Source organism: Nomascus leucogenys, chromosome 21 (assembly GCF_006542625.1).
Source record: "Nomascus leucogenys isolate Asia chromosome 21, Asia_NLE_v1, whole genome shotgun sequence".
NCBI classification, from domain to species: Eukaryota; Metazoa; Chordata; class Mammalia; order Primates; family Hylobatidae; genus Nomascus; species Nomascus leucogenys.
The window spans coordinates 60,310,943-60,887,658 of record NC_044401.1 but is presented as its reverse complement, the minus strand read 5'-3'; the positions used below and the strand labels follow the sequence as shown (position 1 = coordinate 60,887,658).

Below are 576,716 nucleotides of genomic sequence, written 5' to 3'. Positions count from 1 at the left end.
TCTAGCCATTTCCTGAAACCATTCTCAGCTTCTACCCAGGGTGTATCAGTCAGGACTCATTTGTTTGCAAGAAACATAAACAACACAAAGTGGCTCCAACAAAAAAGGTAAGGAATTGCCTCAAATCAGAAAAGTCCAAGTGGTAACTATAGGCATGTCTGGACCCAGTAACTCTAAAAGTATTGTCAGATACTTCTTCCCACCAGCTTCCCCCTTCACACCCCTGCTTCCCGTTTCTTGGTAGGCTACACACTCAGTAGGCCTCATCTATGTGGCAGAACTTGGAAATGCCAGGCAAACACTACAGTTGAATAATTCTAGTAGAAAGAGAATGCCTCTTCCCTGATTGTTTCAGCAGAAGTCTGGCTTAGGTCATATCAGCTGACTCCCAGTTTGTAACCCACTTTACATTAGCTTTCAGATACAATTATATTTCAGATACAATTATTATTTAACTATGGGGAAAACAGTCTGAGAAATGCATCATTAGACAATTTCATCATTATGCAAAAGTCATAGAGTACACAGTACTTACACAAACCTAGATGGTATAGCATACTACACACTTATGCAATATGATAATGCCCTATCACTCCTAGGCTACAAACCTGCACAGAATGTTACTACACTGAATACTGTAGATACTTGTAACACAGTGGTGTTTGTGTATCTAAACATAGAAAACATACAGTAAAAATACTGTATTCTAATCTTACAGGACTACCATTGTATAAGCATATATGTGGTCTGACCAAAAAGTCATTATGCAGCACATGACTACTCAAAGTTTAACCACGTGGCATGTAAATATTTGAATAGAATGTTAGGACAATGACCTCACATTATTTCTGAAAATAATAAATAGCTTTTCAGTATGTAAATACCTGAAAAGATAGGTAATTACATAATCAGATGTTAAATTAGACTAAGGTTTTCAAAAGATTATTCTTGAGTATAGTCATTTTTTAAGTCATTATCATCTGAAATGATATTTTATTGACCTTTTATGGAGGAGAAAATGGAAACATGAAGACAAAATGACTCAAAGCAATTATTGGTATCAGGATCAGTGATTATATCCATCAAGGGGAAAAAATTTGTTTAAACAGGAAATTTTCCCAGAAGTCTCTGTTAGCTTTTGGAAGGTATCTGCAGTTCATTTGGAATTAGCTACTGTCTATAAGTCCCTTAAGGATTATAGATTGTGCAGCAAGTTTAATTTCAGAATTTTAAAAAATATATCATGAGATTCTTCAAAATCTTTTTAAATTTGTAAGTAAAAATAACTAAATAAAACTGTTTTTCACCTGCTTTCCTGATTAGAAAACTGCAGTAAGTCAGACTGGATTTTAAAAGAAGTTATCCGTGTCAAAAGAAAAACTTAGCGTTTAGTGATTTATATAGTACCTTAAAAATATGTGCACCTTTAATGACAAATCAACTTAAAAGTTTAACATGAAAAGTTTAACAAAGAGATCTTCATTTTACAAGTACTTTTTAAAATGTCTCAGTAACCATTTACATTTCAACATTGAACCTTTAAAAAGCTGAAAGTAGATTCTATATAAAACAGCAGTCATTGAGTTTGACTGATAGAGCATCATTTTCTAACCTATCCTTTATCCATTTAGGATATTCCTGCTAAGCTAAAGCTGTAAGAAACAACACAAACAAAAGCTATTTCCTCTCTCCACCCCCAAATGACTTTTTAAGCAGAATGTTGGCCCTCCCCCACAGGTCCTCCCACTGGTTGTCCTCCTCATCTTTCACAAGAGGATGTCAGTCCTCCCCAGCTCAGAGTTTTTTTTAGTATAGGGTTTTGCACTTAACTACATAGCTCCACCCGAGGCCTCCACAAGGAGTATAACTATCTGCTGTTCAATACCTTTCTAAAGCCTGGCCTGGAGACAAAATATTAATGGAGGATTGACTGGAAGACGTGGTGCAAACATTCCTCCAGGTGCTTTAAAATCTATCCCCAATGAAAGGCCGTGCAACTGGTTCCTTGCAGAACTGCTCTTACCTGACTGTGCTGTTGTGGGATCCCAGCAGCCTTTACTGGGGACCAGAATAAAAAACAGCCCATGAAACTGCTTCCTGGAAAAGAGTGGTTTAGAAGAACACATTGGTGGAATTCCTTCCTGGTATCAATACTGAAAAAAGTCAATGCCGCTTCTGAACAATGAGATTATTCCTTACAGGCAGGGCAAGCTACGTATCTAATCATATATCCTTCTCTGAATTGGCAGCTCTCAGGCAGAGCCAAATGTCCAGTCTACTTCTACCACATACTGTGTGTCTAAGCTCACTGGACCTGTTTGTTCTATTTCCCTTTCACCTTACTCTCCTTACTTGTTCATTTATCTTACCTGTTTGTAAGTCTCATTAAATCCTTTTTGGAATAACGCAGATATAAAATGGATTGGGTTCTATGTAAGCAAGAATTACTGTATACGTAAAAAAATCTGCTGGTTTCATGAGAGATACTTTAATCTGAAATCACAGTTTGAAAATATGCTTCACAATGCTAATGATGATCTAACCAGAGATCGGGCTTCACAGAGAGTTTAGATTGAGGATTGTCTTCTTTTTATATAACATTTTATAAATGTAATGTTTTGAAAATACAGGTACATTTAAATGACAGTTTTTTTATATTCCTTTCTCATTTAATTAGAATAGAGTTTCTTTACAAGTGTACATCTATAATAAATTTAAATATCTAGTAATGTCTATTTAAGAAATAGCATTTTTGGAATTCAGTGTGCAATTGACTAGTCATCTATGACTTTCTTATCCCCAACCAGTATCTGAGGTAACTCACAATTAAAATACATATATGCATGTATATTATCAGGTAAAGGTAAAAGAGATCAAAAGCTAAGGATAAAATGCTTAACTGTACTCAGACACTAAATTCAGCACTGAGTTTTCTGACATCCAAAGCTAAAAGGGAAACAAAAGAAGTTACAAAGCTTTCCATTTCTGATAAGAGAAAAAAATAGTATTTTTCTTATTGTCCTTATGCATACATAATAATACATATATATGTCCTTATATGTACCTATATATAACATACTATTATATACATTAAGTATTATAATGCCCAACTCATCCTTATGCATACCTAAAATAATACCACAAATTCTAAAAATTAATCTTAGCTGGACATAGTGGTTCCCACTTGTAGCTGTAGCAACTAAGGAAGCTGAGGCAGGAGAATCACTTGAGCCCAGGTTACAGTAAACTGTGATCACACCACTGCACTCCAGCCTGTGCAACAGAGCAAGACCCTGTCTCTTAAAAAAAAAAAAAAAAAAAAAAATTCTTGTTTTATTGGAGAGAGATCTTTTTGGACAATATCTTAGTACGCTGTGTTTTGTCAGTTTTGTCCTGTTTTTATATATGTTAGAATTAGAATGGGTCCCAGTCAAAAGCTACTGGGAATATATAGGAAATATATGACATGCCATGCTGACTTACAGTGTGTATATTTTTTACAGTACACTCCCGATCATGTAGTTGGACCTGGAGCAGACATTGATCCCACTCAAATAACCTTTCCCGGATGCATTTGTGTCAAAACTCCCTGCCTCCCTGGCACTTGCTCCTGTCTCCGCCATGGAGAGAACTATGATGATAACTCATGCTTTAGAGATATAGGATCTGGAGAAAAGTATGCAGAGCCTGTTTTTGAATGCAATGTCCTGTGCCGATGCAGTGACCACTGCAGAAACAGAGTGGTCCAGAAAGGTCTACAGTTCCACTTCCAAGTGTTCAAGACGCATAAAAAAGGCTGGGGACTTCGTACCTTGGAATTTATACCGAAAGGAAGGTTTGTCTGTGAATATGCTGGCGAGGTTTTAGGATTCTCTGAAGTTCAGAGAAGAATTCACTTACAAACAAAATCCGACTCCAATTACATTATAGCCATCAGAGAACATGTTTATAATGGGCAGGTAATGGAAACATTTGTTGACCCTACTTATATAGGAAATATTGGAAGATTCCTTAATCATTCTTGTGAGCCAAACCTTTTGATGATTCCTGTCCGAATTGACTCAATGGTACCTAAGTTGGCACTTTTTGCAGCCAAAGACATTGTGCCAGAAGAAGAACTCTCTTATGATTATTCAGGAAGATATCTTAATCTAACAGGCAGTGAAGACAAAGAAAGGCTAGATAATGGGAAACTAAGAAAACCTTGTTACTGTGGTGCCAAATCATGTACTGCTTTCCTGCCTTTTGACAGTTCTCTATACTGCCCCTTAGAAAAGTCGAACATCAGTTGTGGAAATGAGAAGGAACCCAGCATGTGTGGCTCAGCCCCTTCTGTGTTCCCCTCCTGCAAGCGATTGACCCTTGAGGTGAGTCTGTTCAGTGATAAGCAGCTTGCCCCTCCCCTTAGTGGAAGACAGTGGTTGGCTAGCTTTACCTCTGCCTAGTTACATAAGTTTAACTCAGGAATGTGGCAGAGACTACAAGTTGTCCATCAGTATCCTTTCTCCCTTTCTGTAATAGAATTCTCCATTTAACAGGAGTACATGACTACCCAGAATACTCACTTTCCTAGTTAGATTTGTCTTAGTAACTGTTCTAGTTAATAGGATATAAGCAAAAATGACAAGTGCTTAAATGGAGATACCCTGCCCTTCACCTCCTCTTTCTTCCTGATGGCTGGAATGTATACATGATGACTGGAACTGGAGCAGTCATCCTAGACCCCAGAATGACCCTGGGACAGGAAGCCATTGCATAGAAAAATCAACAAGATTAAAAGGAGTCTAGGTGTCTGGTACTATAGAACATCCTACCAGTCGTGATCTGACACCTTTGTACTTTCAGGTGAGAAATAGTCTCTCCCTTGCTTCAGCCACTGTTATTGTAAGTTTTCTAGCACTAACATTGAACCTAATAATGATCCAAGAAACCCTTGTGGCTGCATACCTAAACCCTGCTTTCCAACCAATTTTAACAGTAATAAAGCTGACATTTTGATTTCTGTCTGACTCCTGCATCCTACTTGTTTCTAAGCATGGATCAAGGAAAAAGGCATTATTAACTATCACCTGCTAAAACCCTAGTAAGTACCACCAGTAGTGAAAAATATAACCATGAAAATGACTTACATGTTGTAACCAAAAGTCAGAAAAAGAGACATATTGTAAATTTTTCATTATATACTTGGCTGTACTCCAAATCTTGTGAAGTTATGCTTCAAAACTTCAAACAGCCTCACTTCATGTATAAATAACAGAAAAATAACCCTGTCCACACCACAGAAGGAGACGGGAGTTTTATGATCCCATTTAAACTTCTAGAGCAGTAAACATCTCCAACTACCTTCCTTAAAGCAGGGATGTTGCAAAAATACAGTTACTGTGGAGGTTTATCAGACATTTTGAAAGCTAAAATAATTACTAGAGCCCCTATGATATTATTAAGTAATTTAATTTCTTCTCTAGTACATGAAAACCCTACCACTAGGAGGCCCTGCACTTTCAACATTATAGGAATCCATGTTATATATAACACTATTCCTCCAAGTACATTGTACACTTTAAATGAGTGAAATATACAGCATGTGAATTGTATCTCAATAAAGCTGGGTTGTCTTTAAGTATCTTAGGGTTTATAATGTTCATATAACATTATATGGAATGGTTCCCTGTGAACAAATGGTACTAGAGTACACATAAAATGCCCCAAATTACAAATACATAGTATCAAAAATTTTCCTCCAAATTAATCATTTCTCCATGCCAACTTTCCTCTGTTACTTCAATGCCTCTGAAGCAGTCCTGCTTTTTATAAGGCAGCTTGTATCCCTCACTCCAAAATATGCTTTTTCTTGCTCACAAGCTCACCTAATAACTGAGATGCTTCAGGAGCAATATGGAAGTGGTCAGAAGGAAAATGATTGGCCCACCATTTGATTCTGCAGATACCCTTTTCTATGTCCTTTTGCCTTTCTCTATTGAACAGCAGAGGTATTCCCAGAGGACAATCTTCCATTCAGAGACAAGGACACAAACAGCCCCATCCAACTCAGTGACTCTGCCAGAGACAACTGACTGAATATGGACCCCTGGAAATTTTTTGTCCTCAGGCACTAGTTTATTATATAGCACTTAGTCCTAGAAACCAGATTCCTAAGGTAAGAGTCAAAGAGTCTTTATTCCAAGTCTTCTAAGCAGCAAGTTAACTGCATTTGTTTGCTTCATTGCCATATTTTTGAGAATGTTGACACCTATTTTGAGAGAAAACATTTAAAAATATACTTCCACTTGACTATTATCCCATGATAAAATAACATTTTTATAATTATAAATTATAAGATTCAAATTTTAAAAGATGGGGCTGGGTGCAGTGGCTCTCACCTGTAATCCCAGCACTTTGGGAGGCCGAGGCAGGCAGAAGACTTGAGGTCAGGAATTTGAGACCAGCCGGGCCAACATGATGAAACCCCATCTCTACTAAAAATACAAAAATTAGTTAGATGTGGTGGCACATGTCTGTAGTCCTAGCTACTCAGGACGCTGAGGCATGAGAATCGCTTGAGCCCGGGAGGCAGAGGTTGCAGTGAGCCAAGATTGTACCACTGCACTCTAGCTTGGGTGACAGAGCAAGACTCTGTCTCAAAAAAAAAAAAAAAAGTAGTTACAGTTTTTGCATTGTTGGAATTTGGTATTTGATATTGGAATACATTCTTAAATAAATGTGGTCATGTTATACATCATTTTAATGAGCATTTCTTGCTTTGTGTTTTTTTGCTAATGACCTCTTACTTGCTGTTTATGTTTATTTTAGACTATGAAAATGATGTTAGACAAAAAGCAAATTCGAGCAATTTTCTTATTCGAGTTCAAAATGGGTCGTAAAGCAGCAGAGACAACTCGCAACATCAACAATGCATTTGGCCCAGGAACTGCTAACGAACGTACAGTGCAGTGGTGGTTCAAGAAGTTTTGCAAAGGAGATGAGAGCCTTGAAGATGAGGAGCGTAGTGGCCGGCCATCAGAAGTTGACAATGACCAGTTGAGAGCAATCATCGAAGCTGATCCCCTTACAACTACACGAGAAGTTGCTGAAGAACTCAATGTCAACCATTCTACGGTTGTTCGGCATTTGAAGCAAATTGGAAAGGTGAAAAAGCTTGATAAGTGGGTGCCTCATGAACTGACTGAAAATCAAAAAAATCGTCGTTTTGAAGTGTCATCTTCTCTTATTCTACGCAACCACAATGAACCATTTCTCGATCGGATTGTGACGTGTGATGAAAAGTGGATTTTATATGACAACCGGCGACGATCAGCTCAGTGGTTGGATAAAGAAGAAGCTCCAAAGCACTTCCCAAAGCCAATCTTGCACCCGAAAAAGGTCATGATCACTATTTGGTGGTCTGCTGCTGGTCTGATCCACTACAGCTTTCTGAATCCTGGTGAAACCATTACATCTGAGAAGTATGCTCAGGAAATTGATGAGATGCACCAAAAACTGCAACGCCTGCAGCTGGCATTGGTCAGCAGAAAGGGCCCAATTCTTCTCCACGACAATGCCCGACCGCATGTTGCACAACCCACCCTTCAAAAGTTGAATGAATTGGGCTATGAAGTTTTGCCTCATCCACCATATTCACCTGACCTCTTGCCAACCAACTACCACGTCTTCAAGCATCTCAACAACTTTTTGCAGGGAAAACGCTTCCACAACCAGCAGGATGCAGAAAATGCTTTCCAAGAGTTCATTGAATCGCGAAGCACGGATTTTTATGCTACAGGAATAAACCAACTTATTTGTCGTTGGCAAAAATGTGTTGATTGTAATGGTTCCTATTTTGATTAATAAAAATGTGTCGAGCCTAGTTATAATGATTTAAAATTCACGGACCAAAACCGCAGTTAGTTTTGCATCAACCCAATATCTTCATAGATAGAAACAGAAATTAAAATTGCATTTGAAGTAGATTCCACGGACTTATATTAAGAATGTAGAAAGGTGGCCTGGCATGGTGGCTTACAACTGTAATCCGAGCACTTTGGGAGGCTCAGGCGGGCAGATCACTTGAGTCCAATAGTTCAGGACCAGCCTGGGCAACATAGTGAGACCCTGACTCTAATAAAATAATTTTTTTAAAAAAGAGTAGAAATATGTACCTTGAAAAACATTTTGGCCCAAGAATAATAACAATCACACTTGAAGAACAAAGCTTTTCTTTAAAAAAAATTTTCTTTAATTTTCAAATTACTATTCACAAAATAGCAGTGGCTGTTAGATTTTGTTCTTGGCCAAATGGAAAATTTTGCCCTAATTAAAATGTAGTCACTCTCCAGTGTGCTACCATTGAACAAATCACTGAACCTTTCCAAGTCAAAGTTTCCTTAGTTGGGAAGATTGAGTTAACACATGCAAAGGGGTTAGAACAATGCCTGAGTATATAGAAAGTATTCAATAAATGTAAATTATTAGTCTTGAGAACTGTCTGTAGCATGTGACCCAAAGTTCTCCCTTCTATTCAGGTGTAATTAGGATATAATGTCCTTCAGTGGCAGACTTAAAGGGGGAAAAAGTCACAAAGAGGTGACCAGAAGGGTTAGAGCTGAGCAAGAGAGGTTCCTGCCCTGAGCCCTGCATTTTAGAGTGCCTAGGGTTACATACGTATGCACACACACGAATTAAAGAAGACATGGATACCATAACCAGACACATGAGTTAAAGAAGACATGGATACAGTAACCAGACAAAGACATTACTAGGAAAGAAAACTAATACCAATATCGCTTTTGAATATAGAGGCAAAAAAAAAGTACTAGCAAATGAAATCCAGCAAGATGTAAAAAGAATTACACACTGTGATCAAGTGGGATTTATCCCAGGAAAGCAAGCTTGGTTTAACATACGAAAATCAGTAAATCCAGTATATTAATGGGATAATTCACAAAAAATAAATACATAATCGTTTCCATAGACACAAAGCATTTGACAAACTCCAGTAGCCTTTCATGATAAAAGCAGTGAACAGACTAGAAGTAAACAGGAACTTCTTCAACCTGAGAAAGGATATCTATGAAGACCCACAGCTAACATCATACATAATGATGAAAGACTGCAAGCTCTTATCCTAAGATATGGAACAAGAAAATTATCTCCAAGCTCACCACTTCTATTCATCATTGTACTGGAGGTTCTAGGCAGGACAATTAGGCAGGTAAGAACTTAAAACTCAGGGCTGGGTTCAGTGGCTCATGCCTGTAATCCCAGCACTTTGGGAGCCAAAGCCGATAGATCACCTGAGGTCAGGAGTTCAAGACAAGCCTGGCCAATATGGCAAAACCCTGTCTATACTAAAACTACAAAAATAAGCTGGGCATAGTGGCACACACCTGTAATCCCAGCTACTCCTGAGGCTGGGGCAGGAGAATCATTTGAACCTGGGAGGCGGAGGTTACAGTGAGCTGAGATCACACCACTGCACTCCAGTCCAGGTGACAGAGTGAGACTGCCTCTCAAAAAACAAAAAAGCCTTAAAAATAATAAGACAAATGATCTAATTTAAACATGGGCAAAAGATCTGAATAGACATCAAAAATAAACATGAATGTGAAAATGTGCTCGCCATCATTTGTCATCAGGGAATTGCAATTTAAAACTATAAGTTATCCCTTAGCACCCGCTAGGATGGTAGAAAGCGAAAACACTAAAAATGCCAAAAGATGGCAAGGATGTGGAGCAACAGGAACTCTTCGTTGTTCATTGAAATGTGACATGGTACAGCCTCTTTAGAAGACAGTTTGGTGGGCTCTTAAAGAGCTAGGCATAGCCTTAGCATTGATCCAGCAATCATGCTTCTGTTAGCAAAATGACAGGGGTTCAGTCCTGCTGCTCACCACACAGAATGTCAATCACTGAGACAATGAATGTTGCCAGGAAAGAAGTATTTAATTGGGTGCTGCAGCCAAGGAGAATGGGAGATAAAGTCTCAAATCCCTGACCAACTACAACTGGGGAGGCTTATATAGTGAGGGAAGGAATTAAGGGGGGTAAAGAAGCAATTATGATGAATGAGGGGATCTGGCATCTTGTTTCCATGTGGTGATCTGGTGAGTTTAAGTTCCTTGCCTGAGGATCTGTTTCCTGAGGAAGGCACTCAGATGAGACAAATGTAAATTTCAAGTTTTAAGACCTGAAGGGTCAATTTCCATGTGTGTTCCAAAACTTTTAAATATCATTTCTATGGGACAGTTGGAACAGTTTCACTCCTAGGTATTTACTGATTTGAAAACTTGTCCTCATAAAAACAGCACACACGTGTTCATAACAGGGTTATAATTTGTTAAAACTTGAAGCAACACACATTTCTTCAATAAGTGAATGGATAAACAAACTGGTACATCCATATGATGGAATACTATTCAACAATAAAGAAATGAGCTATCGAGCCACAAAAAGTCCTGTATGAACCTTAAATGCATACTGTTAAGTGAGAGAAGTCATTCTGAACAGGCTGCATACTATATGAGTCCAACTATATGACACTCTGGAAAAGACAAAACAATAGGGAATAAAAATGTCAGTGGTTGCCAGAGTTTGAGGGGAGGGAGGAATGAATAGGTGAAGCACAGGAGATTTTTAGGGCAATGAAACAATTCTGTATGATACTGTGATGGTGTATACATGACATTGTGTATTTGTGAAAACATATAGAACTTTACTGCACAAAGGGTCAAAATTTTATGTAAACAATTTTAATCATTTAAGAAGGCAGGGAATCACAGGAATGCAGACTGTGACAAGAGAACATAACTATTAGTACAAATGTAGGAAACAAACTCAAAAGAGTAGGGGTGAAAGGTGCTAATCTAAATAACTTTGGAAATTACTGGAGTTTGTAAGACTAAAAGCAAAAGGAACTGCATGTAAGCAGTTCCTAGTTGATACAAGTTGTTTCCCATGGGGGTTGTAGAGAAGTTTAAACATTCCCTCTGGAGGTTTGATAATTAAGTCTGCTGAAATGAACTGACAATAAACAGATTAAGAAAAGAAAGACCATTTTAATTACGTACATGCAAATGGAAGCCTCAGAAAAATATGAGACTCAAAGGAGGAGACAGATGGTTGGAGGTTTCATAGCATAAAATGAATAGGGGCTTGAAGGGGAGGTGATGACAAGTTATGGGAGGAAAAGGGGAGGAACTGCATGCTGAACAAAGATTGTCTTATGTAAATAAAGTCTCTCAGGTCATAAAAGTTGTTTAGGAGTTCTTTATTGCTGCTGAAGAATAGGCAATAGCCTGTTTTGGTGTGGTGACAAATTTTAATCTCCTATGGTGATAATCTTTCCTGGTTGTTTGATGAAATTCCTAGGGAGGAGGCTCAAAACAAATGTATTCCTTTTGGAAGAACTTCCCTCAGTCAGAGAAGGGAACTTCAGGAGAGCCCCTCCCTGCACTTATGGGAGTAGGGTGAGAAACAAGAGAAAGCCAGACAGGCCTCCATTATTGGGCAGCTTCTAAGTCCTTTCAATTTCCTTTAATTCTAAGTGCTCAGCATGTTAAAGGACCATACGTTGGGGTATCATTTTCCGAGCCTTAACAGGATACGATTCTGATATTAACAACTCTGATATTGCCTTACATGTATACTGGAATTAAACAAATTGATGGCAGATCGTGGGAGCCAGGTTTCTCACTGTTGGATTGGGAATTTACATTTAAGCAAAGGAAGGATGATCCATGTGGTAATGGATTAATTGGAGACATCAGCATGAACTCACATTTAGCTTAATATAGATACAGAAGGTTACATATAGAAATATTTCTAGATTACAGTTAGTATATTACAGTTAGTATGCACACATACATTTCCTTTCTCTGTCAGCTCAGACAGCCTAGAAGCAATGATGCTCCAGTAGCAAGGAGCATATTTAGCACTCAGATCTTGATTTTTATACCATTCTCGAACAACAAAAAAACAGGGCTCTTTGGAGAAATGGCTAATTCTGCTACTAGAGAAGGAAATCAACAAGCTGAGACTGGAGCATCTTGTAGTGCCAGAAAGTAAGGAAATGCTTAAAAAAAAAAAGAAAAAGGAAAAGAAAGAAAGAAACCTACATTGATGGGGGTGTCAAAGGAGTATAGAAACAAATTGAAAGAGGTCCCATTGACCAAATCTGGAATAATTTGAGCAAGAAAATAAAGTAGTACTGGATTATAATACAAAATATAAAAATCTGTGAGTCCATACTGATATAAATAAATGATTGAATCAATAAATAAATGGGGTAAAAACAAATCTAACTTGCATAAGTATTCTAAATAACTTATGTAGCTATTTCTGCCCACAAAAAGGGGGACCATAAATTCCTACTCCTTTAGTGTAAGCTATACATAGTGACTTCCTCCCAATGAGTGTAGAATGGAAAGTTGAGGGTGGAGGAAAGGGAGGGGAGCAGAGTAACTTTACTCTGGGGAAACTTGACAAATTATCTCAGCTAGGTGATCAAGGTCAATATGAACAGTGATAAATCATGTTGGTAGTATATGCCATTGACAGGATGTGATAAAGATGGTACATTAACTCTGAGGTCTTGCTCCCCAAACCCATAACCCAAGACTAATCATGAGGAAAAGAATCAGATAAATTTAAATACACGGTCATCTACAAAATACTTGAACATTATTCCTCAAGATTGTCAAGGTCATGGAAAACAAGAAAAGTCTAAGAAATTGTCACAACCAAGAGGAGTCAAAGAAGACATGATAAGTAAGTCTAATGTGGTGTCCTGGATGAGATTCTAGAACCAAAACAGACAGGTAAAACTAAAAATCTGAATCAACTATGGTCTTTAGTTAATGATGTATCAATATTGGTTCTTAATTGTAACAAATGTATCATAATGTAATGATATGTATAATATCATATGTATGTATCAATACATAATATATAATGATATGTATAATAATGTAATATAAATGTACCATAACTAATGTTAGTAATAGGGGAAACTGGCTGTGGGATATATAGGAACTTTCTGTATTATCTTCCCAATTTTTATGAAAATCTAAAACTATTCCATGAAAGTCTACTGTAAATGAAAATGTGCCGATGCCAGAAATGGTGGTGCATGCCTGCATGCCTTCAGTCCAAGCTACTTAGGAGTCTGAGGCAGGAGGATCCCTTGAGCCCAGGAGCTCCAGGCTGCAGTAAGCTATGATACTACCATTGCACTTCAGCCCAGGTGAAAGAGGGAGACCTGCCTACCTGCCTATAAAAAAAAAAGAAAGAAAGAAAGAAAAAAGACAGACAATTATAAGCGTTGAAAAGGATGTGGAGAAAGTGGAAGCCTCATATATTGGTTGGTTGGTTGGTTGCAAAATTGTGCAACTACTCTGTAAAGCAGTTTGGCAGTTTCTCAAAGCCCACATACAATTACCACGTCCCAGTAACTCCACCCCTGTCATGGATCCAATAGAATTGAAAATATGTCCACAAAAAGTGTATGCACATCCAGCCTGGATGACACAGCAAGATGCTGTCTTAAAAATAAGTATGCACAAATGTTCATATAGCATTATTCATAACAACAAAAAGTGGACACAACCCAAATATTCATTAGCCGATGAATGAATAAACAAAATGTAGTATCCATACAGTGAAATATTATTTAGCCATAAAAGTATGCACAAATATTCATATAACATTATTCATAATAGCAAAAATAGGCACAACCCAAATATCCATTAGCTGATGGATGAATAAACAACATGTAGTATCCATGCAATGGAATATTGTTTGGTCATAATATTATTTGGCCATTCCATAAAAAGGAATGAAATACCAAAAAATGCCCTGATATGGATGACCCTTGAAAACATTATGTTAAGTGACAGAAGCCAGACACAACAGGTCACATTTGTGGTATTCTGTTTACATGAACTATCTGGAATAGGCAACTCCATAGAGATACAAAGTAGATTAGTGGTTGCCAGGGCCGGGAGCAGGAAGGAGTATAGGGATTGACTGCTAATTACTAACAAGTACATGGTTTCTTTTGGGGGTAATGCAACATTCTAGAATTAGTTGCGATGGTTGCACAACTTGTGACTACACTAAAAAGCACTTTAATTAGGTGGATTTTATGGTATGTGAATTGTATCTCCATAAAGATACTATAAGAAAAAGAAGAAAAGGAAGGAAGAGGAGAAAGAGAAGGAGGAGCAGCAGAAGAATGAGGAGGAGGACAACAACCACCTGGTACCTCTGGTTTGGAAACTGGTAACTTGTGACTCTGAATATTTATTTCTGGGAAGAACGCTTTAGGCCCCAGGAAAATGCTACTCCGCTTACTTTCTCTCCTCAAAAACAAAACATAACTGTGCCTAATGCTCTGGGTTGGGCCATTACCACCATCAGAGGGTGACACAGCTTTGGGGTGCAGGGAGAATGTGGACAGAAGTGCTTAGTTAGATAAGAGATACATTAATTAACTTGACAGCTCTTCCTCTCAGCATAAATGTAACAGATTCATGAATAGCAATGTATAGTTTTTAATTCCTATTACTATTACTTACAATTCCAATTCCTATTACTTTTAAATCTGTGTAAGTCTAGAAATTTGATACTGGTTCTTTATATTACTGTATAGATTTAACAGATGATGAAAATGACAGCATAAGTGATAGCTTATGTGATGAAATTAAGATTTTTTGTTTTCCGCAATAATAATTTACCAAATGTGGCCCCATTAGAATGTTTGAACATGATACATAAATTTCATGGTTTGTTTTCAACTCTGTCTCAGCAGAGTGACGCTTTCTCAAATTGAAATTAATTTTTAAAAAATACTGTCAAAGACCTACACTGACTGAAGAAAGATGGCCTCATTTGGTATCATTGTTAATAGAACACCAACTATGTGAAAATCTTTTTATAATACAGACCAAAAAGTGACTGAGGCAGGTCTCAATCGATGAGAGGTTTATTTTGCCAGGGTTGAGGATGTGCCAAGGAAAACCGTAAATCACAAGAGTATCCGTGACCTATGAGTTTTCCAAAGAGGATTTTGTGATCTTGAATATTTAAAGAGGAAAACGTAAGCAGGAGAGGGGACAAAAAGAGGTGGGAGTGAGCATGAGCAGTGAGGTAGATGGTTAGATTCTTGTGAGGCTCTGATTAGCTTCACTAAATCTACATTTTACATGTGAAAAGTGGGAGGGGGGAAAAAGTCAATTATGCATTGTCTCATGCTCAGTATATCTACATTTTTACATCACATGAAGTAAACATGTGAAAAGAGGGAGTAGAGGAAATAAGGCTATGACATGGGATTGTGAAATTACAGTTATCTGTTTGGGCTCAAAAGAAATACAGTATTGGTGATTACCAAGTTAATTTCCCAAGCTCAACTTTGCCTTTGGCATAGTGAGTTTGGGGGCCCTGTAATTCCATTTTTCTTTTACATTCCCCCCGTATTATCCCATTTTCATGCTGCTGATAAAGACATACCCAAGACTGGGTAATTTATAAAGAAAAAGGTTTAATGGACTCACAATTCCACTTGGCTGGGAAGGCCTCACAATCATGTTGAAAGGTGAAAGGCACACCTTACACAGCAGCAGACAAGAAAGAGTTTGTGCAGGAAAACTCTCCCTTACAAAACCATCAGATCTCATGAAACTTATTCACTATCACAAGAACAGCATGCAAAAGACCCACCCCCATGATTCAATTACCTCCCACCAGGTCCCTCCCATGACAAATGGGAATTGTGGGTGCTAAAATTCAAAATGAGATTTGGGTAAGGACACAGCCAAACCATATCACCCCTGTTCTTCAAAATATTTCAAAGAAAGTGCTGTAGAAGAAAATAAATCATCGCTAGAATGATTTATTCCTAGAAGGTTAGTATCCACATGCTAGGAAGGCTCATTTCTAAGATGTCATGAAGTCTCATACCCCACAGAGAAAGATAGCGGGAGAAAGGAAGAAAGAAAATAAAGACCAAAAATAGAAAGAGAAAAGGGACCAAGGACAAATTGTAGCAGCAAAGGGAAAGCAATCCTGGAAAACCAATTCAGGCTGTACTACTGAGAAGTCCATACATCAGTGGCAGGCACGAAGGTGGCCTATATGTATGTGTGTGTGTGTGTATATGCATATGTCTGTGTGTGTGTATATATATATGTATATATGTAAGTATATATGTGTGTGTATATATATATGTACACACACACACGTATATGCATAGGTTGCTGTTATTTCTCCTGAACTCCTAAGTTCAGTTTGGAGGGCTTTAAGGTAAGCACAGTTTTAGTTTCTAGTGATTCCAAGTCAGAAAATTGGGATAAAAAAATTGATTAATGTTAGTTTGGAAACATATAGTTAAGAAAGAATTCAGAATCAAGTCCAAATAAATTGTAGACAAATAATAAAAACTGAAATAAAATGAATAAAGCTAGAATCGAACAGGCATACTATAGTGACCTCAGCTCACTACAACCTCCGCATCCTGGGTTCAAGCAATTTTCCTGCCTCAGCCCCCAAAGTAGCGGAGATTACAGGCATGCACCACCATGCCTGTCTAATTTCTGTATTTTTAGTTGAAACAGGGTTTCACCATGTTGGCCAGGCTGGTCTTGAACTCCTCACCTCAGGTGATCCTCCCACTTTGGCCTCCCAAAGTGCCGGGATTACAGGCGTGAGCCACAGTGCCCAGCTATCTTTTGAAACATAACTTTTTTCTCTCAATTCTTTATTTTTACCAAAGACAAATCACAGAAAGACCAATTTATTTGCAAAAAGTTTTAGTCTCATTATACTTGGCCTGATTACTTGCATAAAGTACAGCAAGAATAATTATTGGCCAATAGGCTTTTTTTAAATTGGCTTTGCTGGAACTTTTTCATAAGGAATCTCAGATTAGACTTTTAAAGCCTTCTCAAGCACAGCCAAGAATTTGTCTGTGCCTGCAGATACCTGTCTCAATTCCTCTCTTCTTGAGGTCCCAAAATAACATGAGATTCCTGGGCCTGTCAGAAAATGATATTCTCTACTTACCACAGGTCAATAACCCCATAAAGGAATTTCATAAACAATGTAAAAGGCCAGTTTCTCCAAGGGTTTTGTTTGTTTGTTTGTTTGTTTGTTTGTTTGTTTGTTTTGAGATAGATCCTCACTCTGTTGCCCAGGCTGGAGTGAAGTGACATGATCTCAGCTCACTGCAACTGCTACCTCCTGGATTCAAGCAATACTCATGCCTCAGCTTCCTGAGTAGCTGGGACTACAGAGGCATGCCACCATAACCAGATAATTTTTTTCGTATTTTTAGTAGAGATGTGGTTTTGCCATGTTGCCCAGGCTGGTCTCAAACTCCTGAGCTCAGGTGATCTGCCTGCCTCAGTGCTAGGATTACAGACACAAGCCACCATGCCCAGTCTCCAAGGGGCTTTTATTGGCTCTCTAACATCATCTCAATTTCTGAAAGCATTCTGGTCATATCTGAAAATATGCCATGCCAGTCAAAGCTTTGGTAAAATAACCAGTGTCTCCAATTATAGCCTATTCCAAAAGAAAACAGATTCTTGCTGAACTTATGCAAATAACTATATTGTTATAAATTAAGAATACTTACAAATAGTTTCTAAATTCTGGAGAAATCAGGTAGAGAAAAGGAAATATGGTTCAAATTTGGCTCACAATGGTATACTTTACAAAATTGTTAAAAGCTAAAAATAGATCGATTTTTTCTTGACCCAAAAAAACACAAAAATATCAGCAATATTTCAAACAAAAAAGTCACAGAAACATTATTTCAGTCCTCCATTAGTTCAGTCCCATGCAATTAACTCATTCCATTTGATTGGGGTTAGCGAGCCTCATGAACACATTAGCTCTCCAGTGAGAATCCTGGAAATTTTCTCTCTAAAATTCTCTCTAAAATGTCTAAAATTATCTGAAATTTGCCTTTAATAGCACCCAGAAGAGTCTTTTCCATAAATTTCCCAAAAAAAGCAAGCTGTTGTTGTTTTTTTTCTGTAGCTGACTATAAACAGCTTTTTGGGAAGAATCAAAGTAAAACAATAATTGTCTGTGGATGACAAAAGTCACAGGACAGTCATGGTTAAATACACAATTGTCAAGGAAATTTGGTTATCTTTTTGGTATGTAACAATTTAACATAATATAATTATAGCTGATAACATTAAGACAGCAGAATTATAGGAATCTCATACAATTTTGGAACACATATTAATAACATATAAAATATAACCCAAACAAAGTTAAACACCATTTCATATTTGACATCTCTTGTATAATTTTTAACATAGCAAATAAGCTCCATATGTCTCCTTTGGACTTAAGAGGACCTAATATCTAAAAAAGTTAATGAGATAAAAAAGAATTTAGAACTTGAAATTTTGATTTTGGAAAATGTGTTAAATATCAAAGATTTAAAACACTTGATATCACAAAATAGGTACACAGGTCACTGTAAAATAAGTCATTAGTTTAGCCAAATGATAATTCAAGGATTTTAAAAGCAAAAACGACTGCACTCAGCAGCTCACACTTGTAATCTCAACACTTTGGGAAGCCAAAGTCAGAGGATCACTCGAGTCTAGGAGTTCAAGACCAGCTTGTGCTACATAGTGAGGCCCTCTCTGTACAAAAAAATTAAAAATTAGCTGGGTGTGGTGGCAGGTGCCTGTAGTCCCAGGTAATTAGGAGGCTGAGGTGGGAGGATTGCATGAGTCTGTAGGTTCAGGCTGTGATCAGCCATGATTGTGACACTGTACATTCCAGCCTCAGTGACCAACAAGACCCTGTCTCAAAATAAATACATATAAATTTAAAAAATAAATGAATAAAAATATTTAATGAATACATTAAGCAAATCTTTTACTGTTTTATGGAGAGGAGACTCAGTTTCCCAAACAATACAATCAAAATAAGATAGCGTATTAGTCAGTTCTCATGCTGCTAATAAAGAGATACCTGAGACTAAATAATTTATAAAGAAAAAGAGGTTTAATGGACTCACAGTTCCACATGGCTGGGGAGGCCTCACAATCATGGCTGAAGGCAAAGGAGGACCATGCATATCCTACATGGTGCAAGAAAACTCTGTTATTCCAATTCAAGGGCCCAGACTCTAACATCAATGTGCTTTTGATATTAATATTTACTGTATAGAAAAAGTAAATAATCATTTTAAATTTTAGACAATTTCACTGCACATAGAATTCCTTTCACAATGTCAGTCTTCTATAAACCTTCTACAATTTGCTTAAACCTTCAGTTTTGTCGTGTCATCTTACTTTAGGACAAAAATTTACCTTCTTTTCCAACTTTTTATATTTGTTTAGTTTTATCTGTCCTTTTTTTATTCCTTTAATTTAAAAAAAAACCTTTAAACTAGGCAAAATTACTTTCCTTTTAACAAAAACCACATTTTCATGCCTTCTGATAACTTTTCTTAAACCAAAAACACGTCCTACTTTCCTTATACACTTTCAATGGAGAATTTTTTCTCTTGTATTTAGTAATGTTAATTATATACATTTATTACAGTGTTAACTTTTAGTAACTCTTATTTTTAGTGAAAAACCTAGGAGGTAAGCCGTTTTAATTATGTACCAGATGCAAAGTCCAGAACAAAGGACAATGCCTGGAGCTAGGCCTCGTCATATCCTAAAAACTTAAATCTAAAGATATAAGGCTGGGCACAGTGGCTCATGCCTGTAATCCCAGCAGTTTGGGAGGCTGAAGCAGGTGGATCACTTGAGGTCAGGAGTTCAAGTCCAGCCAATGCCAACATGGCGAAACCCTGTCTCTACTAAAAATACAAAATATTAGCTTGGTGTGGTGGCACACACTTGTAATCCCAGCTACTCAGGAGTCTGAGGCAGGCAGGAGAATTGCTTGAACCCAAGAGGCAGAGGTTGCAGTGAGCCAAGATCGCGCCACTGCACTCTAGCCTAGGTAACAGAGCAAGACTCCATCTCCAAAAAATTAAATAAATAAATAAATAAATCGAAAGACATAAGTTTATAGACAAGTTAGTTATCAAAACAAATCATAGAAGCAAGTTTTATGCCTTAAAACATCTGGTAGAGATAGTATCTAATCAATGAACTCAGACAAAATGTCTAAATTAAATTCTGAAGACATTTTTTATTTTACCAATAATTTTTAAATTGTCTTAATTTACTAAAGATTAATAAAGTCATGTGAACTACAAGGCATTTGAATTAAAGTTTCTATTTTTGTGATAACACATTTGATTTAAGCACTTGCTTTTTTCTTTAAGCCAATTAATTAGAGCCCTTTTAAATATTTTGGTAGAGAAACATCACATACACACAACACGTATAAACACATAGACACATAGACAGTAGCAGATCTTAAATATTTATAAGATTCTTCATTTGCCAGTTTTCAAAATCTCACCTTCACTTTAGACTATCAGTCTCTTGATTACCTGTTTCCTGCCCTAAACAATAGTCAGCTAGGCAACCCTAAATTTGCATTTCTAAAGGGACAGCTCTTATGTGAAACAAGGTAGAAAATTTATATCTCAAAGCACAGAGCTAAGGCATTAGGCCTAAATATTGTGCCATCATTTGCTCATACCAAAGGGGTTTTAAAGGGTCTAAGTAAAAGTTCAATTAAGAGACCAGGAAAACCACCTTAAGCAAAGGTATGACTTGTAACATGAAAACAATGGTAAATATTTCTAATGTACACCGAGAGACACCCTTACAAAATGGGAATTTTCTTAAAGATGTTTCTTTAACAAAGGAGTTTAAACATAGCCAGCTAAATGCCTGAAAGTTGTATTTTGGATTTTTGGCTTAGCTTGTTTTCTTAATTAGATTACTGGCTTCATGGTGATACAGACAGAAGACAAGGAAATACTGGGTAGAAGAGAGCAGTTCCCTGGCAAAGGTCCCACCCTCAAGCCTGGATACCTGTGGCCCTAAGTGAGAACAGGCATTCCTGTTTTTGTACTCAAAAAGTTGCCTTTTGGCCCACCACGCCCCCTATCCTGTACCCATATAAACCCCAAACCCCTGGCTCCAGGAGGCAACAAGCAGACAAATGGCAGAACAGCACGGCAGAGAAGAAAAGAAGAAAAGAAACATTGGGAGGAGTTTGGCTGGGGAGAATCGGCCACTGGATGGCCAAACTCCAGGGCAAGATTATCTTCACACTCCATCTGATATCCAGCTCCCCATCCATCCTGCTGAGAGCCACCTCCACCCCTAATAAAACCCCACATTCACCATCCTTCAAGTTTGTGTGTGACCTGATTCTTCCGGGACACTAGACAAGAGCTCGGGATACAGGAAGCTGTCACACTTGCCCTCTCCCCTTGCAGAAAGGCAGAGGGTCCACTGAGCTGGTTAACACTTAAGCCATCCACGGATGTGCTAAAAGAGAACACTGTAACATATGCCCACTTCAGCTCCTGCGCCTGTCCGTCTGCATGTTCCCCCTCCCATAAGGGGGGTTTGAGCAGCGGTGGTGACCAAACATACGTGCCACATCCATGTCACACGTCCTCAGGGGGCTGTCAGGGAACTAACTCTCCCGCCTCATCAGGTGGAGCCATTTAGTGAATACAGAAAGGAAAGCATGCAATTTTTAGGGCCTAATATTTAAATATGTGAGAAGCAGGCATAGCTGGAAAGCAAAACACAGGTCCCCCAAAATTTCAAGGATCCCATTTTTTATACCAAATCCTGGGTCCCCAAAAAGAAGCAAAAGCCATGGGACAAGACAGTACAATGCTTCCATAGTGCACTTCACTGCAAGGACATTCCTTCAAGTCTGATGGACAACTCAACCCCAATCAGCCCATTTTGTGATCGGCCCATATCCCATGGGATGAGGACTCAGAGCAATGAAGATGGCAAAGAAGAAAGAGGAATAGTGTGGAGTAAATATAAACAGGAGAACAATTTTTTTTAAAGAAAGCCAACAAAGATACTAAGCTCATAATTTTTTTTTTTGACTTTTAGCCAGCCAGGCATAATGGCTCACACCTGTAATCCCAGCACTTTTGGAAGCCGGGGTGGAAGGACTGCTTGAGACCAGAAGTTTAGAACCAACCTGAACAATAAGGTGAGACCCCATCTCTACAAAAATATTTAAAAATTAGCCAGATGTGGTGGTGCACACCTGTAGCAACAGCTACTGAGGAGCTGAGGTGGGCAGATCGCTTGAGCCCAGAAGAGCATGGCTACAGTGAGTCCTGGTTGTGCCACTGCACTCTAACCTGGGCAACAAAGCAAGACCCATCTTTAAAAAAAAAAGTTTTAGTCAACTAAATAAAAAAAAATTCCAAAAAACAGGAAACAAAAGGTGTTGAAAGCATAAAGGCTAGATATCAGCTTCTAATTAAATTGACTTCTAACCATAGAGCTCTCTTAAAAAGTCCTTTCAGATCTTTCATTACCAGATTTTAGCTGGGACAAATGGTTGATTTTTTTGCTTTTGAACTTCTTTAGCAAAGGTATCTTCCCAAGTGTTTCAACCAAGGTTATAGCAACCACAGACACATGAGATGTCTCCAAAGAGGTGGCAAGCAGTTTTTTACAAGATCCAGAATCACCCCAAAGACAGCTCAGAGAAGAAAAATTTCACTATCTATAAAGCAGGTATAGACCACATTTCTTTCAGGACATGTTCTCCAGGATCCTAGCTTCTCAGCTGACTGTCCACAAGCAAAGGCTCAAAAGCCTTGTGTGACCCCAAACAGACAGAAGAAAACAGGAAATCAAAAGCTTCCCAAGGAAAGGGAAAGGATCAATAATAAATTGGTACCCCAAAAGACATTCACACAAGTATCAAACCAAGAGGGGTGGGTTCCCTGACCAGGAATCAAACCCATGCAGTGGAGGTAAAACTGCAGAATTTTAACTATTAGGCCACAAGGTGGAGTAGCCTTTGTTGTTCCCAGATTAAGAAGCGAACTCAAGCCCTGATGGGAATTTTAACTACCAGAACTATTTTAGGTCAGACTTTTTTGCACCTGTTTTAGTCGAGAATTTTTTTAGGTTAGCCTTTGTCCTTTAAAAAGTTGATCTTTTTCACTAATTGCTTAGTATAAGAGATCTCTAAAATCTTTAACAGCACAGACAGAGACTCTGGGAAGGCAGTCTTATGTAAATAAAACCTCTCAGGTAGTCAAATTTTCATTTTTCTTAACCGGCCAGGGATTTTAGAGGTAGAATTTGTCTTTCTGCAGCTGCAGAGATTTCAGTTGACATAAGAGGGGACCAGAAGTTGGTCAAATCTAACAAAAGATGGACTGAAACAAACAAAAACAGAAAAAAGTGATCTCTGCCTGCAGCCTAGCCATCCTCCCACCCATTCCTCACAATGCATTTTCCACCTTTAAACTCTTCAATGACTTCTCATCACTCTCAGGATGAAAGATAATGCCCAAATTTAACAAGATCAGACCACCCCTACCTACCCCTTCACCTCACCTCTTAAAATTTACATATAGCCTAGATCTCTGATCATAAGGAGAAGTGATAGCCAGCTGACAATTAACTTTGACCGACAGCTACCAAATACCAAAATGAATCCCCAAATCAGCCTGTTACCTGGAGATGGGGTCTAAGCTAAAGGCTACTCTCCACCATCACGGAAGTGGGAAACTCATCTTCCTTGTTGCAAGTAAATAAAACTCCCATAAAGGAGTTCTGCAGCAGAATTAACCTCATCTCAACTGAAAATTTGGGGGAGGTCAGGGACCTCTGAAGGGAGAAGCTCCCAGACCTCAGCAAATCATCCCAATAGTCATAGAAATAAAAATAGCCCCAGTTGGCCGGGCACAGTGGCTCATGCCTGTAATCCCAGGACTTTGGGAGGCCAAGGCAGACAGATCACGAGGTCAGGAGTTCAAGATCAGCCTGGCAAAGAGACCAGCCTAGCCAATATGGTGAAACCCCGTCTCTACTAAAAATACAAAAATTAGCCCAGTGCAGTGGCGGGCACCTGTAATCCCAGCTACTCAGGAGGCTGAGGCAGAATTGCTTGAATCCAGGAGGCAGAGGTTGCAGTGAACCGAAGATCATGCCATTGCACTCAAGCCTGGGCAATTGAGTGAGACTCCAACTCAAAAAAAAAAACAAAACAAAACAAAAAACAAACCCAGGCAGTATCAGGCATTGATAGGAGAGTTGCTGCTGGCCAAGGGCCAACTCTACCAAGAGAATCCCTCTGTGGCTACCAAAATGGAAGCCAAAAAGTGACTGAGGCAGGTCTCAAACAATTCAAGGTTTATTTGGCTAAGGTTGAAGATGTGCTCAGGAAGAAACACAAATCCCAGGAGCATCTTTGACCTATGATTTTTCCAAGGGAGATTTTGTGAACTTTAGTATTTAAAGGGGAAAGAACAAGCAAAAAGGGGAAAAAAGGAGATGGGAGGAAGGGTAGGCAGTGAGGCAGATGGTGACAGTCTTCTGAGGCTCTGATTAGCTTCACTGAATTTACATTTTACATGTGAAAAGAGGGAGTGTGGAAGAGTCAATTGTGTATTGTCTCATGCTCAGTAAATCTACATTTTACATAAGATTAAAGTAAGCATGTGAAAAGAGGGAGTAGAGCAAATGAGGCTATGACATGGGTTGTGAAATTACAGTTATCTATTTGGATACAAAAGGAAAACAGTATTGGTGGCTGGATTCCCAAGCTTAACTTTCCCTTTGGCATAGTGAGTTTGAGGTCCTGATATTCTACTTTTGTTTTACAATAACAACACAATTTATGATTTTGCTGAAAGGAAGCCAAGAAGAACAAATTTTATGGAAAAATATATGATAATTTATTAACCAGATAGGTCGTTATTTTATTACCCATCCAAGTATCAGCTGCTCAGCTGAATGCTCAGGCACGATCAAAGATAATTCAGTTACATTTGATATTTTGCCAACTTTTAGTCACATAAAAACCATAGCTTTATACATGTTTTTCATTCTTGTGGTTATGAAGACACTTTCATCAATCTGGGAAAATACAAATTATTTAATGTACTGAATAACTATCTCTACCATGGACCACTTTGCTAACTTTTCTTAGTCCTCTGGTCGAGATATATTCAATGCTCCCTAATTTATAAGGACAGCCAATTGCAAACTGCTGATCCCACTAATTCCAACTCTACATGCTCTTACCCTTGCCTTCTTTGCAAAACACTCTGGATTTTCTTTGTCCTGGTTTCTTTTTTGGATATTGCTGGGATTTCCCATACTCCATCTCTTATGATTCTTGTTTACATAGCAGCTAGGCAGCTAAAACAACAAGAGAGCCAGCAATATATTCTATTTCTCTGTCTCTTTTCCCTCCTTCCTTCCCTCCCTCCCTCCCTCCCTTCCTTCCTCCCCTCCCTCCTTTTGTTTCTTCCTGTTTGCTGTCAACCAGCTATCCATCACCTCCATCACCCTGCTGTCCCCTTGTCATTCATCTTCCTGCAGCCAGCTGCCCAGCCTCATCCTCACTGCTACACCCCTGGGAAAATACAAATTACTTGATTACTGAATGACCATCTCTACCATGTATCACTTTGCCAACTTTTGTTAGTCATCTTGTCCAGACATATTTAATGCTCCCGAATTTATAAGAGCAGCCAGTTACAAAATGCTAATCCCACTAATTCCAACCCCACATGCCCACAACCTCTGCTCACCATGGTACCTACTTGAGCAGCCCACACTCCGCCCTACCTCCATCCCTTGACCACTTCCCTCCTCTTTCCTAACTTGCCACTACATCAGAGCATTTGTGCATAGTAGGTGGATACAGAAAAGTGCTTTCAAATGAATCTAAAACTGGTTTCTCCTATCCTGCATTGAACATAATTGAATCTCTTCAATTAGAATTTTCATCTGCCCTCAAAGAGTTTTACAAAGTGGGTTTGTTTTTGTTGCTTATTTTGGAAGTGTTTTCTTCCCAATCCGTATCTCCTACCCAACTCTTGAAAATAACCTTGTTTCCCTTTCCTCTCCAGTAATCACCTCACTTCCCTCCCAGTAAACCCCCAATCACAGACATCCTCAACTTTTTCAAGGATAAAGAAATCAAGGGCAGCTCAAAGATTAATCCTTGATCTTCAGCAGACACCAGGCCTCCCCTCTATCCCAACTTGCTTTTAGAAATTGCTTCCAAATTTTTGACTACTTCAAAAATTAATTTGGCTACTAAATTATTGACTATTTTGAGTAGTAAGAGTATTTTAGAGCTTGGCGCAGTGGCGCATCCCTGTAATCCTCACCACTCAGGAAGGTGAAGCAGGAGGAGGATGGCTTGAGCCCAGGAGTCCAAGTCTGCAGTGAGCTATGATCACACTACGCACTCCGGCCTGGCGGACAAAGTGAGACCCTTTATCTCTTTTTTTTTTTTTAAAAAAAAAGATACTTTAAAATAAAGTAATATTTACTATCGCCATCCATTCAAAAAGAAAAGGCATCTTGACACAGGGAAGGTCTCTTAAAATCTCTCAGCAGTTCTTAAAATAAAGTCAGTGTTTATGAACAACATGACACCTCATCAGCACTTTGGAAGTAGTTCTGGTTGGACCACCTTGACACCAAAACCATTCATTCATTCATTCACAAAAGTTTGTCAAGAATCTAGTACATGCTAAGTGATGGGAAGTTGAGTCCCTGAGCTCATAATTCATTCAACAAATGTTTTCAAGCACCTACTGTTACATTCTGGAGAAATCAGGACCCAAAGCAATTTTCATTCTCAAAGAATTCATGGTCTCATAAGGGAAAAACCACAACAAAATTTGAATGAGAGAGTCTATGTACTAGGTATGCCTAGTACATATGTATACCTAGTACATAGACTCTCATTTGTATACCTAGTACATAGAGTCTCTCATAGGTTTACCTAGTACAAATGTTTACCTAGTATATAGAGTCTTTCATCAGGTCTTTGAGCCCCTATAACTTAGTGTGTGTGTGCAAATTCGGCATTCGTGTCACTGAGTTATGCCTAGCTACTCTATGAGACTGCAAGATCCTGGCGGACTGGGACCAGGTCTGTCTGCTCACCAGTGCCTCTCCAGCACTGAATGGGTATTGCTGAGTGAGCCAACTAATGTCAGTGTGATTGAGCCTGATGTTAACTTTACAATCAAGTTCAAATTATTTATTTGGGAACCTTAATACCTTCCACAAACTACTTACTCAGCAATATCCCACTACTCCCTCCTCATTCTGTGACCTAGCCCATTTCTGTGGCTCTCCTGTTCCTAATGGGCCTTAGGATATGTTTCACTCATGCTGCTTTCCTCTCTTGGGACACCTCCCATGTCCAATCCTTCCACCCCTCCCTTCATCACTTATTGACTTCTTCCCCATCCTCTTTAAAGTCTCAACTTGTCCCATTTTCCTTGTGAAGTACGCCCCACAGCTCAGGGGGTACCCAAGGAAGCAGTCTCTGAGAGGAAAATTAGAGTGTGGGAAGATCAAGAGGTGCTGCTAGGATTCCCACCTGTGGAACGGAAGGAAAGGAAGCAGGCTGGGCAAAGGAGAAGTTGGGCTGCAATGGAATCTCAACGAAGACCTCAGCCAACCCACAGGGGCCTCTGACACCAAGGCAGCCTTTTAGGGTGGCTCCATGTTGTAGCTGCAGACAGGGTCTTTAGATTTCTGCATCAACCAGTCAGTGGATGTAGACTGCCCCCTGGAAAGAGGTCTTGGGTAGGAAGGCCGATAGCACTCTCAGCAATTAGATAAATAAATCTTTCAGTCCTTCTAGGACATCTGGGCAATGCACACAACAACTGCTGTACAAATATTCTCACATTTTTTCACCCATCCAAATCACCCAGAGGCTTTTTAAAACACAGACTGGGGCAGGCATGGTGGCTCACGCCTGTAATCCTAACACTTTGGGAGGCCGAGGCAGGCAGACTGCTTGAGCCCAGGAGTTCAAGAACAGCCTAGGCAACATGGCAAAACCCCACCTCTACAAAAAAACGCAAAAATTAGCTGGGTGTGGTTACACATACCTGTGGTCCCAGCCACTCGGGAGGGTGAGACCAGGAGGATCACTTGAAGCCAGAAGGTTGAGGTTGTAGTGAGCTATGATCGCACCACTGCACTCCAGCCTGGGCAACAGAGTGAGACCTTGTCTCAAAACACACACACACAGGCACCAATGTGCACACACACACACACACACACGCACTGCTTGGCCCCAACTCCAGAGTTGTTAATATAGTAGATCTGGAGTGGAGCCTGAGTATCTGCATTTGAAACAAGTTTCCAGATGATGCTGATGCTGCTGAATCCGGGACCACACTTTGAGAGCCACTACACCACACACTGTACCCACACAGAGCCTCAACCCACATAACTTCGGACCATTCACATTGTACTTACCACTTGCTGCTTGGTGCCATGTTATTTGTGTTGTCTTTTCCCAAGCTGCATCCTTTTGTGAACGCAGAGCTCTATAGACTGTTTAATAGTTTATGGTCTTCATGAAAGTAAGTGGAAAGCAACTGCTGGAATCTGAGCTGCATGGGATAGGGTCACATGTATATTTCAAAAAGATCACTTTCGCTACTGACCTGCGATGGGGTCGCAAAGGGATGTTGCCAGAGAGGACTCAGGTGGAGTTAGGAGTTTGATTCTAGTAGTCCAGGGGAGAGTTAATAAATAGGAGGAGCTTGCACTAATGAAGATGGAGAAAAACAGAGATTCAAGGGATATTTAGGAGGCAACAGTGACAGGACCTGGAGATGGACTAGTTGTCGGGGAAGAGAGATCATGTGAGGGCAAGAATGACTCTGCAGTTTCTGCTCATGCAGCTGAACGTATGTTGAAGCGCCATTTCCTGAACACTGGAAGAGAAACAGCTTGTAGAACCTGAGGGCCTCATCTACAGGACTTTTACAACTTTTTTGTTTTTTTATTTCTGAAAGCATCAAGTTGCAAATGCTTTAAAAAGATTAACTTGCTAATTGCTTCATTTTTTTCTTTTTTCTTCTTCTACACAACATTGACTTTTCTACACAATATCCTTTGTATTAGGAGATATATGTGCTGTAGCTTTTGCCATCAGGGAGTGCATCTTTGAAGATTTGATTGTCTAAAACTAATTTAAAGTCTCCTAAGAGAACATTTTGTCCTGAACTGTCTGTATCCCCCAAAAAGTAACAAAGAACATCACATGAGCTGGCATTATTGCCAGAAAGTACATCCCCATCTTGCCAGATTTGTTCTCCTCAGTCACAAGCTCTGGCCATTACGATGACAACATTAAAAAAAAAGAAAAGAAAAATAGGAGAGTTGACATAAAGAAGAATATGATCAAACAGTATAGACATCATGATACGATTCAAGAATACCTCCTACCATGCCGGAGTGGCTCTTAGAATAATAATGACCCTGGTAAACTAAGGGCATTTTGGTTTTTTTAAAAGGAATTTTCAGGCTTTAACTTGTATGATTTAGGACTCTTTCTTTAGCTCTGCCATGAATGAATACATAGCTTTTCTTTATTTTTTTTTAATCTGCCAAATGGACAAAGGGTTTTTTGTTTCCAGAATACAATAGTGTTATATCAAATAGACATCTTTTTTAAAAAAATTCCAGAATTTTAAGAGACTTACAAGGCTACATGCAAGAGAGATTTTTTGACACTTGCCATCTGAAATGGTTTAAGGTATGACAAGAATTTATAAGTCATTTGCTATTGGACAAAGATCAAATGGATTCACTCCCCATTTAAAAAAATTTGTATTTCTTATTTACATTTAAAAACCCCTATTTCTTTACCAAGACACCTATACGTGGCTTGTGGCTTTTGTGGCTATTAGACTTTTTCCTTGCTCACCTAGACACTGTCACAAAATATCAAATGCCATTTATGTGTGTGTGTGTTTTTTTTAACTAAGAAGTCATTCATTTGAAAATACTCCAATTCCAGTTGCAGCTTATTTGTTTATAAATAGTGCCACTCTAAGGACATACAAGGCAATAAGCAATAATTTATACTTTAGCACAAATCCAATTTGATTATAAGGATCTTACAGAGATTATGGGACATTAGAGTTCTAAAGCTCCAAGTTTATATTGAAAAACCCACAGGTTCCAACAAAGAAAGCACATGCCAAATGTAATCTAGCAGGCTAACTTTAGGTCTTCAATTCCAACAAATGTCAAAACTCAGGTCATTTAGCCAACATTTATTAAGCACTCACTACATACCAGCTATTTTGAGGTGCTTCAACATCATGGTAAAGCTTTCTCTTGTCATTGTTTTTGTTTTTAAAAGTTGGCCAGGCGCAGTGGCTCACACCTGTAATCTCAGCACTTTGGGAGGCCAATGCAGCTGGATCACTTGAGGCCAGGAGTTCGAGACCAGGCTGACCGACATGGTGAAACCCCATCTCTACTAAAAATACAAAAATTAGCTAGATGTGGTGGCACATGCCTGTAGTCCCAGCTACTTAGGAGGCTGAGGCATAAGAATAGCTTGAACCCAGGAGACAGAGGTTTCAGTGAGCTGATATCATGCCACTGCACTCCAGCCTGGGCAACAGAGTGAGACTCTGTCTCAAAAAATATATAATAACAATAATAATTATAAAACAAAAGTCACTCCTGGCCGGGCGCAGTGGCTCACGCTTGTAATCCCAGCACTTTGGGAGGCCGAGGTGGGCGGATCACGAGGTCAGGAGATCGAGACCACGGTGAAACTCCGTCTCTACTAAAAATACAAAAAATTAGCCAGGCGTGGTGGCGGGCGCCTGTAGTCCCAGCTACTCGGAGAGGCTGAGGCAGGAGAATGGCGTGAACCCGGGAGGCGGAGCTTGCAGTGAGCCGAGATTGCGCCACTGCACTCCTGCCTGGGCGACAGAGCGAGACCCCGTCTCAAAAACAAAAGAAACAAAACAAAACAAAACAAAAAACCAAAAGTCACTCCTTAGTTTTATATGGCTGGTTTCACATTTGGGCTACCTTTACCCCTGGACTTCAGTTACAGAATTCCACAGTGGAAGGTCCTCAAAGAATTTGCAATGAGGGGTCTATAACAGGTTTATGTCAAGGGATCATTTTTTCAGTCTTGTTTTCTCACCAACTGGTTTACTATTACTCGAGAAAGAGAGCCTAACACAGAAGCAGCACCCTACCAATATCTGCAGTCACAGAACCATCAAGGTAGACTCACTAGTGACTCTCAGGAGCAGCTGTCCTAAAGTCTCCAGGCAGAATTTTCCTGGCAACCCTCTTTCCTCTTTCTCCTACAGGAGAGCTCAATATAATTCAAGTCCTCATTTTACAGATAATGTAACTAAAGCTCCCAAGGGATAAAAAAGCCCCACGGCTCAGGGGATGTGAATGGGGACTTTAAAAGTATATAGTCTCCAGTCTCAGTTTAGTCCTATTAACCCAGTCTTTTAGAGGGAAGGCTCAGATAGGTGCATTTTGAACAATTTTCCCTGCTTCTAACACAAGCCAGGCCTAGGCCAGGGACCAGCTCTGAGGACTATAACATGAAGATGGGAGATGGGAGAGAGGAGGCTGATGAGACTGGATAATACATAAGGTCCTTGGCCTACAGAACAAGATTTTTTAACTTTCACGAGTAAGTGAGATCAGAAGCATTCCCAACCAAGCCATATGTAGGAGAGGTCAAAATTATTAACTCAGTGAGGAGCTCCAGATCACCAAACCACAGGAAGAAAAAGAGCATGGCAATTACAGACAGTTAAGAGGTCACTATAGATTGTGGGCAGAGAGGGGAGTGCAAACAATTTACTCCTGAGGACTGATTTCATTAACAGTGAGTCACTTTTGCAGACTGGAGTCATTTGCAACTACAGTTGGACCAATTAGCATACCCCAGGGTTGTATTTCAGCCACAGAAAGCAGAGAATGCTCTAGAACTGAGGCCAGATGAAGACCTCAGTTTGATTTCATTCATCTCCCCTGACAACTATGCCTGCACCCTACAGAAGAGTTTTTCCTATGCTGAGCTACCTTGGCTGTTCTCAAATTAGTTTTAGAATAAAGAAGCATTGAAATGCTGCAAATTCACTGTGCATGGTTGTAAATTGGTAAACTAGTACGACCTTTTTGGAGGGCTGTCAATATCCAACACAATTTGAAATAAGCATATGTTTTGATGCAGCAGCTAGACTCCCAGGAATTTATCTCACAGAAATATCTGCACAAATTGGCAAAGATATAAATAGGTACAAATAGGTTTATTGGAAAAAATTTAACAATGAAAACTGGGAATAACTCACATATTCATCAGTAGGGAAATGCTTAAATAAATTAATTCAGCTATTTTAAAAAGACCTAGACCTTTACAGAACTTTCACAAGATATGCAAAATAAATTAAATGAGTAGCCTTTATAGTATGACTCAATTTTGTTTTATAAAAACCATATATAAGTTGTGATTGACAGGCCAAGATGACCAACTAGAAGCAGCGGGATTCTGAGGCTCCCATCGAAAAAAACCATAATAAGCATGAGAATCCTTCACCGGCAACCAAGGTATCCAGGTTCTCTCATCAAAATTGACTAGAAGGCTGTTGTGACCAACGGAGAGAAGGAAGAACAGTGTGGTATGGCGGCCACCCTGAGAGCCACATGGGGAAGGGGAACCCCCACTGGCATCAGGTCGGTGCCCCTCAAAGGCAGAGCTCCCAGAAGGAGTAGGCACCCATCTTTGCTGCTCTCCAGCCTCCTTGAGACATCTCCAGGCACAGGAGCAAATCAGATAAATAAGGCCTGAAGTGAAGCCCCACCAAACTGCAGCATCCCTACAGAAGAGGGACCTGACTACTGAAAGAAAAACAAGCAGAAACTGACAATAATAGCATCAACAACAACAACAAGGCCCCCACAAAAGCCCCATCCAAGGGTCAGCAGCCTCAAAGACCAAAACTAAACAAACTCACGAAGATGAGAATCAATGAAAAATGCTGAAAATCCAAAAGGCCAGAGTGCCTGCCTCTTCTCCTCCAAATGGTTGCAATGTCTCTCCATCAAGGGCGCAGAACTGAATGGAGGATCAGATGGATGAATTGACAGAAGTAAGCTTCTAAAGATGGGTAATAAAAAATTACGATGAGCTAAAGGAACATGTTCTAACCCAATGCAAAGAAGCTAAGAACCTTGATAAGAGGTTAGAGGAATTGATAACTAGAATAACCAGTTTAGAGAGGAACATAAACAACCTGATGGAGCTGAAAAACACAGCACGAGTACTTCGTGAAGCGTACACAAGTACCAACAGCCAAACAGAGCAAGCAGAAGAAACAATATAAGAATTTGAAGACCAGCTTACTGAAATAAGACACACAGACAAGAATAGAGAAAAAAAGAGTGAAAAGGAATGAGCAAAGCCTCCAAGAAATATGGGACCTCTTAAAAAGACCAAACCTATGACTGATTGGAGTACCAGAAGGAGACAGGGAGAATGGAAACAAGCTGGAAAACACACTTCAGAGTATTATCCAGGAGAACATCCCCAACCTAGCAAGACAGGCCAACATGCAAATTCAAGAAATACAGAGAACACCATTAAGATACTCCACGAGAAGATCAACCCCAAGACACATAATCATCAGATTCTCCAAGGTCAAAATGAAGGAAAAACTGTTAAGGCAGCCAGAGAGAAAGGCCAGGTCACCTACAAAGGGAAGCCCATCAGACTAACCGTGGCCCTCTCAGCAGAAACTCTACAAGCCAGAAGACAGTGGGGGCCAATATTCAACATTCTTAAAGAAAAGAATTTTCAACCCAGAATCTCATATCTAGCCAAACTAAGCTTCATAAGCAAAGGAGAAATAAAATCCTTTCCAGACAAGCAAATGCTGAGAGATTTCATTACCAACAGGCCTGCCCTGCAAGAGCTCCTGAAAGAAGCGCTAAATATGGAAAAGAAAAACTGGTACCAGCCACTGCAAAAACACACCAAACTATAAAGACCAATGACACTACAAAGAAACTGCATCAACTAGTGCACAAAATAACCACATAGTATCATGATGACAGGATCAAATTCACACATAATAATACTAACTTTAAATATAAATGGGCTAAATACCCCAGTTAAAAGACACAGGCTGGCAAATTGGATAAGGAGTCAAGACCCATCAGCATGCTGTATTCAGGAGACCCATCTTATGTGCAAAGACACACATAGGTTCAAAATAAAGGAATGGAGGAAAATTTACCAAGCAAATGGAAAGCAAAAAAAAGCAGGGGTTGCAATCCTAGTCTCTGACAAAACAGACTTTAAACCAACAAAGATCAAAAAAGACAAAGAAGGGAATGGTAAAGGGATCAATGCAACAAGAAGAGCTAACTATCCTGAATGTATACGCACCCAACACAGAGGAGCACCCAGATTCATAAAACAAATTTTTAGAGATCTACAAAGAGACTTAGACTCCCACACAATAAGTGGGAGACTTCAACACTCCACTATCCGTATTAGACAGATCAACAAGACAGAAAATTAACAAGGATATTCAGGACTTGAACGCAGCTCTGGATCAAGTGGACCTAGTAGACGTCTACAGAACTCTCTACCCCAAATTAACAGAATATACATTCTTCTCAGTGCCACATGGCACTTATTCTAAAATAGACCACATAATTGGAAGTAAAACCCTCCTCAGTAAATGCAAAAGAACTGAAATCATAACAAGCAGTCTCTCAGACCACAGTGCAATCAAACTAGAACTCAGGATTAAGAAACTCGCTCAAAATCACACAATTTCATGGAAATTGAACAACCTGTTCCTCAATGAGTCCTGGGTAAATAATGTAATTAAGGCAGATACCAAGAAGTTCTTTGAAACCAATGAGAACAAAGAGACAATGTACCAGAATCTCTGGGACACAGCTAAAACAGAGTTAAGAGGGAAATTTATAGCACTAAATGCCCACATCAGAAAGCTAGAAAGATCTCAAATCGACACCTTAACATCACAATTAAAAGAGCTAGAGAGGCAAGAGCAAGCTAATCCCAAAACCAGCAGAAGACAAGAAATAACTGAGATCAGAGAAGAACTGAAGGAGATAGAGACACAAAAAAATCCTCAAAAAAAATCACCGAATCCATGAGCTGGTTTTTTAAAAAAATTAATAAAAAGATAGACCGCTAGCTAGGCTAATAAAGAAGAAGAGAGAGAAGAATCAAATAGACGCAATAAAAAATGATAAAGGGGATATCAACACTGACCCCTCAGTATTACAACCTACCGTAACAGAATACTATAAACACCTCTACGCAAATAAACTAGAAAATCTAGAAGAAATGGATAAATTCCTGGACGCATACACCGAACCAAGACTAACCCAGAAAGAAGCTGAATCCCTGAATAGACCAATAACAAGCTCTGAAATTGAGGCAGTAATTAATAGCCTACCAACTAAAAAAAGCCCAGGACCAGACAGATTCACAGCTGGATTTTACCAGAAATACAAAGAGGAGCTGGTACCATTCCTTCTGAAACTATTCCAAACAATTGAAAAGAAGGAACTCTTCCCTAACTCATTTCATGAAGCCAGTATCATCCTTATACCAAAACCAAGAAGAGACACAACAAAAAAAGAAACCTTCAGGCTAACATCCCTCATGAACATCAACGTGAAAATCCTCAATAAAATAGTGGCAAACCGAATCCAGCAGCACATCAAACAACTTGCCCACCATGATCAAGTGGGCTTAATCACTGGGACGCAAGTGAGGTTCAACATACAAAAATCAATAAACATAATCCATTACATAAACAGAACCAACGACAAAAACCACGATTTTCTCAATAGACGCAGAAAAGGCCTTTGATAAAATTCAACATCCCTTCATGTTAAAAACTCTCAATAAACTAGGTATTGATGGAACATATTTCAAAATAATAAGAGCTATTTATGTCAAACCCACAGCCAATATCATATTGAATGGGCAAAAGCTGGAAGCATTCCCTTTGAAAACCAGTACAAGACAAGGATGCCCTCTCTCACCACTCTTATTCAACATTCTATTGGAAGTTCTGGCCAGGGCAATCAGGCAAGAGAAAGAAATAAAGGGTATTCAATAGGAAGAGAGGAAGTCAAGTTGTATCTGTTTGCAGGTGACATGATTTTACATTTAGAAAACTGCATCATCTCAGCCCCAAAACTTCTTGAACTGATAAGCAACTTCAGCAAAGTCTCAGGATACAAAAAACAATGTGCAAAAATCACAAGCATTCCTTTACACCAACAATAGGCTAACAGAGAGCCAAATCATGAATGAACTCCCATTCACAATTGCTACAAAGAGATTAAAATACCTAGGAATACAGCTAACAAGAGATGTGAAGTCCCTCTCCAACTACAAACCACTGCTCAAGGAAATAAGAGAGGACACAAACAAATGGAAAAACATTCTATCCTCACGGATGGGAAGAATCAATATCATGAAAATGGCCATACTGCCCAAAGTAATTTATAGATTCAATGCTATTCCCATCAAACTAATGTAAACATTCTTCACAGAATTAGAAAAAACTATTTTAAATTTCATATGGAACCAAAAAAGAGCCTGGATAGCCAAGACAATTCTGAGTGAAAAGAACAAAGCTGGAGGCATCACACTACCTGACTTCAAACTATACTATGAGGCTACAGTAACCAAAACAGCATGGTACTGGTACCAAAACAGACATATAGACCGATGGAGCAGAACAGAGACCTCGGAAGTAATACCACACATCTACAACCATCTGATCTTTCACAAACCTAACAAAAACAAGCAATGGGGAAAGGATCTCCTATTCAGTAAGTGGTGCTAGGAAAAGTGACTAGCTATATGCAGAAAACTGAAAGTGGACCCCTTCCTTATACCTTATACAAAAATTAACTCAAGATGGATTAAAGACTTAAATGTAAAACCCAAAACCATAAAAACCTCAGAAGAGGCCAGGCGCAGTGGCTCACGCCTGTAATCCCAACACTTTAGGAGGCTGAGTCTGGTGGACCGCCTGAGATCAGGAGTTCAAGGCCAGCCTGACCAACATGGAGAAATGCTGTCTCTACTTAAAAAAAAAAAAAAAAAAAAATTAGCCAGGTGTGGTGGCACATGCCTGTAATACCAGCTACTCGGGAGGCTAAGGCTGGAGAATTACTTGAACCCAGGAGGCAGAGGTTATGGTGAGCCAAGATCACGCCATTGCACTCCAGCCTGGGCAACAAGAGCGAAGCTCCGTCTCAAACAAACAAACAAACAAAACCCTAGAAGAAAACCTAGGCAATACCATTAAGGACATAGGCATGGGGAAAGACTTCATGACAAAAATGCGAAAAGTAATTGCAACAAAAGCCAAAATTGACAAATGGAATCTAATTAAACTAAAGAGCTTCTGCACAGCAAATGAAACTGTCATCAGAGTGAACAAGCAATCTGCAGAATGGGAGAAAAATTTTGCGATCTACCCACCTGACAAAGGTCTAATATCTAGAATTTACAAGGAACTTAAACATATTTACAAGAAAAAAACAAACAACCTTATCAAAAAGTGGGTGAAGGATATGAACAAACACTTCTCAAAGAAGACATTTATGCAGCCAACGGACATATGAAAAAAAGCTCAACATCACTGATCATCAGAGAAATGCAATAAGATACCATTTCACGCCAGTCAGAATGGCGATTATTAAAAAATCAAGAAACAATAGAGGCTAGTGAGGCTGTGGAGAAGTAGGAACGCATTTACATTGTTGGTGGGAATGTAAATTAGTTCAAACATTATGGAAGACAGTATGGTGATTCCCCAAGGATCTAGAACCAGAAATACCATTTGACTCAGCAATCCCATTCCTGGATATATACCCAAAGGAATATAAATCATTCTACTATAAAGACACACACACATGTATGTTCCTTGCAGCACTATTTACGATAGCAAAGACATGGAACCAACCCAAATGCCCATCAATGGTAGACTGGATAAAGAAAATGTGGTACATATACACCATGGAATACTATGCATTCATAAAAAGGAATGAGATCATGTCCTTTGCAGGGACATGGATGATTCTGGAAGCCATTATCCTCAGCAAACTAACATAGGAACAGAAAACCAAACACCACATGTTCTCACTCATAAGTGAGAACTGAACATTGAGAACGCATCGACACAGAGAGGGGAACAACACATACCAGGGCCAGTTGCAGGGTAGGAGGTGAAGGGAAGGAACTTAGAGGAAGGGTCAATAGGTGCAGCAAACCAACATGGCACATGTATTCCTATGTAACAAACCTGCACGTTCTGTACATGTATCTGGTTTTTTTTTTTAGAAGAAATAAAAAAATAAGTTGTATATATTACGTATTATTTCTTTCTTTTTTTTTTTTTTTTTTTTTTTCTGAGATGGAATCTCACTCTGTCACCCAGGCTGGAGTGCAATGGCATGATCTTGGCTCACTGCAACCTCTGCCTTCCGGGTTTGAGCAATTGTCCTGCCTCAGCCTCCCGAGTAGCTGGGATTGCAGGCACACACCACCACGCCAGGCTAATTTTCGTATTTTTTTTAGTATAAAAAATCACCATTTTTTAGTATATAAAATCACCATGTTGTTCAGGGTGTTCTTAAACTCCTGACCTCGTGATCTGCCCATCTCAGCCTCCCAAAGTACTGGGATTACAGGCTTGAGCCACCACTTTCTGTGTGTGTATATGTTGTGTGTGTGTGTGTGTGTGTGTGTGTGTGTGTGTGTGTGTAATTGTATTCAATATATATCCATATATACATGTAGTATAGATGTTTGTAAATACATTTTTAAAAGTCCGGAAAGATAGACCGTTGATAGCAGTCACCTATTGTCATGGATATGGGAGAAGACCAGAAACTCACAGAATGAGGAGCTTCTATATGAATTCTACTTATGCTTTGAGTTTCTAATTTTACCTATGTATATTAAAGCTCTGATAACTAAAGAATAATAAATTTTCAAAGAAACTTGATAGTTAAAAATGAGATAATTCTTAATAAAGGCAGTAGAAGTTCAGAAAATGATTACAGTAAAAAGATGACAAATCATTTCAGAGCTCTCTTCACCTCTGTGGGTCACATTCTCTATCTCCTTCTCTTCCTCCTCTTTAAAAAGCTAGCAATTGGAACAAACACTTTAGAACAATTGTTTTACCTATGGAATAAAATTTTGCACCCCCTCCCTTTTTACTCATACCTTCTAGCCTTCCCAAATCCACACTACCCCTAAATAAAAGGTTTGCCAACTCTGGAGATCATTTGTACAACAAAAAAAGAAGAAAAAAAAAATCAAACCAATACAACAAACCCAAACTGGCCACTAGAGGGAGAACATCACACATAAAACCACTTTGAGCTACCACTCCACAGAAAACCATACCCACAGACGGAGGCACAAGGGTTGGCTCCACAAGAGAATGTTCAAAGCTAAAAGCCCACAGGCAATCATCAATGTGATTCAGTCTTTGGCTTGCCTAATATGTCCTGAAGCAAAGGGTTTTATTAATAAATATAAAATTACAAATGTGAATATGTTTCCCATATTAGTGAGATCCCCCCACCCTCCCTGCTCTGAATTAAATTTTTACAAATGTTCTGGAACAGAAGCAAATGTTGAGTTGGAAGCTGCCCTGAAACTGAGTCTGAACGAAACAATACCCAGTTTTGAGCCCAGCCGGAGAGTTAGGAGAAGCAAGAAACCGTAGCCTCGTTTTACAAAGACCAGGGGATTTAATCTTATCAAGGAAGTCCTCTCATATACTTTTCCAGATTGCTATTTAATGAGGATGATGCAGCACACTTTTCCTTTCATTCTTCACACACTGATCTCAGTCGTCTTTATCAGCCACATTCTTTTTATGTATTTGTGCCTGGAACGGATGAGCTGATAATGCACCTTTTGATCATTTTTTCCAGTGGATGAATGTGTTCCATGCACCCAAGCCTTCTTCCACGCTGCCCCTAAAAAAAGTCCATTTCTTTAGGGTAACATAATCATTTTAAAAAAGAAGTGACACATGGGTGGGGAGGGAGGTGTGATGAAAACACGTCTTTCAAAAATGTGTAGTCTTAGCCTTGGCCATTTCATTACCATATCGAGAATAATTTCTGCAATGTGACTAAACATCAACCCTTGACGTTTGGAGTGGATTTAAAGCAGGTCAAAGTTTACACTCAGATCCCTCTATACTGACTGCTTTAACCCTCCTGCCTTGATTGTACCTTTTCTAGAAGTACTTGCACATAATTTTCAAAATCTGAAGAAGAAATAGATTTAGTAACTTGTCCAAAGTCACAAATCTAGTAAGTGGTAGGAGAAGAATTTAAACCCAGACAGTCTGGCTCCAGAGCCAATGTTCTTAACCACTAATCCATTCCACCTCCTCACTCTTTGCCTTTTTACTCCTGAAAGCTAACCCTTGCCCCAGTAATCTCCTGTCTTCAGTCCACCGCTCCCCACCCCAAACTCACAATAAAACAACGGACTCAATGATACAGTAGAGAGAACGGAAGTCACAAAAATGGTGTGAGTCCTGGTTCTGCCTCACTCAACCGTGTCACCTGGGGCATCTTGAGTCCTAGTTTTCTAAGTGCACATTGGGAATAGTAACCAAAAATAACCAGCCCCCCCCCCAAAAAAAAAAAACTACTCTACAAATTAAATTAGGTCATGTACACAAAGCCTCCAGCACAGTGCCTGGCACCTAAGAGGTGCCTGTTGGCTGGAAAGCAAACCAGCCAAGACAAGAGAAGACATAGAACAACCACAATTTACCACACAATGAACACAGTCTACCAGGAGAAAGTGAGCTGTTTCAGAAAGTAACACTTTCACCTTCCTCACTGTCTTTATAATATAGCCGCCATCTGGGGAAAGATGGCTGGGGACATGGCAGGGTCCCACCACAATGTCACCTTGAGTGGAGGCTGCAATAGTCAGTGAATCTTCCATGACTTGCACTGAATACTTGCAAAGCCCTTTTTGGGAGTCATTTTATACAAATTTGATTCCAACTACAAGATTGTTGAAGGCAGTCCATGCATAGAATTATGTTCCAAAGGATACAGGTCTATTACTGCTGCCTGTAAAAAAAAAAAAAAAAAAAAAAAAAAAGTGACAACCCATGGCAGGGCCATCCATCTGTGAAGGGGCCAGGGAAGTAAATTCACCTCTGCATTTAATGGGTCTCCCAAAACAAACAGGAAGGAAGTGCTGCTTAACAGTTAATTTAACTTGCTCTTGTGGTCATTTAAACCCACTTCTTTTTGACCGTCCTCAGAAGAGATGGAGAAAGGCTGTCATTTTCTCTCAAGACAGATTCAGTCACTGTCAGACCTTGCTCTTCTGCTAGATGAACAGCTCTCACATTTTTTGGTTTCAGGATCCCTTTACACTCCTAGAAATCATTGAGGACCCCACAGAATTTCTGTAATGTGCATTATATCTACAGACATTGAACATATTAAGAGATTGAGCCAAGTATGGTGGCTCACACCTGTAATCCCAGAACTTCAAGAGCTCGAGGCAGGAGGATGGCTTGAGGCCAGGAGCTTAAGACCAGCTTGGGCAACATAGTGAGACCCCCATCTTTACATTTTAAGAAAAAATTAAGATTAGGACTTTTTTTTTTTTTTGAGACGGAGTCTTGCTCTGTCGCCCAGGCTGGAGTGCAGTGGCTCAATCTCAGCTCACTGCAAGCTCTGCCTCCTGGGTTCACGCCACTCTCCTGCCTCAGCCTCCGGAGTAGCTGGGACTACAGGCGCCTGCCACCACGCCCAGCTAATTTTTTGTATTTTTATTAGAGACGGGGTTTCACCGTGTTAGCCAGGACGGTCTCGGTCTCCTGATCTCGTGATCCACCCACCTCAGCCTCCCAAAGTGCTGGGATTACAGGTGTGAGACACCGCACTCGGCCTAATTTTTTAACATAAAAATATACAAGCTCATATTCTGGGGGCCCTCAGGCTACATATCATATAGTCTCTAGAAAAATCTACTGTATACTCTTAGATAATTTAAAAAACAAACAATATCTTAATATCATTATGAAAATCAGTTTGACTCATAGACCCCTGAAAGGGGGCTGGAGATCTCTGCGGTCTCCAGACCACACTTGGAGAACTGCTGAGCTAGATAAAACCTCCTACAACAGGTTGTAGTGAGTTCTGTCTGCCACATCCTGAACTCTTCTCCTTGGACATCATATTGATTTTCATTTGTTTATTTTCATTTTTATGATTTTTAGAGACAGGGTATGGCTCTGGCACCCGGGCTGGAGTGCAGCGGTGTGATCATAGCAAACTCCTTAGGTCAAGCAATCCTGCCACCTCAGCCTTACTCCTGAGTTGCTACCACTATAGGACTATGCTACCACGCCCAGCTAATTTTTCTATTTTTTGTAGAGATGGCGGTCTCACTATGTTGCCTAGGCTGATCATGAACTCCTGGCCTCAACTGATCCTCCTGCCTTGGCCTCCCAAAGTGCTAGGATTACTGGCGTAAGCCACCCTGCCCAGCCCCCATCTTGATTTTTAAATCTGGTAATTTATGAAGTTAGAATTAAGGTCCTGGACCAGTAATCTCAAAGAAGGATTAAATAAGAAGAATGTAAACAATTAGGCAGAACCACCCAAACAACTATTCTCTAAAGCTGAAATGCAAATCAGCACTGAAGACACCACAGAAAACCTTGAACAGGCTGATCAACATAGTATGGGCCAACAGACTATCCTCCCTTTTCTTTTTTTCTTCTTTTTAATTATTGTTAATGCCCACAAATTGAGAGATGACAGCGTGCTGGCTGGCAGTCCTCACAGACCTCGCTCGCTCTCGGCGCCTCCTCTGCCTGGGCTCCCACCTGGGCTCCCACTTGAGGAGCCCTTCAGCCCGCGCTGCACTGTGGGACACCCTTTCTGGGCTGGCCAAGGCCGGAGCCGTCTCCCTCAGCTTGCAAGGATGTGTGCAGGGAGAGGCGCGGGCAGGAACCGGGGCTGCGCCCGGCGCTTGCAGGCCAGCGCGAGTTCCGGGTGGGCGGGGGCTCGGCAGGCCCCGCACTCGGAGTGGCCAGTGGCCCCTACGGCCCGGGAAGTTAGGGGCTTAGCACCTGGGCCAGCAGCTGCTGTGCTCAATTTCTCCCTGGGCCTTAGCTGCCTTCCCGCGGGGCAGGGCTCGGGACTTGCAGCCCGCCATGCCTGAGCCTTCCCCGCCCACTCCGTGGGCTCCTGCGCGGCCCGACCCTCCCCGACAAGCGCCGCCCCCTGCTCCACGGCGCCCAGTTCCATCGACCACCCAAGGGCTGAGGAGTGTGGGCACACGGTGCGGGACTGGCAGGCAGCTCCACCTGCGGCGTGGTGCGGGATCCACTGGGTGAAGCCAGCTGGGCTCCTGAGTCTGGTGGGGACTTGGAGCCTATGTCTAGCTAAGGGATTGTAAATACACCAGTCGGCACTCTGTATCTAGCTCAAGGTTTGTAAACACACCAATCAGCACCCTGTGTCTAGCTCAAGGTTTGTGAATGCACCAATGGACACTCTGTATCTAGCTACTCTGGTGGGGACTCGGAGAACCTTTGTGTGGACACTCTGTATCTAGCTAATCTAGTGGGGACCTGGAGAACCTTTGTGTCTAGCTCAGGGATTGTAAACGCACCAATCAACACCCTGTCAAAACAGACCACTCGGCTCTCTGTAATATGGACCAATCAGCAGGATGTGGGTGGGGCCAGATAAGAGAATAAAAGCAGGCTGCCCAAGCCAGCAGTGGCAACCCCATGGGGGGGGTCCCTTTCCACACTGTGGAAGCTTTGTTCTTTTGCTCTTTGCAATAAATCTTGCTGCTGCTCACTCTTTGGGTCCACACTGCCTTTATGAGCTGTAACACTCACCACGAAGGTCTGCAGCTTCACTCCTGAAGCCAGCGAGACCGAAAACCCACCGGGAGGAACGAACAACTCCAGACGCGCTGCCTTAAGAGCTGTAACACTCACTGCGAATGTCCACAGCTTCACTGCTGAGCCAGCGAGACCACGAACCCCACCAGAAGGAAGAAACTCTGAACACATCTGAACATCAGAAGGAACAAACTCCAGACACGCCGCCTTTAAGAACTGTAACACTCACCGTGAGGGTCCGCGGCTTCATTCTTGAAGTCAGTGAGACCAAGAACCCACCAATTCTGGACACAAAATGACTCTTCCATTGGTATTAAACCTGCTAGAGGTTCTTTGTCAGGTGGATTCAAGAGGAAAAGTCCCAGAATTTCACAATATATGTAGCAATAACCAGGTCTCACTTTCCCCTTCCGTGAGAACTTTGTGGGACAGACAGACCATGCAGGATCAGGTATTTGCAAATTCAAGTACTAACAGAAGTTTGGGGATGAATCATGCCAGCTTTTCTCTTTTTTAATGTTTGATATGGGGGTCAAGGCTAAGCTTTTCTATGCAGTCTCATCATTCTTTCTTACTCTTAGTCCATTTTGTCCTCTGCTCTGTGGCTGTAACTCCGTGGCTGCCCAGGACCATCTGGTACTACCTTCCTGCACCTTTGCTTCTAATAATCATATTTATAACAGGAACAAGTACCTAGGAAACACTTATCCCAGTATCTGGGAAGCACTTATCCAAGTAGTTTGTGCTAAGCACTTTATTTTTGCATTGTCTCATATCTCCCCACAACCCCATGAGGCAGATATTATTATTCCCATTTTACCTTAGAGGACATTGTTTGCCTCAAGGTGGCACAGTTACGTATGTGGTGGTGCAGGGATATGATCCCAATCGTATCCCAAGGCTCTCTACCCACGATGCTAAACTGGCTTTTAAAGACAGTGATGCCGGACACAGTGGCTCACGCCTATAATCCCAGCATTTTGGGATGCTGAGGCAAGTGGATTGCTTGAGCCCTGGAGTTCAAGACCAGCCTGAGCAACATGGAAAAACCCCATCTCTACAAAAAAAATAAAAATAAAAAAATACAAAAAACTAGCTGGGCATGGTGGCATGTGCCTGTAGTCCCAGATACTCAGAAGGCTGAGGTGGGAGGATCACCTGAGCCTAGGAGGTAGAGGCTGTAGTGAGCCATGATTATACCACTGCCCTAGAGCCTGGATGACAGAGGGAGAGTCTGTCTCAAAAAAATAAAAAGACAGTGATTAATGAGATTAAAACGACATCCTTCCCATGTCTTTAAAGGTAAATAAATAAAATCTTATTTGGCAAAGATGTAGAGCAGAGAAAAATTATGGACTTTGAAAAAGCAACCAATGGCTCTTCCCCACAGGCACCAAAGTAAATGTAGGTGAACCTTTTATCAGTGCCACCTGACAAGGAAAGCCTTATCTCTGCTCCCCTGATAGTCTGTTAGTGGTTTCACTTTTCCCCTAAGCGTTGATTCACAGCTTCTAGCATTACCCTGTTGAGGTCCAAGCTGACATGCTAGAAAAGAGTTGCTCTGATCAGTCTTCTATTCCCCTCGGCAAAGAAAACAAGGGGTTTGTCAAATATGGCCCAGACCCAAGGGCGGGAGAGCAATCCTATCCGACCTTCAATTACTCTGAACTGGAATCGCCTTCTTCCCTGACAACTGTGACTAATTCCAAAGGCCCAACCAGCCTTCTCATAATGATGACTTTTGGGTCAATTACTTTGGGGGCAGATTAGAATCTGATCTGAAGCTGAAAAATTCCGCCCCCTTGGAACTAATCCCTTGAACTTTCCAGTCCTAAATAGGGCAAGTTTCAGGAAAGAGCATTTCTCATTTTACAGCCTACCTGAATACTGTCTGTAATGATTTTGCTTAATCAAAAAATTAATTAAACTCTTGCTCTAATGGTCTAAACACAAGAGTCAGAGGAAGGAAGTTCTGGCCACCTGCCAAAGCTCCATCCGACGCTCTCGGAGTTAATAATTTCCATGGTGTTTTAAGCATTTGAAACAACAAACGCTAGCTTTCACTAATAGCGCAACTGATTCTGGAAAACCTATAAAAATGAGGCCTGCTTTAGGGTGGTTTGTATCCAGAGAATTAAGTTTTAACGAATAAAATTAAATCAACAGTCAATAAATTAAAATTTTGCTATTCACTGATATTAATCTGCAATCTTAGCCATAAGTGCTCAAGTTAATGAAAATGGGCTGCCAATAGCTCTGCTGAGATTACCCATGGCTGTTAAATGGTTTTTGGTGGGGACGGGATGGGGATAGAGGAGAGGAGTCTCATAAGGCATTTCTAGGCAAGATGAGGTCCCTGAGCAAGCCACGGCCCTTTCTTACATTTATACATTTCTTACTAGTACATTACTTACTTGATCAGTTATTCTTCAGAAATAAATACACACAATTTTTTTTTTGTTCTGTGAAACGAATCAACTCTTCATAATCTAGGCTGCAAATGCAAACTGGCACCCCGCAGATGAAACGGGGCTGCAGAAACAATTTATTAGGTCTTCAGTGTTTCCTTTTTTAAAATCTTAGTTGGTTGCCAACATTAAAAACTCAGAAGACTCCACACAAAAATGCAAACATCAAGCCAGTCCTGGAAACTGGATAACTGAGCAACTCCAGGCTGACATTTCTGCAGGGCAGCCATGGACGAGAACAGAGCAGTGGCAGCACGCTTAGAACAGGCCTCACTCACGCCCAGCCTGCTTCACCTGTTGACACGTCTTGCCTGGCTCTGCACTTCCTTTGTGCCTCCATAGCCAGCCTGCAGGTTAACTCCCTTGTGAGAAATACTGCTAATGGAATGTTAATATTTGTTGGAAGGAGGCAGACAGATATGCCAAATATTTAAAAAAGAAAAAATAAGCCCACACTAATCCTTTGCATAAAATTCCTGAAGTTTCAGAACAGAAAGCACTATGTTTACGGTGTTTTTTTCAAGATATTCCTGAAGTCAACTATGGATTTTACCACATGGAAAAATTCTGTTTGCATCTTGAATACTGAGGATAAAAATGTGATCTATTTTGAAAAGGTGATTAGCAAGAGAATTAGAATACTGGATTCTCATGGATGAAATTTCAGTCATTATTTTTTGTCAGTAGAATTCTCAGTAAAGACAGTCCCTGAAAAATAGAATTTACAATGCACTACTTTGAAGCCACCACCCCCACCACACCCCTGCCCCAACCAACTTTTATTTATTTATTTATTTTGAGATGGCGTTTTCGCTCTTGTCACCCAGGCTGGAGTGCAATGGCGGGATCTCAGCTCACTGCAACCTCCGCCTCCTGAGTTCAATTGATTCTGCTGCCTCAGCCTCCAAGTAGCTGGGATTACAGGCACCCAGCAACAAGCCCAGCTAATTTTTGTATTTTTAGTAGAGACAGGATTCCACCATGATGGCCAGGTTAGTCATGAACTCCTGACTTCAGCTGATCCACTCGCCTCGGCCTCCCAAAGTGCTGGGATTATAGGCATGAGCCACCGTGCCTGGCCCCAACCAACTCTTACTAAAATAAATGGTAGCTTCCATTTCTTTTTTTCCTCAAGGGTCATATCGACAATTGAGATCCTCTGTTCAAAAAAAGGTAGAAGGTGGGGGTGAAAAGAAAATGTCCATATTGACACAGATCTGCACTCCATTTTAAGCTGTACGTTGAACCATGTAGTTTGAAGCATCTATGCAGCCCATTTTCCATGAAGAAAAGGTCTCTCTTGATTACCACCCCTATTTTCCCCCAGCCCCTGCCTTCTTCTAATCATGTTTACAGCTTAAAAAAAAGAAAAGAGACACACCTTGCTTCTCACTCAACTGTCATGTACAGTCCAAAAATAAAGACCGTCCAGGATTCAGGACTAAAGCAGACTTGAGAACAAACCTCAAATTCCTTCCATGCTTCAATGGGGCAAGAAATGAGAATTAGAAACCAACTCTAGATATACGAGTTCCTAAAACAAACAAACAAAAAAACAGTTTTTTAATACTGGAACTGGCACATCGAACAAATGGTCTGCTCTGCTCCAAGTGTTAAAGCAGAACTAGCTCACAAGTGATTAATAAACAGAGAATGGAGGACATTAAAACGTGGAAGTCATGTTGGATCACATGTGGTTTAAAACGTGTTTTGAAACAAGCAGGCACAAACTTTCTTGTAATTTAAGAGAAAACCTTAGCAATATATGAAGACCTTCAGGAAAAAAAAAATTTAATCCTATGAAAGTGCCTTCTTTTTTTTTTTTTTTTTTTGAGACGGAGTCTTGCTCTGTCGCCCAGGCTGGAGTGCAGTGGCGCGATCTAGGCTCACTGCAAGCTCCGCCTCCCGGGTTCACGCCATTCTCCTGCCTCAGCCTCTCTCCGAGTAGCTGGGACTACAGGCGCCCGCCACCACGCCCGGCTAATCTTTTGTATTTTTAGTAGAGACGGGGTTTCAACGTGGTCTCGATCACCTGACCTCGTGATCCGCCCGCCTCGGCCTCCCAAAGTGCTGGGATTACAAGCGTGAGCCACCGCACCCGGCCAGAAAGTGCCTTCTTTTAGTGCATCTAGGGATTTATTTAGTGGCTTCAAGAACTGCTATACTTTCCACTCACTGTGTTAAACTCTCTGAAAAACTGAGAGTGCAGATAAAGATGCTGCAAAGACACTGCCCACCTTAAAGTCAACTGATGAAGAAATCTACATCCCAGATCAGATTTTTTACTTTTGATGGAAGTGGTCTCCATTAGAAGGATATGTCCCAAAGGTCTTACATCTTGGAGAACGAAGAATGTGCCTTAAGGCTTAAGGCTGCAAAGGATCAACTGGCTGTAATGCTGCCTGCAAATGCCCGTGGAGATTGAATTAAGCTACTGGTTTTGTTAGGATAGTTATTATTTTGTTAGTGCTGTGGTACAATGTACAAAGTTCCTTAAGTTTTGAGTAATCTGCCTCTACCCCAATTTTCCCCTTATGCCTCTATTTTTTGTGTACAATGTCACAGAAAGTGAGGCTTTTCAGGACTACATCTATGGCATTCAAGCCGAACTTTTAGTAGTCCCATTTTGCTGGTCTGCTCATATGTCACTATCCAACATTATAAAGTGTAGTGACTATAGCTATCCACAGTTGAGGGTACTCTTTAGTTGGTAGCCCAGACATGTAGTTCTTAAATAAATGGCTTGTTAGGATGTCATTTTATTTTATATTTTTAGAGACAGGGTCTTGCTCTGTTGCTCAGGCTGGAGTACAGTGGCACAATCATAGTTCACTGCAGCCTTGAGCTCCTGGGCACAAGCCAACCTCCCACCTCAGCCTCTCAAGTAGCTGGGACTACAGGTACACACCGCCAACTAATTTTGATTTTTCATTTTTTGTAAAGATGGGGTCTCGCTTTGTTGCTGTTATTACTCCATGTTCACACTGTTATGAGGGAATACCCGAGACTGGGTAATTTATAAAGAAAAGAGGTTTAATTGACTCACAGTTCCACATGGCTGGGGCAACTTCAGTCATGGTGGAAGGCACCTCTTCACAGGGTGGCAGGAGAGACAGTGAGTGCTGAGCAATGGGGGAAAAGCCCCTTATAAAACCATCAGAACTTGTGAGAACTCACTCACTATCACAAGAACAGCATGGGGGTTACTGCCCCCATGATTCAATCACTCCCACCAGGTCCCTCGCACAACACCTGGGTATTATGGGAACTACAATTCAAGATGAGATTTGGGTGGGGACGCAGTCAAACCATCTCAGTTGCCCAGGCTGGTCTCAAGTTCCTGGCCTCAAACGATCCTCTTGCCTCGACTTCCCAAAGTGCCAGGATTATAGGTATCAGCCACCGTCCCCAACTTAGGAATTCATTTTAAATGCCTTCCAGTATTATGCTGCTGCTAAAAATGCAATTCTAAAAAGTATACCCAAAACACCAAAAATATTTATGCAATATAACATTAATTAACAAGGGAAGAATTCAAAATATACACAGTATAAATATAACAATGTAAAAAATATATGCAGGTGGGAGGTAACAAGTAAAAACAAACTGTACTGGAGTAGGGTGACTTTAAAAATAAAATCTCTTATTTCCTACATTAGTTACTTGCTACAAATGTTTGTTTTTTTTGGTTTTTTGTGTTTTTTTTTGCCTGGGATTAATCATCAGTAGGTGGAAGTTTGTAGAAAAACATTTAATAGCCACAAAATGAACCACAAATGTGGCTAAACATGCCAGCTACATGACTGTTTTTGGTTTTGTTTGTTTTTGTTTTTTTTTTCTGAGACAAAGTCTTGTTCTGTTATACAGGCTGGAATGCAATGGCGTGATCTCGGCTCACTGCAACCTCCACCTCCCAGGTTCAAGCGATTCTCCTGGCTCAGCCCCGAGTAGCTGGAACTACAGGCAAGTGTCACCACTCCTGGCCAAATTTTTTTTTGTATTTTTAGTAGAAATAGGGTTCTGGCATGTTGGCCAGGCTAATCTCAAACTCCTGACCTTGAGTGATCTACCCATCTTGGCCTCCCAAAGTGCTGGGGTTACAGGTGTGAGCCACTGAGCCTGGCCTACATGACTGCTTTTCAAGTGAAATGTTTTAACATGTTAAGAGGCTAAGCACAAAAGTAGCAATCAAGTGTTGGTTAAACACTTTTGAATATTATTTGATTTAAACATTTCTTTCAAATGGCATGCAAGAAATGGCTTAGGGGTTCTCAGGACTGAGGAATCAGGATGGGAACTTGATAACAGGGACCTTAGGTTGAAAGACATTGTTCTAAAATAAGGTGCTTTCCTGGCATGGGAAGCAAATGCTGGGTTTTACAAGACCACAAGTGAGGCAGTGCCTTTGACTTGGCATTATCTACTGTGGCAACAAGCAGCAAGGTCATGATATGGTTCCTGGTGGAATAGCCTTGCTTTTTGGAACAAAAATTCCCACAAATTACCCACATATCAAAGTTATCCACTAGCTAATGAACATGAAAGTTTTCTAGCAAATAAAACACGCATATCACAAAGCACTTTCTTTAAAAGAAAACACAAAGAAGCGAAAGAGAAAAGAAGCTGATGAGAGTGAAGCCTGATTTAGCAGATAAGTTTATTCGACATAGTGCATGATTCAAAGCATCTGATACTCCATAGCCAACAAGGTTTCCTATTTCCTATTACAAAATACCGGATACCCTGAATATAGCTAATTCAAGGTCCTCATTCCTTTTTCCCTATATCTAGAATTAAACAGGTTTCCCCATTTAGCACACATTTCACATTCACTGAAGGCTTTGGGGAGAGGGGGAAACAGAGCTTATGACTGCCCCTCTGAACCAAAGGCACTTAATGTTAAAAGATAAAGCACAGTAGAGTCACCCCACAGACATTCCTGTGTGTTCAGTGGCTGAACTTCAGCATACCATCACTGGTCCACGTGGGATTCATCGTAACAATGTAAAAGACACTGATTTCCTTGGAAAAACAAAGTGCGGTATGAATATAAAGGAGCCACCACCCCCCTTTTCTGAAAATAATACATAAGAGAACTCTTACTTTACATGATTAGTATCACTCAAGGTTCACACATGGAAAAAAATAGCTAAAAAATAATCTATCATAAATTCTCACTATGAAGTCACAATAGAATCTGATATCCTTTTTAGAATTGGCGAGTTGGAGAGAAACCCAGAGGTCATGCTGTCCGTCCCTTCATTTGAGAGGCGAGGGCACTTGAGGCCCAGGAAGGTCAAGTGTCGGACCTGGGGTCTAACCCCTGTAGCAGAGCCTGCGTAGGACGCGGGCCTCCTGAAGCCTAGATCAGGGTTCCCTCCACTCCCCTTCCTCTTTAAAGACTCTCAAAAGTAAAATACGGCGATGATCTCCAAAGATGCACCACACAATAAAGCACATGCACTGACCCAGGTCAGCAATTTGGTCTCACAAGGCGGTTCCTTTGGCCATTGGGTAGGTATGTAACCCACCTCAGGGTGGGAATTCTTTGTGTGGCATCATTCAGAGTTCTGAGGGAAGCCCATTGTAGGTCAGACACGACTCCTTCTTGGACTGGGGAAGACTCTTCTTGGTTGTCAGTCCATGGTGGGCAGGCAGTCGGCTGCACAGCGGAATCCCAGATTCGAAGCAGAGCTATCGGGTGTGTTCTGGCTCCGAGCAGCACAGCGATACCTGTAACAATAGGACTGCGCAGAGAGAAAAAGCAAGGTAAGGGCTACTGGGACTCTCAGCTGAGGGCTCTAACCCATCAGATGCATGTTGCACCAGCTGTAGACAGTGCTTCCCTACAACCCTGCCTGTATGGATACTTAACATGTATGCTTTAAAGAGGGCAGCACATTCAAGAATTAACCACATATTTTCCAACATCCTTTACCTTATAAGTGTAACACAAATATAGTACAAAGATGTTTAGCATTAGATATAACAGCAAAAAAGAAAAATGTAACAACCAATGATTGCCTAAGTTGAGGCACATCCATATAATAGAAAAGTAAGCAGCCATTGAAAGTCATGTTTTTACATAGTATTTAATGACACAGGAAGTTTTCATGATAAAATGTTAAATGAGGCCAGGTGCACTGGCTCACACCTGTAATCCCAACATTTTGGGAGGCTGAAATGGGAGGACTGCTTGAGGCCAGGAGCTCGAGGCCAGCCTGGGCAACACAGCAAGACCCCATCTCTACAAAAAATTAGCTGAGCATGGTGGTGTGCACCTGTAGTCCCAGCTCCTCTAGAGGTTGAAGTGGGAAGATCTCTTGAGCCCAGGCGTTTGAGGCTGCCGTGCACCATCACCGAGCCACTGTACTAAAGCCTGGGTGACAGAGCAAGATCTTGTGTCCAAAAAAAAAAAAAAACAGTGAAAATGAAAAAGTCAGTATATGTGGTATGACTACAGTGTAGATAACTACATATGCCAAGAAGAAAAGACTGGAAGATTCCGAATGCACCACAATGTGCACAGTAGTTATCCCTCAAGCAACCTGAGTTTCATATTTCCTACATGAAACCTATGCAGTATTCCTATACAATAAGAATTAATATATATTAATTTTTGAAATTAAACCAAGTAATAAGTGATAGATGGCCACTGAAAAAATATTAAGAACAACACTAAGATATCATTTAATATTGAAATAATATTTATATCATTTACTATCTAAATCATGTTTATGATATCATTTAATACCAGTAGATCAGCAAAAAACTAAACAACAAGCCTAGGAACATCAAATGTAGGAAAGGCTGTGGGACAACATTGCTTTTTAAAAATACGTTGCTTTGGGAGTTTAAATCATAGTACCTAATAAAGCTATACAATGTTGTGTGCAGTTTGTTTTACATCTGTGTTATTAAATAAGAGCCAGGCATAAGTACACACATGCACACCAACACAGACCTTCAGCGCCTAGTACATACCAGACATGGGGCTAGGCATCTTCATCTGTTACGTCATTTAATTGTAACAGTCCAGAGAAACTCAATGACTTACCCAAGATCGCACAGTTATTAAAGAAAGTAGAATTTCAGCTCAGGTCTAACTGTGGTGCGCTTGCTTTCCTAGCAAGATTCTACACTCCATAGGGAAGAGCATCACGACTCATGTCTTCTTTCCCACTGCCCAATACACAAGCCCTGCATGCACTTGTACACTTGCACAAACGTAAGAGAGCCTAACGCACATATCCCTGGCTACCTAGCAGGTATTCAGTGATTAACCACAGATTACTTCAAAAACCTCCACGTGCCAAAAATAGCCACGCATGAAACTCTTGTGCCCTAGGATTGTTCTCCGATCCAAAATAACGGAGAATAAAAATAAACTAGTCATCCTGTGTGCCATGAGCATAAACTCTGAGTTGGCCCAGTACAGCTCAAGTCCCTGCAAGTTGGTTAAAGAAGTTTCACAAAGAAACATGTGGAATAACTTTAGAATCTGTGCAGAAGCGATAATTTGGAGTCGTGGGGAAGATAAGTCAGCATGCAAAAGGTTGTTTTTTTTTTTAAATTACTCTCTTTTCTCTCAGAAAAGTAAAATGCTTCTTATCTTTATGAAAAGTATCTCTAAAGTTGACACAGAAGTTCTCTGGAGCACTTCTACTGTAAAAATAAAGACACAGTGCTTTGTCTTCTATAGATAGTGAAATGATAGCAACCAATTTTCTCATTTTCCTTGTGGTCAGTGAAGAATATAACATTAGCAATTCTCAGGTAGACAGAGGGAAGATGAATTTAAAGTGTGCTTGAAATAATTGATAAATTGATGGCATCTCCTACTATGTGTGATCCGCATGCAATAGAAGCTCTCAAATGACTAGAGGTGACCATGCAGGAAGACATAGCAAAAGCCTCATTCCATGCAGGGCCTACTCATCGGGCTGCTGTGAAACAACAGTGCTTTGGTATTTCTAGAATCAAGTTCCTGTGGATAATCCAGGGCCCCATGCAACCAAGCATGTGTAGCAAATTCCACACTGCAGCAAAGATCAGGTTCAGGGGGAGCTACACAGATGACATGACATTCTTGTCCCATAAACGTACACGCTTTTTTAGAAGGCAAAAATTGATGTGGATGAGATTTCCATGATCATGGCAGTGGTCCTCGGACCTCAGCATACGTAAGAATGGCCAATACAGCTTGCTTAAATCCATGTTCCTAGGCCATACATCAGAAACTCTGATTCAGGAAGTCTAGTATGGGGATCAAGAACCTACTTCTAACAAGCTTCTAGGTGCCGCTGATGCCACAGGCCCATGGGCCACACTTCTGAGTAACACTGGTTTATAGGATTTAGAGGGGAAGTTGAGAGGATAGCAAGGCCACAGCCTGATCATATCAGAGCATGGTTTAATTATTCACTGAATATACGAGAGCTTACAATATGCCAGATGCTATTTTAGGTATGACGGATACAATCAGAACAAGACAAACAAGATACCTGTTATCAGGGAGCTGACATTCAAAAGGGAATTGTCAGACAATAAATAAACCGATACATTCAAGATGGTTTCCAGGAGTAGTCACCTCTGCAGGAAGGAAAATAGGGAAAGGGGACTGAGAGTGACTGGGTGGCTACTTTAGATAGGGTGGTGGTCTGGAAAGGCCTCTCTGAGAAGATCACATGTGGGCTGAGTTGCCCAAAGATCTGCAGCATGAGAATTCCAGGCAAGAGTAATGACCGGCACAAAGGTGGTTAATGATGTCTTTGGGGTAACTGGCTTCCTCACTAAAACAACAAAGGTATTAGCCAGCTTCTAAGCAGGTCTTAGAAACCTTGTGTTCAACTGCAGGAAGATGGTAATAGCCCTGCCAGCATCTGAATGTGGATATACATTTGCTACATAAATGGGAAAGTTAAGAAATCTCTCCGGTGATAGGGGATAGGACTTAGGTTTTTGTTGAACGGCATATTTCTACCTGTCACTTATCTCTTAAATTATATCAGAAACTATTTTAAGATAAGATGATATTCATATGCCACAAAACCTAGCATGTAACAAATCAAATGAACTGTTGGGATCTGCCCAAAGCACTGGGTTAAGGATTCTACAGCTGTGACACAGGATAGTAGAAAAGACATACACAAGAGATTATTCCCAGGGTCATACCTGAAGACCCTGGTATATAAAGAATAATTGCATTCTGGAAAGACAAAAATTAAGTACACAAAAAGTTTGCTGGAATACTATCAATTGTTTTCTTTAGGAAGCATGATGATTTTATTTTCATTTTGATCTTTACTATATATTTTCTAATTTTTATGGTATGAAAATGTTTTCTTTGAATGAAAAGTTTAAAATCAGTGCCTCTCCCTTCCCCACCACAAAAAGTTAGTTCTTTATTAGATCACAGCAATCCCTGAGACTGTCCATTAACCAAAATGATAATAAAGAATTAAACCCTAAAAAGCAAGACTCACTACAAAAGTTAGTGTTGAGGGGTCAGAGCCAGCACTTGAGAAAACAGTCAATTCACACATCATTCCATTTCAAATGCACTCATTCACTCAGCAAACATTTATTAGTAAGTCATTTATTTTAAATTCCAACTAATAAAGCACATAATTAAAGAGGTAAACAGCCTCATTATAAATGTCCTCATTGCTCTTTCTTTTTTTCCAACTTTATTTTTAGTACCAAAAGTGGTTCTTAAGGATGTCAGGTCTTTAGGTGGCTGAAAAATGGGTCATTCTATTAATTAAGAACAGGGAAAGTGGGAAGGACTTGTTTTAGTCCTATTTCATTAAGATGGCTAATTACTGTGTGAAATTGATCTCCATGTCTGTGCTAAGAATGAGATCCTGGACTTGGGCACATTCCATTTAAGATAATGACTTATCAGCCTTGGGGCTTCAAAGTCAAGGGGAACAGCAATATGGTTTTTATGAGAGGGAGACTTTTAGGGACAAAGGGCATTTTAAAGATAATTGTAACTCATGTTAAACAAAATCATTATAGAGAACGCCACAACAGAACAGAGGTCTCAATTTCCCATCCATTGCTCTTGCCACCAACACTAGACCAACTCCTTTCGCACTGCATCTTGGTAGGACGGTGAGGATTTCCTTAATGTTGTAGGCTGAGCTAAAGACCCAGAGGGATTAATCTAACAACATCAACAACAGTGAGTATTTCTTGAGTACTTATTATGTGAACTGTTCTAAGAACTTCTATGTATTAATTCACTTAATCCTCTCAACAATCCTATCAGATAGGCATTATTAGTATCTGCACTGCATACATGAGGAAAAATTGAGGCACACAGATGTTAATAGTGTGCCTAAGGTCACATGGTTTATAAATGGTGGATCCAAGGTTCCAGCCTATTCAATCTGATTCCAAAGTCTGCACCCTTAACCAGATGACATGTTGCCTCATAGTTTTTCTTTCTGTGCCCCCATCTCCTTATTGAAGCTATACTTTGGATAGATTTTCAAAAAATTATGAATGATCATCAGAATTTACTTTAGCCAGGCAGGCTGGGCATGGTGGCTCATGTCTATAATCTCAGCACTTTGGGAGGCCAAGGTGGGAGGATCACTTAAGGTCAGGAGTTTGAGACTAGCCTGGCCAATTTGGCGAAACCCCATCTCTACACAAAAATGAGCCAGGCGTGGTGGCACACGCCTGTAATCCCGGCTACTCAGGAAGCTGAGGCAGGAGAAATGCTTGAACCTGGGAAGCGGACGTTGCAGTGAGCCTAGATCATGTCACTGCACTCCAGCCTGGTTGACAGAGTAAGATTCTGTCTCAAAAAAAAAGAATTTACTTTAGCCAGGCAAACTGGTGTTGGCCCATGATCAAAAATAAGTTATCATCTAAGCAAGAAAATTTTTTAAAAAATGAATTATAACATTATTCTTTCTTTTTATGATTTTTTTCCTTTTATTGATTTTCACCTATGCCATGAACATTGCTTTTGACTGTCTAGTTGGGAGTTTATTAGTTGGTTCCTTCTTCAAAAAAGAAGACGGGAAATAATCTAATTATAATAAAGATGATGCTGATAGGAGCAACTAACTTTTACTGAGCCTTCACCATAAGCTAAGCACTGTACCAAGAACTTATATATGTGGGTTCATTTACTCCTCATCAGAACATTATAATGGGTACAATTATAGTATGTTATAAATGTAAACACTGAGGCTTAGAAAGATTAAGTAATTTGCCGAAGGTCACATACCTGGCAAGAAACAGATATAGAACTCCAATCCAGACGTAATTCCGTAATCCACATCTCAATAATTTAGTAAAAGCTGTCACTCTTCATCTACTGGAAAGCCTAAGCACTCTGAAAATAATTCACAGCCAACAACCTGTGCTATTTTCCTAACCTTACAGATATAACCAGACTGATATTAAAGACCAACCTAATAAACAATTCACTTGACCAAGATCCTGGAAGTACCATTTTTCTATGGAAAATCCTGTGGATCCCACTCAGTTTTGTCACTCTGCTATTCTCCTCTTCTAAAATGTTATCCCCATCACATGGAAACTGACTAAATTAAAACAAATCCTTCAAGTAAGCTAAGAAAAGATAAAAATGCATAATATAGACTTTAAATCAACCACTAAAATTATAAAACAAAGAGTTACAGCTAATAAGCATAAGGAGAGAAAATGGGGTGATAAAAACTATGTAATCGAAAAGAAGACAGAGAACAAGAACAGGTGAGACAAAGAGAAAAAAAATCAAGATGGCACGTTTCAACCCAATCATATCAAAAACCGCATTAAAAATAAATGGTCTAAATACCCAATGAAAGGCAGAGATTATGCCAATAAATACAATAACTCAAATGAAATGGACAAATTCCTTAAAAGATACAAACTACTAGAATGTACTGAAGAAGAAGCAGATAAACTGTATAGTCCTACATCTATTTAAAAAATTAGGCCTATAGTAAAATTAAAAAAAAAATGGGCATATGGGCTCACACCTGTAGTCCCAGCCACTCAGGAGGCTGAGGCAGGACAATTGCTTGAGTTCAGAAATTCGACCCTGTCTCTAAATTAATTAATTGTTAAAACTCTCAGCCCAAATGCATTCATCAAGGAATCCTATCAAACATTTCAATAATAACACTAATTCTACATAAACTCTTACAAAAAATTTAAAATAAGTTAATATTTAACAACTCAATCTATGAAGTCAGCATACCCTGAAACCAAAATTAGACAGACATTACAAGAAAACACAGAATAAACTAGATTCAAAAATACTCATAATTTTTGCAAATCAAATCGAAAATGTATAAAAAAGATAATACATCATGACTAAGTGGAATGATACATATCCCAGGAATGCAAGGATAGCTTAATATTTGAAAATCAATGTAATTCACCATATGAACAGATAGGAAAAGCAAAATCATATTATCATCTCAATAGATGCAGAAAAAGCTCCCAGCAAAATCTACATCCATTGCTGATAAAAAACTCACAAAAAATTAGCAATGGAAAAAAACTTTCTCAAGCTGTAACAGGCATGTGTCTATGAAAAAGCTATTGCTAATACATATCCAATTTTGAAAAACTGAATGTTTATTCCCTAAGATCAAGAATGAGGTATGAATGTCGACTCTTACCATTCCTATTCAACACTATACTGAAGGTTCTAGCCAATGACATACCGCAAGAAAGTTATAAAAGGCATCTAGATTAAAAAGGAAGAACTGTTGATATTCACAGATCATATGATCAGCTATGTAGAAAATATACAATTTACAAAAACATTACTAGAACTAATAAATGAGTTTTGCATGGTTGCAAGACTCAAGATGAACATACAAAAATCAGTACCATGTAAGTGTGCTTAATAAAGCATGTAGGAGGTCAAAAGATATTTTTAAAGAATCTGCTAGGAAGCTTATAACAATGTAGATTACAAATAAGCTAAAAATTATGAAACATGAAAGTAGATACATTCATATGCATGGAATTAGGACAGTTAATGTTCTTTACTTGCTTAAAAATGTTTTTTACAAGCTTCTGTTACCCCATTTATTCTTGATGAAAAATCTTCTGGTCCTCAATTACTTAGAAAGTAAATGGATTCTAAATTTAGAAAAGTGCCATATGCCAGAGACATAACTGGTGGCAATTAGGATTTTGAGATACTACTGTACAAAGAGAGATTCACCTGTTTTCCATGGAAGTCTGGTTCCCTGGCAAGAAGATCCAGGTACATTTGTAGCAATAACTTCAAATAGAGAAGCAATCTGGGATTAAAGACTCTGATGTATACGTGAACATGTAAATATATTGGGAAGACCTGGGACAATGCTTTTAATTTAAAATTAAAACTAGAATTTTAGGCCAGGCACAGTGGCTGATGCCTGTAATCTCAACACTATGGGAAGCAAAGACAGGAAGAATTTCCTGAGCCCAAATGTTCAAGACCAGCCTAGGCAACACAGCAAGACCCCATCTCTAAAAAAAATTTAAAAATTAGCCAAGTTACTTAGGAGGCTGAGATGGGAGGATTGCTTGAGCCCAGGAGGTCAGGGCTGTAGTGAGTTGTGACTGTGCCACTGCACCTCAGCCTGGGTGAAGAGTGAGACTCTGTCTCAAAAAAAAAAAAAAAAAAAAAAAAAAAATTCATGAAAATAAATTGGCCTACATCTTGTTACCAATGTAGGTCTAAAGCATCAATTGAGCTCTGCTCTATGAACTTCTACCTGAATCACTGGATTAAAAATTCTAAGAAATACAGAAGATACACATACATACAAACTCACACATATATATAATCTAGAGAGATTTGCTTTAGGCTAGTGATTCCCGAACTTGGCTGTATGTTTTCATCACCTGGAGAGCTTTAAAAAATGCAATGCCCAGCTCACACTGAAGAAAAATCAAATCAGAATGGGGGTGAGTGAGGAGACAGACATCAGTATTTTATATAGATCCCAGATGATTACAATGTGGAATAAAGTTTGAGAACCACTGTTTAAGACAAAATTTGATAATGCCATCCTTATCAAATTAGTAACTTAATTTGGAGCCATTATAGGTGGTTTTAAGTCTCTAACCACCTGGACTGAATAAATTACTAGGGGAAGCTTTGCAGCAACAACAATCTGCAAAATGCCATCTCTGCACAGGGATAGAAAGCTGGAGTTCAGGAGACGTGAAAAATATATGACTCAAAGAAAAAAGGGAAGGGATGGTATTCTATTTCCAAATTCCTTATAAAGCTTATTTAGGAAACACCAAGTCACTCTAACTCATGAAGAAAGCCAGCTCAGACACTAAAATCATAGCCCAAAGAGAAGAAACACTCTCTGGGAATGATGCTTATTTCACAAGGCACACTTTGTACCTAGAACACGGGATGCTTCCATTTCAGTATATCACAATCTGCCCTCCACACATAACTCTCACATGAATCTCAACAGAAAATCCAGAAATGTACAGGATTCTCAAATAAATTAAGGGTGTGCTTTCAGACTTACATGCTGGAAAAGTTATATACACCAACCCCCATGCAGTTCATGGGACAACAAAGGTCTCTCAAAGGGACAAGATTCAATAGATGAAATTTGGTTGACAATAGGTCATTCACAACCTCTGTTACTTGTGTTACCTTTCTCCATGCTTGTAACCAAATTTGAGATGACTGTCCTCCTTTTTTTCTGGTTTCAGTGGGGTTAGGTATGCATTTACAGAAGTGTATGAGACATTTGGGGCCATCATTTACAATGAATCCATAAAACTGCTATCAGAACAAGAACAGCAAAACAGTTTAGTGACATGACTTACCCTATGGCACATGTAGGATCCACCTTTCTTCACCCGGTCTTTCCCAGAAGGGGGACCTTTCTACAGATGAAGAAAAAAGGCTATGTTAGACCATAAGGCAAAGCTGCCCCTTACACAGTGGGAGAGAATCCACTTTGATCCAACCAGCTCTCTCATGGTTGCCTAAACTCTCCACAATGCATTTCCACCCCTAGGCTTTGTATCTGTATTCGTGGGCCCTCCCAAATGCCCACCTCCCCAAATCCTACCCATCTTCTAAGGCCCACCTCAAGTTTCCACTCTTTGGTGAAGTCTTCGTGACTACAGGAAGCAATCCTGTCTCTAAGTCCCTACAGCATTTCTTGCCTAGATGACTAATAAGCTGCTTGGCTGCACCTCTTGCCGTGTCATGATGCAAATTTATCCTGTATTATAACTGGTTTACACATGTACACTGACAAGCCTCTTTGAATTACATGGTATTTTTTGAAAAATTTTTCTTGAGACAGGGTCTCCTTCCGTCACCCAGGCTGGAGTGCAGTGGTGTGATCATAGCTCACTACAGCCTTGACCACTTGGGCTCAAGCAATCCTCCCTCCTCAGCCTCCCAAGTAGCTAGAACCACAGACATGAACCACCATGCCCAGCTAATTTTTAAAAATTATTATTTGTAGAGACAGGGTCTCGATATATTGCCCAGGCTGGTCTTGAACTACTGAGCTCAAGTGACCCTCCTACTTCAGCCTCCCAAAGTGCTGGGATTACAGGGATGCAACACCATGCCAGGCCAGAATTATATGTTTTTATAATCCCACTGTGTAACACTTAATAAATACTTTGCTGATTGAATGAAAGAGTTTGCTTGTTAGCCTTAAAAAAAATTTAGGTGTGCTTTATTGAGATATAATTAATATACAGTAAAATTCATCCTTTTTAAGTGCACAGTTCCAGTGAGTTTTGACAAACATATATAGTCATGTAACCACTACCACAATCAAGATACAGAACATGGTTTATCTTGAAGAAAAAAAAAAAAAAAACACATATACGAACTATGAACCAGGCATAGTTTGAGCACTTTACAAATATTAACTCAGGTATTCTCCATCCAACCTTGGAGGTAGGTTAAGTTACTGGCAAAATAAGTGGCACAGCCAGGCAGCCTTGCTCCAGAGTCCATGTTCTGAGGCACTCCACTGGGCTCCCACTTAGAGACAATAAGTGTAGGAAATTAGGCAGTGCTTAAAAGGAGGCAAGAAAGAGCAGTGTCTACCACTGTAATGAGAATTAAGATCTACACAGAGCCAGTACAATGGCAAGACTTTTTTCTAGGAAGGATTTCAGATAAAAGTTCAAAGGAAATGAAAATCCTAAAGCATCAGTTGCCAAGATAAAAGCCTCAACATCAGGTAAGCAATACACAGCATCTGAGAGGTACCAATAAATAGGCTCTAATAAGTCAGAACCGTATCAGGGGAGTCTGTGGGGAGAGGGATTTATCTCCTTTTTCTTGGTTCAAAAAGACAATCACACACCTGTCAACTATTTACTCCAAAAAACACAAGAAGCTGGGACAACCCCGCTCCTATCTTAGTTTTTCCTTTTCCTGTGACCCAAAAGTGCCCTTACTTAAGTGGCAAAAGTTAAAAGAATCACGTTTTCTCCAAGCATGGCTAATGTACTTTCTTGCAAATGTAAACCATGTGGGCAGAAGTACACATTATCTTCTAAGCATTTCCAGGTACAGATGCTCCTTAGCATGGGATTAGGTCCTGTCCTGATAAATACATCATAAGTTGAAAATATTATTAAGTCAAAAATGCATTTAATACTCCTAACCTACCCAATATCGCAGCTTAGCCTAGCCTACCTTAAACATGTTCAGAACACTTATGTTAGTCTGTAGTTGGGCAAATCATCTAACAACACAAAGCCTATTTTATGATAAAGTGTTGAATATATCATGTAAATTACTGAATACTGAACTGAAAGTGGAAAACAGAATGGTTGTATGGATACTTAAATCACAGTTTCTACCGAAGGCATATCACTTTTGCACAATTGTAAACTCAAAAAAAAAATCTTAAGTCAAACCATTTTAAGTAGGGAACTGTCTGTGCTTAGAAACGATCACACACAAAGCCATTGGCTATTCCTCCTGCAACTGCAGGGCTACAATATTTCCAAGGCCTTAAATGCTTAATGTTACATTAATAAAGTTTTGTTAATTATAAACAGGCACACTGCAAACGTGAAAAGCTACATGTCAAAATAATGGCTGGCAGCAGTTTTCTTCCCAGGAATATCTAGAATCTGACAAACATTCTGAGTCAGTTTATTACTCTATAAAAGTAAGACAATTACCAAGAATTCACTGTAGCAGCAACGAAAGCATTTATAATTGTGGAACTCTCCCATATAACGGCCACACTCTCCTACACTGTTTCTTGCTTAACAATTCTTGCATTACACTGCTTTAGGTGGTTCTCTGCATGCTCTGTTACAATGTATCAAATTGTGATTCAAGTCTCTCACAGTATCTGCTAGCCTGCAATTTAGACTCCTCAAGTAGATCTAGGAACAAGAAGGGGCTGATTTGCCAATGGGATGGCATGGGAACAAAATAATTCCCTTTCATCATCAACTTCAATGAACTAAGTCTGCAATCAATAACTATGACACTTATCACAGTGATGCGAGTACTAATGACAGTCATCCCAGGCTGACACAACTGTATCCCCTAACACAGTTCTCAATTTAGGTGACTGCTCAGCTGCTTCTTATAAATAAAACTATTTTTGCTAGCAAACAACATGATAATTACCTAAAACTGTTTGAAATGCTTGCCACTTTGCCAAAAAACAGGAAAATTACTAAGAGGGTGTAGTGGGTTGAAGAGTGTTCCCAAAATTAATGTTCATTCACAGCCCTAGTATCTGACCTGATTCAGAAATAGGAACTTTACAGACTTGTAATTTTTGTAATTAATATAAGATCATATTGCATTAGGGCGGGCCCTAAATCCAATGGCTGGTGTCCTTATAAGATGAGGAGAGGATGCACAGAGGAACACAGAGAAGTCTATGTGGTGATGGAGGCAGGGACTGGAGTGAGGCGGCTACAAGCCAAGGAATGAGAAGGATTCCTGGAAGCCACCACGAAGGATCTTCCCTTAAGAGAATCCAGATGGGGTATGGCACAGCCAGCACCTTGATTTCAGACTGCTAGCCTCCAGAACTGTGAGAGGATAAATTTCTGTTGTTTCAAGATACTACGTGTGGGAGTCCGAGGCGGGCGGATCATGAGGTCAAGAGATGGAGCCCACCCTGGCCAATATGGTGAAACCCCATCTCTACTAAAAATACAAAAATTAGCTGGTCATGGTGGCACACACCTACAGTCCCAGCTACTTGGGAGGCTGAGGCAGGAGAATCACTTGAATCCGCAAGGCGGAGGTTGCAGTGAGCCGAGACCACGCCACTGCACTCCAGCCTGGCAACAGAGTGAGACTCCATCTCAAAAAAAAAAAAAAACAAAAAAAAAAGACACTAAGTGTGTGGTAATTTGTTATGCAACCCTAGCAGACTAATCCGGAGAGTTGGGGAAGAGGGGTATCTCCATTCCCATTTGTGAAAGATAACATTAATAAATCAAAATTAACACTGTCTCTCATGATCAAGTTTATTACTGCAGGCTAAAACAACTTAAGTGGCTATTGGTGGTGGCGTTTAAACACCTCATCTGTTTGCCTGTATACTGCAGCAGGAAGAGCGGCTGCAGGGCCCTACCACCTCCACCTCCTGTGCTTAAGAGTCTCAGGCATGCATAAGAATCCACTTGGAATTAACCTAGATATCCATCTGCAGTGGACTGCATAAAGAAAACGTGGTACATATACACCATGGAATACTACACAGCCATAAAAAAGAATGAATCATGTCCTTTGCAGCAACATGAATGGAGCTGGAGGCCCTTATTATCCTATGTGAATTAACGCAGGAACAGAAAACCAAATACTACATGTTCTCACTTATAAATGGGAGCTAAACATTGCATATACCTGGAGACATAGAAGAGAACAATAGACACTGGGACCTATTTGAGCAAGGTGGAGGGTGAGAGGAGGATGCGGACTGAAAAACTACATACTGAGTATTATGCTGATTACCTGGGTGACAAAATTATCTACACCAAACCCCCACAGCCCACAATTTACCCATGTAACAAACCTGCACATCCATCCTTTGCACTTAAAATGAAAGTTGGAAAGAAAAAAAAAGTCTCAGTGGAAAAACATATGGAACATAGGGACTCTGCCAATAACCAGGCGGGAACCATCGTAAATGCTGTCTCCAAAGGTACTATTGCCCGTAACTGCTCTAGTCTCATAGACACCAAAATATTTACATGTCTCCAATGCTTGCGTGGTTGCAAGAACAGCAAAACACACAGGTTTCTACATAACAGTCCCAATAATCTCAAAAGGCCAAGGTATAGCTGAAGTTCTCAGGAAAAGTGATGAAGAAGCAACACTCAGCATTAGTGCAGAGAAATTGACCCCTGTTTAAAACACCTGGGAAGGCATGTAAGTCTTTAACGATGAGTTGAATTCACTGGAGATGCCACAGAACCACGTATCAGTGGGACTGGCTTGTTTGGAGGAGGAATGAGTCTGTAAGGAAAAGGGGTGGCCAGCCTGCTCATGGCTACCAGGACATCTTTCACAGCACAACGACTGCACTCTATGTAGTCAAGAGGCATTTCCCTTTCCTTCGTCATTCCCAATACATTGACAAGGAAAGCAACAGAAGGGATGGAGAGTGTGACAAATTTCCATCACTCAGCAAACAGTCAAAAGGCACCACTAGTGACCTGGATGAGACTAGAGACTATTATTCTAAGTGAAGTAACTCAGGAATGGAAAACCAAACATCATATGTTCTCACTCATAAGTGGGAGCTAAGCTATGAGGATGCAAAGGCGTAAGAATGACACAATGGACTTTGGGGACTCAGGGGGAAAGGGTGGGAAGGGGATGAGGGATAAAAGGCTACAAATCGGTTGCAGTGTATACTGCTTGGGTGGGGGTGCACCAAAATCTCACAAATCACCACTAAAGAACTTATCCATGTAACCAAATACTACCTGTTCCCCAATAACCAATGGAAATTTAAAAAAATTAAAACAAATAATAAACATGTTATTTGACACAATCCATAGTAATGAAATGCTAAGCACCCATTAAAAAGAATGAGGCACTTCTGTATGTTTACACTTTACTATCATTTTTTACGAAGAAAATAACAGCATCAAGCATTTATTCTGACTTCCTCACACAAACTATGCCTCAGGAAAATAGAAGAGTTATGAGTGAATGTTCTTTATAGAGGAATTCCAGATAATTAATGCAGAAAGAGTAATCGAATATCACTATTTCAAAAATCTTGGCCAGGTGCAATGGCTCATGCCTGTAATCCCAGCACTTTGGGAGGCCAATGTGGGAAGATTGCTTGAGCCCAGGAGTTCAAGACCAGCCTGGGCAACATGGTGAAACCTCATCTCTACAAAAAATACAAAAGTTAGCTGGGCATGGTGGGGCACGCCTGTAGTCCCAGCTACTCAAGAGGCCGAGGCAGGAGAACCACTTGAGCCTGGGAGGCAGAGGTTGCAGTGAGCAGTGACTGCGCCACAGCACTACAGCCTATACAACAGGAATGAGAAACTCCGTCTCAGGAAAACAAACAAAAAAACAAACAAACAAACAAACAAAAAACTCTCCTAAAGAACTGAATCTAGGCAATGAGTATCAACGGCTGCTAAAATCAGTGAGTGAAAGGCTAATGAAGAACCTTGTAATGGATGGTTCAGACTGACAATGCCTACTTAAATACTGATCAATCTTATTAACAAGAATAATCTTATCAGTGTCACAATAAGAGCCATGCATAATATGCCTCCTGATATGATATAAAGAATGTACACAGCCCCATGAAGTATTTTTAATTACTCTTATACATACACACACACATACATGCACACACGCCACACACACACACACACACATCCTACCTAAAGCCTAAATATAATCAAGACTTTAAATCTAAACAAAGATTGTAGGAAATACAAGGGGTAGAAGAATATACTAAAATGATTCCACAAAGATGGAATGAACAAAACCCAGGCCACGGGAAATTCTTTTAAAAATAGATCATTTGTGGTGATTCCTCAATGATCTAGAACCAGAAATACCATTTGACCCAGCAATCCCATTATTGGGTTATACCCAAAGGATTATAAATCATTCCGCTATAAAGACACAGGCACATGTATGTTTATTGTATCACTGCTCATGATAGCAAAGACTTGGAACCAACCCAAATGCCCATCAATGACAGACTCAATAAAGAAAATGTGGCACATATACACCATGGAATACTATACAGCCATAAAAAAGGATGAGCTCATGTCCTTTGCAGGGACATGGATGAAGCTGGAAACGATCATTCTCAACAAACTAACAATAGAACAGAAAACCAAACACTGCATGTTCTCACTCACAGGAGGGAGTTGAACAATTAGAACACATGGACACAGGGAGGGGAACATCACACATTGGGGCCTGTCAGGGGGTGGGGGACTAGGGGAGGGATAGCATTAGGAGAAATACCCAATGTAGGTGATGGGTTGATGGGTGCAGTAAACCACCATGGCACGTGTATACCTAAGTAACAAACCTGCACATTCTGCACATGTATCCCAGAACTTAAAAAGTATAATAAAAAGAAAAAAAAAGAGAGATCAGGGCCGGGCGCAGTGGCTCATGCCTATAATCCCAGCACTTTGGGAGGCCAAGGCAGACGGATCACTGGAGGTCAGGAGCTCAAGACCATCCTGGCCAACATGGTGAAACCTTGTCTCTATTAAAAATACAAAAATTAGCCAGTCGTGGTGGTACACACCTATAATTCCAGCTACTAGGGAGGCTGAGGCAGGAGAATTGCTTGAACCCGGGAGGCGAAGGCTGCAGTGAGCCGAGATTGTGCCACTGCACTCCAGCCTGGGCGACAGAGCAAGACTCCAACTCAAAAATAAATAAATAAATAAAAATAAAAAGAGATCGGACATGTTTTCAACAAATAAATAGCAAGGGGGGAAAAAGAGAGAAGTTATAAATTGACAGACTTAAAATATTCTCTGGTCGTGGTGGTGGCATGGGGCAATTCTATATGCCTTGTGGTAGTTTTTGTCCTGGATTATCTTTTGAAGGATGTTTGCGTAACCAACAGTCTCAGAAGATGACAGAAGGCAGGTTTGTTTCCTGGCCAGAACAATAATGTCAAAGGTTGGATATGTTTATTATAAACCTCTTTATAAGACTGGAAGTCTCCTAAGCTCAGGATTCTCCGGCTGTGACAGAGACCTACTGTGTCATCCTTATGGGACTTGGGGGACAAGGGGAAGCGATGTGAACATGAAGTGCATGTTGCCTGCTGTGCTGTGACTAGAAAAATCTGTAAGTCTGACACAGAAACTTCATGTTTTCTGCCAGCGTTGATGACACTGTAGTGGCCTAACTCATGAGCTTGCAAACAGAGTAAAATTTCAGACTCTTCATAGTCTTGACGAAGACATATCAACAAACAAAACGCATAGTATTACTGTCATATATATTACAGTTATATATGTGAAAAACTTAACAACACAGTGTGACTATTATTGCTTTAAACAATCGTAAGTTTTTTAAAGGAATTAAGTGAAAAAATAAATGCAGTCTTTTCTACTTACCTATTTACCATATTTCCTGCTCGTCAGTTCTGCCTGTGTATCTATCTGAGGTATCACCTAGTGCCAGTCCCTTTCAGTCTAGAAAAACTGCTTAGTATTTCTTAGTATGGCAGATCTGCTAGCAGATTCACTGTCTTTGTTAATCTACAATGACTTTATTTCTCCTTCATTTTAAAATATTAAACCTGTATTATGGGTAACTGTTGATTCACATGAAGATGTAAAAGGTAACAGAGGAACTGGTGAATTCTATATCCAGTTTTCCCCAATGGCACCATCTTCCAAAACTCTGTACTATATCTCAACCAGGATGCTGACATTGACACAGTCAAGACACAGAACATTTCCATCACAAGGATCCCTTATGTTGCCCTTTTATAGTTAAGACCACTTCCTTCCCAACCCTCAACCCCTTCTTAACCCCTGGAAAACACTAATCCCTTCCCACTCCTATAATTTTGTCATTTCAAGAATGTTATATTAATATAAATGGAATCATACAGTATGTAAACTTTTGGAACTGGCTTTTTTTCCACTCAGCATAATTCTCCGGAGATTTATCCAGGTTGCTCTGCGTACCAACAGTTTATCCCTTATTACTATTGAGTAGTATTCCACGGTGTGGGTGTATCAGTTTGTCTAAATATTCACCCACTGAAGGACATTTGGGCTGTTTCTAGTTTTTTTTGGCTATTACGAATAAAGATGCTATGTACAGGTTTTTGTATGAACATAAGTTTGCATCCCTTTGGAATCAATGCCAAAGGAGGGCATATAGTGGTCGAATGTTTACTTTATTTTCTTTTTTTTTTTTTTTTGAGACAGAGTCTCTCACTCTGTCATCCAGGCTGGAGTGCAGTGGCGTAATCTTGGCCCATTCCAAACTCCACCTCCCGGGTTCAAGCGATTCTCCTGCCTCAGCCTCCCGAGTAGCTGGGATTACAGGCACGCGCCACCAGGCCCAGCTAATTTCTGTATTTTTAGTAGAGACGGGGTTTCACCATGTTAGCCAGGCTGGTCTCGAACTCCTGACCTCATGAGATTAGCCTGCCTTTGCCTCCCAAAGTGCTAGGATTACAGGAGTGAGCCGCTGTGCCCAGCCGAATGTTTAGATTTTAAAGAAAACGTCAAACTGTTTTCCAGAATGGCTGTACTCTGTCACATAACCACCAGCAATGGATAAATGATCCAGTTTCTCTGTATCCTAGCCAGTCACTACTTTTTAATTTTAGCCATTCTGATAGGTGTGTAGTTGTATCTCATTATGGTTTTAATTTGTATTTCTCCAGTGCTAATGATGTTGAGCATCTTTTCATGTGCTTATGTGCCATCTGTATATCTTCTTCTGTGAAGTGTCTCTTCATGTCTTCTGCACATGTTCTAATTGGATTGTTTGGTTTTTTATTGTTGAGTGTTGAGTTTTTTATATATTGTAAATATATATGGCTTTTGTCAGATATATGGGTTGTGAATATTTTCTCCCACTCTGTAGCTTGCCTTTATATCCTCTTAACAGGCTCTTTCACAGAAAAGAAGTTCTAATTCTCATAAAGTCCAGTTTATTTTTCCATATGTGGGTGATCACACTTTTTGGTGTCAAGTCTATACACTCTTTGCCTAGGCCTAGATCTCAGATTTTCTCCTGTGTTTTTTTCTAAAGGTTTTAGAGTTTTGCAGTTTAAATTTTAACTTTGTGATTCATTTGGAGTTAATTTTCATGTAAGGTGTGAGACTAAGGTAGAGGTTCATTTTCTACCCACGGATGTCCAATTGTTCCAGCACCATATGTTGAAAAGACTTTCTTTCCTTCATTAAATTGCCTTGGCAACTGTCAAAAATCAGTTGGGCATCATATATGTGTGGGTCTATTTCTGGATTCTCTATTTTGTTCCACTGATCTATAAGCATATCCCTCCACCAATATCAAACAGTCTTGATTACTGTAGCTATGTAGTAAGTCTTCAAATTGGGTAGATTGGCTCCTCTCACATTATTATTTTTCAAAATTGTTTTAGCAATTCTAGTTCCTTTGCCTTTCCATATATATTTCCGAATAATCAAGTCAATATCTACAAAAAATCTTGCTGGGATTTTGATAGGAATTACATTAAACAATTGGGGGAAGAACTGACATCTTTACTAGGCTGAATTTTCCAATTCATGAGCATTGTCTCTTCATTTACTCAGATATTTCTTTCATTAGTGTTGCATAGCTTTTAGCACACATGTACTATACACATTTTATTAGATTTACACATAAACATTTCATTTGGTTTTAGTAACTGTAAATGTATTGTATTTTAAATTTCAATGTCCATGTATTTGTTGTTAGTCTACAGAAATAAACTTATGTTTATCTTGCATCTTATAAACTTTGTAAACTGATATATTAGTTTTAAGAAGATTTTGGTAGATTCCTTGGGACTTTCTAGGTAAACAAACAATCATATATCTGCAAATAGGGACTGTTTTATTTCTTCCTTGCTGATCTGTATATCTTTTATTTCCATTTCTTACCTTATTCTACTGGCTAGAAATCCCAGCACTATGTTGAATAAGAGTTCTGGAAACAGACATAGTTACCTTTTTCCCGATATTAGTGGGAAAGCACTTGGTCTTTTACCATTAAGTATAATGGTAGGTATACAGTTTTTTGTAGATGCTCTTTATTAAGTTTGAGAAAATCTTTGTATTCCTATTTTCCTGAGAATTTTTGTTATAAATGAGTGTTGAAGTTTGTTAAATGCTTTCTCTGCACTGATATAATCATGTGTTTTTTTTTTCTCTTCTTTAGCTTCTTATTATGGTAGATTACACTGACTGATTTTTAAATATTTAACCAGACTGTACTCCTGGAATAAACCTCAATTATCATGTTTTTAAAAATACACTGATAAATTCTATTTGCTAACATTTTGTTAAGGATTTTTGTGTCTGTATTTATGAGGGATGTTCACCTGTAGTAACCTTTTATTTTTTTACTGCTTTTGGTTTGGGGATCAAGGCAATACTAGCTTCATAAAATGATTAGAAAGTGTTCCCTTCTTTTCATTTTCTAAAACAAATTGTGTAGAATTGGTGTTGATTCTTCTTTAAATGTCTAGTAAAATTCTTCAATGAATCCATTTGGGCCTGGAGATTTGTTTTTTGAGAAGTTTTAAAATTTCTAATTCTATTTCCTTAATAGTTACAGGAATATTCAAATTATCTACTTCATATTGGGTGAACTGTGGTATTTGGAGTTTTTTGAGGAAGTGTTGTTCCTCATCTAAGTTGTCACATTTATGTGTACACAGGTGTTCACAGTATTCCCTCATTATCCTTTTGATGTCTAAAGAGTTTGCACTAATATCTTGTTTCATTTCTCTTATTAGGAATTTGGGTGTTCTCTTTTTGCTTTGTCAGACTTGCTAGAGGTTTGTCAATTTTATAAATCTTTTCAAAGACCCAGCTCTTCATTTAACTGATTTTTCTCTGTTTTTCTGTTTTCTATTTCATTCATTTCTGTTTTTATTATTTCCTTACTTTTGCTTGCTTTGGGTTTAGTTTTCTCCTTTTTTTTCTGGGTTGGGCTGAAACATATTGATTTTAGACTTTTTATCTTTTCTAATGTACACATGCAGTTCTGTAAATTTCCCTCTTAGCACTGTTTCCACTGTATCCCACAAATTTTGATATGTTTCATTTTCAGCCAGTTCAGTGCATTGTTTGATTCACCTTGGGACTTCCCCTGTGACCTAAGGATTATTTAGAAGCGTGTTTCATAGTTTCCATGTGTTTGGAGATTTTCCTATTATATTTCTGTTACTGATTTCTAGTTTGATTCTATTGTGGTTGGAGAACACATTCTGTATGTCTTCAATTTTTAAAAATTTGTTGAGGTTCATCTGATGGCACAGGATATGGTCTAACTTGGTATATGTTCCATGCATACCTGAAAAGAGGTATTCTGCAGTTATAGGGTAGATAGTGCTAGAAATCTCTATCAGATCCTTTGGTTGATGGTATTGTTGAGTTCTTCTGTACCCTTGCTGTCTAATTGTACTATCAATTATTGAGAAAGGAGTGTTAAGGTCCCCAACTAAAATTGTGGATTAGTCTACTTCTCCTTTCAATTTTATTACTTTTTGTTTCACATGTTTCAGCTCCACTCACTGGGGCATACACTGTATTACTATGTCCTCTTGAAGGATTAACCATTTTATCATCATATATGTTCTTCCTCAACTCTGGTAATTTTCTTTGCTTTGAAGTCTGCTTTACATGATATGAATATAGCCACTCTGACTTTCTTTTGATTCATGTTTACATAATATATATTTTCCCATCATTTTGTTGTCAACTTGCTTTATATCATAATATTTGAAGTTTCTTGTACACAGCATATAATTGGGTTGGTTTTTTAACCTACTACGCCAATCTGTCTTTTTAACTGATATATTTAGGCAATGTACTTTAATATAATTATTGATACGTCAAAGACTTAAGTCTGTCATTTTATTTTTTGTTTTCTGTCCTCTATTTTTTTTGTCTCTGTTTTCCTTTTTCTGACTTCCTGTGGGTTACCCAAACTTTTAAAAAAGAATTCCATTTTTATTTACATATTGTGCTTTTGAGCATACCTCTTTGTGTAGCTTTTTTAGTGGCTGCCAAAAGGTGTATGCATATTCATAAACATATCACTCTACTTGTGTGTGTATGTATAGTCATAAATGTATCAGTCTACTCATGTCATTTTAACAGTTCCAGCGAAGTATCAAAACCATAACTCTCTTTAAATCCCTTTAGCTTCCCTTGTTTATAATATAATCATATTAAATATTTCCTTTAAATACATTTAGAACCATATCAGACGATGTTATAATGTGTTTCAACTGTCAAATAAAATTTAGAAAACTCCAGAGAGGAAGGAAAGCCTATTGTATATACTCATATTTGGGCTTACCATGTTCTTCCTTCTAGTCCAATATTCAAAAGTTCCTTCTTTAATCATTTTCTTTCTGTTTAAGAAAATTCCTTTAGCCATCCTTTTAGGATAGGCTGGCTAGCAACAAATTCTCTTAGTCTGCCTTTATCTGAGAATGTCTTGATTTCTCCTTATTCCAAAAAGATACTTCACTGGATAAGGATTCTGGGTTAACAGTACTTTTCTTTTAGCACTTAAAAAACATCATGCCATTTCCTCTGGCCTTCATGGTCACCAATGGGAAATCCATTGTCATTCAAATTGCTTTTTTTTTCCCCCTATAGGTAAGGTGTCATTTTTCCTGGCTGCTTTTAAAAGTTTTGTCTTTAGTGTTCAGAAATTTAATTATAACAGTGTCTTCTTGCAGATTTCTTCAGAATTACCCTCACTGGGGTTTGCTTAGCTCCTTGAATCTGTGGGTTTTAGTCTCTTGCCAAACTGGAGGTGTTTTCAGCCATTATTTTGTAAAGTACTCTTTTCGTGCTGTCTTCTTTCTTTTCTCCTCTGGGATTCTCAATACATAAATGTAAGATCTTTTGTTATAATCACGTAGATCCTTGTGGCTCTCAACATTTCTTTATTTACTATTTTCTTTCCATTGTTCAGATTGGGTAATTTCTTTTGTTCTAGTTTACAGTTCACTGATTTTTCCCCCTCTGTGCCCTCCATTCTGCTGTTGAGCCCATACACTGAGCTTTTTAGTTTGATTTTTCAATTTTCAGTTCTAAAATTTGCATTTGGTTCTTCTTATGTTTTCTGTTTCTTTGCTGAAGCTTTGAATTTTTTCATTTGTTTCAAGTGTGATCATAGTTCCTCACTGATTACTTTTTTCTCCCATGGTTTCTTTAAAATCTTTGGTGGGTAAGTCTAACATCTCTGTCATCTCAGTGTGGACATCTGCTATTTATTTAAATTCACTTTGATATCTTCCTGGTTCTTGGAATGGCAAGTGACTTTTCAACTTAAACCTGGACATGTTCTTATTATGTTAAAAGACTCTGGATCTTATTAAACACCCTGTTTTAGCTGTCTTTCTCTGACACCACCCTGGCAGGGGAAGAGAGAAGGTGTGATCCTGTTACTGCCAGGCAGAAGCAGAAGTTCAGGTTCCTTGCTCAGCCTCCATTAACAATTCAGAAGGGACCCCTCATTACTACTAGATGTGGGTAACAGTTTTGGCTCCCCACTTGGTTGTATACATCAAGGTAGGGGTAACCACTTTACTACCAGACAATAAGAAAGACCTGGCTAGGCCTTCTCTGGCACCTAAATACAGCTTCACGAGGGTACAAGCCTAGACTCCCCACTCAGCCTTTGCTGGACAGTTTCTTCTTTGGTGTTTGGATAGAGTAGAGTGGTTACTGTCTAAAAGCTTTCTGTGTTGTTAGACTGCCCATTTCCTACTTGCTCCTTTGGCTAGGGAGAGCAGGCTTTTGTTGAGACTTCCTTTGTCTGTACCTGTTAGCATTTCTGAGTTGCTTGCTTCTTTAGCTCCAAGTCAGGGATATATGCAGCAAAAAGGAAATAAAAGAGACAGGGTCTCACTCTGTCACCCAGGCTGGAGTACAGTGGCACAATCTTGGCTCACTGCAGCCTCAACTTCCTGGGCCCAGGGGATCTTTCCACCTAAGCCTCCTGAGTATCTGGGACTACAGGCGCATACCATGACACCTGGCTAATTTTTGTATTTTTTGTAGAGACCAGGTTTTGTCATGTTGCCTAGGCTGGTCTTGAACTCCTGGGCTCACCATAATGTCATTTCTAGGACTCTGAGGTCTTCAGCCACTCTGCTTTAACTTTCCATGGTCTGCTTATAATTCTTTCATGTGCAGTGTCCAGAGTTTTAGTTGTATTTAGTAAGAGGAATAGAAAAATGTACATCTACTCCATCTTTCCAGAACCATGAGTCAAACCTCCTTCACATTCATTTTTGAAGGATTGTTCTCCTGGATATAGAATTCTTAGTTGACAGGTTTGTTTGTTTTTTCCTTTCTACTCTTTGATTATGTCACACCATCATCCTCTGGTCTCCACTGTTTCTGATCAGAATCAGCTATTAATCACATTATTGTTGCCCTGTATGTGATGAACTGTTTTCCTCTTGTTATATTCAAGATTTTGTCTTTCAACAGTGTGAATATGATTTGTCTAGGTGTGGTTTTTTTTTTTTTTTGTGGTTTATCCTAATTGAGGTTCACTGAGCTTGGATTTATAGATAATCTTCATCAAATTTGGGAAGTTTTCAGATTTTTCTTTCAAATTTTTGTCTTTTTTGCTCCTCTCCATTTGAGATTCCCTTTAAACATGTGTTAAAATTATGTTGGAACACATGATGTTGTTGCACAGGGCTCTCTTGATTTTCCTCTGAATTTTTTTCTGCTTTTTAAATTTTTATGTATTTATTTTGAGACAGGGTCTCACTCTGTCACCCAGGCTGGAGTGCATTGCCATGATCTGGCTCACTGCAGCCTTGACTTCGTGGGCCCAGGAGATCTTTCCACCTAAGCCTCCTGAGTAGCTGGGATTACAGGTGCATACCATGACACCTGAGTAATTTTTGTAGATACAGGGTTTCGCCATGTTTCCCAGGCTGGTCTCGAACTCCTGGGTTCCAGTGATCTACCTGCCACAGCCTCCAAAAGTATTGGGATTACAGGCATGGGTCACCATGCCCAGCCCTCTCTGCTCGTTGGTTTGGATAATTCCTTTTTTGTTTTTTTGTTTGTTTGTTTGTTTGTTTGTTTTGAGATAGAGTCTTGCTCTGTCACACAGGCTGGAGTGCAGTGGTGCGATCTTGGTTCACCACAGCCTCAACCTCCCTAGGTTCAGGTAATCCTGCCACCTCAGCGTCCCAAGTAGTTAGGACTACAAATGTGCACCACCATACCTGGCTAATTTTTTATTTCTTGTAGAGACGTGGTTTCTCCATGTTGCCCAGGTTGGTCTCAAACTCCTGGGCTCAAGCGATCCACTCACCTCAGCCTCCCAAAGTGCTAGGATTATAGGTGTGAGCCACTGCACCTGTCCTGGATACTTTCTTTTGATCTACCTTCAGGATCACTGAATCTTTCTTCTACCATTTCTAATCTGCTCTTGTGTTCAACTAGGGAATTTTTCATTTCAGTTAGTAGTATACTTTTCAATTCTAGAAATTCTACTTGGTTCTTTTTTATAATTTCTATTTGATTCTCTATTTGTTGACTCACAGTTGGCATATTTTATAGCAACTATTCAAATATACTTTAGTTCTTTAAATATAATCATAATAGCTATTTTTAAGTCTTTGTTAAATCTAGCACCTGGGCCTCCTCGGGAGTTGGTCTTAACTTAAATACTCATCTTCTTTAGTATGGGTCACACTTTCTTGTTGGTCTGCATGTTTATTACATTTTAGCTGAAAACTAGACATTTAAGATTATATATATAATATGCATAATTTAAGATTACATATATAATCTTAAATAATCTTAAATGTTTATATGTTCAGATATATGTGTGTGTGTGTATATATATATATATCTACCTATATATATAAAGAGAGAAAGAGAGAGAGAGCACATGCATATCTAACAGCAACTCTTGATTACCCTATTTTTCTGAAGGTTTTTGTTTTGTTTTGTTTTGGTAACTTATCTGAATATAAACTGTAGAATCTCATTCCCCATGGTCTGTACCCACTGATGTCTCTGTTCAGAATTTTTTTTCAATTCCATTGAGGTCATATTTGTGTTGCGTACTTGAACAGCTGACCAATAATTGAGACAGACGCTATCTCAGACACCTTGAACCCACTGGGCTTTCACCCTTCATGAACCAAGGTGTATGGATTGAGGAATGGCATTCAAAGTGGCAGTCATCTCAAGTCTCTCTGGCTTTTACTTTTTGCTGTGCTCTCTTGGGTCTTCCCTGCTTATGTTTAGTTTCCCAGAAAGCCTAGAAAAGCTTATTTCACACCTTTAATGTCTCTCTCACTTGCACGATCTCCCTGTTAAATTTCTGGCTGGTCTACCACCCATCACAACTGCTACCGTGGGCTAGTCATGCTGCAGGATTTCCCAAAATATTATAACGTGAGTCTGCTTTTTTTAGCTGACAAAGCCACAGGCTTTCAGTGCCCCCATCCTCCACCCTGAATCAAGTCGACCTTTGGCTGTAAGGCTTTGGTTTTCGCCACCAGTCCTGAACTGACAGTTACATTTTTATTTTAGTTTTAGAGACAGGGTCTCCCTCTGTCACCCAGGCCACAATGCAGTGGTGCAATCATAGCTCACCATAGCCTCGACCTCCTGGGGTCAAGTGATCCTCCCACTTCAGCCTCCTGAATAGCTGGGATTACAGGCATTTGCCACTACACTCGCCTAATATTTTATTTTTTTGTAGAGACAACATCTCACTATATTGACCAGGCTGGTCTTGAAATCCTGGCCTCAAGAGATCATCCCACCTCAGCCTCCCAAAGCACTAGTATTACAGAAGTGAGCCACCATGATTGGCCTATTTATTTATTTATTTATTTATTTATCAATGATAGAGTGTGGCAGGAAGAGGATATGGAATCAGTTCCAAGCAAGAATGCCACATATTCTCACCCATTCTTGGCCAAAGCTATAGAAGTTTCTCAAGAATCAACACTTGTCAATTTTTCACCTCCCTTTGGTGGATTTTCAGTTTCCAATGGTTGGGTGTATGTTTTTTTCTTTACAATTTTGTTCAGTTTTGTACTTGTTTTCTGTATTAGTGAATCACTTGACCTCTTACATTGCAATTACCAAAATAAGAACTCAACCAAATGTAATTAGGATCCCAAAAAGAATGGAACTTATTAGGATCCTGATTCTCAACAAGCCAATTACAGAAAAATGTTCATAATTAAGGACATGTGAATGCTGATTGGGTATTTGATAATATTAAGGAATTATTTTTAGGTTTTTTTTGAGATTTGATAATACCATTATAGTTTTGTTTTTATTATTTTTTTAAAAGAGTGTTTAGCTTTTACAGTCACATACTGAAGTGCTTTTTTTGTGTGTTTTGAGACGGGGTCTTACTCTGTTACCCAGGGTAGAGTGCAGTGGCGTTATCATGACTCACTGCAGCCTCAATTTCCTGGGCTCAAGCAATCCTATCACCTCAGCCTCCTGAGTAGTTGGGACCACAGACACATGCACCATTTTAAATTTTTGGGTAAAGACGGTGTTTCACTATGTTGCTCAGGCTGGTCTCAAAGTCCTGGGCTCAAGTGATCCTCCCATCTCGGTCTCCCAAAGTGTTGGGATTATAGGCATGAGCCACAGCACCCAGCCACATACTGAAGTTTTCTAGGGAAAAAGTATATAGTATTTGGGGTTGGTTTTAAAATAATTCAAAGGTGTTAGATTAAACTAGATTGGATAACTGTTAATGTCCCAGCTTTGTAATGTGTCACCTTGGCTAGACTGAACCTCATTTCCCAGAATTCTCTTCCCTTTATGTTTCTGGTTAGGGTATGCTACAAAAGACATTTACTGAGCAATCTGGAAGACAGAAGAGTAGCAAAAGCCATAGTGTTTTTATTCTCAGAAGACTGATACAAGGGATCCAGGCAAGCCTGCAGCTATGTCTCACTGACCCTATATCCTCCTTTAGTTTCTCCAGGTCCTGGGCAGGTCTGTATTTAGCTCTGTGATGAAGAGCACTAGCTTCTCCTGTATGAAATCCATATCATCAAAGTATTTTTATCATCAGAGACACAGCCTCTGCACATCTTCCTCCTAAAAGAAGTCTCTTTCAATCACCTCAACCATCTTTTGAGAAAGGAACTCTTTGTTTTCAAATATTCTAGAATTTAAAAGGACTGATGACTCTGTTAATTACCACACCATCCATTTGTTGACAGTATACTAATCCTTATCATCATATTTCATCTTCATAATCACCCTGTAAAGCAGGAAGTATCATTCTTTTCATTTTAAGGATGAGAAATACCAAAGCTCAGAGAGATGAAATAAATGGCATCCCCAAGATCACACAGCTAGCAAGCGATAGAACCAGGAGTCAAAGTCCATCACACCACGGCACCTGCAGGCTTATCCCACCCCCGTGCCTAACCAGATAGAGCATCTTCTAGGTTCAGCAGCATCTCTACCCAAAGTACATATTTGTGAAAAATAAAGTCGAAATACCAATAATTTGTATTTTTTTTACCTAATGTTCAACGTGAAAAAAATATTTTAAGAGTGAGCAGAAGAAACCATTACTTCAAATAAGCTTTTTGAATTATGTTTAATTTTATTTATCTCTGGGGACAAGGACCAATGAAGAAGGGACTGCGATTAGCATTAGCCTCTCCTGCATGAGAGGAAAAGGTGATGCCCAAAGAAAGGTCAAAGAAAGAAAACTAGAGATCAAATTGGAAAGAATAGCGCAGGAAAACACACGAACCAAATTAACAACCTCCACCGTATTTTGTCTGTAAAACCATCATGCCATTGCGGTGATTACCGTTTTAGTGAAATGAATGAAAACAGTTATTTCTTCCACGCTACTTATTTCACCCACGCCAGATTAGAAAGGAAGAGAATTTTTGAAATTGTATTACACTTGCTCATACCACGGTGGCTCCTGATTTTCCAATAATATAAGTTACTTTCAGACCCCAAAGTCTATGGTAACAGTTCTTGCTCCTGGAGTAATACATGAAATCAGGTATTTAAAATACCAGTCTACTTGTAAAATAAATAGCATATAAATAAACAATAGCAGCTAATATTTACCGAGCATGTTACAATTAGGTATTGTTTTCTATATTTTTAGTCTTCCAAACAAATTTTTGATATAGATTCTCTTATTGGTATGGCAGACATATAATTGATGATCCAAATAAGAATACTTTAGAGTTGAAAGGTGGCACTATTAACACTTGTGCCAGGCACAGATATAAACCAGGAATGTTTGGACACCCACTCATTGGCCTTATTTTACAGCTAAAGAACTAAGGAACAGAGAAGTTGAATGGTGCGCCCAGAGTCACGCAGCTAGTAAGCAGAGGAGCTGGGCTGAAGGCCAGGATGTCTGGCTTCAGCATCATACTCGGCCATTCTGCCATGTGCCTCTTCTGAGCTAACTCATAGACTATAACATTTTTTGAATAAATCATTCAACTATTCTAGTTTCAGACACACAAACCTCTCTACGGTTCACGAGTTCCACAAGGCCATAAAAGCACACAATAAAAAGTCTTACAAGAGATTGCAAATAGAAAGTGTCTGGAAAATAACCCGCAGAGACTCCACAGAATGAGCCCAGGCAGGAGGCATCACCAGGGAACCCACCACACAGGCCAGGTAGTTGGGAGAACCAGTATCTAGTCTGGGCTCTATCCTTTCCCTTCTGACCTGAGTTCCCTCACTTGTGCTCCTCTAGAGACCTTATAGGGTCCTTCCCCACCAACCATTTCATGTGAGCTGGTGGACACATGTCCAAATCCTTTCATCTTGGAGCTTCTCCATCCCAAATTGTTTCACTTCCTCCAAGGAACTTTCCATGGTTTCTTGCTGAGGTGTGAGATAACCAACTACAGTCTTCTTTGAGATGCCTCATTCAAGGGCCTCAAGTTTTACAGCCTCTCACCTCACTGAGAGACAGGAAGGAGAGAGAGTAGAAAAAAGAGTGAGGCCCCAGGAGAATGGTTAATTCTCTGACCTATATAAGAGTAGATACATATGCTCTGTTTAAGAAGCATGAATTATTATAGCTGTGAAACACAAGGCTATAAAGCATGTATGTGCTGAAAACCAGTCAACCTAAACACAGAAGAAGCAACTATTAAGAGAAAACACATAACACATTAGATTTCTGCAACAAAGAAGAAACTTTCTCATCATCTACTGGTAGTGGTAGACTGCCAGATGGAATGCAGTAGACTGCTAGATGGAATTAGCCTCCTAATAATGCAGGCGGTTCTTTAACTTCAGAAAGTGTAACACACTAATACGCAACACAAAGGAACATGCCTGCTCTATCCAATTTCAGATGGATTAGATCTAAAGTATAGAGAAATCAGTTTGTTTTATCCTAAGCAATGCATGTTATACAGCGGCATCATCCTAAATGCAAAGGCGACTTCTATGTCAACTAAAACCAAACCACCACCAACACAGGGTACAGACTACATTCAATGAAAGATTTGCTCCAGAATCAATCACTTATATTGCTTAGAATAACTGTATAAAACTGTCAGTTCTGAGTGCAAGGCCACATATTGTTCTAAGTATTACTTGAAGTGAGCAAAGTAGACACGGTTTAGTCTCACTATGGATCTATCACATTCTTTTATTCTCACAATCTTCTGTGTTCTTTAGTGACAATTCATTAGCAAGTGATGAGAGAATAAAGCAATTAGCTTATACCAAATGGCATTTTCACTTAAACATTATTTTCAGAGAACCACTTGAAGACTTCCACGATTTTATTTGGACGTTTTGAAAGTGGATAAGTGCTAAGTGCCCAATTCTGTATGTTCTGTTGTTTGATTAGATGCCATGTTTACTTCCTTTACCGAGTATAAAGTGGAGACTGTCCATGGAAAGAAGTGTTATTTAGAATTGCATGCTACCAGATGGCCTATCTCCTTTCCACATCCCTAAAAAGGTCCAAAAAAATGTCTTCGATGGATTAGATTTCAGAGTAAGGTATAATTTCATAGCTTGCTAGCTTATTTCATTTGAATTTTCATTACACATAAAACATAATACTAATAATTAACATATATCAAGTGTTTACCACATGACAGCCTCTACCCTAGACATTTTCTCTGTAGCATCTCCTTGAAACCTCCAATAACCCATAAAGGGTATTACTATTTTCTCACTTACAGATGAGGAAGCTGGGTGAAAGGTTAACTAACTTGCTCCAGGTTATTCAGCTAGTAGGTGGCTGAGCTATGACTTAAATCCAGGTCCCACTCCAAAACTGCATGCTTTTAACCATCATGCTATACTTCCTCCTTAATTTTATACTTTCATAGCAATAAATGTATATGTATGTAAACCCACCGAGGTGGGTTTGCTTGCTCTTTTAACATCTGCAAGCTCCTTAAGAAAAGAGGATTGTGTCTGTTAAGATTCCCAGAACCCAGCATACAAATCTGGCATTCAGTAGCTTGCCAGTAAATTTTGCTGAATGGATAGAAGTATACCCTTACATAAAACTTCTATGTGTGGATATGCATATTCCTATATTAAAAAGGCATCCACACATCCGCATGAAAAAAATCACAGCATAATTTGGTAACAAAAAAAGATAATTTAACTATTCTATTTTCTCTTCTTAATAACCTGGTTTTATTTCCAGATCCTTAGGGAAAGAACAAATGAGTCATACTATGACATGGGGAAGTCACTAAAAGTAAGCTATAGGAATGGGAAATGGCACTATATTACTTTACAACTCATTAACAAGTCAGACGTCAGATACAAAAACTAGCTTGCCAAATCAATAATTTTTAAAAATAATTTAATGGAAATAAGAGGTTAGGAAGGTAAGAAGGACAAGAAACTGATTTAAAATCTCAAGAGATCAAAAACCATAGGAAAAATTCACTGCCTCCCACTTGCTTTTGGAAGAAGCCACTGTATGACATAGCAATTCCCATCTCTTAAATTATCTTTATATTTATAACAAGTCTTGAGATGCCTGATTTAACATATGTGGCTTGTGACAAAATACTACTACAAGGAAATAAGTAGCTTTTCATGTTTTGTATTTGAAATAACATCTGGAATCCAGTAAACATTAACAAGTCTGGGGATCAGAAGATCTGGGATTTAATCCTGACTGCAAATCAAGTTCAAACTCTGGGCCAAAGTCAAAACCTCTAGAGCTCCACACCATAAAAAATGAGTCCAAGACCACATCTTCTTTTTTGCATAATCAGGAATATTCTGAGGATATGAGAAAGAGAGGGGGCGGAGGGATGGGGAAAATGCATGCGTGAACACTTCGAGCTCTTCAGGAGAGAAGAGTCCCATATAAATGCAAAGCTTTAAGACACTGACTTCACTCCTCACTCCTCACTCCTCGTTTTGTTCACTCCAGAAGCATAGCAGTCTGGAGTAAAGTCAGCACTATTACACAGGGATGCAGGGTCTGAGGCATGTATCTTCTTTTAACCCGAAACACATTTCACGCTAAAAATCTATAAAGCTGCAGTGGGGAAGGGCTTGGGGGCCATCTTTAAGTTGACGGAGACCACTCTTCCTCCCCAAACCATTTGTGATGACTCAGGAGTACTGTGGGAAAACGGTTTATGAATATGGACTACTGTATGTGAGAAAATGCAAAGAAGAGAATTATTGTGTGAGTTGGAATATATATGTATATTAATCTTTGCTTACAGCCAAGAGCGATGAGACAGAGCCCTATCTGAAAATATTAAGCAGCAATCACAGGCTGAGACAGTGTGGGAACATTTAGGGTTAACTGTAATTCACTGCCAAGAAAAAACAATCTGTCCAGGGAGATCCCAGGTCATGAAGAAGATGGAAAGGAAGGCCCACGGAAGTGGAAGACAGGATGCTAACTCTGGCAAAGGGTCTGGCCCTCAAAACAGTGAGTAAATTTCCTTTCTTTTCTTTTCTTTTCTTTTTTTGAGACAGAGTCTCGCTCTGTCATCTAGGCTGGAGTGTAGGAGCGCGACCTCGGCTCACTATAACCTCGGCCTCCTGGGTTCAAGTGATTCTTGTGCCTCAGCCTCCCAAGTAGCTGGGACTACAGGCCCATGCCACTACACCCAGCTAATTTTTGTATGTTTTAGTAGGGACGGAGTTTCACCATGTTAGCCAGGCTATGTGATCTGCCCACCTTGCCCTCCCAAGATGGTGGGATTACAGGCGTGAGCCACTGCACCCAGCTGAGAGCCTAAATTTCTGTTCTCAATTCATACCTCAAACCACACCAAGACAAGAGATAAAAATTCTCAAGCAACCGACCCAAGCTGAGGGCCTAATTCTACCTGAATTCCCAGAGTGCCCCTCCTCTGCCCAGAAAAGCTGCTCAGACATGGCCTGTCAGCTGTGGATGCAACTAAGGGAACCAAGAAACACAGGCCTTCAAGCACTCACCCTGAAATTTCCCCATGGCCTTTCCAGGTGAAGAAAAGTACAGGAAAGGAATAAACAATCTTTTGATGGAAAGAAATCCAAAAAACCTGGGCTCTGGTTCGGGCTTCCTAAGCATCAGTGGAGCAAAAGTGCCTATCACCATGGAAATGATAAGAAACCACCATTAGGAATTCTGAGATTCAAATTCTCTGGAGGCAAGGACTGTGTGATGTTTATGTTTGCCACTAGCACAGAGCAGGTGCTCAAAAATGCTATTAAACAAATGAAAGAAAAAGAACATAATCTGGTCTACTAAACAACAAGAGGCAATGCTGAAGAGGAAAGGATTTTCCAAAGGGAGATGTTCCGACCGAGAGGCGTTTAGAACCCATAATCCGCTCTCATTTACCAAGTGCTTGCTGTGTGGTGGGCACAGTGAGTTAACCTCTCTTTTTAATCCTCAGAACAGCTCAATATTGTTGAATCTTACTATTACTCCATTTTATAGACAAGGAACCAGAAGCAAAGGATTCCACCCCCTGGCCCCAAGATAGCAGAGCTGGGATGTGGACCTAGGTGGAAATCTTTTATTTTATTTTATTTTATTTTTTATCATACTTTAAGTTCTAGGGTACATGTGCACAACGTGCAGGTTTGTTACATATGTATACGTGTGCCATGTTGGTGTGCTGCACCCATTAACTTGTCATTTACATTAGGTATTTCTCCTAATGCATTCCCTCCCCCCCGCCACTCCACGACAGGCCCTGGTGTGTGATGTTCCCCATCCGGTGTCCAAGTATTCTCATTGCTCAATTCCCACCTATGAGTGAGAACATGCGGTGTTTGGTTTTCTGTCCTTGCGATAGTTTGCTCAGAATGATGGTTTCCAGCTTCATCCATGTCCCTACAAAGGACATGAACTCATCCTTTTTTATGGCTGCACAGTATTCCATGGTATATATGTGCCACATTTTCTTAATCCAGTTTATCATTGATGGACATGTGGGTTGGTTCCAAGTCTTTGCTCTTGTGAATAGTGCCACAATAAACATACGTGTGCATGTGTCTTTATAGTAGCATGATCTATAGTCCTTTGGGTATATACCCAGTAATGGCATCGCTGGGTCAAACGGTATTTCTAGTTCTAGATCCTTGAGGAATCGCCACACTGTTTTCCACAATGGTTGAACTAGTTTACACTCGGTGGAAATCATTTTAAAACCACCCTCTTAACCATGTTACTGTCAGCTGCAGCCTCCATCACTGCCTACTTTCCAAGCCAGCAGCAGACCCAAGGGCAGTTCCCCAGATTTACTGTACCCTTAGAAATCGCTTGCTACATCCTCAGCACAACTTACAGATGAAGCACTAAGCCTACAAGGGTGACATGACTCACCTAGGGCCCCACAACTTTTTAAAGCTAAATCTCAGATGGAAACCCAGGCGACTGACCTCACTTTCATCACTTAACCATGGCTCTGTTATTCAGTGCAGCAGAAAGAACTTTACTGAGAATGACGAATAACCACATTAGCAAACCCTCTGCTCTTTTCTTTTAATGTTTCTGTTATAAGCCCAACCCATCCTGCTGAACTGCTGCCATCCCAATCTTATAGCACATGGCTCTCCCTTCCCAGGAGTGTGATACACTGTGAAAAGGTAACCAATAAAAGCCCCTTTCTTGAGCACACTGAAGTAAGGAAAACAATTTATAAGTCACTCTCCAAAGCCCCTAGCTGGTAAGCTAAAGGAAATTCTTCAAATAGCTCTATTGCTCGATAAGAAGTAGGTAAATATGCTGCAGAAAAACAAGAAGAAAGAAGTGCACATACACACATGCTCCCCTCACTGCATTTACTTTGGGTATGGAAAAGTCATCATGCTTCAGGACTAAGGGCAAGTGGAGGGCAGCTATGGCTCAGGGCACTGATTAGGCATTTACTTAAGAAACTAAAAGAAGTGGGGAAAAAAAGAAGAAAATCCTTTCACCACTTACCCTGAATTCCTCAAAAGTCTGGACCCTGTCTTCTTCATCTTTGGATCCCACGGACCTGTCATAGTTACCTTGCCAACTGCTGCCATCCTTTCTAAAGGTACCTCCTCCAAGAAGCCTTCACAGCTCCAACTGGTGGAGAACAGAGAGGTCACCAAGGCTCCACCTCAATCATATCCATAACAAATCTTACCATAGTGCATCTTGATTCATCTGATTGGCACTCAATCTTTCCTCAACAAACTAGGAGCTTCTTAACAGCAAGGCTGGTGTTCCACATCTCTGTCTCCCAAGAGAAGATATAGTCCAATACTACAGTAGATACTCAGGAAATGTAGGCTGACTCCAGTGCTACAGGGCTTTGCCTTGGGCCCTGTCCCATTCATACTATATCAATGACTTTAAAACAACCAAATCTGTTGGTTATAATAAATTGGAAGGGAAAGCTACCACCATCGAAGACAGCACTGATAGCCAGAGCGATTTCTACAAGCTGCCTCTCAAGGTTGAAACCCATAAACAAAATAAAATCTCATGGAGAGTTGAGATAGGCATTGCATGAAGTTTCAAAATGCACATACAAAACAAAAGATTCAAAATTTTTAAAATCATTTTTTAAAAAATAACTGCATGTAAAAAATAGCTACATAAAAAAAAATCGCTGTGTAATAACATTTGGGGAGACCCAGCCTGAGATCAACATGGGAGAAAAATGCATGTTTTATTTAGCTACAAGCTTAACAGGAACCATCAGTGAGATATTGTTCTTTGTTACTACTGCAGCTACTACTCATAGTAACAGTAGCAGTGCCCATAGTAGTGGTAGTATAGCACTGACAGCAATTAGGATGGAAGCTACCATGTATCACATGCTATTTGCCAAACATTGTGCTAAGTACCATACTACACTCTCTCACTTCCTTACAACTCTATGAAGTAGAAATCTTCATCCCCATTTAAGAAGGAAGTAAACTGAGTCTCAGAGCAGTTAAGTGACTTGAACAGGGTCACACATCTGGGAAGCCACAGTTACAGTGACAAGATTCAAACCCAGCTTGATTGGCATCCACTAACCAAAAACTCTTAACTGCTGATGTAATCTGAGACCTGATGAGACAGAATGAATTTAAAAAGGATAGCCCCACTATTATTTGCATCTATCAGAAAACATCTAGAATACTGTGTATAATTCTGGGTGTCCATTTATAAAAAGGAACATTTTCCCCCAATTCATGTTATTCAGAGGAATGTAACTGGGTTGCCCTGAATTGCAAACCCAGTTATCCCAGGTACAGCAGAAGAATGGGAATGCTTATCTAGAAACAGAAAGATGGATGGGGCAGGGGAGACATGACAACTGTCCTTAGGTATCTGAAGAGCTTGTATGTACAAGACAGAAGGAAGATACATGCTTATTCTCAGCAATGGCCACAGAGGGCCACTGAGTTGACACTTCAAGGAGGATTTGAGTTGGACAGAGGAATCTTCAGTGAGAACATCTGACAATGCAGTAAGTTGCCCCAAGTGTTGGAGAGTTCTTGTTCACCAAGAAGCTTTTAGCAAGAGGCTGCAGGACCACAGTTGTCAGTGGTATCAAAGAAGGAATTCCTACAGGGGGAGAGGTTAGAGGTGGTTTCCACTTCCCACCTTTCAGATCCACTGACCCTCCAAACTAAGGAGGCCATGGTACATTTTGGTGTTCCGCTCTCTTTGCTCAGGAAGAATCAGTAGTTGTAACATGAGGCTCTGAGGGTAATTTTTGTCCTGAAGTGGAAACAAACGGTATCTCTAACATCGTCCAAATAGTAACTGGAATTAGAATTCACTCTTTTCAAGCAAGAAGCATATGTTTGGATAACATGTTTGGAAATGTGTCTGCAGGATCTAAATATCTGAACCGTATATTTGAGTTTATTTCTACTTCTCAATGGTTCTATTTTATTGGATGAAGAACCTTGCAACTGACCCACAGTGAAAAATTACAATAAGTAAACATTAGTACTTCCTCCAGAAGACATTCATCTTCCACTAGGCAGAAGGAGATAAAATTATTTTCCCAAACATAGTCCCAAAAGGCTGATATTTTGATCACCTTGCTTTCCCCTTGGCATTTACTATGTATAACTTGTAGCTGTATTAAATTTATTATCAGGTGAACTTCATTATCACTTTCGTGCTTTTCTTCATTTTGAACATTAGGTTAGTTCTCCATCAAACTGATTTATTCATGTCCTCAGAATGTCCTGATTAAAAACATGTGAGTGGGCCAGGCACAGTGGCTCATATCTGTAATCCTAGTACTTTGGATTAGGCTGAGGCGGGTCAATCACCTGACGTCAGGAGTTCGAGACCAGCCTGACCATTATGGTGAAACCCCATCTCGACTGAAAATACAAAATTAGCCAGGCGTGGTGACGCATGGCACGTGCCTGTAATCCCAGCTACTTGGGAGGCTGAGGCAGGAGAATCGCTTGAACCCAGGAGGTGGAGGTTGCCGTGAGCTGAGATAGTGCCATTGCACTCCAGTCTGGGCAACAAGAAGGAAACTCCGTCTCAAAAAATCAAAACAAAACAAAAAACCCATGAATGAAGGTCTTATAGCAGGGAAAAATTCTCAATCAACTTACTCCCCCAGCCCCCAGCACATACTAGGTACTCAATGAATGCTTGCTTGAAATGATGAGGCTGTTGATGGGACCATCAATGGGTATGAAAGTCTTAACTAAGGAGAAAGATGATATGATATTTACCGGTTTTTGCCAGACTGAGAAAATGGCAGTCTCATCGCCTGGGCAGAGGAGGATCAGGAGGCAAGCTAAGTAACAGTCTCATGTTTCTGCTGCACACTGAGACACAGTGGTGGGAGGCCAGAGGATCATAGGGAAGAGGAACAATCAAGTGTGGAGTTTAGAGGATCTAAAAAACTACTGTGAGTCCAAGCCCTAAGTCCTATCATGCAGTGGCAAAGAAGTACCTGAGCGGGGTCAACAAGTGTGGCATCTGCAAGCCTGAGTATACATGCTAATCTCTGGCCAGAGAACTGGTATGTGCCCCAAATGTACTTAATGTGCTATGTGTGGATAGGCAAGAGCTCAGAGGGGTGGCCTCTGCACACCACAGAAGACAGACAAGGAGGGCTTATCCCAGGTCAATTCTATTTTTGTGTGTATTTTGTTTGTTTTATTTTTTGAGACCAGGTCTGGCTCTGTCGCCAAGGCTGAAGTGCAGTGGTGTGATCTCGGCTCACTGCAACCTCCGCCTCCCAGGCTCAAGCCATTCTCTCACCTCAATCTGCCGAGTAGCTAGGACTACAGGCATGTGCCACCATGCCCAGCTAACTTTTTGTGTTTTTTGTAAAGATGAGATTTTGCCATGTTGCCCAGGCTGGTCTCAAACTCCTGGGCTCAAGTGATCCTTCCACCTCAGCCTCCCAGAGTGCTGGGATTACAGGCATGAGCTACTGTACCCAGCATATCCCAGGTCAATTCCATACATCAAACAACCCTGAGAAACAGAGGACACTTTCCAAAATGTCTAGAGCTATACAATCTATTAGACAATCAAATTCCACACTAACAGAAACAAAACAAACTGAATCTCTGGCTAAAATGTGGTAAGTAGCAGAGATTCATTCAGAGGAGGAATACATTTTGGAAACTTTGATCTGACTGGGCTTTGATGATCCAGGAAGCATGAGCAAAGTTTTCATTGAGAGAATGAGTACGTGATAAGCCAACAAAAGGTAAGGGTAAGAGGAATATCAGCAATCATTATTTATAAATATTGTTTTCTTTCCCTCTGCTTCTTTTTTTCTTTTTTTCCCTGCCCCGCCCCCCTATGCTTCTAAAGGCCAACGTTTCTCATTAACTCGGCTGATGGAAGTAAGCAATATTATAATTAGATAGCCAAAACATAATATAAACAAAAACAGTAGAATAACAACATTCCTCTGTAAGTGATATAAAGTTTGCACATACAATAACAAATTAAATGTCACACAACTTCATCCAGTATAATTATTTCCAATTTGTAGACAAGGAAACTGAAGATATATTCTAAATTTAGCAGTAGTCCTTTTAATATTAAGTGGCAGAGCTGTAATCCAATTTACTTTGGTTAATTCCAAAATTAGAGTTCTTTCCCTGACAGCCAAGCGTGGTGGCTCACACCTGTAATCCCAGCACTTTGGGAGGTGGAGGCAGGTGGATCACCAGAGGTCAGGAGTTCAAGACCAGCCTGGCCAACATGGTGAAGCCCCGTCTCTACTAAAAATACAAAAAAATGAGCTTGGTGTGGTAGCACGGGCACCTGTAATCCCAGGTATTCGGGAGGCTGAGGCTGAAGAATTGCTTGTACCTGGGAGGCGGAGGTTGCAGTGAGCCAAGATTGTGCCACTGCACTCCATCCTGGGTGACAGAGCGAGCCTCCATCTCAAATAAAACAAAACAAAACAAAAACAAAATGAGAGTTCTTTCTCTGAGAAAAAGAAGCCACCTAAATGCAATTGTGACCCTCACAGAGTGGGAAAGATATCACAGATCACCCCATCCTGTCACAACATCAACTGAACAAGTCAGCATGCTACCTTGGTACTGAAAGTGAGTATGCAGATGTGGGAAATTGGAACATTATATAACCTCTTTCTTTAACTGAAAGCGCTACATAGCACCACAGATTAATATCTGTCTCAGACTTAGGCAACTGAAAAGCAAATAACCACAAACTACATTTTCAAAAACCACATTATTATTGGGTTAAAATACATCACAGCACTGGCCATATATTAGATTGTATCTGTGAGGACGGGAATGAGGCCATCTAAATGTGGCACCTCCACAGGACACACACATGGGACACACACACACACACACACGCACACATGTTAACACCAAGCTGACCCTTTTTTCACATGGCCAAATGCCTCATCTTCTCTCAGATGTGTACAAAGCACACATGGCTGTTTCCACAACCTGCTTTTGCCATAAATGACTGCCCAATAAAATAAAAACTAATGATTAACTTTTGCTCCCTCGAAATCACTGAAAAAGAAAAATATATTTCCTGAATAGCCTTTGCATACAGGGCACTGACTATTCCCAAGCTCTCTGAAGAAACTTTAAAATTATTTGCCATTATGAGTTAGTCACAGAACTAACATAAATACATAACACAGAAGAGGTCAGTTCCTGAATTGAGATATTTACTAACCACGTGGATATTTTGGTTCTAAACGTTCCCCGAAAATGTCTCTTCTAACCAGCCTCTGCTTATGAAACACATGCAGTCCGGACAGTCACCAAACTCCCCCAATTCCATATATCTGGAATTGGTATTATTGTGGGGTCAATAATTATATACAGTTTCTTTGCTAAGCACTAGAGATACACAGTCCATTAGGGAAAAAAAAGCAAATAAATTAAGATCTCAAAGAGAAATAGGACTTAACCAGACCCGATGAGAACTATCACAGCTGTGAATTGCAGGGCTCAAATCCTAGAGAGGTGAAACTGTTTTCCTTAGAGATCTATTGCCTCAAATGGCAGATGTAAGGCTGAGAAGCTGAGCAGAACTTTCAATAGACTCAGGGCCTAAGGATATAAAAAATTGGAGTTCAAGGCCCTCCAAGGTGGAGGATCTATGGTAAAACCCCTAGACTTTTGGTTGGCACCCTGAAGAACTATACCCAGGGGGAACTGGAAATAGACTGGCCATTACAGGGACTGAAGTTCTGCTTCAAGTCATCTCAATTCCTGACTAGATTAAAGCTAATCTGAAATAGAAGTTTCTAGAAGCAAAGGTAAATCCTTTCCAGAGACACATCACACTATCTAGATCTCAACCTCCACAATTTTTCTCATAAAATGTCTGATAGTCAGTCAAAACTAACCAGGCATGTGAGAAAACAAGGTGTGACTGAAAGCCAAGAACAACAGAAACAGATCAACATCGTGGCCAGATATTAGAGTTATCAGACAAACTTTAAAAAACGATGACTGAAAAACACAGTGAAACAGCCCTGCACACTGACCAGAGCACCTTAAATAAAACATACTGACGATATCAAGCATTGATGAGAAGAACAGTTTTTGTTCTTTTTCTTTGGCTAAAAGAGAAAGTAAACACAGTAAACTGTTAACATTATGTAGTAGGTACACAGTTATCTATTACACTATTTTCTGTACTATTCTGAATTTTTGTAACATTTCATAATTAACTGTTTAAAAAAGAAAAAAAAAGATGTGGCTAGAGAGATCAGCAAGGGTTAAATTATGTTAGCCTTCAGAAGTCATGTGCAAGAATTTATACTTAATCAGCCAGGTGCAGTGTCCCACATCTGTACTCCCAGCACTTTAGGAGGCCAAGGCGGGAGGATTGCTTGAGGCCAGGAGTTCGAGACCAGCCTGTGTAACAGAGCAAGACCCCATCTCTACAAAAATTAAAAATAAAAGTAATAAGACCTGGCATGGTGGCTCACACCTGTAATCCCAGAACTTTGGGGGGCCAAGGCGGGCAGATCACCTGAGGTCAGGAGTTCGAGACCAGTCTGGCCAACATGGCGAAACCCCGTTTCTACTAAAAATACAAAAATTAGCTGGCGGGCACCTGTAATCCCAGCTACTTGGGAGGCTGAGGCATGAGAATCGCTTGAACACGGGAGGCAGAGGCTGCAGTGAGCTGAGATCACGCCACTGCACTCCAGCCTGAGGGGTAGAGCGAGACTCTCTCAAAAAATAAAAATTAAAAAAAAAGATAAAAGTAATTAAGTTTTTAAAAAATATTTTACACTTTATTCTTCAGATAGTAAGAAGGCATTAAAGGATTTTAAAGAGGGGAGTGACCTCATGTGACTTGCTCTCTATATAGATCAGTCTAGTCGCAATATGGCAAAGAGAGGGAAGGCAGGGAGCCCTCTGGGAGGCTGCTGCAGCAACCCAGATGAGGGATGATCGTGGCTTTTCTGCTGGCAATGAAGAAAAGCTGTAAAGACCTGAATTATGGAGTATGAATTGTCTAAGGATTTGGGGTTTAGTTCTCAAAACTGTTAAATTATATCCCAGTCAAATGAGGAAGCAAAGGAGGCCACTGGGACAAAGAGAAACCTAAAATGAGAACAATTTCATTAGAGCAAGGGCAACATCCAGGATAAAGCCTGCGATTGGTGAAAAGAAAAATGTGAATTTTTCTGTAAATCCTTAGAAGAAACACAAGTAGTTCTAAAACTGAAAGCTAACAAGCGCTCAGCTCCACACCAGATGGTCAGATAGATACATTCACAACTTGCCAGCATTCTAAGGCCTTGTGCACCCCCTTCCAAGCATGCAGATGCTTTTATCTGAGAGGAAAAAAACTCTATTTCTGATTCTGACAGCAAATGCCAAGTCACATCTTGCCAGTAGAGAATGACATCTCCCAACCACAAACCCACCTAGAATTTTACAACCTTATTCTCATTTTGACCACTGCTTCCACCAGCCCTGCTGGAAAGTAAAAGAAACTGAGGAGGGATGACAGTTTCTAAAGAACTCAGCTTTTTTATCTGCACCCCCCCAAAAAGTAGATCTGTTTCTCTAGATTATTCATGAGCAGCCCATGTGTTATTCTGTGAAGAAAAATTAAGCATATCAAACAACTTTATTCCCGTATTCTGAAAAATGAGCCTCAGGCAGAGTCTGACTATTTCTTCAAATGCTCTGTAATCCTATATTGAGAAGATATTGAAGAATTAATTTTCTTTATCATTACCCTTTGAGCCTTTTCAAAAGGTTCACGTTTAAAATTAAGCACATCAAGTACCCAGTCTAGCTAGTTTGGTTATAAATATACATTCTTGGAACTGACTTAAGAATGACTACTTTGCTAGAGATGGGATTTTGCGTGATAGTTTCCCCCCAATCTGTTCACGCCATAAAAAATATTCAGAGATGTTCTTTTTAAAGGAAGCACTTTCCACACACATGCCCATGTAGTGTCTCAATTTGTATACATTCTGCTGGGATAGTTTGGTTTTAGAGGCAGGGTAGTATACTATTTGCATTCAACATTTTTCACATGCCAGAATAAGTAAAACTTAGACAAACATGGTTGTCTTCTGTTCCTAAGTTATAAGGTGCATTGGTCTGACATACTAAGAGGTTCAGGAATTAATCACTAAATGATACAACTTCCTGCTTCAACATTTAACCAGAAAACACCCTTTCTCTTTCTCTCCAAACAATGCTGCTGAATCAAAATTTCAACCCATCAGAACTCAGGCAACCAGAGGCATGATAAATACCACCTAGGAGATCTTGATAGTTAATAATAAAACAGTAATAAACTTTATAGTTATTTATATATCTGCTTTGATCAAATTTATGAGACTGAACATAATTGCTAAAGTTTTGGGCAGATTTCCTCAAATAGTTATCACCATCACAATCCAGGAAAAGACAACATGCTCACAGACATTTTTACAAAATGCTCTGAGGTTGAAATAAGAAACATGTGCTTAATGTCCCTTTAGGGAAATCCCAAGATTAATTTCCAGAGTATGTAAATACCCCTCGGAAACACATGATAGTCTGGCTGCAGACTGCCCAGAGGACGGATGCTACCATTCCAAGACACATGCTCTGCGAATAATACTCACTGGGTTAAGCGTTTCTTCAACAGAGTGATGAACGGTCCACCAGTCTGAAGTCCATTCCCACGCGTTCCCCACTATGTTGTATAAGCCATAACCATTGGGAGGGAAGGCATCAACCTAAAAACAAAGAAAGGAAAAATGCTGTCAAACTATTCACCTGGTTTAAAAAACGTCTTCAGTGCAGAAATGCAACAAGAGCTTTAATTTCAGAGTATGAATATTGATTTTTATTCCAATAGTCAAAGTACAATTTGGCCAACGTAAAGACAAAGAAAGGGGCATTTTTTTTTGGCTTTGAGCTCTTAGGGGAATTCAGAAACCTAAAGAGGGTTCATATTAAATGGTATGAAAGTCAGAGAAATTATTCCTAATAGAGTTACTAATATTATCATAAATCAAAAATTTGTGTCAAACATCGGGTGAGTAGGGAGAGGATAGATGATACTTAGACTTTCAAAATCATTCACAGGAAAATCCCATTGGACCCAATATGAGTCTTGTCATCACAGCTCAGCTTTCCTGGCCACACAATGTCTTTCAGCACTGACAGACCCCAAGTCAGTCACCTCTGTCCTTTCCATAAGTTTCCGCCAACTCATTATCTTATCTTAAGCCTCCAAACTTAAGGAGATTTCTTTTTATAAAGAAAATGTGAATTCATTATCAAGTATATTGGTAATAGAGGGTTTTCAGTCTCTGAAACCTGAGTCTGAGGCAAACTGTATGCGTTCTTCAGCAGAAAATTATACATTTCAAAGGCAGGTCAGACAGTCTGCCACATAATACTGTCACAAACACAGGACCAAAGTGTAGAGTTTTTATAAGAGGGGGAAGAGCAGGAGAAAAAAAAAAAAAACTTTAACTGAGCAATAATAAATGCAGAATAGTTTTGTTGGCTTAATGGCTTAACATTTTTCCCAACATTTTAAAATGGAAATTCTCAAACATAAAGGAAAATTTCATTTTTAAAATGAAAAACATATATATGTATATCAAGTAATCCTTGGGGGGTTAAAAATCTTTTTGTAAATCCATGCTTTTTCCATACTAAATGAAGTAGAATGGAAGGAATGAATAAACTAAAATTCATTCCATGTGGCTTCAGATGGTTTCACATCTACACATGAATATGGAAGCATCTGATGCTTGGGCAATTCAGAGCACTCCAATCAAAGTCACGAAGCTAGTGTGAAAAGAACTTAATCTGGATGAGTTGGAAAGCTGAAAATTCTCACCACACTGCTTCCAAAATCAGCAATCATTATGGAAACGGCAGTACTTATTCATTGGTTCATTCAGTAATTCCATGCACAGTGACTAAAGACAGTGAGGGCTTCAATGACAAATAATGAATGACCTCAACTAGTTTAATGAGGGAGAAAAAGAGAATATACCCAAAACTCAAAATCAATTCTGAAAGGCAAAATGGGATGAGCAGGGTAAGAGAGGGAAATAAAATGTCAGAGAAATTCACAAGAGGGAGAAATTTCTGGCTGAAGGCATTCTCCTTTACAAAAGTAGAGTTGTCTGGACAGATTTCAAATAGGGCTCAGAGTTCAAAAGAGAAAGAAGAGGCCACAGGCATAAACAACTTTTTCAACAATTTGGAGATGATCAAAAAGAGCATGGTAGAGTAATAGCTGGAAGGAGCAGAAAGGAAAAGAAGAAATTCAGTTATTTTAGGAATAAAAGGAAAGGAGCCAGGGGAGCAAGTGCGGTCAAAAGACGAAACAGGCCAGGTGCAGTGGCTCATGCCTGTAATCCTAGCACTTTGGGAGGCCAAGGTGAGCGGATCACCTGGGGTCAAGAGTTCAAGACTAGCCTCGCCAACATGGTGAAACCCTGTCTCTACTAAAAATACCAAAAAAATTAGCCAGGCAGGTGCATTGTGCACGCCTGTAATCCCAGCTACTCAGAAGGCTGAGGCAGGAGAATTGCTGAACCCAGGAGGCAGAGGTTGCAGTGAGCCAAGATGGCACCACTGCACTCCAGGCTGGGTGACACAGCGAGATTACGTCTCAAACAAACAAACAAAAACAGATGAAACAAACACTGGAGGAAGGAATCATTTTCCAGACTTATAAAGCACAGGTGGAGGTGCTCTCAAATCAGTCTGCCTAAGGTCCTATGTGTGCATCAATACTATTTTTTTTTTAGACAGGGTCTTGCTCTGTTGCCCAGACTGGAGTACAGTGATGCAATCACAGCTCACTGCAACCTCAACCTCCCAGGCTCAAGCGATCCTCCCAGCTCAGCCTCCCGAGTAGCTGGGACCACAGGTGTGTACCACCACACCCAACTAATATTTGGAATTTTTTGTAGAGATGGGGTTTCCCCATGTTGTCCAGGCTGGTCTTGAACTCTTAGGCTCAAACAAACCTCTTGTCTCAGCCTCCTGAAGTGCCGGGATTATAAGCATGAGGCACCAGACCCAGTGACACCAACAGTTAACAGCTAACATTAGGCAAGCAACTTAACCTATATGGGTGCTATTTTGTCTGTAAAATGGGAAAAATCATAGTACCTACTCAAAGGTTTGGGTATTTTTTTCTTTACCCACCTTAAATAATTTGATGTTTAAGTGAGGTAGAACGTGGAGGTCACCACCCCTAAAATTACCATAGGTGAGTATGCCACTAAGGAAAATAAAAATTTTAACTGCCTGCTATTAAACCAATCCACTAACTAAAGCTTCCTCTCAGGAACCTCAAAAGCAAACAAATGTATATGAGAATACTCCTGGCACATTTTCAGATGAATGAGCTGATATGCGTTGAAGCCAAAATTAATCATTGTGTAACAAGCAGCATAGCAAAATGTAAACTCTTTAGTCTCACTGTGGTCAAAATAGTTTGCTCAGTATAAAATCAGGTCTAGCCGGGTGTGGTGGTTCATGCCAGTAATCCCAGCACTTTGGGAGGCTGAGGAAGAAGGATAGCTTGAGGCCAGGAGTTCAAGACCAATCTGGGAAACACAATGAGACCTCACCTCCACAAAAACAATTTTTTTTTTTTTTGAGACAGATTCTCACTCTGTCACCCAGGCTGGAGTGCAGTGGCCTGATCTCGGCTCACTGCAATCTCTGCCTCCTGGGTTCAGGCGATTCTCCTGCCTCAGCCTCCTGAGTAGCTGGGATTACAGGTGCACGCTGCCACACCCGGCTAATTGTTTTGTATTTTAGTAGAGACGGGGTTTCACTGTGTTTCCCAGTCTGGTCTCGAAATCCTGAGCTCAGGCAATCCACCTGCCTCGGCCTCCCAAAGTGCTGGGATTACAGGCATGAGCCACCACAACTGGCCCAAAAAAATTTTTTTACATTAGCTGGGCATGATGGTGTGCACCTGTAGTCCCAGCTATTTGGGAGGCTGGGGTGGAAAAATCGCTTGAGCCCAGGAGGCTGAGGTTGCAGTAAACTGTGATCATGCTACTGCACCCCAGCCTGGGCAACAGAGCACGACCCTGTCTCAAATAAATAAAATCAGACCTGAAATAACAAATACATGAAATATCAGGTCAGGGAGCTATTTCCCTGTAGTCCATCTCATCATCAAAGTTAAATTCCTACTCCAATTGACCAGAGCATGTGGACACAAAAGAGCAGCTTAGGGGTACTTGAGATACTACACGTAAATGATTTCCATAAGATAGAGATCTCATTAAGACATTCTAAACACAGATGGCAGCTGTCTCTCTCTGGCTGGCTTGCTTGCTTTCTCCTCTAGTCCTGTTTGTCAAATTGGTTCCTTTAGGACTCCCAGTAAATGTTCTAATTTGTTTTAGTAACTTCCATGGCAACTTCTTCAGGTCAATTTCCTACACATATGCTGAACTTTCAGTCAAATATTCCAATTCTAAACATCTGTAGAGTGTCCTTATTTCATATTGAACATTGTGTTTTTTGAAAAGGTACACTGATTTTAGAAGAGTAAATGGCTCTATATTCCTTGGTAGCTCATGTCATTAGAAAAGAAACTCTGTAGCTGCAAGTGCTGTCAAATATGCATAACTGTCCAAGAAAACCTTGTCATGGCCTTTTGCTAAAATGAACAGGCACTTATATCATTCGTTTGGTTCATCAAAAATGCTTATCACAGGCCAGACGCAGTGGCTCATGCCTGTAATCCCAGCATTTGGGGAGGTCAAGGCGGGAGGATCACCTACCAGCCTGGCCAACATGGCGAAATCCTGTCTCTACTAAAAACACAAAAGTTAGTCAGACGTTGTGGTGCACAGCTATAATCCCGGCTACTAGGGAGGCTGAGGCAGGAGAATCGCTTGAATCCAGGAGGCAGAGGTTGGAGTAAGCCAAGATCACGCCACTGCACTCCAGCCTCGGCAACAGAGTAAGACTCCATCTCAAAAAAAAAAAGAAAGAAAGAAAAATAAAAGAAATGATTATCACGGTCTTGTCCAAACGAGGGCCACAAAGGCCATCACCTGTGTCTTTGGAATGGCGCCCATTCCAAATGAGTATATGATTATGCCAACAAAAGAACGGTGAGAAAGGAATTCTTGTACACCCATAGAGGAAAACATGCCCCAATCGTTCTGGAAAATAATTCAACCATATATCTGAAACTCTTACCAAGAAAGTTTTCTAACCTTTGACTCAATTATTTCACAACTGGGAATCTATCTTTAAAAAATCATCAAAGGGCCAGGTGCAGTGGCTCATGCCTATAATCCCAACACTTTGCGAGGCTGAGGCGGGAGGATCACCTGAAGTCAGGAGTTCAAGACCAGCCTGGCCAACATGGTAAAACCCGGTCCCTACTAAAAATACAAAAATCAGCCAGGCGTGGTGGTGTGCACCTGTAGTCCCAGCTACTTGGGAGGTTGAAATGGGAGAACTGCTTGAACCCAGGACACAGAGGTTGCAGTGAGCCAAGATTACACCACTGCACTGTAGCCTGGGTGACACAGTGAGACTCCATCTCAAAAATAAATAAATAAATAGATAAATAAATAAGTAAATAAAATGGCTCAAGGTTGAAGTGAGTGCTCTTTTGCCCTTCTTCTGCCTTCTGCCAGGAGACGACACAGCATTAGTCCCTTCTGGTGGATGCAGCCAACATCAATCATGCTGGTGCCTTGGTCTTAGACTTCCCAGCCTCCAGAATTGTGAGAAATAAATTTCTGTTGTTTACAAATTATCCAGTCTGTGGTATTTTCTTACAGTAGCACAAAGGGACTAAGACTAAGACATGGCTTTATGAGTATATGATTATGCCAGCAAAAGAATGGTGAGAAAAGAACTCTTATACACCCATAGAGGAAAACATGCCCCAGGCGTTCTGGAAAACAGTTTGGCCATATATCTGAAACTCCTACCCAGAAAGTTTTCTAGCCTTTGACTGAATTATTTCACTGCTGGGAATCTATCTTTCAAAAATCATCAAAAATGTAGGTTAATATTTATGTACAAGATGTTCACTGTAGAAAAAAAAAAACAGAAATAACCTGTTTCTGGTAAATACATTGGGGTTTATTTATATGATAGGTTATCCAGCTGCTGAAAGACAATGTATTTGTGGCATACTGCTAATGACAGATGAAACGTTTCTGATATAGGCAGGAAAAAATAGTAGGATTTTAAATACTGTATCCAGTCTGACCTAAATGCAATATGTAAAAAAATATGATACATATACACCAGAAACACATACGCTGGCAAATACAGCAGTTAAGAGCATGGGCTTTGGAAACAAACCGACCTGGTTCAAATTCCAGCTGTGCCGCTTTCCAGCTGTGTAACCTTGAGCAATTTAGTTAACCTCTCTGTGCCTCAGAATGCTCACCTGGAAAATGGGGATAATAGTACCTACCTTACAGAGTTGAATGGACAGTAAATGAGACAATTCATGCAAATGCCTTAGCACAATGCCCGGCACATTGCAAGCACTCAATAACTACAAGCCATTATTAGCATCATCAACACAGAGTACAAATGGGGAAGAAATGCACCAATATGCTAACAGGGATTATTTCTGGGTGGTAGAATTCCAGGTCAGTTTAGCTTTCTCCTTTATAGTCTTCTTGTTTTTCGAAATATTCTACAATAAGTATTATGGAATCAGAAAGGAAAATCCATTATACAAAAAGAACATCTGATTAATTATTAGTATTTGCTACGTGCAACAGTGAATGCATACACAAAGGGAACACCATGTGAGTCAGAAAGTGAGCAATGCCTTTCACCCCATGTCTACTGGGAGCCTCAATTCTCAGCAGCTGCCACCCTCCTGCAGAGGTCTCATTACTCACGGGTGCAGTTCCTTGGAAGCCGTCCTCGCCAGTGTTGGTCACCGGAAACTCTCCCTGCCAAATGTTGGCATAATGCTGGCCTTTGGGCTGCAGTTTGTTGCCCCAGGGGAAAAGTCTGTCAGAAGAGACACAGGCATCAGCCTGTCAAACAGGCACAGGTTTTGGATTAAAGTCAAGAGAAGGGATGCAATGAACAAGAGAACATTGCTCGCTTGTTCTGAGTGAGGCTTCTAATATATATATATAAATAAATAAAGCTTTTAATCAGGATTTATTTTCAATTTCCTTATAACTTCTCATGTCATGTCCATAACAGCCTCAGTCTTGCCCAGGTACTCAGGAGGCCTGAAATAAATCACAAAACTAAAAGAAGGACTTATAGAAAGCTGGGAGAGTAGACCTCATTTTGGACTTATATGGTAGCGTGATCAGGCACCACCACACCACACTTTTTTATAAAGCCTGGGCTATTTTAAGGAGCCTTTCCTAGAAGATGTGAACCCAATATGAGTTTTCTGTCTCATGGCTCTAGAAGCAGAGAAATACCGCTGCTTCAGGAGATGCCTAAAATAAGAAAATGCTAAAAGCAGGGCAGTCTGCCAAGAAGCTCTAAGCAGTGATATGTAACTCAAGGGGGATGAATTGCTAGGACTTGCTTTGGGGCTGGAGAGAGCCCACTTGGCCAGATACTTGGTTTAGGGGTGATAAAAGATTTGTGACCCATTCTCCAGTGTCTTCTAAGTAATTTTGTGGAGAAATAAGAAAAAGAATTATTGTCGTTATTAACTTTCTAACCAAAGTAAGTTCCATGGAGTTTTTTGTTGTTGTTTGTTTGTTCAAATGATCAACATATTGTCAGGCAAAATGAGATCCTCTAAATACCTATTATGCAGGCCTCCTCGACAGCTGTATTCCCACTCAGCTTCTGTGGGCAGCCGCTTCCCTGCCCAAGTGCAGTAGGCAAACGCATCATTCCAGGAGACATGGAGAACTGGATGATCTGGCCTGGGGAAGAGCAAAAGTAGAATGAAAAGTGACACCAGCCAGAACAGGAAGCAGGAACTGGCTTCAGCAAAGCGCCCATAATCCCCCTCAATTCAATCTGTGACACTGAGGTTATCCTGGTCCTGAGGTCAAACCCCAGCCATGCTACATCTGTCATGCTCCACCAAGGGTTTCTGACCACCCAGGCTCACAAATGGGTTACAGTTCCACTGGGAACTAGACTCAAAACATTTCTTCACTTTGTAGGCTTGGATTCCCACAGAATTTCATTGGTATGGCAGATACGGAGATACTCCAGCTGCTAGGAGGGCCAGCAGCAGAAGCTTTTAGCTCCTTTGGGGTTCAGCAGAGCTGACAGCCATCTCAGAGCCACCGGTGACTAACCAACTACAGCAGCAGCATACAGACCCAGCCATTTCAGCCTACAGTGGCTCAACCTATGGGCCATATACACCCTAGAGGCCCCTGTGTTGAGTGGAGCTTGGTTGGACTTGCACTGTGGCTTTGACTTCTCCCTCTGCCCAGTCCTGCTCTGGCCCCCTCCTTTCTACAGGTGTGGGGCCCTAACATTCTGCATCCTAAACTGTCTCAGCCTCTGTTTCCAGAGAACCCAACCTGTGACCCTTGGCTTTCAATTCTGTGTCTTTCTACTTTTCCTCTACAAGAGGCCAGTCTTTTTTTCCTGAGGGTATAAAGGGTGTGGAAGTTTGGGGAAAAAAAACTGAGAAAAAGGGGATAGACTCATTCACCCAGCACTAGACGGCTTTGGTTGAATTCCCTGCTCACTTTTTTTAAAGTGGGCTACAAATTCCTAGTCCATTCCTTATACACCTTTGAATTCCCCACAGTAATTACACCAGGCCTTTCATTTATTCTTTCAACAAACATCTACTGAGTACCTATCATGTGCCAGTCACTGTTTCCAGCACAGACAAGAGACATACTCTTCTCAGAAGACCCATCAGTGTTGACCGCATGGATAACATACATTCCCCTTTTGGGTTTTCCTTCCTCCCTTAGCTTTTTCCTCTGTTACTAAATTCAGGAAAGCAGATATTAACTGGGAGCTAAGAAGCCAAGTCCACCTGAGAAACCCAGGAATCCTATGACTTTCCACCTCAAAGCCTAATTTCAGCACAGAGGCTTCCAACTCAGGCTTTGAAAGATGTTTGACATTTGTCAAGGGGCTATATCCCTAAAGCTGAACTTCCTATACTCCCAGCTCCCCGACAATAAGGGCAATGGCAATAACCAGGAATGTTGTTAAAAATAGAGACTTAAAAATTGCATCTGAAAAATTAGGTTAGGAGAGCAGGTTTCTTGGGCTGCTGAGATGCTGAGTCCTAACCCAAACCTTGCTCCACCTCCAGGGTTTAAAGTGTTACTCTATTTTTGCTTGAGATAATTATTTCCTTGCCACCCTGGAGACTTGCTGACCGACTTGGTTCTCTGTGGTTTTCCAGTTAGATGGTGGCTTCAAAGAAGATCATGTGAATCCTATACCCAAGGCCTGGGCTTCTACAGTGGCAACCCGGCAGGACACAATTACTTATCCATAACACAGACATCTTCTTCCTCATAATGACTTGCTAATAATAGAAACAGAATGTAAAGATTAAACATGTCATGAGGTTTGGAATAGGCCTCTCAAAAGGAGAAGGGGAACTGGGAAGAGGCAACTCTTTGACAAGCCAAATGAGGAGGGAAAGAGGCCACTAATTAAGAGCTGAGCAAGGTGCAGTGTTTGGGTCTTTACATACATTATTTCCCGCCATCTTATTTTCCTACCAATCAATTAGTTTGTCATTCTTACCATTTTATAGATGAAGATGCCCACTGAGTTCTTTTGCAAGAGCAAAGGGTATCTATTTTGCAATGGAACATGTCAACTGGGGAAGGAGGGACCAGCCTCACCTGTGCCGAATAGTAGAGTCAGGCCCTTCTGGGTGTCTCCAGTTAGCACCTTTCACAGGTAACCACCAGGGAGCAGCTGCAACCTCAAAGCAACCCAGAACAGGCTGATGTTAGCTACTAACATCAACTCTAGAAAAACATCAACTCAGTACATGCAGCAAAAATCTCAATGTCTTCAACTTCCATTTGGGTTACCAAACAAATATATTTGCCAGAATACCAAAATAAAGACTTATATGTAAATAAATCTTTAACAAAAAGTATTACTTCATATCATAAAGCATCACAGTAAACAAATACATATGTATTTAAATGGTGTATATCTATAAGAGTTTTTTTTTTTTTTTTTTGAGATGGAGTCTCACTCTGTTGCCCAGGCTGGAGTGCAGGGGTTGCAATCTTGGCTCACTGCAACCTCTGCCTCCCAGGTTCAACCGATCCTCCTGCCTCAGCCTCCCAACTAGCTGGGACTACAGGCACATGCCAGCACGCCCAGTGAACTTTTTATATTTTTACTAGAGACAGGGTTTCACCATGTTAGCCAGGATGGTCTTGATCTCCTGACCTTGTGATCCGCCCGCCTCAGCCTCCCACAGTGCTGGGATTACAGGAGTGAGCCACCGTGCCTGGCCTCTGTAAGAATTTTTTAAAAATGCATGCCTAGCCAATCCTCTATAATCTCTAACAAGTGAGACAGGTAGTGCTGCTCCTATTTAAAAGATGGGGAAACAGAGTTAACCTTACAATTAAATGTGAGGCTGAAGGTCAACCATGGTGGTCAGAGATCAAGCTGAAGCACAGAGGAAAAAATGGGGTGTGTTTTCAAAAGACCCTGATTCAACTTCCAACCCAACATTAGCCGGGTGACCCTGGGCAAGTTCACTACTTGTCTGGACCCTCCTAGTCCTTGTCTGTGAAATGGGAGCACACCCACCTGCCTCACCTAACTCAGAATACAGAGGACAAATGAGGTAAGATTGGAAAATGCTCAGCAAACTGTAATTAGAACTTTAACTCCTACTTTATGGTTCTGTTAACCAAAATAACAACAGTCAGTGGTCCTCATTTAGTGAATGGTTTAGTTAGGAACACAGGCTTTGGAGCCAGTCAAAATGAGATTTGAATCATGGCTCTGCTGTTCACGGTGTGACCCTAGGCAACTTATTTAACCTATTTCCCCAAGCCTGTTTTCTCATGTGGAGATAGAGATAGTAACAGCACCTATATCTTAGGTTATTACAAGGAGGAAATATAATAACGCTACAGGACTTATGACTATGCCCTTAGCAACTGAGGTTAATGACTTAGCAGGCACTCAGTAAAGGGAACCAGTCTCACTATGGCCCCATGACACTCAGTCACAAGGAGAGCCACAAAAACTAATCATTGTTGCTAATACTAGCTAAAGAACAGATGTTGCAAATGATTCTTTTTGAGACAGGGTCTCACCCTGTCTGGAGAACAGTGGCAAGGTCATGGCTCACTGCAGCCTTGACCTCCCCAGCTCAGGTGATCCTCCCGCCTCAGCATCCCAAGTACCTGGGACCACAGGTGTGCGCCACAATGCCCAGCTAAATATTTTGTATTTTTTGTAGAGATGGGGTTTTGCCATGTTGCCCAGGCTGGTCTTGAACTACTGGGCTCCGGTGATCCCTGCCCAACTTGGCCTCCCAAAGTGCTCGGATTACAGGTGTGAGCCACTGCACCTGGCCTGCAAATGATTCTTCTAATACAAATACAAATACAAAAGAAAGTGACTCAAGGTTATCCCCACAAAAATGTTACTCTTTGATTGTTTTCATCCTTTTGAGCTTGTCTGAGTAGAAGTTAAGGGAGAATATGTCCCTGCTAACAATTACAGCAATCACTGAAAACACCAAGCCCCATTCTTGTTCATTCTCTTTTCACATCAACACAATCGGAACATTCATGATATCTCAATCACAATTTGATGGGAAAAACTAATTTTTAAATATTTCAACAAAAGAAGGCATTAGGTCCTTAAATGACACTACAGCAAGGTGTTTTATTTTACAGAGAACAGGGGAGTGAAAAGGCATGGCTTCTTTCTATTTCATTTGTGGTGCTGTAGAAGCTCATCTGGGGGCTGTTCTCACTGACTGTGCTGTGCAGGTTTAGGTGCCCATGACAGGTAATTCATTCAGTGTCAAGGGAGGAGGTACAGTGAAAGCTCAGGTCAGCCCACACTTGTGTTTCAGGAGGATCCTCAGATCATTCTCCCAACTCTACCCTGTCCCCAACACTAAGCGCCACCACCAGAAGGTTCTAGTTCTTAAATTAAAAAATAAAAATAAAAAAGCTTAAAAGAATGACAAAATATAGCAATATGTTAACCTCCATGAAATCTGAGTGGTAGATACTAGAATGACTTTTCTTCTCATACCCTTTTGTGTCTTAAAATATTTCATCATTAGTGATTTAAAAAACAAAACATGATTTGTTTATCCATTCTACTACTAATGGGCATTTGGGTAGTTTCCAGTTTGGGGCTATTATGAATAGTACTGCTTCTATGAATATTCTTAAAAGAGTTTGTGGCTTTTGGCAAATATATGTACGCATTTCTGCCGACAGTACATGGTGGAGTGGAACAGCTGGGTCCTAGAATACACATGTGCGCAGCTTTAGTAGAGACAAACGCAAGCCTTAAACAGGAGAAAGCCCCTGCCATTTCCTGCCCCCTTTTCTTCTTTTTTTTTAATTGTTCATTTATTTATTTTTTAACTTTTTATTTCTATAGGTTTCTGGGGAACAGGTGGTATTTGGTTACACAAGTAAGTGCTTTAGTGGTGATTTGTGAGATTTTGGTGCACCCATCTCCTAAGCAGTATACACTGAACCCAATTTGTGGTCTTTTTGGGGACCTGGGTCCCCAAAGTCCATTGTGTCATTCTTATGTCTTTGCATCCTCATAGCTTAGCTCCCACTTATGAGTGAGAACATACATTGTTCGGTTTTCCATTCCTAAGTTACTTCACTTAGAATAATGGAAAGAGCATGGAGATTCCCTAAGGAACTAAAAGTAGAAGCAGCATTTGATCCAGCAATCCCACTACTGCGTATCTACCCAGAGGAAGTCATTACATGAAAAAGATACTTGCACACACATGTTTATAGCAGTATAATTCACAACTGCAAAAATGTGGAACCAACCCAAATGCCCACCAATCAACAAATGTATAAAGAAACTTTGATACACACACACACACACACACACACACACACACACACACACACAATGGAATACTACTCAGCCATAAAAAGGAATGAATTAATGGCATTCACAGAAACCTGGATGGGATTGGAGCCTACCCCTTTTTCAAAGGGGAGCTTTCCTTCAAGTCAGTTTATGTACAGAAGTCCCCAGGGCTTCCTCTAGCGGCCTCTCAGTCCATACTCTTCTACTCTCCTTTTCCTCTCAATTCAATCTGGTTACAAATATTTATTGAGCACCCACTACATGGCTAGCACTGAACCTGATCCTTGGAGGGGATCTACAAGTCCCAGGAATCCTCAGAGTATGATCGAAGACAATTGGTATATGGAATAGTTTTAAAAGTATTTATTTTACATATAATAATTGATATAGTTTATATATTTATCCCCACTCAAATCTCATGTTGAAATATTAATATAACCCCCAATATCGGAGGTGGTGCCTGCTGGGAGGTCTTTGGATCACTGGGGCAGAACTCTTATGAATTGCTTGGGCCATCCCCTTAGTGATGAGTGAGCTCTCACTGTGTCACAGGAGATCTGGTCAAAAGTGAGTGGTGCCTCCCTCCACCTCACTATCTTGCTCCTGCTTTCACCATGTGAAGCGCCTACTCCCACTTCGTCGTCTGCCACCATCGAAAGCCTCCTGAGCCTCCCCAAAAGCTGACACCAGAGCTACGCTTCCTGTATAGCCTGCAAAACAATGAGCCAAATGGACCTCTTTCTTTGTAAACTACCCAGCCTCAGGTATTTCTTTATAGCAATTGCAAGAACAGCTTAATACAATTAATTCCTCAGTTGCAATAATTGGGAAAGTGTGCAACTAGTCACCTCATTTTCCTGATAAATGTCTCTAAAATTCAAATTGGTGGGTCCAGATATCACCTTACACATTAGTACTATAGTTTATCTCCTTCCACCCGCTACCCCACCCTCTGCTATACACACACCTACTCACTCATACTTTCTCTCATTCTAGACACCTGCTTTTCTTTTTTCCCAGCAACTATTCTTTCTGAAATCTTTTATGCTACCCTAGCAACCCAAAACACACTACTAGCTTAATGTCATGGACCTATGTGATGATCACCGATCTCAATAAGGTGCACAGTAAGATGGAAAAAACACGTGAACACACCGTGGCCAGAGCATGGGAAAGAGGACACGACAATATCCTTGACCAAAGGCCACAACATAGTTTTTTGGTCCAAAATAGTAAGACCTGAAGCAAGTATGCAAAGATATATGAATGGTAAATCTAGACATAATATTGTTTCTAACTTAAAATTACAAAATAACCCAAATGTCCTTGGTGTCCATGAAAAAAGGAATACTATATGGCTAGTTATCAAAATACACTCTGACATGAAAATATGAAAATAATATACTGTCATAAAGGTAACCTATAGAATACACATTTGATTCCGTTTCTGCAAAATGTATGCATAACAATGTTTGTTAGTATCATCAGGAAAAAAATGTCTGGAAGAATATACATAAACTTAACATAAGCGAAGGATCAGGAGAGTACTATCAGACATTTTTAGAATGAGTGTGCGTCACTATCACAGGTTTTCTCAACCTCAGCACTGCTGCTATTTTAGGCCAAATACCTTGTTATGGGGGACTATCTTATGTATTGCAGGACGTTTAGCAGTGTCTCTGACCTCTACCCACTAGATGCCAGTTGCATCCTCCCTCTCCCATGCCAACTGTGGCAGACAAAAATGTCTCCAGACATTGCTAAATGTCCTCTGGGGAGAGCAAATTATCTACTGCATTATGATAATTAGGAAAAAAAGATTACTCTTCTTAAATATTAATATATGGTTCATAGTAGCATAGTGGTAAGAGTATCTGACCCTGGAGCCAACCTGACTAAGCTTGAACAACAGTATCACCTTTTATAAGCTACAAGATCTTCAGCTGCTTATTTAACCCCTTCAGGCCTCAGTTTACTCAACTGCAAAGTGGAGATAAAATAATACTATCTACTTCCTGGGGTTGTTATAAGGATTAAATTTAAAAATACATGTAAAATGCTTAGAAAAGTACCTGGTACAGAGTATTAGCTGTCATTATTACTACTATTCATTTATGTTATTACATGTTACAATATTCTCTTAGAGCTTTCAAAGAACATATATTCTAATTAGTGAAAATCTACCCCCATATCTGTTCAGCTTGAGCCCCCTCCACCCACCAGTTCACCCTTTACAGAGTACTGATCAGCTGAGAAAAGTGACCAAGGGCTAAGAGGTGAAGGAAGTGTTGGAACATGTGTCACTTCCAAGACTTCTCAAGAAGACGTACCATCTTCCATCACAGTCATGATGTGAGAACCATCTACACATAAACTAACCCACTCTCTAAAGCAAGCAGCACGATAAGGGTAGGGCAAGGGGAGTGTATTAGTCCATTCTCATGCTGCTAATAAAGACCTACCTGAAACTGGGTAATTTATAAAGGAAAGAGGTTTAATTGTCTCACATTCCACGTGACTGTGGAGGCCTCACAATCATGGCATGGTGGAAGGTAAAGGGGGAGCAAAGGCACGCCTTACATGGCAGCAGGCAAGAGGGCAAGAGAGCATGTGCAGGGGAACTCCCTTTCATAAAACCGTCACCATGTGATCTCAGAGATCACATCAGATCTCATGAGACTTCACTCTCACAAGAACAGTGTGGGAAAAACCCAGCCCCATGATTCAATCACCTCCCACCTGGTCCCTCCCATGACACATAAAGATTATGGGAGGTACAATTCATTCAAGATGAGATTTAGTTGGGGACACAGCCAAACCATATCAGGGAGGGTGTGAGGGGTAAACAGAATACAGGAGGGATCCACATTCCTCAACCTCCAAACTCCAGAAAGCTTGGGACCCTGTAAGGGAACCAAACTACACACTTGTCTGTCTGTAAGACAGATCATAAGTCACCATTGTGATGGTCAGATGCAGAGTCAGAAACCATTTTCCCATTTCACACATGAAGAAGGAAAGACAAGTAATCAAAGTCACCCCACAACTGAGGACTGACGAAATCAGAGTTAAGGCCTTATTCATCCTGCGCAAGTTTCCCTTGGAATGTCAAATATTTTCTGGCCAAATTTAGGGCAAATCTCATCCAAACTCACTAGATGCTTTCCTTTTCCAAGTGTCACTGTTTCTAAACATTTCAAATAACTTGTTCTTGAACTCCTGACTCTGTCTTGAAAATAAGTGCTATTCTACTAGGTTTAGGAACTTAACAAAATAAACAACTTTTAAGAGTCATATATTAGGCATTTTATCAAGGCTATACTGCAGATTGTGACATCTATAATTCCTTTTAACAGGAATAGTGTTCAGGTGTGTTGTTTACAGAGCAGAAACAGCAACACGAGTGGACTGGCATCTATGATAAACCTCAACCTAAAAAGAGACAATTTTTTTTGGATGTGGTTGTCCACCTACACATTCTCTGCTCAACTGAGACAATTTCCAGAGTTACAGCACTCCCTTATATCCAGAGGAAAAAGGACTTTAACATGACCTATTTCTAGTCAACCATCTCCATAGCAACTGTCTAGGGTTTAAGTTGAAACAGCTGTATGAGCCAGCCAGTGACCGATTACAATGTAAATAGGACCCATGTGAGTTTTGAGGTCCCCTTGAGAAATGGACTTCAGAGAGCAAAGACATGTTTCCCACCTCTCCCTGGGGACATAATCAGACTTGTAGTAGCAGCTTAAAGAAAAGGAAACAAGACAGCAAAGGTGCCTTTATTCTTGCCAGAGGTGGCAAATTGTGCTTCTTATACACACACAGCCCAGAATAAAATCAGCACAGGAAAAAGAAAGCTCTGTATAATTATGCATACTCAAGTGTAAAGATGTCAAGTGCACAACTTTACAACTGCTCTCTTAAAAATTAAATGCATTTAGACAAGCAAATTTAAAAGATGGACTTTTCTTGAAACGTAGTATAAACATGACAGCTACCCCTATAAAAACAACCCGGGAGAATTTTTCAACTGGCATCAGTGAACAATGAGGAATTACAGATCTGCTCAAATTTATGAAGTATAAATAAAACCAGAGGAGAATTTAGCAACTGAAGGAATTAAATGGAGTAAAGAGCACACGTAAAAATACTTCCTCAGTACCCAGTACAAGTGTGGAAAGCTAAGAATGAGGCTTGAATAAAGCCTAAAAACAAATTCATCATGAAAGTAGGTAGTCAAGTCTGACAGCTTACTTCAAATTAAATACCAAATCAGGTACCCTGACGACTTAATAGACTGCATGGGAGAGAAAAATGCCTGCTTTTTCAAACAGGGTAAAAATATTTATGAAACTTCAGGCAGACTTGAACTTTTTCAATACTTTTTGGTTCAGTTCTTAGTGAAATTCCTCATGCTATAATACATTGCATTCCTGAGGCATACAATCGGTAATCAGTATACTCAAAACATTTCATGTCCTTAAGAGAGGAGTGGAAATTCTAGGCAGAATTTCTAGGCACTATTAAGAATGTGCAAAAAATGGCCCAAGGAACCTATGGACTCAAAGAAGCCTTAAAAGTGATCTAGGTTACTCATTTTCAGTTAAGATCTGCATAATTATCAGGGCAGGGGGAACTGATTTGGGGCTTGTAAAAAAATTAACAAAAATGAGATAAATATTTTTTATTATTTAAAAACAATTTTTACTCATTTTCATCAAATAAGTAACTGTAAATTGGTACAACCTACCTTGAAAGCAATATGACAATATTCAGAATCATTTATTTTATACCATTTGAACGAATACATCATAGTCATTAAAAATTATATGCTGAAAAAAAAAACTTGAATAAATGTCTGCCCTTTACTGAAAGTGAAAAAAGCCAGTTACAAAAATGTTTGTACAAGTTCAATTAAAAATACATCAATATATAGAGACACCCACCCACATACCCACACATCCCAAGAAAATATTAGCAGAACATATACTTAAATGTTTGTGATGATTATTTCTGGGTGGTGAGATTAGGGGTATATCTAATGTTCTTCTTGTGCCTTTTCTTTTCTGGAGAGAGGGTCTTGCTCTGTCACCCAGGTTGGAGTGCAGCAGCACTATCATAGCTCACTGTAACCTTGAACTCCTGAGCTCAAGCAATCCTCCCACCTCAGCCTCACAAGTAGCTAAGACTACAGGCACACGCCACCACACTTGGCTAATTTTTTCAATTTTTGTAGAGATGGAGTCTCGCTACGTTGCCTAGGCTGGTCTTGAACTCCTGGCCTCAAGCAATCCTCCCAACTCAGCCTCCCAAGGTGCTGGGATTACAGGCATGAGCCACCTCTCTAGGCCCTGTTCCATTTTTAATGTCTGAAATGTCTACAGTGAACATATTTTTTATTCATATTTTCATTTTAGTTTAATTTTTTCTTTTAATGGAGCTAAGACTTAATTTTACATTGAAAAAACAAAAGTAAGCAATATCAAATTAATGTTCATTAAAATTACTTATATTCATCACTCTATTACAAATTTTATTTTTATATTCATCTTCCAGTTTCATCAGTAAGCATACACATTTTTGGTTTTTCCAAATTTTATATTGAATGTTTTCATTTATTTTATTGAATATTTTTCTATGTTTTATCTGAACTTCGTAACGATCACTTTCAGTGGCTGCCAATATTTTTGTCTTGTCAATACACTATAATTTCCAGTCTCCTAACATTGAACCATTCAGGTTATGTTCAAGTTTGTCTGTTATTGTTTTTTTGCTATTATAGATAACACTACAGTGAACATATTCAAACACCTTCATGTACATTTTTTGCTTCTGCTAAATTTCCACAAGTAGCATCACTGTAACCTAAGAGCGTGTCTTTATAGCCCTTGCTAAAAATCATTTACAAAAATCCTCAATATTATTAGATGGTATGGTTAGTTTCCCTCTGGAAAGACATCTTCGTGTACACCCAAGATGAAGTATTTATTTCAACTCTGTAAGAAGGCTCCACGTAGGTTCCTTACATTGCTAGTAGCTTACTTATAGATCTTTACAGATCTTTTCCAGTGTCTAAAACAGGGAAATTACAGAAAGTTGGAATGCCATCTGATTGCTTCTATGTTATTTTCTCACGCCTTACAAGCTCTTAGCTTCTGAGGAGAGGTCAAAGAGAAGACAGAACATAGAAAAGGCATTTTAAGAACAGGAAATTCTCCCACACACGTTGTCTTGGAGGTAAACAACAATATAAATAATCTCACCTATTATTTGTAAAAGACAGGAAAAAGAGCATCCTCAAGGGACAGGGGCTCTTGTTGCAAAGGCAGCACGGCTCACAGCCTGAGATGATCTACTTCCTACTTCTATTAACAGTAAGAGACATATACATGCAGATGACCACATAACATCATGGCTCTGTTGCTGGCCCTTCAAACGAGAGTCTGGTACTGTACCAGCCAATCTCAGCCTACGGCCGCAAGAGCACAGAACAAATTCTGAACATTCTACAGAGCTAATTTCCTCAGGCTGCCAGCCTGGCACATCTCATTTCACCGGGCAGCAGAACACTGCACCAGTGGCAAGATAGTGACTGCTGATTCTCCTGCTGGTGGAGGCGAACTATGCAGGAAACATTTGCATACTTTTAAAGGATTTTAAAAGTGGCAAAGACTTTAAAGGTGGGAAGGATCTGAGAAGATATCTACTGAAATTCCCTCATTTTATAAATGGGAAAATAGGCCCTGAAAAGTGGTAGACAGTGGCAGAGCCAGGAAAATAATCCGCGGCTGCAGGTTTACAATTCAGAACTTTTTCCACTATTCAAGCATTTCCCAACAGCTGTTTCCTGACAGTTTTCCATAAGATGGTAGTAGGTACGGAGAATAAAAGGTTTCCACCATCAAAGGAGTCACACTAGTTAGGAAAGCACTGGGTTACTCAAAGTTAAACTAATTTTTAATTGCAGGACTTCTGAGAATCTTATAAAGTGTATGGTAAGTCACGAGTAATGGGACAGATAGTAGGCACTTGAGCCAAGTGGCTAATTTTGGGTGCCAATTTTGGCTCTCCTATTACATCACTAGCCATGTAATGTTGGTTGGACAACTTTCCTCTCTGAGCCTCAGTTTCCTCAATCAGTAAAATTAGTATACTATGAAAATTTATCATATAGGCTCGCTATGAAGATATACCATAATAAGCACTCAACATGTAGTTAGGTATATGTGGGTACTGGGACATGACTACAAATCTATAGAATAGGTTCATGATGCTATCTATTCATTCCATAAATACTTGGTGAGCATCTTCTCTATGCCACTCCTGTGCTAGTCCCCAGGGATACAGAACCAAAGTACATAATTGAGAAGGGAAGACAGATAAACAAGCAGATGATTTCAAGCCTGTTCTAAGTACTGTGGCCAAGAGAAGCTCAATGAGCTATGGGAGCCAAAGGTGGGGCACCCAATCAAAGTCAGGGGGTGATGCCCTGCAGGTGCTTCCTGCAGGAGGTGAGAAGGAGGAGCAAGTAAGGCAGGGCAGGAGTGGGAAGGGCATTCCATACAGGAGGCCACCTGTATTGCAGGTGTACTTGAACTAATCCAGAAAACTTGGGCATCAATATTTTTTGTTAAATAAAATGTACCAAAGATCTTCAGAACCTTAGATCTGGAAGGATGCCAAAAAGTTACTTGATTTTAACTTGTACCTAAAAGTATCCCCTCTATAGTGTCTCTAGGATGAACAGAAATAAGGTAGGATAAATACTGTTCCCTATTTGACAAGAGTAGTCCAGATTTATACCTGTTGATAGTGGCAGGAGGCAGAGAAATGCCTAGGCACATAGAGGTGGGTCCGTGGTGAAACCCCACCTCCAAGTGGAAGACAGTTTAAAGCCTGAAAGCCAAGCTTTAAGTCAAAGCCACAGACCTGATTGAGAACCTGCCTTCCTATTTGGCACACTTTCCTCTGATTGACTCCCATCCTTTACTAATTTTACATATACCTACCCCTTCCTAATTGGTTTTCTACACGGCCATGCCCACCTGTGAGTGGTGTCTTTGCTTTAGCCTTTCTTTGCATACACACAAACCAATCAGCATGCATTCCCCTATTCTGAGCCCATAAAAGCCCTGCACTCAGCCACACTGAGAGAGAAACCACCCAACTGTGGGGGTGGGGGACCACCCCCATGTCCCCTCTCCACTGAGAGCTGTTGTGTCACTCAATAAAATTTTTCTCCACCCTCCTCACTCTTTGATTGTCAACATATCCTCATTCTTCTTGGATGTGGGACAAGAGCTTGGGACCCACTGAATATGCGAGCAGAAAAGGCTGTAACATCATGGCCCTCTGCCCTTCACTGGCACAGAGCAGCCGCCCCACATGACAGAAATGGTGGTGAGGCCAAGCTAGCCCTGAAGTCACAGACCAAGGTGGGGCAAGGGCATTGCCAGCCAGGTATCTCTGGCTGACAAAAGTGATTGAGAAAAGTCCTAAGTCACTATTATCCAAACATAATTAAGAGCATCCCATTTCGCTCTCAAAAGTGTCTTGATTTGGACAATAAATTATGAAGTCACTCTATCAATAGATGGTCTCACAGTCTCAGCTTGAACAATTTGGGTGACAGATATCACTTCCTGGTAGGCAGTCCCTGTCATGTTCAGATCATTCTAACAGAGTTCCTAATCTATAGCTAAACTGAAATCTGTCTCCTGGAGACCTTCCCTCTGCTGTCCCCTTCCTAGGTTCCCAGGGATCAGATGGAATAGATCAAATTCTTTTTCCATCATCTTTCAGACATTTGCAGAATAATCATAACTCATTCACCTCTTAGTCTTTAGGTTCAGTAATTTATTCAACCTTTCCCAGGAACTCCAATCTCAAATTAAGGGCATCACCATCTCCCCAAAACCCAGAAGTCACACTAGATTCCTGTCTTTTCTTTTCTCTCTATGCTTTCAGAGGTACTTCCAAATATCAGATCACTTGTTAGCTTCTCTCCTCCTACCACCTGGTTCCTCAGACCCATCATCTCTCACCAGGACTATCACAAAACCCCAAACAGAACCAGAGCAGTCTCTTTAAAATGTTAATTAGATCCAATGGCTTTTAACTGTGTTTAAGACGAAAACCAAACACCTTTGAGGCCTACAAAGCTCTATGTAATCCAACCCTGCCTACTTCTCCAACCTAACCCTGACCTCACATCACAGTCCCCCTTGTTCCTCACTCCCTCCTTACTGGTCATGCTAGCCTTGCTCATTGTTTAGGTTTCAGCTCAGATGTCATCACCTCAGAGAGACAGACCATCACTAATCCTATAAATAAATGACCCAAGAGCGCAACTGCATTATACTCTAATCATTTTCTATCCATTGTTCTGTTTTATTTGAATCGCAGTCCGTCGTCACAGTCAGTTATAAATTTACCTGTTTAGAGTCTGTTCCTTATTAGAATTATAACCTCCATGAGAATAAGGATTTATATCTAGTTATCTGTTGTATCTACGGCACTTAAAACACAACCTAGCCCCTAGTACATACTGGATAAACATTGTTTTTAATGAAAAAAGCCATCTGTTCCTTAGGTTTGCATGATTTCCAAACCTCACCCCACCCCTGGGTGACCCTCTTCTGCATAAACATCAATTTTAAATACAGTATTTCAGTGGGATATCCTTTTGTGCAACTTTGTGGGCCACTGTTGCCTCATCTATAAGAAGATTTTTTGCCAGATAATCCTGAAAGTTTCATCCATTCTAAATTCTTATTTTTGCATAAGTTTCTCTTAAAGCTAGACATCCCTGGGCATGACTCTCTACTCAACAGTTTACCTTTGTTTTCCCACAGAGGCCGATGATACAGAGGCCAATACTCGAAGGGCAGGGAATATCAGAATCATTGTTCCTTCTTAATCTAAGTTAGGCCTCAAAAGAACCAAGACATGAAAAGAAATTTAAGGTCACATTAAACAGGTATTTCAAATCTGAACTCTGGGACCCCAGCATGCCTCACACACACTCATTCTGATCAGGTGTCTTGGAGCAGGTTAGAAAAAAATATTGTGTGCCCTGTTATCCTATTATATTAGATTCTCACCTTCCAGGTTTATCATGTTTTGCTTCCTGAGCTTATGCCACACGCTGGCTCCTAAGTCAAGTGAACAACTACTCTTTTCAAAAAGAGACACAAAAGACAGTGTTACCTTCTTATTTCATCCAGTCAGCCAGCCCTGGCCTGCCCTTCCCGAATAACTCAGTTACTGTGAACCCACCTTCACCCTGTTCACTGGGCCAGTGTTCTCTCGCCAAGGAAAAGCTGACTTTACAACACGAAATGGGTCATACCAGGTCTGAGCCCTGCTGCTTTCAAAAACTAAATGCTCCGATAGATAATATTCAAATGGCATTCTTTCATGTTTTGACAATTATGTATTAAGTGCTTATTAAGTGACAGTTACTGTGCTGGGGATAAAGTGGTGACTAATAGAGATGCAATCCCACCACCTTCACAGAACACACCTACTAAACCAAGCCTGTCCAATCCATGGCCCATGGGCTACAAGCAGCCCAGGATGGCTTTTAATGCAGCCCAACACTTATTCATAACCTTTCTTAAAACATTACGAGATTTTATTGCAATTTTTTTAGCTCATCAGCTATCGTTAGTGTTACTGTATTTTATGTGTGGCCCAAGATAATTCTTCTTCCAATGTGGCCCAGAGAAGCCAAAAGATTGAACACCCCTGTAGTAAAGGGAAGAACATTCAAGAAACACGTATAGAAATAATTATCATAAGTGAGATGAATGATATGAAAGGAAGGCACAAGAAGCCATAGGAACAAGTAACACATGCAGATCGTCTAAATCTGGGATGTGGATGACAGAACAGTGTTCCAAATGGACTTCCCAGAGTAAGCATGGCTGAGATCTGATGCTGCAAAGCTAAAGGTGCACAGTTAAAGCACATGGACACAGTAGGCCCTCTGTCAGATGCTCTGCCCCAAGTGTTCCCAAGATGAGTTCTTCCTCATCAGCAAAGTTCCCCTCAAATGCCTCTTCCTCACCCAAGCCTTCCCAGATAAACAAATTTTGCTTTCCATACACTTCCCCAACTCCTCATTGGTACTCTTGACTATAGAACCTTGCTTGCTGGTTCCCATCCTAATACTATTCTCAATGTGTTATTTCATATGACCTGGACACTCCAGGATAATGTGGGTTTCACATACTCTTGTTCCTTTTGAATAATTATTGTATAATTTTTAAACAAAACATATTTTCATTTTATTTTTCTAATACATTTAATGTTAAAATTTATAAATCGGGGGAAAAATCCAGCCTACTTTTGGCTCAGTGTCTGTTACTGCATCCCCTAGCCTCTGAGCTGCTAAAAGGCAAGGAGGGCATCTTTCATCCTTTTATTCTCAGGAACAGAACAGCATAGTACCTGGAAGACAGTGGGACATACTAGAGTTGTATGCTAAACACACAGACCACATCTTAAGCCAGAAAGCAAATTGTCACAGAAGGAATTAGACTCACTTCCATCACTAGAAATCAAAGAACACACCCCACTGATGGATAACAGACCTCAAGAAGGCATGAATACAAATGACAGGTCAAGAGATATGTCACTGTATATATCCAGAATAAGTGAAAGCAGGGGCTCGAAGGAAGGACATTCTGATACATACTACAACATGGATGAACCTTGAAGACGTGATGCTGAGTGAAGTAAGTCAGGCACAAAAGGACAAGGATTCCACTTACATGAGGTACTTAGAATAGGAGAATTCATAGAGGCTCAAAGTACAATGGAGGTCACCAGAGGCTGAAGAGTTATCGTTTAATGAGCATACAGCTTCTGTTTATAATGATGAAAAAGTTCTGGAAATGCATAATGTTGATGGTTGTATAACACTGTTAATGTACTTAGTGCCACTGAATTTTATGCTTAAAAATGGTTAAAATGGTAAATTTTATGTTATGTATAGTGTACCATACACACACATACAAAGTATGTTATTAGTATATTCCTCCAGCCAAGGCTTCTAAGATAATCTAAGAGGATTTATTTCATAGTAAATTTCTCAATTTGGTATTCCACAATAGCAAATCTTTTCAAAACATCATTGTAGCTTGGCAGAATGCTATATGAGGCATTACGAAATCTTACAAATGAGCAACAGTAAAGGAAATTTAACTTAATTTTCAATTATATCAAACAAAGAGATAGTCCACTGGAAAAAACTAGAACAATGTCATTTACTAAAAGGCTTTCTATGTGCTAGGTACTGTACCAGGTGGTTCTGTATATATTATTTAATTTGGTCTTTGTAACAGCTCTATGGGGTAGCATTATTATAAGAAATTGATTAAAACAAGTAAAATACTAGTAAATAAAAAACTACAATGTTGTGCTGGCATGAAAAAAAATGAATGAACAGAGTTGCAGAATGATCATGAGCTTTAGGTGAGACAAAACTTACAGTCTGTTCCTAACCAGGTTGATTTTGCTGGGAAAAAAAAATTCCCTAAAGAATTATAACAAGTCCCAGAGATCCAATACTGGAGGGAAAAGAAAACGAACAGATGCCAACCCCAAGATGACCCAGAAGTTGGAATAATCAGACAAAGACTTTATTTTTTAAATTTTTTTGAGACACACTTTCACTCTGTCACCCAGGTTGGAGTGCAGCGGCGTGATCTCAGCTCACTGCAATCTCCGCCACCCGGGTTCAAGTGATTCTCATGCCTCAGCCTCCCAAGTAGCTGGGATTACAGGCTGCACCACCACACCCGGCTGATTTTTGTACTTTTAGTAGAGATGGGGTTTCGCCACGTTAGCCAGGCTGGTCTCAAACTCCTGACCTCAGGTGATCCGCCCACCTCGGCCACTCAAAGTGCTGGGACTACAGGCGTGAGCCACCGTGCCCAGCCAAAGACTTTCAACAAGCTATTACAATCATCGGCTATGAAGCAAAAGTGAATGGTCTCGAATGGAAAGATGAGAGCTCTCAGAGAAAATAGGGAACCTGAAGACATATCCACAGAAGGTACACGATCTGAAGAACACAGAGAAAAGACTACTTTTAAATAATGAACAAGCCTAATGAACCTCTGGGATACTATCAAAAGGTCTAACATTTATACACTAGAGTCCCAAAAAGAAAGGAGAGATTTGTGTTTTAAAAAAAAGTGAAATAACATCTGAAAAAATCCCAAATATGATTAAAAACATAAATGGACACACACAAGAATCTCAACAAACCCCAATTAGGATAATCCCTAAGAAAACAATGTCCAAATGCATCATCATCAAACTATTGAAGTTAAAAAATTTTTTAAACTTGAAGGAAGACATAAAATGATGACACAATACATGTAAGAGAAGTGTTTGAAATGACTGTCATCAGCAATCATGTAGACCAGAAAAGATTGTGAAACAACATTTGTAAAGTGATGAAAGAAAGGACCTGCCAGCTCAGAAAATTCCCTTCAGGAATGAAGGTGAAATAAAAACATCAGATGAAGAAAAACTAAGAGAATTCATTACCATAAGACTTACTCTAAAAAAAGTACTAGAGGAAGTTTTATTTTAGGCTGAAGAGAAATGATACCAGAAGGAAACATGGAACTTTAGGAATGAAGGAGAGCAACAGAAATGGTTTGGATAAATATAACAGACTATTTTTCTTCTTTAAAATATGTACGAGGCGAGGTGCAGTAGTGCGCATTGGTAATCCCAGCAGTTTGGGAGGCCAAGGTGGGAGGATCACTTGAGGCCAGGAGTTTGAGACCAGCCTGGGCAACATGGCGAAACCCCATCTCTATTTTTAAAAAGTAAATAAATTAATTAAATATGTATGAGTATTGCACGAAAAAAAGCAGAACATAGTCTAGGTTTTTTCCAATGTATATACACGTAATATATGACAACTCTAACACAGGGGATGGGGTAGTGGAATCTATATGGTATAGGACACATTTACTTAAAGTGTTAAAATGTTAACACCATAGTGTGAGTTGTTATGTATGTATATTATATTGTAATCCTTAGAGCTACCACTAAAAATAATACTAAAGATATAGCCAAATAGACAACAGAACTACAATGGAATACTAAATATATAGACATAGATATAAACAAAAATATTCAAAAGTGAGGTTAAGAGACGTTGGAAGATGGAGTGAGGAGGTCTAACCAACATCTAATTGGAGTTTCAGAGGAAAATAAGTGAGAATAGAGAAAGGGCAATATTCAAAAAGATAATGGTTAAGAGTAGACCAGAGTTGCTAATTAAAAAAAAACACTTCACAATATATGGGTTAAAGAAGAAATTATAATGGACATTAGAAAATACTTAGCAATAAGCAATTGCAAAACTATTAACTGTAGCTCCACAAACACTTGTAGAACTCATGAATGAGACTAACATGCTACAGATCATGGAAGCCCAGTGAAACTCAAGCAGGATAAATACAAGAAATCAACACCTAGAATAACAAAGACAGGAGATAACCTTAAAATCAGCCAGGGCTGCATCACCTAAAAAACAAAAACGAAAACAAAAAAAAGCAACTGACTAATGACTGACCTCTTAAAGGCAATAATAAATACCAGAAGACAGTGAAATAATGCCTTTAGTGTGCCAAAAGAAAATAACTGCCAACTTAAAATTTTTACTTAGTGAAAATATCTTTCAAAAATGAGGTATTTAAAGATATTTCAAATAACAAGAAAGTTTACTACCAAAGGATATCCTTTAGGCAGAAGAGAAATTGATCTCAGACAGAATCCCTGAGATGCAGAAAGGAATGGAGAGTACAGATATTAGTAATTACAGGAGTAAAGAAATACTGATTATATAAAAAAGTATTAACAATGCCTAATTAGTGGAGGAAGAAAACAAATTAGAATGAAAGAGTGGACACCAGTAATACATAAGTTGGATATGGATGACTAGAGTAAGCTCATGGGATAATACAACAGAAAAGTTAATGGAATAATAAACTTTAGACTTTAGACTCAGGTATTAAAATTGATTAACTAAATGAGGAGATATAAAGTATGACTTCTAAGAAGACAAGCAAAGTTGGAATGAGAAGAAAAATAAAACGCAGGCCAGAAATTGAGGAAAAAGAAGAGACAAAAACAGAATAAGCAGAAGGCAAAGAATAAGATGTTAGAATAAACCCAAAAATGTCAAGAGCCACAATAAATATAAATGAACTAAAGTCTTAATTGAAAGACAAAGAATAAATTACTTTCAAATGCAGCTATATATTATTTACAATGATATACCTAAAAACATAAAGATACAAATTAAAAGTGAAAAGAAGGCTGGGCACGGTGGCTCACACATGTAATCTCAGCACTTTGGGAGGCTGAGGTAGGGGGATCGCTTGAGGTCAGGAGTTCAAGACCACCCTGGCCATCATGGTGAAACCCCATTCTACTAAAAATACAAAAATTAGCTGGGTGTGGTGGTGCACACCTGTAATTCTAGCTACTTGGGAGGCTGAGGCAGCAGAATCTCTTAAACCCTGGAGGCAGAGATTACAGTGAGCTGAGATCGTGCCACTGCCCTCCAGCCTGGGCAACAGGGCAAGACTCTGTCTCAAAACACAAAAATAAAAAAAAAATAAAAGTGAAAAAAAGAAAAAGTATATATTAGACAAATACTAACCAAAAGAAAGCTTGTACACCTATATAGTAGATGCCAGACAAAATAGACTTTAAGATAAAAATCATTATCAAAGTAAAAGAGAACTCTATATAATAAAATGTTCAATTCAATGGTAAGATATGCTTTTCTTACTATTTTAATTATAAAAACATTTTTCCCAATGAAAATATTTCAATATTTAGTTTCAATAGCTATAAGAGCAAAAAAAAAGACATCACATAGAAGTACATAGATTAAAAAGAAAGATGCACTTCATTAATGACAAAGATTCTCTCCTTGACTAAACTCTAATGAGGCTCCTCTGAACTCTCCTTTCAACTAGGCCCTGAGTTTTGGGCTTCCAAGCTCATCTCTGCATTGTCCAGCTGCACCAAGAATCCTGCTAAGTCAGTTTGCCAAATGTGTGATCACCCTTGATGTCTGATCAAACTCCTCATCCTCCCCAGTCCCCCAGGTGATGTCTAATCACACTGACCTGCCTTCAGCAAGAATCCTGTTAGGCCAGTTGAGCCAGAACCCCTACTTACCTCTGATGTTTCCTCTTAGTAATTTTTCATCTGAGGAAGACATACTTCCAAACTTACATACACTTAGTAACACAGCTTTAATATATACAAAGCAAAACTTGACAGAATCACTAAGAGAAATTATCAAATCTATCATCTTAAATGGAGATTTTAACAACTCTCTCAGCCATTACTAAGATCAAGCAGAAGGAAAAAATTAGTAAGGATATAGAAAATTTGCACAGCAAAATTAACAACTTCCTATAATGGATACGTATAGAATATTGCACCCAATTAATATAAAAAATTATTTTCAAATACACATGATTCATTTATGAAAGTTGACCCCTGGTAGGTGCTAAAGACAGCCCCAACACATTTCAGGGACCAATATCATAAGGGCCACATTTTCTGATTACAGCCTCATTGAGTTAGATCTCAGCACCAAATGATAGCAAAATAGCTGCATGCTAAAAAGTAAAAATCTTATAAACTATGTGTTAAAGAAGAAATGATAATGGACATTAGAAAACATTTAGAAATAAACAATTGCAAAACTACTATAACACTTGTGGAACTAAAGTGGTCACTTAGAAATATGCAGACTAAAATGTTTACATTAGCAAAGAAGACTCAACAATTTTAAACTATGTATTAAACTTAAGAAGTCAAAAAAAGAATAGCAAAGAAGTTAAGTGAGGCCAGGTGTGGTGACTCATGCCTGTAATGCCAGCACTTTAGGAGGCTGAGGCAGGCAGACCGCTTGAACTCAGGAGTTTGGGAACAGCCTGGGCAACATGGCAAAACTCCATCTCTACAAAAAAATACAAAAATTAGCCGGGTGTGGTAGCGCACTCCTATAGTCCCAGCTACTCGAGAGGCAGAGGTGGGAGGATGGCTTGAGCCCAGGAGGTCAAGGATGCTGTGAGTAGAGATTACACCACTGAACTCCAGCCTGGGTGACAGAGCCAAACCCTGTCTCAAAAAAAAAAAAAAAAAAGTTAAGTGGCTTTTCCCAAAATCATTTGATAAATGGCAGAGCTCAGATTCAAAACCAAATCTCTCTCATTCAAAGGCTATCTTTTCCTTATGACATTTCCAAATAAACAAGTGGGTTTGGGCAAGAAAAGTCCTAGTGGTCTTATAAGAGAAAAAAAAAAATCTTTCTTAAATTTCCTTTTATTTTTTAATTTTTTTTTTTAATATTAGAGATGAGCTCTCGCTATGTCTCAAACTGGTCTCAAACTCCTGGCCTCAAGCAATCCTCCCACCTCAACCTCCCAAAGTGCTGGCAGAAGCCACTGCACCCAGCCAAGAAAAAAAACTCTTAAAGCAGAATTGAAGTTTTCAAGATGGTGTTGCTTAAACTACTAGAAAACTAAAAGTTGAAACATTCAAAATGATGCTGAGCAGTCTGGGCATGGTGGCTCATGCTTGTAATCCCAGCACTTTGGGGGGCCAAGGCGGGTGGATCACCTGAGATCAGAAATTCGAGACCAGCCTAGCCAACATCGTGAAACCCTGTCTCTACTAAAACTACAAAAAAATTAGCTGGGCGTGGTGGCGGGAGCCTATAATCCCAGCTACTTGGGAGGCTGAGGCAAGAGAATCACTTGAACCCAGGAGGCAGAGGTTGCAGTGAGCTGAGATTATCACACCACTGCACTCCAGCCTGGGCAACAAGAGCGAGACTCCGTCTGAAAAAAAAAAAAAAAAAAAAAAAAAAAAAAGATGCTGAGCTATTTATCTGACTTACATGTGTTTTGAGTTATTTTAATTTACTTTTCCTATGTACTGAAACTTGCCTTTCTGAATACTTTCTGGCTTGGTTTACACTGAAGTTAACTTAGTAAAGCTTTTCTAAAAATTATTTTGGAGAGCGTGACCTTAGAATTCTGTTGGACCTCAAGGCATTTCTCATTACAACCCACACACATTCAGGTAACTGGATCGCATCCTTATTAACAGTTCTCTTTCTAGTTTAGAGTTTTCGTGCAGTTGTGATTAAATAACAGCGGGTCAGACTGCATTATTCTTTGCCTTCTGTCCCAGTCCAGTGTCATCCAAATAACAAAGCACCTAGCTCCACTTGGGCAGGATATGACTGCCTAGAAATTACTTTTTATGCAGGGGGAAAAAAGATGCTTGGTAATTCTCATCCTTCACTGAAATTGACTTTCAGTTGAAAAGAACTTAAAATAGCCTACTCCTCTCATTTGTCAAGGATACCTAGTCAGGAATTTGTTTCCTTAAACTGTTAATCTAGAAAGTGCCAAGCTACAAATGAAGAGATAATCCTTCTTCCTCACCACCAACAGCAACTGTTTTCTACCCAGCCTATGGCTATCCCTTGTGTCAAAGTTTTATGAGTCATATTAATAACACAATTATAAAATCAAAAGTCTTTATCTTAAATAGTGGAAGTATATCTTAAATACCATCCTTTTTTCAAGAAAGGAGGATTATCTATAGGAAGGGTCCTCAACCCCTGGACCACAAACCAGTACTGGTCTGTGGCTTATTGGGAACCGGGCCAAACAGCAGGAGGTGAGTGGCAGGAGAGCAAGCAAAGCTTCATCTGTATTTACAGCCCGCTCCTCATTGTTTGCATTACCACCTGAGCTCTGCCTCCTGTCAGATCAGCAGTGGCATTAGATCCTCATAGGAGTGCGAATCCTATTGTGAAGAGCTCATGCGAGGGATCTAGGTTGCTGGCTCCTTGTAAGAATCTAATGCCTGATGATCTCTCACTGTCTCCCATCACCCCCAGATGGGACTGCACAGTTGCAAGAAAACAAGCTCTGGGCTCCCACTGATTCTACATTATGGTGAGTTGTATCATTATTTCATTATATATTACAATGTAATAATAATATAAATAAAGTGGGCAATAAATATAATTTGCTTCAAACATCCCAAAACCATCCCCTCCCCTGCCCCACGTACGAGGAAAAACTGTCTTCCACAAAACCAGTCCCTTGTGCCAAAAAGGTTGGGGACTGCTGACCTATAGTATAATATCCCCCAAAAAAACCAACACTGCCACAATAGCAAAACTAGCCTTAATCCCTTCTGGGACTTAATATGTATACCTTTTAAGATTCTTGTCTCAAATTAAATGTCCAAATAATAATCATGAGTAATTCATGATTAATTCATGACTATTATTTGGATAATAATACTGTTTTAAACCATTAAATTCACCAGTTGATATTTTTACACACAAACTCTGAAAGCTGGCTCAATGTTTTACCTCAAAACTTTACATAAAAAGAAAACTAGCTGAGATGGCAATAGCATCAGCAAAGCTTTTGAATCTCGCCTCTCTATGTATAAAACCAGACAGAACAACTAGAGAGCAATACCCAAAACCCAGGAACAATGTGCACAGCAAATCCATGTGACAAAGTATCCTCACAAAACCTAGAACGCAAACAGGTGAAGAAAAACCCATACAACCTGCATGGTGTCTGCGGCTGGGCAGTGGTTGGGCAGGAGAAAGAAAAGAAAGCAACAGGGAATCAGACCTGTGAAAAGGAAAATCCCAAAAGAGCCAACAGGCATTACTGGAAAGCATGGAGGGACAGTTTGACAATAGTAGCTCACATTGGAAGGAATTCTGCCCACTCCAATAAGCTAGGTTTAAGGGGCCCATGGTAAGAAAGTGCGAAGGTGCCCAAGCAGTTGCGCAACATGAACTCTTGAAACTGACCTGCCAGAGTTTCCTTCTGATTTATTTTGTTCTCTCATGCATCATGTTAGAATAGAGCCTCACACCAAGGAGAAATCTCAAGAGACAATAACAAACTCCTGAAATAGAGGGACAAGAGGGAAAAAGGAAAGAGACGTAGTGGAGGAGGGTAAGACATCCAGGAAATCTCAGGAGACAGGAGGCCGTCGTTTAAACACTACGTTGAGAACAACTAAGAGGGAGCTCAGTGAAGTTACAAAGCTACCCTGAACCATGTCTCTTTCTAAAAGTTCAGAAAAACTGAATTCAAATAGAAATGAGCAACAGAAAAGACTCAAGCTCAAATGGAATCCAAATTTCTATAAGAAGTAAGAGAAGAAGAAGCAGAACAAACATCCTTATGAGTAACAAATGCAGTCAGGAAGACATGCTCAAAAAAAAAAAAAAAAAATCACAACATGGTGTTTTAAAATGAGGTAGGCCAGGCGTGGTGGCTCATGCCTGTAATCCTAGCACTTTGGGAGGCCAAGGCAGACGGATCACCTGAACTCAGGAGTTCAAGACCAGTCCGAGCAACATGACAAAACCCTGTCTCTATTAAAAAATACAAAACATTAGCCAGACGTGGTGGCGGGCCCCTGTAATCCCAGCTACTCAGGAGGCTGGGGCAGGAGAATTGCTTGAGCCCAGGAGGTGGAGGATGCAACGAGCCAAGATTGCATACTACACTGTAGCCTTGGTGACAGAGCCAGACTCTGTCTCAAAAAATTAAAAAAAAAAAAAAAATGAGGTAAATGGCATTAAGAAAATGATGCATGAGAGAACAAAATAAATCAGAATCCACAAACTCAGATGAGGTAGAGAAGTCAAGTAGCAACTAGAAATAAAAAGTCATTTCAGAAATAAAGAGATAATTAAAAGACACAGAAGACAAAAAAGAAGAAAAAATTAAAATAAAAAGAAGAGGCCAGGCATGGTGGCTGATGCATGTAATACCAGCACTTTGGGAGGCTGAGGTGAGAGGATTGCTTGAGCCCAGGAGTTTGAGACCAGCCTGGGCAAAATAGTGAGACGTCACCTCTACTGAAAATCAAAACAATTAGCCAGCTGTGGTGGCATGTGCCTGTTGTCCCCGCTACTTGGGTGGCTAAGGTGGGAGCATCACTTCAGCCCAGGAAGTCAAGGCTGTAGTGAGCCAAGATCGTGCCACTGCACTCCAGCCAGTGTGACACAGCAAGACCCTGTCTCAAAAAAAAAAAAGATAAAAATGATTAAAAAGAAAGTGATAAACACTGAAAATGGGTAAAAAGAATTATGTAAAGAGAGATATGAGAAGTTCCTAAAGAATAAAATAAAAGGACACAAAAAATAGTAAAAAGTATAACAGAAAAATTTCCTGAAGTTTAAAAAAAAATTGTGAAACTAGATATTGAAAGCTTCTACCCCATACCCGAGCATACCTGAGAATACTGACCCACAATGGCCAACACCAACACACAGTCTAGTGAAATCACTGGATACTAAAGAATGAGAAAAAGGAAAATCATTGAGTATTCCGGCAAAAACAACTAATTTTCAAGGGAAAAAAATTAGATTACCATCAGGCTTTTCTTTTTTTTTTTTTTTTTTTTTTTTTTGAGATGGAGTCTTGCTCTATCGCCCAGGCTGGAGTGCAGTGGCGCAGTCTCGGCTCACTGCAAGCTCCACCTCCCAGGTTCACGCCATTCTCCTGCCTCAGCCTCTCCGAGTAGCTGAGACTACAGGCGCCCGCCACCACACCCGGCTAATTTTTTGTATTTTTAGTAGAGACGGGGTTTCACTGTGGTCTCGATCTCCTGACCTCGTGATCCGCCCGCCTCGGCCTCCCAAAGTGCTGGGATTACAAGCGTGAGCCACCGCGCCCGGCCGTACCATCAGGCTTTTCAATAGCAATGCTTTATTCCAACAGAAAAAAAAAAAAAAAGTATGTGAGCTACTCAAGAAAAATAAATGTGAACCAAAGATTTCATATCCAGAAAAATCGACTTTAAAGTATAAAGAGCACTAACAAACTGTTATCAACATGCAAAAACTCAGGGCATATTGTTCCCATGGTCACTTCCTGAAGAATCTAGTTGAGAATGAGCTTGATCAATTCAAATGACTAGAGAGACTTGATCACAGAGAGTATTAAACATGTATAGTCACTTGTAGAACTGAGATTAGTTGAGAGCTAAAATGCAAAGAGTACTCTCTATAATGGACATGTTTCAATAATACAGAAATAGTACAGTATTTTAAAACTAGGGGAGAAATAGGAAAAGCATATATAAATGTTTGGGATTTTTAAAAACCTATTCTCAGTAATTACACTGGGGATGGTAGCATTAGTATTATTGAGACCATTATGTATGTAACCTGGGATAAAATAAATGAGCGATTATGGACTAGTCTATCATCCCCTGTGTCCTTGAAAACCAGGATTCCTGCTGTGGAAGAAACGAGATAGATGTAACATAGAACAGGTTAAACTAAAAATCACAAAATGGAAGTATCAGTGTAAACTCATTTTGGCATTTTATCTCAGTCTGTCCAGTGCAGAGGCCTAGAAACAATGACCAACCTAATAGCAATGAGCATACTCAGGGCCTAGACAGGGTCCTCAAAATACTATTTTCTACTAAAAGATACTAGAGCTTTTTAAAGAAATGGCTTTAAGGGTGAGGGGTAGGACAGGGAGCAGATCTTGGCATTACAAAAAGCAAAGCTACGAAGCCATGAAGCCATGAAGGACTACTAGGACTGAAGCACTGCTAGGACTCAGGACAGTTGCTTAAAACTTGGGATGGGAATCGGTAATGACCACAAATGGGCATGTGGTTTCTTTTAGGGCTGATAGATATGTTCTAAAATTAGATTGTGATGATATAGATAAATTTTTGATAAAACCCCAAAATACGTGAGTTGTATCAATGGTCAGCTTTCTAGTTGTGAAACTGTACTATATAAAAAATATGGAATTATACACTTAGTATGGTGAAACTTATAGTATGTAAATTACATCTCAATAAAGCTGTTGGAAAAAAAGATATGCCCAAACCTTCAAAACGGGTCATGGTTTCAGTGTAAAATAAAATATGGCTTGTTTTTGTTTTGTTTTGTTTCTTCCCCAGGGACAGGGTCTCACTCTGTCACCCAGCCTGGAGTACAATGGTGCTATCACAGCTCACTGAAACCTCGAACTCCTGGGCTCAAGTGATCTTCCCACCTCAGTCTCCTAAGTAGCTAGGACTATGGACACATGCTACCATACCTGGCTAATTTTTTGTGTTTTTTTGTAGAGATGGGGTCTGTCTCTCTCTTGCCCAGGCTGGTCTTGAACTCCTGGCCTCAAGTGAACATCCTGCTTTGGCTTCCCAAAGTGCTGGGATTACGGGCATGAGCCACCATGCCTGGCCATAAAATATATTTAAATCCATGAGTTCATGAAGACTTTTTTAAATCCAGTGATTACACAAATCTACATTTGTGGCAAAATTGTACAGAACTAAATATATACACAGACACACAAATGAATAATATAAAACTGGTGAAATCAGACAAAAACAAGTGGGTCACATGAATGCTCAATTTTCCAGCTGTGAAACCGTACTATAGTTATATAAGATGGCACCATTGGAGGAAACTGGGTGAAAGGTACACCAGATCTCTCTGTATTATTTCTTATACTGCATGAGAACATATAATTATCTTAAGATGAAATATTTAATCAAAAAATACTCTAATTGGTCACCTTTGAAGAACAGTAGGGAACCAATTCATTATCTTAAAAGCTAGTAAAGAATCAAGCATTTAACTTATCTTTCCTGTATGACCTGCAACAATGGTTAAGAAATAGTAGATGGATGGAACTATCTCTTTATGAAAGGATCTCCATTAATAAATGAAAAAGATTAGATTATCACTATCTAATATGGTTTGGCTGAGTCCCCATCCAAATCTCATCTTGAATTATAGCTCCCATAATCCCCACCTGTCGTGGGAGGCACTCGGTGGGAGGTAACTGAATCATGGGACCAGGTTTTCCTGTGCTGTTCTCATGACAGTGAATAAGTCTTACGAGATCTGATGATTTTACCAAGGGTAGTTCCCCTGCACACACTCTCTTGCCTGCCACCACGTAAAACGTGCCTTTGTTCCTCCTTCACTTTCAGCCATGATTATGAGGCCTCTCCAGTCATGTGGAACTGTGAGTCCATTAAATCTCTTCTTCTTTATAAATTACCCAATCTTGGGTATGTCTTTACTAGCAGCATGAGAAGAGACTAATACACCATCTTATGGCCTCCAGTGGATTAATGGATTAGGCACTAAGCATCAACAGCCGCTAATATCATAAAAAGAAGCACCAGACATCAGGTGCCTCATGGGGAAAGAACCCACCAATTATCTGATGTCTTACTGTAGGGTTCGAACCTGAGTCTGATCACACCTGGGGATCCAGCTATCAATTTGCAGGAAATACAGAGGACAGAGAGAACAGATGAACTGCACCATGACAGGGCATTCAGCAAAATCCAGACTGTAGGAAAGTCTCCAGGCTAAATGTCCTAGATTCTTCAATAGATAAATCACTGTAGGAAAAACTAGGGGGTAAGGGGAAGCAACACAATGAAAGGGAAACCTGTAGAAGAGTCTTAAAAGACACAAATTTCCTTTAAATAGGCAAGATTAAACTTGGGATGTACACCTGGGTAATAATATTATAAAGAAATGCAAAGAAGTGTCTACTTTAGGGACAGAGAGGGGGTGATGATTAGGATGTGGCACCTGGATGGGGCTGCTAGGGTAAGACAGAAAAATTCTAATTCTGGACCTGGGTAATGCTTACAGGTGCATTCGCCTTAGGATAACTCAGTAAGCTGTACATTTGTGTTGTGTTATTTTCTGTATTTGTCTTATTTTACCAAAAAAAAAAAGATTTTTTTAAAAAAGGAGAATTTATCTCACTTTTATAACCTGTCATAAATAGAATGCAACACTTAAAATAATTACATGAAAATAAACAATACTGTTAACTAGGTACAGTAGCCTGAGGACACTTCCAAGGCCTCTTCTATGTTAAAATGGAGAATAACAAGTGTAGTCAAGTGTTAAGGATATGCTAGCACTCAAACTTGAAAGACTTGAAAGATTTAAGTCTTTCTTTTTAACTGAATCAAGTCTTGAAAGACACCTAAAAGGAAAGTGCTTTCTCACTCTGTGATTCAGTGAGATTGGAGGCTTGCCAATCTACTACCCAAAATCATCTCCCCTACTGCTCAAATTTACCTTGTAGGTCAGCTCACATCTTACTCTTCTGGAGACACTGGGTTACAGAAAAAAAAAGGTCTGGTGCAGTGAATGAAGGTAAGTCAGGCCTTATGCGAAGGATTAAAAAAACAAAAACTTAGCTCTGATCATCGACAGATTTATGTTACTCGTTCAGCCCTTTCTAAATAAGCTTACAAGGTTTGCTTTTCCATCATGAGCATTTAAGCGAGTGACCAACACTACAAACCAGTGAGAGCTGCTTGTCCTCATCCTAGTTACAAGCACACACACTTTACTACGTACTCAACAGGCACCTTCAGAGCTTAGCAATGACCCACCTCTGTCTTCATACCTAATGTGTTTGGAGGTTCTCAAGTGACAAGAGGCCCTGTATCTGAAAATGCAAATTACAAAAATAAGCCCAAACGCCCTCCCTCACCTGAACTCAGTATCTTAAAATGAGGCACATGTCCCAAGTTGCTGGCTCATCAACACCAGCCTAAATTGACCTCAAAGCCTTTTAAAAAAAAAAAAGTAGGGGGGGAATATCAGATTACATATTAGACTTATAAGCTTGTAAGGAGCAAAGAAAGCTGTGAAATTCGAATGGAGCTCAATCACATTTTTCAAACATTTATCTAAAACACATATTAAAAAGTGGCTCAATTCACCTATATATGATCTGAAAGCAAGTCTTGTTTTACCTCACTGTTTCCCCCACGTTTTTCTACATTAGTTTTAAGAGAAAGAAAACATAAGCCAGGACAGTTTAATTTTTCTTGCACTGCTGCTCACAAGAGAGGACAGAGTGAGGCCCACCCAAAAAGATGAAGTGCAGACAGGAACTAAAAGGCAACTTGCATTAAAAAGGAAGATGAGGGCTGGATTCCTTTGTCTTCAATGCCTCTAGCTTCATCAGCCTCCCTTAAGTGGGCAGACCCCCGTTTCCTTCCCTTTCTCACCATCTCTATCTCTTCTGCATTATCTACCCTCTGTTTTGTGAACCCTCAACTTCTCAGCTTACCCTCACTCCTTCCCTTGTTCTTATATTTTCAAGAGACATGTAAGCAAGCAAATACTCAAACATACACAAACCTGCTAAAATGTCTGGAACAAGAATTCCAAGTTCCACTCATCACAAAGCTGCTTGTGGAAGTCTACTCCACCGTTTGCTTCCAGGATATCTGAGAAAAACACACCTCATCTGCATTCCCTGGATCCTCCATATGGGAGGGTACACCCCTGCATGTAAAGAACCAGTTCACCTCCTCCATTTTTTATGAACATTCAGAACAAAGGGCCCCTTTCTTGAATGCTACTCTGATCCCATGAATTCAAAAATGTTTAAGGAAGCTCTATCTCCACACCAGCACCTAAGGAGATGGAGACTTTTAGAACAGAATTTTAAAGGTTCTCACTGAGCCCTCCATTCTAGAAATGGCTATAAGTAAATGAAACTCAGAAGTGTCTGGAGCCTACTGAGCTCTACCTAGCAACACTGTGTGTTCCTTGGCACACAAGACAGAAGCTCAAGGCAGACCCAGCACTTCCTCAGATACCATCTTGTCCCATTTTCCTTAAGATAAGGTGTCCTGGTCCATGGGCCTATTATTTGGGGTCAATCCTCAGCAGGAGAATGGTTAGGTGTTACAGGGAGAGGAAGGTGACATGTGTGGTTTGGATTTTTCACCCAAACCCTTTTCAATGAGCCTTAGAGAAATACAGGAGCCTGTTGAAACATTACTTACTGCCTGTTGAATATTGGTCTTCACTTGCTCACTCAACATGCCTTCAAAGACAAAGGAGTCGCCAAACTTCTCAGCCTATAAGGAAGGTAGGAAATAAAAATCCAGAAATGGTTGTAGTAATGGGTTCCATGTGTGCCATTTTCTTTCCAGAAATGGTTGTAGTAATGGGTTCCATGTGTGCCATTTTCTCTCCACACTATTAAAGTGATTCCTCTTGTCCAACTGAACTTGAGTCTTTCTTATGACTTCCCAGAGGACTCAGAAATGACCTAAAAGTCTCTGGCTCCCTCTTAAAACAAGTTTGTGTCACTTACAGAGACAATTTTCATTTAAGACTCACTTAGCTGATAAGAATGCAGACTGAACAAGATTAGCTTTTGAGAACGTGACTGTTCCTGAAGGAAATACATTTCCCCAAGTATCACAAATGACTCTGGGAAACAGTATTCTGTACATGTGAGATTACATAATCAAGCTTTGTCCTTTGTCCTGAATCTAGCTAAACGAATTAAATGGCACTGTTTGCTCACATTCTGACATATTCTAGTTCCACTAAGGAGTCAAACGTGCTTACAAATCTCAACTGGCCAATTCAAGCACCAAATGGAAATCTGTATTTTAATGATTTTATTTAACATTAGTGTCTCAATTCTTCATCCACCTGATTATTTTTGTTGCATGTAACCCTATTCTGAAAATTAGGTCATTTGTCCCTTGGTAACCATGACTCTCCTCCTACATTTCTGAGTGTTCTTATTCATCTCCTAAAATACGTGGGCTCTTGTTTCAGCCACTGAAACACTGTTGCTCCCCAGAGCTCTGCCCTTGGCTCTCTGCACTTCTACTACACCAGTGGTTCTCAGGCTTTGTGCAGTTGAGATTATGTAATCAGCTGGTTAAAACTACATACTGCTGCTCCCCAACACCAGAGATTCTCATTCTGGGGGTCTAGGGTAAGGTCAAGGAGTCTGTATGTGTAAATAGCACACAGCTAGTTGTTCTAATACAAGTAGTTCAAGAGATGCACTTTGAGATACACTGATCGATTCTTGTTGATGGACAACTTTCAATCTCATCAAATTAACTATAGCCAGTACTCCAAACGACTCTCAAATCTCTACCTCTAGTGCTGTCCTGTTCTTACTAGATGAAATTAACTGAGTACTGGATCCTTATATTGCAGATCTTACAAGCATCTCCAACTCCTTTTCCGCAGTGGAGGCTACCATCTTTTCTTCACCCCTAATCTTCTTCCTGCATTCCCTTGTGACACTGCCATGATTAACTACCTAAGCTATTTATTTATTCAACAAACATGTATCAAACACCTACCATGTGCCCAGTTTGGGGCTAAATTAGGGGATATAAGGTCAATATCAGATAGCCATGGCCCCTATCCTTATTGTGCTTAAGTGTGGGAGCACAGAAAAAAATCAAGCCAAACAACGAATGGAAGAAAATAATTATAACTTTACTACACCTTGTAAGGTAGAGTGTCATGAAAAACTTTGAGAAAGTGACATTTAAGCTGAGATGACTCAAGAGTGAGAAGGAGCCAACCATGCACAAGGGGGATAAGCAAGAGGACTGCGAATTCCAAGCAGAGAGAAAATACGGGCCAAGCTCTTGAGGTGGGAAAGAATGTTGAGTTTTCAAGGAATAGAAACAAAACCAGCAGTGCTAGAACATAGTATACAAGAGGAGCATGATATAAAGTGAAGCTGGAGAGATGAGAAAAGAGTGCCATTAAAAAAAATAGAGCATTTTGTCCAAGGCAGTTCTTGGTCCTTTTTGAGCTCCTTGGCAGTGTGGTGAAGCTTAAGAACCCCCTTCTCAGAATAAAATGTTTAAATGCATAAAATAAAATCACTAAAAAAAAATAAAATAAAATAAATAGTATTATGAAGAAAAGTCATTATATCAAAATATTAATAAACAAATTAGTGCTATAGTATTAAATATGCTCTTCATTAATATATTAAATAAGATCTAATGGCAGGTCTCATAATTATCATATTTCAAAGTGGGGATGAATGCAAACAATATTTCAAGATTCTTGCAACAACAAAAATATGATTAAAAATGTCAGGATTTCTACTGGTAACAAAGTTAGAGGTACTGCTACTACTGCTGTGGTTTGTTGTTTGCATCATAATTGAAGGAAATACTACATTTTGGCTTGAGGGTAGTAAATAACCAGATATATTAGGTTACTGCAAAAGTAATCGCGGTCTTTGCCATTAGAAGTAATGACAAAAACCGTAATTACTTTTGTACCAACTTATAACTTTTCCCTATCCATGTTTTTAGATGCCCTAAATTCTGCTTATTCTATATAATCTTCATGGAGAACCCTGGTTCTTTAGAAGTCTTCTAACTCCAGTAAACTATTGAGGAATCTGAGCTGAGAGTATCTCTGTGAAACCAAAAGGAAAAGGACTTCTGCTTATTACAAATGTGTACAAAAACGGTTTTTTTTTTTTTTTTTTTGAGACAGAGTCTTGCTCTGTCACCCAGGCTGGAGTGCAGTGGCCCGATCTCGGCTCACTGCAACCTCCGCCTCCCGGGTTCACGCCATTCTCCTGCCTCAGCCTCCCAAGTAGCTGAGACTACGGGTGCCCGCCACCATGCTCGGCTAATTTGTTGTACTTTTAGTAGAGACAGGGTTTCACCATGTTAGCCAGGATGGTCTCAATCGCCTGACCTCGTGATCCGCCTGCCTCGGCCTCCTGACGTGCTGGGATTACAGGTGTGAGCCACCGCGCCTGGCCCAAAAAAGGTTTCTAACCACTTTGTATATTTGAGAAAATTCCAAAGAAATGTGACAATGCAAAACCAAATTTGAAAGTTGTTTTACCTTAAACATTCACTCTCGAATTATTCATTTAGTAATAATTTACAAAAAGACATTTGGGGTCTTAAAAAAAAAAAAGAATAGGGACCCCACAAACTGAAGACAAAAGTAAAGGTTTTTGTGAGAGAAAACTGGAAAGCATATAAAATAAGTATATTTCAGAAACTGACATAAACATTCATAGACTAGAAAGCTTTCCTCTTCCTATTCCCATTTAGGACAACATCCACTTTCAGAACCTTGCTTTGTGATTCAGTGACCACCAGATGATGTCTGGAATTGCCACAGCACAGCATGTGTGAGTTGTCAAGGTGTTGGAATAAAGTCACGAAAATGAAAAGCTGCACTTCTGCATTTATCACTTAAAAAATATGAAATGCTTCTGGAAAAAAACAAACTGCGATTTACTGAGAAGAAAAGTGGTCTTACTTTACATACCATCTGTTATCTCAAAAAGCTTTAGTGGACAGTGGTATTCTCTGACACATTAAGCATTAACACAATATAGCATAATAGTTATAGCACATGTTCTGAAGTCAAACTGGCCAGGCTGGAATCCCAGCTCTACCACCAACTAGCTGTGTGATGTGGGGCAAATAACTTTTCCAATCCTCAGTATGCTACCTGAAAAATAACCTGCCTCATGGGGTTGCTGTGAGAAATTAAGATGAAATATATACAGTAAAATGCTTCACACAGTTCTACCACAGAATGCGGTAAAAGTGGTCAGTCAATCTTAGCTGCTATTAAAGCATTCTTAAAAGTTCTGGAAAAGAACAAGTTCTCCCTCCTTTCCCCAATCCCATTACCTCTGTCAAATAGCCAGTTGAGTTCACAAACTTCTCAAATTCAGCATTACTGACTTCATAGGCATCCATGTAAAAGGCATCAATAGCAACTCTCCTCGCAGGTGCTTCCCCATCCTGCTTTATCTGAGGATCATCTGTGCCCATTGTAAACACTCCAGCAGGGATGGGGACCATCTACAATGAAAGGTGAAACACAGGAAGTCATGAATCACAGGCAAGGTGTACCTGCGTAGGGGTAAAGTTCCTAGCACCCAGGAAGCACACAATAGTTAGTAAATCTTCACCACAGTAATAACTGTAAAATTAGGAAAAAATCTCTCTATACCCCAAAGAAGGTGAATCACGCGTCTCAAAAAGAAGTGAAAATTCTTTAAGAAGATAATCTCCTTAATCAAACCACTACTTGATACAAATCTGTACCTGCATTGGAAACAGGTCTGGAATAACAGTCACCAAGCTGCTAATGGCTAGAATGCAGAGGTAGGGAGAATATTCCATTTTCTTTTTTTTTTTTTGAGACAGGTTCTCACTCTTTTGCCCAGGCTCGGGTGCAGTGGCATGATCAGGGCTCACTACAGCATTGACTTTCCAGACTCAAGAGATCCCCCCACCTCGGTCTCTCAAACAGCTGGAGTACAGACATGTGCCACCATGCCCAACTAATTTTTTTTTTTTTTTTGAGACAGAGTCTTGCTCTGTCGCCCAGGCTGGAGTACAGTGGCATGATCACGGCTCACTGCAACCGCCACCTCCCGGGTCCAAGTGATTCTCCTGCTTCAGCCTCCTGAGTAGCTGGGATTACAGGCACCCACCACCATGCCCGGCTAATTTTTGTATTTTTAGCAAAGACAGGGTTTCACCAAGTTGGCCAGGCTGGTCTTGAACTCCTGACCTCAGGTGATCCACCCGCCTCAGCCTCCCAAAGTGCTAGGATTACAGGCGTGATCCACTGCGCCCGGCCAGGCTAATTTTTTTTTTTAAGTGATAAGGTCTCACTATGTTGTCAAGGTTGGTCTCCAACTCCTGCGCTCAAGTGATCCTCCCACCTCAGCCTTCCAAACTGCTGGGATTATGAGCCATCATGCCCAGCCGCACTTTTTTCTTTATACATTTTTTATTCGCATATGCTTTTGTTTCTTTTGAATTATTTTTAAAAGCACATGTAAAAATGCAACCTATAATATCTTTAAATAACCACTGCATGAATTTTGGCCTCCAACAATCATGAAAAAGGCTTACCTCACTAAAATAGAAAGTTTTAAAGTTTACTAAGGGGCTATGTTTGTATAATTCCTTATAAAAACCCTAACTGCAATTACTTTGTTCCTATCTACCTTCCCACATGAACTCTAAACTCCAAGAAGACAGCAACTGGGGCAGCTTTATTCACAGCTCTATTCCCAACACTGAGCACAGGATCTGAGGATCACACTGAAAATTTTCAGTTAAAAAATGCAGGTCCATGCTCAACATCATGAGTCATTAGGGAAATGCAAATCAAAACTATAATGAGGTTCCACTTCATGATCACTAGCATGGCTATAACAAAAAAGACACAATAACAAGTGCTGATGAGGATGTGAAGAAATTGAAACCCTCATATATTGCTGGTAGGAATGTAAAATAGTTCAGCTGCTTTGGAAAACAGTCTGGCAGTTTCTCAAAAAGCTAAACAAAGAGTTATAAGACCCCGCAGTTCTCCTAGGTATATACCCAAGAGAAATAAAAACATATGTCCATGTAAAAACTTGTACAAAAACATTCATAGCAGCATTATTCATAATAGCCAAAAAGCGAAACAATCCAAATGTATATCAGCTGATGAATAAGTAAACAAAATTTGGTATATCTATAAAATGGAATAATATTCAGACATAAATACTGGTTCATGCTACAACATGCGTGAACCTTGAAAATACTATACTAAGTGAAAGAATCCAATCACAAAGGGCCACATATTGTATGAATCTATTCATATGAAATGTCCAGAATAGGCAAATCCAAAGAGATACAAAGTAGATTAGTGGTTGCCAGAGGCTCGGGGGAGGCAGGAATGGGGAATGATTGCTAATGGGCATAGAGTTTCTTCTTGAGATGATGAAGTATTCTGGAATTAGGCAGTCATAGTTGTAACACCTCATAACTATACTAAAAACCACTGAATTGTACATGTTAAAAGAGTGTATTGCATGCTATATGAATTATATCTCAACTTTTTTCAAAAACCACAGGCCTTCAACCATACCATCTGTCAGAAATACACTCTTCACAGACACAATGTCTTATTTTCAAATCATTTGAGTGAGTCAATTAATCGACTCCTCAGCAGCTTAGGAATTGTCAAGTCCCTCATCTATAAACAAGGGTTCAATATCACAGAATAAAATGGATTATAAGAAACTACTTATAAACAATTATATATCTACAAATTTGATAATCTTGAAAAAAATGGATAAATTCCTAGAAACATACAGCCTACCAAGACTGAATCAAGAAGAAGTAGGAAATCTGAACAGACTGATAACAAATAAGGAAATTGAACAAATAATTGTAAAAATTGGCCAGGCGCAGTGGCTCATGCCTGTAATCCTAGCACTTTGGGAGGCCGAGGCAGGTGGATCACCTGAGGTCAAGAGTTTCAGGCCAGCCTGGCCAACATGGTGAAACCCCGTCTCTACTAAAAATACAAAAAATTAGCCGGGTGTGGTGGCACACGCCTGTAATCCCAGCTACTTGGGAGGCTGAGGCAGGAGAATCACTGGAACCCAGGAGGCGGAGGTTGCAGTGAGCTGAGATCGCGCCACTGTACTCCAACCTGGGCGACACAGCAAGACTCTGTTTCAAATAATAATAATAATAATAATAATAATCTCCCATCAAGAAAAGCCCAGAACCAGATGGCTTCATGGCAGAATTCTAATTTAAAGAAGAACTAATACCAATCCTTCTCAAATTATTCCAAAAAATTGAAGAAGAGGAAACACTTCCACACTCATTTTATGATACCAGCATTACACTCACACCAAAGCCAGACAAGAATACTACTAGAAGAAAAAGAAATACAGGCCAATATCCCTAATGAACATAGATGCAAACATTATAACAAAAGTGAATTCAATAGCACATTAAAGGGATCATATACCAAAATTAAGCGGGGTGTATCCCTAGGATCAAAGGATGGTTCAACATATGCAAACCTACAAATGTGATATACCATGTTAGCAGAATGAAAGACAAAACCAAATGTTCACCTCAATATATGCAAAGGCATTGATAAAATTCAACATCTTTTCACGAGAAAAACTCTTCACAAGTTAGGCACTGAAGGAATGTACCTTAACATAAGTCATATATGAAAAGCCCATAGCTAACATTACACTCAATGGGGAAAAATTGAAAGCTTTTCCTCTTAGATTCAGAACAAGCCAAGGATGCATACTCTTGCCACTTCTATTCCATATAATACCGGACGTCCTAGACAGAGCAATTAGGCAGGAGAAAGAAATAAACAGCATCCAAGCTGGAAACAAAGACGTTATGTTGTCCCTGATTGTAGATGCCATATTTTGTTTTGTTTTTGTGACGGAGTGTTACTCTGTTGCCCAGGCTGGAGTGCAGTGGCACAATCTCGGCTCACTGCAAACTCTGCCTCCCGGGCTCATGCCATTCTCCCGCCTCAGCCTCCTAAGTAGCTGGGAGTATGGGCACCCGCCACCACACCAGGCTAATATATATATATATATTTTTATATTTTTAGTAGAGACGGGGTTTCACCGTGTTAGCCAGGATGGTCTCAATCTCCTGACCTCAGGTGATCCACCTGCCTCAGCCTCCCAAAGTGCTGGGATTACAGGCATGAGCTACCACACTCAGCCAGCATTTCTTTATACTAATGACAAACTATCTGAAAAAGATATTAAGAAATTAATCCCAGGCCGGGATTCAATGTAATTTCTATAAAATGTAATTCCTATCAAAATTCCAATGTCATTTTTCAAGGAAATAGAAAAAAAATCCTAAAATTTGTACAGAACCACAAAAGACCCCAAAGAGCCAAAGCAATTTTGAGCAAAAAGAACAAAGGTGGAGTACCACACTACCTGACTTCAAAATGTACTACAAACCTAATCAAATGGCATGGTACTGGCATAAAAGCTAACACAAAAACCAATGGAACAGGATAGAGAGCCCAGAAATAAACTCATGCATTTACCATCATCTGATTTTCAACAAAGGCACCAAGAACACACAATGGAGAAAGGACAATCTTTCAATAAACGGTATTAGGAAAACTGAATATCCACATGTAGAAGAATGAAATTACACCCTTATCTCACAGCGTATACGAAAATCAACTCAAACTGTATTAAAGACTTAAATGTATGGTCTGAAACTGTAAAACTACTAGAAGAAAACATTGGGAAAAGAAGCTCCATGACACAGGCCTGGCAAAGATTTCTTGGACTTGACCCCAAAAGTATAGGCAACAAAAGCAAAAATAAACAAATCAGATTGTATCAAACCAAAAGGCTTCTGTATGGCAAAGGAAACAGAGTGAAGAGATATCCCAGAATGAGTGAAAATCTTTGCAAACCATGCATCTTATATGGGGTTAATATTCAAAATATATAAGGAATTCAACTCAATAGCAAGAAAACAAAGAACCCAATATAAAAATGGGCAAAGGACCGAATAGACATTGCTCAAAAGACATACAAATGGCCAACAGATATAAGAAAAAATGCTCTTCACAACCAATCACCAGGAAAATGCAAATTAAAACCACAATGGGCGGCCAACAGATATAAGAAAAAATGCTCTTCACAAGCAATCACCAGGAAAATGCAAATTGAAACCACAATGGGCTATCTCCTCACACCTGTTAGAATAGCTATCATCAAAAAGATGAAAGATAACAAGAGCTGGAGAAGGTGTAGAGAAAAAGGAACTCTACCGCAGTTGGTGAGAATGTAAATTAATACAGTGATTATGGAAAACAATATGGAGGTTCCTCAGAAATCTGCAAACAGAATTACCATATGATCCAGCTATCCCACTTCTGGGTATATGGCCAAAGGAAATAAAACCAGTATGCTGAAAAAATATCTACACTCCCAAATTCATGGCAGCATTATTCACAATAGCTAAGATCCAGAAGCAACCTAGATGTCCCTTACCATATAAATGGATAAAGAAAATGTTTATATATAATATATATATATATATATATGTCAGAATACTTTTTAGCCTTAAAAAGAAAACTCGGCCAGGTGCGGAAGCTCATGCCTGTAATCCCAGCACTTTGGGAGGCCGAGGCAAGGGGATCATGAGGTCAGGAGATCAAGACCATCCTAGCTAACATGGTGAAACCCCGTCTCCACTAAAAATACAAAAAATTAGCCGGGCGTGTTGGCGGGCGCCTGTAGTCCCAGCTACTCGGGAGGCTGAGGCAGGAGAATGGCGTGAACCCGGGAGGTGGAGCTTGCAGTGAGCCGAGATGGCGCCACTGCACTCCAGCCTGGGCGACAGAGCTAGACTCCATCTCAAAAGAAAAAAAAAGAAGAAAACTCTGTCATTTATGACAGCATGGATGAACCTAGCAGACAGTATGCTATGTGAAATGAGCCAAGCACAAAATGACAAATGCCTTGATGATCTCACTCATATGTGAAATCTAAAAAAGTTGAACTAATTGAAGTAGAATGGTGGTTATCAGAGGCTGGGGGAAAGGGGAAGATGGGAAAAGGAAAGATGTTGATCAGACAGTACAAAATTTCAGTTAGATAGAAGAAATAAGCTTTAGTGAGGTATTGCACAGAGTGTTGACTATAAGAAGTAATGCATTATATATTTCGCAATTATTAAAAAATAGATTTTACATGTTTCCACCACACACAAAAAATATAAGTATGTCAGCTGATGGATTTGTTAATTAGCTTGATTTACTCATTCCACAATGTAAACATATATCAAAACATCACGTTATACCCTACAAATTATTATAAAATTATTTGTCAATTAAAAATAAAATTTTAAAAAACAAGAGCTCAAATTATAAAGCAGAAAAAAAGAAGTCAAGGAGAGATGACTAGTTGGAAAAAAAAGAGAGTCGCTTAGCAATAAGGGCAGAAACATTAGAAAAATAACATCAGAAGAAACAGAAATTAGGAATCCACAATCATTGATTCTACTTTCTATTTCTACTGACTTTCCTTGCTGGTGGCTGCTTTGATTCTATGCATATACTTCCCAATAAAAATGGTGCTGTTTTCATTTATGAATGTAATAAATGTGTTTTTATTTGTCTAATATATTATTACTATCCCAAGAAATCAACCTTGAATACTCGCGTCCCCTACTCCCAACATTACACAGGCCACCTAGTCTCACTCGATCTCCTAAATATGTATCTCTCTAATCTCTCCCTCTTTTCTATCCCCAGATAACCGCAGAACCCTTGTAATTGGTGTCCCTGTCTCCAGTCTCCTTTCACATCCCCACCTGCTTCCAAGTCATCTATCTTCCATTCAATAATTCATTCAACAAATATTTAAGCCCCTACTAATCCTTCTGAAAATGTTAGTCTACTATACCCAACGCAATTTTCCAACTGAAAAGGGCTGGAAACAATCTAAACGTCCATCAATAGTAGGCTCATTTTAAGTAAATTGTGGGCCTTCAATAAAATGGAAAATTAAGCAGCCATAGGAAAGAAAAAAGAAGAGGGGGCTATAAAAGGATGCTTTTGATATATTGATATGGAAAGATCTCACCATGATGAGCTACAAGAACAAAGCAAGGTACACAAACGGTAAGTATGGTATACTGTCATTAGCGTGAAAGTAGGTTGAGGGATACAGGTTCACATATTTTTGTATTTACTTATATTTGCAGAACATAGGTCTGAGGAAATATATAAGAAATGCATGCAGTGGTTGTCTGAGGGGAAGGCTACTGGGTAAATGAAAAATTGTTCACTATATACTCTTCTATATGTTTTTAAATTTTTAAACCATGTAAATATACTACCTGCTTAAAAAAATAAAGTGTCAATCTAACCATATTACTTTCCTACTTAAAATTGTCAGGAATTCCTATCGCCTTTCAGAATAACATATATAAACATCAGAGCTCATCTCTCACACTCTCTCTTGCCCTGTGTTTCACCTGCATTTCCATAAACCACTTTGTCTCTTTGTAAATATTGTCATGGTTCAAGGATCACCTCCTCCAGGAGGATCCTGCCTGCATATCCCTCTAGTTCATGTGCCCTCATGCACAGAGTGTGAGTGTGTGTGTGTGTGTGTGTGTGTATTTTTTTTTTTAAGAGATGGAGTCCCACTCTGTCACCCCACGCTGGAGTGAGAGGCGTGATCACAGCTCACAGCACCCTTGATCTCCTGGGCTCAAGCAATTCTCCCACCTCAGCCTCTATGCAGCTGGCACTACAGGTGAACACCAACACACCCAGCTAATTTTTTTTTAGTACATATGAGGTCTTGTTATGTTGCCCAGGCTGGTCTCCAACTTCTGAATTCAAGTGACACTCCTGCCTCAGCCTCCCAAAGTGCTGGGCTTACAGGAATGAGCCACTGCACCCCACCCAAAGTATCTTAATTCTGTGTTTTCATCTTCCCTAGAACCTAGGCTCTTTGAGGACCAGAAGTGAATCTTTTATTTCTATATCCCCAGTGCCTAGCATGGTGCATGGTCCACAGCAGACACAAAAAATCTTTACAAATTGAATGAGGTCATGACTGTAATGAGGAATTTATCATTTGAATTATGCATAATTATAAAAATGCTATTTAATTTATAACAGTTCCAGCCATGCAATCATGACCCACTGTGGACTACCGGCCGAGTTTTTTTTTTTTTTTTTTTCCTTCTTTCATTAACCATCAGAGATAGCCAGTGCTGAATAAGCCAAGTTTCCATTCTGGAGACTATAGATGAAAATATCCTGGATCACTCTGAGTGGAACATAATTTCTCATTTATACTAATGAAATAAAGTTTTCTGTCCTACAAATGTCAAATGTCATTCGAGTGAAAACCAGAGAATCAAGTGTCTCACTCTGTAGGATCCAAAGCCACATAGAAAGGACCATTTTAGTCAACTCTTCACTGAAGGTTCAAATTCAAACAATCCATATCTCCTCCAATCTGAAGGTGAGATAAACCCTTCCCAGCCACACCACAGCTTCTGCCACTGCCACTCAAGCCAGAAGTATAAGTCAAGTCAAGAATGACTCTATTATTCATTGGAATAACAGAACCATATGTGGGCTACACACTTAGGCCATGTGCAGTGGGCATTGCTATTTTGGTCCATCCAGCACCCAATCCCTCTACTTCTTGTAAAATACTGAAGTTCCTTTCCAAAACCATTTCTTAAGCTTTCTAAGTGGCCCAGGGGTACTGGATGACTCTATCCTACTTCCCACCCCTCACCAAGCCTGGCCAACCATAGCATTCTTTTGACCACAGAGATGTAATTAGGGATAGGCCCAAGACCCAATCAAAGTTCATCTTTGAACTTTTGCTGGAGATACCAGGAAAGAACTTTTTCTCTTCTAGTTATCTTATCAGTAGAAGAAGGGACATTACCTGACAATGGAACCGATTACGCAGAAGAGCCAAGAGATAGCCAAAGAGAAAGGCCTTGGAGATGCTGCCTGAGGCCCTGTATCCAGGTGTGTCTGGGGCCATATTTACTCTTGAACTTCCCAACTAGGGGAGCTATAAATGTCCCTTCCAGCTTTTTCCTGCTTAAGCCAGTCTTGTCTTTTTTTCACTTGCTACCGTAAGATTTTTGTCTTGTACACTAAAATAGAATCAGCTCATACATAATTTTTTGTGTAACTTCTTCTCCTTTTCCTTCTTTCCTCTCCTCAACCCTAACATTAAAAGCTAAAGGCTCTTGTTCTGAGTCACCACTAATAAAAAATAAAATAAAATAAAATAAAATAAAATAAGCTAAAGGCTCATGAAAAAGCTGGGTGAATAAGAGAAGCATGCTCTCTGGATCTGTCCACAAACTCCTGCCTTATCTATCTCTATACAGGGCTTATTTATCTATACCATTCTGTCACCTTCCTGCCTCTACAGACAGACACTAATCATAGATGAAATGACATTCAAAGTTTCTTGCAGTTCTGAGCTATATGATCCCTTTAAGCCTCAGTTGCCTCATCTGTAAAGTGGGAGACAACCTCTCTCACAGGATTCTTAGGAGGATGAATACAGTTAAAGAACACTTTACAAATGTTTCTTGAAAAAGTATGTGACCTTCTCTATTCCCAAGGCAGTTTCTCAATATTGTATCCACCAAAAAAGGAAACACAGGTCATTCAAGAAATTATTACAGAACGCCTAAAATGTATAAGGCACGTGGGGGATATAGAGATTAAAACATCTAAAAATGTTTCCAATGTAGAATATCAGACAACTACAAAACTAGCCCTGCATTAGCGGTGGCTCACGCCTGTAATCCCAGCACTTTGGGAGGCAGGGGCAGGTGGATCACGAAGTCAAAAGATCGAGACCATCCTGGCCAACATGGTAAAACCCCATCTCTACTAAAAATACAAAAATTGGCCAGGTGTGGTGGCGGGTGCCTGTAGTCCCAGCTACTTGGGAGGCTGAGGCAGGAGAATTACTTGAACCCAGGAGGCAGAGGTTGCAATGAGCCGAGATTGCGCCACTGCACTCCAGCCTAGGCGACAGAGCGAGACTCCGTCTCAAAAACAAAAACAAACAAAAAAAAACACTAGCACTATATTAAAGAAAATATACAAGTTGTCATCAAACAACAACAAAATAAGCTATGGGAACTGAGAGGATAGGAAAACTACTTCTTTGTAGGAGGTGGAAAGGTTTCATGGAAGAGACGGCATTCAATTGTGCCTCGTTGCCCAGGGAAGCATTACCAGTCAGAAACCTCCTCAGACAGGAAATCAAGACTGACTTTATCATAGTACAGACATGCCACCTACAATCTTAGCATCCCATGATCCTAAATGCCTTTCAAATAACTCTTCTAAAAGATAAAAGCAGACTAAAACATTTTGCTTCCTTGTTACAAAATCATAAGCCATGCAGAAAACTGTTACAATAATTTTCTCAATGAGAATAGTATTTTTATAACCAGAGGGAATACACATCAAATTTTTAAATGTGTATATTGTTTCCCAGACAATTCTAATTGCCATCGCTTTCCAGTGAAACTGAAAATTTCTTGAGGGCAAAGCCCAGTGTTATTTCTCTGTGTCCCTCACCTTGCCACACACACTCATTGTATGAATATACAAAAACAAAAAAAAGACTCATCTAAAAAGTGTTACATTAAAAAGTGTGAACATGTCACTCCCAGATCTTAAATCACTTATGTTTCCCAGCACACACCATGCATTTCCACAATGTGCCATGTGTTGATACTATTCTCCTTCTTGGAATGTCCTTGAATCTGGAATTCCATTCCCAGCTCCTAAAAATATTTCCTCCAAGGCCTAGCTCAAATGTGACCTTTTTTTTTGAGGCACTACTTGACTTGTCCATGAAGAATGAATTCTTTCTTCCTCTCCAGGTACTCTGGACATATTCCTCCTATAGTATTCTCACTATAGAAAAATGATGCTTACGTGTGTGTCTGTGTGTGTGTGTCTGTGTGTGTGTGTGTGTGTGTGTGTGTGTGTGAAAGAGAGAGAGAGAAACACCTACCAGAGTGTAAATGCCACGCGGGTAGCGTATGGGTCTTTTTCTGTATGCCCAGCACATAGGATGAATCTTATATAACAAGTGTTATATAGTAATGTGCCAAATAAACATTTGTTTAATTAAACCGAATAAACAGAAAACAAAGAGGGAAAAAAAGGCAGAACCACCACTATGATCATTTACTTCTCCTGAAATATTGGAGTTCCTGAATTCAGAATAAATGGCAAAGTGTCAGAATTAGACCAAAGTCATCTGCACATGAACTAAAACATTTGAAACCAAGGAAAATAGATTAAGAACAGCCTCCTATGACGTCATTGTCTTGATAACAAGACTACTTCAGGTTCAGTCATTAAGTTGAGCCCTTGAAGGCTTGAAGGTATATTCTCATCAACCACTAATTTGTTAATAAATTGAGATGCCCCTAAGCATTGTAGAAAGCAGACTATAAGAACTGGCCAAAGATGGCCCATATAGCATCCAGTCAAGACACAAAACCACTCTATAGGGATGAAAAATGGACATCTTGTAAACGTAATCTAAAAGATTCTAACATCCACATCCCATTCTGGAACCCACAGGAAAATAGAATGTTTAAAAATGAAAAATGTTCAGTGCTTGCCAGAGGAATCTAGATAAAATTTTGAGACAGACCAATGTATATATGCAAATGAGATGGCTGCCCTATTAAAAAATAGATAAACAGATGTAAGGATTTCTCCTTAGAAAGAGGGAGAGATTGGCCTGGCGCGGTGGCTCACGTCTGTAATCCCAGCACGCTGGGAGGCCAAGGCAAGCGGATCACAAGGTCAGGAGATTGAGACCATCCGGGCCAACATGGTGAAACCCCATCTCTATTAAAAATACAAAAATTAGCTGGGTATGGTGGCGTGTGCCTGTAATCCCAGCTACTTGGGAGGCTGAGGCAGGAAGGAGAATTGTTTGAACCCAGGAGGTGGAGACTGCAGTGAGTGGAGATCGCGCCACTGCACTCCAGCCTGGTGACAGAGCGAGACTCCGTCAAAAAAAAAAAAAGAAAGAAAAGAAAAATGAAAAAAGAGGGAGAGATTATCAATTACCAGGCAAGTTAGGAATTAATATCAAGTATGGCCAATACACACTAAAGCAGTAATCAGGAGTCTTCAACACACAGAAGATAAACAATACTGCAGGGCATGCTCTAAGGGGTAACAGGAAAAAAATTAAAGGCCAAATTTACACAGGATGGAAAAACAATAAGCCCAGGTATCAACCTCCTACACTCTACACCCGAGAGACTAAATCATGGTCCTGACCCCACCACCCTCACTGTCCAGTTGGGGAGAGACATCAGCAGAAAAACATCTTTAATAATCATTATGTCAGAGTAAACACATACTACTGAGGCAGGATACGGAAATACTGAAGGGGAGAGAAAGAGAGGAGGTCAGGTAAAACCTGCTGTGGATGTTACCTCTCACCTAAGTCCTAAATATTGGTCAGGATTAACCCAAAGGAAAGAAAAATGGAATGGGAAAAGGGTAGTGTCTGCTAAGTAAACAAGAAGGAGCACTAGTTTAAGAGTCAGGAGATCTGACTTCTAGTCCCATAAGTTGTTTTGATAACACATCAATATGCAAAATACCGGGCAGACAGAATGAAGTAACAGTTCTTTCTTTCTTTTCTTTTTTCTTTTTTTCGAGACGGAGTCTTGCTCTTTCACCCAGGCTGGAGTGCAGTGGCACGATCTCGGCTCACTGCAACCTCCGCCTCCCGGGTTCCAGCAGTTATCCTGCCTCAGCCTCCCAAGTAGCTGGGATTACAGGCGCCGGCCACCGCGCCCGGCTAATTTTTGTATTTTTAGTAGAGACGAGGTTTCACCATGTTGGCCAGGCTGGTCTCGAACTCCTGACCTCGTGATCCGCTCGCTTCGGTCTCCCAAAGTGCTGGGATTACAGGCATGTGAGCCACAGTGCCCGGCCAGTAAGTTATCTATATATCCTGGCACCTAACACATACAGGCGCTAAGCAAAACAGATAAATAATAGTAATAAAACAACTACAGTTTGCTTAGTCCTTCCTATGTGCTAAAGTGCTAAGAATAGCAGGATAAACAATACGAGCCCTTGTCCTCGAGCAGAGTGTACTCGAGGAGACTACAGATAAGTGTACAACCCTGTTGAAGACACTGAGACCCAGGATCCTAATTTATTCTGTTAACAAGAGAGGAAATGGTGATTTAAACCCTAATTTGATTGCCTTAAAATTATGAGATCCTCATCAAGAGACTAGGTTGGAGGGAGGAAGAAATAGGGGATAAAGAAGTAATAATAACCCTCAAACCAAACTCCCTAATGGTCAATTAAAGGGAGTCTTCCGGTGAGGCACGGAGAAGGAACTCCTCATACGGGATCAGCAGGTGCTCGATTTGGGGTGTGGTTATAACCTTTACTTCCCTTCCTACTAGTCCCTTGCTTTGCCTACTCCAACCCAGTCCGGGAACCGAGCAGCTCCCACCCGCCTCGGAGGAATCGATGGAGCACCTTTGAGTGCGCGAGTTGCCGTTTTCCGGGTACCGGGCCCGGAGCGTTAGCCTCCCGCGAGTATCGGTGAGCGGCTGCCGAACTGCCATGGGCGCCAGGCCGCTGGGGCGTGCCGCAGCCGCAAGAACCCGCAAGGGACCCCGCGCCCGCACCGGTCCTGGCCTCCTCGCTCCCTACCGCTCCACACAGCAGCGAGAGCAGCAGAAGCAAGAGGACGAGACCCGGCTCAGGACAGCGTCTACAAACCAGCCCTACTGCGGGCGCAGCCATGTTGTACCGCGGGCCATGTGACCCGGTTGGTCACGTGGCTGAGCCCTCCTTAAAGGGGCAGAATTTTGAGCTGACTTACGAAGTGGCCAGGAGAGTTGCTCTTCACCTTTCTTCAGGTATTTCTTTGGCGCTCCTGCTTGCCTGTGCTGACGTCAAAACGCAGCAAAACACAAAGCTCTACAAAACTCAAGGCCTTTATGATTTCTTGGTTAAAAAATGACAATCAAATTTGTTGGGCATTTGCTAAGTGCCAGAGAGCTATGCTAAGCACTTCGCTTTTAAAAATCTCATTTAATCCTCTCAAAGACCCAGTAATATTGGGTTCACAGAACAGTGAAGTGACTTGCCCAAGATCATGACAAATAAATATCAAAAGCAAAATTTAAATGCAGGGAATCAAACTTTAAACCCAGAGTTTTAACCATTATCTTGTACTGCAGACAATTAAATAAGTTCCTCCTAACAAGAAATAGAGAGGAAGATGAACATGTGGAATGATACTTCGCCAAGGGATACAGTTAAGGAAATCCAGACTGTGGGATTTGTAAAACAATGCTTCTCGAAGTGGCGTTCCTGAGCGCAGTATGGGCATCACCTGGGAACGTGTTATACATGCAGTACGGAGGCGGGGCGTGGTGGCTCACGCCTGCAATCCCAGCACTTGGGGAGGCCAAGGCAGGCAGATCATGAGGTCAGGAGATCAGACCATCCTTGCTAACACAGTGAAACCCGTCTCTACCAAAAATACAAAAAAGTAGCCAGGCATGGTGGGGCGCACTTGTAGTCCCCAGCTACTCGGGAGGCCAAGGCAGGAGAATCACTTGAACCTGGTAGGCAGAGGTTTCAGTGAGCCACTGCACTCCAGCCTGGGCGACAGAGCAAGATTCTGTCTCAAAAAAAAAAAACAAAAAAAAACAGAAATACAATACGGAATCAGAATCCCTGGGGACTGGACACAGCAATCCGGGGTTTCACAAGCTCTCCAGATGATTCTCATGCACACTTAAGTTTAAGAACCACTGTTCTACAGTTTCGTAAGCAAACAAAATGCAAAACCAAAACAAAAAGAAGATGAAGGAAAAACTTACAGATTAAAAAATAACATAGCAGGCTGGGCGTGGTGGCTCACGCCTGCAATCCCAGCACTTGGGGAGGCCGAGGCGGTGGATCACGAGGTTAGGAGATCAAGACCATCCTGGCTAACAAGATGAAACCCCGTCTCTACTAAAAAATACAAAAAATTAGCCCGGCATGGTGGCAGACGCCTGTAGTCCCAGCTACTCGGGAGGCTGAGGCAGGAGAGTGGCGTGAACCCGGGAGGGGGGGCTTGCGGTGAGCAGAGATGGCGCCACTGCACTCCAGCCTGGGCGACAGAGCAAGACTGCATCTCAAAAAAAAAAAAAAGAAAAGCAGCCAACTGCAATATATGAACCTTATCTAAATACTAATTCAAACCTACTGAGTTCAAAATTTTTGAGATAATCAGGGAAATTTGACCACTAAGTCAAATTATGATATTTGATAAAATTAAGGAATTGCTGTAAATTTTGTTTTCAGGCTTTTAGGAGTAATAATGGTATTTATGGCTATGTTTTTTAAGATATATATATACCCCTCATTGAGGTGTGTATGTGTGTATATATATATATGGATAAAAATATAGGCAGTCAAAGATTTGTTTCCCAAAAAATGGGTAATCAGGGTCTGGCTAAAGATGAAGCATGATTGGCCATGAGTTGATAACTGTCATAGCTGGTTGATGGGCATCTGGGAGTTTTTTGCACTCTTCTAATGTAGTATATGTTTGAATTTTTTTAGCATAAAGAAAAGACCAGCCAGGCACCGTGTCTCATGCCTGTAATCCCAGCACTTTAGGAGGCCGAGGCAGGAGAATCGCTAGAGGCTAGGAGCTTGAGACCAGCCTGGGCAACATAGCAAGACCTTGTCTCTACAAAAAATTAAGAAAATTAGCTGGCCATGGTGACACACACCTGTGGTCCTGGCTACTTCAGAGGCTGAGGCAAGAGGATTACTTGAGCCTGGTAGGCAGAGGCTGCAGTGAGCCGTGATTGTGCCACTGCACTCCAGCCTGGGTGACAAAGTGAGACCCTGTCTCAAAAAAGAAAAGGACTTTTCTCCTTATTGACTATTTTACAGTTTGCCAAGGCCTTTCACATGTTTTCTCATTTGAGATTACAACCACTTGGCAAGAAATGTATTATTACTATACTCATTTCAAAATTGATGAAGCTAAAAGGTCAATGCATTAACCAAGGTTGTACGTATTTACTTGCATAATATATAGTCAAGGTCTAGGTCAGCAGTAATCTTTGTTCACCTCCTTCAAATGTCAGTCTCAGCACATGCTGTGTCAGCTGCGTTTCAGAGACCTGAACTTCTTTGATTCATGGTCCAGCTACACCATTAGGCTATAACCTCCACGAAGGTAAGTCTCCTGCCTATTCGTTTGCCACTGTATCAGCAAAATCAGGCCAAGCCTGGCACATGATCACTCAGTGTGAACATTTATTAAATTATGGATAAGTGAATGAACGAATGAAGTAATGATTAGTTCTTTCTCTTAAGGGGAAGTAAATTGTGGAGAAAATAATATAGGTCTTAGACTCAGAAAGAGCTGTGGTTAAAGCTGGCCATTTTACATGAGGTATGACCTAGGCAAATTATTTCACCTTTCTGAGCCTCTATTTCTTCGTGTGTGAAATGGGAATAATAATTCCTTTTTCTTAGAGATTTTATGGGGATTAAATAAGACAAAGTATGTAAAAGGCATAGTCTGGTACCTGACATTTAACATATCTCAAAATAACTTTACTATTACTAATCATTATCAAAGATGGAACTTTGTTGGTTCTCCAGGACGATCATTCTTTTGTCTCAGTCTAACTTTTTAGTCACTAATCAATGAGTATGAGATTGATGAGAGATTTCTCATCAATATTTTCTACTCTAATATTTTCCTCTTCTCAGTGAGGAGGCTTGTTCTAAAAATTAAGAGTTAAAAAGTCCAACTCAGCCATCAGCTCTGTACAAATTAGTGTAATTATATAAAATATCTCTCACCTTCCATCTCTCATTTGAGCTCCTTCTGCATTTTGTAGCCTTTCTTGCTCCTTCTATCTCATGAAGCTGGATGAAAGACCCTAGTCCTGAAAGCACCTTGTCTGCTCACTGAACATCAAAGAGGTCAGCATGGCTACAGTGGAGTGAGCAAGGGGAAGAGAAAAAAGGAAAGGAGATCAGAAAGGTAACATTCGGCCAGGTTATGGAGGATCTGGTAAGCTTTTACTGAGAAAGTTGGTGCCATTGCAGTTTTGAGAAGACACCTGACACTCTTCCTGCTGAGCAGCATCAATTTTCCTTCCAAGTTAGAGACTTCTTTTGCTTCCTGGTTCCTGAAAACAGGGAATGCAAAGTGCCCTGATGGTAGCCATGGGTTGTAGCTCAATGGGACCCTTGTTGTGTCCACAGAAAGAGAGCATCCCTTTGGGGATCAGGACCTCCAACTCTGCAGAGCTCAGAGTTGCAGGGATGGGAGAACAAAATCCCAGTGGGTCAGTAGGAGTAATAGAAAGTGGGGCTACTTCTACTTCCACCCCTTGGTGGAACCTATATATTCTTCCTACGTGGGGACACGTCTGACATCTCTAACTGAGTGCATATACTGCATCCTTATAGATGGCCCCATCTTTGCAGGAAATTGCATCCAAGCTGGCGTTTCAGCTGTGCTTTCAGTAAGCCATTTTCACTCTTTATGAGGCCAGCTGCTTTGGGTTCGTATTGTAAGGGATAAAACCACTGGATTCTGCGAGCACCTGTAATCCCAGCTACTCGGGAGGCTGAGGCAGGAGAATGGCGTGAACCTGGGAGGTGGAGCTTGCAGTGAGCCGAGATCGCGCTGCTGCACTCCACCCTGGGTGACTGAGCGAGACTCTATCTCAAAAAAAAAAACAAACATTGGATTTGGATTCTGTGATCATGGCCTACCCCTGCATCTCCTTCACTGTGAAGTGGGTCCCCAGTCAGATGCCATGTGGTGTAGGAATATATGGCTATGCATAAGGCATTCCGAAAGCCCTCAGACACGGATGCTGCCTGAGGCTCTTGGAGTAGGAAAGGCACAGGTCAAAATGTTATCTACTTCGCACGTGAAGGACACTTGGCTCCACTTTTTGGGTTTGATGAATAATGTTGATATGAACATCCATGTACAAGTTTTTGTTTGCACATGTTTTCATTTGTCTTCATATATACTAGAAGTGGGATTGCTGGGTCATATGGAAATTCTAACCTTTTGGGTTTGGGTTTAAAAAAAAAACAAAAAAACAGGATCTTGCCCTGCTACCCAGGCTGGAGTGCAGTGGCATGATCATGCTCACTGCAGCCTCAACCTCCTGGGCTTGAGAAATCCTCCTACCTCAGCCTCCAGGATCACAGGCTGCTACCACGCCCAGGTCATTTTATTATTTTTTTGTGAAGATGAAGTCTCACTATGTTGCTGAGGCTGGTCCCGAACTCCTGGCCTCAAGTGATCCTCCTGACTTGGCCTCCCAAAGTGCTGGGATTATAGGTGTGAGTCACCACTCCTGGTCTTGTTTAACCTTCTGAGGAATTCCAGACTTTTCCAAAGTGGCTGCACCGTTTTACATTCCCACTAACAATGTATGAGGCGTCCCATTTCTCCATGACATAGTTAATTCTTCCACCTCCTTCAGAGTAAAATCTCTTTCTCCTTTATCAGGCCCAGCCTACCCTCAGTCAGGTTATACTGAAACTTGACCCTGGTTATAATCTGGCAGCCACAAGAGGATGTGGAGGCACTTTCTCAGGGGTGGGAGGCTGTTGTTTTTAAGCAGAAAAAAAAAAAAAAAGCTCTGGTATATGCAGTATTTTCCTCATGTGGAAACTACTGGTTCTCAGTAGGGAGGCTACCTCTGCAAGCTCCCTCTGGGGTCCCAAAGGAGTCTGCAGAGCCACATTTCACAGGGCCATCCACCTAGATGTCCCTGTCCCACTTTTCAGGTTCCAGGCCCCATGTTTTTCCAACCAGATTCCTGAATTTAGCATAGGAGACCTACTTTGGCTGAGCATCCAAACATCTGTGGTGGAGCTCTGGGTTCTGCCGCTCAGCTGGGTCCGCTCTTGCACAGCAGGAGAAGACTTCTTTGCAAACTACCAAAGAGGCCCTCTGGCTCTCACTCTTGGTTCTTAGCTGTTTATTAACTACTCTCAGTTTCTCATTATCCCTTGTAGAGAGGGTCGGTGCAGCTTGGTAATAAACAGCCAATTCCATTATCCTTGCATTCATTGTTCCTCTACACTTTTCAAACTCCTGAGTCAGCATGCTGGCACAGACATTCCTTTTCACCTGGACATTTTCCCAGGTCACTGCCAGTAACATTTTTAGCAGCTGGGCCTTGTGCCCGAAAATAATCATACCCCACTCGAGATGGGATCCTTATCACCAGGCAGGCAGTGGGTGACCCAGTCCCCAAACTCCATTTTATCACCTGCTTTCTCAGACCACTCATACTACCAATTGTGTCAGTGTGGTTCCTCTTAAAAAGAGATGCCAAGATGTCATTAAAAATGCAAGAGAAAGCCAGGCACGGTGGTGCACCTATAGTTGCATTTGAACCCAGGAGTTCAAAGCCAACCTGGGTAACAACAAGATCTCATCTCTAAACAGAAAAGGAAAAGAAAAAAACATTAAAAAGGAAAAAAAAATGAAAAAAGAGAAAAAAAGGAGGAAAAGAGAAAAAAAGGAAAAGAAAAAGAAAATAAAGAAAGAAAAAGAAATGCAAGAAATCCTATGGGGTGGGGGGGAGGGTCGCACCTGTGAAACCCCAAGGAGAGAGGTAATAGGAAGGAATCAGAAGGGAAAGCCTCCAAACTGAATACAAGTCTGATACCTGTGGAAGGAGGGAGGCAGAAAGGAACATGGAGGAGGAAAAGCCTCTGAGTCTGGTACTGCACTGAGAAAATCTAGTCCAAGTCAACCAGAAGTCCAGAGCAAAGGCTGCTTATTACAGGAGTTATGCATTGAGCCAAAATGGTGAACCCTATTCTTCCCACCAGGTTCAATCATTTGTTGGAGCTGCCCAGAAAGAGCGTGGCCTCAGTTGGAACACTGGCCAATCTCACAAGAACTCTGCTGTGGGCTCTCCATTGACTGTACACCTTGAGGCAGGTTCTGTCTTGAAGAGCAATCTCAGCACATACTACCAGGCTGCCACACTGTGGCCAAGAAGGTCTTCCATGATCTAGCCCCTGCCTTCCTTTCTGATCTCTTCTTCCATCAAATTGTCCTTTGCTCACCATGCTCTGCTTATGGTATCCTTCTTACTGCTCCTGGAACACATCAAGCACAGCCCTACCTCAGGGTCTTTGCACTTGCTGTTCCTTCTACCTGCAATATCCTACTTTTTTCAAAGCTGGCTCTTTCTTGTCATGCAGGTCTCAGCACAAATCTTATCTCCTCAGAGGAACCTTCCCTGATTCTCAAATGCAAAATAACCCTTTCCCATTCTGCTCTTTTGCCTCACCTCTTTTATTGTCTTTATAGCACTTGTCACTACCTGAAATGATTTCTTTTGTTCCTCTGTCTCCCCATGGGGGCAGCTATAGCATCTTCAAGGTTCAATGCTGTAACCTCAATGGCCAGAACAACACTTGGTATGTATAAGTGCTAAGTAAATATTTACTGAATGAATGAATATATCATCCAATGAATAAAAACCTTCATGGTCTTGGTCCAAGTAGAAACTTGCTGCCTGACAGTGTTATAATCACATAGACATTTGAAATGTGGCTTTCCATTTTTACAGCCAGGAGGGCCTGCAAGATGGATATAATAGTACCCAAGGATTGTATGAAGATTCTCATTAATTCATTTGACAAGTGTTTATTGAGTGTCAACTAGTAGCCAAGCACTATTCCAGGCACTGAGAATACATCAGTGAAAAAAAAACAGAAAAGAATTCTTGCCCTTGTGAAAATGACATTAAATAACTTAAAACATGTGACATACAACATTGCTTGGTGCATAAGAATAGATCAAGAGTTTTTAGTTATGATTATTTCTATTATCAACCCATTTAATATCTAAACTGAGCATTTCAAAGTAGTTTTTTTTTAAAAAAAAAAAAAAGGACATCTTCCTCTATACTTAGTAAAAGAGAGAAGTCCAAATAATTAGATGTAGAAAAAATTTTCCATATGGTTCTTTAGACTGTCTTCAGAGCCCTTTATTGGTGAAATCATCTGATTGGAAAAGCTATTAATTTAGGCTTTTTAGTTTTACTAGTTTGCGCTGTAGTTTGTGCTGTGGAGAAAGTTATGTACAAAGAATGTTTCATTTTGGTTTGTTCATTTCCTCTTTTCTTTTTCTTTTTTTCTTTTTTTTTTTTTTTTTTTGAGACGGAGTCTCGCTCTGTCGCCCAGGGTGGGGTGCAGTGGCGTGATCTCTGCTCACTGCAAGCTCCTCCTCCCAGATTCACGCCATTCTCCTGCCTCCGCCTCCCGAGTAGCTGGGACTACAGGTGCCCGCCACCGCGCCCAGCTAATTTTTTGTATTTTTAGTAGAGATTTCATCGTGTTAGCCAGGATGGTCTGAATCTCCTGACCTCGTGATCCACCCGCCTCGGCCTCCCAAAGCTCTGGGATTACAGGCGTGAGCCACCGCGCTCGGCCCTCTTTTCTTTTTCAAAGGCTTCTGGTCTTACTTTCCCCACTCCTTGAAAGCACCGGGGTGGGGTTGGAGGGCATGGGGAAAGACTTCCTTAAAGAAAATGCAAAGAAAAGATACATTTTAAGAATACACAGGACAGAAGCTGCAGACAACAGAATGATTAGTTTCAGAAGGCACTAGCACATTGTGAAAAACAGAACCAGGAGTTGGCTTAGAGGCTGCAGCAGCTCTGGGACCTCAGCAGCATACTTTCTTAAGCTTCACTCTGCTGCTCTCCTGGTTCACTCCCCAGCTCTCCAAGTTCTGCTTTTCCCTGCACACTTATTTCTTCTCTTCCAGTTGGCTTGCCTTCTTCACCTTCTCCTTGTTGTCTTTTCGTCATTGTTGTTTTTGGCTTCACAGCTTCTGCTTAGTCACAGTTCCTGTTCCCAGCATGCTCATGACCCTTCATGGCCTCAATGCTACTGCACAGCCTCATTCAGCATCACTGTTTCACCATTCACCTGCCACAAAGGGGAAGCCTGGTTTGCCCAGCTCCTCTTTCTCTCACCACAAGACACCATAGACCAATAGGAAGCCTATGGTTTAGCTGCCTTTGAGTCAGGTAGCTATTTCTGGTCCAATCAGTTGCACTTGGGTCAGGCAAACCTGTAGCTTGCATCAGACTCACTTAGGGGCCTTCTTAAAGCAATGATTGCTGGGGATGCCACCATATTCAGTACGTCTTGGGTGGGACCCAAGAATTCACATTTCTGACAAGCTCCAAGATGATGCTAATCCATACATTTTGCAAACTACTGCGTTCACAAAATAAGCCACTAGTTCTACCCCTTACTACCTGTGCTGGGTGGGGCACTTTTCTCTTAGCAATGCTAGCGGCATTACAGGCATTGTGACGGACAACTCCAGTACAGCCTGTAATTATTCTCCTCCAAACTTACTGTTTGTCTTCCTGATGTTCCTGGACAGTGGTGTTTGGAGGGAAGGGTGAGAAGTAGCCAGAACGGCACCAAAAGAAATTTAGAACAAGTGAAAGATGCTTTATGTGCCTTTGGAAAGAGAGAGGAAGAAAGAATACAAGAAATCACAGTCATGAGTCTCTTTCAGAGCCTAAATATCACAATGTTTGAAGTCAGATAAAATGAGGAAGAAAAATGGTTCCCAACTTTTTCACAAATGAGAGCTCAATTGTAGAGAGGAGATATATGTGTTTGTGTGTATATATATATATATATATATATATATATATATATACACACACATACATATTTCAGATGTTCATTCAATAGCAGTTTTACTTTTAGTGTTCATTTTTTTTAGAAAATGGAATGTCAAGATGCCGCTGTGAGGCAGTGCATTAGCAAAGGAAACTGCATATTAAATCACATCAGCAGCACCTGTATATATTTGAAGGTACAAATATACATCACCTTTTCAGACTTCAGCTAGTGCTTAACATATGAGTGAACTCTCAATCCTTGTAATTACTCTGTGGTTTCCCAGGGATCTGTGACTAAAGCTTAGGGGATCAGTGAGGAAGTAACTTCTTTCCAGGAAGACTTACTTCTGCTTGGAGCAGTCTTGACTAGTATAATACAAAGAGTCCTGGAGTTAGAGTCAAAGATTGGACTTTGGGTCCTGGAATTTATTTAGGGGACTTTAGGTTTAGTCACAAAGCTTCTGTAAGCCTGAGTTTCCTCTTCTTGCCTACTTCATAACAGCGCTCCATTGAAATCAAGTAGGCAGGTATAAGAAGGAAAATAAACACTAGATGAGATTATTATGGTATTACTTTGCTTATAAGACAAATTTCCGTCCTAGTTTATGGTTCTGAAATCTAGACGTATTTTTTGAGCTATGGATGCCTATAATGTGGTAGTACTTCCTCTTCCTTAAAAAAAAAAGTTTTTAAAGCAGAGGTTTATATTTTAGCAAATGGTCTTGGAACAAAGGAAAAATGGCTTTATATATTCCTCTAATTGATAAATAATATATGAATTCATTATCTCTTTTTTTACTATCTCACCTGTAAATATGCCACCTTATGTGGTAAAAAGGACTTTGCAGACATGATTCAGTTAAGATCCTTGAGATGGGGAGATAACCTGGATTATCCTGAAGGTCTCAATGTCATCACAAGGGTCCTTATAAGCAGCAGAATCCCTCCTGGCTGTGGTCAGCAAGATGCACCAATGTGGTCAGAAAGCATGGAACAATGGTCAGAAACATGCAACATTGTTGGTTTTGCACATGGAGGAAGGAAGCCAAGGGCCAAGGAATGTGGGTGGCTGTCACAAGCTGGGCAAGGCAAAGAAACATTTTCCTCTAGAGCCCCCAGAAAGGAACACAACCCTGATAACACTTTGATGCTGGCTTAATGAGCCTCAGATTGGACTTCTGACCTATGAAACTGTAAGATAATAAAATTGTATTGTTTAAGCAACTAAGTTTGTGATCATTTGTAATGGCAGCAAGGGGAAACTAATCCAAATATTTCAGCTCCACCATCATCTCTAGGTGCAGGCTGGAAGTCAGAGGCAAAAGGGTCAACAGATGTGTGCCCTCCATCCTCTTGGCATCCTTTGGCGAGTCAGACAATGTGCTTTGGCTATGACACAGCTGGACCACAGTGGGACTGTGACCAGTGGAGGGACTCTGCCCCTCAACCTCTCACCACGCTCCCTTTTTGCCAGGAATGTGGGAGAGTGGTCTTGCATGGGGTAGAGGTGGTGATAAGCATTTGGGGCTCAGGCACAGATAGTCTGAGTTCAGATGTCAGCGTTAATGGGAATTTTGAGAAATGCTAACTGCCCTGACTTGGAGATGCCGGGGGAGTCTCTGAAACACCATGGGGGTCTCAGCCCTCCCACTGAGAGATAGGAAACCTCAGGTCCCAGCAAGTTCCTGGCCAAAACCACAAAGTTTCTGGAGTCATTTCCCAGACAATCTTTGTAGTTCTCCGGTTACATGTGTGATGTCTTTGTGCATGTAAAGCATAGTAAGGTGCAATTAATTCTCTAACTTCAGCATCCATCAATCACCTGGAGAGCTGGTTGGAACATAGATTGCTGGTCCCCACCCTGGGAATTTCTAATTTGGTAGATTTGAGGTGCAGGTTGAGAATTTGCTTTTTTTTTTTTTTTTTTTTTAAAGACAGAGTCTCACTTTGTCACAGAGGCTAAAGTACAGCGGCACAGTCATAGCTCACTGTGCAGCCTTATGCACAACTAATTTGTAAAATTTTTTTACAGAGATGGAGAGTCTCACTCCGTTGCCTGGGCTGGTCTTGAACTCCTGGCCTCCAGCAGTCCTCCTGCCTTGACCTCCCAAAGAGCTGGGATTACAGGTTATGAGCCACTGCCCAGTCCAAGAATTTGCATTTCTTTCAGTTTCCCAGGTAGTGCTGATGCTGCTGGTCTGAGGACCACCATTTGAGCACCATGGGAATAGTGGATAAGAGTTTAGGATTCAGGCCATCCTTGCTGCTTCCAGGTTGAATGATCTTGGGTGGCTTAACTTTTGGAATTCTTAATTTTCTTCATCTATCAAATAGAGTAAATAAAACCTGCCTCCTAGGATTGTGATGAGGATTAAATACGATGATCTATGTGAAGGACTTAGCACATGGTAAGGCCTTAATAGTTTCTATTATAATATGTTACCATTATTATAATTAATGACAAGTTCTTAAGTAGCATACAAGGCACCCAGAGGCACACCCATGGATAAGCCAATGCGGATGATAAATGTCAACTCACAAACTGCTCACCTCACAACAGTGAGAGTTTTCTCCAACTCTCCTGCCCATGGAATGTCATTTAACTTTGTAACTCAAAGGACTCCCAGAGGAAAGAGTCTGAATATAATGCTTTACCCACAAAACAGAATGAAGAGGAAGCAGAAAATTTTCAAATATTTTGTGAAAATTTGTCGAACAATAGAAAGAGGAAACTCATTTGGGTGTGATGAAATGGCTACAGAAATGAATAGATGTAAACTGGGCCAGGAGCAAACTAATTTGGAAATAATTTCAGAGAAGAAAAAGGAACTATGCCATGCTCTTTCCTCTGGGAAATCTGACAAGAACGTTAAGAACTTGGGTTTTTTCTCCTCCTTGTTCTGGGATAATTGGTATTATCATTATGTGAAAAAAGAAAAAGCCACCTGAAGGACCCCATTTTCCTTCCACTATGAGGAGTTCATTCTCTGGATCATAGCAGCAGCAGAACAGGATAGGTCACTGGGAAACTAGGACAGTCTTGTGATTTCCTCCATGGAAAAGTGTCTCTTTGCTGGTGACAACTGGGCATATCAATGGACAATAACCCAGTGGAATAAAACTCTACTGTAATAAACAGTGAATTTATTATAACATAACTTTATATAATACAGTAAGTAGCATTAGGACTTTGATCATGTCTTTTGTTTAAAAAAATTTTTTTTAAATAAAGAACTAGGCTGGGCGCAGTGGCTCCCGCCTATAATCTCAGCACTTTGGGAGACCGAGGCAGTTGGATCACCTGAGGTCAGGAGTTCAAGACCAGCATGGCCAACATGGTAAAAGCCCGTCTCTACTAAAAATACAAAATTTACAAAATAGAAAAATTAGCCAGGTGTGGTGGCACACATCTGTAGTCCCAGCTACTCTGGAGGTTGAGGCATGAGAATCCTTGAACCCGGGAGGTGGAGGTTGCAGTGAGCCAAGATTGCGCCACTGCACTCCAGCCTGGGTGTGTCTCAAAAAATGAATGAATGAATGAATAAATAAATAAATAAATAACTGGTAAAGAGAACAGTAGAAAAGTTTGCTAAATTTATTTAGTAGTTTAAATCCCAGTAATCTGAGAGTCAACAGACTGAACTCAAGCCTGGGGTCAGGAAGCTCAGCCTCTCATCCCAGCATAGTCTGTCTTTGGTTGTGTGATCTGGAAGGATCCTTAGGTGTCAGTTCCTTATCGGTACAAGAAGGGATTGAGTAGATCACTAACATTTCTACAATTTTCATTATCAAGTATCCTTTTATAAAAATCACTTTTCAACCAAAAGACTTCACATTGTGAATAACTTTGTATAACCAGCTATTTAATTAAGTATCTTTGCTTGCAAGGAGCAAAGACACATTAATAAAAATAGAATGTAGTATTAATTAATAATAATTCTCATTTATTGGTACTTACTATGTGCTGAGCACTTAGATTTCATGTGGTTCTTTCAACAATCCTGTGAAGGAAGTTCTATCATGATGCCAGTTGGACAGATTAGGGGAGCGAGGCTCAGAGAGTTTAAATGACTTGCCCAAGTCAGAAGGCTAGTAGGTGGTGTGGTAAACTGAGGTACGAATGTGGGTCTTGAACCTCTGCAATCTGGTGGTGGCACCTCACACAATGGTGGTGGCATATTGCAATGCTCCAAATGGCTCGGGGTTGGATCTGTAAATTACCACGGATTCAGACAATTTTCGGGAATGTCCACCCAGACATCACTCACAGAATTTCTCCTTCTCCGTGGCGTCTGTGTTCTCCTCTCACTACCTACCCATCTTTCTCTGTTGCTTCATGGTTACTTCTGCTCTCTCATCACGACAATTTGCCTGTTGCTCACCCAACCCCTATGACCGAAAATTCAGGCCTCACAGTCATTTGCCCTAGTCTCTGTTTCACCACTTAAATCCAAAGAGCAGGAATTTCATTGACCCAGGGCACATTTTATATAAGGCAATGCCGCAGGTTGTTAAGCATGGGGCCTGAGATGCACCCTAAATGGTACAAAATAAAGCAGGGTGGTCTGTGAATGGACCAATGTCCTTTAACAATTAATTAATAATAGCCTGGAGTCCAGGAGTTCTAGACCAGCCTGACCAATATAGTGAGACCTCATCTATACAAAAAAAATTTTTTTTTAATTAGCTGAGCATGGTGGCATGCGCCTGTAGTCCCAGCTACTCAGAAGGCTGAGGTAAGAGGATCGCTTGAGCCCAGGAGGCAGAGGCTGCAGTGAGCCAAGATTGTGCCAGTGTACTCCAGCCTGGGCAATACAGCCAGACTCTGTCAATAATAATAATAATAATAGCTACTACTTATTTTTGCTTTTTAAGTTAGAGGCTTTTTACCAGGATTTTCTCTTTATAGCAACAATCCAGTGAGGTAGAAACTATATTGATCCCTTTTCACATAAGCAATTTACCTAAACTAGTAAATGGCAAATCCCAGGATTCAGATCCGACTTTTTTGTTTTTTGGTAACAGCTTCATTGATAAATAATTGGGCTGAGTGTGGTGGCTTATGCCTGTGATTACAGCACTTTGGGAGGGTGTGGCAGGAGAATGGCTTGATTCCAGAAGTTCCAGATAAGCATGAGCTACAAGTAAAAAATCAGCCAGGTGTGGTGGTGAACACCTGTAGTCCCAGCTACTGAGTTGGGGGCTGAGGCTGGATGATCACATGAGCCGGGGAGGTCAAGGCTACAGTGAATTGTGATCATGCCACTGTACTCCAGCCTGGAAGACTGAATGAGACCCGGTCTGACAAAAGAAAAATTAATATGCTATGCAATTCACCCATATAAAGTATAAAATTCAATGCTTTTTTTGAATAATTACAGAGTTTACAATCATCATCACAATCCATTTTACAACAATTTCATCACCTCAATAAGAAATCTCATCCCCTTTGGTAATTTTCCTCATTTCCTCCCAGTACCCCCTCCACCAACCAGCCCTAGGCAACCACTAATCTGCTTTGTGTCTCTATAGATTTGTCTATTCTGGACATTTCATATAAATGGAATCATAGAATAAATGACCTTTTGTGACTGGCTTCTTTCACTTAGCGTAATATATTTTCTTTTTTTTTTTTTTTTTTTTTTGAGATGAAGTCTCACTCTTGTCCACCAGGCTGGAGTGCAATGGCGCAATCTCGGCTCACTGCAACCTCCGCCTCCCGGGTTCAAGAGATTCTCCTGCCTCAGCCTCCTGAGTAGCTGGGATTATAGGCGCCTGCCACCGCACCCAGCTAATTTTTGTATTTTTAGTAGAGACAGGGTTTCACCATGTTGGCCAGGCTGGTCTTGAACTCCTGACCTCAGGTGATCCACTGGCCTCAGCCTCCCAAAGTGCTGGGATTACGGGATAACAGGAGTGAGCCACCGCGCCCGGCCCCCATTTAGCATAATATTTTCAAAGTTCATCCATGTTATATGGCATATATCCGTAGTTCAGTTTTTATAGTTAGATAATATATCATTGTATGGATACTCCATGTTTTGTTTATTTATCAGTTGATGGACATTTTTGTCCACTTTTTACCTATTATGAATAATGCTGCTATGAACATTTGTGTACAAGCTTTTGTGTGGATGTATGTTTTCATTTCTTTTGGGTAGACAGATATCTAGGAGTGGAAAAATCTAGGCACTTTGAGTCTACTGTACTTATGGGCATGGTAAGCTTCTTGAAGTCTGGCCTGTCTAGGATACAGATAACTTACTAGTTAGTACTGGCTATATCTTTTTTTTTTTTTTTTTTTTTTTTGAGACAGGGTCTCGCTCTGTCACCCAGACTAGAGTGCAGTTGTGCAATCATGGCTCACTGCTGCCTTGACCTTCCAGGCTCAAGCCATCCTCCCACCTCAGCCTCCCCAGTAGCTGGGACTATAGGCATGTGCCACTGTGTCTGGCTAAGTTTTGTATTTTTTGTAGAGATGGTAATTCACCATGTTGTCCAGGCTGATCTTAAACTCCTACTCTCAAGCAGTCTGCCTCAGACTCCCAAAGTGCTGGGATTACAGGCATAAGCCACTGTGCCCAACTGGCTATATCTTAATTAAAATTTCTAAGTGAATGAATTATTTTTAATATATATAATTGAATATTAAATAACCAGGGTCACCTAGTTTGTTTATAATATTTTAAGGATCTTCATTATCACTTTAGAGATCCAGAAATATATTGACTACACATGTCCATACAATAAATACATATATAAAGTATCCACTATATGCCAGGCATTGTGATAGGAACCCAAGAACCAACAGAATAAAAAGGCATAGTGTTGGAAATTATCCTCAAATCCACATGTGCATTCTAAATTCTACCCAAATCTCTTTATTATTGTGTGCTTTATGTATGCCAATATTTGCTAAATATACTTCTCTAGAAGAGTATATCATCCTATGAGCAAAAAGTCTTCTACACTTCCTGAATAGGCTTCTTCCTTATGGAGTAATGATAGAGGTCCGTGATTTCTTTCACCCAAAATAGACCTGTAAGACAAACTCAAGTGTTTCCTTATTTCACCAAGAATTTTTCTGTTTCTATTGCTTTTTTTTTTTTTTTTTTTTGAGACAAGGTCGTGCTCTGTCTCCCAGGCTGGAGTGCAGTGGTGCGATCTCGGCTCACTGCAACCTCTGCCTCCCTGGTTCAAGCAATTCTCCTGCCTCAGCCTCCTGAGTAGCTGGGGTTACAGCCACCCACCACCACGACTGGCTAATTTTTTGTATTTTCAGTAGAGACAAGGTTTCACCATGTTGGCCAGTCTGGTCTTGAACACCTGGCCTCAAGTGATCCACTCGCCTCAGCCTCCCAAACTGCTGGGATTACAGGCTTGAGCCACCTCACCCAGCCTCTATTGCATTTTAAATGAGATAGTGACACAAAATATGACTCATAATTTAATACCACAATTAATCAATTTACTGAGTCATTAAGAGTTATTCCGTGAAACACATGAAAACTGTTTTTCCTTTTACTTTACCTTGTGGTATGGATTAATATGTTACCAAGTGCCACTCTTTTGCTTCAAAACATCATTCTAAAATAGGTTAACATTATAAGAAGTCTTTTTTTCCCTTTTCTTTTTAACATTGGTGCCTCTTCCCTTGTGATATGCTCTGAAAATAATTTAAGTGGAAGAGAAATAAAGGCCAATTTAATCTGAGAACCTAGTTTCTAATACTGATCTGGGGTCAAGATGTACACATTCTTCCTTTATAAAATAAAAGTAAAGACAACAAACATAATACAAAGATTTCCTATTTTTTTAGGTTGGTGCAAAAGTAATTGTGTTTTTGCCATTGAAAGTAATGGTGAAATCTGCCATTATTTTTGTACCAATCTAATAATAGCAACTTCTCACCCTACTTCTCTAACCAAGTGAAAATTTCCAAAACCAGATGGACTTAAACTTTTTTTTTTTTGGTTTTTTTGAGATGGACTCTCACTCTGTCACCCAGGCTAGAGTATAATGGCCCTATCTCAGCTCACTACAACCTATACTTCCCAGGCTCAAGTGATTCTCCTGCCTCAGCCTCCCGAATGGCTGGGATTACAGGTGCCTGACACCATGCCCAGGTAATTTTTGTATTTTCAGTAGAGATGGGGTTTCACCATGTTGGCCAGGCTAGTCTCAAACTCCTGACCTCAAGTGGTCGACCCACCTCGGCTTCCCAAAGTGCTGGGATTACCGGCATGAGCCACTGTACCAGGCTCATTTTTCTTTTTCTGAAGGCCAAATGAGTGTTCAATAATACACAAGTTAAAAATGATTAACAAATCCCGCCCCCCCTTGTTTTTTTAGAACAAAATCTTGTTCTTCTGACCAGGCTAGTGCAGTGGCATAATCATGGCTCACTGCAGCCTCAACCTGCTGAGTAGACGGTTCTACAGGTTTGTGCCACCACACTTAGCTAATGTTTTTATTTTTTATTTTGTAGAGAGAGAGTCTCACTATGTTGCCTAGGTTGGTCTTGAATTCCTGGGCTCAAGCTCATCTTGGTCTCCCAAAGTGCTGGGACAGAATCCTTTTTTGGAAAGACCAAATCTATTTACACATTACCACATGGAAATTTTTTCATTAAGCTTTATAACAATGTTTCCTCATTCAGGTTCAAAAGAGTATATTCAGAAACTTAGAAAGAAAAGCCTTGATTTGCCTATGAGTGAGATTCTTTTGGAAACAACAATCTTTTTCTTTTGAATATCTTTATTTATTTATTTATTTATTTATTTATTTATTGAGATGAAATATTGCTCTGTCACCCAGGCTGGAATGCAATGGTGTGATCTTGGCTTACTGCAACCTCTGCCTCCTGGGTCAAAGCAATTCTCCTGTCTCAGCCTCCCGAGTAGCTGTGATTATAGGTGCCTGCCACCATGCCCTGCTAATTTTTTTGTATTTTTGGTAGAGATGGGGTTTTGCCATGTTGGCCAGGCTGGTCTTGCACTCTTGACTTCAGGTGATCTGCCCACCTCGGCCTCCCAAAGTGCTGGGATTACAGGCATGAGCCACAGCCTTTTTCTGTTTCTTAAGGTATTTCAGGTATTGAGTAAGACTTAGACTACTTTTAAAATCGATGCACTTTCTGTTTCCTCCTCTTCCTCCTCCCCCTCTTCCTTCTAAGAGGTAACACAGTTAAAAAAATTGAAATAAAAGGGCTTGTTTGGAGGACAGTTGAGCAGAGAAACTACTCAGAAGAAGGTATTTCCCTCATTCACTCGCTATATTATATTCAACATAAATGTTTCAATGACAAAGAATCATCTTGATAATATGGCCTATAATGGAGAAATATTCCAGTGTGAATGGACAGGTGCCTGGATGGTGGTGAAGAAACCAAGGAAGATCAAAGGACCACAGCACCCAGCTGTTTCCTAGGTCACATCTATTAGGTCTGCAAACTATTACTTGAAAGAAGAAACAAGGTGGGAAATGGCATGAGAGATCAGCTGATGACAATAACCTCTGATAAAAAAGCAGCCAGTCTTCTTATTTGTCATCCTTTAAGCACCATGTATGAAATTCCTCTGTAAGAAAGGTAGTGATCAAGAAAAAGGCAGATAGCAAAAGTACTTTGCATTCTATTCAGTCTTTTTAGTGCCTAGTGTAGCACTTGGTAGGGTAGGTAGGTACCTATTAAACATCAGTTTAATAATGACAGACATGCAACCAACCAAATGTTCGTAATAGCTCCCTCTACCCTATTCCTCACCACTCCAATCCCACTTCCCTGGGCTGACCCTACCTAAATGATCTGTTTCATAAAGGATTGACTCAAATTCTCTGTCGGAGTTGAACTCATGATACAGGTTACCTATATCCTAAAACTAAAGTTAGAGGGGAAAATACTACTTAAAATCTTGAAATAAAATTAAGTGGGAGCAAAAGAAAGCAGTTAATTTGCATGAGTCTACACTGATAGAGCATGGGAAGTGAAAAAAGCTGTAAGTTCTACTTCACTGGTAACTGAATTACACAGAATTCACTGCTCAGTTTAGTAACTAAGTCTACTGATTATCAAAAAGCTTTCCCAAGAGAAGGGAAAGATGAAGGCTGCAATACTCAAGTTTTCCACTTCCTTTTTGGAGATAGAGTCTCGCTCTTATCACCCAGGCTGGAGTGCAGTGGTATAATCTCGGCTCACTGCAACCTTCGCCGCCCGGGTTCCAGGATTCTCCTGCCTCAGCCTCCTAAGTAGCTGGGACCACAGGCATGTGCCACCTCACCTGGCTAATTTTTGTATTTTTAGTAGAGATGGGGTTTTGCCATGTTGCCCAGGCTGCTCTCAAACTCCTGACTTCAAATGATCCTCCTGCCTTGGCCTCCCACAGTGCTGGCATTACAGGCATGAGCCCCCATGGCTGGCCTTCCATTTCCCTTTTCCTATGCATAATTCTTTTTGCTTTTCTGGTTGATTTGTAAAGACCCTAAGAAGGACATATTGCAACAAATACAATTACTCCTAACTTGGAGACTGACACAAAAGTTGCTTAGTTTTAATAAGTAGCTTGTTCTGCATTTTACCCAAAAAGCTAAGTGTAGATTTTTCAATCATTTGTTGAAACATGATTATCACCTTCAAAGGTAAAAAATAATTACTTCTCCAGCATAACTGTAAAACTATCACAAAAATGGGCACAGACATCTCTATGAATGTGGCGAGATTTTATATAATTTTTTGAATAAGATAGGGAAGTGTAAACATATATAATTTTTAAATTAAATTGGCATGCATTTTATTTTTTTTTTGAGACAGTCTTGCTCTGTCACCCAGGCTGGAGTGCAGTGGTACGATCTCGGCTCACTGCAACCTCTGCCTCCCGGGTTCAAGGGATTCTTGTGCCTCAGCCTCCTGAGCAGCTGGGACTACAGGTGCATGCCACCACACATTTTTGGAGAGTGAGTTTCAGATACCATGAGATTTCACTTCAAAATACTTTAGTATACATCTCTTGAGGACAAGGAGATTTCCATACATAACCACAATGCCATCATCACACCTAAGAAAATTATTTACAATTTTTATAATATTCAAATTGTTTACAGTTGCTCAAAAATGTCTACTATAGATTCATTTTAAAATTTCTTTTAATCCAAAATTCAAAGGTCACATGTTGCATTTAGTTGTAAAGTTTCAGTCTTTTTAAATTTGTAATTTGTAATTGACACATAATTGTCCATATTCATGGGGTAAAATGTGATGTTTCAATGCATGTATACATAGTATAATGATCCAATCAGGGTAATCACCAAATGCATCACTTTCAGCATTTGCATCTAGATAATCCTCCTGCCATATTTTTTAAATGACACTGATTTGTTTGAAGAATCCAGGCCAATGGTCTTGTGGAATGTCCTGCATTCTGAGTTTGTTTGCTTCCTCACGAATATTTTTGGCAAGAACATTTCATATGTGATGTTGTGTACTTCTTATAGAATCATATACGTATGTAAATAGTGTCTAGTTGTCCCATTATTGCTGGTAATAAATTTGATCACATGGTTACGTGGGTGAATCATGTGGGTGATTGCCATTATCTCTTTACTGTAAAGATCCATTTTTCACTTCATAATTTGTGTGTGATGTATGGAGTGATTTTTAGGACCACATGACTATCTTATTCCTCATCAACATTTTCCCCAGAGTGTTTGGCATCTATTCATAATCTGCCTAAATAATATATTTACTTATTTATATTTTGAGACAAGGTCTCGCTCTGTTGCCCAGGCTGGAGTGCAGTGGCATGATCACAACTCACTGCAGCCTCTTATCTCTCTGGGCTCAGGTGATCCTTCCACATCTGCCTCCCAAGTAGCTGGGACTACAAGCGCATGCCACCACGACCAGCTAATTTTTGTATTTTTTGTAGAGACGGAGTTTTGCCATGTTGCCCAGGCTGGTCTCGAATTCCTGGGCTCAAGTGATCTGCCCCCCTTGGCCTCTCAAAGTGCTAGGATTATAAGCTTGAGGCACTGTGCCTGGCCTATCTAAATAAATTATTATACTGGAAGCTGCAAATTTTCTAATGTTATTATTTCTTCTACATGTATTAGCTGAATTATTCCGTAAGGAAGAGCTTTATGTTTTTCCTTTGATTCACAGATTTCATTTCAAACACTAGGATAAGACAAAAAAGCCTTTTCCAAGATTTCTTCAAGTCCCCAGATCAAGCTTGTCTACCAGAGCAATTTAGGATGACAGTCTTGCAGATGGGAGGCAGGAGATGGGGTAGTTAATAATAGACCCCTGGCTCTGCATGTTTTACAGGAAAATAATGAATAAGAAAATAATAGTTCTCTTTACTTGCTTACATGATTCTAGACAATACTGGCAGCAATAATCAGAGATGGTATAGCAGCTACTTCCATATTGCATAGAGTACTAGGAATTCTTAATTTTTGCATTATTTTGTAGTTATCATGCTGCCTTCCAGATTTTAAATTATTGACATTTTGTTTATGTTCCCTCCACTCACAAGGTGACTGACCAGCAGTTTCTTCCGCACTTCAGAGATAGGACAACAAAAATAGGCCCTCTTGCTGTATCATCTCTCATTCTCACAGGATATCCAGAGCCTGGATTCAGAAAACATCTTGCTTTCTATAGCTCCATACCAAGTTGTCCTCTCTCCTGCCCTTGTTTGAACAGCAACTCTACTTTTTCCATGTCAAGTAGGGTTGATTAAGTGTCTGTAGGTCATTTCTTCTGGTCATCTTTGTAAGTTCCAGTTAGCCAGTAAGTGCTGAATGCTTACTCTGTATCCAGAGCAGAACTAGATGCTACAAAGGGTCCTATATTTATAGGACTTAGTCCCTATCTTCAAAGAGGTTATCTGAATGGTGAGACAAAAATCACCGAAAAATAGAGCTAAAAGATAATCTAGTCTTGTGGGAGTATCTATGAATGATTTTTAGAGGATTGGTATAAGAAACTTAAAGAACTGGGGCAGAAATTTGCAGTATCTGTTTTGTGCTGGGGCAAGTGTCCATGGATTTTGTGAGTTTCAACGAGGGCTGTGACTCTACCCCTCCACCATAACACATTAACAATGACCAAGAGAGACTAGTTGGACTAGCTATACAGTAGCTATTTGTCCTTGCTGATGTTTTCCATGGTCAGTGGCAGTCCATCACATTAGATAATATAGTGTCAGTGCCAAAATACAGATTGAATTCTATGATTGGCTGTTGGACATTCTTTCTTGCCATTTAAGCGTGACTTAGAGTTATTAAAGCACTCAAGGCTCATTGTGACATTCATAGGTGATTTTTTTTTTTAATTTTTACGGGTACATAGTAGGTGTATATATTTTGGGGTACATATTTTGATACAGGCATGCAATGTGAAATAAGCACATCATGGAGAATGGTGTATCCATCCCCCTCAAACATTTATTCTTTCTTTGAGTCACAATCCAATTACACTCCACAGGCAATTGAAATCTTACGCCCAAGAGAAAATTGGGAATAGTGCTGCCCCCACAATCTGAAGTTTGGTTTGGAACTGAGTACTGTATCAGGACGCATCAACATTATCTCCATTCTAGTCGATAATGTTCTTTTACTTTAGTATAGCTAGGGTGAGTTTGCAAAGCCCTTTCATGTCCTATGACCCATTGACCCAGTGAGATTGACAAGGCAAGGATTGTTAGTATCACTTTATCAAAACAAAACAGGATATAAATGGTACCACCGGGTGTCAAAACCATTTTCTCGGATCCCTCCTTTCTCCAGCTTATCTTGCTCTCTTAACCAGGGCAGCATTTCAGGTGGGCTTCTAGGCAGATGAATTCAGTTAGAGTTTTCAGCTGTGTACTGCTGACGAAACCTGCTTCTATTTGTAGATCTTCCCTGGGGGTAGGCTTAAGTGCTAGTTTTGGACTTCCTTCAGACTTCTGCTCAGTCTATGATACTGTACAGACCTTGCAAAGCCCTCCTAGTTCCCTGCATGAACATTTCAAGGGCAAAGTCATAAATGGCCATTTTAATGGGCTGCTCATCATCTTGAATTGTGATCCTGGGAATCAGATTCTTGGTTTGCTAGATCAGTGCTGCATAATATGATATGATATGAGCTATATATGTAATTTTTAATTTCCTAGTAGCTATATTAAAAAAGGAAAAAGCAGGTAAAATCAATTCTAATAATCTATTTTATTTAACACAAATATCCAAAATATTACTTCAACATGTAATCACTGTACAAATTGAGATATTTTGCTTTTTTTTGTACTAAGTGTTTGAAATTCAATGTGTTTAACATCTATTTCACATCTCAGAACTAGCCACATCTTACGTGCCTAAATGGCTAGTAGTCACTGAACTGGAAAACACAGGGATAGAAAATTCTTCTAGAAAAAAATACAGTGAAGAGAAAGCAGCTCCTTTCCCTCTGCTGATAATGGGAATGAGTTAGGCAGTGACCCTTTTATTCTGACATTAATCATCATAATTTATCAATCATACATCATCATAGAGAACCTCTTCACATCATAGCAAAGTTAACAAAATTAGTTTCTAGTGACCTAGCAGCTTCTAGACCTTACAAAATGTTGAATAGGATGATCCATGCACACAGGCGGAGAAAATAGGCTATGATAGAGATGGGCTACAAGGTGCTGCATGCTCCAAAAATATGGTCATGTATCCTGCCATATGCCTGACACACCTTCCATTAAAACATTTTTTTAACAAAGTTTTTTTTTTTGTTTTACACATCTACTAAAATGTGCAGAAAGAAGACTAAGTCCTTCTGGGTCAGGGGAGGTAGAGAACACAGGCATGAATAAGACATAGGTGCTGCCTTCAGTGAAATTTGTGGTCTCCGAGGGAAGACAGTGGATAAGGCAGGTAGGAGATAAATGTCCATTATATGATGAAAATGAAAATTGTCCAACTGGATCTTCAGAAAACTGCTGTTAATATTCCATTGTTTCTGAGTTAGAAGCACATGAAATAATTACCCTTCACTATTTACCGGTTACATAGGCATACACTGATTTGTTGAATTTGCTTAAAAAGTACAGCCGAAGATCCTTTGAAAATGGAAGAGATTTTCATGGGGGAAGAGATGAGAGGGGGCGAATGAGAAACATCTTTAAATGGCAGATGCGGGAGTTTCTTGATGATGGGGAGAAGCAGCTTAAGGTATTAGGCACTAGACTCCAGCGTCCAGTGACCAGGGGATAATGCTGACAGGGAAGGGAGGGCAGGAGTGAATATCGTGAACACAAACGTTGTCTATTTCAAGAGTTTTGCCCCTTCCTGGACTGATATTAAATGCTTATCTGAGCAGGTAAATACAGTGCACATGTTTACATTGGGGAGGTAGCAGAGACTAGTAGTTTAGGTCCAGGGTTCAAGACTCAGCTATTTGTGTGACTTTGGAAAAAGTAATTTAATCGCTTTGTGCCCCACCCCCCTCAGTTTTCTCATAAGTAAAAAATGGCTTAATAGGATTTAATTAGATGCTATACATAAAGAGTTTAGACCAATGCCTGACACATGGCATTCACCCAATAAGTGTCAATAATTATGATTCGTTTTGGCATTATTATGTCAGGAATAACTATTAGCTGTGATGCTCCTCTAATTTGTTCCTAAAGTTTCATGAGACTCGACTTTATATTAAGGAATCCTGCTAAAAAGTAGACATATTCTAATAAGAATCTCCTTAAGATGGCAAAACTGGGGCAAAGAGATAAAAATGACTTGCCCAAGGGCTCAGAGGCTGCTCCTAAATGGGGAGAGAGGTTATTTAAGGCAATGGCGATGGATTTCCCCAAAGACAAGGGTTTCATACACGTAGAGTCTGGAACCGGAATCCAGGCTGTACCACTTAACTCGAGGGGTCATTTGGGAAGTTACCTGATTTCTCTGAGCCCTGGATTGTGCACCTGCCAAATAGGTATAATAAATATACCTACAGTTGGTAAAACTCAATAGCATGACGCATGAAAACTGCCTGTGGTCTGGGCTCAATAAAATCAGCCTCCCCATTGATTATTATCATTATTATTACTACTGTTATAACAGATCTTTAGGCGGCGTCAGGAAGTGCCTGTCTGGGATGCTATAATGCGTTTGGCTCACCACTATGCCCCAGCGCCTGGCACCCAGTAAACACTCAGGAAACGTTTGAGGAATGAATATACGTCATTTGAGGCAAGAGAGGGCAGTCGGCTCACTGCCTCCGGGCTTAGCTCTTCCCCTCCTTGCAAAAGCCGGAGCCCTAAGCAGCGTGTAGCCCGGGAGCCCAGGCACTACTTGGCAGCGGGTGAAACCCACCTTGCCCCAGTCGGAGCTGTTGGAGAGCGCCCCGCCTGGACGCGCATCCCTGTGTGAGCGGCTCTCTCCCAAGCCCTTATTTTTCTGGTTTGCGGTTTATTTACTTAAGCATTTACAGCTCCCAGGAGCAGAGGGGCTGCTAGAGGTAGGGTCAGAACTGAGGTCGCGGTTTGTATTTATTTTCTGCCTCCCAATCTCAGAGCCGGCAAGTCACAACACGGCTCCTTTATTTGTGCACCGGAGAGGTCTGCGTTTCTTTACCTCCTGACGGGCGATAAAGGACACGCAACTCGGGCTCAGAAAAGTGCTCTCACCCGACTTGCCTGTGTCTCCGCTTGCGTGGACCGTCGCTCCCAGGCTTGGTTTTTCGTGCAAACCCGAGCAGGGCGGAGCAGATTAAATAAAGACACCTCGCGCCTTTAATCCTTGACCGCAAACACTGGCGTTTTTGTGCCCCGGATTTCTGAAATTCTTGGCTCGGGGACCCGAGGCAGGGGGAGGGTGGGCTTGTAAAAACTTCCCAAAGCAGAAATCCGAGCTCCTAGCCCCTCCCTCGCCCCAGTGACACCTGGATTCCAGGGAAGGGGGGCAGCCAGAGGAGAGGCGTCCCCAAGGGTTGCGGGCGCTTCCCAGGGGTGACTTTGGACGGCGGGCTCCAAGCCCTGCCGATCCCAGCTAAGGAACAGACTCAGCAGCCTGAAAGCCTCGCAGGACGCCCCTCCTCTGTCCCCGCACGCGTCTATTTAGGGCCCAGCCCGGGCGCCCAGGGGATTCTGGGACTTGTAGTCCCTCCCCGCCGCCTCAGGCGCCGCCCCGACCGGGTACTTGGACTACATTGCCCAGGGAGCTTCCCGGCCTATATAAGCCGCCCGGAGCCGCTTCAAAGTGCAGTAACCATGTGGATGTGCTGCTGAAGCGTTTCCTCAAGCTCGCTGGGGTGGGAGGAGAGGAGGAGGAGGAGGTGGTGGTGGAGGAGGAGGCAGGGGGTGGAGAGAGAGAAAGCGCACGCCGAGAGGAGGTGTGGGTGTTCCGCTTCCATCCTAACGGAACGAGCTCCCTCTTCGCGAACATGGGATTACCCAGCGGCTGCTAACCCCTCTCCTCGCCCTGCTCCCCCAAACCGGCGTGGCTCCCCGGGCACCAAGGTAGCGGCTGGGGCCGGGCAGAGGGCGCGGGGAGTTGGCACTGGCTCCCCGGGCGCAGAAGTTTTCGCCCCGCTCTCGGGGAGATCTTGATGGATGTGCATGCACTTGGCATGCATTTGGGGGTTCCTTTACTGCGGGCAGTTTTTTTGGGGGGAGCTCATTTGAGGCTTAAACAAATATCCTCGACTCTACTGCGTGGCTTTGGGGGGCTCCCCATTCTGGACTGATGTGGCATTCCCCCAAGTTGGAAACTGTTGCTGCAGCTGCAGGAAATAGTTTTTTTTTTTTTTTTTTTTTTTTTTTTTTGAAGAGAGGTTGTGGGGGTGTCATATGTGAGATGCGAGTTTGCTCAAGGAAATAATCTTTCTAAAAATGTATCCCTCTCTTGCGCTCCATGGTTGGGAGAATAGTGCATGTGTAGGGGGCCCCCGTGGGGAGGGTTTTTAAAAACGGAAGAAAACCGGGGAAGCGGTGAGGGATGAAGTGTGAACGAAGCTCATGTCCAATGAGGATGCGGGCTTCGGATACTTGGCCTCCTCGCCGGGAAACAAGTGCTTTGGGATCTGCCAGACACTTCCCTTAGTTCCAGCCTCCCGCACGTTCGAAGTTTGTGCGTGCCTAGTCTCAATTGTTAGTTACATCCTGGAAATAAGTAAGCGTAGTTACCTGGAATCTTCGCCCAAGCGATCCCACCAACCTGCCTGCCAAGTTGGGAGGGTGGGGTGGGGGTGGGGGGCTCTCCCCAGGGAAGGAGGCTAAAGAAGGTGGAAACTTGTAATTTGGAGCATTTCTGTTAGAGACTTATCTTCCGCGGTCTGGTACTCAGTCTTCTTTCTTTCTAAATATTTAGGAGCTGACTACAGAGGAGCAGGATTTGCACCCCTCGCTGGGCTTGTTTTGGCAACAGAGTGCCTGACCCGGGTCAGGTGAGTGTGGAAGCCCGAATGCTGTAGTCAATAATGAGTTTTTGTCCTAAGCCTATTTTAAGTTATATCTAAACCGCCAAGGAGGTGGGGAGTAAGAAAGAAAAAGAAACTCCGTGGCTCAGTCTTCAAAATTTGCCTCTGCCTTTGGTGAGGGCTTTTGGGAGCAGAGGTCCAGTGGACAGTCCGTTTCTTGGACGTAGCTGAGAATTGAAGGAGCCTGAAGGTTTATGAGAGAGGAGGGGAAAAGGCCATTAAATGGAGCAATAAAACGGCGGCCCATTGCCGGTCTGAAAAGCATGCAGATGATTTAAATTCTGAAGGATACAGTGCATTTCATATGCCAAGATGTGTAAGCAATATTAACTGCCTCTCTCCTTCAAGAAATAGTCACTCTTTTCTAATTTTGAGCGTGTGCTTAATCAGAGTAGGTTGGATTGCAAGAAATGAAAGTGGTTGCTGCAAGTTTAAAGAATTAGAACTTTAAAAAGGGAAGTGAGTTATTGAAGCTTAAGATAGTAGCATCCAGCCCTTGACTCAAGCCACCTGAATGTCAAGGAATCTGGCAGGTCCCTGTTGTTTTGGGGCCCGTGGTGGAATATGAGCTGAGAGCAGCATTTATCTGTAAACACAACAGTTCCTATTTTTTCCCCAAAATGGTCAGACTGCATTTGAAGAGTGGGAGGTTTCAACGGGTGCACGTACATCACTATTGCTGCAGATTTGGCCATCAAAAGTTTTTTCTCCTGAAATGTTCAGAAACATGGTAAATAACAGGGTAACAGAGGTGGGTAGGGGTGGGTGGCTGGGTCTTAATAACTTTTTTAACATTCTAAATATTTAGCTGTTCCCTGGGCTACAATCTTTTGGCTTTTCTAATGAGAAAATAAAAGTCAGACGCTTCATTATAGTGGTATAGTGCTTTTGTTTCCTGTTGATAAGATCCTCAGGAGTACTGGCGGAGTGAGAAGCATTTGGATGTGAGAGCTCTAGTTTCTTCTTGGAGTTCTTTTGACTCGCATGGCTGTGTGGGTGCTCATAGAGCCAAGATTAGGCCGAGTTCCCCTCTTCAGAATTAGCTGTACAACAAGGATAAACTCGTCCACAGACTCTTTTCTAACTGGTTGCTAAAAATAATAAGATGGGCACATTAAGTACTTGTAAGCCAGGTCCAGAGGCATGTATCTCAGAAACCCTGTGTGTCAGATGCAGGTGAAGAAACTGAGGTGCAGAGAGTGAAATCACTTGCCCAGTAGCTAGTACAAAGTAGGAGCAAGGTATAACCTCAGGCGGTGAGGGTGTACTGCATCCCACAAATGGACCTAAGTTGATTTGGGGATGGTGGTGGTAAGAGGGAAACTAGGAAAAATGGTAAACTTACTGCCATTGATGAAATAACTTGCATACCTCCCACCAATGATGAAATAATACATAACATTGATGTAAGAAGGAAAGGCTGTAGCCACAAACATAGGGATAAAAGAGTACAGATTTTTGAGGAGGTATTGGATGTTGTAATGAGTTCATTTTGGAAAGCCTGAATGGGGAGAGTAAAAAGAAACAAAACAAAACCACAAGGAACGTTATGTAAGTTAAGCATTAGGCTCACCTCCTAGCTGAAACACATCTTGATTATTTACATCAAAGCATCTGAGTAGGTTTAAAGGATCAGGCATTTCCCCACCTGAGTAATTCGAAAGTTTAAACTGCAGTTAGACTGCAAGGTGAAATGTTGATACCTTTTCATATACCTTCCAGTTTGCTTTGCAGCCAGTTGTGCAGATGTTTTTGTTCTCCATTTTTTCTTTCAAGTTCGTGTGTGTGTATATGCATATGCACACTGAAAGTGCAATCTGCTCTTTGAATAATTCCAATCAGAACAGAAAATGCTTTCAAGATATCGTTCTTATCAGGCAGGGAAAGTTCTTCATGTTCTAAATGAATTACTCTGGCTCTTGCCTTGAGACTCGTGAAAGTCATTTGGGGTTGACAATGGTATCTATTTAAACAAAGTGATTGTCTTTTGGAGGGAATTGGCGTCTTTAGGAATGAGAAGTGGAATGGTTGCTTAGAAAAAAAGAGATAGATGAACTCCACAGAAAGACCAACAGTCTTTTTCTTCAAAATATTTTTAAGTGAGGAAGATCGGGGTGTTAGTATTGCCAGGAGGGAGGAGAGTGGGAAGAGAGAAAGATAAAAAGAAACCTTTAATCCAATGGTGTGCAACCAACTGACTTCCAGAGGGGGGGAAATATCACACGGCTTTTCAACTCATTTATAAAGATATCATGGAAACTCTGTCTGATTTCTTCACAAGCAGCTCTTAGGAAACAAAGAAAAATAAAACAAACACCAAATATGAACAACAGAAAAAACAGCCAAAATAAAAGTAGGCCTGGAGTTAGGTTTCTAGGTCAAGCTGTCTTTGGCTACATCTAATTAAGGAGTCTCCACAAGGCCAGTGTCTATCTTGTTTACTATTGGTTTGATTTTTAAAAATAAAACACATTGCATTTGCAGGCTGTCTGTTAACCAGAAGTCCATGCAGTTTTTTCTTTCCATTTCTGCTGTTTTAAGTTTGTGCATAGCTCAATTGATGAATGCAATTAAGGCTTGAAGTCAGTGATGTGAATGATATAACCTTTATGATTCCTTACAATTGTCTTGGTGTCTGTGGTTCTGAGATGATTGCTAATGAGGATAAGCCAGATACACCACTGAAACCGTCACCCATTCAACTTTGAGATTTCTAAATTGGATGTAGTTTAAGGCACATGGTGTGGTAAATCTATTTAACAGACTCTAAGACCTGTTCAAGTTGTTGTGTGCGATTCAAATGTTTTACTCTTTATTCAACAAATTTCTTGAGCACCTGCTATGTACTAAGATGTATTCCAGGTGCTCAGGATATAGCAATGAACAAACCATCCCGTTCCCAAGAGGCTTACATCTCAGTTGGTGGGAGGCAGCCAATATAAATAAGCAAGTAACTATTATAGTAATAGAGGTAGTAAAAGCTATGGAGAAAAAGAAAACTGGTTAAGCGGGGAACAGAAAATAACAAGTGGAGAAATTAGATCCCTTGTGCATTGCTGGTGGGAATGTAAAATGGTGAAGCTGCTGTGGAAAACAGCATGGCAGTTACTAAAAAAAATTAAACATAAAATTACTATATGTCCCAGCAATTCCACTTGAAGGTATATACTTTAAAAAATTGAAAGTAGGGATGTGAGCAGATATCTGTACACCTGTGTCAATAGAAGCATTATCACAGTAGCCAAAAGGTAGAAACAACGCAAGTCTATCGATGAATGAATGGATAAAAAAAAAAATGTGAAATATACATACAATGGAATATTATTCAGCCTTAAAAAGGGAATTCTGACACATGCTACAATGTGGATGAACCTTGAAAACAAGCTAAGTGAAACAAGCCAGAAATAAAAGGACACATATTTTATGATTTTTCTTATAGAGGCATCTAGAGTAGTCAGATCTCTGCAGACAGAAAGTAGAATGGTGATTGCTAGGGGAGAGAGAAGACAGGAAGGGGGAGTTAGTGTTTACTGAGGATAGAGTTTCAGTTTGCAAAGATGAAAAAGTTCTGGAAATGGATGGTGGTGATGTCGCACAACAGTGTGAATGTACTTAGTGCCACTGAGTTATAACATTTCAAAGTGGTATATTTTATGTTATGTATATTTTACAGTAATTTAAAAAAACAACAAAACATGATGAGGGGTATTAAGGGAGTACTCAGGTGGGGATTAGATCTTTACTACACAGCATCTCAGCACAGATCTGAAGGAGGCAAAGAGTTGACCCTATAGCTATCAGGGAAAAAGTGTGTTCCAAATGTCAGAGCAGCAAGTACAAAGGCCCTGAGATAGGAGTGTTTGTGACATGTTGGAGGAAGGAGAAGAAGGCCAGGGGAGAGTGCTAGGAGTTCAGGAGGGAGAGAGAGTCAAGGTCCAGACCTGTAGGGGCCAGATTTTGCAGGTCAACAGTGGTTTATCTGAGGACTTGTAAACTCTCACGGAATTCTCAGTGTGGTTTTCAACATCACAAAACTACATTGTCCTTTCTGAAGAGACTCTGGTAAGGTTGGCAGGATCACATACCAGATGGGAACTCGATACGTGGTGAAACCCAGATTTCTGGACTGTCTGGTTAATGACAGGACTTACCTGGGATTGTAATTCACTTCAGTAGGAAAGGAAAGTTTGTCAAATAGGTGAACGTACAGTTGACTTGGAGAGCAAATTGTAAGAACCTAATGATAATCCTGGAGTTTCAACACAAACCTTCTATGTCCTACCGCCACCCTGCGGTGTATCCAGTGTCATTTTAAGAGATATTTACAAGGAGGACTAATATTCTGCTCTCCAGCATCCTTGGGGAATTAGAAGCTTCACATCAGTGATTCTCCTTAATAAGTGAAGTGGACCCCTGCACATGTGCAAACTTAAAGCAAACCTCAAATTTTTTTTGTTACTTATTACATAAGATATACATATTCATGTAGCACACACCTTGGACTCAGCTACTCGGGAGACTGAGGCAGGAGAATTACTTGAGCCCAGGGGTTTGAGGCTGTAATGTACTATGATTGCATCTGTGATAGCTGCTGTACTCCAGAAAGACCCCCTCTCTATTAAAAAAAAATTTTTAAGGAGAAAAAGATAGCATATTCATTGCAGTGCAACATTAGGAAATAAAGATGAGCAATGAAACAAAACAAACAATTCAACTATTCAAGATTAGGGTTTCAGGCTTTTCCTCTAAGTATGCATATGTAAAATTTATGTATATATTTAAATTTCATAAAAAGGGACTTATACAGTACCTCTCATTTGGTCAATTACCTTTTGTACATCTTGAACATCTTTTTAATAAACAGACATCTGTGTCTCATTTTTCTAAATGTGTCTACCCCTTTCATGGCCTTTCATTTTTACTGAGTCTATATTTATACGTCCTTGATATATATATATATATATACATATATAAATATTTGTAAAAAATACATAATACAATAATTTTACACATACACATATTTAACAGTTTGAATTAGGATCCAAAGAAGGTAAATACATTACAAATGATCGATATCCACTAATCTCTATATTTCCTCTACAGATCTTTTTTCCATGCATTTTTTTTGTTGTTATTGAAGAAACTGGGTGATACACGTCTCCACAGTTTAGACTTTGCTGACTGCATCAGTGCAATGTGGTTTAACATGTTTCTGTATCCCCTTGGTGTACCATAATTTGGTAGTTAGATGTAGAGGCTTGGTCAAAGTTAGGTTCTTTCCTTTTTTAAATTGAGAAGGGGTCTCACTATGTTGCCTCGGCTGGCCTTGGACTCCTGGTCTCAAGCAGTCTTCCTGCGCCAGCCTTCCCAGTAGCTGGGACTCCAGTAAGTCTACTCTGTAAACTTTGCTTAGGGGGGTGTGAGATGTTGGATGTCTGCTCTTGTTATATTAGCACCCCTTGATGCTCACTACCTGAATCCATTAGCTCTCTAGTCAGTGAGAAATAGCCTGGTAAAGTTCCTGAGATTTTGACACAGCCCTTGTTGTCTTTGCTAGCTTTTTTTATTTCTATATAACAAGATGTTCCAGGCTCATCTTCTCTATTTCTTGTCCCAGACCGAGAATCAGCCTTTTCTCCAAGGAGCCTTTGCTTTTTTAAGAGGGAAATTTTGTTTGTTTTGTTTTTTTGAGACAGGGACTTACTCTGCTGCCCAAGCTGCAGTGCAGTGGCACGATTGAAGCTCACTGCAACTTCTGCCTCTTGAGCTCAAGCTATCCTCCCACCTCAGCCTCCTGAGTAGTTGGGACTACGGGCATTCACCACCACACCTGGCTAATCTTTTTGTTTTTTGTAGAGACGAGATCTCACCATGTTGTCCAGGATGCTCTCAAACACCTAGGCTCAAGCCGTGTTCCCACCTTGACCTCCCAGAGTGCTGGGATTACAGGCATGAGACATCATGCCTGGCCAAAATGGTATTTAGAGATCTCCACTTAGGGCCAAGCAAGTACTCTTGTCATCCTCATCTTACGGACGAGAAAACAAATTAAAATGAAGAAAACTTAAAACCTGAATTTCCTAAGCGAAAGCATTTCCAAAATGCAATTGACCTATCCTTGCCTTTTTGCAAAGAATTCTGAACATAATCTAAACTTTTTTAAAAAATTGGTTTTGGGTTTAGCCTTAGTTTCTTGAGGCTGAGACATTGTTGTTCTCCCCAGATGAGCAGGAATGTTACTCTTGTTCTATATCCGTGTTTTTCAAACTCTGTGGCAACCCACTAAGAGGTTGTTAAATCAATTTAGTGGGCTTCGATGAACTTTTTATTTTTAGTTTTTGAGACAGGGTCTTGCTCTGTTGCCAAGGCTGGAGTACAGTGACATGATCTTGGGTCACTGCAGCCTCAACCTCCCAGGCATAAGCAATCCTCTCACCTCAGCCTCCTGAGTAGTTGGGACCACCAGTGTGCCCCACAACTCCTGGCTAATTAAATTTTTTTTTTTTTTTTTCGTGGAGATTGGGTTTCCCTATATTGCCCAGGTTGGCCTTGAACTTCTGGGCTCAAACGATCCTCTCACCTTGGCCTCCCAAAGTGCTGGGACTGGAGGTGTGATCACGTCCCCAGGCCCGGCCAAACCTTTTTTAATGACATACACTAGAATGGAAAACATGGAAGTGTATTGCGTGGATACTTAAAAAGAACTGTGTACGTTGCAACAAAATTCTTTGTCTCACATACACAATGAACATTGGGTTGTCAGTTCAATATTTTTCTGACTCTGAGCTGCAGTCAAAAGTTTGAGAAACACTGTACTACATCTTTGCCACTCCAAGTGTGGTGCCCAGACCAGCGTTACTGAGATTAACTAGGAACTTGCTAGCAATTGCAGACTCTCAGACCCTACTCCACATTCAATGAATGAGAACCTACATTTTTGCAAGATCCTCAAGTGATTCATACACACATGAAAATATGAGAAGATCTGCATTGGAGGATGCCTGTCCTTGTGCTTTTTCAGTCCTTGTCATTTAGTGGTTCCTTTGCTTTTTCATGGCTAGCTCTCACCTGTTGAAGCTGAAGCTGACCTTTGTACTTTTCCCCTGCAGCCTTATTTTCAGTGAAGTGGAAAGGTAGGCTAATCACCAACCTGAGGTGAGAGTAAGTAGTTTTCACATGACTCCCTCTCCGACAAACATGGGAACTTTCATGCTTACATTTGGGGAATGCTTTTATTGGCTGTTCAGATGAAGGCAGAAAGAGACCAGAAGGTACATGTACCCCTACTTAGAGTTGTGAAGTCACTGCTGCTCACCTGCTGTCGTGGGACACTGGGGAATTTATGTTTTATCATACTTTCTGACCTGTCCCATCAGCAGAACTTCTGGACTGCTTGATATAATTCGGCTTATCAGAAGAAGATGAACATAAGAAAAATATCACTAGCCTCCAAGTTTCTTGCTGTTCATTTGCATTTCAGAAGGAGTTTTATCTGGGAAATGATTTTCTTTTGCAAGAACAGCTTAAAAGCATCCCAGGCACATATTTCTGAACAGAAAAAGCTGATACGACACCCAGACGATGGACGTTCATTTGTTTGCCTTGTCGTATGTGTGTATGTTCTGCCTCATGTGTCCCTCCCCACCCCCTCTCTGTCCACCTCGCCAAATCCTTCTATTCCTTAGGGCCCAGCCCAAATGCTTCCTCCTCTGGGAAGCTTTTTCTGATACTTGAAAATCTGTCATTTGAAACTCAAGGGCCCTGAAACCTATTTTCCTTATGGGCCTTTTGTTGTTTTTAACTCATAAGAATACCTGGCACACAGGAAGTGCTTACACAATAAGTAATTTGTATATATGTTTTTTCTCCCTTTGAAGGCTGCTTGGAAAAACTAATTTTTTGTACCCCTCTCTTTTTTTTTTGAGAAGGAGTCTTGCTCTGTCACCAGGCTGGAGTGCAGTGGCATGATCTCAGCTCACTGCAACCTCCGCCTGCTAGGTTCAAGCGATTCTCCTGCCTCAGCCTCCTGAGTAGCTGGGTCTATAGGCATGTGCCACCATGCCTGGCTAATTTTTATATTTTTAGTAGAGATGGGATTTCACCATGTTGGCTAGGATGGTCTCGATCTCTTGACCCCGTGACCTGCCCACCTTGGCCTCCCAAAGTGCTGGAATTACAGGCGTGATCCACTGCGCCCGGCCCCTGTACCCCTCTCCTGATTAAATATTTCTTGAACTGGCATCTTTCTTTGAAAAGCCTTACAGCCAGGCATCGTTGCTCACACCTGTAATCCTAGCACTTTGGGATGCCAAGGTGGGTGGATCACCTGAGGTCAGGAGTTTGAGACCAGCCTGGCCAGCATGGTGAAACCCCATCTCTACTAAAAATACAAAAAAAATTAGCTGGGCGTGATGGTGGGCACCTGTAGTCCAGCTACTTGGGAGGCTGAGGCAGGAGAATTGCTTGAACTCAGGAGGTGGAGGTTGTAGTGAGCTGAGATCACACCACTGCACTCCAGCGTGGGGGGCAGAGTGAGACTCCATCTCAATAAAAAAAAAAAAAGAAAAGCCCTTTACTGCAGAGGGTGACGTGAGGACCATGTAGAGATCTATTAAGCATTTCCTTCTGATAGCTTTTGAGGTGCTGTTCACTACAAATCTCTACTGGACATTTGTCTTGGGAAACTGTTGAGTGTTCATAAAAGGGAGTGGAAAAATCAGGTAGTGAAACCAAGCTGCTCTCAGGTCGTAATGGTACTGCCCTAGTGAGCCACAGGATGGGGACTCCACAGTACGGAGTGCGGACTGCTTCTTGTGTAAGGGGCAAAACATGGAACATCTGTGCATCTGTTTCCTCTTCTGTAGAATAGGTGTAAAAATAAAAATACCTGCTTCGGGTCATTGCTGCCGAGTTGTCTAAAAACAAATGTTTGCAGAAGTCCTTACAGATAAAAAACAAAGCAAAACCTATCTATGTCCTAGAGCAGTGGTCTCAATGGGGACAGGGAGGGTGATTTTGTCCTCCAGGGGACATTTGGTATTGTCTGGAGACATTTTTGCTTGTTCTGTCTGGCAGGCAGGGGTGGGGTGCTACTGGCATTTTGTGAACAGAGGCCAGGGATGCTGCTCAACATCCTACAGTGCACAGGATAGCCCCCCAACCCCCCAGCCCCAACACACACACACACAACGGAGAACTCTCTGCCCTAGAATGTCAGTAGTGAACAGGTTGAGAAACCCTGTCCTTGAGTGAATTTTTCTGGCTTGGTGAGACTTTCGCCTCTCTCTGAGGATATTGACCTAACTTGATTTGCTGGTTTTTTGAGGTTTGGGCTGTGTGGGCAGAGGGGTGTCTCTTCAGGCTGGGACTGGCTTCAATTTTTTAACAAAATAAGAACCCTCCCCCTCTCACCCCCTCCTAAAAGCCAAAAAACAAAAAAACACTGGCCTTGGTATCTGGAGCCCTGTGGTCTAGCTTTGGCCACTCATCAGCTGTGTGACCTCCAAGAAATCACTGGGCCTCAGATTTGTTTTTTCTACCCGTAAATTAAAGAGTTTTAGCTAATTGCTCTCCACTCACCAAATCTGCAGCTCTCTGCCTTGGAAATGTTGAGCCTTTGGTTGGCTTCTCTTACTTTGGCCTTGAAGAATAGAAGCTATGAGACCAAATGTCAGTGCGGGCATCTTTTTTTGAGAAATAACTCTGTAGATACTGTACCTGGTTGGGGAAAAGGTTATTTAGCAGACATGTCTGAAAAAGCGAGTAGATTTATTTTTGTGTGTGTATGTGTGCGTGGCGGGGGGAATGGAGAATGAGCAACGTTGTATTATACTAGAGAATCACTCCTCCGAACTTCAGATTTACAGCTGCAGTTTCTGGGAGGCCATGAAGGGCCTTGCTTAAAGTTGAAACTTCTGAGTTGGTGACTTCCTTTGGGACTGCCTGAAAACGAAAGCATAATACGATTTTCTATGCTCCCAGAGAAGTGCTTTTTGCAAGAGAATAAATTATCTGATGATGGGGACATGCTGCATTTCTGAGGACAATCTGATTAGCAGCTAATGGGACAAGAAGGCAAGGAGGGGGAGCTGTGTGAAAACGTGTGGGGAGGAGGGTGGCATTGTGTCCAATTCAAAAATGTGCTGTTCATCCTCATTTCACAATAAAGATGATATCACCAAGCATCTTTGCTCAAAGGAAGTCCAAAATTAACCCTGAGAGTGCCCAGGAACAGGAGCAGAGACTGTTGTAAAGGAAGCCTTTTTCTCCCTCTTGAACAAGTCATCCGTAAATGTGTTAGGTTTTCTCTACCTCACATTTACAGCCATATTACCATATATGTACCTGGGTGAGGGCATCGCAGGGAGACTTGTGCTCACTCTGTAGGGAGTTTCCTTGGCCTCTTGCCAGGAGATTGATCAAATGCCAGCAGCTCTTCCTTTTCCTGGGCATACTCCTTTTTTTTTTTCCTGTGAAAGACCTCATGGTTTGCCAGGCTCAGCCCATCGTTAACCTGCCCTGCTGGGTGCTGCTTGACCTAAAAAGTGAAACGGTGCCTTTTTGTCTTCGTCCTTATCCTCGGTTCTGAGGGGCCAACTGCCTTATGGCCTCTTGGCTTGCCAGGTGCTTTGAGCAAAAGCCCTATGTGTAAGCCCCTCTCTTTGCTGCCTAACTTTAAAGGAAGCTTTTTTTTTTCCTTGTTTTTGAGAAGGAGTCTCGTCTGTCACCCAGGCTGGAGTGCAGTGGCGTGATCTCAGTCCACTGCAACCTCCACCTCCCAGGTCCAAGCGATTCTGCTGCCTTGGCCTCCCAAGTAGCTGGGACTACAGGCACAAGCCACCACGCCCGGCTAATTTTTGTATTCTTAGTAAAGACAGGGTTTTGCCATGTTGGCCAGGATGGTCTCGAACTCCTGACCTCAAGTGATCCACCCACCTTGGCCTCCCAAAGTGTTGGGATGACAGGTGTGAGTCACTGCGTCTGGCCTAAAGGAAGCTTTTCAATTTTTATTCTTTTTAAAGCAAGCAGCAAGAAAACTAGCACCAAAGGACGTTGGCAAGGGCCTTTTGTTTTTTAGGAGGTGGAGGTGGTGTGGATATGCCAAGAGAGAATGGGGAAGGCTGATGGACTTGTTGGCTACATTTTTTAGCAGAAGAATGACTGTCCAAAGGCAGATGCTTTGGGGCCCGGTGGCAAAGCTTGACGACTGGAGGATAGACGCAAAGGGTGCTGTGTGAGTGAGATGCTGGCATTCACTCCTCACCTGGCTGTGCTTTCGTTCTGTTTTTATTAGGAATAGTGGGGAAAACATTCTGTTGGAGTTGGCATTGACATGTTGAGGTCAGTGCATCTCATGTGTCCGTTTTGCATATTCACTTGTCATTTGGACTTTGCTGTTTGGTAGAGCTGATCCTCTGCTGATTATAAGCCTAAGAAGTTTAGAAAGAGTAGTTTATGAGACCAGAAAATAGAACAGATTAGAAAGTAGAATTATAACAGCGAATAGGAATGCTTCCTCCATCCCCCTTTCTATGTGCTAAGTAAGCATATTTTCTTTTTCACAATTAATTGTCACCATAACTAAGAGATAAGTCCTCGTTATCCCCATTCTGCAGATGAGGAAATCGAGGGCCAGATAAAGAAAGTAACTTGATTGACTTCCCATTACATTTAGAATAGAAGGCCAACTTTTTACACTGGCTTGTGAAGTCCTACTGGTTCTATCTTCTCTACCCTGTCTTTAACCTGTACTTTCTTCCTTTCCCCATTAATGCTGCAGACATTGGGCCGGCTTTCTGTTTCTGGAATTTCCTAAGCTCTTTTCTGCTTTACGGCCTTTGTACTAGCTGTTTGCTCTACCTAAAATGCTCTTCCGCCTGATTTTTTTTTTGCATGACTGCCTCTATCTTGACTTTCAGGTCTTCGCTTAAACGTCTCTTCTTGTTTTTTTCTGACCAGCCAAAATTGCATTGTCACTTAATCATATCACCCAGTTTTAATTTTTTGCATATACTCATTACTATCTGACTTGTCTTGCTTGTTTTATCTGTTTCCTGTCTGTCTACCCTCACTAGATTATAGGTATCACGGAAGCAGGCACCTTGTACGTCTTGCTTTGATCTGTATCCCCAGTACCTAGTGTAGGGGTGGCATACAGTAGGTATCAATAAATATGTTCGATAAGAAGGAAGATTTAAGTTTCAAATGGAACAGTTCACTTTCTAGAGCCCTGGCTGTTCAGTTGTATATTTTGCATTTTCGTCCTGTTATATAAAGTTTCCAAACTTATACAGTGAGAGTCCTAAGCACACAGTCATTGCCAGGACAACTCTTAAAGAAAAGTTTATGGCAGCAGTTTTCAAACTTCTGGCTCTCAGGAGCTCTTTACATGCCTAAAAGCAATTCAGGACCCTAAAGAACTTCTGTTGATGTGAGTTATGTCTGTCTGTGTTTACGATGTTAGAAATTAACACTGAGAATATGAACACTGAAAAAATATTTTTAAAAACCAATTACACATTAACCTATTGACATCTTTTTAATGAACAATAAGAATATTTTCCCAAACAAAAATTTTGAGAAGAGTAGCAATTTTTTTTTTTTTTTTGCGAATCACTTTGAGGTCTGGCTTCACAGAACATAGCTGGATTCACAGATCATATATCTGTTTCTGTCTTCAGTCTGTTGTTACATCATGTGCCTTGCAGACTCTGGAAAGCTTCACTGTACATGTGTGAGAGACTGAGTGAAAATGAAAATAATGCCTCGCTGTTATTGTGAAAATAGTTTTGACCTTGAAGTTTCCCTGACCCTTGGGCCACCATTGAGGGCCGCCAGCTCCTAGAATACATAGGTAATTTGAAATGTGGGATTGTGGCATGGAACATTAGAGACAGGGAGAAATTGAAGGCTTAAGTGACAGGGTGCAATTGACCATCTCTAAGTCTGAGTATTATATCAGATCTTTCTGTTCAGAAATAAATGCACGGGGATACTTTTCAGTTGTTTTTGTAAAACAAAATTGCTTCCTAAAGCTCCTCCTGAAATGCAAAGAAACGCTGAGAATGTGGAAGCTAGTGGTACTTGTCTTACGTTCATCTTTTTCTTATGAGCAAGATTATACCAAGTAGTCCAGAAGTTCTGCAGTGGGATGGGTCATTAAAAAATTATAAAGCATAGGTTCCTCTCTGTGTCTGGGAATAGCAGCTTCAAGTGTAACTTCCTTTATAACTGTTAGTCTCCAACCCTTGGTTCTTTTTGTAGCTTTTGGCCTCAGATGAAGTTGTGTCCTACAATAGAAATTAGATTGATGCTTATTGCTCTTAGGTTCTGTCATAACTGGTGTTTAAGGAACCAGGGTAGAAGCTTTTAATAATAGATGAGCTATATTCTGTGCTAGCCAGCTTCACTGTTTAAGGAGGTTAAATGATTACAAATTCAGGCCTCTGGGGAGTGTTTTGCATGTGTCTTGGGTCAGTGATATATAAGATTTTCACTGTTAAGGTAATTTTGTGGTAAAAAACAGAGGAGCTTGGTCATCAGGAAATTAATAGTGCACTGTGGGGACGAGGCGAGGGGGTGCAGGCATGGCGGGGATCCAAAGTACCTGACTCTCATGCTCAGAAGGGTTTCATTTAAGGTCAGACTGTCAGTGGGACTCCCCTGACCCCCCATTACTGAAAGTCAGACCGTTCAACCCCAGTGGCCAGGCGGCTTCATCTTAATTAAACGTAGGAGGCTTGCCTTTGTGTCTTGGTAAAAACTGGCAGGTCTGTGGTTTTGGGGTCCCTTAACTAGTATAAAGTCAATTTCTCATTTCCTCCCAAGCCTGTCCACCCTTGAGGATTAAGTGATCCCTTAGGAAACTTCTTGGTTAATGAAGTGTCTCAGTTTCAGGAGTTGTTAACGTTTAAATTTGGAATTCGGTGTAGGCGAAAATCGAGGTTTTTTTTTTTTTTTTTTTTTTTTTTAAATGAATGCAATTAGTTAAGTGTGTGCAGGAGAAATAATAGATGGAAAAATTTCAATAAGTGAGTTTTCTGCCACAGTCAAATGAGTGAGTTTTCTATCACACTAAAAGCTTTTAGAAAAAAAAAATTTCCAAACCTATCTTGAGCTGCTGCTTAAAATTAAATGAACATATTTCTTTTTTAGTGAGGCTGTGCTTTGGCCTGTTTTAACACCAGAGTGGAAGAGGTTCTAAATATTGAATTACTATCCCTTTGAAGAGGTTTCCACCACCCCCACTGCCAGCAGGGGACCTAGATTGATGTTAGAAGGCGGGGGAGTTGAGTTGAGGTCTGGCCAGCTTGGGTATTGTGAGTTTGGGTACTGAAAAACAACAGTACTTTGGAGATGCTGTCCAAGTATCAGCCACCTCGTGGGCTTACAGAGGATTTAAACATTTCTGGGATCCTTGTTTCTCCAGATGTATTTCCTAGAGTATTGACCAGGTAAGCAACATTCATCAAGTAGAGGAATCACAGGACAGAGGTGAGTGAAGACTTTGAAGGAACAAAAATGAATGTTTTCATTTCAGACTCATTTGGACATACAGAAAATGAGCATAAAGGGCCAAGTATTGTGTTGACCACTTTATGTGCATTATTTGGTTTACTCCTCACAATGACCCTGAGAAATATGAAAGGTTGCCCCCTTTTTTACAGATAAGAGAGCTGAAGTTCAGAGAAGTTATGGAAGTTGCTTAAGGACACACAGCTGGTAATTTATGAGGCTAGAATTCAGACTCACATGTTCTGAGTCTGTTTCCAAGTGTACACTCTTGTCAGTACTCCAAGCCATTTTAGACATGTGGAGGGGATGATCAATGGGGATAAAAGTTAGAGTATCTTTCCAGGGATAAAAGTTAGATATTTTGTTTCTTGCTTCCAAATTTCTCATAGAAATCTATTGAAAAGGGCCAAGTAGGTTTCTGTTCTTCTTGATCCAACACTGTAAATTTGGCTTTAATTTGTTTTGGAGAACAGTCACCTAAAAAACAAACCAGGTGTGGTGGCTCATGCCTGTAATTCCAGCACTTTGAGAGGCTGAAGCAGGAGGATTACTTCAGGCCAGAGTTCAAGACCAACCTGGGCACCATAGTGAGACCTTCTGTCTACAAAAATAAGAATGAAAAAACTTAGCCAGACATGGTGGTATGCACCGGTAGTTCTAGCTACTCAGGAGGCTGAGGTGGGAGGATCACTTTAGCCTGGCAGTGAGCTATGATTGCACCACTACATTCCAGCCTGGGTGACAGAGTGAGACCATGACTCTAAAAAACAAAACCAGTATAAACTCTTCTAGGCAGCAGATACAATGGCACTAAAGTGACATTGAACCCATATTTGACTGCTTGCTGTATCCCAGGTACTACCAGGTACTAGGATGCAAAAGGAAAGAAGACAACTGAGGTTCTTGCCCTCATGAGTTTGCAGTCTAGTGGAGAAGATGAACAAACAAGTGAATTAGCAATGTTAAGACAATGGTAGTGGACCCAGGTTGCTATATAGAAGAGTATGTTGGAAACATATAACCCAGATTTGGGAGGTCAGAGAGGGCTTCCCAGAGGTGGAGACATCAAACTGGGGCTGTGAAGGTGAGTGGGAGTTAGCCACAAGTGGTGGTGGGAGAGGGAGGGAGATGTCTCAGGCTGCAGAGACAGCATGTGCAAAGGCCCAGGGAACAGAGCATGGTGGGGGCCCTGGAAAAAAAATCATTATGGCTGGAGTATGGAGAGCAGGGGTCAAGGTAGGCAGGGCTAGATCATGAAGAGCTCCAAAGAGATGTTGGAAGGTTTTAAGCAGGGAGATGATATGGTCTGATTTATGTTTCTAAAATATCATGCTGGATATTGTAGGCAGGATAGATTGAGGAGGAAAGACAGATTCAGAGAAATGAGTAGGAAGGCCTTAGGGAGTCCAGTTGAGAAATGATACTGGCTGAGACTCAGGTTAGCAGGGGCAAGGAAGCTAGAAGAGTCAAGAGATATAGTAAAGCTTAAAGTCAGCAAAAATTGATGCTGGATTAGACTTTTTCATTCATTTATTTGACAGGTGTTTACTGGATACCTACTATGTGCTAGGTGTTGGTGTTTGGAATACAGTTGTATATAAAACACATCACACACAGATCTCCAGAATACAGCATATGCCTTGTAGGGTGTCAGACAGGAATTGCACAAATAAATGTGAACTTGTAACTGAGATGAAGACTGGGAAGGAGAGATCCATGGTGCAGAGTTTATAAGAGTGGAATTTAACTTCGTCCGAGGGGATGGGGAAGATTTTCTGGTGGAAATGGTAGTTGAATTTCGAGCTGGAGGGTGACTTGGCTATAATTAGAGCAAGGGGTGGGGTAGGGATGAGAGTGTTGCGGGCTTGAGAAAACAGCACAGGCGAAGGTCCTGTGGCAGGGAACATGAGAGAGGGAGGACTGGAGGAGCCACCAGGCTTTGCTGGTGGTCGCTGAGAAATGGCTATGAAGGAGGAACAGGTTGGGCAGGCAGGTAAATTCTTTTTGGTACATTGAGATGCTGTGAGCCGCTAGGAGCAAAACTCTAGTAGCTGTGGGACATGAGAGACAGATTTGGGAATCCTCTTCACGTAACAGTGACTGGAGCCAGCGTAGTGGATGAGAAGACCAGGAAAGATATAGAGAAGGCAGAGAGCAATACAGATTCTGAAGAGCAGCTCTGGCTTCTCTTCCCCAAGGAGATCTCTCTGCATTTGTTTTTTTCTTTATTTGCACCTTTCTTGGGAATAGAATCAAATCCTCCCTGCCCTTTTTTTTTTACGCACAGCTCAGGGAGCAATTTCAATAGAGGGCAAAGGGAAGCTCAGCCAGAGGGTGGTGTGAGGCTCAACAAAGCTGCCACAGCTTCCCTCTGTAAGAGTATCTCCCAGAGGCAGTGATCTACCTTTCTTTGCCTTGGCCAAAGCCACCTTGGAAGAATCCTGTTTTAACAGGTGCTTCCACCCATCAGAATGGTGGTAGGTGGCGGTGGCGGTGGCAGTCTAATAGTAATAGCATATATTGATGGCATGCCTACTTCATGCCAGATGCTTTGCTGAGTGTTTATAAACACTGTCTTGCTGAACCTTATGCCAGCTTGCTGAGGTAGGTGCTCTTATTCTCCCCATTTTACAGCTGGGAAAAGCGAGGCTTAGGGAAGTTCTGGAACTTGCCTGAAGTTCTTCAGTGAGTAAGTGGCAGAGCTGGGGTTTGAACTTGTGCACTTTGACTCTGGAGCCTCAGCTCCTGCCTGTCACGGGCTGAGAGGTGCTCTTGAGGTCATTCTGTGTCAGGAATTGCGGGGAGGATGGTGATGCTTTGTGAAAAGAAGCAAAGCCTTAAGGAGAAATAATCTAGATAGCATTCACATATGCAGAGGTCTTAGATGCGTCAGAGGACAGATGAATAGCGAAAGTTCTCGGAGGCAGCTGTCCTTTGTGGGGCTAAGGGAGGGGACAGGAGTAATTGTTTTATTTTTTCACAGGCAGGGTCTTGCTCTGTTGCCCAGGCTGGAATGCAGTGGTATGATCACAGCTCACTGCAGCCTGCAGCTCCTGGGCTCAAGTGATCCTCCCACAGTAGCTGGGGTTACAGATGTGTACCACCATGCTCTGCTAATGTATTTTTATTTTTATTTTTTGTAGAAATGGGGTCTGGCTGGTCTCAAACTCCTTGCTTGAAGCCATCCTCCCACCTTGGCCGTTTAAAATGTGATGACAGGCATGAGCCACTGTGCCTGGTTTAGGAGTAATTGTTTGAACAAGGCTGTTTGAACATAGAATAGGCTCTATTGCCCAGTGAGACCATCCATAGGCAGCATGATGGGGAGATTTCATTATTGGGCAGGGGGTGGAATTACATGCTTTACAGGGTTCCTTCCAACTTTTATTCCGTGATTCTGTGTTTTTTGAAAGGTTAGAATGCTCTGTGGCTGGCAGTTGAGTGTAATTCGCTACTGTTCACCTTTTTTCATCAGGGGAATTAGGAAGGATAAATTATCTTCCCTGAAGTAAAATCTGTCATCATGGGTCATATAGGAGTTCATTTGTTATGATACACATCTGACTTTTTAAACAGGGGATCCTTTACTGAATTTAAATTTTGATGCCCTGGAATCTTTCAGAATTCCACTTATCTCTCATGGAAGAAAAATAAAAATAACTAGCATAGATCAATTCAAGTATGTCAGCCACTGTACCAGGTGCTTTTCAAGCATTATTTCATCCATTGCTCACCACAGCCTCTTGAAGTTAAATTATCCCCATTTAACAGAGGAGGAAATGAAAGCAGAGAGGTGGTGGTGGGCTCCTAATAATAAGCTAGATGATGATAATAATAATAATAATAATAATAATAAGAGCTTAGGGGCAGAGAGCCAGGGTGGAGTGTGGGAGCTGAGTCCCTAAGCCTGCCCTCATGTGTGTCAGGCATGGCTTGTCAGCAGAGCCCCGGGTGTCCGTAAGTGTTTGAAGTTCTGCAGCTCCGTGGCAGGTTGGCGCCAGCTCTGTTTTCTCTGAGGTGGTCCTTGTCATGGTGTGAGTGACATAGGAGCCCTGAGTGCAGCTGCTAGAAGTTCACAGGCACAAATGGTCCACGATCAGATAAAGAGGCGGGCTCTCCCACCCAGCCCTGAACAACAGGAAGTCTTCCAGAAGATTGCTCCTAGGCCCATCACTTCTGGGGCGGACTTTCCACCTCCACCCCTCCAGACCACAGAGGCCTGTTCTGTTGACTTTCCCGGCCTTTGTTTTTCCTTCCAGGACATCACTGATAATTGCACTAAAATCTATCCTCCTCCCCCAATCTCCTTCCTCCACTTCACTAAGGGGAGGCCAGAGGAGATCTCCAGAGGTTTCTAGCCAGACCTGCAAGCTTTCTGCCCAGTCCTTTGTGAGGGGAATTATCACATGAGACCCCTGGGGAAGGATCTGTCCTCCCCCACTTTTTGGTTGTTTTTAATTGGGACCCCTGGCGGATTGCCCAGAGGATCATTAGCTGTGGTGGGTGGACTGGCCTGTGATTTCAGGGGGAGATGTAAAATGTAGCTAAAGGTTACTTACTCACTTATCTCGGCCACTTAATAAGTATCTTGGTTAGAAGATGCTTAATTTTTTTTTCTGACTTATGAAAGTATTACAGAGTCATGGTAGAAAAATTAGAAAACAGAATTGTGCATAAGAAGAAACTCAGTTCTCCGTAATCATCCGGAGCATAAGAACATTTAACATTTTAACCTGTGTTCCCAGGATCACTGTTGATAAACATCTCCACTGAAGAGTCAGGTAGACATAGGTTGGGTGCGGTGGCTCGTGGCTGTCATCCCAGCACTTTGGGAGGCTGAGGCAGGCAGATCATTTGAGGCCAGGAGGTCAAGACCAGCCTGGCCAACATGGCAAAACCCCATCTCTACAAAAAATACAAACATTTAGCCAGGCATGGCGGTGGGTGCCTGTAATCCCAGCTACTCAGGAGGCTGAGGCAGGAGAATCGCTTGAACCCGGGAAGTGGAGGTTGCAGTGAGCTGAGATGGCGCCACTGCACTCCAGCCTGGGTGACAGAGCGAGACTCCGTCTCAAAAAAAAAAAAAAAAAAAGTCAGATAGACCTGGGTTGTAACAACCCTGGTCCTCCTGCTTGCTAATTTTATGTGACGTGGGGATCTTACCTCTCTGTATTACACCTCAGTGTCTTCAACAACAAAATGGCAATAATGGTAGTTCCTACCTCCTGCTGTGGTCATGAGGATTCACTAAGAGAACATTTGTAAAGCACTCAGCACAATGGTGGGCATGAGAAATCCTTGATAAATGCCAGCTATTATTATCAGAAAAGAAAATAATGCAGAACTGTGCTGTAGGAATGCAATGTCCAGACATCTATTGCAATGATCAGCTGCAAGCAACATGGGGTACATCATGCTTTGTCACTCGAGGACACTGAATTGTCTGCTTCTTCCCATTAAGGGCCTGGAATCGTTCAGTAAGGTATCCAGGTGGTGGTGATGGTTCACAAAACAGCAGGCATTTTCTGGCCTAGTCTCTACTGGGGCTGAATGCTTATCTGAAGGGTGGTCCTGAAAGGAGAGCCTTAGTCACACTGGACAAGGCCCTAGTCCTCTTGCAGAGCACATACCTGCTCTTCTGCATTTGGAAATTCCCTGGTGTCCTTTCAGGATGCCAGGGTGTACAGACATAAATTTGGTCTGGTTCAAAATTCAAACAAATTGTCTTCTAATAATTGGTCTTAGAAGTATGCTGACTTCCTGACCCTTTAAGATAAAGCTTTATAATATAAGCGCAGAAGGGAAATATTAATCCCCCTTGATGTTTTCCATTTGTGCCACCTTTCTGGATGCTGTTTAAAACACTGGTTTGCCTTTAGGTGTAACATATGTAGTTACGAAGAATTAAACAATGACTGACATGATTCCAGAGAGTGGTACTTGGCAAACTGTCCTTCTGCACATTATTTGTGTATCTTCCCTCAAGGTCTAGAGATGCTGGCTCTTTTGTTTGAGAGTTTATTCTGTGTTCTCAGTTGCTGTCTCCCTCTATAAATAAGTTCATGTTTAATGAAATGCTCTTTATCTCTCCTGCAATGTCTGGGTTGTTGGAGGGGAGGGAAGGGGATGACAAATTAGCTTTTCCCTGCAGCTTCTCACAAGCAGTGAACTGAGGTTCTTTAACATAAGTTTGCTTTCAGTAGCTGACATTCCTGCTAAGGTAGGAGGTTGCTTCCCGAAGTGTCATGCTGATCATTGCTGCATAATTCTTCCTGAAAGAAAACTTGGCACCCAGAAAGCAATTGAAGGAGACACAATACTGTTCCACACCATTACAACTCTTGTGACTGTGTGGGGTAAATGGCTTCTGGAAGGGGAAGTTGAGTAAATTGATGGGGAAAGGGGTGTAAAGGGTTTGGAGGAGGGGTTTTGGGACAACCTGGGTTGCCCTGGGCATCTCCACAGCAGATGCCTGAGGAAGCACTGGGCTATTAGCTGCAGTCCACACCAGCACACAGTCTTCCCCCATGAGTTTGTTTTTTAAATGTCAATTTAGCTTTTTACAATCGGTTCCCACTCGTCAATATTTATGGCCCTGATGAAAGCTGTTTCTAGGAGTCACATCAATATTTTTGTTAATATTTGTGTGTGTGTGTGTGTGTGTGTGTGTGTGTGTGTGTGTTTAATGGTTTCTGGGCTATGTAGAGATTTCCTGAGACTTAAGAACTTTTTCTAAGACTGCTTCTAACTAGCTGTGTGTCCCTGGACAGGGAACCTTGTTATTCTTACCCAAATACTGAAGGATATGGGCCAGGTGCTGTCTAAAGGGTTTTCATCCTCTGGAAGTGTTTCCTGGTGAAGGATGAGAAGGACAGACATTTAAGTAGCATTTGGGTGAAATGCATACAGTTGTGGAATTCTTAAAAGGCCTAAAAGCCTGCTGGAAATTTGTGGTATTTATTACTAGGTTTTCTTTTATTAATGTCATTTTGTTGCTTTGGTACCTTAGCCCAGGCACTGTGGCCTTGCCAGAAGCAAGTTTTTATACCAGGTGTTTCCTTCTGACTTAACATTCCCTGAGGCAAATTGAATATGTTAATGTTTCGTAAGTCAGACTTTCCAAGTGACTCCCTAATCACTGCAACGTTCTTGGCTGCGTTCCCTGCAGGCTTTCTATTCACTGCCGTTTTTATTATCAAGGGTCCTCAACTTGTAGAATCTGATTCAGGCACGGTTTTGTTAGAAACAAATGTTACTGTGGTTGGAATATCCTGAAATTAAATAATATACGGGAAAAAATGTTGTTGCATATGTCCTTACTTGGCTCATTGAATTGCCTGCCTGTCAAACTCTTATTTAAATTTGACTTTTAAGTAAGGCACTTTGGAAAATTGAGCTAAGCCAACTCTTAGTGACTTTTTTCCCCCTCTGAACATTTCTTTTCTTCTAACAATGCTGCATATTTTACTTTGTCTAGGATTTTCAAGAAAGACATGTCTGACAAAATGTCTAGCTTCCTACATATTGGAGACATTTGTTCTCTGTACGCGGAGGGATCGACAAATGGATTTATTAGCACCTTGGGGTAAGAGCATGCAATTTCTTGTGTGGCAGGATTTGTTTAAGACATCATAACATCAGCTTAAAACTGTGATTTTTCTAACCTAAGAACGTTACCATTTTACTTGGCTTTCTAAGCGCGGTTGAAATCACAAACACCAAATCTCATATTAGCCAAGTTTAATCTCTTATACAAAAACACAATTTTCTGTATATTTCTGAAAGAGCAAAACCTCATTATTTAGGACACTATTCTGAGTTTATTAAAATTTGCTCTTCGTTTCTATATAAAAGGGAGAGTGCCTTTATTCCACTATGGAATACAATTTAAATGGAATAAAGTGTAAAGATGAATATTTACAGAGCCCAAAGAAGTGCTTTTTAGTTTTGTAAGGGCTCTTCTTTTCAAATAAGTGACTCCTTTATAATATAAGCAAAGACCAAACCTCCTGGGCTGCCTATCTCTTTTCTTTGAAGCAGACATTTCCTACTTTACATTGCTGTATGCATTTGAAAATTATAAATTGCATAAAGTTCTATAAATCAGATTTTTGCTCTTTTGTGCTTTTTTCCCAATCTTTATACAACTTTTAAGGGTATAAATATATTTCATAATGTACTCATTTGATTATCGTCTCCCGTCTCCTCCTACGCCTATTGTCTAGAAGAGGAAATGAGAGGTGAAATAGTCCCAAAGGCAGACAGAAGCAGAATGGAGAATCAAGATGGTTAACTTCAAAATAGTTACGAATGGTCTATATTGTCTTTGCGTAGAAAGGAGTAGTGAGGCCCCAGGGTGGCATTGTTGAATTTGGCAAGAGCTGGTCTCAGATAAACTGGGGGAAGGAAGACCAGCAGCTTCTCCAAGAACCTCATTTTTACAGCAGCCAAGGACCTTCCTTTTAATTATAGCTATTATTTAAAGCATGCTTGTTTTCTGGTATTTGTGCAGAATGAGTATTCCTAGGCTCTCATGCAGGTTACTCCACACTCAGGGAGCACATTATTATAGATACAGAATTATAGCTCAATTAGACTTGTGCTCCCACTGTGGAGAGATTTTGTTTCAAATGTCATCCAGTGAAAAAGAAGTCATCCATGACTGCCTGATCACCAGATCCAGTGACTTTCTACATTTGACCTATCTCCATTATGGACCTACCCTTAACAATTTATCTCCGTTATGGACCTACCCTTAACAGCTGCCCTGCCTCTGACTGTCCCTCCTTTCTTCATGGTTGGCACCTTCCTCTTTTCATCGTCTATGGTTGCCTCTTTTACCCTCTTCTTCTTTTCAGCAATGACAGCAACAGTAATAAATGAAAAGCACTAAATGAGCCTGGTGGGTATGTGCTGTGTGCTAGGCACTATGCTAAATACTGTGCCTACATCTTCCTTAATCCTCACACAACTGTCTATGGTGAACACTATCATCCTTACCATTTGTGGAGGCAAAACTTTTGAGCTTCAGAGAGGCAAAGTCACTTGCCCAAGATTTCACAGCTCAGAAAATTCCAGACTCCAAGGTTAGGGCTGCCAACAGTTGCTCTCTGCAGGCCAGCTTCTCTCTTTCTGGCTTCCTTGTCTTCCCACAGCTCTCTCTCCTCCTTGACTGTGCACAGCCCCTATCTGGATGCCGGGTTAAACCTCAACCCACTCTATTCCCATGTTTGCCCTGGGTGTCTTGATTTCCCAGTCACCCAGGTGCCTCCTGAGCCCCTGAGATCTTAGTACCTTCTTTGTTTTCCAGGGCAACTCTTCTTGAAAATCATATGAAGTGCTTTTTAAGTGTTTTCCTCAAACATTGTAAACAAATTAATGATGAGTCCCTCCTGCCCTTTTAAAGTGAGGAGCGCTTCTTTTTGAACTTTGGGTTGCTAATACTTTCTTGAGATGAATACTTTATTTTCTCAGTTGCTTGCACATATTTGAGGATAGCAGTGTAAAAATAGGGTTGGAGAGAAAGTTTGACAACTCTTCCTGTTTTTAATATTTATGGAGGACTTGTGGACTACAATGAGTGACTGCCAGTCGCTGTGGGACTCACTGTGTAGCACTCCAGCCCCATCCCATTTGTATAGATGGTGGTTACCTCCAAATGGCTTCATCTACTGATTGAACTTTAGAACTCCAATAGGATCTTGGAGGGCAAGTGTGTGTGTGTGTGCACACTACTCAGTGGCATGCTTCTGAATTGCCTTTTTAGCTTGTTAAAAATAAAGGTTCAGCTTGGTGCAGTAGCTAATGCCTGTAATCCCAGCTACTTGAGAGGCTGAGATGGGAGGATCCTTTGAGGCCAGGAGTTCAAGACCAGCTTTTAAGACCAGCCTGGACAACACAGCAAGAACCCTGTCTCTTTAAAAAAACAAGATGGGGGGGATTCTTGGGCCTCATCCTACAGCACAGCTTTAGTAAGCTGGGTTGACAGAGTCCTGGTGTCAGTATATTTGGAAACAATGAGTCTGATGAACATCCCCCTCGTTAAGAATCCCTGAGACCAACTTTCCTTTTACAGATGAAAAAACTGAGACTGGTAGGGGTAAAATGCCGTAGTCGTGATCATGCTGGTAGTAGGTGGCAGAGTGCCATCTACAATTCATTGGTCATCTGAGCCTGACTGGGGCTCCTCTTACCACTTCCTCCCCATTTGAGAACTTGATGATTTATTTATTTATTTTTTTCTTGAGACAGAGTCTCGCTCTGTCGCCAGGCTGGAGTGCAGTGGCATGATCTTGGCTCACTGCACCCTCCACCTCCTGGGTTCCAGCAATTCTCCTGCCTCAGCCTCCCATGTAGCTGGGACTACAGGCACCCCCCACTATGCCCAACTAATTTTTGAATTTCTAGTAGAGACAGGGTTTTGCCATTTTGGCCAGAATGGTCTCGATCTCTTGACCTTGTGATCCGCCCATCTCGGCCTCCCAAAGTGCTGGGATGACAGGTGTGAGCCACCACGCCCGGCCGTGAGAACTTGATGATTTATTAACCTAGCCTTACCTTGGATTCTGAGCCCACCCTGTCAAGCATTATGTTAGCTCTGGGGGCATTACTGTACTTACACTCACAGGAGCTCAGGGTGGGGGTTTTATATATGTATATTCTGCTCTTAATTTTTACATGAGAACTCAGGCCATTGGCTACACTGTCCCTCTTGTTTATACAGTGAGGTCTTGTGTCGTGAAGCTGAAGGATGCACACTGCTGGTGGGGTACCATTGACACTTTGATTTACCCACCAAATAGATACTGAGCTGCCAGTCTTGGGCATCTTCTGGCCTTCATGGAGCCGGTAGCCTGGTGCACCTTTGGAGTCTCAGTCAGTGAGGTTGGGAGGATGGAGAAGGAGAGGCAGAGAGTGTCTGGCGCAGGAAAGGCTTGGGGGGGCTTTGTGGAGAAGGTGGGGCTCTTAATCTGAGTCCTGAAAGACAGGCAGGACTTTAGGAGGCAAAAGGGAATCTTGGAGAATAGAACAGTAAGGGTAAAGGCTGAATATTTAATGGTACCTTGCATTTGGGATAAGAGGAGGCAGCACAGATGAATGGAGGAACCCTGGAAAACCATGGTGTGTTAGCTGGGAACAAGTGCAAGTTCTGTGGTCAGTTGGAAGATTAGCCAGTTCTATCAGTACCAGTTTTAGGAGCTTGGACAAGTTGTGTAACTTCTCAGAGTCTCAGTTCCCTCATCTGTTCAAAAATATATTTTTAAGTGGTTCTTCTAAAAGAATTGTGCAAGTTAGACTTAGCAGTCAGAACTTTAAATACTGAGTCTTTATGTAATGTGAGCTTATTTATTTGTAATTTTTTTGCACTTTCCCCACTAGTTGCTTTTGATGGTCCAGAGTCCTTTCATATTTTCATGAGTTTGCACTCATGGTTCTTTCCACCTGGAAACGCTCCCCTCTAGCCTCCAACATCTATTTCGACTCTTCCAGTAGTTCCATTAGAACTTCCTCTGTCTGCAGCTTCTCAGATGACTTCAGGCAGAGTTCGCTTCTGGCTGTGTTTTTTTTCTTCCTTCTCTTATAGCCCTTAGATTATATTTTCTTTATCAGTTTGTTCTTAAGGCTCCTGCACTAGCCTCGAGCTCCCAAAGAGCAAGGGCCTGGCTCATATTCACCCGGCACAAAGTCAGCTCCTCAGCGACTCTTAGTTGAATGCAACGGCTCCTTGTTGTGTCTCGCGACTTCAGCCACCTTGCATGCTATACTCAAATCTACCATGGACATGGTTATGGGAAAGGAGCCACAGAAAACAGTAACCTTAATGTGTCCTTCACCGAACAGAACCCTGGGCTTTCGGATTAGGTTTAGATCCATGCATAGGAAGCCTCTAGTGTAAAGAGTTCCTGGCAGGAGAATATGGCAGTCTAAATGTTGCACAGGAAAAGCCCTGGGATATCTGATTTCTGCACAGTGCTAAGAGTTTCATTTTCATACACTTGACAGAGCATTTATCTGTCTTCTTTACAGCCTGGTTGATGATCGTTGTGTTGTACAGCCAGAAACCGGGGACCTTAACAATCCACCTAAGAAATTCAGAGGTAAGGTGGTGGCTTTCCTGGAGTAGTCACCTTGACTCACTTGAAAATTCATGAAGTGTGTTGTTGGGGTGTGTGTGTGTGTGTGTTTATAAGCAAAATAGGCTTATTTACTTATGTATTTTTTTCAGAGTATGATTTCAGTTCTAAGCTTTACAACTTGAAAAATGCATACATAAATTTAATATCAAGATTGGGATGGCTTTTTACTGGGTCCTTAATTTGTCTATTGAATATGTGTTGACAAGTGCTAATTCAGTTTAAAGTCTTATATTTGTACAGGTATTTCTTCAAACAAATAGGATTTATGGATCCAGTCACAGGGAACATTCATTATTTCAGCAGATCTCACTGTCCCTTTGGGGATGCTGATATTCTTAGATACATTCTTTAAGAGGTAGCTAATGATACCTCACTCAACGTCTCACTGGAATGAAATGTTCTTAATTATTGCACTTGTTTTTTGAGTTAAAAGACGTAGGCAGGCTGGGCACGGTGTCTCACGCTTGTAATCTCAGCACTTTGGGAGGCCGAGGTGGGCAGATTGCTTGAGCCTGGGAATTCTAGACGAGCCTGGGAATTCTAGACCAGCCTGGGCAACATGGTGAAACACTGTCTCTACTAAAAATACATAAATTAGCTGGGTGTGGTAGCATGCACCTGTAGTCCCAGCTACTCAGGAGGCTGACATTGGGGGGATCACCTGAGCCTGGGAGTTCCAGGCTGTGGTGAACCGAGATCGCACCACTGTACTCCAGCCTGGGTGACAAAGTGAGACCCTGTCTCAAAAACAAAAACAAAAACAAGACACAGGCAGGACAGCTTTTCTACCCAAATTAGTTTTTCTTTAGGCCTCCTGAATTGGTATCTTTCTCCAAAGGTAGCTTAGTTTATTGTAGGAGGTCTTTGAAATACACTTGGTATCTTAGATGATAAACATTTGTTTTTCTTTTTTGTTGTTGTGGTTAGTGGTCCTCAGCTCTAGCCACATGTTAGAATTATCTGAGGGAGTTTTTAAATAGATGCTTGGGGCTCCATTGTAGATCTTAGGACTTAGGGATCCACTGTAAAGCCCTAAGCATCTATTTATTAATTAAATTATTTATCAATTAAGGTAACCTCTGGAATTGGGGATGATTCTTTACAGCCAGGGTGGAAAACCACTGGGTTAGGTATTTGACTGATGGCTTCAGTCCCAAAGGGCTCAAATCTTGCCATTTGCAGATTATATAATTCGAGTTCTAAGTTCTTATTGTTTAGTGGTTTAGAAACTTTGACTTTTTTGGATAAAAGCTAAATAAATTAGAATAAAATAGAACGCAGACGTTCAGATGTAGAAAAGCCATTTGGAAGACATTTGGTGTTGAGTTGCATCCAGTTGGCGTGAGACTATCAGGAGAATGTTTTCACCTGAGGATGGGTGGGGGTGGGGGGAGGCTGTTAAAAAAAAGAAAAACAGTTGTTGATATAAGTTATAAGAGGAACCCAAGGCGGCTATTGTCTCCACCGCCTTTTTCTTCTCAATCCTTCTTTCATGTTTCCTTCCAAGACAAGACAAAATCTTGAGTGCTGCAGAAATGAAACGTTTCGTCCAATGATCATAATTCAGTCACTCATAGAATTTCTTCCCCACTGTGAATATTAAAAGGGACGAGATCAATTGACTGTGCCAGGCCCTGTGCTAAGCACTCTGCCTGCATTAGCTCAGGGAGCCATCCCTCCTCCCTAGGAAGAGACTGAGAGACTGATACACTCAGAACTTAAGAACCTTGTCTGAGGTCACACGGCTGGTGACTGATGGAGTGGGAGCCGTGGTTCTCAACTTTGGCTGCACAGGGAAATCACCTGGAGAACTCTCAGAAACACTGATAGCTGAATCCAGCTCAGGGATTTTGAGTTAACTGGGCATTGGGCTTTTTGAAAGCTTCTCAGGTGTTTCTCTTGTGCCGCCAAGGTTAAGAACCATGGCTAATGAAATCTAGGCTAATAAAACCTGAACTTTGTTATTCAGGGAAGAGCTGGTCTAGGTTTCGCTTTTGCAGCTGGGACCAAGGGGAGGGATATGCATCAGGAAGGCATTGCTTGGGTCCAGTGTGAGCTCTTATCTTGTTCTATATATAGGCCTTGGGAGCTGGGAGATGAACCTGGGAGAGAGTCTAATGTACTGTACAAAGTTAACTAGTGGCTATTTGTTTTTTACAAATATATGAAATATATGCACATAATTTAAAATTTTATTTTTTAAATCAACATATATTTATGTTGTATAACATGATGTTTTAGAACATGTATATATAGTGGAATGGCTAAATTGAGTTAATTCACATATATATTACCTCACATGCTTTTTTTTTTTTTGGTGAGAACATTTAAAAACTACTCATAGTGAGTTTCAAGTATACGGTATATTGTTATTTGCTGTAGTCACTATGTTGTACAATAGATCTCTGGAACTTATTCCTCCTAACTAAAATTTGTATCCCTTGGCCAACATCTCAATCCTCCACCCCAGCCCCTGGTAACCACCATTCTACTCTCTGTTTCTAGGAGTTCAATCTTTTTAGATTCCACTTAAAGGCAAGATCATATGGTATTTGTCTTTCTGTGCCTGGCTTATTTCACTTAGCGTAATGTCCTCCAGGTTCATCCATGTTGTCACAAATGAACCAGGGACTGTTTGAATACAGGGTTAGAATGTTAAAAGTAAATAGGACTATAGCAGGGGAAGTCAGAGGAGTCATGTTTTTCTGGCATGACTGTAAAGGTGCCTGGTGCTTGGATGTATATATGGTGGCTGATTTGAAGTGACTGTTTTGAGATAACAGTAATAGTCTGACAGAAGCTATTTGGAAGGAAGCAAACTCCTTTTACAGCCTGGCCTGGTTCTACAGGTGGTCACATGACAGTGACTTGATTTGTTGACTGCTTTTCTCCCTAAATTAAAAATAAAGGTTTCTGGGTTGTGAGCTGCTTTGTCCTTGTGGGAAAATCTGGTTCAAAGCAAGCTCTGCTGCAGGCTTTGGGAATGTAGGTCAGGACTTCCTTAATTCCATGTGCTAAACCAGAGGTCCCCTGCACCCAGGTGAGGGGCCTAGGCAGCTCTGCCTTTGCAGGCTGCCTCAGTGCTGGAAAGATCTGCTCCTCCGCCGTGGAACTTGGGCAGTGAGTTTTAAAAATTTTTCCAAAGCATTCCTTCAACTGCGGTGCAGCATACTTTGACATTTTTTTTTTTTTCTAAAATGAGAAAGATCTCTGTTTTGGAAGCAATTGCTGCGTTTCCAAATATAAGTGTATTTTGGAGCTGAAGTCATTTTGATGTTTAGAAATTGTGCATAGGGCAGTTGGGCAATTTGGAGGCATTTCTAGTCCATTTCCTCGTGGACCCGTTGCACCCTAGATTTTAACAAACACATATGGAAAAGCGAGATGCTGGCAAGCAGCCGAATGGGATGATGGAGTCTTTATCTGAGCAATCAGCAGAGCTGCATGTAGTCATTTGGGTTTGCTCTTGCTTCCATTGTTTCCTTGCCAAGTTATTTCCTGTATTGAGAACCATCATAACCTGTTCTTAAGTAAATGGAAATCCAAGGACTGTTTATGCAATATTCCCCATGGCTTCTGACTTTGCATCTTTAATTTTGTGAGCTCCTGAGATCTGCAGCCCTAATGGTTAATAAAAGAGGCTCTTGGATCAGGCTTCCTGGTTCATATCCAAGTTCCATTAATTCTTTGCTGTGTGACCCTGAACAGATTACTTCACCTTTGTGAACCTTGGTTTTCTCACCTGTAAAATGGGAGAGGATAATAGGCTCTATCTCATAAGGTCATTGGGAAGATTAATTGTGTGTTAAGAATTTAGTACTGGGGGAGCCTGACCCTTAGTTAAGAGTTTAAGCCTTATTCTTTTCTTTGTATTCCCAGTACTTAGTACAGAGTCTGGTACTTGTAAATCTCATATTTAATTTTATGAGAATGATTATATATATATTTTTTTATTTTATTTTATTATTATTATACTTTAAGTTTTAGGGTACATGTGCACAATGTGGAGGTTTGTTACATATGTATCCATGTGCCATGTTTGTGTGCTGCACCCATTAACTCGTCATTTAGCATTAGGTATATCTCCTAATGCTATCCCTCCCCCCTCCCCCCACCCCACAACAGTCCCCGGAGTGTGATGTTCCCCTTCCTGTGTCCATGTGTTCTCACTGTTCAATTCCCACCTATGAGTGAGAACATGTGGTGTTTGGTTTTTTGTACTTGTGATAGTTTACTGAGAATGATGATTTCCAGTTTCATCCATGTCCCTACAAAGGACATGAACTCATCATTTTTATGGCTGCATAGTATTCCATGGTGTATATGTGCCACATTTTCTTAATCCAGTCTATCGTTGTTGGACATTTGGGTTGGTTCCAAGTCTTTGCTATTGTGAATAGTGCCGCAATAAACATACGTGTGCATGTGTCTTTATAGCAGCATGATTTATAGTCCTTTGGGTATATACCCAGTAATGGGATGGCTGGGTCAAATGGTATTTCTAGTTCTAGATCCCTGAGGAATCGCCACACTGACTTCCACAATGGTTGAACTAGTTTACAGTCCCACCAACAGTGTAAAAGTGTTCCTATTTCTCCACATCCTCTCCAGCACCTGTTGTTTCCTGACTTTTTAATGATGGCCATTCTAACTGGTGTGAGATGGTATCTCATTGTGGTTTTGATTTGCATTTCTCTGATGGCCAGTGATGATGAGCATTTTTTCATGTGTTTTTTGGCTGCATAAATGTCTTCTTTTGAGAAGTGTCTGTTCATGTCCTTCGCCCGCTTTTTGATGGGGTTGTTCATTTTTTTCTTGTAAATTTGTTTGAGTTCATTGTAGATTCTGGATATTAGCCCTTTGTCAGATGAGTAGGTTGCAAAAATTTTCTCCCATTCTGTAGGTTGCCTGTTCACTCTGATGGTAGTTTCTTTTGCTGTGCAGAAGCTCTTTAGTTTAATTAGATCCCATTTGTCAATTTTGGCTTTTGTTGCCATTGCTTTTGGTGTTTTAGACATGAAGTCCTTGCCCATGCCTATGTCCTGAATGGTATTGCCTAGGTTTCCTTCTAGGGTTTTTGTTCTTTTAGGTCTAACATGTAAGTCTTTAATCCATCTTGAATTAATTTTTGTATAAGGTGTAAGGAAGGGATCCTGTTTCAGCTTTCTACATATAGCTAGCCAGTTTTCCCAGCACCATTTATTAAATAGGGAATCCTTTCCCCATTGCTTGTTTTTGTCAGGTTTGTCAAAGATCAGATAGTTGTAGATATGTGGCATTATTTTCTGAGGGCTCGCTTCTGTTCCATTGATCTATGTCTCTGTTGTGGTACCAGTACCATGCTGTTTTGGTTACTGTAGCCTTGTAGTATAGTTTGAAGTCAGGTAGCGTGATGCCTCCAGCTTTGTTCTTTTGGCTTAGGATTGACTTGGCAATGCGGGCTCTTTTTTGGTTCCATATGAACTTTAAAGTAGTTTTTTCCAATTCTGTGAAGAAAGTCATTGGTAGCTTGATGGGGATGGCATTGAATCTATAAATTACCTTGGGCAGTATGGCCATTTTCAGGATATTGATTCTTCCAACCCATGAGCATGGAATGTTCTTCCATTTGTTTGTATCCTCTTTTATTTCATTGAGCAGTGGTTTGTAGTTCTCCTTGAAGAGGTCCTTCACATCCCTTGTAAGTTGGATTCCTAGGTATTTTATTCTCTTTGAAGCAATTGTGAATGAGAGTTCACTCATGATTTGGCTCTCTGTTTGTCTGTTATTGGTGTATAAGAATGCTTGTGATTTTTGCACATTGATTTTGTATCCTGAGACTTTGCTGAAGTTGCTTATCAGCTTAAGGAGATTTTGGACTGAGACAATGGGGTTTTCTAGATATGCAATCATGTCATCTGCAAACAGGAACAATTTGACTTCCTCTTTTCCTAATTGAATACCCTTTATTTCCTTCTCCTGCCTTATTACCCTGGCCAGAACTTCCAACACTATGTTGAATAGGAGTGGTGAGAGAGGGCATCTGTGTCTTGTGCCAGTTTTCAAAGGGAATGCTTCCAGTTTTTGCCCATTCAGTATGATATTGGCTGTGGGTTTGTCATAGATAGCTCTTATTATTTTGAGATATGTCCCATCAATACCTAATTTATTGAGAGTTTTTAGCATGAAGGGTTGTTGAATTTTGTCAAAGGCCTTTTCTGCATCTATTGAGATAATCATGTGGTTTTTGTCTTTGGTTCTGTTTATATGCTGGATTACATTTATTGATTTGCATGCGTTGAACCAGCCTTGCATCCCAGGGATGAAGCCCACTTGATCATGGTGGATAAGCTTTTTGATGGGCTGCTGGATTTGGTTTGCCAGTATTTTATTGAGGATTTTTGCATCCATGTTCATCAAGGATATTGGTCTAAAATTCTCTTTTTTTATTGTGTCTCTGCCCGGCTTTGGTATCAGGATGATGCTGGCCTCATAAAATGAGTTAGGGAGGATTCCCTCTTTTTCTATCAATTGGAATAGTTTCAGAAGGAATGGTACCAGTTCCTCCTTGTACCTCTGGTAGAATTCAGCTGTGAATCCATCAGGTCCTGGACTCTTTTTGGTTGGTAAGCTATTGATTATTGCCACAATTTCAGAGCCTGTTATTGGTCTATTCAGAGATTCAACTTCTTCCTGGTTTAGTCTTGGGAGGGTGTATGTGTCGAATTTATCCATTTCTTCTAGATTTTCTAGTTTATTTGTGTAGAGGTGTTTGTAGTATTCTCTGATGATAGTTTGTATTTCTATGGGATTGGTGGTGATATCCCCTTTATCATTTTTTATTGCATCTATTTGATTCTTCTCTCTTTTCTTCTTTATTAGTCTTGCTAGCAGTCTATTGATTTTATTGATCTTTTGAAAAAACCGGCTCCTGGATTCATTAATTTTTTGAAGGGTTTTTTGTGTCTCTATTTCCTTCAGTTTTGCTCTGATTTTAGTTCTTTCTAGCCTTCTGCTAGCTTTTGAATGTGTTTGCTCTTGCTTTTCTAGTTCTTTGAATTGTGATGTTAGGGTGTCAATTTTGGATCTTTCCTGCTTTCTCTTGTGGGCATTTAGTGCTATAAATTTCCCTCTACACACTGCTTTGAATGTGTCCCAGAGATTCTGCTATGTTGTGTCTTCGTTCTCGTTGTTTTCAAAGAACATCTTTATTTCTGCCTTCATTTCGTTAAGTACCCAGTAGTCATTCAGGAGCAGGTTGTTCAGTTTCCATGTAGTTGAGCGGTTTTGAGTGATGTTTCTTAATCCTGAGTTCTAGTTTGATTGCACTGTGCTCCGGGAGACAGTTTGTTATAATTTCTGTTCTTTTACATTTGCTGAGGAGAGCTTTACCTCCAACTATGTGGTCAATTTTGGAATAGGTGTGGTGTGGTGCTGAAAAAAATGTATATTCTGTTGATTTGGGGTGGAGAGTTCTGTAGATGTCTATTAGGTCCGTTTGGTGCAGAGCTGAGTTCAATTCCTGGATATCCTTGTTAACTTTCTGTCTCGTTGATCTGTCTAATGTTGACAGTGGGGTGTTGAAGTCTCCCCTTATTATTATGTGGGAGTCTAAGTCTCTTTGTAGGTCACTCAGGACTTGCTTTATGAATCTGGGTGCTCCTGTATTAGGTGCATATATATTTAGGATAGTTAGCTCTTCTTGTTGAATTGATCCCTTTACCATTATGTAATGGCCTTCTTTGTCTCTTTTGATCTTTGTTGGTTTAAAGTCTATTTTATCAGAGACTAGGATTGCAACCCCTGCCTTTTTTTGTTTTCCATTTGCTTGGTAGATCTTCCTCTATCCTTTTATTTTGAGCCTATGTGTGTCTCTGCACGTGAGATGGGTTTCCTGAATACAGCATACTGATGGGTCTTGACTCTTTATCCAATTTGCCAGTCTGTCTTTTAATTGGAGCATTTAGTCCATTTACATTTAAAGTTAATATTGTTATGTGAGAATTTGATCCTGTCATTATGATGTTAGCTGGTTATTTTGCTCGTTAGTTGATACAGTTTCTTCCTAGCCTCGATGATCTTTACAATTTGGCATGTTTTTGCAGTGGCTAGTACCAGTTGTTCCTTTCCATGTTTAGTGCTTCCTTCAGGAGCTCTTTTAGGGCAGGCCTGGTGGTGACAAAATCTCTCATCATTTGCTTGTCTGTAAAGTATTTTATTTCTCCTTCACTTATGAAGCTTAGTTTGGCTGGATATGAAATTCTGAGTTGAAAATTCTTTTCTTTAAGAATGTTGAATATTGGCCCCCACTCTTTTCTGGCTTGTAGAGTTTTTTTTTTTTTTTTTTTTTTTTTTTGTCTTCAAATTCTTTATGGGTGGGGATGTGCACATATGAACCCCTGGACTTGGATTTGAGCCCCAGTTCCCCTGTATGCAAGCTGAGTAACCTTGATAGATTACTTAATATTTCTCAGCTTGTTTCCTCACTTGTGAAATAGGGTCAAACAATTCCATCCTTATAAAGATAATATGCATAAAAAGCCTAATAGAGTTCTTAGTACACAGTAGTTGTTCAGTGCGTGGTTGCTGTTAATTTTCACAGTAGATGTAGAAGAGTTCAACATCGAACACACTTGCTTTTTTTTCTCTGATGGTTGAAAGTACATTTCCAAAGTGAATTGCTTTTTTGTGTGTGTGTGATTTCCTTGAATATATCTCTTGCCTCTAACTTCCTCTGTAGGAAGAAAAGGTTGGCTGCACATCTGTTTCACATAAGCCACATCTTTTTCATCTGAATGAATTTTGGACAATATCATTGTCCTCGTAAGGGATGAGGAGAGTTGAGACTTAGAATAATGCAGCAACTTTAGTTCTTTTATTAATGTGGTACCATTTTAAAGCCCCAACGTCCATGGAAGGTAAGGCAGAACCTCTTCTTCTCCCTAATTTGTGTTGTCTTTGCCCATAATCTTGAAAGAATAGAGAAGGCAAACAGCAGATTGAAACAGGGAATAGAAACTTTGTGGTTAGTGAATTCCTTTCTCTGTATTATCTTTTCCTCTTCCCACTTTTACCAGTCCCTCGCCCAGCTCCCCGGTGCTAAATATAAAGGCATCTTCTACAAAGAAAAGGTGGAAACTAACAACCAGTCTTCATTTTGCTCCCAGAATCTCTGCTCTTTTTAAATATAAATCACCTCCAGGGTTGTGGGAGTAGAAACAAGGGAACTGGGCTTTTGGGCAATTAGATAGGCTTTAGTGTTGATCATGCCATTATTGCATAAGATTCGGGCAACAGTCAGGCTCTTGCTTTCAAAACCTAATCTTCTCTGTTCACATCAAGAGGCCAGTCATGGCTCCAAATTCTTGATATTGGACAGATGTTACCATATCAGTAATATCAAAATGTGCCGCTTTTAACCTTATAGGGAGCCCCATAGTTTCAGAGTAAAAGCTGTTTGAAGGGAAACTTACAGTTCAAAATGAGGAGAAGTTGGGGCAGGAAAAAATGAGGTGAAAGGAATCATTATTCTATCACTAAGTGGTTTATATGAATTGGGGAGGGGATCAGACAGACTGAATATGTGGATGTTCCAGATAAGTATCTTACATTTCTCTTTCCCAGTGAAGTTGGTTTCAAGCATCATAGTCCAAACTAAGCAAACGTATTGTGAAAAATGAGTGTTTACTTCCAGCATTGAGGCTCTACTGTGTACCAGCTGCTGGCCTTGGTGATGGCAGGGCAAGATGAGTTACAGTCCTTCTTGCTTTCAGGAGTCTTAGAGTTTCATGGAGAAACAGACCCACATTATAAATTATAATAGCCAATGTTAATACAGCATTTATTTTGTGCAAAGCACTTCCTTTGAATTATCTCTTTTAATTTGAGGAACCCACCTATGAGGTGTAGGTCTTGATGTTCCCATGATGCAGCTGAGGAAATGGAAGCTGTAAGAAGTTGGGTAACTTGCCCATAGTCAGTTAAATGTCACTTCTTAGAATGATTATCATTCATTTCACAAACACTTATTGCGTAGTTCCCATGTGCCAGTCATTTGTACTCCATGAGGAAAGAGACATTCTCAAAGAAGTCTACATCAATATGTAATGAAAATCTTTAAGGAACTTCTTTAGAGTAATTTGTTGTCTTCACTGCAACTGTTTATATATAAGTAGAAGCAAAGCAGGTGAAATTTCTTCCTACCTAGTATAAAACCTGGCCTACTGGGGAAAAGTAGGTGAGGATGCTTTTCATGTCCTAATCTTTCGCTGTGCAGCACCCCGAGACCAGAGCACATCTATTTGGTACCTTACGCCATTTGAGATGACAAGAGTTATGAGCTGGTCCAGTGCCATGTGACTTGTGAGTGTCGTAGCCAGAGCCCTCTTCCAAAGGCTGGGTCCAGTGCTTTTCTTCCTTTGTAGTTTTATAGAGACAAGGTCTCACTCTGTTGCCCAGGCTGGAGTGCAATTGTGTGGTCATGGCTCACTGCAGCCTCGACCTCCTGGGTTTAAACAATCCTCCTTCCTCAGCCTCCCAAGTAGCTGGGACTACAGACATACCCCATCATGCCTGGCTTCTTTTTAAATTTTTGTAGAGATGGGGGTCTTGCTATGGTGCTCAGGCTGGTCTTGAACTCATGGCCCCAAGCCATCCACCACCTTGGCCTCTCAAATTGCTGGGATTACTGGTGTGAGCCACTGCACCCTGCCACACTTAATGCACTTTTAGCCATTGCCCTGACCAGCTGTGGGATGCGCAGTATGTTACTTACAGTAGGATGAGTCCTGTTTGTCATGCAAATGAGGGTCTGGCCTGGGGCAGTATAATCCAGTTTCTGGGCATTTCCAGAGTAAAATGTTGGTGGAAGACCCCTGGTTCCTCAACATATGCCCGGCTGGAAATAATGACAGTCTGAGTATTGTGCAGTCACCATGATACTGGCATAGAGAAGAGTATGTTGCTTGGCTATAATGAGCCACTCTTGGACCTAAAGCATGGCCATGAAGTTGAGGATCAGACTCGTGGCCTTTTTATTTTTATTGGAGCCTTCTTTCCCCAGTCCCAGAGTGCTGGCACCATGTTAGCCCCTTTTAGTAGCAGGGTGGTGGATTTAGTAGGATTATTTTATTGAGAGAGAGAAAGGTTTCACATCTCATGCAAGCTCTTTGTAATTGACTTTGAAACCTCCCAGCAGCTTAGGAAGGGTCCTCAAATAAGAATGGCATTTTTCATGCGTGAGTGATAAGAAACACTTGAGTGTCAATAGCCTACTTCTCTGATCTTGGTCTTGCCTGCAATTTAGGTTAAATATAGGGGAAAGAGCAACCTCTGGATGCCAAAGCTAGCATCCAGCCGAGAATCTGCCGTGAGCTCCTCCAATACCTTGGAGAAGCATTTCGTCTCTCTCAGCCTCGGTTTTCCCATCTGTTAAATAGGGTTTTTCCAAGATTTCATCCAGCTTGAAACTTTGCTATTAGTGGTGCAAACAGGCAGGTTAACGTTAGAAGCCTTGTGCTGTGCAGAAGTAGGGTCTTATTTCTTTGGGATTACAGGTCTCTTTGTCAAGATAGATGAGTGCCGGTAATAGCCAGGCCTTAACCTTACCCTTAGGCCAGATGGGGACACAGGCAGGGTCTTGGGTCACAGAGGTCATCTAGGGTGGCTACAACAAACTCACCGGCTTAGCTTTCTTTCAAACGACCCTCCTTTGCTGCACATTGTCTTAAATGTTGCTAAGCAACAGTATTTTTTCATTTTTTTCTTTTGGCAAGGCATCGAAGGAATGAATCCATATCTTACTTAGTTTTAAATACCCTCATGCAAAGGGGAGGGCCTAACTTAAATTTTGTTTGTTCTTTTGATTCTAATCCATGACAGGCCTTTCACAGTAGGGGTATAGGACTTACTTTCTGCCTGTCTTTTTAAATAAGGCAGAAAAATCAGTCTATTTAAGGTGCTTGTCAAGTATATGCCTTGAGGCATATTGAAGGTTTCAACAGTGTGTTCAGCTGCCTTGTGGGAGAGTCTCCTGCAACTTGTTCTGTATTTATAAAATCAATTCAGATTTAATAAAAAGATTAATAGTTTTTTATAATCTTCGTTTCAGATTTACTAGTTTATCTCAATCTTGGACCAACAGACTCCATTTAAAGGGAACAAAACTGTAATTTAAGTCAATTCCCTGGGCAACATAGAATGCTCACAGTGTGTTACACAATCACGGGATGGTGCCTGCTGCCTCATTATGCTGGAGTCCCACACACTGCAGCGTATCCCTCACTGGATTGCTGCCTACTTGCTTCAAGCTATGAGATGCATGTCTGAAGGCTCTGGGTACCCTGAAAATGAGCATAAGGGAATTTGTGTTTACTTTGATGCCCTGGATCCATTCTTTTTTGCATACCTGAGTCACCTTGGAAAGTAGACCTCAGACCCCTCTTTTATAGTCATTTACCCTTATGATTTAGTTGCTAATGGAGAACCATTTTCAGCGCTATGTGCATAAAATGCTTCTAGTGCAATAAATAAGTTTACCTTGTCCTCTGATTGAATCACAGTGTTGCTTTTGTGACTTCCTCCATTGAGGGTGAAATTGATTTGGAAATCTCAGCAAGCATAATGGGGTCATATTGTCATATTGTTATATGGTTCTCCTGAAAGCAGTATACTGTGGTTAAGGACTTTTTCTTTTGGCAAAGGGTTTTATAATCTTGTCTTCAGAGCATTGATGAAGATATGTGGTGAATCACTTGAGCTCATGATAACTCTTTTCCTTTCTTGTTTGACAAGTGAGAAAATTAGAGGGATTTAGAAAGTCTCCTGGGGTCAAAGAGCAATCGTATGCCAAAACTGGGGTTGGGACACAACCCCAGTTTCTACTCACACTGTCTTTTAGGCTTCTGTGTTTGAGCTATGAATTAAATTTTTTTTTTTGGTTCCATCACCCTGTGTAATTAATGATAACCTATTTTTTATAAATGCAAATAATAGTGAATACCTTGTGTAGTGCTAAGAGACATTAGTGAATATAATCTAATTAATATACTTTACATACACTCATTTATTTAATCGTCATAACCCCATAAGTAAGGCCAGTACCTTTCTACAGATGAGGAAACTGACATATAAGATGTTTAGTGTCTGGTCCAAGATCACGTAGCTAGAAGTGGCAGAGCTGGGATTTGAACCCAGTCAATCTAACACCAGAAATCCTCCGCTTAACAGCTACTCTAAAACTGCGTTTAGAAGTGGACTGGCCTTGAAATATTCTTTGACAAAAATTGCCCGATTTCTTAACTTCCTCCTCTACAACCCCCAAATATGTCATTGTGAGCTGCATCGACACAGAAGAAAAAGTCTATAGACAAGAGGGGCATGCTAACCGCCTACTTAACAATCTTGAGTATAGTATTTATCACAGTCTGATAAATACACAGCTACTGTTTTCTCCTCGCCAGATTTTGGAGCACTCAAAGGGACCAAATCTTGCCCTGCACTCCTGGCCCAGCACCTGGCATAATGTTGGTCCTTCTTTAAATACCGCTTGAAAAGGAATTGGTGTTTTTTTCTGATATGATTTTGACTGCTCCCAGTTCTAGCAGTGTTTTCGCTGACATTTTAAATTGAATGGCCGCTGATCTTTTTACACTGATGCCTTAACGCTGCCCTGTAATCTTGCTCCAAACTACCTGAGCCTGTTACTCTTGAAAAGCTTTCCTGTAGGCTGGGCATGGTGGCTCGTGCCTGCAATCCCAGCACTTTGAGAGGCCAAGGCGGGAGGATGGCTTAAGCCTAGGAGTTTGAGACCTGCCTGGGTAACAAACTGAGATCCTGTCTCTACAAAAAATGAAACTAGTCAAGCATGGTGGTGGTCACGTGTGGTCCCTGCTACACAGGAGGCTAAGGCAGGAGGGTTGCTTGAGTCCAGTAGGTTGAGGCCGCAGTGAGCCATGTTTGCACCACTGCACTCCAGCTTGGGCAACAGAGCAAGACTGTCTCAAGCAACAACAACAACAACAACAACAACCCCTAAAACTTTCTTGTAGTTGACTTGTCTTCTCCCTGGAAAGTGGATCTTATTGGTCTCATTCTCTGAGAGTGTCTTCTCCTTGACTCCTAATGTTTGATCTTTTTTCTCTCTTTCATGCCTATAGTTTTGAGATTCCTTGGCTGCATTCAGTACATGAGCATGAAAAACAAGTAATTGTTAAGTACCTTCCTCCTTTGTGCTTGGCTTTCTGATAGGGTCATGCATGCTTTTGTTCTTGACCGTTGGAGCACACTATGACATGGGTACTGTTATTGTCCCCACAGAGGGTTAGCAATCAAGGTGGATCTGGGATTTGAACCTATGTCTGGAGGACCACACAGTGTCTGCCATTTAAGTGAATTCATAGAGTTGGGCTGCTCAGAAAACATCTCCTCTGGGGCACCTTTACTGAACCTTCGTGTGCAGGCAAGCAGCTGCTCCTTTTGCACAGACTCTGAAGCCAGACCCTGTGGGTTTGACTCTCAGCCCTGCTTTTTACTGGTCATGTCATTTCAGATGTATTATTTAACCTGGCAATGCCTCCATTTTCTCATCTGGAAAATGGGGAAATTATTATATATGCCTCATAGGGTTTTTATGAGGATTAAATGAGTTAATCTGTGTAAAGCACTTAATGGACTACCTGGCCCATATTAAATACCATAACACTGCTAATTTTTAGTTTTGACTTTTAACTTGCTGGTTTTGACTTAGCCCTTCCCCCCTGTTGCATTAATTGTGAGGACAGAAACCATGCCTGTCTCCCTAAGGCTTTGCACAGGTTCTGGACTATATTAGGAACTAAAATGTTTGTAGAATGAATGAAAAGAGACCTCTAAGGCATTGCTCCTGAGGCCTGACTGCGTATAGGAACCACCTGGAATCTTGTTAAAATGTAGATTCTAACTAGGTAGTCTGGAGTGAGACCTGAGATTCTACATTTCTGTTTTATTTATTTTATTTTGATTTTTTGAGATAGGGTCTTGCTCTGTAGCTCAGGCTGGAGAGCAGTGGCGCAATCAAGGCCCACCGCAGCCTTGACTTCCCAGGCTTAAGTGATCTTCCCCCCTCAGCCTCCTAATTCTGAGCAGCTGGGATTACAGGCCTGTGTCAACACACCCAGCTAATTTTTGTATTTTTTTTAGAGACAGGGTTTCGCCATGTTGCCCAGGCTGGTCTCAAACTCCTGGGCTCAACTGATCCTCCCACTTTGTCCTCCAAAAGTATCGGGATTACAGGCATAAGCCATGGCACCCTGCCGAGATTCTACATTTCTAACAAGTTGTCATGCTCCTGCAAGGCTCTCAGGAGCCACTCACTGTTATCTTCTCTTATTTTAGGGCTGTCGTATAGAAGACAGATGTTCTGAGCCCAGAGCAATAGAGAATGAGGGCTAGTGGATCAAAGTGTCCAGAGGTAGAATTTGAGGCTTAAAGAAATTAATTCTGACTACTAGTGCTGAGCAGTTACTCAAAGAAGAGGCCTGCTTCAAATTACTGAGTTTCCCCCGATTCAAAGAGGGCTGACCATCTGTCAGGGATTTTGCAGAGGGAATTTCTGCTCTGGGACAGAGGTTAGATGGATGATTCCATTTGACTGTGTGTGTTTTCCCACCGAAGGACCCAGCTGTTCTTTCTGTCTTTGCTTCCTGTGGAAGCCCTATGGTTGGGAGCGTTGGGTCAATAAACAGCTGGGGAGAGCACAGATGCACTGTAGACAAGAAGCTCTCTGGAAACTGAATGGGTTCAATCCAACTGGTAGAGAACATTAGTGGAAAGATGACATTATTGAATATTTGAAAAAATGAACAAATAGAAAAAGACAATAGCTTTCTAAGTCAAGGTCTTGCTGAATCTGGTAATGAGTGGGTAAGATATCCTGGGGAGACACTAGAGCATGGTGGTTAGGAGCACAGGCTCTGGAGTCAGACATGGGTTCAAGTCCCTGCCCTGCTCTTACTAGTTATGTGACCACAGGCAAGTCATTTAACCTGTCTATGCCTTGGTTTCCCTACCTGGCTGCCATGGTGAATAACACTGTGGAGCTGATAGGCTTGTGTGAGGATGATTTGGTGCATGTGTAACACAGTAAATACCTGCAATACAGCCTCAGCACTCAGTGAAGAGTGGCTCTTGTGACTGAATTTGCAATTAGCAGCTTTCAGGACATCTCTTAGGAAGCTCAAACACAGCCTTTGCCGTCTTGTAAAACATCGATATGTCTGTTTTGAAAACTCAGCCAGTGGAGTATACAAAGGAATCCATAGCCAGGCAGACTTTAGCCTTCCTGAATTTTTTAGATTTTATTGAGTGGGCCCGGTAACCAACTATGACAGAGTTTGGGGCTATTAGAAAAGAAGCCATCAGGGCTTTTCTGTCCTCACACGAGCCTTGATCAGAGCCTCAGTTACTGACGGGTCATTTGCTCGAGATGGTAATCCTGCCTTCTGTGTAGAATTACAAGCCTAGCCAGAGAGGAAGTTGTGTTTATCTTACCCCAAACAGCAGGCATTCCAGTGACTCTTGACAGACAGGAGGAAGATATTGCCAATCTGCTCTTTCCCAAAAGCTGCCCTTCCCTGCCCCCCACGTGCTCCTTGCATGTTTAGAGAGGTTTCTGCCAGCCAGCCTGCCAAGTGGCATTCTCTCCCGGGCTTTGAGGGCAGTTGCATTTGCAGAAGGGATGTCCAGAGGCTACTTCTTTTTCTCTTTTAATAGATTTTGGGGGTACAGCTGCAGTTTTGTTAGTTGGATGTATTGTGTAGTGGTGAACTTTGGTCTTTTAGTGTACCCATGGCCCTGATAGTGAACATTGTACCCAATGGGTAATTTTTTAACCCGTACCACCCCCACACCTTTTGGAATCTCCAGTGTTTATTATTCCCCTCTATATGTCCATGTGTACCCATTGTTTAGCTCCCCCAGCGGCGGCTACTTCTGTATTATTGGCCAAGGTGGAGGCATCTCTCCCCAAGGTGAGAGGTCAGCCTGGCTCTTATAGGAGGCAAAAATTGTGCTTATTGTCATTGGCACTGATTTGGGAGAGATAAGTGGAGAGGGGCTATAGGTGTGAAGAAAAGAATACATCTTTTCAAAGAACCCATCTGTTCTCCTTTCCAAAACAATAGCGAAGGTCAGTGTAGAAAAACTCCAACTTGAACAGTTGCAATAATTGAGAAAATAAGTTGGGCAATTATTCCTCTAACTGAGATTTAAAAGTTCCTTTCTTCGTCTGGTATTTTTCCGGGTACATTTGAGTTCCAATTTGGGTGCTTCTGAAATGTCTGGATGTTTTGTGCTGCTAAAATTATATGTGTCTAAAAATGTTATCAGTGATGACACTTATATATAAGCTCGCTTGGACTTATGCTAGCAAATTTCTGTGACTAAGGTCCTCTCCTCCCCCTATAACCATTCCCAGAAATGTGGCATTTGAGGTAAAGGTAGGAAATAGAGTAACTCAACTTAGGTTTAGCAATCAAGTGGAGGACGATCACTTCAGAACTTTGCTTTGGTCTTGTCGACAAAAGAATATGGGGTTTTGTTGCCATAGTTTCAGTGAAAAATTTGACCTTAGCTACAATAACATACAGTTAGAAAGAACCAGCTAATCGGTTTTCTAAAATTAGTGTTCTCTAGTACATAAACCAGTAGGAACAGAGTATTTAATTAAATATTATACAAGGATATAAAAGCCCAAGGGAATGCAGTCCCTTGATCTGGGCGGGGGGAGGGAGGAAACCCACAGTGCTCCTTTACTGGTCTCTTGCAAGCTACAAGAACTTACTTCTTTTAAAAATGTTAGTATTGATTTTATTTTCAGATCTGTCAGGAATGAATTTATACAGCTTGCTGAGAGAGCAAAATAAAACATTCAGCATTATTTCCAGTTGTCCCCTACAGGGTACAAACTAACAAGGCAAGATGTGAAAATGATGTTGGGCTAGGATTCTGATAAGGACACTTGTTGGTGATCTTCTGGATGGCTTGATGTGAAGGAAAATTATTTTTTTTTTTAAGTTTTTTTTTTTTTGAGACGGTTTTTTTTTTTTTTTTTTTTTGAGACAGAGTCTTGCTCTGTTGCCCAGGCTGGAGTGCAGTGGCACAATCTCGGCTCACTCCAAGCTCCGCCTCCTGGGTTCACACCATTCTCCTGCCTCAGCCTCCCGAGTAGCTGGGACTACAGATGCCCGCCACCATGTCCGGCTAATTGTTTTTTGTATTTTTAGTAGAGATGGGGTTTCACTGTGTTAACCAGGATGGTCTCGATCTCCTGACCTCGTGATCCGCCCGCCTTGGCCTCCCAAAGTGCTGAAATTACAGGCGTGAGCCACTGCGCCCGGCCAGGAAAGTTATTTTCTCTCCAAAATCTGGGCATTTTAAAGTAACTAATTTCTAGACTCTTGTTCCTTTGAATGCCTAATGTGTGATTAAGTGGGGCCAACATCTCCTTGTTCTGAGTACAGCTATATCTGCCTACCCTAACTCCACAGGCCGTAAGCAATAATCTGTATGAAGATTATGTAAAATTTGACATCTCTTTTCATCTGCTTATCAAGAACTCCAGCAGTAGCTCATGTTTCTGATAGTGGCTGGAAATGTCATCAATATTGTGTGAACTTAGAAAGCTGTGGTACCGTTTCTGGAATGAAGTGGCTTCCAGATTTTGGTTTCTGGTCCTTCATTGACACTCTTCTCTGATTTTATTATCACCTGCCCTGGATGCTGCAGAGGTGCAACTGAGTTCAGTTGTTTGCCAGGTTTATCACTGACTGGAAACATTGCTCTAGGTTTTCTTGAACTTCTATTGTTGTATCTCCTTGTCAATTACATATTGATACATTTTCTTAATTTCAGTTTTATGATATCAGCTTTTTAATTGGACTTTAAGATAACTATTTAATAGAATTGGAAGGGTGAGTTATATTTAAGGGAATATAAATGTTTTTGTTTGACTTTTTACCATTTTGCATGTTTCTGTAGTGGCATCTCAACTGTTGTAATGGAAAATATGTCCTTGGCAAGGCTCTTAGAAACACAGCCTCAAAGGTCATTGGATTGTGCAAGCTTCTTGACTATTTACAAGGTTACCTACCTGAATGAATAGAAATGCTCCCTGCCCTTAAGGAATTTGCAATTTTATGAGGAGAGATGAGTGAGAACTACTTTGTGGATCATTCTTGGAGAATGTTGAATTCCAGACAAGCTTTTAGTCCCCTGGTGTTCATTGTTTTTGTCTATGCCATCAGATCACTGTGCCCAAATAATTTGAATTCATGTTAATAATAGCTTACGAAAAATGCAGTAAGAGAGCTTGCTGGAAAAGTGACAGCATGCATTTTAAATTACTTCTAGTTGACCTGGCTTTCATTACCCAAATATCCACAGGCCCTTCCATGAATATGGATAATTGAGTTGATATTTAGCAAATACCATTGAAGAGGTTAGATGTGTCGGGTTGGTTGCTGGAATGGTGAACTAGTCAGGATTTTTGATTTTGGATGATAGCTTAAACTAACCTAAACAAAAGGGGGATTTTTTTTAGGGTCAAACAATCCCAGATGAACAGCTGAATTGCATGAAGGATAGGAGTGCAGCAGGGGCTCGGGAAAACACAGATTCAGGCATTTGAGTGCTGTCAGCAGCCTACGTCCATATCTTGTGTCTTCTTTTTGTGTGTCTTTTACTTTGGTTTCTTGTCCTATCCTCTTCTGGTTTTGGTATCAAGGTTATACCACACTGAAAATGAGTTGTGGAGTGTTTCCTTTTTTTATTCTCTACGGGAGTTTGTGTAATATTGGAATTATCTGTTCCTTGACAGTTTGGTAGAACACGTGAGTAAAGTCATCCCAGCCATCTGTTTTCTTTATGTCAAAATTAACTACTGATACACATTCCTTATGTCTTTAAAGGGCTATTTCTTCCTGGGTAAATATTGTAAGCTCTGTTCTTCTAGAAATTTACCCATGTCATCTGAGTTTTCAAATCTATAGTCTCCTTTTTTTATTTTGTTCCTGGATCGACTGGTTTTGTCCTTGTGGTAGGCTGAAGAATGGCCTGTGAATGTCTTCATCCTCGTATGTGTTACCTGTGAATATGTTGCCTCATATAGTATAGGGATTTCACAGATGTGATTAATTAAGGCTCTTGAGATGGGGAGAGTCGCCTGGATTTCCAGGTGTGCCTGATCACAAGGGTCCTTGTAGGATAGAAGCTGGAGGATTTGAGTTAATAGGAGATGGGAGGATAGAAACAATAGGTTGGAGTGATGTAGCCGTGAGCCAAGGAATGCAGGAAGCTGGAAAAGTCAAGAAAATGGATTCTCTCTTGAAGTCTCCAGAGGAATGCAGCCCTGCCGATACCTTGATTTTAGACTTCTTACCTCCATGACTTTGAGAGAGTAGATTTGTGTTGCTTTAAGCCACTACATTTTTTATTATTTGTTATAGCATCGGTAAGAATATAGTAATAATTGTCCAAATATTTTTTATTTGTGCATTCTTTTTTTTCTTGAATAAGCACTGACCCATGTTTTTTCTGTCTTATTACTCTTCAAAGAAACAAATTTTGGCTTTATTAATTCTTTCTACGATAGGTTGGTTTTGAAGTTCATTAATGTTTGTTTTTGTTTTCTTCTTTCTCTTTCTTTAGATTTATTTTGTTCTTCCTTTATTCTTTTAAATTAGATAATCAATTTACAAATATGACTTCTGAAATTGTAATGTTAAGCATCTTAAGCTGTAAATTCCCTTAAAATATTGCCTTAAACTTAAACAAATTTACAAGAAAAAAACCAAGCAACCCTATTAAAAAGCAGGCAAAGGACATGAACAGACACTTCCCAAAGGAAGACATTTACGTGGCCAAGAAACATATGAAAAAAAGCTTGACATCACTGATCATTAGAAAAATGCAAATCAAAACCACAATGAGATACCATCTCATGCCAGTCAGAATGGTAATTATTAAAAAGTCAGGAACAACAGATGCTGGTGAGGTTGTAGAGAAATAGGAATGTTTTTACATTGTTGGTGGGAATGTAAATTAGTTCAATCATCATGGAAGACAGTGTGGCGATTCCTCAAAGACCTAGAATCAGAAATACCATTCGACCCAGCAATCCCATTCCTGGGTTTAAACCCAAGGGAATATAAATCATTCTGTTCTAAAGATACATGCACACGTATGTTCATTGCAGCACTATTCACAATAGCAAAGACATGGAGTCAACCCAGATGCCCATCAGTGATAGTCTGGGTAAAGAAAATTTGGTACATATACACCATGGAATACTATGCAGCTATAAAAAGGAACAAGATCATGTGCTTTGCAGGGACATGGATGGAGCAAACTAATGCAAAACAGAAAAGCAAACATTGCATTTTCTCACTTATAAGTGGGAGCTGAACAATGAGAACGCATGGACACAGGGAGGGGAACAACACACACTGGGGCCTTTTAGGGGGCACGTGGGGGGAGGAAGAGCATCAGAATAAATAGCTAATGCATGAGGGGCTTAATACCTAGGTGATAGGTTGATAGCAGCAGCAAACCGCCATGACACATATTTACCTATGTAACAAACCTGCAATCCTGCACGTGTATCCCAGAGCTTAAAATTTTTAAAAATTTATATGTATGCATATAAAATAATTATAAACATCAACTTCAAAAAACTGCCTTAGTTTCATCCTACACATTTTGACATGCAGTATTTTTCTTATTGAGTTCTAATTATTTTCTTATGTCTGTTATTTTTTATACCTATGAGTTATTTAGAAGTATTTTTATAGTTCTGATTTTAAGGGATGTTTCTAGTTCTCTTTTTTGAAAAAATGTTTTACAATTTACTTGTGTGTTGGTCAGATAATATCTTTGTTTTATCAGTCCTTTACAACTTGAGAGGCTTACTTTGTGGCCTAGCATGTTATCAAATTTTATGCATGTTCTACTGTGCTTGAAAGAATATATATATATATTTCCAATCTTAGGTGCAATGTGCTGTATATGAGTTTGTTAGTTTTTTTGTCTCCTTGATCTATCCAGTGTTGAAAGACATTTGTTAAAATTTTCTATTAATTTTTTGGGCTTATGGAACCGTTCCTGATTATGGTGGTGGTTGCATGAATTTATGTATATGTTAAAACTCATAGAACTGTATACGGTGCTATGGCTTGAATGTCCCCTCCCAAAACTGAGGTTGGAACTTGGTCCCCAGTGTGGCCGTGTTGAGAGGTGGGGTCTTTAAGAGGTGATTCATTCATGGACTAATGGATTTAATGGGTTAATGGATTAATGAGTTATCATGGAAAGAGAACTGATGGCTTTATAAGAAGAGGAAGAAGGACCCAAGTTAGTACATTAGCATGCTCAGCCCCATCACCATGGGATACCCTGTGCTGCCTAGGGACTCTTCAGAGAGTCCTCACCAGCAAGAAGGCTGTCACCAGATGTGGCCTCTGATGTGGATCTTCTCACCTTCTATAACTTAAGAGATAAATTTCTTTTCCTTACAAATTACCCAGTTTCAGGTATTCCGTTATAAGCAATGGAAAGCAGACTAAGATGCAAAAAAAAAAAAAGGTAGGAAAAATTACTTACAGTGAATTTTACTGTAAGTAAATTAGTTAAAAGGGTTAAAAAAATTCTCACTATGACAGTAGGTATGCAATTTTGCCTTGTAGTTTTTAAGTTTTTTAAAAAAGTTTTTTCTTCTACTTTACCCTCCGTTTTTTCTTTTTGTATAATGAGGTTATATTAGTAAATGCTTAGACTTATACAATTATTATAACTTTCTGGGGAACTAAGTGTTTATCATTATGTAGGAAACATTTTTCTCTCTAATAGTGTTTTACATCTTGTAGTCTGTTTTGTCTGATATTAATATACCCACACCAGAATTGTTTTAGTTAGTATTTGTTTAAATATACATTTTATTTACTTTTAAATTCTCTGTCATTATATTTTAGAGATGTCTCTCATAAACTGTGCATAACTAGAGAACTACTTTCTCTGACCATCTTGGTCTATTATCTAGTCATTGGAATGTTTAGTCCATTTACATTTGTTGTAATGTATTTATATTTATGATTTCAATTTGTGGGTTTTTTTAAATCTTTTTTCCCCCTTCTTTAAGTTTCATTGAAGGCTTTTGTGTCTGTGTTTGAGACAGGGTCTCACTCTGTCACACAGGGTGGAGTACAGTGGCGTGATCTCGGCTTGCTGTAATTTCTGCCTCCTGGGTTCAAGTGAGTAGCTGGGATTAGAGACATGCCACCATGCCCAGCTAATTTTTGTATTTTTAGTAGAGACAGGGTTTCAAAATATTGCCCAGTCTGGTCTTGAACTCCTGGGCTCAAGCTATCCACCTGCCTTAGGCTCCCAAAGTACTGGGATTACAGATGTGAGACCTGTACGCCTGGCTGTGTTTCATTGAAGGTTTTTTTCATTGTTGTTCTCCATTCTCTTATTTCCACTCTACTGATTTGGAGGTTATCCTTTATATGTGTTTTTTTTAATAGAAGTTACCTCAGATATTTTAATGTGCATATTCAATTAACCCTAAAGTTGATAACTATCATTATTCTCTCCTACAATACCAGGACATTATAGAATATTTAAACTCCTGTCATCCTCTCTCAGTCTATGCTCTTGTTCATGATGTCAGTGCTTTGTTTTATATTAAAACTTGCATATTAGATATGATTTTGTTTCATACTGTCATTAAAAAAATTAACTTACATGTTAATATTTACTATACCTATCTTGGATAGTTTTTTTTCTGCCTGAAGCACATTCTTAGAATTTGGAGAATCTGTTAGTGGTAAATTCTATTTTGTTTGAAAATATTCACTTTTAATTCTCTGAAAATTTTACTTTTATTTTTAGGTGACAGTTTTGCTTGGTTTAGAATTGTAGATTGATGGGTACTCTGTAAGCATCATTATTTTTTTGCCTTTCATTGTTGTTAAAAGCAACTGGCAGAGCCTTGCTCAGTATTTTTTTTTTCCTCTGGTTACTTTAGAGGAATCTCTGCCTTTGATTTTCTGTAGTTTTACTAGTATGAATATAGGTGTCAGTTTCTTTTTATTTATCTTGCATGATATTTGTTGAGTTCCTAGATTTGAGGTTGTTTTTTGTTAGCAATTATGGAGAATTCTGAAATGTTATCTATTCAAATACCACTTTTTTTCTTTCTTTTTTTTTTTTTTGAGAGGGAGTCTCACTCTGTTGCCAGGCTGAAGTGCTGTGGCGTGGTCTCGGCTCACTGCAACCTCCGCCTTCCAGGTTCTAGCCGTTCTCCTGCCTCAGCCTCCCGAGTAGCTGGGACTACCGGCACACGCCACCATGCCCAGCTAATTTTTGTGTTTTTAGTAGAGATGGGATTTCACCATGTTGGCCAGGATAGTCTCAATCTCTTGACCTGATGATACAACCGCCTTGGCCTCCCAAAGTGCTGGTATTACAGGCATGAGCCACTGCGCCCTGCCACTTTAGGCTATTTTTCAATCTCGTCATCTTTTTCATCTTTGCTCCATAGGCTGGACTCTAGGTAATTTCTTCTCATTTTTGTTTACTATTTCTGTTCTATTATAATCTGCTCTGTATTCTTTGAGAGTTTAACTTGAATTATATTTTTCCATTTCTAAATGTTCTATTTGGGACTTCTGAAACGTTTGGTCATTCTCATTCCTCCATATTTTCAAGCTTCTATTTTACTTCCTGTTACCAAAAAAGCATACTTTAAATATATTCTATCTCTAAAAATTACAGTAGGTGCTATCTCTACAGATCTTATTCTATTTTCTACATTGGCTGTTTCTAAAAATGGTGCCTTATTTCCCTGTGTGTTTTGTGATTTTGACTATCAACTTGTGTTTTTTTGGCATTTCATCTGTGGGAATTGTTTGAGGCCTGGGTTAAAGTTATGTTTCTCCCCAGAAAATTGTTTCCTTTTGCCAGTTGCCAGAGATGCTGCCAACTCAAGACTATTTAAATCAAATTCTTTGCCTGAAAATTTTAAAATTTTGTTATAGGTATTTTCTGCTTAAATTTTGGGGATTTCCTATACGTGTCAATTAGGGTGACAAACGAGTATGAGGGTAACTTATTTATCTTGACTTTGGCTCTAGGTATAAGAGAGAAAACTCTCCCAGTAGTTCACAAACAAGTTACCTTACCTTCCTATTTTTAGGGTTGGTTGGTTTGTTGTTCGCCATTGCATTGAAGCTGTAGCTTCTTGTGTGTGTATGGGGGGGTCTGAGCTTTATGCAATGGTCTCTTAGAAAACTTTTGAGTAGGTGTAGAGCTTTATCCCCTCTACCTGGCACTAGTATCATAATGGAAGGTTTAAGGTTATTAGGTTCTTCAGATATTCTCAGAGTTCTCGCTTTAGAAATGACATACCTTCCACGGGTCTCGTTTCCACTTCATTGCTAGCTTCTCTGGATTCCCTTCTATATAACTGCTTCAGTACATTTCAAAATGTTTTCTAATATTTCATCCAGCTTTTTCTGTGTATTAATTGAGAAGTTTGTTCTGGGTATTTTGGCCATCATACTGTAAGAAATGCATACTTGCTCCCTGTTCCTTTTTTTGTCTCACTGTCATTTTCTGTGTGATTGAAAACATGGCTACCCATAGCTCTTAAAATGTATAATTTTTACAGTTATAATCATTGGAGAAAGACTGATCTATGTTTGAATATTTAAACAAGTGGCTGGGTGTGGTGGCTCACACCTATAGTTTCAGCTACTTGGGAGGCTTAGGTGGGAGGATTGCTTGACCCCAGGGCTGCAGTGAGCTGTGATTGTGTCACTGCACTGCAGCCTGGGCAACAGAGCAAGAGCCTGTCCCCCCCCCCCAAAAAAAAAAAAAAAAAAAACAATTCTAGGTAAGGAACTTTGTGGTTGAGTTTGGGCCAGATTTCCTCCTCTGGGTCAATCTGCTTAGGCTGGGAACTTGGATTACCTGTGTTACCATGGAAGCTCCCAAGAAAACCATTTAGGCTAGACTTAGTTCCAAAAACAAAACAAAACAAAACAAAAACAAAACAAAACAAAACAAAAACAAAACAGGTAATAAATATACAGTCCAGGTATCCACTGTGATGGTAATCAAGGGATAAAGAATGATATTTGTTCAAGTGATCCTCTTGCTTCAGCCTCCTGAGTAGCTGGGGCTATAGGCACGTGCCACCATGCCTGGCTAATTTTTGTATTTTTAGTAGAGATGGGGTTTCACCCTGTTGGCCAGGCTGGTCTTGAACTCCTGATCTCAAGTGATCTGCCCACCTCGGCCTCCCAAAGTGCTGGGATTACAGGTGTGAGCCACCATGCCTGGCCATATTTAAGTCTGTTAGGAATGATTTTGACTGCAAGTAAGAGAGAAAATCCACCTAATAGTGGCTTAAAACATAAGGGTATTTGTTCTTTCCTTAGAAATCCAGAGATAGGCAATATCTTGTATAGTGAAAGTCTCAAAATTCTGTCTTTTTGCTCCACATCCTTAGTGTATGGACTTCCCCCCCGCCCCCACCATGTTCTTGTCACCTCATGGTTACAAAATAGCTGCAGTGGTTCCAGGCATCCTGTTTGCTTTCATGGTAAGGAATAAGGGGTGGGGACAACACAGTGAGCTCTCCTTTCATTCCTGTTCCTTTTTTTAAAACAACAAAAACTTATCTTCATGCTCCTAGCAGTTTACTTTTATTTCATTAGTCAAAATTGGGTTTAATGCTTATTTCTAGCTGCAGAGAGTTTGAGGGGAAGTGAGGTTTTTGTCTTTTCAGTCTTTATGTTAGGAAGCAGCCAGGGCACCATGTGTTGGAAATTGTTTGGGAGACAACAAACTTTCTATACTGTGGTTTATTGGTTGCACATTGAGGGATCCAAGTGATTCTCCTTCCATCTAGTTTCTAGTGTCTTGATGATTAAGGAATACCAGCTTTTGTCGACAGTACGGGTAATGTAACTATCCACAGGAGCAATTAGCTCTTATTCTAGCGATCTCAAATGGATGCAAGCAACCATATGTATTCACCTGATGCCAGTATTCACCATTAATAGTACCGGTGTTAGTGACAGCAGAGGCTTTAAAGAGTAATAGGCACTTCATTTGTTTTATTGGCTTGCATCTGAGAAGTACCTAAGCTAATAGTTTCTGCTTTTTGTTAGTGATGCCTTAGCTTGGCTAGCTAAGTGGGGCTAGGTAAAGAAAAAAGCATTTTATACACATGACTAAGTTTGGGAGGGATCCTCTCGATCGTTTTGGACTGACTTTGCTAACTTCGTAAAGGGAAATGTATAGTCTGAGATTTTCTCTTTATCTGTCATCCCTTTTAAGTGATGGCGTTGGCAGAGGGTCATTCTCTTAGCTTGCCCATAGCTTTGCTTTCATTACAACAACAACTTTTTATTTTTTTAGACAGGGTCTTACTCTGTTGCCCAGATTGGAGTATGTGTGGTGGTGCAATCACAGCCTACAGCCTTGACCTCTCAGGCTTAAGCAGTCCTTCCACTTCAGCCCCCAAGTAGCTGGGACTATAGGTGTGTGCCACCATGCCTGGCTAATTTTGTTTATTTTTTGTATAGATGGAGTCTCCCTATGTTGCCCAAGCTGGTCTCGAACTCCTGGGCTCTAGCAATCCTTCCAGCTCAGCCTCCCAAAGTGCTGGGATTATAGGTGTGAGCCACTGTGCTCAGCCTGGAACTTCTCATGAATCAAAAGCTCCCTGGTAGAATCAAGAACAATTTGGTTAATAATTTTCACCCTCGAATAGATGAGAGAAAAGCCCAAAATGAATTAGTTGATCTGCTTAAACTTTAATATTTCTTTTCCTTTTCATCCTAAAGGAGGAAGTAGTTTTTCCCAGAAAGCAGTGTGGAAACCTTCCTGTTCTTATTTCTATACTTGTATATGGAGGCTGCTTATGGTATGTTAAAGAATTTGGACTGGGTACGGTGGCTCATGCCTGTAATTCCAGCACTTTGGGAGGCCAAGATGTGAGGATCACTTGAGCCCAGGAGTTTGAGAACAGTCTGGGCAACATGGTGAGACTCCATCTCTACAGAAAATAGAATAATCTGTTGGGCTTGGTGGCACATGCCTGTGGTCCCAGCTACTGAGGAGGCTGAGGTGTAAGGATCGCTGGACCCTAGGAGACTGAAGCTAAAGTGAGCCGTGATTGTGCCACTGCACTCCAGCCTGGGCAACAGAACAGGACCTGGTCTCAAAAAAAAAAAAACAAAAAAGGCTTCGGAAGCATCTTTTTTGTGTTCAAATCATGGCTAGTATGCAAACTTTTTTTTTTTTTTAAAGACAGAGTCTTGCTCTGTTACCCAGGCTAGAGTGCAGTGGTGTGATCCAGGCTTACTGTAGCCTCAGCCTCCTGGTCTCAAGTGATTCTCCCGCCTCAGCCTCCTGAGTAGCCAGGACTATAGGCTAGCACCCCCATGCTTGGCTAATTTTTAATTTTTTTGTAGAGACAGGATCTCACTATGTTACCAAGGGTGGTCTTGAACTCCTGAGCTCAAGCGATCCTCCTGCCTCAGCCTCCCAAAGTGCTGGGTTTACAGGCATGACATTGTGTGATCTTGAGCTAAATATTTAATTTTTCTATGTCTTAATTTGCTCTTGAGTAAAATGGTCACAACAAGAACAACTTTAGAGGTTCGAGGGATTAAAGGAGATATGCAACGCTCTTGAAACAACGTCAGGTACATTTTAAGCGTGCAGTCAGTGCACATGATTATCATGATAATGATGTAAATTTTTCCCCCTCTTCTTGTGTTCTTCCTTGAGTTGGAAGAAGAAATTCTTTTCTTTGAGAGGATAGAGGTGGGGAGCAGAAAGTATCTTCTCCAGGCACCATGGGAGGACCTTAGGATTGCTGGTGCGTTAGAGGGTGTTTACACTCAAACCTGTCATTTGCCTCTGTGTCATTTTTTCCACATCTCAACTTCGTGAAGTTGGTGGATTATACCCATTTTCCAGCCAAAAGAGGATGACCTCTTAGGTTATGAAACTTGCCCAAACTAAAAATTCTAGCCAGAGGTAGAGCCAAGACTTGGAGCTAAGAGTTCCTGAATCTTTCCTCCTCTCCAGGATTTCTTGCCTCAGACAGGGCTCCTGCACCGTTCACTCTAGCTGGTGTTCCTCTGACCAGTCAGTAGCAAATGCGTGCTCTGCCTTCAGCCACAGAAGTCTGCAAGCAGTAGTGTCCTTTGTGTTGTTTCCTCTTAAAACGTCATCTACTTAAACAGGTTGTGAATCTGTCTTAAGGGTAGACAAATAATTTAATGGCAGAGGTGTAGGGTGATGATTCAAATTCAGTGACATAAACCAAGCACTGGGCCAACTCTGACCTTTTTTTTTTAATCCTTTTGAATGATCTTGTGCTGCATTCTGATTAAATCTTGACATACCACCCCGAAGGAAGTGCTGTGTGAAGAAGTGTGGGCTCATAAGATAGGACCAGGGAAAGAGAGGGGCCACTGAAGGCTAACTTTGAGTGTTTGGAAAACAACACTGGTTTAGGAGCTGGAGGACTTGAATCCCAGTCTTTGGTTTGTCCCTGACTAGCAGTGTGACCTCCAGCAACGCTCTTGACCTGTGTGGGCCTTTGCTTCTTCATCTGTGGCATGAACATGTTGGACCAGAAAGTGAAACACAGCAGAACTTTTATTGAGTATCTACTCCATTCAAGGCCTGTGCTAGGCATGATTTACAATACAGTTGTAGTTACAGTCTCTTTGCTCTCTTAGATCCCCTCATGTCCCTGATAAACTTTAGTTTCTCTTTTAGGAAAGATTAGGCCTGACATTTTATTTTTATTCTTGCATCTTAGTTTTAAGAAGCACATAGCTTTATCACTTACATTTACTCATATGAATAAATAACATATGCATTTATTAATGCCACTTAGCAAAGGAATTAAAACTTTTTTCTAAACTTACCATTAATGGAAAGCTGTAATATAAGCAATGAAAAGACCATTCTTCATGTGTGTCCTGTGTTACTGCTCCTGGGCCTCCTACTCCCATTTCCCTCTAGATGACATGGATTTGTCTCTCTTAATTGTATCCCAGGCCTCTATGGCTTCAAAGGACTTTAGCATGTAGGGCGGTAGGGTGGCATGGTGACGATATCAAAGACTTTGTAATGTAACTTGGGTTCAAATACTAGCTTTACCATTTATTACACGTTAATGCCTTTGGAACTCAGTTACTTAAACTGTAAAATAATATCCACATCAAGAAAGATGATCTGTTAGGAGTCTTGTAGGCACATAAAAAGGTTAATTCCCAACCCCCTTCATATGCAGTTACACTGGGAGTTTAAGTATTTACCCAGTCCAAGGAGTTCAACCTCAAATACACCAAAAACACCCTTACCCTTCCCTCCTCAGGACTTAGTGGGTGATAGGTGGAATATCAAACAGGACACCAGCCTGTTTCTTTGTGGGGAGGCCTTCGAGTATCATTCAGATGATTTTATTTCACTCTGTTAAATTCAAGTTACTTCTGTATCCACTTACGAAGCATAGCCACAGGATTGGCTCAGTCTAAGTACCCGCCTGTGAGTAAGCCATTCTACTTCTTATTTCTCATGTCGAATTTAATAATCAGACCCTCTCTTATTTGTCAGCACTTTGTCAGAGCTATGCAGGGTGAGGGAATCTTTCCCCAGCTCAGCCCAGGTTTGTTTTTAGTACTGGATAAAGTTAATAAGACTTTATCTGACTGTAAGTGGAAAGACATGGCCAAGATTAAATTGCAATTGAGTTAAAACCGGTGGAATTGGATTTGGTTAATTGATTGTGTACTGTGTCCCAGTCAGCATTCATCTTCAGTTTTTCACCTTTGTGCTGCAGTCAAACACCAAGTTTAGGTTGGTTATACATTTGGATTTCCTTTTCCACAATATTTTCTAGCAACATCATCCAAGAACTCGTAAAGTGAAAAGGGGTGTGCATGTGTGTGAAACTAGGACGTTCTTGTCTTTTTAGTAAATGCTCATTCCTTTATTTCATATTGCTCTAATGGCATGTAACTTTAATTTGGTCTATTTAGCAACTGTTTAATTTCTCTCATGCAGAAAACAAATTTCAGCACCTTTCCCCGAAGCCCGTATGCCTCCTTATGAAATGTACAGGTAGTGATGAATGAACTCTTTGTCCTGTTTATTGGAGTTGTGCCAGTGACCCTTTTCATTGGTTACTTCAGTTCGTTCAAGGTGACATGAAAGGCATTTTATTTGGGGGGATGTCTCAGTCAAGTCAGGAGTTTCATTTGGGGACTAAATTTGAGGGCTAGTAACTAAATCGAAAAGCCACTAGCCTTCCAATTTTAATCTGAAATAACTAATGACCTTTTAATCTAAAGTAACTTCTGAGAACTGCACATTCTCTGTAAGTCAGAGAAACAAGTTTCCAGTAAGTGTTTGCATTAGACACTTGTTCCAATTCTCACCTAGTCTGGGAACTCCATTAAGAAGATCTGGGTTATTCTCCCTTCTCAGTAAAAACTGACTTCTTGAAATGGAAGGCCGATGTGTGTTCCCATGTTACCAAGGAGTCACTTTTTGGGAGAGGAGGACTTGTTTTTCTTCTTGGTCACAGAGTGCAAACAACACCAGGCCACTCTTGGTTGTCAAGTTAGCAGAAAAGAACTTAAGCCCTCTCAATTAGTTAATTTTTAGGAATTATTAGTTAACATGAAAATTGTAGTGTGTAAATGTTTACAAAGAAACTTATAAATATTAATTTGCCCTATAATACATAGTTTAAATAAATATGATGCTTTTCTTTTTAAAAATAGACAAATGCACTGGCAGGGGTATTTAGTAATTATCGTTTGCATTTTGTCACAGAATATTTAAAATTGACATTGCACATAATTTAGAGACTTACCAGGGCTGTTTAAGCAGAGGGGCCTGAAGTTATTTTTCTGTGGCAAAAAATAAAAAGTAGGAAAGAACTTCTAAGCTTCAAAAATCCTGATGGTTTCATTGTAAATGAAGCATTAAAGTGCTTTGTTCATTTCTCACAAACATCAGCCCTTGAATTTGGAGGGCCCCTCCCTCCCTCTCTCTCTTCCTTCTTCCCTTCCTCCCTTCCTTCATTCCTGCCTCCCTTCCTCCTTTCCCCTTTTCTTTCTTTTCTTTTTTTTTTGAAACTTGGAACATTTTGGTGTCTCTGACCAGATGAATTTTTCCCAAGTGCCTTAGGTGCTGTCTTCCATCTGAAAAGTGGGGGCTGCCGTCCTTTTCTGGGGAATGGAACCAAAGTCTTGGATTCTTCATCTTGGGTTTTCATCAGTAGCCTCTGGCCCTTTTTTCCTCCTAGACCTGTGACTTGGAGTGCTGAGAAGTAAGAAATTGTCAGAATTAACTGTCTCTTTCTCTTGGACCATTTCTCTGCTCATTCTCCCATGGAGGTGATTCTGACTCAGGAAATGCGTCCACATAGTCTGAGCCTTTCGAGGGCGGAAAAGGGAGGAAAGAAAAGGACGTGGATATGTCTACTAACTGAAAAGCCAAGGGTGGTTGGTTCTTCCCTGCCCCAAAAAACAAAACAAGATTTTCTTCTTGAGACAACCCTTCCATGCCTCTGTTTTCTTTAGAGGACTGGTTTGGCCAGTGAAATCAATGTCTGCAGGATTTCCTGTGCTTTCAATCTCTTTCTCTATAGTTTTAACATTCACCTGTCATTGTTAGCAAGTTGTCTGCTAATAGCTTGGCACACGCCAGAAAACTATCCTTGGTGGGGTTAATTTCTGGCTATTAAAAGTTCTCTGAGACCCCAGATCTGTCTGAGCAGGGCCATATTGGGGATTTCCAGCACATGTGCTATTTAGACTCAAGGGCCACAGCAAGCTTCCCCATCCTCACAGCAGAAACACTGTAGGCACAGGTGACAGCAAATGGGCATTGACCAGTCTGCTGCCAGAGCGCTTGGTGACCGTCCAACCCACAGACGCGCCGCCATCTACTTAACACGGTTGTGACAGTGATTTTACTGGGTGCTTCATGAAAATCATGTAGTGCCTGGTCCATAATAAATGATTGCAGACTATTGTTATCCTCATGCCTGGAACATAATAAATATCCCTAAACTGTTACATGAAAAATATAAATTCCCTGAGAGCATAATTAGGCCAGTTATCTTCAAGTTAGATTTCATTCATGATACAAATGGCAGGTTTTTCCAGCATGGGCTGAAAGAAGTGGAAAAAAAAAGAAGAAACACTGAGAGGTGGGAGGATTCCTTGAAACTAGGGGTTTGAAACCAGCCTGGGCAACATAGTGAGATCCTGTCTCTACAAAAAATTAAGAAGTTAGCGAGGCATAGTGGTACACACATGTAGTCCCAGCTACTAGGGCGGTGGAGGCAGGAGGCTCATTCAAGCCCAAGCCCAGGAAGTAGAGGCTGCAGTGAGCTATGATCATGCTACTGTACTCCAGCTTGGATGACAGAGGCAGACCCTGTCTCTAAAAAAAAAAAAAAAAAAAAGAAAAAAGAAACACTAACTTGTTGAAGATTGAGATGACTCCACTAGGAACAAAAATGGTTGGCGAAGAGTAAGAGGACTGAGAATAGAATAGTGCTGCCTGGCTTTGTGTTTACATCTTACATAGAGCTATCTTCCCCTCTGCACAGAGCAGATGTAGCTGAAGTGCTCATGTGTACATATGTGAGGGGACAGCAACTTGGAAGAGAAGATACCAGCTGCGGCATCTCATAGTGGAGGTTTGGAGGCCAAGGCAGGGCTTCAGGGAAGTGCCTTTTCTACAACATGTGTTTTGTTGCTCTTATTCTTGTCTTGGTCGGCTTGTAACAACAACAAGAAAGACCATCTGGAGTCTAGGAGTCAAAAATAGTGGGAATGGAGAGACGGTGTTAGAATCATACCAGTATCACTGTATTTATGGGATGAGTTATTCTACTGGCCCTCACTTTTGGTGCTGAGATTGAGATGTGAAATCATGAAGCGATTCAGAAATGTGTCCTTATGAAAACACTGTCTTCTGATAGCTTCAGCATACAGGGTTTTTTATGAGAACAGATCTTTCTAATCTCTCAGTGTTGCCAAGAAGTGTCCATGCTTCTTATCTAGAGATATTATTCCATGTTTTAATTATAAAGGGTTGAGTAGCTGTTTCAGGGCTGACGTTGGTTCTTGCTCATGAATCAAGGTCACAACAGAGCTCACCCCTGGCCTTGGCCAGGGACTTAACGTTCATTGAACAAACATTTGCCAAACCCTCGCTATATTTACAGCGTGTGTTAATTGTAGTGGGCTAGATACAGATAATACTCCATGTATATAGTACTTTTAACAGTTTCTAAGGGCTTATTCTCTTATTCACATGAAGAATCTGAAATCAGAGAAGTCAGCTTAAGTTATATAGCCAGTAAGTCAACAAGCAATAGTTGCAACCAGTAGTATCTTATTCTTTTGACTACATCTCTGCTGTCTGAGGCAAGGTCCCTCCTCTCAAATGAATTTACTTTTAATAGAAAAGATAATTTGATTGACTCTAACGAACATTTATTAAATATGCTCTGGAGGTTCCATGTTGAAACAGGCTTGCCTTTAATCTAGGTCTCAAGATAGCAGAAGTAATCCCATTTGTATTTTTATCTGTTTTGTTTAGGATGCTTATCACAATTCTAATGCAGAAATTATTTGGATAATTCTGATCTTGGAAAAAACAAACTCAAAGTACTTTTTCTAGTCTCTCACCCAACAGCAATCAACACAAATTTCTGTGACAAATGGAGTGGGAGAAAGTTCTCCCTATCACCAAGCAAGCAATCAATTCTGCAGTGGACAACAGCTGGGTATCTTCTAATTTACTGTTTAACTGGAGATAGTATTAGATCCCACAGGTTGGAGGCTCAGCCCCCAAGAGTGCCCCACCTCCCATCTGACACACCAGTCTGGGCCTCTGGAATGTCTGACTGACTGGCTTTAAGTTTGGATTCCTATGACCACCTCTTTGGGTTGGATTAATTTGCTAGAGTGGCTCACACAACTCAGGGAAACATGTTTACCCATTTATTATAAAGGATATTACAAAGGATACAGATAACCAGAGGAGGAGATACATAGGGTGAGGTCTGGAAGGGTCTTGAGTGTAGGAGCTTCTGTTCCTGTGGAGTTGGGGCCCGCTATCCTCCCCAGTGGGTGGATGAGTTCTTGTTCACCATCCTGTCTGCCTCCACATGTTCAGTTATCTGAAGCTGGTCTTTTTGGGTTTTTATGGAAGCTTCATTATGTAAGCATGATTGAGTAAATCATTGGCCACTGGTGATCAACTTAACCTTCAGCCTCTCTTTCCTCTTTCTGGGCTGAAAGCTGGACCCTCTAATCCTGCCTTGTTTTTTCTGGTGACCGGCTCCATCTAGAAGCTACCTGGGGGCTGCCAGCTACCAGTCAACTCATTAGCATGCAAAAGACATCACTTTGGCATTTCTGAGGATTTTAGGAGTTGTATGACAGGAAACAGGGTGAAAGACCAAATATATATTTCACAGTGTGACAGCAATGATTTATTTTATGCCTAACTCCGCTGTCAGAATGTGGGTAGGGACTTTCTCATTGACCCCAGCATCCCCAACACAAAATGAAACATCTGTCACAAAACAGATGTGTCTTTCATCACAAAAGCATGTTGAATGAGTGCACCATAAAGAATAGATGAGGTGCTATTTTAAAGTGCCATGGGACCATAGATGAAGTTTATTGTAGTGGGAGGTGCTTTCATGAGTAGAAAAACTTACGGAGAAGGCATATTAAGCCGGGCAACAAAGGATGGGTGGGAATTAAAGATGAATGGAGTGAGGGTTGGAATAGAGGGGTGGGACATTTTTCTACAGTGAATTACAGGACCAAAGACACAGGTGGGTAGACTCCAGCTATGATTTTTTTGACAGGTAGACAGGGTGTGTGAGGTTGAGGCTTAAGTGGTTTACTGGTACCAGATTTTGAAGTCTTTGATCGACTAGGACATTTGAAGTTTGTTCTTGCTATTATTATTATTATTATTATTTTGTTTTGAGGGAGGGTCTTGCTCTGTCACTCAGGCTGGAGTGCAGTGGTACGATTTCAGCTCAATGTAACCTCTACCTCCTGGGCTTAAGCAGTCCTCCCACTTCAGCCTCCTGAGTAGCTGGTACTACAGGCGCGTGCCACCACGCCTGGCTAATTTTTTTTTTTTTTTGAGACAGAGTCTCCTTCTTGTCGCCCAGGCTGGAGTGCAATGGCATGATGTCAGCTCACTGCAACCTCCGCCTCCCAGGTTCAAGTGATTCTCCTCCCTCAGTCTCCTGGGTAGCTGAGATGACAGGTGCCCGCCACCACACCTGGCTACTTTTTCTATTTTTAGTGGAGACGGGGTTTCACCATGTTGGCCAGGATGGTCTCGAACTCCTGACCTCAGGTGATCCACCTGCCTTGGCCTCCCAAAGTGCTGGAATTACGGGCGTGAGCCACCATGCCCAGCCTGGCTAACATTTTTTAATTTTTTATAGAGACGGGATTTTGCCATGTTGCCCAGGCTGGTCTTGAAAACTCCTGGGCTCAAGCAGTCCGCCCTCCTTGGCGTCCCAAAGTGCTCGGATTACAGGTGTGAGCCACCGCGCCCAGCCTTACTACTATTATTAATTTTAAAAAGAACCTTTATTAGTATCTTACTATGCTAAATGTATTATGTTCATTACTTCATTTAGCAGTGAGGGCAATCCCACCTTATTGATGAGGAAACAGGTTCAGAGAGTTTAAGTATCTTACCCAAGATAACAGTCACTGAGTGGCACAGTTAGTGATGAATTCTGTTCTCTTTGGTAGGAATAGAGGCCCACTGATACCTGTGAGCTTAGCAGTGTATCTTTCTTTATTTTGTCAGAAATGAGTACAGTGTTTGGCACATCATAGGTGCTCCAGGTTTTAGAGAATACATTTTTGCCGAGTTGCAGAGGAATCAGTACTTTCCTTTAGGAAGATTAGTCTGGTAATTACATGTATTGGCCTAGTTAGTAAATGTTTTTTGTGGGCATGAATCAATTGAATTCTTGTTTTTGATGCTGGCTATGTGCCAGGCACTGGTGTAGGTGCTGGGGACCTACAGTGGTGAGCTCACTGGTGTGTTGGGCTGGAGAGAAAGGGGTCGTAGCGTGGCAGGAAGGCTGGATGGGAAGGAGTGAGAGTGTGGCTACAGGTTACATCAACCCCCTGAGAGAGAGCAGATGGGCAGAGACTGAGGACTGAGGTTTCAGTTAACCCGGTGGTAACCTAGAATCATGATGGGGGCCAGTGACTCGAAGTATCTGTCTCACTGGTCAGTGGGTGGAGGATGACAACCTGACCTTGATTTTAAAACAGCAGTTTCTTGTCTTCCTGCTTGTGGGTGGATTAATTGGGTTACATATGTTTATGAATGACAGTGTAAATACATTTCTGATGACAATCCAGGGAAAGAAGCAAAAATGGCAATAAAGGAACTGTTGCTCATATATCAATGGATAAGGCAATTATCTTCTCTAGGAGCACACAGCATTCATGTGTGGGGGCTGGGGGTGAAGAAAGATTTCGTTACTGAGAGCATGATCTGGGGATGGAACTGTACCCACAGAATGTGTTTCCATCTGTCATAGGCTGTGCTTTTGAAACAACACACCATGTTCCATAGGGCTTCTAATAAAGGATGAAGTGTTGGAGAATTCCGTGTTTTTATTTATAGAAAGCACCGGAATCCCATAATCGAAGTCAGGGTATTTGGGGGATTGGAATCAATTAGAGGCATTACTGAATCCAGTCATCCCTGCCTCTCCTGCTTTAAGGTGAGGAAACTACCTTAGGTGTTTCCTGAGTTAGGTGACTTAGCCAAGATTGTACAGGTAGTTATTATAGAGACAGGACTAGAAACTTGGTCTTCAGAGGCAAGCGATTGCTTTTGGCAGTTTGGTGTGTATCTTTCCAGGATGTTTCCTATTCATTTGAAGGCATATAGGTGTATATTAAAACATACATTTTTTTGAATTTTCTTAAACCTGTAATTATTCTTCTGCAATTTGGTTTTTTCACCTGACTCCTTTCTTAACCCATTTTTTGTTAATGTCAATAGCAAAATAATTAATAAACCATGGTATATCCAGGCAATGGAATATTATTCAGTGCTAAAAATAAATGGGTTATCAAGTCATGAAAAGACATGGAGGAAACCTACTAATCTATGATCTAGTTTTTTTCAGCATTTGAGGATTATTCCATAGTATGGATGTGCCAGAGTGTAATCAGCCATTCTCTGAATGACAAACCTTCAAGCTATTTATTTTTTACCATCATGAGCAATACTGCAATTTACTTAACAAAAAATTTATACAGCTCTTACTTTTGTGCCCCGTGCTATTCTGAATGCTGTACAAATATTAACCAATTTAATCCTTGTAACTGCATAAGGAGGCTTGTCTGTCTTATAGATGAAGAAACTGAGGCAGGAAGAAATTAAACCATCTGCTTAACATCACATGGCTCGAAGTCAGGATTTGCACGCAAGCAGTTCAGCTCTAGGGTCTGTGCTCCTAGACACTGCGTCGTGCTGTGTTTTAGCAGTGAGATCCTTCACCTAGCTCTTCATTCACATGTGCAAATATTAACTATGTGATGGGTAGCATAGAAATAGAATTATCAAAGAAATATTTTTTCTAATTTAGTTAAAAAAACTTTATTGTTATTATTATTAGGTTTGCAACAACATTGATAGGAAGGTACAGAGATTTCTCATATGTCCCTTCCCCTACTCCACAGCCTCTCTCACTAGTAACATCCCCCATCAGGGTGCTCAGACTCTCTCTCTAGTAACACTCCCTATCAGGATGGTACATTTGTTACAATTGATGAACCTACCTAGACCCATCAGTATCACCCAGAGACCATCATTTACTTTAGGGTTCATTCTCGAAGTCGTACATTCTACAGAGTTGGACAAATGTATAATGGGATGTATCTATAGATTACTGAAGTATCGTACAGAATAGTTTCACTGCCCTAAGAATCTCTGTGCTCCTCCTATTTATTCTTCCCTCCCCTCAACACCTGGCAACTACTGATTTTTTTTTTTTTGTCTCCCTAGTTTTGCTTTTTCCAGAATGTGATAACGTTAGAATCTTCCACTAGGTGGCCTTTTCACATTGGCTTCTTTCACTCAGTAATGTGCATTTAAATTTCCTCCATGTCTTTTCATGGCTTTATAGCCCATTTCTTTTTAGCACTGAGTAATATTCCATTGCCTGGATATACCATGATTTATGTATTCATTCACTTACTGAAAGATATGTTGGTTGCTTCCAAGTTTTGGCAATTATGAATAAGGCTGCTATAAACATCCCTGTGCAGGTTTTTGTGTGGACGTATTTTTTCAGCTTCTTTGAGTAAATACCAAGGATAGTCAGAGAAACTCTTTTGAGGAGAAATGGTCAAGCATTCAGGCACAAGATGGCTTTTGAGTGCTGATAATATTATCAGTGACTAGCCTTTACTTAACATTGTGCTGAATGTTTCGTATGTAGTCTGTCATTTAGTCCTTGCAACACCTAGTCAGATAGCAACTTTTTACAGAAAGGACAATATAGTAAGATTTTTACAGCCCAATATCACCAATTTAGTGATTGACAATTGATGACTTGAGCCCAGAATCTCAACTCTTAATCACCGTGTGTATTAGTCTGTTCTCACGCTGCTAATAAAGACATACCAGAGACTGGGTAATTTATAAAGGTAAGAGGTTTAATTGAATCACAGTTCCACATGACTGGGGAGGCCTCACAATCATGGCTGAAGGTGAAGAAGGAAGCAAGACACATCTTACATGGTGGCAGGCAAGAGAAAGCATGTGCAGGGGAACTCTCCTTTATAAAACCATCAGACCTTGTGAGACTTATTAACTATCACGAGAACAGCATGGGAAAGACCCGCCCCCATGAATCAATTACCTCCTGCCAGGTCCCTCCCATGACAAGTGGGAATTTTGGGAGCTACAATTCAAGATGAGATTTAGGTGGGGACACAGCCAAACCATATCACTGTGTCATTCGCCACCTCCCACTTTTTTTTGTTTTTGCTATGTTGCCCAGGCTGGCCATGATAATTCCCTTTTGACTGTGTTCACTTGGGCCTGCTTTTGATGAAATATTTTGGCTAAAGCTTTTGACAGACTTCTGAGTAGTGATCTGTGGCTTTCAAGCTTCAAGGATTATATATTTCTTTAGCACTTGGCATTGTTTGTAAACTAATTGTTTGAGGTTTCTTTTTCCTTCACATTATTTTGCAGATTTTATACTTTTTTCCTCTATCAAAGTTATAGTGTAGGGATATGACTCAGAAGCCAGATGGGGGTAGGGGCGTTCCCAATTATTCTAAATGTAAATGTAATTAGAGTTTCATGTGGATGCATACCTCCTTTCTAAAAAAATATGGTTATTTTAGCACTCACTATAAATTCACTGGTATTCATAAATTTATGGTGAAACCCTCTAGTTATAAAATGAGTTTTATTACATCCACATAAGCTGCTTTTTAAAACCTCCTCCTTCACTTTCTTTCCTCTTTCCTACAAGAACATCATTTGTCCCCTCAGAATAAGTTTATAAAAGTGTTTGGACCATTCTCAAACTGGCCAACTTCTCAGTTTGGTTAAAAAAGTTGGAACATATGCTTAAGAATAGATGTTCTGAGTTAGAATTTCTTCCATCATTTGACAGGTTTAACATAACTAAGATGTAGGGGGAGAATCTTAATTGGACATACAGCTACCCAATAGAATGCCTGATATGATGAAGAGTTTGAAGAAAGTTAAGGACATACTAATGGCAAATACTGCAAGGAAAAATAAAAGCAATTAGAAACTCCAGGAAAAACTAAAACTGAGCTAAATTGAAATGTATTCATATTACATTATTTGAGAGGCATAGAAAAATATTTACATGGTTATAATATAAACACAATCAATTTATGGACAAATTACAAAGCTCGTGGTTATAAAACAGTAATGCTAATCAACCTCAATGATACAAAAGTAAAAATATAGACAATAGATTGTAAGGAATGGAAAGACGTGGAAAAATGAAGAGGGCTCTAATTATATCAAAGTTGGGCAGTTAAGAGTTATTGCAGGTGATGCAACAGGAATTAAAGGGACTACTTTTTTAAAAAATGAAAACATACATAGGCAAGGAAATAGCAATTTAATCTTTTTAAAAGGAAAATAATGACTAGGAAATAAAAGAACTATGAATATGTCTTCTCTGGAGAGGCATTTGGGAAAAGGAGCTCCTGGTGCAGGTACAAATCCAGAAAAATAGAGTGATACAATGATCCCCCAAGAACCCACTAGCCTTAACGGTATTCCATATTTTACCATTTTTGTTTCACCTGTGTTTTTTCTTTTTTTTTTTTTTTTGCTGGTATCTTAAAAAATTCAAATATCATGCCATTTGACTCCAGGTACTTCCAAATGCATCTCAAGAAAAAGGACATCTACTTGGATAACCACAATACCATTATCATACCTAACAAAACTAACAATTCCTTATTACCATATTGAATTTCATTTGATTGAAAAAATACTTTTTAATTTTATTAGTAGTAGTATTATTTAGAGAGGGGGTCTTGCTCTGTTGCCTAGGCTGGTCTCAAACTCCTGGGTGCAAATGATCCTCCTGCCTTAGCCTCTTGAGTAGTTAACTACAGCATGTGCGACTGTGCCCACCTGAAAAAGTTTTTTTTTTTTTTTAAATAGTTAATACGTTCAAATCAGGTTCCAGACAAAGCCCCTTCTTGTTTATGGGTGTTATGTCTCTCTAGTCTCTTCTGAGTCTTTTAATCTTGAATAGTCCCCTTTCCCTTTTTATCATGCCATTGACTTACTGAATAATATTTGATGTTAAAAATGTGTGCATGCATTAATTTGATTAAAAATTTTCAAGAAGTTTTAAGTTGCTTTTAAAATTTTAAGGGTTAAAAAGTATAGACAACTTTATATATTTTAAAAGTCTTATATTCTCTGTAAGTGTATTTTTATAAAAACTTGTTTTTAATGACTAAATTTAAACATCTCAGATGCAGGAACCTTTACATATCAGTTATTTTGAGCACAATTCTTTGCACGCCGAGATGAGTTAAAAGAATTATTCTCTAGTATTTTTTAGTCTAATCAGAGAGGGCAGTTTGTGGACATGCCTGCCAAAGCATTTTGCCACATGGAAGTAATTATTTTTAAAGCTAATAGTTAATGGATTCCTTACTAGGAGCCAGCCGTTTTATTAAGTGTTTTAAATTATTTTTATCCATACCACACACTGTGGGAGAATGCATATAATCCACACAAGGAAACTGAAGCCCAGGGAGATTAGGTAACTTTGTGTAGGGTCACTTAGCTAGTAAATGACAGCCTGTACAGGAACAAGGTCTTTCTAATACCCTTAATCACTAAACTATATAGGGCCTCCCAATTTGACATGCTAGTCTTCCCTCCTAAGAGGCAGCGTTATGTACTGGTTCAGAGCATGAGTTCTAGAGCCACACTGCTTGGTTATGACTCTGGCTGTCCTACTAAATAGCTCTGTGACTTTGGGTGACTTGCTTAACCTCTCTATGTCCCAGTTTCCTCATCTGTAAAATGGAGAAAATAGTCCTGGCTCGTAAGATTAAATGGTTTCTTATTTGAAAAGACCTGGAACAGTACTTGGTACGTCCATAAATTAAACAATGCTTAAGTAACTGCAGCACAGAAATACTGCATTTGGCATGTACATGGATTGGTGAATGCACAGAGGGACAAACAAATAAAAAGTAGGAAGCAAATTGTAGGCTACTTTTTCTTATATTTCACCAATAAAAGGTAAAGGCACTTCCCCCAGTTAATGTAATAAGGTTCTCTCTCAGGTCTCAGAATATTGTGTAGATTTTTTAAACAAAATTGTAATAAAATTTTATTGATGGTATACACATACATTATTTATTATTTTGTAGAGTTTTTAATGCTCAATGTTGATATCAACTTCCTGACTACTATTTTTAAAGAAAGAAGGAAAAACCAAATTGAATAGTATTTGTTTTTTCCTTCTTTCCTTAAATCATGTGTTTATGGAATAATCCAGAAGCATAAGAGGCGACTTTCGTGTTAAGCATAAGAGGTGACTTCCATGTTAAGCTTTCTTTGGAAGAAGAGAGAACTGGATTTGGATTTTTTCTTTCAAGGAGAAAGAAAAAAATGTTAGTCACATTACAGCCTTGAAAGAATCTTCTTGAACAGTTCTGGAGGAACAGATTAACTTTGGTGCATGTAGATACAGTAATTCAGCCTCTGCCACTTAATCTATCCCCAAGGTCTCATGGAGGGAAGAAATAGAGGCGACAGCGGCTTATTATAACATAACTGAGTGGTTAGTGAATGCTCTAGAACTCCTATCTTGGTTCGATTGGCTTTTTGTTGGTGTTCTTTTAACCTTTTGAATTTTGCTAAAGCATAGGTGCTTTGAATCCAGGATCGTAGACAACTTGGAGGCCAATGAACTGATTTCAAGATGGCCTTTTGCTGCTTTGAGGATGCATGCTGATGACTTAGGTCCTGTGTTCATTGATTCTGCTGGAGATGTCCATAGAATGAGGAGGAGAATCTTAGGTTTAATGTCTCCTGATTTATTTTTAGCAGCTGACCTGGTGAGCTGCGATTTGCTAATTGTCTGTATGTAGTATGTGTTTGTAAGTGCTGAGTCGTTTTAAATAAATAGTCTCATATGAAATGAGATATCTGCTTGGCCTAGTAGCTGATTTTCTGTAATTGATAATGACGAGAGTGAAATTCCATCTTAACAAATGCAGCAGCTGCCCTAATAAGGATGACGTGGAATTTCCCGTTGTCTACCTGTACTGTCCTAAAAATATACGACCAATTCCAGTGACTGATAATGATAATGTGACCAAGTGGTTAATAATGGCTCAAGAAATCCCAGCTTGATTTGACCAGCTTTCCAGCTTTTTTTTTTTTGGTGGGTGGGGGGTGGGGGGTTAAACCTGTTGACTTTTGCAAATACGTAATTTTATAGAATATGTGTCCTAAGAACGAAACTCACTACATTTCTAGGTTCAAACTTACTTTTTTGGGTCCAATGCTCAATATAGGATAAAAAAAGAAGAGGAAAGGAGAAAATAAGAAAGAATGTATATTAGTTAACTTAACTGATTTTGGGATCTGGGTGGATTTTGGATGGTGTTAAATTGGCCTGGGGACTTCTTTATTATTTTTTTTAATCGTAGCATTGGTTTGTAATATTCATGGTTTAGCCTGAATGACTTAAAGGATTTATTTTTTAATTTAACGTGGGTTGAAAGAACATGAGCAATAGACCTGCCAATAACTATTTTAAAATACAAACAGATAACTGTTTGTTTTGCTCAAAGGTCACATTGAGGATTCAGAGCTCATGACTCAGGATGGCTATTTTTCTTAGAGGAGTCATTTAGACAAGTTGAATTGAATAGCTCCTAGGCCATTGACGTTTATTCAATTTTGTCTTTAACATTTGTTTACTTCTTGAACCTGTAAAACAGGGGTGTCCAATCTTTTGGCTTCCCTAGGCCATGTCAGAAGAAGAAGAATTGTCTTAGGCCACACAGAAAATACACTAACAACAGCTTATGAGCTTAAATAAATAAATAAATGAAAAAAAAATCTCATAATGTTTTAAGAAAGTTTACAGATTTGCGTTGGGCTGCATTCAAAGCTGTCCTGGGCCGTGGGTTGGACAAGCCTGCTGTAAAAGATTGGAATTTAGATACAGCTCATCAAAATATCTTGCTATTCTAAAAATAATTCTCAATTTCTATTTTTTATAAGAAAAATTATTAGACAGTAATGTTAAGTTGCAGCAAGTAGGTTTGCATTTTGGATTGTAATAGTCCCAATTTTATTAAAAGTTTGGCTTATGATAACCATAGGTTTCTTAATTTTAATTTTATTTATTTTGTTTGCACATACTATTTTACTGGTAGCGTGTGCAAAAAGATAGTGAGTGAAGCAGTTGGACTAATTGTTTACACTAAGATTACTTAGGAAGGACTATCTGGCATGTTTATATTACATTGAACAAATTATTTATAGTAGGGATCATTTAAATATGCATTACCAATATCTTAGGTTTTAGATTTGCCAACCCTGTGTGTTGAGATTTTCCAGGATCTTATAATTGCACCGGCTAGTGGTTCTCCCTTGAATAAACTGCAAGACTTTGCACTTAACTAAAAATGACTCACCTTGGAAGGTGGTACGCATTCATTAAAAAAAAAAAAAATCAAGTGCATGCAGTGCACTGTGCACCATGCTAAGCACTGGAGATAGTGTTGAGTGAGACAAATGTAGTCTCTGCCCCCATAGAACTTACATTCTAGTGGAGTGAGACAGACACCAAGAAGCAAACAATACGTAATGAACAAGATTACATCAGAGTGATAAACACTGGAAAGAATACAAAATAAGAAGGATGTGATGCAGCATGACTGGGGGTGGGATGGGTGGGTCAGCACTAGATAGGGCAGTTAGGGAAATCTTCTGGAGGAGGTAACATGGAGGTTGACACAAGTTTAGGAAGAGCTGGCCACGTGTATCTTTGGGGACACAGTATGCTAGCATCAAGAACACCAAGGGTAAAAGCTATGATGTAGGTACGTGCAATGTTGGAGAAACAGTAAGAAAGCTGAACAGCAGGGAGCCAATTGGTGTGTCTTGGCCCATGCACACCTCAGGGAGTAGTCAAGACCATGTAAAAATTAATTTGTTGGCTGAATGTCACACCTGTAATCCCAGCACTTAGAAAGGCCAAGGCAGGAGGATTGCTTGAGCCCAGGAGTTCAAGACCAGTCTGGGCAACATAGGGACACCCTACGTCTACAAAGAATAAAAAAAATTAGCTGGGCATGGTGATGCACACCTGTGGTCCCAGCTACTCGGGAGGCTGAGGTAGGAGGATTTCTTGAGCCTGGGAGATCGAGGCTGCAGTGAGCTGGGATCACACCACTGCATTCCAGCCTGGGTGACAGAACAAGACCCTGTCTCAAAAAAAAAAAAAAAAAAAGCAATTTGTCCTCTCTGTATGCATATTGAGAATTATTACATAAGTTGGGTTTCTATTAGCCACATGAAGTTTGGGTGATAAAAATTTGATTTCCTACCAAATTGCAGAGTACATGTTTCTGGTACCCTGAGTTGTGTTGATGTTCAGTGCTCCCTTTACTCTCTCTTTGGCATCAAGATTAAACGGTGCTAGATTTTTTCATGTGGTATTTTTGAGTACCTGTGACCCCACAGACCAGTGTGCTTGTGTGCAGGATTTGGTGGGTTCATGTTTGTTTATTAAACAAAACTAATCGTATATAGAGGTTTTATTCGTTTGCTAGAGTTGCTGCAACAAAGTACCACAAGCTGAATGGCTTGAATGACAGAAATTTATTGTCTCACCTAAATTAAAGTGTCAGCTGGGTTGGTTTCTTTTCTTTTTTTTTTTTTTTTGAGACGGAATCTCACCGTGTCGCCCAGACTGTAGTGGTGTGATCTCGGCTCACTGCAACCTCCACCTCCGGGGTTCAAGCGATTCTCCTGCCTCAGCCTCCTGAGTAGCTGGGATTACAGGTGTGCGCCACCACGCCTGGCTAATTTTTGAATTTTTGTAGAGACGGGGTTTCACCATGTTGGTCAGGCTGGTCTCGAGCTCCTGACCTCAGCTGATCCACCCGCCTCGGCCTCCCAAAGTGCTGAGATTACAGGCGTGAACCACCACACCCGGCCTGGATTGGTTCCTTCTGAAGGCATAGGAAGAAATCCGTTATGCCTCTTGCCTAGCTCCTGGTGGTTGGCGGGCAGTCTTTGGCATTCCTTGGCTTCTGCTGTATTTCTTCTGCCTTCGTGTTTGAGTGTGTTCTTTGTGTGGGTGTGGCCTTCTCCAAATTTACCCTTTTCATAAGAATCTAAGTCATGTTGGAATAGGTCCTACCCCACTCCAGTATGACCTCAACGAATGACATCTGTAATGAACTAATTACCAAATGAGTCACGTTCTGCATGTTTTTGTCCTCCTGAAATTCCTATGTTGAAACCTGATAACCAAGGTAGTGTTAGGAGCTGGGGACTTTGAGAGGTGATTGGGATTAGTGCCCCCTTGTTCCTCCCACCATGGGAGGACACAGCAAGAAGGTGCCATCTGTGAACCAGGAAGTGGGCCCTCACCTGACTCCTAATCTGCTGGCATCTTGATTTTGGAATTCCAGGCCTTCAGAACTCTGAGAAAGCATTTCTGTTGTTTATGGGCCACTTAGTTTATGATATTTTGTTATAGCTGCCTGAACTGTCTAAGACACTTTCTGAGCTACTGAGGGTTAGGACTTCAACACGGGAGTTTAAAAAAGGGGTTTTCCAGCGCTAGACAAATTCTAAAACAGCTGTAACACTCAGCATAGGAATTTTACAGCGGGGACACAGTTCACCTCATAAAAGAGGTGCATATAATTTGGCTAAATTCATTGTCTCTCACAATTGAAAATATGGACAATACCTGCAAACATTTTGAAGCTGTTTAACCCATTTTTTGCTCAGACACCTGGAAGCCACGGCCCCTTTTTTTGTTTAATAACAGCTGGTGTGTACTGAGCATTGGTAGGCTCCTCTGTGATAAGATCTTGAATGTGTCACCTTATTGATTTCTCATAAGCACCCCCTGGAGTTTGTTCTGTAAGCAGCCTCACTTGAGGGAACTGAGGCTTAGTTCCAGAAAGAACCTTCAGCTTATTATCACCACAGCCCTAGTTTCAGCATTATTTTTCTTACTGCTAGAGTTGATAGAATAGTCACAACCACTAGCACTGGAGCCTGCCCTAGCCACTAATAGCACCTCCACGTAAAAGGTTTCTCATTGTGAGGTTAGTTTCTTATCTTCCTAATTCTACCACCTGGTCCATTCAGTGCCTCCCTTGTTCTTTATCCCTGAAAGAGCTTATGTAATATGCAGCAGTACTGAGAATATTAATTAGTTAATATTTGTGAAGCACTTTGAGGATGAAAAGCTCATGAACACTTAAATTAAATTTTGCCTCCTGGTGCCAAGAAATAAACAGTCTTTCTCCTTCCTGGCTGGGGTCAGCATCTCCCCTTGGCCGGCAGGAGAGTGTGTTCCCACAGAGAGCAGGCTGTATTGATTGTCTCCCCAAGACGAAGGTCGGAATGGCTACCAATTCTCTTTTGAACTAGATTGTATTCTGCAAACAATTGAATAGCTGACTCCATGCTAAGTGGAAATGTGATTGATATTGAAACAGAATTAAAATTTCAACTTCTAGGGAATTAAATTGAGCGCAACTTCAGAAGTTTGGAGATGAATGTCCAAGTGGTTTGAAAAGCGATTTTCATGTTCCACTAAGTATATTAACATCAAACGCGATATTGATGTTTGAGAACATTAGGCTGCAGTTGTTTCCTTGTCCTTTTCGTTTATTGCCATTTTGACCTAAGGTTTGTGCCAGGAAGTTCAGCTTCACTCCTAATGAATCTGAGTGGCGTAATGCTTGCCCCGTCTTGCCCATTGCTTTTCCTGGTAGCCAAATCCCTGTACAATGAGCTGTAACATATCCTCAAATGAACTGCATAAAAGTATGTTGGAGATGGAGAGGAGATCTATAAATTCAGAGAAGAAATAAATCAAAAAGTCAATGACTTGTAAGAATTCGTAAGCCAAATTCAGAGCCAATTTGGAAACTGAACCTCAGATTTTTCCAAGGCTGTATTCGTTCCTTCCCCTGTTGGATAGATCTTCTAAGAGCCACCCTCAACTCGTGAGTCTGATGATTGCTTTTCAGATGGACAGTTACCTTAATGAACTCTGACTTTATGTATAGAGTAGTAGTTTGCTGCACAGGAGTTGTTTTCCCAGAATGTATTGACCTTTATTCCAGTCTCTACTATTAGCAAACCTCTATCTGTTGAATCAGCTCCTAGAACCTCAGCTCTGAATAAATAAAGAGCTTACAGGTAAGGAATAGGTGGGTCAGTTCAGCCAAGTAAGGCCAGATAGAATTAGAGTTCAGAGCCAGGTCAGAGTTGAGAGTGCGGAGAAATAGCCAGGACTATTTGGCCCAGGATGCCTGAATGGGCACACACACACACACACACACACACACACACACACACACAGTAAAACACCCTGCAAAAATAGAGGTGTTTCCCAGGTTCCTAACCTCCTGAATGCAATGCAGATTCTTTCGTCCACCTTCCCTTCATTGTTCCCGTACAACTCTGGCCTGTAATCAGCCCAACCTGGGCCTGGGCCTTGGCCACTCCCAGATATTCTGTTGGCACCAAGAGTAGTCAGGACCAGTTTTCCCTCTCTTAATTTCCTCCTCAGGAGAGTTGAGTGTTTATCATATTCTCTTCTTTTCCTCTTCTTTCTCTGTTCAGCTTAGGCAATCTTCTGTTCCGCAGTCTTTCTCCTAGGTGTGTATCTTGAGAGGTAATGCAATGTAGGTTAAGACTGCCTGAGTTGAATCCTGGCAGTGCCACTTACGACTTGTATGACCTCAGGAAAGACATTTAATCTCTTTACCTCAGTTTCCCCATCTGTAAAATGGGGATAATAATACCTATTTCAGTGGAATGTTGAGAGTTAAACAAGTTGATATGTGGAAAGCTCGTAGGGTGTGGTCTGTAGTGTGTTCAATTAGCATTAATTGAAAAGAAGTGTTGTCTTCCCTTCAATTCTTACCTGGGTAACACTGGACAATTTCATACTTTGTCGTCACTGTTTTTCTTTAGCTCTTACTCTTTCTTATCCATTCCTGTAGCACTAGTGATCAGGAGAAAAGAAGTGATTGCTAATAGAGTAATACCTTGTTGAATTTGTGTAATGTTACAGGTTGGAGGGGGGAAGATAAAGCCTAAGAAGACCAATTCCTTTTTTCTTGCAACTTAAATTGTTGTAGGAAAGGAGACATGTTGATAATGGTTTGCAGTATAACATAGAACATGCCAGACTCCAAGTCCAAACTGAGATTAGAGATATGCAAATGAAGATGATAGTCAACCATGTGCAGTGGGCTTGGGGGCTGGGGTGGGTCATGGAGGGCTTTACAGAGGAGGTGACACTTGAGCTAGTTTTGTTTGTTTTTTGAGACAGGGTCTTACTCTGCCATCCAGGCTGGAGTGCATGGTGCCATCTTGGCTCACTGCAACCTCCTCCTGGGCTCAAGTGATCCTCCCACCTCAGCCTCACGAGTAGCTGGGACTACAGGCACGCGTCACCACACCCAGCTAATTTTTTTGTACTTTTAGTAGAGGTGGAGTTTCACCATGTTGTCCAGGCTAGTCTTGAATTCCTGAGCTCAAGTGATCCACCTGCCCTGGCCTCCCACAGTGTGGGGGTTACAGGTGTGAGCCACTGTGCCCCGCCTTGAGCTAGTTCTTAAAGGTGTGAGAGGTTCAATGATAGATACTATCAACACTCCCAGTAAGTCAAATAATTAAGGTGAGAGTGCTGCTCAATAGATTTATCAGGTATTTATCAGGTATGTGGTCACTGGAAATCTATGCCAAAGTTGGTGCAGTGGGGTGGGGATGGGGGAGCCTGAAGGCGCAGACCTGAGAAGAGAAGGAGATTAAGAGTCTGTGATTTCTACATAGTTGGGCCCTGGAGGCCAGGATCATTACATAGAGTTTGTGTTAAAACTTTCTGGTAGCTAGTGATGTTGTTTTGGAGAACCTCAGAAGACAAAATTAAAAACTTTGATGGGAACTGAGACAAAGTAAAAACTAGGCATACTCTATTGCTGAGATCCTTACTGTCTTTTAGGACTACATGCTTTCATCTTTTTCTGTTTTAACTTCTCTTTTATTCTTCTCCCCTTTGCTCACTCCACAGAGCTTTGCTGAACACCTATTATGTGCCAGGTGCAGGGGATCCCAAGTTGGGTTAAGGCATTATTTCTTCCCTGGAGCTAACCTCATCCAAAAGGGGAAGATAGTTGTGTGAAGAACTAATTGACAGTGTGAAGTGTGGCTGGTAATATAGGGAGCTGTGTGGGAGGAGGAGGTGTGTCTGGGCTATGAAGGCAGGGATGGCTTCAAGATCTTGAAGGTCTTGCCACACGGATAGATAGTGACCAGGTAGACAGAGGCACTCCAGCAAAGGTAACGCAGCCTGCAAAATCAAGGAGATTTGGAAGGCCATAGTTTGACTAAGGAATGAGCCATGTTGTGAGGCTGGAATAGAGGGAGCCAGGTGTCAGGTGGATATGGTTCCAGATGAGGCTGAAAATGTTGATGAGGGCTCTATGAGTGTATTAGGCTTTTCTTGCATTGCTATAAAGAAATACCTCTGAGACTGTGCAATTTATAAAGAAAAGAGGTTTAATTGGCTCACAGTTCTGCAGTCTGTATAAGCATGGTGCTGGCTTGTGCTCAGCTTTTGGGGAGGCCTCAGGGAAATTTTAGCCATGGTGGAAGGTATGTCACATGGCAAAAGCAGGAGCAAGAGAAGAATGGGGAGGGGGTCACATGCTCTTCAACGACCAGATCTCTAGAGAACTCACTCCATTCATCACCTCCCAGCAGGCCCCACCCCTCACATTGAGGATCACATTTCAGCATGAGATTTGGGTGAAAACAAATATCCAAACTCTCTGAATGGGGCAGGTTCTTTTATGCTCTCTTCAAGGCACATGGACTTTTATCTTGTAGAATCCAGGGGGATCCCATGAAAGTTTTTAAGCTGGAAGGTGACATCATTAAATTTGCCTTATTTTTATTTTAAAGAAATTTAATTTTGGTGACAGTGTAGAAAATGTGTTTCCTTATATTTGGTCATATAAAATATAAAATTTGATTTTTAAAACATTTTAAAACAGTTTCTAGTATTCTAACAGTATAACAGTATGTTTATAGATTTATAAACAAAGGACATTTTGTGTTTTTATAAGTCAAGTCATTTTTGTGACTACGTTTTCAATGGAAAAATGAATATTGAGCGTCAACAAATGAAACGTTGTGTGACAAGCTTGTGCATTGCCGATCCTCTGTGTTGGCCTCATCCATAAACTAAAGGCTCTTAAACTCAAATCTCTGATGCCTTTTAGAAATGCCTTTTACTTTCTTTTTGTGTAGTCAGAGGGATCATGGAACCTATGATCTAAAAACTGGGAGGCAATGATGCCATGTGTTTGCAAGCATAGGTAACACAGCTGTTTTAGAGATGTCTTTAAAAGGGTACATGAGTGTTTTGGTATTTGAGAACAGATCTTCCAGCTTGTCATGGGAGTTGCATAGTTTTAGAAATCATTCCTTAACCTTAAACTTTGTTCACATTGAACTCTAGAATAGCAGTGGTTTTTGAAGACTAGTCGTTGAATGCGTTTATGCATATTTAATTTTTTTGAATGGCTATTAAAGACCTAAGACAATTATATTCAGGTTCAAGGAAAGAACTTCTTGTGGGAATTTAACATTTTTAAATTGTTGGTTGGTGGAGGGCTGGTATTTACTGATATTCTTGAGTTAATGAGTCCCAAGTATAATAGCCACAATTGTGCTGCCCTTCACTTTGGAGAATTGCATATTTTTACACTTATACTTTGAGGCTTACTATTTCAGTATAGAAAACAAATGTAGTTGCTGAAAGAAAATGACTAGATTTCAAACTTTATCTGAGGCAAATGTGAGGTCATTAGTTAGACTTCTTTCAAACTTCTTAAGTTCCTAAGCCTCGTGATATTATCAAATTAAAAGGACAGACTATTGAAATGTTAATCTCAGTTCATCATGCATGTTTGCACTTCTCATAAAATAGCCATTTCTGTGTTAAAAATTTCTTATAATCTGTGAATAGCGTTTAAGCAATGCGAATGTGAGTATATTTCAAATCATCCTCTAAGTAACGCTTTTGGAAGCCAGTGTACGGTCTGACCTAACAAGTACAAGTAGACCATGTAACCACTCATTGAAGATGAATGATGTTTTTATGCTACAAGAATTAAAGACTGTTTCTTAAAAGAAAAAAAGAGACTACTTTTTTAGTTTTTAACCACCTGTACAGCAAATCATGAATAGGAGAATCTGAATGCCTGATAGCCTTCTGTATTATTTTGCTTATTTATATATTTATTTTACAATAAAACCTTAAAATGATATTTAATTCTACAGTAGCTGTGGATAGATCAACCACATTCTGTATAATCTAGATTTTTTTTTAAAGCTCCCTTTTCTTGCCCTATCAATACTTTCTGTCCATATTTGGCCGTTTTGGGGAGCCAAGTTGCTCCCACGTATCAGTGGTGATAACTGGATAAGAAAAAAGTTGATCAAATCCAAGTGTGTTTTTATATATGATGCATCAGTTATCTTTGCCACATAGCAGTTCTAAAACCTCAGGCAGACACAACAAGAAGTGTTTTTTGCATGTGTGTCTGTGGTCACAGAGGTTCTGCTGATCTTGGATGAGCTTGCCCATGTGCTTGAGGGTTGGCTTGCTGTTGGACAGAGTGAGGTGACTGAATGACTTGGCTCTGCTCCATCTGGCTCTCATTCGCCAGCAGTTGTGACAATGACAGTGGCTCTAGAGAGCAAGCCCAGTGCACAAGTCCATGAAGCCTTTGTTTGTGTCATATCTGCTGACCAAAGCATGTCTCTTTGGGCTGAGTCCAAAATCAAGGGGCAGAGCCGGCCAGCCCACCTATGGTAAATTGGCATTACAAAGTTTCATGTCAGAGGGCATGGATACAAGGAGGAGTGAAGAGCTGGGGCTAAATGATGCAGTTCACCACATAAGATTTAGAATTTTTATGATAACAAGTAATTTCACTTCTTTTTCTTTTTTTCTCTTTTCTCTTCTCTTCTCTGTTTTTCTTTTCTTTCTTTGGAAAGGGTCTTGCTCTGTCACCCAGGCTGGAGTGCAGTGGCATGATCACAGCTAACTGTAGCCTTGACCTCTGGGGCTCAAGCGATCCTCCCACCTCAGTCTCCCAAGTAGCTGGGACTACAGGCACATGTTACCACGCCTGGTTAAGTTTTTAAAATTTTATGTAGAGTTGCTACATTGCCCAGGCTGGTCTCGAACTCCTGGGCTCAAGCAATCCTCCTGCGTGGGCCTCCTAAAGTGCTGGGATTATAGGTGTGAGCCACCACACCCGGCCTGATTTCACTTCTTACCTACCACATGTGTTGTCTCCCTTCTTTAGGCCTTCATCAGGGAATATTTGGGGGTAAAGAACAGAAACCCACTCAAGTTGCTTGAAGATTACCATAAACAGAACAGGGAAGCTCACAGGCCTATAAAAATAGGAAACCTGGAATGGGCAGGTCTCACCAGAATTGGGACTGCTAGATGTTAGGGAGACTTTGAGACCCTTCTTTCATCTCTGCTCCTCTCTGTTTCTCCCGCTCTGCCCCCCTCCCCACTCTTATGACCCTTTGTGGCTACATCAATTTTAATTTTATGTAGTTTTGTGGCTCAAGCACCTACTATGAATTTAGGGATATGAATTAGACCTCACTGTCTGAGTCTAATTCATATCCCTAAATCCTAGCTCATGGATTAGTTATTCCTAAGTCTACTTGTGAGTCTTCTAGGGCTGAGTGCTCAGTCTTCATCTCTTTCTTTACTTTGCTTATTGAGCTGGTCCAGTCCTATGACTTTAAATGCTGTCTTGATGCTGATGACTCATAAGTTTCTGTCTTCAGCCTAGACTTCTCCCTTGAACTCCAGACTCACATACACTACATCCTACTCCACATATCCATTTGGATATATCTCATCGGCGTCTCAAACTTATACCCAACATAGACCACTTGATTTCCTCCTCATAAATGGCCTCTCCCAGTCTTTTCTCAGTAAATGGCAATTTCATTTTTCCAGTTATTTAAACCTTGGAATCAAATCCTTGGTTAAATATTAATGCTTTAAAATTATATGCATATATTATAGTTCTAATATAGTACATATATTATAAAAGAAAGCAAATTTGAAAGCTTCATGTGACACTGATTAAGTAAAATAGATCTTTAATGTCTTGCTAATTAGGATGCTTCGTATTTTTATTTACTAATATCACAAGCATAATAGATAATGTGAGTTTCGTTTTTTAAAAATTGTGGTAAAAACACCTAATACAAAATTTACCATCTTAACCATTTTTAAGTGTAAAGTTCAGGAGTGTTAGGCATATTCACATTGTTGTGAGACAGATATCCAGAACTTTTGCATCTTGCAAATCTGAAATTCTGTTCACACTAAACAGTAAGTCCCCTTTTCCTGCTCTTCCCAGCCCCTAGTAACTACCATTCTATTCTACATTCTGGTGTCTATGAATTTGACTACTTTAGATACCGCATATAACTGGAGTCATATTTTATTTGTGTTTTTGTGACTGGCTTATTTCACATAGCAGAATGTCTTAATAGTTCATCAGTGTTGTAGCATGCAACGTGATTTCCTTCCTTTTTAAGGTGAAATAATACTCCACTGTATGTGTACACCATGTTTGGTTTATCCATTCATTTATCAGTGGGCATCTGGGTTGCCTCTACCTTTTGAAGATTGGGATTAGTGCCGCTATGACTGTGGGTGTGCAAATCTCTTTGAGACCCTGCTTTTAATTTCTTTGGCTATATACCAGAACTGGAATTACTAGATTATATAGTAGCTCTACTTTTAATTTTTTGAGGAAACTCCATACTGTTTTCCATTACAGTTGTTTCGTTTTATAATCTCACCAACAGTGTACAAGGGTTCTAATTTCTCCACATCTATCTAAACCTCGGAGTCTTTTTTTTGGCTTCTCTATTTCATGCCCTAATCTAGTCCATCAGTAAATCCTCTTGACTTATAATATTTGAAATATATCCTACATCTGACTGCTTCTCATCTATCACTGTCACCTTTTTCTGAGTCACCATTGGCTCTTGTCTGGACCATGATACTAGTCTTCTAAGTGGTCTTCCTGGTCTCAATCCTTGCCCCCTTACAGTCTGATCTCCATAGAACAACCAGAGTAGTAATTTAAGAATATAAGCTACATATTGTCATTCCTCTGGCTTAAAACTTTCTAATGACTCCCATCACACACTGAGGATAAAATTCAAAGTTGTTTCCTTGGTTTATAATGTCTTAAAAATTCTCATTCCTTTGCTTGCTTGGCTTCAGACATACTGGTTTTTGTACTTGCCGTAAACACACTAAGATTGTCCCTGCCTCAGGGCCTTTGCACTCGATGTTTCCTCAACCTGGGTGGCTGTATTCACAGACATTTGCCCTTCACAGAGGCCTTTCCAAACAGCCTCTCTAAAAAGGTAGTCACTGTCAACTCTTTCTATTCTCTTACCCTACTTCCTTTTTCTCTGCACACTTGCCACTTTCTGACATCATATTGTATTTATTTGTGACTTTCTTATGGCTGTTTCCCCCAAGAGAATGTAAACACCATGAATACAGGGATTCTATCTCAGCATCTGAAAGAATGTCTGATACTTAAAAGATGCTCAATAAATATTTGTGGAATGAGTGTGTAAAATAATATTTTGTAGCCTTGTATCTAAGCAGCTTTGGCCATGGCAACAGAGGTACCCCATGTACACATGGCGCCTCAGGTGGGGGTGGTTGCCCAGGAGAATGCTGTAATCTGTCTACCATTTCTAGCCAATTTCCCCAGCTAGAAATAATTTATGGGCTATTATTGTTCATGAGGGCTAAGTGGGAAAGTATAGATGCCTCATCTTCTTTTTTTTTTTTTTTTTCAGCCTCTTATTGAAAAAAACAATTCAGGGATTGATGGGAATTATTTGCCTCTGCCTTTTGGCCCCAGATCATCCTTCCTGAGTCTTGGCTGCTCCTTATTACCTGCAGTCACATTTCCTGTTGTAATGTAAGGGCAATGCTTCATTTGCACAATGAATGCCGGAAATGGATTTTAAAGCATTATAAAGCAAAGCCAGAAATTCCTCCTGCAGGGGAGATGGTCGGTTGACAAATCTCTGAATTATATAATAGAATCTCGTCTTACTCTCCTTGTAAAATTTACCAAAATATCAAAAAACAATAGGCTTTTCTTCCCAGTTTGTTTGGGATCATACTGGCATCCTCCTGTACTTTGGGGCTCCGGGATTAGAATCATGTGTAACAGCTTTGTTTTCCCCCGGCTGGGTTTATGATGAAGTTGTTCTGATGGAAACAGTCAGTTAATTCTAAAGGATCTGCACATGCTTGCTGAGCAGAGTACTTCTACCTTAAATGGTCTTCCATGCTGTGGGAGAGAGCTTCTGATGCGTCAGTCACAGTGATATAGGATTGGAACATCAATTTTGCCTGTTCACACTGCCTCATGGCCTAGAGAAGTCTATTTCAGTCTTACTAGTCTGTTAGAAGCAACAATAATTAAAATGGATCTGCAGGCTTCTGGGGTCTTTGGATAGGTAGCCAGAGTTCTATCAATTGCAAGAGATTCAAAGATGATTGCAAATGCAGTCTGAGGGACCCTCCCTGAGGCACTCCTAGAGTGCAAGTGATGTTTGGCTTTTTGTACTGAATAGTGCTTACACATGCACATACCTTTATGAAAATTCAGGTTCTCTACTTATGATTTCTGTACTTTTCTTGCAAATATGTTATATTTTAGTGAAAAAGACTTTCTTAGGAAAACAAACCCACCATAGTTTCTACCTGCAAGAAGATCTCCTGGTGGAGGTATTCAAATAGAATATCACACAGTCAACTTAGTGCCAAGATTAAACAAAGCGTATTATGAGAGCACAAATAAAAGAGATCACACTCGTCTTTGGGGGAGGATAGAGGAAAACCAGAGAGAAGGTTTCAATGGGATTTTTCTATCATCTTTTCCTGGCTTCCTCCATATAGAATAAGGATTTATATGAGGAAGCCAGAGTAAATGGGTTCAATCCTGATTCTGTGGTAGCATGCTTGGAAGTTAAAATATGCTTGGAAGATAAAGTATTGCCTTAAAAAGCAGAAAATTTATTAAATATCATCACCCTCAGGGACTTTGTTGATGGTTGTCTCTCCAGACCTGTCTCACTGTTGGCATGGATAACTAGATTGATGAATGACTAAGAGCTGAAACACAAGACTGTGTATTTCTCATCAATGTGTTTTGTTATTGTGAAATATTTAATATTATTAAGGGCTGGCAGTGACCCTGTGTTGGAGGAGGGTAGGGTGTGTTTGTGTAAGAGCAGTGAGAAAGTAATGGCTAAAAAAAGTTGATGTCTTTAAAAAAAAAAAAAAAAAATGTTGCCAGCAGCTGGATGCAGTGTCTCATGCCTGTAATCCCAGCACTTTGGGAGGCTGAGGCAGAAGGATAGCTTGAGGCCAGGAGTTCAAGACCAGCCTGGGCAATATAGTGAGACCTCATCTCTACAAAAAATAAAAAATTATCTAGGCATGGTGATGCATGCCTGTAGTCCCAGCTACTTGGGTAGTTGAGGAAGGAAGATCGCTTGGGCCTGGGAGGTCGAGGCTGCAGTGAGCCATGGTCATGCCACCACACTCCAGCCTGGGTGGCAGACTGAGATGCTGTCTCAAAGAAAAAAAAAAGAAATGTGGCTGGTGATAAGAGATTTATAGTCTAATGAAGCACAAAGTCATTTTATTGTTTCTTTATAATGAATGAACAAAATCATAATAGGCAATAATTAATATAGCAAGCATTGCAAGGTGGTATAAAATGAATTTCTCTACTGTTAAGTACGTTGAGCTCATAGAAGGAACTGATGGATAGGGAATGGAACTGATGGGCGATTGGAGTTGTTAGAGTAGATAGTACTGAAATCGGCCTTTGGACAAATAGGTTGGAACCAGACCTGAACGTGCATAAGAATATCTTGGTAACAAGTTAAAAATGTAGATTCCTGGGTCCAACCCCCAGATTCTGTGGGTCTGAGGTGAGGCCTGGGGTTATGGATCTTCACAAAGAGGTTTACGTGTAGGTGGTTCAGACAATACCATGAGAAGTGATGACTAGAAGTCTTGGTAGGGAGAGAGGGCAGGATTGGTGGAAGGCAAATGCTTGGAAGTAAAAAATGATAGCATTCAGTGAAGAGGCAGACTCATTCCTGAGACAGAAAAAGAAAATTTATCTAGAAACAATAAATATGCCAGGCAGCTCCTAGCGTTGGAGGGACTGATGGCAAAACGGGTCATGGCAATGGAGCCCATTATCCATGGAATGCTACAGTCTATAGCTAATGTTTTTATTTGCAGGTGCCTTCAGAATGAAGTCAATATTTAAATGAAAATATCATTCTTGAATAATTTGCACCTTGACATGTGGAGGCTGGAACATATCTTAAAGGTTATTTTCCTATTCAACCCTGTCATTTAAGAGAAAGGAATGGGAGGTAATAACTCATGAGGGATCAGCTGAGATTTGGCTGAAATTCAGAGATTTCCCGAAGGGTCATTAACACTTGTTTGTTTATTCATCAAAACTTATTAAGCACTTCCTCTAACCACCCAGTCCTGGGCTAGACCCCGGGATCCTGCTGAAAAGAAGAAAAAAATCAATACAGCCTTGCCTTTGAGAGTTGACAATCTAATGAAGGCGTCAGTTGTAGAACAAGTATGGGAATTTCTCCTACAATGAATTGTGTTCCCCACGCTGCCAGTTATATGTGGTAGAGTTGCGTTCCACAGACCCCCCTAGTGAATACATTTTTATTGAAACGAGGGCCCTGGGCACATGATGACACATGATGGCACGTGATGAGCCACATGGCTCTCTGTGCACCTGCAGTGTTTTAGTGGCAGCTTGTTAGTTGGCCCTGAGTTCTTTCATCGAATGCAATCTGCTGTGATTTATTTGGATCGTGTACAGCAGTGCTTTTTAAACTTTAATTTGCAAGGCCATCACCCAGGGCTCTTGTTAAAAATGCAGATTCTGTGGGTCTAGAATAAAAACTGAGGTGCCCTGTATTTTCACCAAACTTCCAGGGATGCTGATGTTGCTAGCTGGTGAACCATACTGACTAGCGCTAGATGTCTGGAGAGAACAGACATCTTTTGGGTCACTGAAGATCTCCTAAATTGAGATCAGGTTGGTTTTTGTTAGTGTTGATCAACTGATTTGTATTTTTTCAGCTTATAGTCACAAGGCCTACTATCTATAGTAGCTTATAATAACAAGGTGCATTATAACTACAATAATACCTTTGCTGTTGAAATTTGTCCAGAAAAACAACTTTATGATGGAAAGTCTTGTCCTCTGTAACCTCTAATTCTTTTTTACGTCACTGAAAAAAAGGATAACATTTTGGATAAAACAAAATTTCTTGACTTTGCCAACTGTCACAAAATAGCAGAACAGACTGTAATTACAAGTGTGACAAACGTGATAAAGGAAATGAGGCTAGGGGTGTCTAGATTGGGGTCCTCTAACTGTAGTTATTTAGACAGAGGCCATATTGATTTCTTGTTCTGCTCTCCCCCACCTCAATCTTACATTACTGCATAAGTTAGCATAGGCTGGCACAGAAAATCTTGAAGGATAGTTGCATTTTTACCTGAAGCTCATCCAGCAAACAATGCCAGTGAAACTGTACATTCTATACTCATCTTGAAATATTAGCCCTTCCAGCTCATAGTTTGTTTATAGCAAGCAAAAAGAGAAAAAGGATTACTTTCAGATTGCTATAATTCTTGACACCATTGGGCTTTTTAAAGGTTGTAAGTGAATAAATTGAGCTCTTGTGTAGGCATGTTTCTTTTTAAAAATGGTTTGATATGAGGTTAAAAACTAAATTATGTAAGATTCTATAGAAAACAGTTTTTTTCTGCCACTTTTTTTATTTTTTGGTTTCTAGAGTGATCTTTTTCCTGTCTTTTCTTTTGAGTGACAGTATCAGAGAATGCACAAATCATAGGAGGGAGCAGTTCTGTTTGACCTGATGGATTAATTGTATATAGGCCTCTGCATTCAAATGAGTTGTGTGTCTGACAACAAAGTTGCTATTCCAAGTTGCTTTGCCAGTGAGAATTTTTATTGTGTGTGTGTGTGTATATATATATATATTGTGTGTGTGGTGGGGTGGGTGTGCCAGTGAGAACTGTGGAACTCATAATATCCCACAGCCAGAAGGGGCTTTGGTGCTTAGCCTGACCAACTGGTCCTGTGTTCTGTGATGGGCTTCTTCAGTGTTTGAGTTATCATTGTTCATAGAGCCACGTGCTAAGTGCTCCTCCAACCAACGTTTGTGTATGAGAATCTAAACGTGGTTGGCATGCTCATGATTGCCATACTGAGTTTCTAAGGAACAATGAAGGAGTGGTAGATGACTGCACCTCTGAAAGTTGTTCTTATTGTTGATTTTTAATTTATTTTAGGTTTCATCTTGTGTGAACACACAGCCCTTACACTGGTCCATGTAGACATATAGCAAAGAAAGTAAACAGTGAGCTTCACTTTGTCATTGAGAGAGGGGGACCCACGGGGTCAAGGCATCTTTTGTTTTTTTATCTTGTCATTCTGAGGTTCCAAAATACTGAGTAGAACAAAAATTCCATTGACCCATGTGATATTGCTGATTTTGCTCCCAGGCAAGGTTGTTGTGACCTGAACGTTCTGATACAAAGAAGCACCATTTGGGTACTGACTTAAGGTAGTAGGCTCAGGGTCACCCTACCTGGGTTTGAGTTCCAGCCCCATAGCTCATCAGCTGTGTGATATTGAGAAGATTACTTAACCTCTTCCAGCTGCAATTTCTTCTTCTAAAAGATGTGTTATTCTGGTGATGAAATGAAATAATATTGTAAAGTACATACACAGTACCTAGAACATTGTTACTACTACATTGTAGCAATGATTGAGCATTTGCTGACCCCTGTAAATACTAGTTATGTAATTGTGATCATAATTTCTTACTAATATCAATAAATATTCCTAAATACTTGCTACTTATTAAATGGCTGAATATGTATATATGTATAACATATACAGCTTAAATGTTGAAAACTATAGATTAGAGGAAGTATAATATAGATTCTGTAACCTGATCAAGAGCTATCTTCATGGAAATTAATTTTCTACCTCAGGTTAAATGACTCTGAAATTGGTTTCTGGCTTTGCTTAGAGAAAGGAAATATTGGTCAATCAATCACCAGTTGAGTATATCCATCTTTGGTGGTTTCCCTTTAGATAGAAAGCCTAACTGATCTTGCTTCCTTTGGGTAGGAAAGTTCATTTTAGACAGTGTATTGAGCCAGGGTTTTTGTTTGTTTTAATGATACAGAATTGAAAATTGGCATCATCAGATGTCATGATGGGTTCTTTCTGGTGCTATTTGAATCAGGGTTAGACAGAGACTTTGCGGGACTGTTCTCCTTCATTGCATTTTCTTTCTAGTCCCATCCCCCAAAGATTCCAGGCATATTATATCTGTATTGCACAATTAGATCGAACTGTATTTTGAATGTTAAATTCAGCCTTAAAAAACCCTTTATTATTATTTTTTAAAGCATATATGGTTCACGTGCCTTTGATGGAGGATATTAACATTAAGTATTCAGGAGTGAGAAGGAAGGTTAAGTTTTAGGTTCAATAAGGAATTGTCTGGCTTTTGGTTCAGACAAGTGGTTTTTAACTCATCCAGCCATTCCTTATGACCCACATCACCCTCTCAAAGTGAGGGCAGGACAGGAGAACCCCACAGATCCCCCACATTTTATTTTGTAAGAACTGCCAAGCCAATTGTTCAAATTAGCCTAGTCATCTAATCTCCTAATGTCCCTGGCAGGAGAACAAGTGTTATGGGGGAGGTGACAGATGAACCGCAGAGAGCTTGCTGCACCTGTATTCTGCAGCTCACTGGTAAAGCGTGTCAAGGATGTGGCCTTTGTCTTGCTGTCCCATGTGTTGCTCATAGTATTCCACTACTGTCCTTACTCCCAACCTCTTGCAGGGCCGGAGTTTCTGTTGCTGAGCCCATTACAACAGATTCTCAGTGGGCAAGCTGCAGGGGCTGTACTGAGCATGCCTAGTCCTCCTCCCAAACCTGCCAGTCACTGAATGGGGCCGCCTCTTGGGGAAGAGGGATACAGTGGGGGCATAGGGTGAGTGGCGCCCTTGAGCAGATTCCTTCAGTAAGAGTAACATCAGGCAGGAGGAGTGAATGTTTCCATCTAGGAGCAGCCATTGTTTCTTCTGTAAATACAAATCACGTTAGGTGCCAGAGCAGTTAATTGACCTCTCTACCTCTGAACTCCATAACTCATAAGATTTAATTGTCTTGACCTGGGATATAAACCTATCCTGACTCCTCCACATACCAAACTCAAACGTTTCAGAAACTTAAAATACCACTTGTTTCAAATACTGATAAAAAAAAATTCCAAGTAATTCCCCCAAGGATCACTTAGAAGGGACCCAAATCCACCCTGTCAGCCCAGACACCTTGGAGAGTGTTTTTGCCGAGGCAGCATCAGCAGAGTAGAGGAGGACTGGGCAAGGTCAGCACCTTGTGTGCTACAGAGAGGACCATGTGAGTCTTGTCCTCTTCAGAAGGTGGCCTGCATGATGAAACACATCTACGGTGATGCTGTGGTGCTGTGCTAGTCTCTGCCCTGAGCTTCGTTCCCTGGTGTAGGGTTAAAAACTCCCAGGAGAGGCTTCTTTGTGCTTCCCAGACCAGTATGGTGTATGGTGGTTGCTTTTACATCAGTTTTAGGTGGGTTGCCATATTCTCCATGAGCCTCTTTTAGGAATATTTGGGATGGTAGTGGTAATCTATATTGGGAGCCATGTCAACTCAGTATTAAATGAGTCTGGGACAACAAGCAACACCCACCCCATTACAAGTTTTATGTGAAGCAAACATCTATTTTTGCTTTGTGCAGACTCCACTGTATAAAGTGCTAAAAATAACCAAATGCTCAGAAACCATTTGTGATGCAAAAATGACTGTAGGGGGAACCGTGTTGTTTTCTGCCCTGGTTATAACTAAATAGTAGACGGCAGGAATTGTCCCCAATAACTAGTTTTGCAAGGTCATTCTGAGGCTTTTCTGGTGTTGGAGGGACCTACAGTTGTCCCTGTGGACTCAAAATGTCATCTTGCCCACACAAACTGTTAAAATAATTTAGACAGGCTTTTTTCTTTTTTATTACTTAAAAGAAATAGTCTGTTTGGGTCTTGAAGATTTTGTGAGTTTTTTTTTTTTTAGGATTTTTTCTTTTTTTAAAAAAGGAAAATGGAAATAAACAGATCACAGGTTAGGGTAAGCAGAAGACAGGGTTGTTACGCCTTTTAAAATTTTAGCACATTTCCTAATGCTGCTGTCATTTCTTAAGTCATGCTATGCGTGAGACTTGAATACTCACTGCTCCCGTACTGGCCTCAGTGTTGTTACCAAGAAGTGCATTTCCCAGTCTTATCAAACTGGCATCAGAAATCAAGCTCTGAGCTCAGAGGTTAGATACCTCTTATTTTTATCAAGTAGGCAATTTTCCTCTCCCCTTAGCATATGAGCTTTGGGTTCTAGACTCGTTGGAACATGCCAAAGAAACCGCTGGTTAATTTAATGCCTAGAGGCCATGTTCCTGCTATGTCTATAGGAAAATGTCCTCCCCGACCCCCGCCACCCCAGTCTGAGTATGTTGAGGAGCCAGTTGACAAAATTGTTAGCGTGCTGTGAAGGGACGGATGGTCACCCCCTCTTCTCCCCACGCATCCGTGTGTATGCATTCAGCTTGTTCTCCGGTGTGGGTGTGAAGATGGGCATAGTCTTGTGTGCTTCTCTATTCTGCTGAGATTTGTGTTATCATCTCCACACTTCAAGGACAAAAAAAGATCCAAGATGATGAGTGGTTGACCATGTTGCATGAAAAGGAAATGGATAGAGAGGACTCATTCTGGAACAGACTAGCAATTGACTGGACAACGTATTTTTTCTAAGCCTCTTAACCCTTTGTATACATCTCTTTATGGCTGTGAAAGTGTCTTACCATCTGTTAGATTTTTTCTGGGAGATGATTAGCTTTCAGAAACCTAAATGACTCAAGGGAAGTGAAAGCAATACTAGACTTTCTAGAAAAATTTATGGAATGTGTTCTCCTTCTTCCAGCTCTGTGCGTGTTTCAGGGAAGCTGCTGCCTCTGCCTTAATATGTCTGTGCTCTTTGGGCTGGTGGCACGTTGTCTGAGACCTGAAGAAGACAGTGGTGAAATCTAAATCAGAACCCTAGGCAGATTTTCCTTCTTTCTTTCTTTTCACCCACCAGCCTTTACTTTAGCAATCTTCCTCTCCAATATTTATTTAAAATTTTCTCAGCATGTAGAAACTCTTGGCATATAGGGGAAGAAGAAGATTTCTAAAAAATCAAGCCATTTCTCCTATAAGGGAGATTTGTTACAACAGGAAATTGGATTTGGACCTTCTTTGGAAGCAAAAAAATACAGCTAAATAAACGTTTAAATGGAAGTAGTCTCGTAAATATTTTCACTTTCAGAAATGGAAATTCATTGTGTCACTTTATGATAATATCCATGTTATATCTGAACTTCATGCTCTAAAACTCTACAAATGTAGACTTGGAAAAAAAAAGTTAGCGTTTTTTCACTAACTTTTTTTTTCTCACTAATCTTAGCAAGGACACCCGTTCCAGTTTGTGTTATGTGTTTCACAAGGGAATGTTTAGCAGCTTAGTGGGTTTGAAACTTCCTGAAGGTTCTTGCAGGGGCTGGGATGAGTGCATTACAGGCCTCTCCTTGGCAAAATGTTTTTCCGTTTGTAGTTTCTCAGCATTTTCTCTTCCCCTGTGCAATCCAGGCTAGTGGAACTGAGATACTCACATTTCTATCATCCAGCTGGCTAGTTTTAGGAAAGATACAGCTTGAGCCTGTTCCTCCTTGGCTTTTAGCTTTCACTTGCCTTATTTGGTAAAGCTGCGGGGTTCGTTATTCCTGGAAAGGGCTGTTTCACCAGTTTCAAGGACTATTTCCCACTTCCATCTAGTTCTGCGCTGGGAACTTGAGCTTGCTTGCAGCTCTGGGGTATCTGATTTGAACTGGGGCAGTTGCAGGATGGGGGTACCTTGAAGAATTCTCACCACCCACAGCTGGTTGTGATGTACCCCTCACTAATGAGATGTTTACACATCAGATACATAGTTCAGTGTAAACTTCCCTTTGAAACTAGGGACTCACAAAAGATGCTGGCTTTTTTGCTTCGTCCAAGGGCCTGGAATGGGCATGGCTTTCTCGCTTTTCCCAGGATCTTGGTATTTAGATTGCCTTTTCCCCAATTATCTTTTTCATTTCTGCATTCTTTCTATCTCTTTGGGGGCTTTTTCCTATCCCTTATAAGAAACAGATAATTTTGCTCACGTTAAAGTTGCACATCCTAAGTTTTAATGGAGCTCACAGTTTATTATTATCTTAAGTACCTCTTCTGATGTTGTTTATAGGGAAACTTATTCTTCTCACGTTCATTATGTATGAAGTCATGTTCTCAGCACCCACCTCACCCGCTTCTTGTCCCCCAAACCAACTGGAATCCAGAATCCTGACAACTTATCCTTCTCTGGTTCCTAGGTGCATTGTTGTAAAAATAATTAGCCTAAGTTTTAAAGAGATGAGAAGATGTGGCTTATTCCTTGGAGCTTATATTCGTTTTGTGTCTTAGCCTAAAAAAGGAAGTTTATAGGCCCCCCAATCCTCAGAAAGATAGTTATTTTCTTTCTGATGAAAGGTGGGAAGGGGGAAGCGGGGAGGAGAGGAGAGGAAGTGAGGTTGATGTAAGTGAATCCTTCGCTCTTTGCCCAGAGAGTTAGTGTTTTTTTTGTGTGTGTGTTTTTTTTTGTGAAAGGAAGTTGAATTTATTAAGAGTTTGGAGGGAGGGGGCCGAAGGAAACGTTTTTCCCTCCCAGAATGCGGAGGCTGCCACTCAGTGGGAGAATTAGTGAAGCTCCGGAACTCACTTTCATTTTCAAGAACCTGTTGGTGGAGGCTTTTTTTGTCTTTGGCTTTGCTTCTCCCTTCCAGCCCTGCCTGTCACAGAAAGACCCCCGTTCATCTCCCTTGCCCTGCAGTTCATTTCTGGAGTGTGCGTGTGAAGTTAAGGGACTATCCCGTGTGAAGTTAAGGGACTATCCCCATCATAGGAGATGAAGCAAATGAAGAGGCAAAATGAAGCAAATGAAGAGGCAAATAAAAGACATCTAGAAATTGACTGGGTGGAGGGAGAAAAGGAGAAAAACAGAAGGGTAGCTTTTGAATGTGAAACACCAGAATGAAAACTGACTTGCCCACTGTCAGAGTGTAGTACTGGTCTACCCACGTCAGTGAGAGCTGGTGAGACCCACCCTCCGAGGGTCCTAACTGTGTGCTGCTGTTCCCTGCCCGGGCAGTTGTGTTGTCATCTTGATACTCAGTTCAGTCCTATACTCTTTTGGGTATTTCTGTTTCCTTTTAGAAAATAACTAGCAAATTTGTGAAAATTCAAAGCAATATGCTAGGTATGTTATGAACCAATTTGCCTAATGCTGGGTCAAGCATAGAAACCCAAGCAATTACCTCTCTATATAGAATATACAGGAATGTTTTGATTTAACTGCCTTAAGTCATTCTGCACTAGAGAGTTCTGTTTCTCAGCTGGATTTAGTTACCTGTCCTTATCAGTCCTGGTACACATAACTCTTTGTCATGCTAATAATGATTACTACTACTACTAACATGCACTTCTATTTTTTATCTTATTTATTTATTTATTTTGAGACAGAGTCTCACTCTGTCGCCCAGGCTGGAGTGCGGTGGTACGATCCCAGCTTACTGCAACCTCCACCTCCCAGGTTCAAGCAGTTCTCCTGCCTCAGCCTCCCAAGTAGCTAGGGTTACAGGTGTGTACCACCACGCCCAGCTAATTTTTGTATTTTTAGTAGAGACGGCATTTCAGCATGTTGGCCAGGCTGGTCTCGAACTCCTGACCTCAAGTGATCTACCTTCCTCAGCCTCCCAAAGTGCTGGGATTACAGGCATGAGCTACTGCGCCCAGCCTAACATGCACTTTTTTTTTTTTTTTTAACTGTGTAATTCTTTTTTCTTTTATTTTATACTTTAAGTTCTGGGTTACATGTGCAGAACGTGCAGTTTTGTTACATAGGTCTACACGTGGCATGGTGGTTTGCTGCACCCATCAACCCGTCACCTACATTGGATATTTTTCCTAATGTTATCCCTCCCCTAGCCCTCCAGCCCCCCACAGGCCCCAGGGTGTGATGATCCCCTCCTTGTGTCCATATGTTCTCATTGTTCAATTCCCACTTATGAGTGAGAACACATAGTGTTTGATTTTCTGTCCTTGTGATAGTTTGCTGAGAATGATAGTTTCCAGCTTCATCCATATCCCTATGAAGGACATGAACTCATCTTTTTATGGCTGCATAGTATTCCATGGTGTATATTCGCCACATTTTCTTAATCCAGTCTATCATTGATGGACATTTGAGTTGGTTCCAAGTCTTTGCTATTGTGAATAGTGCCGCAATAAACATACATGGTAACATGCACTTTTAATAATTATATTGCACCTGTTCTGTTCTGAAAGCTTTACCCATTTCTACCATACAGCAACACCATGAGGCTGGTGCTAGTCATATCCTTGGTTTACTGTTGAGGAAAACTGAGGCTTAGAGGGTTAACATGCCCAAAGCAACACGGTTAGCTAGAAGTGTTAACCCTGGTAGTCCGACTCTAGAAATGGCCTAACTGCTTTGCTATGCTGCCTCTTACTGCTATTTAAGTCACTATCTGGTGGCAAGTAGCCTTGAGTGCTTTTTTTTTTTTTTTTTTTTTTTTTTGAGATAAGGTCTTGCTCTGTCACCCAGGCTGGAGTGTAGTGGCAGGATCATGGCTCCCTGCAGCTTTGACCTCCCTGGCTCAAGCCATCCTCCCACCTCAGCTTCCTGAGTAGCTGGGACTGCAGGCACTGTCCCCATGCCCAGCTAATTTTTAAATTTTCTGGAGAGATGAGGTCTCCAGGCTGGATTGTTGTTGTTGTTTTTTTTAATACAACTAGTCTCTGGAGCTCATGGTACAAGGACTACGTAGATTAAATGCCTATTGGTTTGTTTGGTGATTGCTGTTTCTTACATGAGGCCAAATCCTTGCTCTGCTTTGTTGCTGTGCTCTCTTTTAAACTTCCCTTCACTTGTTACCTTATTGTGGTTTTCTCTGACCCTTGTTCACATACCTCTTAGGTAGGTCTCAGACCTGCGGGTCCTCTAAGGCATTGATTCCCAAGCTTGATTGTACTGGGAATCACCCGGGAGATTCAAACAATTATATTTCCTGGCTCCATCCTTGCAGTTGATATAAGACTCCGGAATAAATATTTTCTTACATTTCCCTGGAGATGTCGATGACCGGCTTGCTTTGCATTAAGGCATAGTTTCTCAAACTTTGCAGGTGTACTGTGTGGTCTTATTAAAATGCAGATTCCGAAACAGCCTGCTATCTGATCTGCAGTGAGGCCCAAGGGCCTGCATTTCTAACAAGCACCCAGTGCTGCTGATGCTGCTGGTTCACACTTCTCATGGTTTTTTTTTTTTTTTTTTTTTTTTTTGAGTCAGAATCTCAGTCTGTTGCCCAGGCTGGAGTGCAGTGGGGCAATCTTGGCTTACTGCAACCTCCACCTCCTGGGTTCAAGCAATTCTCCTGCCTCAGCCTCCCGAGTAGCTGGGACTACAGGTGCGTGCCACCATGCCCCGCTGATTTTTGTGTTTTTAGTAGAGACAGGGTTTCACCATGTTGGCCAGGATGGTCTCAAACTCCTGACCGCAGGTGATCTGTCTGCCTTGGCCTCCCAAAGTACTGGGATTACAGGCATGAGCCACCCTGCCCGGCCCATACTTCTCATTTTGAGTAGCTGGGGCCTGGACTGTGCATCTTGACTGTACTCTCTTACCCTTTCAGTCTATTTAGTGGATTGTATCTCACACTGGCTGGAATTTGTGGCTTCCAGCAACCTACTGGAGGTAATTGCCCACAGGATAAAGTGAGAAAAAGGAGCAAAATGGGAAGATACTGAAAGAGAAACTGTCTCAATTTGGGAAGGACTTGTTAAAAAGACAAGCATTGTTAATTAGTAGCTTAGTATCTAATCTTTGTCACTGAAGGCTGCAAATCATGCTTCCTGGAGTCTTCTTAAAGACAGCTTCTGCAGAGGTTTTAACACCTCTCATCTGACTTTTGTTAAATAGCCTGCTGGAATCCAAAATAGAAGCTGTGTAGGGAGATTCTCCCTAAGCATATTTTAGCTGCCAAGCCTGCTCTGTTAAGGCGGTATTGATTTTTCCCCCTTCTTGGTATGAAATTAGTCATATAAAATCACAAAGCCCTCAAAGACATTTGGTTCAATCTGACACTTGATGCTTAGCTGTCCCCTTGAGCACCCCCACTGAGGGATCCCTAGACCTTGCTGCATATAAGAATCATTAAGAGGTTTAAAAAGTGATTTTCTATTATTTAAGAAGTAGATGCCTACAGTCTTCTCATAGGTCTTGCTGCGAAGACGTGTTCCTTGTTCTCTTCCTGACCCTAGAGCTAGCTATTACCAGAATGCTCTGTAACTTTGCAGACTTTTTTCTCTGAGTGTACTTACATATGTGTATACCTGTTTCTTTTTTTTTTTTTTAAGCCTGTTAGTGGGGGTGTATTTTAATATTACAGTGGGTTTTTAAACCGGTATTCAAAGCAGCTGTGAAGTCATTTTCTCACTTGGCTTTGCAGACACAGTTCTCTGCTGGTTCTCCAGAACGTCCTCTGCTATTCCTTCTGGATCTCCCTGACTCCCTCTTCTGCTTTCTCATCTCTAAATGCTGGGCTGGTCCTGGGCTTCGGCCTTGGCTCTCATCTCTATCTGTGTTCATTCTCTAGATGATCTCATCCACTCCTTGAGGTTAAATGTGCTGATGACTAACAGATTTGTTTCTCCAGTGCCCATCTGTCTCCCAAGAGCTAAATGTGCATCTCCGACTTTCTAAGTGACACTTCCACTTGAACGGACTTCAGAGGCATACTAGACATAATCTGTCTCCAACTGGCAGTGTCTCCCTGCCTCAAACCTGTTCCATGCCTGGTCTTCCCCATCTGGATGTATAGTGACTGTTTTGGCTTGTAGTGTCTTGATTTCTCTCCCTCCCTCACATGTCACATCTTAGCCATCTGAGTCCAGTTTTCTAGGCCTTCAGTTATATTCCCAATTTGCCTACTTCTCACCACCTAGTCTACAGCCCTCATTCTGCTCTAAACCGTCATCGTGTCACCCAGGCCATTGTTTCCCAGACTTCTTTGACTGCACTTCATAGCAAGAAATTTATTTCAGCTGGGCGTGGTGGCGTGCACCTGTGCTCCCAGCTACTTGGGAGGCTGAGGCAGGAGGGTTGCTTGAGCTCAGGAGTTTGAGATCAGCCTGGGCAACATAGTGAAATGCTGTCTCATTGTGTCTCAAAAAAAAAAATACACACATATATGTGTATATAAAACTGCAATCCAGGAGACATATTCATATATATAAGCAAAAGGTTCACAAAGCAGTACTTACCTTTACTGTTTGCAGTATACTCTGATATTGCAGTCTCTTATTCTGTGAAAAAACAAATGGTGGTTGAGACCCATTTAATTCATTTCATGACCCAGTTTCAGTCATGATCTGCAGCTTGAAAAACACTAGTTTGGATCCTTGCTATTTAAGGTGATCTGTGGAGCCAGCAGCATTGGAGTTAACTGGGAGCTTTTTAGAAATGCAAATCTCAGCCCCTCTCCTGGCCCCCTGAATCATAACATGCATTGGAGGAGATGCCCAGGTAGTTTGCGGGTAATTGCAGCGTGAGCGTCACTAGTCTGGAATGACTGCTGTGGGCTTGTAGTCGTGGATCTCCTTGTTTCCAGCCCTGATAGCTCACAGTCTTTCTACCATGGGTGGAGCTGGAGTGGTCCTTATAAAGCCATTTGGGTCATCCTGTGCCTGCTTTAACCAGCCTCCCACATCATGCGGAAGAGAATCAAGCCAGGTTCTCAACCCTAGATGACTGCTCATTAAGATTACCCAGAAGAATTAAAAAACAAATGAAAACGAAGAAAACAAAACCTCATGCCTGGGATACATCACAGGCAAATTGGATCAGAATCTCTGGGTATGTGGCCAGGATTGAGAACAGCTGTATGAGAAGACCAGGCCCCTGCCTGCCTCTGGAAATGGGCCTATCTAGGGCTCTCCTGGCTCTTTCAGCTCTAACCATACTGGCTGCTTTCCTGTTCCCTGCACACAGCAAACTCATTTCTGCCCCAGAGCCTTTGTGCTTAATGTTCCTCCTGCCTAGAATTCTCTCTTGCAGGACTCATGCCCTCACTTGTTTCACGCCTCTGCACAGATGCCACCACCCCTGAGAGACCTCTGCGACCTTCCTGTCTTACCAACTTATCCCTCTAGCTGCTTCCTCCCTTTGTGTCTCTTTGTCTTGGTTTTTTTTTGTCTTCATAGCAGGTACTACTCTCAACACTGTATGTCGTGTTACTTCCTTACTTATTTACTCTTTATCTTTCTCTGTAGAATTTAAGTTGCATGAGGACAGAGACCTTATCTGTCTTGTTGAACACTGTATTCCTGATACGTCGAACAGTGTCTGGCCATAAGCAGATGATGAATAGTATTTATGATAAATGAGAGTAGTCAGTGGTTGACTGCATTATGGTGTTTCTGGCTTTTTATAGCTGAGTTGGCCCTGGGTGGGCAGAAGCAAGAATGCTTCATCCCTGGTAAACAGTCGGGTCTTCTCCATGTATTTTGTTCTTCTTAATTATTATTTGTTTTTTATTATAATTACTATTTTATTAATTATAATAATAATTACTAATGATTATTATTACAGACTGGGACTCACTGTGTTGCCCAGGCTGACCTTGAACTCCTGAGCTCAAGCGATCCTCTTGAGTAGCTGGGACTACAGGCATGCGCCAGCATGCCCAGCTCAACTTTGGTTTTTGTGTCTTTTTTTTAAATTTTAGGTTTGAGGGTACATGTGAAGCATGTGAAGATTTGTTACATAGACAAACACGTGTCACGGGGATTTGTTATACATATTATTACATTACCCAAGTATTAAGCTCAGTACCCAATAGTTACCTTTGCTACCCCTCTCTCTCCTTCCACCCTCCCCCTCCACAAGTAGACCCTGATGTCTGTTGTTTCCTTGTGTTCATAAGTTCTTATCATTTAGCTCCCACTTATAAGTGAGAACATGCAGTATTTGGTTGTCTGTTCCTGCATTAGTTTGCTAAGGATGATAGCCTCCAGCTCCATTCGTGTTCCCGCAAAAGACATGATCTCATTCTTTTTTATGGCTGCATAGTATTCCATGGTGTATATTTACTACATTTTCTTTATCCAATCTGTCATTGATGGGCATTTAGGTTAATTCCATGTCTTTGCTATTGTGGATAGTGCTTCAGTGAACATAATTGTGCATGTGTATTTATGGTAGAATACTTGATATTCCTCTGGGTATATACTCAGTCATGGGATTGCTGGGTGGAATGGTAGTTCTGCTTTTAGCTCTTTGAGGAATCGCCCTACTGATTTCCACAATGGTTGAACTAATTTACACTCCCACCAACAGTGTGTAAGGGTTCCCTTTTCTCCACAACGTTGCCAGCATCTTTTGTTTTTTGACTTTTTAATAATAGCTGTTCTGACTGGTGTGAGATGGTATCTCATTGAGGTTTTGATTTGCATTTCTCTAATGATCAGTGATATTGAGCTTTTCTTCATATGCTTGTTGCCCGGTTCAACTTTGATTCAGGAAAGCATTTCCTTGTTTCTTCCTAAGGGAAGAATGTAAAGAGGAAAAATAAAAAATGGCAGGCTAGCCTGACTATTTTCCTGAAGCAACATGACTGTCTTCAAATTATCAGATCTTTGCCTTGAATTGGCTTTGCTTTTTTGATAGGGTGTGGAAGACTTTTCATTTACCCTGATCAAAAACATTTTTAAAGAGAAGCTTATGATCACTTGTAGTAGCTAAGATTGATATGAGCATGTTAAATATCAGAGGTTATTCTGGCTTGGATTTGGAGATGATGTATTGAACATAATGGCTCACTTCAACTTGGTTGATTTTTTTTTTAAGTCTTCATTTGGAGCACTGTCAGTTTAACAGTCAGATCTGACATAACTATATTACATAATCAGACTTTTCAAGGATACAAATTGAAAGGGCTTTTCAGTTAGGTCTTAGAACTTCTTTTATTTTGTATGCTTTTAGATCAGTCTTCCTGCTTTTGATCTTTTGCCCTTGATCCATGTTTCTTCAGTAGGTTAATTCTAAGCTGGGGTTCCGAGGCATTCTTCAATTTAAAAGAGAACACACAATAATGTCTTTGTAATAACAAAATTGGGTGAGGGCAGGGAACTACATCAGTCCTGTTTGAGAAGCATCACTGATGCCTACCTGCCATACCTGGGAATGCTAGTAAGTTGCTTAAGCAGTAGTGATTCAGGTGTGAGATTCAGTCCCGCCTACAAACTGACTGTCTTGTTTTATGTTTTGTGTTTAATAGCATTTGGTCTCTGTTACGCACCTTGTCTTTTAGTTCTAACACATTGATGGTATTCATTGTACGTAAACATTTGCATCAAATTTTGCTCATTAAGTATAAAATATACGGTCTTTCATCTCTTGTGAGACCATTTTTTCTCTTTAGGCAGAGCGATTCCTCGTTTTCCGTTTGTGGCCTTTGTATTAATCATAGTCCTCTATGGTACAGACACCTGAAAGCTCAGCTCATACAGGAATTAGTTGGCTCCCATAAGTGGCTGGAGCTCGGTGGTTGAAGTGATGCTGTCATGTCTCCAGGGGCTGAACTCTCTGCCACCCTCTCCATGTTTCATCTTTGCTTCCCTCTAGGTGGACTCCATTGTCAGGCAGATCCTCCCTCTTGATGTCCACACCATTGTCTGCAACTCTGGATTTGCAAGCTCTTTTCAGCTGTGTTAGTGGAAGGTGAATGTCTTTGCCCTGTTTCTCAGCTGGTTAAATCCCACCAACTCTGAGGCAATGAGGTCTTAGCACTTAGATGCCTCTTTGACCAGGGCTAGGTCACAGGCCCACCTTTGGAGCAAGGAGATTGAGTGAATTCCATCCAAATACAGGGACTCTGAGTGGTGGGAGACTGGTTCCCTTAGGAAATACGAGAAGTGTTATTGGAACAGTGGGGGATTGGTCTTAGCTGGGCACACCAAGACCAACCGGCTTCTCTGGTGTACTAATTGAAAGTGACCCATCGTCCGATAACTGAGGACCAGCTGTGTGCTAGAGGAGAACTTGCTCGAAGTCAGGAGATTTCAGCTTTTCTTTTTGTGTGTGTGACTTAGAAATATAAATACATTTTCACTGACTCATTGAACAACACGATGCGATGTGGGGTTGAAGGAGACTTTAGGTCTTTTGATCATTGCTATGGCACTTGGAGCTGTCTAACAAAACCTGTTGTTGGTACTTTACCTATTGGTTTCATGTGTGATATTTATTCTGAAGTTTTGTGAACTTAGACATGCCATTTCCCTTTGCTTAGTAACTGTTTGTAAAAAGGAGGCCTAGACAAAGTCACATTTAGCTCTAAAACTTTATGCTGTCATTTAGGCTACTCCTTCCATTTTCAAGAGGAAATATGGGACCCCAAGAAGGCGAGAGATCAGAATTGGTTGTATTTTATAGTTTCTCTAAGAGCAGAATCTGGGTTGCATTTTGTAGTTCGTCTAAGGGCTAAAATTACGACGTGAACACAGCAAGAAAGCTGGTGACAGATTTTTTTGAAGCCTCAAATTTGATTCAGAAACATAAATTGTGTTTCTGAATTATATGCGAAGTTCAGATGCTAATGCCTTGGGAGAATACAAAAATAAGAGGGGCCATGCTGTTCTTTGGGCATATAGAATGCTATAAAAGATAAAAGGCAATCGTGTTTGTTATAGTTCACTTATAAGACGTGATCAGATAAATACTAAACAGACTTGTATAATATACCAGGAGAGACCAGTGCAAAATAAACATGAGACAAGTTACCAAAGACACACAGGATATGGTGGGAGAAGAAGCTGGAAATGTGAATTGAGTCCTCTTGATTGCTGGTTTAAGGAGCTCAGGCCTTTATTCTTGGCAATGAGAGCCTTTGATGATTTCTGGTTGGGAAAGGAGATGATCAACAGTGTTTCTGAAAGCCATTCCTACTGGAGAGCTGAGGTAATTGGAGCCAGGGAGGCTACCAGGAGAATCTGTGTGGGAGATGTGATATGGGAAATGCGGGGCTTGAACCTGTGGCAGAGGCAGCAAGAATGGTGGAGGTGGCCGTAGGTAGAAGGTGGACTCTTTCGGGCTTGTTCATTGGCTTGGGGAGATACAAGTGAGAGAGAGAAGTTGAAGGTAATTTAAGCATTCTTTCCTGATTTACAGGAGACTGGAGAGGCCATTCATCAAGACAGATGGTTAGGAGGCATAGATTTGGGATGAGGACAGGGATGGAGAATGATTTGGTTCATGTTGCCACAGCCATGAGGCGGATATCAGCTGCCTAGATCCTGGAAGGAACCCCCTGAGGTGTGAGCAAATGTGGAAATATATAGCAGGCACTTAAGTTCTGGTCTGCAGTTCAGAAGAGAGGTCAGAGCTGGAGATGCTAACATGGACGTCTTCTGCCAAGAAGTTGCATTACTAAGATTTAGGTCTGGCTGCCTATAACAGAAATACAAATCACAGGGACTTAAAGAAGATGGATGTTTTAATGGATGCGGTCTGCTCTGCCTGGATGCCCTGTGGTTCCTTTGTGTTCCTCTCTTGTTTTGTGGGCTCCTGTCTCCTATAGCTCAGGCCTCTCACTCATCACGAGAGGACTGCTCTCGGGCTGTAGAGCCACTTTGCCCTAAGACTCAACCCAAAGTGCTGGGGAGTCTCCATCCTTTCCCACCTTCACCAGGGACTCACTGGTACAGAAGAACAAAAGCTTCAGTAACCCAGTTTTAGGTCAGGATAACAGGAGGCACGATTTGTATTCCAGAGTCCCTCACGAGATCAGGCTGAAGTAATCCTCCTTAGAACTCTGCCTAAAATTCCATCCGGATGAGCTTTTCCCCCTTCCCTGTCTTGCTTCCTTTACCTCCTTACAGGTTTATCCTGGGAGCGCTTCCTTAATAAATCACTTGTATGTGAATCACTTGTTCCAGGGTCCCCTGAACCCAACCCAAGATAAAGATTAGTTTTTATCTTAGGTAAATCAAATCCAGGTCTGGTGTGGCAGCTGCGTGATCGATGAGAGCCAAGTCCCTTGTCTCTACTCTCCCATTCTTAGTGTGTGCCTATTCTTAGGTTGTCTCTTTATCATAAGATGGCTACGCTAGCTTCAGCCATCATGTTTGCATTCCAGGAAGCAGAAGAGAGTAAAGGGCAAAAGGATGCACCTACCCATTGAGGGAGCCTCCTTTAAAACCCTTGGCCAACCCACCCTCCACCTCCCACCCCCACCATGGCCGTCTCGCTCATGGATATCTGCAAGTGAGACTGGGAAATGTGTGGCAGGAGTGTTTTTAATCTGGGCCCGTTGTCATCTCCTATAATGAAGTGGCCGATTGGTAAGGAAGAAAGGTGGAATGAGTACTGAGTATGCAGCAGTCTCTGCCACAAAAGTTAAAACTGAAATTGAGAGTGTAGATGGTATCACCCTGGATGAAGAGGGAGAAGTACAGCAAAGTGGTTAAGGATATAGGTTCTAAATTTAGACCTGGTTTTCAAACCCTTCCTTTGTGCTCATGTTTGCCTGGTGTGTGACTTGGGCCAATTACTAAGCCTCACTTTTCCCGTCTTAAAAATAAGGTTGGTGAAAATAACTCAAAAGGTTGGCATGGGAATTTGCTGACTCAAATATCATAATGAAAAGTGTATTAATCTATTTTTGCATTGCCATAAAGAGATACCTGAGACTGGGTAGTTTATAAGAAAAGAGGTTTAATTGGCTCATGGTTCTGCAGACATACAGGAAGCATGATGCTGGCATCTGCTCGGCTTCTGGGGAGGCCTCAGGAAACTTTCAGTCATGGTGGAAGGCAAAGGGAGTGCAGGCTCATCTTACATGGCCAGAGCAGGAACAAGAGAGAGAGTGGGGAGGTGCCACACACTTTTAAACAACCAGATCTTGTGAGAACTCACTATCACAATAACAGCACTAAGGTGGTGGTGCTAAGCCATTCATGAAGGATCCACCCCTGTGATCCAATCGTGTTCCACCAGGTCTCACCTCCAACATGGGGAATTACAATTCCACATGAGATTTGGGTGGAGATGCAGATCCAAACTATGTCAAAACTCTTAGACTTAGCATAAGACCTGGATATATTATAGTTAATTTTGGCCATTTTATATACGAGGAGCTGGGGTGTCGGCTTAGAGATGTTTTTAAGAGCAGAGAGTGAACAGGCCTACAAGGACAGCAAGGCCAAGAGTAGGGTCTGGGGGTTGCAGGGAGGTGGATGCTTTGAGGGGAGGTGATGAAGAAGGTCGCATGGCACCAAGACTGGAGAGGATGAGGTCTGAGAAGTCAGTTGACTTTAGCATTTAGGTCACTGATGACCTTTGAGAGCATTATGGTAGCATGGCAGTGGCAGAATGTTCTTAAGAAATCAGAAAGGTCAGGTATGGGTCTCATTTCATAGATGAAGAACTATGGTAACTGTATGTTTTTCTTTGAAACTGGCCTAAGTGCACCCTGCCCTGCCACTCCCACCACCACCCAGCTGATGAAGGTGATACCAGAAATGAAATCAGATCCCCTGATTTATTGTGGGGGGTGGGGGGTGTTTGCTGTGAATACCAGCAGCAGTTACAGAATCGTGATATGTCCAAATTACAGACAAATGCTGTTCTCAAAACTTCTTTGCATTTTGGAAAGCTCTGCATTTCACCGAGCTTAAGTTGCTATCTATATATCTATATTTCAGGTAAGTTTCTACAGCAAAATTTCCTGATGAGCCAAGAATTAAGCAAAAGTTCCTTAGAGTTTATGTAAATGGTCTGACTTTATGGTAAAAAGCCAAGGCTTTTTACCATAAGATAAACTCTTTCCATGAGTTTTTCTTTCCTGCTTTTAAAGTATTAGTTTTTAAAAATGTTTATGTCTACTCTGTATTTATCATCTTTGGTTCCAAATCTCAGACTTATTAGCTGAGCGAAGTAATAGTCTGTTCACTAAATAAAATGGTGTTTGTTGCTTTACTAATCCCTTATTTATAGGTAGCATGGTTGGAACGTGGGGTTTATTTGTGTTTCAAAAGGCTTAGCAACTGGTGGTCACAGACGGGATTTTAGTTATCTGAACCAGGTTGTTATTGTAATAAAGGTATAAAGTGTCACCTTTTTGGTTTGAGGTCGTATGGGTTATATGACTGCCTCTGCTAGAATCCTTTTAATTCTGGTAGATGGAACTGTCTTTCCTCCCTGAAATCTTAGCCTCTTGTGATCAGAGCTGCTCGTTAGCTGCTGGTCTTCCCACAGTCACCTTTCGTTTGTATACCCTGGCAGTGTTTAAACCCAGCAACTCCTCCATGCTCATTATACGGGGCAAGCCAGATGTCACTCTCTGGGGGAATAGGAATGTGGTTGTAATTCACATGGAAACAAGTTGACTTTATATTGTTTCTCTGGGTCAGTAAAAGTACGTCAGCTTTTAGAGGCTGATTTTTTAGAGTGTTGTTATGTTACCAGGGGTTTGCGGCTTACTGTAGATTCAGCAAGAGTGAGTTACGATTGTAGAGCATTGAGTGAGTACATTTGCTCAGAGAGGACTGGGTGAGAAAAGGAAGTATGTGGCCTGTCTGAAGGGGTCTTCTTATTCGCTTCCAGCTTCTTGCTGCCATGCAGAAATATGATCCCAGTGGTGCCAAATCTGGTTCATTTGTTTTGTTTGTTTCTTAAGGAAAAGATGTGGAGGTGGATTTAAATGTGAAATTGCCCTCTTTTAAAAATAGTGGCAATTAATACCAGTCTGTTTAAAACATTGTGTAGGCCAGATAGAATGTTGTCTGTGAGCTGGATTTGGCTTGAAGTCAACCAGCTGGCAAATTTTGCTTAAGGTAATGTTTTTTTAAATGAAGCTACTATTAGTCCAGTAAATATATCCAGATGTGCAGAACAGCAAGCAAGGTTTTATGGGGATTTGGGTATATGTAGATGATGAAGACGTCATTTGAGCCCCCACGGAGCCTGTAGTGTGGTAAGGAAATGAGACAGTAATCCGAGGCCATATAGAAGTGTCCTAAGAGAGGGAAGACAAAAGGGTGTTGGAATTTCCCAAGGTGGAGAGATGACTTCTGGCTGGCATCACCGAGGAAAAGGGGCATTTGGGCTCCGCTGTGAAAGAGATGAAGCAAGGGGGGCACATTCTAGGCACCAGGGAGTGTGCATCAAATTGTAGAAATGAGAGAGAAAGCAAGCTGTGTTTTGGAAGTGGTCAGTGACCTGGTTTGGCTAGAGGTAAAGTCCAGGTTAACTTTGGTCTGGAAACTCCAACCTGGTGTGATATGTGATGCTATTTAGCCATTGTTCATTGCAGGCAACCTCCTAGCTTGGCAGACCATTCCTGGCTGTCTGGCCAGAGTTTAAAGTCTACAAAGTCACAGTGGTCTTCTCACTAGTGTTCGTGCCTGAACTTGGTTTTGCAAACATCTGTGGAGACCAATCCCATGCACTAGGAGGCAGATAGTATTGGAAGACTCAGATTCAGAGAGCTAGGTTGATAAACCATCCTTCAGCTTTCCTGCAGTGTGATTCTGTGATTGAGTTCCTGCTGAGTCTTCTGTTTCCTGCGTCTTACTGGTTGGCACATGGCATGGGCTGTTAGCACCTATGCAGGGTCTATGGGGCCTTGCATGGCTAGAGCTTTAGTGCTTCCTCTCGGTTAAAATTTGTACCATCCTTCCCCTCTCCCCTAGTTGAAAGGAAGCAAACCCTCCTCTGTGACCTGTCATTGGCTTCTGTGCATGTCATATGGCAGTAATCTCTTTAACCAGGATGTGTGGTACTTGATGTAGCAAGGAGATCCTCTTCTCACTTGGAGGAAACCCTTGTTTGAACAGAGAATTAAAAAATAAAGGCAGGCTGGGCACAGTGGCTCACGCCTGTAATCCCAGCACTTTGGGAGAACGAAGTGGGTGAATCACTTGAGCCCAGAAGTTTGAGACCAGCCTGGGCAATGCAGTCAGACTCCACCTCTACAAAAAATACAAAAATTAGCTGGGTGTGGTGATGCATGCCTGTGATCCCAGCTACTTGGTGGGGCTGAGACAGGAGGATTGCTTGAGCTAGGGAGGTTGAGGTTGCAGTGAGCCATGATCACACCACTGCACTCCAGCCTGGGAGATGGAGCTAGACCCTGTCTTAAAACAAAATGCAGAAAAGTTTTAGGAAATATGGTTACCACTTCTACCTTTAAGATGTTCATAAAGCAGCTGAGTTATATTAAAGGCTCTGTGAAGTCTTGCAATAAAGAAATTGTCCCAACTTTGTCCCAGTGTAGTTTTCCAAAATTATACCTAAAAATTTGGGCTCTAAATCAGAGTGTTTCAATTCAGGTGCAATTTTATGTCACTACCTGAACTTCCCTGAATCTCACTTTACTCTGAGAACATTGTCAAACCCACTGAGTGTCCTGGTACCTCTCACAGTGACCATATCCACTATTTTTCCTGTTTTGTACAGTGTGGCTTCCAGAACTAAAGGTCATATTCTAGGTGTGGTCTATAGTGCACAGGATCATTACTAATGAGGTTTTTTTTCCCGTCTTTTCTGGCCATCACCTAATTTTGGGAAAAATCTGTTGAAATGTTCTCATTTGGAGACTAATATTGAGAATACTTACTGAGGGTTTCCTATGGGTAAAATATTTCATTTTTACTACAATCCTCAGTTGGGGATCCTTTATTGTTAGTCCTGGTTTGCTGATTTGGATATGGGATCTCGGAGAGGTTGAGTATGTTGCCTGCGGTCACAGAGCTAGTAACCACAGAGCCTGCGTTCGTAGCCTTCACTCTCTGTAGCTGCAAATCAGCAGCTCATAGGCTGACTCCTGCTCCACTTGTTTTTTGTTTAACTTGCACAGTGTTTTAAAATCTGATTTAATTGGTTTACCCTTACAGTTTGGGAGATTTTACATAAAAAACAAATTTCTGGCTTTTGGGGAAAAATGCAGAAAATCCAGCCACAGTGGATTAGCATTGCTAGATGACAACAAGTAGCGGAAACTGAGTAAAGCTTTCTTCTTTTGAGGGGAGAAGGACTCCACGGTCTTGCCAACATCCTTCTACTTCCTTTGGTCCTCACCTTACAGTTCTTAAGTGATGGCTGTAGGCAGTTGGGTTTGTGATGCTGTACTTGATTGATGAAAACTGGGAACAAGAAAAGCAGCGAACTCTAAATGTGAAAATGGTTGAATGAAGGACCTTGGTTGCAGCAAGCCTTCTCCTACTCCGACAGTGACTGCTGTTTTTGCAGCTGGGTCCTGCAGGGTGTTGGACTTGACTTTCCTGACACCAGCAGGAGGCACATGTATGATATACTCTTCACTGGATCAGTCTTGGATTGGACAGTGTCAGGTTGGAGTGTCAATATGTAGGGTGTTGGAGATACTTGTCAGTTTTGACGTATGTGTGAAAACGTGAAACTCACCATGGGATAATGAAGATCTTAGTCTCTCCCAGAAGTCTCCTCCTGCCCCTTGGTGGTCCCTACTCCCTCCTTCCCACGCTGGTACCTGTTCCCAGGAAACCTGATCTGCTTTATCACTGTTATTTGCATTTCCTAGAATTTTATGTATAAATGGAATCATACAGCAAGTCTTCTCTTTTGCCCGAGCTCTTTCACATAGCATGTTACAATTCATTTGTGTTGTATGCAGCAATAGTTTAGTCTTTTTGTCTTTTTAAAAAATTTTACCTCTGTGGCATTGTTTCATTGCATACCACAGTTTCCACTCAAGGCAGATTTTTGGACATACTGGCCCCCAGTTTCTGGTACCCACAGCCATTCATTCTACACATCCCTCAAGTTCCCTTGTGAGTTAGAACTGGTGTTGAGGACTTCTGTGGTCGTGTATTGATTCTGTGATTCTAAGGAGATTCTGAGCCCCAGGTTTTGTTGTGGGTGGCCTGGATGGGCTCTTTGAGGGCCCACAGGCTGGAGCTCAGAAAGGGCACCATTTATATGCACCTTCCTGTTTTGTGTGTGTGTGTGTGTGTGTTTGTGTGTGTGTCTGTGTCTGTTTTGAGAATTTAAATAGCTTTAATTTTTAGCTTCTAAATTGAGAACATTTTTCTGGCATTTGTCAAATACATGTGAATGTTTATGTGTCTTCTATGTAAAATGATAGTCTGTGGACTGTGTAGGAGCTGTAATGTGGAGATTATGGTGTGAAGGGTGGCATTTTGGGAATGTGAAGTTGATGGTAGACATATTCCTTGGGAGGTCAGGATTGTGTCACATGAGCTAATTTCCTGTCCCTTTAAGATTGATTCACTCCCCACTCCCAACAAGGGTGGCTCCTGCAGAATGTCAGTAGCCATCAGACAATGCAGGAATGGAGAAATAAAAATATGAGCACTACTTAATTTGTTGATTGTGTGGGGACAGCTCATGAAAGGATACCATGATTTTTGTGTTCTTCAGAGAAATTCATTCATTGTTAAGTTGCATTTATTCCTGGAGTAAATACATTCTTAGTTTCTAGAATATTTTCTGAGTAAGTAAATGAGGAATTGTGTTCTTCTTTTATTCGTGGCAGTGGGCTGTGGAGAGGGTTTGGTAGACATGAATCACCTGTTAGATATAAAGGGGAAGGAAACCCATAATTTATGGTCAATTGATTTTTCAACATAGATATCAGAACAATTAAATGGGGAAAAATATTCTTTTCAACAAGTGGCACCGGGGCAACTGGATTTCCACGTGCAAAAAAATAAAGTTGAGCCAGGCACATTGGCTCCTGCCTGTAATCCCAGTACTTTGGGAGGCCAAGGTGGGAGAATCACTTGAGCCCAGGAGTTCAAACCCAGCCTGGGCAACATGGTGAAACCCTATGTCTGCAAAAAATACAAAAATTAGCCAGGCATGGTTGCATATACCTGTAGTCCCAGCTACTCGGGAGGCTGAGGTGGGAGGATCAGCTGAGCCCAGGAGGTCGAGGCTGCACTGCACTGTAGCCTGGGCAATGGAGTGAGACCCTGTCTCAAAAAAAAAAAAAATGTTGAACACCTACCTCATACCATATGCGAAAGTTAACTCAAAATGAATCAAAGCTCTAAATATAAGAGCTAAAACTCTATACCTCCTAGAAGAAAACATAGGTGTAAATCTTCATGGTCCTGAATTAGGTGACAGGTTCTTAATATGACACCAACAGAATAAGCAATAAAAGAAAATTAGATAAATTGCACTTTGTCAAAATTAAAACCTTTCATGCTTCAAAGGATACTATCTAGTGAAGAGACAACTCATAGAAAAGTAGACAACATTTCAAATTTTTTTATGATACGGGACTAGTATATAGGGTATATAAAGATTTCTCACAGCTCAATAGTAAAAGACAAATAGCCCAATTTAAAAATAGGAAAAAGATTTGAATAGACATTTCTCCAAAGAAAACATATAAATGGCTAATAAGCACATGCAGAAATGTTCAGTAGCATTAGTCATTAGGGAAATCAAAATCAAAATCACAGTGAGAAATCCCTAGGATGGCTAGAGTAAAAAAGATGTGCAATAATAAGCAATGGTGAGAATATGGAGAAATGGCAACTCTTACACATTGCTGGCAGGATTGAAAATGACACAACCACTTTGTAAAAGTTAGGCAATTCCTCAAAAGGTTAAACATAGAGTTACTATATGATTCAGCAGTTTCACTTCTTAGGGATATACTCAAATGAATTAAAAACATTACGTCTACATAAAAACTTGTACATCGGCCAGGTGCACCTATTTACGCCTACAGTTTCAGCAGTTTGGGAGGCCAAGGTGGGTGGATTGCTTGGGCCCAGGAGTTTGAGACTAGCCTGGGCAACATGGCAAAACCCTGTCTCTGCTAAAAAAAAAAAAAAAAAAAAAAAAAAAAAAAAATTATCCAGGCATGGTGGTGTGCACCTGTAGTTCCAGCTATTCAGGAGACTGAGGTGGGATAATCAGCTGGGTCTAGGAGGTCAAGGCTGCAGTGAGCTGACATTGCACCATTGCACTCCAGCCTGGGTAATGGGAGTGACACCCTGTCAGAAAACAAAAAAACAAAAAAAAGTGTACATAAACATTTATAGCAACATTATTCATTATAGCTAAAAAGTAGAAACAACTCAAATGTCTATCAGCTAATGAATGGATTTTAAAAAGGGTTGTAGACACACAATGGAATATTATTCAGTCATAAAAAGGAATGAAGTGCCAGTACCTGCTACAATATACATGAACCTTACAAACCTCGTGCTAAGTGAAAGAAGCCTGTCACAAAAAGGCTACCTATTTTGTGATTCTATTTATGTAAAATGCCTAGAATTCATAGAGACAGACACTAGATAACTAGACTCTTGAGAGAAGGGGAGAATGGGGAGTGACTATTAATGGGTATAGGATGTTTTTGTGGGGGATAATGCAAATGTTCTGGAATTAGATAGTGGTGGGGGTACCAATCTGTGAATTTTCTAAAAACTGCTGAGTTGTACTCTGAATTTTGTTGGATGCCAACAATATCTCAATAAAAATGACTACATGTAAAAAATGTTCAAGCCTACTGGTAACAAAATATATGCAAATGAAACAACAGACATCAAATAAAATAATAAAACATCAACTTTTGACTACAAAACAAGTGAAAAAAGAGATAAAGGGGAAGGAAATAAGGCAAGACTTGCTTTTTGGATGACAGGCTTTTTTATTTTATTTTTTTACAGTCAATTATAATTTTTAAAATTTTTCTTTATCTATAAAATTTCAACTTTTATTTTAGATTCATGAGGCACATGTGCAGGTTTGTTACATGAGTATATTGCATGTTGCTGAGGTTTGGGGTATGAATGATCACCCAGGTTGTGAGTATAGCACCCAATAGGTAGTTTTTCAACCTTCACTCCCTGGTCCATATGTACCACATTTTCTTTTCTTTTGTTTTTGAGATGGAGTCTCCTTCTGTCACCCAGGCTGGAGTGAAGTGGTACAATCTTGGCTCACTGCAACCTCCACCTCCTGGGTTCAAGCAATTCTCCTGCCTCAACCTCCTGAGTAGCTGGGACTACAGGTGTGTGCCACCACGCCCAGCTAATTTTTGTGTTTTTGGTAGAGACAGGGTTTCACCCTGTTGGCTAGGATGGTCTTGATCTCCTGACCTCGTGATCCACCCGCCTTGGCCTCCAAAAGTGCTGGGATTACAGGTGTGATGTACCACATTTTCTTTAACCAGTCCACTGTTGATGGAACCTGGGTCAATTCCATGTTTTTGCTATTGTGAATAGCACTGTGATGAACATACAAGTGCATGTGTCTTTTTGGTAGAACGATTTGTTTTCCTTTGGATAATACGCAGCAATGGCATTTCTGGGTTGAGTGATAGTTCTGTTTTAAGTTCTTTGAGAATTGTCCAAACTGCTGAACTAATTTACATTTCCACCAATAGTGTATAAGTGTTTCCTTTTCTCTGCAACCTAACATCTGTTTTTTTTTTTAATTTTTAATAGCTATTCTGACTGATGTGAGATGGAGATGGTATCTCACTGTAGTTTTGATTTGCATTTCTTCAGTGATTCGTGATGCTGAGCATTTTTTCCTATGTTTGTTGACCGTCTGTAAGTCTTCCTTTGAGAAGGTCTGTACATTGGGTGAGTTTTCAGATGTGTCTGAGGATATGTTTTAGGTGAGAGGCACATACATTTAACAGAGGTTATGGCAGACTTATGTGCTGGCAAGGCTCTTTGGAACACAGTGATGAGTAAGACGCTGGACCTGTGCTTGTGGGCTTTTGTGGAGTTGTGGAGGTGGAAGAGAGGTCAGGTAGGCAGGATGGAAGTCAGGAGTCTCTGCTGAGGCACCAAGACATAAAGCATGTTCCATTCCCGAGGATGGGTCAAGGTCAACACATTTATAAAGGTGTTAGCTGAAAAAGTTACAACTGTATTACTTGGAGAACTGTCTGTGTGTCTCCTCTGCTTAGGGAGGGATGGGGTGTCCAATTCTGACCTGGGATCAGCGAGGAGATGAGCTATCTAGCTGCAATGACAAGCAATGTAAAGGAGCATTTCAGCTAAATGTAAAGCAATGTAAAGGAGCATTTGGCATCAGTTTGCCTGAGAAAGGAATTCATGACTCTTTCATGGCCAGGCATGGGCCATGTGTGAATGAATTGGTGTGGGGTCATCTTAGCTGGGAAGGGGCCCTGCACAGAAGAGAACCTAGGGGTGGAGCTTAGGATCTGCAGTAGTTGGGGAGGACCTGTGACTACCAGAATAGAGATCTTTCCCCCTGAAGAGGGAATGCAGAGAGAGGCCTCTAGCAATGGCAGGCTTATCTCCAAAATGCCTATGGAAATGCTAGCAAGAACAGATGGACATTGTGAGTCCTCAGATATGATGCCTGGGGTACGACACAACCCCTGCATGGAATGTTCCAGCTGGAATCTAACCATGAGAAGACATCAGACAAGCCCCAAATGAGGAGCATGCTATTTTTTTTTTTTTTTTTTTTTGAGATGGAGTCTTGCTCTGTCGCCCAGGCTGAAGTGCGGTGGCACAATCTTGGCTCACTGCAACCTCCGCCTCCGGGGCTCAAGCAATTCTCCTGTCTCAGCCTCCCTGGTAGCTGGGATTAGAGGCACACGCCACCACACCTGGCTAATTTTTTATATTTTTAGTAAAGATGGGGTTTCACTATGTAGGCTGTCTAGAACTCCACCTCAGCCTCCCAAAGTTCTGGGATTACAGGCCTGAGCCACCCTGCCCGGCCCTCTAGTTTTTTAAATGGGGGACCACATATTATTTTAAAATGTCCTGGTCATGAAAGACAGAGAACAGCTATAAAAAACATGGCAACTGAATGCAGTACCTGATCCTAAGCCAGATCCTGGTGGGAGGGTAGAAAGTGCCAGAAAGGACATTGTCTGGTCAAATGACAAAATGGAAATGTGCACCATAGATAAGATAAAAGCATAGGATCAGTATTAGATTTGCTGAAGTTGATAGTAGTACTGGGGTCATATCAGAGAATTGCCCTATTCTTAGCAAATGGACACTGAAATACGGGCATGATATATGTGACTAACTCTAAAATGGTTGAGGAAGTTATTTTGTATGTACATATTATACATGCAGAAAGAATATGAATGATCAAGCAATTGTGTAAAAGGTTAGCAATAGGTGACTCAGTATAGAGGGGTCCATGTACCATTACTCTTGCAACTTCTGTAAATCTGCAGTTGTCTCCAAACAAATATGTAAGAAAAAATGACCATGAGTGTGCCCAGCTTTCAGCGTCTATCACTGTGGCCTAGAGTGTGAAGCTGGCATGATTCTACTGGCCTTTCCTGGTCTTCTGGTTGCTGTTCTCTCTCCACATCCTCTGCCTCCTCCAAGATGAGATCAGAAAGTGAAGTAGGCGACAGGGAGTGGGGCCGACATCAGAGAGGGAAGAGAGAAGGGATCGTGGGGAGGAAAAAAATCTTAGCTTTGGCTGTCAGGTGGGTCTAAATTATTTTAATTGGATCATTACCATTTGCAACCGTTTCCAGAGCCTTGATCAACTTTTTCTTTTCCAAAATCCAGGAGCAGGGGAAAGAGCCTTCCCCACTGAATAAATTTTAAAACAACAGTGGAAGACAAATATGTTTTCTGATTATGTCATACAGGTTCTTAATGGTCATCATACCCATTGCACAGACAAATTCTAGGGCAGTACTAGAATGAAAGTAGTGTTTGGGATTCTGGAGGAGGCAGTGATGAACCCTGTGTGGTAGGGTGGAGTCAGATGGAGGACACAAAAGTCTTCCTTTGGGAGTGGAACTTTGAGGGTGAGCTCACAGCAGGATAGATGAAGGATGTCCCAGGTAGAAAATGGCACTGATGCTGCTGGTAATATGGGAATACAGTTTGTAAACCAAAAGGTATCTGAGGTGGGTCTCAATCAATGTGAAAGTTTATTTTACCAAGGTTAAGGTGATGCCTGGAAGGAAAAAAAGAAACAACACAGAATCACAGAAACAGTCTGTGGTCCTTGCCTTTCTCCAGAGATGATTTTGAGGACTTTGGTATATAAAGGGGAAGAGTGGGCTGGAGGGGAGACAGGGAGGGTATGGTGAAACACACGTTGCAAGGGAAAAGAAGCGGGTAGGGGAATGTTAATTATGTATTTGTCTCATGCTCAGCCTCATGTACTTTACTTAAGATAAAGTGAACATAGAGTAGCTACCTGTGGAGATATTTAACCTTTTATCTGTAGCTATCTGCTTAGGAACAGGAGGAAAGGCTCTTGCATGACTCAGCTTTCAGGTTAATTTTTTTCCTTTTTGGCATAATAAATTGGGGTCCCGAGTTTTTATTTTCTTTCACAAGTTTCTGGCAGAGGGAAGGAAAAACTTGGGAAAGGCAGAGAAGAGTGATGCATGGTTTACATTTGTGAGACCTGTCGTGAATTTGGAATTTCTGGAGTGACGTATTCATGGGGGAGATGTTTTAAAGAAATGAAACTGGAGAAGTGGAGGGGCCACATGAAAGGTTTGACATTCCTGGCTAATATTCTTTCTACCACGCCAAATAACAATAATATTGAAGGCCTCTGGATATTTTCATGGGTGAACTGTTACAGATGTGTCCCGTCAGCACTTGGGAATCACCCCGATTGCTGGCAGTGACTTGAGTCCTAGAACCTTGTTGCTCAGTGTGGTCTCAGACCAGCAGCTTGTTAGAAATGCAGTCTCAGACCCCACCCAGACTTGCTGCATCAGAGTCTGCATTTTAACAGGATCTCCAGATGATTTGACTGGACACTAAAGTTTGAGAAGCACTGTTTTTAGAATTCAGTTATCCTGCAGGTCACTGTTTCTCAGAGTGTGGTTGTGGGGCCACTTGCCTTAGAATCACCTGGAGTACTTGCTTAAAATGAGGATTCCTAGGCCACACTTCCACCCAGGCCTGTGTGTTTTAATAAAGTCCCCTTATAAACCACCCAATGGGTTCTTCTTGCCCACTGCCCAAATGGGGCCCATTGATCAAGGCAGGGGAATTGCAAGAGAGAGAGTTTTATACACATAGTGCTGGCTAAATGGAAGACTGGAGGTTAATTATTGCTCAAATCAGCCTCCCAGAGAATTTGTGGGCAAGGGTTTTTTCAAAGGTTGGTTGGGGAAAGGTGGGGGTGGCAGGCAATGGGTGCTTGCTGCTGATTCGTGGGGGTGCAGTCATACGGGTGTGGGTAATGGTCCTCTGGTGCACTGAGTTGCTTCTGGGTTGGGCCACTCAGGAGCAGTTGGCAGGTCCAGGTGGAGGCCATCAGTAGTCAGATTTGCAATAAAACCTGAAAAGAGATCTCAAAAGGCCAATCTTAGGATCTACCACAGTGATGTTACCTGCAGTAGTAATGGGTAAGTTGCATATCTTGTGACTTCCAGAATAATGGCTGGCAATTGATTATGTCTACACCTTAGCAGAATTCAGGCTCGTCTATCTGCCTAGCCTCGTAGCCTCTCATTAGCTTTACAAAGGATTGAGTTTTGGGGAAGGGCTGTTATCATTTAAACTATAAACTAAATGTCTCCCAAAGTTAGCTTTACCTAAGCCCAGAAACAGTTAAGGGCAGTTTGAAGGTTAACGGGAAGATGAGGGTTAGCCAGATCAGATCTTCCCCACTGCTACAATTTTCTCAATGTTATAAATTTTGCAAAAGCAGTTTTACCCTGGCAATTATGATTTACTCCCAAGTTTGGGCACATACGGAATCCTCTGGAGCATTGTATCATTTTAAAACCAGCAGGAATCCCTGCTGCCATAGAGAATCCTCTGGAGCATTGTATCATTTTAAAACCTGCTCCATGTGACTGTCAGGAGCAGCCAGGGTTGAGAATCACAGCCCTACAGGATTTGAGGCAGAGGAATCAAGTGTAGAATTCCAGCCATCAAGTAGGATTCCAAGAAGTACAGCAAAGAAGCTTCTTTTGAGGCATGATTCAGAAGGGTCTAGAATGCTTTTTGCTACACTCTGTTGTATTCATCAGTCCATCTTCCCACTTTTGCTAACTTCAGGGCATTAGTTCTCAAGAAGGATGGGGAGGAAGGTTTCCCCCTATGGATCTCATTTGGGGCCGATTTTAGCCCCCAGAAGACATTTGGTAATCTGGAGACAGTTTTGATTGTTAGAACTAGGGAGTGGGGTGCTACTGATAGCCAATGTGTAGAAGCCAGGGATGCTGTTCAGCATCTTACAAGGTACAGGACACCTCCACAATGAGGAATTACAGATGACACCCAAAACATCAGTGGTGGCTGGGCACGGTGGCTCATGCCTGTAATCCCAGCACTTTGGGAGGCCAAGGCAGGTGGATCACTTGAGGTCAGGAGTTTGAGACCAGCCTGGCCAACGTGGTGAAACCTCATCTCTACTAAAGATACAAAAATTAGCCAGGTGTGGTGGCACATGCCGGTAATCCCAGCTACTTGGGAGGCTGAGGCAGGAGAATTGCTTGAACCCTGGAGGCAGAGGTTGCAGTGAGCCGAGATCATGCACTGCACTCCAGCCTGGGTGACAGAGTGAGACTTCGTCTTTAAAAACACAAAACAAAACAAAACAACAACAACATATATATATATATATATATATATATATATACACACACACACACACACACACACACACACACACACGTGTGTCAATGGTGGTGTTGAGAAATCCTCTTCTAATCTAATCACCATTTCAGAGGGGTGGGGTCATTCTTGAGGTGCCATCCTTGAGAATCTCTACTATGATAAGCCTCTATTTGGGGTGGGAAGGTGTCATATCTTTCAGATGGGTGTTCTGGGGAAAAGAAAAAGCTTGACAGTCATTGTTCTTGGCAGATATTTGGACTGAAAAAACCTGTTTGGTGGTAGGCTGTGTTTGCTAGGATAAAAATAAAAGGTAAGCAAAGGAAACATAGGTCATGAAATAAGAAAGCAACTTTTCTCTTTATTTAGGGTATATACACGATGTTTTTGAGTAAGTCCTGATTCGTCTAATTAGTTCTTTCTTGTTGGGCTTAGGGTGGGTGAAAGGGTCTCTTTGGAAGGAATGTGTTCATTAGGGGTACGTTGAATATGTACAGATGTCAAAACTATGTGAGGGCATGGCCCACCTCACACGTGGTCAGGGCTGGATGGGAAATGCTGGGATGGAGGGGGAAGGACTCTGGTGCTCAGGGCTGGGTCACAACGTATTCAATGGAGAACATGGAGGAATGGAATGGGACAGATGCGGTGGTAGCTTGGCCACCTCACATGTGGTCGGGGCTGGTTGGAAATGCTAGGATGGAGGGGGAAGGACCTTGGTGCTCAGGGCTGGGTCACCACGTATTCAATGGACAACATAGAGAAATAGAACAGGACAAAGCTTCCTTTGGTCTTTCTTGTCTCTCTATGGAGAAACGGGGCCAAACCAGCAGTGACAGCTCTGCTCAGCCTGCCATGTTGCCTTGAACTTTGAGAGCAGGACACATGAGGAAAAGGCACTGTTGCAGACTGAGGGATGCCCGGCCCAGATGAGCAAGGGAAGGGGGCCAGGTCAGCTGTACTTGATGTTTCCATTCTACATGGTGGGCTGTATCAAGAAGTCTGGCCCACTGCACAGAAAATTCATTTTGGGGCCACTGTGCTGGCTGGTATGCAACAGATTTCTGTGGCATCTCATTCTTTGCCTGTCATCCATCCCTCTTCCTGTCCCACCCATCGGCTTGTCCAGTGGATCCTGCAAAGCTCAAATGAGGAAACTTCTTCTTCCTGCCTCTCCCATTTCTACCTGGGCTGGGTTAGTGCTCCTCTGTGCACCAGACACCCTGGAGTTTCCTGTTGGTTCCTCCCTCTCCCTGATGACACTTGGGGACCAGGTTTTATTGACTTTATATCTGCAGCACACAAGCACTTAACAACTGTTTGAATGAGAGAGAAATAAAATTGCTTCAAGAGAGACAGTCTGCTCTTCCTTTGTGTAGTGGGAGTTTCTGATAGGAAAAGGGTTTTTCCTGGAGGATCTCAATGACCAAGCCAATAGCTTATGTAATTCCTTTCATGCCAGCTGCTCCAGGTTTTCTGAATGCCCTTTTGTAGATGTGGCATATCCTCAGAGATTCTTAAGTACTGTCATTTTTTTTTTTAAATAGCCAGGGGAATGCACAGGGAAATTTCATTTGCCTTTAATGAGGTACTGAGAGGTACTGAGGATGTAGAGTTTTCCTCAGCAAAGGTTTTAACCCAAAGTCCATGGTTATTGTTTGTTATTCACAGATCTAACTTAGGGTAGGGCATTCTCATTTTTTTTGTGCACCGCTTATTCCACAGGTCCATCCAGCTATGGCCTCCTTTCCAGAACTGACTTTCAGGTGGAGTGGCAAATTTTCTTTTTCCTTCCCTTTCCTTTTCCTTTCCTCTCTCTCCCCTTCCCCCTCCTTCTCCTTCCTTCCTTCCTTCCTTCCTTCCTTCCTTCCTTCCTTCCTTCCTTCCTTCCATCCATCCATCCATCCTTCCTTCCTTCCCTCCTTCCCTTTCTGTCTGTCTTTCTTGACTTAAAGAAAAATAACTGCCAGCCATGGTGGCTCACGCCTGTTATCTCAGCACTTTGGGAGGCTGAGGAGAGTGGATTGCTCAAGCACAGGAGTTTGAGACCAGCCTGGGCAACACAGCAAAACCTCATCTCTACCAAAAAAAAAAAAAAAAAAAAAAACTATGTGCAAAAATTAGCCCAGCTGACTGCGGTGGCTCACGCCTGTCATCCCAGCAGTTTGGGAGGCCAAGGCGGGTGGATCACTTGAGGTCAGGAGTTTGAGACCAGCTTGGCCAACATGGTGAAACCCCGTCTTTACTAAAATTACAGAATTTAGCTGGGCATGGTGGCATACACCTGTAATCCCAGCTACTTGGGAGGCTGAGGCAGGAGAATGGCTTGAACCCAGGAGGCGGAGGTTGCAGTGAGCCGAGATCACACCACTGTACGCCAGCCTGAGTGACAGAGCGAGACTCTGTCTCAAAAATAAATAAATAAATTAGCCAGGTGTGGTGGCATGTGCGTGTAGTCCCAGATACTCGGGAGGCTAAGGTGAGAGGGTCACCTGTTCACAGGCTGAGGCTGCAGTGAGCTGAGATCATGCCACTGCACTCCAGCTTGGGTGACAATGAGACCCTCTCTCAAAAAATAAATAAAAATAACCTTGCTTTGAATTCAATGAATACTTGCTTGGTTTTTATGAAAATTTTACACTTGAAAATAAATTTCCTAGATGATTTTTAAAACTTCCTATTGTAAAAATAATTTAAGCCTATTTATAAATCAAGAGAATAAAAGTACAATGACTCTCCATGCACAGTGGCTTTCCATGGCTGAAGGTTCCACATCCACAGATTCAACCAACCTCAGGTCAAAAATATTCAGAAACCACCTCCCCCAAATAGTAATACAACAATTAAAAATAATACAAATAAAATTATAGCATAACAAGTGTATCAGGCACTTTTTTTTTTTTTTTTTTTTTTTTTGAGACGGAGTCTCGCTCTGTCGCCCAGGCTGGAGTGCAGTCCATGTCGGCTCACTGCATGCTCTGTCTCTTGTGTTCAAGCAATTCTCCTGCCTCAGCCTCCCGAGTAGCTGGGATTACAGGCACCCACAACCACGCCTGGCTAATTTTTATATTTTTAGTGGAGACAGGGTTTCACCATGTTGGCCAGGCTGGTCTCGAACTCCTGACCTCAGGTGATCCACCTGCCTCGGCCTCCCAAAGTGCTGGGATTATAGGTGGGAGCTACCGCACCCGGCCACTATATCAGGCGCTTTTGAGCATCTGTGGATTATGGAATCCAAGGGGCGTCCTGGGCCCAATCCCCCATGGATACCAAAGGACAATGGCAGTACCTCAACACCCACCTTTAACAATGACCAACTCATGGCTAATCTTGTTTTTTTCTATATCCCCCCACTTCTGTCCCCCTGATCATTTTGAAGTACATGTCAGACATCGTATCATTTCATTAGAGATTACATTTCAAAACTGCTGCTTATTGGCTGGGCATGGTGGCTCATGCCAGTAATCCCAGCACTTTTGGAGGCCGAGGCAGGCAGATCACCTGAGGTCAGGAGTTTGAGACCAGCCTGGCTAACATGGCGAACCCCCGTCTCTACTAAAAATACAAAAATTAGCCAGGTGTGGTGGTGGGGGCCTGTAATCCCAGCTACTGGGGAGGCTGAGACAGGAGAATTGCTTGAACCCAGGAGGCGGAGGTTACAGTGAGCCAAGATCCTGCTCCTGCACTCCAGCCTTGGTGACAGAGTGAGACTGCATCTCAAAACAAACAAACAAACAAACAAAAGTAACAAAACTGCTGCTTATTAATGTTTTAAAGCTGTCTGGATATGTGAATCCCACATATCAGAGACAGATCTCAGTCAAATTAGAAAGTTTATTTTGCCAAGGTTAAGGATGTGCCTGTGACACAGCCTCTGGAAGTCCTGAGACATGGGCCCAAGGTGATTGGGGGTACAGTTTGCTTTTATACATTTTAGAGAGACATGAGACATCAATCAATATGTGTAAGATGTACATTGGTTGTGTCCAGTAAGTTGGGACAACTCAAAGTGGGGGCTTCCAGGTTAGGGGTAGATAAGAGACGAAAGGTTGCATTCTTTTGAGTCTTTTGTCAGTCTTCCACTAAATATACAATTTAGTCTGGCTCAGTGAATCTGTATTTTTACAGAAACAATAGGGGAGAGGAAGCAATCAGATATACATTTGTCTCAGGTGACCCTCAGAGGGATGACTTTGAATAGAATGGGAGGCTGGATTGCCCTAAGCAGTTCCCAGCTTGACTTTTCCCTTTAGCTTAGTAATTTGGGGGTCCCAAGATTTATTTTTCTTTCACAGAAGAGGGAATTGGGGGCGAACTTCCCTCTGTTGCTGCTCCTCTAGGCACTTGTCCTTGGGCCAGGGAATGCTCATTGCCTGAGTTTCCTGTGGGTGACGCAAATACCAAGGCCATAAGGGGAGTCGGTGATGTCATCTCTCTCTCTTCTGCCTTTCTTCCTCTTCCTTATAGACCAGCAACCTCCAACCTCCAAACCCTGACAAAACAAAGCATGTTTTTCCAGCGGTGCAAATTGGACATTGTTATCTTTTTACATGAAGGGAAAATTTGTTTTCCATTATCAGCAGGATCATCCTTCTTTTCATGAGAACATGAAAAGCATTTTATTTTTTTATTGAGGTATTTCATATATTCATGTATATACAGATATATAGGCATATATGCACATGCCTTAAATGTATAGCTGGATGGAATTTTGCAAATGTGCATTTCCACATGGCCCACACTCAGATTGAGATAGATAACATTTCCAGTCCCCCTGAAGGTGCTTCTTTCTAGAAAATACCACCTCCACCTCTACCCCTGACAGAGATAACCACTGTTTTAATGCTGTGACTCTAGTTGCGCCTGTTTTTGAACTTCATATAAGTGGATTCATTCAGTATAAATGGACTCTTTGATTTGGCATCTTTCACTCCAAATAATGACTGCGATACAAAAAAATTAGCCAGGCGTGGCAGTGCATATCTCTAGTCCCAGCTACCTGGGAGGCTGAGGTGGGAGGATCTCTTGAGCCTGGGAGATGGAGGCTGAAGTGAGCCTTGATCATGCCACTGTGCTCCAGCCTGGGTGACAGAGCAAGACCTTATCTTAAAAAACGAAAGCAAGTAACGATTGTGAAATTCATCCATGTTGTAACAGTAGCTTGTTTTTCATTGCAGTGTGGTCTTCCAGCATTGCAGTGTAACATGGCTGTGCCACCTGTTTATCCCTTCTATCATATCATAGCAGCTAGTATTTATTGAATGTTTACTCTGTGCCAGGATCTGTTTGAAGGACTTTAAGCAAAGCAGTTTAATTTTTAAAGTTAATTTCTGAGTTAGCCATGTGGTTATTACCTCTTTATAGACAGGAAACTAAAACTTATAGAGATTAGATAATTTTCCCCCAAATCATACAGCTCACATGTGATAGAGCTGGAGTTTCAGCTCAAGTCAGTCAGATTCTAGATTGATGAACACTTTAGTACCTTCCAGATCTAGATTTTCTGTTAGATGCATGACATGCCACTTGAGCTTTTACAACGGGCATGCAGTTTCTGGGTGATGATCTCTTTTCTAGAGGAAGACATGCAGACACAGAGAGCTTTCATCACATAGACAAGGCTGCTCACCCAGGGAGTGGAGGAAACAGAGTTGTTGGAAACCTGGAAACCTGGGTTTCTGGATTCCTTTTCTCTTATTTTTTTCAGCGTTTTCTTGGGTGATGGTGAAAGCCTTTGTGTATTTTCATTCCTAGCAGAGCACAATGCCTTATCACTCTATGGTTCAGCTAGGACTCTTGTTTGCAAACAACAGAAACTGACTAACATAAGCCCAAAAGGAAACTGTTCAAGAATATTGTATAGCTCACAGAATCAATAAGGAGGCCGGGAATGGGGCCCAGGCACTATAGGAGGCATGGCTGTGGAGCCAGGTCCATGTGTGGGAACTTTTGGAAGGGTGCTGCCTCTGTCACAGTGACCCCTATCCCGTACTGACACTTCTCCACATTGCCCCTGGACCTCTGACCCAGTTACCACAGTCTTTAATAAGCCCTGAGTCTTCTGCAGCCTTCTCTCCAGGTGCAGAGATCAGGGCAGAGCATCTAAACAACCAAGCGTGGGCAGGTACCTGTGTTCGGGCTACTGGTTGGAAGGAACCTGTGGCCCCTTTTGTCTTTTTGTCTTCCACAATGGGGAGAGGACTTGCCTTTCCAACTGATTTCTTTCTTTTTTTTTTTTTTTCGAGATGGAGTTTTGCTCTTGTTCCCCAGGCTGGAGTGCAATGGCACGATCTCGTCTCACTGCAACCCCTGCCTCCCGGGTTCAAGTGATTCTCTTGCCTCAGCCTCCCGAGTAACTGGGATTATAGACATGTGCCACCACGCGTGGCTAATTTTGTATTTTTAGTAGAGACAGGGTTTCACCATGTTGATCAGGCTGGTCTCGAACTCCTGACCTCAGGTGATCCACTCGCCTTGGCCTCCCCAAACTGCTGGGATTACAGGCGTGAGCCGCTGAGGTTGACCCCAACTGACTTCTTATCACCTTTCCCTGTGTTTAAGCTGATCCACATACAATAATCATTGTAAGTAGCTAAATAAAAGTTTAATTGCTTGAACTAGATCAGGTCAAAAAGGAAGTTTCTCCTCATGTTTCCAGTTGATTAATGTGTTGGTGAATGGTGGACCTACAAGCAGGAGAGGTGGTTAAAGGCAGAGGGCAGCAGCCTGGGGTGTTGTCAGCTCGAGTTTTCTATTTAGAGAAAGCATCTGGTTGTCTGAAGTGGGGAAAAAATTAGCTCATCTTTTGTCTTCTAATAACACGGTCTATGTTTTTTGCAGATGGGTAATGGGAGGGTTTTTGGCATTTCCAATTGGAAAATGTCACTTAACTTCAAAAGGCTACCGTCATGGCTTGAGAAATGAGATTAGCATGCAGCAGACACAACAGTGTTTTACTGGTTTCCTCTTGTACTGAACTGCAGTTAATTGCTTGTTCATGGAAGGCTCGTTGGAGATTTTCCTTGTGTTAACTGCAATTTTAGATTATTCTTCTACCTTGACTATCCATTCATTTATTAATTGATCCTTTGTTTACTGAATATATCAGGAATAGAATGATAAATAAAGCAAATAAGCCCTGCCATCATGAGGCTTACAGTCTAATAAGTTTGAATTGGGTTAGTTCTTAAAATATGGATTATTTTATATTCCCCTCTCATTACTACTTTTAAATCTTAACCCCCTTGGTGGGGAATTAATACTCCCTCTTCCATGTGTTAATCATTTTGTCTTTTCCTTCTGAAATTTTTATTCTGTTTCCTCTTATCCTTTTCAAAAAAAGGAAAAGATATGAATGATGAACACTTCCCTTTTTCATATTCACTGCTTGTGTATATCACCTATTGATTTCATCCTATCTAAAATTGCATTTATATATGGTGGCTGAATGAAGAATTTTTAAAACAATGGTAGCTTGTGGATTGTCTTTTTGGTCAACGAGATGGTTTTGAAGAGTTCAGATTCTGAAAGAGAAGGGACTATGTTTAATTGCTGCAACTCCAGCCAGAGTGTTGCCTGGGGTGTGGGGTAATAAGAAAGAATGAAATAGATTATTTATTGACCTCAAGGACAGGCTGTAGCAGAGATGGGTTAGGTGCACAGGAAACTCCTGTCTTCTTCCTGGGCACAGCTAAACTTCATTTCTTAGCTTGTCTGCATCATGGTGGGGTCTTGTGATTTCATTATCACTGAAGACATGTGAGTGCAAGTGTTGCGTTGCCTCCAGGCCAAAGCAGTGAAGATTCGGTGTGCCTTCTCATCACTCTCTTCCCTACAATGTCCTTCTGCTTGTGGATGTAGTGAGATCGGAGAACCTATGTGAGAATTTCTTTGGAATGTGTGCCCTATAGCAGAATGGCTGGATTACATGTTATAGGTTATACATATGTACTTACTTTGACTTATACCAGTTGCCACTCACAGTAGTGGCCCCAGTGTGTGCATTCATCAGTAGTGCAGGAAGATTTCTCTATCCCCATTGATACTTGGCATTTTCCAGTGTCTTCGTCTATTTGTGCTGGTATAACAGGATACCACAGACTGGGTAATTTATAATGAGCAGAAATTTGTTGGCTCACAGTTCCGGAGGCTGGGAAGTCCAATGTCAAGGTGCCAGCAGGTTTTGGTGTGTGGTGAGGGCCTGGTCTCTGCTCTCAGCATGGTATTTCAAACACTGCATCCTGTGGAGGGGAGGTGGCTGTTCTTCATAGGGCAGAAGGACGAAAGAGCCAAGAGAGAGACCTGCCCAACCCCAAAAGCTCTTGTGTTGAGGCATTAAGCCCACTCATGATAGTGAAGCCCTCTAATCACCTCTTCAAGGCCCCACGTCCCAATACCATTACATTGACAATTAAATGTCAGCATGAGTTTTGGAGGAGACAAACATTCAAATCATAAAATCCAGATTTTGTTGCTTTTTGTCAGTCTGTAGTTGTGAAAAACTGAACACCAATTGAGTACCAAAAGGTAGTTTAAAAAATTGAAATATTGGCTGGGCTTGGTGGTGCGTGCCTGTAATCCCAGCACTTTGGGAGGCCAAGGCGGATAAATCGCTTGAGCACAGGCATTTAAGACCAGCCTAGGCAACATGGCAAAACCCTATTACTATTAAAAAATTTAAAAAAAAAATCAAAATAAAAGGCTTACAGGCTTACACCTGTAGTCCCAACTACCTGGGAGGCTGAGGTGAGAGGATCACCTGAGCCCTGGAGGTTGAGGCTGCAGTGAGCAATGATGGTGCCACTGAACTCCAGCCTGGGCAACAAAGTGAGGCCGTGCGTGTCTCAAAAAAAAAAAAAAAAAGTTTTGTTTGATATACGTACATCCTTTAAAAAGTCAAATGTAGGGTGTTGAGGAGGTGGGGGGTAATTAACTGCTTAATAGGTACAGAGTTTCCTTTTGGGGATGATGAAATGTTTTGGAGCTAGGTAAAGATGATGATTTTACAACATTGTGACTGTACTAAATGCCACTGAATTGGTCACTTTAAAATGGTTAATTTTATATTATGTGAATTTCACCACAAAAAAGTCAAATACTGATAAACATAACAGTCTGACACCACACGCCTTCTCACTTTCCAGAGGCAACAATTTCAAATATTTTAACATTTTCTTCTGATATTTACCACTGTGTTTCTAGATGATGTGTGTCTCTTGATGTCTGTAGATTAATGTATTTTAAATAACAGTTGTCAACTTACTGTTATTGTTAGCTTTGTGACACTTCTCTGTTCCTCCTCCATCCTCCCACTAGAGTTATGTCCCAGTTTTCTGGCTAAACTAATATTCAGTCTTAATATTTTTATGACTATGTAAATATTGTTTGCTAGTGAGCCAAAGACATACTGGAATTTTCATATGCAACCTTCCCCTGGAGTTAGTGATTGTCTTATTTTTCTTTATTTGCATAGCTCTTTTGTAGCATTTACTGAGTCTTCCCTCTCTCCAATTCCTCAGCATGTTTTCCATGTGCTAGAACCATTGGATGATCTGACCCTCCTGTTCCTCACCACCGTCCTTTGTCCCTGGAGCACTTTGCCTCTACTCCAGGTTGTGGCAGTGACATGCCCTACGTGGTGTCACTGTGGGACTTTCTTTCTCACATCTGTCTGTGGGATGGATGACTAGCATTAAGCATATTAAGCATACTGTCTCGACTATAGAACAAGGGTTGGCATTTGGGCTGGGCCAGGGCAACCTCTTTGATAAACAACCACACAACTATTTAAAAACTTTTCTCTCCATTTTTTGGTGGAGTAAACCTCCAGCAGCTTCCTGATTTTAGACTTGACTTTATTGTACTTTCATACCTTGTTGTTATTTCAATACAGTTCAGAATTCTAGATTGAGACTTCTTTTCAGTCAGTATTTTGAAGATACTGCTGTATTATATTTGAGCTTCCAGGGTTCCTGTGAGATGTCTGATGTTATTCTTATTCCTCTTCTTTTGTTTGAGCCTTTTTTTTTCTTGCTGGAAGCCTTAAGGATCTTCTCCTTGTCCCATTAGTCTGAAATTTTGCAATGACATGTATGGGTCTATGTTTTCTCATGCTGGGGAATTACTGGGTTCTTTCAACCTGGGGAGTCATCTCCAGTTCTAGGGTATTATCTTGTATTTTTCTTTGATTGTTTCCATACCTTCAGTTTCTTTTTCTGAATTTCCTCTTGTTTTGGACCTATGGATTGTTCTGTAAGTTACTTTCCTTTCTTATTCTTTCCTTTGCCCCCTTTCCTTCCTTTCCTTTCCTCTTTCCTTACCTACCGCTCTCCTTACTCCTCCCTCTCTCCTTCCCTCCCCTTCTGCCCCTTCTCCAATTTCCATCCCCTTCCCCCGCCCTTTCCCCCTTCCCCCTTTCTCTCCCCTTCCCCCTCCCCTGCTCTCCTCTGCCCTCCCCTGCTCTCCTGTGCCCTCCCCTGCTCTCCTCTCCCCTCCCCTCTCTTCCTCTGCCCTCCCCTCCCCTCCTCTCCCCTCTCCCCTCTCCTTCTCTCTTCTCTCTTTTTCCTCTTCCCCTTCCATTTCTCTTTGTTTTTTGTTTCTACTTTCTGTAGGACATTAAAACATTTTTTATCATTGCATTTTAAATTTCTCAGAGTTTTTATTTGGTTGCATTTTAAAGCTATGTTCTTTTTCACTTTTGGTTATTATCTCCAGTCTGTGAGGATGTTATAGTTGACTTTTTTCCTAACTATTTGAAAAGGTAAAAACCATTCTGAATTTGTGAGTCATACAAAAGTGGTCTGCAGTGGACCCAATTTGGGCCTTGAGCTATAGTTAGAAGACGATGTTCCAGACACCTGCTGGAGAGAAGCCTGGCTGGGATGGAGCCTGTGCATCTCGCCATCCCAGGTGTGGATTTTTACTTAGTCACTTTACTTCTATTTCTATTCCTCAGTTTTACATGCCTTCGTTGTACATGGTACATGCAGCCGCAGAGCCTCAATGGTCCATTTTCTCCCAAGATTTAGTCTCCTGCAGGGTTTGAGAAGGAACAGATGTCTGGACTATGTGGGGTGGGTGGACACAGGGGTCTGACTGCTCTTCCTGTGTGTTTTCGTCCAATCCTCCATTACTGGTCCTCATCCCACTCCTGTCACCCTTGATGCCTGGAGCCCCCAGTTCCTAAACCTTTCCAGGGTTCTGCAGTGCTAATTGCTTCTTTTTTCATAGTACCCTGTGCAGAAACAGAGGCCTCACTTTACTTCATCTGTCAAGCTCCATCCCTCCATCCTCTTTCCATCTTCATTTATTGCGACTTGGGAAGATTGATTTGGGTTTTATAGAAGATGGAGTTGGGTTTTTTGCTTCTAATTTTCTTTGTGGGTTTTTTTTTTTTTTTTTTTTTTGGTGGTAGTGAATAGTAAAGAGAGTAGAAAAGGCCTTATTCTGCTCTATGAAACTCTGAATCAAGTTCAAGCTTTTGTCAGCCTGAATTAAATTATTTTTTGGATTCGAATAGGGGACTGGGATCTCCCTCACTCCAGATGTATAGCTACAGTGGATTTGTGATACTGACTTCCTCAACTTTCCTCCTCTCCAACTCCCCATCCTTCCTCTTTTTCTGCCACCCCCCACCCTCTGACACCTTTAAATAACTGGCTGTTCTATATTTTCAACTTACTAGTTGATGGACAGCCTACTCACTACTCAGCATTTCAGCTTGGATGTTTCATAGGCATCTCAAACTAAGCAGTGCCAAAACTAAAATTCTCGGTGTCCATTCCTCTCCCCACAACCTGACTCCTCATTCTTCCCTTTTTTGGTAGGTACCATCACTGTGTTAGTGTAATGTTGTCACACTGCTACAGAGAAATACAAGATATACAAGAGGTTTAATTGGCTTACAGTTTCACAAGCTTTACAGGATGCATGATGCTGGCAATCTGCTTGGCTTCTGGGCAGACCTCAGGAAACTTACAATCATGGCAGAAGGTGAAGGGGGAGCAGGCACATCACTCATGGCAAAAGCAAGAGCAAGAGATTGAGGTGGGAGGTGCCAAACACTTTTAAACAACGAGAACTTCCGAACACTCACTCAGTATCATGAGCACAGCACCAAAGAGGTGGTGCTAAACCATTCATGAGAAATCCACCCCCATGATCCAGTCACTTCCCACCAGGCCCACCTCTAAACTGGGTATTACAATTCAACATGAGATTTGGTGGGGACACAGATCCAAACCATATCAATCACCAATGTGAAAGCTCCCTTAGAAGCATCAGCCAGGCACACCAGGTTCTTCCTTTGCTAAAGCCTTTGTGTGGTTTCCTACTGTGTTTAGGATGAGTCGATGCCTTCCCATGGCCTGCACTGCCCTGCACAGTGCAGCTTCTGCTTCCCTCTCAAGCCTTATCTTCCGCAGCTCTAGCCTTTGCCTACTACTACCAGTCCTGCTTTTCTACCCAGTCTGTCAGTTTTCTTCCAGCTCAGGGCATTTGCACTTGCTGTTCCCTCTGCCTGAGAGGCTTTGCCCGAGTTTTATGAAGGCTGGCTCCTCCCTTCTCATCCTGCAACTCCAAGTTCAGATGCCACAGTCCTAGAGTTGCCTTTCCTGATGACCCTGTAGAAAGTGTTGCCTCCGCACCTCAGCCCTAGTGCATCCATAGATAAAGTTTGCCTCCATAGTACTTCTAACTTGCTATAATTCAACATGGATATTTGACCAGTTTGTCCCTGTCACTGGTATTGTATTAACAGACTTGTTGGATCCCTGCTGTATTTTCAGCATCTAGTCTTGTACCAGCACATAGTAGACTTTTTTTTTTTTTTGAGAAGGAATCTTGTTCCGTTGCCCAGGCTGGAGTGCAGTGGCACGATCTCGGCTCACTGCAGCCTCTGCCTCCTGGGTTCAAATGATTCTCCTGCCTCAGCCTCCTGAGTAGCTGGGACTACAGGCGCATGCCACCATGCCCAGCTGATTTTTGTATTTTTAGTAGAGATGAGGTTTCACCATGTTGGTCAGGATGGTCTCAATCTCTTGACCTCGTGATCTGCCCGCCTTGGCCTCCCAAAGTGCTGGGATTAGAGGCATAAGCCACTGTGCCCAGCCTTTGACTTTCTTTATTTATTTATTTTGAGATGGAGTCTTGCTCTGTCTCCAGGCTGGAGTGCAATGATGTGATGTCAGGTCACTGCAACCTCCGCCTCCCGGGTTCAAGTGATTCTCCTGCCTCAGCTTCCTGAGTAGCTGGGACTACAGATGCCCGCCACCACGCCCAGCTAATTTTTGTATTTTTAGTAGAGACGGGGTTTCATCTTGTTGGCCTCCATCTCTTGACCTCGTGATCCGCCTGCCTTGGCCTCCCAAAGTCCTGGGCTTACAGGTGTGAGCTACCGCACCCGGCCTAACATTTTAATAAGTAATAATTGAATCCAAGAGTGAACACTGTGAAGCTTAGAGCTGAAAGTGACTTCAGTGGACGTATCTGCAGTTGTTTCTGGAGCACTAGGGATTGTAGCACGTTTAAATCATTAATTCAACACCATTGTTGTGCTCCTACTCAATCTTTAGACCTTGGGCTACCAAAGCATACAAAACAGACAGAAGTCTCTGCCTTCAGAGACCTTACAGTCTAGAGTTGAAAGTTCTAGCAGTGGGGAGGAGGGCGTGGACACAGTGGGGTTTCTGCTGGTCTGGCAACCTTTATTCTTTTACTTGGTCACTGACATGGGTACCTCTGAAGGTCAGCTGACTTTTTTGCTTTCTCACTTTGCTTCTGCCCCGATCCAGAGTGCTGGAAGCACACCTGTGGCTCCCCTTGCTCCTGTCTTCTCTTAAATGTGCACCACCAGTCCTGATTTGATAGTCAAACTCATCTATAAAGCAGTTGAGCATTCTCCCTCCAGCCAGGCTCCAGCATGCCCTTGATACAATGGAAGCTCACCTGTGGCCTGTTCTGTCTGGCTTCTAGCCCACCCAGCCCCTTAACGCCTACTCCAACCCCTTTATTCAGCTGCATTCTCCTTCGCTAACTCAATGTGGCATATGCTCAAACTTCAGAATATTCTACCATAATTTTTTGAAAGCTAGCTTAGTTTATTCCTCAAAGGCCTAAAATAACACTTGTCACATAAGACATTCTTTGTGGCATTTCTTTGGGGTGAGTTCAAACCACAGTGTATGTGTGTGTGCATGCATGCATACGCACAATATGTACACACATGTGCTCTCCTTCCCCCAAATAAATATTAAATATATTCCTCTGGTTTTCCTGTATTTGTACATTTCTATACTTAGCAGAGTATTAGGACCCAGTTGAAGTTTAATTTTGCTCTGCTGTGCCATCCAAATAGCAAAGGGCAATATGGAACCTACAAATTGCAAAATTTTGGAAGGTTATTCTAACATTACATTTGAATTGCTTAATTTAATTTTCACTTTGAATCAGTTGCTAAGCAACTGGGAAGGCAGGGCAAAATCAGCAAGGCTAATTTGGTTCTGTTACTAGTATGTTAGCATCTCTTATATTTACACAGACAGTTGGTTGTAAATACACTTAATGCAATGCAATGCTCTGTTTTGCCCAAGGAAAATAGTTGATGTGGAAGTTAGAGCAAGGCTTTGGTTGGACTGAGGTTATTTAAATACACCCTCTCACCTTAGGGGAATGTAAAGTTATGTGAAGTTTTGAGCTTGTGATGCAGCCCCTTTGTTAGGTGAGGTGCTTGACTTGGTGGTACCATGAACAGTTGTAAAATGCTTTCCATTGTCTGTTATCCTTTGGCATCATGAATCCACCCTGATTGTCCCCCACATCTACCTAAATCAGTTTTTTGGGAATGCATACCGTTTAGTGTCATCATATGAAGCACGCTGGAGAGAAAAGAATAGGTCATTTTACTCTCTATAACTTACTATTGGTGAAAATTGACATTGTTAACCTCATTTGGTCCATAAAGTAAGTCATGTGTCAAATGTTAATGCCAGTGACTTAAATATTTTGAATATTTTAAAAAGTCGTGTGGTCATTAAGGAAGCCATTCTGGCCCAACCCAGATTCCCGAATTAGAGGAAAGTAGAAGTTAATGAATAAGATTAAGATTAAACAGTAAGACTGGGTGCAGTGTCTCACGCCTGTAACCCCGGCACTTTGGGAGGCCAAGGTGGGTGGATCACTTGAGGTCAGGAGTTCGAGACCAGCCTGGCCAGCATGGTGAAACCCCATCTCTACTAAAAATACAAAAATTAGCTGGGCATGGTGGTGAGCACCTGTAATTCCAGCCACCTTGGGAGGCTAAGGCAGAAGAATCACTTGAACCCGGGAGGCAGAGGTTACAATGAGCCGAGATCGTGCCACTGCACTCCAGCCTGGGTGACAGAGCAAGACTCTGTCTCAAAAAAAAAAAAAAGAAAAAAGATTAAACTATAATGCAGTATTCTGTCATTTGTTGTTTATTATAGTTTTATATTATCATTAACACCTTGAAACACATAGATGCTTTGGGATAATGTTCAGGCCTGTGTCAAAGATGGGATAGTTAATGTAAACTATTGTCTCCTGGTCGTGTATGGTTATTCATGGAGTGAATGGAGAATTCACATATATTAATATTAAGCTGGTGGGAAAACTGCTTCTCTGGAAATAATGTCATTAAATTGCCACTAATATAGCAAATGACCATGACCTGTGTCTTTCCTAAGAAGTGGGGAGAGCAGGCTGGTCTTTTAAACTGGTCTCCTGCTTTATCTTTTGTTTTCCAAAGTCCCAGAGAGTATCCTTCATATGCAGTAAAAATTATTCAGCAGATGGGTTAGATTCTTGATAAAGATAGCTATCACAGTCCCATATTTACCTTATAACTGCCTGTGACTAGGTAGAAATATTTAGTGATGAAGGAGATTACAGAAACTGGAAAAGTACCTATTCCTTCTACAATTAAATGATCTTTTTTTTTTTTCTGAACCATCTCAGGTATTTGTGTGTGCAGTACATAGTAACAGTTAATTATGGATCATGACTAGAAGAAAGAGTGATCCAAATTAGAGGAAAGACCTAGTGTTTATGTACTTGACAGCAAATCCATTTTTCTTACTTTGAGATGTTTATTTGACTAGGACAATAGCTAGGTATTTACCTGTTCAAGGTACTTTAAGGGAATCGGTTTTAATGAATAGGTAAGAATAAGTGTACAGTTAGTAACTTCCTTAAATGCTTGTCCAGACCTACTTTCAGGGTGTCATTTTTCTCAATATCAGTATCCACTTCAAGTTCATTAAATTTTTATTTTTATTTTTTGAGACGGAGTCTCACTCTGTCACCCAGGCTGGAGTGCAGTGGCATGATCTTGGCTCACTGCAAGCTCTGCCTCCCGGGTTCATGCCATTCTCCTGCCTCAGCCTCCCGAGTAGCTGGGACTATAGGCGTGTGCCACCATACCCGGATAATTTTTTGTATTTTTTAGTAGAGGTGGGGTTTCACCATGTTATCCAGGATGGTCTCGATCTCCTGACCTCGTGATCCACCCGCCTTGGCCTCCCAAAGTGCTGGGATTACAGGAGTGAGCCACCGCACCTGGCCCAAGTTCGTTAATTTTACTCTTCAGATATTTACTATTTGAAAACTCAGTATGTTAAAATGTAAACTTTTCATGGGAAGTGTCAATTTTAAATATTGGTTTCCTAGAGCAGTTATTGGTTTGTTGATGACATATCCCTGTCAGAAAAATCTGGTGAAGGCCAAATCTTAGCTACTTGAGAAGCTGAGGCAGGAGGATGGCTTCAGCCCAGGAGTTCCAGGCTGTAGTGTGCAATGATTGTCTGTGAATAGCCATTGCACTCCAGCCTGGGCAACACAGCAAGTCCCCATCTCTTAAAAAAAAAAAAAAATTGGTGGCTATACCGTAAACTTTCTGTGTGTGTGTGTGTGTGTATTTTTAAAAGTTACAAACATGCGTTATTGTAGTAACACATTGTAGGCATTATAAAACAAGTGGAAAGTAGAAGGTAATAACTCAGATTAAGATTAAACAATAATGTATCCTGTTATTTATGGTGGTTTCATATTATCATTAATACCTTAAAACACACAGATGCTTTAGGGTAGTGTTCATCATTAAGAACAACATTTTAAGTGGCTTCATTGATGATTTTTAATGTCTGGATGGCTTTTTCCAGATTGGATTAGATCATCATTCTTTTTACTTTACAGGAGCTCTAAGGGAAGGGTCGGTTCTGCCTTTTTTGGTTTGCTGGGTTGCATTACTATTATCTTTGATGTTTTGATTTTTCTGCAGATATCTTTTGAAGCCACTTGTCCATTTTGTGAATGTTGGTTACACCACATAAGACAATGTATAAAGTTGTATAAGCCAAGGCATACTAAATGGAAGCACATCACAGTGCACTGAGAGTGAGGGGACAAGGGCACAGACTATCGAAATGCCACTTTATGTATTTTCTTTCTGTGCCCCAGAAGGTCATCTTGCACACAACAATACTCAAGAGACCACTGCCCTAGGAGAGCCCTCCAAATAAGCATCTTATTTATTTATTTATTTTTGAGACAGAATCTTGTTCTGCCACCCAGGCTGGAGTGCGGTGGTGTGATCTTGGCTCACTGCAACCTCTGCTTCCCAGTTTCAAGCGATTCTTGTGCCTCAGCCACCAGAGTAGCTGGGATTACAAGCGCATACCACCATACCTGGCTAATTTTTTGTATTTTTTAGTAGAGACGGGTTTTCACCATGTTGACCAGGCTGGTCTCAAACTCCTGACCTCAAGTGATCCACCTGCCTCAGCCTGCCAAAAAGTGCTAGGATTACAGGCATGAGCCACCATGCCGGGCCTGTAATATTTTTTCTAAATTGAATAGTACTGAAGAGAGTTGGATTTGTATAAAAAATACTTTTATGCATTGTTGTATACAGCAAGGACTATTTGTCCTTGTATTTATTTGTTCATTGTAAAGGAAAGGAGATAACTATGGGGTAACATTAACAACATGGCAAAGCCCGTCTCTACTAAAATATAAAAAATTAGCCAGGCTTGGTGGCATGTGCCTGTAGTCCCAGCTACTCAGGAGGCTGAAGCAGGAGAGTCACTGGAACCCAGGAGGCGGAGGTTGAAGTGAGCCGAGGTCATGCCACTGCACCCCAGTCTGGGTGACAAAGGGAGACTCTGTCTTAAAAACAAAAAAGCAAAACAAACAACAAAAAAAAAACAAAACACAGAATTTGTACAGCTCTGCTACCAACTAGTTCTGTAGAACAATTGACTCACTTTCTGTAAGCCTTGGTTTCCTCAGTGGTGGTGGCAATTAAATTTAAAAAGAGATTTGTCAAAGAGCTTTGTACTCTCATTTTATATCTATGTATGATGTAATTTTATGTAATTTTTTTAAGCGGAAAGCCTTTTTTTCCTTAGGCGGAGTCTCTATACACCCTCAATAGCAATTTCTGTTTGTTTGCTTCACTTCTAGACTGCCTCTTTAAGCTATGTCCCATGAACCGCTACTCCGCCCAAAAGCAGTTCTGGAAAGCCGCTAAGCCTGGGGCCAACAGCACAACCGATGCAGTGCTACTCAACAAACTGCACGTATGTATTGCGATGGGGCTGTCGATGGGGCAGTAGTGAGTGGCTGCCTTGGTGGTATCTGGGTGCAATGGTGGGAGACTGCTTATGCAACCCTCCAATTCTAGCTGCTGGCTTTCTATTTTTTTTTCATGAAGGGGTAGAAGGGATCTGACCCTAGAGAGGGATAGATCCTAGTCATCTTGAGATGTCTGGAGAGTTCTTTTCTCAGCCACTCTCTTTGCATGGGTAGCTTTGGATGGAGAAGTGCTTACGAGCACAGGCACTGGAAGCAAACTGGCTAGAATGGAATCCTGCCTCCACCACTCAGTGACCGGTGCTCTTGGGCACGTTATGTGCTATTTTCCACTTCTGTTATGTTATCTGTAAAATGGAAATGGCAGTACTCACCTCAGGAGGTCATTGTGAGGATTACAGAAAATGAGACATAAAAGCCACATGAACAGTGCCTGGCACATAATAAATGCTTGATAAGTTTTGTCTGTTAGCATTGTATCTATCGTGTTATCTGGCATATTAAAGATGTGCTCATTCCACTGCTGATGTGCTGTGTGACCATAGCAAGTTTTTGAGCCTCTGTGATCCTGTTTCACCTTCTGTAAAATAATGTCATAGTTCTTTTAGTGCCCTGCATTCCGAGGCTAATCAGGAAGTTCTCTGAGATGTTTAGAAGGAGAGATGACGTATAGCCAGTGTACTAATATCGAAATTGTACCCCATTTCCTGTTCCCTGACCTACTTCATTTTCTCCCCGTCATGTAACATCATCTTTCTAATGTATTTTGGTTACTAGCTGTCTCCCTCCTCTGGCATGTAAGCTTCATGAGGGCCCAGGTCTGTGTCAGTGTTGCTTGTTGCAGTGGCCTTTGTGTCTACAACAAGGTTAGGCACTTACCAGGCACTCAATCAAATATTTCACAGAATACACAGTGATCTTTCCTGGGGCTCAGTGATGACAGCTGAAGACCTAGAGCATCTGTGAGCCCCGAGCAGCTCAAGAGGTTCTGCCTGTCACCTTGCTCCATTTTTGACTAGCATATGGCTAAGTCACAGCCAGCTGCATTTGGTAAGGTGAGGGTCACGTGAAGGGATTCCTACATTCAGTGTGTGTTGTTTCAGACGGGATGTGATGAAAAGCCCAGGCTCCTCACTTCAGGGAGCTTACAGTCCAGCATGAGGACACGTAAGCATGAGACACGTAAGCTCACTCCCATTGAACCTAACATGAAATCCAGACTTTCTTTCATCATCTACAAGATGGTCCATGCCTGGACCCTGCTGTCCCCACATAGGCTTCTTAACTACATTCTGGCCATATGAGCTTTATTTTATTTTATTTTATTTTATATTTTATTTTATTTTTTGAACACCTCAGACTCTCAACTGTCACATGACCTTTGCACCCTCAGTTTGTCCTGTTGAGAACATTGTTTTCCTGGCTCTTCTTGAGCTAGGACCTTTGAGCCTTTGTGTCTCAGCTGAAGTGTCATCCCAGCAAGGTCTTCCCCTCCCACTTTATCTAAGAGATGTCTTGCTTGTTTTTCTCCATGACAGCACCCTGTTTATGTCTTACTCAGCCCTGATCAGGGTCTGCAATTATATTTAGTAGCTTCGTTAATTATCACCTGTCGCTTATTAGAATGACAGCTCTACCAGGTTGTGGCATTATCTCTCTTGCTCACTACTGTATCCCAGCTTCTGTAATAGTGTCTGGCACATAGTAGGTGCTCAGAAGGAATTACTGAATAATGAATGAGCAGTGTGCTAGGCGCTAGAGATAGACGTATGACAGTCTTAACCCTGTGGGAGCTGAATATCAAAGAATAAAGACGCAGTGATAAGTAGTATATTACAGGACAAACCACACAAAGCTGTGGGAGCACATAGGAAGGGTGCCAAATCTGTCTTTGCTGGATAAGAGGGTGTGATACAGTGCTCAGGGAGGGCTTCCTGGAGGAAGAAGGAAGTGCCGGGTAAGCCTCATTTGGAGGCATCCATGGGATTTAGAGGGTAGAAGAAGAAGAAACAATGGACTCAAAGACTTGGAGGCTAGTGATTGCTTTGAAGACTTCTGGAATTACATCATTATTTTAATAATGAAGATTATATCAGACATCCTCAATCCCAACAAAACAATTGTACCTTCTTTAGAGCAAATATTATATGGCTTTATGAACATGTAATAAAATTCATAATAGATACCAATTTTAAAAAATTATAAAGGAGAAATAAAAGGAAAGTAATAAATTATATAGTAAATTGAGTACTCTTCTTAAGTCAATGCTCAAGGATGACTACTCTAGAAGACATGAGGAAGTAAGTGCTTGCACCTCTTTGTATAAACCCCATGAGTGAGGCAGCTGTACACTGTGACTGGTGCAGGTATATGGTGTTGGCAATGTGAAAAGCATGTTATCTGTGATGTGGTTTTCTAAAAGGGCTTCAATCACAATCACAAAAGACATAATCTCAAGTGCCATAATCCCAAATGTTGAAATCCCTAAAAATTCAATTCCAAAAGTCTAAATCCCTAAAGTGTAAAATCCTGAAAATCACCGTCATAGGATAGCTGCATGTTAGGCGAGCTCCTAGAACTGTCTCTGTTTAAATGCCCATGATCTATTCCTGCAATACACTTTTTCTTATATCTGATTTTTAAAGTTTTTTTTTTTACTATTTTAAATTGTCAGCATTATTATTATTATTATTTTTAAGGCAGAGTCTCACTCTGTTGCCCAGGGTGGAGTGCAGTGGTGCCATCTTGGCTTACTGCAACCTCTGCCTCCCGGGCTCAAGCGATTTTTCTGCCTCAGCCTCCCGAGTAGATGGAATTACAGGCATGCACCACCACACCCGGCTAATTTTTTTGTAGTTTTAGTAAAGACAGCATTTCACCATGTTGGCCAGGCTAGTCTCGAACTCCTGACCTCAAGTGATCCACTGCCTCGGCCTCCCAAAGTGCCGGGATTATAGGGGTGAGCCACCGCGCGTGGCCCTGTCAGCATTATTTTTCGCAATTCACTATGCTATGTATTTCATCTTCGCATCATTTTCAATATTGGAGGTTTAAATTGTGTGGAGACTAATATTGGAGAGTTCTGATTCATTTTATGCATTCTTTTGCAAGTTTAACTTCATGAAAGTGCATTGTCACAACACTGACATTGTGAATACGTAAAAACATGGGAACTTCCCCTGCAAACGAAGAGATGTTCTTCCTCGATGAATGAAGAGATGTTTGTGTTTGTGAAAGATAAAATTACTTGAGCTCTCAGCTCTTTGGGCGACTGCATATCCAGTGGTGACCCTCTGTGGTTTTGATCGATCTCGTGAAAAGACTCAGGTTGCTGGTCGTGGTATTTCAGATGACTGCGGTATGAGCTTGGTGCACACAATCACCAACCATAGTGATACACGATTTTACATTTCCGTTTTTGACCTATTTCTTTATGGTTAATCTGTGCATAATCCCTGTGACCATTGTTAGTATACCTGAGTGTTTATGCTTGCAAAAATATGTATGTTATTATTCCCCATTTTATTGTATAAAATGGCCTGTAAAGTGTTCTGTTGTGTTTTTACATGTTTCTCAAATCCCCTTTTAAAAATATCAATCTCTTTTAAAGAATTTTAAAATTATTTTTTCCGGAATTATATTTTGGGGATTTTGGTCTTTTTTGACCTTTGGGGATTTTGTCATTTGGGATTATGGCATTCAGGATTGTTGTGCCTTTTGGGATTATGATCATATCTTTTTCCAGAATAATCAGCAGTTCTTGATCATGTTATGAATAATGCAAAGTACACTCTTTTCTTTCTTAAGTAGTACTTGCACTTTTGGAAAATTTATTAATAGTATTAATAAAACCATGGAAAGCTGTGATTTCTGTTGATATGTAAAATGGAGCGGTGTGCTAGCTTCAGGTAATTACAGATACTCCCAGGCTGGAGTGCAATGATGCCATCATGGCTCACTGCAGCCTTGACCATCTGAGCTCAAACGATCCTCCTGCCTTAGCCTCCCAGAATGCTAGGATTATAGGCATGGACTACTGCTCCCAGCTGACAGATAGCTTTTTAACTTACGTGAATGTCCAGGTAGACATAGAATTGTATGGGATAAATGATGGTTCATCCTTGCATAGGATTGTAACATGCGTTCACTGTACCCAGCATCCCTAGCTCCTGTCCACTGAACATCAGTAGCACCCTCTTCCAGTCATTGCAGCAATCCATAATCTCCCCAGTCTGTGCTGGGAACATGGGAATCGAGTTGAATAGGTGGGAAAGGTTGGTCAATCCTGCATGTATATGTATTTAGTGCATACACCCATAGGGGACTATCTCTCTGGAAGGTCTATGTGTCTTTAGTTGTCCTGACTTTGCTTTTCTGGTATAAAGATGATTTTGTTCAGTGAGATCTTATTAATACATCTCCAACTCTTTCCTCCCTTACGCTTTTTACCACAGGGGTTGTAAATTCAGATTCCTCTTGGCCATACAGGAAACCAACAGGAATAAAGTGGGCTTGGTGGGTAGTGTTGCCAAGTGGAGAGTCCCGTGGGTGGGTCTGGAGGGGCAGCTCTACTTCCCTACTGTCACTGCCTGGGAATGTGGGCTGAGAGCTGCTGCCACGTCTTCCGCTTTTTAAGAGAAGATAAAAATCCATGCTTTTGTGTGTAATATCTCACTTTTAAAAAGATGTTGGGAACTAATTCAATTAAGGCTTGAAATATACACTCAACACCAAAAGAAATGGCTCAGGCTGGATGTGGTTCTTCAGCCCCGTTTGCAACCTGTGCTCTATATGTTATGTTTTATCAGCAAGTCCTTTTGACACTCCTTCCTATGAATGAACGGTGAAGAAAACAGCATGGCTGAAAAAAGTTCAATCATAAGGTGATCAAAAATTGTCAACTCCTTATTAAAAAGAAAAAAGAGAAAACAGTGATCTCTCTCATGCTGTTTATGCTTTTAAAAAATAAAAATGGAAGCCAGTTCTTTTCCGTGATTTAAGATTACTAATGTGACTTTCAGGTCTTCTTTTTGTTTGTTTTTTTTGAGATGAGGTCTTTCTCTGTTGCCAGGCTGGAATGTAGTGGCACAATCTCAGCTCACTGCAACCTCCACCTCCCGGGTTCAAGCGATTTCCCTATTTCCCTGCCTTAGCCTCCTGAGTAGCTGGGACTTCAGGGGTGCATCACCACGCCCGGCTATTTTTTGTATTTTAGTAGAGACCAGGTTTTACCATTTTGGCCAGGTTGGTCTCGATCTCCTGAACTCATGATCAACCTGCCTTGGCGTCCCAAAGTGCTGAGATTACAGGCATGAGCCACTGCGCCTGGCCTCAGGTCTTGAATGTTGACTTTGTGCTTCACTTTCTGCAGTTCCTACTTTCCTGCTTGGCTGGAACTTTTCCCCCTAGTGTCTTAAAGTTATCTACATGTTTCATTCAATTTACATTCCCACCAGCCAATACGATGTTGTATTTTGGACAGCCACTTTGCCTTTGTGACTGATGGCCAGTCTCCAGTGGGTTTTCATTTTTATTTTTGTCAACTACTGTGCAGCACCCCAATCAGAGGTCAGATTATTTTAAATTAATGCCATTTAAGGAATTAGTTGTCTAGAGCACTTGACTTCCTTTTGACAAGGATAAGCAACATAAACAGCACTTTGAAGGAGAGTGACATCTAGTGGCTGGTTACTGTCTATGCTTTTTCCTTCTGCAGGAATAACTGGATTTTGACTCTCTTGGTCATGATTTCCTAAGGGTCTCTTGACAAAATGAGGTTCTTCCCATCCACAAATCACATAATTTCTTCTGAAGGCCATTACTACTGTTTTCTGACAGCAGCATAGCTGTTACCTTGAAACAAGCACCTACATTGTTTTGTTCTGAGAAATGATTACTTAAGTCACAGCTTTGACCAGCTAGGAAGAGCCAGAGTGATAGGTCCTTATTGTCTGGGTACTACATTGCTTGTTTTTAGAAGCCTTGCTTCAATATCACATTACATGATTCAGAGCTTGTTGACTTTAACAAAATGACCTTTCCTCACTGTTTGTCACCTTTCTATTGTCATTCAATAATAGTTTCTCCATCTCTGAAATAAAATAACAGATGGCTATGATGGGGCAGACCGTGATGTTGCTTAGGGAACATGGTGAATAATAGTGGTAGAAGCCATATCACAGAGTGGTTTTTTTTCCCCCTTAGAAATTAAAAACAGCCCGCAAGCCATTATTCAAGGGAAAAGAGTAATAGATATTTAAATTATCAGGATTTTAAAGTAATGAAAAGGTAACACATTTAAGATGCCTTTTTTGTTTTTTTTTTGAGACAGTCTCACCACTCTATCACCCATGCTGGTGTGCAGTGACATGTTCATGGCTCACTGCAGCCTCAACCTCCTGGGCTTAAGTGATCCTCCCACCTCCCTGCCCAGTAGCTGGGACTACAGACACACACCACCATGCCTGGCTAGTTTTTGTATTTTTTGAAGAGTCGGGGTTTTGCCACATTGCCCAGGCTGGTCTTGAACTCCTGAGCTGAAGCAATCCACCTGCCTCGGCCTCCCAAAGTGCCAGGATTACAGACATGAGCCACGGCATGACTTTAAAAAATTCAGAGTACTTGACACAGAGACTTTAAAAAATTCAGACTGCTTGACACAGAGACATGATGAAGATGTTTTCGAAGAAATTACACACGTGTATTTTAGGAGGAGAATTCCAAAATACATGAGTAGGAGAAGCAAAAAAATATTAATTGATGTGATTCCTAAATTGTGTTCCTCAAAGATAACCTTGGGTTTTATTTTGATGTTTTGATTCTGTTCTTGTGTCTCCACATTTTAAACTATCAACAGGAGTATGTTATTCACTTCCCTTTCTTGTCGCCCAGGCTGGAGTACAGTGGTGTGATCTTGGCTCACTGCAACCTCCACCTCCTGGGTTCAAGTAGTTCTCCTGCCTCAGCTTCCTGAGTAGCTGGGATTACAGGCATGCACCACCGCACCTGGCTAATTTTTGGGGGTATTTTTAGTAGAGACAGGGTTTGGCCACGTCGGCCAGGCTGGTCTTGAATCCCTGACTTCAGGTGATCTGCCTGCCTCAGCCTTCCAAAGTGCTAGGATTACAGACGTGAGCCACCATGCCTGGCCTCTATCCTCATTTTTAGTGACTACACGGTTACTTCCTTGTTTGGCAGTACTGTAATTTTAGATAACCAGCCTCTATGGGCAGAGGTTAGGTAGGGAGTGATATTCAGGATCCTGACAACCTTTGCCATTTTGAAAAAAAGTTGTATGGCCTTGTGCGTATGCCAGGTTGTCCTCTTAGGAGAAACTCCTAGAAGTGGAATTGTTAAGTCAATGTTATGTCGAGTGAAAAGTTTTTTGGTCAGTATTGCCTGAGTATCCTTTAGAAAGGTGCTAACTCAGTAAAGGTGCTAAGTCAGTATCTTTCTTTTTTGGGGGGGTGTGGGGGGACGAAGTCTTGCTTTGTTGCCCAGGCTGGAGTGCAGTGGCACGATCTCGGCTCACTGCAAGCTCCACCTCCCAGATTCATGCCATTCTCCTGCCTCAGCCTCCCGAGTAGCTGGGACTACAGGCGCCCGCCACCACGCCCGGCTAATTTTTTGTATTTTTTTTTTAGTAGAGATGGGATTTCACTGTGTTAGCCAGGATGCTCTGGGTCTCCTGACCTCGTGATCCGCCTGCCTCAGCCTCCCAAAGTGCTGAGATTACAGGCATGAGCCACCGTGCCCAGCCGAAAGGTGCTAACTCAGTATCTGCTAACTCAGTATCTCACAGTGAGGGCCCATTATTGGAATGTACTTGAGGGATTTAACCAACGAGATCTCATTCTTTCTGAGGGTGGAAACAGCCTTGATCAGTGGCCTGTAATGTTTGTACCTGGTTACCTTTTCATCCACCTTATGGCCTTGCCTCCTGTTGAACCTGAAAAGAATCATGGATAGTTTTGTCTAAATACCAGACTTGGGTTTGTTTGGTTTTTTTTGGTTTGTTTGTTTGTTTGTTTGTTTGTTTTTGAGGCTGGAGTGCAATGGCATGATCTCAGCTCACTGCAATCTCCACCTCCTGGGTTCAAGTGATTCTCCTGCCTCAGCCTCCCGAGTAGCTGGGATTAGAGGCATGCGCCACCACACCCAGCTAATTTTGTATTTTTAGTAGAGATGGGGTTTCTCCATGTTGGTCAGGCTGGTCTCAAACTCACGACCTCACGTGATCTGCCCACCTCAGCCTCTTAAAGTGCAGGGATTACCGGCATAAGCCACGGCACCTAGCCCAGACTTGGTTTTGTGAGGGGATTTATATAAAAACTAACATGTGAACTGAAATAAATTTGATATTTGTGCATTTAGAAAGAAAAGGAAATGGGGAGTTTTCTCCTTAATGAGAACTTATAGGAAAAGTGACTTCTTAAAATGGTCCATAAGCTTAATATATTTAATGCTTATTCAGTGGTGATGTGAAGGCTCAGTCATCATTAAACTTTATAACAGAATTAAAATAGTATTACCTCTTAGTTTAAGAGAGTTTTGACAAAGTTTTAGATGTGATATTTGAGAGTGTCTTATTTATCTGTTTTTGAGATGGAGTCTCTCTCTGTCACTCAGGCTAGAGTGCAGTGGCACGATCTCAGCTCACTGCAACATCTGCCTCCCGGGTTCCAGTGATTCTCCTGCCTCAGCCTCCCGAGTAGCTGGGACTACAGGCACCTGCCACTGTGCCCAGCTAATTTTTGTATTTTTAGTAGAGACAGCGTTTCACCATGTTTCCCAGACTGGTCTCAAACTCCTGACCTCAGGTGATCCGCCTGCCTCGGCCTCCCAGAGTGCTGGGATTACAGGTGTGAGCCACCACTCCCGGCCAGGAGTATCTTTATTTTAAGAGAAGTCTTTAGATATTTATTCTCCAATTTTGTTTTAATTTTCTGTTCTTCTCTTGCCTTTTATATGTCTTTTGACAAATGCCCATGCTCTTTAGAGCTGCTGGTGTTTAATTAGTCTTTAATGTGGAATATATGCCTTCTTGATAGCTAATTTGACATTTCTTTCTAGATAAACCAGTAACCATTGTGTTGCTGTTGTTATACTGTACTTATTCTAAGCATATGTGGAAACATAGTATTAACATTTCTTAAACTGAAGCCATTGGACATTCTTGAGAGTAAGGGGAATGTTCATGAGCATTTTGTCTTTTAAAGGTGAGCTCTTTGATCCTTTGAGTCCAAGAAGTGCTACTTAAGAACTCTGTAAAGGTGAATCCTTTCAGCGTGGGCTTTGAACAGAGAAAAACCATGTTTGCATGTTGGAAAATGTTATATTTTATTTTACTGAATCCATTGGGTTTCTTCTCTTTGATATTTTCCCCCTCTTGAGTTTGCAGTCAGTGTTAGCTGAGAACTCTTAAGCAGAAAGAACAAACGGCTCTCCACAAAGAATAAGCCTTCATTCCAAATGGATGCAGTCCAATGTTTTGTTTGGAAAACTGCCTGCAGAACCTGTGGGTACTGTAGAAATCTACGAAGGGAGCGTAAGCTCAGGTGTGAAATTAGGGAGAACAAGAGGTGGGAGGCTGCTAGGGAGAGTATTTATGCAAAGGAAAGAAAAGGTTCAGGAGAACTGTGCTGAGGGCAACTTGCATGCCAAAGATTGCCACGTTGTAAGCACTGGTATTATTTCTGAATGTGTCTTGAACCCAGTGGATTTTATCCTTGTGTCACTGAGAATAGCAGACTGGTAACTAATTCCAAAAGAGAGAGAGGGAAGTTTTGAATGGGCTGTTGTTTTAAAGAGCTGATGCAGATGGGGTCAACTTGCAGTGATCCCTGCTAACCTGTGTGGATCATTCCCCTCCTGTAATATGGTTTCATTTTGGCTTAGAATTGCTTCCGGCAGTTCATTTTTCTCAAAAGATGAGCTTTCCTAAAAATACCTGTGTTCCAGGTGGAAATGGAACAGATGCTGAATTTGAAGGAAACAGAAAGGTTCTTGACCCAGCCAACTTAGGTCACCTTTTGAAATGTTAATCATCAGAACATTTGTTAGTTTTAGAAACTAGTGTGTAATAATAATGGTTAAAATTTATGATCAAATGGCAATTATGTGTCTGGCATACATTTTCTCTGATCTCTACGATGGCCCTAAAAGGCTTGCATTGTCCCCATTTTGTGATAAGAATACTGAGTGAGGCTTGGTGGGGTTCAGTAAAGAGGACAAGATGATGAAGCCGGTAGGTAGGCCACCCAAGACCACATCCAGAAGACACTGTGAAAATGAAGACACATTACCTGGGAAAGAGGACCCACTGGCACCTGGTAGCATCTTGCTCCAAGGAAAGGAGACACTCTAGGAAGAGTGCCTTCAAAACCCTTCTGAAGAACACTCTTATCATCAGGGTTTTACCATCCATCAGATTCAATACTGAATTTCTTCTCAGTTATTTTACTTCCCTTCCACCAGTCTATGTTTGGGAGATGGGTTGGGATAACACTTTGCTGACGGCCTAGGATGAAGCCTGTTGCCCTTCACCATTATTGTAGTGTGGTAACAGTGCTTTCAGAGTTGCACAGGTGAATGAATTCGGGAAGGTAGCCCTGCCAGACTATTCTAGAACCTTCTATTCAGCTTTACCATGTTCCCTCCTAGCATGTCACATTTGGAATGGTAACCTCTCCCAGCCTCATTTGTGACTATACAGTTAATCCAAATGTGGATTTGAACACTATCTCTGCCACTTAATAAATGCATGGTTTAAAAAACATTATTAAGCAAAGTTTCAAATGTATACAGAAGTGGAGAAAGGATATAACGAATCCCTTTCCTACCCACCATCCAACTAGCTATGCAAGGGTGACCAAATTTTTTAATCACTTTGAGTCAATTTCTTCTTTAAAAGTGGGATAACAATGTTCTTTTCAGGGAATGATTATAAAAATTGATTACATTATGATTAATGTCTAACAAGAATAGCTAATAACTCCATGTGTGCTACAGTGTATCAGGTACTGTGCAATGGAGTTCCTGTGAGGTGCAGGTACCATTTAATCCTTATTTTACAAAGGAGGAGACCGAGGCTCACTGATATTAAATAACACATTCAAGTTCACAAAACCACAAACCACCCAAATCCAGCATTTAAATTCAATCTTCTTTTACTCCAAAGCCTTAAAGAGGACTTTCACAGATTATAAAGGGTCTATGCAAATTCCCTCCCTCCCCGACCGTATTTTCTTTGAAGATATTTCAGCTTTTGACTTACTCTCACCCTAAGCAAATACCCATGAATTCCTTAAAGAAAGGGAAAAAAAAAGCATTTTAAAGAAGCCAAAAAGGCAAGCAAAGCAAAGGCAGAGTGGATGGGCTGTTTGAACCCCTTGGCTCATTTCATGAAGCCTCAGGGTGTGTACTCAGGGATTTGCTTATTTCTGTGGTTCTTGTATTAACTGGCGACATTTGTTCTGCATAACTGCAGTGGGATAGAACACATTGTTTCCTCTTTGTGATCAATCTTTCTTCTCAATTCACAGCACGCTGCAGACTTGGAAAAGAAGCAGAATGAGACAGAAAACAGGAAATTGCTGGGGACCGTAATCCAGTATGGCAATGTGATCCAGGTAGGTCAAGGCGGCTCTTCCCTTCTGAAGCTGAAGCATTACGAAGAACGCAGCTGTGGAAGGAAACACCTAAGACAGGGTTTGGACACCTTTACAGTAGGACTGCATGGAGGCAGCCGGTTTATTGCAAAAAGTCTAGTGTTTCTTGTTAGAAGTGATAGACTCTTTGGGCTATTCTGCTGGTCATCTCTCAGTGTGAGCATCTACTTCTCTCTGTCTGTGGCTGATCATTTCACTCCAGACACTTCACATGGGAAGCTTCCTACTTGAAAAGGAACCTGGCTGTTGCAGTTCTGTTTAACTTGTAATGCTTGAAAAGTCTTCCTACTTGGTGAAAATTAGCTTGCCTATAACTTTATCTACTGGCCAACAAGAGCTGCTCCCCAGAGGTAATAAGAGCAATTCTGTACCTTTGGGACTTTTTAAATAAAAAATATTTATCATTTTGATACTTTTTATACTTATCAAAAATATTTGATTGTTTTCATGTCTACTCTCATGGGTTGCTTATCCTTTGTGCCTTTAAATTTGGCATGGAGATAAGACACAATCCAGGAAAAGCTAATACAGGTTTTGCTCAGAAGATCTCTCTGGGTCCATGCCAGTCTTGCGGGAAGCCCAGGGCCACATGTGGCTTTCTTGATTTGTCCAGGCACAAAGAGTAGTAGTTACCAACTGTTGAGCACGTAGACCCATTTGGTGATCTTCCTTCATTATTTTCCTTTTTGAAAGATTTTGCCTACTATGTAAACATTAGTAATTACATAGGAGTCCTTCCCCTTTCTCTTGCTATTAGGTATAGAGCAGGGCTAATCAGGAAGATGGGAACACTAGTAAAAGATTGGTAAAAGCAACCTTTTGGGGTTAAATGGGTTCTTTACATTGGGCCTTTTGAAATAGTGAAAGTAGCTTCCAAAATCTGCTTGAAGATTAGATCCTGCCAGTCCCACTCATCCACTTCCTCCTCCTTAAGTTCCATCCTCTTCAGAATGGACACAAGTGTCCAGGTGGGCTCCAAGTTCAATGTCAGCTTTATTACTAGGCCAGGCCAGCACCCTGAAATTCAGAGTACAAGACTTCCTGATTTGGTTAGATTGGAGAATATGGCTTGACATGAAGATGAAAGGTGCAGAGGCTAAGGACATAAACTTTTAAATGCATTCCGATTTAGGTTTTGTAACTCACTGTGAGATTTAGGGCAAGAAATCTTGCCATGTGTCACTTTGCTCACCAGCAAAATGGAAATGGTAATGGCGTCTGCTCTTTAGGATGGTTGAGAGGTACCTGTCCCAGAATAAGCTGTGGATATGCCATGATTAATCTTAGTTATGATTACTTCCCCCAGCCCTGGATCTTGGGGCCTACCTGTAGGTAACTTTCCTTTATAAACAAACTGAGTCTGGCACCTAGACAGATGTGTGCAGGACCAGAGGCTACTCACCAGGGGAACAGTTGAAGGGTTGGGAAGACGTTGCCTTCTCCTTATTTATTTCAGCTATGGGTCATCGGGGCTTATGGATCAGACAGGTTATTCTTCTACCTCCAACAGTGCTGTTCAGGGATTTGGAGGACTTCCTAACATTTCTAGCAGCTGTATCTGTTACCATGTGAAAAGGAGGATAATCGCAATTAGCATTGGAGTCTCATGCTGGTTGTACCATTTCTCAAGGGATTGGGCAGTCTTTCATATTCCCTTCCACTTTCTCTTATAGCCTGCTGAGTTGGGAAGCCTTGGCCAACTCTTTCTGGTCTAGACTGACTATCAGATACGTTATATCCCGTCTAGGTCTTCAGTCTTTCCGTATTCCTCATGTAATTATTACCCCCAAATCAAGAATAAAGTACTTGGAAATTCAAGCCATTTTTTCCAAATGAAATGACAATCCCCTAAAGGGGTTGCATTTTATTTTATTTAATTTTTTTAGAGACAGCGTCTTGCTCTGTCACCCAAGCTGGAGTACGGTGGTGTGATTTCGGCTCACTGTAGCCTGCAACTCCTGGGCTCAGGTGATCCTCCCACCTCAAACTCCTGAGTAGCAGGGACTCCAGGTGTGTACCCCCACACTTGGCTAATTTTAAATATTTTGTAGAGACAAGATCTCCCTGTGTTACCAAGGCTTGTCTCAAACTCCTGGGCTCAAGCAGTCCTTCTGCCTCTGCCTCCTGAAGTGCTGGGATTACAGACATAAGCCACTTCACCTGGCCCTGCGTTGTTTTTTAAACTGTTGCCTGTGCTCCGAGTGGCCTTCCTCAGCTCCACCTTTGTGTCAGGGCATGCCACACTGCAGTTCCTTAGCCCGTTCACACAGGGTTAGGCCCATCCCGCTGACAGATGGCAGGTTATGATGGCACAGTTGACCTGAGCAACATCCATCTTGTCCAAGGCTATGCTGAAAAATAAAACATGATAGTTTTTCTTGTATTCTGCCCTCTCTTTCTGCTCCCTTTTCTCTTCTCCCTTTTCTAATCATCTGCAGCCATAGGCACTTTGTGATTCTCTAACTTCACCAGCAGCTCAGTGGTGGGAGGAATGTTTGCTACATAGTTGGTATGATTGAGAGAAGGAATGGTAGAAAATTCAGATTTGCTGACACTTACTTTATTCTCTTGGTGTGTTTTTAGCTCCTGCATTTGAAAAGTAATAAATACCTAACAGTGAATAAGAGGCTTCCTGCTCTGTTGGAGAAGAATGCCATGAGAGTCACATTGGACGAGGCTGGAAATGAAGGGTCCTGGTTTTATATTCAGCCATTCTACAAGCTGCGATCCATTGGAGACAGTGTAAGTGCGGATTCTCCTCCTAGAAAGTGTTCCGTGCCGTGCTTCCAAGCATGACTGTGTATTAGAGTCAAGGAGGAGACGTTGAAAGTTGGAACCAGAGGCTTGTCCTGTATAAAGAGAAGGGAATTGCTATGGAAACTAGTGTTTGGGAAACAGGGAACTGTGGAGAGAAGTGTGACCTAAATACTGTCCTGTGTTTTTCCTCCTGGATGTCTGAAAACATTGTATGAACAGCCCATTGCCTTAGGAACTTTACCACAAAAACAGCTATCCCGTGTTAATGTCCTGGAGAGGGTCCCTGTCATTCCAGATCCATTAGTGGAATAGAAATATCTTTTCTATTTTGGAAATAAAGTTAATAAAGGATAGAGGATGGAAAAGAAATAACCATAGTAGGGAAGGAGAGTAGAATTTGGGATCAGCCTCATTTGTTCCCGTGTAGAGAAGCAGGCAGGCTCCCCATCGTGTTCAGCAATGCAGTGGGTCTGGAGCAGGGCCCACTCCTGAGGGTTCTCTAGTATATAAAGCCACAGGAAACCTTTTCAAGGGGACTTAGAGCAGTGCTGATAATTGTTGGCTAAATTAGCCATTACGTGGGCATATACTTAACAGTGACTGTGGTTAAATGCTATCAGCTATGTTTTTGACATTGTTAATGATTCTAAAGTAGCTGCTTTTTATTGAAAAATGTGCCTCAAACGGCATGAAATAGTCTCAAAATGCTCAACCAGCCTTAACTTTAAAACTGGTTTTGGCACTTTTTAATAGTGCCATTTAAATTTACAAGCTTTGGGAAGTTTAAATATGTTTGTGTATTTGTGTGTATATGATAGGGAATGTACCAGAAACATCTAGTACCAGACCATTCCCTCATAGTTGGTAAATAATTGATCCTTAACAGTGAACAGAAAGAAAAGCCCAGTAAAACTTAGGTTTCACCAAAAGTGTTGGATTTATCGAATGAACTTATATTCATTTGGAGTTACAGAAAATTCAATTGTATATGCTCCTCAAATGTGATAAGCTTGAAAATAGATAGTTTTTCATGTTAGGAAACCATCTTTTCTAACCAAAAATAAAAAACAAGTGTGCCTTGTTCTGAATTTCATTTTCAGCACATCCTTTGGTTTCCTATCCTTTAAACGAATCTGTGTGTGGCCATGGCTTAATTGAGAAGATGAGATGGACTTGAATTTAAAATAGTATTTTACAAACAATAGGTGTAGACCCATTTGTGGGCCATGAAATCAATTTAGTGGCTTGTGACTATCGTTTTTGAAAGTGGGATAGAACAGAAAGATCAGACTGCGTTACACCACATAATGATACGTATTTTTTTGGGGTGGGGGTAACTTTTGTTTTAGTTACATATATATATATAGTATTATAATTATACAAACATGCATATAAGTCTAAATGGCTGTATATATGACTTGATCATAGAAAATGTATTTCCGAATGTTATAGTAAAAATATGAAAGTAATTGTTTTAGAAACATAAAGTTATGGCTTTGTCAAAGATAAAGACTTACTCAGACTCTATCTTGTTTCTTCTTAAATTTAGCTAAAACTTATTTATATAGGTACCTTAAACTGAACAGTTTTTTTTTTTTTTCCTGCTCTGAACTGGCTTTGAAACATCTCTGTATAATCAGTGACACTCGAGGAACAACATTCAGCTTAGCCTTGTAAACATGACCCCCTCTGCCCAGGGTCAGGTTTTAAAGAAGGCGTGGTGTGTGCTGCATCTTTATACTTGCTGGGGAGAGGCCTTGCCTTCTTCAACACAGACTCATATGTCTTCTAGAACTGCCCAGTGGTCAATCCGCAGTCCTTATCAGTTTTGTGCAAAGCTCTATTGCTCCTTTCCTTTCCAGGTGGTCATAGGTGACAAAGTTGTTCTGAACCCTGTCAATGCTGGTCAGCCCCTACATGCTAGCAGCCATCAACTGGTAGATAACCCAGGCTGCAATGAGGTAAGGATATTGAGTTATGCGTGTGGGTGTGGTTATCCTGCAGGAGTGGGTCTGGCAGGCACCAGTGCATGCGTGTGCTGAGAGGGACTTCAGCAGGGTGCCCATTCTGCAGGTGAAGAAACAGGCCCAGGGTCAAGGCTGCCATGTAAGGTTGTACAACTCTGTGCAGTGGGTAGTAGATGTGGGCTGATACTCACTCTAGTGCTCAGTTTGCTAAGCCTCGCATCACTGAGGGATTGTTTTTTAATTGGTGAAGCCAGAGATGACCCCTTTTACTAATATTTTTCTGGCCATAGGTGCACCTTTTTCTAGTTTGTCTCCATATACAGGGTGCCTCTTTCTAATTGTTCAAAAAGGAACACTGCAGATTATCAGCAGCCCTGCAAGAGTGATAGCTTGCTTTTGGCAATGCATCTACTTATCCTCTAAATTAGCAATTATAGGATACAAGGATGTTACTTCCTTGTGACATAAATATTTGTCTGATGGGTAAGGACATAAACTCTTCAGTGGGATAGATGTGGATTCACATCCTGTCTGCCATTCCAAGCCCTGTGATGGCAGGTTGGTTACCCGGTCTCCCTGCATATCAGTTTCCTTAACTCTGAAATGGGGGTGGTGGTCAGACCTATTTTTTAGGATGTTGCCAAGAATTAAAGGAGATTGTGCATGTTAGCACCTAAACCTAGTGCCTGGCGTAGATTTAGTGCACAAACAATGGCTGCTGTTGTTAACAATGATCATTAACATTTTCGAGTGTATACACTGGACTCATTTTTTTTCCCTTTATAGCTCATCCCATTTTATAAGTACTTATTTTCATCAGGCCTTTCTGGCTACAGAACAAGAGACTTGGAGGAAAATGAAAATATCATTCCGGAAAGGCAGGAGGGTTGGTTCCATTAGTCATGGTTGGAATGTGCATAGTGATTGGTGCAAATGAACCTTTTATTGCCAAACTCTGCCAACAGGCCAGTTGATTTTGCAGGTGCTGTGATTTTAGTGGCGTCAATCTTTAGGGTTTTTAGTCTCAAGTACAGCCTTGCTTCCTAGGCTGCAGTGAGAAATTTTGGGGCTGGATGACACAGTTGTTGTGAGGGGTACGTGAAAAAAATAACTCTAATCTGTTTTTCAGGTCAATTCCGTCAACTGCAATACAAGCTGGAAAATAGTCCTTTTCATGAAATGGAGTGATAACAAAGACGACATATTAAAGGGGGTGAGTTTGATGCTTTATGGGCTGAGCATTACTTGGCTTTTCTTGGGGGCAGCAGTCTAATTCTCTTTTTAAATTCTTTTTTCCTTAATTCTTTCTTGTGTTGACTTTCAGGGTGACGTGGTGAGGCTGTTTCATGCTGAGCAGGAGAAGTTTCTCACCTGTGACGAACACAGGAAGAAGCAGCATGTCTTCCTGAGAACCACTGGCCGGCAGTCGGCCACATCTGCCACTAGTTCAAAAGCCCTGTGGGAGGTGGAGGTAAGGGTAGGATGGAGAAAGCGCTCATGGGTTTATAGGATATAAGCCTATATATAGGCTGTCTCTATATATATTCTACAAATATACATACATACATATACCTATATATGTCTATACACCTATATACACACACCTACACACACACAGAATACATTGTGTGTGTGTGTGTGTATATATATATATATATATATATATATATATATATATATATCACAAACAGGTACTTATACCCACCCTATTCCAAAAATGGGTTGGGGATGGCTTAGTGAAGTAAGTGCATCCTAGCATGTCATGGTGCTGGATATTTGTGCAGAGGGAAAGAATAAGTACTTTGGAAACAAATTGAAAAATGAAATTAGAAATATCTTTCTCTGAGCCATCTAATCCCTTCTATTGTTTTCTTTCCCTTGCTCATTTATCTGTCACAACAATATTTAACCAGGTGTCTACCTGACACGATACATAGGTGATGCCCACATCGGCGATGGGGCAGAAATGAGAAGATATACACCCAGATAACTGGAACACACAAGGGGATGGTGAAGGTGATAAGAGGCATATTCCACAGGCTCTGGAGGTTTCAGTGAGAGAGGGTGAATGTCTGGTTGGGTGAAGAATTAAGGAAGACTTCCTGAGGGTGATAGCATCTGATCTGGTACCTGCAGGATGATTTATATTTCAGAAGGAAGAGATGAATGGAGTAGGTTACTTCATGTAAGAGAATGGTGCAGAATGTGGAAACATGAAGCAGCGTGGGATAAAACTCAGTAACTTGTTTGGTGAAGGGCATGGGATAGGCATGGAAAATTAAACAGAAACTGTTTTTGGAGACCAGAGCCTGAAGGGCCATATATCCAGGCTATAGGGAGTTGGGATTTAATTTATGGGCAGGGGAGAAATTTGGAAAGTTGTTTGAGGAAGGGAATAACATAATCAGTGTGCAACTTAAAGAAGCTAGAAGATTCTGCCTACAGCATGTAGTTTATCGTGAGGAGAGTCTAGAATTGCAGGACAAAGAGGGAAATGATCTGAATGCTTGATGAAAGAGGTAGTGAGAGCTTCAACTAACATGGAGCTCTTTCTTCACCTCAAGCCTTCCTTTCTGTGTAATTGCAGCATGAATTAGAATTCTAATTCAAATTTCTAATTTGAATAGATACATTTTTCTGTCTCTGCTTGCCTTCTCTTTTCCTCCTCCCTAGCTTGAATTGTTTCATGTTGTTACTGAGGTCTAGCCTATGTATAGTAAAGTGCCCAAGTCAAGAGTATACCACTCAATGAATTTTCACATATACATTAAGCCATGTAACCAGCACCTAGAACAAGAAATAGAATGATAGCAGCACCCAGAAGGTCCCTTGAGCCTCTCTTTCCAGACAATGTTTCCTTTTTCCTCCTGGAGACTTCTGTCTCCATAAATTAATATTGCCTGTTCTTGAACTTTGTATAAATGGAGTCATAGAGTATACAGTCTTTATGTTGTTTTTTTTTTACTCAGCATAATTATTTTGAGATTCATACATATTCTTGCATGTATCAGATTAATTTATTCCTTTATATTACTGCATAATACTCCATCATATGGATACACCACAATTTGTTAATCTATTCACCTGTTGATGGACATTTGAGTTGTTCCCAATTTCTGGCTATTTCAAATAAAGCTTCTAGGGATATTTGTACACAAGTTTCTGTATGGATGTAACTTTTCTTCATTTCTCTTGATTAAATACCTAGCAGTGGATTGGCTGGATCATATGGTAGCCATGGTATGGTATGGTATGGTATGGAATGGTATGGTATGGTATGGCATGGTATATATTCAACTTTATAAGAAATTGCTAAACTGTTCTTCAAAGTGATTGGACCATTTTACATTCCCACAAGTAATGTGTGAGAGTTCTAGTTCTTCCATATCCTTACCAACACTTGGTATAGTCAGTCTTTTCAATGTTAGTCGTTCCAGTAGGTACATAGTGAAATTTCAATGTGGGTTGGATTTGCATTCCCTGTTTGATTTAGTAGGTGTGTAGTGAAATTTCATTGTGGGTTTCGTTAACTATGTTGAGCATTTTTCTCATGTGCTTATTTGCCATCTGTGTAGCTTCTCTGGTGAAATGTTTGTTCGGATATTTTGCCCATTTAAAAAAATTGTCTTACCACTCATTTTAACGTGGATATTGTAAGAATCAAGTTCAGCCGGACATGGTGGCTTATGCCTGTAATCCCAACACTTTGGGAGGCTGAGGCGGGTGGATCACCTGAGGTCAGGAGTTCGAAACCAGCCTGACCAACATGGAGAAACCCTTAAAAAATACAAAATTAGCCAAGCATGGTGGCACATGCCTGTAATCCCAGCTACTCGGGAGGCTGAGGCAAAAGAATCACTTGAATCCAGGAGGCGGAGGTTGCGGTGAGCTGAGATTGCACCATTGCACTCCAGCCTGGGCAACAAGAGTGAAACTCCGTCTCAAAAAAAAAAAAAAAAAAAAAAAAGAAGTTCATCTTGGGCATTGTATAGAAAAGTCTCCACAGTTCTGATAAAAAGGAATCTATATAAAGTTTTTGTTAATTCCCACCCTCTATCCATTTTCCCCTTTCTTCTTCTTCTCTACGTGCATTTGCCTTTTAGTTACTGTATGTGTCTACACAGGGACCTGTCAATCCTACTAGATTATAAACTCCTTGAGAGACATCAGAATGAAATATCAGTTGTCAGATTCTTTTAACAATTATGTCTTCAGAGTTTTTGCTTTAACATCTAAAAAAAGGTTCATTTTCTCATTTTTAGCTAATTAAATACTCTGGGTAAGACAGATCACTCATTTGCCTATGACCTTTTAGAAAAATTGTTTTGGCCAGGTGTGGTGACTCATGCCTGTAATCCCAGCACTTTGGGAGGCCGAGGTGGGCAGTTCACTGAAGGTCAGGAATTCGAGACCAGCCTGGCCAACATGGCGAAACCCTATCTCCACTAAAAATACAAAAATTAGCCAGGCATGATGGCACACATCTATAATCCCAGCTACTTGGGAGGCTGAGGCACGAGAATCACTTGAACCCGGGAGGCGGAGGTTGCAGTGAGCCAAGATTGCACCACTGCTTTCCAGCCTGGGTGACGGAGCAAGACCCTGTCTCAGAAAAGAAAAGTTGTTTTGTTAAAATACTGTATATATTCTTAATCTAAATTTGCATTGACTTTGTTTTAGTGTATTTATAAATGGTGAACTCAGTTTCTGAAATAAAACTTTTTGTTTGCAAAAGAAAAACCTGCAAAAAACAAAATTGCTCGAGAGCCAGAATTTGGTCTGAAACTTTGTCATTGAAGATTGATGCCCCCATGGTCCCCACCGCAGAGTTTTTTACGTTCAGAACAGTCTCTCAGAACCACTTCTCATGTGTAATTTGGATACTGGTACAAAAAAAAATAGAGACTTTCTCATCTTTCAGAGTTAGTTTAAAGTAATAATGCAAACTACGTAAACAGAAAATCAAGAAAACAAGGGAAGAAGTGAAGTGTTGTTTCACTAATTTAATGTGCCTACTTCCATTGAGCTGTTTTTCTATGAACAGGATATTTTTGCATAGTTGATACCATTTTATAAACAATTTTTCACCTTGTTCTCCTGAATTTCATAGGAAGACATTGAGTATTTCTTTCTCTCATTTTTTAAAATGGATTCTGGAAAGTCAAGTGCCCCTCAAAATAAAAGAGGGAAGACAACACCATATATTTTATATTTGTAGTAATGAGCCAGGGTTTACATTATATGTCTGTAGCTTATTAATCACCCCCAAATAAATACTATGCTCATTAGCAGTCACTCCCTATTTCCCCTTCAATATCCTCCCGTTCTCCTGCCCTTGGTAGCTAATCTACTTCCTATCTCTATAGATTTGCCAGTCCTGAATGTTTCATATAAACAGAATCCTACCATATGTGGTCCTTCATATCTGACTTTTTTCACCTAGGATGATGTCTTAGTCCAAATCGGGCTGCTATTATAAAATATCATAAACTGGCTTGCTTATAAATATCAGAAATGTATTTCTTACAGTTCTGGAGGCTGGAAATCTAAGATAAAGGCACTGGCAGACTCAGTGTCTGGTGAGGGCACTCTTCCTGGTTCATCTGCTGTGTCCTCACATGGCAGAAAGAGAGGGGACTTTCTGGGATCTGTTTTATGAGGGCACTGTTCTTATTCATAAAGACTTGGCTTCATGACCTAATCACCTCCCAAAGGTGAAGTATAATGTAAACGATTTCCTAATACTATAACCTTACGGGGTAGGTTTCAGCCTATGAATAATGAGAGGACACACACATTTAGACCATACCAGATAACATGTTCAAAGTGAATTCCTATTGCCACATGTATCAGTACTTCATTTCTTTTTATTGCCAAGTAATGTTCCATTGTATGGATGTACCATATTTTATTTACCCATTTATCATTTAATAGCATTTGGATTGTTTCCACATTTTGGCTCCTGTGAATAAGTCATCTGCTGCTATGAACATTCATATACAACTTTTTATGTGGATGTATGTTCTCAAGGCTCTTGGGAGCGGACTTCTGGGTCATGTAGTAATTCTATTTTTGACCTTTTGAGGAACTGCCATACTGCCTTCCACAGTGAGTGGCTACACCATTTTATATTCTCACCAGTAGTGTGTCAGGGTCCCAGTTCTCCATGTGGCCTTCATTTTGAAGGACTTTTTGTTGGATATAGAATTCTAGGTAGATAGTTTTTTACTTTCTTTAAAGATTTTGATCCATTGTCTTTTGGCTTGCATTGTTTGTGATTATTCGATGGGTTAAAAAAAAGTTCCTTGTATATAGTGTCTGCCATGCATCCTCCCCCCACCTCAGCTGCTGTAAAGATTTTTCTTTTTTATTTCTGGTTTACATTAATCTGCTTAAGATATGCCCGTGTGTGTGTGTGTGTGTGTGTGTGTGTGTGTGTGTGTTGTGTCTGTGTGTTTACCTTGCTGGAGTTCATTGAGTTTCTTGAATCTATGGGTATGTGTCAAAATGGGAAAACTTTGAGTCATTATGAGTCAAATATTTCTCCTGCCCTGCCCAACCCACCCAGACATGTGCTGGGTCATTTGATATTGTCTGACAGGTCCTGCGTTCATGGGTCACATTTTTCTGATTCTTTGTCTAGTCCTTTATTTACTGAACATTGTAATACAAGTTTGTTGAGTATGTGGAGTCTGTTGTTCCTTTAAAGAGTACTGAATTTTCTTTTGTTATAAACTAAAGCGACCTGTGGATCCCTTTGCTCCTTTGAAGGCTTATTTTCAAGTTTTATTCAGCCAGGTGTTGTGTAGAGTTAATTTTGGGGCTAGGTTAACTCCCCTTCCAAGATGGGACCCCTTTGATGTGTCTACTAATGCGCAGGGTGTTCCACATGATCCTCTGCTTTGACTTTTCAGAATCAGGACTCCTCCCAGCCCTATGTGAGCTCTGGGAAAGGTCAGCTTTCAGACTCCTTGTTTTTCTTCATTTGGCTTCATAGGGTCTTGCCTTATGCATATGCAGTCTGATGTTCAGCCAAAAACTCAAGGGAGCGTCCTGTGCAGACTTCCAGAGCTTTTTCTGTGTGTAGTTCTGTATGCATTAGTACTCCATCCCCACAAATTCTAGCTGCCTCAGTCTCCCTAAACTTTGATCTGTCTCCTTAACTCCTGAACTCCGTGAGCTTAGCGCCCTCAGCTTGGATTCTTCCTCCCCATGCTGCCATCCAGAGAGAACTCCCGGGTAGAAAATCAAAGCAATAGCCAAGCTGGCCTTGTTTGTTTCCCTATTCTCAGAGATCACCATTGTGCACCACCAGTTGTCCAACGTGTGAACACAGTTGTTTGGGATCTTTTATCCAGTTTTCTAGTTGTCTATGGCAATTTCATCTGTTCTCTGCAGCGTCTGATTGTTTATGGCACCAACTACCACTGCTAGTTAACTCTATCATGGCCAGAAGCTGATGTGACATTTCTGATACATTGGCCCAGGCTCTGAGTTTCACATTTCAGAGCACAGGCCTGCGTGTGTGTTCCAGCACATGAGTACATGTGTAGATTGCTTTGACAGTTCTTCACGAAAGTCCTTTTTATTGGCTGTGCTTTTTGTAGATAAATTTCAGAATCTGCTGCTTCATTGTGGCTAAGGCAAATAACCTGAAAACCACTGAAGTTTTTATTCCAACCATTGTATGTTAACTAGGAGATTTGATGCCTTCTTTGGAGAGACATTGTTTACTTTTGAGTTTGGATGTTACGTGTGACACTGGCAGTGGGTTTGTTGAAGATGGTGATTTTTTTTTCTAGCTTATAAATATCGCTCCTGAACTATGACTTGTGATACCTCCGATTTAATGTCTTCCTGGTGTAGGTTGACATTTCATTGACTGCTGTTGATCATTCTTGCAGGTGGTCCAGCATGACCCGTGTCGGGGCGGAGCAGGGTATTGGAACAGCCTTTTCCGTTTCAAGCACCTGGCTACAGGGCATTACTTGGCAGCAGAGGTAAGTAGAAACTCCTGTGGTTTTCTCTGTCAAGGCTGACGCACCTCACCACCTTTTCTCATTCCCCTGTAGCCATCGTGTAGTAAAAGGCTTAGGGAAATACACTCAGTCACCTTGCTTTTCCTCCTGTTTTTCTGTTTCCTTCTGCCTCATTTCCCTAGAAGAGTAAAAAATGATTACCACATTTTAGTAGGTGATAGGGATGCTGATCAAGATGTGGGGAGAAAGTAAGTTAGAAGATAATGCCAATCTAGGTTTTCAGTATTATTTTCCATTTTGCTCTTATATACTACCCTCCCCACGTCTTGTCTACCAGCCCCACCCCTAGCATGACCGACTGAGGCTGCAGCAGAAACATGGTATGTGGAACCAGAAGCACTAAGACTTACAAGGAATTAGATAATCTTATAAAGAAATTTGACTACTCAGAGCATTAGTAGACTAGACAGTGGCTTATCTTTTACTTGTAGGAATGTCAAAAATCACACAAATTAACTTTAAATGTCTGTGAAGGGGCCAGGCACAGTGGCTCACACCTATAATCCCAGCACTTTGGGCGGCTGTGGAGTTCAATATCAGCCTAGCCAAAATGGTGAAACCCCGTCTCTACAAAAATTAGCCAGGTGTGGTGGTGCACGCCTGTAGTCCCAGCTACTTGGGAGGCTGAAGCGGGAGAATCGCTTGAACACGGGAGGCAGAGGTTGTAGTGACCTGAGATTGCACCACTGCACTCCAGCTTGGGTGACAGAGTGAGACTCTGTCTCAAAAAAAAAAAAATGTCTATGAAGAGTTTTTGAGGAGACGAAAGACTCAGTGCTGAAGGACGGGAGGAATTTACCTTTTAATTTTTGTATCAGATGAAGGAGCCATCCTACTGTGTGACATGTTGAGTTTTACTCCGATCTGCTGGGAGATGTACGATGCATATTTCTATCAGATTCTAGTCGTGCATCAAAAGACCCCCACTGTTGTCTGGGACCACCCATGAGACCGCTGAGAGATTTCCAAGGTGATGGTGGGTGTCAGCACTGCTCCTGTGCCTGAGCCGAGGAAGGCTGGCTCTAAGTGTGCTCAGCCCCCCATGGTGCCTAATACATGAAGTGATGATTTTGATATATTTAAGAACTGAAGATCAAGAACTCCAAGTTCAAATTTGAGATAAAGCCATAGGGAATTACAGACCCAGCTAATCAGCTGTGAGAGATGATTTATGTGGTTTCCTGAAGACTAATGGTGGTGGCATTATCTGTTATGTTTTGAGGCTAATGTAGCTCTTGCTGGAGGCCTACATTTTTTATTTTTAGCTAAAAATAAGCAGGATTATCAGTGACTATGTATTGATCTTTTATTCATCTCAGGCTTTTAACTATTGCTTTGCCAGTGAATTCATTGTCTTCCTCTGTCTATACTTGAGAGCCGTCTCTTGGTGACTGGTGGATGTTCCATGTGTGCTGTACCCATGTGACCTGTGTCGTTGTTGTGGCATGCTGGTTTTGTGAACAGAGGGAATGGACAAGTTCTTAGCTGTTCAAGGATGTTTGCAGGCCTTGAAGTCTCCTGCAAGTGGGGCCCACTCCTTAAGAAAGCAATGGATGTTTTAATTTCCTAATGATTCTTTTTCATCAGGTAGACCCTGACTTTGAGGAAGAATGCCTGGAGTTTCAGCCCTCAGTAAGTATGGACAAGAGCCTTCTTGTCTTCATCTGGTAGGGTGCAGCCAAATGATCTGGAGCTCCATTTAAGAAACTGTCACTGTGGTTACTGAGTGCTGGGGAAGGAGAAACCTTAGGCTGCCTTAAAACACGATCATGTTCTGTGCTTCCCTTGAGAGGGACCATAGTCCTTTGTGTCTCGATTGGTCCAGGGACTGTTGTTCATGATGGTATTTCCATGTGTAGTAACGGGGTCTCCATTTCTAAGTTGGAGAAGTTCATGATATCACTTGGAAGACTCCTAGGGTTGGAGACAGTGACGCCCCATATAGAAGATGGCCTTTTCAAACCAATTGTCTTATTGCTATTGACCTCAATCCATGACTCACACAGCTTTTTCAGTATGTGAGGTGGATAGTGTTACTGAGGCTATGGCGGTAACACATGAGGCGTAGTGCACCTGGCGTGTGATTAGATACTCAGCTAATCCGTCCTTGATTTCTGCAAGGTCAGAAATAGGCTTTAGTGTATAGTATGGTTTAGAATTTTAAGTGCAAAATGGATCTTTCTCTGGAGACCATATCGCCAAATAATGCTGATACGTAGACACTTTGGACTTCAGGTGTCCACATTTATGGGTTGAAGAAGGCAGTGGCTGTGTTACATGGAAAGGGTGGGTATAAATAAGACAGTTTTCTTGTGGAGTGCTTGATTCTGGTCTAGGATTAAAACAGTTGCTCCTGTGTTTGACATGTGTGTCTACGTGATGATCTCAGTAGTGGGCATGGAAGGTGGTATTGAGGGTGTTTCTTTCTTTTATAAATTTGGCAAGATTTTGAAAAAGAAATGGAGGGATTTTCTTAAGGCGCTTTAATGAAGGGAATGGGGTGAAGGGAATTCAAACTGTAATTGTCCTTGGAAAGTGGTGTGAATTCTGCTGCTATGGTTATCCTTTTAGTTATGTCTTGGTGAAATGTTGTCTTTGAAAGACACTCTAACTGAGGTCTTCCTGCTGTGGGTTTGTGGACTTGCTGGGGAGCCTCTCCTCCCTTTTGTGCTCCTTACTGGGGTACCCGAGGCTCACCTTCCTTCTTTTCATCCTTGTCACCCCTATTTCTGGAGTCCATTTTGAAAGCTTTGCTTCCACCGTTAATATGGCTTGGAAAACCCTGACCCAGTTTAACTCTCTGTCAGTGCATGAGGCACTCTGTGGTAAAACTTCTCTGCATCATGTTCATGTTGTTATTGTTTGAACACTTGGACTGGGAGGGACATCACGTTTCATAGGACGGTTCTTGTCCTTGCACCTTCTTTATTTCAAGAGAAGGAGCTGCCTCTGTGTGGCCAACATCCGGTGGTCTCCATGCTGCCGTCTGTGGTGACATGGAGGAAATCTTACCTCTGAGATTAGGCAAGCTGCTGATCCTTTCAGTGAGCGCTGATGTCCAAGTGAACTTTGTGCTCTGGCGGGTAGAGGGCTGCTCTCCTGGCCTCCTGGTACAGGAGGGAAGACTGGCATTTACGGTGCAGGAGGAAGAGTGCAGTTAAATACCAGACATACCATTTATGAGCTGTGTTACCTTGGACAAGTTACTTGCCCTCTCTGAGCCTCAGTTCCTTCATCTATACAAGTGGCATTTTTCAAGTTCTCCAAGATCATTAGCATTTTTAGTGCCTTTGCATCCACCAGGTTGACTGGGCTGCACAGCAGTGTATAAAAGGAGTTAGGGCGGGTTTTAGGATCTTCCTGGTACAGAGGAGGAAGCAGCCATTGAGAGTGGTCCTGACTCATCCCGCATCTCAGGCTCCCGCAGATTTCAGTGGTCTTTTGACGTTTTCGTGCTTCTTGGTGTCAGAGAGGCGGATATGCCAGCAGCCTTGGGTGCAGATCCAGGCTGCATCGCTCTGGCTACTTCGATGTTCATTGGGGGTGGGCTGCTTGCAGAGGAGGGGTGCATGGAGGGGGGATCTTACCCGACGCCCACACGGCCAACAGCACAGATCTGCCTCTGTGGCAAGGTGTTAGTACTGGGAGGATGCCATCCCCCTCATACTCTTCTTGGTTTGGAAACTTGGGTGGAAAACCTCGAATTTTTTTGAGTTGATTGGTTTCCCTAAGAACAGCTTCAGTGCCTGTGGTTTTTGCCTCGGACCTCACTTGGCTTTGTTGTGCTCGTCCTTCTAAATTCAGGACCCTGAAGACACTTGCTTGGTGCCAGAGGGAGAAAAAGGACCACCAGAGGCTCCTGCTCCTCTGCCAGGCTTCTGCACATGCGCCTTTCTTTCCACTAGGTGGCAAGCGCCGACTGCACACAGAAAGGATGTCAGGACGCTGCCTCTCAGTCACTTTTCCAGACACAGTGGACGTAATGCAGTTGTGATTTTCCTCTCAACTCCCACAGGTCTCTGAAACTTAACTGCCAGCCTGTAGCTGAGCCCTGTGTCTCAAACCATAGCCAGGTCAGAGTTTATTTTGCAAGTGGCATGTGGAGTGCTATGCCAGGTGGTTCAGAGAGAACAAATGTTGCTCAAAGTTATTCTCCTAAGCTGAGGTTGTAGAAGTGTTCTGTCGCTCTCCAGGTAATTCTTCCTTTAGCGTAGATAGAATAAAGGGTCTGGGGTTTGTGCAAGTAAAGGGGCAAGTGATTAGAGGAGAAAGTGTGAGAAAGGGAAGAGATACAGGTTTTGGATATTAAAAGAACCTTTTTAAAAAAAACACACATAGAGGTTGGGGGCCGCAGCTGAACTGACAGGCTATTGCCCTGTGCTCCTGCATTTCAGGCTCTGTGGAGTTAGATTCTCCCAGGCTCTCTCCTTTGCCTTTGATTGGATTTCCATTTCTTGATTCTTTTGTTTTCCTGGTGAAGTCTCCTTCCTGTCTGTCTGGAAAGGGGGCAGAGCTTCAGCCTAAGAAAAGCAGGCTGTAGTGACAAAGAAAACGTGCTTCCTCAGTAGATGCAGGTGGATGCTGTCATCCTGCAAGGATGTTAGACATGGAAAATCACCCAATGTAGAGTTGCCGGGCTGAGCGCGAGCTGGCCGGTCTCTCCTGAGCAGGCTCCTTGTCTAAGCCCCCTCCTTGAATATCTGTGGGCAGATGGGCTTTGGAGCCTAGAATGTGCTTTTTTAGTTTCTCAGGAAAGTTTTCATCATTGTTCCTCAGCCTTCGCTGTCAGAGATTTTCTTCGCTCTCAGCCAAATCCCTGATGTCTCAGGAGAGGCCCGTCTTCCCTGACCTGTCATCAGCAGTCCTCTCAATTAATGATGGACATCTTTTTCAGGGCTACGCTGACTTCTCAAATATTTCTTTTGGCTGCATTGGGGTTGCTGCTTACGAACACTTGGATTCAGGTTTATTTTGTTTAGTTTTTCTCCTGGGAAGTTGCTGTTATCATATTGTGAGTAGACAATTATCACTGTAGATGAATACAGCCACCCACAACCAAATCTGCAGGATGAGTTTCCTCAAAATCCCCTCTCCCTGAGCTCCTGCGGATGAATGTACTTAGAGTTTTTTTTTTTTCTTTAATACCATCTAGAGCACTCCTTCCATGGTCATCTATTAGTGTAACTCCACGTTGTTGAAAAAAATTTTTTTTTTTTTTTTTGAGACAGAGCCTCACTCTGTCATCCAGGCTGAAGTGCGGTGGCACGATCTCAGCTCACTGCAACCTCTGCCGCTCAGGTTCAAGTGATTCTTCTGTTTCAGCTTCCCAGGTAGCTGGGATTACAGGCGCCTGCCACCACGCCCAGCTAATTTTTGTATTTTTAGTATAGATGGGGTTTATGTTGGTCAGGCTGGTCTTGAACTCCCGAACTGAGGTGATCTGCTTGCCTTGGCCTCCCAGAATGCTGGGATTACAGGCTTGAGCCACTGCAGCTAGCCTGGGCTAATTTTTTGTATCTTTAGTAGGGACGGGGTTTCATTTTCTTGGCCAGGCTGGTCTTGAACTCCTGACCTCGTGGTCCACCTGCCTTGGCCTCCCCAAGTTCTGGGATTACAGGTGTGAGCCACCGTGCCCAGCTGGAACATTTTTATTGCAACACAAAGAGGTAGAGCATAAATATCCTTGACTGCATGGCCAGTTGTCATCTTTTAGGACTGCTCTGTAACTGTGGTCCTTTTCCTGCCAACTGCTGACATTCATGATCCTTTCTTCTCCGTTCCTGTGGATTGTGGAATAATTGTAGAGAGTGAAGGGTTTGGCATGCATAGTTCTTGATTTGATGACTTTACCTCCTCAGGTAGACGCTGATCAGGACGCCTCTCGAAGTAGGTTGCGGAATGCCCAAGAAAAGATGGTGTACTCCCTGGTCTCTGTGCCTGAAGGCAATGACATCTCCTCCATTTTTGAGCTAGACCCCACCACTCTCCGTGGAGGCGACAGCCTTGTCCCAAGGTATGATTTTAAAATTGTTTATCCCCAAAGAATCAGGCCTGGTATAGGTGGCTTGACCAGGTTTCTTGGAATCCAAATCATTACTGCCTTTTCTTTTAGATTTTTATAAAGGATTTAGTGAAAGGTTTGGACTGACTGCCCAGTATGGCAACTGATTTTTTTAATGGCTCACCTCTGATAAGTTCTCAGTAATTGAATGAGAAGTGCTATATTTAGGTAAACAAGCCAAACCATAAGCCCAAGTAGCTCAATTTTCCTAGTTCCCTCTACTCCCTTCCTCCTTCCCCAAACCTTGGGAGAGCTCTTGGTTTGGGGAAAAAGGAAGGGAGTAGAGGAAACTAGGAAATTGAATGGAAATAGAAGAAACCATTGAAAAGAAATTCTAGAAGATAAAATACCTGAAGTTCACTGTGTGCATAGTAAATTTTATTAACAAGTATTAAGACATTAAACCAGAAGTCCTTAGTTATTTTTTAAAATTTAACTTTTAGTTTTGTTGCTTAAGAATGCATTTTTTAGGAGAAATAACTGGACTATAAATAGGGAAAAAAGCTTACTGTTAACAACAGAATCAACAATATTAATAATAATGACTGACATTTAATTGAGTGCTGACTGCATGCTAGGCACAAAGCTAAGTACTCTACTTGTGTTATATAATTTCGTCTTTCTCAAAAAACCCAGTGAGAGATAGGTATTGCTATCACCCTTTCTTGTAGATGAAGAAACTGAGGCTCAGAGAGTTTAAGCAACATATCATAAGTCAGTGAGTCCCATAGCAGAACCCAAAATCTTAAATGTTTAAGACACATAGGGTTGTTTGGGCAATTCTGACTCTTCAATACCATGTTGGTTAATGGAAATGTCACTGTCATTTATGGATTACATGTATGGCCCTTCGTGAAGTATTAGCTGTGTTCAACCTTTCAGAGGTAGCTACTGGTAGCATTTTTGTTTATGTAGTTTTAGACAAGTCTCTGGTCACACAGAGATGTGTGTATCATTTATTATAGATGGGATCATAAGCTATTTTAAACATTTTTTAACTGAATACTATGTTTTATACATATCTCCAAGCAAATGAATATCAATTGTCATCATCTTAAATACTTGTTGTAATCAGGCCTGGAGCAGCGCCTCATGCCTGTAATCCCAGCACTTTGGGAGGCCGAAGCAGGCAGATCACTTGATTGAGTCCAGGTGTTTGAGACCAACTGGACAACATGACAAAACCCCAACTCTACAAAAAATGCAAAAAAATTAACCAGGCATGGTGGCACACACCTGTAGTCCCAGCTACTTGGAAGGCTGAGGTGGGAGTATCACCTAAGCCCAGGAGGCAGAGGTTGTAGTGAGCCCAGATTGTGTCACTGCACTCCAGCCTGGGCAACAGAGTGAGACCCTGTCTCCAAAGGAAAAAAAGAAAAAAACTATTGTAGTCAATTGTAATCGTCTTTAAATAACTATAGTATCAGCTAGTTAATATTGTATTAACTGGTTCATTATTGGACTGTTTTGTTATACTGTATTAATACAGTATATTAATATAGGTATTAATATGTAATATGTTAATATTACATTGTAACAATAATAGAATATAATGGAATTGTATTCTATTAACTAGTCCATTATTGAGATATCGGATTGTTTACAGTTTTTATTATTATACATAATGCTTTGCTGAACATCTGTTTGCCTCATTTGCACCTGTACTGTCACCACTGAAGGGGGAAGAATGCCTAAAAATAGGATTGGTAGGTGAAAGGATCGATATATTTTATGTGTTCTACAGGGTGCTAGACTTCTTTTCAGAGTTTTGCTTGATTACACTCTCACCAACAATACATAGGACTTACTTCCCTAAGCTCTTGTTGATACTGGGTTTTATCAGTCTTTAAGATCTTTGGAATATGATACAATAAAACGATATTGTTTTAACTTGTGTAACTCATATACTAAGGAGGCTGAATCTATACTTTCGTGTTTCTTGGTCATTTGTATTTCATTATTAAATTACCAGTTTGTGTCCTTGTCTCATTTTCATTTCCTATATTCATATTTTTCTTATTGATTTGTAACAGCACTTTGTGTGTAGAATAATAACCTTTCAATGCAGTGTGCTACTCTTTTATTTTCCCAGGCTATGGTGATTTTTTTTCAACTTTGCTTATGATGGTTCTTTTTTTTTTCTATACAGATGATATAAAATTTAAACTATGTAATGAGAGTTATCCATCTTTTACTTTTAAAATTTAGGAATCTTATATTTTGTTACATGATTCAAAAGGCTTTCCCTACCACAAGATTAGTAAATACTCATTTTTTTCCAGAAATTTTATGATATCATTTATTGTTTCACTGATCCATATGAAAATTTCAATCATTGCTATATTATCATTTCTTGTTATAAGCACTAATATATACACCATAAGTACTTCCTGTTGCTCTGTCTCACACTCTGTTTATGCTGAGACACTCATTCATGGAGTATGATCTCATGTTTAGAAGTATAACATATAACAGTAACTGTAGAGTTGTTATGAATGATTTTCTATTGTAAATGCATCAGAATGTGGCTTGGACCTGAACCATTTGCCCCTTCGTGTATATTGCCCAGTGTATGCAGTGGGAAACCACTTTGCTATTTCTATTTTGATAGATTATATTCTAGACTAGGGGCTACAGAGTAAACCTCAATATTTATTTCCCTAAAACTCTCCTTTTTTCCCTATTAGGAACTCTTATGTTCGGCTCAGACACCTATGTACTAATACCTGGGTTCACAGCACAAATATTCCTATTGACAAGGAAGAAGAAAAGCCCGTGATGCTGAAAGTAAGTCCTGGGACTTGCCTGTCTCTTTTTGGTCTTCTGTTTCCTAATGAAAGGGCTCCTTTGAGGACAGATCAGGGAGTATGGAGCTGTGGAGTTTTGTTGCTTTGGCGAGAGTGTGGTCATGGCCGAACTTGAATGTGACAAAAGAATGCTCTCCAAGAGACCTGAATGGAGTAAACCCGGGGCTTTTGAAATAACTAGAACTTTTTAATTTTATTCCATGGCTTCTGCCATAATGGTTGAGCAATTGTCTGGATTTCAATCACATTTCATGACTGTCTGAAGGATAATTTGGGCTGGGAAATGTTTGCTTTTGTCTTGAGGTACATCAAGTATCTAGTTGATTTTCCCCAATCTCTATTATTTATTTCTCTCTATATGTCAATATACACTTTTATTTCATGAACGTTCTCTCAGTCCCTTTACTTTCTCTCCCTACTTCTCCTTCCCCCGTCTCCAGGGTCATAGAGTATAAATACATAGACATGGGGGTTTTCTTTTAACAAATGGAAGGATGCTCTCATATAACTTTTCTTTTGTTGTGGCATTGAGGAAGCTTATTGAAATTTTTTACTTCTTTACTGAACATTTTTAGATTTATAGAAAAGTTGAAATAATGGTGCAGTGTCTATCCTTATAATGCTCCTCACTTAGAATCATTAATTACCATTTTCCATATTTGCTTTTTCTCTATGTATTTACAAACATCTTCTCTAATTATGAGAATTTTGCAAGCTCCCTGTAACAAATGAAGTTAAAAATGATATTAATGCTCCCTTTCTGCCTCACTGGTCCCCGTAATACCAATTTCCAGAGATAACAACTGTTAACCATTTGGAGTACATCCTTCCAGATTTTTTTCCTATGTCATTTTAACTGCAAGGTAGCTCCAGTATATTGGGATCAGCCAGTGTCTCGTAAATGTAGTGTTTGATTAAAGTCTTACCCTTCCCATCCAAGAGATTATCTCATAAGGACCACCTTGAATTTCAGATTGGCACCTCTCCTGTGAAGGAGGATAAGGAAGCATTTGCCATAGTTCCAGTTTCTCCTGCTGAAGTTCGGGACCTGGACTTTGCCAATGATGCCAGTAAGGTGCTGGGCTCCATTGCTGGGAAGCTGGAGAAGGGCACCATCACCCAGAATGAAAGGAGGTGAGCACTCCCACGTGCTCAGCCCAGCCGTCCTCCCCCACTGAGAGTTTCTGACATCCATTGTGGAGTGAGAGAATGGTGACTCTGAACAGCTGAACATGGGGTAGCAGGCCTTGGCATTTATGGATGGCTTCAGTTTGTAACTTTTAAGAAATATACTTTTGCATTCATGTTTTGAGTCTCTAAAGTTATGACGATCAGGCGCAGTGGCTCACACCTGTAATCCCAGCAATTTGGGAGGCTGAGGTGGGTGGATTACTTGAGGTCAGGAGTTTGAGACCAGCCTGGCTAACATGGTGAAACCCCGTCTCTACTAAAAGTACAAAAATTAGCCAGGCATGGTGGTGGGTGCCTGTAATCCCAGCTCCTCAGGAAGCTGAGGCAGAAGAATTGCTTGAACCCGGGAGGCAGAGGTTATAGTGAGCCAAGATCATACCACTGCACTTCAGCCTAGGTGACAAAGTGAGACTCCATCTCAAAAAAATAATAATAATAAAGTGATGAAGACCTCTCTCTCTCTTTCTGTCTCTAAGTTGGTCTCTAGAACCACATTACTAAATGTCAGGCAATGAGGTTACTCTGAGAAAAAATTTTGTGTCTGATGTTTCACAAAGGTGATCATCCTTTTGTGGACAATGATATGTTTTGTGTCTTTCACTTTCTTTGGTACTTGGCCTCGGTTGTCAGTTTCAAAGAAATTGGAAAGGGTGGGTCTGCCCCTGTTTAACTGGCTCATTAGTCCAGAAGGCTTCCAAGGCAAAGCTTCCAGCCTGCTGAACACTGAGCACATCTGTCTCTAATAGCTTCTTTCCTCCTAAGGTCTGTAACCAAGCTGCTGGAAGACTTGGTTTACTTCGTCACTGGTGGAACTAATTCTGGTCAAGATGTTCTTGAAGTTGTCTTCTCCAAGCCCAACAGAGAACGGCAGAAACTGATGAGAGAACAGAATATTCTCAAGCAGGTTGGTGAGATGTGGCGTACTGGGGATTTGGCTTTATGAGAAATCAGTGGGAGGCCAGGAGTGGTAGCTCATGCTTGTAATCCCAGCACTCTGGGAAGCTGAGGCGGGAGGATCCACTTGAGCCCAGGAGATTGAGGTTGCAGTGAGCCAAGATCACACTACTGTCCTCCAGCCTGGGTGACAGAGAGAGAACCTGTCTCAAAAGAGAGAAAGAAAAAGAGAACTCAGTGGGATCACTGAGGGGATATTGGTGATTCCTACCTCAAAGGCTTGATGAACTTTTTCAATAGACTATTTTCTAGAGCAGTTTTAGGTTCTCAGCAAGATTGTGCAAAAAGTCCAGAGAGTTCCCGTATCTCCTCTTGTCCTCACACACCTGGCCTCCCCCACTGTCGACATCCTACATCCCAGTGAGACATTTGTGACAATTTGGTGAATCAACATTGATACATCATTATCACCTGAAGTCTATGGTTTACGTTAGGGTTCACTCTTGGCATTTTATTTTCTATGGGTTTTGATAAATGTATGATGCCATTTAGCCACCATTATAATATCATACAGAATAGTTTCACTGCCCTGAAATCATCTGTGCTCCTCCTATTTGTCTGTCCTTCCTGCTAACCCTTCACAGCCACAAATGTTTTTACTGCATCCGTTTTTTCCCTTTACAGAATGTGACATGGTTGGAATCAAACAATATGTACCCTTCTCAGTTGGGCAAATTTTACTTAGTGATATGCAACTAGGGTTCTTCAGTGTCTGTTCATGGCTTGATAGTTCAGTTCAATTGATTTTTACCATACTTGTTGGATATCAATCATGTGAGAGTTTACCTGTTAGGAACCTCAAGAAACATTCAGTTGACAACTTTATTTTCCTCAAAATTAATATAAAGTGCAAGTGACCTTAAGGTTGTTTATATATTTGGGAGATTTGGCATATTCTATAAACTGAGAAGGCCTATATAGCCTCTTATAGAGGGCCCTATAAGTCACCACAAAATCTTTCCATAAAGAATGAGTAGTGGTTGACAGGAAATACGTAGATGATATTGTTGGATGTAAATGTAAATAAACTGGTATAAAGACAAATTAGAGGCAGTAAAGTGACAAATCCAGAGTAGATTAAATGCACAGAGATGCATACCATGTCATTCTGTAACCCAACTGGAGATTAGCCCACAAGCCTGCCACGGGAATTCCGGGCCACCAAAGGTAAAAGAGAAACATATTAGTTACAAGTCCCACTGGTCCCCATGGAACATGGGATTTGAGATTATTTTTTCATGTTGGTCTATGATAGACAGAATTTATTAACAATCCATCTTGTTGCAACAAGAATTCCCAGTTCAAGAGTAAATGTCCAGCTGTTGTTTCATGTGATGATTCTCAAATTAGACCTCTGGCTTAATGCCCGTGCTCATTTGTACAATAGTAATTCCTGAGAGGCAAAAAATAACTGACTGACAGGAGCCTTCATTGATTACTTGTGCAGGGCACTAGTGCGATTTAAAATTATCATCCATTTTCATCTTTACTACGCCTTTGTGATATAGGCATTATTCTTTCCATTTTGCTGTTAAGGAAATGGGGGTTTAGTTTGACTGTAATCTGTACTGCTAGGAAGTAATAAAGGTTTGCGTTTCCACCTAGAATCCGCTGATTCCATTGTCTGTGTTCTTAAACACTTTGCTCTAAACACTGTGCTGTTAGGTATATGAGGACCAGTGAAGTCCAGGTAGACTTAATTCAGTGAGTCCCCCGTCTCAGTTGATGGACTGAATGCCGTTATGGATGTGTTTGGATAGAGAAACTTTCCGATGTGATCCAGCCACCCTTGAGCTTGCATTACTTCCAAACAGATGGTTAGCTTTGAAGCCCTAAGTGATTGCCATTTTTACTTTTCATTTTCACAAACAGATCTTCAAGTTGTTACAAGCCCCATTCACAGACTGCGGTGATGGCCCAATGCTTCGGCTGGAAGAGCTCGGGGACCAGCGGCACGCTCCTTTCAGACACATCTGCCGGCTCTGCTACAGGGTGCTGAGACACTCGCAGCAAGACTACAGGAAGAACCAGGTTTGGATTAAGCAGTGATGGGATGTAGTTGTCAGTTTCCTCCCTGAAGTTTACGTACTTTCCTCATGAGGTTTTAGTGTCACATATCTATTTATAGAATGGATAGAGAATAGTTCAGCGTGAAGCTTGCTCTTGGGAAGGAAACACAAGCCCAGGAAGAATATTATTACCGAATCGTTAAGAAACGTACTGGAGAATTCTCTTCTGCAGACACCTTTCTATGAGATTTCTGGTTTTGGAGTTGGTTTTACATTTGTAGAATTTTTTATGGCGTATTCTCTTAGGGCTTAGGGGTGAAATGATGCCATGTGTTTATATTAAAGCTATAGTGGAGTCTTTTCTTCCTGCCACCTTTAAAATCCTCCTTCCCTTTCTAGAAACATGATCTTTATTTTGTTTCTGGTTCATGTTTTATGACATTCTAAGTCATTGTTTATAGATGTATCTTATATATAGTTATATTTTACATATTATACGTAGTATATGTGTATTTATATACACACACACAATGTATAGTCTCCTGTGAAATAAATGTTCTAACCTCTTTGTGGGCTCCAAACAACCTTCAGATTCTAAGGAAACCTGAGAACTATATTGCTACATCATTGGTTCTTAATTGGGGGTAATTTTGTCCCCCAGAGAATATTTGGCAACGTCTGGAGACCCTTTTGAGTTCTACAACTTTGTGGTGCTACTGGCATGTGGTGAGAGGAGGCCAGGGATGCTCTCAAACACCCAGCAGTGCCAAGGACATCCTCCCACAACAAAGAATTATCCTGCCTAAAATGTCAGTAGTGCTGAGGTTTAGAAGATTTGTGCCACATGGAGTACCATAGGCATACAAAATGCTGCTTGTTACAACCTTGACTCTTACCACTTTATGTGAACTATCCCTGCCTTTTGGTGCAAAAGGCTTTTGTTTTTAAGGTTTTCTCTGCCACGATACTGGACTTTTAGACTTTTTTCTTTGTAGTTAAAGGTTTTTGTCGTGTCACCATAAAGATAGTGTTGATCTTGAATAGTGCTTTTTTTGAAGTGTAACAAGCTGTGATTGCTTTAAATCCACCTTCAGTGCATTGATACTATAATCGAATAGGCAGAGAGATTTTATTCTGTTCCTCTCTCCCATCTTCAGATGAGGATCCATCTGGGTCTGTGGGGTGTGTCAAGACACTTTGCTTGTACATGAGGAAACAAATTAGTCTCTCTTGGAATTGCTGGATTAGACATCTTTGCTTAGTTGTTTTTGGACCCTTTGCCAGTTGGCAGATGATGAGTTCCTAAACAATGCCTCCTTGTAGAGTATAGGCTGAAAAACATGGCCTGTTTTCATTATGTTCATCATAAATAGTTTCTGGGATTTAGGAATTAATAGGAAAAAAATTAAAGCAAGTTTCAAGGGCCACTTGAATTTTGAGCAAGCAGTCTATCTTGGCCAGGGAAGCATCTTTGAATAGAAACAAACATGTATTCGTAAGAGATTTCCTTCAGTTCACAAATATTTCTATGGAATGTGATATCTGATCCCAAAAGAGAGAAACCAGAGATGTATTCATGAGTTCCATGCGTGTGATGGATTTTCTTAGGTATTCCTGACCTTCTTATGCTGCTCACTGACTTTAAAAAAGTATTTTTTACCACAAATAAAGGAAATGAAACAGGGCAACATTGTTCCAGATATCCAGGTAGGCTTCATCTGTGTTTATTTAGCAGCACAGATCACTGGGGGCACAGTTAAGTCCTCTTGAATTAGGAATCCGTTTAGAGGTGAAAACCAGCTTTGGACCTTTTTGAAAAATAAATTACTAGATTAAAATTTATACTGTGCACTTAATAAAATATCCACATGTAAATACAGGCTATTTTGCTTAATTACATTTGTGTGGCAGGCTTAGTAAAATAAAGAATGTGAAGGAGTTTGCAGCTGTTGCCATAGGATAGAAAGTTGTAGAAAGACCCTCCCTTATACTGTAATTTCTCTTAGGAGCAGTAGTTCTCATCAGGAAACGTTGCTGCTTTCTTTATCCTATACTTAACCATATTGTCGTTTATCCTTCCTGCTGACATCTCTTTTCTCTCCTTGTAAAGGAGTATATAGCCAAGCAGTTTGGCTTCATGCAGAAGCAGATTGGCTATGATGTGTTGGCTGAAGACACTATCACTGCCCTGCTCCACAATAATCGGAAACTCCTGGAAAAACACATTACCGCGGCAGAGATTGACACATTTGTCAGCCTGGTGCGAAAGAACAGGGAGCCCAGGTGAGGCGGGAGTGGGGTCAATGCAGGATGGTGTCTGTGCCTTTAAGATGCAGGGACTTAGCTGGTGCTTTTTACTACGTTTCCTTGTGCTGCTAGTGACAAGTTTTGATTAGTTAGGTCTGGAGAGGCTTTTTGATGAGTAGTGGCAAGAACATGGTGTTAAAATGAGACCTGGGGGGTGCATTCCTAGCTCCAATGTGTACCACCTGGATGAGCTTGGGTTTTTTCCTGAACTTTAATTTCCTCATCTGTTAAATGGGTAGTTACGAAAATTAAATGAGAATAAATGCATGTGACGTGCATGGCACTTAGTAGATGCAGAGTAAATGACAATAGTTGGTCATTCATTCACTTTTTAAAAAATGTTCTTAATTTTAATTTTTAATTTTTGTGGGTACATAGTAGGTGTATATATTTATGGGGTACATGAGTTGTTTTGATATAGGCATGCAATGTGTAATAATTACATTGTAGAGAATGGGGTTTCCATCCCCTCAAACATTTATTTTTTGTGTTACAAAGAATTTAGTTCTATTCTTTTAGTTATTTTTAAATGTACAATTAAATTATTGACTGTAATTACCCCATTTACCTACAAACAGTAGGTCTTATTCGTTCTGTAATTACCCAATTTACCTACAAACAGTAGGTCTTATTTGTTCTTTCTAATTGTTTTTTTTTTGTACCTGTTAACCTTCCCCACCTCCCCGCTGCCCTCCCACTATCTTTCCCAGCCTCTGGCAACCATCCTTCTACTCTCTGTGTCCATGAGTTCAATTGTTTTGATTTTTAGATCCCACAAATAAATGAGCAGACGCGATGTTTGTCTTTCTGTGCTTGGCTTATTTCACTTAGCGTTATGACCTCCAGTTCCATCCATGTTGTTGCAGTTGACTGGATCTCACTCTTTTCATTCCCTATTTTTTTTTGAGATGCAGTCTCGCTCTGTCACCCAGGCTGAAGTACAGTGGCGAGATCTCAGCTCACTACAACCTCCGCCTCCTGGGTTCAAGCAATTGTTCTGCCTCAGGCTCCCCAGTAGCTGGGACTACAGGCACGTGCCACCACACCCAGCTAATTTTTGTGTTTTTAGTAGAGACGGGGTTTCACCATATTGGCCAGGCTGGTCTTGAACTCCTGACCTCGTGATCTGTCAGCCTTGGCCTCCCAAAGTGCTGGGATTACAGGCATGAGCCACCGCGCTCGGCCTCATTCACTTTTTAGCACCTCTTGCTTATCAGTTAAACACTCCCCTCTCTCAATATAATCAGTAAGAGTCTTGCAAGTTCAGTTGTTGATTGAGCGTTTTGATTATAGATTAGTGAATTCTGTTGATTGTATCTCATTCACACAGATCTGCTCATCTTTCGTACACCCTCTCCCCATTTCTTTCCCCTTCTCTTATCCTTCTAGTTAAGACCCACATTTTCAGTTGAAGCGGGAAGCAATTTACAGTGTGGGTGTCACAAATGATTACAATGGAGCGCAGGCACAGTTGCTGTAAAAACACCTACTACCACCCTTCAAAATAACCCGCATTTTCTGGAGCCTGCTGACGGGCCAGGTAGTGAGCAATGGAAGCACTTTAATTATCTCATTTAATCCTCAGGACAGCCCTCAGAAGTGACACATTATCCTTTCCTGTGGATAAGCATCAGCTAAAGCACAGTGAAATTAGTAATTTCCCCAAATTAACGCTCCATAGCAGAACTCCGCTAATAAGATCCTAACCGGGCTTCCAACACAGGTAGCCAAACATCAGGGCATTGCCTCTCACCACTGTGGTTCCCCTGTGTCTCCACCACACCCTCCTTATGTGAGCTTCTTTCTTGTCTTGTTCCTTCTTCTCATCTTTGCCTCAACACCTCTTCCTTGACCACAGCCACTGCTGTCTTTCCTTCTTGTTTCCTCTTCCATCTTTCTGGCATGTGGGTTTCTGGTGATGCCATAAACACTGGCATCGAGACCTAGAATGCTGCTGACATGTCTTGGTAAAAGTATGTTGGACCTGTGCACTTAAGGAAGAGTTGGGCTCCGGGAGCCTAACCTCTGCTCTATCTACAGAAAATGTTTTGTTTCTGTTTCTGTTTAGATTCTTAGATTACCTCTCCGACCTCTGTGTCTCCATGAACAAATCGATTCCAGTGACCCAGGAACTAATATGTAAAGCTGTGCTGAATCCCACCAATGCTGACATCCTGATTGAGACCAAGTGAGTGGGGAGCCGGGGTTTAGATGGAAAACGTGTGGTTCATTCAGTGTTGGTGCTCATGAGGAATAAAACCTACCCCTATCGTTTTTTGAGTTGATCTAAAGTCAGTGTGGCTGGCATTTGATCTTCTTATTCGAAAAGTCTTGATTAGGAGAATTACTGAATTTGATTTTGATGTCGCCTCCTCTGCATAGTGGTGTCACTTACTTTGCATACAAGTTTTAAAGTCATGTAAACTCACCGGGGAGCATTTTACACAGCTACATTTTAAGAGTTTAAAACTCTTTGTAAGTGTAACCGTCAATTTAAAATTTCAAATGACATAATTAATATTCATTGTTAAGATTAAGTCAGTGTTGGGAGGAGTTTTAAATTATTACTGTTCAGAACGTGTTTATTGGTGTGCAGAATTTTTGTTAACAGAAGTAATTCATTTTTGGCAAAGGAGCAGTTTTTCTGAGAAGTACAGTGCCAGTAATATGGACAACATTTTAAAAAAATACTAAATTACGTCCTGAGGTAGTGACACTTCATTGATTCACATTTATAACTCAGTTTTGGGTTTGGGCTAATGGAGGGTTTTTCAGTTTAGGTATTTTCACATTTCGGGCTTGGAAATTCTTTGTTGTGGGGCTGTCCTAGGCACTGTAAAATGTTCAGCAGCATCCCTGGCCCCTACCCACTTAGATGCCAGTAGCACCTCTCCATTTCGGTTGTGACAACCAAAAACCTGTCCAGAGACATTGCCTAGTGTCCACTGGGGGCAGCAGCACGACAGTCGAGAACCACTGGGTTACAGTATATGAAGACGTTAATGTCACGCTCTCTGCGGCTCTGCCCTTGGGGGAAATACAGAACAAAAAGTGTCTTTCCATGTGTCTTTATGCTGAAAGTAAAGCTAGATCTCAAAGTATTTAAAAAAAAAATAGCAACTTTTCCCTCCTCCCCTTGTTTTCTAGGTTGGTTCTTTCTCGTTTTGAATTTGAAGGTGTTTCTTCCACTGGAGAGAATGCTCTGGAGGCAGGAGAAGACGAGGAAGAGGTGTGGCTGTTTTGGAGGGACAGCAACAAAGAGATTCGCAGCAAGAGTGTGAGGGAGTTGGCGCAAGACGCTAAAGAAGGGCAGAAGGAGGACCGAGACGTTCTCAGCTACTACAGGTGCATGGGACACGTGTGGGGCTCAGATTGGGGTGCCCCAAAACAGTGACACTTAGGAATTTGTTGCTCATCTGTTGATTACTTCAAGGAATCACAAGGTGTCATCTTGTAAGACTGTCTAGAAAAAAGCCAGATGTGTATTTTAGGAGTTTAGAGTGTAAGATTTCAGTTAGTTGACATCCGGATGTGGCTGGTTCCCACAAAGGATGAGTGCTCACATCAGTCGCTGGTGATAGTTTATCCTTAAGCAGCATGGCCCATAGATATGGTGGTAGGTGTGTAAGAGGCAAGCTGTGGGGTCAAATCCCGACCTCTCCACTTACCAGTTTTTTGACATTGGCCAAGTTTGATTTTATGCTCTAATTTCTTTATCTGCAAAATAAAGGTGATAGTGCCAATCTCACCAAATGTTTATAGGCAGAGCCAGAAGATGTGTGTATGTGTATACACATATATCTACATATTCATCCAGGTATCTTTCTATAACTACACAAATATATAATAAAAATCATTTACTTACACTAATACTTCCAATTCCATTCCAACACCATGGGGTTTATTCTAGCCTTCATCTTTTCCATTTCATGAGTCCCTCCAGCTGCCATGATTCCTTTTATGTTTACCTGTCTGCCTGTTTCCCTGCGTGTACCTGTCTCACCTCTGCCGGCCACCTCCTCGGTCCCCAGTGTCTCCTTGTCTCCAGCTCTAAGACCTGCCAGTCCTGCCACCTGAAGGGAAGGGAAGGGGAAGAAAGAAGGGAAGTGAACCAATAAATACTTTTAAAAGAAAAGGAAAGGGAAGATAAAGCAAGGCTTTTATTATTTTTTAAAAAAATAAAACTGCAGATAAAATGCCTTTTCTTGCCTCCTGTATTTTGTTCTCTTTCATTCATGTGTGATGTATGTATCCTATCCACATTCTCTGTGTGCTACATTTGTATGCATCTATAAATCATATGTAGTATTTTATCTCTACTTAAAATTTTATATAAATGGTACTGTACTCCAAATACCATTCTAAAACTTGCCTTATTTATTCAGTATGGGTACTGAAGCCATATTGAATATATCTGTGTTAATAGAGATTAACCCATTTCTTTAATGTGGACTGCTGGATGATATTTTGTTTTATTGATTTATTACATTTTCATCGCTGTTTGATATTTGGTCACATGCTGCAGTTCTTCATGTCAGGAAACATCTTCATTCAAATTTTTCTGAGTATATGTATGAATTTCCGTTCCACACTGGAAGGTAGGCTTGGAGGATATTCGTATTTTAAGCTTTACTAAGCAATTCTAAATTGGATGTTTCAATGTACACACCCACCAGTTGTAGATGACAACCTTTGTTTCTTCATGTCTTTGTTAACCTTGAATATCATGATGCTTTTTAATTTTTGGTAATTTCATAAGTGTGAAATAGAATCATGTCTATGCTTGCATTTCTCTGACATCTAATGAGGCTGAGAATGTCTTCAAATCATGATTATTAGAAATACATAGAGTTTTTAATTCAGAAGGCAGTATTTGTTAGTTTGAAAGCCTATGGCTTTCTTGTTATTTCACATTTCAAGTATGTTTACTCTTTCAGTGTTTGATGCATCTTCTCCCAAGTGAATGAGAAAGAGTGCCTTGATTGGTCAGGTTCCAGTTAACAACATTCACTTGCAATTGGATGAAGATGAAAAGTGAGGAGTCTCCTACTTTTGTAAATGAAATGTTTTTTTACATATGTAGGAATTAGAGTGACTTACATGATATAAGATCTTTAAAATGTTATAAAATTTCTAATTAGGCTTAATATGTGTAATATCTTGAACATTTCCTACATGGTCTTTACTGTATAAATAAAACACAGCTGAAGGGATAGAAATAGACAGCCATCTTAGGCCTTAGCATTCCTCCCATTTATTTTAAAAAGTAAACATTAAGGACCTAACGGAATTAGGTCGTCACATAATTGCTCCAACACAGCTGGATAGACGTGTGTTCCTGTTGGCTGTCAACCCACACTCTACTGCACAGCTTGAACAGTTCTTTTATCTGCTTGGTACCAAAGCCAAAATCCTGGTGTACAAGAGCAATTTAGGGGTGTTGATGTATGAGTTTAGTTGGCCAAATCTTACTCCCATGACAGTCAGGGCTGCCCAGATGACCCTGCATTCATCCTGAATGATTTCTGGAGCGTGAGCTGTGTGCCCTTGTTCCTTCTTCTAGATATCAGCTGAACCTCTTTGCTAGGATGTGTCTGGACCGCCAATACCTGGCCATCAACGAAATCTCAGGCCAGCTGGATGTCGATCTCATTCTCCGCTGCATGTCTGATGAGAACCTGCCCTATGACCTCAGGGCGTCCTTCTGTCGCCTCATGCTTCACATGCATGTGGACCGAGATCCCCAGGAACAAGTCACCCCCGTGAAATATGCCCGCCTTTGGTCGGAGATTCCCTCGGAGATCGCCATTGACGAGTGAGCCTGGCACCTGAAAACCTTGCTTTACATTTATTCTGCGTGGCAGTAGATAGCCCCATATGGTCTCATTAAATCTTAGAAGAAAGATGAAGTGTTGGTTTTTTCTTTAAGCTTAAAATAAAATTAAGTGGATGGCAAATATTTTTTTCCTCAAGAATGTAAAAGATGGCATGATTATGTTTTTGGTTTTTTTTTTTTTTTTTTTTTTTTTTTTTTTTTTTTTTGAGATGGAGTCTCACTCTGTCGCCCAGGCTAGAGTGCAGTGGCGCAATTTCTGCTCACTACAAGCTCTGCCTCCCGGGTTTACGCCATTCTCCTTCCTCAGCCTCCCGAGTAGCTGGAACTACAGATGCCCGCCACCACGCCCGGCTAATTTTTTGTATTTTTAGTAGAGACGGGGTTTCACCATGTTAGCTAGGATGGTATCGATCTCCTGACCTTGTGAGCTGCCCTCCTCGGCCTCCCAAAGTGCTGGGATTACAGGCGTGAGCTACCGCGCCCGGCCCCAATTATATTTTTTATATCTCATTTATCTCCTCTTTCATGCTACAAATATTTAAGTGTGTACTATGTGCCAAGCTCAAGAAATATATCAGTGAACAAACTAGAAAGCAATCTCTGTGCTAGTTGGTGGAAGACAGACAATAGGCAAGATAAACGACTCAAATATATAGTTGGTGATATGTGCTAAGGAGGGAAAAAATGAAGTAGGGTCAAGGGATACCAAGTGTTAGGGGATGTTGACTTTTGAAGCTGAGTGACCCAGGAAGACCTCTCTTGGAATAACTTGAAATTTTGTTTCCTTTCTTTCTCCTTTCTTTTCAGCTATGATAGTAGTGGAGCTTCCAAAGATGAAATTAAGGAGAGATTTGCTCAGACCATGGAGTTTGTGGAGGAGTATTTAAGAGATGTGGTTTGTCAGAGGTTCCCTTTCTCTGATAAGGAGAAAAATAAGCTTACGTTTGAGGTAACTCATGATGAAATGATCTATGTGTATTGTCTGCCTCTCAGTGGTCATTTTTCTGTGGGGCAAATAGAATATATTTGAGTAGGTTGTGATTTTGGTCATGATGCTCTGGTTTTGTAATGGAAAGGAATTCAGCTTGGTTTTGTTCCAGGATAAAATAAAATGGGTATCAGTCACATGGCTTAATAGTAGTTATGTTCTTAAAAGAAATATACAAGGTGACTTGAACCACATAAAATGATAGAACATCACTTTGTATTAAAACTGACAAGAGAGAAACACTGTGCTTGTGATCTGCCATAGATTAATCGTTTGCAGAACATAAATCCTTGTTACTTCTGAGTTAACAACATTTCTGAGACTGCTTTTGCCTTTTAAGAGCTGTATTTCTGAGGATTGCAGAGTGTTATTATCTGTGTCCTTGTTGGGAATAACTCTGCTTGCCTGGTGTTAATATTCTCCTTGGGAAGCTGTGTAGAGAAAATGATGAGGTCTTTCTTTTTTAATTAGTCATTAGAGCAGATCAGTAGCTTTGCACTTCTTATTTTTCCTCCTTATGAACAAAATGAAATCTTATCAGAAAGTACAAGGAAAATACATGCCTTCTCTTACCATAAGGAAGGTCCAAGTCTGTCATTTCTAAACTGGTCAACATCAAATGGAATTGAAAGGGATGCAGTTTATGTAATACCATCTTCTTCTTTTATTTTAATACAATAGGTTGTAAATTTAGCTAGGAATCTCATATACTTTGGTTTCTACAACTTTTCTGACCTTCTACGATTAACTAAGATCCTTCTGGCCATATTGGACTGTGTGCATGTGACGACAATCTTCCCCATTAGCAAGATGGCGAAAGGAGAAGAGAATAAAGGTAACAATGATGTGGAGAAGCTGAAGAGTGAGTATCTGAGGGTGCCCATACATCTGAGAGATGCCCTCCCAGCCTTTCCTGTTATGCTCATGTCATACCCTACGTGTGATGCCACGTTCTTTCTTTGTTCATTCCTTCCCAACTTTTCATCGTGAACATTTTCAAATACTGTGTAAAGAAAAGCTGAAAGAACAGTACGATGGAGTCCCATGCACCCATGACTTTGAGTCAACAATTATTCACATTTTGCTGTCTTTCATTTGTATTTATGTGTGAGTCGTGTGTACATTTTATTGAACAATTTGAAAGTTACTTAACCCTTTGAATGTTTATATAACAAATACATGTCCTATCATTGTTCTTGACATTCGTGAGTCCTTTGATCATAATATTTGTTTAGGATGTAAGAAAATCCAGGCATCTATCTTGGTAGCTATTTCCACTTTGTGAGTTGGACAATCTGCCTTTGCGTGTTTATTTCTTCCTTGTTTTAGGGTCAGAGTAGGCAGATATTGGTATATGTATCAATTGTTGTTAACTGTTCTTCTGCAGCTAGAACAGAAAAAAATACATTGACTTCTTTTTATTTGTTAGGTCTTGTGCTAAGTCATGTTGCATTATACCATTTAGTTCTTTTGTTGAGCTCCTTTATTTCCATTTTGTAGATGAGGAGACTGAGCCGTAGAGGTAATATGATGCACCTAAGGTCAGGTAGCATCAGGATTTGTGCCTTGTTAACTTTATATACCTAGTTCTGTGCTCATAACAAGCACATAGTTGATGATCAATAAAATTTGGGCAGGGCATGGTGATTCATACCTGTAATACTAGCATTTTGGGAGGCTGAAGCAGGAGGATTGCTTGAGGCCAGGAGTTTGAGACCAGTCTGGGAAATATAGAGAGAACCTATCTCTACCAAAAAAAAAAAAAAATTAGCTGGGTGTGGTGATGCATGCCTGTAGTCCTAGCTACTTGAGACGTTGAGGCAGGAAGATTGCTTGAGCCCAGAAGTTTGAGGCTGCAGGGAACCATCATTGTGTCACGACACTCCAGCCTAGGTGACAGAGTAAGATCCTGTCTCCAAAGAAAATTTTAAAAAATAAAATTTGATGGGCAAGTTAGTGCACAGAAATGCTCCTCTGGAGATTTTGAAGCCCATGATCTTTCTATTGCTCTCAGAAGCCCAGATTTTTGATGTGCATTTACCTTTCCAGGTTTCCGGGGTCCTGAGATGTTGGAATAGGGATATATTAAATAATTTGTCTCAAAGAGCCCCTGCCCCTTGACAGATGCCTCTGAGCATTCTCTAGAGACATTGTGACCGTGGTCTGTCCTGGCCTTTCCTAGGCAGTAACGTAATGAGATCTATTCATGGCGTGGGAGAGCTGATGACCCAGGTTGTGCTCCGGGGAGGAGGCTTTTTGCCCATGACTCCCATGGCTGCTGCCCCTGAAGGCAATGTGAAGCAGGCAGAGCCTGAGAAGGAGGACATCATGGTCATGGACACCAAGCTGAAGATCATTGAGATACTCCAGGTATCCAAGAGCTGGAGCTGGGGCAGGGAGGGTGTGTCACAGGGGCACCATTCAGATCCAGTCCCTCTGTTCTGATGGAGCCCAAGGCTTTCTGGGAAGAAAATGGGGGCAAATTCTTAGCTCATCCCTCTGTGTCATTTATGAGCTGGCTCCTCTTAATCCCCTTACTGCTGTTTCCTACCCTCCCAACATGGCCTTGTCCCTCCAGCCATGTCAAGACTTGCCATTGTTATCTTAGCTTTCCACGATCATTGGCCTGCATGCCAACCCTCTGCCTAGAATTCACTTACCTGTGTGTCTCCATGTAGCTGCATCTCTGCTTATTGATCATAACCAGGTTCAGGGTTCCATCAATGTTGCAAAGCCTTCCTCCCTTCTTCCTGTTTTCATTCAATCAACAAATATTTATTGAGACCAACTCTGTGCCAGGTCCCCTTAAGCACTGGGGGGGTCCAGCAATGAAAAAAATAGATGAAATTCCTGCTTCTCTAGAACTTACATTTTGATAGACGGCATGGGCATGTATTAAGAATAAGTGCTAAGAGATGTTAAAAAGTAAAGGAAGGTCAGGATGATTTGGAGACACTGAGGACAGGGGGCCGGGAATATTATGTTTGATGAGGTTATCAGAGAAGGCCTCTCCCGTATGGTGACGTGATTACACACCTGAATGAAGGGAGGAGATAGCCATGCAGATATCTTGGGAAAGGGTATCTGAGGCAGAGGGAACAGCAAATGCAAAGACCCCATCGTGAGGAGGGCATATTTGGGAACAGGTGGGGTTCAAGAGGGAATGGGAAAAGATCAAGTCGGGGAGTAAATATATACAACTCCTTGGACAGATTGCCTGTAAAGATGCACAGAGAAGTGGGGATATGGGCAGAGAGCGATTGTTGGTAACAAGGTTTGTTTTTGTTGTAATATTTTTTAAGTGGGTAGATTATAACAAGCTTGTATGGTGAATAGGAATGATCATGTATACAGGGAGAACTTGTTGCTGTTTGGGGAGAGAATAATTGTAAGAGCAAAGTCCTTCTGTAGGCAAGCGGGGGTGGAATCTAGTATATAGGAAAGGCTTGGTTGTAGGCATGAAACCCTCCCAAGCCTCTCTACAGCTTTGAACCTCACCCGACAACCTGCGCTTCCCTCTTTCTGTGCCATGTGGGTAACTTTTATTCATCAACAAAATCATCTGCTCCTTAATGGAAAGAATCATGCTAGCACCTTCTTTTTTTATCCCATGCTGCCTGATCTCAACCCCAACAGATGTAGTAGAAATTTATAAATGTTTAAGATCTGGGGATTTTATTTTTTAGTCTGAAATCACCCTTTACCAGTGCTTTGAAAGCATTAATGGGTTGTCTCAAAGTCATGTAATTAGGACAATAAAGACCACTTAAGTAAAGGAGAAACCTTATTGAATTTATGCCTGACCAACAGTAGAGAAAGATTCCTTTTTTAAAACTTTATTTTTTAATAAATTCTATTTTCAATTTTTTTTGTCAAGGTAAAATATACATACAGAATTTGCAGGCCATGGCCCATGTGATCCAAAGTGGTGTCTTGGACGTTTATCAGAAACGACACAGTGCAAAACTTGGTCACATCTTGAGGGCCACTCACTGTGGTGTGGTGACCTAAGAAGGATTGGTCGATTGAGTCATTCTTTCCATGGGTACTTATTGACTCCCTAACATGTGCACTGTGAGGAATGCAAAAATGATTTGAACAGGGGCTCCATCCACAAGGGGTTTATAGTCTGATGGGAGAATAAGGTATGATGAAGCTGTGTGGATGTGAAATAAAACCACCAGAAAGTTCTCCTGAGACGGGGTCCTGGGGTGAGGGTCATGTGACTCCACGTGGTAAAGATCAGAGAAGGGTTGATGGAGGAGGTAGGGTTTCATCTGAGCCTTTAAGGTGGATGGGCCTTGTACATGGAGAAACAAGGGCCCATTGTCAGGTGGATGGAGCAGCCTGAAGCCGAGTACCATGGGACGCAGGTCAGTGGGCAGTTCTCCCTGAGCAGGGACACAGAGTGTGCTGAGAGGAAGTTGTCAGAAGTGAGGTTGGAAAGGAGGACCAAGCCACACTCCACAGAGCTTTGAGTGTCTAAAGTGCTTAGGCTTATTCTCTGTTGAGCCTTTGAAAGTCTTCAAGCAGGAGGTTAACATAAGAACAAGTGGTTAGGAGGCTGATTTGGTAAATTTGGTTCTGTAAATGGAGCAGGCAGGAGATAATGAGGCCTTGAGCAGGGAGAAACAGCAGTAGGGGAGAACTCTGTGAGAAGCAATAGATGGAGAACCACCAGGACTTAGTCTCTGATTAGACGTGTGTCCAGGAAGGAGGCGCTGATGATCAGGCAACTGACTGAGGTTGAGGAAACCCAGGCAGAAAGTAGATGAAGGCAAGACTGACAGTGTTAGTGTGTTAGGGCTCTCCAGAGAAACAGAACCAATAGGATACATATAGATAAGAGGGGGTTTATTATGGGAATTGGCCTCATGCAGTTGTGGAAGCCGAGAAGTCCCCCTGTCTGCCACAGCAAGCTGTGTCCCGGGAAAGCCAGTGGTGTGATTCAGCCTGAGTCCCAAGGCTGAGAACCAGGGGAGCTGAATGTGTAACTCTCAGTCTGCGGCCAAAGGCCCGAGAACCTGGAGCTCTGATGGGCAGGAGAAGATGAGTGTCCCAGCTCCAGAACAGGTGGATTTGGTCTTCCTCCACCTGTTTGCTCCATCGAGGCCCTCCGTGGATTGGATGGTGCCCACTCACACTGGGTGAGAGTGGATCTTCTTTACTCTGCTCACTGATTCAAATGCCAGTCCATTCTGGAAACCACCTCATAGATGTACCCGGAAATAAAGTTGTACAAGCTATCTAGGTGTCCTTGAACCCAGTCAAGTTGGTATATAAAATTAATCATCACGGTTACTTTTGTACAACACTGAATTTGAGGCCCTGGGAAGATAGCAAATGGGATGTGCAACAGTCAGTAGGACACATACACTGAGTGCATGGAGGCAGGCCAGAGATCTATCTCCCTCTAGAAGAGGTGATGGCCCTTGGACTGGGAAAAGTTGCTGGGAGGGCTAAGCAGAGACAAGGGGAGAATGGAAGGAAGAATGTGAGTGAGATCCCTACATGATGTCAGCTGCTCAATCTTTCTTTTTGGTTCTAGCAGCAATCCTGGGAAAAGTGACCCTGTGTTGGAATAGAGGGTGAGGGAATACAGGAGGCAAAAGAAGAGGGTGCCCAAGGGTTTGTACCCAAACCAGGGGAAACAACCAGAAACAGGAAATAGGAACCAAGCTAATTTTCCATAGTAAAAACAAATTTTTGTTGTTAATTCTCTTAAATCCAAAGCAGGCAACTTCACTCTTCTCAGTGTTAGGCCCAGAGTTGGCATTCAATACTTACTGAAATGGAGTCTTGTTTTATAGACTCCATTCATGGAGCCAGGAGTGAGTGATTTAGTGTTCCAGTTGTTAAATTAATTGCCAGGATGCTGAAGTTTACACTAGAGGCTAAGGTGCTATGGGCAGACTTCATATGCCCCATGGAAGTCTGCTGTTGTTAAAATGACTGTTGAAATCTAAGCCAAATACTTGGCTCACTTAGTGCTTAAGGTAATTGATGCAGCTGATACCAGGCCCCGCCAGTGTGTAGTGGCTTGGCAGAGTCAAGGTGGTATGTTAATGTAACCAATCTGTTTCCATTTCCACTTGAATCTTTAGTTTATTTTGAATGTGAGGTTGGATTATAGGATCTCCTGCCTTCTGTGTATATTTAAGCGAGAGTTTGATGAAAGCAATTCCCAGACTTCAGAAACATCCTCCGGAAACAGCAGCCAAGAAGGGCCAAGTAATGTACCAGGTTAGTGATTCAGAATGGAATTTCAGCCATAGAATGGGACCTGGCTCTAAGGAAAACGGGGAGAGCAAACAGTATCTTCTAGAAAAAGGGTAAAAATGGTTTTGAGGATTATTGTGCCAGGGCATTATCCTGGCACTTACTCTTTTTGAGCAAGGGAATAATTGATAGAGCCCAGATTCCCTCTGGGTTGGATCTTGTTTCCTTCCATCTTGGATTGTCTTAGTCATAAGACAGTTGAGGTTTCCAGCATTGTGGTTACCCACCTCCCCCACAAAAATACCAAAATAAAAACAGTAACAAATAACTCTCCAGGAGACTTCTTGTCCACTAGCAGCTTTTACTCATATCGAAAGTTTTTCCCTGCCCAGGAACTAATGGTGAAGGGAGAGGGTAGGAGTAGAAATAATCCCATCTACCGAGCCCAAGCTTCCATGAGTGAGATCGTCGCTGTCCTTTACCAGGGGACCATGCAGTGAGGGAGGAAGGGGCAGGAATGTGGAATATGTGGGTAATGTCATCTGGGTTAGTCACTCTGCATAGCTTTGCAATATAATGTTCTGGGAGATTTGGGGTTAACTCAACAGCTTTACCCTGCAAAACTTATGGATGAGTTCACCAGCAGCATGTTTGCAGACCTTCCTGCATCTGAAGTGATATGTTCTAACTTTTCAGGTGCTCTTGACTTTGAACACATTGAAGAACAAGCAGAAGGCATCTTTGGAGGAAGGAAAGTATATTTTCAGTTACTGTTTTGTAGGTGGTTCTGCAATTGGGAAGGCTGCTCTTCCAGCGCTCTCAGAGGCCTTCCCTTTATTATGTTAGTAAATATTTAGTCTCCGGGCTTAGGTTGTTTTGGTGCTGTCTTTGGAACTGTTACTACTCAAGTCAGAGTTAACTTGGTTGGCTTGATTGGGAGGAGAGAGAGAGAGTGAGAGAGAGAGAGAGAGAGAGAGAGAGAGTGTGTGTGTGTGTGTGTGTGTGTGTGTGTGTGTGTGTGTCCCACCTAGGACAGAAAGGATTTAGGGAGATTTCTCAAAATACCTACCTTACAAGATTATTTTTACATAGTGAGGAAATGCAATCAAAAGAAAGAATAGAAAGAGAGAGGGGCTCAAAACAGAGTGAAGTTAGTAAGATCATGTCCTGCTGCTGCTGCTGGGCTGCAGTTTTATCCCTGAGCTCCTTATAGGCTATGCAACAAAGAAAGCAGAATCTATTCTTTCATGGTTCCTAATATTAATGTACAAACCCCTTTAAAAACCGCACTGGTCAATTTTGACTTAAGACATTATAATTATGGAACTCTTATACCTCCAAGTGTAAAATTTGGTATAAACATCATGTGCACGTAGTTCTTATAATTAGCACACTTGGTTTGATTATTGCTTTATAACATATTACTCCAAAAAACTTAAGTATTCAAACAACCACGATTTTATTAATACCTCTCACAGCCCTGTGGCTTGATTAAGCAGGATAGTTCTTCTGCTGGTGGTCACTGTTGGGTCTGTCATACTGTAGTGAGGTGGCAACTGGGGCTGGCACCTCCAAGTTGCATTAGTCACATTTCTGGCGCTATAGCGGAGATGCCTGCAAGGCCAGGACTTCTTTCTCTCTCTGTCCATGTGGATAGCTTGGGCTTCTTTACAACATGGTGGCTGACTCAAAGAGCAAATATTCTAAGAGGGCAAGCCTACAGTATGCCAGTGCTAACTGGGCCTCTGCTTGCATTGCATCTCCTAATATCTTATTGTTCAAGCAAATCTCATGGCCAAGCTCATTGTCCATGTCCCCTCATTGGGAGGGGACTACCTAAGGGTTTGAATACTCTGTTGGGGCCCACCAGTGTTAATAGTCTACCTCAGTGCTTGATATAAAACCTGTGAAATTTGAATTAGCGACATTATGTACTATGTACTATGATGGAAGATGTTTTTCTGAAACTTAAACAAGGTATTGTGAGTTTAGCATAATACAGGTTCCATGTGCTGTGTGATCACTCAGCTCTCCCGCCATTTTCTTCGTATTGAACAGCATTGAAACCTTCACACCTTTTTGGGATACATAGCATGAATACAGTATTTATAAGTCCTCTCTGTGCTTTTCTTACTAGCCAGCAACCATGAAGGTTCCACCATTTGTCATTCATTTGACTCTAAACCCAATATAGGTGCAGGCCCAGTAATTGACTGGCAGTGCTCAGTTATGGAGTAGTCTGCCCTTTGATCTAGGATATGCTTATTAATATTTAAATATAGTCAGGCATGGTGGTGCATACCTATAGTCCCAGCTACTCAGCATGCTAAGGCAGGAGGATCATTTGAGCATAGGAGTTTGAATTCAGCTTGGGCAACATAGCAAGACCTCATCTCTAAAAACTAAATACATAAACTAATAACTTAGGAGAAACACATCCTCTTGCGGTTCCCGGACCACAGATGAAGCCCAGCAGAAGAACACCCTATGTAGAGAATCTATTGCTAGTCTTGTCACTTTGGGAGGGAAGTGACTTTGGCTTAAAATTTGACTTAACTTTTAATATGACATCTTACTCGTTCCCTCACCTCACAATATAGTTGAAGATGAAGCAAGGCTGTATTGTTAAAGGAGCTAATGAAAAGTGAAATTGCGTGTCTGGAGATCATAGTGCTAGAAATGTCACTAGATTAGGTGCATCTGGGCCCAAGGTGCGTGAGAGGAGGCATTTGTGATTCATTTGGCCTTTCCCCCACCTTGTGCTCCTTTAGTGAGGAGAACACCCCACTGGACTTGGATGATCACGGCGGCAGAACCTTTCTCCGTGTCTTGCTCCACCTGACGATGCATGACTACCCACCCCTGGTGTCAGGGGCCCTGCAGCTCCTCTTCCGTCACTTCAGCCAGAGGCAGGAGGTGCTCCAGGCCTTCAAACAGGTAGCTCAGGTCACGCACGTGTGTATTGTCTGTCCAAGAAGCTGTTGTGTGCACCTAACGGATTGCGTTCATTAAGGTTCAACTGCTGGTTACCAGCCAAGATGTGGACAACTACAAACAGATCAAACAAGACTTGGATCAACTGAGGTCCATCGTGGAAAAGTCAGAGCTTTGGGTGTACAAAGGGCAGGGCCCCGATGAGACCATGGATGGTGCATCTGGAGAAAATGAACATAAGAAAACGGAGGTGAGTGAAACACAAGTTCCACTGCCAAAGTAGATGGATGGGCTTCTCGAAACTAGTGAGCATCCTCTTCTGGTTTTAGGTATAAATGTGATAGGATTTATTTTCAAGAGATCTGCTTGTTAAGTCACTAAGATCACAGCTGTTTGCCTAGGAAATAAGCTACGAATCAAAGTTTAGCTATGTCTCCTGTGCAGCCTTGGACCGTGTAGAAGAGACTTTGATGTTGAGTGAATTAGCACCAAGTTTCCCCTACAGACCCACTTGAGAATCGACCTGTTCTCTAGCCATGGCCCAGCCCACTATCCTCTCCCAGGGAAACCCATAGCAAGTAGGTAGATGACTGGGGCATAAGCCCAGCATGACTATTGGAAAATAGTATAGAACTCCCTTTCTTTCATAAAGATCGATGCTAACTGTAACAAACTGACAGTAGCCCAAGAGTTGTACAGATCACGCTTGTGTTCACTTTGGTTTCTAGGAGGGAAATAACAAGTCACAAAAGCATGAAAGCACCAGCAGCTACAACTACAGAGTTGTCAAAGAGGTAAGCTCCTTCCTCACCACCATTTTTCCCTTCTTTATGAATTCTCTAAGGAGCTTTAGTTTGTGATAGTCAAATTGAAGGCACACACATTTGAGCTTTTTTCTTCATGTGGTTTAACAGGGAGAAAGTAGAGCTCAGAGGTTAAGCTCATGGGTTTTGGCATCAGATCTGGGCTCCACACCCAGCTCTTCTACTTATTATTTGTGTCCTCAGCTTCCTCACCTTTTATAGGTGCAACCTTTTATAGGCACCACATATTTCTGAAGCTTTACAATTGAAGGAAGGAGTAATTGAGAAAACTGTCAGGGAGTCATCTAAGTGCCTGGCACACAGTGTCCCCACTGAGAGCTGTAGTTCTTTAGAAACCTTTGCATATGCTGGTTCAAAGTTGGGAGGCTGGGAGCTTTGTGTGTTTTACCCCAGAACAAACTCTTCCCAGGGTCTTGGCGTTGATGCCAGGTCATTCCATTTTAAGCGATGTCTCTGAAACTGTCCCACTTGTTGTTGAAGCCATAATCCCCTGCGTATTCTGGAAGACGTGCCCTTAGTCTTATGGATTTGGCTTGATGGAATCAACAGAAATGCCACATACTGAAGGAATTTCATTTTACGTTTTTAATGCATTATAATCCCCTTTGCCTCCCTGCCCACCACCACCCTCTGCAATCTTTTTCCAGCTATAGTTCCTAGTTTTCTGAGACTGATTTCTTTCTTTCTACTAGATTTTGATTCGGCTTAGCAAACTCTGTGTTCAAGAGAGTGCCTCAGTGAGAAAGAGCAGGAAGCAGCAACAGCGTCTGCTCCGGAACATGGGTGCGCACGCCGTGGTTCTGGAGTTGCTGCAGATTCCCTACGAGAAGGTGAGCGGGGCCTCATGCACAGCAGCTGCTCTCAGGATGGGGCGGATATCTGGGTTCCCCCAAACCCTTCACATCTGGATATTGTTAGTGAAGAAATGCATCCAGTGTGACTATTGTGACTACAAAGCAATTTCAGGTATTTATATGAAACAGAGCATCTGAAAAATAAAGTAAAATCACCCATGAATAATCCTCATCCCGTTTTAAGTTTATGTAAAGAAAGAGAGTCCATTTATTCTCCATACTCCCAAGCCACGTTGGATAGAGACACCTCGGTCTGTGTCAGAGCTTAGAGCTGTATCTACCCATGGGTTGGTGTGTTTCAATTTCATTTGCAATGTGACTCAAGCAATTTAAGCATCACCAGCTATTAAGTGCATGTGGGAACATGGGATGTGCCTGCTTTTGAGGTCCTCACTAAGATGCTGACATCTGCTTAAGTATTTGGATTTATCAGGTGGTGCTTTGATCTAGGTCTTCTTTTCTGTTGCTGGAAGTTGTACTTTGCCTCTGATTTTTCACATTAGCGTTTGTCATTGATATGTATTTGATTTAGGGAGGCAGGAGCAGGCTGACAGTGTTTTGCATGCATGTAGGCTGACAAGACACTTATGAAATCATTCAAGCCTACAAGACCCACTGGGGTATTTGTGTTGCGCCTACTTGACAGATGAGGAGACTGAGGCTTGGGGAGGTTTAGAGGTGAAGGGCTCAGACTCAGGTCTCTTGAGTTGACTATTAACTGCTAGAGATACTGATTTGCTAGAGAAGAGTCACCTGATGAAGGCTCATTTCTAGGTGCTTGCAGGGTGCCAGGCGCTATGCTGAGGCCTTTATACACGTTATTAGCTCATGCCATCCTCAAGACACATGGATGAGATGGGTGGTGCTATCTTTAGCCCCATTTTAGATGAGAGAGCTGCAGCTGGAGAGGTTCAGTAAGTTGCATGGATGGCACAGCTATGTAGAGTGAAGCTGGCTCCACTTCACTGTGGATCTGGGGCTTGCTGCCTTCCCTATGCCTGTCGCCTTCTACTCCAGGAAATTTCCTGCAAAAGGATCCTCCTCCTCAGTCATGGGGACCATATGAATCGGGCAGGTCAGGCCTTTCAGTAGCTATAAATAAAGTCCAAGCTTAATCCCTGTCGTAGGTATAATACGTAGCTAACTTGTAGTTGATACAGGTGTGCGTATCATCGAAACTTTGCCTGTCATTTAGACTAGAACCAACAAGCTGATCTACTTCCTTGTGTGTAAGGAATGTGAGGGGATCATTTGCTGACCATAGTGTTGTCTCATAATATCATCAGTTTCCCTAATGAGAGTTATGCCTTCGTAGAGCAGGCTTAATCTACAGGTAACCAGATGTGGTTGGAATTGGTGACTCAAAGGCAGAATATCATGTGTGTGTATATCCGTGTGTGTGCATGTGCACGCTTTTGTTTGCTTTTGGATGGGCACAGACTTCCAAAGAACGGTGGAGGAATCCCCCACAGGTAATCTCTTGTGACTTGATGTCTTTGGGGCTTGCTTGCCTTGGAAAAATCCACTTCACACCACAAAGGTTCTTCACTTAGCTTGTGCACCAGCAGATTCCTTTTATACAGAAGGACTGGAGGCGTGTGGAACTATTTAAGGTTACTGCTGTCAACCAGCAGTGGCTGTCTGTCCCAAACCCTCTGATTTCTTAGAGCTAGAAGGTTCACCACTCCTCCTGTTAATAAGGGACAAATGTAATCCCCGTTCTGTTGTCCTGGGACTTGCTATTAGTGTCCTTGTAAATTCTCCTCTGTTTTGGTTTGATTGTCAAAGCTGGGAGCTCACCTTCCTCCCGCGACTCTGTTTTGTCACAGAGTTATTTTTCTAGACCGGGGTTAGCAAACTACAGGCATGCCCTGAATCTAATCCACCACCTGTTTTGAACAGCATATCAGCTAAGAATGGTTATTACATTTTAAAATAGTCACATAAGTACCTACATAATGTCCTTGATATTCCCTCTCTACCCACAAAGCCCGAAGTATGTGCTGCATTGCCCTGAAAGAAAAAGTTTGCTGACCTCAGTCTCGCCCGGAACCAATAGCTAGCATTTACAGAGTAATCACTGTCTAAGCACTTCATGTGACTTTTCTCATTTAATCTTCGTAACAACCATATGAAGTGTGCACTTTTGTTATCTCCTTTTCATGGAGGAGTAAACAGCAACACTGACAGGCTAAGAAATGTGCTCCAGGTCACACAGCCAGGAAGTTGGAGGTCTGGGATAAGAGGAACACAGTCAGGTTTGGGGACCTGCATTCCAACCTGCTATCCTCTCTTGCCCCTGAAATGAGGCTGTGAAGACTTATGAAGACTATTGTGGGCTCTAAGAATATGAAGGATGATTTTCAGTTTAGAAATTCTTGTTCTGTTTTTACTCTCTTAAATGTTTGCTTGTTTAGAATTGGGCAAAATGGCCATGGGTTTTATAGAATTGGCCTGTTACGGAGTATTTAACTCTAAAATACTGAGTTTATGCTATTAATGTATGAATCACATAATCCAACCATGTGAAATGCCAGGGAGGGTATTATCCCCATTTTGCCGATGGGAAAACTAAGTCTAAGGTTAAAAATTGTACTAGAGATGATAAAGGAGTTATGGCAGGCACAGTTGCTCTAATGTATAATCTAAGGAGATTTCCACTTTGCCATGTGAGCTGATGGCAAAAGTTAATGTCTAATAGGTTGGACAACATAAAAAGGTGACCCACGAGGGAAAATGACCACTCAGCATCAGTGAGGAAGTCAGCCCGTTCTGTTGTCAGTCCCTGTTTTTGTTTATTTTTAAAATTTTTATTATTTTTATTTTTTGTTAGAGATAGGGGTCTCACTCTGTTAGCCAGGCTCTTCTCAAACTTCAGCCCTCAAGTGATCCACCCAAAGGGGTGGGATTACGGGTATGAGCCACTGTGCCCAGCCCGTCCCTGTCCTTAGAAGTAGGGGGTTCAGAAGTTTCAGTCCTTGCTAGATAATGGACTCGTGGATGCCTTCTATTAGCCTTCACTCTGCAGGGCTCCCTCCCACCCAAATAAGATCTTCACTTTCATCAGTGAGCACAGACAAGTTACTGGCTTCTTTTCAGCGTCAGCAGTGCAGCCCCTCAATATTTACCCACAACAGGTCCCCAGCAAACACCTTCTGACTCCCACGTTAGCAGGAGGTGTTGGGTATAGGAGAAGCTGGTCTCCTGGCCCAGCAATCAGTGCTTTCATCTGTCTCCTCCCACACAGGCCGAAGATACCAAGATGCAAGAGATAATGAGGCTGGCTCATGAATTTTTGCAGAATTTCTGCGCAGGCAACCAGCAGAATCAAGCTTTGCTACATAAACACATAAACCTGTTTCTCAACCCAGGGGTAAGACTTAAGGCCAGTCTGCAAATTTGTAGAGGGAGGAGGGCAGGGAAGAGGGAGGAGGGCAGGGAAGAGGGAGGAGGAACAGCTTGTTCTTTGGCTGTTGTGGCTTCTGGGGCTTGTTATAATGCAACATTCATTCCAAAGGGGAATATTTTCATCACTTATCAGGAGGACATAAATACTCATCTTTTGGGGATGGGAAGGCAGGAGTTGGGGAGGGGAAAAGGAGGAAAGTGAGATGGATAAAGTAAGATACGTGTCTATAATTTCCTAGTCAAGTCCTTCATTGTATCAAACTTCAGCAATACAGAAGTGCTAAATCTCTCTCCTGCCACATCCTCCTGAGGTCATGCATAAAGTTTGCTGTGGTTATATATACATATATAATATTTCCATATCAAATGTATCTATAATACATCTTAGTTCGTTAAATGTATTTCTAAAAGTATATTAAATGTATTGTAGGTTTTGTAAAGAAAAATGATGTCACACTCTACACATTGTCTTATGTTCTGCTTTTTTCACTTAACACATTATGGCTGCCTTTGCAAATCAGAGAGATATAAATTTTTATCATTCTTTTCATGGCTAAATGACATTCCATAGAATGGCTGTAACTTTAAAAAAAATTCTCATATTAATGGACAGTTAGGCAATGTCTGATTTTTAGCTTTGTAAACAATACTGCAAAGGACATCTTTGTGCATGTGCACACTCACTTACTCAGTAGTACTGCTAATACTTCCCAGAAAAAGGATTGCTGGATTGTAGGATAATACAGGTTGAGCATCCCAGATCTGAAAATCTGAAATCTGAAATGCTCCAAAATTCAAAACTTTTGAGTGCCAGTATGATACTTGAAGGAAACACTCATTGGAGCATTTCAGATTTTAGACGTTTGGATTTAGGATGCTCAACCAGGAGACTATAATGCAAATATTCCCAAATCCAAAATGTGAAACCGTTGTGCTCCCAAGCATTTTGGATAAGAGATACTCAACCTGTGTTCCCTCAGTGCCATGTTAAGAGAAAGAAAAGTCAAAAGATAAAAAGATTAAAGCCTCCACCTCACCCCAAACATAAAACTCAATAACTGTGGGTAAAAAGCGAAAAATAAACCTTCTAGAAGGTAACATGAGAATCTTCATGGCTGTGTGGTAAGCAAAATTTTCTTACAAGGTATGCAAAGAACACTATTTTTGAAAACTGATAAGTTGGACTTCTTTTAAGAACTTCTGTTTGTCCACTGACACCATTAAGAGCATCCAAAGGCAAGGCAGAGAGTAAGAGACATTTGCAATGCACGTTCTCAACAAAGAATTAATATCCAGAATGTACATAACACACTCAAAAAAGTCACTAAGGAAAAAGTTGACCTTCTTTTAAAAATAGGCCAGGCGCGGTGGCTCATGCCTGTAATCCCAGCACTTTGGGAGGCCAAGGCAGGCAGATCACTTGAGATCAGGAGTTTGAGACCAGCCTGGCCAACATGGTGAAACCTTGTCTCTATGAAAAATATAAAAATTAGCTGAGTATGATGGTGAGCACCTGTAATTCCAGCTACCTGGAGGCTGAGGCAGGAGAATAGCTTGAACTCAGGAGGTGGAGGTTGCAATGAGCCGAAATTGCACCACTGCACTCCAGCCTGGGTGACAGAGCAAGACTCTATCTCAAATAAATAAATAAGTAAGTAAGAACGTAAAGGCAAAAAACTTGAACAGGCACCCTGTTGGAGAGGATATTCAAATGGCCAATAAATGTGACAAAGTGTTCAAAATGATTAGACGTGAGAGAAATGCAAATTAAGTTATGTTTAGCCACAGTAAGATGTGGCTAAAATTTAAAATACTGACAATACTAAGTGTTGGCAAGGATAGGAACAGCTGGAATGTAGAATGCAAATTGTTAACATCTTTTGAAAGCTGTCAGTATCTTCTAAAGCCAAATATACTCATACTTTGTGACCCAGCAATTCTATTCTTGGACCCAAGAGAAGTATGGGTTTAAGTTCACCAGAAGACATGTGTAAGAATGTTCATAGCAACTCTAGTATTTATAATACTAGTAATGTTACTGTCTATTAAAACTGGATCCTACTCCAAATGCCCTTCAACCATAGAATAAAGATATTGTCATATATTCATGCAATGGAACTTATATATCAGTGAAAAAGAGGGCAAGAGGTTTCAGAACAGGCAAAACTAATCTGGTTATAGAAGTCAAAATAGTAGTTAAATTGTGAGATAAGGCATAAAGGAGACCTGTTTTGTGTCTTGATCTGGGTGCTCAAGGTCCCTTTATAATCTGTTCAGCTGGATGCTAATGAGTTGTTTATTTTTCTGTATATTTATTTATATGTCAATGAAAAAAGCTTACTAAAAAAGAAGGTAGTACAGAAGCAAGAATGAGAGAAACATATCTTCATGGGTTTAAATGCTTCCCTTGTGTGTGTTTTCAGTGGACTCTTCTTTTTGTCACTTTTTAATCTGTTCTGTCAGCTTTTTGACTTGTCGCTGTGCTCTTTTCCTCACCCTTGTGCCAGATCCTGGAGGCAGTAACCATGCAGCACATCTTCATGAACAATTTCCAGCTTTGCAGTGAGATCAACGAGAGAGTTGTTCAGCACTTCGTTCACTGCATAGAGACTCACGGTCGGAACGTCCAGTATATAAAGTTCTTACAGACAATTGTCAAGGCAGAAGGGAAATTTATTAAAAAATGCCAAGACATGGTTATGGCCGAGGTGATTGTTATATATTTCTGTATACCTCCATCTGGTGTTCTGTAGAAATTTTAAAATTATTTAATCTTCTCTGTATGAACTTGCACCCTCTTCAGGAGCCATACAGGAGAGAAAGTAATTGTGTGTGCATATGTGTGTGCCATCTCTTGTGTGAGCTTAAGTTGTAGATACAGGCAAGAATCTGATCTGATATTTCATAGCAACCAATTTAAGGAAGGATGGCTTGGATTTTTCTGACAGGGGACAGAAAGAAGAATAAGGAACTGAATTATAGGGAATGGAGATAAAATGTAGTCAGGACCCAATGAGCCAGAACAGCTTCCATTCTTGTGGATTATGAATTTTAAAAAGTATTTGCCTAATTAATTAGATTGAAAAAATTTTGCCTGATGCTTTTTGAGGAGCAGTTGGTCTGTGGAATCAAGGAAAAGTCTTACTTGGTTTATTATGAATTCACTTTGATTTACAATCTTGTCTACGTATATGGTTCCATTGGCAGGGAGGGAGTGTGATTAAGAGTTGGGGCCAGTGTGGTGGCTCATGCCTGTAATCCCAGCTCTTTGGGAGGCTGAGGCAGGAGCATCAATCACTTGAGGCCAGGAGTACAGGACCAGCCTGGGCAACACAGTAAGACCCTTGTTTCTACAAAAAATTTTTTTTGTTTGTTTTTTTTTTTTTGAGACGGAGTCTCGCTCTGTCGCCCAGGCTGGAGTGCAGTGGCGCAATCTAGGCTCACTGCAAGCTCCGCCTCCCGGGTTCACGCCATTCTCCTGCCTCAGCCTCTCCGAGTAGCTGGGACTACAGGCGCCCGCCACCACGCCCGGCTAATTTTTTGTATTTTTAGTAGAGACGGGGTTTCACCGTGGTCTCGATTTCCTGACCTCGTGATCTGCCTGCCTCGGCCTCCCAAAGTGCTGGGATTACAAGCGTGAGCCACCGCACCCGGCCTACAAAAAAATTTTTAAAAATTAGCTGGGTGTAGTGGCATATGCCTATAATCCCAGTTACAGAGGAAGATCCCTTGAGCCCAGGATCTTGAGGTTGCAGTGAGCTATGATGGCACCCACTGCACTCCAGCCTGGGCAACAGAGTGAGACATTGTCTCTTAGAGAAAAAAAAAAAAAAAAGAGAGTCGACTCAACCTGGGATACAAATGTCACCTGAACCCCTTCACTGAACGGTGCCATGAGATATATTACTTGACCTCTCAACTCCTCAGTGAGCTTTTCTATAAAATGAAGACACAGCAGATTTCACTTTAAATAGTTGATATGCAGAGTAAATGGGATAATGATGACATTAATGCCTAACACTTTTTGGAAGCCTACCATACTCTAGGCACAGTCCTAAGCGATTTGTCTGTAATATTTTATTTAATCTATATAGCACTGTGAGTTAGCTATTATATTTGTCCCAGTTTCACAGATGAAGAAACTGAGATACAGTGAGGTTAGGAAGTTCATGTAAAGAGTTTATCTTGGTATCTGGCATCTAATAATTAGAGCTCATAAAGGTTAGTCATTAGTAAGTATTGACCATGTTTATTTTGACTTCTGTGCCAGCCCTTTCTGGTTTTTTTTGTACTTCACGTACTGCTGATAAAATTGATTTATTCTTAAGTAGATTTGCAAGAAGTCACATCTTAGGGGACAAGTTATAAACAGGAATGCCTCAACTTTTTGAAGAGTAAGTATGGAGAGGAAGGCATATCTTAATTAAAAGTAATTTGTGATTGAAGAGATAAGATGGTAGATGAAAGAATCGTAAAGGTGATACATTGTAAAGCATAAAAATAAGATGGAGGCAGAGCGCACTGGCTCACACCTATAATCCCAGCACTTTGGGAGGCCGAGGTGGGTGGATCACCTGAGGTTGAGAGTTCGAGACCAGCCTAGCCAACATGGAGAAACCCTGTCTCTAAAAATACAAAATTAGCCAGGCGTGGTGGTGCATCCCTGTAATCCCAGCTACTCGGGAGGCTGAGGCAGGAGAATCGCTTGAACCAACCCGGGAGGCAGAGGTTGCGGTGAGCCGAGATCGTGCCATTGCACTCCAGCCTGGGCAACAAGAGTGAAACTCCATCTCAAAAAAAAATAAAAAATAAAAAAAATAAGATGGAAACATTTAAAAAGAAATATCATAGCCTAATTGGTAGATTTGGAAATACAAGTGCAAGCTTGCAATCTCTATATCCACTTGATACATTAATGCTGGTATGCAGACTTTCTCTTCCCCTAATAGCTTTTTAGGGCCAGTGTGGTATTTCTGTATCTGTGGACTAAAATTATGATGCTGAAGATTTCTAGTTGTTCAGTTATATAAATGAATGAAGTCAAAATAGGTAAGACTGATTTGGGAAGATAAATGCTAACAGAACCTCTCTCTTTCTCTGTGAATAGATTTTTTTCATGCTGCCCCACCCCTGCAAGCTTGTAATCTAAACCCACCCTGTTCTTTATGTAGCTGGTCAATTCAGGAGAGGACGTCCTCGTGTTCTACAACGACAGAGCCTCTTTCCAGACTCTGATCCAGATGATGCGGTCGGAGCGGGATCGGATGGATGAGAACAGCCCTCTCATGTACCACATCCACTTGGTCGAGCTCCTGGCTGTGTGCACAGAGGGTAAGAACGTCTACACAGAGATCAAGTGCAACTCCCTGCTCCCGCTGGATGACATCGTTCGCGTGGTGACCCACGAGGACTGCATCCCTGAGGTGAGCGAGCCGGGCCTGGCTCTGCCCTTCTTGTTGCTATGTGGTGTGTGCAGTCGTGGCTCACTGGGAGACATGGTGGTGGCTGGCCTGGGGGAGCCCTTACGGTTCTGAAAGCTGCAGCTCATTTTGTAGTGGGATTTCAGTTCCCTAAAACATTTTCTTGAGCATTGATTTTGCGTGAAAGGAACACAGGAGAAGTTAGTCATTCCTTCTGTATCTTTAAGAACAGTGAGGAAAAAAGCTTCAGCTCTGTGGAACTAATTTAGCCTGTTGAGCAAAGGGGATGTGACCTGAATGAACTTTTCAGAAATGTGACAAAGAGTAGGTTGAGATCTAGTTCGTATGAATGTAAGACTTAGTAAGTTAATTCTTTAAAACAAAAACCATTATTACAGAAATAATAGCCATTATAAAAAATTTAGGAACTACAGACAATCAATTAAAAAAAAAATGAATAGCTAAGTTTTGAAGTTAATCCTTCCAGGCTTCCTTTTTTCCTACTCATAGATTATACTGATTAGTAATGAAAAAATGGATTATAAAGTGTATATTTTATGATATACAAAGTATATTATAAAGTATATTTTATGATATATAAAGTATATTATAAAGTATGTATTGTATGTTTTACAATGTGTAATATTAGTTTATAGTACACATTTATATTACATTAAATATATATGACATATATCATATATATAATGCTTTTAGGTTTTTTTGAAAAGCTAATAAGAGTCGTGTCGCTTAGTGGTGGGGATATGTTTTGAGAAATGCATTCTTAGGTGATTTCCTCATTGCACAAACATCATACAGCGTGCTTACACAAACCTAGATGGCACAGCCTGCTACACACCTCTGCTATATGGTACAGCCTCTTGCTCCTAGGCTACAAACATGCACAACATGTGACTGTCTCAGTACAGAAGGCAATTATAACACAATTGTATTTGTCTATATAAACATTGAAAAGGTCCAGTAAAAATTGGGTATTATAATCTTATGGATCGCTGTTGTGTATGAGACCCATCATTGACCAAAATGTCATTATGCAGTACCTGACCGTACTCTTTGAGAAGTTCAAATATCAAAGACTGTAAAGGGATAAACCGTGAGAAGTCTTATAATCTGTTTTCCTACCCACCGTACAGAAAATAATTTATTATGTTCTTGTGTATTTTTCTAGAATTTTGCACATAAACACATACAATACATATACTTTACTTCCCCACCCCCTTTTTTAAATGCAAAAGATGATACTCTAGGTACATGATTCTGTACCTTAACACTGTAACTTCTTTTCATATCAATTCATGAAGAGATGCCAGATTTTTTTTACAGTTGCATAAAATTCCATTGTATAGATGTACTGTCATGGCCCTTTGTAAGTGTTGAACTAATTTATGATATAATGAGATAATAATGAATAATTAACCGCTGTACTAAGAAAGCAACGAGATTGCATTCTTTTCACAGTCTTGGCCACAGTATGTTATCAAACTTTTGGATTCTCATATATCTGGTAGGTGAAAATGGTCATTTCAATAGTTTTAAATTACATTTCTCTTGTTGTGGATAAAGAAGGTAGAGTTACAACTAGCATTAGGGATGAGAGAAGCATAGTGTTACAACAAGCATTAGTTTGTTTTTTACTCTTTTATATTTGAAATACAACGGAAGTGCAAAAAAGTACATAAACTCAATTGTATACTACAAGAACGATAGAACGATTATAAAGAGAACAGCTTTGTAACTGCCACCCAGGTCAAGAAATATGCAAAAACCTCCCCCATTCCCCTTTCCTGTCCTCACCTCCCCCAAGGGCTGTCTCCTGAGGGTAACCACAAGCTGACTTTTTATGTAATCCTGCAGTTGCTTTTCTGTATACATCCCTCAACAATATAGTTTAGTTTTGTGAAGTTTTGGACTTCTTCTGTGTATCATTCCATGCCTTTTTAAGTTCAGCTCTGTGTTGCTAAGGTTGATCCACCCTGACGTGTAGCTGCGTTCATTTCCTTTGCTTTGGAGCATTCCTTTCTATCATGGTACCATGATATGTTTTCCATTCTTCTACTGATGCTCATTTTAGTTGTTTCCAGCTTTTGGCTGTTAGGATCGTGCATACATCCTGGCCCACATGTGTACACTTCTGTCCAGGGTGTGTGGATAGTCAGAAGTGGAAGTGCTGGATCATAGGAGGTACATTTCTTCAATTTGATGTGGTACAGTCCAGTTGTTTTCAGCATGGTTGCTCCAGTTACCATTCCTCCTCCCAACCCTGCTAACATTTGCTATCATCAGATCCTTTATTTTTTTTCAATTTGATGGTTGTATAATAGTATCGCATACTAGCTTAATTTTTAGAAGCTTCATGGAGATATTTACGGATATGATTCACTTGTTTAAAGTGTACAATTGAGTGGTTTTTAATATATTCGCAGAATTGTGCAATCACCATCACAATTTAGTTACAGAATATTTTCATCACTCCAAAAAGAAACCCCATGCCCATTAGCAGTCACTTCCCATTTCCTGCCAACCCCCCAATCCTAGGCAACTGCTTGTCTTTCTGAATATATGGATTTGCCTATTTGAGACATTTCATGGAATCATACAATATGTGGTCTTTTATGACTGGATTTTGTCACCTACATGATTTTTCTCGAGGCTCACGCAAGTTGTAGCATGTATCAGCACTTCGATCCTTTATGTTGCTGAGTAATTTTCTATTCTATGCATACACCAAGTTTTGTGTGTCCATCAGTCAGTTGATGGGGATTTGGATTGTTTCTGCTTTTTGACTATTGTGAATAATGCTGCTATGCACACTTGTGTACAGGATTTTGTATAGACACACGTTTTCATTAACCATAGTGGTTTTAATTTCTATGTCCTTGCTTCCTAATTGAAGTTGAGCCCCTTGCCGTGTATGTGTCTTTTTTTTTTTTTTGACATTGATATTCCTTTAAGAAATAATCTGATCCAGTTTTTTGCCTACCTTTTCTCTGGGGGTGTCTATCTTCTAAGCACAGATCTAGGGGCATTCTTCATTGGTACATGCCTTGCACATATCTTCTCCCAACTTGGGCCCATTTAATTCTCGAACGGTGCCTTTGTGAATGGAAAGTCTTAATTTCAGGTATCAAACTTGTCCCTCTTTTGTGGTCAGAGGTTTTTCCTCATTCTTTACCTTGAGGTCATGAAAATATTCTCTTCCAAAAGCTTTATGGTTTTGGATTTTATAATTGTGAATTTCAAATGTCAAAAAATCATAGAAATAAGACTTAGCAGTGGGGAATGGGATGACCATTTTGATCTATCCTTCTTGCTGTGAACTTGAAGCAGCTAATGAGTTCCATACACACCAAGATGGTTTTTCAGAAAAGCTTGTTTCTATCTTGCAGGTTAAAATTGCATACATTAACTTCCTGAATCACTGCTATGTGGATACAGAGGTGGAAATGAAGGAGATTTACACCAGCAATCACATGTGGAAATTGTTTGAAAATTTCCTTGTAGACATCTGCAGGGTAAGGCTTTTGGAACTAAGGAGGCACAGTTGGAGAGTGAGAGGTGTGTGTGTGTGTGTGTGTGTGTGTGTGTGTGTAGCATCTTTGTGCACACATGAAGAAAACAGCTGCATCATTTCTACGCTAATCCATGGAATGAAGAGGCACTTGTGACTCTTTTCTCATGTCTCCTTTCTTTTTTTTTTTGAGATGGAGTCTTGCTCTGTCACCTAGGCTGGAGTGCAGTGGCACAATCTCAGTTCACTGCAATCTCTGCCTCCTGGGCTTAAGCAATTCTCCTGCCTCAGCCTCCTGAGTAGCTGGGATTACAGGCACCTGCCACCATGCCCAGCTAATTTTTGTATTTTTAGTAGAAACAGGGTTTCACCATGTTGGCCAGCCTGGTCTCGAATTCCTGACCTCAAATGATCTGCCCACCTCAGCCTCCCAAAATACTGGGATTATAAGCTTCAGCCACCACACCTGGCCATTCTTCCTACCTTTTGCTCTTAGCCGAGAATGGATGTTATTTATCAAGGTGCAGGGAAGAGAGGTTATTTCTGGTTTTCATGTCACCCCTGTGGATTGGTTGGTGAATTATCATTTGACCTGGGCATATGAAAATTCAATTTATAAGGATTTATTTTCCTTAGTAATATGTCTGTGCTTGAAGGGCACTTCCCTGAGCTTGAGCATTTGTCTCCTGTAATCTGGTCTTGAGGATTCTGCAAAACTCTTCACCTTCCATTTATTGCTTTCCTGGCTCAGCCTCAAGAGTGGCCTTCAAGATACTTGATTTGGTTTTGCATTGAGCTTAATATTCATGCTAAAGCCACAAGACTGCCACATAACAAAGCATACCACAGATTTAATATGGGTTTTATGATGGTGGAACTGTGGGAGCGGGGTAGATTAAAAGATTCTTTAGAAGATAATTGTCAGATATATCCCAATTTCAGAAACATTGTGATGTTAAAAAGGTGCATTGTAGAGTCCTAGAATGTGGTATTTTCTGCTTGACTGTACGATTACTAGTATGAGACAAGAAGCCTGTAAGAACTTATTTTCCTTCTGAGTGAGAACCTTATTTAGTAATATTTGGTCAGGTGTTGGTTTCACAGACATATTTTTTAAAAAATCTCAAACTCCTCCTAGTTTTTTAATCCCATTAGCCTAGGGATTTGGGCTTGGAATGGCAGGCCTGCTTTATTTCTTTAAATCAGTGCTCTGTGAAATTTTCTGTAAAGGACCAGATAGTAAATATGTTCAGCTTTGGGGGCCGTTCATCTCTTTCATGACTACTCAGTTCTGCCCTTCTAGCGTGAAAGTAGCCATGGCAAGCAGGTTTGGCTGTGTTCCAATAAAACTTTATTTATAAAGACAATTACTGGCCCTTATTTTGCCGATCCTTGCATTAAATTACTAAGAAATGCTGTAAAATCAGTTATTAATTTCATTCTTTGAATATGTTCTCAGACTGTCTAGTTTTAAGGTCAGAGCATGAGAGTCTCTTAGAACACTTGATTTTTATGTCCTTCATTCTTTTTAGCATAAACAATTGTATATCTTAAATTGTAGAACTAATAAATTCAGTAATAAAACTTGATTTAAAAAAAAAATGTGCTAACCCTCTCAATGGCAAATCTTATTCTAGGCAGCAGAATTAAGTAGAGTATGGGTGAAATCGTAGGTGTCTCCTCACCCCAAAACATGTATAGTCAGTTATTCTGAAATATGGCTTGCTATTTTGAACAATGTTGTGTATTGGTAAGATTTTAATTGAATGGAAGATTGTTGTAGGATTGGAGATGGTTAGGCCAGGCATGGTGGCTCATGCCTGTAATCCCAGTACTTTGGGAGGCCTAGGTGGGCAGATCCCTTGAGTCCAGGAGTTCGAGACCTGCCTGACCAACATGGCAAAACCCCATCTCTGCTAAAAAGCAAATACAAAAATTAGCTGGGCATGATGGCGAGCACCTGTAATCCCAGCTACTTGGGAGGCTAAGGCACGAGAATTTCTTGAACCTGGAAAATGAAGGCCGCAGTAAGCCAAGATCATGCCACTGCACTCCATCCTGGGTGACAGAGTGAGACTCTGTCTCAAAAAAAAAAAGGACTGGAGATGGTCAGGTCCACAGGACTTCAGTAACATATTTGACTCTCTTGATTATTTGGATGAGGAAACCATGGTCTAGACCCGAGGAATGGATTACTCAGGAGAGCAGTTTTCTTTTAGGGGAAATTTAGGACACCTGTAGTCACTATGCTTCTTACTGCTGTTCGGGGTTTTGAATTTTCCAGACACACGTAGGAAGCTGCAAGCGGTGGCCTTGTTGGTCTCATACCCATTTTAATGTTTGTGATTTTGCATCATGATATCCAAGCTGATCTGCTTCTCTTTTTTCCATGATTTATATTTTATTATTGTGATTCCTTAAGGGGAGAAATATTGGCCAGCAGGCCTTTACCTTTCATTTGTTAAAAGTAACCCACAGGAGGGAGTCGCATATTTCTTAATGTTTGGTGTAGGTTTTGGTGTAATGCTTAACGTACCCACTTGTCTTCCAGGCCTGTAACAACACTAGTGACAGGAAACATGCAGACTCGATTTTGGAGAAGTATGTCACCGAAATTGTCATGAGTATTGTTACTACTTTCTTCAGCTCTCCCTTCTCAGACCAGAGTACGACTTTGCAGGTAAGAAATACCAACGTCAAGCAGAATGTTCACAATACACCTTCCACAGTTGGGCTTGATGTGAATTTGGGAGTGAGCAACTGTAAATGAACTGGTCTGCAAAGCATTAATAAAAGATACATTTCTCAGGCCAGGCGCAGTGGCTCACGCTTGTAATCTCAGCACTTTGGGAGGCCGAGGCGGGCGGATCATGAGGTCAGGAGATCGAGACCACGGTGAAACCCCGTCTCTACTAAAAATACAAAAAATTAGCCGGGCGTGGTGGCGGGCGCCTGTAGTCCCAGCTACTCGGAGAGGCTGAGGCAGGAGAATGGCGTGAACCCGGGAGGCGGAGCTTGCAGTGAGCCTAGATTGCGCCACTGCACTCCAGCCTGGGCGACAGAGCGAGACTCCGTCTCAAAAAAAAAAAAAAAGATACATTTCTCTTGGTGGAAGATAGCTTTGATGGGATTTCTTGTGTAAAGAAGTACCTGGGGATATTTTCTTATACTGTATGGTTCTTTTAATCGTTGATTTTCTCCTTAAAATCTTTTCTGCTTTTTTTGTCCTCCAGTCTTCTCCTTCCCTGCCCTCCAATCCTAGAGGTAACATTTATAAAACATCTAGCACAGTGCCTGACACAGAGTAGGTGCTTTAATAAATGGTAGCCTGTGCTATTTCTGTTAGACTATAAGCTACATGAGGACAAAGTTATGCCTTATGTGCATGGTCATCTCATATACTACTCTATCCCTTGTACCTGGCATTGTGACTGGCACCAAGTTGCTAATTTGTTGAACAAATGAATAAATGAGACTCAGGAGAGTGGTAGAGACCAGAGATAAACATGTGCTGGTTGAAGCCTTAGCCAGGAAAATGAAGTGGTGAACGAAAAGGGACCTGGAGAGAACACAAATAATGGAGGATGGGATGTAAAAAAGGCAGAGGAAGGTCAGAAGTTTTCATGCAGGCAGGATGCAATTTGGGAGTCTGTGGGACCTCAGGAATGAAGAAAGGGGAGGATTTTAGGAAAAAAGCAGATGATGAGCCATCATGTCCTTTTGCTCTTCCAAGAGGTTGAGTGAGCTGATGTCACCTGTATTAGTCCATTTTCACGCTGCTGATAATGACATACCCGATACTGGCAATTTACAAGAGAAAAAGGTTTAGTGGACTCACAGTTCCATGTGGCTGGGGAGGCCTCACAGTCATGGCGGAGGGTGAAAGGCATGTCCTACATGGCAGCAGACAAGAGAAGAGAACTTGTTCAGGGAAACTCCCCTTTATAAAACCATCCGATCATGCGACACTCATTCACTATCATGAGAACAGCATGGGAAAGACCCACCCCACGATTCAGTTACCTCCCACCAGGTCCCTCCCACAACATGTGGGAATTGTGGGAGCTACAATTCAAGATGAAATTTGGGTAAGGACACAGCCAAACCATATCCCATCAGATTGCCCGTTGCATTTGGATAGTTAGTAGGCAGCTACTCTTATCCATTTAATCATCTTTTGTACACCGAGGTGTCAAATAGGAGCAGATCAGGTGTTCCAGGAATAGGGTTCAGTGGAATTAATTTAGTCAAGAGACACTGCTTTCTTTGAGCTGGGCTGTTGGGTTCTCATCCCAAATCCAGCACTTACTGGCTAATAGGGCGGGCAATAATGCACTGCTTTGATTTTGAAGTATCACAGGGTGATGGTGAAGGCTAAATTTGTATAAAGTGCTTAGCACAGAGCCTGGCATGTAGGAAGTGCTTGGGGTAAATGACCGTTCTCATTGGGCCCTTTGACTTAGCTCCAGAGCCACACAACTCAGGGACTAAATCCTAGGTTTCCCCAGCCAGTTTCCCAGGCTCCCTCTGCTCCTGTCCTCTGTTAGGAACACAGCTTACTATCTCGGGTGGCTGCAGGGAATAGGACAGAAAGTGCTTCCTAAAGAAGGCAATGAGATTCTGGCTCCCAGGTGAACTTCATGGAAAGAGCATGGAGGTTTGCCATCAGAGACCCTTGCAGTTGACTTCCTGCTTTGCCATCACTTCTCTTTTGTTTTGGATAATTTCTTTTATCCTTGCTGGGCCTTTGTTTTTCATGTGTGACGGGAAGGTAATTCCAAGTCACAGAATTGTTCACTGAGGCCTGAATGAGATCGTATGTGAAATGTCTCACACATAACATGCCCTTAATAAAGGGAAATTATCTGAACCATGTTTATCAGGGAGGTTCTGAATTTTTAATTAATATTTTTTATTTTCTTAAAGTAGACTTCCTTTCTCCCCTGAGGCTTTCTGTTTTCTTTCATCTCAGAGACCTCTTTTGGGGTTTTCAATACTTTTTTCTTTACAGTATTAACTTCCGCTGTTTTTAGAGGGGCTATGCAAGTTGTCTCCTCTGAAACAAAAAGACCAGTTGAATAGTGCAGCATACACAGCTATCTATCTTTGCCTTGCTGGTCCAAAGCTACCCTTTGAATGGAGACCAAAACTATAATTTTTTAACGTACTAAGAAAGTCAGTGTCAAATTGATTCACTGGATGTTTGAGTACTCTTACTTTAAAGTGAGTATAAATTTATACCTTTGTAGAAAGGAATAAATCTTGTCATGTAACTTCCAAGTACTCATCATAATAAATGAATATTTATAAAGAGTAACCATCGAATTCTCTTTATGTCATTGGAGACCTTGCTAGAAATAAAGAAGTAGCATTCTAGGTGAGATCCGCTTATCAGTTTGTTTTTGCTGATTAAAAACATGGGTTCTACTCAATGGATATAATGTCTGGAAGGAACTTGGGGGTCAGTCTGCCTCAATCCACTTATTTTATACATTGGATGAAACTGAAGCTCAGAGAGGTGAAGTAATTTGCCTAAAGTCATGCAGCTGCGTGGTAACTGGATAAGAATACCAGTCTTTGAACTGTGGATCCATTGCTTCTTCTTGTGCTCAAACTTAGTTAAAATAGCATCAAGTTAATGCATTGCCCTAAAATGCTTCTGAATTGCTCTCCCTTGGCTAGGTAACTTATGGAATTTAGCTCTTATCCAGGCATCCCCTCTCACGCTTGCCTCAGGGTCCATTAACAAGGCAATGTCTATCTCTGCTCTGGGGTCCAGTGGTTCAAGACAATGCCTCTCTCTGATCAGATCATCAGTAGTCTACAAATAAAAGTCTGTTTTTCACGTTGCCTCTTTTGGCTTCTTGCAGACTCGCCAACCTGTCTTTGTGCAACTGCTGCAAGGCGTGTTCAGGGTTTACCACTGCAACTGGTTAATGCCAAGCCAAAAAGCCTCCGTGGAGAGCTGTATTCGGGTGCTGTCTGATGTAGGTAAGATACCAAGTCAGTTTGGATATATGTGATGAAAATGAATTGTCTGACATTAGTAAGGCTGCCATTTATTGAGCACTCATTACAACTCTTCTGAAGTTACACAGACAGGAAGTTTCAGAGCCAGACTCGGAACTAAGGTCTTCTTGATTGCTGGGCTTCTTCTTTTATCTACCAAGCCAGCATTTCCCAAAGGAAGAACCAGTGAGTCCCAAGTCAGATAGGCCTAGAAAAACAAGCTTCCATGGTTGTTAGGCAATTCTTTGGCAAGTCACGATACACACAGCTTATTCAAGGCCCTGGGAAGTCCCTCATTCAAGAAACTAATTTGTTTAATCCAGCAAATGTACTTGACCACATGGAAACTTTTTCCTGGAAAGCAGCTGTCACATCCTAAGGAACACCCTTTCTCAGAAATGGTGCACTGCTCCCTTCTTCCCCTTGAGGAGAAATGATTCTCCATTTCTTCTGTGACTCCCCTCTTGTCCCACCTCTCATAGGCAGCCTTTGAAAGGAAGTTAGGAAAATTTCTTTTTCCTTCATCCTGACTTTATCAGACTCCATGACTTGACCCATTCCCCACCCTCTATTAATGCTGTGCAAAGAGGTAAGCTTCCTGCCTGACGTTGAGAAGAGAGTTACTTGCCTGGAGTGGCTCTTAGATCCTTGCAGACAGTAACAAGAAGAGCAAGACAGGTGTAGTTCTCAGCATTATTTAGTGGCTGTCCAGCAAGTGTCAATTCTGTAGGTAAGATATCAAGTCAGTTTGGATATACCTTGGGAGATATGTATAATCTATTAGGACCTGTTGCCTGATTTCAGTAGACTCTCGCCCAGTTCCTTTACTCTCATACGGTAGGTGTTGATGTCTTTTTATTATTGGTGTGGCCGTATTTCACAGTAAGAAATTAGGTTTTGGAAAATATATACACGACAGGTTCATTGTGTTGTATCTTAGAAACAGGGCCCTGCAAGGAAATTCCCAGATAACCCTATACTTTTTCCATACACGATTATCTATCAAAAAGAATGTGCCTGGTGAACTAATGTGGAAGTAGAAAGCCAAATACCACACGTTCTCACTTAAAGTGGGAGCCAAATATTGGGTCCACATGGATGTAAAGATAGGGGACTACTAGAAGGGGAAAGGGGGAAAAGCGTTGAAAAACTACCTGTTGGGGGCCGGGCGCAGTGGCTCATGCCTGTAATCCCAGCACTTTGGGAGGCTGAGACAGGCAGATCACCTGAGGTTGGGAGTTCAAGACCAGCCTGACCAATATGGAGAAACCCCATCTCTACTAAAAATACAAAATTAGCCTGGCATGGTGGCACATGCCTGTAATCCCAGCTACTCAGGAAGCTGAGGCAGGAGAACTGCTTGAACCTGGGAGGCGGAGGTTGCAGTGAGCCAAGATCACACCGCTGCACTCCAGCCTGGGCAACCAGAGTGCGACTCTGTCTCAAAAAAAAACAAAAAAAAAACTACCTGTTGGGTACTCTGTTCTCTATCTGGGTGATGGGTTCGATCATACCCTAAACCTCAGCATTAAGCAATACACCTTTGCAGCAAACCTGCATGTGTATCCCCTGATTCTAAGATAAAAGTTGGAAAAAAAAAAAAAAAAAGATGTGCTTGTTGAGGCCAAGGGAAATGTAGGAGAAAGTCCTTGCCACAGAGGTTAGTTTTTGTTTAATATTTTAGCAAGTGGCTGACTTGACTAGTAGCTCAGTGCTCATTAGACAGGGGAAATCTTTCCATTTGTCTTGGCGGTGATAAGAAAAAAGACAAGGAGAGTTGATGTCTGTGGAATGGTAAGACATGAAAACAGCACTACCCAGAGTCCCCTCTGTGTCTCTTGGGGGTTGCTTCCTCATGACTAATACCACACCCAGAGCCCACTGTGTTAGTTGTTTAGCTTATGAGTATCCAAGGCATAGAGTTTCTAGCTGTGATGAGCGTGCCCTGTGCATCCTGCTTTTTAATTGTTTATTATTTGTATTTTTCCAAATTTCCCACTTTCTGTATTAGACTGTTAGAAAGTTGTTGGCTGGCTTATAGTTTTTTTTTCCCCTAAATTGTGTGTGTGTGTGTTTTTTTTAAATGGGATTTAAATAATTGCTTCTCATATTCCTCTTTCAGGATGTTGGAGTTGTTTTTACAATTAGATAGTTGAGTACTTTCTTTGCTTCTAGTGTTTTAAAGCATTGAAGGCAGGAAATTGTTGTTTTTTTGGACATTTTCCCATATGGAAAACAATGATTATTAGTCTTAATTATCTTCCTTTTCAAAATCTTTTATTTTGGAATAATTTCAGATTTATGGGACTGTAGCAAGGGTAGTACAGAGAGTTCCCACAGATCCCTCACCCATTGTCACCCATTGTCAGCATCTTACGTTAGCAGGGCACCTTTGTCAAGGCTAGGAAACTGACACTGGTACAATGCTATTACCTCAACTCCAGACTCGTTTCGAATTTCACCACTTTTCCCACTGCTGTCCCTTGTCATGCCCTTTTTCTGTTCCAGGATTTGATCCAGGCACCACCTTGCATTTGGTTGTCATGTCTCCCCAGTCTCTTCTGGTCTGTGACCATTTCTCAGCCTTTCATTGTTTCTTATGACCTTGACAGTCTTGACAAGTACTGGTCAGGAGTCCTGTAGCATGTCTCCCATCATGGGTTTCACTGATGTTTGTCTCATGCTTAGACTGGAGTTCTCCTTTCTTAAGAGGAAGAAAGAAGCACCTATCCGGAAAGAGGAGTTTATGCCAGTGTGAATGCTACCTTTAGGATTATGTTTGGAATAACCCAGCATTTTTGTAGATTGTCGAACAAACCCAAAAAATAACTAGCAAACAATTCATTGACCAAATGAGTTCCCTGTCTTGATTATTCTTAAAATACACAAACACCTCAGTGACCCTAAGAAGCCATTCATTGAGGAAACCCATTGAACTTTAACTCTGACATGCCCTGGCCTTATGACCTGAGAGCATTTTAACATTCCTAAGAGCCGCTTCCCCCCAGAATTCACACTGGGAAACCCTGACCCAAAAGATGGTGAAGTTGACTTAAGCTCCTCAGTCTTTAAGCTCAATACCAGGCAAGCTGGCCCATTCTGGGTGTGAAAAACCTGCTGGTTGGGGAATAGGGCGTCACGTCCATCTGTAGGGTGTCCCCCATAAAAGTTGTAGGCTCACGACTCATCTTTCTCCTGTGCAGCCAAGAGCCGGGCCATTGCCATTCCCGTGGACCTGGACAGCCAAGTCAACAACCTCTTTCTCAAGTCCCACAACATTGTGCAGAAAACAGCCATGAACTGGCGGCTCTCAGCCCGCAATGCCGCACGCAGGGACTCTGTTCTGGCAGCTTCCAGAGACTACCGGAATATCATTGAGAGACTGCAGGTAATGCCTGGTGTTGAGAGAAGTGATGCTTAGCCTGGCCTCAGGTGATTGCCACACGTAGCAGTGCGTCCTTGAGCCAGAGAGCATCTAAGCTGGGCCGTAGGAAGATGTCAGTGTGGTGAACGAATAGTCAAATGTTATATACGTAGGGCCAGGAGTGGGAGGTTACTTAGGAATAGAAAAGTTCCTGAAAAAGTGATGGTCTTTAAAGGTTACTCCTAGATTTGCAGATTTCTTGGTGAAAAATTGGGACTCTGCTCTTATTAGAAGGAAATATTGAAGTATTATAGAGGATGTTTAGAGTAAGAGCATAAATGTTCCATTCTTCCCATCACTCTGGGATTATTTAGCCTCTTGAATCAGCAGGTGAACAAGGGTGGTGATACCTGAGAGAAGAATTTTACATCAGAATGAGCCAGATGAAAACAAAAGTATTACTTCCAGCTAGATTATATACCTTTTTTCTTAGAATCTACCAAGACATCTGCTCTCCTTTTGTTAAAGGGGAGAGTAGTATTAGATGTTAAACACTTAAACATGCACCTTAACATTAACATATTTTTTATACAAGCACCTCAGTTGATGCTCTCACAGGTAGTACCTAGATCACAGTTTGAGAATCGCAGGCCCTTTGAATGAGCCCACAAGCAGTGTTTAAGAGTAGTCTCAGGCCAGTGCCTGGGTTAAATTTAAATCCTGCCTCTGCTGCTTAGAAATGGTGTTATCTTGGGAAAGTTACTTGACTTCTCGGTCCTTCAGATTCCTAGTCTGTAAAATAGTAGCACCTACCTCATGGGGTTGATGTGAGGATTAAGAGAGTTGATAATATGTCCCAGTTACCTGTATTTCGTGCAGCAAATCACAACAATTACTTTATTCTCTTTTGCTCTTCTGGAGGTTGACTGGGCTCCGCTAGCTATTTCTTGCTTAGAGTCTTTCATGGGGTTGCAGTCAGATAGTGACTGCGGTTGGACTCATCTTGACACCTTGATCACTCACATATTTGGCAGTTGATGCTGGTTGTCAGGTGGGACCTCAGCTGGATTTGTTGACTGAAACATCTCAATGTAGCCTGGGCTTCCTCACACCATGGCGGCTGGGTCCCAAGATGAGTATGTGTAGAGAGAGACAAGTGAAAACTTTATTGCTGTTATGACCTGGTTTCAGAAGTCACATAGCATCACCTTTACTGTACTCTGTTGGTCAAGGCAGTCTCAAAGGTTCACTGAAGTTCATGGGGAGGGAATCTAGACCATCATTCAATGAAAGGGATGTCAGTGTCACGTTGTAAGAAGAATGTGAAAGACAGGATATATTGTGGTATAGCCATCTTAGGAAAATAGAGTACACATAAAACACATAGAGCAGTGCCTGGCCTGCAGTGAGCACTCAGTTGAGGGCTGCTATTACTATTATTACTATTATTACTGTTGTTTACTACTAGGACTGTAATAGTCACTGAGTCTCTCTGTACAGTTACACAACCTACTTGAAGACAGATGAATTCATTAAATCATTCATCAGCTCCATGCAAGGCTCTGGGGATACAGTGGTCAGCAAAACTAGAAATGATCATCTTTGTCTCATAGTATCTCAAGTATCGGAAGGGAGAAAGAGACATTAACTTTTAAATATAAAATGGTGAGAGAGACAAGTGAGAAGTGCAGAGAAGTGAGGAGCGCTTGAAAGATTCTGATGAGGAAACTAATTTTGTCTGAGGTTAGGGATGAGGGTCAAGGAAGACCTTGCTGAGGCAAGTAACATTTGAACCAAGATGAGAAGGAACAGTAGGACTTAAAGAACAAAAGGGAGGGAAACAGCATGTGTAAAGACCATTATACAGAAAAGAAGATGAAAATAAAAGTATTACTCAATTCCAGCTAGATTATTCCTTTTTTTCTTAGCATCTACCAAGAGATCTGCTCTCCCTTTGTTAAAAGGGAGAGTCGTATTAGATGGGTGTTAAACACTTAAACGTGCATCTTAACTTGACCTATGAAACCCTGCTCTTATGAGCAAAGGAAGGTTAGTGTGGCTGGAGCCAGGAAGCTGGGGAGGCTGGCGGGACTTCTCGGGTCAAGTTAAGAATTTCAGCCTTTATCATAACACAACCAGTTCTTAAATAACAAAGAGAACCAGTTCGTGATTCCTGGTGGAGTGCTTCCTGATCCCACTATGCTTTTAGAAAGGTGGAGGGGATGTTGTAGACACCTCACTCCATGAGCACACAGTATTTTCTCACCTGCTCAAATGAAACAAACTATCTGCAATCAAACATGCTGGTTTCTTGTGCTCTTCTTAGATTTATTATGCATAGTCTTGGGAAATTAAATGAAACGCATAGGTGGGGAATACTGTTCTAAGGACTTGGCCAGTGGCTTAAAGGATTTGCATTATCCAATTATTTACCGTCTGAGTTCTTGTGGTTTATGAGATTGCCTGGTGCAGCAAAAGTTGTAATATAAGAAATTCACTCGCAAACCGACCACTTCTATAATTAATCCCCATCTAGACATCCCTCTCACTTAATGCTAGCATCTTTCCCCACCCATTGCTTTGCCATCTTTGTTGATGTCTCCTTGATTGCTGAATGCTATACATTTGACAATACAATGCAAATCAATTGCAATGTAAAGTTCAAACTGTGCAAAAGATGCAGGATTTTATGAAATACATGAACATGATAAGAACAACTTTAATCCTGTGTAAATACTGTAGACAAAGATTTGCCAGAGTCAGGATCAGTAACTATTGAAGAGAATATTGACTGGGTGCTTCCAAAAGGGATGCTATGGGGGGAACTGATAAGATCCTCAGAATTTTGCAAAAATGACCCTTTTTTAACTGTGCTGTGAAAGTCAGCATGAACTAAGGGATGTTGCAAAGTACTGTCCTACAGTCTTGTTGGGAAAATTGCCCCACTCAAAATTATTTGATTGATTCATGTATCTTTATGCATCTTAAACCTTATTGAGTGATTACATTCATCACCCAAATTCTGTTAAATCTAAGATTAAATTATCTTCATGACATTAGTTCCTGGATAAAATACTAGTTCATTCTTTCTCAATCCCAACTGGGTCCCAATTTAAGCAGCTTTTCCCATGCAAATGTCCTTGGTTAACCAGGCCTTCCCGTACTATCCAACGTGCTGTGTTTGGCCCCTGTCTTAGCCAACATGCCTCTAGGCAGGTTCTGAGTCACCAAACCGTAGAGCAGGCTTTAGCATCTTTTGAAGATAGTTTCTCATCTGTTTTCTATCATTTGCCTTCAAATGGTGTTTGTTATGTTGGTTTTGCTGCTCTTTCAACTTCTCTCTGTTTTCCTTTCCTACAGCTATGTGTTTTGCATTTGAAGACCATCATGCTATCAGGGTACATGTATTTAGCATGTTGATACAGCATGTTCATTCATTGGTGTCCTCATGTTTGTATGACTTTTTATTATGTGAATAATTCATGCTCATTGAAAATAAACAACACCGACAAGTATTTCTATATAGAAGAAAATTAGAATCACCTGTAATCCCACCACCCAGAGAAAACCAGTAGTAATGTTTTAATAATATTTGATGTTTATCCTTTAGCTAGATATTGATGATGTTTATAAAAATAGGGTTATTATCGTTTGACCTTTGTTATGCCCATGTCATAGACATCTTTCCATGTTGTTAAATTGATTTTTTTCCGTCATATTTTAAGCTACATGCAATGGTACCTTGAGTAGCATAAGGCCATCTTGAAAGAAGGGGTGGTGGGAAAGCTGACTTGTTTTCACTTTGTTTTCTGCATCAGAGGCTAATGTTTCAGGTAACCATTGGGCAATGTCTAATAGTTTGAGATGCCAGACGGTACTAAAGTTACTCTAACCTAGCCTACCCGTGCATCAGTGTTTTAGGGCAGAAATCAATGTCCTCACCCTCCTGTGGTTGGCGTCAGCCTGAGCCGTTGACTGAGGCTGTGTTTCCATTTTAGGACATCGTCTCCGCGCTGGAGGACCGTCTCAGGCCCCTGGTGCAGGCAGAGTTATCTGTGCTCGTGGATGTTCTCCACAGACCCGAGCTGCTTTTCCCAGAGAACACAGATGCCAGAAGGAAATGTGAAAGTGGCGGTTTCATTTGCAAGTAAGCGGCCTCTCTCTCTGGGGTGTTCATTTGCCAGAACCTTGATGACCTCACAAAGCTTTTGTTCCTGAAGAAGGAGACGTTGTCCTGTTTTTTAACTTTGATGAATGCAAGGTCATGTGCTAAAGTCCTGTTCTGACCTCCCCAAAGTAAGTTTGTCTATTAAATCCTGCTTACTGACACTTTTTTGTTTTGTTTTGCTTTGTTTTTTTGGTGAGAAGTTCTTATTTTAACTGCATGCCCATTCATTCATTCATTACAGTGCACCCACCGTGTGCTGTGGTACAGACATAAAAAAGCCATGATCCCTCAGCCCTCAGAAATCTCAGACCTATCATGACCTCACCATCTTTTCCTAACAATTTTGTGATTTCTTAGTTTATGCCTTGTGCGTAATCTGTAAGCAACAAGCAGACTCATGGTTAGAAATCTCCATTAGATTTTTGCCCTAAGGCCAGGCACGGTGGCTCACGCCTGTAATCCCAGCACTTTGGGAGGCCGAGGCTGGTGAATCACCTGAGGTCAGGAGTTCAAGACCAGCCTGGCCAACCTGGTGAAACCCCATCTCAACTAAAAACACAAAAATTAGCCGGGCATGGCAGCGGGCTTCTGTAATCCCACCTACTCTGTGGCTGAGGCAGGGGAATCACTTGAACCCAGGAGGCGAGGGCTACAGTGAGCCAAGATCGCGCTACTGCACTCCAGCCTGGGTAACAGAACGAGACCCTGTCTCAAAAAAAAAAAAAAAAAAAAAAAAAGATTTTTACCCTAAGATTAGTTGTTTGTTTAGCTTGGGGCTGGACTCTGCCTATGAGTTTCTTACTTTTCTGGGCCCCTGTAAGGACAAGCTTGTGCATAAGGGAAGTGTGTGTATTGGCCTCAACCATCATCCTCATGAGTTGTTTTTGTTTTGCAGTGTTGGCATATTTGACCCATTTTACCGGCAATTCTCAGTGGATAAATAGCCACGCTTTATAAACGGGCAGGTCTGAGTGGACCTCTGTCTCGGTTCTCCTCTCCATATAATCTCTCCATTGTATGTGGCTGACTCCTGCCCAGTGAGCCTGTTTGCTGTGACTTACCAGCAGATGTCACTATTGAGACACAGTCGCTAACTGGCTGTTCTCAGTGCAGGGAATGCCCTGAAGTATGTTTAACCTGAGAGCTCTTAATAAATATTTGTTCATTAACGGACTAGTTAAAATAAATTGCTTGTGAAGTGTTTTTAATTTAAAGTTAGCTTCAACGAAGTAATCCATGGTTTTCCCCCATTCAGGTTAATAAAGCATACAAAACAGCTGCTAGAAGAAAATGAAGAGAAACTCTGCATTAAGGTCCTACAGACCCTGAGGGAAATGATGACCAAAGATAGAGGCTATGGAGAAAAGGTACTGCATTTTATTTTCATGGTCAAACCAGGTTTTACTATGAAACTGAAGGGAGGGACCTTTAAAAACCCATCTTAGCTCAGGCATTACCGACTGAGGGGCTGGCTTTTAAAAAAAAAAAAAAAAAGCTGTTTATCCAGCCCTTAAAGGGAGCTAAATCATATGACTGTCTTTTTTAAAAGTCAAATATACTTAGTCGTCTCTTATAGGCTGCTTGCCACATAATCTAACGTCAGAGAAGTGGTAATAACAAGATTTTCCATCTATTTAAATTCCCAGTGAGGAGCAAATGCCTCTTGTGTATCAAAGTATGAGTTTCTGAGTTTTAGTTTTCAGCTAAGCATACCTGTGGGTTTACTTGCCTCGTTCAGATGAGATGTTGCACAATCCTTTCAGTGCATCAAGAAACACCCTCCACTTCTAACTGCAATTAAGGCAGGCATACACGTCACCGCTTCTGAGGGAGATTGGGAAATGGACAGTCCCGTGACCTGATTGTTCTTAGTATATGCAGTGAACAAGGATATACCAGCTCCATTCCTTACACCTCTGATGTTGGGCAGAGCAGGACAGAAACAATCTCATTCCCTTTCCTTTCAGCCCCCAGCAACAAATGATGGGCGTGAATTTAAATCTCACTCATTTTCATTTGAAGGTAATAACATTCACTGATGGTCAGCTAGCTACATTTAGCAACAATTTCCGAGTAGGTGAATATGCTGATATCACTGACTTATCAAAATACCCAGTAAGTCATTTTTCAGCTCTAGGAAGAAGCCTTGATAATTAAATCGGCCTGCCTTGTCAAAATCGATGGTGGCAACCAGATTGTCGCAAGTATAAATGTCTGCAGGAATGTTGCTTTCTAACCTATCTGTCATTAATATTAGAGCAATGTTACTAGTGAGACTCCTTGGATAAGAAAACAGAAAACAGATTTTGTAGTTTCTTAGTTTATACCGTGGGGCATAATCTGTAAGCAACAAGCAGTTCCATGACTAGAAATCTCCATTACATTTTTAGAAACTAATTAGAACATAGGTTTCTGTAACTCAGTAGGAATTTTGCAGAGAAAACCTGCCAGACAAGAGTTTATAAATATAAATGATAGAAGTGAAGACCCCTGGTAAGGTGAGAAGTCCTGGGATGGTCTGTTCATACCTGTATAGGCACCTAGTAGGTCTCACTCTTAAAAACAAGAAAAGAAAAAAAGGCAGGGGGTGTGGGGGAAGGCTGATGGCAGAGAATACACTTACCAGACAGATAAATATTAACCATTTATTTCACAAGATCTTCATTTCTCTTAAAGTGAGTTTTCAGAAACATTTATAAAATATGAATCTAATTACAGAAACTTGCTCTCCATAAAAAAAGGTTAAATCCACCAAAGCTGAGTGAATATTTTTGCATCCATGGGCATAAAACCTGATTTTTCAAATCTGGAGACCACAATTTTCTCTTATTTGGAATATCTATTTCTTTCCATAACCGAGGTATTTAAAGTAAACTTTGGTGCCTCTATTCTAGTGACTTACAAGTTGTGATTATACATGCAGTTCCCTGCAGTTGTCTTTTTATAACCTGGAAAGTAGAAGCATTGTCCTGGAGTGTCCTGAGTCTCTATTGCATGGCAGACAAGTATGTCAGGGTCTTTGAGGCTATGTGGAAGGTGTGCTGCCCTGCTCCCTGCCCCTATCCATTAGTGCCAACTGGGAGAGCATCCCAGACCCCAGGGGATGCCACATGAGAAATGTCATAATGCATGTTATAAAGCTCATGGAGAAAGAAAGGGCATAGGGCTGAGAGGCCCTTCAAAGGAGATCACTTGGAAAGAGTAAATTATATCACAGTTTTGTAGAGGTTCCTGGGGTCTAGCTTAAATCCTTTTCAGCTGCTGAAGAAATTAGTCACACCTAAGCAGAGAGGCTTGGAGAAGAGATGGCATTTCTTTTCAGTCTGGTTAGGGCTGTCGTTCCCATCCATGAACGTGAACAAACTATAGGCCATCATGGAAAATGCCATGAAAGCAAGGAAGATGCTCTAGAAACCCACGTTAGCCCCTCCAAACCTGCAAGACTTGTGCTTCTGGCCCAATGCTTGACTGCCGGGAAATGCTACTTAGCCATTCCTATTAATTGAACTTCAAAAGAGAGAGAAGGAGAACGAGGGACACTAAAGTATTTCTGTCTCCTGACCTGGTAGCTAGTATTCACTTTGTCTGTCTCACTAAGGCTTTTTGAAGATGCTTTTTGATGGTTTACTGGCTGCCCCGTTTGACTAAAGAGGCATGACGCACAGGGCAGGCCGACTTTTTCAAGGGCAGAAATAAGCCAGAGCCAAAGAACTAAGCTTTCTCAAGCAAACCAGTTGGCTTGAGTCAATATAATAAATGAGGTGTTCTTTGGCCCGAGTGCTGAAGACGACACCACGGCGAGTGTGGAGGCCGTTTCCCTCCTCCCATCCCTGTTTTCTGATGAGTGGCCACTTATGGAGCTTGTCCCGTGACTGACACTTCCCTGGTGATGTCCAGAATTGTTCTGCTTCTCTGCGCTCTCCTGAGCCTTCACCGCCAAAGAATCAGATCTGGAGGGGCCCTGGCATGGCCTCTTCCAACTCTCCCTGTGCATACGAGGAGGCTGGGGCTAAGAGCTGAGAGACTGCCCGAGGTCACATGTGAAGTCTATATGAGATCAAGATTAGAGTCTGGGTTTCCCAAATGCCTGTGCAGTCTCCTCTCCAGCCTCCCCTGAGGTGGTGTCCACCATGTGTGGGCTGGGTTTTCTTGCCCTTTTTCTAAGCGATAATCATTAAGGATGATGAGACGTAGGTACCTTTACCCATCTTTACTTTCTCATTCAACTTTAGTACTTAGTGAGAGTCACAGATGAAAAAGAAAGTTGACATCATTTTTTATTATCCTGTTCAAAAACTTTGGCGTGCCTGTATGGGTCTCCCTGCCTTGGGGAAAAAAAGCCATGAAGAACTGTCACCCGTAAGTAGACTAAAACATGATAGAATCACTGTAAGACTGACCTACACTTTTTAAAAGTCATGGATATTCACTAGTTTCCTAGATTATGTCATAAGTCACAATGATAACATTGATCGACCTCTTGTCATGTGCTAGCCACTGTACTAAACACATCTGCCTTGTCTCAGTTCAGCCTCAGAGATAGATACCACTATTGTCATTAACTATTTTATACGCAAGGAAGAGAAAGCATAGGCTCCAAGAGCTTCAGAATTTGCCCGGGGTTAATTACAAGGGAACCTGGCATTCAAACCCAGACAGTCTGATCCTAGAGTCCTAGCTCTTCACCACTGCATTATCAGTGAACAGATGGACACCATTTGAGTGTTTTGAGGTCCACCTACAGGTTGAACCTTTAAGTTTCCTTTACGTTACATGATTATGTAAACAATAGTGGGCATTAGCCCTGAGAGCACTAAATGTATCAAAACTTAAACTTCTAGTCTTCAGCTCATTGCTGATTTTAACAGTTGAAAACACTCTCCAATAGATATCAAGTGAGTTTACAAAGTGTGATTGTCCCAAGGTCATCCAAAACCAGTTTTGGTCAGTTCCTACACAGAGGAATCAGACTAGTGAGTAGCAAGTGGTTGGTTCACTTGTCTGGGTCCAGTGTCCCCAGGAAGTGCCTGTTCAAGAACTATCATGGCCGGACACGGTGGCTCATGCCTGTAATCCCAGCACTTTGGGAGGCCGAGGCAGGTGGATCACCTGAGGTCAGGAGTTCGAGACCAGCCTGGCCAACATGGAGAAACCTCGTCTCTACTAAAAATACAAAAGTTAGCCTGACGTGGTGCCACACTCCTATAATCCCAGCTACTTGGGAGGCTGAGGCAGGAGAATCACTCGAACCCAGGAGGTGGAGGTTGTAGTGAGCCAAGATTGTACCACTGCACTCCAGCCTGGGTGACAGAGCAAGACTCCATCTCAAAACAACAGCAACAACAACAACAACAAATTATCACATATGATGAAAGGTAGGGGCTGACTGAAGAAGATGGCCAGAGATTTTAATCATGACGACTTAGGAATAAAAAAAAATCTTTAATTCTTACGTCTCTAAAATGCAAAGGACCATCAATGCATATACTTCTCAGAGTGTTAAATATAAAATAAATATTAAAATTATCACCAAAATAATGATGAAATACATTTTTGCATGGTGTTTATCGTGTCTTTCAGTCCTGTGTATTCAAAGTTAATAAACTTTAAAATTATATGAGGACTTTACAAACACTGTGTGCAATGCCTACTAATCTCTGCTTTTAATCTACAGTTTAAACCATGTCTGTGTTGAAAAGAAAATAACCTCCCACAGCTAAATATCTCTAAAATTTAATCTGAATCACTCTCTAACTCAGAAAATCTTCAAGCCCCCAGATTCTGCTTGAGAAGGAAACATAATTATTTTATGTATTATTAATAATTGCTTTTGTTTACTCTAGGTTTTTATTATTAAACTGCTGTTGACTTAAGTTATTACTCAAAGAGCTTTGGAAAGAAATTCAGAGGCCAGGAATTAATGTAAAAGGATATCTCAGAATGTATTTAAAATCCATTTCCCTTCTGAATAGTAGTAGCTGTTTTAGTACTAGAAAGTATATGACCTCAGGTAATGCCTGGGTTTTCATTTCATACAAATTGTCAGTCTCCCATTAATTACCAAAGTGTCTTTGCTCCAGGTGAGTAAAGTATTAACATTTCCAGCTACTAGAGTTTCTGACAGCAACTTAAATTTGCAAAATATACTAAATGTTAACAAAGCCTAATAAAAAATCAGTTGAGGATCATCCATCTATCCTTAAACAAGCATAATTGTGATACTTCTCTTGTGCTTTTGTTTTTCTTGGACACGATGCTGATAAATCCCATGTCACTAATATCACTCGAGTTGGCACTAATCATTGTAGAGGGAGTATAGTTTCCTTTAATCATCCACAGGACCGGGCTGGGGATATGCTGGTCTTATGAGCTGCTGAAGTTACAGCTGGTACTGTTTGAGCTTCTGACCCCCACTGAGTCATAAAATGAAGCTAAGGAAAGAATTTTCTTCTAAACTGGGCTAATTCTACTCTAGTCTTTCACTCTACTCTTTCCCACCCTCTTCGGAAAAAAACAAGGGGGAATTTGCCCTTGCTCCCAGCTCGGTTCAAGTTTTAATGTCCACCAGCAAGCGCAGGGCTGTCTGCACATGTGGTTAAGTGACCTGCGAGGTCTGATGTCTGACATGTGAATAAAGCGTGGCAGCATCGTGTCCGTTTTGGTCCTGAGCAGATGTCACTGTGAGCTCTGGCCGTGTCCTCAGTGCCCAAGCCTCTTAGGATGGTTACCCCATCTAGCAAGGCTTCAAGGAGAAAGTGTCAGCAGTAAGAGTAAAGTCTGTAAACTTGGCTGGCTTGTATTTCCTTTCCTAACATTTCCTTCTTTCTCTCTCCCCTTTTTTCTTTTCCAGCTAATTTCCATTGATGAATTGGATAATGCTGAGGTCCTAATTTTGTTGTTTTTTGTTTTTCATGTCTCATGGTGGTGTTTCTGTGACACCTTCCCAGTTAGCCCTGTGATCCTTCCTCTAGTCTCACAGCGTTGAGTATCTGGCTTTGTGTGGTGTGCCCTCTGGGGGTGAGTGGAGTCTGTTGTGTCTGTGTTAGCATTTCCCATGAGTTTGTTTGCCATTAGTCCTTGGAGATCTCATCTGAGTCTAGATAAAGACTTTCTAAACTGCAATAAGATTTTAATTGTTCACTGTCTAAAATCTCAACTGAATTTGTGGTTGACGCTGGCCATTAACCTATCTCTGAAAGTCAGTTTTGAAATTGGCCTAAAGAACTTCTTTATCTGTGAGTAAAGCATCTAATGCAAAAAGATACAACAGCATTGGTATAATTTGAAAGTAGTAAAAAAGGAAAACTCATTACTCTCTTGGTCTACGTATTGAAAAGTATTGAGTGTGAGAGTTCATATAAAACTTTTTTTTTAAAGTGCAGCGTGAATTCCTACGTGCTAGTTGAGACTTTACATCCACAGGCTCACCGGCAAGGTTAGAAATGTACTGTATCCATGGCTTCTCTTCTAGGAAAACTATGTATAGATCCAGAAATTGAGTATCATCCAGCGGCTTCTGTGCTTATATATCAAGCTAGTTTCCCTTACCCAGAATTACCTTGGAGACTGACTAGTGATCATTTTGTTTGGGATCTGGGGGCCTCTTGAATGTTTTCTGTTTTGTGCATTTTTTCAATATTCCTTGCTGTATTTTTAGGTTGTGACACATGCTAGGTAAATGCTACCAGAAAAATTTAATTTGGGGAATTCATGTACATAATTGAGAGGGTTTAATTGGTTGGCAAATCAAGAAAACTGGACTTAAACTTAATTTGTCTTTTAAAAGTCACTTCTCTGATCTACTTCAGATCTCTGTTTCTTCTTTTAGTAGACCAGCTAATGCCTTTAGATGAGATAGAGCTACCAAATAGAACATGCTGTCTACTCTAGTATCTACTCTAATTAATACACCGTAATTTCAGGAATACTAAGAAATGGTTCAGATATCCCTAAGGAGGGTTTGAATTACAAGCTTAAAACAGAAAGCAGCATGAGTGCTTATGTTGAATTTGGCACAGTTGCCTCAGGAATGGAGCTCAGAGAGGCTAAGTGACTGGTTCTAGCTCACACAGCTAGACAGTGAATACATCAGGACAAACACGTGGCTGGCTTTCCCGATGTGCTTACTGTTCTACTACAGTCAATTCCATAAGCACAGATTTTTCCTTATATTAATTAGGCAGGAGCAGGTGAGAGGGCCATGCCTTCTGGGAAGACTAGAAGGTGAGAAAAACAAAAGGGAGTGCACCAACTTAATTAACTGCTGTAACTGCAGGGAATTTTGCCGTTTCCTGTTTAGCCTTCCTTCTTCCGGATTATTTGTATGCCAGAAAAATCACTTCTATGCTGAATTTGATGTTGACACCATTTAAGACTCTTATTTCTACATAGAGTTGTAAATGCCTCACTGATTTAAATTTTTCCTCTGAAATATTGAGGTTGAGTTTCTATTTGCTTAAGTACAAATTAAGTCGGGATAGGAAAACCTTCCCTAATCAGAGTTTGTGGTGTTATTAATACACTGTTTTGCACCATAGTAATCAGTTGATGTGTTTGCTTGCTCAAGATAGAACTTGGGTCTCCTGGCTGGGAGTTTATTGCTCACTTATGGAAAGATTCCACAGTTAGAGCAGGTGTGTTTATAATTATACTCTAGGAAATAGAATACTGTCTGTTTATAAAAGAGGAATGTTCTGGCAGCCCCTCAGATTCTTTGAAAATTCCCTGAAGAAGCAACTGTGGATCCCCCTCTGCGTTGTTCGCCTGGCAACTGTCAGCGCCGGGACACCGACACCCTGTCTTCAGCCCCTCAGGCTGGTGGATCTGGCCCTCTCAGCAGAGATGCCTCCTTGGCCTTTATAACTGATGCTGTTCTGGAAGCTACCACAGCTCCTGTGGTTTCTCCCCCACCAAGCCATTTGCCGGTGTGTACTCCTAGAAACCTGCAGCCCACAGCTAGAGTTCTGCAGAAGCTTAATGAGAATTCATGCCGGCCCAGGATTAGGGCAGGGCCTCACATCTGAACTGCACACCCATGTTCCAAAGTCTGAGTGTGGTGAGGAATTGCCCCAAGTCTGAGTAGGGCCTGCCCAGGGGCCCACTGAGGAAGGGACACCACGCTTTGATCATAGAGGCCACTTGATGTGCAATTAATGACTTGAAAAAAAGTACAATGCCTACTGAGGCCCTGTCAGTGCTCTGAGAAAACAGGGTGAAACGAGGACAGAGGTGTAGATTTCCTGCAAGAAAAGTGCATGGTATGGGGTCTTCCTCGCTGCCTTCTAGAATAAAATTTTGTTTGAAACCAGGAAGAGGAGGGGTTGTTTGTTTTTTGGCAAACAAAGAGGCAGAGTCTCCATCCTTACCCCCTGATTTTTCTTAATCCCTTGGGGCTGGGGTGGGGGGACAGATGGGGTGGAGCAGAGAGGGAAACTCCTTGTGTTGTTGTACCTTCCACTCAGAGCTGGGTGAATTGTTACACATGTGTACACCTGTGTAGCCACCACCTAAATCAAGGCACAGAATGTTTCCATCACCCCAGAAAGTTCCCTCCTCTAGCCATTTTTGGCTTGGAACAGTTAACAGCTGGTGCTAAAGACATTCATTTATATGACTCATATTTGAGTGCCTGTTACATCCAGGGGGATTTGGATACAGTGGTGCCCCAAATGGGCACAGTGTCTGCCATTCTGTAGATTACAGTTTTGTGGGGCAAAGGGACAATAATACAGATTCATGCAAGATGACAGCTCTCAACTGTGAGACATATTAGAAAGGAGAAGCTCATGGAATCCGGGGACTTCTACCTAAGCAGGGAGGCCAGGTAGCAGCTTAGGAGATCAGGTGACGACAGGTGAGTGGCCCCAACAGGTAATCATGTGAATTACTTTTCTATGCTTTAAAGTCCTGCACTAATCAAACGGATGGTTCTGGCGAAGTACTCCCGAGGTGGTGTACTCGGGAACAGTATTCCACCTAGTTTTCATAGATGTGTCTGTAGAAAGGATTGGTGTGTTTAGGAAGCAGGTACTGTAGTTCAGTGGATGTGTCTGTTTCTACATATTTGAGATGTGCTTCCTACTGAATCACTGCCTCCTTGGAACTGTGGAATCTCTGGAGCCATTGTTGCCAGGTAGCAACTTTGCCCTCCTGCATTGCAACAAAAAAGCTAAATTCACATTCCAGCTACTCAGGGCGGCTGCAGCCTGCGTATGTTAACTCCTCGACTTCTCCTACTTGAGCTGTTTCCGCGGGCAAAAGATGCCATTGTAAAATTCGGGGGGTGGGGGGTGTTGGGGGGGAACAGGAGAAACACAGAGTGATTAAATTTCACCTTCAGGGGGCGTTCTCATGACGCCCAACCCAGGGTGGAGGTGTCCTACTTTTTTACATTGCTGTGAACTGCTGGGTTGGGTACCTGCCAGTGTTCAGGCAGCAGTTACATAAGAGCTGCTTTTTTTCCTGGAATTTAGGCTCACTGCTGATGTGTGACCTTCAGCAGTAATTGCCAATAAATGCAGTGGGGCTGTTTACTGTTAGACACTGGCAACCACAGAGAAAACTCAACTCAGAACATACAGAAGCTATTGCAGAGTCAGTGGAGGGATATATACATATATGTGTGTGTGTGTGTGTGTGTGTGTGTGTGTGTGTGTGTGTGTGTATATATATATATATCACTGAGATTATTCCGTAATGACTGAAGTTGTATAATTTGGTCATGTCAGAATGTGTTTTTAAAAAATGAACTTTGCTATTCAGTTCTGATGAGCTTGTCCTATAAAGTGTAGGTGAAAACACATTCTTGGAGCTAAATAATTTTGCTTAGTTCTGCTTCTAAAAACCAATAGTTAGCAAAGATAGTTGTCTCAGCAGATAGGAAGATTTAAAGTTGTTCTACTGAAATGCTAGATAACTTCTATTTTAGCTCAATTTTCTTTAAAGCTTTCTGTTTTCTTAGTGTGGGTTTTCAGAGTCTGATGCAGGACCGTGCCCAGCAAACATATTTGCAAGCCCATTCACTGTTTGTTGGTCTCCTCTGAGGTTATGAGTGAGTGGAAAGGAACTCTGAAGACTGATTCGAGGGGCTGGAGATACAAATTGATTTGCTGATAACTAGATCTATGATACAGTTATATTTTCTGAATTGCATTCGGTTTCTATCAGGTTAGTCATAGAAAGAGACATCCCATTTCAAAGGAAAATTCTAGAAGCCCCAGGGTAGGAAGGGGATTCCTGCTGAGGGCAGTAGAAAACAAAGGGTATTTGCAGGCCGGGATCTGTGCTGGTCTGTGATAGGCACACATGAAGCGGATGTATGTATGTGCGTGGGTGCTGTTGTGCAAACACCAGAAATAGTCACTTAGGAAGTCTGTGTGCTCCTTTTCATTTAAGAATGATAAAGTATAATTTCCTTCATTTGTAGTAGAAATTCGTTCCTTGATAAAATGCTAGGTACATTATGTGTTGCAAGTGAGTAGATCAGTGTCATACATGCATATATTCAGTTACTACCCAAAGTACCATAGTGAGGGCCTGATTCTTGGCGTCATCCAGGAAGGACACTTAAGATTCAGTGACTTGAGATGCAATTTGAATTTCTATTTCAAAGCCATTCATTGGGAGTCATTTTTCTATTAAGTTAGGTTTTGCTCACCTCGTCTAAAAACACCGGGAAGACAAGATTGCAGAGTAAATATGAAGAGGCAGTAGGGGGCACTAGTTGGTTTCTAAGCTCAAAACCAGACCACATCAGATCACTATGAATCACCTGCTGGTGTGAGATTGGCCTTGACTGGAGTTGTCAGCGCCTGAACGTAGTGACTGGTCCTGGGACTAAGCAGGAATACAGAACGTGGGAATTTCAGAGAGCCCATGCCCTCAAAATATTCCCCCTGAACACATGTTCAATGAGGGCTTCACCTTTCATGTAAAAAAAAAAGTGACAATAAAAATATAATTCCATTTATTCATTTACTAAACATCTTTTCCTTGGAGTATTATACATTGTATTTATAAAGATCTTATTTGAACATACATATCCTGTTAATATGCTTATATTTATTGAAATTACAGCTTATTGCTATAAAATAACCTTATCCTCAAGGAAACATAGCCAACATCCTCATAGAAGAAAGTGCTAGTATAGGCTATGGGTGGTTTTACCAACTTAGATACCATGTATGGCCTGGCCCCTTCCATGCCTGGAAATGTTTTGTGTCCCAGCGGGTTGGATTATTTAGGGAACTTGCCAGGTAGATATTGTGAAATGAAGTTTACTGAAAATAAACCAAGGATTAATTAGTATTTTAGCTAGAAGGAATCCTAAAGAATATTTGCAGCCATGCGTGGTGACTCACACCTGTAATCCCAGCACTTTGGGAGCCCGAGGCAGGCGGATCACTTGAGGTCAGGAGTTCGAGATCAGCCGGGCCCACATGGTGAAACCATGTCTCTACTAAAAATACAAAATTGGCTGGGTGTGGTGGTGCATGCCTGTAGTCCCAGCTACTCAGGAGGCTGAGGCAGGAAAATCACTTGAACCCTGGAAGCGGAGGTTGCAGTGAGCCGAGATCATGCCACTGCACTTCAGCCTGGAAGACAGAGCAAGACTCCATCTCAAAAACAAACACACAAAAAAAGAATATTTGCTTTGTCCTCCTTGAATAGGTCAGGAAGTGGATGCCCAGAGAGGTTCAATGACTGGCTCAGGGCCACACAGAGAGCCAGAGCTAAACCCTGGATGAGCCGTAGTCACAGGATGCTCATGCAGTGCTCTGGGGTTTTCCGATCTATTCCATAAAGGGATCACATTTAGAAGTGTTTTTCTGGTTAGACATGATTCTTGAAGCTGCAAAGCATCCTCTGTTTTCTCAAACGGCTTCGTAAAATTTTCAAGGGAAAAGACAGTTATTAATTTAAATTTAATTTTTGTTTTAAGAATTAATTAAACTAATTTTAGAGCAAGCATGACAGCAGTTTAACAGAGGAAATAGAGTATCAGTACAATCATAAAACATAATCCCTGCCGAGTGATTAAGAAATAGATATATACTACCTGTTTCTGTTCTGAAAGAATTCAAGATGCTTCTCTGGACAAAGAGAGCACAGGCAAGAGAATTCAAATAAACGACACACTAGTTCCATCTTTATTTTCTTTTGCTTTTGTTTTGATTGGCAAAGGGGTAAGAGGGTAGCTCTGTGCGTTCCTATGGTGAATCCATGCCTATAATCCTTTTGTTCTGATCACATTGGATCAGTATAAAGGATGCTGCAGTGGGAGGGTTGCCCATGCAAATAGTAGAATATAATACTTCTGTCTATATCTCTGTCTGCTCTAAAGTGCATGGGAAATTGCTTTAATTCTGCTTTTTCTCATATGTTCTTTTTGTACTAAGGGAAGATAGCAAAAATGTTTACACAGTTTTAATTCTTTAGCATACAGAATGTAAGGGTAGAGTTAAAAATGTATTCTTGGATTGTGATCTTTCTATCATTTTGAAAATACCTTTACCTGTGCTCTGCTTTTACTTTCCTTCCCCACTCATGTGCTTCCTACCACCAGCACTGTCCCTCCCCACCCGGAGCAAGAGGCTGCATGCTTCGGAGGGAAGTTTTCTCCCTGAGATTAGTGGAGTTGGACTCATGCATGAAAGGTCGTCTGTCCAGAATTGAGTGAGCAACCCTTGTCGTCTTTGCCGAAGTAGTTTAATCCCCTGGATCTTTCTTTCATTTTCTCTATTGGGAAATAGACAAAAGACAGAAATCATTAGATTACATAACATAGCAGCCCTATATTAAGAGGCTTTCTTCCCTCTTGGGGATCAAACTATCAAAAGGGTAATGTTGAGCTGGACGAAGACACCACCAGATTTCACAGTGTCACTCCTCTCATGCTTTCAACACCAGCCCTGGCCCGCCACCCGACAGCCACCTTCTGGCCCTGAAATGAGTGTGCTGGAGCTCTGTTAGATGCCAAGGTCACACAGTTGCAGCATGAGCCTCGGGTTCGTCTCGTGGCCTCAGACTACACCTCACACTAGTCACACCGCTGGTGTGTGACTTTGGTCCCGAGATGCCCAGGTGGGGTCTGGCAGTTCCATCTGACATCTCTGCTCCAGGCACATGTCCTTTTGGAGGGCATGGCACTGTCTGCAGACAGAGCGGTGGACTTTTCTCCAGGCACACCTCTGTGTAGCCCCTGCATGCCCTCTCACCCCTTCCCCCTCACCTGCATGTCCTTTTGAGGCATCCTTTTGTTGCCCATCCATGAGCTGGAAATTATTAAATCAAAGGGGAGTGTGGTGTCTGTGTGGTATGGCTGGGATGGGGCCAGGAAACCCAGACCATGAAGCCCCCAGGGGAAACGCATGGGGTGGGAAACTCATCTCCAAAGTAACCCTGAGTGCGGGAAACCTTGTTTCTCTCAGAGACACTGGAGCAGGGAGACTGCATCCCCTGAGCCCAAGCTGGAGCCTAGGTCTTCTTCCGTGCTGTAGGACAGGATGTGGAGAATGGAGAGACGTGGGAGAAAGCCTAAACCCACAGGAGACATGTGGCATGTGGAACTTTCCCAAGCCTTGGGCCCCTGCTTTCATCACTACCCCTGCTCCACTGAGAGCCTCCGTGGACACGCATACTATTGCTTTCCCTGTCTCCGTGGACTGAGACACGGATGTGCTGTGGTTTTTCCTGTCACTTGCTTTGTTTTAAAGCATCATTCCTTCTTGGTTAGTGGTAGACTTTTTTGTTTCTTTCTTATCTTAAATGTGTTCCCCCATCGCAGGTCAATTTTCTCCTCCAGCACAACCACATTCAGTTTGATTCGAAGGTATCTGGTAACCTTGATTGCTGAAGCCCACTTCGGCAGGTGATCCAGCAGGGTTGCCTCATCTCTGATCCTTCCTCCTGTGTTTTGTCCTTGAGTGTTGGTCTCTGGACTTCTCTGTGGCCCACGAGATGCAAGTGCCATGACTAACGTACTTCGTTTTACTCCCAATTAGCTTCCTCCAGCTCCGGATTCTGAGAACGCCACCGAGGTGTGTTGCCCGCCTATATTTGTAGTGCCAGTGCCAGCAAATATGGGTGCCTCTCAGTTGTCCTGGTTGGGTGTCTGAACTGTTGTAACAAAAAGTCTGTCCCGGTGTAGATGTAGGAGGGAGGTCTCTAGGCTGGCTGGGAACAGATTATTGCTGACGTGGATGTGGCTCTCAGTGTAGAAACAAAGTTCTGAGGAGCTGGATCCGAACTAAGCGTCCTCCAGGTGCCTGGACATGGTTCTTTGAAAGTTCTCACTCAGAACCATCTTAATCCTGAGACATTTAACTGAGATATGTGAGGATGTTAAGACCTTTCTGCTGTTATACAAAACTGACTTTAGGTCCTGTGCAGAGATGATGCACTTTTGAAGTTATTATAAATCAATAATAAAGAATATTTATAATTGTAGAAAACGCTGCTAATAAACTTGTAATTTTACAATGCACTTTTTAAAATATTTTAATTTTTTGAGACAAAGTCTTGCTGTCACCCAGGCTGGAGTACAGTGGCACAACCTTGGCTCACTGCAACCTCTGCCTCCTGGGTTCAAGTGATTCTCCTGCCTCAGCCTCCCAAGTAGCTGGGATTACAGGCATGTGCAACAATGTTTAGCGAATTTTTGTATTTTTAATAGAGATGGGGTTTCGCCATGTTGGCCAGCCTGGTCTCAAACTCCTGACCTCAGGTGATCCGCCCGCCTCAGCCTCTGAAAGTGCTGGGATTACAGGCACGAGGCTCTGTGCCCAGCCCACGATGCAATTAAAAAAAAAAAAAAAATCTATCCTTCTTGCTGCTAACTAAACTCACTAAATTAGGGGCTAACATTTACTAAGGTCTGTAAGATCATAGAGAAGCTTTTTGGGGAGACATATTTCCAAGTATCAAAATTTAATTTCAGAAACTATTCCAAAATCACAGTAGTTCAAGCTAGAATGAAGTGTACTTTATTTGAAACAAGACTTAAAAATGAAACATGAACAAATGATTGAATAGCTAAGTTGCATTGTCTTTGTTTTCTAATGATCAGTGTTTAATATCCTAATCGGAGTTCCTCATTCTGTTAACAGTTTTGTTACAAGACTTGTGTACTTGTGGGGCGGGGAGAGCCGTGGTCCCATGTCTGTGTCTGCTCAGAGGCGTGTGTCTTGATGTCCTTATGCATGTGCTGTGCAATGATGCATGTATGAATAATAAGGACCTGCCCGATTGAGTCTTGCAGGTCACAGCGTATAATATAGAACTTCTTTTTCACGATCTTTGCAATAAATTATGTTGGCCAAAAAGTCATGTGTCTGCCCATTTTAAACAGTGCACTAGGGTTGGGGGTATGGGACAGTCATTAAGCAGCGTCTAAAGTAATCAAGCATGGATATTCAGGGGAAAAACAAAAATCCAGACCTATTCTCCTTTTGTGTAACTAACTCTTGTCTATATATCAACTCTCAATGTATTTTATATGTGACTGATGCTGCAGATGGTAGTGTCTCCTTAGTGTTGTATTAAAATGGAATTTCTGCATGCCTAGCAGGAGCTTGAACCAAGTCCACCCCTGCGGCAGCTGGAAGACCATAAAAGGGTACGTAGTCTTGAGTCTTGGGTATTGGGAGCTAATGATCAATGACCGTAACACCTCCATCAGCCACACACTGTGATTGAGAGACAGCTTTTGTTGTTGATATTGTTAAAGCATTAATTGACTCAAGAGCAATCACAGCCATGTATATACATGAAACTAAATTAGTGGTTCTGCCCATTGTCTACCTGATCAGAGCATTGTAACCAGCTGGCCTCCAAATAATGACCAAGTAAGTTTTTCATGCCCTTTCTTCTTTTCTGTGCTGGCTTTCTATTTAGGTGAAATCTAAAAAAAAAAAAAAAAAAAAAAGAAAGAAAGACTGTAATGGCTGATGACCATTATAATTTCTAATTTAAAAAAATGGAAAAAAGTTCATAATTACATTACCTAGCCACAAGAGACACTAATGTTTTTGTTTGTTTTTTGGGGTGATTTTTTAGAGACCGATATCACTCTGTTGCTCGGGCTGGAATGTAGTGGTGCGATCTCAGCTCACTGCAGCCTCAACCTCCTGGGCTCAAGAGATCCTCCTGCCTCAGCTTCCCGAGTAGCTGGGACCATAGGCACCACGCCCGGCTAGTTTTCTTTTATTTTTTATTTTTGTAGAGACAGAGTCTTGCTATGTTTCCCAGGCAGGTCTCAAACATCTGGGCTCAAGCAATCCTCTTGCCTTGGCCTCCCAAAGTGCTGGGATTACAGGTGTGTACCACCATGCCCAGCCCCATTAATGTTTTAATATTTCCTTCTACTCATTTTTTTATACACATGAGCACATGTGCCAACAGACACAGGCACATTTGCATTGTCATTGGGATTATTCTAGGTATACAACTTTTGTACCCTGTTTTGTCATTTAATACTGTATCTGAGCATTTGTTTTGAAAACCTTTGAAAGTTAGCAGCTGCCTGAAGTTCCCCAAATTAACAGGTGGTTCATCACTTTTTTCCTTTGATGAAGAAATGAATGAATGTGTGCATCTTTGAATAAATTCCTGGAACAGGAATTCCTTGGCCAAGGGGTAGATATGTTCTTAAGGTGCTGATTGTGCCTTGCCAAACCATTTCTAGAAGATTGTATGTATCCATGAGCATGCTGACAGCAGTGATTTTCGTGTTGCCCATTTTTGGGAAGATAACCAGATGTCCTGGTGACACAGGCTTCATCCTCATTTCACAAGTAGGACCTTGAGAGTCTGGGATGTTCAACATCTTGTCTAAGGTCATGGAGTTCAAAAATGACCTGTCATTATGAAGACTGTCTTGGAACTATGGTCATCGGTGTCTAGGAGAATTTTTCTTTTATTTTTGTGGGTACATAGTAGGTGTATGTATTCATGGGGTACATGACATGTTTTGACACAGGCACGCAATATGAAATACACATATAATGGAGAATGGGGTATCCATCCCCTCAAGCATTTATCCTTTGAGTTGCAAACAATCCAGTTACACTCTTTAAGTTACTTTAAAATGTACAATTACATTATTGTTGACTATAGTCACCCTATTGTGCTGTGAAATAGCAGGTCTTGTTCATTTTTTATAACTAATTTTTTGGTAACCATTAACCATCCCCACCTGCCCCCTGTCTTGGAGAATTGATGCCTGAGATAAATGGGTAGCCAGATGCACCTGTACTCTTCTCACACACCCAGGCCCCTGCCCAGTCCCACTGCATCCCAAATCCCTTTTGTTTTCTTGCTCTGATAGAGACATCAACTTTGTGATTTCTCAGACTAGGACCAGAGAATAGCTCCAGGAAGTTGGCATTTCATCCGAATTCAGGAAGTGATGCTATAGCCCTTCTTCGCCTGCTTCCTGTATCTCCTGCATTTCATGGCCCAAGGCACCTTGCATTCTTATATTTTCCATCCTTGCCTGCCCTTTAGAATTGCCCTAGGTCCTGGGAGTAGCTAGTAAAGGCACATAGCTGTCCCTCATGTCCTAAGCTCTCAGAGGACTTGGTATTGAATGCTGCCTATGCCGGTGAACTTTGTAATTAGAAACAGGTTCACGTTTTGGGGTTTTCTTTTGCCACGTACTAGCTGTGTGATTTTGAGCAAGTTAGCCTCCCTGTGCCTCAGTTTCTTCTGCTGTAAAATGGGGGTGACAATGGTCCCTATACCTTAGGACACTGAGCTGTGCACATGAAGCACGTAGCACAGTGGCTGGAATACGATAAGGGATATTAACTTGTAGATACCTTGTGGATTGAAACATTGAGGTGATTTTGTAGACAACAAGAGGAGAAGGAATGTATTTTAAAATCCAGGCACTACCCTCATGCTGACTAAGGTGTGAGAGGCTCACAGCTCACATGAGAGGGTGATCTTGCCTGAAGCACATGATTTTTAAGTGGCTGGAACCTGGGAAACCGAAAGGTCAGTTCTCTCTCTCCTTTGTGTGTGAATGTTAACTCCTTAGTGCCTTGTTCAACACTGGCTCTCTTCCCACGCAGTTCATTCGCTTATTTAGTCAATTCATATCAGTGGAAGTCATGTTGGCAGAGTGACCAGGTAGGAGCTTGGTTTCATTACTCCACATCACTAATCTACCAATTTTCATTGTTTTAATGTGACACTTATTACAAATGACTTTTTCTTTTCTCAGTCTTAGGTAATAATGTGTGGGAATTTCTGACTGAGACAAACATCTGATATTTGTTTGCATACTGTAGGTGTAAACTGCTGGAAAAAAACTGGTATTATTTTTAAAAAGGGTTGCACAGCCAAATGTTAAAGCTGAAGAAGTGACGTTATTTGAGAAGTCATTTTTTTTTTTCCTTCTCTGCAATCAGATTTCTCAGCCTGGTACATTGTGAACAGCTTAGTGCTGTTGAGTAATTTATATCAAGATGATTAGGAAGGCTTTTCTCTGCAGATTTTAATTTTTCTTAAATTAAACCACTGGCTCAGAAAAACAGAATTTTCCTTGAACCCAAGTTTTCACATTAGGGATTTGCGTAACTTTTAATAATTCTTATCCATTTTCCTTTTCTATCCCCTCTTACCTATAATTCTCAGTCTTTATTCTTTCAAAAAAGGAATGAATCTCATCTTTTAAAAACCTTGCTCTCTGGTTTTTCTTCCATGCAGTTTAATTGTGTGTGTGTGTGTGTGTGTGTGTGTGTGTGTGTGTGTGTGTAGAGAAGGTGAGATGAATATGTGCCAAAAACCTTATAATTAAAAGCAAAAAAAAAGTTTGTGGGGTGGAATGTGTGTGTGTGTGTGTTTTTTTCCCCAGAATGAGCACATTTCATGATATTCTCTTATGGGGGAAAATGTACCATTTGATGCATCAGTTGCCATGGTAACTGCTAGGGTTTTTCTGTTGAAGGAGAGACAAAATGGTAATGTGAGATCCCTTTGTAACTTGAGTTTGGCATCCAGGCTGCATAAATGTGGAGTTCCTGTTCCTGGCGTCCACGTGCTCCTTTCATTACCTCCTGCTTGCTTGACTGCAGACTGACCAGGGTCTTGCTGTTCACCCTCAAAACCACGAGGAGGGGGCAAAAAAGCCACCAACAGAAATTGAAAATATAAGCAAGTCACTCTAGCTCCAAGTGGAATTGTGGTGCACAGGCTCCAGTTGAGACCTCCTTAAGAGATGTGTGTTTATTGACTGGTCACAACCATACTGCCTTTGACTTGACCACTCAACGCTGTGCTCTTTCAGATTCCTGTTGTGATGGCTACGTTGGCTGTCTTCCCTGGCTGCAGCTTACGGGTCTCAGCCCAGCCATCTAGCGCTCAATGTTCTCACAGTGCCAAAGGGGATCCAGTTAGAGACTCAGGATCATCAGCTGCCAATCACTCCTGTTGCTGGAACTCAAAGTCTGTGTCATATTGAAAGAAAATCAAATAGATGCATTATAATATTTAAAAAGGGAAATCATATTTAATCTATCATATTCAACATGGAGACAACCTTTTCTTTCCCTCAATTCTTTCTTTGTAGGCTTTCTTGAATGTAGCTTTCAAACTTGTGCTTCTCTTATGAAGTCAGCCTTTTAAATCACTGTGTTCCCAGTGACTTCTTCAGAGAGCGCTGATGTGTTCACACCGGTGCCTGAGACTGGAATACCAGTAAAGTTTTATCTTTGTTCCGGAATGGGGTCTTCTAAGTCATTAAAGAATCTTGCCCTGAAACTTTCTTCCCCACCTGTGAGCAGTTTATTTAAAAAGTACTTAAAATATCACAAGTGACTTACCCATTTGAAGCACTCTTGGAATTTTGAATTTACAGTCGGTCCAGTGGGAAATGAGTTTCATGAGCTGATAGAAGTTACCCTCCTTTGCCGAACTATGAAGAGAGACATATTTGTGGGTGGAATGGAGAGAGGAAATTTGGGATTTTTTTGTTTTCTGCACATTCATTTAAAAATCAGTCCCCTCCCATCTCCCCTGTTTATCCCATCCCAATCTGTCCCTGGAATCTTTAATTAGCAGCATGAATTAACAGAGTAGATAAACCCTTTCTGGGACTTTCGGCGGTTTTGATGATTGACAGGAGCCAAGAGTTTCCTGCCTATCTCCTTTCTTCCTTGGTTCCCCACTTCTCGCAGGGTGCCTTGTATTTCCCAGGGTCCCCGCTTCAGTCTGCTCCCTCCCATCTTGTTTTGCAAATGCCTCACTTGAAATCTCCAGACCTATTCTCAGAGCTTATTAACAAATCATTGTAAATTCTACTGACTCATGGTTCAGTTGCAGGTCTCTTCAGAAGAACTCTGGAGTCTCTGTTTTAGAGACCTGCTAGATTTCAACACCTTTCCTCTCGGCCAGACTTCTTCTCCCTCACCTCTCTTGATGATGCACCAGAGGAACTCCATGACTTGCTACTTTGATTCTGGAAAGGAGTCCAGGGAAAATTTATACAGCCTTTGACTTGTAGAACCTTCAGATCAGGAGGTGGTCTTGGGGCCCCTTAGGAGCGCAGCTGAAAGTGTAGAGCTGAGAATGCAGAATGCGTGCTGCCTCTGGTTACTGGCCTGCCAGTGCCCCCCAGTATTACTGAGCAGCGGAGGTTTTTTGGTTAGAGTAATAATAAAGAGTTACTATATCCCTGTTCAGGGCTCTTTGATATTTACATTTTTAAACAATTTTATTACAGAAAGGTTGAAATGTATATGAAAGGAGTCAGAAAGGTTTTGAAACCCCTCATTCATAACTCCTCTTCAACAGCAACTGTCAACTCATGCCCACTCTTGTCTCACTTATATCTCTCACTGCTTCCCCTTCTCTCCTGTATTGTTTTAAAGAAGATTCCAGACAAAATGCCATTTTATCTATGTTGGGTTTTTTTAATATATTTGATATCTGCCACTCATGCCACTAATTTATTTCCTATAGCATTATGAGGTTTTTGTTGTCGTTTTTGTTTGTCTTTTTTTTTTTTTTAACCATTTGGCCCGTTGACTATTTTTGTAAGAAAGGCTTACTCTTGGCTTATTGTATTATCTTACTGTATTACTCTGATATCTTAATATTTTTTCGGATCTTGGGAATAAACCTTGTGCTTGAAATAACATTTTTATATTGCTATGTGGAAGCTGACCTGTAAGCATTTTCAATTTGTCTTAATTTTATCAACTTACCCCAAAGAGATTTTTGTTTGTTGTTGTTAGTCGTCCTCCAAAATTACTATTCTGTCTTATCATTGTGTGAGAGGGTACTTCAGTCAATATTTTAGATTGCTACCATTTTTTAAAAAACATCTGGTTTTCTGAGAAAATATTGAAGTTAACTTCAGAGTTTCTAAATGCTTCTATTAATAATTTATTTTTTCGCCAAGCGAAACTGGGCCAATTATAACTGAGTACCCCTGTGTGTTTTGAATATTCGTCACTCAGTTATGCATTAAATGCAGAACCTGATTTTATTATCCTGTTTGAATTAAGGGTGAGGCGCTCAGGCAAATTCTGGTCAACCGTTACTATGGAAACATCAGACCTTCGGGAAGAAGAGAGAGCCTTACCAGCTTTGGCAATGGCCCACTGTCACCAGGAGGACCCAGCAAGCCCGGGGGAGGAGGTACGCTTTGTGGTGTAATTAGCTTCATGTGTGAATCAGGTGTGTTCTATGATAGCTACATGTTTCCTCCTAACAGGTTGAAATGCTAACAACAGATGAATTTGTGTTGCAAGTGTATTTTTTAGCAACTTGTTTCGTCTTTGGTCTACCATCAAATTGATGTCTAAACATAGTTTCCTGCAAACTAGCATTTCCCTGCAACTAGATAGTGGCTAAGCCTTTTGCTCCTCCTTCCCATGCAGTGACCATCTTGGTGATATTTGAATGATTTGAGGGATTTGATTTTATTGCACTTTGTCCCGTGGTTGTTAGGACTCTTGTCTTTCCATAAAATGATGAGGATATTGGCACCCAGGATAGTGAAAGCTGCCGTTTATTATACATTTACTGAATGCCAGTGGCTTTCCTAAGTGCATTGCATTCTTTATCTCATTTTCTCCTCCCAGCTACTCATTATATGATAGGTACAGTCTATCCCAGTTCCACAGAGGAAATGGAAGCTTGTTAGTGGCTGGTCTGTAATTTCAGCCTGGTATATCTAATTCTAATGCCCATGCTGTGTACATCCACAAACTCCTATGGGAGTTTACAAAAAACATCCCTGTACAGAAGTGCTTACTTTAAATCAGTTTAAGCACAATTACAGGTAAAAGATACAAAAACATGGAACTCAAAGGTGGGTCTTACCTAGTTTGTTTTTAGGCAGTGCTCAATGCGCGGATGTGAGTTGCCTGATTTCCTGTCTTATCGTGATGACCGTGGGGCAGCTTCAGATCCTTGGTGGGTTCCATGCATAGCACAGAAATACTCAGTGTACACTTAATTTGTCCTAGCACATGCTAAGGAGGAAGCTTGGACTTCTCACTAAATGAAAACTGGAAGCATAGCTGCCCAGTTCATGGAGCAGTGAAGATGCAGTTCTCAAGGCATCCTAGAGATGGGAACTTGGCCTTTCAAATCCAAAAATCGATGCAGAGGTTCTTCACATAATCTCTCAAAACCATTCTCTTTACTTTCTGTAGTGAGGTCATTTAACAATTATGTGAAGCCCTTGGGGAGGCATCATGACAGGGATTTGGAAATGCAAGACAGACTCTGCTCTGAGAAGCTGTAGCAGAGAGAATGTGCAACCCAATTTCTACCTTGTGCTATAGATATAAGGACAAGTCAAGGACAAGCAGCATAAAGGAGGTGACATTGGAATTGAGTTCTGCACAAAAGGACAGATAGACAATTTTCTGCTTTTTGAAGCTGATCAGCCCATTTCTCCATGTGCGTTCATGGTTTAGTTATTGCCAATAGTAATACAAGTCAAGTCCTTAAATATGTACCTTCCAAACACAGTCAGAATCCATTCTAAACGGCATAGGTCCTCTCTTCTTAAGTATACTCATCTCCTCTGAAGTGCAGTGAGAACAGCAACTGTGTTTTGTTCACTCCCCCATCCCCAGCTCTTGGCTCCATGCCAAGCACTGAGCAAACATTTGTTGAATGAATGAACAGGTAAATTATGTAAAAGAGTAAGTTGGGGGTTAGAGTGGGCTTGTTAAAAAGAGGGCTACAGTGATCATTACAGGCTAAGCTTCCTTGAGAGTGTTCTAAGAAGTGTTTGACTTTAGTTTGTTTCTGAAACCAGTTCTGAACTCTGCCACAAGTAATTGTGTTTTAATGTAAGGGAGAGTCTTTGCTGGCTGGCTTTAGGTCCCTTGCTGGAAATGTATCATTCTTTTTTCATCTTACCTGTCTGAATTCAAACACCATCTCTGCTGCTGACAAGCTGGGTATCCTTGGGCAAGCGCCTTCATCTCTCTGTGTTAATAATCAGTATTTTCCTTGTGGGGTTAAAAGGGTTAAAAGAGATGAACATGGGTAAAGCATTTAGTGCATAAAGTGTTGGTGCATAGTAAGTATGCAGCAAACATTAGCTGTTCTGATTGTGCTTAGTAAAAACAATATTCCGTTTTCCTAGGGGGAGGTTCCGGATCCAGCTCTATGAGCAGGGGTGAGATGAGTCTGGCCGAGGTTCAGTGTCACCTTGACAAGGAGGGGGCTTCCAATCTAGTTATCGACCTCATCATGAACGCATCCAGTGACCGAGTGTTCCATGAAAGCATTCTCCTGGCCATTGCCCTTCTGGAAGGAGGCAACACCACCATCCAGGTAGGAAGGCAGCTTGGCTGCTGGTGTGGCATCCCTGCTGAGCAGGAGGAGAGTCTGTTCTGGGAGCCAGATGCCTGGGTGGTACCAAGGATTGTTTGGGAGACAGCTCATTCTGAGGGCACAAAATTCTGTTTTGAAAAATGAGTTCTACTAGTATCCTGCTGTGATCATTTGGTCATAAATCAGACTTGGTTCCAGAACATGAGTTACATTTGAAAATTGATAAAACACTGAGAATATGCAAAGAAAACTGGCCTAAGATCTAGGACATAGTGGGCACTCCATAAATGTTTGTTGAATAAGTAAATGATTGCATGAAGTTTATTTACACTTTTTATCCAGGATTATAGGGGATCTCATCACAAGATGACCAGAAGAGTTTGAACTGTGTGTGCTATTTAGAAGATTTAACTTTTATGTATCTATGGATACTGCAGCTGTTGCTTATGAGAAATTTCCCTACCTTTTAACTGAAAGTTTAATAAAGCCAAAGCAATTTGAAATAATAGAGAGACCAGGCTATGTTAGTCAGAAATGAATAGATGACTTTTTGAAAGGTAGATATGATATATATTTAAAACTAATAATAAAAACTCAAATTCTGTTTCTAGTTCTCTTTTTATAGATATCCTTTAAAAATTTTTATTTTTTCTTCCACAACAGTCATCTTAGAACCTGAATTTTAATAATACATAAATAACATAATTTTTATATATGATTCCTTTAAATATTTTTCATACTTCCTTCATGCACTCTTCCTTCTTTGTTAGCTCTCTGAATAAGAGTTTTTTTTTGGACGTGTGTCTATGTGCAGACTTGTGTACACATACACACACACATATATATATGTTGATAAAAGCTTTATTGAGATATAATCCACATACCATAAAATTCACCCTGACATATATATTTGACCTGACATATTCTTGGCCTTGAATTAAATTCAGAGTCTCGATTAATGAAGTCTTGGTTCTTTGTGCAACTTTGAAAAGGGCGTTTCTTCCTGTGAGTCACTGTGCCCCAGGCCAGGGTGCCTGGCTTGGCAGGTGCAGCACAGGTGAGATTTCAGTCCTTGCTTGCTCCTCCAGCCAGTACCCTTGTGCCTTGGCACAACCTGTGCAGCCAACTGCGGTGGCCCTTTTCTTTCACCTTCCAGTCCCCACTTGCCCCAACGTACACTTTTGAAGTTTATTATCATGTGTTGCACCAGGTTGGGATTTGCGACAATGAGTTAGGCACTTGGGCCAATGGCAAGGCCCACTGCTTGTCTAAGTTGTCACATGGGCACGAGTTGTACACGTTGGGATTGCTTTTTATTTTGTCGTGTGTGTGGGTGGGTCCTGCAGTCCTTCTCATCAATGGAATGTTGCCCAGCCACTGCTATGTTCTGGGCTCCTGTGTTGGGAGGAAGCAGAGCTGAAATGCTCCTTGTCTTAGAACCACGTGATTTCCTGTGATTAGAGCAGTTGAATTGAATAGTCATTGAGCCCTTTCAGTGTATGTGCTGCTATACCAGGGGCGATGATGGGGCAATGGTTTCCAGACGTGGGAGCCGGTTCGTCTATGAGAATTTTCTCCAGGCATAGTCAAGTGTGGAAAATGAGGGCAATGTGGTGGATTTTTCATAAACCAATGTATTCAGTTTGAAGACCTGGCCATTTTACTCTGAGATTATACCTCTCCAATCTTTATTCTTATCCGCGTGTCTTCTTTAATGAAATGGTGTTGATTATGGATGATAGATTTTTTTTTCTGTTGGCCAAATTAGAAGTTGGAAACCCTAGGTTGCTATTCCTTCCCTTCCCCAAATTTTAAAGCTTTACTAGTTTGAGAAATCCCAGAATCTCAGTCTTCAAGAAATTGAACCTCTAACAAGGATACGTGGATGTACACATAGGAAGCTATGTCTCAAGGATGACATTTAGTGCCCTCCAAGAAGTAGAAGTGATGCTCGGGAACCACCAAGGAAGAAGGACCAGCATCTCTCTGGGGAGTTTGCAGAAGGTCTGTGGATGAAATGGGCTTTCAAGGACGGGCATGGGACTGAAAGGGGGAAATTGGGCATGGACCTGGTGCGTGAGGAATCTTTGTCATATTCCATGGTACAGAGGGCCCAGAGGTGTGAGAGCAGCAGTTGGGTTTCCAGAACAGGGGTTAGGTCTTTCAGACTGAGGAGTTCTATGTAGAAGTGAAGGGCCTTGGATGGGGGTTGGGGTTCGTATGCAGGAGCAGTGCAGCCCTCCAAGGGGCTTTGGAGCTGTAATGGAGGACTATACACCTGGCAGTATAGGACAGATAAACTGAGGAAAGCAGGGTCCCAAGGAGGCAGTCTAAGAATTAAAAAGTTAATGGGCAGTAATTTATGGAAGAGCTGATGAGAACCCGAACTTAAATCTCTGATAAAAGAGTTCATATCTTGGGAGAGGATATTTTCTCATAATGGCACAAGAGAGCTCTCTGGGTGCTGGAAACATATTCGACCTCTTTGTTTGGGTGGTGGTTACATGAGTGTGCACATGTTTAAAACTCTGTGGTCATGTCCTTTACTGGGACACAGATGGAGCTGGAGACCATTATCCTTAGCAAAATAACACAGGAACAGAAAATCAAATACCGCATGTTCTCAGTTATAAGCGGGAGCTAAATGATGGGAACACATGGACACTTATAGGGGGAATGACACCCACTGGGGCCTTTGGGAAGGTGGAGGTCAGGAGGAGGGAGAGGATGGAAAAATAACTAATGGGTACTAGATTTAATACCAGAGTGGTGAAGCAATCTATATGATAAACTCCCGTGACACAAGCTTACCTATATAACCTGCAATTGCACCCATGATTTTAAAATAAAAGTTTAAAAAAGAAAAAAAACAACAACTCAGCCATATGCTTAAAATTGGTGTGTTTTACTGTACCTATGTTATATGTCAATCAACAAATAAAAGAAAGGAGGGCAGGGAATGAGAGTCTGAACGTTGCTGGGACTAAAGGGTGGAGGTGAGGGACAGGATATCACAGAGACCCTGTCACTCCCTGCACCAGGCCCAGGCACGGACCTGCTGATATTCGGTAAATGTTGGCTGAAATGGCACCTGATTAGACGTGGGAGAGAAGTCAGAGGTCCCATTCAGCTCTGGGCTTGGCATCGGGATGACCAGGTGCACAAAGGCACCATTAATTAAGGACTAACAATGAAGTACAGTGGCTGGTGGGGCTGAGGGCCGCCAGCACTGAGGCTCCTGGGGAGACGATGTCTGTGGCTCTGGTGCGATGCCATGTTTTTCATGGAGCACCCTGATGGTGACGGCCAGGCACACAGAAGCTGTTTTTCCTTCAAGTTCTTTATCTTGTAAGGTAATTATGAATATTAGTTTCATGTTTTCACACATTTATTACTCATACATCCAGGCTCCAGATGAAATGCCATGGTGGAGTTACAGCAGTTCAGCCACGTGTGGAGCAGGGCTGTTTTCTCTTGGGGGTACTCAGGGGTGGTGTGGGGGCCTGTGGGCCCATGCCAGGATGGAAGGGTGTGGCCCCAAGGGGCCGCACGCACATGCTGTTTTCTCCTCCCTGCTTCTGTGACCCCTGGGGGGTGCAGTCTAACCCCGTGTCTCATAGGAGGCCGATGTTTCCAGGAAAATGTCTTCTAGCCTAGACTTGACTTGTCAGAGCCCCTTGGCCCCAAGCTTCTCTTTCTCTGGAGAAAATGATGTGGAACTAGGGTTGTGTCTGGGGCCAGTTAAGGACAGGAACCTTGAAGCCCCAGGGGGAGTGATTCAGAGTTTCGTTTTGCTGTTGAGAAGTTGGTTCAAAGTAGTAAGTGGCCAGCTGGGAAGTGAGCCTGACTTGGCCTGAGACTGCAATGCGGCCATTAATGATTGCTGAGATGCTGTGCTCCACTGAAGACATGGTGGGTTCTGGCCGGAGCTGGTGGAGCACGGTCACTTCCTGTTCAGTGCACCGTGGAGGGTCTCAGGAAGGGAAATGGGTCTGTGGTCAGCTGGCCTTCTTGAGAGCCATGTTTCCTGATGACAGGTGGTAGAAAGGGGAATTGCAGGGAAGCAGGCAGGCCTACACAGTTCCAGAAATGTATACAGTCTGCCCTCTGTGTTTGTCGATTCCGCATCTGTGGATTCAACCAACTGCAGATTTAAAATATTTAGGGCAGGCTGGGCACAGTGGCTCAAGGAAACAGAAGCTCAAGGAGGTTATGACTTACTCAGAGTTCCAGAGCTGGACACAACCCATGATAAAATATCCTGTACCTCTTGTCTGTCCCACCTCCACCTGTAGTTATCTGTCACTGATTAACTAACCACCTAAAAATTTAATAGCCTAAAGCAATAGCCATTTTGGTGCCTAGCATGATTCTGTGAGCTTGGGCTCAGCTGGGTGATTCTTTTGCTCTGTGTGATCTTGGCTGGGTCTGCAGCCATCAGGGGGTTGACTGGTCTTAGAACAGCTTACATGGTCACTTGTATGACTGTGGCGGTTGGTGCTGGTCCTTTGCTGAGAGCTCAGCTGGGGGTACTGCCTGGAGTACCTTGGTTCTCTGAGTGCTTTGGGCTTCTTAGAACATGGTGACTGGGTTCTGAGAAGCAGTGTTTCAAGAAGCCTTTTCAAAGCCTGAGTTTAGAATTCCTAGAATGTCACTTCTACCACATTCTATTGGTCAAAGCCAGACATGAGGCCAGCCCCATTTCAAAGGCGGAGAGAAAAACTCCACCCCTTATTGTTAGGAGAGTGTATATATAAAAAGAGAGAATTGTTGGGGACCACCTTTGGGGACTGCCTCCCTCACCACCACCCCCATTATAATCGATTGAGCACCTACCATGGGTCAGCCAGGCCCCCAAGCTGGATGCTACAGCTGCAGGAAAGGGAGACACCATTGTCTCTGCAGTTGAAGAGTTTGGATCTCCCTGGATACTAAATCCCTTCTTTGCAAAAGTGTCGATTCTTGTCCTTCTCCTTCTGGATGTTGTATGAAAATTCAGTCCTGCCTTAGGATAAGCTCACTGGGAATCACAGCACTCCAGAAATTCTAGATTTCGTTGTCCAGACCCTAGAGGATTCAATTTATGAGAATCCACAAATGATGACATACAGTGCTTGCTATGCACTCTCATGGAGGGTTTGCTCCCTTATTATGAAACCCTGTCATCCAACACATCATCATCTAAAGCCCTGAAATGCCTGGAAGCCAAATACAGGTTACTTCCCAGTCTGGCATAATGGACTCCCAGGGGTGGTGTCCCCAAGTCTCCCAGCATCTTTTCTTCCTGCCCCGGCTCCTGCAGTGGTGATATCTGAGGGTAGATCGTGACTCTCAGACTTCTCCTACCTGGCTGCCATCAGAGCAGGCTTCACATTGAACCCTCTGCTTATGGGAACAAGGAGACAGTACCACAGCCCATGGATTTTCCACAAACGGGTGACACGTTGTCAGGTGATAGGATCACGCTTGTCTTGAAGAGAACTTCCTGCTTTCTTTCTCCCCACTCTGGTGCCACCCGCTTCCTGCCAGCCCCCAGAAGAAATATTTCCTTGTGGCTTGATGTTTTGTAGCAAGTGGGAAACTATAAAATAAGCATTTGCTTATGAATTAATTTTTGGCACACACAGGGCTCAGCAGGGCTCACGGCACTTTCATATCCGTCCTTCGAGTCCTTGCCAATTTCTATGTTCCTTCCTCCTAAGATGTTCCCACCAGCGCCTGGGGGAAGTTCCCTTCGCTTCCTCTTCCTTACAGAAGGACAGGGGCTGTCTTACCTGGAATGAACAGGAGGAGAGGCTATCTTTGGACATATCTCGTTTTTTATTTTTGTTTTTTTAAGCCAATACAGATGTTTTGGGATATAAAGGCTGACATGACCATAGAGAACCTCCTAGCACATTATGGGGATAGATAGTTAAACATTTTTTTGGACTAATTGCTTCTGGATTCAGAAGCACCGGGAATTTCATGTATCAAATGGCTGCCCACGTCTATTCCTATGCCAAAGTCTAGTCTACAGACACACCCGAAAAGGGTTTTCTTTTCTGCACGTAAGCAGCTAGAGATGGAAAATGTGAGAAGTGCTCCGTCAGGAAACTGGCCTGCAAATTCAGCAGAGAGAGTGATCCCTGGTTCATGAGGCCTTTCCTATACCACACTCTTTTTTTTTTTTTGAGGTTGGCTTAAGAAATCAGCCCAAGAACCAATGTTAGATAGGAAATCTCACATCCCTTCCAGAAGTCACCGCAACACAGTGTGGGAGGGACACGTTGGTTGGGCTACCTCTGACCCCGGTTAGCAGAGAGATGAGGGCGGAAAGGGCAATTTGATTTGCCTCTGCTGGAAACGGAAGGCCAGTTTGTGAGGAAGATCAGCCTTGGTTTGACAGGGCAGTCACCCTGAGGAGGAGGAAAAGATTGGTGTGTGAGCAAGTTACGTAAATGGGTGTTGTTTTTGGCAGGGAAGTCAGGAATGAGTCACTTCTGAGCGGTGTTTTCTAACCTCAGGTTTTATCCATGTGGGAAAGGAGTGGAGCCAGCAGTGGAGTCAGGGCAGCTCTCCTCCTGCATGTGGGGGTTCGAGAGCTGTTGGCATTAAAGGAAGAGGCAGGCAGTGACTTGTCCCCAGCAGGCATCCCCAGAGACTCTGCCCTTCTGCTGAAGCTGTGGGGGGTCAGCAAAGCCGCCCCAGGTTGGCTCAAGGACCAGCTTGGCTCCTTTCAGAAATGGTGGCATAAAGGTTGGGGACTCAGGGAGGACCCCCTGGAAGGAGAGAGCCTATCACATGCAGGCCTCCAGACCACAATATTTGTGCTGGAATTCCAGCTCTGCCCCTGCCAGCCTTGAGTGACCTTGGGGTTTGTCAGGGCCACTTTTGAAACTCAGTTCCCTCATCTGCAAAATGAGGGCTGGAAAAGCCTAGTCCCTTCCTTATGGAGTTACAAAGAACAGTCCTGCTGCTGGGGCTGCTGATTTTGTGGTGCGGGTACAGCCCGGGCTCAAGCCCTGCCTCCTATATGCCCACCCTAGGACTCCTGGCGAAGTCCACCTCACTCATCCCACTGGTTCCTGACTTGGAGAATAGGATGGTGACAGTTCCCACCTCAGAGAACTCCTGAGATGGTTTCACAGACTATAGAAAGCACCTCACATGGCATCTGGCCAATACAAAGATCTCAAGATGATGTGGTTCTTATTTTTATTTGTTCATATATATTTTTAAGAGATAGGGTCTTTCTATGTTGCTGAGGCTAGACTTGAACTCCTGGGCTCAACCAATCCTCCTGCCTCAGCCTCCTGAGTAGCTGGAACTATAGGTGCTGGCCACCGTGCTCAGCTCTAATTAATAATATTTTTATTTATTTTAAATACATGCTGTATTTTGTGAAATTTGTTTTCTGTCTAAAATTCTACTTCTGATATCTTCTATTTTTGCATAGTGGTTTATCATCCAGCGGGCCTGGGGGACGCTCTGTTTTATGTTATTTTCACACTCAATTGACCCAAGTCCTTCTGACTGTATATTCAAAATGATTTTAGAACTCCAGGACATTGGGAAATTTCATTGCCTTGGGTACAGGTTGTTTAGGTTGGTGCAAAAGTAATTGCAGTTTTTGCCACTAATAGTAATGAGAGACATTCTGGGATGAAGCAGAAAGAAAAACAGCCATCTAGTCACTTCTTTGTGGTTTAAAGTAGTCCCCGGCCCAGGCCGTTGTCTTGTCTGTCCTTTTTTCCTTTCCTTTCTTTCCCTCCTTCCCTTCCTTCCCTCCTACTTTATTTGCCTTTGACCTGAACACCTCACACCCTTCTTCACCGTTCCCAGGAAACTGGACTGTTACTGAACAAGAGTCCTTGAGAATTATTGGTCTAAATCCAGGTCTTAAGGAAGAAACTCAAAATTCAAAAGTTGTTACATTCTTAGGCATATCAGACTTGAGTGAGCCCTCCTGCAGAAGAAGATGGTGGTTCCCACAGCTCTGCCCTGGTCATCGTTAGCGCAGCTCTCCAAGTGACGGCAGACACTAGGTAATGCATGCACCTGCTGGCATTCAGCTTCCCAGTTCGGGGCAAGAAATTACTGCAAGAATTATCAGCATCATTCATCCTTCCAGGTTGGTTATAAGAGGCACAATCCCTTTGAGGTGGTCCCAGGGGAGAATGTGCATCCTGGTTCATGCTTCCAGAGGAGCTGGAGACCCAGTGTGATTTTTCTTCTTTCCTGAGTAGCAGAGCCAACAATATGGGCAGAAGTGGACAGTTACATACATCTGCTTGCCTGGCCTTCCATGAGAGGACTGCAGTTGTTGAGGGGGAAGGGGGAGGGGAAGATCTTTGGAAACAGAATGTTAATCTCCTTCCTTTCTGCCGAAACCTAGAAGCAGGAATTTGTTTCTTCTTTGTTTGTTTGTTTGTCTGAGATGGAGTCTCACTGTGTCACCCAAGCTGGAGTGCAGTGGTGCGATCTCAGCTCACTGCAACCTCCGCCTCATGGGTTCAAGCAATTCTCCTGTCTCAGCCTACTGAGTAGCTGGGACTACAGGTGCCCACCTCCACGCCCAGCTAATTTTTTGTATTTTTAGTGGAGATGGGGTTTCTACATGTTGGCCAGGCTGTTCTTGAGCTCCAGACCTCAAGTGATCCGCCCACCTCAGCCTCCCAAAGTGCTGGGATTACAGGTGTGAGCCACCACACGGGCTAGGAATTTGTTTCTAAGAGGAGATGTCTTCAGAGAGAACCTCAGGTTTTCCACGGTCTCTAAAATTTTACTAAAAGTGCAGAGAAAAATGACAGAGAAGACCTGGAAATTTTTGTAAAGTGAGCCATCAATTCATTTTATCCCACTGAATCCTCAACAGGTCCAGATATTCCTTATTTCTTTCTCTTCCTTCTGGTCTAGCAAGAGGTCTGTGCTCTTCCTAATTTTAGTGACTTCTGAGTGTGAGATGCCTCTTGGGAACTGCCAGGCAGAGGATTGGTCCATCCTCCTCTGGAGGTTCAGGGATTAGTAAATGGTAGCCCACCGGAAAAATCCAGACAGCTGCTTGTGTTTGTAGATAAAGTTTTATTGGTGCATAGCTGCAGTTTTTCTTTTGGGATTGTCCTGCTTTCCTTCTTCAAGGGCAGAGTTGAGTAGTTGTGACAGAGAGCTGTGATGACCCTCAGCGTGTGAAATGTTTACCATTTGACCCTTTGGAAAAATGTTTGCTGACCCTAGGGTTTGTTTAATCTTTACTACATAGATGTTAAACTGCCTAAAGGAAAGAACCACAGTATTTCCCCTTTGTTCTGTGCTCCTCACCCCCTGGTATGGCAATTTTTAAGTAAATATTCACCAGACGAGCAATATCCTAAGTCCCAAGATATGTTGGCCACTTACTCAGCTAATAAATGGGAATTCAGGGAAACAGGCTGGGGCCTGCCTCCCTCCCTCTCTCCCTCCCCCCTTCCTTCCTTCCCTCCCTCCCTCCCTCCCTCCTTCCTTCCTTCCCTCCCTCCCTCCTTCCTTCCCTCCCTCCTTCCCTCCTTCCTTCCTTACTTTCCTCCTTCCCTCCTTCCTTCCTTACTTTCCTCCCTCTTTCCTTCCTTCCCTCCCTCCCTCCCTCCTTCCTTCCTTCCCTCCCTCCTTCCTTCCCTCCCTCCCTCCCTCCTTCCTTCCCTCCATCCTTCCTTCCTTCATTCCGCTTTCCCTCCTTCTCTCCTTCTCTCCTTCCTTCCTTCCTTCCCTCTTTCTTCTTTTTCTCTCTCTTTTCCTTTCTCTTTCGTTTTCTTTCTTTCTCTCTCTTTCTCACTGTCTTTTTTTCTTTCCCTCCTTCCCTCCCTCCCTCCCTCCCTCCCTCCCTCTCTTCCTCCCTCCCTTCTTTCCTTTCCTTCCTTTCCTTTTTTCCTTCATTTTTTTCTTTCTTTTATTTCTTTTTGGTGGGGGCAGACAGGATTGTTTTTTAAAAGACGCTTTCTTTCCTAGAGTGATCTCTGCTTTCCCCACATAGCCTCTGCCAGGATGTACCCCATCACCCCAGTTTACTACCTTTCACCACGGATTCGGGAGGCAGATAAAGCAGGACATTCCTTAGGGAATTGTATATGTAGCCTGAGAGTCCAGACACCTGCGATACAGACTTTTGATCTGTGAGCCCCCTCTGACTGTCCTACCCCAAAGCATCACGTTTTCAGGTTAGTCACTCCTTTTTGGCTTAATGCTGTGCTATTTCTGTGCCTCCTACAAACATTTTCCTGGTAGTAAACATGGACTTCTCAGGGCATATACAGTTGACCTTAAAACATCTGAAATGTTACAGCCCCATCTCCAGCCTGTTTGCCTTCTTTTTCTACCGATCCCCTTGGGTAATCTCATCTACTCCCAAGGCTTCCAGCAGCCATTTATGCCAACACCTCCCAAAGATATAGCTCCCGGTCCCACCTCTCTGCTGATTTCTAGATTTCTGCTCAAATCCCTGATGGGCATCTCCACTTATGTTAGCTGTAAGTTAGCAGGACCCCATGATGCTGTCATCTCCCTTCCTCCATTCTATTTGCCCTCTTGTGTTCCATAGCTTTGTCAGTGGACTCACCACCAGCCAAAGATACCCAAGCTAGAAGCTTTGCAGTCATCAGACTTCTTTTTCTCTTGGTTTTCCCCAGGAACTAATCTGTGCCCACTCTACCTCCTGGGAGTTTGACCATTGTTAGGACTTATAATGAGCCAGATAGATGGCACTGTGAAGTCCGAGTGGCCCAGCTGGGAATGGAGGAGCAGCGGTTTGAAACTAGGCATGGTGACTTCAGGACTCATATTCTTGACCACCAGGCTCTACCGCCTGCCAGCATGGGGCTGCTGAGCTCTGCACCTGCCAGCCTTTTCACTTGGATAACTGAGATAGCCTTTTAGTGGCCTCCCTACCTCTGGGCATTTCTCTCTTCCACGTGGTTGTCAGTGATGCCCCCCAAATGGAACCCTCACCACCTGCTTCCCCATCTGAACAGCCTTCTGTGGAGTATGGAGCCCATGGCCACCCTGATGGAACCCATCAGTGCCTCACGTGGTCTGGCCCCACCTGGGTTTCTCCACTCACTCTCCTACGCTTATTGTCCTGCAGCTGCAACTCATGCCTGCCAATCCCCAGTGGGGCCATGAACTCAGATGCCTTTGCTTCATGTGGGACGTGCCCTCATTCCCGTTGCTTGGCAGGCTCTCTGAGCCCTGATTGAAATGTCTCCTACTCTAGAAACTTCCTCTTGATCCCCTGAGGCAGAGATAATGGGCTGTTCATTTACTGTAGTAATGACCACACTTCAACTGGAGCTTGACTAAGACCCGAGGGGGTAGAGACCAAGTCTGTCTTCACTCCGAGTCCCCTCGAGGAGCCTCCGCATGTGCTGGATGAAAGGTCCTCAGTGTGTACATGGTGAATCAGTGTGGATACTCCTACTGTATCAATTATTCTGGGAATTCACTGAGATAATATGTGGAAGGCACTCAGCTCAGCATGGAGCTTTTAACACATCCTAACAGCTCATCCAAAGCAACTCTGCTTACTTTTTGGTTGTTTATCTTCCCTCACCCACTAACTCGCCCAAGAGTGCACTTTCTTCTGGGGTCGAGTCTCCATCTGACTCCCCAGCACTCAGACTGTAAATGTAGAGATAGAAGTTCTGACCCAATGTGGCCACCGTGTTACTTTAGCCTTCTTACCATTTCTGAATAGAAACATGAGGATGTGAAATGTGAACTTGTGTTGTTGATGGTTATTGCCATTTTAAAGGGGACCTTCTTTAGGTTGGGAGGGAGTTAAGTTGATCTGAGCCCACGGGAAATACATGTCAACTTGGAGAAATAGCCTTATGATGGCAGCAGTCCTCTTTTCTTCTTTTTTGTAATAATGATGGACAGTAGTGGTAAGAAGTGCTCATGTACCACGGGCTAGCCAGGCGCCCTCACTGCATGGTCTCATCCATCTTTCTGGGCCTCCTATGTAGTAGGTACTGTTTTGACCCCTTTCTGCTAATGAGGAAATAGAAGATCCGAGAGGTCAGGTTATATGCTCAGAGTCACAGAGCCAGCTGGTAGTTGTGCCAGGGTTTGTTTTCTGCCAGAACGTGAATTTGTAACCCCTCTACCATGCCACCTCCTTACTCCACCGATTTTCCAGGCACAGACATGGCCGCTTCAAGGACCTGGCATCTGTTTGCCAGGCAGATTGGAATTTGTGGCTCCACATTTTGTTTTCTTTGGTAGTGGAGTCTTTGTGGGAGACACTGTGCCCTCCTGATAATCAGAAGGCAGCTCGAGTTGTCAGTGTATTTGCCTTGTTTATAAGGTTTGCCCATGAATTCTGGAGGAGGAAATCATGAAAGACTTTTCCTTTCAGACTGGGCATCTCATTTGCCAAATGACAATTATGTGTGCTACCGACATGTACTTCCAGCAAGTTCCAGGTTTCCAGGTCTTAGGAAAGTTAATGACAAGAAGACTGTCCTACAGAACTTCCTCACTGTGGAAGAGATTGATAGCAGCTCATCTAATTAGGGCCCTTATGAAAAGTTAGATTAATAGCAATTTTTGTTTTTCGCTTGCATCTAAAGAAGCATATGTTCTTTGGCATCATGTGATGATTATTAGATCTCAGCTTTTGCCTGTTTTACTCAGAGAAGCTAAATGCACCAGATACTCCCCACATCTGAGTCTTTACTGGTTGAAGAATATTCATGTTTGGGGGAAGGGAAAGGAAGGAGGGTCTTCTCATTTTTATAAAGTGTCCAGCACTGTGCATGGAGCTAGTAGGTACTCTATCTGGACTACATGGAATAGTCCCAATTGCAGATGAGGAAACTGAGTCTGAAAAAAGCCATGTGTCTTATCCAAAGTCACCCAGTTGGCAGAGCTGGGATTTGAACACAAGGCCCTCAGGAGTCTCTCAGCTTTCTACCATGCTAGCCAGCCTTTAAGTTACATGAGTCCAATGTGAGGAAGCTATTCAGTGCCCTGTACCCACTTTGGAGCTCTGCCTACTAGTGAGCAGTGTCTATCTTGTTCTCGTTAGAAGTGAGAACAGGCTGCATTGGTTATTTGATCTGAGAAGCAAGTAGTCACTGCTTGGTTAGCCAATGAGTTTTAAAGGTAGACCTTTAAAATGGAGTGGAATGGAAGCACATTTTTTTTTATAACAATGTATGAGCTTTTCCTTAATTTCTGCTGGTGTCCTTCTTGTGGGTAGCTTCCTCACAATAGTTAGAGGAGAGCTTGTCCCTGACATAAGAAAGGCTCTTCCTCAGTTATTGTTTCTGTAGGTTTTCTGGAATTCATCTTGAGGGTAAGAGTGAAGCCTGGGATGCACTGCAGATAGCTATTGCAAACCCCTCTACTATTTCCAATTAGTGGATACATGTGTGAGTTGTATGCCTGTCTTATATTTACAAGAGGAAGTATCCCGTTTAATTTTATTTTCACACCAAAAGCCCAAGTGTTAAGAGAACACGGTGTTTTAACACTCCCTCGGTTATCAGCTGCAGAGCGGAGGTTGTATATTGTCACATACAGTTTTTGGAGTATATTTCTACATTTGTTACCTGGCAACATTGCTGCATTGGGACGTGAAGTTGTGTTGGTTCCTAGCAGACCCTCACTGTTCATACTGTAGAAGGCAGACGTTGTTTTCCTCCGCAGGGATTTAGAAGAGAAGGCACAAGGCTAGTGGGGTTTGGCTGACAGATGGGCTGATGCGCTTCAGTGACATGACCCAGAACCAGGCACTGGGCAGGGGATGTGGACTCTTGTCCTGTCCCAACAACAGCTCCCTGTAACTCAAGGTCTGGTTGCTCACATGTTAGACAAGGGTTAGCATTAGGTAACCTTGAATGCTAATTCGTGATTCTTTATCTTCTTAAAGTAAAAACAAAACAACAAACTTTTGTTCTGGTCATTTTATGTGTCATCTGAGCACCTTCAGTACCATAATGGCAAATAGCTAATACATGGGCACCTTTTCAATTGCTCACATTGGATACCCAATTCCCTGCCTTAATTTATGCATTATTGTGGTTTTGACCACCTACTAGCTCTGATGAGAGAGGAAATCCTATAGTAGGAGTGACAGCCAGAGCATCTCTTGCTGAGGTAACCCCCTGAACTGATTATAGCCCTATGGGGTATTTTGTTTTGCTGATACATAGTACATTGAAAACACTGTATATAGAATTTTTTGAATGCTTAAGTGGGGCTTCTATATACACTGAGGTCATTTTATTCCCCACTACCTTCCACCACATTTCACTGACACTTAACCCCGAAGACATTTGCATTGGAAACTTTGCATTATATGTTTGAAAGTCCTCTCAGTTCAAGCCACTCAGCAAAAGCTTATTGACACCAAGGGCATTGAATTCACCAGCACCTGTAACGTTTCTTGAAGAATGCTTGCTAGGGAAAAGTTCCCATGGTAACTGTTTTTAAAAGAGTTTTGTAACATCAACAGGTTAGACATGAAGTCAAAATCATGGTGCTCAGCAGCATACCCTATAAGCATGTACTCCTTTTTAACCACTCCCTAACAAAGACACTGAAGCAACCTGTTCATAAGCCCTGATGGGCATTGGAGGGTCTAGCCAGGTTGGGCTGGATTTCAGGGGACCTGATTTGTGTTTCCCTGTGCAGTGCTCATTTCCATCACCATCTTTAAGGAGGAGGCCTTTCCCATCCACTGGACTCTTACAGTCATGCCTGTTAAGGAAAAAAAGACAACTCATTATGCTTGGAGAGTATTTGGAAACCATCAGTTACCTTTGAATATACCTGTGGTGCTCCAGCCTCCTTTAGAAAACCCAAGATGCCATTTTAATGATGCGTTGCTCTTGGGTATCAAATTTACTCCTTAATTTACCTCAGGAAATGTTCTAAGAGGAAGCCACAAGATTCCATACCTGCTGTTGTTGTTTTAGAGCTGCTGGATTTTTTTTTTAATCCCCCAAGGAGGACTTGACCCTGAGGATTCCTAACTTGGATGACCATGCAGAACACCCTTAACTTGGAAATCTATATCCTGCTGTTTAAACTTTAAGATGATTCCTATCTGGATTAAAGTCCTCAACCAGCAGGCCGAGGCAAACTCTAAAGAAAAACAAGGTCATGCTGCATTTTTTTTTGGTAAGCACAGGAATCAACAAAGAGATGTTATATAACTTCTATTTATATCCTCCTTGCTCACTATCTGCAGGCAGACAAGAGTCGCTGAGAAGGGATTTAATGAGCTCTCTGGGTTTGCTCACCTTCCTGAGCTGGTAGGAACCAGCTTGTTCTCAAATGCGTCAGTAAAGAATCTGGCTGTGGGTGGGCGGCCAGGGTAGGTGGACTGAGTTGTTGCTATGGTGTTTTTTAATTCCCCTGTCTCTCAAAGATCTCACTCCCCCCTTCCCTGACTCCTTCCTTTTGCCCCCTTCCTTTCTTTCTTTCTTTTTTTTTAAAATCTATAAGCTTCCTTGTTTCTCACACCTACTCATGATTCTTGGAGCTGTCTCCGGAAACAGAATATTTTCCCTCTCCTTCCTAAGTGCTCAGCTCCCCCATTGTGTAGCCCCAGGACATCAGAAGTTGTTTTCTAAGGTGCATTTTTTCCACCCTCCCTTATTTCTTTTCCCATGATTTTTTTATTACCAACCCCTCCATCAGAGGGACCTATCCTAGGAGTCTTCCATCTTGCCTGATAGAAGTTTTCTCTGGCAGATTCCAAATTCAGATTGCTCCAAAACCAGGTGAAGTCTAGTGCTAGTTGGACAGTCGGTATGGCCTGGAGGAGAAGGGCTGTTTCCATGCATCCTCCTTTGTCCTCTTGCCCTGGGTGAAGCGATGACGTCTCTGTCTCCTCTAGTGCGTTATAAAATAGAACCGCAAGAAAACAAGAGAATGGGTTTACCCCACAATCATAATTCCTGGAGCTTGGGTAACTCCTGTTACCTGAAGGTTGCAGGTTGAAATGACTCAGCTTGCATTTAATTTAAAAAAAAAAATGCTGCACCGTCAGATTCTCAGCAGGGACGATGAATGCACCTTGCTGAGAACCCTATGGCTGCCCAGGGAGTGGCACCCCGCACCCTGGCCTGCCTGGTGGTGGCCACAGAGGCTTCCGAGATGGCTCTGTGTTGTCCATCACATTCCCACCAGAGCAGAGACACTTAGAAGATGTGAGTAGGGAGGTTAGGATGAAAAGTTCTTAGAAAAGAATACGTAGTTCCATGAGGACAGGCTGAAAAAATTTTTAAAAAGCCAAACCCACCTCTGCCTTGCCCAGAAATTGTGCAATCCTTAATAGCAGTAGCCTGTTTGAATAATCAGAGGCAAGCTGACTTCCCTTTATTAACTTCTGTTAGAGACATCTGCATAAAATATCCCCGGATTCCAGACCAAGTAGGTAATTTTTTTTTTCCCCTCTGAGTAACTGGAGGGACTTTCCCTTTGGAAATCTTCCAGCAGAGTTAACTTCATGGTTGAGACTATTTTCTCATTATAAGGTGCCAACAGCTAGATTCCTGATGCAGGGAAAATGAAGGCACCTCACGTACACACTCGGACCCCCTGCTTCCCTGAGAACTGACTTGATATTCACAGTTGCCTCTGGTTCCTCTGCCTTGACCCTCCTTTTCACAGAGAAATCTACGCCCTCTCACATTTCCTGAGGTCCTCTGAGTTCCTCTTTGAAACTGTCAGAGGCTCTCTCAAAGTTTCTACCAATTTCCTATTCCTGGGTTTTAGACTTTTGATCAAGATGGCCCTGACACTGAAGGGGATAGTCCTGTAAACCCTCTGAAGTCTGCAAGCCTCTTTTTTCCCCTGGAATTCAGGACTTTAAAAATATATATATTTTATTGCTCTTCGAGGAGGATGTGTTTCAGTTGCCCTCACCATACGGTATTTGAGAAATATGTTTTTATTAGCCTCCTTGCAACACAAACCCACAAACTGTTGAGCCCAGAGCTTGTAGCTATCAAGTCTGGGGAGGGAGCCAGGTTTGGAGACGGAAGGTGCACAAATGATCATCCCTCCCGGGGCTGTAGTTAATAATGCAAGCTGCTGTGTCACTGGGGCCGGGGTAGTTAACAGTTAACTCGATGGATTAAGGATCCCCAGCTGGGCTGAGCCCATCACAGAGTTATGTGCAAAAACTGGATAAGCCCGTAGAGGTGACAACACCACCTCAGCCGCCTTTGGCTGGTCTGTGGTGTGCTGCATTTTCCCACTTAGCAGGACTTTGAGCTTTCACATGCAGGGTTCTTCTGGCCATAAAGTTATACTTCAGCTGCCATGGATGCAAAGCTTGGCTTGAGTGTTTTGGAATTGCACCTCCTTCAGGATTATTGTTCATTCATTAATATAGTAAATTTTTTAAAAAGTGAGAAGAGGCCTTGCTATGTTGACCAAGCTGGCCTTGAACTCCTGGGCTCAAGAGATCTTTCTGTCTCAGACCCCAGAGTAGCTAGAACTACTGGCTTGTGCCACCACGGCCGGCTTAATATAGCAGATGTTTACTTACTGAGCACTTCCTGGGTGTCAGGTGCTATACGCGTTGGCGTTAATACAGTCAGGGATGAGACCAACATAGCCCCTGCCCTCCCAGAGCTTACAGTCTTGTGGGAGAGAGAGCTAGGAAATCAGCTAAATCACAGCTTCAGAGAAGTGTGATGGGAAAGCAAACAGAGGCCACGAAGGGTGGTCAGGGAGGGCTTCTCTAGGGAGATGCCATTCAAGCTGAGACCCAACAGATGAGAAGAGAAGGAGCTGTGTGAAGAGTAGCGGAGGGCAAGAGTATTCCAGAAGAGGGTTGGCTTATGCTTGGGATGTTGGAGGAGCTGAGTGAAGGAGGCCGACGTGGTCTACCCCATGGTGGTTGGTCGGGGGCAGAGCTGCAGAAAGTATCTGCTCCACCAACGTGATGGGCTTGTCATCAAGTGGGGGCTGGATGAGGTGATCTCTGTGGTTCCTGCCAATCCCTAGTCAGTGCTTCTAAAGGGCACCAAGTTGGCTTGGGCCTGTCCCCTGCTTGGATATGCACTGCTGCTGCCAAAGCCCTAATATACAAAGCAGCTTTACCCAGATGAGTGTTGTGTTGATTTAACCCTGCCCTGCTTTAGCCATTTGGCCATCTGTACATCTTACTGTCAGCTGCCAGGGATGCTGTCTGTGGCCATGTGGAAGTTACCTGGTGGGCCGGCACACAGCAAAATGGGTGTGCAGGGTGGGGAGACATGAAAAGTCCCAGCACATTCTGCTCGGGACCAGACTCGGCTGTACCCGAGAGTCAGTTGAGTTGGGAAGGACTAGGGTTGACTGGGGGTGACCGCAGTCTTCATCAAGGAGGCACTTGCTTTGCTTGATGCTTTGCCACCTGAGCCAGTGTCCTTGCCTCCATGAGGCCAGAGTGGATTTATTTTTTTTGGCTTCTATGGCCAAGTGTCCTTGTCACAGGTGTGTGGAGAGCAGAGAAGGGAACGTGGCTGGTGTAGACACGCTGCCGGTACTGTGCGGGCTCTCACCTGTTTTCTCTCCTGCACTCCTTGCAATAGAACCTCAAGTGGTTCTCCTCCTCTTTCTCCATTGCAGATGAGGGAACTGAGGATGGAAGTTAATAAATGAGCTGTCCAAACCCACCCAGTTCCTAAGTCACCCCTATGCATACGTTTCTACCTTGCTAAAGATGCCGGGTAGAGATCGCTTTCACTGAGGCATGTGACTGCACAAACACAGAAAATGGGTGGGGCAAGGATTATTCTTGGCATCTGTATAAATTTCAAGTTGAATTCCCTGGGAACCTTGGAGCATTGAGGACAGGGAACGTTGGTTGGTGTTGATTCATTGTCCCTCAGGTACACAGAATGGAAATAAGACCTGGGGAGTTGTTCCCCGAGATCGACTCCGCTGACCCTGCAACTCCTGCTTCAGCCCTCGCTCTGCACGATGCAGATTGCCACCTCCATGGAGGAATAGCACCCAAGTCACTGCCGGGTCCTCAGCACTGGACCCTCCTCCCGGGAGGAGGACTTGGTGATAGAATTTTCCAAGCACCTCTTGCATCTGCCTTTTCAGGGTTCATGAGACAAGGTGGAGGTCTGATGAGAAGGTCTTCCTGTCCTCCTGGCCACAGAGTACCCACAGTGATCATGTGGGTGAGCTGAGACAGCACCTGAGAGTTTCACAAGAGCCACCAGAGGATACTTGTCATTGAATCATAGAACCAGCCCTGGAAGCCACCCTCAGAGGCTAGCATGTGTCTCCTGCAGCCCAGACATGCAGTTCACATTGTTCAGTCCTTCTTTATGGACTGAGATTTTAAAGCGCCTCTGATTCCTTTGACAAAAGTCCTTCCTGAGATCTAACCAAACTCTCCTTTGCTTTAGAGTACCTTTTTAATAAGCCTCATGTTGGCTTGAAGAGCCACCAGAACACCTTCTTCCCCTCCTGGAGGATTACCAAGGAGCTTCCTACCACAGTCCCCTTCCACTTCAGGCAAATTTTGATGTTGCATCTATTTTATGTCTGTTTTCAAGGGTATCGTTGATTTGACACTCCACTGGTCATCTTTGTTTTGTCTGGGGGCTTTCCAATCTTCATGACTTGGCTGGAAGAGACAGACGGCTGTGCCGTGTATCCCCACAAAAGATACTGGCCTTTGGCATCTGACTATTGAACCCAGAGAAAATTTGGAGTCTCCTTAACTTCTTGTTCCTGGATCAGAGCCACAGGGTCCTCCAGGGTGGTGGCTGACATGCTTCTCTAAAATCTGGTTTTACTGTTAAATATTGCTGGAAACAGTGGTTGCCAGCAGCCTACCTACACCATCAGGGGCTTCCTAAGATAATACCTTTAAATTTTTTTTTTTTTTTTAGGAATTACTGTTTGTTGGTTGAGTTGTTGATGAATATGTGTGAAACTGTTAGCATTCTGATCCACACAGGTTGTAGGGGGACCACATTGCTTACCAGATAGGGCAGAGCTTTCCTAGTAAGTCCGGGTTCCCATGGGCACTGGGAGACAGGAAAGGAGAGCTGTTAAGCTTTCTGTCTCAGAAGAAAGGTGTTTTTTTTCCCCAATTAAAAACATTTTTTTTTAGACATGAGGTCATGCTATGTTGCCCAGGCTGGTCTTGAAATCCTGGGCTGAAGCAGTCCTTCTACCTTGGCCTCCCAAAGTGCCGTGATGACAGCTGTGAGCCACCACACTGGACCCTGAAAAGTGTTTTTAATAGAACAGGTTGGACTTTGCTGCTTGAAGAAAACTGAATTCACCTTGGAAATCATCATGAAGATCCTCTGCCTTGGCCTTGACCCTGGAGCTTAGGCTGTTCCCTAGAGCCCAGTGACCTGAATAATAAGAGTGAAGGAAGGGTTCTTTGTCTTCCACCTTTTCTCTCAGGTGTCAGGCATAGCGATGGGCATCTGCCCCACCCTTGCCTGGCAGGGTAGTTGAAACTGGTTTGTCTCTCACTTGTTAAGAGGTGACTGTACAGTGTGGATGAGGGAGGACCTTATTTCAGAAAAATGAAATTGAAATGTTGACACCTCTCCGATACAGGCTTGCTTCACTTCATCACTTCCTTTCTACTTGGAAGTCTATGTTATTTCTGAACTCATTAAAGCTGGAAACATCTTGAGAGAGGCTGGTAAACTGAGAGCTGCAGATGTTGGCTGGTTGAAAGCCATCAGACCTTGCAAAAAAGTTTCTTGTTAGGGTGAGTGATAATTTATGCCAAGGGAGTGTCCAATTCTGAATGCCCATTGTACTAATTATTAGACCCTTTTCATAGGTCAGACTTTTACTGAAGTCAAGACTGGTTTAAAACGTTGGAAAATGCTTTATGTGGAAAAGCTTGAGAGGAGGGTCTGACACAAGCTTGTATTCTGCCTTTGGGTGTATTAAACTTTGACAAGTGGAAGCAACAGTGTTTATCTCTGCACATGCAGAAATTTGAATGGCTTCTATAGCTAGTGAAATTTCAGCCAAATTTTTTTTAACTTTTACTTCAGGTTTGAGGGTACATGTGAAAGTGTGTTATATAGGTAAACTCATGTCACTGGGGTTTGTTGTATAGATTATTTCATCACCCAGGTACTAAGCCTAGTACCCGATAGTTATTTTTTTCTGCTCCTCTCCCTCCTGCCACCCTCCGCCCTCAAGTAGACCCCAGTGTCTATTGTTTCCTTCTTTGTGTTCATGAGTTCTCATCATTTAGCTCCCACTTATATGCCAGAACGTGCGGTATTTGGTTTTCTGTTCCTGCATTAGTTTGCCGAGGATAATAGCCTCCGGCTCCATCCATGTTCCCACAAAAGATACGATCTCGTTCTTTCTTATGACATCCAAACTTAAAAAAAAAAATTCTACATTGTGACAGTTAATGGGAATTGCCATTCATTGTGTTTTTGCTGTCAATTTAGGGGCCATTCAACCTACCAGAACCAACTAGAATTATCACTGGATGCAATTTGGACACTAGTCTTTGGCCATTTACATAACACCCAGCTCTTTTCTGGATCCACCTGTCTTACACCTTCCCTGGAAAGGGGTATTATTGTTAGACGACTGTAGCACCTTCCATCTGAGTAGTTCTTGGTAGTAATCAAAGTGTTTTTCACACCTAATGTTTCATAACAACCTTGCTGGGTGGGCCCCAGCTTCCATGTGATGCTGACATGGCAGATGGTAAGACCCTCATTTTTTAGCTAAAGAACCCAGGGTACAAATGAGGTTAAGTAAATTGCCCAAAATCACATGGCTGGATAGCAAGGAGCCAAGGCCAAAATTTAGGTTTCCCAACTTCCAGTTCTCCAGGCACGCTCTGCCTACCCAGGTGTGTTTTATTACCTAGTTCATGGTTCCTGGTCTTTGAATTTTGATTGTAATCATTGGTTTCTAAAAAAAAAAAAAGGACTCCAGACCCACAGCAGTCATTGTGTGACAATGGTTTTGTTAATAATTTATTTACCCCAGCCCTGGTAGCCCTTCAGCTTGCAGAAGCGGATTGTTTGGGAGCCCATATTAACAAATGTATTAAACGTCATGGGAAAGTTGAGGCATTCGAATGCATGTGTACCTTCCGCCACTATTCTTTACTGTGAGAGGAGCCTGTTTATGCCTCTGAAAGACCTGGTGGGTAGGGGTAGGGGTGGGGTGGATTATAAAATGCCAAAAGGTGTTCAGAACAGGACAGACTCTTGCTCAGGGGAGAGGCGTTTAACAGAGCAAGTGGTTGGGAACAGGGCTGAGGCGTCAGACAGGTGGGGCTTGGGTGCCAGGGCGCTTATTAGGTGGATGACTCAGCAGGTTACTTCTTAGGGCCTCCGTTTCCTCATCTGTAAACTGGGGATGATAATGGCACCTACCCCATGGGGTGCTTCTGAGGATTAAATGAGATCATGCATATAAAGCACTTAGCACCCGGCAAATTGGAAACGTTCAATTGCTGTTCACTATAATAAAACTTGCAGAGAGAGGGTCCCCAGGGAGTGGGGAGTGCTCAGTTAACCACGGGTGTAGGAAGACAGCCAAGGTAAGCCCCACCTCTTGGTAGCCACTGGCATTGCTCTGTCACCCACAGAGTATCTGTTCAAGCTGGGCAGGAGTGGGTTAGTCTGGTTGGAGATGCCCTCTGAAGTCCCTCAGACTCCCAGAGTTGATGTGAAAAGAGAAAAATCAAAGATGCCCACAAAGAATTTTCCTCAGCCTGTGGAAACTCAAGCTTTGGCTCCCTGTTCAGCAGCCACATTTTTCAAATTCTTGGCCTTAACGTGAGAACTTAAATCATTCTGCAGCAGATAAGTGAGCAGCCGCGGTGAGTGTCCTGGGCTAGATGGGTCAGGGCCGTGTCTTATGAGGCAGTGAGGTGGAAAATCCCATTCTCTGGATTCTCTCAAGGCCCAGAGCGAGGGCTTCTGAAAGGTGGACCAACTTTCAGAAGCTGATGGAAATGCTTTACTTTGGGGAAGGATCTGAGTCCCGCAGCCGTCACTCTGTGCTGGACTGCTCGCCTGCAACCCATGCCTGCTGCCACCAGGCTCCACCCTGGGACACATACATCTATGCTCCCCGCCACTGCCCTGTCCTGCAGCTAAGACGCCGCAAAGGGGCTCCTCCCCTAGAATGGCCTGGTAGGCTGGCTCACATTCCAGGGAGCGCCATGATCCTTGGACTGCAAGGCCTGTCTTTTCCCCTGAACTTCCTGAATTCTGGGAAAGGTGGCTTCATGGGTATATGTCCAGGTCATGGAGAAGACTTGTCTCCCCTATTCTTCTCCCCAGGACCACTGGTTTACACAGTTTGATTAGGACTGTGACCTCTTCCACCTAAAGAAAGGAGTGTCCCCCTTTGAACTAGGTAATAAAACACACCTGGCTAGGCAGAGAGTGCCTGGAGAACTGGAAGTCAGGAAACCTAAATTTTGGCCTTGGCTCCTTGCTATCCAGCCATGTGATTTTTGGCAATTTACTTAACCTCATTTGTGCCCTGGGTTTTTTAGCTGAAAAATGAGGGTCTTACCATCTGCCATGTCAGTATCACATGGAAGCTGGGGCCCAGCAAGTTTGTTATGAAACATTAGGTGTCAAAAACACTTTGATTACTACCAAGAGCTACTCAGATGGAAGGTGCTACAGTTGTCTAACAATAATACCCCTTTCCAGGGAAGGGTAAGATAGGTGGATCCAGAAAGGAGGTGGGTGTTATGTAATTGGCCAAAGACTGGTGTCCAACTTGCATCCAATGACAATTCCAGGCCCTCTGTCTTCCTGCTGTCACCAGGGTGGCCGCCACTGTCTGCCAGCCCCTAACCTTGGGGTGGCTGTTGTTCCTGAAGTGAGGCAGGCTCGTCGTAACCACGCTCCATGGCTTTGCAAGGACTTGCAGGGCTGGGGGAGGATGGGGGAGCCAGGCTAATTAAGCAATATTTTATTATTTTCAAGGCTGATCTGAAAAGGTAGTTTTGTTATTCTTTTAATCTAAGACCCTGATTCATTGGCCCCTCTACAGCTCAGTCAACCCAAGGAGGGAAAACTGTCTACTTGACAATTATCAGAAGGTAAGAATGTAAACTCAGGTTGTGGTTTCAACCAGCCACACCCCAGTGTGGTCAAAAATAACTGTCTTGGGCAGTCAGGAGAGGGAGGTTCTTTGTGGCCCTGGCAAGTCCCTTTCCCTTTCTGGGCTTCAGTTTCCTCATCTGTGAAATATGGAAGAATGGACGACATGGGTGGTTTTCAAGTGCTGCTCTCCTGGAGTTCCAAGGAGTTTCAGTGGCAAGAGGGAGGGGACCCTCTTTGCTCTCCTTCATATGGAGCTGTTTTGCCTTTTCTCTTTTATCTAAGGGGATCTTTATCCTAAGATGGTGTTTGGGGACTGGAGAGGAGCACATTACCCTGCTGAAAAAGGCATTTGGAAACTGCTGGAATCCAGTGCTTCCAGCTGCAGAGTTCTGTGATCTGAATTCTCTTGCTCTTTTGTTGTGGTTGAAGATTGGCTGACAGCAGCCATGCCCACTTCCCTTTCCCCCTGCCCAGTGGATTCAGGATGGAAACGGCCACTGCCGGGGTCACTGCCTCACCCTGCCCCTGCCCTGGCCTTTTCCTTAAAGCATATCAGATTAGATCTGTCATCAGGGATGTCTGGGACTGGTGCTGAGGATCTGCCCGCAGACCAGCTTCGTGTCTTCTGCTTTCCCAGCCTTTGACTCCGGCCTCACTGCTGGGGCTGGTTGTCTGTGTTGGTTCAACGTGCAGATGGGAGGAGAGTTGGTTGTGGCTCTGCCACAAGTCACTGACCTCTCCTAACCCCAGCTCTCTCATCTATAATGTGACAGATTTATGAATGATGATATCTGCCTTGGCAATCTCCTAAGACTCTGGTGAGATAGCTTGTATGGAAAGGGCTCTGGAATCAAATGTGATTTGGAGATGACTGGAGGGTGAGGAGAGGTCGGCCTGGGGGTGGGCAGATGCCGTTCCGTCTGGTGGAGAGGCAGCTTCAGAAGGTGGCCCCTCTACAGAGTTCCCCAGCTTTCTGGGAACAAAGCAGACTTTCTGTTATCTTTTTTAAATTGTTATTATTGTGATATAATGGACATATAATCATAGGCACAGATTTTAAATGTAGACTTTGATTAGATTTGACAAATGTTTTTATACCCATTGTACTAGTTTTCTGTGGCTGCTGTAACAAATTCCTACAAACTTAGTGGCTTAAAGTAGCCAAATGTATGGTTTTCTAAGTTCAACATGAGTCTTACTAGACTAGACTAAAGCAAGTGTTGGCAGGCCAGCACACCTTTCTGGAGGCTCTGGGGGAGAAGGCTTCCTTGCCTTTTTCCAGTTTCCAGAGGCCGCCCACATCCCTTGGCTTGTGTCCCCTTCCTCCATCTTCAGGTTTAGCAATGGTGAATGGAGTCTTTCTCACATTGCCTCTCTCCACCCTCCTTTCCTGCCTCCTACCTCCACTGTGAAGGCTCCTTGTAATTATGTTGGGCCCACCTGGGTAATCCAAGCTCATCTGTCTACTTTAAGGTCAGTGATTGGCAGCTTTTATTCCGTCTGCACCTTTAATTCCCTTTCACCACATAAGACAGCATTTTCACAGGTTCCAGGGACTACAACATGGACATGTTAGAGGGGGCCATTCTGTCTACCACACCTGTGAAACTGCCAACCTAATCAAGACGTTTCTTTTCTTCTAGAAAGTTGTCTTAATCCTATTTATAGTCCTTTTCTACTCACAACCCCCAACCCTCCAGAGACAACCACCATTGTGGTGTTTTTTTTTCAACTTTTATTTTAGATTCAGGAGGCAAATGTGCAGGTTTGTTACCTGGGTATATTGTGTGTTGCTGAGGTTTGGGGTGGTTCACCCGGGTGGTGAACATTGTACCCAAGAGTTTTTCAACCCTTGCCCCCGCCCAAGTACTCCCCAGTGTCTGTGGTTCCCCTCTTTATGTCCATGAGTACCCAATGTTTATCTCTCACTGACAAGTGAGAAAATGTAGTATTTGGTTTTCTGTTCCTGCATCAGTTCACTTAGGAAAATGACCCCCAGCTGCATCCATTTTGCTGCAGAGGACCTGATCTCAATCTCTTTTATGGCTGTGTAGTATTCCGTGTTTTGTATGTACCACATTTTCTTTATGCAGCCCACTGTTGATGGGTACCTTGCAACCACCATTTTGATTTCTCTCACCATCACCCGATGTTTCCCAGTCTGGGCCAGGTTTATGTTGAAGGGCTACCTCACACCTGCCAGGTGGGGTGGAGTGAAAAGTTTGGAAAAGTAAAATCTCTGATGATTTGCTGTTGGTCGGGGTGAAGAGCGATGAATTGAAAGAGGTTCAGAGAGGGAGAGAGGGAGGCAGTGTAGCGTGTAGAGGGGCCCTGCTTCAGGAGCCTGGGGCGGGAAGGCTGTGCATGCACCTTCTCTGCTCTCAGCTCCCACCAGCCACAGGGAGACAGTCCTGAGGAGGACACTCCACTCCCCACCCAAGCCCTGCAAACGCATCATTACAGAAAGAGGCTTAATGAACAGGTCTGTGACTGTGTGGAGGGCTCTTGTCTCTCTAAGTCTAGGTCACACCAGGTACCAGAGGGGGCAGGTGAACGCCTCCAGCAGCCACAGCCAGCAATTCCAGAAGGCCCTCCCTAAGGACAGCTGCCCCTCTGCCTCCCTTCGCTCCCAGGGTACGCCCCTTCTAAGGAGAAGTATGTTAGTTCTTTACCCACACTACCATCATGTTTCACTTCTACTCTTGCAATGGATACCACTGCTTCTCTTCTAGAAACCCCACTTCTTCCTTTGGGGGTACTTTTTAAATTTTTTTATTTCATTGAGACAGAAGTCTCACTATGTTGCCCAGGTAGGCCTTGTCACTAGCTCCGTGGGTTTTTGGGTGAGATAACATGTGAAGGTTTGCCTGAGCTCCTGGTAGCTCGAAAGCAGTCAGTGAGTGTTAGCCATCATGTTACTGTGGTGATCTCATTGAGCCTTCATAACCGTCCATGAAGTACGATTATTGCCCATTTTGCAGATGAGAAGATTCGAGTTTCAGAGACATTGTCACTTTCTAAGGTGACACTCACTAGTAAGTGGTGGAGCTGAGATCCAGGCCTTTCTGACTCTGGAAACAGAGCTCTCACCTTGCTATCCTGTCCCAGCTGCTCTCAGGGTCACCTTCACCTTGGGGTTTTCACATTCTACTAATGTAATGGTAGTAGAAAAACAAAATTAACACCATCAGTTTGCACTGTACTAAGCACTTGGCATGCATCGTGGCAGCCCTTCCATGTGGATTCAGAGAGGCTGGGCAGTGTGCCCAAGGCCACAGAGCCAGTGGGTCAAGGACCTGGGACTCACAGCCAGGCAGTCTGACTGCAAAGCCTGCCCTGCTAATTCCTCTGTTAGGAAACACCTTCCCAGCGTAGCAATTCCTCCAAGATTTAGAACCAGAAATACCATTTGACCCAGCAATCCCATTCCTGAGTATATACCCAAAGGAATATAAATCATTCTATTATAAAGTTACATGCATGCATATGTTTATTGCAGCACTCTTCATAATAGCAAAGACATGGAATCAACCCAAATGCCCATCAGTGATAGACCGGATAAAGAAATTGTAGTACATAAACTATGCAGCCATAAAATGTGGAATACTATGCAGCCATAAAAAGGAATGAGATCGTGTTCTTTGCAGGGACATGGATGAAGCCAGAAGCCATTATCCTCAGCAAACTAATGCAGGAATAGAAAACCAAACACCACATGTTCTCACTTACAAGTATGAGGTGAACAATGAGAACACATGGACATGGCGGGGGAACAACACACACTGGGTCATGTTGGGGGAGGCAGAATTTGGGGGAGAGTATTAGGAAAAAGAGCTAATGCATGCTGGCTTAATATGTATGTGATGGGTGGGTTGATAGGTGCAGCAAACCACCATATATTTACCTTTGTAACAAACCTGCACATCCTGCATACTCCAGAACTTAAGAAATTTAAAATTTTTTTTTAAATTATTTGAACAGAATTTAAACAAAAGAAATGTCTTCCTTCCATTGAGGCACTGGTTGTATTTCTCCTTTTGATACCAAGAGTAGTGTAACTGAGCACACCTCTCATTTCAGCTTGACCTCAGAGCCCAGCCTGGGACTCCTCTGAATCCTCATTCCCCATCCTCCAGTTCCCATCCTATTCTCTTTTTGATTTTCTGTGCTTACTTGTGTCTTCTAGACCTTATTATCCATTTTATTATTTTATTGAGCACATTCTATCAATAAAGCTGCTTCGAACCCTTGAGCGACTGAGGACCGGAATCAGTCATGTGAAACAAACCTAGTGACCGTGGCAGAAACACACACAGCAGTGTGGCGTTCTCAGTGCCTGGCTCTGTCTCATCTCATAAGAGCTTCCCTTACCCTGACCCTAGCGGCTGACAGCCGTTGGGTCACCCGGCTGGCCGTCAGACAGTGTGGTCTGTGGCGGGCTATCTGTGTGTGTCGCGTGGCGCTGCTATCAGATAACAGATAGCGGGCTTTATTTATTCATCTACTTACTTACTTGAAGGGCTTTTGTTTCCTTGAATCACCAGATTGTCCCAAAATGCTTTTAAAGCTGCTTCCATGCCATGAGGACACGGTTGGGATAGCAGCTGAAGCGAGTGGTCCTGCACGGCTGCCTTCTGGTGCACCCCAGCTTCAGCAGGCAGTCCCCTGTAAGCCCGCATGGGTGAGATGTTGGATGGCCAGTCTTGGTGGGAAATTCAGTCACCATAATTAGGTGGCTTCAGGTTGCATTCTTTGCCCCCACCATTTTTTTGTCTCTTTTGTTCATCTGAGGGTTCAAGAGCTCTCAAAGAAGTGAACAACTGAAAGTTGCTTTCTCATATTTGAGCAATTTTCTGGAATTTATTTATTTTGGAGATTTATTTCTGTCATGTCCACCAAATATAAAAAGGATCTGACTGTGGGGAGGGGGGCATCCAGTTATGGAGAGCCATAAAGTGTTGGGTTATATTCATTCTTTTATCAAATAATCATGGAGTGCCTTCTATGTGCTGGGCCTCTTCCAGGTGCTCTGGGGGCAGCTGGAAACCACTCAGGCAAGGCATCTGCCTTCACAGAGCTTGCACTCTGCATAAGGCAGACAGTAAGCAGGTGAACAGTCAGTGCAACAGTGCAATTCAGAGGGCTTGATTGCTGTGAAGAAGATAAAACAGGGCACGGAGAGTAAGCAGTAGGCTTGGGAGCTGCTGTAGGGGCAGCCTCACTGAGCAGGTGGCATTGGTGGTGGGCCCAAAAGATGAGGGGCCCTAGCCATGGGAAGAGCTAGGAATATAAGAATAGGGCAGTGGCATTGAGCGTCTGCCATAGCGCTGTTTACCAGCAGCCTCCTGGGTCACTTTTGTTGGGGTAAAAGGCTATTTAGTAAATAGTCTTTATGGTGACTGTTGAGTTACTATGTGTTTTCCTCCTGAGGCTGTCAATTTCACGGGGGAAAGGTCCAGGCTCCTTTTTGTTCACTTCTCTTATAACTGACATAGTGCCCACCTCGTGACAAATGCAAAAATAAGTAGTGGGTAGGTGGATGGATGGATGGATGGATGGGTGGGTGGGTGGGTGGGTGGATGGATGAGTAGGTAGATGGATGAGTGGATGGATGGATGAAATAGCAGGAAACCTAAAAGAAAAGAGGCAGTAAAAGGCAATGGAGGACACTACAGACTTACCTTGGTTCCAGAGTGGAAGTCGTGAAGGCCTCAGTGACATGCAGGATGACAAGGCTAAGCATAGGGGAGGTGGTGACTTGTGTCCTGGCATTTGGCAGTGGCTGGAGGGAAAACGAACCAGGGAGCACAGGCAGGAAGGATGGATCCTGAGCTGTAAAAAGCAACCAGAGGTAAAGAAGAACAGTTAGAAGGAGGAGAAAGGGCATGACCAAGAAGTGCATTGTCGGCAGACAGGACAGATGTTTGTCCACAAAGTGTGTGAGTCAATGGCTGGAAGAGTCAGAGTAGCTGAAGTTGCATGTCGACGATGGAAATGTGGTTCCCTAGGGCTCTGCTGAATCAGGCATTGGGGTGTGTGTATGGGTGAGAGTTTCAAGAGTTAGGGGGCTTCGAGAAGGTGATAAGATTTCAGTTCTTTCTGGGATTGGAAGCCTAGGACTGCCTTCTGTAGGGAAGTGCCATCTTTCCAAATGGAAGGATTTGAAATTGGCAGAAGATCCACTGGAAGAAGCAAATATATTGTTTGGAGCTTTGTTTTTTTTCCTCTGGAAATGACCGTATTGTATTTTTATGTAAATAATTTACAACAGTGTGGTGTTTGCAAAGGGGTGAAAAGCGAATACTCATAAATGAAGTTGAGACACCATATTGTGTTTTTCCATCAGCAGTGTATACTATTGCTTGCAGTGGGTCCAAAAACAAATGTGTATCCAAGAGGAGAGCTACCTGTTCATTCTGAGCTTCTTCATTTAACCACTCTTACCTGTCCTTTGAGGCCCGATTTGAAGATGACCTTTTTCTTGAAGATTTTGGAGTCACTATAGCATAGTGTCACCCTCACCAGCTCTGAGCATTTATAATATAATTGTGTAGCTTCCTGAGTACTTTTTACTTAACATAATTTAGTCTGATTTATGGACATGTCATCCTAACCTGTTAATGAGCCCAGGCAGCATATCTTAACCATGTGTATATTTTTCATAGGGCTCTGCCCAGGGGAAGAGTGCATAGAAGCCCTTAAACAAATGATTGGCCCTGCAGTAATCCCCCCAGAAAAAGTCAGTTTTCGTTATTAACAGTGTTGTTTTGTGTGGGTGCAAGGGTGGAAGGGAGTTGTTTCTTAGTTGGCAACAGACTGCCCAGCACACTCGAGTGTGCTCCTAAAGCCTGTGTGTCTGTTCCAGCCACAGCAGTTTGTTTCAAAGGCTCTGTGTTGAAAACCCCAGGCCTTAGAACCCAGAGAACTACAGTTTGTGGAGTGGTCCTTAATGTTGATCTAAAGTTAGATCATGCGTGAGGTTTTGCAACTGGCTCTGATCTTCATTAAGTTTTGGTGTCATGAGTGGGGTGCAGTTTCTGGTCAGTTACAGTGTTCACCATCTATGGATTTTCCTTTGCAGCACTCCTTTTTCTGCCGCTTGACAGAAGATAAGAAGTCAGAGAAATTCTTTAAGGTGTTTTATGACCGGATGAAGGTGGCCCAGCAAGAAATCAAAGCAACAGTGACAGTGAACACCAGTGACTTGGGAAATAAAAAGAAAGACGACGAGGTAGACAGGGATGCCCCATCACGGAAAAAAGGTAAATGTTCTTCAGCCTTCAGTCAGCTGGATCTTGAACAACATTGTTTTCATTATTTCTGTGCTCTAAAATGCATTATGATGGGAGCTTTCAGAAGAAAAGCCAGCCTGGTTGTGATGTAATTCTTCCTCAGTGACCTGAGCTGAAGCCCTGCTGATCAGAAGGATCTTCCTGTTTAATAAAGAACATTCCTCTTGGTCAAGCTTAGGGTTGTATTGGCAAGGGATCCGTGAATATTCTTTTCCTGTGATTTGTATTTAATGTTAGAGAAAGTTGAGGGAAATACGTATTTTAAAACTGGGTGTTAGTCCTTTGTCAGATAATGTTCTTTTGTTTTCCGAGGTATTGGAAAGCTTATAAAGCTTCTTATCCAGTATCTCACCAGAAGAGAAGTCGTACTGGGGAGTGGGTAGACCCACAAGTGTTGGAGTCAGATGGTCTTGAGAAAGTTAAGCATGCTGAGCCTCACGTTTCAAGTTTAGAACCGGGTTTCTCAACCACAGCACAAGTGACATTTGGAGAATTCTTTGTTACAGGGCTATCTGGCTGTCCTGTGCACTGTAAGATTTTTAGTAGCATACACATTCTCTACCCAGTAGATGCCAGCAGCATACCCCTACTCCCAGAATGTCTCCAGACATTGCCAGTTGTCCCCTCGGTGGGGTTGGGGGCAAAATCACCCCTGGCTAAGAACAGCTGGTCTAGATAGGAGCTAAAGAGAAGAAAAAGAAGAATGGCTACCATTTACTAAGTGCTTACTAGGAATCAGGTACTGTTCAACGTCCTGTTTTAAAAACAATATCTTGGCTCTGTCTCACTCTGTTGCCCAGGCTAGAGTGCAGTGGCACGATCATTGCTCACTGCAGCCTCAAACTCCTGGGCTCAAATGATCCTCCCACCTCAGCCTCCTGAGTAGCTGGGACTGCAAGTATGCACCACCACATCTGGCTAATGTTTAAAACAATTTTTTTTTTGTAGAGATGGTATCTCACTATGTTGCCCAAGTTGGTCTAAAACTTCTGGCCTCAAGTGATCCTCTTGACTGGCTGGGATTATAGTCCAGCCACTGTGCTGGACTGTTCAAAGTTCTTTACAATTCCACTCATTTCAGACTCGTGTCACTGCTGCAAGATAGATAAAATTGAGTTATCCCCATTTTACAGATGAGGGGACTGAGGCACAGAGATGGTAATTAAGTCATTATGGACATGCAGCTAGAAGGCAGTGGAGCGAGCATTTGAACCCAGCTTGTCTGGCTGCAGAGTCAATGCTGTTAACTGTAATGCCATGATTACCTCACAGGGTTATTCTGAGGATGAGATAAAATAACACACACAAAGTTCTTAATCACGGTGCTTTGACAGTTACAAAAGGGTCAGTCATTACGACAACAGTAATTGTGATTAGCATTATGTTGAGCTTCTTAAGAACTTTCTTGAGATATTATTCACTGATGCTCTCCCATTTTAAAGATCAGGAAGCTGAGGCCCAAAACCTTAGATTTGTGAGGTTGACAGAACCTGTACTAAGGCTTTTCCTCTAAATCATACTGCACGCATCGGTGAAATGATAGAACCACAAGTAAGGTGGCAGGGCTTTGCTCAGTTTTAATCTTGTCTGAGGACTGACAGCAGATTGTGACTTCTTTGAGTGTTTTGCCAACTTTGAAGGTCCCTAGAAGATACAGGAATGTAGGTTTCTGAGTGTCACCTTTGGAGTGGTGAATAGGGCCCATGAGGACTCTGCAGCCTTTCATGCCTTACGCTTGCTTTCTAGCTAAAGAGCCCACAACACAGATAACAGAAGAGGTCCGGGATCAGCTCCTGGAGGCCTCTGCTGCCACCAGGAAAGCCTTCACCACTTTCAGGAGGGAGGCCGATCCCGACGACCACTACCAGCCTGGAGAGGGCACCCAGGCCACTGCAGACAAGACCAAGGACGACCTGGAGATGAGCGCGGTCATCACCATCATGCAGCCCATCCTCCGCTTCCTGCAGCTCCTGTGCGAAAACCACAACCGAGACCTGCAGGTGAGGGCCTGGGGGCAGGGGCATGGAGGGAGCTCGGGCAAGGCTGCCAAGGCCTGCCTTCCTCTGGTGGTTCACCACCTCTCACTTGGGCCAGATTGCTTGAGCCAAGGATCCAGCAAGGTTCTTTTTTTTCTTTTTTCTTTTCTTTTTTTTTTTGAGATGGAGTCTCGCTCTGTCACCCAGGCTGGAGTCCAGTGGCATGATCTTGGCTCACTCCAACCTCCACCTCTTGGGTTCAAGCAATTCTCCTGCCTCAGCTTCCCAAGTAGCTGGAATTACAGGAGTGCGCCACCATGCCTGGCTAATTTTTGTATTTTTAGTAGAGATGGGTTTTCATCATGTTGGCCAGGCTGGTCTCAAACTCCTGACCTCAAGTGATCCCCCCACCTTGGCCTCCCAAAGTGCTAGGATTACAGGCGTGAGCCACCGAGCCACTGAGCCACCGAGCCTGGCCAGATCAGCAAAGTTCTCTGATGCGAAAGCCTGGACAAGTAATGCCCTTGTCTGTCTTCCCTGCTGTCTCCAGAGAGCCAGAGACCACATCTTGTGCACCAACATAGGTGCCTGCCCCATATGTATTTGTTAAGTGTCTGTATGTGCCTACTTATGTGTGTGTCTTGCAGCCTGTCACTGTTAGACATCTAGGCACTCAGGTAAAAATGGGATGGATGGATGGCTAGATAATTAAATATATTAGATTTCTAAAATTGGATACATAGAAAGTTCTGATTAAATATTTATTGGTTGAATGAAGGAAATGACTGCCTTTCAGTGTTTTACAGAAAGAAGTGCTCAAAAATATTTGCTGAACTGATTATTCCAGAAATCCTTTGTTCATTTTGTTGTTGTTGTTGTCTGATAACAATGGCCAAGGTTTGTTAGGCACTTACGATATCTTGGATCCTAAGTGTTGCTTATATGATGATATTTTATAGATGAGGAAACTGAGGTGCAGAGGACACAGGGAGTGCAGAAGTAGGACTTGAACCCAGGCAGTCTTACACTAGAGCTCACGTTGTTAACCAAATGCTAAGAGACAGAGGGCATATGATCTCCCTTGCAAAGTCTCCCAGCAGCAGGAGCTGTTTAGGAAGGGCCAAGGACGGATTGTAGAGATCCGCTTCTTTCTTCCGAATGGGTCTGGATCTGCGTAGACCCCTCACTGCCCAGGAGAAGCGTGCTGGAGCACTGGCTCCCTGGCTTTTGCCTGGTTTTGTTGCCAACTCTTGGACGTAAAGAAACCACCCCCTTTTTGCCTGAACGGTGTGAGGATGAATAAGGAAAGGGCATCTGAACGTCTCCTTTGTGATGAAATGTTTCCTCCTAAGACACTCCAGTCAGCCTTGGTAGTTCTGTGTACTTGGGTTATGAGGGTATGGAAAGGAAATAATGCGAGTCCAGATCTGGCCAGGGAAGGCACAGCCTTTAAATATTTACCTGGCTGACCTTGTCCCCCAGGTGACTTGATGCCTGTCACACCTCAATTGTGGCTAGACAGTTGGTACTGCCACAGTGAATTGCTCTCACTTAAAAGTTGCCACAGGGTCTAGGCCTGGATTAGCTAAGAAATTATATTGTTAATCAGTAAGGCAAACGGTGAAATGGAACTGAGAGAAGGCTGCAACGTTAATACCTTCTATAGTTGTTTGAATTTTCAATCGGATGGAAGAACCTCAACTTTGAAAAAGCATCTGAGATCTGAGGTCATCACCTGGCCAGATCTGACTCATGTTGGAAAGTGAAGGAATTTCACACAAACCCCACTGTTGGCCAGGCTGGACCCACAGTACCATGTGGCTTGCATGCTAGTGGGGGCCCCTCCAGATGAGGTTGGGTTCCTTCTTTTCTTTGGTGCCTGGCCCATTTCAGCCTGTGGTGCTCCCTGCTTGATCCCTGTCACCATCTGAGTGTGGGATCTCAGCCATCAGTTTCCTTAGTTTTCTTGTCAGTTGCTCAGACTTTCCTCTTTTGGGCTTTAGAACACCTCAGCCCTAGATTTTCTTGCCAGGACTGTGTAGTCCAGTTGGGTGGAGCAAGCGCTTATGCCTCAAAGGCTCAGAGCCTGGTTACCGCCTCTCTGGCTGATAACCTCTATCTGAAGGCCACTGTTTCCCTGACATTGTCCACCCTCCACCTTCCATAACCCTACTACTAGTCACGGGATTCAGGCAAAGGGGGAGTGAGTGACCCACAGAGGCCGAAGGCTGAGCAGCTGAGCTTGGCATCTCTGTGGATGGGAGTGGGGGCATCCTGATGCTGGGGACTGTTTCTGGGCAGAGCATGGTGATCAGTGCCCCTGTACTATTCCCCCATGCAGGTGTCACTGGTCTCTGGGGTCCACAGGGGAAGTAGGTTGAGATGATGCCCAGGCATGTGTGTGTCATTTAATCAGTATCAGTGAATCCCTGCTCTGTGCCCAGCACCCATGGTGACAGGACCTCCCTTCACAGAGCTGAGTCTAGGGTAGCAGCCACTCGAGCTGAATGGAACCAGCCAGTCCTTAGAAGAGAGGAACCAACCCATTGCAGGTCCAGGAAGGCCTCTCGGAGGAGCTGGCATCTGCTGAGTTCTGAGCTTATGAAACCCAAGACTGCCTGGAGTAGAATCCCTCCATGAGTGTCAGAGGGGCAGTGCCAATGTGCTTGTTCCCAAGCTTAGCTCTGGTGGCACGGGCCTGCTTCGCCTTCCCTCTCTCCCTGACCTTCCCTCCCTCGCCCACACACCCACTTCCTTCCACTGTGAAAGTGGAGTAAGGCTTTAATTGCACAGGTTCATCATTTCTTGTTTGGAAGTCTCCAGAATTTTAGTTTTATACCTTAGCTTTCTGCAGAATTCTCCTTTGAATCAATGCCCTGGGAACCCCATGGACAGAAGCACCTTTTAATGAAGTCCTTCCAAAACTCGTTCCTCAGTGCATTGCTCTGTTGGAAACAGTGCTGTGGGGTGTTGGGGTGTATAGTATATTTTAACATATTTTAACTTAAAAAAAAAAAAGACCTAGCAACATAATGTTTGAAGGTATCATAAAGATTATCCAGTTCAGTGCTTTAAAACTTTTTGGTGCGGGGGGAGTGCACAGGATCCTTTGTTTAAATATCTTATGCAGAAATATACTAAATACAGCAGAGGAGAGCCAAGCTGCTCTGTTTGGAGTGGAAACTAGAGTGCTCCCTCACCTACGAGCCCCCTGGGATGGTGGGGAGGAATTGCAGGGAGCCCCCAGGGTTCTGCAGGGCCCAGTTAGAAGCCCGGGATCTGGACCAGTGGTTCACAAGGATGGAGGTTGGAATAATCCTTAAAAACTCCTGCAAAATCAGATTCTCTCAGGTGGTGACTTGCTCCAATAAAATTATGGTGTGTAGAAATCCACTTCTCCAAAGAATAGTTTTAAGCAGGACTCAGCCACTCTGAGTGCCATTCTGTGGCAATATCCCAGAACAGGGGGTGGGTCACTGGGTCAGGGATTCCTCTTGGATCGGAGGGAAGGAGAAGGCATTCTCATAAGGAGAGAGCGTTCGGCTTCCTGGTGTAAAGCAGCTCAGAGTCAGCGCAGAGGGAGAAGGAATCTGGCCTTTTGCAGCAGCACCCTTTGGGCTCGTGCCTGGAGTTGCTGTCATATTTATAACCTTAACTTTCCTGTTGGTAAATGTTCAGAAGAGATAAAGTCACCAAGTCTCACTTTGCCAAACAGGCAGTTGCTGCCTTAAGCAAGCCTTGTTTACAGTGGTCAGAAATGTGATGGGAAAAACCTCTCTTCAGCCAGTTGGCATGTGTTTGGGGACCCTCCCCTGAGAAGCTGGCTTTGCTTTTCCCCTGGGGTAATGAATGCAGGTCCTGATCTCTTTCCACCAAAGTCTGTCTAAGCACAGACTTGAAGTCTTCCATTTCCTTAACCCACCCATCTCAACTTGGTCCCAGGCTCTCCAAGGAGGACTGCAAAAAGGGCAGGATTTCTCTAGCCTGGACAAGGCAGGGTGGTACCTGCTGAAGGGGAGTTCTCTTCTCTAAGAAGGAGTTCCGTGTGCCTCATAGTGAGTGGCGTGCCTCTGTTTATGGAGAGGGCCAGAGGAAATGGATCTGAGTCTGGGACAGATTCCGTCCGGACACTCTGAAAGCCATGAGAGACGGGAGAGGCTTTCAGGAATGGGCAGCCATTGTCTTCATGGGGAGTTTGAAACACGTGGGCCCAGCTAGCCTTGAGGACTTCCCAGTCCTCTTCCCTCCATTCATTTCATGTAGTTCAGATTATTCCAACCAGTGTTTACAATGCACCTGGTAGGTGCCAGTCCCTGTGCCAGCTGCTGGGCACCCAGCGCTGTCAACGTGGTCCTTGGTGAGTTGATCGGCCCCTCATGCGCACATCACAGGAGTGAGGAAGGCTGGAAGAAGCGATGTGCGGTGCTCCCATCTCACTGGAGTAGGGCTCAGGGGTCGGAGGAGCTTCCTAGAAGTGACTTTAGACCACATCCTGAAGGAAGAGGAGTCATTCAGGGTGGAGGCCCTGAGAGCAACAGGCAGAGGGCATTGCCTGGTGGGAGCCCAGAGGCCAGGCAGAGAATGAGGAGTGCTTGAAGTGTGTTGTAAACACTGGTTGAAATAATCTGAAATAAATGAAATTAATTCATTGGGAGAGGTAACAGAAGTTTGAGAGACAGATGTTATAAGAGTTGCCTCTCAGATGTTATAAGAGTTGCCTCTCTTTCATCCATAGAGACTTGATTGTTGATTTAGACTGTATCCTCAAGTCCTTTTTCTATATATTTGAATGGGAACATTTGTTACATATTAATCTATATGCCTTTTTAAATTCACTGGGAGCAGTAACAGAAGTTTGAGAGACAGATGGGCCAGGAGAGCCTTGCTGTGAATTTCAGCCATGGACAGCCAGGCCCTCTCCAGAGTTGTCCCAAACGCTCCTCCAGCGCCCCTGCACAGAGCCAGGCCGAGCCAAGCCCTCCAACAGGTAGTAACTTCCCTGAGGAGCTGGAGCAAGGCAGAAATGACTGTGAAATCCTCCTCTGGTTTCCCTTAGAGAAACAGTCGAGCCCACACAGTCCCAAATCATCTGTTCTCCCTCCACCTCCCACCTGGACCTGAACTTGTTATGGAGCAAAAGGGATCTGAGTTAAGTTGTAGTGGGGAGAAAGGAGGTGGTTAGTTTGGTGATGAGTCAAGCATTGAACTTGGTTACCAGTTCTTAACCTGTGCCTTAACAGATGTTTTAATTATACAAGGAATGTGTGGATATATTCTTTTTATAAAGACCAAATGAAAATAAGTATTTAGTTACAAGTGTTGCCTCTCTTTCATCCATAGAGAACTGGTTGTTGATTTAGACTGTATCCTCAAGTCCTTTTTCTATATATTGGAACGGGAACATTTGTTACATATTAATCTATATGCCTTTTTGAAAAAACTTGACAGTGTGTCATAGAGATCTTTCCATATTGGCACATAGGGATCTACTCGGTGTTTCTAATTTATAATATTAAATGACGTGGATATACTGTAATTTATTTACTCCTCAGTTGGTGCACAATTAGGTTGTTTCCAGTTCTTCACTGTCACAAACAGTACTATAGTGGACATCCAATACATACTTTGTGAGTAGAAGTGAATACTTCATAGAAGTGGAAATTACTGGGTCAAAGATCATGTCCATTTTATCTTTTCGTATTGCCCATTTTTTTTTACAGTAAGCATGTCGCTTTGGTAACTGAGGAAAAGAAAATACATAATTTTTGCTTCTTTTTAGGAACAGATTACTGGAGCCTCTGACAAAAATCTCCTCATTAAAATACTCTATTTCTCAAGTTGGGTGAATGTGGCTTTTTAAATTTTGTTGAGGAAGTGTCTTGCTCCTATCTGTGCCTCTTGTTTACATTTAGAACTCACCTGGAGAATACCTGCGCAGGCACATGCACACACACACAAGCACACACACATTTACTCACTCTCACTCCTTCCTTTAATCATGGAAATGGCCAAACAAGTAATCCAGGCTCCCTCCACATGGCACTGGGAGTAAGCCAACTGATCACACCCCCATTTTACGGTGAACTGTCCCTAGTGCTGGGCTCTGGGCATTCAGCACTCAGATCAAACCATCATCTTTAAACAAAACCACTGCCCTTGGAAATGTCAGATGCCTCTGAACTTACCATCTGATGGAAGCTGGGGTGGGCAGGAGAGAGGAAGGGGTAAGAAGTGAATGGAGAAATGAGGACTCAAAAAGATGATAGGAGTCAACTGCACTGCATTCCATATATTTACACCTTGGAGAGCAGGTTGCATTGTTGAGGGCCATTGCCATACACTAAGGCCATGGGTTTATCATCATGGTGGTGGGGGGCATACTGACTCTTCCATGCTCTCCCACGTGGCATCTCTCTGTATAATTACCAGCCTATTAGAGGCTATCAAAATGGCAGGATGAATAACGTTTCCCTCTTTCCTCTGCCTTTGCTCACCGAACCTGGGGACTACCCAATTGCAGAACTTCCTCCGTTGCCAAAATAACAAGACCAACTACAATTTGGTATGTGAGACCCTGCAGTTTCTGGACTGTATTTGTGGAAGCACAACTGGAGGCCTTGGTCTTCTGGGCTTGTATATAAATGAAAAGAATGTAGCGCTTATCAACCAAACCCTGGAAAGTCTGACCGAATACTGTCAAGGACCTTGCCATGAGAACCAGGTAATTAAATTTCTGTTTTGGGATGGGGAAAAAAAGTGTCCCATTTTGGAAATGTTGACAGAGACTAGTTCAGAAATCACGAAGCCTATGCCTGTTGGCCTAGGGAGTCAGTAGGACAGGAGGCTGTCTTCCAGCAGCTGAGAAATAGCCATGGTGCTTCATGATACTACAGAAACTTCCTAATGAAGGGCACTGGAGGGACAGTCCGTGGTCTCTTTCCTTGGCTAGGTTTGGCTTCATTTGATTTGGTTTGAATGTCCAACTATTTAACTTGATTTCTAGGAGTAGGCAATAAAGCAGGAATGAAATGAGAACCAAAAGACAGTGATCTATTTTAAATACTAGGGGATTTCAAAGAGTGACTACTGGAAGGGGGCTTAAGCCTAGCTAGAGAGAAGAAAATTACTACACATGAGACAGCTTGAAAGTAATATAAGGACATTTATAGTTGAGATTTAAACGTCATGGACATTCAGGGAAAAGAAAGACGAGATAGTCTTGACTTTGGTCTCTCAAAGAAGAATATTTTGGGAGTACAACCCAATAACTTCTTGTCTTGAGTAGAGTCATTGCTTATATGTGGCATCTTAAGGATTTTGTGAGTCTTTGCATTGTGCTAGGTTGAGTATGATTTTTTGTTTGTTTGTTTTTGGAGACGGAGTCTCACTCTGTTGCCCAGGCTGGAGTGCAGTGGCGCAATCTCGGCTCACTGCCTCCTGGGTTCAAGCAATTCTCCTGCCTCAGCCTCCCTAGTAGCTGGGACTACAGGTGAGCGCCACCATGCCCAGCTAAATTTTGTATTTTTTTTAGTAGAGTTGGCGTTTCACCATATTGGCCAGGCTGGTCTCGAACTTCTGACCTCGTGATCCACCCGCCTCAGCTTCCCAAAGTGCTGGGATTACAGGCTTGAGCCACCACGCCCGGCCAAGTATAATTTTTAATCCCAAATTATAGCTTCATCCTGACTGGAGAGAGACGACCAAGGCTTCAAATGGTCAGTGCTAAACCCAGCAGCCAGGGAAGGTTACTTGTTTGACTTGGGGAGCCAGGCCCTTCATTCAGAGGAGAACGGTTTATGAGAGACAACTCATTGTCTATTAAAAACCTGGTCTCAGTTGTCTGTGAATGTGAGAATAGCATTTTGTGAGATGCACTTTCCTCTCCCGGTTCCCTCATGAAGCAGATGGTGTAGTCCTAGTTAAAATGAAAAGGAACAAAAAAATACAACAGGCTTGGGGAAAGGCTTTATTTGACATCTAAGTGAATTTCCTTATTACCTCAAGTTTGCTTCTCTGCCAAATGGAGGCCTGTTGAAAGGAACAGATCAGAGTGGATTGTGCTGCAAACGGAGATGTTACCTGGGGGCAGATGATTAATTTTGATATTGTGTGCCTTAAACAGGAAACTTGCTTTCCAAGCTTAAGCCTTAAGCTAAAGTACAAAATACAAAAAGAGTGATTTAGAGAGAATGGAACACACCTTGAAAGGGGAAAAAGGGTTCAGAACCCAGAATCAGTCATACACCATATTTTCCTTTAAGAACAAAAGCCAGCTGTGCTGCATGATTTGGATTAGACACGACCAATTTATCAGTTACAGTGCATGGGGACTTTCCTACTGTTTACTGTTAATTCTGAAACTAGAGATTTTCATCTGTCTTTTATTCTTACCACTTTCTCACGGAAAATTTGCAGCTCTCCCCTAGAGACATTACTGGGAGTGGTAAGCATTGTGTTGAAATAGCAGTTCAGGCTGTTGGCCTTTGACGTCTGATTTATGACCAGCATTTGTGTAAATGTCTGTGTGTGTCTTTGCTCAGAACTGCATAGCCACCCATGAATCCAATGGCATTGACATCATCACAGCCCTGATCCTCAATGATATCAATCCTTTGGGAAAGAAGAGGATGGACCTTGTGTTAGAACTGAAGGCAAGTAGGAATTAAAAGCAGAAGATAGTCATTTGGAAACCGTCACTTTTGTGTTTTGCCTTGGGCACATGCACATGGTCAATTAGTCATGAGACTAAATATTAAAGATAGTTCTTTAAATGAATGACCCAAGTTGCTAGTGCTGACTACGATGCAGAACTTCAACCTTTCTCTTCCACATAAGGTATCCCATGAGGGGATAGGAGCTTCTGAACTGTTAGGTCACACGGAATGAAGATTCCTTGCTCAAAGCTAAGAAATGAATTCCAACAGCATCGAGTACTAAATACCTTGGTTCTGAAAGTCACAAACAGAGAAACAATGGAAACGCCATTCCCTCCATGGTTTCTGATTTTTCCCCATTTGAGGGAAGAGGGCCAGTTGAAGAATAGTACAACTAAGCCTATCTAGGACCAAAAAAATAATTTAAAAAAAAACCCAAAAAACAAACAGCTATTTTTACTTAATCAAGAAAATACCTTTTTCTCTTTTGTCACTGATTTAGCAGAAGGGTGGTTAATAATGTTGGTTGAAAATAAGGAAAATTACACAAACCAAAAATGTGCCTGCAGGCCTCTGCTGAGTTTCTCTGAATTGTGTACAAATGCGGGACTGCAAGTGACTGATGTGGAAGCCCACTGACATTTGGACTCTCTATTACTCAAACAGCTTAAAGGAATGAAAATCATGACTTCTAGGTGCTAAACCTGCAGCATTTCCAAGCTGGCCTTTTGGATATTTGAGAAATTGATATACCATTCCTGATGTTGACTTCTAAAGTATACCCAGAAAACCCTCCTTTCTATGTAGGGGTTCCATAGGTTCTCTGAGAATCCCATGATTCAGTTTTAACAATTGAGCTTGCAGGCATCAGGTTTCTAAAGTGTATTTCAAATCATGTTAGCCTTTCTGGACACATTTCCTTTTTAACTGTTCCCATGTCAGGGCATGTTGAGATTTATCCTCTATCTGCCCATCCGCAACAGCGAGCACTTCATCATTATCATGAAAGAGCGTAGAACTACAGGGTTTTGCCTGAAAGGCTGAGCTGTATTTATTGCATGAAGGATGTCATAGGAAAGGTCATTAGGAAAGATGGGAACACAGAAACCTGTGGGAATGGCAGTTATTTTTTCTTTATTATTTAGAACTGAGAGTCCACACTAACAGTCAATTTGGGTGTGTGGTTTAAATTGACTTTTTTTCTGCTATTTTTAATTCCTTTTGACAAATTGTGTTTTAGAATGAATTTTAACACATTCAAGCTAGTGTACCTGGCTACCATTTATCAGAAAGTCCGAAATAAACAGAAGTTCATGTGCTCCTGGTCAGCATTTGAGTGACTTTTTCAACTAATCCAGTGATCTATGGATGATGATAGAAATCTGTGCCCTGCAATAGCATGATACCCTGACTCAACTGCTGTGACCTAAACTAGGGGAAGAAATAAGGCCACTCACACTGTCCAGAAAAAAGAAAAAAAAACCCAACAACTTTCAAGTCCTGTACATAAAGAAGCATCCAAAGTATCATAGACCCAGGGCCTAAAATGAAGTCAAGCCAGGAAGTACAGGATGTGGGGTGTGAACATGGGTGTTTTTAATGTAATGGGAAATTATGGCTTGGCCTGCATGCATTGTTCCTTTGGGTCACATTTGTTAACTAGTGTCAGATGTACTCATTATATTAGGGGTTATGAGAGTTAATAGAAATATTTTAAGACAGGGAAGAATTACCTTCATTATCTGTCTTCTCTGGCCTGCAAGGCCAAATAACAGTTTGTAACCACACCTGCCCCGAAGGCAGCACAGGTCTATGTAGCAGCAGCTTCTTCCCAACCACTGTCATCATGAGGGTGACAGTGTATCCATAAGTACCCAGGTGTAAATTCCCAATTTCTTCTAGGACTTGTACCAGCTAACATTAGGGCATAACACACATGCCCTGACAAATATGTGCCTCTTTGTCCCAGATCAGATTCTGCACACGTATCTGGGGTCTGAAGGGGGACATTCTCTGCATGGTGCAGATGGTTTTTGATGTACTTGACCCAGAGCTTCCTCATGGGGTGAAATGTTTGTCTGTTTAGCCAGGATGCCTCCCATGTGTCAGTTGGCACCTGCATTCAGGCCGGGCCCCCAAGCAGCCCCTCTACATTTCCTCTCCCTTTATTTCTCCAATTAGAACAATGCCTCGAAGTTGCTCCTGGCCATCATGGAAAGCAGGCACGACAGTGAAAACGCAGAGAGGATACTTTATAACATGAGGCCCAAGGAACTGGTGAGTTGGGTGACGGATCTGATGGTAGCATCAAGGAGCATTGCAACGATATTTGGGACAGAGCAGAGGATCTGCTTCCTGGAGCTTTCGTGAAGGTTCCCAAAGTCAGAAGTATAAACGGAACATTTAATTCAGGCCTCTGACTGAGTAGAGAAGTGAAATATTTTGGTTGGTGCAAAAGTAATCGTGGTTTTTGCCATTACTTTCAGTGGCAAAAGTAATAGTGGGTTTGCCATTGAAAGTAATGGCACGCCGGGCGCGGTGGCTAACGCTTATAATCCCAGCACTTTGGGAGGCCGAGGTGGGCGGATCACAAAGTCAGGAGATCGAGACCATGGTGAAACCCTGTCTCTACTAAAAATACAGAAAAAATTAGCCGGGCGTGGTAGCGGGCGCCTGTAGTCCCAGCTACTCGGAGAGGCTGAGGCAGGAGAATGGTGTGAACCCGGGAAGTGGAGCTTGCAGTGAGCCGAGATTGCGCCACTGCACTCCAGCCTGGGCGACAGAGCGAGACTCTGTCTCAAAAAAAAGGAAAGTAATGGCAAAAACTGCGATTACTTTTGCACCAACCTATATGACATTGAATACATGCTATTTTACCCTCTCCCTTTGGCATAAACCACATGGAGAAGCCTCCGTCTCTGTTTTTCCCTCATGGGGGACAGTGTGGTTATGGAACCTAGCAGACCTGAGTCCAAGTCCATAGCTCTTCCTGTTTTGCTGTGTTACCTTAGACTTCTCTGAGCTGCAATTCCCTGATACATAAAAGGACAATAATAATAATATTACCTACTCCAGAGGGTTGCCTTGAAGACTAGATGAGAAGATTCATGTCAAGCCGTAGCACAGTGCCAGCACCTGATACACCCTTAGTGAACGGAAGTTCCTTTTCCTTTCTTTCCTCGTTTGCTGCTGGTATTTGAGCCATATCTTTGTCCAGTGCTGAAGAATTCATGTCTCTTCTTGGCGCCAAGAGTCTGAGCTACAGAAGTGTTTTTTGGTTGCTGACGTTTGGGTTTTTTGTTTGTTTCTTTTAAAGAAAACACGATCTGGTTTATTTTTGAGGGGTGATAGTCACAATTGGCTGTGACTTGCAGGTTGGGAGAGTGTTGCAGGCTGTGAGACAAGCAGCTTTCAGAGACGGTGACATAAGTTGAGGGCAGAGCTCTCTATTTGGACTTTTTTTCCACGCTAATAAACTGTAACTGACAGACTTAAATGAGGGCCCCAAAACATTTCTGCCTCCTGGTGACCTGAATGTGCACTTGGGGGCCAGGCAAAAGTCCCTTTATGTATGCTTTTAAGTAAAGTTAAGAGCAGCCCAGTTCTTTGATCTCTGAGGTCAGGGTGTAAGTTCTCAGCCCGAGATGGAAGGCCTCTCTGAGTTTACATAACAAGCTTATGTAACTGGGGGTCACTGGGGAGGCGAGGCTTGTCATTCTTGAGCAGGGATGGAATGACTATTCAGGGACCCCATTCGGCTTCCCAGGAATCAAGAACATGCCCCAGCTCTCTGACCTATCTCAGGTGGGGAAAATGTCAACACCCAGTGCGGTGGCTGGCACCGGCTCTCGGGCAGCCCTCTGGTGGTTGGAGAACATCATTCTGGCTCATAGGAAGAGTCAGGCTTCCTGGAACAAACACTGTTCTAAGAATCCAAATAGAACACGTGTGTATATACATGTGTGCATACATATGTGTGTATGCTCCTGGCCTCAAATCGCATGTAACATGTTGTCTGCTTGATTTAGTATTCGAGAGAATTGGCAGGGAAACAAGCTCAGAGAGTGAGGCTCTCTTGTCTCCAACTTTACTTCCAGGGCCTGACTTGGTGTCAGTATTGACATATGTGGCCTTTGGTATTAGATAATGACAAATAATTCATGGGAATGGCCTTGTGGCAATGGGGGAGGCAGAAATGCCCACTGAATTATCAAAGAAGATTATAATTTTTAGTACAAATTGGAGGTTGAAGGCATTTTCTTCTTCTTCTTGAAATGATTCAATCATGAATGATGTGTTCATTTGATAAATGTTGGCCACACCCTACATTGTCCTGGGCATTGCAGAGGGTCCTAGGGGAAGGATTCAGATATGAGCAGACTCAGTCCCCGCTCTCAAGAAACTGAGACAGAAACTTGAGGGAACAGTCAGACAGGCACAGAAATGCTCTGAGAAATGTGCTCATACCATGAGACAAGCCAAGTGTGTGGTCCTCCGGGAGCCGAGTCGTGCAGCTGTGAAGGGTAATAGGGCCAAGCTCACATCCCAGCTCACTATCTGTGACTTTAGGAATGTTCTTTTATCTCCTTGACTCTATTTCCTCATCCACTAAAAAAATAAATAAGGAAACAGGTGCAGTGGCTCACACTTGTAATTGCAGCACTTTGGGAGGCTGAGGTGGGAGGAACACTGGAGTCCAGGAGTTCAAGACCAGCCTGGGCAACATAGTGAGACCTTGTGTTTACAAAAAAAATAAAGCATTAGCCAGGCGTGGTGGTGGACACCTGTAGTTCCAGCTACTTGGGAGGATAAGGAAGGAGGACCACTTGAGCCTGGGAGGTCAGGGCTATAGTGAGCCATGATTGCACCACTGCACTCCAGCCTCGGTGACAGAGCAAGACCCTGTCTCAAAAAAAGGAGGGGAATCTCTGATACCTTATAAATGTTTGTGAGCGTTAAATTTTTTTGAAAGAATGTTAAACACCTAGACACAGTCCTTGGCACATAGTAAGCACTCAGTAGGTAATACTAGTTCGTGCTGCTATTTTCATTTGGAGTAGGCTGTTGGGGACTGGGAAAATTTAAAAAATGAAAAAATAGTTTCACCAGCTATTCCTAAATGTGAATAGACTTCTTATTAGGTTTTCCTGAAATGGCAAAGGGCTGGGAGTGGGGAGAGTTGGTGGGAGGAAATATTGAGACAGGAAAAGTCTGGCTTCTAGCCTACATTCATATCATATTTATTGTTTCAAGGCACTTGAAAGCCATTGCTCCCTTCTAAAGAAGGGCATTAACCAGCCACAGCATGTCTCTTGGTCTAAGCAGAGTGAATGAGTTTCATTTCTCACGACAGGAGAGGTGGATTGGTGTTGACTGCCTGTGCCAGTGTCATGAAGGATTCTGAGGCTGTGTCCAAGCCCGAAAGGAGAGAGTGTGGAACAGCCTTTTCCCTGGGAGGGGAGACAGCCAGTGTGCATGCTGTCCATCCAGTCCTGTGTGGGTCTTCCTTGAAACAGGAGTTTTGTTCTCTTGGCTCTTCTTGCAGGTGGAAGTGATCAAGAAAGCCTACATGCAAGGTGAAGTGGAATTTGAGGATGGAGAAAACGGTGAGGATGGGGCGGCGTCCCCCAGGAACGTGGGGCACAACATCTACATATTAGCTCATCAGGTATGATCTCTCCTGTGCCTCCTCTGGATGCTGCCTCCCTACAGGTCCAAAATTCCGAGCTGGAGGGTGCCCCTAGTCTTGCTTTTCCTTTATGACTTTAACCTGGGACTGTCTGTACTCATGAGACTGCAGCTCACAGGTGCTTGTGGCAACCTGACCCAGTGTGCAGAGTTCCAGGACGTTTCCATTTTTCCACGGTGATAGGGTCATGTAGTTGGAAATCCCCGTGTTTCTTAAAAGCATTCACCCCCAAGCAGTGACACTTGGATGGTTTATGACTCTGTCTGGAGACAGTTGAAAGGAGTCTTAGGCTTTTATAAATATTGATGAGCCTCTCTTAACAATCTAAAGAAATAAACTTCAGCTTCCTTGCATATTGCATTTGGAAATCTGTGGGAACTTGTCCTTATGACTTCCTTTTGTTTCCCTTTTTGGGGATACGGCAATACTTTATGCCCTGGCACCAAAATGCCATGTTTCATAATTCTCCTTCCAAGCGGCTGGGTTTTTGAAGAGCCTTTCTCTTTTTGGATGCCGATGTACCTTGAGCTTTCGGTGGGTAGGGGCAGGCTGTAACCCTGCTGGAGCCTTGTGTTTCCTGTCCCGTCCACCTCTTTCAAACTCAGTTATGGGAACCAGATACACAACAATGATGAAATTGGGCCCGAGGTTGGCGGGCCCCTGTTACCACCCACTGGTTAAAGAATTTCAAACAGTCTCCTGCCCCTTTTCCCTTCCATGACCACATCTGCCACCTAGAAAGCTTCTGAACATTCTGAATGGAGGCTCCCTAGGCTACACAGAAAGCCCTATCTCCCTCCTGCCTGGCTAATGACATCGGGGGAAAGTGGACCCATGTGTGGGCACGAGCTTTCCATGCTTTTCTACCAAGCTCCCAAAATAGCGCCTGTGCACAGCACGCCTTGATGGGATGGAGCAAGCCTTGTGGCACCTTTGCCCTTCGGCTTGCTGCTGGTTATTATGCATTTTTAAATACCCAACATTAGAAAGGAGTTTCTGTATTCCTGTTGTGAAGAGACACCAACCTCCTGTATCTCTGTCCCTGTATTCTAGTTGGCTCGGCATAACAAAGAACTTCAGAGCATGCTGAAACCTGGTGGCCAAGTGGACGGAGATGAAGCTCTGGAGTTTTATGCCAAGCACACGGCGCAGATAGAGGTAAAAGCTGAGTAAAGTCAGGGCATGGGGTTGTGTTGAGGCCATTAGTGTGCAATGCCCTGCTCTGGGGCTGGCGTGCATTCATTCATCCGAGCAATAGAAATGTGAGTGTGTACTGTGTGCTAATTCCTGGGCTGGGTGCTGGACATCCCATGGCCAAGACAGTCATTATTGCTGCTTGTGGTCCAGTGGGGAAGGGGACACTGAGCAACCTCTCATTCATCACGAATTCACCAGCACAGGTGGGGGGCATCATAAGAAAGTCCAGCAGAGAGACCTGCTGTAGATCGTGGTGGTCACAGAGGCCTAGTCTGAAGAAATGCCATCTAAACCCAGACCCGAAAGAACAGAGGGATGAAACAGGTAGAGACTAGCAAGACGAACTTTTCAGACATGGGGAATAACGGCAAGCGAAAGCCCAGAGGTGGGAAGATTCTAGGTGATCCGGAGGGGCTAAGCAAGGCTTCAATGCTCAGGGCCTAGAGTTCAGTGCAGAGGGAGATCCAAAGGGAAAGGCAGGCAGCCCTGATCTCACAGGGTCCTGTCAACCATCCTTATGAGAAGTCTGGGCTACGTCCCCAGAGCAATGGGGAACTGTTGGAGAGTTTTCCCCAGGAGGGCGTTACAATCAGATCTGTGGTTTTTTTTGTTTGTTTTTTGTTTTTTTTAAAAAAGCTGTCATGTGGCAGGGCACAGTGGCTCATGCCTATAATCCCAACACTGGGAGGCCAAGGCAGGTAGATCACTTGAGGTCAGGAGTTCGAGACCAGCCTGGCCAACATGGTGAAACCCCTTCTCTACTAAAAATACAAAAGAAAAAAAAAATTAGCCAGGCATGGTGGCACGTGCCTGTAATTCCAGCTACTTGGGAGGCTGAGGCACAAGAATGGCTTGAGCCTAGGAGGCGGAGGTTGCAGTGGGCCAAGATCGTACCACTGCACTTCATCCAGGGCGACAGAGCAAGCTGTCTCAAAAAAAAAAAAAAAAAAAAAAGTGTCATGACGCACTGTGAGTGTGGAGATGGCCATAATGTGAAAGGGGAGACTCCACCTAATCTAGAGAATGCTAAAATTACAGAAGCAGGTGCTGGGCAGCCATAAGTTAAAAAGAAGACAAGTTGAAGCCACACATGTTGGTGTTATATTGAAAATGTGACTTAAATACTTTCAATAAAGCTTTACAATTTTCTCTGGGGGAAACAAACAAACAAAAAAACAAAGCCTCTGCAAAGTCATTGGTGTATCTCCAGTTTGCAAATGAGGAGCTGTGAAATAAGGCTCAGAGAGGCTGTGTCACTTTTCCAGCCACCAGTGGCAGAGCTGGAATTTTCATCCTGATCTGTCTGGTCCCTGAGCCTGTGGGTCCATTTGTACCTGCACTGTCTTTTAGAATCCAAGAGAACACAGACCTCTCTACAGGCTTTGAGCAGTAAGGAATGATGTGCTTTGTTTTGCTAATGAGGAAATGTACAAGTTCAATATCAGTGTTGGAACAAAGATTTTAAAGAATGGACAGACTCCTTTGGGCAATATGAAATGTTCATGATGGAGACTTTTCAAGAATGTGTTCTGACCTGATGTCTCAGGTCTCTGGGCTATCCTAATAAAACACATCATTTCACTGATTAGCCAACCATGCCAGTGTATGTGAGCAAATATCTTTGATTTATCATTAATGCCTAGGAGCTTGACTGAAAGGCCAGCTCTGTCCTCTAGAGCCCTTAAAAGGCGAGCTTCAGATGTCTGTGATACAGAATTTCAGAGGAGAAAAGGACCTTGGAGATTATCTCATTGAACTCCTTGACTCATTGGGGAGAAGGCCGAAACTTGATCAGGTTTAAGAGGTGTGAACAAGGTCACCTAGCTTTTTAGGGATGGTAGAAGGACTGGAATATGTTCTCCTGACTCCAGATTCTTAATCTACTGAGAAAGAGTTGAGTAGATCTTAAATGGTAAAGAGAAGTGACCAGCCATGCCCTAGCTCTCAAATCCTGCCCTTGGCCAGCCACCCAGCTCTTCAGGTTTCCCTAGGGAGTGATCGATGCAAAGCCAGGGATACTTTGCTACTACCAGGGGCTTTCCATGCAGACCCAATGTCTTCACTCTGGTGAACTAGGCTGGGTAGCCCTGGAGTCTAGAACTCAGTTCTTGCCAGGAGGCCTCCTTGTCTACTCCTCCTTTCCCTCCTGGACCCAGATGCACACCTCAGATCATCTTCCTTCAGTGGAAAGAAGCACTTGTCCATAGTCCACTTGACTATATGAAGCAGGCAGGCTCTTGATAGCAGGAGACGGCAGAGGTGATCCCTGACCCTTGCATACACCAAGATCATGGGGGAACTGCTTGTGTGCAGGTTCTGGTCACTGACCCCACACCATAATTCCAGTTAAATGGGGTTGAGTTATGGACAAGAATCAGTATGGTAACTAGCCTGATCTCCACATAGATTTGGGAACCACTGGTCTAGAGACCACACCCCCCAGAACTTTTGGAGGCAGGACTGTGGGAACCTGTCTCACCTCTAAGAGAGTTTCCCACTACAACTTGACCTGAGTCACCTCTCTTGCTGTATCAGGGAACAAAGGTTTTGGGAGAGCTAGAACCAGCTCTTCTTGTAGAGCACGTTGCATCCTGGGCCTCACCTGACTTCTCCAACCTCTGAGGAGGAAGAAGAGAGACTTGTGCCTCTACTGTACTGTAAACCATAGCCCTTTTGAAATCACTGCCTCCCAGGACTATGACACAATCAAGTGCGCTAGAATTTGAACAGTCCAACCAGAGTACCTCCTCTCTGGGGACTGAGCCAGTCTAGGAAGGGCATGGAGGAAACTTGCAAGGTGTCCATCCCTGGGGCCCAAACATAGCCAGCATAAAGGACAGTGAGTGCTGCCCCAGAGTTAAAAAGGCATGTTGGTTCATGTATGTTTTAGATCCTTTGACAAGAGGTAGCAGGTCACTGCAACTGGATATAACCAAAGATCTCTTTTTAAAGTTCCCATCTAGGAAAAATAACCCAATGTTACTATCTGAGAAAGTGCCTTAGGTGAGATTTATACTACTGCCTAGCAGTGTACCCTCCAACATGATAGTCACTAGCTATGTATGGCTATTTAAATACAATTAAATAAAATTAAATATTCTGCCTCTCAGTTGCACTAGCCACACGTTAGTGATTGGGGCCACATGTGACTAGCGGCTGTCCTCGTGGATAGGACAGACAGAACCATTCCATCATTACAGAAAGTTCTAGAGATAGCACCAGCCTCATGTGAATATGCACACAAAACACAGAGTAAATTGATCCAGATAAAAGTTGGTCACCTTAGAAATTAGTGGGTTCACTGGGAGGTGGAGGTTGCAGTGAGCTGAGATCGCACCACTATACTCCAGCCTGGACAACAAAACAAGACTCCATCTCAAAAAAAAAAAAAAAAAAAAAAGAATTCATGGGTTCATCATTGTCTTGGATTATATAAAAAAATAAAAATTAGGCTGGGCACAGTGGCTCACGCCTGTAATCCCAGCATTTTGGGAGGCTGAGGTGGGCAGACCACCTGGGCTCAAGAGTTTGAGACCAGCCTGGCCAACATAGTAAAACCCTGTCAATACTGGGAAAAAAAAAAAAAAAAAAACAAAAAACGGGCATAATGGTGCATGCCTGTAATCCCAGCTACTCTGGAGGCCGAGGCAGGAGAATCACTTAAACCCAGGAAGCAGAGGTTGTAGTGAGCCAAGATTGCACCACTGCACTCCATCCTGGGTGACAGAGCAAGACTCCGGACTCTGTCTCAAAAATAAATAAATAATAAAAATTTAAAAATAAATAAAATTAATGGATCTGAAGTTAGGAAAATACTCTTCCAGAGTTACCCAAGCTATTTTTTATGTAAATCTGAGACACACAGCCCAGTTTGGGGTTATAAAATCAGAGATCATATTATACTCAATCTTGACCACTGAGTCTACCACCAGTAGCAAATAGTCTTAGTAAAAGGTTTCAAAGATGAATACTTAATCTCATCCACTTTTTCATCCTAGATTGTCAGATTAGACCGAACAATGGAACAGATAGTCTTTCCCGTGCCCAGCATATGTGAATTCCTAACCAAGGAGTCAAAACTACGAATTTACTATACTACAGAGAGAGACGAACAAGGCAGCAAAATCAACGATTTCTTTCTGCGGTCTGAAGACCTCTTCAACGAAATGAATTGGCAGAAGAAACTGAGAGGTGGGTTCCAACGCATCAGCAACAACACAGAGAGACACAGTTCTGGGATTTCACAAACTTGGGCTTGATAGTGCGTTTATTTCCAAGCAGGAGCAAAGCTAGTATCATTTATGATACTTTGCACCTCTGACCACCAGGAAGTCATAACCAGTTTTGCAGCTGATCAGTGGTCTCAAGCCAAAGTGTGATAACTCCCCTGAAAAGGCTTCCTTCATCAGAATTTGACTTGATTTGATTGGAAAGCTCCATGGAAGACTTTTTGAATGCCTCTTTTGGTATCTCTATGTAGAAAATAAAAAGAAAAGGGAAAAGCCCAGGCCCTTGAGCTCACAGGATGGTTCACTTGAGCAGGAAATTCACCCTGCTTGCTGGCTCATTTACTAGCACACCTGCTCCAGAGACTCTGGTATTTTCCCTTTTACGGGGTAACTTGGATTTTAGACTAAATCGTTTTATAGGCAATGGAATCATTTGCCACATAAGATGCATCATTGCCCACCAGCGAGTCCCATTGAGTATCCCAGCCAGTCAGGTGGAAATTACTTGTCTGAAACACATTCGTAGGGCTTCCCCAGGGGGCTTCCCTGTTCCCGGTTTTCACTGGGGTTTTAATGTGATCCTTCAGTACCAGCCTTGTGCTTGGCACCGGCTGTTGAGACCAACTTAAAAAGGATCGTGCTTCATTTCTGTCTGTTCATCAGGAGCCAGATTTTTTTATTTGAAACACTGGATTCCAGCTATAGTTGTGATGTGTTGAGCTCTTTCTGAGGGGTAGAGCTGGCGTGGAGAACAGCCGTGTTGGAGGTCAGTTTCCCAGAGCTTTCGTCTTCTCCGTGATGCTGCCAATCTGAGCAGGCACGGACCAGCGCTGTCTGTGTTTTTTATTCCCTTTTCTCCCTACCTGCCTGCATCCCTAGATTAGGCTAATGGCAGATAAGGTGGTGCAAGAAGGTTTGCCCAAAGGTCCCATTCCCACCTCACTTCCAGCCCCGTTGTACTCTTGCTCGTCTCTAAGGGGCACCTCCCTGTGCAGCACTTTCAAACGTTACAAAAAGTCTGGCCAGGCCAAATCTGTCCCTCAGCCAGCTCGATGTCTCGTGTCTGACCGAGGGGCCAGGGGACCATTAGCAGACTAGCCTCTGTGGCCTCCACGGTATGGACCTCAGGAGACACAGGTGCAATTCTACCTGGTATCAGAGTGTCCTCATAGCCTACTGTAGATTCCTCAAAGACTCTTGCAGCTCCAGGATCCTCATGAACATGGAAACTTTTACAGAGCAGCATGCTTGGGCAATAAGAGGGAAAAAGATACCCTGTACCCCAAAAGGAGACATAGACCCCACCCATTTCATCCTCATTTTTCTAGCTATTATGTGACATAGGAGAAAACTTACCTGTTGCTTTTGTTTTTCACTGGGATATTTCATCATTCCAGCTTTAGGGAATAATCCTGAGGTGTTTTGTTTTTGTTTTTGTTTTTGTTTTTTGAGACAGAGTCTTGGTCTGTCGCCCAGGCTGGAGTGCAGTGGCACAATCTCGGGTCACTGCAACCTCCGCCTCCCGGGTTCAAGCGATTCCCCTGCCTTAGCCTCCTGAGTAGTTGAGATTACAGGCACATGCCACCATGCCTGGCTAATTTTTGTATTTTTAGTGGAGACGGGACTTCACCATGTTGGCCAGGAGGGTCTCAAACTCCTGACCTTGTGATCCACCCACCTCGGCCTCCCAAAGTGCTGGGATTACAGGTGTGAGCCACTGCGCCTGGCCAATCCTGAGTTCTTGTATCCAAACCTCCGTGATAGTTAATAAGCTGTAATTTTAGCCTTATCAGCATATGTGTCTATGAAATTGGTCAGACACATACACTGATACATTCATTCTCTACAAATTGTTTTGTGAAATGTTTATGTATAATGTATGTATTTTATAGGTTCTCCAAAAGGCTTATTTTGGAGATGACAAAAAGGTTTTCACCTTTTCTGGTGAGATGAGATATTTCCTTATCCCTTTTTTTGAGAGATTGTCTCCAGCCTGGAATAGTAGGAGGACCCTCAGCCCCAAAGAGTGAGGAATCAGTTCTAGTCCATTTCTGCCCCCCATAGGCTCCATGGCCCTGGGACAAATGGCTTAACTGCTCCCAGACCCTCACCTGTGAAGTGAGGGATTAAGATGACCTAATTGGTGGATTGTAGCGTGGTCATTATGCCAAAACTTATATTATATTGTAGCTAATACCTTCCTTATTTCAGTCATTCTTTTTTTGAAAAACAGTTTTCATTTCAGTGAAACTTAAGCACAACTGCAGTTGTCAGCTGAAAGATTTTAATTGGCTTCAAAACTATCTGCTGGTAAGAGAGAAATTGAAAATAATAACTGAATTAATTATGATTTGGACACTTGGGGAGGGAGAAATGTACTCATCAGAAATACAATTAAAATGAAATGCATTTTCCCCTCTAAGTAGCTTGTATCTCTCCTAATAAGTCTGCAGAATCAATTTTTCAGGCTCATTCATTTCGCCGTTTTACCTTTTCCTGAATGTATTGCAGAGGATCATCTGTTCTTCAGTAAATCTGCAGCTAGGACTCAGACACATAGTGAGGTCTGTCTGAGACTGATGGGGCTTGGTATTTTCTTCTGCAAGATTAAAATAGCAATTGCTCTGCGCTTCATGAACTCTTTTCCCTGCTTTATTTACACTAGAACACACACATACTCTTCTGTGCACTCACATCCTCTCTCTCACCGTCCCTCTCTGACATCCTTTCCTGAAGATCCTATCCCCAGTGAAGTGAAAACTCTGGGCTAGGAAAACAAGAAGGGAGAGAAAGAGGAAATCGAGGCAGAGGTGAATATGCTGACACTTTCTTGCATGGGGTTTTCCCGTGTGGTTATCCCACTCATATATGGAGTCCAAGCCTTCCAGTAAAGGTCCGTTCCTCTCAAACAAACACAAACAAACAAAAAACTAGGGAAGAATGTTACCAAGAGATGCCCTAGGCTTTGGTTATTTAAATTGCCTTGCCAATCCAGGATCACAGCACTCCATCTTTTTGCTATAATATAGCAGGTATATTTATCCAACCAACTTTTAGCCCCTGATAAGTAGAAAACATGCTGTAAGGCAGCAGTCCCCAACCTTTATGGCAGCAGAGACTCGTTTCATGGAAGACAATTTTTCCACAGATCAGAGGGATGGTTTTGGGATGAAACTGTTCCACCTCAGATCATCAAGCATTAGATTTTCTTATGGAGTGTGCAGCCTACTAGATCCCTCACATGCACAGTTCACAATAGGGTTCGCACTCCTACGAGCATCTAATGCCCTCGCTGATGTGACAGAGGCAGAGCTTAGGCGGTAATGCTTGCTTGCTGCTCACCTTCTGCTGTGCAGCCCAGTTCATAACAGGCTATGGGCCAGAACTGGTCTGCAGCCCCAGTGTTGGGGACCCCTGCTATAAGGTACAGTGAGGAATTCAACAGTGTGTAAGCTATGACTCCTCCTGTGGGCACTTACTATCTGAAGTGGGCAGACAACAATGGCATATTTTTAAGTGGCTGCAATACCAAGCTGTTTGTGACTAGAGCTGTAATCAAGCATTGACACATGGAAGTACAAGAAAGGAAGGCTTCAGAGAAAAGGCAGGATCTGAGTAGCATCTAGAAAGGTCTGTAGGACTTGGATAGACGCAGCCTGAGAGACTGGGGGACAGGGAGATGTATTCGTTTCCCATTGCTGCTATAACAAATTACCACAGAGCTTGAAGCTTACGACAACATATGTTGATTATCTTACAGTTCTGGAGGTCAGAAGTCTGAAAAGGTTCTTGCTGGGCTAATACCAAGGTGTTGATAGGGCTGTGTTCCTTCTGAAGGCCATATCCTTTTCTAGCTGCTAGAGGCTACCTGTGGCCCCCGGATCCTCCCTCCACCTTCAAAGCAGCATTGTCCAGTACAGCATTTCTCATGCTGTGCCACTGTGGCTCTGACCCTCCTGTTCCCTCTCTCACTCTCTCACCTATACGGACATTTGTGACCACGTTGGACCTACCCAGATAATCCAAGACAACCTCCCCACCTCCCATCCTTAACCTAATCATACCTGCAAAGCCCCTTTTGCCAGGTAAGGTAGCACATTCACAAGTTCTAATGATTCACATGTCAACATGTTTGAGGGGGGCACATTATTTGGCTGCCACAGAAAGTAGGTTAGTTGCTTTTTATTGCTGTATAACAAATTGCCCCAACATGTCGTGACTTAAAACAATAAATGTTTATTTTCTCACAGTTTCTTGGGGTCAGGAACTCGGGAGTGGCTCCTCTGGATGGTTCTGGCTCAGGTCTTTCATTAGGTTGTAGCCAGGATGTCAGCCAGGGCTGCCATCATTTGAAGGCTTAAGTGGACCTAGGGAGTCCACTCCTCGGTGCTCTTACGTGGCTGTCGGCAGGAGGCATCAGTTCCCCTCCACATGGGCCTCTCCATAGGTCTGCTTCAAAATCCTCATGACATGGCAGATGATTTCCTCAGAGCAAACTATTGATGAGGGAGAGGGAGAGAGAGAGGAGGAGGAAGCCACAGTGTTTTTTATTAATATCACCTAGTCTCAGAAGGCATGAACCAGCAGTTTCACTCTACTCTTACTTATTAGTAACAAGTTGTTAAGTCCAGCCCATACTCAAGTGGAAGGGAAATTAAGATGTACCACTTGAAGGGAGGAGGATCAAATAATTCATGAACATATTTTTAAATTGACACAAAGGGAGTGTGCAGAGGCTGGAGAGTATGGGATGTGTTCGGGAACCACCACTAGATTGGGATACAAAGGCAGAGTATATGGGGAAGGGGAGTGGGAGAAGTGTCTGGAAAGGTAGATAGGGACATAGTTCCACGTGCCACAGGAAATAAAAGACATTGCATGTCAAGATTGGTCTCTAAGTATCTTCTTGCACCTGGATAAATACCTAGTTGATTTGAAGGACTGAATGTTTGTCCAGATTGAAAACAACATTACAACTTAAGTAGAATGTTAGCCTTATAAAAATAAGATTTATTTTATGAACTATATGCCATAGTTGAAGACCATTTATTACCATCATATTAGCATATCCTGCAGTGCACACACTCACATTTGATACGGAGCACTCCCTCTGAAGCGAATGCTGGCTTACGCAGACCATCACTGAGCTTTGCCAGATCCTTTTTTCCTCCCCAACTTTGTTTTGTGAGCTTTTTATACACACACTAGTGGGGAGAGGATATTTCAGATTCCCACATATCCATCACTCAGCTTCAGCAGTTATCAACTCTTTGCCATTCATCTCTTCTATCCTCTTCTGGAGTTTACATATCCAGATCAGAAGTGGGCTTCAGTCCCAGAAGAAACACAATAGCTGTTGTTTCTAGAGCAGATAATTGTCTCAGCTTAAATTTGCTTCAGCAATCAACTTACCAAAAACAGTACATTGCTACCTAGTGGGTGACTGGGTCCTGGCTGCCTCCCCCACTGAATTGTGACATGGGTCATTTATTTTTATCCCCGTCGCTGACCCCAGAGGATCACTAACCTGGGTAACAAGATCTCCACTGCTTCTGCCCTGTGCTGGGCCTCAGTTTCCCTCATTTACACAATGAGAGATTTTAAACTAGATGATTGCTCATGGCTCTAAAACTCTACAGTTTGGAAACATTGCCTGTTACCAAGTGCAAACATGATACGGGCGATTAATAAATTACCCAGGGCTCTATTTAATTGTACCATAATTTTATTTTGGTCGGAAGCTCCCAAAGGCTTGGCTGCTGCTGCAAGCATTATTATAGGGCCATTGGATTTGTCATTGGCTGCTGTCCCAAAGTTACATGATGACTTCATTGGGAAAAAGAAATATATGATAGAGATCCATTCTCACGTACTCCATGCTTTTCTCTGGAGGGGGATGATGTGGAATGAGACTGTCTTTTGGAAATTTTGCCTCTGACATGGACACTGAAATTATGCCTACCATGTCTATTTTGGAGCATCACCCTAAGTGTAAAGCACCATTGAAAAAGAGTTCAGGGAAAAAGGCACCCCTGTAACCAAGCGTTTGTTGTTCTAAGAGTGAGAGTGCCCGGCCAGTGTGGGATAACCTGTGGGCAACGGTGGATTAAGGTGGCAGCAATGTCCAAAGTGTCTCTGTCTCTTGCCCCTTTGTGATGGCTTTGCTGCCACATCCTCTCTCTGCCATAGCCCTGGAAATGGGAACTCTGCTGCTGACCACCAGGTCAGCAACTTGTACCCCTCACTTCCCTGTCCTCAAGAATGATCATCCAACTTCAGGGAAATGGCAGATGACTCAATGCCAGGAAAGGAATCATTGTCTTGCTTTTAGGCACTGGCGTGTTAGCGGAGCATGTTGAGCCAGAGAGGAATGTGGAAATGATACCAGCCCTAGTCTGGGGCCCAGTGGGGCTGACTCTGAATGCTGTATCTCCCCCGCCCCTCCCCAGTGCCCCGCACTTCTAAAAAGCTAATTGAATTTTTGGGTCTCTCCGGGCATCTCGTCTGGTCCCGGAGCCCTAGGGGGAACCGAGGACTCAATGTGTGAACTGTGGATAACCCCCGGATTCCGTAACTGGTGGCTGTGGCTGGGGTATGCAGGGTTTATAGATGCTCCAGCTTTTCTCTTTTTCCTCTCTCCTTACTCCACCCCCAATATATCTTCTATTCCAGTAAGTACTCCACACAGAAATAAACCAATCTGATGTCATTATGTACCAAGTTCAAAACAAACGATCATTTTTACTGTTGTGGTAAAAACCGGGAACAAAAGTGGACTTGTGGGGCAGAGCAGGCGGCAGGGCCACACTGCATTCCTGGCGTTCCGGCTTGGGGTCTCCAACCTCACACGGCTTTGCCTTTGTCTCTGCAGCCCAGCCCGTGTTGTACTGGTGTGCCCGCAACATGTCTTTCTGGAGCAGCATTTCGTTTAACCTGGCCGTCCTGATGAACCTGCTTGTGGCGTTTTTCTACCCGTTTAAGGGAGTCCGAGGAGGTACCCATATCTTTAACTTCAAAAAACCTATTAGAAGCAGCAGGAAGGCTATGACTTGCATCTCAATTGTGGTTCCTGGATGTATTGGTGCAATATTGGGGATCCCAGTTATCCACATTCAGACAAGAGGAGAGTGTAGCTGTTACCACAGATTTAGTTTTAAATCTAACTTAAAATAATTTAACTTTTGTATCCATTTTTTTTAACCAGGAAAGAAAGAGAAGCAGCTAGATACTATTAAACCTGTGAGAAAGTCTCTTAATCAGCCCCTTGTTTTATATATGAGGAAGCTATGTCTCAGGGCAGTTAAGAGATCAGGCGAAAGTCACATAGCTAACTAATGGCAGAGCTAACCCTAAAACACAGATGTCTTGATGCTCAGTCCAGTGTATGTATTGCCACACTGCACTTCTGGAATTGATTTCAGACTAAAGAATTTGTAAGAAATCTCTGGAATATTTTTTTTGCCAGGGGTCAGAGGGGAGGCAGGACTTGAATGACTGCAGACTGTACAATGTTTAGTCTATTAAGAGGTACCTGCCATTATTCACATAACAAAACATGATGATTATGGTCTTTCTGGATTCCCCCCAACCCACCTCCTTCCAGGCTACACATTTTGCTGAAAAGGCAGACAATTCGGAGGGAGGCATTTTGCTATTTGGGGCCCCTCAACACATTAATGGCACCCTAGAGGCATCCTCACTTGTGGGGTTCCAGTGGCAGGCATTCAGAGCTCCTCTTCTGTGATACATTCATGGCCCCTTTTCTGACATCCACAACAGCCACCTGGGAGGTCCACCTCCCAGCTAAATTTTTCATCAGAGCTTTTTGGCAGATCACCTCACATATGCATATAACAACCTGCCAGGAACCACCCTGTGTGAAAGATAATGGGATCAAGAGCCCAAACGTAAGACACAAAAACCACACAGGAGTAAGTTTCAGGCTCCACTCTTTAGCTTAATCATGCAGACATCAAGTGAAGCAGACATGTATGGGTAGTGGGTCAGTTTAAGGACCAATTTGAAAGTGATGCCATATTATGTAATGCTTATATGCCTAAGTTACCCTTTTGAGGAGTTAGCTTTTCTGTTTGACCTTAAGTTACATGGAAGCCACCATCTGAATGCCCCCCCTCCGAAAAGTACAATCTAAACACAAGTCCAGGGGGGATTTTTTTTTAATGTCATGTCAGGAAACATGAATGCCCATGTCTATATCTAAAAAGATTTGACTAGAACCCAGGGCTACAAGGTTTTCTCTTTGGGGATGTCCACCTTAACCCAGCTGCCGGTCAGCAGAGGTATGTGTGGCAGAGGGCTAGTGAGGAGCTCAGTCGGCTGTGGCGGAGGAGGCCCAGGTCTCCTTTCGCCTCAGGGAAGTTGTCATGTTCCTCACAGCAGATTATTCAACCCTTACTTTGTGTGTGTTTTCATTCACTCTCCATTGCCTTAAAAATATTTCAAACAGATTTTATTATTTGCCACGTCTGTTTTCTTCACCAGTCATTTGTGGCAGCATTCAGGCCAGTTCTGGGGACAGGGAGTTAACAGCCCCCCACCCTTCAGTGACAAGCTTCCTGCAGTGCCATTCTTAGACTTAGGAAGTCCAGAGACTTAAGGTCTCTGCCTGACTCCTGCCGCCCATTTGCCAAGCCACTCTGGGCAAGCCACTTCAGCAAGTCCTTGTCATCCTCTATGTGAAGAGATGCTTACATTAAGCCCATGGTTAGAAAACTTTGATATGGCTTCAGAAAGTCCTGTAGAACCCGGGGAAGAACAGTTGGCAAACTAGTCAAGATCTCCAGAGCATGTGTTTCTTGCCCATCCAAGCTTGAGATCCCCTGGATGGTATGACTATTGAGGGTCCTTCCAACTCTAAAATGGTGCATTCTGAGTGAGCCATCAACTCAGGCTGGTCTGCAGGAGGCAAGGATGCCTGGTTTGGAATCATGGGCTTGAGAACTTCATGCTGATGGACTAAACTGAAAGCATAAATCAGAGCTCCTAGGAGATTTGACCTGAGGCTGATATGACCCAAGGAAGCCTTTTCCATTATCTAGTAGCTGATATTGCCTTAAGTGCATCAGTTTACTCTCAGAGGGATTCTTTTTTCCTTTTGTAAGATGCATTGAGGGCATTTCCTATACTCACTGCTAACCATCCTCAGTAGAAGGGTTGTATTAACCCTGCCTAGAAACAAGATCTGGTTTGTTGACCTGAAAGTATTTCTTTGAGCTAATATGTGTTAGAATTTGTTGCATCCTAAAGGCAAGATTTCATAATGTCCCTCTTGAATGTGTATAATAGTCGTATTATGTGTGCTGATTTTGTGTGGTTCTGTGGCTTACAAGGTTTGCGACTGCCAAGAACCAGTGGCCTTAAAAGCTCCTTTTCAAAAGTATCACTGCCCCCCCACCTTTGTTTTAGAACTGACAAGTTACAGTCTTTCAAAAGCGTGCAACTCAGGCAGCTTCAGATTGCTTACTGAATTTGTGAGCATGCCGTGATGGCTAAAGCAAATGTAGTACTACTTTTTAAATGTTTTTATTATTGAAATTGTCAAATATACACACAAGTAGAAAGACCAGTATAATGAGCTACCATATACCTATCAGCCAGCTTTAACAATTTTGCCTATCTTGTTTCATCTATCCCCGTACTATATTTTCTGAAACATTTTAAAGAAGTCTAGACATCTTGGGTTTTTTGTCCATAAATATTTCAGTGTATATCTCTAACTTATGAGGACATTTTAAAATACGTATAATCACCATGCCATTATCATATCTAACAAAACTAACAGCAAATCCTGTAATAGCCTGTCCAAATTCAGATTTCTCCAACTGTCTCAAAGATGTCTTTCTAGAGTTGGTTTTTTGGAATCTAGCGCTATGTTTTTTTAACACTGCTGTTATAGTGAGGAGACAGCATTTTTACATTGGCCTCTTCAGGATTTGGGACATACATTGTACTGGTCACACTGATGATACTGAGATCATCTTAAGAGTCCATTTAAAATGGCATTAAGCATTTCAGAAAATGATAAGTAAGCCACAGACTGGGAGAAAATAGTTGCAAAATATATATCTGATAAAAGGCTTATATCCAGAATATGTAAAGAACTCTTAAAACTCAACAATACAAAGACTATTCAATTAAAACAGTGGGCAAAGCATTTGATCAGACACTTCACAGAAGAAGATGTATGAATGGCCAGTAAGCACATGAAACGATGTTGAGCATCACTAGTTATCAGGGAAATGTAAATTAAAATCACAACACCACACCACTGCAAACCTACTAGAATGACGAAATGAAAAAGATGGGCACTACCAAGTGTTGGCGATGGTGTGGATCAGATGGAACTTTCATATACTGCTGGTGGGAAGGCAATGTGATACATTCACCTTGGAAAACAGTTTGGTATTGTCTTTTAAAGTTAAACATATATGTAGGATCCAACATTCTACTTCTCTATGTTTGTCCAAGTGAAATGAAAATATGTCCACTCCAAGAATTGTACATTATTTGTAATCACTCCAAACTGGAAACTCATTGATTGTTAACTGGACAAATAAATTGTAATATATCCATACTATAATATAGTCAGCAATAAAAAGTACAAAGTATCAACACATACATGGTAACCTGGATGCATCTTAAAAACTTGCTAGATGAAAGAAGTCAAGCACAAAAGACTACCTGATAGGATTATTTTCCCATTTTTATGAAATTCTAGAAAGTGCAAAGCTATAGGGACTGACATTAGATCATTGGTAGCTGGGGGTAGGGATGGGGCAAGGCATCACCTGTGGAGAGGCACAAGGAGACTTTTAGAGTGATAAAAATGTTCTGTATCTTGATTGTGGTGACAATTACATGTGGTGGTCACATGACTATATAAACTGCCAAGATTCACCAAATTTTACACTTAAAATACATGGATTTTTTAAAATATTGATTAAGGACCATCGACTTCAGAGGCAAACGGTCTGCAGCCATTTGCTGCATCACTTTGGGCAAGAAATGTAACCTGAGACTCAGTTTCCTTTAGAGTAGACTGGGGACAATAGGATAAATAAATGATCATCAACGTCAAGGGCTTGACACGATGTCTAACAATTGTTAAATGTGTAGAAAGCGGCACATGTGCCTCAATGTGCACTTCTTGAATTTCTGAGAAACCTCTGCCTCTTTGTCCCCATTCCCAATCAGCTTTGCCTTTTGAAGGATTTCAAAAGGGAAGAGGTAAGTGGCTGGGCTGGGGGGAACAGTTGTTAAAGTGAGGCTGAATCTCGGCAGGCGTGGACTCAATGAACTAGGGCAGCCAGCAGCTGGTGGAAGAGCTGTGCCCTGCAAAGGTGTCTCCTCCCCATTGGTGCCACAATCCCAGCATCTCTGAAGAAGTGAAGCTCCTTTATATAAGTGGCCTTAATCATGTAGTGCTGCTTGTTTACATCTGAAGGAGACTCAAAATGTGACAGCATTTGAAATAGGGGTGTTTTTTTTTTTAATGAGTGTTTTACAGAACTATATTTTTAGCCGTGTTGGCTCATGTTATATAACCAAGCCGTCTCGTGGGACACTCTAAATAGAACTTGCAGTAGCAAGAGATGACAAAAATTGGTATAAGCTCTTTGACTGCAGGGATAATCTAATTGTAGGATGATGCTCATGACACGGAAGTTGCCTTTCTCCTTCCCTTGGAGAAATCTGATTCAGGCAGGGGACCTGCAGTTTTCCGTTGCATACTTTTAATAGAAATTAAGTTTAGGCTTCCACGTCGCCTTCTCTGAGTGAAGTGTGACACATGCATGAGTTTTATTTCTCGAACAAGCTTTTCGTGAGTACCTTCCAGGCACCAGGTACTTCCCTTGGGGAATGTGCAATCTGGTGAGAGAGAGACAAGTAAACTGACCATTAGGAAACAGTGTCCCGTAGGGATGACTGGAAGCAGGGAGTACGGAGGAGGAGGGAACTCCTGACATGTTTTTGTGGGGAGGAAGGGGATTGGGGGAGGCTTCCTGGAAGAAGTAATGTCAAAGCTGAGACCTGAGATGAATGAGAAGGGAAGAACTTCCCAGCAGAAGGAGCATGTGTGAAGGCTTGGAGGTCAAAAGATGCTGATGGGACTGGTTATGGATGGGGCAGAGAATTTGAGGTGAGAGTTGGGACTGCTAAGCCAAAAAAGTTATTGAAGAATCTGTAATGGTGCATGTTTTAGGTCTTTCCCCTGTACTCAGTGAATGCACAGATTTGTGAGAGAACCCTGTTTTGTCCTTGCAGGAACCCTGGAGCCCCACTGGTCAGGACTTCTGTGGACAGCCATGCTCATCTCTCTGGCCATCGTCATTGCCCTCCCCAAGCCCCATGGCATCCGGGCCTTAATTGCCTCCACGATTCTACGATTGATATTTTCAGTTGGGTTACAACCCACGTTGTTTCTTCTGGGCGCCTTCAATGTAAGTGTGAATACCTTTCTTGCCACTGTTTTGTTTGCAGATTAATAGGAGTGCCTTGCATTCTGGTTTCTAGAATCCTGGCCTGTGCTTTCAGTCCAGAAAATTATTGTTTGGGGCAACTGTGTAAATAGCAGAAGCAAGGGATTGCTGCAGGTGGACATCTCCCTCTTGACCTCCTCGTGGTGCAGTGAGCCTTGTAATGTATCCCTTGGGCATCAGCACTCTCACTTTTAGGGACTATCCCTGTCAGGAGATAGGCAGAAAAAGTGGTAGCGCTTTGAGATTTAAGTTAGTTTTGCCAATCTGGTCAAAGCTTTGTTGGGACAGAAGATTTTAGACAATAAGTGAAATGATCAAATATTAACACAGTACCCACTTCTGGAAAGGGCCACATAGAAAAGAAGGGATAGGTAAGAGGGCCTGGCCAAATACAGAGACAGGGCAGGTAGAGAGGGAAGAGGAGAAGCAGAGACAATTCTTTAAAAGTCAGTGGTGACATTTAGAAATGCTGTTTCACTACCATTGAGAGATAGAAGCCAATTTCATCTCTGGAAGAATTCTTAGGACAAACTGATATAAAACCATACATTGGAGAGGTTTCCTGGTGAAGGGAAGGAGAAAATTTGGACATGTGAGGCACTGGAGGATCTAAAAATGCCTTCCAGGGGTTTCTGCCCTGAGCATATAAGAAGCTGAGGTCCCGTGCAAAACTGGAAGTGATATCGCAAAATAATATAGTAATTCAGTGCAACAGCAAAAGTCCCAAAGGGGTATTCAAATGGCACAGGCAGCAAGGACTTTAGAGGAGAAGAGGCCATGTCAAGCTGAAAAGCTTAGAGCGGGGACGAGGCAGGATGGAAGTTAGGACTTAAGGAATGGAGGGCCAGGCTCGGTGGCTCACATCTATAATCCCAGCACTTTGGGAGGCCAGGGTGAGTGGATCACTTGAGGTCAGGAATTTGAGACCAGCCTGGCTAACATGGCAGAACGCTCTCTCTGCTAAAAATACAAAAATTAGCTGGGTTTGATAGCATGCGCCTATAATCCTAGCTGCTCGGGAGACTGAGGCTGGAGAATCACTTGAACCTGAGAGGTGGAGGTTGTAGTGAGCTAAGATGGCACCACTGCACTCCAGCTTGGGTGACAAAGGGAGACTCCATCTCAAAAATAAATAAATGAACAAATAAATAAATAATTTAAAAAAAAAAAGGGAATGGAGAGTATCTGGCCATGAAGCAGGGATTGAGAAGAGTTCTTTGGTTTCGTGGGCCCCATAGGCCAGAGCAGAACAGTGGGAAAGCTCTGGATGTTATCAACAGACAATAAAGAGTTTCACCTCATTCGTGGTTCAGTAGTGATCAGTAGGAACCGATCCTGTATAAGTCACTTGCAGCACTGAATTTTACGATAAAGCAACTGGACTTCATCGCCCAGGTCAGCATTCCCAGAGCATATTCCACATTGATAAATGAGGTGAAAAAAGGGTCCTGTGAGTGAATCCACATGAAAAATGCTGAAGTAAACACAATGAAAGGTTTCATTACTGCAGGCTTCCTCACAGACTTTAATGTACTAATAAGGATTAGGAACCTCCAAGGAAAACAGTGTCTTTCTGTTTCCCAAACTCATTTTCCTGCAGTTTTTTCTAAGTATCACTTGAGATTAGTGTTGTATAGAATATATGTTGGAAACTCTGTTCCCAGTAGTGGAAAGTGCCTGTGGTGTTTTTGAGCCAAGAAATGGTCCATACGAAGAAGTATTCTTGAGAAAATGCATTCAGTATGGCATGTTATGTGGATTCATCAGGGGGACTAGAGGCAAGGAGCCTTTTTAGGGGCTGTAGCGATGCTTTGATTAGGTTTGAGAAGCCTGAGTCTTGGACATAGTGTAGAAGAAAGAAGGGAGGTATGGACGTCAGAAATGGGAAGGAAATAGGCTGGGCACCGTGGCTCAAGCCTGTAATCCCAGCACTTTGGGAGGCCAAGGCGGGCAAATTGCTTGAGGCCAGGAGTTCAAGACCAGCCTGGCCAATATGCATGTGAAAGCCCTCTCTACTAAAAAAAAAAAATACAAAAATTAGCCTGGCATGGTAATGCATGCTTGTAATCCCAGCTACTTGGGAGGCTGAGGCACGAGAATCTCTTGAACCTGGGAGGCGGAGGTTGCAGTGGGCTGAGATGGTGCCACTTCACTCCAGCCTGGGTGACAGAATGAGACTGATTAAAAAAAAAAAAAGAAAGAAAGAGAGAGGAGGAAATAGTAACACATGGTGGGCACAGAGTCAGAGCCTTACTCCACCCAGAAAGCAATGCGCTTGTATTAATTCGTTCTCACATTGCTATAAAATGCCTGAGACTCGGTAATTTATAAGAAAAGAGGTTTAATTGGCTTGAGGTTTTGCAGCTGTACAGGAAGCATGGCAGCATCTGCTTCTGGGGAGGCCTCAGGGAGCTTTCACTCATGGCGGAGTAAAAGCAGCAAAGTTGGAGCTGGAACAGGAGGAAGCGGATGGGGAGGCGCTGCACACTTTTAAACAACCAGCTCTCTATCGCTATACTGCATCCAGGACAGGTGGCGCTAAACTATTTATGATCCAGTCACCTCCCACCAGGCCCCACCTCTGACACTGGAGATTACAATTTAACAGATTTGGTGGGGACACAGAACCAAATCATATCGCCATTCTGGGTCCCTTTTTCAGACAAAGAGGGTATCACTGTCTTGACTGGGTAATGAAGGAGGCAAATATGGCTCCAAATTTTCAGTCACAAATGATTGGGAGAAGAATAATGTGGCCATCTAAAATGAAGTCATGCAAAGGTCTAGTTTTTCAGGGTGAAAATGCATTTAAATCGTTGACCTACTGGGCTTCAGGTGGAAAGACACGCTGTTAACGTGAGCTGCGGCATCTGGAAATACATGACCAGAACTACAGAGAGAGATCACTGGGGGAAGGGGAATGTAGGGATTGCCTGCAGTGAGAGGAAACCATTTAAGAAAGAAATACAAAAGAATTACATAAACAACTAGGTAGAAAAAAATGTTCAGTATTTCAGAGGCTGTCTTCCATGGGCTGTCTAGTTCTTTTTTTTCTCTGGCCTTCTGTAATAATCATTCCACAGTTATCACTTCTTTAACACAAATCAGTTGGGGAAAAGACTCAGCTGAGATAATTAATTACTATTTACAACAACATGAGCTGGTAGGGGGCAAACAGCTATAATAAATATTTAGAGTGAATTTTATTTTACATATTTTTTTGAGACAGAGTCTCGATCTGTCACCCAGGCTGGAGTACAGTGGTACAATCTCGGCTCACTGCAACATCCGCCTCCTGGGTTCAAGCAATTCTCCTCCCTCAGCCTCCCAAGCAGCTGGGACTACAGGCGTGTGCCGCCATGCCTGGCTAATTTTTTGTACTTTAGTAGAGACGAGGTTTCACCGTGTTGCCGAGGCTGGTCGCGAACTCCTGAACTCAGGCAATCCATCCGCCTCGGCCTCCGAAAGTGCTGGGATTATAGGCGTGAGCCACCATGCCCCGCCTAGAGTGAATTTGAAAAGAGAGAAACACCCACATGGAATGTATGGGAGAGGGAAAGTACCTGTGGATGGAGACAGAGAAAGAATATTGGAGTTCTGAGAGCTGGAGGAGGAGAAGGTGGGGTCCTAAAGCCCAGCTGGGAGAGTGGTGAGCAGGGTGCGATGGGAGACTTGTCACGCCGCAGGGAGCTGGGAAAGATGCTAAGAGCAGACGGGAAGACTGCTGGGTGCGCAGAATCCTTGGAGACTTCACATGAGCTGTCTCTGTTGAGAGGTGGGGATGGGAGCCAGATCTAAGACTAACAAGCAGAGTCCAGCCGCAGGCTGAGACCACAAATAGCAGCTATTTCCTGGGGAAGCAATGGAAAAAACTAGGGCAGAAGTTAGAGGGGAGAATGGATTCAGGTGAAGTGGATCACCCTGTTGTTAAGATGGCAGGAGCTGGGGTGTGTTTGAGGTCCTGTAATGTGTGATGTCACCCAGGGCACCATCTGCCCCTCCCTGAAACCACATCATGATGGATCATCCAGAATCAGTGATACTTTCCCACCCTATGAAATCCCCTCCACTAGCAAAGGTTAGAATTTTGGAAAAAACTGGCAGATTGAATGCTTAGCCTGTCTGAGAAAGCCAGCAGCGATCTGTGGGTGTCGGCTTCCTCGCTTATCTGATTGCCGAGAAGCTCACTTACACCGACCTACCAGATTAACTGGCAGTATTTCCCCCGCACCTGTGGCCAAGGGAGCTAGAGTAGCAGAAGATGGTTTTACCAAGTGCATCCAGAGAGGTTCCTCTCTGGCCTCCTCCTGAGCCAAGTTTTTCTGTCAACATATTGCTAGAGATGAACTTCCAGGCCTTGGGGTTTCTATCAAAGGTGGGACTATATTGCACAGTAGTTCAGTTAGGACTCCTTCAGTTGCAGATGTCAGAAAACCTAATCCATGCTAGCCTCAGCAAAGGAGAATATGTATTGGTTCATTTTGACCAAGAAACCAAAAGCCTCGCTTCAGGCACAGCTGATACAGGGGCTCACACAGTGTCCTCAGGGCCCAGTTCCTCCTTGCCATCTTTTGGCTCTGTGTCCCCACTGCTGGTGGTGCCTTCAGTGTTGGTAATGTGGCAGCTCCAGAGTTTACAGCTGCTCAGGTTCAAAGTTGGTGGGAAAGAACAAAATTATCTTTGGCTGCAGTCCCAAGAAAGAGCTCAGTGGACATCATTGGCTCCATTTGGTCCTGTGTCTATCTCTAAACCAGTCATTGTACCCAGGGGAATACAATATTGTGATGGCCAGGTTGGAGCCCCACCCAGACCTCAAAGACTGCTGCCCAGAGAGGAATGGTCCCCAAAGGAAAATGAGAAGTTATTCCCAGAAGAGAGGGCAGGAGAACAGAACTCATCCTGAAGTCCCTTATATTTTTTTTTCTCCAAGAAAATTCTTGTTTTCCCTGTGAACTTAGGAGCAATGAAAGGCAAGAACTGATCACTGCTCATTAAATTGCCACCTTACAGTGCCTAGAATGTAACAAATTCAGAAAATGCTTTTGATCATGCTGATCACAGGGTTCGTGGATTGAGGTGACTTCTGTGTTTGACTAACTCATACAAGAATGTTAGAAATGATTCATATCTCATTTTGAAAATCATAATCTCAGTATGTGTTAATTTTGTTTTTGCCATAGAGAAATGCTACTTGATTACTGTTGCGCATGAAGTTATTTGACTACCGTGTAATTTGTAATATGCCTGAAAAGCAAAGTAATGAAATGACTTAGATCTGCAAATGGTTCTTGGCGGGTTTGGTGGGCACCGGGTGGAAAAGGAAGCATTTCTTTGGGCACAGTGACTGAAATTCATTTGTGTGAGATGCTCTCTTTGCTCTCATGAAGAGTTTGGCACAGTCCGTGCCATCTGACTGGTCCTGTCATTGTTCTCAGGTATGCAATAAAATCATCTTTCTAATGAGCTTTGTGGGCAACTGTGGGACGTTCACAAGAGGCTACCGAGCCATGGTTCTGGATGTTGAGTTCCTCTATCATTTGTTATATCTGGTGATCTGTGCCATGGGGCTCTTTGTCCATGAATTCTTCTACAGTCTGCTGGTGAGTACCTGGTGTGGAAATATTTTATGTGTGGGGAAACTGGGAGAGTGTCCTATGTCCTCTCTCTCATCACAGACCCTTCCTTTTAATGGTGATTGGTGTGCCTGGTCCACCAAGATTGAAGCTCCACAGTTTGCAGCCTTTGGGGGATCTGAGAGGAAAGCTCCACAGGAATTGGGTCAGCCCAGGAATTCAAGAGTCACACAACTGCACTGTGTACTGTGCACTCCCGATCTGTTACTTCTCAGTATGGAAAATGCCTGCAGTAGGTTCAGGAGATGTTTCCTTTCCATGCACCTTTGTTTTTCTTTACTTCTTAGACTCAGCCCGCACTTATACCAAGAGGAGTGTTTTTGAGGCTGTCATCCAACAGTTCTCATGGAATCCATTTCTCGTGAACACATGTAGCGACCATAAGAGTAGGAGCTAGTTTTGAAGCCCCAGGATTCATGATCATGAGCTCAGTAGATTTATTGGTCTAGGAGACCCTTTCAATAGCTCATTTTGTTCCGATATGAGCCAAGTGCTTAATGTCTTGACAGTCTATAAAACAAGTTGGTTCCATCACCTTCCTCCTGAGCAGGTTTTTAAATTACAAATCAAGTAACTGCTTACTTTCCTGTAGTTAGAGGGAATCTAGACCTGTGGCATTGTAGATAAGAAACCATTTTCTTGTACCTACATAAAATGACAGGAAGCATAAAATTGACCTATCTGCAAGCAACACCATAAAGAGCCTAGGAATATTAAAATATCTGTGAGGACAGAAATGATCAAGGCCCAAGGGTTGACTTACAAAGAGAAGGGGGACTTGCAAAAGGCAGAGCAAGGAAAGCTCTTCAGGGAGGTGCTTAGAAAATCCCCCCGAAGCACGTATGAGAGGCATCCAGCCACAATCTAGTTTGATCCTGTTGCATTTTCTAAAAGTGAACTGAGGTAGCAGCATCATCAGAAACTGGGAGTTACTCTTATCTTTCTGCCATAGGTTAGAGATTTGAAAGCACAAAATGCAACTGTGTGAGATGCTCCCTTCGCTTAACATACTTGACTGCCTTGTGCCTCAGTTTCCTCACCTGCAAAATGAGAACAGTGTATCTCCCTCACAGGGCCGTCATAGGGATTACATGCAGCTGTTCAGGTCAGGGTCTTAGAATAGCACTGCCGAACGATTGCCAGCTATTATTATTGTCTTTGTCATTCTATATTCCTTCCCCCGTCCAAAACACCATAAGGAATTCACCGTTCAGATCACTAGGATTAGCTCATTCCATTAGGGGTGGATTTTGGCAGGCTAAAGGGAATGGATTCTTTTCCCTCATCTTAAAATAGGTCTGGCTATATTTTGAGGTTTTAGGCAAAGAGGTCTCAGGATATACTTGTGATTCCCATTATGTGGCCTATTTTGGTCACTTTGTATCAGAAATCTTTACAGACTTATGTCTGTTTCTGGAACTTTTTGTCTCATGCCATCATGTCCCTGGACAACAAATTCCTGTCATCCCTTGGGAGGGTGGCAGAGTTCAGTTGGTGATCTCTCTCATCCCTGCCAAGGGGTCTCTCCCAAGAGACAGGATATTCCCCTTTGGTCAACGCCACCTCGCCCCAGTAGACACTTCGACCTTTCCTCCAATCTGCCTCCAGTTGGCTTTGCTTCTTTTCTGTTCATTTGAGTCCCCTTCTTTTCATTACTTGCAATGCAGGCCAGTGCCAGTGCCTGATGCAGGGCACATAATGGTGAGAGGAACACAGTCCCTACCCTCATAGGCCTCAGTCAGGAGCACAGCACAGGGACAGCCGTTTTGTGAGTGCTCACCCTGCACTCTTCTCTACACACTCTCACTACCACCTTTGAGGTAGATGGTATCTTCCAGTTACACCTGAGGAAACTGAGGCTTGGTGAGGTTAGGTAACTTGCTCAGAGTCACACTGTCAGTAACTGGTGGAGGCAGGAGAGCCACACAACTCTGTTGATTCCCAAGTTGACACTGCCTTTTATTCAAGCATGTGAAAAAGTCCTTGCATCAGTGAAACTGGCATTTCATGTTCCAGTTTGCATCTGTGCTTTCAAGTCTCTAACCTATCACAGAAAGATAAGGGTAACTCTCAGCTTCTGATGATGCTACCTCAGTTCACTTTTAGGAAACGCAATAGGATCAAACTAGATTGTGGTTGGGTGCCTCTCCTGTGCTTCGGGGGGGGATTTTCTAAGCTTGACTTGTTTGTGGCTTCAACTGATGTGCTCCTTTTGGTATCAAAGCAGTACTGGATGTGTCTGGTAAGAACCAGAAAACACGGACACTTCAAATTGTTCTACTAATAAAGAAAGCCTGCAACCAAAAGAAATTGGGCTGCCTGTAAAAGGAGGGAGACCTGAGCAGGGAACACCCATGTGTTCCAGGGTTGGGAGAGCTCCCTCCATGCCAGCAGGCCAGAAAGTAGGGAAGGTAATCTGGTGGCCTAATTAAACTGCCGCCCACCCCAAAGACTGGCTGGACCTGGTCTTGAGCCTGCATTAAAGCTGCGTCCTTAGAAAAATATTAACACCTGGAGATGAAAATGTGCAAAGTTCATAAGCAGGCAGTTAACAAAAGCAGAAATCCAGATGGTCAGTAAATACGGAAAAATGTTCATCCTTGGTGCTAAACAAAGACACGCTAATTACAACAGTGCAATCCTGTGTTTTATCTGTGACATTAGTAAAGGCTTTTTAAAGCCTGATGGTGCCCAGTACTAGTGAGAGTGGGGTAAAATGGGCATGATTCTTTACTAGTGGTGAATGTAAACTGATCCTTCCTTTCTGAAAGCAGTAGGCAAAATGTTTCTCTTATACCATTTGACCCAAATACTCCATTTCCAAAAATTTGCTGAAAAGGAATAACTAGACGAGCATGTATAGAGGCATGTATAGAATTGTTCCTCACAGCATTATTTATTATGACATATAATTGGAAACGTCTTGATTGTTTTTAAAAAACATATTGGTTATGTTAATCATGTTTTTCCTATATAGTGAAATACCAGGTGATCATTTTTGACAGGAAAATATTCCTGATGGCTTGGTGAAAGGCTGGTTATGTGCCAGTATTATGGTCTAATATTTTTGTAAACAATATATATCTATAAATTGCATTTTTTTAAGGCCAGAAGGAATTAAGCTATTGAGCGAATGTCTCTAGATGGTGAATTACTAGTGACTTTTTTTCCTTTGTCCTTTTTTTTGTTTTCCAAGTTTTCTCCATTGAACATGTATAATTTTCTAATTAGAAGAAAGCTTTTCTTTTATATAAATAATACTTATTGATTGTTTTAAAATCAGAAATTATAGATGAGTGAAAAGAAAAAAATCGCTTGTCATTTCAGTGATTTGCAGCCTGTATAATCTCTGTGGTCCTTAACCACAGAAAACAAGTATCGTTTGTGTGTTGTCTGAAGTTGCTCTTACTTGCCACTTTATATTGAGCTGCTGGAAAATATTTAACCAACATGAACAGCAACACTTTGCCTGCTGTCGTATTGTATTGTATTGTATTGTATTGACTAAATACCTCTTCCTTGCTTCCCTTTAAGTATCCTACACTACCCAATGCCCTTCACAGAACTAGTCTCAGAACACAGATTGGTGTTAAGGAGGCAGAAAAGCCAATCGACCAGAAAATGACCTCAGATGTAAAATTCTAAATTGGAAGGGACTCAGAGATCAGCTATCTCAGTCCACTTATTTTACAGATGAGGAAACAGATCCAGAGAGCTTAGATGGCTTGGCCGACATCTTCCAACAAATTAAAAGCAGTCAGGATTCGACCCTGTCCCCTGACTCACTTCATGGTGCAGTCACACCCCAAAGCCACAGTGGAGACCAAACCTTCCGTACAGGATTAGACAGCAGCCAGAGGCCAAGCTCAAAACTAGCCTCGAGTCTAAGACTAACTTCAGAGAGCTCTCTCCCCACACTCCCCTCCACTCTCCCAGTCAAGTATCTGTGACTGTAGCTCTTGGAAAACTAGCCATCATCCTCCCATACCTATATGTACCTATAGGGATCCTCCATTCCTCAGGAAGCCAACTTCTTGCAAAGAGCAGCTTCCTTAGCAGAGGGCAAGCCTGGATTGTGAATGCACTGTGACCTGCAGGGGTCTTACCCTCACAGTGTTAACGCCATTAATGTCCCTGCGATATACTAGCTATGTGACCCTGCCCCAGTCTCTTGACCAGGAAATTAATGATAATTACTATTTATTGTACTTACTGAGCATATGTATGCCAGTGTGCTAAGCACTGTGCATACGTGGTTTACTTACTCTTCATAATAACTCTACATCTTCCAGTCTGCAAATGAGGAAATGGAGACTCAGAGGGGATGAGGAAAGTGCCATAGCCCGAGATCATATGGTAGATAGTAGCTGAGCTAAGATTTGAATTTACATCTAAGTCCAGAGTTCTTGCCACTGACGCTGGCTTGTATGTCTGCCTTCCCACCAGACACTGGGCTGCAGGAGGGCAGGGACCAGGGTGGCTGGCCCTTCATAAACTCAATTCAGTACCTTCTAAATGAATGGATGCCAGGACCCTCATCACTTTCCTCTCCCTTTGTCTCTGAAACTCATTGGCACAAGCATGTATTTTCTCTATTTCCAGGCCCTCTAAATGGCTCTGGATACTACTTGAAGTTGCTATTGTTTCCTGCTTCCTCTTCTGTGTTTATTTTTCCTCACTTTTACCATCTCCATTTCACTGTGAAGCCAGGGAAGATGTTCAGTGTTAAGATCCTATGTAGTGCTTTTGAGTGTCTAAGAGGGTAAATGCTCTATAAACCAAGTTTTCATTATGGGATAGTGATGTACATCTAACATCAAGGCTTCTTAAAATTCTTTTTGTTTGTTTTCAAAGCTTTTTGATTTAGTGTACAGAGAAGAGACTTTGCTTAATGTCATTAAAAGTGTCACTCGCAATGGACGGTCCATCATCCTGACAGCAGTTCTGGCTCTGATCCTCGTTTACCTGTTCTCAATAGTGGGCTATCTTTTCTTCAAGGATGACTTTATCTTGGAAGTAGATAGGCTGCCCAATGAAACAGCTGTTCCAGGTGGGTTTGGGATCTTCTGATCTTTTTAACGCTAAAAGATTATTTCCTGATTATAACTGAACTAAAGAAAATAATGACTTTAGTAATGCAGATATCTCCCCATTGTATCTCCCTAACACGCAGAGTGTGAATTTCAAATACAGGTCTTCATTCTCACAATGAATGTGGCAATGTGGCATATCAAATGCTAAGAGTGCGTGACCAGATCTGACATTTATTCATTCACTAACATCATCTTTTAAACTAGTGCAACTTTTTTGTAAAGCAGTGACCATATATATTGAGAGCGTTGGAGTATGCATCCCTTTAACTTAGTAAATCTACTTCTAGGAATCAATACTTAAAGAAAAAAAGCCTGCTGACTGTGCATGTAGAAACAGACATATATGGGAGAACGTTTCCTGCAGTGTACAGTTGGAAGCAGTCTAAATGTTTGGGGGTGTTTCATCAGATCATGGTACATCCATGGGGGGAGGGGCCTTGCACATAGGTACATCTTTAGAAACCTCCATGGAAAAATACCCACAAGATGTAGTTGGAAACGGCAGAAGGATAACTACAGTAGGATCACATGTATGTCTTTTTTTTTTTTTTTTCGAGACAGGATCTCACTCTCTCTCCCAGGCTGGTGTGCGGTGGTATGATTTCACCTCACAACCTCCAACCTCCCGAGCTCAAGCAATCCTCCCACCTCAGCCTCCCCAGTAGCTGGAACTGCAGGCGCCTGCCACTGCATGTGGCTAATTGTATTTTTTGCAGAGATAGGTTCTTGCCATGTTGCCCAGGCTGGTCTCGAACTCCTGGGTTCAGGCGATGCCTCAGCTTTAGCTTCCCAAAGTGCTGGGATTACAGGTGTGGGCCACTATGCCCGATCTTATGTTTTCTTAAAAATTAAAAAGCTCATATACATATATTAAAACATGGATGACTGTACCTCCAGACTGCTAGCAGTAGCTCTCTCTGGGGCTTTTTTACTATATGCAGGTTTTACAGTGAGCTCATGTTATTTTTACACATAGCAAGAACAGAAGAGATTTCCAATTCTGAGAGTGAAAAAAAATGACCATAATACTTTAATGGTACCCAAGTGCCCTTTTCTCTCAGTTACAATAGTTGGCCCTACTTAGTGAAATACTACTGGTTTTTCATCCTGAGTCTAAGAAACAGACTAGAATCGTTGTGGCTGACTGAGCCAGCCAGCCTTTGTGCTCTCCCTCCAAAATGCTGTGTTCTTGGCATGTATCTCCAGCCTCCCAAGTTGACACTAAGTGACATTTACTGCCAGCCATCTTAGAGTTGTGGACTAAACTGGCCTGGACCTTGGATTTCTATTAATGCCTGCTGATGCTTCTCGTGCAGACTTGGTATAAATCTTGCCAGAGTCTGTACGTTCAGTAGTATCTGTCTAAGAGTTTCAGCTGTTTGTCTTTAAAGTTAGAGAGGTGCTATTTAAGTGCGATATTTCTAGTAAGCCTACAGGAATTGACATTTTTGGCTTTTTTCCCATCCAGATCACCAAATGAAAGTGTAAATTGCATTTCTGCTTTGAATTTATATGCAAGATTCTAGGGTGTTATTTATGTAAAGAATTGTTTAATCAGCCGTGAATTGGGGACTTCAAACATTTTAACCATATGCTGCCAGATTGTTCATCATAAAATTTCCTTCTCTCTCCCAGAAACCGGCGAGAGTTTGGCAAGCGAGTTCCTGTTCTCCGACGTGTGTAGGGTGGAGAGTGGGGAGAACTGCTCCTCTCCTGCACCCAGAGAAGGTAGGACCTCCTAACTGTAAGCCCCATGTTAATATCGGACTCCTCCAGAGACTTAGCTGATGCAGGTGATCTTGGAAAAGATTAAATTTACTGCTCAGGAGTAAGGCTATAGCAAAGGGCAAAGGCTGAGAAAGGAGGGAGATGAAGGGAAAAGAAGGTTACACATGAAGAAAAGATCTGATGTGATTCAGCCAATTTATACGGAGTGCCTACCGTTTGCCAGGGACTGTGGTGTACTCTAAGAGACAGTAATGTAGTGGAGGGTGCAGGCAGGCCAAGCGGTGATTGCTAGAGAGTTGCCCAATGCTGGGAATAAGGATGGAATACAGAAGTTAGGCACCTGGCCTACTACTGGGCTAAGCGTATCATCAAGAAAGTGATATCCAAACTATAACAGAAGACTCTTGATATTCCAAGGAGAGGGAATAGTACATCTAAAAGTTTTAAAGGTAAAGAGAAAACACAGCAAGTTTGGGGAGACAATGATTATAAGGAAGGAGAGTAGCAAGAAATGAAGCCACAGATACAAACAAAGGGCTAGATCATGAAGGGTCTTCTATGTCAGGCTTAGGAGGTTAAACTTCATCCAGAGGATGCTCAGGGGTTGTTGGAAGATGAGTGATGAAATCTGTGTTTTAGCAAGACCCTTCTGCAGCTGGAGAAAGGAATGAGGCACACAGCAAGGCATGGCTCTTACTGCATAAACCAGTGAGAATGAACAGCCTCCAACGTAAAGCAGTTTATCCAGAGGCCCTGCCATGAAATATCCCTAGATTTAGTCCTCACACCATTCCCAGTGAGGAACCTGGGTCCTGTGGCATAACCCTCATCTGAGAGACAAGATGCCTGTGACTCAGAGTTGCAAAGCAACTCATCTAACATGAAAAGACTGTTTGCGGCTGGGTCTGGGGTTTAAAACCTGAAAAGAACAGGGCATGTTTTAGATCCCATAGAGGGAGAGCAACACTACCATAGCTGGAGAAATTAGCAGGGGTTAGCGATGAAAACAGAGTTGCCCAGACGACTTTAGCTTTTGAAAGAAAGTGCTTAATTTTATTCTTTCGTGTGCCTGGTGAGATGGCATTCAGGATACAGGATTTCAAAATCCCGGTGTCTCTTTTCTCCTCACGTTTTCTGTGTGTTATTACTTGCCGTGTTCACAGAGCTGGTCCCTGCAGAAGAAACGGAACAGGATAAAGAGCACACATGTGAGACACTGCTGATGTGCATTGTCACTGTACTGAGTCACGGGCTGCGGAGCGGGGGTGGAGTAGGAGATGTGCTCAGGAAGCCGTCCAAAGAGGTAAATTAATCCAGAGGGGAAGGAAAGGCAAAGGGGGCGGGGGAGGGGGTGGTTGGTGGGAGCACCATGCAGTGGTGTTGAGTGTAAACTGAAGACGCAGAGGAAGAGCTGGGAGTAGGGCTGAGTAGCTGCGGAACTTGCTCGTCAGGCTTCTTTCCTCTCTATCATGTGAGGCAGTGCTGCAAAACCAGCTGCGTGGAAAGGGTTAGCTTTGGCTCTCTGTTCAGTAGGCTTAGGGACTCTTTCCATCTTAGGCCTGATCCACCTGAATGCACGGCGAATATACCTCGTGGCTGTGTCACACCACACTTGGAGAAGTCACAGTTGAGACAGGGGATATGAAAAGAGATGCAGTGTTCAGTTTAAAAGTTTAATGCCCAATTTAATTTCTACCCAAGTAGACGAGGTCTCACTTGAGCTGTGCCCCAGGCTCTGCAGACCAAAGGGTCGCAAGGGACCCAGACTGATCCAGACACCTCTCTTTTCCAGGAACCCCTGTTTGCTGCTAGAGTGATTTATGACCTCTTGTTCTTCTTCATGGTCATCATCATTGTTCTTAACCTGATTTTTGGGGTTATCATTGACACTTTTGCTGACCTGAGGAGTGAGAAGCAGAAGAAGGAAGAGATCTTGAAGACCACGTGCTTTATCTGTGGTGAGTGTCGCTGGCCAGCTCCAGCAAGGGTGTGAAGGCCCAGCGTAGCAGAGGCATGTGGATATTGCGAGGGTGTGATGGGCTGGGTGCGTGCCCAGTTATGCGGGAGGGGGCACCGGCTGCTGCATCCTCTTGACTCTTCTGCCCTCTGCAGTGAGTGAGGCTCTCCTTGGCCTCTATTCTGCTGGGAAGTATTTACAGACCTGGGTTCTGACTGAGCTTCTACCACTTACTAACTGTGTAACCATCATTTAGTCATTTAACATCTTTAATCCTTCTTTCTTCATCTGTAAAATGGGTACAATAACATGTCCTTCTCTGCATTATTGTGAGAATTAGGAGAGACAGCATATGTTGTTTTTTTTTTTTTTTTTTTTTTTTTTTTTTTGAGACAGAGTCTCGCTCTGTCACCCAGGCTGGAGTGCAGTGGCGTGATCTCAGCTCACTGCAAGCTCCGCCTCCCGGGTTCACACCATTCTCCTGCCTCAGCCTCTCCAAGTAGCTGGGATTACAGGCGCCCGCCACCACGCCCAGCTAATTTTTTATATTTTTAGTAGAGATGGGATTTCACATGGTCTCGATCTCCTGACCTCGTGATCCTCCCGCCTTGGCCTCCCAAAGTGCTGGGATTACAAGTGTGAGCCACCGCGCCCAGCCAAAAGCAGCATATGTTACACTCCTAGCTAGAACCTGGCACACTATAGGCACGGGAGGAGAAGTAGTGAATGGCTACATAAAAGAGGTGCATGGACACCAAAGAAATCATTTTCAGTATAACTACGGGAAAACATTTGTAAGTGTAAACTAATCATGGAGGAATCTGGGGAGCTGAGTAATCATTTCAGGATTATTCATAATATGGCTACTAAATATATGAATTTCCTAGTGGTATGTACGCAAAAAAAATGATCATTTTCCCATGAAAGACTTAAATTCTTTGCTTTTCGCCCCCTTAAAACCTTTTTTTTTTTATTTTTATTTTTTTGAGATGGAGTCTCGCTCTGTCGCCCAGGCTGGAGTGCAGTGGCGCCATCTGGGCTCACTGCAAGGTCCGCCTCCCGGGTTCACGCCATTCTCCTGCCTCAGCCTCTCTGAGTAGCTGGGACTACAGGCGCCCGCCACCACGCCCGGCTAATTTTTTTTGTATTTTTAGTAGAGACGGGGTTTCACCGTGGTCTCGATCTCCTGACCTCGTGATCCGCCCGCCTCGGCCTCCCAAAGTGCTGGGATTACAAGCGTGAGCCACCGCACCCGGCCTGAAACCTTTTTAAGCTTTTTGCTTTGGCATAATTTCAGAGTTACAAAAAAGACATGACTATCCAAAGAACTTCTATATACTCTTCACCCAGAATCCCCAAATATTAATATTTTATCTCATTTGCTTTATACACACACACACATTTTCTAATGTGAGTGGCTAACAGTGATGCTTTCTTATCCTTAAATATTTTAGTACACATTTCCTAAAAACAAGAATATTCTCTTGTGTATCTACAGTATAATTATCAAAATTGGGAAATTAAAACAGATCCAATATTGTTATCTCATCTACAGATCTTATTCAGATTTCACCCTTCATTCCAATAATGTCCTTTGCAAATCCCACCTCCTGTGGGGCTTCAGTCACCATGCCTCATTAGCCTCTGCTGATACTGTTGGAGAATGTAGGTCAATTATTTTGTAGAATGTCCCTTGATTCGAGTTTGTCTGATGTTTGCTCATGGTAAGATTGAGGGTATGTATTTTCCACAGGAATATCAAAGACATGCTGCTGTGTTCTTCTCATTGCATCGTATCAGGAGGCATGTAATGCCAGTTCATCTCATAACAAATATCTCAGCTCACTGTAACCTCCACCTCCCAGAGTTCAAGCAATTCTCGTGCCTCAGCCACCTGAGTAGCTAGGATTACAGGTGCCTGCCACCACAACTGGCTGATTTTTTGTATTTGAGTAGAGATGGGATTTCACTATGTTGCTGAGGCTGGTCTTGAACTCCTGAGCTCAGGCAATCTGCCCGTTTTGGCTTCCCAAAGTGTTAGGATTACAAGCGTGAGCCACTGTGCCCAGTTGTGATACTAACTTTGATCATTTGGTTAAGGTGCTAATTGCCAGTTTTCTCCAGTAACTCCATAAAGTTACTTTTTTGGAGAGACACTTTGTAAATATCCTGCTATTCCTTAAAGTTTCACCCCTTAGCTTTAGCATTCATTGATGATGCTTGACTAACTCTCTTATGATGATCGTTGCCCAATGATGATTTTTATTTTATTATTATTTCTACATTTCTTTATTGGCTTTTTATTGTAAGAAAGAATTTTTTCTTCTCCCCACATATGTATGTATATTTCTGTGTTTGTATTTGTAACAACATGGACTTAATGGATTTTTATTTTATTCAATGGGCTATAATCCTTCACTCTCACTATTTATTTTGATGTTCAAATTGCTTCAGATGTGGCCAGTGAGAGCCCTTTCCAGCTGGCTTCTGGGTTTAGTCATGTCATCGTCATTTTCTATGTACTTTCTTACTTACATAATATATTCCAGGCTTAGGCTCACCTTGTACATTTCCTGACCCATCCCTGGAATCAGCCATTTATCCAAAGAGCCCTGGTTCTTTTTATTGGAGAAAGGTATTTAGAAACCAAGATCTGGGGACTGAGTGTGCTCATTCCTGTTGGTGTGCTGCTGCTCTCAGGGCTTATTAGGGTACAGATCTAGAGGAGAGGTGTATGCATCTGCATATGTGTGTATGTGTACACAGCACATGTATCTGCACACATCTGTGTCTATATGTATGAAAAAGGATGAATTCATACTGATACCTTTAATTCCATTTCAGCATTATAGGGTTTATTCTTTCTCCTTTTCTCTATTTGCGTTCTTTTCTCAGGCAGTGAGGAATCCAGCTCCCATTATCCATGATATATTTATTTGATCAATCCTAGAATACATAGAGACTAGAATTGCTCACCCAGGCCTCTTCAAATTATAAACCTACCAGCTAGAGTTCAAAATTTGTTTAAAGTTCTTGTTGTCCTTATTCTGCCTCCTCAAAAAACCTTAACATATCTGCATTTTGGCATTTACCTGGGCAAAGGGACTTCACATTCCCTGGTTACCTGCAATGTGTGAGCATGTCACACACATTCTCATTTTACCCCTAAACACTCCTGGAACCTAGACAGTGGTCTTCCCATTCACTGACAAGGCCACTAAGGCATGTGGAGATGAAGCAGCAACTGCTAAGTGGCAGAGGTGGGATTCAAACCCACGTCTGTCTGATTCACAGCCTGTGTTTTCCTGCCATAATGTAAACATGAATGTACTTATAAGGCCGACAGAATCCAACTCTTTATAAAGACAGGAGTGAAACTACAGCCCCCTTTCTACTGACAGTTCTGTTACTGATTTTTTTTCTTTACCAAGACTGCTCAGTTGGGGCTGGGGGCTTTTTGTCTCATGTTTAGGCTTGGAAAGAGACAAGTTTGACAACAAGACTGTCACCTTTGAAGAGCACATCAAGGAAGAACACAACATGTGGCACTATCTGTGCTTCATTGTCCTGGTGAAAGTAAAGGACTCCACCGAATATACTGGGCCCGAGAGTTACGTGGCAGAAATGATCAAGGTGAGTGGAAAGGCCCCCTGGGAGCAAGGTGGACTTGGGGCCTACTGGCCTGGCTTCTCAGCTCTGAGCAAGGCCCCAGCAGCCCATCGGGGAGCTGCACAACAGAAAAATAACATCCGACGTTGCCTGTGCCCTTCTCACAGATGAGGCGCTGTGCTCTGTGAACTTCATGTGTTCTCTCGAGTGATCCTCAGAACCACCAGATAGGTGGTATTGGCCTATGTTAGTGGGCGAAATGTTGAGCCTCGGTGAGATTAGCACGTGACCATGGAACTGGGGCTGGGATTTTAATCTGGATCAAACTCCATGGCCCGATTTCCTGTCGCTATGTGAATCTGCGTCTTTTCTTGATAATGCTTTTTTTCCCCTTCTTTTAAAATAACACCTACTCTCTAAGAGGTGTCTTAGAGGCAAAGTGATTGCTCACTGTAGTTCAGCATGGTTTGTGTTTGCCCTCAGCCTCGCCTTTCTGGGAGACACTCTACTAATCATTAGGAAGTGATCATATGATGGAGGAATTTGGGTTCCAAAATAATCTTTTCGCTGATGGGAAGTGTGGATACTATGTCCCAGGAAGCGGGGAAGCTGCTTCAGGCTGTTAGAGAACACTTCTCGGGCAGAGTTTGCTGAGATACCAAACGTGCGCTGTGGGTGTCCCAGGCCAGCCGTCCTTTCAGACCTGTGCTTTCCGAGCGTCATTAAAATGTTCAGGGGTGGATAGTGGAGTGAGGAGCATGAACTGTGAAATCGAGGGAGTCTCTGTGATTCACGCTGGCTCCCTCTCAGGAGAAGGGGCCAACTCTCCTTCCAGTTACCAAGGACTTGAGTGCTCGGCCTGATAATGACTTACCCTAAAGGAGCCTGCTTTTTATGTAGATGTAATTTTCAAGCTTTTTATGTAAAGATACTGGAAGTCAGGTCTGTTCAGATAAGTATCATCACTGACAGGCCTAGAGGCAGCCAGGCTTTCAGTTTTGTTGCCAGCAGGGCAGCAATTAGGTGCTCCAATTTGCTGAATATCCCGATTACAGAGGCACAGAGGCCTCTCCTAGGTTCTGGAGGGCTTTCTGGAGATACTGTGCCGTCTGTACCCTTGAGGTCCTTAGAGTTGAATTCTGTGCTTCTCAAATTTTAATGTACACATGAATCATCTGTGGAGCGTGTTAAAATTCAAATTCTGACTCAGCAGTCACTTCCAGGACTTGAGATATTCTGCATTTCCAACAACCTTCCAGGAGATGCCGAAGCTGCTGGTCCGGGAATCACCCTTTAAGTAGTAAGAGCCTCACAGAGGAGACAAAACAGATGCTTACTTAAGATTACTCTCAGAGGGGTTGTGCGAATGATGAGGAGAAATATTCCTAATCCTTTACATACATTTGGCCCTCTTTGGTTTGTAAAATCCTCTTGCCTCTAGTATCGTATTTGGTTGTTAAAATTACCCTCCATGGGGAACCCGGAGGAAGGGACTTCTGGGTGGGGAGAGATGGATGGAGGTTCACGGCAGAGGTAACTTTTGAAAAAGGTTTTGAAAGAGAGGATGAAGACACTAGGGTCATAGATTAGCAGAAAGAAAGGAGAAAAAAAAATCAGCACAGACTGGGGAGAAAAAGACACAAGTTGCAGAATGCTGATGATGGCTTATCCCTTTTACAGATAAAAGCCAGGCTGGGGGTTAAGTGACTTCCTAGGAACAGCTCAGAAGGAGCTGAGCCAGAATTCAAACCAGGCTTGGCTGACTGTAGAAATCGCACTCCATAATCATGTTGTTGGTAGGAAACTGGGAGGGTGCTGGTGATTCTGGGAGCAGACTCATATTTTTAAGCAGATTAGGGATTCTGATGGGTGCCAGTGTGGATTTCCACAGGTGAGGTTTCCAGGGTCAGGACACATTAACTGAAAAGTCCTCAGTTCCTTTCTTTTCCTCCAATTGCTGACACTGGCAAATTAAACCCTACTCGATCAGCATTTATACTGACACAGACCTGTCCACATGCACAGATAATGACCTTCATTTGCATTCGATGTCTTAATGTCTAGTGGAGGCCTGTACTGTTCACCCTTGACTTATGTTCCTTCTCACCCCTCACTTTGTTCTCCTGTCTCTAAAGTGTTTGAGTGGGTCCTATCTTTAAATCTTCCAGGGGCCAGTTTTGAAGTTTTCTGTTAATCACCTTACTTTCCGGTCACAGAAAACTCTGGCACACTTTTGGGTTTCTGTCTCAATCGTGGAGACTTAAAGGCGTCTTGTGAGCAGTCACTTGATGAGGATTAAGAGCCAGAGTGACCTGTAGCCCGCCACTCACCCAACCCGGTCAGAGCCCGCTGCATGGCAACACTCTGAGAACCTGGGCGTTTGGCGTGCTTTCCCCATCCACATCATTCTTTGATTATATGAGACATCTTGTCAGAAAACCTAAAAATCTACAGCATCAAGGAATTCTTCTCTGAATATTAAAGTTGTTGCAGAACCAGATGTTCTGTGCGCTAAGTGGTGGCTCAGAGAAGCATCAGATCTACCGGCTAAACGGTAGTGCCTTCTCGGCTGCGCTATCTGCTGTTGTGTTCGGTCTTGAAACCACATGAATCCCTGCTGCGGACTCCTAAGGGAGCATTAGCCCCATCAGGGTAGCGGCTGGGGTGCTCAGCTGAGTCATTTGGGGGGGTGGGGGCTGGGGCCCCATGGGACCTCAGAGCTGTGGTGTAGAGGCTACAAGACCACCTGCAGGCCCTGCTTAGTCACACCCTGTGGAGGCAGCCACAGTTGGGATGAGGCCCTCACCAGCCTCCCCGCTGAGCGGGGGGGCATCCTACCCACTGCTGCTGGGAGGGAAAATCAGGTGATCTCCTGAATGAGCCAACCCCAGGAGGCTGTAGCTACTCCAGCGTGGAGGACAGAGAAGGGACAGCTGATGGGCAGTGGCAGAGATGGAAGGAAAAGCAGGCTGGAGGGCTCACTGCCCTCTTGCTTACCTTATGTCTTTGATACAGGCTCTTTTAGGGTATGTGGTCCTCAGGAAAAATACCTCTTGGCTAATTGCAGAAGGCTGGGGATGTTGCATTATTCTGCAGTTCTCCTTTAGCCCATGGTTGAAGATTCCTGAGACTCCTGGAGACTTGTGGAGTGACAGCTGCCAAAAGGCAACCCAAGAGAACCAATTGAAAAGGCCTCAGATGCCACTTGGGCAGGGAGGAGCCCGGCTGCCCTGAGAGCAGCTCCTTGCAGACAGCAGCATCAGGGATGGCAAATGGGTTTTCATCTCAACCCACACTGGGTCATAGAATTTACCTGGGGCACTGTATTGAGAAGGGTTCTTGGAAACCCAGGCTGACTTGGAAAGAATGACATTTGACGAGTCATGAATGAAAGAGGTGTCTGTGTGCAGAGCCATGGCCCTCCCTGCCTAGTGCCGTCTCCCAAGGGCACGTTCCCTGCATTGGTGGCTGCTCAGCCATGTAAAAAACACAACAGCCTGTCTAGATCAGATACTTCACCTTTCCTAATTCCTGCTGGAACTGCCTGCAGACAAGGTGACAGGACCTCTTCTCGCTGTAGATAGAAACAGTGTGTTTCTTGTCATCTCTGGAGGGAGGGAAGGAGGGAACATGCAAAGAAGCTCTGTCTTCAGTTGAGAACTCTGCAACCAGCTGTTTACCCACAAGTTAATCTTGTTTAAACATAATAGGTCGTATATTTCCCTCTCCCCTTTTGGTCTTCCCCTCTCTCCTTTCACTGGAGATGGGAGTATCCCCCTCAAAGCTGGGGCCAGGCTGATGCCTACTATGAAGTCCTCACTACCCAAGAAGTAGAGGCAGAAGATCCAAGGTGAGAGTTTCTGCTCTGTGCTTTCCCTCGCTGTGTGACCCTGGGCAAGTCACGGGACTTTGCTGACCTGGGTTTCCTGTCTGTACATCGCGGTTCATACCACCTCGCGCATCCGTTGGGTGGTAGACATGAGATAAATGAGACCTGGCAGGTGGGAGGCACGCATGGAGGGAGGGAGCAGGCGAAAGAGCAACTGAGCAACAGGCCCAGAGCACAGCCAGCTAGGAAGCAGGGGCTGCGGGGCTGACAGCAGAGCTGAGAGAAGTATCGTTTCCTATGGTTCCAAAACTCTGCAAGACACCTTGGCTGTGGGCACGTTGTCACTAAGAAAAGTCAGAGTGGACATCTTGACTCTAAGAGCCTCCTCCCCTGGAAAATCCCTGTCTTTCTCTCTCTTGAACTTTAAATCTTTAAGCATCCTTCAAAGTTGAGGCAGGGCATGGTTGACGTTAGTGTTCTTTTCTCTGTTGAATTGGGCACAAATACTTGTGAATTCTGTCCATGTCTTTAGTGGTTTCCTCCACTTGCTTTTACTGCCCAGAAGTAGGGCTTTCATTGATTTGGGGAGTGGACCCTGAGTTCTGTGTATTCAAGGCAAACCTTAGATTAATCATGAAATCATTCGTGGTTCGCTGGTAGATTTGTCCTTCAACTCAAGCAATCTGATGGAAGGCGATGCTGTCGAGTACTCAGATGATCAGGGGAAGCGAACCCTCCTCCACTGTAACTCACAGTGTCACTCATTCCCCGAGATGCAATCTCATATTCATTGACTTGGGCCCCAGACAAGCCTGTGCTTTCAGAGAAGTGTGACGGTGGGGTGACCTGACATAGCCCTTGGCAGATCAAGGGAAGACGGAAAAAATTTCCTTTCCCTGCAAGAACTTGAATTTTGGTGCCATCATAGTTTTGGTGATAGCCTTTTTTAATAAGCAAATTTTTATTAACCTTGATCTACATTTAAGTTTTCACAGTAATTTATATGCTGCACACCCTTTTTTGAATAATTTTAGCACTGTTTGGCTTTGCTCTAGTGCCAACTAAACTGAGAATTTGTGTTAGTCTATAGATGATGATTTGAAAGGCCATGCTATTGGAGCTATTTAATCTGAGTAAGTGGTGAATTCATTTTGAGCACTTTGCCTGAGAGAATTTAGATACTGCACCCTGGGCATGTTACAGGTAAAATACCAAATATTTGATTCCCAGCAAAGAAACAGCAGCCCGTTTTTCTAGTATAGTCAAATACAGGAGACTAAATTATTCTTGAAAATTAGAAATTTGAGCAGCATTAAGAAGGAGGGTTTATAAAGAAGACCAAACAGTAACTTAAGTACACAACAGTAACATAAGAAATTAACATAACAGTGCCCATCAACAAATGAATGGATAAAGAAAATGTGGTATGTAGACACAATGGAATACTATTTGGCCATAAAAAAGGAATGAAATCCTGTCATTTGCAGCAACATGGATGGATCTGGAGGCCATTATCTGAAGTGAAATAAGGCAAGCACAAAAAGACAAATATTGAATGTTCTCACATTATATGTGGGGGCTAAAAAAAAAAAACAAAATTGATCACGTGGCAAGTGGAAAGATAGATAAGAGAGACTGGGAAGAGTGAGTCAGGGGAAAAGGACAGGATGAGGAGAAATGGGTTAAAGGGTACAAACATCCAGTTAGGTAGAAGGAATATGTTTGATAGCAGAGTAGAATGACTATAATTAACAAAAATTTGTGGTACTTGGGTGATGGACTCCCTAGATACCTTGACTCGATCACTAGGCACTATATACATGTAACCCAATTTCACATATACCCCATACATTTGTACAGATGAAAAAAATATAAGACATGTCTTCTGCTAATTATAGATTTCACTTCTATATCTTGGAATTCTGCCCTGTTAACATAACTCTTATATTTTCAGAGGTGTGTTTTTGAGTGAATTGCATATAAAGACAGACTGATCAGACAGAATACTGTTCATCCACATTTCAGAATGTCCTGATACCTTGGACTGCTCTGGCTACTTCTCTAGGATAGCATATTCATTGACTAACGTGGACAGTGAAATATCTGGGGAAAACCTGCCTCCCCATGACAGCTAGAGTGTTCTGGAATGCACCAGGGCTGCCGTTTCTGGAGGAGCAGTCTGTGCTGGGCTCTGCTTTACCCCGGGAAGGGCAGATTGGATAGTAATGAATAGGTCGTGTGTAATCAGTGTGCATGAAATAAACACTGTATGTGCATGATCTCACTTAATCCTCATCACAGCATAGTAGGTGGCACTATTAACATTTTAAAGATGGGAACCTCAAGCTCAGGAAGGTTGAGCAACTTTTGCAGGGTCGCGGCACTGGGAAGTGCTAGAGCCAAGACTGAAATCCAGAGCTGCTGAGCCAGAACCCAGCCTCAGGTTGTCCTGACCCACATATCCACATGTGGTTACAGATGTGGTTACCTCTGTGCACATGCACACAGCCCTCCTGTCAGTCTGCAGCCATTGGTTGGCTGGTGGCATCTGGTTTGGACTGGCACATCTTAGACTTGGACTGGCTTATCCCCCAGCCCCGACCCCGAGTGATACTGAATTAGCCTCCTTTAAAAGAGGCAAGACGCAGGAAAGGCCCCTTTGCGGGTGGAGAAGAGAGTGGGAAAGAGGATCTCCCGGGGATGCTGACTGGCTCACGCATAAATCAGTAAGACAGGAGTTAGATGGGGTGTGACTTTCAGAGCTGCTGTCGCCAGCAACCACTGCTCAGACAACCACTTCAAAACTCTAGGGGTTGTTTAGATGGTAGGAGTTCAGGAAAGGGTATCAAGTGCAGCCCTTGCAAAGGATGTATCTGAAATATATGTTAATTTTGACCTGCTGAAATATGAGAAACTTCACTACCCTCACCTTAGCTTGATACAGAGAATGACATGTCCTTTGGTGGCCAGATTTGGGAGGTGTCTAAGTAAAAGGAGAAGGACGATTCACTAGAACCACAGCCAGACTGGAGCTTCCACACCCAGGTGACTCATCTGAATGAATTTAACTCCCTAATAATTACACATGAGAATGTCTGCTCCATCATCCTTTAAGCCTGGTGCTGAGTTTCTCTCACAGTGGGGGTAGACACCTCCCTACTTTCTCTCTTTGCCTCTCCTGCTCCCTCTTCCTTGCCCTCAACATTCCATTGGAGATTTTCCAGTTTGTTCCATTATGGGTTAGTTCACTTGACCTCTTCAGAAACTAGCTATACAGAATCCAGAAGCAAAGGAGCAATTTTCCAGATCAAAAGTAGTCTCAATGTGGCAAGTGGGATGCTCTTAGAAGGCGGTGGGGTGCTTTTGCATAGCAGGGGAGAGTCCAGGAGCCCGCATTCCTGGAAAATGCTTTCCTGAGAGCTGCGGGTAATTTACTTCAAAAAAAGCAACATGCAAAAGAGCCTTTTTGCCTGACAGCACCTCCTGGGTAACATTTCCAGGCAAATAAGTTCTATTAGCTAATTCAGTGCTACTAAACATCTATGAGGAAACATTATGAGAAGATTCAAAAGCAGTAGGACATCTGGCCCTTGTGTTTATCTGTATTTGATAAGATGACACAGGAAGCAAACACAGAAAGCAACGTGTTAACAAGGGCAAAAGATCAAAATGGAAACTCAATACCTGCGTGTCACTACCTTCTGTTTACAAGGGGAACTGGCTGAAGTCTTACCTTGACCCAAGAGAGAGCCTGTGAGATCTGCAGACACTTTCTGAAGTTGGGGACAACAGCTTCCAGCCAGAGGCAATGCAAGGAACCAAGTGCAGGGCTGGTGGGAGTAGAGTTACCTGCAGATCATAATTGGATAAGAGTAAGGACCTAGGTGTGGGGGAAAAGACGGTGGCAGCAGTGACCGGAGCCAAGAAATGAGCATAAAAATTCACACAGCCCTCATGGGGCGTCTCACTTTAAGGAAATCAGAAGTGGAGTCCCTGCCAAACAGCACTTAGGTGCAGGAGAGAGGAAGGGCGAGTCCAGCAGGGCGTGCACTTAACCCTGCTCTGACCTCTCTGCCTGCATGTGCACCTCCTCTGTGCATGAAGCAGGCAGGTCCTGGCTGTTGATAAAGTGCCGTGGACACCTTCTGCTTCGTGCAGATGCACGGTGATGGGTTTGGGCTTTTATTCTGAATTCCAGTGAGGATGCTGGGAGGAAGGGAGTGCCTAGGTATGTTCCTAGAATGTTGATATTTCAGCATGGGTAGTGCTGAGCAGCAGCTTTTCTTGTGGCCTAACCTGGGAGGCCACGAGCATTGGTTAAAATGTCACCTGGGCTCTGACAAGCCCTTAACCATGGGTGAGGATACAGCCTGTGCTGCCTGCCAAATACGATTCCCAGAATGCCCCCTTAGCTGGCACCACGGCAGAGTCAAGAATATCGGAGCAGGGAGGAGTGAAGAGGGATTTGGCACTGGCTTCCCGGTGGCTGGAAACAGTGTGTCAGCGTCATTGGACTCGCCGCCCAGCCAGCCAGGCCTCTCTCACCCCACCCTGTGCACTTGAGCTTGGGTTCGTGTCAGTGGCAGCTGCACAAAGCAGTTGCTGAGCTTAAGTTTCCCCACCCAGCCTTAGAACACATTCTGCCCTTTAGTCTAGAGAGGATGAAATCACCCCTTGTTCCATGCAGCACTTCACAGGCACTTTCCTTTCATTGTGAAGCACTTGGTGTTTGGGCCCCGGTTCTGCACTGACCTCCCAGTGCTCTCCTCTGAATTTCCTACATTCTGACCTTCGTGGAGGGTGTGCCAGGTGCTGTTTGTAACAGTGAGTTGAGCAGAGCCATGATCCTCCCTGAAGGAGCTTGTGTGCTAAGGGAGAGCATGGGGCGTGAGTCAGGTATACCCAAGAGTCTAGTCTGTGAGACTGTGCAGGACATGAGGGTTATGCATAGACACTGTTCCATCAGCCACTGAAGACTGGCTTCACTGTGCATGAAACCACTTCTCCCCATTGGCTACTTTGTCCAAGGATGTATGAGTTTGTACATGCTTATTACACACATGAAATGCCTGCATACATACACATTTTCCACAACTTGGCAGATCTGATAAAGTGCATTTTCTGCCCCCCGCCCATACCCTGACCCACCCTCCTGTTCCTTCCCCGACTGCACCACCACTGTGCTGCCCCACTTGCCCTTTACTTCCAGACGTCCTAACTACATTTGTAACTCCCCTGCTTCAACTCCTTTATTTCCTGTGTATTCTAAATATTGACTGTGTCTGGTAGAGCTGGACTGTAGTATCATATGATACTGAGAAGTGTGTCACCATAAAAATGCACTTATAAAACTGCTCTCACCTGGAAAATGTTCTGAATATGACTGTCTACATCAGGTATATATATTCAGAGTTCTTTAAAACCTGCGTCTTTACAATGAAGCCTACTGTCATGTCTCCAGGGAATGTGAGAATGAGGAAAAGATGTTAGTATTTAGGGATAGTCATTTGTATGTAAAAGCTATACAAGGTGAACTAAGTTTCCACCTTTTACAAATCCTCTCTCTTCAGGGCCTCAGTTTTACCACCTGTAAAATGAGGAAGTTGAATCAAAGGGTCTCTTGTGCCCTTTGTAGGGTCTAAGATCCCAATAAGCAACATTCAGAGTGGGGATAGGAGTTCGTGAAATATGAAACAGGAAGGTGTGATCCTTAGGGTCTGGGTCAGGGATCAGAGTACAAGGGGCTGGTTAGAAAAGGGGAGAGTTTGGAAAGGATTAAGGAATTTGGAGAACATCCACATGGCCGATGATCTCTTTCCCCTAAAGAGATCTAGCTGTGTGGAACCTTTCTTCCAAACCACTCTTAAGTCAATAACAGTGCTGGTACCCTTCTCACTTCTTCATGAAGTCCTGTAGATGATGAGACGGATAACATCTTCCATCACTTCTTTCTCAGTGTGTCTAGGCAGGACTGACCTTGAGTAAAACCATTTCAGCTCAGAGCTTTCCAATATAAAAGCCCATCAGATGATAAAGCTGAGATGGAACGTGGTTGTGTTGAAGCAGCTTATTGGTGAGGATGTGTGTGTGTGTGTTTTCAAAGATAAATGTATCTTTCCCTGAAACAACAGCATAGAACTTTTTGGAAAGATGTTTCCGTAGGCTTAAAACAAACACAATGTATTGTTGTATAAAAGTAGTAACAGATCAAAGTTGAATACTACTAGAATCCAGAAAAGAATAGAAGAAAACCACGAAAATTGCTAAAATCCTCATACATAGCCACTGGGAAAGTTCTGGCATATTTCTTAGCTAATTGAAAGTGCAGGGGAAGTTGCCTAAGCGAGATGTCATAAGCCAGCTTGGACGCTGATGTGGGGAGAAGGGTGAGTGAGCCTGATTGTTCTTTATTCAGAGTCTCAAATGGGCTCGCCCTGCCCTTGTCCAGCACGGGTGGCCGGCCCCACCTTTTTCTCCTCCTGTGACCTCTGGTTTCCTCAACCTGGCAGCCTAGGTGCCCAGGACCCAGCAAGTGTGCACCCTGTGTACCATGGTCCCTGTGCACCATGGCACCCTGTGGGTGCCCAGGGAATCCTCCACCTGTGGCCCCAGAATGACTTGAAAGGATTATTCTGAGGCTGGCTCTTCCTAGGGATTTCATCAGAAACGGGTGTGGTTCTGTCTGCTGGGATGAGCCCATCTTTGTTGCGCTGTATCATCCAAGAACAACTATGGAGTCTGGGAAGGGTGATTGGTCATTCCAGTCCAGCTGAAGATTATATAATGTGGCCTGTTTTGGTAATGTCATTCAGAGCTCAAAAACAGAACCAGACTGACACCTTGATTTGTGCAGTTTGGAAACCCTTCATGTGGCTGAGTTGGTAAAAAGAGAAATCAGTATCCCTGAAATTTTTATCCCAAAGAAAGGAAGGAACTAAGTTTACATAGGAGCTGAGCAGTGAAACTAGAGTCAATACGTGGATTGCAGTGCTGACTCTATCCCAGCTCTAGGCAGATGACTTACTGATTTATAATACTTTTGCATAATGCTTTCCAGTTTCTGGGACATTTTTATAGCCATCTGATCCTTACAGTAACCCAGTGAGGTAGCTGGTGAGGTGATCCCTTTCAAAAAAGAAAGAAAGAAAAGAGACCAGGTTGATGACCTAGCTGACTTACATACTCATTCACCGTCCTGTATACACACAACTGAAGCTCTTCTTATTACAGGCCATTGCTTTTTCTACTGACACACTAACGTCACAAGGCTGTGGCAGAAATGTACAGAACCTGTGAAATACAGGGATATTAATATGCATGTGGTCTGAAGTCACTGTACTTTTGGGACAAAGAGAACTGAATTCCTTGAATTTGGGGCTGGCCAACAAATTCCGGGTATGGAATCCCATTTTTAAAAAATTAATAGACTCACAAGATAGAAGAAAAAAATTAACAAGAAAAAAAGGACAATAATTTTTTAATAAGAAAAAATTACTAGACTTTATTTTTTAGAGCAGTTTGAAGTTTACAGAAAAATGGGGCAGAAAGTACAGAGTTCTCATATATGCCCTTCTCCTGACTTCCTGCCAGTTTCCTCTGTTAGTAACGTTTATGTATTATTGTGGCCTGTTAAGATTTGATATGTCAATATTGGATACATTGTTATTAATGTCCCTCCATCATTTGCTGCTTACTTTTCATGTTGTGCATTCTGTGGGTTTTCACCAATGCAAATGACACGTATCCACCATTAGAATATCATACAGAATAGTTTCTGCTCTAAAAATCCTCTGCACGCCTCCTATGTATCACTCCCTCCCTCCCCCTGAGCCTCAGGCTGTCTCTGATCTTACTGTGTCCAAAGATGGGATCCATTTTTTAGGGTTTTTTTAAAACATGTATAACAATTTTTTTTTTTTTTTTTTTTTTTTTTGCGAAACAGAGTCCTGCTCTGTTGCCCAGGCTGGAGTGCAGTGGCACGATCTCGGCTCACTGCAACCTCTGCCTCCTGGGTTCAAGTGATTCTCCTGCCTCAGCCTCCTGGGTAGCTGGGATTACAGGCACATGCCACCATGCCCAGCTAATTTTTTTGTATTTTTAGTAGAGACAGGGTTTCACCATGTTGGCTGGGTTGGTCTCCAACTCCTGACCTCAGGTGATCCGCCCACCTCAGCCTCCCAAAGTGCTGGGATTACAGGCATGAGCCACCATGCCTGGCCTATAATAGATATTATTAAGTGGCATTTCAGAGCTACTGAACATAGTTAAAGATGACTATTTTTTCACCAAAACCAACAGATTCTGTGTTTTTGTTTTTGGAGGGTTAGGTTTCATTTTGTTTTGCTGTGATCTTAGAAAAATTAGCTCTAAAGATTAATTTTTTTTTCTTCCTCTTCAATGAAAATAATCACCCTAGCTCATAAAAGGGACAAATGATTTAAAGTCCGTTAAGTGTCCCATATTCCTGCTTTTGAAGACATAAATATTATCTTCAAGCCTCCTCCTCCTGACATTTTCTGAGGGTTTAAATACACGGGGAGGCCAAATCTCTGTTTCCAGGCCTACCCCATGCCCCCTTCTAGTCATTTCCATCACCTGAGCATCCCTAGGCGTTCTGAGAACATCTAGTTTGTCTTCCTGCCTGGTAAGAGCAGTAGACACGAAGCTGCCATTTGAATTGGGAAGACCATCTTTGCCTCCTCGCATCTTCCCAGAGGGGATTCTCAAGGGCAGAGAAAGCAACAGGACCATTTTTCTAGGACCCGTCTTCTCTCCCATGACCCTTTCTTTTGCCCTCAAGCCCCCCTCTCCCTCAACACCTCATTCTCTGATTTGGCTATAAAAGATTCAACAAAAATGTTCCATTGTTTAGGTGGTAAACGTAATACTCTACCTGAGCAGACTTTCTCTGAGGAGGTGATTGATTACTCAGTAGTCTTTCTTAGAACAGCCTCTTCTTTTGAACCTGGGAAGAAAAAAAAAATACCCCACTTCTCAGAATGATTAGTATTTGCATCATACAATCCAACTTCCTCCTCCGTCTCTCTCTCTCTCTCTCTCTCACACACACACACACACACTCTCTCTCTCTCTCTCTCCCTCTTTCCAGTCAAGGACATTTCAAGAGGTTGGTCAGTACCACCCCCATGTCTAAAACTTCAGTGTTTGCCTTCGCAGGGACTTTTCCAACTTTACCTAGAAAAGAACTAACCAGAACCTTAGCACTTGTGGTCAGCCTGCTTCCGGCTGTGGCTTCAGTTAGTTTGTCTGCTCCGAGAGAGGAAGCACTTGCTGTGACGGGAACTGCACTGGCTGGATTGTAGGAGGACCAGGGCAGACAGTGCCTAATGACATTGGTATGTGAGATGCCAGCAGCAAGAAGTGAGTGAAGCAAAGCAGAGTGAAGCCAGAGTCAGACCCAGTGGCAGATGCGGCCGGCAGACGCTCAGTGACCCTGTAATCCTCTCCCCACCTTCCCCTCCCAACTGCATATACACACACACCCCAAGATAATTCATAACAGACAAAGTGTCTTAGCTGAAGATGACTTTTCCAAAAATCCATTAGAAGCCAAGACACTGAGACACGTTTTTGGTCTTGAATAGATAATACAGGCAAGATTCTGCAAACATTTCTAGGCCTTCAGACTCTGGCTGGCTGGAGAGGCGTGGGTGACAGGCTTCACTGGAGTAATTCAGCACTCCAACAAGCTCAGAGTTTTGTATGAAAGTCTTAGCTAAAGAGAAAGTAATTGGATTCAGGTGTTCTCTCTCTGCGCCTGTTCCAGTAATTGGGTTATAGTCTAAACATTTGCACTTTGAGATTTAGATTCTCTGTGCAGAGGGGGACCCTGTTGGTGGGGAACCTTATACCACACTAGAGCCTGTCCTACTGCACAGGATGCAAAGCCAACGGGAAATTGAGAGAACAGTTTGGCTAAAATTGCTAATTAATTTTAACTACCAGGTACTTCTCGGTAATTTGAGATTTAATTTCACAGCCCAGGATGATTATTTAATTAAAACCCTGGCAACACCTAGGACCTCAAATTTGGGGCTCTCCCCCACTTCAGTGCAGAAAAGATAAGAATGCTTGCCAGTGGGATCCCTCCTAGCCCAGCTTTTCATTATTAGATATTAAGGGAGGCAATGGGGGAGACTCTGTGTGGTGGTGATTGATAAATTTCTAGACCAGAAAATCCTTTTGCTATCTTTGCATTGAAGGCCTCCTATGAAATGGAGAATGAGGCTTTATCCCTAGGATGGGAGCACATGGCCCATGTGGCCTACAGAAAGTATGACCTTCTTTGAAACGCTGTGTTTTAACATTTGATTGAGCACTTTGGGAGGCGGTGGTTGGATCACCTGAGGTCAGGAGTTCAAGACCAGCCTGGCCAACCCCGTCTCTACTAAAAATACAAAAATCAGCCAAGCATTGTGGTACATGCCTGTAGTCCCAGCTACTTAGGAGGCTGAGGCATGAGAATAGCTTGAACCCGGTAGGTAGGCAGAGGTTGCAATGAGCTGAGATGGCGCCACTGCACTCCAGCCTGGGTGACACACCAAGACTCCGTCTCAAAAAAAATAAATTGACCTTTCTATCTGGTCTAGATAACTTTTTGAATTTAATATAAAAATATTTCAATCATTTACCATTGATTAAAATGGATATTCTACATTCTAAAAAGATGCATTATTTCTTTTTATGGCTTCATGTACCCCTTGGGTGGGGCCATCAAGTCCCAGGATTACAGGTATGCCACATAGCAGCACAAGACGCAGGGCATCAGTGCCTCTCCACCACCACTGAGGTGAGGGGCAGAGATGCCAGGAGCAGCCCTTGGCATGCTGATGGGCCCCATTCGTGTCTTCAGCACACACTCTTTAGACACTGACACTTGGAGGTAGGGCCTCCGTGCAGCTCCACAGAGGCGAAGAATTATGCATTGAGATCTGGCCAGTGACCACAGTTCTTGGACTAAAGCAGCTTGAGAATAGAGACCTTGTCGTTCTCATCTTTAGATCCTCAGCGCTCAACCCCATGCAGGGCACAGATATTGTAAAAGTTCAGTAAAAGGCTGTTGAATGGAGAAAGTCTGTGCATTTTGCATTTATTTGTTCAAAGACCCTTCTGAAATCATTGCTTAGAGGGCCAGGAGGCACATATGGCATGAAAGAAGGTGAGGAAAATTCTCATTTTAATCTGTAGTCATTCGGTCACTTGCTATTAGAATAAGGGAGAGAAACTGTTCCTTAAACTTTCAGCTGTGTGCAGACTCTTGCATCGGTTTTCCGGAGTCCCTTGAAGGCCTCATTAATGTGGACTCTGTTTGGAAATCTGTGTTTTCTATTTTTATAGAAGGTTTGCTAAGCAAATGAGCATATGAAGGATTTGAAAGCCAGATTTTAGATGGATTCACTAACATTTTAGACAGTTTAGCATTCATTTGCATGTCAGTATTAAGTGAGCTACAGGTGAGTTCTGACTACTAGCAGTGAGGACTGTGAATGTCCATCCTCTCTCCTCTCCACTGGTCTGGTCAGGCAGGGCGGCCTTTCACAGAGTTCCTGCTTCCTTCTGTTTCCCTCTAGTCTTCAACAGTCCAAGCTGCTCCTGCCTGTCTGCCCTCATCCCCAGCTCCAGCCACACTGGAGCCTCACTGTGCCAGTGCCTTCTGTGAAATGCCCTCACGCTTGCCCAAGGGCTAACCTTCTTTAGGGCCAAGCCTTGCTTGAAGAGGATTCTAGCCAATCAGTCACTGGTTGTTGGGTCTTACTTGGACACTACTCTCTCTACTGCTCCTAGATACCACATAGCCTGCATTATTCCTCTTTTTTTTGTTTGTTTTTAGAGAGTCTTGCTGTCACCCAGGCTGGAGTGCAGTGGCACAATTATGACTCACTGCAGCTTCGACCTCCTGGGCTCAAATGATCCTTCTGCCCCAGCTTCCCGAGTAGCTAGGACTACAGGTGCCCACTACCACACTGAGCTAATTATTTTTATTTTTTATAGAGATGGAGTCTCACTTTGTTGCCCAGGCCAGTCTCAAACTTCTGGCCTCAAGCTGTCCACCCACCTCGGCCTCCCAAAGCACTGGGATTACAGGTACCAGCCACCAGGACTGGCCTGTTAAAAAAAAAATCTAGATGGTCACTCTCCTTAACTAAATTGTAAGCACTTTGATGGCACAAATTCTATCAATCACATACTTAGGTATCAAAACTGTTTCTCCTTTGAGGGGGTCTAGGATGCAGTGACCATGTGTCTGCTGCTCACTGTAGTATCCTCAACATTGTTGTATCCGGATCTTTTTTCTTCAATTTGTTTTCCTCAATTGAGGTCAGTCTGCAAAAATATGTAGCAGCCACCGTGAGTGTCTAGGGCCTCATGCTAAGTGATCTCTCTGCAGCTGTGCTTTGGTTTGTGGTTTCAGCAGCCCAGCCCACATCATCCCTCCTCCCCTCACCCTAGTGGGAGTGAGTGATCACCAGTGACCTGTCGCCTATGTGTGCCCTCTTCTGAAAAATGAGGTTTCCTCCTCAGAGTTGCATAGTCCTTGAACATGGGCTACTTCCTTGGTGGGAAGATGTGGCTATGTCTGAAGGACTGACACAGGAGAGGTGAGTATAGTCAATGATAGGTCACTGGAGCTGCACGGGAGAAAACTGGTTACAGATGGGGAAGCACTTTAGGTTTCTAAGCTAGTCATCTCTGAAATGGAATATTTTTTAACGATCTTTTGCCCATTGCTCTGTGATGGGAAATTGATGAATATAAGCTAACGTTAAGACACATGAATGAAGTGTTTATTCAGGGTATAGGAAGGTAGAGATTGCCATTTTTCTCCTCCAGCAGTCACGATAAGCAGCTCAGGCTTACTACTTAAACATTTGTTATCAGGGTCCATGCAGAAAAAGTTGCATATCATTCTGTCCTTCCACAAGCTTTTATTAATATTGAATGTCTACTGTGCTCTAGTCAGTATACTAAGGTGGTTCCTGCCTTCATAAAGCTCACAAACTAGTGACTGTGACCCTGCCCACCCACCCACCAGTATCTTAAGCAAACACTCTGTGACACCTTGTTGTCGATGTGGTATGACTTCTTGTGATATTTTTCGTCTAGCTCTCTTATATGGCTTCTATATTGCTAGATGGCCCTAGGTCAAGATACAGTTTAATGATCTCACTTGATATGTAATATTTACACATGTCTCATGGAGTTTCGTTATTTTAAATATATTGATGCCTTCTATTGTATACATCAGAGGTGAGCAAACCCAGCCTGCTGCCCGCATTTGTAAATAAAGTTTTATTGGAACATGGAAATACCCATTTATTTATTTACTGGTTGTTTGGGGGTTGTAACAGAGTAGCTGAGTAGTTGTTACAGAGACCAGATGGCCCACAAAGCTGAAAATATTTACACAGAAAATGTTGCCGACCCCCATGGTGTACACAAAGCAAGAATTATCCACCATGAGTGTGTGTGTGTGTCTGTGTGGGAGGGGGCTTGATTTGTTTTAGAAAGACCATTAAATGTATCCTTACAAGATGAAACTGGTCCAGGTGAGAATGACACCAGACATGTGGAATGAGTCAGTTTTCTTCCCCCTGTCTCATGCTAAGCTTTTCTTACTGTTCATTCCTGCCTCTCTGTACAGAACTTATGTATGCGGCATGCTCTTTGGGAGAAAGGCATATGTGGGCAGAAGGAAGTGAGGTGGGAGGAGGAGTTGTCCCATTCTGTTAACCAGTAGTGAGAAATAGTGTTTACAGGCATAAGCTATAGACATCAAAAGGATGGAGATGGACGGGGGAGGAAAGTGAATGGGCCTTTCTTAGGCTAGTTGCCAGCACCCATCAACCATTTCAGGCTGGAAGGAAAAGGAAACAAGAGGAGTGGTTTCTATAAGCTCATAAACGGGGACATTGAGGGAAGAGCCTATTCCCCATTTTCAGCCTCTTAATGATCTCCTCACCCACACAAACGCATACATGCACATGTATCTGTTAAGTGACAGAACACTTGGGACCTTAAAATTCACTTCACTTCAAGTGTTGGCAAAAGGTTTTCCCAGTATAATGCATTTTAAAATACACAGCATAATATGAGGTCCCTCGAGCAGTCAAATTCATGGAGACAGAAAATAGAATGGTGGTTGCCAGGGACTGGGGGGAATGGGGTTAGTGTTTAATGGGGATGGAATTTCAGCTGGGGAAGATAAAAAAATAGTTCTGGAAACATGATGGGGATGGTTGCACAGCAGTGTGAATGTACTTAATGCCACTAAACTATATGCTTAAAATGGTTACAGTGGTAAATTTTATGTTATGCATCTTTTACCACAATTTTTAAAAAAAACAAAACTCATCAGCCATGTAATTTGCAAAGATCAGAGCGGCAGTGGCAGTATTCAGATTTGGAGATTAGGACCCTTGTTTAGAACCTACATTTCCCCTATATTTAAATTTAAAGTGACTTCCTCTAAGAATTAAGAGTTCCATTGTATGCAATTAAAAAGATAGCTACTGAGCAATTAAAAAAATACACAGCACATTAGTTCTGCAATAGAAGGAGATAACCTAATGAGACTTAGGAAACATGGCATGGTAAGCTGGCCTTTCTTGTTTTTACCTCTAGAAGTGACTCAGTCTTTTTTTTTTTTTTTTTTTTTTTTAATGTGGATTCTAGGAAAGAAACCTTGACTGGTTTCCCAGGATGAGAGCCATGTCATTGGTCAGCAGTGATTCTGAAGGAGAACAGAATGAGCTGAGAAACCTGCAGGAGAAGCTGGAGTCCACCATGAAACTGGTCACAAACCTTTCTGGCCAGCTGTCGGAATTAAAGGATCAGGTAAAGAAAGAAAATCCCAGCGCCTACCCTCCCATCACCATCCCCACCCACCCCCACTATCACCACACCTAATCTGAGGAGGAAAAATCAGTAGTGCTTATGTTGAGGCGCTTCACCTAGATGGAAAAGGGAGCCAGGCAACACAGGACAAACCCACTCACTCCTCCAGTCTCCTCACCCCAATCCCCTTGACTGCCCTTTTCCGGGATAAAGCCATGGTGCTGCTTTCAGTGCTGCTCAGGACATGGCTTTAATATGAAAAACAAAACCAAAAAAAAGGAGGAAAATGCAGACTACTTCAGTGAAGTACTGTCCAAAAACCACTATGCATAAAGCTATACCCTTTTTACTTTATGTACTGATGGAAGATTAAAAGCTGTTTCTTGTTTTGCTCCCTAGCCCTCAGACTTGTCAAATCCTCACCCCAGATATTTAAATTCAGCATCCTAGGCTAAACCATAGTCATGGAAAAGCCCTTTTGGTTTCATTCCTTTCTCAGTGGCTTCTTGAGTGGCTATCATAGTACAGGAATTGTGCCAGGTGTTGGGGATAAAACAGTGAATAATATACACATACTCCCTGATCTCACAGGGCTTAACCATCTACAGAAATACCTGCACCCTGCTTCCTATCCGTAAGATAAATGCTTTGCCCTTATCATATGGATAGGAAGCAGGATGCGGGCAGTATTGTGGGCAGAATTTAAATTGGAAACAGGGAGTTTCCAGTTTAAAGTAAGTTGTAGGGGACATGTTTATACCAAACCCTGTGTCCTCTTTTTCTGCCCTTTTGACTCCATTAAAATGAACATGCCACAGTCACCAGGTGGTTATCTAGTGGTAGGATGCAGCTGTGTGTTAAGGACTTGTACCCTGGGTGGTGAACAGACCCTGACTGGTTTTATTAGTGCTTTTCTGTAAGTGATTGGGATAATCATGTTCAGTTCAGCATTTTATGTGAGCTTCTGAAAGCTCTTTAATCAACTCCATAGACAAGATTATAGTGTTGCACAGCAATAGGCATGGGCCATGTCTGCACTGGAGGTAAGTTGCAGGGAACCCCCACGGGTGATTTATCACTCTTACAAAGATCATAACTAATGAAAACCCCATCTAGAATGCTCTTACTGGAGATGTTTTACAGCGCATTTTTAATAATCATACTTTGATTTATATTAATATTTCTTTTCAAAGTAAATTATTCCAAACTGTACCCTGAGATACCATTTGGCCTCAAGTTCTTTTTTTTTTGTCTGTATTAAGATGCAAATAAAAAAGACTAGTAGGAAAAGAAGGCCTTATTTATGAAGGTTGTCTATAGCTCTGAGCTTGGTAGCTACATAAAATGAGTAATAACCTAAATAAGTAAAACTAATGAAGATCTAACTAGATTACTTCGCTTAATATTAATGTTTTACCCCCGCTGTGAAACATTTGGCAAATGTTCTGCAGGACTAAACTGACTCATGAGGACACTGGTGGCTACAGCTGTTTCTGGCACCGCCCCCCCAACCCCCCAGCGAGGTGAACTTTACACATCCAGCAAACTTTAGTTATCTTCTTCTTCCATTTGAGATAACTGTGGCTACAAGAATCTCAGTTAAATCAGATGTTTAAATTAGGTGCCAAAAAATCTTATACTGAGCTAATACTTAAATAAAGGAACACTTGAGTTCTCCATAAAATCTGGTGCCATTTTCCAAAGAAACAGAGGATCTTTGTTTCACACTCGTGGTACTGGAATTACAACGGTGAGGCATTCTAGCTCTCACGTGCCAATGCGAGTGGCATTCATTCTTGCTCACTCATTTCTGCTTCTCACTGTCACACTTGGAGGCTCTTTGGGGGTATGTTTCAGTTGATCTGAGAAACTGGGTGTTACCAATCTACTAGAGAGTTTCTTAAAATGTACCTGAAACAAACTATTAATGGGCATTCTGTGGTGGTAAAACCAGGCAACGCCTCCCTGCACTAGCTGTCCTTTCAGAGCTAAGAATCTGTTGTTTTGAATTGTTCACAAAGAGTGATTCTGAATCTGCTTCAGTGCACACTTTACAAACCAATGAGCCTCGTGAAAGGAGTGAGTTGAACTGAGGAATTAAAGAATACAGGTATAGTGCCAGGCGTGGTGGCTCATGCCTGTAATCCCAACATTTTGGGAGGACAAGGAGGGCGGATCACCTGAGGTCAGGAGTTTGAGACCAGCCTGACCAACATGGAGAAACCCTGTCTTTACTAAAAATACAAAATTAGCTGGACGTGGTGGCGCATGCCTGTGAGCACAGCTACTCAGGAGGCTGAGGCAGGAGAATCGCTTGAACTCAGGAGGCAGAGGTTGTGGTGAGCTGAGATCGTGCCGTTGCACTCCAGCCTGGGCAACAAGAGTGAAATTCCATCTCAAAAAATAAAAAATAAATACAGGTATAGGAGAGTACCCAAGACTTCAGATGTCATTTCACCTCATTCTCTTATTTTCTTGATGAGGATACCAAAGGAGCCCAGAAGGTTCTTAGGCATTGCCAGGGCGGGAGCTCCTGATCATCCAATCAGGGGTGTGTGTGTGTGTTTTCATTTGCTTTGTTATGTCACTGTACTGTTTGCCTTTCATGGTTGACTGTTTAAAATCTTATTCGTTTTTTAAAAAAAGCTTAAAGTTTCAGAAATCAAGTCGCATCATATACTCAAATGGTATGGAGGATACATTCATTGTCATTTTATACAACTGAGCATAGTAGAGACTTGGCATTTCTAAAATCCAAGATAAGATTATTTTGGTTAAGCCAAAGTTTTAGTTTAAACAAAATATGTAAAATTTGATTACATATGGACTAAGGTTCATTAAGTGACATTAAAACCAGTATGGTTTAAACTGCTTGAATCCAGCCTTTTATGCATTTTTTATTATGAAGTTGGCAATTGGAACCATTCTTCAGAAAGCCCTTCCCCTGTGAATGAATTTAAACTGTTTTTCTCTTGGAAGATATTATAAGTTAAAAAGAAGCATGAGAAGCCAGTAGTACATTCTCAAGTGCTTTTTACAAGGATTGATCTACTTAAGTTTTAAGGTACTCAGAATTACAGGAAAAAATCAGCATAGCTGCTTTTCTTTTTTTTTGAGGGTGCAGGGGGATTTGCATCTTTTAAAAGGAACTAGTCAGTGTTTTCTTTTGATTATGTAACTTCCTACAAACCTTTAATGCATTTGAGAATCAACTTGTTGAATAGATTTGAATTGTATTAAGTTTGGTCATAGCAATCATAAAGGTTTAAAAACCCTATATGTGCAAAATATATTAAAAAATGCAGATATGTTAGAGAGCTTTTCTTTCTTATATAGTAATTGTGAGAATTCCTGCTCTTTGTGGGAAAAAATTTGGAATTAAAAAATAAAAGCTCCATGAATGATTAATGAACAAGAAATCTTGTGATTTTTTTTAAAACAGCTATGATAGAATACCATTCACTAGTAAAAGTGCTAGAAAACACAAAAATTGCTCCATTACTTAGAGGTTTTTTTGTTTTGTTGTTGTTTGTTTTAGATTTTCTGATTTAAAAACCAGCAGAATCGAGCAATGATAGCTTAAATGTGGGCGGATGACTTTGGTCTTAATCTTTATTATTATTTACCTCTTCGGTTGGTTTGTTATGTATCAATCTGAGGGAAAAAAGTTCTTGTTAGGATATTAGTAAAATTATGGTTAGTGGTGTCACTTTTTCTATTATTGCCAAGAATGGTTGGTTAGGATTGCTATTCTAAGTATTATTTAACGATGCCTCTCATCTTGAAGTTTCCCCTCCCAAGAGATTCTGAATATTAAATGTGATTCTCTTACATTCTTATTCCAAGGAAGAGAACTAATGTAAGAACTTAAAAAAAATTTTTGCATGTTTTCTTCATAATGCAAAAGAGCAAATACTAAGAAGGGCTAACTTCCTTGAAAATGTGACTGGCTTCCTATAGGACAGTGACCATTATTTGTTGTTGCTAGGAATAGAAGAAGTGCTTGAAAATTCAGATCATATTAGCATGTTATAGCATTTGGCATTTTTCATGAAAGAGGGTTATCTTGCTAACATTAACTGCTTAAGGACAGAAGGCATAACACAAGATTAGAATAACTGCCCAAAGTTGGAAAATGGAATATTAAACGACCCGTACTGCATCTATGTTCCTTATACTGTGCTGGGACCACAAAAGAAGACTAAGTCAACATCTGCCCTCTAGATCCAGGATCTAGCAAGAAGGACAAAGAAGTAGACCTCTAGCAATCTGATACAGTATGAATGACTTGAGGCATGAATAGTTTCATGGAGCACAAAGAAGTAGGTAGGTAGTGGTCCTGTGTGAAGTTTGCAGTGCAGAAGGAGTTTAGCTTTTATAATGTTACAAGCAGGTGACTTCTGAGCTGGCAGAGAAATGCAGTAGGGGGCTTCCCAGGAAAGGAATCAGCATGAGCAGTGGCATGAAAATGCATGGCATGCTCAAGGAATGGCAGTATGTTCTGGTTAATTCCGTTCCTTCTTTCAGCCAACACATATGAAACACCTGTTTGCCAGGTGCGGCATTAGGTACTGGGGCTACAAAGATGAATAGATCCTCTTCTCTGCCTTCAAGAACTAAAAGTCTAGAGTGGGAAACAAGTAAACAGATAAATTATAATTAAACTTGGTGAGTGTGTAACTGAGCTATGAACACATTGCTCTGGGAATGAAGAAAAGGGAGTGATTTGTTCAATCTGATCTTCGGGAGAGGATTAGAGTAATTACCACATAAGTCTTCTCAGAGGTGGTAATTCAGGAGCTTGGTTTCAAAGCCTGAGTAAGAGATGGCCAGGTGAAATAGAGAGGAACAGAGCATTAGGGATCAACTCTAAGAATCTGAATGATATCTATACATTGATAGTATATCAACATAATTGTATTCAAGGGATGGTTTGGTTTCATTTCTTAGTATTTGAGGCTCATCATTCTGAACATGACTGATTTTATAGGGCTGTAGAAAGTAATTGTGATTACTAGAATTTGCTAGCTGTTTAGAATCTGAGTAACCAAGACCTTACTGTAACATGAAAGCAGCTTTTCAAAGACTATTAAGATGTGTTATAAACCAGAAATATGGCATTTGTGTGCTGTCAATGAACTTTCCTTCCTATGCCAGCTTTAATCATTTAGAGGCCATACTGGTAGATTAAAATTTGCCCATTTCTACTGTATGCCTCGTGTTTTCATGAACAGTCTTTCAGATGTTTGGCTGTATCTGACTTACAAAGCTACACTATTCTTTACTTCTTGTTTAGATGAGTCAAAAGGAGGAATGCTGAAATTCAAGCTAGTTTCTACATTTGTATAGATGTGAAGAACAGCATTACTACAACTGTTTATCCTCAGCTACATGGGAATTTTGAGGTTTGGTTTGGGTTTTTTGTTTTGTTTTGTTTTTGAGACGGAGTCTCCCTGTGTTGCCCAGGCTGGAGTGCAGTGGCACGATCTCAGCTCACTGCAGCCTCCACCTCCCAGGTTTAAGTGATTCTCCTGCTTCAGGCCCCCAAGTAGCTAGGATTACAGGCATGCACCACCATGCCTGGCTAATTTTTGTATTTTTAGTAGCGATGGAGTTTCACCATGTTGGCCAGGCTGGTCTCGAACTCCGGGCCTCAAGTGATCTGCCTCCCAAAGTGCTGGTATTACGGAGTGTGCCACCATGCCCAGCCATTTTGAGGATTTTTAAATGTACTATAAAGGAGACATCTCACACTACGCAAAATAGATGTTTCAATATTAGAATTTTGAATACCGTTACCATAGATTTTTTTAATCAAGATTCAATTTTGTTTCAGATGTCCAGAGAGATTATTATCTGACAAAAATGCTAAGGATAGACTTTGGTCATTATATTTGTTTTGATATAGGTACGAGTAACAGACAATAATGATGCCTTATAACAAGATACATAGATAGTACGTGTGAATGTATGTAGGTGGGGTAGGTAAGTAGATAAGAATTGAACTAGTAAAACCAGAAATTATGTGAGAATATGCACTAAGAGGCTGGGGAAACCTAAGCGTCCAGAATTGTTGGCCTCAGTTTCTTATAAGTCAGATTTAGTCCTTCAGGGTTTTGAGGGGTTTTTTTTTTTTTTTTTTTTTTTGGTTCTCTTATAATTGTAATTGGATGATGACTGCTACTAAAAGACCAAACACTTTAGCAGTTGCCCAATTCCTTCTCCTTTAGCAGTCACTTAAATGGCAGTGATGTTGACTTAAATGACAGCCATTCTGTCTAAAAGGCCATGGTTAATCAAAACAGGATCAGTCAAATGTGTGTGCCTACTATATGCTCAGTTGCAGAGAATCTTCTCCAAGAGCTTCCCTCATTTGAGAAAAATAATATATGTACACAAATTACTTTTTTTAAAAAAAAGTGTTCATGTATGTGCTCAAAATGATCTTGTCCAATTTTGGAGATTATCAGTGAAAAACCTCTTCTAGAGCAGTGGTTCTCAAAGTGTAGTCCCCAGACCGGCAACATCTACATCATCTGGGAAATCGTTAGAAATGCAGATTCATGGGACCTACCCCAGACCTACTGAGTCAGAATCTCTGTTTCTGATCTGTGTTTTAACAAATGTTCTGGGTGATTCTGGTGCATGCTGAAGTTTGAGAACCATTCTTCTAGGGAAACAGGAAAGAACATTAGATGTGTAGTTGGTACTTAAAATTATCAGGAATATGACTACCTGAGCAAAGAACTGGCCAATAACCCACATCAGTGGGGAGCCTTAAGGTTAGGGAGGGAGGGAGAGTGGGTGATGGGATCACTTAAAAAGACAAATGAATAGGGCTGCAAACGAGGAGGTATCAGGCCGCAGCTGTGGAAGTGAAAAGGAAGCCAGGCCACCAACTGAAGACTCCTTTGTTGTAAAGTTTTAGAGGTTTCTTCAAGTTTAAGAGAAAGACTAACTGACAAATTGAAAAGTCAAGGAGAGCTGATTTAACAAACAGGGATGAAAATATGCATACTAAAAGGTCATCTCAAATACAAGTAGTTATTTAAAGCAAAATTGCAGGGGGAAAAAAGTCTTAATGGCCAACTTTGACATTCTCCTTTGAGTTGAAAGATTTCAGCAGCTTTAAATATAAGCTTTGAGTAAAGTATCCTTCAATAAGGGTTGAGCACACCAAGATTTTTTTTTTTCCAAGACAAGATCTCAGTTGCCCAGGCTGCAGTGCGGTGGCATCATCACTGCTCACTGCAACCTCCACCTGCCAGGATCAAGTGATCCTCCCACTCTTAGCTTCCCAAGTAGCTGGGACTACAGGTGCATGCCACCATGCCTAATTTTTTTTCCCCTTTGGTAGAGATGGGGTTTTGCTACATTGCCCAGGCTGGTCTCGAACTCCTGGGCTCAAGCAGTCTGCCAACCTCAGCCTCCCCAAGTGGCGGGATTACAGGCGTGAGCCCGCTGCACCTGGCTGAGCACACCAAGATTTCTAAATCAATCTGAACACTTGAGATTATCCAAATTTAGCTAAGTTGTATTGGATTCCCTCTCAAGGTTACCTGCCAAGGGAAGGGTTGTGGGAGAAAAATCTGAGCTATCAGGCAGTAAGATGAATGAATTACTGGCATTTTAACCTAACTGTGAATTTATTTCATGTGTCATATTAGGTTCTCCTTCCTGAGCTGAATCTGTGGATACAGTGTAGCGTGTAAGGCTTCCTTTAAAGATGTCACTCACCTAAGGAAACTTCAGGGGCTAGCTGGAATTTCCTAATCCAATTCTGTATTAAAAGCTTTATTAAAAGCTACCTTTTGGAAATATTAAGTCCTTGTAAATCTTCTCATCTAAATTACAACAGAGAAAGCATCTCCACAGGAGCCTCAAAATGGTATTTTGATTTGAGAGGATAATGCTAGTTTTGAAGAAGAAAAAATAACCACATTAAAATTGAACCTAGGTAAATTACTCTTGTTTTATGTTCTCTCCAGATATTTTGTACCAAAAATTAGTTCAAGTGAAAAGTGAGATTAAGGCATCTACTATGTGACAGATGCTGTGCTAAGAAATTTACATATAACCTCGCAATTCTCCACCAATCAGCTAGGAATTATCATCCTGCTTGTATGGATGAGAAAACAGACTTTGATAAGTTAAATGACAAAACCGTAAGAAAGTAGATCTGATTCCAAAACCTTTATTCTTTTTACCCTAATTCCCCTACAATTTTAGGAAGCTAAAAACATAGGAGTAGGACCTTAACCCACTTGTGGACAACAGTTTTTTCGAATATATATTTCGTACAGCCTTTTTATCTCAGTTGACTTGAATGCTCAGCCTTAAATCCGAAACTAAGACTAACTGGGTTAAGGAAAATCTTAATACAGAGACAAAGTAAGTATGCCCTAAAATACCTAGAACAGGTCTAGAAATCCATCAACATGAGAATATATTTAGTTCAGCAACCAGATGAATAGAATCGGCTTCTTGCTTGGGGTTTTGAAAGCCCTTTTTCATTTGAACTAGTCTTAGGCAAGGTCTCGCCTGACCTTCGGTGAGCCTCAGTGTCTACTGGGTGGCAAGAAATAGATACCGTGAATGGTCACAGCATTATTTACAGCATTTAATCATTCTGGACCTCAAAGAGATTTGAGAACATTTCTCATTTTCCTAGTTATGGTAGGTAATTTTTTTTTTCTCTAACCAACTACTCAAAGAGTCACTGAAGAGAAAAATCAGGACCCACTGAAATGGTGTGGACATAAACCGTCCCTCTCAAATCTAGGATTCTAAACACTGCTTTTCTTGTTAGTATGGCGTGTTGTTACTATTGTACAAAGCCACCATTTTCCAATGAGTCTTCAAATCATTTGGAAATGGATTTGGGAAACAAGAAAGAATCCTGTGCTTTTATTGTTTTTTGTTTCTTTATGAAACAAGTAGCAAGCAATACTTCTGAATGTTACATTGCATGACTAGGTCACAGAATTTCCCATTCTGCCTATGAAGATGCCCTTTTTGAAGTGCTGTGTGTTTGATATAGCGATGGTACACTATTTGTAGAAAGTGGGTTTCAGTATAAACCATAACCACAGAGGTAAATCTATGGTTCAGTATGCGATTTGACGTACAGGAAGTATCTGAGTCTAATGATGAAACTTTTTAACTTTCCAGATGACAGAACAAAGGAAGCAGAAACAAAGAATTGGTCTTCTAGGACATCCTCCTCACATGAATGTCAACCCACAACAACCAGCATAAGCAAATCAAAGAAAGGAATTGTATTTACCTTTTATAATTATTATTAGTGTGGGTATGGCTAATGAGTTCCGATTCACCCACGAAGGTTACATTTATGCTGAATACATTTGTAAATACTCAGTTTTATACTGTATGTATATGATTGCTACTCTAAAGGTTTGGATATATGTATTGTAATTAGAATTGTTGGCATGATGACATTTCATTTGTGCCAAAAATATTAAAAATGCCTTTTTTGGAAGGACTAACAGAAAGCACCTGATTTGCACTTGAACCAGATTATAGATTTAAAAGTATATGACATGTATTTTGTATTTAAAACTAGAATAGCCAGTATTTATGTTTTTTATAAAACTGTGCAATACGAATTATGCAATCACAATACATTTGTAGCTCCCGAGTGTCCTAAAGGGAGTGCACATCTTTGAAGCTGGTGTGTTAATACTATGTAATAAATGGTTAACTATCAAATGATGCTGCTGCCAAAATTATATTAACAGTGAGTTTCAGGCCCCTGGGCATTTTGTACCCTGTAATTATCCTATGGTGATGCTGTTTCTCGTTAGTGGCAGTAGTGCCTCCGTCTCCTAGTGATAATGCTCCAAGTCTATGAACTGTTAAATCAGCATTCATTTTAAGAAAAGCAACTTTAGTTTCAAAGATACTTTTAAGCTTCTAAATTGATCATTTAAACTATTTCTTTAAATAAGAGAGCCAAATTAGAGGCTCATACTTTAGCTTGTGAAGAAGATAATGAATTTTTTAAAGGGAACTTTTTATGCAATGTTCAGGATAAATGCATACTGCTGGCCAATCAGTGTCATCTCCTGGGTAAATTTTGATGTCACGCTATAAAGACATGCATAATTGATGGTTTCTAGATTATCTAGTCCAAACAATAGAGTTTATTTTTTCTTCATCTGAACCAACATGCTACAGTAGCTAAGAAGTATTAAAACTATATACATCCATATAAAGATGAAATATGAACTATCTCATTAGAAGTCATAGTTGAACACAGACATGTTATTCTTCTGAAAGAGCCACGTTTTGGTTTTATTTCTTGTCACATGATTTCTTTTCCTGCTGGATGAAAAGTATGAAAGGAAACTTTTATATCTGTTGCCTAGTTTTGTATATGGATCTCATTTTACAAGAGAATCTCTCTGCAAAAAAAAAAAAAGTTTAAAAATGCATTGAAAGCAGAGTTCTGAAATGAGTAAAGTTTGTAAATGCATATATAAAAATATTTAATAAATGATGCAGAATATACAGTGACTGGCTGGTGGCTTTCATTTGGCATTTGTGACTTAACTGCTATTCCAATTATATACTTTCTTTAGGATCAGTTTGAAGTACAATCGGTTTGATTACCAGGTTAATTCAGAAAATGTTTACCTGATTATTTTTAAAAACACTTGCTGTTGTTATGACAACTCTGAGGAATTATTAGAACAAACATTGGGGAGTATTTAATACAACACTCTTTCATTCTTCTGGATTAGTGACTGCCAGCCAGGCTGTCGGGAGCGCCCTACTAAATCTCCTGTCTCTTATGCTTTTACTGGGGCATCTTTAATTTGCTGTACGCAATGTGGAAGTATCAGGAACAGCTGAAATTTGTTTTAGCTCATGCCCAGTGGTCAGGGTCCTTCAGCAAAGTGTAAAATGTTTTTACAGAGCCACCTTGCCTGTCCAAACGTAGTAAAACCTGTTCCCTCCTCAAATCAGTGCTTGCCCTGGCTGCTTTTTTTGACACTGATTTTCTCTATGCTTTGGTAAATAATACCACCCAATGTTGGGAACTGGGTCAAGATTAAATTCCAGTTAAATGGCTAGTTTCGTAACTAATGCTTCTATTTTATCAATTTGATAACTTAAAAACAAATTAATTTTTTCCAGTCAGTGCAGCCTGTCTCCACAAAATTTTTCCATCGTAAGGCAAGCCTAAGACAGATACCTACTTTTATCTGTAAGCAAAATGGCAATCTATGCTAACCCCCACAATGCACACGTTAGCTAGCAAGGACTTGCTTTTCCCCTGGGCTTTCTCTTTGATCTCTCACACTGCCCAACGCGATGTGGCAGTGTGTGTGGTTTGTCTCCCAAGTCCCATCCAGTTCATTGGAAAGTTCTGCATTGACATGCCAAGTTGCAGCTTTTACAGGTTTGTCATGTTCCGTTTGAATCCTGTCACTTAAGATATAAATCTTCATTCAGTGTGCCAGCTTCAGCAGAAAATAAATGAAATTGGAATGCCACTCCACCCTCCATGCAGTAGATCCTACCCTTGCCGTTTGGGTGTGAACACTAAAGCTAGTAGAATTGAAACATACAATTTGAAGTTAAAACTCCGGTGGCCTTTGATGTGTAATTGTAATTCTGCCTGCTTCCTTCACATTGTGCCTTTCCAACACCTCTATTTTAAGATCAAGGTCCAAGTCACCTTCAAAGTTACCTACCCGGATGAAGAATTAGTGTTATCAGCGTGAAAGTACGGTAGTACTCGCTAACATGCAAGAAAGCCAATGTTATTTAATTAAGCCGTTTTATTTAATATGAACAGTTTGCTACAGCACCAATTCAAGTTTCAAGCATTTGCAAATTTCCCTAACTAATCCATCTGTTAAAGGGTCTGGGAAATTCCATTCCACTTCTCTAACATTTATGGGATCTTACCCTTTCCATGCCCCTAATATTGTGTAGTGATTACCCTGTTTCTCTCTACAAGTAAAGCTTCCACTCTGTTTGCTGTCGTCCTAAAGGTCTAAATGATATTCCACCCTGTTCAGTTTTCTCCTAGTGCTGTATTTATCTGTATTTACCCTGCCCCCCAACATATAAAATATGACTTTAATCTCATTCTTTAAAAATGTGATACTATTCACTTAGTTTGCTTTCAAGTTCATGTTCCTTATTCATTGTTCTTCATTCAGCCAATTTTTTTTTATTTGGTTGCACTTTCTGGAAATGAATTGCTTGATTTTGCTCCTGTAAAACGTGCTCTTTCACTGTGTTTCACTGAGTACTTCCTAATATAAATTATAAAGCAAGCATACTTTATCTATGGATGCTAATCAACAACTCTGTCTTTGCAGCAGCAAATACAAAGCTGTTTGTCTCCCAAGTCCCATCCAGTTCATTGGAAAGTTCTGCATTGACATGCCATGTGCTAGTGGGAAATTATTAAGATCTCTAGAGTAAATTAAGAAAATAACCTGTTAAAAATTCAATTGTAGATCTCTGTATACTCCTACTATAGACGGCTTGGATAAAGCCTTAATGGGCAATAGCCTGAAAGTTTCTGATAGTTATTTTAAGGCTAATAATGAGACCCTTAGCCTGACTTTTGAGCGGCATGGAGGGAAATTTACTCCTTCGAAACTATTACAAGCATAACTACATACATATAGAAGTAGAGTTGGGTTTTTGCCAAAACACTTTTTTTTTTTTTTTTTTTTTTTTACAGATTTTGATAACATATGTGCTTGTTAGAAGACAAATTATATGACAGTAAAAGTCACTTTTACATAAGACAAAATATAATAACAAAGGACTCTTACTGAAGGCTCTTGAGACACTGTACAAAAGAAGTGAAACTTACTTTAAATAAGATAAGAAATTGAGCCCTAAAGAAGTAAAGTAACTTGTCCAAGGACTCAGCTCCAGAATAAATAAAGATATCCTGACTAAGCAAAATACAGAGAGCTCTTCCCACTTGCTATCTCCCTTCCAGAGTGGGGATATCAGTAATCAGTTTCCCATAACAGTTCTCCCTTTACACAAAGCACTCATGCAGAACTTTATTTTGTCCTACATGTGGAACAATACAGATCGATTTGTTTTTTCTTTTCAAATCTCTTTCATGAGATGATGGATCTACACATTAGAAAGTATTGACTCTGAATATTTTGTCAAGACCGAAAACTTTGTGGCAAAGATAAGCAGCGAGTGAGCTCCTAAAGTCTTTATCTTTCACAACTACAAATCTCTTGTATATAGCTCTTACATAACTGCATTTTTCAAAGGGAGAATCCATCCTCGGCCCAATCAAGGTGGCTTCTACCTAGGGAGAATGTGCAGGTGCACACTGGTGTCCTCTCCTACCACAGAAGTCAGTGTTCATTGGCAAACTCTGCCTTGGTCTTGTTCCTTACACTAATAATTTAACAATCAACTAGAATGTTGGAAAACCCCCATAAAGATTTCAATTTTACAGAAAGTACCCAAAATTCCACTAGTTTTGCATCACAAAGTAGTGGTTGAAGTAAAGTTTTGAGTAAAACGCCGTGTGTGTGGTTTTTGTGGGTGGTTGCAGCTCAGAACAACGTTTAGGCCTCATCAATTATCTGACAGGAGAGAGTATGATGGCAATTTATAATAAGATTATTATAATTATCATACACATTTTTCCATCTTTGGTATCATATGCCACGTTAAGCAACTCTTACAACCCAGAGGCCAATTCAGAAGCATAACAAGCCTTCAGGTCTGGAACCAAAAAAGTCTACTAAAATCAAGAAAATAAAAAGGTAGACCACTGGTGGGTTTTTACATTTGGTCAACTCAGACAATGCCATGGAGTCTCCAGCTGCTGGCATTTTAAACTCATTTGGTAAAACAAATCTGTAGCTTACTAGGGCACAACATTAAAAAAAAAATTACCAAAGGAACATCTTAAAATACTTTAAGGTCATGACAAACCAGTGTGAAAGAGAATCCTAACACCTAGAAGCGAAACTGCATCATCCACCCAGCTTGGAGAGAAAAAAGAAAGCCAAAAACCACTATAGAATAAGAATGCAGAGTTTGAGAAAACCCCTAAGGTGAATTCTGAACAACAACACAAAGAGTCCAACAACATAAGAAGTGCATACTGTATGCAAGAATCACTAATGGAAAGAGTTTGCCAGCACATTTATAATGACCTCACAATAGATGGTTGGTCCCAGGTAAATGAAACTTTAGACAATCCAGGAATTTAACCTATTTACTCCTGAGCATAAGTCACATACTTATCACCTATGGTATCTCATAAAGTCTTGTGAGAAGCTTTTTGTAAAAGTTCTCTGCAGAAAAACAATTAGGGTTTGGTATAAAACTGGGACAAGGAGACCTGAACCACACAAGGCTTAGGTGCTAGGTCTGTGTCAGAGACCACATGGCAACATGGTGGAATGGAAAGAACATGGGCCTCGAGGTGGATAAGAATTCTAATACCATTTCTGTCATTGAAATGTTATAACTTGGAGCAAGTTACTAATGATTTTAATGTGCAGTTCCCCCCTTCTCAAGAGTAGAGATGCTACCATGTACTTCTTTGGGCAGTAATGGGCATCAAGAAAGATAATCTATACCAAGAGTCTGGCATATAGCTGAAAGGTTACTTCCCATTCCTTTGCAACATAACCATTTCCTTTTTTTCATAGCTATCCACAATCTCAGCTAACTATTGCATGACCAAAAGCTTCTTTCTGTTCCCACTAAATGGGTCTGATGTTATTACTGTGGGATCCTAAATCTACATGTCTTAACATGACATATTTGGGCCACATCCAGTCATTTAAAAAACTTTTATCTTTCTATCCAAATTATGTTTTAACTATCAATTTGAACTGAATAAATTCATAAAGAAACCTCTCATACAGCTTATGACTTCCAGATAACTATTCTCATATTTTTTTAGCAGTGCTGGATTCAAATCTGACTTCCTTTTTTAAAATAAATCTTGGGCCGGGCACAATGGCTCACGCCTGTAATCTCAACACTTTGGGAGGCCAAAGTGGATGGATCACCTGAGATCAGGAATTCGAGACCAGCCTGGCTAACGTGACGAAACTCCGCCTCTACTAAAAATACAAAAATTAGCCAGGTGTGGTGGCGCACGCCTTTAGTTCCAGCTACTCAGGAGGCTGAGACAGGAGAATCACTTGAACTCGGGAGGCAGAGGTTGCAGTGAGCCAAGATTGTGCCCCTATACTCCTGCCTAGGCGACAGAGTGAGATTCCATCTCTAAATAAATAAATAAAATAAATCTCTACAGAAAAAATGTTTTATCTTAGGAATGACAATATATTTCCTTAGTTTGTGAAGGGCCTTCACTTACATTCTCCTTTAAACCTCCCAGTCTTGTCAAGTAGATATTATCCCTGATGTCTGAATGGTCCCAAGTTGCACTATCTTTAACATTCAAATACAAATTCTACACCACATCTCACTACCTATAGAAGACCCAGAGTCTCCTTAATAATTTCTTTCTGAGAAGGATCCTGAGAAGGAGCAGAGACCCTACCTTGGGGGCCCGTGAGCCCCTCTGCAACCCAAGCATGAAAATAAAGGAAAATCTTGAATTCCTTCAAGGGCAATTCCAGGCACCTAGCTAGCCCTGAGAAGCAAATAAGCAACTTGTTAAGCAATAAAGTAATATAATAGCAGGCTCAGCACAGTGGCTCATGATTTGGGAGGCTGAGGCAGGTAGACTGCTTGAGCCCAGGAGTTCAAGACCAGCCTGGGCAACATGGTAAAACCCCATCTCTACAAAAAATATAAAAATTAGCCAGGCATGGTGGCACACACCCGTAGTCCCAGCTACTCAGGAGGCTGAAGTAGGAGGATCTCCTGAGCCCAGGGAGGTCAAGGCTGCAGTGAGCCAAGATCACACCACTGCACTCCAACCTGGGCAACAGAGTGAGACACTGTCTCAAAAATAATAAAATAAAATAAAATAAAATAATAGTAGCTTAAAACAATAGCCATGGAAGTCATGAGATGTTTGGTTCCCTAAAGAAACTATAGATAGTATCTTAACATATGTCCTTGAGTTGTTTTTCAAAAACCCAGACCACTACCAAAGGAAAAATGCTGTCAGCTGGCAGGTAAACCTCAGATAAGGGGGAACTGAGGACGGAACTCTGACCACTGTTCTTTGTTCTAAATTTCTTCTTGAAGGGCCTGGAGGAAGTTATTGCCCACAGGCCAGAGCTAACATTCTTTTCTGCTGACCTCAAATTTTTCTACAAAGCTTCACCTCCTTAAACAATTGCACATTAGAAAATATCTCTGAATCCACCTATGATCTGTGGGCTGTACCCTTCCACTCCTACTCCAATTTGAGATATCCCACCTTTTTAGGTTTAAACCAATATGTAGCCTCATGTATCGATTTATGACTTTGCCTGTAACCTCTGCTAAGCTGCCTTTAAAAACCCTTACCTGTGTAAGCCATCTGGGAGTTCAGGTCTTAAGCATGAACTCCCTGATCCTCCTTGCTTGGTGCCCTGCAATAAATGCCTCACTTTCTCTCCCTGCAATCCCGATGTCAGTGTGTGGCTTTGCTGCTCTGGGTGGGCAGACCCAAGTTCAGTAAGTAACCATTCTAAGGAGGGTGTTTACACCTTCTTCATGATCCCTTGTCACTGTTTCATCCTCAATCCTGATTCCAACCCAATTATCTGTTCCTTCTCATCATCTCCCCTCTCTTTATTTCACTAGTGTGGACACAGCTCTCTCTCCTTCCTGTCCCCAAAGCACCACTATCATCTGGGCTTTGTGAAGAACAGATCTTTAGTGGAAGAAGATTACAACAAGGAATAGGAAACAATTTAAAATTGAGAATCAGCCATTAAAGCTCCCTCTTCCTTTTCACTCATGGGAGGAGCAACTTCTCTTCTCAGCCTGTTGGCAGGCAAGCGTCTACTTTTTCTTTCCCACTTGCCTAAACAAACAAAAGCAACACAAAAGAACAGCAAAAAAAAAACCTTCCTTCCAGCCTCAAGTGAAAACCAAAAATTCTTGTTTCTTTACTATGGAGAGCAATTTTAGCCCTCAGTTCCCAGTCATTCCTCTCTAGATTAGGCCTTTACCTTGGCCTAAAAAAAAAAAAAAAAAAAAAGCTATAATTCTGTCATTCTTAGCTTCCACTTACAGGGCAAACTGGCTGCTAAAATAGCATTTTTTCTGATACATCCCTATTTTACGGAACAAGAAATGTCTTTAGAAAGTTGAAGTGATTTGGGCCAGGCGCAGTGGCTTACGCCTATAATCCCAGCACTTTGGGAGGCCGAGGCGGGTGGATCACCTGAGGTTAGGAGTTCGAGACCAGCCTGACCAACATGGAGAAACCCTGTCTCTACTAAAAATACAAAATTAGCCAGGATTACAGGATTACATGCCTGTAATCCCAGCTACTCAGGAGGCTGAGGCAGGAGAATCGCTTGAACCCAGGGGGTGGAGGTTACGGTGAGCCAAGATCATGCCATTGCACTCCAGCCTGGGCAACAAGAGCGAAACTCCATCTCAAAAAAAAAAAAGAAAGTTGAAGTGATTTGACCAAACCAGAACACCAGACCTGGGATTCAAAGCCAGATCATCTGACCTCATGTATATTCCTCAGTATCCCAGTGCTTCACTATGTGAGGTGCCATCCAGCTATGTTCCTGTGTCTGCACTTCTACCTGCCCACCTTGCCTGGGGGAGATGTGTAAGGTATCAGAGTTCTAAGAGATGCAAAGAAAAGTCAGAGTTCTTAAAGGCAAAAGCTGCAACTAGTTCATTTCTGTATTGTTAGTACCTAGCACAATTCCTTCCAAACAAAGAGGGTCAATGCCTTTGAGGGGTAAAAAAAGATTATTTTTGAAACTGCACTTAATCTGCTTGTTTTGGAGCCAAGGGCAAGGAGGAGTCTTTCATTAAGGAAGGAATATCTAGCAGTGGCCCAAAAAGAAGGTGCATATAGAACTGAACATCAGGCAGTCACTGCTCTTTTTGCTGCTAACTGACCATTCAATCCTATAAACTAACCATTAATCACAACGCCTCTGGCTCCAGTAACCCTGGTTCACAACATTCTCCAATTTGCTCCCTCTAACCAGGGGATCCCAATCTCTCTTCCTCCTTCTTTCAATTCTTATAACAAAGCTGTGATTTAGCATGGTCTCTATGAATGTGTAAATTCAGACCCACATATACTTTCATACTCCTCTCTCCACCCGACTCCCTTATCTAACAATGCTAAAAGATAATCCCTCAACAATCCAGGTAGTATTATGGCAGTTCTCATTATACCTGAAGAGACAGAGCATATTTAAGTAGCCTAAAGAAATTATGGCCATTTTCAATAACAAATAATTATGGTTCATTTATACATAAACCATATGTAAATCACTTGAGTTAGTCTCCCAACCAGACTTAACAAATTTTAGTATTTCTGCTAATACTAGAAATTTCATAATGGGCCAAAGGACTTGGGGGTGGATGGAAGTCTTTAATAGCTCTTTTTGTACTATTCTATAGTATTTTAAACTGAAACTCTGACATGCTTCAGATCTGTGTCCCCACCTAAATCTCATGTAGAAGTGTAATCCCTATTGTTGAAAGTGGGGCCTGGTGGGAGGTGACTGGATCATGGGGGCGGAGTTCTCATGAAGGGTTTAGCACCATCCCTCCTTGATACTGTAGAGTGAGTGAGTTCTCATGAGATCTGGTTGTTTAAAAGTGTGTAGCACCTCCTGCACCCTCTCTTCCTTCTACTCCAGCCATTTGAAGTGCTGGCCCACTGTTTTCCCTCCGCCATGACTAACTTTCCTGAGGCTTCGAGGCCCAGAAGCAGAGCAGATGACACCATGCTTCCTGTTCAGACTGCAGAACCATGAGCCAATTAAACCTTTTTTTCTATAAATTACCCAGTCTCAGGCATTTTTTTATGGCAATGTGAGAATGGACTAATATAAATTCTCATAATTACGGGTAGAGTACAGTACAACCACTTTGAAAAACAATTGAAGTTAAAAAAAAAAATAAACACACCTACTAAAAAATCCAGAAATCCTACTACCAAGTATTAATCCAAAAGAAATGAAAATATATGTCTATACAAAAACCTATATGCAAATTATAAACAGCTTTATCAATATCACCTCAAACTGGAAACAAACCAAATGTCCATCAACTAGTAAATGAATAAACAAATGGTGGTGCAAACATACAATGGCGATTGTGTGCAGGTGGCCCACAGCCCACATACCCCGGACTGCTAATGTTTGGGTTGACTCACGGTACCTTTACCCTTTTTAGCACATTCAGTGTGCATACTTTTTGAACTAAGTATTTCACAGAGTTGGGCAGGAGGGCAAGGGTCAAAAACCTGCTCACTAGAGAGCAAGGTAGCACTGGCAGTGAAACTTAAAATGATTTGTGCTCCTGATTTAAATAAAAATAATCAGTTGCCTGTGTTTTAGAACTTCCAAATGGAACAGTCCTGTAGGTATGCTGCACTAGTTTCCCACTGTTGCTGTAACAAATTACCAAAAACTTAAAGGCTTAAAACAACACAAATTTACTATCTTACAGTTCTGCTTGTCCACGTTCCTTCTGAAGGCACTAGGGGAGAATCCATTTTCTTGCCTTTTTCAGGTTCAAGAAGCTGCCTCCATTCCTTGGCTTGTGGCCTGACCCCATCTTCAAAGACAGGAATGGCCAGTTGAGCCATTTACACATTGCATCATTCTGACTCTGACTCTCCTGCCTTCCTCTTTCATTTATTAGGACACTTGTGATTCCAATGGTCCAACCTGCATAATCCAGGAAATCTCCCCATCTCAAAATCCTTAATCACGTCTTCAATCTCCCTTTTGCCATGTAAGGCAACATATTCACAGGGTTTGCGGATTAGGACATGAATATCTTTAAGGGGGTCGCTATTCTGCCTACCACGTTTGCTTAGGCAAAATCTAGACAGGTTAAAGACAAGAAAAACAAATCACATATTTCTTTTCAACTCTGACGGATTTGAATACAATTAGGAAGGTCACATTTTCTCATGGTCCAAACAGGCTGAACAAGCCAGTTTATTAACATGATCGTATACACTGATAAAGCTATAAATGATTGCCCAAGAGCCTGTTGCTTCCTTTTACATTCAATATTGCTATTCTTGGACAACCAGAAACAACTATAAAAAGATGTTTGCTTTTTTAGACACACACACATACACACACACACACACACACACACACACACACACCCAATTAGAGACTTTCTTCCTCAGGTTTTATTTGCTAGGATTTGCACTTTAAAATTAAGATCCAGTGAGGTACAAAGAAAATAAAAGTAGATGATAAACTTCTCAACCAGATAATCTTTATTGATTTTTTAAAAATGGAGCATACCTGTATAAGGTTAGAAAAGTTGTAAGTTACCAACGTAATAGAGCCAAAAAAAGAAAAAAGATTAGAAAAATTAAATGATATGCCATCCATATTTCTTTGATGAAGTGTCTGTACAAATTTTTTTGCCCACTTTTTACTTTCTTTTGTTATTAAAATGTTTAGGACTTCTCAGACTATGATTATGTTATTAAATTTTAAATTTTGAAACTTATGCTTTTTATATTCTGGTTGCCAGTTCTGTACTAAATGTATGTTTTGCAATTTTTTTTTCCTCATCTGTGGCTTGTCATTTTCTTAGCAAAGGTTGTTTTTGTTTGTTTTGTTTTTGTTTTTTGTTTTCTTTTTTTTAGATGAGTCTCCCTGTGTTGCCCAGGCTGATCTCAAACTCTTGGCCTCAAGCAATCCTCCCACCTTGGCCTCCCAAAGTGCTGGGATTACAGGTATGAGCCACCACACCTGGCCAGCAGAGCTTTTTGAAGAATGAAGGTTTTAATTTTGATGAAACCCAATTTATCAATTATTTTGCTTCTATGGTTCATATTGCTTCCTAAGAAATCTTTGCCTAAGATTCCAAAGATTTTCTCCTGTTTTCTTCTAGAACAGCATTGTACAATATAACTTTCTGTTATGGCAGAAATGTTCTATAATCTGTGCTCACCAATACACTGGGTATAGCTAGCCAGATGTGACTTCTGAGAACTTGATATGTTGCTGCAACAACTGAGGAGCTGAATTTTTAAATTTTATTTTGTTTTAATTAGTTTAAATAGCCACATGTGGCCACCATAATGGGCCAGGAAGTTCTAGCAGTGTTATAGTTTTAGGTTTTACATTTTGGTCTATGATACATTTTTACTTAATTTTTACAGATGTACAAGGTATGTGTCAAGGTTATTTTTTAAAAAAAAATATGGACACCTAATTCCTCCAGCACCATTCTGTGTGAAGACTATCCTTTCTCCAATGAGTTAATCGGCATCTTAGTCAAAAATATCAATTGACCATGTTGGTGTGGGTCTATTTCTGGACTCTATGCTGTTCCATGGACCTATATGTCTATGCCTTCATCAACTGAACATATAGTCAACTGATATTTAAAAAGAGTGACAAGAATAAACAATGGGGAAAGGATAGTCTCTTTAACAAATGGTATTGGGAAAACTGGATAGTCACATGCAGAAGAATAAAACTGGGCACTTATCTTGTACCACACACAAAAATCAACTCACCAGCCGGGGCAATATAGCAAGACTCCATCTCTACAAAAAAAAAAATAAATATTGAGCAAGGGAGTTTGAGGTTGCTCTGAGCTATGACTGCACCACTGTATTCTAGCCTGGATGACAGAGTGAGACCCTGTCTCAAAAAAAAGAAAAAAGTAAAAAAGAAAAGAAAAAACCAACACAAAATGGATTAAAGACATAAATGTAATACCTAAAACTATAAAACTTCTAGAATACAGGAAACCTTCATGGCATTGGTCACAGCAATGACTTACTGAATATGACACCAAAAACATAGGCAACAAATGCAAAAATAGACAAGTGGTACTGCATCAAACCTCTGTACACCAAAGAAAATAATCAACACAGTGAAAAGGCAACCTACAGAATGGGAGAAAATATTTGTAAACCAAAAAATCTGATAAGAGATTCATATTAAAAATATATATGGAGCTCTTATAATTCAATAGCAAAAGAACCAACCAAACAAAAATAACATAATTTTAAAATGAGCAAAAGCAGGCGCAGTGGTTCATGCTGACAATCCCAGCACTCTGGGAGGCCAAAGCAGTAGGATTACTTGAGCCCAGGAGTTCCAGACTAGCCTGGGCAACACAGCAAAACTCAGTCTCTACAAAAAAAATACAAAAATTAGTCAGGCGCAGGAGCACACACCTGTAGTCCCAGCTACTTGGGAGGCTGACATGGGAGGATCACTTGAGCCCAGGAGGTCAAGGCTGCAGTGAGCTGTGATTGTGCCACTGCACAACAGGCTGGGCGACAGAACAAGACCCTGTCTCAAATAATAAAAACTCAAAAAAAAATTTTAATGGGCAAAAGACTTGAATAGACATTTTTCCAAAGAATTCATACAAATGGCCAACAGGTATATGAAAAGATGCTCAACATTGCTAACCATCATGGAAATACAAATCAAAACCACACGAGATATCACCTCGCACCTGTTAGGATGGCTATTATTTGAAAGCAACAACAACAATAACAAAACCCAGGATATAACAAGGGATGGTGGGGATGTAGAGAAATGAGAGCTCCTGTGCCCTGTTGGTGGAAATGTAAAATGATACAGCTGCTATGGAGCATAGCATAATTTTCCTAAAAAATTAAAAACAGAGCTACCATATGATCTAGCAATCTCATTTCTGGGTATTTATCTAAAAGAATTAAAATAAGATATCTGCATTCCCATGTTAACTGTAGCATTGTTCACAACAGCCAGGAGGTAGAAACAACCTTAATGTCCACTGGTGGATGAATAAAGAAAAGGTGATGTGTGTATATAATGGAATATTATTCAGCCTAAAAAGGAAGAAAATCCTGTCACATGCTACAACATGGATGAACCTTGAGGACATTATACTAAGTGAAATAAGCTAGTCACAGAAGGACAAATATTGCATGATTCTTCGTACAGGAATTACATAAAATAAACTCATGGAAGCAGAAAGTAGAATAGTGGTTGCCAAGGGCTGCAGGTAGGGGAAAAGGGGAGTTGCTATTCAGTGGGTGTATAGTTTCAGTCACACAAGATGAAAAATTGTAGAGATCTGCTGTACAACTTTGTGCTCATAGTTAACAATACTGTACACTTAAAAATTTCTTAAGAGGGTAGAGCTCACTTTTTTAACCATAAAATTTTAAAAATCATTTTGTCTTGATTGTTGTAACTTTATAGCAAGTCTTGAAATAAGGTAGTGTGGATGATCCAACGTTTTCCTTGTCAAAATTGTTTTGGCTATTCTAGGTTCTTTACTTCTCTATATAAATTTTAGAAATAGCCTGTCAATTTCCACAAGGAAGACTGCTGAGATTGTGACTGCAATTGCATTGTATCTGTCTATTTGGGAAGACTGGCATTTTGACAATATTGAGAATCCTAATCCATGAATTCGGTACATTTTACCACTAGTTTAGGTCTTGATTTCTCTCATCAATGTATGTCAGTTTTGGGCATGCAAATCTTATACATGTTCTGTTAGATTTATTCCTAGGTATTTGTAAATTGGATGCTATTGTAAATACACTCTAAAAAGTTTTCACATTCAAAATATTTGCTGTTAGTATAAAAAAGTATAGTTCATTTTCATATATTGACCTTGTATCCTGTGGGCTTGCTAAACTCACCTACTAGATCCAGTAGATTGTCTCAAAAAATAAATAAATAAATAAATAAATAAATAAATAGAGTCTCGCTCTGTCACCCAGGCTGGACTGCAGTGGCGCAATCTCGGCTCACTATAAGCTCCGCCTCCTGGGTTCACGCCATTCTCCTGCCTCAGCCTCTGGAGTAGCTGGGACTACAGGCGCCCACCACCAAGCCCTGCTAATTTTTTGTATTTTTATTACAGACAGGTTTCACCATGTTAGCCAGGATGGTCTTGATCTCCCGACCTTGTGATCTGCCTGCCTTGGACTCCCAAAGTGCTGGGATTACAGGTGTGAGCCACCACACCCAGCTAGATCCAGTAGCTTTTTGTAAATTATTTGGATTTTCTTCATAATCATGGTATCTACAAATGAAGGCATTTTTATTTCTTCCTTTCCAATCTGTATGCCTATTTCTTTTTCTTGCCTTATTACACTAGCTAGGATCTCCTGGACAATAATTGAATAGGAGTGGGGAATGCCAACATTCTTGCTTTGTTCTTATCTTAGGCGGAAAGCATTTTATCTTTCTTTATGAAGTATGATGTTAGGTGTTTTCATAAATCCCCTTTGCCAGGTGGAGGAAATTTCCTTCTATTCTTTGTTTTCTGAAAGTTTTATCAGGAATGAATGACAGATTTTTGTAAAATGCTTTTTCTGTATCTACTGAGATAATCATATGTCTTTTTTCTTCTTTAGTCTGTTGAAATGGTAAATTACATTGATTGATTTATGAATACTGAACCAACTTTGCATTCTTGCAGTAAGGCTCATTTGTTCATGATGTATTTTCTACTCTTTTTATATACTAGATTTTATTTGCTAATATTTTGTTTAACATTTTTATGTCTATATTCATGAGGGATACTGCCTTGTAGTTTTCTTATAAATTCTTTGCCTGCCTTTGATAGCAGGTAATGCGGGCCACATAAAATTGAAAAGTTTTCTCTCCTTTTCCTCTTGTTTTTCCAAGATAGGGTCTCACTATGCCACCCAGGCCAGAGTGCAGTGTACAATCATAGCTTGCTGCAGCCTCTGTCTCCTGGGCTCAAGTGATCTTCCTGCCTCAGCCTGCTGAGTAGCTGGGACTACAAGCATGCACCACCACACCTGGCTATTTTTTCTTTTATTTTTAGTAGAGATGAAGTCTCACGATATATTGCCCAGGCTGGTTTCAAACTCCAGAGCTCAAGTGATCCTCCTGCCTTGGGCTCTCAAAAGGCTGGAATTACAGGCGTGAGCCACCATGCCCAGCTTTCCTTCCTTTTGCTACGTCTGAAAAAGTCTGTATAAAAATGGTATTACTTCTTCCTTAAATGTTGTAGGATTTGCCAATGAAGCCATCAGATTTTTTCTGTGGGAAAGTTTTTACATTGCCTAGTACCTCTTAGGTAAGCTTTGAGTGTCTGTCAAGAAATGTGTCCATTTATCAAATTTATTGATATAAAATTGTTTATGATATTCTCTTATCATTTTAATGTCTGTAGGATCTATAGTGATAGTACCTTTTTCATTCTTGATATTAAAACTTATGTCTTCTCCACTTTTCCTTCCAATAAGTCTGGCTAGAGGTTTATTAATTTTGCCTTTCAAATACCAGTTTTTGGTTTTAGAATCTTTTTTAAAATTTTGCTTCTGCTCTTTATTATTTTCTAGTTTCTGCTTGTTTGGGATTTAATTTCCTCTGCTGTTATAAACTTTTTAAGGTGGAGACTTACATCATTGACTGGAGGTCTTTTGTTTTATAATATAAGCATGTAATGCTATGTATTACCTTTTAAGCACTGCTTTAGCTTAGTTTCATACATTTTGATGTGTTATATTTTTATTGCCAGTCCATTCAAAATAGTTTTTAATTTCCTTATGCCTTCCTCTTTGACTTACAAGTTATTTAAAAGTGTGTTGTCTAATTTCCAAATACTTGAGAATTATGCAAATATTATCAATTTTTAGTTTAATTCTGTTGTGATTAGAGAACATATTTTATATTATTTTAATTCTTTACATTTGTTAAGGTTTTATGTCTCAGAATATCATCCAACTTGGTGAATTTCCCACATACATTTGAAAGGATGGTATTCTGCTGTTGTTGTCATGTTCTCTAAAACTTAACTGAATCAAATTGGTTGATAGGGCTGTTCAGGTTTTCTATATCCCTACTGATTTTCTGATTACTAGTTCTATGGATTACTGAAGCAGGAGCACTGACATCTCCAACTAAAATTGTTTGTCTATTTCACCTTTGGTTCTTTCAATTTTTTGTGTTAGGTCCATTCATATCTATGCTTGTTGTGCATTCTTCATGAATTTCTCTCTTATTCATTATGTAATGTCCTTCTTTTTTCCTAGTAACATTCTTTACTCTAAAGTCTACTTTGTCTAATATAGCCACTTCATTTTTCTTTTGATTAGTGCTTTGCATGGCATATCTTTCTCCGTCCTTTTACTTGTAATATCTATGTCTTTATATTTGAGGTGGGTTTCTTGCAGATAGCATATAGAGTTGGGTCTTGATTTTTTAACCCAATCTGACAATTCTTGCCATATTTTAAAAAACAAGTTAAAATTTCCCTCTACCTACTCCACCTTTTAAAAATTTGGATGTCTTTATATATTAGGCAACCCTTCAAGCCACTAGCCACTTCTATGTTCAATAATGTTTCCCTGTCCTAGAGGTTTCTTATAGATTTGTCATGCAAATTAAACATAATACCTTTATTCAAAAATAACTTAAAAGTATACTTGATATTTCTATTCTCCCAATCCTAATGAGACAGAAGCAAGTATTATACACCCAATAACTCCCAATATCTGTCTACAACTAAAATCTCCCAAGTCACTGTCAAACCCACTAAGCCAAAAGCCTACTTAATATCTTTGATGTTTCACAGGTACCTCTTACTCAACATGTCTAAAACTCAATTTGTTACCATCCCCTGTACATTCTTCCTTTCAAATTTATACCCCTGTTTTATGTCTCTCCTCTCAGTGAATAGTAGTACTATCCTGCCAATTGCCAAGTCAGAAATTCAGGAACCACCTTCTGTTCTCCCTCCATCCAACTAATCATCAAACCCCCATTAATTCTACTCCTATATATTTTTTCAAATATCTTACTTTTTCATTCCCCATCTTATCTGCAATGTTACTAGCCTTTTCAGCAACCATCATTTCTTACCTGGACTTCTACAAAAGTCTCTTAATGGTTGTTCCTCCTACTTGCAGTTTTGAAGCTCCCAGCATTCTTGTACCCTACTCCCCAGAACTTTTACTCACAAAGTCCTTTGGCTCCTTCTTCTTATCTATCCTCTCTCATCACTCCCTCCTTCACTGAAGCCACTGCCCCAACACACACATGTAAATCTATAATAATTAACACTGTACTTCCCAAGTCCTGGAACACCAGATGCTGTCTTTTGCATCATGTCTTTTCACTTGCTATTCCTTTATTTAGAACATCCACCTCCTCCTGTGTTCACTTAACTAACTTTTACTTATCCTCCAGGTTTTAGTTAAGGTATCCTTTCTCCTGAGAAGCTTTACATAATACCCTAATCTAGATCATGTGCTCTTTATCTTTTAGCACTTAACACACTGAAATTATTTTTCTCTCTGTATCTCTTTCTAGATTGCAACCTCCATGAGAGCTGGGGCTGCTTTACTTGTTCATTTCATTCATCACTGTTCCCACTATTGTTAAATTCAGTAATCCTTATTACTTAGAAATAGGCACAAACCAGAACAAAGCAGTCAATGGCATAGTGTAATTTGGGTGTATTGACTGTCAGTGCACCACATTGACTATGGTTTCAGTCAAAAATATTCATCGCCCAACATGTTGACATTCTTATTACTGTGTAAGGCATTACAGGACTTGGACTCAGACGACCCTGGGCAATTCCTTTCAGCCTCTCTGAAGGTTTTTCTTCATTTCTTAAAGGGATTAACCAATACCTATACCAAAGTGGTATAGGAGAAACAGATTATAGGAGATGAAGTGAAAGCATTTTGTAAATCAAACAATGATACTCAACATTTACATATATGTATCCTTAACTAATCCACGGTGGCCAAAGTATAATGGCTTATTTTTATCCATCAGTGTTTTCCACTACTACTAATTTCCTACATTTTCAAATTTATTTTAATAAAGGACAGGATAAATACAAATTACCTTTCTTTTTCTTAAGTCTAAAACCCTTGTTTTAAAATCCTCATCATCCAATATCAATTTTATTTAAAGATTCTCAAATAGTTGCTGTGCATTAAAATAAAATTATTGATCCCTTTATCAAACAAAGGATCTGTTTTAAGTCCACACTAACATTGTCACATTTAGTTATTTCACTTGAAACAAAAAACAACAAAAATATTAGAGGAAACAAAAATTTCTCAATGAAATATTACAAATAGCCAGGATGTATCTCACAATTAAAAGGCATAACTTTTCAGGAAGATTCTTTTTTCTTAAAAAAAAAAAAAAAGTAAAAACAATGCTATAAATTTCCAGAGGTGGAAGAGCATATAAGAAACATTGCTTTATTCCCCATTATCCAAAAAGAGTACAGTTGGCCTTTGAACGATGCAGGGGTTGGGGTGCCAGCCCACTGTGCAGTCGAAAATCCAAGTTTAACGTTTGACTCTGCCAAAAACTTAACTACTAACAGCCTACTGTTGACTGGAAGCCTTACCAATAACATGAACAGGTGATTAACATATAGTTTGTATGTTATATGTATTACACACAGTATTCTTACAATAAAGTGAGAGAAAAAATGTGATTAAGAAAAATCATAAGGAAAATACATTTATCGGTATGTATCTACCCCATAAGTTTACAAGATGAACTGTGCCTGAAATGGCGGGCAGCTGCAGCTGCAGACCTCCATACATATCAAGCAATTCAACTTTTTCTTCTAATGTCATGACTTTTCTCTGCTTCTTGGGAGCGCTTCCAGCATTGCATGGGTCCCATGGTGTTACGCAAGGTATTGCACTGAACACAATGAAAGTATTGCACTAAACACAGTCTTGCACTAAACACAATGAAAAATACATGAGAACCTCAAAAGATCACTTTTTACTGTGATACACAATTTTCTGGAGAGACTGACTGCTCCTGCAGAGATGATTAGCATCACATGACATTTTAAGTGGATATGCACAACACTTGAGCTCATGGCAATAGCAGCAGGAGGTGGCTACAAAATGACAATACAGTATGTACTACAGTTAGTTTTATGCAGTTACGATTTAATACTGCATCTTTGTTGTTTATATTTCTCTCAACTACAAATGGTGCCATGTAGTCTGTCTGTACGCATGTTTTAATAAATTTTACATTTTTATAATAGATTTGTGTATATTTTACAGTAAATGATAAAATAGACTAGTATCTACACATATGTTCTGCATTCATGATATACCTAAGTTTCTCTTAATTTTTTCAGTATTTCTAGGCTACTTGGTTCATCTGTTTTTTTCAAATTGTCACAAATGTCCAAAAATTTTTCTTACACTTTGAAAAAATTATTTCAATTATTAGAAATAATTTTTTGAATTTTTTTTCAAATTATTGAAAAAAATCCACCTATAAGTGGACCCGCGTAGTTCAAACCCATGTTGTTCAAGGGTCAACTGTAAAATGAAATCATGAATATAAATGGTATATTTAAATAGTAAATATAAATGGTACAATCGCAATAAATGTTTATTATGATCGCTGTAGTTAGTTATACTACGTTAAATAATGTATGTTGAACTGAAATAATAAGACCAAGGACAACTAACTCGTTTATGCCAATTTCAAAAATCTGGACCATTAGTAGCTAGACTCTGCAACTGTTTAAAATATTAAAATGAAAAACCTGGTTAAATGGAAAACTCAAACCCTGGATTCCCTCATATGTGTATTTTTCCCCTGTGGATCTCATCTGACTGGACCTCATATGCTTTCAATAATTTATTTGTAAATTATAATTCATACATAACATCAGTCAAACGGCTGCTTTTCCAACAAGGAGCTATGTGTGGGAAAATCACTGACTTTAGCAAACATCTGACAGTTAATCAAGGGGGTCAGGATCAATCGGCTATTTGTACATATTTTAGATGTATGGCGTCGCATACTGCGTGCGGTCATGAAAGGCTCACACAAAGCTAGTCACATCCTGGCAAAACATGTTGTGTGATAAACAGACCAGAAACAGAAACTATCACTGGCACTTAAGGGCAAACTCCAGCTGGGTTTCTTTATCCCTAATCCCAGTTTCAGCTGCAGGTTTTTTCCAGAAAGAACAGTAGTTTGATTTACTCAACACTCTGTAGAAGTCAGGGCGTGGTTATCCTCTAAATAATATTACAAATGGATTTTCTCTGAACTCCTGTAGCAACAGGATCTGACAGTGGTTACTGGTAGGAAAAGGTGAAATTAAGATCAAAATAAACGTCTACAAAAAATAACAGCTTTTAAGGACCACCTAGAGACAATGGAGGTAGGGGTATTTTTGAGACCAAAAAAAGAGTGTAACACAGCACAGAACATGAATACTTTTCAAGCTTTCAACACAGTTAACAATTGAAGAGTATCTGGTTTTGCCAGCTCTCCTATTACTGTTTTGTCCCATGTTATTCCAATACACTAATAACCTCCACAAATACAGATCAATCACGCTTCCTTCTTGATCATTAGAAAAGGACTAATCGTAAGAGCAAATTTAGAAAAAATAATCAATGAAATGCTTCCTTTATCTTTTCTAAAACACTAAACTAGAAAGATTTGCAAAGTAAGACTGTGCAGCTTTGTCTACGGCAGGGATCAATGGGAGTGTACTTAATAAATGAATAACTGCATTCCTTCTCCCTGGCCAGCCGACAGAATGGAAATCGACCTCTGTTCGGCGGGCATGCACAGCCGGCTGGCATGGTGTCTGCGTTCCCCTCCTATGAAAGGATCAGCTCTAGTTACATGCCCTGTGCGCGGCCTGAAGCCTGTAGCCGGATTACGAGCCCACTATGAGCCAGGGACTAAAGGTGACACAGATTTCACCTCTTTTCATTACATTTGAAGGAAGTTCTGTGCCCTGATGAGGAAATTGGGGCCAAGCTCGCATAGGCAGTGCGGCCAAGTCAGCCCTGCAGCCCCCAAGCTAGGGCACGAACCCACCGCAGTGCTTGCACCAGGCACCGGCTCCGAGAGCAAAGGCGTGACTGGGCACCTAAATACTCACTAGGCAGGTAGTGACTGCAACATTAACTCTCTTCTTCTTGGCCTCTCAGGCCCCAAGCCCTCAAGAAAAGGGAAAACCGAGGCGCGTGCCAAGTGACTTTCCAAAGGTCACAGCTGGTAGCAGGCCGAGGAGGGCCTCGAGGCCTGGTGCTTGCGACCCTCAACGACCATCTGTAATAATGCCCAGAGCCTCTGCCAGGATTCCCCGGCCCTAGGTTCCCGCGGCCTTTGAGGGGAAAGGGCCAGGGCCTAGACGTTCCCCTCCCGCGTGGTTTTCCCGTCAGCAGCTTTCGTCTGCAAGGGAAAGCGGCGGCCCCACCCGCAGACAGCTGCGAGGCACCGCGCCAAGCGTATGCGCCTGTTCCCAGGCACTCCCTCCCTCGCCTTCACCCTTTTGCCACCTCCGCCCTCGACCCAGCCCCGCCGTGCGCCTGCGCGCCCCGGCCCGTGGGCCAGCGGGCAGTCTACTCACGTGGGCCTCCGCATGGCCCAGCGCCGCCAAGGGCAAGGCGGGGCCTCGAGATCGCCCCGCCCCCCTCGTGCCCCGCCTCCTGGAGGGAGCGCGGGACCCTCGGCTGGCGCGGGCACTTCCCCGCCCAGCCCGGGGCGCCGGCTTCGCCGCGTGCGCGTGCGCGTGCGCGTGGTGGGGTTTTGGCCGGGGGCGGGATGTGGTCGAGGCCGCCGAGGCCGCAAACTCTAGTGGGAAGGCGGCGTGCTGCGGCCGGCTTCGGTGGAGGAGGGGGCGTTTCCCCAGAAAAGGAAGGAAGTGGGTGTCACGGGCCTCAATACGGCCCCTTGGGCGTCTTGAGTGGGAAATCACAAGATACTGCTCCAGATTTTCCCATTTTATGGCTAAATCCACATGACTCGGACCCCCTGCCCCATCATGTCAGGAACTTCAGCAGTTCCTTCCACCAAAGCTCAACTATTGCAAACGCTGTGGTAACCATGAGCATTATCTATGAAGCTGCTGCTGGGGTCAGGGCCCCAATCGTCCTACTGAGTAGCAGGCTTTGAAAGACGGTGTCCAAGGCCACCCTGCTGGTCAGTGACCTGCTCTAGAGGCTAAGCCAGGGCATGCTTAGAACTTTGATATTTAGACTTCTTACGTTAACTTAACCCAGTTAACAGGTTTGTGGGGGCATTTTTTGTTTTTTTGAGACCGAGTCTCGCTGTCACCCAGGCTGGAGTGCAGTGGCACAATCTCTGCTCATTGCAGCTTCCGCCTCCCGGGTTCAAGCAATTCTCTCACCTCAGCCTCCAGAGTAGCTGGGATTAGACGTGCGCCACCACACCCAGCTAATTTTTGTATTTTTAGTAGAGACAGGATTTCACCATGTTGTCCAGGCTGGTCTCGAACTCCTGGTCTCAAGTGATACACCCCCCCCCCCCCACCCGGCCTCGCGAAGTGCTGGGATTACAGGCATGAGCCACCGCACCCGGCCTTGTGGGGTTTTTTTTGTTTTGTTTTGTTTTGTTTTAGAGACAGGATATTGCTGTATTGCCCAGGCTGGAGTGCAGTGGCATGATCATAGCTCACTGCAGTCTCGGACTCCTGGTCTCAAGCGATCCTCCTGAATCAGCCTCCTAACTGGGACTACAGGTGCGTGCACCATGCCCGGGCTCATTTTAAAAAATCGTTTTGTAGAGAGGAGGTCTCGTTGCGTTGCCCAGATAGGCCTCACACTCCTGGCTTCAAGCTGCCCTCCCACCTCGACCTCTCAAAGCACTGGGATTACAGGCTCATGAGAGCCACTGCACCCAGCCACTTACTGATATTCTTGTGTAGCTTTCTGATGGGTAGTTTTATTAAGAAAAGTCTATATCCAGACCATGTCACTATATTCAAAATAAAAAATCCCTGCCTTAGGTGAGTTGTGTGTGTTCTCATACCATGGGTCCCTTGAGAACACGAAGTTTTTTGTGATAGTTGTTCTTAACATTACTTTGAAGCTGTCCTGATGGAGTGTGGTAAGATGGGGCATTCCTGGGACAGGACTTAAGTGAACATATGTCCCACATTTATCACATTTGGCGGCATTTAGTTTTACTTGATTATGAGTTCCTGTGGATTTTTTTTTTAGGTTGATTCCTGGGTGCAAATACCATAAGGAAGTAGCTCTAGATCTGCTCTTCAGCCCCCAAATTTCACTTTCTCGTTAATATGGAATTACTGCTACTCCTGTTTTTCCTGTCTTCTCTTATGGTGGGTAGTTATACTGAAGATTATCATCAGAAGGTGGTTAAGAGAATGGGAGGATTAAGGAACATTGAGAATTGAACAAATAACAAAACCTTTACTGATTTGAGATCTTCATGTTCTGCTCCCTCCTTGCCGCCCTCTCCCCCAAAAGTTTTAGAACTCAGTGACCGTTCACAGATGGACTCAAATCTTTGCTCATAACATTTGAAAGAATATTCTTCCTGTATTTGGATTTGAATTGCTTAAATTGAAATTTTGGCAGAATGGATGCATTGGAAATTGGGGAGGAGGCAGTGTCAAGTTATTAGGGAAAGGAGGGGATAATCTTGGTTAGGAGAGATAACAATGAGAGTTTAGAGAAGGAATTTTTTAAAATGAGTGAGTGGCAGAACTAACAATGTTCTATGATTTATTTATTTATTTAGAGACAGAGTCTCACTCTGTCACTCAGGCAGGAGTGCAGTGGTGCAACCTCGGCTCACTGCAACCTCTGCCTCCCAAGCTCAAGCAATTCTCCTGCCTCAGCCTCCCGAGTAGCTGGAATTACAAGAGCACTCCACCATGCCCGGCTAATTTTTGTGGTTTTATTAGAGATGAGGTTTCACCATGTTGGCCAGGCTAGTCTCGAACTCCTAACCTCAAGTGATCTGCCCACCTTGGCCTCCCAAAGTGCTGGGGTCATAGGCATGAGCGACAGTGCCTGGCCTCTATGTTTTAATAGTAATGGTAAGCTACATTCTTAAGGATTTCTATATCATTTATGGTGACCAAAAACACTGTGTCCTCATTTGGGGAATCTTTTTAGTTAAACTAGGCCTGAGAATTCTTGACAATAGAGTAGGAAGGGCAAAGGGAGGGGTTCAGAGCTTAATGACAAAGATAATCTAGGATTGGGTAGATCTCAGTTCCAGTTCTTTTAGTGTCTCTGTAGCACACAAGTAACTAGCTAGCACCAGGTACACAGAGGCCTGAACCTGGGGGTTGTTGCTGAAATTCCTCAAGTGGATGCAGCCAGTAAGGGCTCAAATGCTATGTCTAACTTAGTCCCCCAAATTAGAAAGCACCAGATTAATTTACTGAATTATGAGCTCAAGATAGAGACCCTGTGCACCTAGCATAGATAATACAAATTGAATTTCATCAATTACTGATCAAAGACTTAGCTCAGGGGGCCCCTGTGGCAACTTGTGGTCCTCTTACAATGAAGTTTTGGGAATACTTGCTGAAAGAATTGTGTATTTCAAAGTAATAAAGCCCATGGTTGAAGAGTTTTTAAAATACCACCCCCGCCCCCAATCTGTTTCCGTTTACTTCAGAGGTCTCATTTTGCAATATTAGATTCAGATTGTTGGACACAACATTTATAAGAGATGTTCTACTTTATTTTCTCAAAGCTTCATTTCCAGGATCTTTCTCCCAACTTGTTTTGTAACCTAAAACTTCCTACTCCCTGTAAAAATAATACCTTAGCTGAAAAAAATAGTATTTTGATTTCCCACCTTGTGAGGCTGAAGTAAAGTAAGTTGTAACAGGGACAAAGTCCTAAAGATAGAAGAATAGGCCTCAAAAGCTGAGGTTGTATAATGGTTGATGAGGGAGATGTCACACCAGTCCACAGTGAAAGGTTAAACAGCAGCCCAGAAGAGCACAAGTGGATAATTCACTCGTGTTTCTGTTGACATCCCTTCCTCTCCCACCTTTTAGGCTAATGTAGGTTCTGCCTTGACTAGAAGCAAATTTCTAGAACTAGACAGGGGCTTGGAGCTTATGGCTCATTCTGCTCACCTGTCCTTTGAGCAAACCGGTTAAGTATATTCAGGTGACGTGGCCAACACCACAAAGCTAGTTATTAGCAGAACCAGAATTAGAACCACTCCCTCCCTGCTCAGACGCAATTGCTCTTCCCTTCTCTCTCCAAAATGGCCACCATCAATTTCTTCCCATCTTGTATGCACGTAATGTCACACAATTCAAGAGGTGGAGTCTCTTCCCTCCCCTTGACTTGGTTTGTGATTTCATTTGGCAGCGGAAAGAGAGAATGAAAGTGATGATCTGAGACTTCCAAGCTCAGGCCATAGAGGTCTGGCAGCTTCTGCTTCCTCTCTCTGGGGGGCCAGCCTCCATGCTTTAAAGAAGCCTGGGGAGGCCGGGCGTGGTGGCTTACGCCTATAATCCCAGCACTTTGGGAGGCCAAGGCGGGAAGATTACCTGAGGTCGGGAGTTCGAGACCAGCCTGACCAACATGGAGAAACCCCGTATCTACTAAAAATACAAACTTAGCTAGGCATGGTAGCGCATGCCTGTAATCCCAGCTACTTGTCTGAAACAAACAAACAAACAAACAAACAAGCCAGCCTGGGCTAGACTACTGAGTGATGAGAGCAGAGACCAGCACACAGATGCAGAGAGGCCACATGGAGGAGCAGCCAAGTGAGTTCAAGCCTTTTTATGTTGTTTTTGTTTGTTTTTGAGACAGAGTCTTCCTCTGTCACTCAGGCTGGAGTGCAGTGGTGCAATCTCGGCTTACTGCAACCTCCGCCTCCCAGGTTCAAGATATTCTTCTGCCTCAGCCTCCTGAGTAGCTGGGATTACAGGCACACACCACCACTGCCAGCTAATTTTTGTATTTTTAGTAGAAACGGGGTTTCACCATGTTGGCCAGGCTGGTCTCGAACTCCTGACTTCAGGCGATCCGCCCACCTTGGCCTCCCAAAGTGCTGGGATTACAGGCATGAGCCACCATGCCTGGTCAAGCCATCTTGAACTACCCAGTGGAGCTCTACCCCAATTCCTGACCCAGAGAATCATGAGAAGCAGGCAATGGAAAGGCTGCTACACCCTCTGCCTTTTTATTAACTTGATGGTCATAGTTAAGAAATCAAGACATGAGACTATGGTTAAGTTTCAGAAGTCTCATTAAGAGACCCAGTCAGCTAACACTTCCGTGTATGTCAGCAGCTCTTCTCCAACAATAAAGCTGTAATTTAAATTACAGCTTATTAATCTGCTGATCAATCCACCCTATGGGTATATTCACTTATACTTAGCATTTAACCGTAACAAAGTTTTTTTTTCTTTTCAAATCCTAATATTCTGGTTGTCTACTGCTATACAGCAGACCACCAGAGAACTTGGTGACTTGGAATGATACTACTTATTTATTTATTTTGTAGAGACACGTTGCCGCCATATTGCCCAGGCTGGTCTCGAACTCCTAGGCTCAAGCGATCCCAGCTTCCCAAAGTGCTGGGATTACAGATGAGTGACCGTGCCCAGCCGACACTACTTATTTTGCTCACCACTTTGTAATTTGAGCAGGGCTTCATGAGGATGGCTGGTCTCTGCTGCCCTCAGCATCAGCTAGGGCTGGCTTGAAGGCTGGGGGCGAAATAATTTGAAGGCTGGCTCTCTCTTGTCTGGAGGTTGGTGGTGGAAGACTTAAATAGCTGGAGGCTAGAACAGTGGGGTTCTATCTCTATCATCTCTACGGAGCTTTTCCACACAGTCTCTTCAGCATGGTGGCTTCAGGCTGGCTAGTCATCTTACATGTTGGCCAGGGCTCCCAAGACACACACTCCCAAGAAAGTGATCCTGGAAGAAGCTGTATCGCACTGTATGACTTATGCTCTGGAAGTCATATACCAATCCTTGTGCCCTGCCATTGGTCCACCCATATTCAATAAAATGGACTATCGGCCCCACTTCTTGATGAAGGAATGCCCATATCACACTGTTAAAAGGGCAGGTGGCTGCTGCCGTATTTGGAAAATACAATCCTGCCTTGCCCAAGTTCCAAACTCTGCACCTGAATTTCATGCTAGGGATAAAACTTGGTAGAAAAACTAATTCCAGGAGCTTTGATTGCTTTTAAAAAATGCCAATTGCAACACTTAACGTGAATTCAGTTTCCTTATACGTGTCTTGATTTGGGAGTGCAGTTCATCTTACCCTCCCCAGGGATTTAGATTCAAACTGGGAGGGTAGAATGTGAATAATCTATCATTTTTGCTGTTTCTTAAACCTTTTTTTAAAAAAATAGATTTTACAGCCTGCAGTTGACACACACAGAATTTTCATCAAGGTTGAGACATTATGAATTTAATCTGACAGCCACCTATTTTAAAGAAAATTAGTTGTATATGCTCTGTAACAAGTTTTGGGTAAATATTAATAACATATATTTCTACCTGCATGTGTATGCACACATACCTACTCATGTTGTATCTCATTCCTGAAGGATGTCCAGCTTCTATGCCCAGTTTGCCTGGCATTTTCTTAAACCTGGCAATGCCACACCAAAGGGATGTGATGCCTTTTTAACTGCTGTCAGCAACACTCATATGGTCAGGGCAGGAAGTAATGTGTGCAGTATCTTTCTTTAATTCCAGTAGAATCATATTAAGGCTGAGATTTAATTAGCTAAATTGGAGTTTGTATGTGAACAACAAAACCAGCATTTCTATTATTGTAAAAACATGCCCAAGGACATATAGCAATTGGATAAAAGCTGCTATGCTTGTGTGGCATTTTGTAGTTACGAGACAGCTTCTTAGAATTATTACAAATAAAAATAAATAGCCAATACATTTATCTATTTCTCGAAGATTATTGTGCTTATGTGAAGTACTTCTTCTCTGTCTATGGTCTGGCTTTTAAACCTTGCTTTTCCAGCTTATTGTCTTCTAGAATTAAGTTCGCTAAACTATGTTTTCATCACAATCCAAAGACATGATTTTATGAGTCTTTTAACATTGACTTTCCAGACTATCTCTGTAGATTCCACTTTGAGGTCGCCCAATAGCTATATCACTGAAAACTTTGGTATGTGTCAAATGTTTGCATTTTAAATTATCTCCTCAACCATGTGATTTCAGAGATTTTGGTAGTCAACTGACTCCTGACTCCTAACATTTTGTGCCTGAAAATTAAAAGTATTGTTAACAGAACCCATCAGTGAATAAAGAATTTGTATTTTTTTCTTTTTATTACACATGCCAGCGCAGAGAAAAGCATTCTTTTATAAAGTGAATTATCCCCCTTTGTTTATTGGGAATTTTTCATTTTCATAGTTTCTCTCAAAGCTGAGCAATCCAAGAATATTTTTGCGAGAAACAACAATAGAATGAGGACTGGATGTGTTCTTAGGAAACATTTTAACATTTCAGTTCATTTTAAAGGGAATGAGTTTGTTTTTAAAATTGTTTGTTAGGAAGAAGAAAACTGGATTAAATGCCAAAGAATGGTAAAAGAATGCTGTGAGGTGACATTAATTTAGAACAGAAAATGTAATTGCTAGGAGGAAATGGCAGAGTGCATCTTTGTCACAAGCTGATGGGAGGCATTACTTTTCAAGTAGCTCTAAAAGATGAGCCTCATATAAAGTCAATGGATCAACATATCTCACAGCTAAATAAGGCTAGGGCCAGCCAGCACTGTGTGGTGTGAAGGCCTGTATGCCCCTTTAGCAAAGCTACATTAACCAAGGAAGCTGAGCCTTGAAAGCAGCTTTCACAGGCTACCTACTCACAGAAATTCTCAGAGAAGCGATTTTCATTTAGAAATGAGAAAGTTACTGGAGTTATTACAATTGCTCTTCATCACCTCCCCACTCCAAGCCCCCAAAAAAGTGAAAAATGATTTGAATCTACCCTGTTAACATTCAGCTGAAGTTGAACTTGAAGCCATTAGCTATGCGACTATATAGAGTATCTGATGGTATCAGATATTTGGGGATTCTCCTAACCCCACAAGAGTGGCTCAATGGGTGTTTCACGTTCCCTGTGTGTTAGCTCCTCCCTAAGGAAAGGGCCCAGGGAACTCACCGGATTCCCTTTTCCAGTCTTGCCATTAAGACTGCAATGGAAACTCAGTTTAAAATGAAAGAATTACTTGTCATTCACCTAATCTCTCTGAACATTATTTTCTTCTTTGGTAAAGTGAACATAAACCTACCTGCCCTACTTTTTCGTAAGAGTGTTGTGATTTAAAAGAAAAAGACAATAAGTAATGTGAAGTGAACATTTGGCATAATCTAGCCCCTATAAGCATATTCTATACAATGTCCCACCAAATCCTCATAATGATCTTAGGAAACAGGTACAGAGATAAAACTGAGGCTTAGAGAACGTCAATACCTTGCCCAAACCATATCTGGTAAGTGGCAGAGCCAAGATTTGAGCTGTCTGACTTCAGACTACTAAACTATTCTACCTCTAATATAACATACATGAAAACAACTATCAGATGGTAAAGTCCTAGGCAAACATCAGATCTCACTATTTTTAAAACTTCTTTTCTCTGAATCTTTACTTAAAAATTACATTATGTGACCGGGTACAGTGGCTCACGCCTATAATCCCAGCACTTTGGGAGGCCAAGGTGGGTGGATCACGAGGTCAAGAAATCGAGACCATCCTAGCCAACATGGTGAAACCGCATCTCTACTAAAAATACAAAAATTAGCTGGGTGTGGTGGTGCACACCTGTAATCCCAGCTACTTGGGAGGCTGAGACAGGAGAATCGCTTGAACCCGGGAGGCAGAGGTTGCAGTGAGCCGAGATTGCACTGCAGCACTCCAGCCTGGCGACAGAGCAAGACTCTGTCTGGAAAAAAAAAAAAAAAAATTATATGTGTGTGTGTTCATATATTACTTTTAAAGTTTCCATTTTTGTTGATTTTGGTAAGGGCAAGATGTTTTTATGCAGATGATTTTTTATGATAGTAATATATGCCAGTAATATATGGTCTGTGACAAAAATGCAGAAAATACAGAAAAGTCTAGATTAAAAGAAGAAAACGTGATAGCAAGTCAAACCTAAAAGCATGTTGAATAAGCAGCAACCCACATTTGTCCCCCAAAAAGTAAGGTCATTGTAACACTTTTCTCAGAGGAAGAATAAAATATATTAGCACTATGCGCACATCGTTCGCACTGTGATATTTATTAAAGGAGGGTCCGGCAACATATTGACTATAGCAAGTTGTCATAGCTTGTCAGCTATAATTAGAAAAAAAAGAATTGTAAGAAAAATTAAATGAAGATTAGCCACAAAATGCTTGACAGAGGTAAGATTTGGCAGATACCTCGAGACTCTAAATTTGCTAACATTACTAAAGATTCATTTCCAGAAAACCCAGATCTAGAAGAAAGATTCCCATAGTGTAACAGTTTGCATAGGGTGCTTTAGAATATATTTATTTATCGAGACTGACCTGAGAATTGATTCTGGCAAATGTTCATTTTGGAACTACAGCAAAGGGTCGGAGAATTCCTAGAATTCAGAGTTGTACCTTGGATTTTAGAGGGACATTTGAGGCAGAAATGTGAGTAGAATGCAGGAGACTGGACTCTGAACATGAGAGGCTCTCGTTTAAAAGATTATTACTAGAAATGAGCAGTCGGGAGTGTCTGTTTCTCTGCTTTTAGTAATTGTTAGAAAGAAAAAATCTAAGACACAAACCATGAGATTCTAAAGAGCAGAAAAAGGATCCAGGGAGCCTGTTAGGTAAGATAATCAGAGATGAAAGAATCTCACCATGACTTCAAATATATGTGCCCCTCACCCCAGTCCTCCTGAAAACCAAGGTGTTTTGTCATTTCTGTGCTGTATTGATTTCCCTTCTAATTTCAACTGCCCTCACACCTGAGAGGAGCAACTTTTTTTTTTTTTTTAGGTTAGATGGGTAATGTGCCGATGTGGGAACAAGGTTCAGAGGGTTGAACATCTCACACATGTCATGAACACCCAATTACCATGCTCATGAACTATAGAAGAATCAGAGGAATGGCATTTTCCAATTGCTTCCCTAGACAGGCTGTTACCTGTAAGACCCGTCCCAAGATCCAGAGGCTGCAATGAACCCTCTGAAACCACTGCTTTCTTGTTCAGTTATCCTAGCCTTTCTCTGTATCACCGCTGCCTCCCTCTGTGGCATCTTCAGCCACTAACTCAGGAAAGAAAAATTCCAGGGAAAAAAAAAAAATGACTGGTGTGAAACACACACACAAACACCCCACACTTTCAAAGTGCCCCCAGTGACAAGTTAAGCAGTCGTCCAAGATTATGTAAAAAATTCCTGAATCCTGTAAGTCCTGTCCTTTATTCCTTTCTAAGCATGAATAATCCAATTCTCTGATTCCTGGAAAATTATAGGCAATATGTAGAAGGAGAGAAAAAAAACTGACTAGTCTCTTTCAGGAAAACTTTCCTGGCCAGGCACAGTGGCTCACACCTGTAATCCCAGCACTTTGGGAGTTCAAGGCAGGTGGATCACCTGAGGTCAGGAGTTTGAGACCCGCCTCGCCAACATGGTGAAACCTTGTCTCTACTAAAAATATAAAAATTAGCCAGGCGTGGTGGCGGGCACCTGTAATCCCAGCTACTCGGGAGGCTGAGGCAGGAGAATTGCTTGAACCTGGGTGGCGGAGGTTGCAGTGAACTGAGATCATGCCATTGCACTCCACCCTGGGCGACAGAGTGAGATTCCATCTCAAAAACAAACAAACTTTCCTGAGCTGACAGTTCATGTTGTCTTTGTTTCTGAAATTTTGTGACCTGAGTCATATTAGACATTTAATATACACTTAAATATTACATGCAAGGGAACATACATTTTGTCACCCACACAAAATAATTTGCTAAAAAAAGAGAGACAAAGTCACTCCCTTAAGCATAGAAGGTGCTTAGTAAATTCGTTAATTACAAAAAAAATCCACAAACCCTAGAATGAAATAATTAGGAAAGGATTAATGTAATTGTATTTTATTATACATGAGCCAGAGTAATTTGATTTTATACTAGTTTTATTTTCCTTTTTAAAAAATGCATTTTCAATTTTCATTTCTCACATGTAGGCTTCCTGAAGAACCACTAAAAAGGAATCAGAGAGATTCATGCTGCCCAGGCAACAAAATCAGCAAACAATGAAAGGCAAACTAGGTGTTGACGATTATAAACAGAAATAAATTGTAATTCCTGCTTTTGTTGCTTTGCCACAGAATCATCACCTGCTGCCCACCATTACATTAATTCTTGTCCCTCATACCAGCAACTTTACAGCTGCCCTGTCTCCTTCCACCTTAGTCCAATGATTTCTTTTTGTGGGGGGTGGGGGGGTGGGGGAGAGATGGGGTCTCGCTATATTGTCCAGGCTGGTCTCCAACTCCTGGGCTCCAGTCATCTTCTCACCTCAGCCTCCCAAAGTGTTGGGATTATTGTAAGTTACCTCAAGTAGGCTGTTTCACTATTGTGCAAGCAAGCCCAAAGATGTACTATTTTGAGAGAATAAAACATTTAAATAAGCATAGCCTTTAAATCATCCAAACTTCTAGTCCCAATTTTGATTCACCCATTTCCTTATTCTTAGAAAAAATTCACATATGGGTCAATCATGTCATACAAGAAAGTAACTCAATGCTCACATTTAATAAACTTTAAAAAAATTGGAGATTTGCTCAGTAATGCTTTTTTTCCTTCTTTTAGATTATTAATAAAAACCTATACATTTACTGAGGAAGTATTTAAAATTAATTTTGACTTCATGTATTTGCATTTATACATGTTGCTATTTATGGGCAAAAACTATTCCATGTACAATTAGTGATATTTTTCCCCAAGGGATGAGCTCATGCTTCCACTGAAGAAATTAAACACACACTTTTGATGTATTCACTCTAATTTCAGGATTGATATCCTGAAGAATAAAAATACCCTGTCCAAAACTTGGAGAGTAACTTTGATTTCTTTTTTAATTTCAATTTCATATGTAAGCTCCACCCAAGACTAAGTTCTGCCCCAGGTTCTGATAGTACTGAAATTGCTGCCTCTTTTTTCTAGAGTACGACATAATTCTTACCTAAATGTCAAATAGTCATGGTATTCTTATACATAACCTTGTTTACAGTAAACTTAATGTATGTTTGGAAAATAATTCATTAAACACTGTAAAATACTAGTGTTGATGACTTCCTTGGGAAGAGTGAAAGAGCTGATTTAGGATTTGGCCATTTGTAGTGACAACCTAGCAAAATAATTAAGGAAAAAACTATTCAAATTTCCCGTTCCATTGATTTCGTTTACAGAATGCCAGCTGGTTCCAGTGCTTCCCTGTTTAAACAAATACTAATTTCAAGCTTTTCGAACAGACCTTGCTCAACGAAAGTCAGGAATAAAACATGAGCAAGTTATCCTGTATCAAGTACAGGCTACGTGCCTGAGTTTGCAACTGACTCATGAGATTCTGGTGTCTCAAGGATATCTATTTGATCTCTTATTCTCAGCTATATAATCTTCCAGATTAAATTGCACCAGAAATAATCTGTGTACACCCCAGAGAGTAAATCATCAGAAATATCTCTGCTCTTCCCTTTTTCCACTCTTGCACATGACTTTGCATGCGATTATGTAAAACCTGCAGGCCTGATATTTTCATTATAATCCTGCAATTACAATTATATAACCAGCTTGCCGTTTCCAATTAAAAATATTTTTTTAAGTGACAAAAGTGCCCTACAATAAATGCAATTTATGGTGAAGTGTCCCAGCGATCACACTGGGGGATTCAGAAGCAGAGCTAAAACACTTTCTTCCAACTCTCTGCCCAGTTGATCCATTTATCCCTTTAAAATACATTATGTAGAATCAAAAAATATTTCTGTTCTGAGTATATGGAGGTTCCCTGGGATTTAGGGGATTTCGCTTGAAATAGTTTTTTTTCCACAAGATTTCAGCTTTTGCAGAATTAGCTCTGATATGAATAATATTTTCACATCGTTTCAAACACATTTAAATTTCTAAAGGTGTTGCTCAAGGAAGCAACTAATGCAAACTTTGTTAACAGGAAAAACCATGTTTAAAATAAAAAATTAAGCACGGCAGGTACCTAAAAGGAGCCTAAAAACAGAAACAGCATTGAACATTTCTAAGAGTTGGAACATGTAAAAATAGGTATGTTAAAAAAAAAAGTTCAGAAATGGATCCAAATATATGTGGGATAAAAATTGCATTATAAATCAGAATGGAATGAAAATAGGGATAGTTCAATATTTGATATTGAGCTACCTGGGCAGCATTCTAGGGGAAAGCCTATCTTATACCAGGCCAAATTTCAAATGAATAAAAAAATGTAAAGGTAAACACCAAAAACTACCCAAGATCTAGGAGAAAAACAGGATACTTTCTTAATGACCTTGAATATGGTAGACCTTTTCAACTATGAGTCAAATCCAAAAGCCATAAAAGAAAATATTGGTAAATTCAGGTACATAAAAATGAAATTTATTTTATATTTTATTTATAAAAATAAAATTTATTTTATATGAGATGAGATAAAAATACTTGTAATTCATACTAATAAAGGTCTTATCTTCCTAATACAGAAGAGCTTAAGTTGAGAAGAAATAAATAGCCCAAAAGAAAATCGTACAAGAGGAAAACAATGGGAAAAATTAGATACCATTTTTCTTCATTTGTTCACACACACAAAAAAAGTTTGATGACATCAAGGGGAAAATATTGTTATGTATTACTGTTAAATGCATTAAGTTACTATAAACTTTATGTGTAGGGCATTTTGGCAATATCTACAAAATTACTAATTATTCCTTTGGCTAGCAATTCTACCTCCACGGATATATTTGTGAAATGACCCTACATAAGATTATTCACTACAGAAATGTTTATTGGAAACAACACAAATATTCATCAATTGGAGACTAGTCAAAGAAATTATGGTAGCTCCATATACTGGAATACTATACAGCTGTAAATAAGGAAAAAGGGAAAGGGTCCATGTACTGATTTAGAAAGATCTCCAAGAAATAAATAACATTAAGTGGGTGGTGGGGAAGCAAAGGCACAACAGTGTCTGCAGTATGCTACCTTTTGCATAAAAACAGACAAGAAAAGCTACATTAACATTTGTATCAACCCAATACTACCTAGGAAAAAAGATTTGTTGGTATGTGCTAAACAAACTATGCTTACATGTACACATAATAACATCAGGGCCAGGTGTGGTGGCTCATACCTACAGCCCCAGCACTTTGAGAGGCCAACCAGGGGGAGGATGGTTTGAACCCAGGAATTTGAGACCAGCCTAGGCAACACAATAAGACCCCATCTCTTAAAAAAATAAAAATAAAAATTAGTTGGGCATGGTGGTGCGCACCTGTAGTTCCAGCTACTCAGTAGGCTGAGGTGGAAGGATCACTTGAGCCTGGGAGGCTGAGGCTGCAGTGAGCCATGATGGTGCTACTGCACTCCAGCCTGGGCAATGGAGTGAGACCCTACCTCAAGAAAAGAAAAAGAAAAAAGAAACGAACGTCAGGTGTGCAGCTGTCTGTGTGTGTCTAGGTTGATTGGGAACTAGGTTGATTGGGAACTAGGCAGATGGGGAACAGGGTTGCGAAACAATTTAATTTTCAATAATATGCATATTACCTGTTCAAAAATTAAATCAAACCAATATTTTTCCCTAATCTAAGCCTAGATGATATTTACTTTACTTCTGGTTATGTATCTCTTTAATGACACATTCTTTAAAATTATATGTCATGCTAGAAATGTAAGATTAATTAGGTTTGGTTGAAATTCATTATTGAAAGAGTAGGTTACAAAAATTAATCATATTCTTGACACTTCTTACTCAATTTTGGCTTTCTTTGTATAACTCTTCTTTATACTTCTACTTCAAATATAACCCTTCTATGTTGCTTAGAAATATGTGAGAACATTCACTGATCAAGGACCCTAACCTTGTCACTGAAGAATTTTAATCAATTTGAAGTTTTTATGAGCATATAAACGTGTTAAAGCTTTTTTGTTAAAGTTTCATTCTTTATCACGTACATGAAGTTCTACTAAAGAAGTTAATTGGCCATCTGCATTTCTTATCTATTTTTCCTCTTAAAGTGGAATATAAAATCCTACTTTTATCCTAGGATGAAAAATCATTCCTTCAAGTGGTAAGATGTCTTCAGTGCATGCAAGGATATTTTCCTGACTGTATAAGATTCTCACCAAACACCACCATGTCTCTTTTAGAGATCTTTTGCTTTGTATTTAACAAGAACTCTTTTTTTCTCAGACATGATTAAGGTTTTATTCCAGTTAATCGCAAACACAATTTAACCTTCAGGAGTTCCCTTTTAAAAAGTTTGCTCTTTCACTTCATTCATTATACATCCTCAGCCCACCCTGTAGATGTATTTTGGAACACTTCACGTAATTATTAAGTAATTGTATGATTTGTTGTTTCATGTTTGTCTTCTGGTAGAATTCAAGGATAGGAACCAAATCTCTCCTATTCACCATGGTTATAGTCCCCATGCCCCAAGAAGTCTAATGAATTGTCTTGTACATAGTAAATTGTCAATATGCAGTATATTTGTTGAACAAATGAATTGCCTTTGTCTTAACATCTTAACATCTATTAAAATTACAAGCTCCTTGAGATTAGAGACTGTTTCAAAGGAGTTGGTTTGGTATATAGCTAACACAGTATAGCACCAAATTACATACTTAATTCATTTATCATGAATGAAGCAATCGCACGTCACTGGCAACACTAATATTGACAGACCCCATAATCAACATCCTTGAAGTAATAGAACATTGCTGGCTTGACTAAAAATAATAAAAATTTCAAATTATATTTTGTGTCAAATAATTCTGACAATTTTTATGCTTCACTGAGAATATTAATTAACCTTTGCAATGAGGTGTTATCCACTTCCAAGATAGTTCTATATGACCTATATGAAATACAGTTTACCTCCAGTAGGCAGTCTTTTCATAAAGACCAGCAAAATAGAGCGAGGTTTGGATACTAAAAGTATTTACAGTATGTACAAGTGGAAAAAGTATATCATCCATTCAAAACTGTTTAATTTTCCTTGGGTTGTTATAATGACAACTTCCTTAACCTGATAACAGATTTTTAAAAATGTAATCATGTATTTATTTTATGGTTTGCACAAGATGTACCTTTAGTACATCCAGATTTTCATAACCCGTCAAACAGTTTTTCAGTATGTGTTATGGCAGGATATTCTAGAACTGCCAAGAAAAGTAAATTCACAGAGCTGCCTGCAATTCACTAACTATAACAAATTAGCATAAGCAGCCTCATTTTAGAAGGCACGGCTTTTACAAGTTACACAGAAAAATAATGTGGGTTTGCATTTCTATCATTAAAAACTGCCCTTGCCATGAATGGTTACACTGTGAATATTAAACACAGCCCAGATAATCCAATGTAGCTCGTCTGTTTGAGGTGGAACTCCTTAATGAAACATTTGGTTATGATCTGAAGACTAACTAGGAAAACTAGCTAACAAGTACCTATTTTTACGGATTTTTTTCTACTTTAAAAAAAAACGCATATCAAATAAAACCTCTCAACACTTGTCAGCTCTCCTGTGAACATACCATATAAATGGACTGGCACCGGCTGCCAGAGAAAACGAAAGGCCAAATTACTCTCTTCCACCCATGCTGTGAAGTTCAGAGAGAAATCTGTCCTAGACCCAAACCACACAGATAGCATACAATGCACCATTTAGCAAGAACGAAAGAATGGATAAAATTCTTCAGATTTCTCTCCACAATAGCAAAGATCTTATTTTGTTAGTCACCATCACAATTTAAAAGGCCTCTGGTGGTTGCTCACGGAACAAAACAAAGGTATTTTCAAATATCTAATTTGCTTAAGCTCTGTTCATTCTGGCCAAAACTCCAAAAGGCATAAAAACCGTGGCTGCAGGCTTACCTTATTCCAAACATATCCGCAATGCAGTCAGTTGCCAGTGTAATACTAAAGAGGTCTCATCAGTACCTAGAATAAATCAATCAAGGAAGTGAATTTAGAGTCGGGTTTTTGATTCTGGGAAACAATGAAACTGTTTATAACCATCTTGGGAATACTATTTTCGAGCAACCTGGGCAATACAGTGAGACCCTGCCTCAGAAAAAAGAAATGTATCTTTTTACAGAACCGAATACACTATTGGCCAGCTTCGGAATTTTGTGAATGCAGCTGCTTGGAGGGCAGGACCTTCGTTCACCCCTTCCACTCCAACCCGTGGAGAAGGTTACAGGGACTGTCAGTGCCAGCCTGCTTTATGGTGGGCGAGAGAGTGTGGGGGTGGGGGCAGAGATGCAAACTAAATAAGGTTTAAAGAGAAATTAGAAGATGCCTGTCCTGCCATGGACCGTCACAAACAGGCTCTTATTTTTCTGTTGGACTCTAAACTTTAATTTACCCATGTATTCTCTCTTCCTCAAACTCAGAATGTTAAGACTTACCCTTCACCCTCCCACATGCCTCCTCCCCAAGCACTTTCCCACAGGTATTCCCTATTGAAACACAGGTGGTTGCCCATGCTGGAAATTTGCAAATATCCCAGTTACAGCCCTTTTCAATCAATCACCAAGTCCAGGTGAATCTACCTCTTTAATAACTTCAAAGTGTTTCCAGTTTTGTGCATCCCTAAAATGGCCACCTAATCCAGTCCATTCTGGTCTCTTTCTTGGATTTTGATAACAACTTCCTAAATTATCTTCCCACCTCCAAGTTGTTACCACTCCTTTCTAGTCTTTTTTTTGTTTTTTTGAGACAGGGTCCCACTCTGTCACCTAGCCTGGAATGCAGTGCAGCAAACACTGGTCACTTCAGCCTCAGCCTCCAGGGCTCCAGCGATCCTCCCGCCTCCTGAGTAGCGGGAACTACATGCATGCGCCACAATGCCTGGCTAATTTTTGTATTTTTAGTAGAGATGAGGTCTTGCCATGTTGCCCAGGCTGGTTTTGAACTCCTGAGCTCAAGTGATCCTCCCACCTTGGCCTTCCCAAGTTGTAGGACTACAGGCATGGGCCACCATGCCCAGCCCCCTTCTAGTCCATTTTTTTTACACCCACATCGATTTTTCCCCCACGCTGATCATATCATTCCCAAACTTAACTATCTGACATTCAGAGCCATCGTGTTTTTTCCCCATCTTATTTTGACCTCAGTTTACCTCTCTCGTTTTATCTTGAGCCTCTTCTGCACACAAACACCAAAACGCTGTACTTTTTGGTTGCCTGAGAGCAGCGTACCAGATCAAAACCTGGGAACTTTGTACTTGTCCTTTTCTCTCTGCCAGGAATATCGTCCTCTCCACTTGCCCGATGAGCCCCACCTCCTCATCATTTTTACCTCTGTGGAAATCCCTTCCTTCCAGAAGCCTCCACTCACTTCTGATGTCAAGGAACTTCTGCGGCGCCCTGCAGGCACCTTTACAGATGCAGGTGGTTGTTTGCAGTGTTAGACTGC

General features: G+C 41.7%; 3 protein-coding genes, 2 long non-coding RNA genes and 1 other non-coding gene across 13 annotated transcripts in view; 2 read left to right on the top strand and 4 right to left on the bottom strand.

Moving 5' to 3' along the window:
- LOC100586616 (histone-lysine N-methyltransferase SETMAR) overlaps window positions 1-8,806 on the top strand; it is a 14,910-nt gene extending 6,104 nt beyond the window's left edge. Inside the window, exons 2-3 of the mRNA XM_003264921.4 lie at window positions 3,504-4,367; window positions 6,811-8,806. Of these exons, the coding sequence (XP_003264969.1) occupies window positions 3,504-4,367; window positions 6,811-7,845 (1,899 nt within the window). The 3' untranslated portion in view covers window positions 7,846-8,806. The remainder of the gene's footprint in view (window positions 1-3,503; window positions 4,368-6,810) is intronic.
- A 42,224-nt stretch (window positions 8,807-51,030) lies between these two features.
- SUMF1 (sulfatase modifying factor 1) lies at window positions 51,031-152,204 on the bottom strand. The gene is made up of 9 exons (XM_003264918.4): window positions 151,898-152,204; window positions 138,658-138,831; window positions 134,995-135,069; window positions 104,838-104,920; window positions 102,801-102,923; window positions 101,919-102,033; window positions 95,658-95,771; window positions 61,225-61,284; window positions 51,031-52,139 (listed from the first exon to the last, which is right to left on the bottom strand). Exons 1-9 carry the CDS (start codon window positions 152,165-152,167, stop codon window positions 52,029-52,031), a joined length of 1,125 nt encoding a protein of 374 aa, XP_003264966.2. The 5' UTR covers window positions 152,168-152,204; the 3' UTR covers window positions 51,031-52,028.
- Window positions 152,205-178,319: 26,115 nt separating this feature from the next.
- Window positions 178,320-537,694, top strand: ITPR1 (inositol 1,4,5-trisphosphate receptor type 1). Of its 8 annotated transcripts, none has more exons than XM_030802233.1 (62): window positions 178,320-178,577; window positions 179,428-179,503; window positions 201,528-201,635; window positions 206,078-206,148; window positions 316,617-316,732; window positions 328,289-328,375; window positions 330,998-331,156; window positions 333,034-333,132; window positions 334,268-334,351; window positions 334,463-334,609; window positions 341,043-341,138; window positions 342,765-342,809; window positions 347,036-347,190; window positions 349,926-350,025; window positions 351,019-351,179; window positions 351,999-352,140; window positions 354,063-354,221; window positions 356,310-356,482; window positions 358,575-358,694; window positions 359,654-359,851; window positions 362,070-362,321; window positions 363,150-363,291; window positions 364,012-364,165; window positions 365,513-365,700; window positions 369,435-369,573; window positions 370,246-370,300; window positions 372,321-372,486; window positions 372,563-372,733; window positions 373,212-373,277; window positions 374,000-374,137; window positions 377,409-377,534; window positions 380,077-380,277; window positions 382,741-382,992; window positions 386,394-386,519; window positions 389,067-389,195; window positions 392,386-392,506; window positions 395,728-395,912; window positions 399,887-400,035; window positions 401,312-401,423; window positions 406,907-406,939; window positions 415,059-415,094; window positions 416,624-416,671; window positions 422,568-422,700; window positions 424,670-424,860; window positions 455,998-456,178; window positions 457,955-458,208; window positions 464,705-464,905; window positions 466,725-466,835; window positions 469,020-469,115; window positions 472,384-472,506; window positions 473,581-473,685; window positions 477,723-477,915; window positions 484,825-484,947; window positions 490,239-490,414; window positions 495,889-496,053; window positions 500,941-501,136; window positions 502,815-502,907; window positions 504,071-504,210; window positions 504,700-504,865; window positions 508,337-508,497; window positions 526,997-527,158; window positions 536,330-537,694. In XM_030802233.1, the coding sequence occupies exons 3-62, from the start codon at window positions 201,544-201,546 to the stop codon at window positions 536,414-536,416; spliced, it is 8,250 nt and encodes a 2,749-aa protein (XP_030658093.1). In that variant the 5' UTR covers window positions 178,320-178,577; window positions 179,428-179,503; window positions 201,528-201,543; the 3' UTR covers window positions 536,417-537,694. The 8 variants fall into 8 exon arrangements, with proteins under 8 accessions (XP_030658093.1, XP_030658088.1, XP_030658090.1 ...); XM_030802228.1 differs by having other exon boundaries at window positions 364,012-364,192; window positions 416,621-416,671; XM_030802230.1 differs by having other exon boundaries at window positions 416,621-416,671; window positions 536,330-536,887.
- LOC105738827 lies at window positions 438,765-441,233 on the bottom strand. The gene is made up of 2 exons (XR_001114683.2): window positions 440,506-441,233; window positions 438,765-439,575 (listed from the first exon to the last, which is right to left on the bottom strand). It is a non-coding gene; the product is annotated as an uncharacterized LOC105738827 (long non-coding RNA).
- Window positions 515,942-558,787, bottom strand: LOC105738826. Its single transcript, XR_004027625.1, has 3 exons — window positions 558,671-558,787; window positions 521,196-521,267; window positions 515,942-516,151 (listed from the first exon to the last, which is right to left on the bottom strand). It is a non-coding gene; the product is annotated as an uncharacterized LOC105738826 (long non-coding RNA).
- Window positions 558,788-568,075: 9,288 nt separating this feature from the next.
- On the bottom strand, window positions 568,076-568,179 carry LOC115832216. The gene has a single exon (XR_004027650.1). It is a non-coding gene; the product is annotated as a small nucleolar RNA U13 (small nucleolar RNA).
- Window positions 568,180-576,716: the final 8,537 nt, after the last annotated feature.

Coding starts and splice junctions, on each gene's coding strand:
- SUMF1 (XM_003264918.4), bottom strand. CDS start 152,167: ATGGCTGCGCCCGCAGTAGGGCTGGTTTGTAGACGCTGTCCTGAGCCG. Junction 138,832..151,897: donor GGCAACTCGCGCACTCAAAG/GTGCTCCATCGA, acceptor CTTTCATTGTAG/ATGGTCCCCATCCCTGCTGG. Junction 104,921..134,994: donor AGACCAATATTCAACAGGCA/GTAAGTAATGTT, acceptor GGTTGCTTTGAG/GTTGCAGCTGCTCCCTGGTG.
- ITPR1 (XM_030802228.1), top strand. CDS start 201,544: ATGTCTGACAAAATGTCTAGCTTCCTACATATTGGAGACATTTGTTCT. Junction 316,733..328,288: donor TGCTACTCAACAAACTGCAC/GTATGTATTGCG, acceptor CTCAATTCACAG/CACGCTGCAGACTTGGAAAA. Junction 424,861..455,997: donor GAGGCAACACCACCATCCAG/GTAGGAAGGCAG, acceptor TTTCCTTTGCAG/CACTCCTTTTTCTGCCGCTT.